Here is a 522640-nt window from a genome sequence, read left to right as displayed (position 1 = left end):
TAGTGAATGAAAATCGCATACAATTTGCGTGCAGATTTTCCTCACTACCGTCACTTCGTGAAAACAGGAACGATGTATCTACACAATTGGTTACAAATCCCAAATCTGATAAATTAACAATGGTCTTAATCACAAGGAAATTATATTTCTAATCATCTTTCATTGATAGATATCGTATTAATTGTACCCTTCTACTTTTCCTGTCGTCATCAATGATTCATTTATATTACCACTTTCACCTCGTTAAGCACTAGACAGTCAAACTGTTTTTAATGAAACACAATTGTTTCCTTAGAATACACAATCGTTAATTTTACTTAATTGTATTTTTTAATTAAAAAATAATAATAACTAAACAACGCAGTAATATTGCGTCAGCTATCTAATAAAATACAAGTAAGAAAACATGTAACAGACTATAGAAAATAGAAATATGCGCGCAATTGCATTAATGTACTGTATGCTTTAAGAATGGATTTCCTTCTCACATATGCCCTAATTTCTCAAATATCACTGACTCATCCATTCTTAGTATTCAACATAAAAAATTGTCGTCCCAATTGCACCCTATTGTCACGAATCTGATGTTAATAACTCAAGTAAGGTCATGTTAACATCCATAGTAATTTCGTGTCTCGTCTTAGTCATTTTAATCTTTTGGTCCAGAATGCTCTGAAATATTAGTGCAAAAATACCTGGGAAATTTGAGTCCCTTCCTGTTGCCATATATTGTGACGTTCAGATATTTAATCGATAGTAATCATTATGATCACTGAAGTCTCTAAATTGGCAACGCAGGTTGAAATTTGCCATTTTCTTTCCGTCCAAAATGTCAATCTCCCGTTTATTTATTTCATTAAACATGTTCATTTACAAAGTTAACTTAACAAGTTTTTTTTTCAACTTCAAAAGTGTACAAATTATACAAATAATTGTTACTCCATTAAGGAGGAAAGGCTGATTCATTTAGACCGTTTGAAAACTTAGGGCTTATGAAATATGCGTACGATGAATACTTTTACATTTAGTGCATTGAAGCTGATATATTTACTACAGTACTAAATAAAATACAGTAATCATAGAAGAAAAATAATGATATATTTCAAATGAATCCGATTAGACATATTGAAGATTTTTTTTTTTTTTTTTTTTTTTACTTACACCTGCACAACAAGAAAAAAAAGTTGAATTATGGAATAACAGGATATGTGAAAGTCTCCACATATACACACACAATCAGTGCGTTTATCATCACCTTGAAGCAGCACTTATACTGGAAGAAGAAGAAGAATTGTAAGAAGTAGAATTTAGTCAACTTTTATCATAGAGGGGATAGCACGTATGCAACTATCGGAATATGCATGTATATATATATATATATATATATATATATATATATATAAATATATTTTTATGTGGACGTCTTCCAATCCTAATAACTATCATATACACTTTCCACATACCAGAATCTTGCAACACGATTGGTCAAATTGACGCCACATGATACATGTAGATTTTGTATCCTAGTGAGGGAAAGGTACAATGTATTCAGCATTGGGGGGGGGGGGGTTAAGGAAAGCTAAGGGAGTAAGGGGGTATGGGGCATGTGACTAATAATGCCATCCCTTTGGAAAACTTGATAAATACACAAATACATCTGTTTCTATGTTCTTACTGATATCATGTAAACATGTATTAATTAAGGTACTAAATAATATGCACATCAAACTTTTATATGATTGAACATCAATTCATAACACCATCTTTATGCACAGTTAGCATATTTGTTGCAAAATATGCTAATACATATCTCCCCTATTAAGGTTGCTAGGCAACCAATTCTTAACTTTTTCTTGGTTTTCCGCCGTTATTAGTTACTGCTCAAGTTTCAAACGTGGGAACATGTCATCTTTGTTTCAAATACACATTTCCAAGACATCTAGCTCATATTTTGTAGGTACTTCCCAGATGGAGACCACGGAATTCAAAAACTAAACAAGAAAACAGGCCTCGGCCCATGTGTCAATGACTAAATTTCGTGCATTGGCCCTGCCCTAACACACTCGTAACAGTGCATTCTTTGTATAATGTTAATTATCTTATATACAGGTGTAGTTATTTTAATCATTGGCAGGACCAGGGCCCAGTTTCATAAAAATTGTTATTGATAACAAGTTGTTTTTTTACTGTCAAAACCGCGGTGGTAGTTTGTTTTATGACGTAGAGTGCAGTACGCGTCACATTTCTGTATCTCACAAGATAGAGCTCAATGACAATGACAATGACATTGACAAATTATTCTCATCTTACCCACATTGGGATATTGTCAAGTTATCACTGTAAAGTATACAATTCAATTAATCAATACAAATTAACACTATCGACAATAGTGAGAAAAATTATGATGATAATGATAATAATAATAATAATAATAACAATATTGAAAATAATTATTATAATAATTAAACAACAAAACGATAATAACAATTACAACGATACTTAATGACGAAATTAATGGAAGCAATTGAAAAAGAAAGTTACTGGCACCACTAAATTGATATTTGAATTAATGAATTACTGAAAATGTTCTTGATATCAATTTAATAATTTGATATAAGACAAAAAAGAGGAATATAAAGTTAATATTGAACTCATAACGGGTTTTTTGCACAGGCTTAAATTAATGAAAACGAAGCATTATTTTTCGATAGAGTTTTACTAAGTAAATGCGTACATGACCTTTATTGCGGTGTTTTACCGCGTCACATTTGAACGAATCAATTTAATCATTAAACATACGAGGAAAACCCAACAATTCATTTTGTCTCGTAAGCCTATGTCTCAGATCACATCTAAGATTTAGTATACGTGATCATTGTATTGAATGTATAGCCCTAATGGAGCTTTTATTTAACTAAATATGAAGTAGATTGACCTGTTTGATGTCAATTTATGTTTACTACTTCACAATACCCTACAATGATGACGTACGTTACACTTTAATTAATCTATTAAACAAATTAATCTATTAACCTTAATGTGATTAAGTACATTTTTCTTCAACCTAGTAATATTAACACAACTACGAAAAAAAAAATCAGTTTTTTGTTGTTGCTAGCTATGAGGAAGACAAAAGATAAGTCTAGAACGTTACATTATACTTTCAGGATTTTCTTGCCCGAACAACAAATATTCTTCGACACAAATCTGATTCAGTAATAGGCTACAATTATTATACAGTTATTGACTGGAAGGGGGTGTAATATAACATTATTTGGACTGCTGAAGGGAGTTATATTTCCCAAGTGGTCATATTTTCCCAAAGCGCGCAGCGCTGAGGGAAAATATGGTCACGAGGGAAAATATAACTCCCTTCAGGTCCAAAGAATGTTATATACCCCCTGCCAGTCAATAACTGTTATATTAGATAGCCTTGGTTTGATTTTTTTTTTTTTTTTGGGGGGGGGGGTCCTTATTTTTTTGTGCCCGAAATTTTTTTTCGGGGGCAATCCAAATTTTAGAAAAAGAAGTGCACAAAAAAAATTGACTGAAAAATAATATTTTGAGATAATTTATGAAGAAAAATAAAAATAAATATTCTTGTAAAAAAAAAAATTGGGGAACTTTTTTTTTGGGGGGGGGGGGAATCAAAAATTTAAAAAAAAAAAAAAATTCTTACCCCAAAAAGCATTTTTTGAGAAGAAAAAAAAATTTGGAAAAAATAATTTCAAGGGGAAAAAAAAATTCATTGAAAAAAAATTACCCTTGGTAATGTGTGTAATTGGTGACATACAGTCCTCAAGAGGGCGACATGCATTGATTAAACGGAGGAGGACATACTGTGTATGATCGAATCTCTTTGGATTAAAAATATATTCATTTCACCGGCCGGTAAAATATAACCAACCAGGAAAATATAACAATTTGGATCCTCGCAATTGATATCACGTGACGAGCTCTGGACCAATCACATCTCGGTATCTGTCTAAGCTATCTTATATATTCAATTACTTCATGTATTACGTCTAATTACGCTTTTACTTCTTCTTCAGTAATTTTCATAACAATTATGGCAACATTTTACAAGGCACACGTTACAACGCCTTCCTATGCAAGAAGCGCATAAAAGACGTTTATGTTAAATGAAAGTACAAAAAACTTAAGACACCGTATATAATAGTATTATTACTCATTACAATGCACTGACAAACTAGTTGTATTCATTCAGAATTCAACTCATCAAATTAATTTAAATTTTGTTCTATTATGAAGTAATTATAACTAATAAAATACAATTCAGCAAAGGAGAGATATTTCCTTTGATTTCTGCAAAATATGGGTTCCTCCTAAAACCTTTTAACAACCATGACACCTTAAAAGGAGCAAGCGCCCCGGAAATACATTAATTCAGAATGACTTCACATTTTTAGAAGAATCTATGTTCTACTTCCTTGTTTTCATTTTGCTGTTTTAGACAGGGACATTCTCGTTTACATTATATTTCTGTTAATTTTGTGTTAAAGCAGTGAGTGCTTTTCAATAATTAAAAATCAAATATTATAATGTTATTGTCTATGCGTAAGACATAAACCTGCTTTCCATTGTAAACGAAACACTGTATCGTGCGTTTATAGACAGTTTTTGACTGTATTGTCTGACGGTGTTAACTTACAAAAGCGCCATTTTAGTTATAGCAAAATACGAAGTGCTTCCGCCATCGCTTGCATGGCTTGTATGGAAAGTGCCCAACAGGTATATAGTTGCTCAAATAAATTCTTTGAAATGGGGTGCCAGTGCAGTGGGTAACTATACAATGGGTAACTATGCACGGCCATGCTGAAGAACAGCCATTGGCGTAAGTATGCCACCGTGCTAAAATATAATAAACAAACAAACAAACAAAGCAATGGCTAGTACATACATGAAGGGAGATGAAAGAAAGGAGTGGAAACTCTTGTAATTTATTCTAAAGCGTTACAATGGGATGTGTAACATTCCGCTTTGAAGTTCCATGCTCCGAGCCGCGCTTCCACTGCGGGGGAATTTCGGAGGTCAGGCACCAGTTTCACATTACAAAGTATTACATTACCGGCAAAATGTCAGTGTAAATTATACATTTTATGTGGGGATTGCATTAGGAATAGTGCATCAAACAATTTTTCAAGTTTAGTACTCCGCCCTTCCTATAATTTGGTAAAAGAAAAATAAGATCCTGACAAAAATTCAATATTTTAGGATAATGCGCTAATTTGTACATGTTTTAATGTCCCGTTTAATCCATGATTTACAATCTTTGATAACTTTAAGTTTGCTAATGCGTGTTTTTTGTATTTCTACAATTGGAAAAAAAGGATGAAATTACACAAGTTTGTGTTCGCTTGTTTTACTAATTACACATTCAACAATTGATGAGAAATCATTAAAAGGGACAGCGAACAGTTGCTCGGATACCATTTTTTGATGTAGGAATTCTAAATCCTGAAATTTCATGCGCTCTTTAATCTCACCACCTGGTCAACAGTTGCAGATTAGCGCAAAACTTTTTGGCGGCTTAGAGCATGGGGTCAAAGGAAAGCGGCTTGATTCCACTCCTTTCTTTCACTTCCCTGGTACATGCAAGGAGATTTTATTGGTACATTAAGCCTCAGCCCTGACCTCCGCTCCCACTAGGCAACAGGCGCCGGAGGTGCCGCCCCAGGACATCCTTCTGGTGCTGTTGTCACAGATGTTAGATCCACACATGGAAGAATTCGAATTCGCAGCGAGAGAACGAATGAAGGATGGCAAGAAGAAAACAAAAAGAAGAGAATTAATAAGGTTTATCTTTATGATGAACGATTAATGATAATAATAATAAGAGTACCTAAGTGTGACGTCATACTGTCCAAATTGTCAAGGTTGCTGATTTCAAACAATTTTGTGCTGAACAAAAGTGTGGTGATATCGCAGCACCACCAAACACAGAATTTGCCTTGCTGTTCCAACCCGTTGCTTGAATGACTTGACGGTGAACCTCATGTGTAGGCTCTGTTGTTTACAACCAGTGACCTGAAAGACGAGCGAGTATGACGTTAGCGCTTCGGTACTCTATTCAACACGATTACCAAGACTTCCAAAAATGCGCGAACGTGATTACATAATCCTACCAAGATCTACTGTCTCTCGGGATTACAGTCAGATAATGAAAAGATATATTCGTTTATTTATTCATAGCAACCAAAGGGTTGGATTGATATTCCATACATTTTCAACATGATTATGAACATTATTAAATTGAGTACAATGAAATTGATAAATTATGAATATAAATACTTGTAGATCGTTAATACAAAGAACATTACAATTCATTCAGGTATGTCATATTACAAATAAATAATTACAAGAAAAAAGGGAAACAACATAAACTTGAATAGAGAAGTAAAGGGAGCAAGAGAGGGGAAAAGAAAAGAAAGTAAAGAAGTGAAAAGGCTGCAATGATCAATCAAGTAAACTCTACATCCAAATATCAAAATAGATAATATAATTTTGAAGAAAGTCAACGTATTGGTATAACTGAATAACTGCATGCACTGAATAATTATTCCAAATTGATACTCTGAAGCAAAGAATATTGCACTAATTACCTGCTTATTGTAAATTATACGCACACCAAGGGATAAAACTATTGTTAAATCGGTTTGTTTTACACCTGGGCAGACTCACTTGTTTACTTTTCCTAAGGTTATATCTTGTCTCTCGTTTTGGTGGGAGAAGGCCATTGCTTTTTTGGAAGTCTTTGCGACGTACTTGAATTATTTCATTGATCACATTTCGAAAGGAGATTATCTGATAACTCCATGATCGGACTAAGAATTGTTCATAAAAGGCTACGTTCATGTCCCTGTTTTGATAATTGTGGAAACCTTGGGTGGCTGTCGAATAATCTTTAAATTAATCATGTAATTTATTATATAATTGATTGTTGTAAAGCGCATAGAGAATTTATTATTATGCGCTATATAAAAATGACTTTATTATTATTATTATTATCATTATTAATCGTAGAAGTTCTCAACAAGATCGACGACTGGACTGGAAAGCATCAATACAACACTTTGACTATTGGGGACGCCTATGGCAAGTATTTAGTGCCACACAGATTGATGTCAAAGAAATTGAGTCAATTTTTTTGACCGATCAGAGGGCGATAGTCAGCCACTCTGCGATCGAACCCTGTGACCCAAACATCTATAGCAAACGTATGTAAAAGAAAATCCAACTTTAATAGCAATAGAAGAAGAAAAGAAGAAGCACACGAGTGACATTTTTGAACAAAACCGGCCATAAACTAGCAGATTCATATGATATTTTGAAAATTGTAATCACTATACGTATGGGCAATTCAAATTGGCTGTATCAGTAATTACTGTTGCACAGGCGCGTACACAGGAGTTTTTCAAGAGGGGGGGGGGGGGGGGGAGGGGGGGGCGGGTTAAATTTGAAAATTACGCCGAAAATTTCGCAACGGCTCAGCTGGCCGCTGAATAAGCGGGGGGGGGGGGGGGGGGAGGGGGTAAGAGGGCTTTTTTTTTGGGGGGGGGGGGTCCCTGGAGTTTACAGGGAGTTTACAGATAGCACATTGTACAAATGACCCCAAGTATCCACAAATCTTTTACACATGGAGAAGTTCCACTTTGAGCATATTAAAATAATAACTGCCAAAGTCCTAAATGTGCTTCATGAATACCTTTTGTTTGCCCTCTTGAAAAGAATACTTCCACCTGCGTATGATAGAATGGACCGTTGGTGCATAAATGAATAATGTTACATAACTTTCATGAGCGCATATCGGGTATTCATCTCTGTGGGTTTTACCTTTTTGGTATAAATGACCTTTATCTGCCCATGCGCAGATTGTATCTGTAAACTCCCTTATTTGAACTTTGATCGACATTCCGTTCCGTTGGTGGGGGGAGGGTAAGGTCAGCTCTTTTAAGTGATCCATTAGGTTTTTTTAATATTTAAAAAAAAAATCTAAACTCAGAAGGGGGGCTTGCAATAAAAAAAACATACACATAACAAAACTGAAGGTGATACCCCCCCCCCCCCCCCCTGCGTACGCGCCTGCTGTTGCGTATAGTGCCGGACAACTGTCCCATATTTTGTTCCAACACACAGTAACTAAAATGTCAAACTTTCAATATTTTGTGACTCTGGAGGGCTTTTACTGATTTGATGAAAAATTTCGCAACGACTCAGCCAGCCGCTGGATATTATTTTTTTTTATTTAAAAAAAAAATTGAGGGTGGGGGGGGGGGGGGGTTCGACGACATACAAATCCCCCCCCCCCCCCCCCCCCCCCCCTCCTTGCGTACGCGCCTGACAGCAAGCAAACTGGCTTATAACGTTTTTAAACTCACACCCCCCTCCCTCCCCCCCCCCCGAAAATGTATTCTCCGAGTGCCTTACCACATGCATACGTGACTTCCAAATAGTTCTGAGGGTTCGATTCACATGTAGTGCCTAACCAAGATTTCCGCGCGTCAACATAGCAACTTGTCCTGTTGAAGCACCTTTGGTTTTGCAGGCGAACCGTCATATCATCGAAACACGTGCTCGCCGTGTTAGCGTCGTTGCTTGTACATATGCTGTTGTCATTCCGCCCGTAGAAAGCGCTGCATATGACGACATTGTTCAGGCCACAATCGATCAAACGATATGTACCTTCACTTAGACATATAGTCACTGTGCAGATGATATGACCAAAAAAACAGAGGGTGGTGAAAATAATGAATTTGGACTTTATCATAGACATGACATATAAATAGCAGGATTAAGAAATGAAAGCTGAGAGGTGGTATACAGGGGCTTTGAGTTTGAGGGAGGGAGATGGGGGTGGGGGGGGGGGGGGTTAAAACATTCTAAAATAGGTAAGAGAATTGGAATTCAATTTATAATGATACTTTGTTTACCCAGGGAAGCCTAATCAGCATCAATGCAAGGGCCTTGCAAGTACCCATTTACACCTGGGTGGAGAATGCCAAATGAGCATTAATGTCTTCCTGAGCTAGGTACGTTAGTACAAGGGTGTGATTCGAACCCCAAGCCCTTGGACATGATGGATTGAGGGTCAAGTGAATCGACCACTATACCACGACACTTAAATTAATTGATAGGAACACAAACACTCACAGGGTCGTGAGTTAATGTATGATTAACAAATTTACAATTTCCCTTAAGATTTTCAGTAGTGGGAGGAAAAGCAAGATATAACCAGATTGCACCTTCAAAAATCATAACTTTCTCATTAATTTTGTAATCGGTTTTTCTTCAAACTTTCCCGGCTTTAGCAAAACCTCTGATTTAGGGGGGACGTTTGGTCCTATCATGGGCGTACACGCCCATGGTCCTATCGACTTCTTTTCTCATCGATTTTCCATGAATTGTCTCTTTCAGTCTTTCGTTATCTCTCTATTTATTTTCTGTCTATTTATCATTTCTCTTTTAACATGAAAGAAAGACTTTGAAGGAAATCGAAAGGGAGATTTCAGAAACATATTTCACAACCTATGTAAATCACGTTCAGATTACGATATACGTTATTGTCATGTTCGCATGTTTTATTAGAGGATTGACAGGGCTATTGACATTGCCCCAGGTCGACTTTGCGGCAGTGTTTGCAATTATTGCAGATTCACTCCCTTTTTGTGTAATTCGATATGTAAAGGGGGCTGGTGCTCTCCTCCCCCTAATCGGTATGCCTCCTTTATCTACAACACTGACAGCTACAACCCCAGTAATATCGTCAATTTCTGTAGGTAAACATAGGTCTACATACTTGCTGGTGGTACCGTCGGCTGCATTGCTGTTGTCGTCGGCTGCATTGTTGTTGGCTGCATTGTCGTTGTTGCTTCTTCTATTTAAATCGAAATGGTGCAAAATCATAATAATACAAGAAAATAAGTAAAATCAATTTCGTTTCAGGATGTGCATCATAATCAAAATAACCGCCCATAAGGATTATTCAATCAATTTATTAGTTCTTAGCACTTCTATCCACTTTTTTTTCTTCAATAGTTTTTTTTTATTGATTCCAAACAATACAAATCAGTCTTAGAAATAAAATACAGCTGTTTTTCATATTGACATGAATTCTAAACATATTCATTACACAAATTTTACGATTGATAATTAAAACAAAAATTAAATCACCATGCGACACACACACACACGCACACGCACACACACACCACCCGACCACACTTCCACACATATACCACACACTGTTCCTAGCCTCCTCAGAATACCCCAAATTGGAGCGACACAAAAAAAAAAAAAAAAATCTTATTTAAAAAATAAAAACAATATGTAAGGCTAATTTACCTGCCTTCCCTGTAATATTCTTTTCTTCTTTCCTAAATCCCAACAGTTCTTTTTGAAAATATTACGGACTTTCCCCTGCATCTATATATCCAATATTTCCACAACGCCCTAACACACACAAGCACGCACACATACAAACACTCATTTACTTGGAATCTGCTGGAAATCCTTTAATATTCACCTTATCCCGGAAAAAAGAAATCGTATATAACTCAATTAGAATTTATTTCTATAAATGGAGTTTATATTACAATATTTATTCGCGCGCGCGCTCTCTCTCTCTCTCTCTCTCTCTCTCTCTTTCTTTTAATTAATGCCCATCTTGATGGAGAATCTAAAATTTTACTCATGAACGTTTTTGTGCTTCCTAAATGACACAATCGAATCTATTTAAGTAGATAAATGGAGGGAGGCCTATTACCTTCGCAGGTGTACGTGCAATTCAAGTACTTTCTGACACCTTTACACGGTTGCTTATTGTCGAAGAGAGACCCCTTGGGTTTAAAATCACACGATGGCTCATTTTCACACAGAGGCGCCAAGTACTCGATCACATCCAATTCACAATTTCTTTCTTCACTAGTTTTGCCACAAGCTGGTTCGGTGTCAGTGCGCCCCCAGACGGCAGAAACGATGTGGATAAGTCCCTCATCGCATTTGATATTGCCGTTCTCGCCTTTACACACAAGTTCATTTTCTAAAGAGAAAGATACACTGTCATTGCGAAGATCAACATTCAATGTTGATCTTGTTGAAAGGACGTTATGATAAAATTATTATATTTTTTTTTTCTTCTCAAGGATAAAAAACATGAAAAACATACTGCTAAAATAATATATTTGACTATTTCTGATTTAAAAAAAAAAAAACTTCTGGCGGCCATCTTGAAAAATAGCCTGACTGTCAGGGAAAATGTACCGAGCGGCCATTTTGAGCAGCCATTTTGGAAAAAAATGGTCAGAGCGGATTCCAAATGGCAATAGCTACAAACCCCAGTAATATCGTCAATTTCTGTAGGTAAACATAGGTCTACATACTTGCTGGTGGTACCGTCGGCTGCATTGCTGTTGTCGTCGGCTGCATTGTCGTTGTCGTCGGCTGCATTGCTGTTGTCGTCGGCTGCATTGTTGTTGGCTGCATTGTCGTTGTTGCTTCTTCTATTTAAATCGAAATGGTGCAAAATCATAATAATACAAGAAAATAAGTAAAATCAATTTCATTTCAGGATGTGCATCATAATCAAATAAACCGCCCAAAAGGATTATTCAATCAATCTATTAGTTCTTCTATCCACTTTTTTTCTTCAATAGTTTTTTTTTATTGATTCCAAACAATACAAATCAGTCTTAGAAATAAAATAAAGTTGTTTTTCATCTTCACATGAATTCTAAACATATCCATTACACAAATTGTACGATTGATAATTTTTTTTTTAAATAAATCACCATGCGACACACACACACACACACACACACACACACACACACACCACCCGCCACACTTCCACACATATACCACACACTGTTTCTAGCCTCCTCAGAATCCCCCAAATTGGAGCGACACAAAAATAGAGAAAAATTCTTTGGACTTTTCCCTGCATCTATATATATTATATTTCCACAACGCCCTAACACACACGCACACGCACACACACAAACACTCATTTACTTGGAATCTGCTGGAAATCATTTAATATTCACCTTATCCCGGAAAAAGAAATCGTAACTCAATTAGAATTTATTTATATTAATGGAGTTTCTATTCAATATTTTTTACTGTTTTACATACCCGGCGTGCATTTAGGTGGACCAGGGGACCAACTTGCAGTAATTGCCGTGTTGTTCTGTTCACAGACGACCATCAGGTCCAAAGGATTGGCTGTATAGCCCGTCATGCAGGTGTAATTATACACTACTCCAGGAGACCCTTCATATATCAAGACACTCTCCGTATCGACACCGTCTGGCGGTGCATCGCACTTTACCCCTGTTTAACGTGAAGTATGAGAAGTGGAAGGTAAGGGAATGATTATTACTTAGGCGATGGGACAGCAGTGGAGATCTCCTCTTCTCGAGCTGAAGGAGAGGTAGCCTTTGGACAAGGCCTCGCGCGCTGCTTGTCTGCCGAGCAGGGTCTGAATATAGACTAACGCACTGTGGCTTTACAGCAGTGATCGCTGGACCGAGACAGATCACAGTCGTCGCGCGATTAGTCTATGTATTCAGGCGCGTTTATGGAAATACAGCACGAGTGCCTTGACTAAAGGCTAAAGGAGAGGTAGATGGTAGGTACTGCCAGCACTAATTTTTGTTTTCTTTTTTGCCCCCGGAAACTTGAAAAAAAAACGCGCCGACCGACAATATCGCTCAGTGGGAGGGAGGGGGGGGGGGGGGGGGGGTAGTTATCACCAATTTGTTTTCCTTTTTTTTGCCTTCGGGAATTTGAAAATCGCGCCGACCGATATTTCACACAGTGCAGGGGGGGGGGGGAGGAGCATTATTTTGTTTGCTGCTTAACACCAGCCCCCCCCCCCCCCCACCCCTTGAGCCAAACATTTTTAAAATAAAAAAAAAATTGTAAGGGGGTGGTGTTTTTTGTTTTTTTTTTTTTTAAGGTTAAATCAACGTTACCAGTTTTAGGGGGCAAGTGGGGACTTGCCACCCGGGTCCCCCATGGATCCGCAACTGACAGAAACATTGATGGGGGGTAACCCTTAAAACACCCCGCTTGTGTATCCACCTGTATGTAGAGGTGTTGTGGTCGAGTGGATACGTCACCGGACTAACGATCACAAGGTCCGCGGTTCGAGTCCCACCACGGCACTAATGTCCTTTGACAAGACATTGATCTACATTTGCCACTCTCCACCCAGGTGTTAAATGGGTACCCGGTAGGATGCGAAAGCCAATGTCGAATTGCTTAGCAGTTCGAACCTAGTAGCTCTTGTTGGAATGCTCCCCTGGGAGTGGAGAAAGTGCATACATTGTGTGCGGGCAAGCCAGAATCCAATGACCGGGGGTAATAATGTAAAGCGCTTAGAAACTCGGACATTCCCAACGTATTAAGCGCTATATAAGCAATAATATTATATATACACCCTACATGGTATGTAATGTGACCTCATTTAGACCAATTGTAATCATTTGCATTACTCTACCTCAACAAATCCCAAATAAAATTTCTAGAAATCAACAAAAAGTGTACAGTCAATATCATGTGTATAACCCATAACGAGTATATTCGGATACCATATTTGTGACACGTCCACAGCCACGGTCCCAAGCGGTCTCTGTCATGATGCAACACCCTATACATTGTATGCAGGTCAATAGACTTGTACTTCTCTGACATCACTATTTTTATAAAAATGACAGAAAATGACAGCGTCGGTCTCGTTGGTGTGACTGATGTATTAGGGACTTTTAGATTTGCACAACGACAACGTGGATTGCTACGATCGACGTCCTTTTAATGCACTGCCTTGAATGGACGTCATACGTATCAGTCCACGCAAATCTAAAAGTCCCTATTGTGGTAGCTACACGACTCGAACAGGGTTGTTTGCTGCGTCGTATTTTCTTTCAAAAATGACATTTTACGTTGACGTTTACGGTTGGGACTTCAGTTAAAGTTTCACTGTAGTTTAGGAAGGGGTTTTTCGAACATTGAACTCACCATAGAGAGCACGGATTCCGGCTATGTCATCATCAAGATCAGGAGGATCAGTGTAAGGATCGAAGAATGGATACATCAGGGAACCGATATTATGAGAATGGCTCAAACCTAGACTGTGGCCCAATTCATGCGCGATGATCAAATTATGCTCTAATCCTGTTAAAAAAGAAGATGAAAAAGAATTTGTGAACTTTCTCATTCTTTGTAGGTCACATCGTAAACATAATAGCAGAACATAATGCCCTCAAGTGCGAAATATGACTAGAAATAACTTTAATATTTGCACCAAACTTCATGCCACAATCACCGCTTTTTACACCGACTATAACATTCCCATACTAAATTAATATTATATATATAGGAATAGTAAGATTTATATACCTCACTTAAGTAATCCAGCAATCTGATTGGTCGAAATTGCATTCATAAACTTTAACTGTTCCTGTAAAAACAGACCTATTTTCCCAATAACCATGGTTATTGGGAAAATAGGTCAGTCTCCATGGTTACCCCATAGGTTTACATGTTAAAAAATGGTTTGAGCGATCAAGGATACCGTATGTGTGCGAAGAATTGGTCGGTAATTTCAATACAATTGAATCTCGATCGATCTTACCGACAATTTTATCTTGCATTGTTGACATGAAGACGAAAATAAACTTCCAAAAACAAAAAAACAACATCTGCCGATAGATCTTGATCTAAGTTCGTGCCAATATGCATTGCAAAAGTAAAAGAAGGGTCCGTTTAATGGAGCTTTTGCGAAGCATTCATCACGCGAAGCCGGTTTCAATCCATTTTAATGTATATATTGTACAAAACTGCCAAGCATGGTAACAGTGCGCGATGGCCGAGTGGTATAAGGCGTTGGTTTTAGATACATCACGTATTGTACGCAAGAGTTTGAATCCCATCTTCGACAAAAACAAATATATTTTTTATTTTTTATTTTTTAGTCTATTTTTTTTCGGCATATAAAAGTATTAATGACTGCTTTGAGAGAAATAGTTGTTTTTATACGCTCTCGGGAAGGTTACAATTGGGCTATTCCCCTCGGCACGCCTCGGGTAATAGCACAATTCTAACCTTCCCTTGAGCGTATAAAAACAACTATTTCTCTCAAAGCAGTCATTAATACTATAATAGTGATTCAAGACGGAACTTTCGAACTTCATTATCTAAATATTTTATTACAAATATCATTTAATACACACAGTGAGTTTCATCCAATTTCGTGGGATATACAACTTATTTTTAATGTCTAGGTCACATTTGCTCTACGGCTAGGATACGGCGACCGTACGCTTCCAAAATCGACAGATACTTGCGGCGGCCGGTGGCCTCAGGGTCACCCTAGGGCGTATCCCTATCTTTACAGGCCGTGCGGGTCGCCGTGGGATTATAACGCGGAGTTATAACTGTTTTAATTTCTAGGTTCGCTGTAGCGATTAGACACGCCGTAGAGCGGTTCGACGGCGACCGTACGGTAGCCTTGCGTTTTATATACTAGGGGTGAAGCGATAGTATCGGTCTGGCCGCACGGTCGCCGTATGGTTCCCCTTCGGCCGCATTGCGGGCACCTTGCGGCTACCTTACGTCTTCCTTTTATTTTTTGTCAAAAAGCTACGGCCGCCGCAGGGACGGCCTAAGGCGACCGTGCGTCATCACTTCAAAGGCCGCACGGCAGTCGCAGATTTGCTGTCTCCACAAATTCAAAATTCACCGTGCGGCTACCCTAACATATGTGACCGCTTCCGTATGTGACCGTGGGAATACTGCTGCTGTCCTATAATTGTTATTGGTAGTAGATATTTTAGACCGCACGGCCGCCGCGGCAAATGTGACACAAGCACTTCATTTTCCATCATTGAGTAGTATAGTGTTACATGTCTACACGACAAACCAACCCCAAGTTATTGCGTCGTTTAGGTGAACATCGCCTGCGATGGGATTTGAAAGGTCGAAAGGCAAGAATGCATGCGCTAAATCATTCCCATCGAAAGGGTAGCCATCTCCATGGTCACCAGAGACGAAGCTAATGACAATGTCTGCACTAGTCGGGTCTGCCGCCATTTCAAAGGTAAGGGCCGAGGAAAAGCTCCAAAACTGTATTAAAAAATTAAAACAAAATTAAAAGGAAAAAAATAGTTTATAAACCATGTTATAATGAGAAATGAAATTGAAATATGTGATTTACACCCCTCCCCAGCAATGATTCATTCCCGAATGAAATAACCTGGATCAAGCCATCCATAATACCCCAGATACGTACACCGCCAAACCAACTTCAAACTGAATCCACACCAATCGATTCTTGGTAATTCGGGCTAATTCTGGGCCCCGTCTTTAAGGAGTTGCGTTTGTTTCGGATCAATCGCAAGTCCTCTTATCAATAGCAAGTTTGCAGTCTCCTATCTCTTATGTGCGTACGTGGTCGAGACAAGTTGTGCTAGTCGTGTGGTCCCGTCTGTACTGTATTGCGTAGAAGGGAATATGCCATTTTCGAAATGTAATCAAATTTGATACTCAATACAAATTATTTCAGCATTCACTCAGGGGCGGAACTAGCTTTTTGCTAAGGGGGGGGGGTGACCAAAATAATGACGATGCGGAGCATCGTCCACGAGCCGCGAAGCGGCGAGCCGATTTCTTTGGGGGGTGTTTATTTGAACCCCGTAAGTGATGTTTTCCTGGCATCTATTAACACAATGGAGACCATAAAAAGCAGTGCATGATAACGTCTTTTTCAATCAAGTAACAGTTAAATACACAATTATATCCAGAGTTATCATGTGTTTGGTTAAGTTACCAGATGAGTTGAATATCTTCTCACAATATTTGCACTTGAAAGGGTTTCTCTCCAGCGTGCGTTCTTTTTTCTTTCTTTTTTTTTCTTCTTTTTTCCCCCTTTTTTTGTTGTTTGTTTTTTGGGGCCGCCCAAGGGGGGGTTTAAACCCCCTAACCCCCCCCCCCCCCCCCCTCGTAGATCCGCGCCTGTTTAATCTTGTGGTTATCTTGTGGTTTCCAAACCACAAGATAACCACAAAATACTTGTAAGATTTTCTTTTTTTTACCGTCTGAATTGGCTTTCACAGTGTGAATGCGGCTAATAACAATAAACACAATAATGATGAGGATTATTATTATCATCATCATAATTATTATTATTATTAATATTATAATTGTTATCATTATTATTATTACTATTATTATCATCATTATGACTTAATGACTGAATGGTTTGTAAGCAAATATCATTCCCCAAAACCTGGGGGGATGATTGTACATGCCATCCCCCCCCCACCTTGTGAGGTGGGGGGATGCATCCCCCTCATCCCCCCCCCCCCCCCCGTTGTCTACGCCCCTGCCCGTATCAGACATCTGAGCTGGTCATTTACAAAACCGTATTGCCCTAGTTTTCACTAGCAGTGGGAACGAAGGGGTATATTCTTTGTATTTTCCTTGGTCTCCTTGCTCGTATAGACTTTGCGTGAAGAGACGAGTGAAAATATACCTTGGTATTTTCCACGGTCTGGCATCCGGGCATCTTGTATTGACCGCGCCGTATTTTGTCATTTTCATTGCGCATCTATTATGCGTACGAGAACCTGCGCACTTTGCGCGCACTCTATTGTGACGTAATAATCACACCAAATGCACACTGTTTGCAGTGTATCAAACATTTTCGTCAAGCACTGGATGCACAGTACTGATTTGACAAAGTTTGTTCAGTTCTTTGAGATTGTCATGGTGGAGTTTTGTATTTGCTCTAGATGTCTGATTTGGATAACAATACAAATATTGACTGGCTTTACTTTCGGGGGATATAAGAAATATTGACCGCGCTAAGACCATATTGCCCTCGTCTTTCGACTCGGGGCAATATGATCTGAGTTTGGTCAGTATTTCTGATATACCCCTCAAGGCCAGTCAATATTATATAAGTATTTCAATAGTCAGAATGCAAACTGCATAATACAGTGGCAACAACTTATGTATGTAATTTGGATTCTGTCTATTGAAATACTATTATTCTTATCAGGTGAATGAAATAGTTTGTATCGAGGCACTTCACAAAGGTGTATGCATTAGTTTACATTTGGTTACATTACGAAAATAGCCTATTGCAAAGGCATTGCAATGCAATGCCTCCGTACTATAAGTACGCGTTCACGGAAAAGCGAAACCGCTAATTGTAACGAGGGCGGTCTGTGTGCGACGGCCGTAACCCTGAGTGTTCCTGCGTCGTAGAAGGTTTGTCCGTCGCAGAGAGAAAACTCGCTAGTATCAGTAAGACTGTGGTAAAAGCTAGCTACAAGTAGCTTGCACACATCTAGTGTCACTACCGGTATGGTCCGTCCCGCAGTTTACCTGTCCCGGATGCGTTATTTTTTTCGGCGGCACAGATTAGGTGCGTGTTGAGCAGGGGCGTCGCCAAAGGGGGGGTGTGGGGGGTGCGACACCCCCCCCCCCCACCTGTCAGGATTTTGTCGGTAAAATTGCGCTGCCGTCGGGAAAAAGAGAAAAGGGGGGGGAAGAGGGAAAAAGGAGAGGGAAAAAAAGGGAGGGAAAAAAAGAGAGGGAAAAAAAAGAGAGGGAAAAAGAGAGGGAAAGAAAAGAAAAAAGAAAAGGAAAAAGAAAGAAAAAAAGAAAAGGAAAAGAAAGAAAGAAAGGAAAAGAAAGGAAAAGATAGAAAAGAAAGGAAAAAAAAGGAAAGAAAAAAGAAGAAAGAAAGAGAAAAAGAGAAAGAAGGAAAAAAGAAAGAGAAAGGAAAAGAAAGAAAAGAAAGAAAAGGAAAAAGAAGAAAAAAGAGTGAAAGGGAAACAAAAAATACGGGGGATGAAAGAGAGGAGAGAGAGGGGAGATAAGAGTCTGAGAGAGGAGGAGTGGGAGTAAAAGAGAGAAGGGGTTGTTGGGTGGAGTCGTCTCGTCGAGGGAGCAAGCAAGACACGGGTAAATATGTTGCTGTGTCGTGTCAGCTGTGTCGGTATTCTTGCTCGATCCTCGTGTACTATATCAATGCAGAAGTTTAAAGTCGGTGAGATGTATATTGTTGGTCGGCCGACAAGTTTTTTTCCCTACGAACTGTGATTTCTTATCCGTTGTGACCATTTCGAGAGTGACTACAACTACAATACTTGTATTTTCTCGAAGTTTCACTTTCCTATAAGTTCAGCTAAAGAAATCAGAGGTTTAACATTTTCGGGGAAACTCAATTCAAACAAGGTTTAAGAATCAAAAACGGTACGACGAATCCTCTTCCTTTCTTTATACTGTGATGGAAGGCCAAAAATTCCGCGCTTCGCGCGGAAGGTGAAACTTCATTTAGACGAGTCGAGAACGGTACAACGAAATCGTCTTCTATCTCTAATAATTTAAGGAAACATCAAAGCTTCCGCGCTTCGCGCGAAAGTGGGAAACTGAATTCAGACAAATAGGGCTTATTAAAAGTCGAAAACGGTACAACGAATCGTGTTCTTTCTCTAATAATTTGAGGAAACGTCAAGGCTTTCGAGCTTCGCGCGAGAGGGGGAAACTGAATTCAGATGAAAAGGGCTTAATAAGATTCGAAAACGGTACGAGGAATCGTCTTCCTTTCTATATGTTGTGATGAAACGCCAAAAATTCCGCGCTTCGCGCGGAAGGGGAAAAACTTCATTTAGACGACTCGAGAACGGAACGACGAATCGTGTTCTTTCTCTTGTAAATTGAGGAAACGTCAAAGCTTTCGCGCTTCGCGCGAAAGGGGGAAACTGAATTCAGATGAATAGGGCTTAATAAGATTAGAAAACGGTACGAGGAATCGTCTTTCTATCTCTATATTGTGATGAAACGCCAAAAATCCGCGCTTCGCGCGGAAGGGGAAAACTTCATTTAGACGAGTCGAGAACGGTACAACGAATCGCCTTCTTTCTCTAATAATTTAAGGAAACGTCAAAGCGAGAGGGAGAAACTGAATTCAGACAAAATTAATAGGGCTTATTTAGAGTCGAAAACGGTACAACGTATCGTGTTTTTTCTCTAATAATTTGAGGAAACGTCAAAGTTTTCGCGCTTTGCGCGAGAGGGGGAAACTGAATTGAGATGAATAGGGCTTAATAAGATTCGAAAACAGTACGATGAATCGTCTTCCTTTCTCTATATTGTGATGAAACGCAAAAAATTCCGCGCTTAGCGCGGAAGGGGAAAACTTCATTTAGACAAGTCGAGAACGGTACAACGAATCGTCTTCTTTCTCTAATAATTTAAGGAAACGTCAAAGCTTCCGCGCTTCGCGCGAGAGGGGTAAACTGAATTCAGACAAAATTAATAGGGCTTATTCAGAGTCGAAAACGGTACAACGAATCGTGTTCTTTCTCTAATAATTTAAGGAAACGTCAAAGCTTCCGCACTTCGCGCGAGAGGGGGAAACTGAATTCAGATGAATAGGCCTTATTAAGAGTCGAAAACGGTATGACGAATCGTCTTCTTTCTCTAATAATTTAATGAAACGTTTAAACTTCCGCGCTTCGCGCGGGACGGGGAAGCTTCATTCAGATAAGGATTAAGAGTCGAGAACAGTACACCGAATCGTCTGCTTTTTCTCATAATTTAATGAAAGGTCAAAGCTTCCGCACTTTGCACGGGAGGGGGGGGGGACTGAATTCAGAAAAGGATAAACAGTCGAGAACGGTAGAGCAAATCGTCTTCTTTTTTATAATAATTCAATGAAACGCCAAAGCTTTCGCGCGGGAGGGGGGGGGAACTTCATTGAGCCAAGGATTATCAGTCGAAAACGGTATTATATTAATCGTCTTCTTTTCCTAATAATTTAAGGAAACGTCTTAGCTTCCGCGCTTCGCGCGGGAGGCCCATCACCCACACCCCCTTAATGAGCGCGCTTTTAAGTGATTCTCTTGCTCACTACCGCCCCTCCCTAAAATAAGATCCAGCTCCGCGCCTGCATTAAAATGTCTAGCTATGATGCTGACTAAATTGAAGAAATAATTCGTATATTTATGTCGTCGAGGAAAATGACCATTTTGCGCATATGCAAGTACAAGAGATAGTCCATAGGAAAAACAATTTAGCCTTCGGCCCCAGGTTTATAAGGTTGAATTTTTCGATATTGGACATTTAATTTTGTCGGTAATTGGTGGCTAGTTTTGTCGGTAATCGTAAGCCTTTACACCCCCCCCCCCCCCCCCCACTGAAAAAGGTTTAGGTTTAAATCAAGACCCCTTTAAAAAAAAAAAAAACCCATATCTGTGCCGCAGAAGAAAATAACGCGTCCCGGATGATAACGGCAGTTATCACCGGCGTCGGGCACCGTCACAGTTTGCGTTCGTCAAAACGTACCATTTTAGCGGTGCCCGACGCCGGTGATAAGGCAATTACAATACTTAAGATTCAGATCTAATTTTGAAGGTAATTGATGAAATCAAGATTGATTAAGTTCGAATATAAAAAAGTATTTTCCCCTCTTTACATCCCGAGTATATGGGGGGGGGGGGCTCCAAATATTGGTTTGGTGGCATTTGTTTTAGTCTTACAACCCTACCGATGCTAGAAGTATTATACTAGGCCAGCTATACTCTTGTTAAATTTGTCTCCAACATGTTTTATGAGCAGTAACGGGCAATGGCCCAGCTAGGGTAGAATATTACAATGAGGAGAGGAAAACAAACACTCAAACTTTGATTTACAACCCTGTAACCCAAGTTTGTAGCAAAGTTATAGTTTCCCTGGATCAGGTCATGAAGCACATGTGATAAAGATTTCGCAACAAGTGATCTTGGTCGTCAATTTATACTAATGCAGCAGTGAATTCACGACACGGTCTTTCATACATGACATTGGTTAATTAACTTAGGCATAGGAGTGAAATAATAATAGAACCTGTAATGCTGCCAGGAATAAATCTCGCTGTACACCTTCTGGAAAGTCGGATGTGTAGCGTGAGATTCCCCATGTCAAATGAAACTTGTCCCACTTGTATGGCGTAGTCACAAAACGCTTCGTCCTTCTTCCGTTCTTATCGGCTTGCACGTCCGGCAGACCGCAGCGAGGCATGTGTAGCAAGGCCATGGTCTCCTTATCAAGTTCACCTAATAGATCAGCAAATTATAGTAGAGGCATGTACTGTAGGGTCGTTCCTTTCATTTGACAAGTTTCAAGTTTCATGTTTATTTGTTTCACATTTCACAAAAAAGAATTCACATAATTGACAAAATTAGAACATAATTTGAAATATACTAAAAGTGTCACATTATGAAAAGACGTCTAAATTAATTGTATTGAATAGAAGGTTATACGGGGTGAAATGTGAGGAACCTATTAAAAAGCTTAGCTTGTAAATTATAGGTTCCCATAAATAATACAACAACCCTTAGGCCTAGGCAGGCAGTTCAGCGATTTCAAAGTAGCGCACGTACTGCGCGTAAAACCTAGTTTGAGGCGCATACTCATGATTTAGATAATAATGCGCACAGGAAAATGAAATAATTTGTTTCTGAAAATGGTTGTATTATCTTTGTTTTTATCTTATCATCCATTATACTTAAAACTAAATTTACAACTGCTAGAGGCTTTGGTATATTTCGGGATGATGGCAACTTTTCTAGCTCAGCATCAGACGGTATGTTCGACCAGCAAGAACGAAAACATCTTTGACTAAAGAAGAGACATTTAAAAGCAAGTAAACGGGCTAGTCTCAGCTATTTCCTGACCGAGCTACGCTATTTTCATACCAATAGAAAAATCGATATCTATTTCTACATCAACAAAATCGAATCTCTCCAAAATCATGCAAAATGAGCGATTCTAAGAATCAAAAAATCAAAGATCGGAACAACCTCATGCATCGCCGTATCAGGACGATTACCTTAGACAATCACCCCAGGAAAATTCCCCCGGAAAACTACCCCCTAAGGACAATACCCTCCCCCCGGAAAATTACCCTCCAAGGGCAACCCTCCCCGAGGAATATTACCCCCCCCCCTCCCCCTGTTCATTAACGGAGAAGTCTACCCTGATAATAAGTTGGTTTTAATAAAAGCAAAAACAAAAATCGGGGGTTAATTGTCCTCGAGGGGTACAGATAATTGTCCAAGGTGGTGGTTGTCCTGGGGGTGGGCATTTTCCAGGGGAGAAATTGTTTCGCTGGTTATTGGCCGGGAGGGGGAGGGGGGGTGGGGTGAGTGTCCAGGGGGTAATTTTTCTAGAACCATGCATCGCTCATTACGCGCCACTTTTTAATGATTTTGGTATATCTCGTTTTTTGCAAATGTTCTTTTATTTAGTTAGTTAATTATACGAAAAGATTTTCCATCTATAAATTTTTTAAACTTAATTTGCATTACAGAGCGTAGTGTGCAATATAGCCTGTCTTGTTATGAACTATTGGTTTCATATCAAAATCGTTTGGAGCTAAATGTTTGAAGAAAATGCGTCAGTCATGCTCTGTGCACACAAGAGATCAGTGAAAAAATACACGGGGTCTCGGGGCGAATTAGCCCCCGAAATGCTAAAAAGAGCCCCCAAAAGTCATAAAAAAAGCCCCAAAAATTGGCATAGAGTTCAATGCAAAACAAATTAAAGAGTGTTACTTTCATGCAAGCAAGCTTGAAAAGTAGCCCCCGAAACAAGGGGGGGGGGGTCAAAGGGGAGATAATCAACGTCTTGTCGATTCGCATTTCATCCGCCGAGTATAAGACCTCTGCCCCCCCCCCCCGAAAGAGAGAGAGAGAGAGAGAGAGGGGAGAAGAGATAGGGAGAGGGAATCTCTATATACTGGACGTTGTTAACTTTTATCGATATAGTCAGGAATTTAGGAAACGTAGCATAAACAATCAAAGAATAACCAGATTATCTCATGGTATTGTTTATTATAGAGTTGGGAGAAGAGAGAAGGAGAGAAAGAGAGATATATATGTATAGAGAGAGAGAGAGAGAGAGAGAGATTTTTTGCTCAAAATATTCGCCCCTTTGGTAAATATATTTTTAACCTTTAACGTAAATGATGAATATAGGTTTGAACTGATAACTTTGAATATTTGAATTACTGATTAATCTGATTCTCAATAATATTTGCTTAGCTTGATATTTCAATTTTTCCCACTACTACCCATGCGGAATGCGTGCACTCATTGTCAATAGCTCGAGGCCGTGGAAATCATTTGTGGTGTGCTGTCCATTGTATCACTAGTCTAGTTCTGGACCCTTTTTTTTCTTTTCATCGACTATAAGCGTTAGGCCGAGTGATGGCGCGATCCCCGAGAACCGGTTTTCGGGATCGCGCCATCACGCTTATAATCGGCGAATATTTTTTTTTTAAAGGGGTCCAGAACTAGACTATTGTATCACAAGCGGAAGGGGGATGAAACGTAACCATAAAAGGGGCCTTCACATTTTGCCAAAGAAGGACAAAAACGTTTTGTCAATGATTCACAGCAAACAATAGTGTTTGGATAAACAATTTCGTTCGACATAGGCCTATTTTGGCAAGGAAAATAAGTGAGGTAAAGTCAAAAGGGGAATTCTAACCTGATATCAAGTTTTTTTCTTTTAATAAAAGCAGAAAAATGAGAGAAACAAATTAGTAAAAATTTGACTAGCATCCGATTAAAAAATAGGAAAGTTATGAATTTTTTGAGTTGTCATCAGACATCTGACAATCTTTGATATTGACGTACATCAGAGTTTGATCCTTATTTTTAAATTCATGAATAACCTGTTCCTGAATCATAAAGATTTTTTTGTATCAAATAACACTATCTATTCTTACCCTACTCTGAATTCATTAAACTTTCATTTGATAAATCCTAAATTATTGATCCTGCTTAAATCAATAAGACATCATGGTCCGGATTTATGTAATGCATTCCCAGACTCAATAAAATCAAGTAAAACCCTAAATTCATCTAAATTCAATACGAAGAAAGCATTTCGGTCATCAGAGTACATTGTTTAATCTTTTTCAAGTGCTGAATTAATATTCAATATTATTTCCAGATTTCTATAAACATTCATAACTATAATGTATAACTCCCGTATAATTGAATAAGTTTTCTGTGTCAGCCATATTTACATCAACATATTTTCATTTTCATTTGCAACATCATTCTGATCATCAACATCATCACCATCTCCATTTGTTTTCTTAATCATCCACTCTTCAATGTTACTCTTATTTTCTGATTCTATTAAAACCAAATCAATATCAAGGTGGACTTCCCCTTTTTGTACGGGTTGTAACTTCGAATACCTACATTAATAAAATAGATTACTATAAGCTTGTAACAGGGAGTCCGTTTCTTTTTCTTCCGCCTCTCCCTTCTTTCTTTCTTTCCTTTTCTTTCTCATTTGCTTTTTTTTCTTATTTCTTCGTGTTCTTCTTCTTCTTCTTCTTCTTCTTCTTTTCTTCTTCTTCTTCTTCTTCTTCTTCTTCTTCTTCTCTTCTTCTTCTTCTTCTTCTTCTTCTTCTTTCTTCTACTCATTTATCTAGCCAAGAGCCTTTCTGTCCTCGGTTAAGTATTTGATTTTAAATGGTTTCTTTCTGTCTTTCTACTTTTTGAAATCGTCGTCTCTTTCTTTCGTAGTTTTTCTTTTTCATCTTCTTCTTCTTCATTACCTAGCCAGAAGCCTTAATCTTCTAGCCTCCGAAAAGTTCAACAAATTCGTACCCGCTCTCTTTTCTTTCTTTCTTCCTTCCTTCTTATTCTTCTTTTTCATCATTATCTGGCCAGGTGCGTTAGTTGTTCTCGGCTTTAAGGTATAAAGAATTCGTATGCACTCTTCATCTTGTTATTCTCCTGGTCCATGTCATCTTCCTCCTCCTCCTCCTTCTTCTTACACTTCTTTTACTTTCTTTCTTTCATTCTTTCTTTTCCCCACATCTCTCTCTCTCTCTCTCTTTCTTTCTTTCTTCTTCTTTTTCTTTCTGTTCTCGGCACAATAAAAGTACAGAGTCGTTTGCGCCCTTTTTTAACCATCACCCGTCACTATGAATCTTTCTCTTTCTCTTTCTCTTATTCATCCCAACCCATTACGGTGCCCTTACATTTTTACACCGAACCTAACTCTATACCCCCACGGCCCCACCCCCTCCCATATTAACCCATCCACTGAGAGGGATCCTCTTCTCTTCTTCGGCTGTCTCTATCTTCATTTTCAGTTACAGTTTCAGCTCCCTCATATTCTGTTATTGTTCTAACTTTATAATATTCTTTCTTCTCTTTCATAAGGCGATAAAGTGTGAGAAAGAGAGAGAGAGAGAGAGTAGCAAAGATAGTGGTAATGGGGAAGATAGGGAGAGAGTGGGGGATGGGGGGGGGGGGGGGGGGTAAATAGATGGGGAAATTTCTTAGTGCAAGAGAATCACCTAGATTCAATACAAGTTTGGCCAAATCCGCAATAACATTCACAAATCATGAAGGGAATGCAGGGATTTTGGGTGTGATAATTCCTAATTGTATTATGATTTAATGAAAACGTTCTCAATAAATTTTGGATATCTAACCCACCCCCATCCCCTAAAAAAATATTAAAAAAATAAAATAAATAAACTTACCTGTCTGTTCAAGGCTATAGAAATCTTGGAAGTCCTCTACAGCTCGTTTAATGTCGCTATCAGTGCTTGGTTCCCCGTCCGAGAAACCATAACGGTTAAGCAGGGTCTGTGGCAATAATAGATGACATAGATATGACAATAAGAGTTAAAGAGGTCGCGCTTCCAACCCTATTAGTCAGGTGGCTTAGCGTCAAATTTATCGATTAGGCCTTTAACAAAAAAGATGTTGTATTGCCCTTTAGGTGACGAAACATGGGTCGGTCGGTCTGAAATCTTTTACTTTTTTCCCCCTTTTTTTTAAACTCCCTCTTTGAGCTGATATTTTTCAGTTTTTAATGCTTTAATACATTTTTTTTCAAAAAAACTTTCCGTGGATTTTAGAGACCGTACCGGACCCTTTCGATTTTCATTTCTACGGCATGTGTGGTCACATGTCCTGCACCTGGGAGGTGCCCGGTGAAAATTGGTCGAGTAAAAATGAATGGCGCCCGTAAGCGTGCCGGCCGGATGCCGGCTGGTAAGCTTACGGGCTTCGTCCGATGAACAGGGGCACCCCATGGCTCCCGGGGCCGACAGGGATCCTCAAGGCGCCCGGCTGGGTGCCTTGCGGTGCACTGAACAATTTGTCCTCAGACATCCGCGTTTCAATTGAGAATTGACAGAAAAACCCATGAGGGACCCTACGGGCACCGTCCGGAGCTCGCACGGGACTCGTAGGGTGCCCGTAGGACCCTTTACGGGCTTTCTACGGCTTGACCGTCAGATGAAAACGCCTGGAGAATTGGGAGCAGTCAACTCAGCACCGCGCCACCCGTACGGCTCGTGAAAAATGTACCGGCGGCTTTAGGAACTGTACAGGGACCGACCGGGAACCGGCCGGGCACTGGAGTGTATATGTGAAAGCCCGTATCCGGACACCTACCCCATGGACATCCACCCCGGGTAACCACCCCAGTCAACTATTCCCTAGGACAACTACCCCCTTGGGCAACCACCCCTAGGACAACTACCCCCGGACAACAACCCCCAGACAACTACCCCTTATGACATTTTTTCAGCGCGTAGTTGCCCTAGAGGATGGTTTGTTCGGGGGGTAGTTGACAGGGGGGTAGTTGTCCGGGGGAATTTGTCCGGGGGTAGTTGTTCTAGGTGATGGTTGTCGTAGGGGGTAGTCGTCGTAGGGGGTAGTCGTCCGGGGTAGTCGTCCGGGGTAGTTGTCCTACGAGGTAGTTGTCCGGGGATAATTGTCCGGGGTAGTTGACCGGGGGTAGTTGTTCTCAGGGGTAGTCGTTCTAGAGGTTGGCTGCCCTAGGGGGTAGTTGTCCTAGGGGGTATTTGACTGGGGTGGTTATCCGGGGGATGGATGTCCAGGGGGTAGGTGTCCTAGAAAGGTGAAAGCCACATAACGGCCGGGCCCCGGGAACTATGGGGAGCACCCGTTCATCGGACGGAGCCCGTTAGCTTCCCGGTCGGCACCAGGCCGGGCGCCTTGCATTTTCCCTCTACCAATTTTCACCGGGCACCTATACCGGGCGCCGCAGAATATGTGACCAAACATGCCGAAAAAATGAAAATCGGAAGGCTCCCTATAACGGCCCCTAAATTCCACGGGTCGCCGCCGGGTAGGGAAATCGTACGGGGCCCGGCGTATATGTGACCTAGGCATTGTGATGCCACAAACGTTACCTAAACAAATGCTTAAAGATAAACTTTAGTACTGGTAATGCGATTGCATTGTGAAAGAAAAGGTGTGGAAAAGATCAGAAACAGTTGATCATGTAGCATGTAAGTATTGGTGTGCACTGCAAGGTTCTGGATTCATCAAAATCATAATAAATTTGACCGAGTCTTGGTAAAGTACATTACAAAAAGGTAGCAGGAAATAGGAATGGCGTGGAAAGGAATCTAAATTTTCTTTCCCCCCCCCCCCTTATTACTTTCTCTCTCCCCCCCCCCCCCCTTCTTCTTCCTTTTTATTTCCTTTTTTCCTCTTTTATTCTTTTGTTCTCTATTTCCCTTTAATTCTTCCCCATTTCCTTCCCTCATGTTTTGGAGGTGAAAATGCAAGGGAATAGCAGCCCTCAAGCCCCCACCCCCCCCCCCCACGTCCCCCACCAGTACGCCAGTAAATAGACCATCTCCCTATACCATGAAATGAGATTGAGATTGCCTAAATATTGGCAATTCCAACATTTTGTAGGATGCCGCATGCCTCTATAATAATCTGCCTACTATATGAATACAAAATGTGGATATTATGTTACATATATCATTATAACAAATATATAACATTATTGTACATCAACATCATTATTAATTAATACCTGAACAATATTATAAAACTTATACATACCATTGCGCGTTTGTTGGTAAGCTCTGCCAGGCCAGAACCCACAATACAAGCCAACATGAGGGCCACAAGACTCTCTTTCATTTTTGTCCTCTAGAGAGCTCTGCTTATCGAAACAAAAATCTAATTTGAAGATCGTCCCGAATATACTTCACCTCCGGTATCGTCTCTGGAAACTGTGATGAACCAAGTGTAATGAGATCCCCTATTTATAGCCTTGCAACTGGGTATGAAATATAATTATTGAGATATGTGAGATAGTTCCTCTTTCTTTGTTGACATGGTTTGCTTTATTGAAAATAATACAAAAACCGCATTCGTGAAATATAGTTGAAAAGGGAAGCAAGGTGAGAGCGTCATCAAATCGTCCAGACAATTAGCAAATGTTTATCCCAAACAAAACGATATAACAACATGTGTACTTTGAAGCCGCAGGTAGGTCACGGGCTACACACCGGACCTTGTTTCAGTTCCAGAGAATAGATTTGTAAAATTGTGAAGCCTTGAAACTTTGTTTGGACAATTTCAAACATGTAAAAAATAAGACTTGCAGTGATATTGTATATCGACCTATCATACCAAATGATTTGTTCCTTATATATCGAACGGATTATTCTCCTTCCCAAACCCCACACTAACTTTTTGAAGAAATCTCTGCTTGTCGAAACAAAAATCTTACTTGAAGATCGTCCCGAATATACTTCACCTCCTGTAATGTCTCTGGAAACTGTGATGAACCCTTTGTAATGAGATCCCTTTTTATACTATAGCCTTGTAACTGGGTATGAAATATAATTATTGAGATATGTGAGATAGTTCCTCTTTCTTTGTTGACACGGTTTGCTTTATTAAAAATAATTACTAAAACCGCATTCGTCAAATATAGTTGAAAAGGAAAGCAAGGTGAGATCGTCATCAAATCGTCCCAGCAATTAGCAAATGTTTATGTCAAACAAAACGATATAACAACATGGGTGCTTATAGATTTGTAAATTTGTGTAGCCTTGAAACTTTGTTTGAAAAATGTCCAAAAAAAACATGTAAATAATAAGAATGGCGGGGATATTGTTTATCGACCTATCATACCAAATTATTTGTTTCTTATATATCGAACAGACTATTCTCCTTCCCGAACCCCACACTAACTTTTTTGAAGAAGAAAACCCCCACAATATACACCAGACGCGGATCCAGGGCCGAGCGGGTCTTACCCCCCCCCCCCCCCCCCCCCCCCCCCCCCCCCCACACACACACACACACGCACACTGAGCGAAATATCGGCCGGCACGCTTTTCAAATTTCAGCACACTACATTTCAAATTGATTTCAAATTTGGGCTTCCCCCTAAGAAATCCTTGATACGCGCCTCATATACCTATCATGATGGGCACTCTGATCAGCAGGTAAACGTTGTCTTATGTACCCCCTCAAACTCTTGATTCTTTTCGGCATTTTATATGAGAAAAGAACACAAGTTTTATATTTCGTCAATCCTACACAAGTCAAAACCAATTTGAGTCGGCTTATTTTGCCGCGCGAGGGTGAGTCATCTCAACGGAGCGGACGTACGTAGATCACCCGCACCTGTGGCGCTGGTAATTTTCACCTGCCCGTTCATTGGGGACCAACGCCAAAGAACAGTTCACGGGAGGGGTACGGGTGGGCTAATTCGAGGAGGATGGGGGAAGTAAAGCGGGAAGAGCGACACATTTTGGCATACGGGTAGAACTACTTTTAAACAAACTCAAAAACGGCAACTGTAAAGCAACACTCAAACGAACGTAGGCTATTCACAGACTTTATTGCAATTGTTTAACCAAGAATTGCCAACGAAACGAGCGTAATCATCAATTACTTTGTTCATTCAACATGTTCAACCTTTCATGGAACACATAGACATGCCACCCATAGCAGTGTGTGTGTGTGTGAGTGTAATCGGGTTTTTACAGACCTGAATCAATCAGATATGACTATTTACGTCTGGGGACCGACCGACCTGGTGACCTCACCATCCGAAAGACGTGACTGATCAGTTTTGAACCGGGGTCCCCCTTAGACTCAGAGCTGACCAAGTGAACGGACGGTTACGGACCACTAGACCAACTCACATCTCCCATAGCACCGACTGTCGGAAGGCATTTTTAAAGGTCCCTCTTCTATTGTGACATAATATATTAAACAGAACAAAATATGTATTAAGCGTAGTTTATTATCAAATATTCATATTTGATTAGTAATCAAAAATATTAATATAAACGATCGAGGCGGGCGTAGCGTAGAAATAAACAAACAAACCACTGGAATTGAAATCAGATCACGACATTCATGTTTTGAATGACACAAACTTAGAGGTTAAAAAGCTTATCTCCTAATAAAACTATGATACGTATTGTATAATATCCTTATTTTCCTATTTTATAATCACAGGACATTTTCAATATTTGTATGATTAAGTCGTTTAGTCTGCATAATGCTCATAAAGTCAATCCAAACTTTAGTGTAAATATTTTGATACGATATAATTAATTCTTCCTTTCCATTTGTGGTTTTCGAAAACCGCAGATCAGTCAAAATTTGGAAAGTAGAAAATGAGCGTTTCAGCCTCCCATATCTATCTCATTACGTGTCAAATTTGTCTTTAATTTTTAGCATCTAAAAGCTTTATTGTGTCTGTCAACAATCAAAAACATGTGTGACTGAAACTTGAACATTGTAAAGTATGGAGCATACACCTCTTGATATTTTTACAAGGCTTGTTCTTAAGTGCTTTTGATAACCGAGAATAACTCATGGAAATGATTAAATGATTATCTTATCTGTTATCCACAAATAACGACATGTTATTATTTCCTGGTGTTGATATATGAACCTCTCCTGGATTAAAGTTGATTACAATAATTGTATTGAGAAATCTTAGCCTGCATGTAAGCTTTCATAATTTAAAATGTAATTCTATACCGTACATTGTTTGTTTAATTGCTTTGAGTATTACTTTCGTGATATTGCATAGTTTGTTAAACAAAAGTTGTGATTGTCTTTGTTACAAATAATAAAATATCCACGTCTCCTTTTACTTACATGTGAGTAAGACTATATTCCCGTTTGTTGTTAGCACATGCACGGTACAAATATCCACAGATCTTTTTAAATATGGATAAGTCCCACTTTCAGCATTTTTAGAATAATCACTGCCAATGTGATGGAGGTGCTTCTTGAATATCATTTGAAAAGAACACTTCCACCTGTGTATCATAGAATGTACCGTCGTTGCATAAAATGTACATGTATAATGATAACATAACTTTCATCAACACGTATCAGTCTCGATGGCCTTTTACAGTTATTTACAAATTACCTTTATCTGCCCATGCGCAGATAGTATCTACAAACTGGCTTTTAGTCAGATGAATTAAGTTGGAGAAATTGTTAATTTTGTTATTAAATATATGTCAAGATATTTAGACGTCACAAATACAAGTATGATTATATCTGATGAAATAAAAATGGACACATTTTAGTCTCCTTTCAATGATATTTCCAGATTTGTTACACTCGCTTAGAAAATGTCAGCATTAAATGTAACGTAGGCCTACATGTAATATTTTCTTTATGACAGCTACTTCAAACGTTATGTGTATTCCTTATAGTTAAGTAGAGTGTTGTATATTTTTTAAGGGTCAATGTACTTAAGTAGGGGCGTTCGGATGAGGGTCTGATCCTAAAGTTTCCGCCGCCTCATATCAGCCCCCCTCACGTCCATTTCACAACTTCCCCGTCTTAATCTAGACAAGATACAGCCGGGAATTGAGGGATTAACCCCAAGACGTTGGTAATGCGCGGACTTGAATATCTACAGTATGGCTAGAGATCTGTATGCTGACACGAAAAGAAGTATGTGGGACATAGCTTCACAAAGATATCCCTTTTTTCATTTACGTTGAGTTGTTGTACCTTTTACCTCCCTCTGTATATACTTAACTCTCATTTTAAGAGGATAAAGAGGAAAAGGAGCAACAGAAGAAGAAGGAAGAAAGAGAGAGAGAGAAAAAAAAAGAGAGACACATTTTCTTTTGCTTTGACAGTACAAAACCGGATTCGATGAAGATCATGTCATGGTATTCATCAGGAAAAAACTCAAATGGATGCACATATAATGAGTTCTATAGCTCATCATTAAGGTTTTAGAGAGGAGTTCTCCCTCTTTGGTCATCTTTCTCTATAATTACCATAATAAACATCATTTACGAAACAGCAAGCATCGTGTATGGAATGCTGCAAGATAGAAATGTTTCCCATCCTCTTTTAATATTTACATATCCGCTCTGTATATTTAATAACTTCGCCCATTTTTGCAGCTGAACAAAACTAGGGGCACTTTCATGTTCTATCGAAAATGAATCGTATTATATCCGATAAACATGCTGGGAGCAACCTGACCTAGCAATAGATCACTCCAAGTCTCACGTTTGAATAAAATGATTATTGATTCTAATCCTACTTTCTGTATATACTTCTATCGATTTTTTCTTTATGACATTCATCTTTGTGTGTTTGTATATAAATTATACAAAGGCTACAGGGGTTCATGTTTTATCGAACATGCTGGGAGCAACCTGACCTAGCAATAGATCACTCCAAGTCTCACGTTTGAATAAAAATGAGTATTGATTATAATCCTACTTTCTGTATATACTTCTATCGATTTTTTCTTTATGACATTCATCTTTGTGTGTTAGTATTTAAATTATACAAAGGCTACTTTTCTCTTTCTCTACCCCCCCCCCCTCCAAGCTCTCTCTCTCTCTCTCTCTCTCTCTCTCTCTCTCTTTCTCTTTTCCCTGCCTTTCACTTTGTATTTATATGTCCCCCCTCTCTTCTTGTATCTCCTACATTAACCACAACCAATTTCAATTCAGTGACAGAAAACCTTCTCTTTTAGCATGTTACGATTTAGTTTGTACGGTGTTTCTTTCAATTTTTCTCACTATTTATTTTCTGTATATCAGTCATTTCCTCTATATATTGTATTTCTTGGTACCACCAACCCACTTCTACTCACCCTACACATAGATTTGCAGGTAATATCTATATTTGTTTTTGTATGTGTTATTGTTTAATTTAAAAAAAAAACTATTGTATTTTGATATTGTAATTTTAAGCAGGGGATGATCCCCGATAAACCTCTGGGGTTTTTGATCACCCCCTCTGCAGGTTCATCTTTTGTTGTAATGCTTTTATACTTGATTGTAATTTATACTGTCTTTTATGAATCTGTGGAAATAAATGAAATGAAATTGAAATTGAAATTGAAATTGAAATGTTTAACTTCAGTCGTCTCTCTGTGTCCCCGATTGCTCAATCTTGAGTGACTGTTTCGCGCGGTAAACGCAGATATTCCCGCGTCTTCTGAGACCGAGTGTAATGGCCATATATAGAAACACGCGGAAATCATTCTATTGTCACCAAGTTATCGGATACCACAAGTCCGATGTTAGACGGCCTGCTTCTGAAAAATACTTCACTTTTATGATTTGGCCTTCTTTCGTCTAAAATTATCTATCAGAAGAAAGGTCACCTTCAGAAATAGTACTTTATGATTGATAATCAGCGTTATAATGTAAATGTAATTGGGTTTGAGGTAGAAAATAGAACGGCATATAGAGGTATTGCCATCGATATTGATATTGAAGATATTAGTTTCTATCAGCCACTGTTCTTAGTACCACTTCAATCGTACGAAAGGAAAGTAAGTTGTTGTTCGAATGTTTTTTCCTGTTTAACACTTACTAATCAATCATGCTAATTTGGCTATTGGACGGAGAAAATATTGACTTTAAAATCATAATCACCAACAACATCAACGTCAAATTTATCATCATCAACAACATCATTTTCATCATCATCATCATCATCATCATCATCATCATCATCAATATCACCATCACCACCGCCATCATCCTCATAACCATCATCATCATCATCACCATCATTATCATTATCATTATCCTCATCAATGGCATCGTTATGACCATCAACATTATCATCATCAACAACATCATTTTCATCATCATCATCATTATCATCATCACCACCACCATAATCATTATCATCATCATTATCATCATCATCACCATTAACATGATCATCGTCAACAACATCATTATCATCGTCATCATTAACAACAAGAACAAACAATCGTACTCCTCCCCATCAACTCGATCATCGTCACCACCATCATTTTCATGACGATAATAATCATCATCATCATAATCATTATCCCGTCATCATCATTTCAGTCGTCGCCGTCGGTGGTTGCACCAATCATTTTGTCCAATCAGACACAAATTCACTTCTGTACCAGACGACATGAAACAGTATTGCTATCGATATTTCATTTATTGCCACGATTTGATTCTGCGCGTTACCATGACAACAGTGACGCCAGAGTGTGACTGTACCAGAGTATTGGCTGTGTGGTCAAAGAAAAGCAGAAACTTGAGACTGGGCGGAGCCTCAGTGTTGATTGACATGTGGCTGACACGCATTTCAAATTTTCATGTGACAAAGTTTCTGGTGATAGTCTAGCTTACAAATTAGTACATTATTATTTCAGAGTCATCTGAACATAATCTACAAGTGATTTCATTTTCCTTAAAACATTAGCGCGTTTGGGGGGGGGGGGCTGAAGCCCCCCCCCCCCCCCCCAACCTCCAATAAAAATAAATAAAGAAGAAAAAGACATTCGAACCCCGTATCTATGATAAGTTACAGGGTACTACGCCTAACATGTAATATTTAAGGACTTGATCAAGGGTCACTCAATGAGCGCGATAGCTCAGTTGGTAGAGCAGTGGTCTCATAATCCGGTGACCTGGGTTCGAAACCACGGCGATGCGCTAGTGCCTTTTGGTAAGGCATTAATCCTCACTACCAGGTCCCTCGGAGAGGACCTAAAGCCGTCGGCCGTCTGGTTGCTTACTTACAAGTATTTATGCTTTCTTAGCAGTCAGGTAAAATAACCATCACATAGATTAATTGATTGATTGATTGAATGGCTTCCTATGAAACGAAGACACAGATTTGTACGGCAGAAAATTAGAATTCAAAGATACACGTCCAACGATTTGCACCAAAATAGACAACTTTCGGATGATACATCAATACATAAGATGAGTCACACGTTGTTTGTTCATTGTGTCCAATCGAATCAAAGCGCTCACTTCTCTCAATCCTCCAACCACCTGCCAACGTGTACATGCATCGAAAAGGGGATACCAGATTTTTCTCATCAATTTTGCTTTCTAGTGCAGATCACCGCAAACAAACGTTTCTGCCAAGTCTTCCCATAAAATTTTGCAAGCCAAAACTTGAGCTGAGAGTGAGGGATTAAGTATAAGGAAGGGGAAAACCCCTGGTCCCCCTTCTCGATCAAGTGCACCCACTCACAGGTGTTATCCTCTTTCTCTCCAGTTTTCTTGTTCTAATGTACCCTATTTGGCGATGTCTATAATTCTTACTGATATTACAACAGTCTTTACAAATAATTGCAGGATTTGCATTTGACAGTAGAAACAAAAGTGACTGGATTAAAAATGTGTGCCACCCCTAGCCTGTACAAGCGTTTTAAAGTCTACGCTGTTACGCCATTTGAAGAATAATGCTAGGTCAGAATTCATTATGATTCTTCTTCCTTATATTTTCGCGGAAAAATAATAGAAAATTATCGTGTGAATTCGTTGCCATTTCGTCGTCAAAAATTTATTTGCGCAATGTGTTGTTGCTCTGTCGGGAGAAATTCTACAGCAAAGGTCATAGGCCAAAGCAACCTCTTTAATGGTGATCATTTCCATCAATAAGCAATACTTGGTATGTTATAGCATCTCATAAAGCGCCACCATATTTTAAAGGGAGTGTATCATGGGAAATACTGGTTAACGCCATCTACGTCTTCTTTCGGACAACTGCACGTAAACGAATGGACTTGATTAACTGGGTCAGCGCGCGCTAGCGTTCGCGAAACAGACCGTTCTCTTCACGCTTCGGTTTCGCGTATTGCTGCACGCACGTGAATGCTGTGATCGCGTCGTCCGTAGTCGTATTATAACCGATTGGCCCCGAGTAGGCCCACGGGAAAGACACATAGTCTCGTCATGACACACTCCCTTTAAAAGCTCTTATATTATTTTGATCTCTGTACAGTCTACATGATGCCAAATTTTCAAAGAAGGGGTTGTTTTTGCCAAGTTGTTAGAGTGGACAAGAAGTTAATCTTTTAAGGAAGCGATTTATTTGAGATCGACTACTACTGGATGTATTACAGCGCATCATAACAAGGGAAGGTTGGCATCAGATACCCGTTTCACAAAGCCTTTTTACACTGACAAATGATTTTAAAAAATCAGTGACAAATCGGTTATTAACCAATCAGAAGCAAGGATTTCAGTAGCTTATAACAAAAACTGTCATTTGTCACTGATGACAAGTTTTGTGAAACGCCCCCCAGAGGATGTAGATTAGGCTCCCGAATTCACTAAAAATGTGACAAATTTCAAGAAGGAAACACGATATTGAATAACATTGTGATTAAATTTGATATTTCTGAAATAACGCATTAATGCGATTATCAAATTTGCCGTTGTTTCCATTTCCAGTACTATAGTCCTTAATGAAATGACTGTCATTGGAAAGAATATATAATCGAAATTTGAAAGAGACTCTTGGATAAGGAAAAATGCTACTTGGGGTATTCCGACATTTTGCTCCGGGCTTTCATTCGTCAAAGAGAGAGAGTCTGGAGGATTAGAGTTAGGGTTGTAATTGGGTTTTAGCTAAGGTTTAGGGTTTGGCTTAGGGGCAGAAATTTTGAAAACTTGCGAACATGACTCCGACAGGACTTTTCCGTTTGGTTCTGCATGTAGATAATTGAAACTGCTACTTTAAAAAAATATTTATCAGGTGTTTTATTTTCTCAATACCAGAGGTAGTACATAATCAAAATCATGCAATTTACATCATACTGACTTGACATCACATTCAGAATAATCAAAATACAATTCAAAAGTATAATTCTTAATTAACATCAAATTATTGTTTAACAAAACAACTCTTTCATACATTTCCTTATTCATTTAAAACAATAATAATAATAATAATAATAATAATGATAAAATACTTAGTCATTTAATGTTCTTTTTTTTTCTATCAAAAACGCTTTACATGTTGAAGTAAACTTAATGTCAAATGAAACACGAGTACTTGAGGGAGTGATAGATCGGCAGCAGTTCGGCCAATGAGAGCTAAAATTGCCTTTCTGCTCCAATAAATCTTCTAAGTTTCACAATGGATGGCTATAATTCTACCGAGATACCAAATCCAAAATATAAAATGGTACCATGAGTGAAGGAAGAGTTCAATAAAGGTAAAAGTAGGATTTATGAAACTTGGAAAGAGGAAACTCAATAAAATGGGCGGATGTAAAAGATGGAGGTAGCAGTGACTCATAAATAATTTCTAGAAAATATTTCGACATTGTTCTCACAATTAATGCAATGCATTCGACAGGAGTTTCGTTTCGGAAGTCGCGACATTGATTGACAATTCTTTTCCCCGAATGTTTTGAGATTCCCGAACGACCTTCATATACACACATTAGACTTATACGAGGAAGAGACTGAAACACTAATTGTTTGACTATTTTTCTCGAACATTACCCCTCTCCAACGTTTTGCAAGTTCCTACAGGCTTCTTCTGGCGGTTCGATTCCCGTTTTGAGGGACCGCGTCATTTAAAGCGGGACTACACTACTTGTAGCTACTTGCGCCTTTGTACAGTCAACAATGCCTAAGCGGTACCCGTTGATCCCCCATGGTCCTCTTTTTCTTATGTTAATTGGGAGCTGATTTGATGAGATAACCATCTGCCTGTGACCACGCAGGGAGGTATAATCTCTCCTGGCCAAACTAGTGCACGTAGTTCTCGGAATGCCTATGTTGTCGTATACTTTGATGATATTTCTTTGAAATTTCATTTTGATGATATGCAAGAAAGAAGGTCACGCTTATGACCTTATTACGATCCATTTATATTTTGAATAATCCATGCCCAGGAGAGGATAGTCATTCAAGAGAGTCCCATCCCCCCCCCCTCCCTTACCCCTCCACGCCCCCCCCCCCCCCTCGTGGAACCTCTTAGCCCCCATGGGGATTAGCAAGGGGGCAAGGTTTCAGGATGTGATATACTTTTAATACTCTTAGTTCAAATAGAACAGAAAGCTCCTCATAACGGGATTAATAGAACGGAAAAGTCTGTCTGATATCTTCGTCGATACTGCTCCTTACATTTTCCCGTCACAGATAATGATAAATTAGGCTTAAAACATTTATTTACCTGAAATGTGAAAATGAGATCAATATTAACAGCAATTGCTATACAACTCATATGTTGAATATCATTAAAAATCAATTCCAATATAAGAACGGAAAGGAATGCATGTTCAAGTAAAAAATTATAACGATTTCTACTTTGAGATTTAGTCCCATAAAATTCTCAAGATTATATATGTATATATATTATAAACTACCTTTTTTAATCGATATAGACAACAACATTGGCGAGAGGGGAAATACATAAACTCACACAAATTGACCAAACAACTGCAATGTCCCTTGGAAGTGACCGTCTCTCACATTGTTCAAGAACTACAAATCTTAGATGAACTTCATATTTAACTGATACCCTTGGCCGGTGAGTCGGAAGTCATACTAATTGATTCCTAAACCAAAAGGCTATATTTAGAGAGCGAGAGAGATAACCGGTGACGAATTATCATCAAACGACTGTAATAATAAGAATAATAGCTAGTTCTTATATAGCGCTTTTCAGGACCGAAGGCCCTCTCAAAGCGCTTTACAGATATATACATATATTATAACCCCGGTCATCGGATTCAGGCTTACCTGCACACAATGTATGCACATTCTCCAATCCCTGGGGAGCATTCCAGCCAGGCGTCATTTTTATATGCGCGCACTTGCTAATCTAAGCACATTAGCTTTCGCATCCTACCGGGTACCCATTTCACACCTGGGGGGGGAGTGAGTGGCAAATGTAGATCACTGTCTTGCCAAAGGACATTAGTGCCGTGGTGAGACTTGAACCGCGGATTAATTTGTCTTTTTATTCTCTCATTCCTCTGATTGAAATGAATATAGGCCTAAATAATTCCAAACAATTAAACTTGTTTGAGGAGGCACGATGGTTCAGTGGGAGATTAGTGGTCTCGTTACTGGAAGGTCCGTGGTTCGACACCAAGACGATGCGGTAGCGTAGTTTGGTATTGACCCCCAGTCCTTCGGATAGGAATAAAAGCTATCAATCTTAGCATTCATGTAAACAATCATTTATCCAATCAACTTTATCCTATTTCATGAGGTTATTCCGAGGAAACTTATGAACGAAATTCAATGTGACGCAACCTCGTATATAGATAACCACTTTAATTTCCAGATTGTGTTCATAACGATCAAAAATCCTAAACAAAATTTTAAAAAATACCTATATCAAATTATGAAAGTAATAAAAACATGTTAAAAAAAATAACCACAATTTTCATTTGATAGAACTTCTACTCATTTTTTTTTTTTAATTAAGCAAATTTTACTGTTTCCGTGATCCTATTTCGCAAATGTTGATTCTCCGCACATACTTCCTGGAGCATGCAGTGGATGACTCAGGTAGGATAGGCAGTCCCTGGCCCATCAATGGTTTAACGACTGCCGCTTACTCACTGGTACATACCACATTGCGTGGCCTCTACAACAAAAGGCTGAAAATGTGTTTCAGGTAAAAAGAGGTTCTTCAAACCTTTGTGCACAAAAGCTATACGATCTACAAATGTATGCGTCAAGAATCAATAGATTCCACAAATACGATCGCAAATACTTTCGAGAAATCATTTCCAAAAACCTATTGTATATTGAAATCATGTTCGGTTGCGTCATACGCCATTATTATATCCGCAATATTCATAAAGTGATGCACAGGTGAAGGCTATTAAAATTGACTTGGGTTGGTTTTTCGAAAATCCTTGCGATCAGGTTTTTTTTAATTTGATGCGTAATGCTATTACAGACTCCGAATAGTATTTTTTCGACGATGATGATAACTTAAAGATCTAACATCTTAACTGTTACTCAAACGTTTCTATTCGAATTCTTCTCCTTCGCCCTGTGAATGAAACCTTTTTGACAATAGGCCCATTTGGGTCTAAAAATCGCGATTTTACCAAAGTTGCGATGTTACGGTGGTCACGGCGATGGTTGGTTGATAAAATGGCGACATTTTGACCGAAATTGGACCCTTTTATGTCTCCCTCCTCGGTGAAAGAGGAATTAAAAGAAGGAAGAAAAGAGAAATCTACCACTAATTGTTGAAATAGAAAATTCTAAAGTGACACTCTTGCACTTATAACTGCGCCTGTTTCCGTAAAAATGTAATTATAATCAGTGCAACACGATTATGTAGATGTAATTGGTGATATAATCATTACACAATCATAGTTATAAACGGTTAGGTAATTAATGGTCACTGCGTAATTACAACTTTAACAGTCCTGTTTCGTCATCATCGCAAAACAAGACGTTATTTTGTATACAAACTCTGCATGCATAATAAAAGCATGATAAATTATACAATAAATCTTAATTTGAACTGTACTTGACTTTTTTAATTTTTTTCCGCAATTACGATGTAACATAAATGTAGCAGGTTACAAGTGTTAAGAACTCGGGTAAAAGAAAAGTGTTGATAAACTTGACTTTCTTTTTTTCAATGGAAACAATATGATAACGTATGAAATCAGCTGATAACCTGTCAATTTTGTGACAGTAATTCAGTTGTATTATCTATATCCTGGGCTTACGATCACGATTTTCTGAAGTTTCAATATTGCTATGTTCCAAAGTTTAAAGATACAGAGTAGTGATGTGAAACATAGTGTTCTTGCGTGAAAAACTACGTATCACTCGATAGCTGTATATTACCCTAGAGATAGATTGAATACGAACGAATAGAAAAAATACCGATAGACTATCAGGGTTGTATTCAAGAAATACAAGAATAATATATAATTATATTCCTATCAAAGAAGTTAATGGACAATGATGGTATAATGGTATAATGAGAGAGAGAGAGAGAGGGGTATGAGAGATGGGCATCGCCTATGGATGAGGGGGAGAGAGAGAGGAAGATAAAGATTGATAATCCAAGAGAAATAGAGAGAGAGAGTAAAAACAGACAGAAGGGGAAATGAGATGAGAGAAAGAGGGAGGAGAGAATGTGAGAAAAAAGAGAGAGTAAGAAGAAGAAAAGGAAAAAGAAAAAGAAGAAGAACGAAGAAGAAAAAGAAGAAGAAGAAATAGAATAGGAAGAAGAAAAGAGAAGAAGGAGAAGGAGATAGAAAGAGAGAGGAGTAGAGAAAAAGAGATTGTCTGCTTGTTCTGGGGCTTACCCCTCAATCGACGGTAGATAGGAAGTGATCTCATCTCAACTCTCGGTGACTAGACCCAACAGACCCCCCCCCCCCCCCTCTCTCTCTCTCTCTCTCTCTCTCTCTTTCTCTCTCTCTCTCTCTCTCTCTCTCACCTTCTCTCACCCTCTCTCACCCTCATTCTTTCTCTCTCCCTCTCTCTCACTTTCCCTCTCACTTCTAGCCCCTGCTTTTTTCATTCTTTGTTATTTCTGTATGTTTTTCATTCTCTTTTCATTTAATACTCTCTTTCTTCCAAATCTGTGTTTTCTCCCGTTTCTTTCGTCTATTTATGTTCCTTTTCCTCTCGTTTCAACTTCCTCTCTCTCTCTCTCTCTCTCTCTCTCTCTCTCTCTTTCTCTGTCTCTCTCTTTCTCTGTCTCTCTCCCTATTTATTCAGTTGCCTCATTCTTTTCACGTTCTGTCTTTTCTTCCTCTTTTCATTTATCTGTTTCACTTTCTTCTATTTTTTTCGTTTCCATGTAAGCAAACTCCATGCTCATTCTCATATGCATATCTTTCTCTCAATACGTATCTTTTTTGTCGCTCATACGGCACGCTACATAAAGATGTCAATATTACTTTCGCCCCCCCCCCCCCCCCCTTCTCCCCCTCCCCCCCCTCCCCCCTCTCTCTCTCTCTATCTCTCTCTTCTATTTCTGTTCCCCCTCTCCCTCTCCCTCACTCCCTTCCTATTTCGTCACCGGTGATATAGACAGCGGAACGAGCGCATACCCGCAGCAGCTGTGCAGTCAGTTCTATACGAGACATGAGCGTGCGAACGTGTCTTACGCATCGTCGTCAGCCGACTGGCTCAAAGTTTTTCTCAACAAATTTCTTTTCGCGCTCTTTTGTGTCGGCAGGTCCTACACCAGCTGGAAATTCGTATTCGCAGCATCTAACGGGTTCACGGGTATTATCTCTTTAGCCTCTCGTTACGTGTCAGCCAATTCAATTGTTTCGCAGTTATTCCACGAAAGTATATAGCGAGGAGTTACTTTTCATTTCGCAAAAGTTTCGAGGTGTACCGAATCGACCTTTTCCCCGCCAGCAGCAAACCATGTAAATGGGTTTCATTCGAATCGTCTGCGCGAGATATTTTCTCAAAGGTCGATCTTCGGATATCGGTCGCAGTTTTTGTTTTCCACGGCTTCTAACACTACTTGCTCCGGAATAAAATTTGCAAAATTCATTTGGATGCCGAAAAGCTTGGATCTTGGAATTTACCTTTAAACATTATGTATTTTGTTTTATTCGTCACATATCTTGATTTTAACCAGAAAAAGGCTTTTCAATTTGGATACGGCTGTCTCTGAATCGGTTGCTTCAACCATGGGACCGCCTTGGAATTGCACTGCTAGTGGATATTAACACTGGGAATAACTCGCTCTCTCTCTCTCTCTGTCTCTGATGATTTCTAAGTTGTACCCTGGATATTTATACTTTAAGGATATTTGAGGATTTTATTGACACACTCGACGTTATTTTGTCAAAGTTGTATAAAGAGGTAGGTAAAGTTGCATTTATTTTAGATACTTTATGTGACGCTAAAGGTACATGTATATACGAAGTGGTGATTATTTACCTTGCAGTGTGTGTGATATATTGGTGATACGTTGATTTTCCTTCAAGTAAAATTGTCAAATCAATGCCCGATAAATTAAGATAGCGAACGTAATTTTGAAAGCATTAATATGATTAAGATATGGATAATTTATAAAAAATCTCTCTAAGAATTGTGCGTCAAACTAACGTCATGACTCAGATTATGCCTTATAAAATAATGCAAGTTATTTATGCATGGAACAAAACAACTCCTTTAGAATCAGAGCTATAAGCCCAATTGTTTTCAAACTTAATGCCGACAAAGTCCCAAGAATGCTCCAGAGCCTTTATTTTGGTGTGTAAGAGTGTTTAAATCAAATGTTGTAATACATGCAGTTTTACATTTAAAAATCACTTGGAATTTATTTCTTGGACATCATGGAATATTGAGTAAAGTTGCATGCAAGGATGCTTGGTATTATAGAGTATTTCTCTACCACTCTGAAACTTTAGGCAATTTTTTGGGGGGAAGCGTCATAATCTCCTCAATTACCTCTCAGTATCTCTTCTGCCGGCTGTGGTTGCTAATTTTGACACCCTGTTTGGATATAATTTTTATATCGTGTAAAATAAGCCGCGAAACTGAACAAAATATGCATAGGAGAGTGTGGTTAAGAGGGGACGCGATAAAGTGAAGCCAACTTGTAATGATTCTCATTTATCCATCTTTCCGCTGCAGAAACGGAGCTCAGAGGGGGGAGGAGGGGTGGGGTAGGGTGGGGTGGGGTGCAAAAGAGGGGAGACAGGATAGATGAACAGGTGAAAGAGGTTAAAATGGGATACAGGTAGCTTACTGAATACAAATCTGCATCACTTTACATTACCATACGAATCATTCATATCCCAATGGTCGGATGGATGCGAGAAATATTATCTAATCACTGTGGATTATTTTGAGGGAAGGGGCAAAAAGGATAGGGAGGGGGGGCGGAAATAAGCCTGGTGCTGTTTTAAAAATTGCACTGTAATCTTTATTCTGCATTACCTTAATTCATGTGTGTCACTTTCTCAAGACGCTAATGCGTTTAACCTGTAAAACGACTTCACCAAGTAAGTTTAATGCTAATAACAAATAGAATATATGATCGTTTAATTGGCAGTTAGTTTTGTCTAAATCAGTACTTAATGTACCAGACAAGATTGGAATCATAGAGTAGATAGGGGAAGGTGGAAATGAATTTGACTCATACAAACTGGCGAATTTATGGACCCTAAAGTATCACCCACCCCCTCATCTGAGAAACCAAAACCTACCACACTTTAAATCCAGCTGAATAAAAACGTAAATAAAAATGTGCCCTTGTGACCGTAGGCCGAATATGAATATTTTTTGCAAGCTTTAAACCTATGCCCTCCCCCCCCCCCCCCCCCTCCCAACGCGGTAAAATATCATGGATCCGCTGCAGACCCATTTTGAATTTTACGGGTCAAGATTTTAAAGGGATATCAGAAGGACAAGGGGTATAAAAAACTGATCTTTACTGGTGTATATAGTAATATGCAGATCTTGTTTCATACAAAATGAGAGAGGAGGGATGGTAACAAAAACGAACTTTCCCATATATCAGCGTGCTGTGCAGTTAAATTAGGAGAGGTGATTTGGACAAATTGGTAATTTTAGGGTGATTTTTTTTTTGGAGGGGCATTGAGTCTCGAAATCGTTCCATCTATCTATCTCAATCACACTCATTTCTCATTTATCATAATATGACGTCACAGTGGCCTTTATCAAGCTATCTAAAAGAAGTATGCATGGTATAGCCGTTCCCTCTAGTCGCTTGGCATGATGTCATGGTTTAGAAGGGCAGTTCGCACTGGAACCATTTGCCCATTCATTGTTCAGGGTTTCTACAGACCTAGTATTTGGCACACCACCATGTTCATAGTGATGGGGGGGGGGGGGGGTATCACGGCCCTTAAGTTGTGAGTGAACAACACGCCAAGTCAATGTTTTTTTGTTGGGGGGGGGGGGGGACATCATGAACACTGGAGATAGTAATTTCTTTTTGTTCGTAATAGTTTCTTTTTGTATCATGTTTTAAATGAAGGAAGAAAGAGGGGGGGGGGGGGTAAACAGGGCTGCACATTATACGATATGAGTATTGGAGGCATTGGAATTTATATCATTCCCACTATGTACATGTATGTACAACTATATCAAGTTGACATTGTTCAGCTTTCTAATATTTGACAAAGAGAGATGTCAGAAATATGGAGGCAGTGTGAATGAACTTCAGAATTATTACGCTCCCTCAGTGGATGCAATTTATACTTATTGGAATATTTTAATTTCCTGTTTACACGATGCTACTGAGGATAGGCATAGAGAGACCTGATCGTGACTGGGAAGCGGTGACTGGGAGAGAGAGAGAGAGAGGGAGAGACAGAGAGAGAGAGAGACAGAGAGAGAGGGAGAGACAGAGAGAGAGAGAGGAATAGAGAGAGAGGAAGTGAGAGAGAGTGAGAGAGAGAGAGAGAGAGAGGAATAGTAGAGAGAGAGAGAGGGAGAGTGAGAGAGAGAGAGAGAGAGAGGATAGTAGAGAGAGAGAGAGGGAGAGTGAGAGAGAGAGAGAGAGAGAGAGGAGGAGAGGAGGGGGTGAAAAGAGGGGGTGAAAAAGAGGGGAAGAGGATGGAGATGAAATAGAAAAGAGGAGAGACAGAGAATGGGGGGGGGGGGCAATGAGAGAGAAACAATGGATAGACAAAGTGGGGAGAATTGACGAATGGGTAGTGAGAGGAGAAGGAGAGAGAGAGAGAGAGAGAGAGAGAGACGGAGCTTTTTATATAAAGAGAGAGAGAGAGAGAGGCGGGGGGAGAAAAAAGGATGGGCGAGAGAAAGGCGAGGGATAGATCGAGGAAAATAGAATAAAAACCAGACCTATACAAACAAAAACAAAAACAAAAAAAACGACATCAGTATTATCCAGTAATTGGAGAAGCATGATCTGATATCTTCAACTTTATCATTCGGCGAATATATTATCACACTGATCTTCCATAGACATTACCTTCGTTGTCTTAAAAAGAGAAGTAGTTCGTCCTACAGATACATTTATTAGGTAGGTAATGACTTAACGAGCTCGAATGTCCGACTTCGTGACCTAAAAAGTGTCCGATACGTTTTACTATGTACATGATATATCAAGGTGATCTAGATCTAGTATGAAACATCTGGGGTTTTTTTTTTAATTGAAATTAATTTTAAAAATAGCTGAAAAATAATGAAAGAAGACAAATTATTACGAGAATATTGTGCGATATAAAGAATGCTAGATAATATTTTCATATAGTCATGGCGTGAATCATTTGATATATTGTTCGTGTCTTTCCTTTCATTTAGCCTTCTTTCGTTTTTCGAAAGTAATACATGGCTGTATATTAACTCGTAAAATTCCCCCTCTCTCTCTCTCTCTTTCTCTCTCCCTCTCTCTCTCTCTCACTCTCACTCTCACTCTCTCTCTCTCTATCATGCAAATTATGACGACACTAGAACACGTCAGATATATTACCCAATATATTACTCGTTCAGACATTTCGAATGCTTCTGGTAATATTAGCCTCTGCAATCATCATGCAATAATCCAAACGATAATCTTAATCGATGGATTAATTTAATCTCCATCCAGGCAACCGTTTTAATCCAGTGATAGATTTAATCATCACTTTTCCAGATAATGTATTTAATTTGTCATCCCGAATTACGTTCTGTGTAATCAGTATTAGGTTAGTCTGGTGTTGCCGTCATGTTAACCGCAGATAAGGCATGAAAATGATCAAATATCAATGCCTTCTGAAAAGTATGATCCATCAACTCTCATTAATAATACCAAATTGAAGTTAAGTAACTAAAGACGAGAGCATTTTGAGATCGCTAGGCAAAGCATACCGACTTCTGTGAGATTATACGATAATCTCCTGGGCAAGTTGTATTAGCATGCGATCCAGGGACTTCCCCATATTATGAGCCGAATCCCTTAACTTTGAAAAATGGATTAAAGGGATTGCATTATACTTTTCGAGAAGAAAAATGTTTTAAATGTCTCATTATTTCGAGCATTGGGTTGTTGAATACCACACGTTTCAACCCGGAACCGAGTCTAGCTCAAAGATTAGCGAAAGAAAAAGAGAAACAATAAAAGAAACAAAACGACGAGCATGATTATGATGATACATATTGCTTCTTTGTTAGCAGGGTTGCACAATTACGCATGACCCATGTGCTGAACGAGTACAAAAGTAAAAGGCATTGAATCGCATAGATGAGAGTGTACTAGGAGTTATTTTCACTTCATAATAATTTTGTTGGTGTGTGTACAGCTCCCATCTCTATACGGTTTCATTGAATTCAAAATTTATAATCGAATTTCATAAGTACACTGAGCGAATTGTCTAAGCAAAGGTGATATATAAAGATGATGAACATTATGATGGTGATGATCTTACATTTAAATGCTAACTTTATTGGAGGAGCTCGCGCCTTTGAATATTTTTTAAACAGATAAATGGCGCCATACAAATGTTGTGAATCATCATCATCTTCATCTTGTAATACAGCCCTATTGTCAAATCATTCTCTCAACTTTTTCATTCTCTCAGCGCTTCACCACTACGCATTAGTAGGTTTAAAACATTAATGCTTGACCATATATTATGGAGGAGCTTGGGGAGGGGAGGGGGGAGGAGGAGGAGGAGGAAGGGGAATGGAAGGGAGAGGGAAGAAGAGGAGAAGCATAAGCAGGAGCAGGAGCAGGAGAAGGGGAGGAACATTATGTAGATTTCATGGTGATTTTCATTGGGGAGTAACGTAATCTATAATACAAAGTATAAGTCAATAACAATTGACATTAATTACACTCTTAACATTACGTCTATCATCTTACAATACTACCATATCTTACAACTTGTCTTAACTATTTTTCTCCACCATCCGATCCCAACATCCAGGTACCACGCCCACCACCACCATGCCGCATCACATCGACAATCCACCGTTCAACCGCAAGGATGCCATCTTGTCTGGTTGGCTCATCAGCCGCATCCCCAGTCTCATCCCGTTCCGCCCCTGGAGACAGTACTGGTTTGTACTCACCAATGATCGCATTCATTACTTCAAACACGCCGGCTCCGTGCCGCTGCATGGATGCCGTATGATATCCAGAACCAGCAAAGATCCAGAGGAACCCCTCGGATTCGTCCTCGAGATCAAACCACGTAAGTTTAATTTCAATTTATTCATGTTTCCAACAAAACATTACAAATCAATTATAAGCATTTAAAACAAATGTAAGAAATACATGTTGGAAACAGAGGGGTCCGCTAAAAAGCAATGCTTGTACAAGTGTATAGTTACAGTGATAGTTACAGTCATAATCATTGTAATTTAGCTTCTTATTTGAAATAAGTGTATCAAATATTGCGACGAGTTTTAAATGAACACTGATTTTTAAAAAGAAGATTTTACTAGACGTTATAAACTTGTTATTTATATATACGACTACACCCTCTGAAAGATGTTACAACATCGGTTTTTCGAAAAGGTATTGATTAGATCAGTGAAGAGCTGCTAACGTGTTGTGCCATGTGCATAATTTATCTGTAGCGACCAATTATTTACTCTCGTAATTCTAACTCTGTATTTCTGCTTTCCTAGAATGGTTCATTTTATATAATACATGAATAGATGGAACGAATCAGGTATTTACCATCCTTTCAATTATTTTGATTATTTTAAGTAGCGGACGTCATATCGTATATGAAGATGTTAACTTAGTTCAATTATCATGTAAAATATCTGCATAATTGGCAAAAAATCCTTGCTTCCTAAAATCTGGACCCTGTTTTATAAAACTTGTAATCAATAACAAGTTTCATCAACTGTTATAAGTTACTAAAATCGTGGTATTTGATTGGCTGAGAGCAATGAAATGAAATAGGGCCCATGTATAATTTCAGACTGGTCAATACGGAATTATGAGAGAAGAATAATGCCTTCAGTGAAATAAACAGGAAATGTATAATATTCATGTTTAAAAAGAACGAGAGCAAAATGATATATACCACAATCATAGAAAGATCGTAGTTTTTATCGATCCAAGTCCGCCCATATTTCAGCGAAAATCAACACAGATGACATCGAATAGATTAGTTATGCACGAATTCGACAGGTCATGGCTGCATCTTATTTCAGTAACAGTCCCATCCGTGGGAAACTATGTTGGGTTAAACGAGGTAACCTGTGGGTCGTCTTGTTTAAGTATTTGGCAGCAGTCTATATCCAGTAGGAGACAATACCACTTACCATTGTAATCTCATAATCATCCTTAAACATAATTCCTGTTCCGGATTCAAGTTCGAGGTGTTCTAATCCTGCCATTTTGGACCCCGTGCTGGGAGTTCCAGGTCTATATTTAGACCCGGTGTCAGAAACGTGACAGGATATGGTTTTATTGGACAACACGAGGAAGAGAAACTCCTTCCGATAACTTAATTTAGGCTGATCAAGAATGGAGCCTGCCATATACGACTCAATATGGCGACGAAGCATCTCTGATGCGGTATCGTGAAAATGGAAATATCCCATCCCGCCTTGCACGTGAACATGAATATTTTGATGAATGGGAAACATTAATCGAAGAATGTCAAAGAATCTAAAACTGTACCGGCGTGCCTGCCTACAATCATTAAATAAGCTTTGTATTGTTCTTTATAGTTTCAACAAATGTTTGAATGATTGGTGACTATCATTATGAACATGACGACAAAGAAAGAGGACAGAATATACAGTTTCTCACTATCCCCTCAACAATTGCTGTGGTAGACAAAGGAACATCCCTTCACTACTATTATGTAAAAATGTGTAGAACAGGTGTCACATGCATATTCACCTGTTCTACATATTTTTACATAATAACAGTGAAGGGATGTTCCTTTGTCTACCACAGCGATTTTTAAGGGTAGAATGAGGAACTTTATGGCCCGAATCCACAAAGGAGGTTTGTCGACAAACCATGGTTTTCGTGCGTCATATAACGCGTTTCGACGCGTTTTTACAAACCAGCTTTGTAAAAAAAAAACGCGTCAAAACGCGTCATATGACGTACATAAACCTCGGTTTGACGACAAACCTCCTTTGTGAATTCGGGCCTATATGTTGTCCTCTTTCTTTGTCCGTCATATTCATAGTGTATACAGGCGCGTACGCAGGATTTTTTTCAAGGGGGGGGGGGGGTTAACATGTTTAAATCGGGCCGAAAATTTCGCATCGACTCAGCCAGCCGCTGAATAAGCGGGGGGGGGGGGGGGGGGGGGGGGGGGGGAGGACATTTTTTAATTTTTTTTTTGGTCCCAAAAAAATCGCAACGACTCAGCCGGCCGCTGAATAAGCGGGGGGAGGAGGGGGTAAGAGGACACTTTTTTGGGGGGGGTCTCGAAATTTTTTAGGTCAGCCATGGGAATAATTTTTTTAGGGGGGTTTATACACATACAAATACCAAGGGGGGGGGTTAACCCCCCAAACACCCCCCTGCGTACGCGCCTGAGTGTATACATATGTTAAAGTGTCATGGTGCATACCTCAGTCACACTAACGAGACCGATACCAGACCGATAACAGACTGAACATAACATTACATTGCTTCCAATGGACAAAGAATCGATCGATCTGGAATCACTATGGAGTCGCTTTGGTGGTGCGACTGATGTATTATGCTTTTAAATTAACCAACACATATAGGCCGAAGTTGATTGCATATAGTGCTACTCATAATCTCTATAATTAGAATTGACAAACATCCATATTCATTGATAGGTACTTGTTGCACTTCAAGAATAACATTCACAAAGAACATTAGATTATCATAATGCTACGACGGCCCTTTCCTATGGAATAATTTGCCGATTGAAGTAAGAACAAAAGATACCCTTAATTTCTTTAAATTTCACTTAAAGAAGCATTTCTCAATTCATAGCTCTGACCAGTAATTTTAATGATTATTTTAAATTCATTCCCAACGTTACTTTGGTCAATGTTCATATGTTCATAATTATGTCTAATATTTTCTTGCGTCCGCCATACGGCCACATGCAATATTTCCCAATGTTTTCATATTAGTCTAGTTTTTACATAATGTTTGTATTTCTCTTATTTTAGGGAATTTCCATCTGTTGTTCGTTTGTTTACTTGTCATTTTCTTTTAATTTATGATTCTTTATTATGTTTAAGTTTATATTGATGTTGATCGTTCAATTATGCTTTTATTTGTATATTATCACAGGGCTCCATGGGAGACCAACTTAATGCTGAATGGGCTACCCTGGTATTTTTTAAATAAAAAAATGAAGAAAGAATCACTCCGAAAGAAACATCTAGTAATCATCTGCGCGAACTATTTCTTGACATACCCAATATATAGTAGGCCTACCATGGGACTCGCCTACGCAGCACCACATTATAAACGAAGCCAAGAAGTTGTTTTGTCAAATAAAGCCTGTCATATTTATAGAACAGGGTTGCTAATTGCACGCGCTATGTCAAATTGAAATACTCCGCATCCAATTTGCAGGTAATTACGGGTTTACATTATTCCTAAATAAATTAAGTTAATTATGGTTACTCCCTTTGACTCCTAGTCCCTTTAATCATACTGTTTGAGGTGAGGCTCCGTTACGTGTCATCGCTACTGGTTATGACTCGGTATTATTCATTGGAACAAGGCAGAAAAGAGAAGTAAGTCTGTTGATTCGAACCGATGTGTGTTCAAACAAATAAGGAGATCTAAAGGTAACACGTCTCTGCAAAGTTTAAAAAGTGTTGAATATGATAACACATAATTCACAAATCTTGGGATTTTAGTGGATTCGTCGATAATGAAGAATATACATTCACAACTACTTCAGAACAAAGAGGATATATGACAGCAACATTTTCCAAATTCATATAAACTCCACCTACCCTAAACAAGAACAATTATCTTTTTCCCCTTCTTTATAAGGATTACGTTGGATGGAAGGGTAACTACATGTCCCCATGTTAGGAGTATGTTTAAGAGAAGGGTGATCGTTACCCTATCCTAAGTTAAGAGTGAAGGCAAGGGTAACTACATGCCCCATGTTAGGAGTATGTTTAAGAGAAGGGTGATTGTTTACCCTATCCTAAGTTAAGAGTGAAGGCAAGTGTAACTACATGTTCCCATGTTAGGAGTTTGTTTAAGAGAAGGGTAATCGTTACCCTATCCTAAGTTAAGAGTGAAGGCAAGGGTAACTACATACCCCCATGTGAGGAGTATGTTTAAGAGAAGGGTGACTGTTTGTCCTATTCTAAGTTAAGAGTGAAGGCAAGTGTAACTACATGTCCCCATGTTAGGAGTATGTTTAAGAGAAGGGTGACTGTTTGCCCTATCCTAAGTTAAGGGTGGAGGCAAGGGTAACTACATGTCCCCATGTTAGGAGTATGTTTAAGAGAAGGGTGACTGTTTGCCCTATCCTAAGTTAAGGGTGGAGGCAAGGGTAACTACATGTCCCCATGTTAGGAGTATGTTTAAGAGAAGGGTGATTGTTTACCCTATCCTAAGTTAAGAGTGAAGGCAAGGGTAACTACATGTCCCCATGTTAGGAGTATGTTTAAGAGAACGGTGACTGTTTGCCCCCCTTATGTTCAGGAGCAAAGGGAAGGGTGTGTATGCAAGGAGTGTTTATAGACCCGATGCGTCATCAGATTCAAGCATCAACGAATTATCCCAGTCTTCTTCAACGTGTTGTCAGAAAGTACTCCTCTATTACTTTAATTATCATATAAAGAGAAACAGGTTCACGTTTTCCATGCAAGAAATTAAATCATTGATTAAATATTATCTTTGTGGATACAATTGTTGAGTTGGTTATCATGTAGGGTTTTGATACAGGTCTTTGAATTGACATTGCTTGTATCAAAGTAAAAAACACAAAATAACAACATTTCATATTAAAAGATTGATTCTTGGGTAAAAATAAGAAATCGGTTTTATTAGTGAATACGATTTTTTTTCTTCATTTAAATATACGGATGAGTGCATCAACAAATATCGAGATACAAGTAGATATAACAACTAAAAATAAAATCAGCATCGAACAATTGAGATCTTAAACGCTTTTTACAAATAAATGAGGAGATCAGATACCCCCAAAACTCAACATTATAATATACTTAACCGTTGAAGGAGGCTCTCATTGGTAATAATGGGGGCGGGAGTTGCCTGATTGATTTCTCGATATTAGTGGCAATGTTCTGTTTAGTCCTGTATAGGACTTCATATGATTTGCGACTTAAAATGCGGTTGTATAATATTGTTGTTCCTACATGTCAAACATTTTGTATTAGTTTCAAGTTCAGAAAATCAGCTACATTGAGCTCTCATTATATAATGCAACTTTATAATGATCCGAAGCTCGTGTTACTTTGATTGGTAATAAAAGAAATCGAAACCCGATTTCGCTTGTGTCTGGAATTCAAAGAATTAAGAATTAAGGAAATATGAACCACAACGAAAGTGCAATATTCAAAGAGAAATTGTTGAACAATCTTGAACTAACTATGACTCACTTTCGAGAGTTGGTAAGTTAATATAACTTTTGTTGTGATGTTTTGGTCATTAATTAAGGACCTCACATTCTCTCCCCCCCCCCCTCTCTCTCTCTCTCTCTCTCTCTTTCTTTGTTTCTCTTCATTTTTCTCTCTCAATACTTTCTCCCTTTAGACGGCATAATATAGTTCCTTAATGATTTAGTGCATTGAGCCCTATCCATTGACATGTTTTTCTCATATTTACCAATTTCTTCATAATCTGTCATTAATCGTTGGAATATAACTTAACAATGAAGACTAGTAGAGATGATTTGAAAACTATGTAGAAGGATCTTTCGGTGCTTTTTCTTTCTTTCTTTGAAAGCAAATTTCAACTCAAAACTTTAAAGATATTTAAAAAGAATTCAATCATGTTTAGCCAGGATGCAAGTTTGGAGGGAAGGACAACTATATCTGAATTAACGTGTAACAAAAGATTTGTTTACTTTCAAATGGTGCAGTTGTGTTTACATCTAGTCTGTACGGGTGTATACTGCATTTACTCGTATCTCAATTTAAAGAGGGTACCTCTTTGCTATTTTATCACCGTAGTCACCCGATTGCTATATCACGCTCATATGCAATGTCTGCCGCAGCTGTTTAACTCCGAAGATTCATTTTAGAACAGTTGGACCAGGATCTCAATTTCAACTTCCTCAGTCCATTTATCATCGCCATAAATTTCCCCCTCCCTTAGAGTGACATCGGGCTCAATTACCCCCTCCGAAAAGTGAGGCGCCGCCTTTTTAGCCCCCCTCTTCATATCCGCTCGCCCGGATCGTTTTACACTGTGCGCGCCACTTCCGAATCCTATAGCAATGTACAGTCTTTTAATATTTCTCCATTTTTGTTTTGTCTTCTTGATCATGACGTCATCACAACCTCGTTCATGATGATTGAGATGCGAGTCAAAACAAATAATACGAATATCCTTTGGGTCTGTAGATCATATTTTTGTTCTTTTGGGAGAAGATGGTTGACATTGATAAACTTAATTTACTGTGGATATGATTGGGGTCGTTCTACAATATTAAAATAACAAAGTCTGATCTAGGACCTGTTTAGTTTGATATCAAAATAAGATTGGATTTTACTACAAATCATAACTCTTTAGAAAGCGGGGCGTAATTGAATTATGTTTGGAAGTAAAATGATGATAAGTGTAAAGAAACATTAAAGGGATCGATGCACGGCCCTGCGTGTTATCAGTGTCTGTGATATGGTGTTATATTGAAGCCCTACAAAAAATGCGCTTCAAAATGAACAAGAAGTGCCTCAAAAAAGTAAAAACCTTTGAGTGACCGGTTTTACCACACTCGTTTTCCCCAATAGACTGTAGTGTTATCGAAAACCGTTTGGCAAACGCAAAATTAGATTTCGATTTTCAATCATAAATATCTTGTTAATCAGACAGGCGATCTGCTTGTAAAACTTATAGGATTCCTGACTGACCTAAAGGTTTATAATTATCATTGCAGCATGAGCTAAATCAAAGATTTTTTATAAAGGATCTAAAAAGTTACCGGATCCCGTTAATTCATACTGGGGAAGAAACGCATGATTATGTACACGTAGTGCATTGTATTAACCCTTTTGTTTACGTTTGATGAGAGCAAATCGGGCTGAGAAAGTTAGTAGGGACCGTTAGAAGTATTGACAATAAAGGCATAGAGGTTTCATTCTTTATCGTTTCTTTCATCTGTTTTGACTCGTGTCTGCATCAATCATTCACATTTTAGCCAATTCATTCCATTTTATTTCCACTGATTGGGGTTATCTGTTTAATCAACGGAAGGCAGCACTGTAGTGTTTATGACTTCATCTTAATTTTGCACACGGCACCCATTCACGTGATTATTATCCATCTAAAAATAGCATCTTTACATAATGACTTGGCAAAAATAAAACGTTGTGAAGGTCACTTTCACCCAATATTTAAACTCGTCATCGAGATAAGGAGCATTCATGAATTATTCCGAAACCGGTCATTACCTTTTCTTAAACTATGTAACTCACATGAATGTACTTTCTTTTCTTACTGACACATACGATATCCTGTTTATGTTACTTTGATAACGTTTTGTCACATAATTCTAAGGCATCAGTATTTCAGTAAAAATGTCCAAGATGTTACATTGAAAATTGTCCACGTTCTTGTCCAGAAGAAAAGAAATTTTTACCCCCGCAACAGAAAAGAGGTAGTGTCACACAAGCAATAAGAAATAATTTTAAAATGTATTAACGAGAACATACAAATAGCATGTAACAATTGAAGAAGATAACATATATTAGTTTACACATAGAATGCTGTTTCTACCCGTTACTATTGTTTAAGACTAAAAGGAAAAACATACCACAGTGATGTTTTGATTCAATACCTGCACAAAGAGTTTTAACGTGGCGACTAACAAAAACACTCGCAAATATGTTTTCCATGAAAACCTCCAAAAGCAATTGACTTAGTTGCGATTTACAATAAGATATCATTGATGAGATCTGTTTATGTATTAATAGGGGTGCAAGTCCACAATTTGAAGAAGAGATGGTAATTTGTTATACTCTGATCGTGCATGATAGTAATTTTTAATATGTTCTTTGTTTTTTGTTCTGTTCCTTTGTTCTCGTTTTCCTGTATGTGTGTTTTTAAGGGTAGGCTTTTATATAAGGAACTTCCCTCCTTTCTGCCTATCCCAAATGCTCTTATACATTGCCATTGTATTTGTTATCACTTTCTTGTGTTTTTTATTTGTAACTCCATTCTGTATTTGTATGTTTTAAATGTTTTTATGAAGAGTGTTGAATAAACTTTGAATCGAATTGAATTGAATAACCCTTATATTATTTAACCAAACATGTATTTAATTATATGCACGAGTTTCATAATGAAATATTTATTCTCTCGTTAATCTTTTAAAAGTTGCTTTATATTGATATATCAAGAATCAAAATTATTAAATGATACAAATTTGTGGTTTTCTTATGATGACGATGATGTTGATAGAGATGATAATGATGATAATCATGAAGATGATGATGATAAAGATGATGATTCGAATCATTGAAATAGTGCCACATTTCTGTTAAAAAATTCAAAAGTGTGCTAAAAACTTCACAAAACAAATGTTTTTCATGAATTATTTATTCTTAGATCTTGGCAGGGCATCATCTTAACCTTGGCAAGGGTTAAAAGAAAACCCCGTCACTCCTTCATCCATTATTACTCTGAATTCACTCAATCACAATCACATGCGTTTAAGGGCACCCTCTTAATAAAGAACAAATGTTCCCTGATCAACTCTGCGGTTATATCTCTAATTCCAGCATCTAAATTTAGAAGCCTTCACACACTAGTCATTAGAGCAATTATATGAAGAGGCTCCTTTCCGTAAAGTATTCCCCGGTGGTAGAGATAGAACTGCTTAGAAATGTGTATATTGGTTCTTTGTTGCTGTGTTTTTTTTGCTCGTTTTTTTTTTGTGTGTGTAAAGAAGGGAAACAAAAATCAAAATTTGCTGAATATGTCCATTGCCTTTACTCTATGGGCGGCGAGTAACAATTTTTTGTTGTTGCGTGTATCTGCAAGTCTTTTTGTAAGTGTAAAGAAAGAAAAAAATTTGCTGAATATGTCCGTTGCCTTTCACCCTATGGGCGAGGAGTAACAATTTGGTGTTGTTCCGTTTATCTGTTTGTTTTCAACGAATATCCTTCGTATTGTTATTCGTGTTGTTTTGAGACATTCGGAGAAGTTCTGATTTTATAGGGGCTTCAAGAGAAGATAAGAGACTTATAGACATTTAGAACTTACAAAGCGATGTCTAGAAATGCGAATAATGTTAAAATTCGCATGGCGCTAATTATTCTTCCCATAGACAACGTTAGGCCTTCCACATGTTACTCGTTAAGAATAATATGGAACGCTATCGTTTCATCTTCTGTTGAAAGGAGTTGAATCTTTGTACAACTAGTTATGAAGAATATTATATTGTGCATCCCTTATTTGATTGTTCTTACATATCATAGCCCACGTACATTGTAGGACTATATGAGGCTTATCTAATAGGCCTCTTGGTTGGGGAAGGTTACCCCACCCCTCCCCATTTTAGGACCCAGAGGAAGAATCAAAACTTGCGTTCGGTATTCATTTAAATCATTTATATTCTATGATTGCTTGTTATATATATATTTGTTTGCTCATATGTTTCTGTTTATTTTTCGGCTTGGACCTCTTTTAAAAAACACAGATATTAGCTGGCAAGGGCGATCCATCACACGAGTGGATAATAAATAAAGCAAATCAAATCAAAACCTTCATATGGGAGAGAAGGGGGGTCCGCCCTTAGATTATGAATTGTTGGATACGCCGTGTACATGTTTAACACTGCATGTTAGCGAAAGATTTGTTTCATTAATGTATGAAAAATGAGTGAATCAATGTACAATGCAATGTAACAAATCAATATTCTGTTTGTAAACATATATATCATATAAATCAATTTACAATGTAATGTAACAAATCAATATTTCGTTTGTAAACATATATATCATATAAATAAATTTACAATGAAGTGTATATAGCAAAACAGAATGAAAATTATATACAGCAGAAACACTCTTTTTTCTTCTTTTAATAACATTACATATAATGCATAAAGTAAATAATATAATGTACCATAATACATCCGAAGATTTAGATATATAAAACCTAATATAGCAATTTTCTAAATAAATCATAACTCATGTTATACAAAATAGGTAAATGAGGTACATGGAATGCCTAAAATAAATGACGTAATAGTAACATAAGATTGTAAATGGTGACGATGATGATGATGGTGATTAAGATGATAATGATGATACTCGTGTTTTGAAATGAGAATGCAGTTAACAAAGAAGGTTATCACGCATGGCTGTGATATTTCACCACGACGGTCAACAGTTCATAACGTTATCGGTCTCCTCATCACATTCGCTTCCATCCTGTCATAGTTGATTCCCAAATGATGTTTTACTGCCGTGTCACGCGTGTACGGGCCCTGTTTTTAGGCGGACTCACAGTTTTCACTTCCTCTCTTTAACAGCCCGTCTTCCTATTGTCCTCCAGGCAAAACATCGAGCAGACGACAGCCCAGAAAGAAATAAATTTCCCGCCAAATTCTGCCTCGTCACTCAATCAAAATGCCCCCCTCCCAAACAGCAACTGACAAAACTTGCCCGTTTCTGAGTTGCCCTTGCATGACAGTTTCTCTTTAACAAGAAAATTTTCCGGAAGTGAGGTTTAATTGATATTTTCCTGAGTTCAACTTGATTTTTCAATTTGGCTGAGGGGAGCATGCCGCGCAGAATTCACCACTGCTTTGTCATATATGTCATGCAAAGCACTTGGTCACCGAAACTGAGCGCTTTCTGTTTAAGGCATTTTTCCTGCTGCTGCTACCATGCTTACTTCAGCAGGAGTTAAGTTTGAATTTGATGATTATGGTGATACACCTGTGGTGATATAAGCAATGAAGAGGTGGGGCGTCGATAAGTTTTGCTACAATATTTCCAAATATAATTATTTAACACCATGATATAGGCCATGAGATGATCGTGGATGAAATTATAATTCTATTATTTTTTAAGGGGGTCGTATAAGGTTAAATTTCTATAAAACATATTGATCGTGCTTGCAACTTCACCGAACTATTGCAGTTGTGTTTGCTACAAGAATTGTGATTTTCATGCACTTCAAGAATACTGCAGGCACCCGTGAACAGCTATTGTGTCTGGGTCGCAAATACAGTCCCTACACAACATGCACAACAAATGTTTTCGTGCGAGTGTTTAGGAGGGGGTTGACTAAACGTAAATAGTTGTAATATCCACTCTCCACCCAGGTGAAGTAAATGGATACCCGTTTGGTAGAATTCCTTGAATGCTTTAGTAGCGCTTCATGATGGTGGCTCAGCTACAGCTGGGTTAATAATATGACACTCTTATTAAAGGGATCGTTTAATAATGTTAAATCTGAGATACACGGCCCTATGTGTTATCAGCGTCTGTGATATGGTGTTATATTGAAGCCCTAAACAAATTGCGCTTCAAAATGATCAAGAAGTGCCTCAAAAAAGTAAAAAATCTTAGAATGGCCGGTTTTTACCATACTCGTTTTCCCCAATAGACTGTAGTGTTATGAAAATCGTTTAGCAAACGGTTTTCAAAATTTGTGAATTCCAATCATAAATATCTTGATAATAAGACAGGCGATCGGCTTGTAAAAGTCATGGGGCTCCTGACTGACCTAAAGCATTGCAGCATGAGCTAAATCCAGAATTTTGTTTCAGAATCTGAGACAAAGTTACCGGATCCCTTTAAGCGCAGGAGAGTATATTCATATAGTAGCTGTTATATACGCTATATATGGGCATATCATTATATTATCATTATCATCCAAATCATATCTTCAAATTTCCTTTTCTCCTTTGAACGAAGGCAAACAAAAATTGAGAATCGTGTGTTTGATTACACACTGTCAAACATTATGACATATCGTTTTCAAAAACAGATAAGAACCATCACTTATCGCTTTTTTATTCTTGCTTTAAAAATTCGGGTTTTTGAAGAGAAAAACAAGCCTTTAGAAGAATCTTGTAACAGGTTCAACAAACCTGTGAGTAATGCTTTACATCATCCCCTGGGATTGGTGGCTGAGAGTGTGTCATCTAGCTTGAATCATTCTCAGGTTTTTTTCTTCTAAAGAGAACCATAAACTGCGATTTATTTCCAAAGTTCTCGAATTTAGAGGATGAAGCCAATAGTTGGTCTATCATACCGCATCCTAGCCTACTATTCAGGCTTCTGCTTTCATGTTTGTGGCAAATGACAAGATACAGCACATTTCATTTCTTGTAAATCGCCTTTTCAAGAAATACAAAGCACATTAACAGCAGATATACTGTAAAATACTGTACAGTACAAATAACATTGAGAAAATAAAAGTAATATACATTGACAAATTTGACAATTATTTGTCATGTCAGAATTTCTTGAAATGTGGTGAAGTTTTGGCAAGTCTTCAATTTACGGTGAAGAACGAACCACGTGATGAAATACCACAAGAACTTCGTCTTGATATTCGATATTCAGAATGCCTATGATATCATGCAGAATTCATGAATAAGATATGTATGGTGTGCACAATTGTCCTTCCAATACTCAATTTGAATTGTCATAATACCATGAAAAGGTCATTATTGGAAAGAAGAAATAAAACTTAGTCAGACTGGAAGGTAGGTTACGCTGGTTTGAGGGCGAAGCCACGGTGTGTTAATGACCTTAAAACAAGAGAGTATTGGATCAACTTCAAGATCGTGGTCAAATCAACCAAACCTAAAGAAATGAATGTGCACGCTGTATTTTCAAGGAGATTGAATACAAACTAAAAAGAAAATAATCGAGAACAAGAGAACCTTTAGAGAAGTTGAAAGGACGGGAGGAAGAATTTCATAGAAGTAAGGGAAAGTTTTGAAAGTAAAAGAGGAGAGGACTAAGCAGAGGTAGTTAAAATGAAGATGAAGAGAAAGGAAAGAGAAGAAGAAGACCTTAATATGATAGTGTATGACATAATATGAAATGAATGAAAATAATATTTTGATATCATCAGGCATAAGCCTGCCCCTGCCGGTTATTTTGGGTAACCGTTCATAAACCAAACTGCATATATGGTTTCGATCATTTCATCAAAGAAAATATAATCAACTGGAAAAATGGAAATGTTTTACTATCGATATACACAGGCAAGAATCCGGAGCAGCCGGATGTCTCATAGGCAAACCGTTCATGATTTAGTTTCCCAAACAAGACAAATGGAATATGGTTTCATTCCTCATGCAGCCAAAACAAATTAATTGTTGATCTTGATTGTCGTGTAACAATCTTCGTTTCTTTATATCTGCAGGTAAAAATCCGGAACAGCCGGATATCTTGGGCAAACCGTTTATGATGTGCTCTCCGAAACAAGCCGAACTGGACATATGGGAAAGAGAAATCAGGAAACTCCGTGGAGGTATGTGAAATCAAAAGAAATAGCAAAATGTGATAATTTATAATGAAACAGAGCATTTGCCTAAGCTTGAAATGACAGTTTTCTTTAGCAGATGTATTAGCAAAATGAAATAATTAACTTTATATATATATATATATATTTAAAACGAATTATAGCTTGCCTTCTAAATGTTTCATCCTGTGGCGAGTAACTTGGACAACTGTACAATATCAGTAATCAGCTGTCGAATTGTTGTCGAATTGTCGAATTGAACTATAAATACTGTTTATAAAGCTGTTTCGTTTAAACATATACACCATTGACCAATTGGGATAACCTTTTAAACCTGACATTTGGTACCTCAACCCTGATTGGACAGTTGATTAACCTGCACAAGTCTTTGCTCAAGATGTCTATGATCATAATTTCCCAATGTTAATTAATACTGTCACTTTGACATGAGTTGCGGGTGGCTATACAGCATCATACAGTGTTGACGAAAAATACTCAAATCGGTTGACCGGCAAGAGGTTGAGGTCCCTAAAGGGGCCTACATGCAGGTCAGTCTATAAAAAGAAACTGACCAATACACTGACCAATACACTGACCAATGCACTGGCCAAAAGTTAATCAACAGGACAGGTGCCCTCATGAGGGTGATATAGGGACACTGAGTTTGAAAACAATGGTGTTTGTTTGGTGTTGTTTACATCTCTAAGTCATATTCATCTACTGATTCCGAAAGATCACTTGCCCGAAACCAGTCTGATATTGGATTAAAAGTGTAATGATGTAATTTGCCTCAGGCTCGTCCCTGTTTGCACTTCTCATGCATGACAACGCTGTAGTCAATTATGTCAGTTTCTGTTTACTACTCTTAGTAATCTATGTTACAGAGGTATGCAAGTAATATTCATCTTAGACTTGACTTTGTATGACAGCATGTTTAGAAGAGTTGTCATTTCTTCACACAAGAAACCACATTGAAACGTTTAAGGACCTGACAACTCCCTCGCCTGCCGCCTCACATTGCGGAAGAATACGGGCGCATGTTTCCCCCAGTTGACCCGAACTAGATTTATATTTAGCAATCAAAGCGTGATCTCTAGCATAAGTTAACTTTTTTTCTGAGGAGAATTTTAAATTTTGTGTTTAAAAACTGATTTTCTCTTTTTGTCATTAATACCTATATTTCCATCTCTCACATCTCCCTTGTTTTATTTTTTCCTCTTTTCCCCTATCAATCTCTCTTTCTCTCCCTCCGTATCTCTATATTTCTCTCTCTCTCTCTCTCTCTCTCTCTCTCTTTCTCTCTCTCTCTCTCTCTCTCTCTCTCGCTTTCTCCCTCTCTCCCTCCGTATCCCTTTCTCTCAATTTCTTCTCTCTCTTCTCTTCCCTCCATATCCCTCCCCTGTCTTTGTCTATTCACCCTGTCCCTTCTACATTTCTCTCTCTCTCTCCTTCTCTTTCTCTCTCTCTTTCAATTCGCCCTTTTCAGGAGTCTTTGGTCAGAGTCTTGAAGACACCATACTGAATGAGAGCGAGGAATTTACAAGGGAAATCCCCCTTGTGGTAGAGCGGTGTGTACAACAGCTAAGAGCGACTGGCCTACACGAGGAAGGTATCTTCAGGTAAGAGATGGGAACAAGAATGGAATATATTGTCCTTACTTTGATAAAAAGGAAGCAAGTAAAAATTGTAATAATATGTTTCTGTAAAAATAATTTGTAGGCCTATTTATTCAAATTCAGGAGAATTGTAATAATTGATAAGAATAGGTCCAGAAGTATCCGATTTATATTTTGCTGCAAAAAACGAATGGAAGGATACTTCTGAGTCTATTCTAAACAAGAAAAATATAATCAATTGTGTTCAGTTTTTGGTCACTTGCCTCCTTTAAAATGGAAGGGCAGATTATCTTTGTAGATAATTATGACTTTGTGACGAAGTAAAGAAGCACAAAACCATATTTTGAAGCGGGTGTACTAATATTAACGACAAGAAAGGGAATTACAATTCTTATTTAAAGGGAAAGGGTATTGGTGAATATTACAAATAGAAACAGATTTTCTTTAATCGTTATTTGTCAGCTGCACTTCTAACAAAATACGACAATCATAAGGAGAAAGATATTTGGTAAAAGAAGGCAAAACCTTGAAAGGGGGAGTTACACTGGGTTTTTATTGATATTCAGTAGAGAGAATTCAAGTTTACGTAAAAAGCATGACGAAAATGACTTACTCTCCAATACCAAATAACGTCTCAAATATTTAGTGTCAACTTCAAGTACTGATTACAAGGCAGAGAAATTGATTCCGTCGATAACTCCAATTAATGCTGTATCATCATGGTACTTCTCACAAGGTCTACAAAGATTACACAATATTCATCTCATCGTATGATTCATTTCATCCAAATTGACATATATTTCCGGATACGTGAAGGAAAAAGGCAAAAGCAAATCTCAAAACGATGTCAAAGATGCAAACATCTGAATGAAAGCGACCTAGTAATTTTAACCTCTCTATATAGTCATTTATTTTCTTTTTCTTCAATTATTTGGGATATGGGTTAAATCAATATCGAAAGTAGCCAGACAACTGCCAGTGGCGTCGGTCCGGCTATTGAGGGGCTCTGATGCTGTGGGGGGGGGGGGGGGGGGGGGCGCACCGGTTTTTCTTGGTAGATGACATCGGAGAGAAAGAGCCCATCGTGTTGGGAAAAGTTTTTGTTTAGGGGTTCGTTTTATGTTCCTTATTCGTTACTAGCCCTCTCTTTGTTATTTATTATTTTCTATGTTTCCCTTTCCTTTGTTCTGCTTTCCCTCTGTATATGTCACTCCATTGGGGAGGGCATCCTCCCCTTGTGCACCAGATTCTACGCCATTGACAACTCTAATCCATTATTCGTCGAAAAAAAACGGACAATATGACATCGAAATGTCCTCGTTATGAGTAATCTTTCAAGCCAGACGATAAGATGATTACAATGTCCGTTCCGATTCGACAGACATCTTTGAAATGTCTGCGAGCGCGGGAAACAATTCGCTGAATTCCTCGAACGGTCTGTAGGGCAGTCTTTATTGCATACTGGCCGCTAGGTCATAACATGCCTCGCGTTTATTCATTTTTGTGTTTCTCCTCCCCCCCCCCCTGTTTTTTCTTCAGTTGAAACAAAATGCACATGTCCATTTATCAATTTTGCTCTAAGACTTTAATTCCCATGTTAATCAAAGCTAATTAAGTTTAAAACAATATTATTTCAAATGAAAAGGATGGTTTTGCGTACATTAATGACTCAGATTTTGAAGATAGGAACTTCCAGACATGAGCTGTCCTTGCAATCAAGGTATCTGAAATACTTACATGCTTGAAGTGCGTCAAATCAATTCCTAATTCCAGGGGGTGTTTCACAAAGATCCTAATTCAAACTTAATTCGAAGTTGGCCTTAAACATTGTGGAGAGCCATTTGTAGCCTTAAAATAAAATATATTCAAAAGCAAAAATTCGAGTATTTAGACTTTTCATAAATTCCACCTCAAGAACATAAAGTCTCCTTGACAATAGGCAATATGAATGCTATGAATCAACATTTGATGCCTTTCAAAATAATTTTTACAAAATATTTTCAAAAGTGCTAACGGCTCTCCATAACTGTTAAGTCCAACTTAGAGATAAGTTCGACTTAGGATCTTTGTGAATCACCCCCAGATTTAATGGGTCTTGTCCCTGCTTAGGTCAGAGAATCGCTATCTGCTTTACACACCTATATTTATATATTAGAGATCTCGAGACACCAACCGTATTAAAATAGTTGTCAGAATAATGATTTGGTTGTTGTTATCGACTGCTATTTTTGTTTCACAATCATGTAAACGTTTGAATATTCAAATATAGTTGTGTTTTGCAGTTTTTGTTTTCTTTGTATTTTTTTTAAAATCTCGTCCACGGCGAGTGTTGAGGAATAGTCACTAACTGAAATAAATTAATTGTGTTTAAAACTATACAAATTATGAAATGTTAGAGCTTGTGCAATTTCAACTCTACATTTTGTCCATTCTTGGTGAGAACTCGTTTCAACGTTTACTTTTTAAGACATCAGACATGTTAAAATCTATAAAGGAAGACAAGGCATGAATCATGGCACTCCAGTGTTCCAAATTTAACTTTTGGCACCGACAAAAAAAATCACATGATATTGAAGTATCCAAACTACCCTGAATCTACAAAATACGATCCATGACCACAAATAAAACCGCAAGTAAATTGTTCCTATTGGGCCTTTCCTTCATTTTTTCAAATATAGAATGATAAAAAGACTTGTATGTAATTGAATATCATATCATAATTGACTTTGTTCATTTGTACTCTTATCATGGATTTGAAGATTGAATATACATGCATTTGAGTAGTTAATGGGGGTAGAGGGTCCAATAATCTCCGGACGAGGGGAGGGGGTCCAAAAAGTCCTAAAATTTCTGATAAGTTAGCAACAACAAAAAAAAATCACCGACGGAATGATAATATCCTTTTTAGTGGGGAACTCTCTCTCTCTCTCTCTCTCTTTCTCTGTCTGTCTCTCTGTCTGTCTGTATGTCTCTCCCCCCTCTATCTCTCTCTCTCTGTCTCTCTCTCTCTCCATCTCTTCTCTCTCTCTCTCTCTCTCTCTTTATACTCTGTTATTAACGTAGGTATGTCATCTTCGATCTTTTCTCATGAACTTACTTTTACCCATTCATCTACCCCCCCCCCCCCCCGTATTTAAGGATATTAAACGATAAACTTTGAAATAGTGTTAGATTATCCGTCTTGTGACCGTCTTTTTTTTCTCTATAACGGGAGTCAGATAAAAATGTTAAGACAATTCTATCAATTCCACTCTTCTCAACAGGACTTAATCATTCCGGTCTTTTCTGACTCGTAGACATAGTCTTATCAATAACATAAACATCAATAACAATCAATAATATATGTCATCTTGATAATTGAAAATGCAGATACTATTCACTGTCAATTACATGTAAACATTGTGATTGCATTTTTATCATGTACATAATTTAACAAATTAAATTCAAAGAAAGAAGAAAATATTCAGCAAAATCGACTATTTTAGACTGCTTCCTATATACTCTATACATTCCATATCACATCAACTTAAGAAGAGATCGGCCCCAAAATTGTATCATCCCCTCTCCCGCCAAAAAGTATTTCCTATCTTGAACACTGTCTGTGTCGTCTGCCTGAGGCACCTCCACGAGGAGCTTGACTCATACGTTACCAAGGCAACAGGTGGTTGTAATAATCTCATTTGCTCTTGGAGGTAATGTGATTCTTACTTTTTTCCATGAAGAAAAGAGGGGAGAAACCCTCAGCTGGCTGAAGGCGGCTGTTCGTTCTTGTGTCATCAGGGGAGAACAAATATTGAAAATTGGGTGTAACTCAAATGAGCTTTCCACGAATGTTAAAGATTCAGTGCAGTGGAGAGGTGACTTGGAATTGGTTCCACCTGAATGTTTGTAACAAGTTAGCGGCATGTGTAAAGGATAATAATCTGGATTTTTATAGCGCTTAACACGAACAAAGAAGTTTCTTAGCGTTTTATAGATATCATTACCCCGGTCATCAGATTCATTCACGCACAATGTGCACCATCTCCACTGGGGATTATTCCTACCGTAAGGTCACTGTGAAGGCATATGGCAAGAAATAACACAAAGGTTTTCGTCATCCTACCATACCCCATTTCTCTCCTGGGTATGGAGTGGCAAATGTAGATTAATACCTTGTCATAGGACATAAGAGACGGCAATCAAAGCAATTTCAACATACACAATTTGAAAGAAAAAACATTACATATAATTCTCACCATTATGAAGAAATAATCAGAACAAAACCCCATAAAATAGTATATATTCTCAAATCCAACTTATTGCTGTTAACAGGCGGCAATCAAAGCAATTTCGTGCGGCAACTGCCACATTTGGGTCTGTTTTTCATTAAAAGCATGTTTTGTTAAAAGCATGTCGACATGTCAAATGATTATAGACTACACAGTGAATTCATGGACATTGACTGTTAGAATATACTCTATATTGGGATTGGTATTGATTAATAATAATTATTTTAAACATGTGTAATGTGACGTTAATTGTACACTTCTTTTTCTAAATTCCCTTCAAAATTATATTTAGATGTAGAATTTTTTGTCCCTAGAATATTTGCTTCTTACGAATATGTATTTGTAAACCTGGTAGACTGATCAATCAACGTGAATTTACAATCAACACTAAGGGATTTTTGAAAAAGAGTATTTTGTATAAAACTAACAAGACTCTTCCATTCGTCTCATTCCATGATACAGATTGAACGGTCGCACCAGCATGATCCAGGAGCTCCAGGACATCTTCGATGGCGGCAACGTACCCGACTTCGAGGCCTACGGCGCGAGCTCGCACACGGTGGCATCCCTGATGAAGAGATACTTCCAATATCTACCTGAGCCCCTCATTCCCTGGAGGCACTGCAGGTACTTCATCCCCGCCATGTCACGTCTTCAAGAGTGCGAAGAGGATGGTCGAAGACAACTCGTCGTCCAGCTCGCTCTCCTTCCCAAGGTTAACTACAACCTTCTGAAGTACCTTTGCCGATTCCTTCACGAGGTCCACAAGTTTGAAGCGCACAACAAGATGGGACTTGGTAACCTGGCAAACATCTTTGCTCCTCATATATTGCGTCCGCAACACGCCGAAGGCAACTTCTTGCTTGGTAGCACTGCCTTGAGTCTTCAGTTGGTCCATTATTTAATCAGGAATCAGGACAAGGTGTTTCCTCCCATCAGTACCATCCAGATGCACTGCGCCATGACGACAAAAGACTATTTAAAGCACGAGAGATTGGCCAAAGAGTGCGCGAAGAGGGCGTCTCTCCAGGAGAGCAAATACCTGAACCAAGCGTTGCCCTTGCCAGATGAAGAACCTGTTCTTCGGACAAAAAGAGCTCTCAGACCAAGGGAAATCACGCAACAAGAAGAGGAGGAAGACATGACGAACTATGTAAACACTGACCTTACAGACAATGACATTGAAACTAGTCTTCTGGACTGTTCTGTTCATAGTATCTACGAAAATTTAGAGCTTCCAACAAACTCAACGCAACATTCCGTGTCTTTGATTGAATCTCTCAAGTCAAGGATATCCGAAGTGCCTCCTAAACCAAGAGCATATACAGAACACAAAGCTAAGCGGTATGGAGTTTCGTATCGCGACCCGTCGTCGATAATGCCCGCACCGTACAACGGACAAAAGTCATCTTCGTATACAAACGGAACGTCGCAATTAGCAAAACCTTCGACGAGCCCGCCGAAGGAAGAATTCTTTGGACGTGGTAAGAAACCCAAGGTGATCAAGGGTGATGTGCACAGCCAGCTACAGCAGGGCACGACTTACCAGAACATTGAGCTGGGTTCCTCAGTACCTAACGGGAAAGAAGCCCGGCACACCAACGGGGATATCCTCATCAAACCGCTACCTGAGCTGCCTCCCAAGTATGGTGAACACATCCACAACAGCGTTCCCAAGATGGTCGGTGATTACAGCAATGAGAGTTTCAACGTACCTTACGCCAACAACCTCAAGATACCGCACCTGATCAACGGGGAGGTCACAGGTCACATGCAAGGGTTACGTAATAAGTTGAGACAGAAAGATGATGAGCTGAGTAAGATCAGGAAGTCTATGGACAGGATGAAGAAGGAGATAGAATCGATGAAGCTCAAGGTCAACGTTGAGGTCAGTACATGTTGATTGCTTTACTTTACCCATAATACAATGCTTGTTTCGTGAATACTAATATTTCCAGATTTCCATAAACATCGTTCAGTATATGTTATAACTCTCGTATACTTAAAGGTAAAAGTTAGTTCTGGTAATGCGATTGCATTGTGCAATAAAAGGTGTGGAATGGATCAGAAAAAGTTGATCGTGTAGCATGTAAGTATTGGTGTGTACTGCAAGGTTCTGGATTCATCAAAATCACAATAAATTTGGCCCAGTCTTGGTAAAGTAACAAGCACTGTACACAGAAAGATGTATATGGGACTACACAAATGGTGTCGGGGCTACTAACCTTGATTTCCTAATCTTCCCATGCTCATTACTCAGCCAGTATACATTTTCTACCGAAAATGTTTGGCAAATGACATTTATTTGTAATCTAGAACATTCAGTGTAAGTTTCGTTTGATTCTGTGAGAATTCATTTTCTTCTTTTTTACCAGAACTCACCTTTATCTTTAATATATAAGTTTTCTGTGTCAGAAATATTTACATCAAAATATTTTCATTTTCATCATCATCATCGTCACCATCAAATATTTTGGTTATTCTTTCATCATCAGACTATTTGATGTCGTGTCGTGTCAGTTCTTGTCCTAGAGATTTGCATCTAACCAACCAATAAAAACAAAAGCCCTGTATAATAATTTAAAGGCCTTATTGAAGCTTTGCTTTACAGCTTTACAAATCGAAAGAGCTTTTGGCGCGTGATCAGCGTTAGATGTTAACCTCTTTTTCAATTCTTATTGGGTATAATTATTAATTAACTAGTGCGGCATCACAGTGAACAAAATCCTTTTTGCACGAAAGTAAACTGAGCCTATTAAAATAGTTTCCCAACTTCATTTGGTTGATGATAAGGCTTAATCAGATGTTGAGGTTACATTTAACGTGTCTAAAATTGCTGGAAAGCGGATTATGTTGTAAATCAATAATTGTTAATAACGTTAATCTGGACCTAAACACAATGGCGTCATACCACTTATTTTGCGAAGAGAAAAGAACTCGCGGGAATATGTCTGTGAACGGAATTACGCTTTAAAACGCCTCAAATATTTCACATCCAGTCGACTGTTCGACGGGAAAAATTCGGATCTTTCCACGCTCACTCTACTTCGTTATAAAGCGCTATGAGAATCCTCATTCTAATTCGGCACAGAATATGTGATTGAGTTGTGCTAAACACAATCTTCAAAACTTTTCAACCTTGCTCTCACTTGAGACTGTACTATTTATAAACCGTTCTATTTCCTCTGCTTGAAATTGGTGCTTCGGATTTTGATTGTTATTAATTGCTACATCTCCACCTCCAATTATAATCGCGAACTGGAGGCGGAAGTGCCGTCATCTTATCCTACTTATCCCAAGCCGCCCCGCGCGGGCTCAATTTTTGAGATCGTCAGTCACGTATTAACTGCCAAACTCTAAAATAGATATTTCACGCCTGTCTTATGCCCATCACGTATTAGGGATTAGGGTCGTCTGAAATGGTCGTCTAAAATGAAAATATGGACAGATTTTCTTCTTTTTCTAGAAGTTGTTGAGGGTTTGAGGGATATGACGGACGGGCTGGTGGATTGCCTGTCTACGTGATGTCTCTGCAGAGCGGTCGGATTTAGACGTCTGAAATATTTATTAATAATAACATTATATTTAGCTCTTCACGGAGAGAGGCTGAGAAGGAGAGTGGTAAACGGGGGGAAGGAGTAGCGGAAGTATTATGTATGGAAGACTAAAAGGGGGAGAAAACAAGTTTTAAAAATAGTGTTCTTGAAAGCAGCAAATCCTGGAATTGAAACTACATCATAATCTGACAGTTCTTTTTCAAATCTTAGCCACTGTGGTCCAAGTATACATAGGCCCTCGAATAAGGATTATTTAAAGGTCTTCTTCTTCTTCTTATGGATAATCTGCATCCTTCAATACTGAAGATTCTTGTAGATGTATATACTGGGGTGTGCAGGTGGACCACTACACAGGGGTTTCCCCCTACTCTTATACGAATAGTGCAGTGGATTCTTAACATGCAAGGGTGGTGACTCTCCTATACATGGGGCCTCCATTTAATGTCCTATCTGAGGGACGGAGTGTTTTCCACTTAACATAGCCTGCGTCTATGAAACGCGGGGGAGGGGCCGTTAACACACAACGCAGGCTTCAGTCATTCGCCTGGGTGGGATTCGTACCCGAGATCTTTGGTTCGACAGGCAGATGCTTAACCGACTGAGCCAACTCGCCTCCTAGTGGTTGTTTGGTTGATCTTGGTCTTAAATGAACATTTGAAATCCATTTAGTAGATCTATATACCAATTCATTACAGTGTCAGTTTAGGCTTATTTCATATCTGTTTGCCACCCCCACCCCCCCCCCCACCCTCCATCCCCACACCACCCCACCCCAACACATACCAACAGTATCTCATCACAATGCAGTACAGCTACTGCTTGTCACTTATAGGTGAAGATGACACGTCTTGGGGAGGTGCGACCAGAGCGGATGTGTAGGGACAGTTACGTAAGCGGAAGTTACTTTGTCACCGTAGTGCAGGGAGTTCCTGCGTATAGTGGGAACCCCCATTACAAAGTGTGTATTCATCATTTAATAAACACTTTAAAAAGTCATCGTAATTCAATCAAAACAATCGCATGATGCAACTCTCTCTCTTGATTTCCCCTGTTTCACCGAGTCCATATCGAGTCATTCCTTTCTCCTGCTTTTGTTTTCTTCGGGCACCTTTCTTTGTTCCTCTGCGCCTGGCTCTGCGTGTTTGAGGTTCAATTCCCCACTCATCAATATCTGCGACCCGACGTGTTGATCCCGAAGCGCCAAAGTATGACATCTGCGAACCATTATAATACATCCACTGCTCTTAGTGGTTCATCATTTTGATCACACCCTTCCAGGAAACTTTTTTATTTATTGCGATTATATGCCTGTCGCGTATTACGTAACATACGATCGCATAGACTCTCGAGAAATATAGTGTACAAATCACCTAAAATAATTATTTATTTACAGCTAAAATGGGTGAAATAATCCTTAAAAAATCGTAGTGTATTGTATTGGCTAACGGATTAGGAGTATAAAGAAATATAGAATAAAATGTACAGGTACGCCATTACGCTCACAAGGGACAAGTCGCTTTTATGTATCGAGAGTGTATTTTAACTGGCAAAATTGCTTTTCAGAAATAATATTTGAAAATCTTATTTTGAATATAGTATTACCACATGTAATGGAACTACTGACATACAGAACAAAATATATTATGGTGATTGGTATATTAAGGGCAATTTCCACATCACATTGCATTGCATATAGTCCGTCCTTGTTTTCACGAAGTGACGGTAGTGAGGAAAATCGTAACGTTACAGAGCATATGCGGAATATGTAATTTCACGTTCTTACGTTTGGATAATTAGTGATACACAAGGCTATTGAAACTGCCTAACGTGGATATTTTGGAAGTCTGACGATCGTGTTCTAAAGAAAATTTGCAAATCAGAATGCACTTGATTCCAAAATAATAATTCCCATATGTGCAGTTATGGATGTATGTTTTCCTCTGATATAACCACTAAACAACATGTTAATATGGGTTTATCATTTGAAAACATGCACATTAATGACGAACCCCTTGGTTTTTTCACCGGACATATACAGTGGAGCATACGCCCCACCTCCGCAGAACGTTATGATGTTTAGTTACGCCCCAGGAATGTGTCATGTTCCCTGGTACAGTGGTCCATCTGACCAACAAACCAAGAACCAATGCCCTATGTATATTAACGAACTCAGAATCATAGTAATAGGGACTTTTAGATTCTGCACGACGAGAACGTGGACTGCCCTTTTAAGGCAATGTGACGTCCTTTTAAGACACTGGCAGTGACGTCACATTGCCTTAAAAGGGCAGTCCACGTCCTCGTCGTGCAGAATCTAAAAGTCCCTAATACGCCAAGTCTACGTACGTCGTGTCACGTGATGACCCACATAGTCAGAAAGGCCTTAACAAAGGATGAATGCCCCTTTAACTCTCAACAGAATGAAATGATGATATCGAGTTCAGCCCCAACCCTGGAAGGAGGTAGGGGGACCCCACTCTGAGTCACCAGACATCAGTATATTATACGCCCCAATAAAAGGGGCCATTTGAAGAAAAAAAATGACATATATAGAGGAGGTCGCCCCCATATTGCATTGTTCCATCAAATCGAATTAACGAGACCATGATTTCTGTTCGCCGCCAAACTCAATCATCGAGTCACTTTTAAAATAGAGTTTCTTAAAAGTCATTTGAAATGAAAACAGACCTTTTTCAAGTTCAGTGAATATAATTACGTTTTGTAATCATTCATGTGAACCAGAAAACTACTCATCCTGGAGGGGGGGGGGGGGGAATTCGTTGACAGCCGCGAGGCTAATTTCAGCAAATGGGTCTACTTTGTTGTACGTTCTTAGACTTTGATCATGATATTCATCTTTATAAAATGTTGCCTCTTTGAATGTACAAAAGTAATATATTTCCATTATCCAGCATGGTTATGGGGCATGGACATTTATTATCAATATATTATGCAAATATTATTCATCCCGTAAATAAATGAGTATCCCCGTCATTGTTATAATCATTATCATAATACTATAGAATGGATATGTGTTACGATGTTATAATTCGTTAAGCTGGATAAAATAGTACCATCATGGATCATCATTCTGCGATTGCTATTATATCATATTTGATATGATTTATTGACTTCTCCCTTTTCATACAATAATGATCAGTAAAAGTATGACAATTTTGTACATAGTGGTAATATTTGTTCAAGTCAAAATGAATCACAATTAATGCAACAAAATGTTGGGAACGACATAGCAAAATGCAGAAGGGCTGCAGCGTAAGCGTGCGCTTGAAGTGCTCATACTTTTGTGTCGTCAATTTCGTCATAATATACATATTCCAATATCTTAATTGTTTTGTTTTTTCCTTCTTTTTTTCTTCTTCATTTTCTGTAGGAGTCTGCACGTCTGAACGCAGAAGGAGAAAACCAGCAACTTCACATTGAGCTTGAGTATCTACGACGATGTCTCTCAAATAGATAGTCTTACCTTGGACTTCCGGTCAAGAAACTTCTGGTAAAGTGATGGCCAAATCATCCCCAAGACCCTTAAGTTAAATCGGAGAACCCACTGCTGCAATATACGTGTCTGATCAAGTGACATAATGGTGGTCCAATCCTATAGCAAGCAGGAAAAATATCATACCAAACTTAGAGCAAGCAACTTTATATTGAACTGAAGTACCTCAACCGATGTGCCCCAAATTAATGTACTTATTGGTGACCCTGTTCTGAAGCAAATACGGACAATATCAGGACTTGATCTCAACTTGGACCCCGAGCAAAGATTCAGTAGACATCTAGTAGTAGTAGTAGTAGTAGTAGTAGTAGTAGTAGAAGTAGTAGTAGTAGTAGTAGTAGTCGTAGTAGTAGTAGTAGTAGTAGTATAAGTAGTAGTAGTAGTAGTAGTAGTAGTAGTAGTAGTAGTAGTAGTAGTAGTAGTAGTAGTAGTAGTAGCAGAATTAATGGTGATATTATGAGTAGTAGAAGTAATAGTAGTAGTTGCAGCCTAATAATAACGCATACCGGTAATCATGATCAGAAGTTTGATTTATATGTGGCCTTTCTGCAAAAATACAGTATTATTTAAAGTCATCGCTTCAAAATAATTTGGATATTCACTTGAAGACATTGGGGAACCCTCTTCTACAAAACTGCATGAATTTACAACTATTTCCCATTATTTGAAGTTCCATGAGGGATATTTATATCAGCTCGTTTTTCACCGTCTGCCAGTTTACGGTGTCTCCAAATCGAAGAACCGGGGGAAATTCTTTTGGAAGGGAGGTTCGAGAGGGGGATTCTTTGTTGGAGCCGTGGAAGGAAGGGAGATGAGAAAGCGAGATGAGAAGAGATAAAGATTTAAGCGGTGAAGTTTGGCAAGTGTTACACTTTGAGGCCTGCATTTTATAACTCTAACCACTTAAAAGAAATTCGGTGGGGTTTTTAAAGTGAGTCACTGATCTGTATAGGCTACACCACGTGTTTCTCTTTGTACTTTATAAAGAAATCGGTGGGCAGAAATGACAAACCAAAATTGCCAAACCTTGCTCGGGGTGTGCTTGGTAAGAACTATCTTGACATTGCGGGTTGATGGTCACCTGTTCTGACATGGTATTCCCTTGTCATACAACGTCAACTTGAAGCCAAATGACAGAGTGATAGACTTCAGGCATCGGGACAGGGGCGTCGCTAGAATAAAAGGGGAGTCAAACTCTCCGTCGATAAATCCGTAAATGCTATCGGCATATCTGGATATGTTTCCCCCTTATTGGAAAAAGCATGTACAGAAACAACATTACGACTTCTTTCCTTTTCATCTTTGATAATTGTAGGCGTACATGTCATTAAAATTAGTCCGTCATCCCCCTTAACATCCAAAATGTTTTGAGCGACATTCCTCAGTTTGGGGCTTTTCACATACCCCCTTAATATCTCGTCTTTAAATACATAATTTTATTATCATAAGATTAAGTAACTTTTAAGACGATGACATGCACTTTCTACTTGTTATTTCGGGAGTGTCGTTAGCGCCTTTCTGTCAGGAACGGATTAAGCATCTACTAAGAAATGTGAAGGAAGGGGGATTAGTGCTAATATTAGGGTGCATGGGGGTTTCTAGGAGGGGGAAGGAAGGGATAAGATGGGGTAGGATAAAGGGGATAAGACCGTAAGGACGTGATGTTTAACATAACTGTCATTTTCGTTCTAGATGTTTGATCGTGCATGTCTCTTTTTAGATGATCTCCTGTCAAGTGATTCATACCGTGGTTTCGTGAAGGTCGGATCAAGTTGTACGCACCACGGGCGGATTCAGGGAAGGGGAGGGGAAGGGGGAGGGGGGGTAGGGCACAAGGACAGGTGGCGAAGGGGGGGGGGTCATATTAGACTTGTTGTTCAACGCGGCACCCCCTCCCCATCACTCCCCATTATAATTATAAGTTTTAAGGTCGAATCATGCTTGTACGTACCATGGGGCTGATTTAGGGGGGGGGGGGGGGTGGGGCACACAAAAGGGAGGGTGCATATCTTATCATGCTTAATTGTCGGATGATGTACCCCCCCCCCTCCCCCTCCCTCCGTCACTTTCCACTACATTAGCTTGATATTAGAATATAAGATTTTTGGTCACATGACTAGTTAGATTTATGTAATACTGCAAAGGATGTAATGACATTTGATGTAAACCAACGTCGATTGTATCATTATTGTTTCAATTGATATTTATTGAGATTTATACAAAGAAACTATACATTTGAGATAGCTGCAAGGTCTATTATGAATAAACCAAAATTCGAAAAGGAAATGTGTGCATACCACGAAACACCAACTTTACGAATGTTTTTCTTGTTTGTTTGTTAATCATGTAATGTATGTTGTATATTGATTTGGACTCCTTGATGTTGTAAATTATAAAGTAAAACAAACAAAAAAACTTTCAAAATGATACTTGCAAAATGTGAAAATATACATTGTAAATTATATATTTTATAAGTATGGTTATTGTTGATAGAACGATAACACAATTTTGATAATTTGTATAAAATGTAAATATGAGGAACACAGTATCATTGCCTTAAATGAGAATAAAATGGATATCATTTATAATATTTCAAAATTCTATACATGTATATACAAATTTAAGAAAAATTGTAAAATATATAGACCCTTGTAAACTTCTATTTTATTTCCTGTACAATAAAATGAGTTACTTAGAATGAAGAACATTTTGATGTTTGTTTTATGAATAAATTGATCAATGAGCGTACAATGCGTGTTAAATATGTGAAAGTAAAATGAAATTAGAAGAATAAAGAGAGAGAGAGAGAGAGAGAGACTAACTAAGTGTACAGCCATTGCGATAGCGAGAATGAGAGAGAGAGATAGAGAGAGGGGAGAGAGAGAAGGAGAGAGAAGGAAATAGAGAGAGGGAGAGGGAGGGAGAGAGAGACAGAGAGACAGACAGAGAGAGAGAAGGAGATAGAGGGAGAAGGAAAGAGAGAGAGGGAGAGGGAGAGAGAGAAAGAGAGAGGGAGGGAGGGAGGGAGGGAGGGAGGGAGGGAGGGAGGGAGGGAGAATCTTGACCACGTTAACGCATTGAGCATGATGACTGTGGTGGCAACGATGACGACGACAATGATGAAGTCTGTAAAAATGACAAGAATGACGGTGTTGTTGATGATGATGATGATGATAATGATTGATGACGATGGCAATGATTGTTAAACATACGTGTACTATATCTAAAGAATATAACAAGTTGAAATAATTTGATCATGGTAATAATCATGATTAAAATGAGAAGCTGGTCTTCGTGGTTTCAGTTTTCAACTGCAATTGCAGCCTCAGAGTAAGGTGTACATGCTAATAGTTACTTTTCATTGGATTTGAAAACTAATTACTGTCTATGCAATAATATTAAATTAAAATACTATAACTATGCAACAACGTTTTCTTGAACGAAAAGCAAAGTAAAACAAAACAAACAAACCATTCTTTTATTATGAGGATACCAAATACTTTGTATATATGTTTAAACATGTTCTTACTTATTGTTTATTTCTTATTGTTAATGTTATTATCAAATATATATTTGTTAAACTATAATGTACCTCATTATGTTTAACAGGGCCTCATGGAAGACCACCATTATTGGTGATAATGAGTCCCCCTGTCTAAATATCAGAATTAAATAAATAAATAAATAAATAAATACATCACAAACACAAATGCGAATATTACACATTTCCTTGTATCATTTTTGCTTAATCAGCGTTAGTTTACTCAGAGGTTGGTGTGGTATATATAACTTCAGTCTTTCTCCATAAGCAGAAATACAAAAACCGCAAAGTTAATTACGATTATTTAAGCGCTTTCCTAATTAATTAAGTAAACTGCAAATCAGTGTTAAAGAGCTACTCAAGCATTGAGTCACAGAGTTGACGCGCAGGGCTGGTTGCGTGTGTATGAGTGATCCAAGACATATACGTATAATAGATTACACAAATATACATATACAAAATTGAAGTGTTAGGCGAGCAATACTTTATATAATGTATATTTACAAACAAACCTTTTAGCATTGTCTCAGAAAATTCGTTGAGATAGAGGCGGGGCAGCTGGAGAAGCGAAAGATAGAGAAAAGAGAATCGATGGAGGGGTGATGAAAGGGGGACAATGAAAGGTTGTGGAGGCACTGGTAATTTGTTTGGGTGTGTGCCCCAAGCTACCCCCCCCCCCCCCCTCTTCGTGGCTACGCCAGTGTACATGGATGGCGCGTCGACTGTAAGGTATGTCTGTGTTCTACAATGACCAATGATGTGACTCAATTCTTCTTTTCCTTGTTATTTCCTGTCCATTCACTCGACGTAGTCTATTACGTAAAAGGGCAGCATTGTTAACTCAAGTCGGTAGGCTTTTCCGATATTCATGCCTCTGACTCACGGAATTGGAAATAAATAGACTATTCCAGACGGGCTTGGATTTGTCGGTTTCGTCGTGAGGATTGTGCCGATTGAGGGAGAGTTTTCTGCGGTCTGCGCGTCCGAGTTCTTTAAACTGCGTAGGAGTTCATCCAGGGGTGTCCGTAAAGCTAGGCTGCAGTCTGGGCTATAAAGAAAGAAAGAAAGAAAGAGGGGATCAAGAGAGGGAGGAGGAGGTGGACGATGATGAAGACGACGAGAAGTAGAGGAAGAAATAACAGGAGAGAGAGAGAGAGAGAGGGGGGGAGGGGTGAAAGATAGAGAAGGAGATTTGATGGAGGGATGAAAGGGTGACATTAAAAAGTTTAGCGAGAAAGAGATATAAAGACTGGAAAGCGATAGAGAGACACACAGAGAGAGAGAGAGAGAGAGAGAGAGAGAGAAAGAGAAAGAAAAATAAGAAGAGGGAGGGGATAAAGAGTGCAATACTAGAGATCACTTAATAGATTGAAAAGACAGTGACAAGACAATCCGAGAGACAGAGAGAAAGAGAGAAAGGACAGAACAAAACAATGAGAGACAAGGTAAAACAATGAAGACAAACAGACATGTACATGTATCAATATGGACAGGTGGAGACAGGAGGTGAGACTGGGCAAGCGGTATAAACATAAAGATGATACATGAAGGATATGATGCAGTTTGTCGTTTTCCATTTCCCCAAAGATGAAATCATTGTTTCTACCTTCCAATCTCCAGCTGGTCCTATTCAGACAGAGGGATTTGAGTCACTCATAACGTCATTGCCCAAAATAAGTTTATTTGACCAAAAAGAAAGATTAGTTACGAAATATAGGAACAACCCTTCACGTACTGGTCGGCTCTTTATTTCTCTCTGCCTCTCTCTGTCTGTATTTTCATCTATGTCTCTCCCTCTCTTCATCGCTCTTCAGGTGAACACGATTCTCTCTCTCTCTCTCTCTCTCTCTCTCTCTCTCTCTCTCTCTCTCTCTCTCTATGTATAGTTCAGTTTTCTGAAGCAGATTTAGTTGATAGATAGTAGAGAGAAGGAGAGAGAGAGAGAGAGAGAGAGAGAGAGAGAGAGAGAGAGAGAGAGAAAGTGGAGTGAGATAGACAGAGAGACAGACAAAAAGACAGAAAATCAGAAAAAGAGGGGGAGAGAGAGAGAGAGAGAGAGAGAGAGCAAGAAAGAGGGAGGGATTTTATTTTGTGTGTGTGTGTGGGGGGGGGGGGGAGAGAGAAAGAGGAAGGGGGATTCGCCCAATCATTCCCAGGGGGACACCCATGACGAATATCTCCAAAAAAGAAAAAGCAGTTGTTCTTCTACCCTAGTGCACAGCCCTCTGTTCAGGGAATCATCTAGTCCGTGGTAATATCAAGGTAGATGGGGGCACTACGGGTGTTTCCATGCCATCATTGGCGTAGCCAAGTGCGGGGGGGGGGGGGAGTCAAGCACTTTCAACCTTTCCTTTTTGTAGAATGTCATTATATGGAAAATAAAATATAATTTTGATTCATTTTACTCTATATTAAAAAGGGCGTTTCTTAATCTATTTGTGGAGCAAGGATGAAACGGAGGGTGGGGGGGGGGGTTGAGGAGATTAAGCTACCACAATATAGCTCTTATTTGGGGCACAATTGTAATCAGATACGAAGGTAACCTAAACAACAAATCCGATAACAATTATTATTTTTTAGTGATATCGATTGTCATGAAACAAACATTACAATCATCATTTTGTGCGGTAAACGACTGGCGGCCTTCCCCGTCGAATATGACACCATTTTGGTTAACTACTTCGTCATAAACTAATTCTCGTCTTTGATGTGGTGTCGCTTTTGCTCACCACAATTTACCTGCTTCTTTATTTCCAGCAAGTGCTGCCTGATTCATCAACAAAAATAGAACGTTGTTGGAAAAACATAGGTTTATATAATAATCATTCATGGTATGATACAGGTCTCAAAAGACGTGGTATTATTTCAGAGGAATCTTGAAGTTGAAGCTCAATTAAACTTACAGGCCGGGTAATCCTATGTGTCGCGGCAAATCATAAGAAGAAACGCCAGTTTACTGAGCTCGCTATTTTAATCAATCAATCCATCAGGAAATAAATAGTTCAAATCAAATCTAATCAGAGCAATTTATCAGTCAATAAATCAATCAAATGAAAAAAAAATCAAAACAATCAATTAATCAATCATTCATTTGCTCAATTAGTCAATCGATCAATCAATAGTTCTATCACATCAAATCAATCAATAAGTCAATCAATCAATCAATTAGTCAGTCTATAAATCCATCAAACAATCAACCAGCCAACTAATCATTCAATAAACCAATCTATAAATCCATCAATCCACCAATCAATCTATCAATCAGCCAATCGATTATTCAATCAACTGATTGATCAACCAATCACGAATCATCACATGGCAAATAATTAATAATCATTATGCCATATTATTACTCGGTACATCTTTATCCTAGTGATGAATCAACAAAAGTCTTGCAAGTGTCGCAAACAAACAAAATAAATATATTAAAAAACAGCCAGAATGAGAACATTTTTTCTTGTAACTGAATTTTATTTGAACATTATGAGGGACACCACGTAAACAGTATTTCACATATGACCAATAAATTATGGAGAAAAAAATCTTGTTTCTTTTTACATGATTAAAGACTTACTTTTACAAGGAAAATAAAACCTTGGAAAATAAAGACAAAATTTAGAGGAAACGTATATTGAGCAATAAAGAATGTTATAAAGTCAAAGAAGATGGTAGAAAGAGAAAATTAAAGAATGAGAAAGTTAGATATAGAGAGAGTAAGAAAGATATCAAATTAAGTACATTTGATACAAATGTTCAGAGATGAAGCAAGAATGAGACTGAATTACATGTGTCTGTGACGGGTGAAAAATAAACCAGCATGCACCCATATATCATGGATTACTTAAATTTCCCTGGAATTTTCTTTATAAACCTGGATAAAGTTGATTTATTATGACTGTATTTTGATACCAAAAAGGCCTTCTATTCTTGCTTCACCTCCAAACGCAAACAAGAAAAAGGCATCTATTTTCAAATTTCAAAACAAGAAATAAAAATAAATTTAGGTTTTCATTAAAATAATGCATAACCTCTCTGCATTTCAATTTTTCACATTCACAAAACATTCGATTTTTTTTGTAGGTTCAAATATTCACAATTTTACCACTATCATAATAATAATAATTATAATCATACTTTCATTTTTCTTTTCTGTATTTCTTATGTACTGGGATTCCTACAATCTTAACACTCTATAGAAATGATAAAGAATACGTTGATATGAAGCAACACACCTCTTTATTTTTGTAATTTTTCATCCTTTTCAAACCTCAACGCAAAAATCTTGCCCATACAAGAGGCAAAAAATCTGTTTATACATACACAAAACCTATTCACAATGGAGATAATTTTGTACAGAATATTCATAGATATTTTTTTCTTTCCAGTTTCCACAAGAAAACATTGTATGATATGAATTTCAATAGCTAAACTCAAGGGTATAATCATAGAGTTTTTTCCCATTTTTCTTTGACGCTGAGCTGCCAAGCAAGATTTCATGTACAAGGTTACTCTCAGAATCCAAGCACTGACTGGCATAAAGAAGAGCATTGGTGAAGTCTGAGGGAAAAAAAGACAACCTTAAATCATGAACAATTAAGAGTGAGGGATTACTAGCAGAGTGATGTTGATTTTCATTTGTTGGAAAAATCTCAATTTAAACCCTTTAGTAGAAATAAGCTTTAAAAGGAGCACTGTGGATATCATCAAACATGACTCCAACTGGAGGGAAAATGTGTCCCCTGTACAAAGTTCCTAATGGCTTGGAATATGAACTTGACCTAAAAGCCATGTGTACTATCAGAACCATCATTTTACTTCACTTTTCAATTTTAAAAAACAAACAAACCTTGGAGTGATGTTATTGGCTGGTACTAAAACATTCTTTCTCGGAAATATTGATATAGATAACCACAACAACAATCCTACCTTGAGGAATGGATGGTCATTCACACATGGCTAAACTAACGTGACATTGGCGGTTTTATAAATGGCTGTGTCGCTGTGGTGACTTTATGGAATGCTATTGGCATGGGGCTGTTTACATTCATGCTTGGCAGCACAGCGTCAAGGAGAAGTGGGAACAGGCCTCATGACTTCACACAGGACAAAGAGTAGACATTCACATAAAACAGATATATATACAACCTAGACAAAAAATCGTAGTACAAACATATTCCCCCCCTGCTTGTTAATTACACGGTGTGAATGCATTCGCTCACACAGTGTGAATGCATACCCTTGTCACAAGCGATAATGGAGAGTTCAAAATGCTTGGCGCTACTTTAATACTACAAGCCTGCTGTAGCAGAACCATTCTCATGATTATTGTCTGAACGATAATCATGATGATGATGATGATGGGAGAGTTTTCAATAGTTGTTGAATGATTCAAGTTCCTTTTGTGCATCTTAAAAGTGTTTTTTTTCCTCCAATTTTAATGGATGAAAAAAACCCTGGGGAACATAGTCTCCAAAAAATTGAACAATGTATCAAACTATGATTATCCCAATTTGTATTGACTTATAAAAATTGAAATTCAAATTCCATATATTTTTTCGATTCACGCCAGAGTAACTTACCTATGATCAAAGATAAACACCATATAACGGGTGCAACCCGACGCATTTTAAACAAGTACATCATGATTTCTATAATTTCTTTTTTTCGCTCTCCATGACAACATCAATGCATAACTTAAAAATAAAAATAAAAAACAGACAAAACTTGTCACATTTACACACTTTGCAACATCAAGCCCCTTGGCAATTTTCCACCCGGCAGTTTAGCATTTTTTTATTCACTATCGAAGACTTTACGCACACTTAGCTTTCCCCTTTCTTTTCTCTATCAACAATATTTACAAAGCTTTCTAGTTTTTACTCTTATAGCATAATAATAGTTATTACTTCTCTTGTATACATACAACTTTAGAACAGCAATTCTTATATCAATTGAGAGATATATATATCTCCTATTTCTTCTTCCTTTTTCATTAGTACATGATATTGTAAACATAGATGCTACTTTTGCAAAAGTAGCAAGGATTCCAAACGACTCTGTAGCAATGAAAATAAGAAAAACAGAAAGGTGTTACGGATTTAACGGAGACCATGCTGTTGGACCTTACAATGACAGTCTTTGCCTACGACCTTCTTCCACGAACCCCTCATGTTAATGTAAAAAAGGCACCTCAGAAAGTTTGCTTTCAGTGCTAAGAAAAGAATTTCAGTCAACTTATTCATTCATTAAATACAGTCAAATACATGTTGCAATGCGAGATATTAGCCAGCGCTATTACAAAAAAAGAACAGCTCACGTTTACTAAATTAATCACTGTGCTTACCGATTCATTTAACCTGACTGCTCAGAAAGCAAGTTTATGCTTGTAGGTAAGCGACGAAAGGAGCTTATGGCTTTACAAACCTTTACAAAGGATTTGGTGATGAGGATTAGTGCCTTACCAAAGGGCACTACCACATCGAACCTGGGACCTTCTGATGACAAGACACATTGCTCTACCACTGAGCCATTGCTGCTAGCAGGTCATACTAAAAAGGGGACGTTACAGGGGGAGGCGAAATAAAGGATGGTTTTTAACCATCTCGACACATGGAGACATTAATGTGAACCTGTGAAAAAGCTTTCACTCCTAATCCTAAATCTTATTAAAAAAAGTTCATTTCATAAGAAAAATACTTGATGAAGTTATAAGCTCTTCAGAAGATTTTAGGAATGGATACACCTTGGTCGAAAAGTAATTTTTAAGTTTCCCAAGGAGTTTTGTCTTCTTTGTAATGTCTTTTTGTCCGCTGAAAACCAAAGGGCAATAAGTATAACCCAATGCTAAGGAATATGAATCAACACTCTTCTGCTTCTCAGCATATCTTTTTCCCATTCAGTTTATTTCAGTAGGTTTTGATGATAAATTGGCGTTTCAGAGAGGTGTATATATCATGTGCATCAATGTCTGAGGAACCGTTTTACATCTCTAGCCATCTAACAAATACAATGAAGTCTAGGTTTTGAACATGTGACTTTGTGTGATTAAAATTTATCCAAACTTACAGAGGCCAAAACTTAAGAGTTGACGAGTCTCCCACTCCCGTGGTAAGAAACTCAAGCATCTTTCTACCCATGCAAAGTGAGCTTAATAAGCATTTTATTTCATTATTATTTATAATATGGCTTGAGCTACATAGTTAAGCCAGCTTTGAACCAGAAGATACTCAGGTGTATAGCACTGTTATGCACTAAGCATAGAGCACATTTTATAATTCCATCGCTGGCTAGCATCAGAATAGTGCAATATTCATCCACGCATTACACTACCTGTGAGGAAAAGGCAGGAATATTAAGAGAATCAAAATAAAATGAACGACAATCCATGTTTAAACATCTGGTGCTCTCGCGGAGTGACAGATAGCGTAACAACGGAGCGTAACAACAGAGAGTTTTTGAGAGTTACATGGAGGGGTTGTGGCAATGGCTTCGGTCCTAGGTCAAAGGTGAAAGGTCATTCCTGGCTACCTCTTCGAGACGGCTCCTGCTGTTGCTGCTGCGGCTGCCATGGGGGCGGGGCCTGCCCCTGAGGTGGCTCCTTGAAGCTCCTCCCCCTGGTCGCAGTGGGTGTGACCTTTGAGGTAGCTTCTACTACTTGAATTCCTGCCTTGTCCTTGTTGTTGTTGTTGTTGTCCTTGTCTATGGTCTATGATATGGATGGGGGGGGGGGGTAGAGATATAAAGGAGATTTGGAAGGAGAGAAAGAGGGAGAGAGAGGATATAAAAAGCATGCCTTTTACAAATGTTACTGATAAAGATCGAGATTGTTTAAACTGTCAAGTAACTGTCAAAGTTGAATCCCATTAACTGTCATAAAAACCGTATTTTCAAAGACACAATTCAATAATGTGTTTTATATGGGAAACCATTAAGTAACTGTCAAAGTTGAATCGCATTAACTGTCATAAAAACCATATTTCCAAAGACACAATTTAATAATGTGTTTTATATGGGATACCATAAGATATATATATTGGCAAGCAAGTAGGTCTACCTACATTTATTGGAAATATGTTTCTATACAACCCCTGTATGGAAAAAAATCTATTCTATCATCAATAACCAAGAAAATAAAAGTTCATGTAATTGATGAAAGTGATGGTAATGTATGATGATGCTATTGATGATGGTGATAATAATGATGATAGTGATAATGATCATGTCATTTAATATGAAGATGATGATGACAATTATTATGAAGACAATGATGATAGTGATAATGATAATGTTGTTTATCATGATGACAATGATGATGATGATGATGATGATGATGATGATGATGATGATGATGATGATGATGGTAATGTTGTTTATTATGATGACAATGATGATGATGATGATGATGATGATGATGATGATGATGATGATGATGATGATGATGATGGTAATGTTGTTTATTATGATGACAATAATATATATTGATGATGATGATAATGATGATGATGATGATGATAATGATGAAGATGAAGATGATGATGATGATGATGATGATAATGATATTGATGATGACAATGATGCTGATGATGTTAACGTAGGTGATGATGATGATGATGATGATGGTGAAATACATACCTAGATGGTGCTGCTCCTCATGCCCATTCTCTTTTGACATCAGATCATTCACAGGATCCAGGATTATAGAGTTGGACTGGTACATCGCATTCATCACCTCTTTGAACATCAGCTCTGTGAAATGGAACGAAAGAGAAAGTCGTCACAGATAACTATCTAAACTGTGGGGTGTTTCACAAAGATCTGAAGTTGAACTTATCTTTAATTTGGACGAAACAATTATGGAAAGCCGTTAGCATCTTTGAAAATATTTTGTTAAATTTATTTTACAAGGCATAACATGTTGAATTAAATCATTCATATTTTCTATTATCAAGGATATTTCATGTTCTTGATGAGGAATTTATGAAAAGTCTAAAATACTTGTATTTTTGCTTTTTGAATATATTGTATTTTAAGGCTACAAATGGCTCTCCATAAGTTTGAAGTCCAACTTGAGAGTTAAGTTTGACTTAGGATCTTTGTGAAACACCCCCCTGGTACCCCTAGATGACACCCTTCTGGCTCTCAGCAGACTATGTTGGACTGTGTACGTTACTCTTCTATATGATCTACCAAAATGCATCATCTACACATGCCTTGTATTCTCTTTGCTGAAGGATTGTGGGGATATGTCTGGAAGAACTGTATTGAGAAGGGTTAATTCCCATTTGGTCTACCGGTAATGTGTTTTGATTGGTAGGGAACATTCATCATCTTTTTTGAACAATAGAATGAAAACAGAAAGACATCACAGATACACCTCTCCACTTCTAAAGAGATATGTAGATTACACCCTCCTGGCTCTCTCACAAAACTAAGTACATATTGTAGGTTATTCTTTAAGGTGCCTTAAACCTTTCCTACAGGTTTAATAATAATAATAATATTCATTTGTAAAGCGCAATAACTAGGTTTCAATGAAAAACACTATCGAAATGACCCCCCCCCCCAAAAAAAAAAACAACAACAACAACAACAACAACAACAAAAACCAACAAACAAACAGCTGGTCTTTTTATATAGCAAGAAAGAAAAAAGTGTGTATGCACTGCACAATTCTCGTTTATACCCCCAAATGCCATGATGTCAATTTCATGCCCCTGTTTCAAATGTACTTTGGGAAAGCTTGTTGACTAAGGGCGTGTTTATGCTTAACCTTTTCTGGCCAGAATCAGGCATCTGTTACGCGTTTAGTTTAAAACACGGTTGCGTCAATGCTCACTTTTGTAGAATCACCGAAAAACGGCGATCACGATCGCTGATCGTAAACTCACAAAAAGATGCGTTTACAATTTGTAAACGCCTTTAAATGGGGTCAACGCACTGACCTCTAGTGGGTCTACGTAGCATGCACAGTGCAGGTTGCGAATCCAGCTGCAAGGCCAATTAAGGCCACACAGGGAGAATTGCCTGGAGGAGCCAGAGAAGTGAGCATAAACAGTACACCGTGGAACTGCGATTACGATGAGCGTTTACGATGTGCGTTTCAGATCGCTCATTCTACCTTCACAATCAAGCATAAACGCAGCCTTAGTCGCTTCCGGTCTACTTCATGCGGCTGTATCGTGCTCATCTGGTCTCGGCCAGTGTGGCACAGTGCGGCGCTACAGCGGGGCCAGCTTATAGTCACCGCCTATCTGTCTATATGCATTGCAATAGTTGGTTAGTGGTACCTTTCACCTCGTCTTTGGTTTTTTAATAGGATATGGTAAGTATTTTGTATAAACTGAATAGTCGGTTGTAATATATAGTGCGATACTATGAATCTGTTGTGTGCTGGTCGCAAGAAAATAAATGAAAAAACGTTCAGAGATATCCCTAGAAGAGAGAAAATCCAAAGATACTTTGCACAGCCTGCATCTTGGAAAAATTTTGCTCCGAAGGCAAGACAATTTCAAAATAACTGCACGATTGCGACTCTGTTAGCGGCAACAATTACGAAATGATGGACATGCATTCTGGAACTATCATGGACTTGTATACAAATCCAAGGAAGTCAGTAGCAGCAGTCAAGAGAGGAGTCTAGAAATAGCTTTCAGATACGTATATTGCACATGCATAATACATGAAACGCCTGCGCGCCGCACCCATGCACCGTACAGTGTCAGTCCCGTAAGTGGCTCAAAATTACATTGAAGAGTCGAACTACACCTGAGCATTTTGGGGTATTGGTAATAGTGAGAATTGTTATCCAATACTTGATATTGTGCTCAAAAGCCTGAAAACCAAGCATGAGCATATCACGCTTTTTTCTTGATTCCGAATATGAATAATGAAGCTTACCTTTCCACTGTTCCAATGTGTGCTCCCTCTCGTCTATTGAATGAAAGAAAAAAGAGTATATGCATCGCACAATTGTTATTCAATAGTTGATATTGTGTCAGGGTTGCCCAGCAAAATGTGACAAAAACAGGAAATACTGGGGAATACCGTGGAAATACTCAAAAAACAATATTTTAAATAATTAAAAACTCTTAGGACGTTTAGATTATTGGGCAAGAATCATTATCAAACACAAAAAACAATGAAATCAGTGATTCAATGATAGGTAGGGGGTCATACAAATGTTTGAATGATGAATGGGTATGTTGAAGCTATTGAAATGGGCAGTGGGAAATATAGTTTTGACTTTTCGAAGTCATTCAAATTCAATTCAATTAACTTTCAACAAATCTTCTTTATGAGAAATATATGACTGCATTGGAATTCATTGGAATTCTTGAAATAAACATGTTAAGTGTACACGTCCTGGTAATATTCAAGTATTCAGGACATGAATTGTCCATTATGAATGGTGAGGACAGACAGACAGGCCGAGAAGATAATAGAACAAGAATTACAATTTAGAGATCATGTCAAAATAGGATAATAGAAAAGGCAAAATCCATCCTAAAGAATAATCAGCATCCCTTGATAATAATAATAATAAAACTAATGATAATAAAAATAATAATAAAATAATAATAATTGTAATATAATGATGATTATAATAGTAATAACATTAATAATAATAATAAACACAACTACAACAACAATAACAACAACAACAATAAGAAGAATAATAATAAAATCGCATCATTTCAGTTTTCCATTCTAGGCAATCACTCAAAGAGGCACTTCTGGATTTGTGTGTATACATAGCAATTGTCCTAAATGTATATGTCCGTCCTATTGAGCAAAGGGACATGATAATGCCAAGCCCTACTTTGTATACATGGGAAAGGGTTGGTCTTCAGTAAATGACTTCTATAATAATTACAACAACAACAACAACAACAACAACAACAACAACAACAAGACCGATAATTAAAAGCACATTATTTAGGTACCTTTTATGGGTTCTAAAATATTTTTTAAAAGGCAGGGGGGGGGGGGTACATGTTGTGGTTTGTGCACTTTTGTATGGGCCATTGCTCCTCCTTCCCCCTAATCTACCAATGCTATAGAAGTCCCTGCCTCCCTTATAGTAATGTGTGTGTCTTCATCAAAGATGGGTGTTTGATTTTTTGATAAAATTTAGTTAGATTGCAGTTTGCTATTTCACATACAATTTCATTTCATTTCATGTACCTTTGTATGTCATTTAAATTTCGGGGGGGGGGGGGGCACAGGCCATTGTGCCTCCTTGCCCCTAATCTACCAATGCTATAGAGGTCCATCCCTTACACTACTGTGTATTATGTCAAAGATGGGCATTTGATTTTAACAGCTTGTAAACATTCATGCAGCATACAACAATTTGGATGGGGCCATTGTAAAAGGAGCCTGACCATTCACATTTATGTACTTTTCCATAATTCATATTTCATTGCATGTTGATTTATAACATTTCAAATTAGCAAATTTTCTTTCTATATGATATGGTATTCACTCATGTACATGTATATAGCGACAGGAAATTGACAGTTTATGGGAAACCAACAAGAGAAGGTGATGCAACATAACTTGAATTTGTGTTTAAAATATGAATAGTGTATCCAAACTAGCAATCTAATAAACCCATACAGTTATTGAAAATAACAACCAAGAAACATTTTAAAAGTGTTTAATGGTCAGATTGCTATGTTTGCTATTTTATATTACACAATTTCAATGGCATGCATACAAGTATTTCCCGTTTTTCCCTGGTATTTCCCAGTAGTTCCCACCCAGGGAGGAAATTGCCAACCCCGATTGTGCTCAAAAGTCTAAAAAAACAAGCATGAGCATATCATTCAGCATTCAGGAACCTATGTTATACAAGTATTGCTTTTAATAGGTTCCTCACATTCTACTTAATCTATTATATGAATTGAGAATCATTGAGATGTGCTCATTTATACTACAATTGTATTGTATGATTTTTTATTTTATATGTATGTTTATATTTTCTGTAAAATGTGGAACAAATAAAACAGTTTGAAACTTGAAACACGTTCTTCTTGGTTCCAAATATGAATTATGAAGCTTACCTTTCTCCTCTTCTATAGGGTGTGAAGTCCCGTCTATTGAATTAAAGAAAAAAGTGTATATGCACCGCACAATAATTATCCAATAGTTTGATATTGTGCACAAAAGCCTGAAACACAAGCATGAGCATATCACACTTTTTTCTTGATTCTAAATATGAATGATAAAGCTTACCTTTCCACTGTTCTAATGTATGACCCCTCTTGTCCATTGAATTAAAGTCAAAAGTGTATATCGAGGGTTCAGTGACTCAAAGACGTAACTCCATATTTTGCTAAAATGAGTATTCGATAAAAAAATGTTCAGAAAAATGTGGGCTTTCGAGGAAACACAAAGACTTAACTCCACCCAACACCCCATTGAAGTCAATGGATAGTGAAACAGACTTAACTCCTTAAGACCCAGTGCTCAGTGACACATAAACCACTTGTTCTAAAAATGGCCAAAATGGAGTTACGTCTTTGTGTCACTGACCCCTCGATATGCACCGCACAATAATGATCTAATAGTTGATATTGTGCTCAAAAGCCTGAAACACAAGCATGAGCATATCACGCTTTTTTTTTCTTGATTCTAAATATGAATGATAAAGCTTACCTTTCCATTCTTCTAATATATGATCACCGCCGTCGTCTATTGAATGGTCATAAGGAATTGGAGGAGGCTGTAAATAAAAGAGAAAAACAACATGACTTATGAGAAGTGTGCGCTTGTAAAATGGCAACTGGCTGGAATGCTCCCCAGGGAGTGGAAAATGTGCACACATTGTTTGCAAGTAAGCCTGAATCCGATGACCGGGGTAATAATATATCTGTAAAGCGCTTAGGCACATTGAAGGATCGGTGTATTGAGCGCTATATAAAAAAAAAAAACGGAAAAAAACGGAATGGAAGAGGCAATCGTAAATCGTAAGAAAAGAATACCAAAGCAACCCACGACTTTCATGTCCTAAAAAAAAGACAGTTGAGGCCTTTCCTTTACAAAATTACACCACTTGTGAAAACAAGTTTTGTTTTACTGGAATATGAAAATAAACATCAGCATGACAACAGGTAGCTTGTAACATAAACAGTCAAACCAGCTTTAGTGATCACCTGTTTACAAAGACCACATTTTTTGTTTCCCTTGAAAATGGTTTCTCATTAAAACATGTACTAAAGAAACCTGTCTATAAAGACCATGTTTTGTATTTCCCTTGGGTGGTCGCTATAGACAGGTTTGACTATATTTCATTTTTTCAAGATTTGATCAAACTTCAATTTTTCTTGGCTTCCAGAACAGAGAAGTTGCACAATCAAAGGCTTTATAAAAATCACTTTTTAAAACCATAACAGTACAGTTAAATATGCTAAACAATGACCTGAAAAATCAATTTGATCTCCCCTCAAAATAATGGTATAGTCCCTTCATACTTACTCCATACACTTCTCCTGGGTCAAACCATACGTTGATGTAGGGGTGCTGAAGAGCTTCATCAACTGATATCCTCTGTTCGGGGTCCACGATGAGCATTTTTGAGAGCAGATTTCTGGCTTGTGCAACTGTAATGGAAAAGATATATACATACTGTTACATAAATCTGGACAATTCTCAAAGTTTTTTTCAGTTAATGTTTAAGCTGACATTAAAATTTGTTGGGAAAGTCACTGGCAACAATACAATAAAATCCTTTCAACATGACTACCAACCATGAGGACATTAATCCCTCATTTCATTGTCAATATATCTTATTCCAACATTGTGGGAACAGTTTCATATAAACCCATGTCGTAGAAATGATTAGTTTGTATTTAAAGGCAATAAACAACACTTGCAACATGGCTAACTATGCTAACACTAAAACGCTGTGCGAAGAGTCTTTTTCTCATGTCACTCTCTCTTACCACAGGTTGGTGACAGTGGTTGGATATCTATTAGAGGTGTCGTGGTCCAGTGGATACGTCTCCGGGCTGTGAACCACAAGGTACAGCATTTGAATCCCTGATGCAACACTTAAGTTCTTTGGCAAGACATTAATCTACAATTTGCCACACTCCACCCAGGTGAGGTAAATGGGTAGACGTCAGGAATTAATTCCTTAAAATGCTTGAGCGCTGTTATGGCAGCCATGCTAAAGCCTGGGTAATAATAATGGAGCACCAGAACCTAGCCATCCTACCATTGCATATGATTGGCTCAAAAGGAACTTATACGTCATGCGCTTGTCATAAATATTCATGATACGCACGCACGCAGAATCTGGTGTGATAATTTATAAAATAATGAGATTTCATACAAAAATTACAAGTGCAAAGCTATGTTTACTTAAAACAAATGGCATCTCGAGAAAATTGAAAGGCTTACCGTAAACGAATGACTACCCAGGTCGTAACTTGTCCATAATCATTGCGACATACTGGTTAGTCCAGAATCTGATCGATTAATTTTGTAATCTCCACCAGCGTAAATATTCAAATATTAATATGCAGCGCTAGGATGGCTAGGTTAGGAAAAAAAGATGAGTACTGTCAAGAGTTCATACTCATTCATTATGGTGGCAGCGGTGGGATAAGAACCCTTGCCATTAACATTAAATCAATGGCTATCTGTGTCTAAAACCAACCACACACTACACCAATATGACTACGATCTAATTTTGGAATAATTTGCAAGAGCATTTGTTAGGAACATGTAAAGTCTTAATGACCAAGAATCTGACTAGTCATATGATAAGAAAATTTAATTTCAAGGGATTTCATGCTTCCTTGGAAGATGAAAAGCCGAATCGGCCCAGTATTTAGTGAAGCTAGTCCAGTAGTGCAATTTCATATAAAGCTTTTATTCTGATTAGAAGAGTTCAATGCACTAAAATCCTGGTTGTTGGTATTCTTATCATTACTAAGGAGCTAAATCGGAAAGATGACGTTTGTTTAGATTTCCTATCTAATACAATTGCCATTTTCTTCAGGAACGGATCGCAGGACGATCGTATAGTGTGTGCAGAGGAGTGTTTCACAAAGATTAAGATTGACTTTAAGTTGGACTTAACTATGGCAGGCCGTTCATGCCACTATTTTCTCTCATCATTTACTGGCAGTGGTTTCTCAAGGGACGTACCAATCGTTGTTACAGAATTTACACTTTTTAATACTTTATTATTGTAGGAAAAAATATTATCTAAAGATCATAATTGAGAGACCAATGATGCGAGCAACTAGTAGCATGAATGGCCTGCCATAGTTAGGTCCAACTTAAGTTGATCTTAGTCTTTGTGAAACACTCCCCAGTTGTGAGGTTACCTACCACACAGTTTGGTCTTCTCCGTACTGCTCTCAGCTTGGTAGAAGAGTTCATCAGGGAACAACATCTCAAAGGAATAGCCCGGACACTTTGTCCTGTTCTCAACGTACTGCTTGACCATGGGTTGGAGTCTGCTCAGGAAAATGTCCGTTGGGGTCCCTAGGAGGTCAGCGATCTTGTTCCATTGGTCAATGTCTGAAGGTCAGTCTCAGGGTCAAGGAAATAAAAGTGTTGTTCATTTCATTAGACTTCTCATCCTTTTCTGGTAGATGATTGCTTCAGAATATTATTCCTATTAGTTGATAATATATAATTTCATTCAAACTTTCACCAGTCTACTTCTCTGATTTTCTGCTTTCCTCTCTAGAGCAGTTTGCTATCAAGGTTGAATTTCCGTTTAAAGCCCCGCTGCACTAGTTTGGTCAGGAGGGATTAGACCTCCCTGCAAGGTCACTGACAGGTGGTTATCTCATCAAATCAGCTCTCAATTAACATAAGAAAAAGTGCATCATGGGGGATCAACGGGTACCACTTGGGCATTGTTTGCTATATAGAGGGCGCAAGTAGCTATAAGTAGTGCAGTGGTGCTTTAAAGCTTCTCTACGCAAGATCTTTCCATATTGAATTACCAAAAGCAATAACTCCCAATTCATCCCCTATGACAAGGTACACTAAGAGAGATTTGATCAAATGAAATTGTATTTGAATTGCATGAGCTCCTTGTTTCATAATCATTGATCTATTAACAATTTAAAATTTTGGAATTCTCTCCCCAGAGATATTCATGATTCTACACACTTTTAACTCTTTTAAATACAAAATTTAAAAATCCTTCCGTCTATTTTGTTATTGTTATATTTTTTATAGGCAACTGTTTAAACTTGTATGTATCTTTTAATAACAGGTACTGCCTCGTCAGAACCTTACGGTTTTATTTGCAGTTTCCCCAATTCATTTCTATTGATTAACTTTGTATAATTCAGGTATATTTGTAGACATGATTCCATTTTGTATGTGTTCTCTGTTTTCTATATTGTATATAATCAGTATTTTCTGTTTTTTATGGATTTGAATTGAAATAAAGCTTGAGACTTGATAAAAACACATGCTGCTTTTCAAGTTGATGTGATTTTGATTTTGATTTTGGTGAAAGGATACGATCTGAGCCGGGGAACATCACTTGTCCTCTGATCATCTCACCAAATATACAGCCTATGGACCAGATATCAACTATACAGCAGAGAGAAAGAAAAAACTTTGTTACCATCAAATTGAAACAAGTGAAAAAGAAAGAAAATCAATCCATACAAACATCAAAAGTATCTCAAGAGCTGGTAGTCTGCCAGTATGGAGGTTGGTCTTGTGCCACCCAATCCTAACTGATTCTATTAACTCTATTTCACATTGCGAATCCCTTCTTCACTTTATTCAATCACTTTCTTGAAGTCTATTCTCACTGGAACTTGGAATCGTATTAACTGAATCAAATCTACCACAGTTTAGAACAAATCTTTTGGTAATGTACTCATTTCTGCAGTTTTGCAACTTTTGAGACCACAAGTTTACAAAATGTTTATAATCTGTCAAAAGGCCACATTATATTTTTGTAATCACATCTCAGTCCAAAAACAAAGATAATGCTTTTGGTGGTATAGGGTAAAACCTCAAACAATGATCATCAACTATTTTATTTGAGAAGAAGGCACGTCACTTCCTCATGTATTCCAGGGACCTACAGCTCTGAAGGGATTATATTTGAGGAGTAATGCAGCGCCAACAGTACAAGTTTTTACTGAGAACATTCTTTACGTAAGACCTCTTAATTCCAAGTATCACTAGAGCTCCCTCATCGTTCTAGACTCACCGTTCTCCTTGTAGCCCATGCCTAGGATGACCTCTGGTGCTCTGTAGTACCTGGTAACGACGTAAGGGGTCATCATGAAGCTAGTACTAGCTGTCCTGGCGAGACCAAAGTCCAGGATCTTCAGCGAACAGTCTGTCTTTACTACGATATTGCTGGGTTTCAAGTCCTGTAGGAAGATAGCAACAAAAGACACACTCAAGATGCAATACATGAAAAGCCTTCAAACTCTCTGATTACAGAGCCACAACAATAACCTAGATCAGTCACTTTAACCCCTGCCTGCAGGAACCTGGTGATCCCTGTATTAAAGCCCATGGGTACTGGCAAATTTAGAAGTCATAGAGTGAAGTTTCACATTTCTGGCTGTATCTACAAATTACTGATGGAAACTATGGATTCTCTGATTACGATGAAAGACTTCTCAAAGCACATATTAAAATTGTTGTGACCATCACATATGGTTTATAACATTGGTCAGATATATTCCTCCCACATATTTTTATTTCACTATCAAAGAGTAACGTGACAGGTTTGTCCTTAATTAAGTGACTAACCCACCACCTAGATAGTCCATTAAATTAGCCCATCTTGAGGGTGCAGTTAAGAGGGTGCCTTTCATTACCAACAGCATTAAGCACATATGGGACTGGCATACTTACTCTGTGGATAATCCCTGCACTGTGTAAGTGTTTGATGCCACATAGCATCTGATAGAGAAGGTAGGAGATCCTCTCATGGTCCAGGTCCATCTGAACGACTTGGACCAGACTAGCGTCCATTAGTTCCATCACTAGGTAAATATCTGCAAAGTCATCAAACGTCCGCTGCGGCGTGAACACATTCAGGAGACCAATAATCTGGAAGAATGAAGGAGAGAAAATAATTTTCAAAGGTTTTTTCGCAAGAATAAATATACATGTAATATAATGCCACTTAAAGATAAAGTTGATTTCTTGTCCTGCAATTGCATTGTGAAAGAAACGGTGTGGAATGAATCAGAAAACGTTGATCATGCATCTGGCATATAAGTATTGGTGCATAATAACAATGATAACCCTCACAATTTTTTTCTTCACCTCTTCCCAGAACTCAACCCTCTCTTTATAAAATACAGACCTGGGTATGTTCTATTATATATTGAAGTCCGTTTAGAAAGTACATACATATTTTTGAAGCAAGGCCATGAAAATTAGTGTAATTTACATGGTATATAACATGTGTTAACAACAAAATCAAATCAAATATCATAGTTCATTATACAGTATATATTGTAATAATGTATGGTTTTATATGTCATTTTAATTTGTGGATATTTGAGTGGAAAAATAAATCAAATTAAATCAAATCAAAATCAAACACTTCATTATGAGTAATAAATTACCCTTAAATACATGAAAATATTTGACATGAAAGCACTGTTCAAGATTTAAGTCTGTGAATCCATAATATTAATCAGAAATCTTCATGAAATGTTAGAATATCATTACTGAAAGACAAATCAAGGCAGATCTTTGTCTAGTACATAGAAATATTCCTACAAAACAGGTGTTCTGCAAGGTACCCAAATCTCTTATTTATGACGATGGGGCTTCCCCTTTCTTTATTAGTTACTTACATTTTTATGATTGCACAATTTCATGAGGATATACTCTCTGTACGCTCGCTTGGCATGCGTCACATTCTGGAACGGTCGACTTAGCTTCTTGATAGCAACACTCTGGTTTGTGAGGACATCATATGCAGCTCTGAAAAACAAGAAAATGCAGAATGGAAGAGTAAAGGATTTGTGATTCATTATAAAAAAAGACAAATGATACAGACCTGTCTTGATGATACTTAAAGCCTGTCTGCACTAGTTTGGCCAAGGGAGATTAGACCTCCCTGCAAGGTCACTGACAGGTTATCTCATCAAATCAGCTTTCAATTAACATGAGAAAAAGGGGATCAGGCATCGATTAGGCATTGTTTGCTATATAGAGGGCGCAAGTAGCTATAAGTAGTGCAGTGGGGCTTTAAGATTAGAAAAAAGGATTCACATGCTTTTGGAATATATCAACATGACCTACAATACCATTTAGACTATAGACACAAATAGTTCATTCAAGTAACTACAGTACAAGCTCTACCCAATTTAAAATGAACAAGTCTAATTGAAGTACTACTGTACGTGATGACAATTTCAGGAATGGCATGAATATTTGATAAATGTTACCCTGCTGTAGTCATGGTAATAGTAATTACAGAAGGGTCAATTACTTTGGTATTTAAAGTAGCAGTAGCAGTGGTGGTGGTAATGGTGGTGTGATGAGTAGGGTATATGTACATGTAGGTGCTGTGGTAGGGTTGGGGCTATAGCAGCAGTAGTGGTAACAAAACAAATTACAGAAAGAAGTAGTAGAAGTAGTCAGTAGGAGTACAAACCGCTGAAACAGCAGTAATACAAGATTGAGTTTATTTGATAACAATCATGACAAGTGCGTACAGGTAGTTGCAGTTGTTTGCAATGAAATCAAGAAGGTTAGAAAAGGAAGCTGTTGCTACCTGATGAAGAGCAGACACATGAAGCAAAGATATTACCATCAATTTTGAAGGGGAAACAAGCACTTACAGGATTACGACTTTGCCCTTCATCATGAGTTTATTAATTCATATCTAACTTAAGCACATCTGTAAGCTGCAGTGGAGGTAGTGGTTTCCAAAGCAACATGAAAAACATCAACTATCAAAATCAAAAGAGGAGTAGAAGTGGCAGTAAAAAAGATAGCCAATTGTCGTAGTCGTAATCGTTGTCGTGGTGGTAGTCAAAGTCGTGGTAGAAGTACATGTAAAAGCAGTAGCAGTAGTCAAAGTATAGAAAACTATCAGCATCAGATAATGTAGAACGGGTAGATAGAGTATTTAGCAGTACTTTGTATGTAGCAGTCACTAGATTAGAAGAAGATCCACATTCCCGATGGTAATGATCATTAAGGTAATTAGGCCTGTCTTCATCAGCTCGAGATTGCCAAGTAGCCTGCTATTTCTGATTTGGGAAATAATCCCAAAGTTACAAATATCGTCTTCATCAGCTCAAGACTTGACCTCGAAACTTGAAACTCGAACTCGAGAATTTAGCTTGAGATATTTTGCTCAACGCATAGTGTGAGTCTTCGGGCTATTTTGCCAAATAGCGGAATATTTTGAAAACTAGCCCAAGATATCTTGAGATGATTATCTCAACCAAATATTCCGCTAATGGCAACTTTGGGCTGATGAAGATTAACTGGATAATTTGCGATTGGGATAGTAACTTCAAATAGCAGGATATTTGGCAATTTCGAGCTGATAAAGACAGGCCTATTGTCGTACAAATAAAATCTACTTACACGACTAGACCTTGGGCGCCGCTGCCAACACTCTTGAGGTTCTTGTATCTCTTGAGGATCTGGAAATGTGTATCTCCAACAGTGACATGGTAGAACTGTGAGTTGAGTTGATGATAGTTGAACTGATGATGGTTAGGCTGATGGTGGTTGAGCTTGGTGCCTGCCATCTGCCTGGAGCGTATTGGCTGCACCTGAAAAATAAAAGAAAAACAAATAGGTCAAAGTTTGTTTTATTTCCAGAGAATCTGTTATGAAGATTCCTCTTCTTCTTTACTCGCTACAACCCTATGTCCCATGTTCTATGAAGTAAATCATTCTCCCCAAGATCAATTCCACTTTCAGAAATCCCACTCCTGAAGCTACTTATTCACAGAATCCTCCTTCTGCCCCTAATCCTCCTCCCCTAGATTTTTCCAGTCAGTGTAAGAATTTCCAAACCATTCTTCCTAATAACATTCCTAATAACATGACCCAAGAAGTTCAGCTGCCAAGCTCTTATATATTATTCAGAAGATTACTTCTGCTATAAGAAAGAATCTGTACATTGTAATATAGAAAATCTTTCTAATGTCCATGTGTAAAGAATGCACCTGATATAAAATTTATTTTTATTTTTATTTAAGCTATAGCGTACAGAAACTCTTTACAATTTATGAAGAGTAAACTTGTTTTTATGTGTTTTTCTCAAGAATCTGTAATGGCACTGTTATAATTGTTGATCAAGCAGTGTTGTTCATGTCAGAAAATGTAAACAACATCATTAAAAAAGTTGAAGGCTGCACCCAAAGTAGAGCTGCAAGAGGGCCATGCATGTACATGTATATTATACAGGGTGAGGTAATGTTGTATATTTGTTCAGAATGGCCCCATTGTCCCCTTTCTCTGCATTACCCGACTGTTCAGTCAATTCCTCTCGCTGATGTATGTTATTACTATCTTACACATGTGATGTAAATTTTGTTTGATCCATTAAAAAAGTTGTCCTATTTTCAGTTTCCATATATTGTGTACACACTGTAAGCTGACACTTGAACACGTACATACTACACAGGTGCATGAATGATCAACATGATCAAGTAATTCAAATACTCATTTAACAAACTATAAGTTTTTTTTTAAATTGTACTAGTGGAATTGGAGTAACATGACAATCTACATGTAGCTTATATTGCAGAAAACAAAGACCTATATTCTATTAAAAGAAGGTTTCATAATTTTTTTCAAGCAGCTTACATGTAGATCGAATTCACACATATTAATCTTGTCAGAATGCTGATCTACTATCTGCTCCTAGCTCAGAGGTTGATTGCAACAGAGATTGACACATTTCTGTTTTCTACCACCCTAGTACACTCTTGCAGTGTCATGCCACTTCATGTCTTAATGTTCCCCTCCCAGTTAGTTCTTGGTTACCCTCTTGGTCTGGTACCTTCTACTGTTTCCTTTAAACAAATATTTCAGCAGTATAAGACATTTAAACTTTGAATGCCAGTGAAATTAGCCAATTTAGAATCAATTATCAAACCACCTGTAAACAGAGTAATGAAACAGTTTTAATGATCCTATTATGAAACCACAGAATGAATGGTAGCATAAATTGAGAAATCTAAAAAATATAGTCATAAAACAGTAACCAATTTGCAGAAATCAACTTTTTATCAGCTGTTTTACAACCAGAACGCAAATAAATGGAATCCAATGAACCCTGTGCAAAGGGTGTGTAAATAGAGCCAGCATCCTACAAACAGGCACGCTCAGACTAGGCTCATCTTCATCATATCGAGATTGCCAAATAGCCCATTTCTGATTTGGGAAATAATCCTGAAGTTACAAATTGCGTCTTCATCAGCTCGAGATTTGACCTCAAAACTTGAAACTCGACCATGAGAAATCAGCTCGAGATATTTTGCTCAGCATTCACGTATAGTGCGGGTGTTCGGTCTGGTGAAGACGCACCGGACAAATAGCTGGATATTTTGCAAACTATCCCAAGATATCTTGGGATGCCAATCCCGACCAAATATCCCGCTGATTGCTACTTTGGTCTGATGAAGTGGCAAATTAGCTGGATAGTTTGCGATCGGGATAGTTCAAATAGCAGGATATTTGGCAATCTCGAGCTAGTGAAGACAGGCCTACTGAGATTCAAAACGGTGACCAAGATTACCACGGCGCCAAGAGGTTGACATGTGGGAGACGGAACTTCTATTAATGATTTCCCTTTTCTGCTGATCCTTGGGGTACGTCTCTAACATGCAGGGTACATATATTTAGCATGCGGGTGATTGCTAGTCTTCATAATCCAGACCTTCGGGTAATACATACTGATTACCCATATACCGGTACCCGGGCCAGTACATGTATGGCATGTGTGCGCTTTATTTATTTATTTGTACATTAATTCAAACAATTCAGTAGCTCATGATTTTTTTTTTAATGTGAACCTTTTTTATACTCATTTTGATTCAAAGAGCTAAAACCTGTAAATACACATGTCATACACTAAATTCAATGTAAATACACATGTACATATGTATGATATGATTTGCTGTGGGCCTAAAACAGAAATATGTTACTCTTTCTTACATTTTTGCTTTTAACAGTACTTTCCAGAGCTTTATACACACACATATAAAACATACTAGCTCCTATATGGTCTCTTTCTCCTGATTACTTCAAATTTTGAATGATATTCTTCAGAAAATTCAATTTCACTTTAACAAGCAATGCATTAATTTATGTAAGACAACCTACACACAAGCTTTAATTTAAACAAAAACATGGACTCCTATTTGCCATTACCAGGCTTAGGCATACCCATAGTCTGTCTAGTACATGTATGTTTTGGGGAGTAGGTAAAAACAAAGTGTCTGAATTTTCAAACTATTACAGTGTACCTCACAGACACTCTACATGTTCATGTAGACAGTGCCCTTAACACTAATGTTTTCATTTGCTTTTCTACGGAGGTCCATGAACATTTAAAAACAAATGCTGATTTACAACCAGGAAGAATATTACAGTCAAACCTGCTTAATATTAACAGACAACCTTTACAGAAAGACCATCCACCTACACTGTAAATGTTCATAGACCCCTCTTTCAAAGTCCCTTTATTAATTTATCTTTATATAATAATATATTTCAAAGGAACCTGTATACAAAGACCACCTGCCTATGGAGAGTTGGAGACCACTTGTCTCCCTTGAATAGTCTTTATAAACAGGTTTCACTGTACAGTGAAACTGGCAGACAATCCCCCTGTCCACACACAACATTTTCCGCGATTAGGCGTGATTAGCTACACCGTTTTGCGATAGTGATACCGTTTCGCGATAGTTTTACGATGAAATTGTGTGTGTGGACGCTCACTAATGATACGTCATATAACGAAATGCAGGTTTGGGCATCGTTTCGAACTGAAACTCAATAAAGATTCACGCCTTATCACGCCTAATCACGGAAAATGTTGTGTGTGGACAGGGGGAGTGTAACTAGTGTAACTAACTGGGCGGGGCTTAACGTGATCTCGAGCGAAAGGAGACCAGACCTCTCATTTCCGCTTCCATTTCATGACCGCAGTAGCAAACTGCGCACCTATACAACATTTCGCTGTAGAGTTTCAGGATTACTTTCTTCTGTGTGTGGACATCCTGGAATTTATACGATGATTATTTATACGATGTTTCTTGTGTGTGGACACTCTGAAATTTATACGATGTTTCTTTATACGACGTTTCGTTATAGAGTTTCGGAATAAATTGTTTTGTGTGTGGACACGCTGTTAGTCTGAGTGCCTTATCTATCTGATTAGAGTCTATCTAAAAAAACATGCTACTATTGATTAGTTAATCAGCGAATGTCTTCTGATTGTATATGTCTCAGTCATTCACAATAGGTTCGTAATTTTCAGAACATACTATACATCAGAGTATCATCAGGGCTCGACTAAACTAGGCACCCAGGACCCATGGGCACCCCAAATGTAATTCCAGGCACTCAAACTGTAAAGTGTAAACACACATATTCAAAACACAGAGTGTATGGAGTCAGACTCTGAAAATTTAATATGGACCCCCCCCCCCCCTTTCCAAAAAGTAAACATGGATTCCTGGTATTTTTTAAACCTTATGTAATGTATGCTACATGCACTAATTATTTGTAATTTTGTATTGATACTTTCTAGTATTTCATGTTAAGCATTGTTTTTTGTTTTAAGTTGTTTTTTAAAGATTTTTTTTTTGTTCATGTATTTTGTATCTTGCAGCAGGGCTTCATCGTAAAGCAGTTTTTCAAATGAATGAACTACCCTGCTTTTTAAAGAAGACATGAATAAATAAATAAATAAATGTCTGATATTTATACATCTACATGTAGTACAGTTTAATCAAAATATGTATACAAATCTAATGGTTACTTTATTCACTGCTTTGAATATGTTTATTATCATAATCCTTTAATTTTTCCTGTAAGTGTATGTTTCCAACATAAAAAATAACTGGAGAGGAATGTTATCTATGCATATAGGCAAACGACCATTCAGTTTAATACACATTGTACAATTTGTTTAGACTTCCGGCATCATCTACTTTCCCCTTATGTTGCAAGAACATATATTTGCGCTCACAGTAACACAAATGAATGTATCTTGGTACTGGACGGGAGGGGAATTTTTTATTTCCCTTCAACAGGAAGTGAATAAATTCATAAATTGCATGTCCCGTTTATTTCAACATTCAGAGAACATGTACACACAAACTAAAATGACACATGTGCATACATTTGTTGTGAATGTGAATGTCTTTTAAGAATTTTTATTTTTTAATTTTTGTCTGCAAAGCTGTACTTATTTCAAAGAAATGTATTTGTTTCTTGTTTCTTATCTTTTTTATTGATTATTCTCCCCAAGACATTCAAAGAGCAAAGTGTTAGCAGTCAAAACAAACATGTTTGCCTATTTCTTCTATTTCCTTCCGCAAAGAATGCTAAGAAAGAAAAATCCCCTAACCATAATCTGTTTCACTTTGTTTTCTCTCTCTCTCTGTCTGTGTCTCTGTCTCTCTCTCTCTCTCTCTCTCTCTCTCTGTCTCTCTCTCTCTCTCTGATGTTCCATCTTGCCATGATCATTATCAACATCATTAGTGCCATTATAAGAATAACGAATAAATCAATAAGCAATTTCATTTGCTATTTCTTTTTTTTGCTTGAACGTTACATACACTGTACATCTTGTTTATCATTCCTGCTTTCTCTCTCAGTCTCATCCTTTCCTTGTTTTGTCCTTTTTATTCTATCTGACCAATTTGAATTTTCGAAAGCCCGTTTTTCAAATAACATCACTTTAAAAACATTGCTTTTAAAAGGACGCTACTCAAGCTGTCAAAAGAAAAATCAATAAGTCCGGACTCGAGGCTACCAACCCTGACCCAAGCTACCTGGTTTGATAATGATGTTTACTTCTCTCCTACTTCCTGAATTGATTTGATATCGAAACGAAAGTTTGACTAGTGAGCACTGCGGCTTGTTTTAGAAGTGCTTTTTATTTTCAGCGACTGCCTTGCCCTGCTGATCACTCCCTCATTATTGTGGTTAACCACACTTGTCAATACAGAGTGGAGTATTTGCCAGTCTGGGTCGACTGTACACCGATGCAGGTGTGTGGGACTAACCCGGATAAACAGTCAACATGTTTTTATTCTTTCGAGATGTATTCTTTTCTTTTCAAATTCAATGGACGACTTACAAGACTTACATTGTTCCCCTCTTTCGTGAGAATATATTTATTTGGTCCCACTGCACAATAGGAGAGCAAAATAATTTAAAGGCTGTGTGCATGTAAAATTGTAAATCTTATAATTATATTTGGTCCTAACTGATCCAGAAATGAATAAATACAATCGTGTTATTTACATGTGAGGCAATTGTAGAATCAAAGACATATCTGTTCCATCAGATACAAAAATAAAATAAAATATAAAGAATAATAAGAGTATATACATGTATGTCCAAGACTAACCATAACAAAATAAGCCCTGTAAAGAAATCTAAATGTAAATCACGGACCATTTAGACCTCCATATAAATTCAAGTTTCCCCTTTCTTAATTAATTTTATGTTTCTTTTACAGGGGATTAATCTATTATCATCATTAATCATTAATTCATACTTTTGAATTTCATACGCAACAACAGCATGTACATGTATGTAAATGTAAAATTGTGTACACTACATGTAGACGTAGACATACTTGGACATCTACATGTATATGTAACCAAAGGATGTGCAGATTACGCCCTATGCAGGAACTTGATAATCAAAGATTGGTTTTCCGCTTAACCACGATTATTATAGACCAGTCTACTAAATCTGCTTTTCCCTGAATGAGAATCCCCTGGTATTAATTAACCTATTACCATTAAATACAAGTTGCAAGTTAGAGTAATTTTACTGCCTAAAAAGAAATGTTTCACTTGCACATTTGTATGGGTATGATCGTGAAATAACAAACAGCCCACATACTCCTTACGCAAGCACTTGTTTGGCACACCATACCAGTGTCTTCTTCCCTCTCCATAGATGTTTGTACAAACATACTGAATGGTTCCCTTTACCTCGATATACATGTAGGTCATAGTAGTGATCATACGAAGCAAGGTAGGGGCAAAATGCTTTGAAGCTCCTCGGTTTGAAATAGCTTCAGGAGTGAAAAAGTAGTTAATGTCAATACTTACACAATGAGAATGAGTTTAAGTCGTGAAGAGCAGCTCAAATGGCTGCAAATTTGCGTAGGTCTACAGATCAGCTGGAAATTGGCTCGTCCTCTCTCAAACACAAGCTATCTGAAAGACACAATGACAAAAACATTTGCTGATTGTTAGAAACACACCAACAACGCTCATCGATTATGGGCAAAGGAAAGATAGAATACAGAATATACTGGGTGGTTGTAGATTCACTCATATGGCATAGTTAAGCTATTCACTTTTATTGGGGGTCTCTTGGAAAAGTTTCAATAAAGTCAACATAGTTTGAACTTGATCATGGTTTAAAACACTTCCTGTATTATCAAATGTAATAACAGACTCAAAATCCTTTGTCGTTCATGTTATCTGTTTTGGCTATTATCTGCAAGTACTTACGTGTCTCCCCTGCTGATAGTACATGTACATAATATGTTGACATTAGTGTATTTTTACATTCCTGACATAGTACAGGTTTTCTGATAGGCATGCGGTATGTAAATAATAATCATTAAATATTCACCTCACATCACATGGGCAATTATTGATCAGGTGAGGTTAATCCACACCTACACAATGAATAACATCTAAATAGCACTCATTACAAATACATGTGCATACAATATCCCTGCAATCAAGGAGCATCAAAGATATGAAACATGTATGTCTAAGTATGGTGTCTTACAATTAAAAACACATTGATATTGTAAATGGCACCTTTGTTCTTTTCCTTAGATATATATATATATGCGTAGGCCATGCAATGTAGATCTACTGTCATATATAGAAGCAAGATACACTATATACTGTAGTCTGTACATATGTACAAGGCTACAAAGCTGCTTTGTTCTCTTTTGTGCAAATACAAAGCTAAAGAGAGTGACAGTCTCTTATAACTCAACTAAAATATACAAAATTGACTATATTCCATATTTCCCAACTGATTGTTTTGGCTATTAATCCACTTTCTACTTAAATTTCAAAATTCATCCACCTATTTATAACATTACTTAAATTTCAAGCATTCAAGCAATTCTTTTTACCCGTATGCATGTACCAAAGACCTAAACATGTACCAGTAAAATATTTATACTTGTCAAATAGATGTAATTTTCAACATTAACACTGTGGTTCATGTATAAAATACATGAATTGATGCCTTACTATTGTACATAAAAGCAGGTCACAAGCTCATCAATAAACTCCACCATCAAGCAGCATTAACCTTTCCCCCAGGCTGCACTACTTAATAATTAAACATCCCCTGACAAGGGCGACAGAGCAGCGCATCGTCACCAGCTACCACTAGCTGCAACAGCATCCACAGTGTAGCTTGTGGGGGACGCAGTGGCACACACACTGTTTGCAGAGCCTGAGCTAACAGAGCAAATATAGACTGAGCTTTTTGGATGCATGGGCACGCATGTACACACGCTTTGCCACATTTAAATAATTTGCTCCATGGTCATCAACAAAATGAGGCCTCCGCACTGTACGAGGAGGAGGAGGATGTTCCACATCGCATCCTTCTCTTTCATTCCATCTATTACAAAGGATAGTGGGATGGATGTATGTTGTATCTCTCCATTATCATGTTTTAGTCTCATGCATATATTCCTCTGTTGCTGTATGTTGCATTAAATGTAAACGGTCTCATGTATTTTAATGTGGACTTTCTATGAACCTTAATATGATCATGACAAGCGTTCTCCGTGATTGCGTAAACCACACACATGCACACAGATACACACACAGACGTACTGTACGTGTACATATCCGTATTTCCCAATGCTTTCGATCCCCATCTATCTCCCTCTATGTGAATCCTCCTCCGTTTTTGGCTATTACGTCATTCTGTGTTTTATTGTTCAACCTGCACTTGGGCCATTTCAAATGTACATGAACATCACAAATGAATTAATTATTTTGTTATTTCTATAACCCATTTTCCCAAGTTTACTACACATATTAGTTCATGTAGGTGTCTGTGCAATCTTAACATATTTCATTTCTGAATCTATCCCTATTTGTTCTATCATTCTCATCATGACACAACATGAGAATCCTTCCCCTTCCCTTCAACAATATATGCATGTTCTATAATTTAACTGTGAATCCCCTACATGTACATGTATATATATAACAATCCCTTAAAATATTCTCCCCTCATCTAAATCTCATTTACATTATCTTATATTGTCTATCATTCTTATCATGACAATGTACAGCAGTCCTCCTACATGTGAATTACTATGCAAAATATGGTCCTCTCACTTCTCTCTCACATTAGAGCAAGTTGTGTTCTAAATATTGCAAATGTACATCTAGGACACATCGTCCTCCATGTACCTTTCTCAACCCCCCCCCCCCCCTCCCTGTCCCCTCACCCCTTATCGCATATTAACAAGCTAGAAAGCTTTAAAGCAGGCCTCAAAACCCATCTTTTTAAGGCAAAGGTATAGTCCATGACTATTGAAGGAGCAGGGCCCTTTAATGTTTGAAACAGATAAAAGGCGCCATGCAAGTGCTATGGATCACCATCATCATGTTTCCTCTCCCTAGTTCAATCCCATTTTCATAAATCATCCTCAACACGACAAAACACTTCCTTAAAACCCACCAATATAATAGTCCTTCTCCCTTCCCTCGCACAAGTAGAGAAAGTTACAAGTAGCCTAAATCCACAGTAGGATACAACTGTAATAACTCACGCCCCTCCTTATTCCCCCTCCTCATACCCCCTCATCTCCCTGACCCCATGCCTTCTTCTCTATACACTCTCCCTATCTCAGTCTCATTTACTTCTTATCCTCCCAACACTGCAGGGGAAAAAAACTCAACCACTAATAAAATTTCCTTCCTTCCTTCCACAAGTAGGGGAAGAAACATGTATGCAACCTAAATTCACCTACTGCACATGTATATGTAGGACACACTTTTACCCATGCCCCACTTCCATTGCTCCCCCCCCTCCTCTAATGTCTCCTACCCCCCGAACCCCGTAGCCTCTCCCTATCTCAAACCCACTAACAGTTCTTTCCTTCCACAGGTAGTGAAAGATACCTGCACATGTAGCCAACCAGTAATGTACATGTAGGACACATAATTTTATCCACACGCTACCCCTCCTCAAAGCCCCCATCCCCACTGTCCCCAATACCTCCTAATCCCTTAACCCTATACCCTCTCCCTATCTCAATCTCATTTACCCTGTCCGTCCTTCCTTCCTTCCTTTCCATTTAGGAAACGTACACACGTGCAGGACATAATTTCATCCATGCCCCTCCTCAAAGCCCCCTCCCCCTTCCTCAAAGGCCCCCCCCCCCCCACCCCTCTGCCAAACCCCGGTATCTCCTCATCCCTTAACCCCATACCCTTTCCCTATCTCAATCTCATTTACCCTGTCCGTCCTTCCTTTCCATTTAGGAAACGTACACACGTGCAGGATATAATTTCATCCATGCCCCTTCCCCCCCCCCCCTCGCTCCTCCAAACCCCTGTATCTCCTCATCCCTTAACCCCATACCCTCTCCCTATCTCAATCTCATTTGCTCTGTCCTTCCTTCCTTCCCCTCTAGGAAACGCACACAACTGCAGCTGAACGGTACGTGATAAGCCACTGGCAACGCCAACCAACCCGTCATCAAATTGAATGATAATTAAAATCGTAATGCAGCACCAAGTAGTAAGCCCTTCGTATTCTCTACATACGCTTTACATCGGGGGCCATACAAAGAGGGAAAACCAGTCAAATATGCTCCTGTAATCCACATGTCAATTTGTTGACGACAATTTCTACTACTAGTATACCATGTAAGCCTTTGTAAAAGGTGGTCTGAGCTTCAATTTATGGCCACTCTCAATGGAATTATGGAGTGCATTGACTCCATATAAATGGCCTTATAAATCCATAGCAAGCTTCATTATATGCAATCATACATGGATATCCAAGAACTAAAATCTGTAATTGGATCACGTTTCAAAATGTAGGACTACAATTTGCATTCACAGCAAAACACAAGTAATTGCACATTTGCACATGTGCATGATGGTAATGTACATGTATACCAACGATAAGCACATTAACATCATTCATAAGTTTCATATTAAACCCATTATAACTTTGTCCATTATTACTGTATGCATTTCTTTACAATGTGATGTTACATATAAATGTACATGTATTCAATTTTTCAAGTTTCCACAGTTTTTTAATCAGTTTACTTGTTTGTGCTGTTAGTTTTGAAGATAAATATCATCAAGGTAAAATTCTTAATTTGTTATGAGAGATGGTCTAAGATTTGTATTTCCACAATTACCAGCTGCAGATTTCCAGGTCCCTCATCAGACGGGAAGTTCTTCCCTGCTGATGTTCATTTCCCAAGGCTTCCCAAGGTACTTCATCATGAGGGGCCTTAAAGCCTTTTTCAAAGTTTTGTAGACAGTTGCATAGTGTACAGCATACATGTACACGGATGGATTTACACAAACATTCTACGTCCATGTACTTCGGTATATCTATTGAATATAAAATGTACATGGGTGTATAATTAAGCTGTCTTTAACATGGATGCACAGTTTTTAGATGTGTGTGGACCCCTTTGACAACCAACTTAAGTTGAAAGGGTAAACCATCCCACATGTGGAAATAAATTAATAACAAATAAATTAAAAATTAAAAAGTAAGCTGTTCTTTGGGGACAGAGTAAAACCGTTTTGTGTATAAACGGAATACAATGTACATATACATGAACGCTAATTCATAGAGCAATCTTGTGAAGAAAAAAAAAAAAAAAAACTTGTATCGATTTGCCTTTTAGAAAAAGTCAACAAATTTACTGATAGGAAAACTTGTAGGATGGGAAGGGGGTGTCACAGCTCCACATTCTCCCTCCAGCGACGCTCCTGTCTCCAGATGTAATTCCTAGAATGATCATTAATGAATGTTTAATCAGTATACTGTGTACTGTCAGTCACTCCACCCACTTATTAAATATGGGCAATAACTGTCATCAAAGATATCAAACATGTTTGTGGTTTTAATTTTACCATATGGGACCGCCACTCAAGATAGCAATGAAATAATTTAAATAGAAGGAAGAAAGAAAGAAGAAATGACAGCAAGTGCCAGTGTAAAAATCTATGTTACATGTTACATGAAATCTAAACTTATGTTTAGATCAATGCATGACAAACAAAAAAGATGTGGAATCTATAATTCCACATTTGAACAGTGCAGTATTTCTCTTCAATTTCTGTTTGTCTGGGTTTGAACAAAATATATGTTACATGTATGTTTGTCTGTGTTTGAGAGGGGGGAGGAAGGGGGTATTCAAGAAAAATAACCAGATTCATGTAAACAACTTGCATCTCTTTTAGTCTGAAATCCTTCCAATGTTGACTTGAGAGTTGAGCTCCTTGTCACATGTTAAGTACTCACACAGAATTCTTTTTTGATCTACAGGTGTATGCCTATTTGTATCAAATACATTTTTGAGTCAACATAACTGCCTAAAACAGCAATGTTAGGATTCCTCTTTAAATCTCTCTTTCTCCTTTTCTTCAAGATGTACCGGTAATACAGACAATTTACAATTCTATCAACTTTCTGTACAAACTTTAATAACGGTAGATTAAACTTGCATTGTTTTTATTAGTTTTTTTATGCCAAGATTTATTTCAAATATTAAAAATTAAAAAATCAAATATATCCATCAAAAGAATAGAGGCTATATAAACTATCTACTTGATGTGAAAACTAGAAAATAGAATAAAACTGATGCAACTTTTAACTAAAGAAAAGTCCCAACACCTTTGGCAGAGTCTAGCCGAGGGATTCCCTCACACTAGCTACTATGGCTGGTGTAAAAAAAAAGTATGAATGAAATGACATTCCATCAGGTATGAGTCATCGTTGGTTAGAAAGGGTATTCCCTGGTCTACCAAGTCAATGTGTATTCTCTGCTTGTTCAGATGAGTCATACAGGAGTACGTTGAATTTTAAACAGCAGCAGTAGTTCAGTAGTCTGCCCACACAGACCTTGTCTCTGTTTTGGGAATGACACCGATGATTAATGAGCTAAGAATTCTGTCAAGTGGCGATTGAGTGGGTTAGTTTAAAGTCCATAGATTACCAAGAAAACAGGAAAACAAGAAATATAAAGGGAAAATTTGGTTGTTTGCATGTATTGTTTACGTAGCAATCATATAGAAGAGAAACCAAAATACAGAGTCATTAACGATGCTTACAAACAATCAAAGAGGATATTGATTATTAGATTACCAAGAAAAAAAGAAATGGAAAGGAAAGATTTTTTCTCCCTAAATATATTTGTATGTGTTGGTTAAATAGCAATTATAGAAGAGAAACCAAAAGAACGAGTCATAAACATTGCTTACAAACAAAGTAAGAGGATATTGATCATTTGGTGATCCACATTATTTTGCAAACAGAATATCACTCCTCCTAAGTGTGCATGCAATCTGCAATTTCATATCTTTCATACTTTAGTCCATGTCCTCACATTGTCCTCACATTGTTCTCAAGGGGTCTTCAAACTCAGACTAGCAAAGGTGTAAAAATGGTACCCAGTTGCTACATTATGATTAGATTCTCAAATGAACTTGCATTCTGAAGAGCCGCATTGATAGAGCCATGGGAGTTCTCATTTCATATTCAACGCCCCAATGTCCCCAGGGAATTTACTGCACCTAAAACCACTTGTCTGTTCATTCTTTGTTTCTCATCTAACTACAGTGTAGTCTGCGAGTACCATACACCGCAACACGCATTTATCAGCAGCACTCCAACTACGAGCATCATTTCTGCCTCGATATGCATATCAGGGGTTTGGTTTGGTAAATAAAAGCTATTGACCTGAATTGGCTATTGATAGAGGCAGGAAAGAAATATGTGGCTTCATATTTGTGCATTGATCAATTAACACAAGCAATTTACAAGGACACATATTTTGACATAATGCCAAATATTCAAGTGCTAAATTGGGCGTGTCTCGCAATACAGGTGTCTGCATCAGCGTATATTACATGTACATGTATGTATAGTTAACCGCTGAATCATTAATACTCCTCGTATTTATTTGTTGTTTTAGGGGGTGTCTTTTGTAACTCAAGAATGAAAGGTGGACTGGCTGACTAATTTTGCATCCTCAAGAATATATCGGGCCAAAATAACTTAAAAGATTACTAAACTTGGTAAGGATATGAATGATTTAGTTATTAATTTTACATTCATATTTATAGAAGCTCATTCTTCAGACTTGCAGGGTTCAAGTACTTGATTTATTATTTGTTATCATATTAATTCCTGCCTTTCTTCCATTTGAAGTAAAAATGAATGTAATGTTTTATTCAAAGTATCAACTATCAATGTAGGTTTCAATGTGGGAATTAAATAAAATTATAAAATAGAATTGTGCCAACATGTACACCCTTATATATGTACTGATAGCTTTATTCAATCACTATTTTTTTTAATTCAATTGAGATCTCCTGACTTTGTCTCAAGACTCTTTCTCTTCAAAGATCTCTGTTTACTGAAATGTAAATGTACTATGATCAGGAAATATGTGTAACAATCCTTGAACTTCAATCACATTTAAGTTTTCAGCAAACAAGGGTAAGACAATCCCTTTCTTTGACCTAAAAACTTGATTAACATAAAACAAAAATTGCCATTGATATTGGAAAAAGACACCTGTACACCTGTTGATCAGCCATGGAGAATAAATAGATTAAATACATGTACACCTGTACAAGTCAAACGGTATGAGAAACACCCTCTAACATACAGAACAATACATGTATTTCAATATCATTTGCTAGCTGAGAGCCAGAAGGGCATTAAGTCTGGGTGAAAGCATGTAGGTTAATGCCCTTTTGACTTTAACCACAAGCTGACAATCATGTCCATGTATGTACATGTATGTATGTCCTCATATGAGTCATAGGGGTATTCTATTGAACCTTGCACCCATGAATATATATCGACAATGCTAGCTAGCTACTACAGGTGTATGAACCTCTGTGTGTTTACACAGGATGACTAATCATATAGTTATTAATAACTCAAAAAGTTATCTTCCCCACATTCCACAATAATACTGCCATAACAGTGAGAGATAATATCTTTTTAAGTTCATGAATATACAAAGAACAGGTGCATTTTCAAAATCAAATTTACTACATGTATCAACTGGCTGTTCTTGTCTGTTACTTTAAGATAATTATAATGACCCAAATCTTTAATTTAATAGTCTTCTACCAAGTCTGTATTTAGCATTGATATACAGCATGATTATACCTAATGATCTTTTGCCAAACTACATGTATGTGTACAGGAGTACAATCAATAAAAACAGCGGGGAAAAGTCAAGAGGAAAGGTTGCCCTTCAGAGAATATATCTTCAAAACCGCTCTAAAAAGGTCACACACTGCTGTTGTACTGTAAACAAGTGCCAGTGCATTAAATAAAGTACATGCAGGATTCGCTTGTGACATAACATGTAATTTACATTGTCTGCGTTTGTTTTTTCTACAGTGTCAGCCTTGCTGTTGTCATGGACAATATGCATCGATGCTTCATATTTCAGACAATGAAGCCTGAAAAGAAGTGATCATTTCTAAAAAAAAAACTCTTTAGGCCTAACCCGTTGAGCACATTTCAGTATGATGCAAGAGACAATACTGCCTGTTATTCCAAAATGAAATCAATTTCGCATAATATTTACCACAATAATCATGATTCCCTATTTTTTCATAAATATTCAACCAACAGACTGGTTTACCAACATATTCAAAATTTATGATGTTTAAAACTTTTTAAAGAAAGGCTGTTTTTGACAACTTGAAAGCTTACCTTTGGCCTGTCCGACATAGCAACAAGTACTGTATGGAGACTGGATTCCAAGTAGTTCATTCATTAATAACAGGTTAATGGAATGCCTTGTCACTAAGTCCCCAGGAAAGATACATCCATATATTTGAGTATGTTAGTTAACTAGTCTATTCTGTCCTCATAACTTGGCAAACTAGCTTCAGTACATAAATGTACAGCTTTCTGCTCAATCACACCTACATGTACACGTAAATCCATTTCACATGCATGTAGTAGATCTCTGTTATTTTCTACACCTTTAACACCCGTGTTTACGGGTTTGCCTCGGTCTGCCCAGGTGAGAAAAAATAATATTCTATATCATAAACAAATGAAACAGTCCCACGTCATAAATAACAAATGAAAAAGTCCCATGTCATCATAAACAAATGAAAAAGTCCCATGTCATCATAAACAAATGAAGAAGTCCCACGTCATCACAACACACCCAGGAAATGATGTCTTGATATTCTCTGAATAGTAATCAAGGCCACTCTGCATCTTCAAAGTCATAACACGCAAAAAATAACATTGTGTGTTTGGATCCAGAAGGGCATTAACGCATGTACCTTACTACAGATTTACCCTCCTTCTGCCTCTGAGCGGACAATATTTTCTGCAGTGCGTAAGAGGAAATGCTTGTACGAGAGTGTGGAGGAAATGACGCTTCCACAACTCAATTAATAAAAATAATATCATGAATGATTCCAAAAGGATGATGCTAGGTCTTATTCCTGTAGAATGATGCAACTTGCTAATATGCATACAATTGTTTATGGGGGTGTACAGTAATTGTCTAGCGGATACGTCACTGGATTGTCAATGACATGGTTCGCTGTTCGAGTCTGGCTACAGCACCAATAGCTCTGGCAAGACATTAGTTTACCGGTATATTTACCATGCTTGACCCAGGTGAGGTAATAGGGTACTTTGCAGGAATTTAATAGCCTAATTCCTTGAAATACTAGAGCGCCATAATGGCAGCAGGAGGGGCATCTAGTCTGACAGACATGAGCACTATACAAGAACCAACTATCATTATTATTATTATTATTATTATTATTCTTAAATAAATATACATGGCAAAATCTCTAGGTGTTTCAAACTTTATAAATACAACAAAACACACAAAGAAACAGATCTCAAATAGAGCAAAGAGAGTGGTCAAAACATTTACATTTTTGCTTGTTTTTTTCCTTGTTTTTTGTTTGTATTTTTTATTCTTTGTTTGTTTGGTATCATTGTAATGTCTTCGAATTTTGTATGCTTAGTATGTGTACATGTAGTTTGCGGTTAAAAACATTTGCACACCATGCATGTCGTGTACATGTACATGTACTTTTTAGAAGACTGACAAGAATATGTGTACATACGCAACACCCCAATCCTCAACCATACTGCACTGTATGCAGTACATGAACCAGCTCCTGTATATATGTAATTGGCCTTGCAAAGATTGCCATAAATTATTTTCATATCACAATGTAATAGGAGAACGGCAGCAGGCACGGTCACAATATTTGTTATGGTGGCCATGCACAGGGCATGAGGATATGGATTTTTTCCTGAAAGCTGGAGAGTAGAACGATTCACATCGCATCGCTATTTTGTGTGGAAGCTATACAAATTCATCAACATGTATGCATACATGTATGTACAGTAGGCACTGGGTATAAAGAGGTGAACAGAAGGATGATTATACATGCAACAAGTGCTTTAATACATGTATCTGGATCGTTTGATTTTTAGAAAAGTTCTAAACCTAACACTAGGTGGCATTTCGAGATTCCCAACATATAAAAATACGAAATCCTTAGTGGGCATACATGTATATGGAAGTACAATGTGTATAGCTATACACAGATGGTGAACCTTGCCGCAAGATTTTCACCGAAATCCTGCAAATAGTTTGCCCGTGATTTTTCTCTATCTAGACTTACATGTAACTGTTTGATTTAGAAAAAAATTGCTGATCTCAAAGAACATATTTTTGTAATCATTGTAAAACATCAAAATATAAAGACTTTCTTTCAGCTAATCTGTCTGTTTTCTTGAAGCTACTGCGCGCGATGTAATAAGCAATCATGCGCAAAATACGTTGCATAACCTCCCCTCACTGACCCATACAAAGTACTTCAGTCTCTGCATCAAGGTGGTCAGTGGAGCCAGACGTACAGACGTAGTCTCAGCCAAACAACCGTTGACATCAGAGACTGAAGCTGTTGGGCTAGGAATGGAACTACATGTACATGTACATGATCAGAACGGTGTGTTGTCTAACACAACAATGCATGATTGCCAGGTTAGTTAGTGTTGAGTACTGACTGCTAATTAATTAGGCAGGGAATAATTTTCCTCAAATTTTTTGATTAGCAATTTCAGCCGATGGATAAATATTTCAAATGAAATTCTGTACATTTCTATGGAAGAAAACTGCTACACAAAAGATATTTTGTATAGCAGTCATGCAAAAATGCATAGCAAATTGCGATGCGATACCAGGAAAATTATTCCCTGTTAGGGCCCAATAGATCTCACCAGACAGAAGCCAAGCCAAAGCCCGTTCACACTGACAACCCCTTGTATGAATAAAGAATGATAATTGACATGAGTTAAAATCAAATTACTGTCTAGACATGTAATATTGAACATAACAAATATGCAATTGCAACATAGTATTTTGTGGAAAAGGTCCACATTCATTGCAAGGATGCCAAAGAATTACTTATTCTCATGTGTGTGTGTTTTCTTTCACTGTTATGAGTTTACAGTCATGATTGTTCACAAAACATGGCCTCTTGAAGACAATTTGGTGTTAAGACAGCTACAATGTATACAAAAATCAGATATGGTAGCTATACTAGACTGAACATCAGAATCTGTGTTTTGTTCAAGTCTTAAGTTATATCTTAGGAAAATTGTATAACTGGGCGGGGCTTATAATGAATGCGCACTGATGATCTGCCAGCTGTAATGTCAACCGACGTCTTAAAAACTAATTTCTTTATACAACATTCTTCAGACAATGATAATCTAGTCTGCATGCCCTTTTCGCTATATGATGATTCTTTTTATGATGTTTCTTCATATGATTTTCTTATAAATTTCCTTTTTTCTGAACAGGCTTACAGACACCTGTAATCTGTATCACACTGATAAACTTACGCTCAAAATATAAGCAATATCCTTTGACTATGTCTCCCCAAATAGAATTCACCATGCAACTCGATCCTTAGGAAAGGTTACAAATCAAAACTACTTGAAATATTGGATCAAATTTGTCAAGTGGTGGCCTACATGAACGTCCAAACAAAGCTACTATTTCCTCTCATCAAACAGATACAGTAGAGAGAAGAAAAAAATTGAGACTTGTCCTCGGTGTGCTAATGTAAACACACTCCTCTATTCCTGTGATTGTCAAAGCTAACATTAGGGTTGTTCACACATGGAGCAAGGCAAGATTAGTCAGATCTAAAAATTACAATTTTGAATCACAATCAGAAAGTTTTTTTTCTTGTGAAAAGTCTTACTACTTAGAGATTCTAATTGCAATTCAAATTCCATGAATATTTTACTTTAAAAATGAATTTAAAGCTAAAGACCAGTTATGGTCATGCGATTGCATTGTGAAAGAAACATTGTGAAATCGATCAGAAAAGGTTGATCATCTAGCATAGATGTACTGCAAGGTTCTGGAATCATCAAAATGATAAGAAATTTGGCTAAGTCTTTATAAAGTTAGAATCACTGTACACAGAAAGATGTATATGGGACTACACACACGTGCGCGACACATGCATTTGTATCTCTCAACAGGCGAGAGATACACTAATTTACCAAGTATATCAATTAGTAGGCGGTTTCCTGTCAACATTTTTATCATCATGTATTATTCAAAACATATTCTTTCACATGATTGGTAATAAGAGCTTGCATTTCATTTTTTGAAATTGGGGCGTTTCCAATACTGGTCTTTACCTTTAACTGAATTATTTGTCTTGCGCAATGTTTACACATGAAAGTCAGCAGAAACAAGATAAGAAATTCATTCATTCCATGTGTCTTGGGTGCAAAACAGAAGAGATGTCAACTATGAAACAAATCTCACTTTTCTTGAGTGTGAATGCATACATCAAGAACAACATGCAACACATTATTCTCACAGCAAAACCAAACAGATATATGTAGGTCTAAATGTAAATACACAAATTATACACATCATATTGCAAAGAAACAAAAACTAATTTACAAAGATACCTGTTACTGACTGCAAGGGAGTACCAACGAACCAAAGGAGTACCAATGAACCACGTTTCAACTCGCTCCGTGCAAACAGGGCTCTAACCCTGGCTCAAATCGGGAGAAACAAGAGCTTGTCTAGCTACTGCCAAATTCTGCATGCGATTTTGAGCTCAGTTCAGCAAGGCAGGAGTAATTTGAGGACACTGCGATAAGTGGACTTCCAGCCCTAGTCAAATCCTGCGGCGTCTCCTGATTAAGTATGGTACCCATGCAGGCAGAAGGAAAAATAAAGGGACCCTACTATTTCTCAACAAGATCTTTCCAGAAACCTTTTTTCTCTGATTCTTCTTGATCAGAGTAACTGTTTGTGTAGTTAATCACGCTGGATAATGACAAGATTAGCTAAATCTTTTTCTTATTGCTCACATGTACACTTTCTATCTATTCTGACACTGATGAGGAGTACTGTATAAGATTAGACATGAAGATAAGAATATAACTTTTTTTAAAGAATAAACAAAGAATTTCAAGGGGGAAGCAAGGGCTAAAAGATATGAAACATTTTAATTATTTCATTTTCAAGTGTCAATATATCTATGTACAAATCATACAATCTAATGAAAATATAGCTTCTTTTTCAAGAAAATGGTATGCCCTTTCAAATCCACTAATGTGGCTCGAATAAGCACATTTTAGCTCTAGAAAGTTATAGGTCGCCCCTGAAAGTTGATACAGTTTTGGGGAATGAGGGGGGGGGGGTGGGGGAGCAAGGGGGAAGCAAGGGCTAAAAGATATGCAACGTTTTAATTATTTAATTTTCAAGTGTCAATATATTTATGTACAAATCATACAATCTAATGAAAATATAGCTTCTTTTTCAAGAAAATGGTATGCCCTTTCAAATCCACTAATGTGGCTCGAATAAAATACCTTTGTTATGACCTCGATCTCTTTATTGTTTTGATGAACGAAATGTATTATATGATCAACAGGTAGACTCCCTTTCTTCAAGTAAGTAACTTCTACTTAGATGTTATCAGCATGCAGACAAGGTGTTAAAAGTTAAGACAGAGCATATCGTCTGGACTATAGAAATTGCGAAAGTTTGTGATAAAGTTTCGGCATAGATCTTATCACAATGTCAGACAAGGTGTCAAAACTGAAGAAATAAAAATGTTGCCTACAGATATTCCACAAGGTTGTGATGAAGTTCAGCCAAGATTGTATCACAGATCCAGACAAGGGTGAGAACACAAAATCAATTGTGAGGAGATTCAGCAAGTCTATCACCTTCCCTGTGACACTAAAACCTGCAAACACAATATTAAACCGTCCTTCACTCCTCAAGAAAGTCACGAATCGTGAACTTCCCAATCCCGGTCATAAACCAAGGGCCCATTTACACATCCCTAAAGACCGTTTCGAAAAACATTGATTTTTAGACTCTACCATTTATACTATGGGGAAAAACCCATGAAAAACGGCTGAAGTTTGCTCATACCGGTTTGGGGCTAGAAGGGCGCATGCGCGACTCTTCGGTTCCCTGCATACCCTGCATACATAAGCACGGGAGTGAGGAGAGTCACGTGACCAGTAAACGGTACCTCACCGAAATTTGCTTTTACACTGCCAAAAAAACAGTGAAACTTCTGCGGGTGTAAACAAAAATACACCAGAGGTGGCTTTTTCGATTTTTCGTCGTGTTTGGTGGTAGTTGCTCTGGATCTATGCGAAACCAATGATTTGTGGCTGCAGTGTAAATGCAGCTCAAATCTTTAGACTACAGCAGGGCAATTGGCGGCTGTGTCTGCTACGGATTTGGCAGTTTTACAGGACCTTGCTACACTCTAATTGCTTCTATTGACATAGGAAGCTTTGGGCTGCGCAGAATAGGAAGGTGGATATTTTCTCTCTTCTCCTGCGGAAGTTTTAAAAGAAAAAAAAGGAAGAAGAGAAATTGCTCTCTTTGCATGATTAGAAACAAACAAGGTCATCCACAGTTTGCACTGTTTAGGTAACCGTTTTTTACCTTTACAAAAAAAAATCATCAGGATTCGTAATTGAATTACGTTGGGGAAAATCATGTGAGGAGCTTGTGGGCGATTATGTAAAATAATCAGAGGTACTAGCCAATTATGTTTTAAATATGGTTTTCCACAACTCTGATTAGAACCCGACAGCAGATTCCACTATTACAATATTTAAAACTAGAGACATGCCACAAGATATCTCTGATATAACTAAATTCTTTCTTGCACAACTCATATACATAGCCAGTGTAAAAAATACTTTTTCTGTTAGCGGGACCTCTTTTGGGAGTTGGTGTTGTATACCCTAAGTGCAATTTTCTCACAACGATGTTAAAGTATTTAATTATTTTTTTACCAGAGCCCTTTAGGAGCCTTTGAAAGCTTAATTTCTCATCGCTCCTTTTTTCTTCTATTTTTTGCTCCACAGCATTTTGGGTCGATGGAGGATTGGAGACAAGCCAAGTTCAATAACATGTTAAAAATGTATGTATTTGTGTAAGATAATAATAACCTGATATAATACTTTCACAACTGGTATGACAGGAAGTTGGTATGCATCTCTGAAAAGGTTAACTGCTATTAATGTGTTTGATCCACAAGCCAAGGGTATCTGTCAATTCTAAAATATTGCCTGCACGGGTCTACAGAATATCAAGCTAAGTGAATCTGTATGCAGTAGAAGAACATACCCATAAATAGAATTATATGCACTGCTGTTAGTCTGCGGGTACAGACTCTGATTTGACACTTAACCACAATTCCATAGAGCCTGGAGCTGAGCCTAGCTCTGTCAGTCTCAAGCGTAAATAATCATATCTGATTGACACACGTCTGTAAGAACACAATACACACACACACAAGCTGAGTGCAGGAGCAGCTATAGTACAGAGCCTATGGTGTCCAGTAGACCATGCAGTCACCATAGTCTCACAGTGCAGACAGATTATAATTTAATCCTTTAGTACAATTCCTAAAGCCTATGAGCTGAGCCTACCTCTGTCAGTCTCTGGTTGTGTCAAGAGTAGCTAAAGAGTGCGGTAAATGTAGTCTCACAGTGGAGACACTCTGTAATGCTCAAGGATTGACGTCTGACAAGGGTCTGCGCGAGCAAACTACACTGCTGTTATAATGTACATATGCTGGATGTAAGTCAGGAGCTATTAGCCTCGTGCAGGGGCTGTAGCAGTAGTGAGGAAATCAGCATTTCCCAAATCTGTGAGATACACAGATTTAAAGACCTAGATAGATCAAACGGGGATACACATACTCTCTTCAGCGTGGGCCGATGGTGTGGCTTAGCTCTCTCATTTCCACAAAAAATCATTTAAAATCTCAAATGAAAAACAAAGATCCTGAACTCAGGCAACTACATGTAGAAAACCAATGTTTACATTAAAAATAATACATTTTTTCTATTTGATAAATCAATCCGAGAAAAGTGTTACAATACTGCTCATTGCTGTTTTCATTGAACAGTAAATCTCATGCATAAATAAAAATGTCTTGCAGAAAAACAGACTAGTCTCACTTTTATGATTGTCCCTTCCCCTTTCTTCATCCTCTCCTCATCATCCTCTATCTTGATGTCTTTCTGTTCCCCCTTCCTTTCTCCTCTCCATCTTGATGTCTTTCTGTTCCCCCTTCCTTCCCCCTCTCCATCTTGATGTCTTTTTGTTCCCCCTTCCTTCCTCCTCTCCATCTTGATGTCTTTCTGTACCCCCTTCCTTTCTCCTCTCCATCTTGATATCTTTCTGTACCCTCTTCCTTCCCCCTCTCCATCTTGATGTCTTTCTGTTCCCCCTTCCTTTCTCCTCTCCATCTTGATGTCTTTCTGTTCCCCCTTCCTTCCTCCTCTCCACCTTGATGTCTTTCTGTTCCCCCTTCCTTCCTCCTCTCCATCTTGATGTCTTTCTGTTCCCCCTTCCTTCCTCCTCTCCATCTTGGTGTCTTTCTGTTCCCCCTTCCTTCCTCCTCTCCATCTTGATGTCTTTCTGTTCCCCCTTCCTTCCTCCTCTCCACCTTGATGTCTTTCTGTTCCCCCTTCCTTCCTCCTCTCCATCTTGATGTCTTTCTGTTCCCCCTTCCTTCCTCCTCTCCACCTTGATGTCTTTCTGTTCCCCCTTCCTTCTTCCTCTCCATCTTGATGTCTTTCTGTTCCCCCTTCCTTCCTCCTCTCCATCTTGATGTCTTTCTGTTCCCCCTTCCTTCCTCCTCTCCACCTTGATGTCTTTCTGTTCCCCCTTCCTTTCTCCTCTCCATCTTGATGTCTTTCTGTTCCCCCTTCCTTCCTCCTCTCCACCTTGATGTCTTTCTGTTCCCCTTCCTTCCTCCTCTCCACCTTGATGTCATTCTGTTCCCCCTTCCTTCCTCCTCTCCACCTTGATGTCTTTCTGTTCCCCCTTCCTTCTTCCTCTCCATCTTGATGTCTTTCTGTTCCCCCTTCCTTCCTCCTCTCCATCTTGATGTCTTTCTGTTCCCCCTTCCTTCCCCCTCTCCATCTTGATGTCTTTCTGTTTCCCCTTCCTTCCTCCTCTCCATCTTGATGTCTTTCTGTTCCCCCTTCCTTCCTCCTCTCCATCTTGATGTCTTTCTGTTCCCCCTTCCTTCCTCCTCTCCACCTTGATGTCTTTCTGTTCCCCCTTCCTTCTTCCTCTCCATCTTGATGTCTTTCTGTTCCCCCTTCCTTCCTCCTCTCCACCTTGATGTCATTCTGTTCCCCCTTCCTTCCTCCTCTCCACCTTGATGTCTTTCTGTTCCCCCTTCCTTCTTCCTCTCCATCTTGATGTCTTTCTGTTCCCCCTTCCTTCCCCCTCTCCATCTTGATGTCTTTCTGTTCCCCCTTCCTTTCTCCTCTCCATCTTGATGTCTTTCTGTTTCCCCTTCCTTCCTCCTCTCCATCTTGATGTCTTTCTGTTCCCCCTTCCTTCCTCCTCTCCACCTTGATGTCTTTCTGTTCCCCCTTCCTTCCCCCTCTCCATCTTGATGTCTTTCTGTTCCCCCTTCCTTTCTCCTCTCCATCTTGATGTCTTTCTGTTTCCCCTTCCTTCCTCCTCTCCATCTTGATGTCTTTCTGTTCCCCCTTCCTTCCTCCTCTCCATCTTGATGTCTTTCTGTTCCCCCTTCCTTCATCCTCTCCCTCTTAATCCCTCATGCCATATCCCTAACACTATTTTCTTCATCTTTGACGTCTTGCTTTCAGTGAAAGAGCCTGGCGCAGCTTGGCAAAGAGTGTTCTTCATTCAACACATACATGGACGCACATACCCATCTCCTTCACAGACAGTCGGACACTTCTTTTTGTTCTCCTCAACTGCTACATATTATATGACTTCCAGCCTCTCACACAAAAAACCTTTATACATTGAAGGAAGAAACAAAATATGAGCTAGTAGCCATAGGATGCTGCATATGCATCATACATACTTTGTACATAAAAACATCATTGTTTACAATTTCAAAACAAAAGAGTACTTCCACCAAATGGAAGCTATTCAGTTTGGTGGAAGTATACAGCCTCAAAATATCCTGATGGAAGCAAATAAAAGGACTTAATGGAACAAAGGATACTGACAGGGGAAATATCAAAGGGAAATACACTGTAGGAAATAACCTACCTTTTAACGTTTATATTTTGCAAATATATTATTTTCGGTAGTGTACATGTACTTTAAACAACTACAATACATGTACAAATTACATGTAAATGACATTTACATGTATATTCCAATCGCTTTTCACAAAATGACAGACATCAAGGCAAAACAAAAGAAAAGGAAATTGGAACGGTGCTTTATCTGCGAAACAGCCTTCCCAATTGAGCGAAGGGGAAAAAACACGGCTTGAAATTCACCTCACCCTAATCCTTTCAGCCTTTATGACTAAAGTATGAATTTCTTACTGTCCATCTCTCTATTGTGTTACAGCCCAGTAGCAATCAATCCCTAATAAATTCAGAGGCCAATAGTCAAACCTGAGCAATGAAGCCCACGCCGTCCACAGCTTCACAATCTGTCCTCGCTAGTTGCATAAATCAGGATTTATTGATAGATGCGTACAGCGCAGATTGTTCTTGCACTACGTTATTTGACTAGCAAAACAAAACCCGGCCATCTTCAGAAGTGATCTCTAGATTTGCAGAAAGCAGTTTTCATCTTTGCAATTACAACTGAAATCACACAATTTTAATTGATATGTGCTATTGACACGTTTATGAGAAATAAGAAATAGCAGATCTGCACATGAGTCACACTTCTTACAGGTTGTACAGAAAAGAATAGAATTATAAAGTAGATTTTAAGAAAGCCCAATTAAAGCCTACATGTACATGTAAATGTATCCATGTAAACACACATTTTGTAGTGTAGGTTTTCTTATTAACAAACATGTAAATTTACTGCATGTGCACTGACAGATATTTTACATGTAGGAGAGCAAGAGAGAGATTTTTCAGGGAGAGGGGGTGGGAGAGAAGAAGAGTCAATGCAATCTAACAAGTGTCAAATGTGACACAGCCTCAGTTTTGCAGCAAATGAGTATCACAAGTGAAATGTTCAACATTTAATTGCTCCTCAGCAATTATGAACCAATCTCCAAGGAGAAGACCAATATACAACACAAACACATCACGGCAAATAAACAAACAACTTAGATTTCACAGTTGAAAAAAGGAGATGGAAAGAAAGAAATGTAGCAACATGCAGCGAGAGAGAGAGAGAGAGAGAGAGAGAGAGAGAGAGAGAGAGAGAGAGAGAGTTGAGACTGATGTAGGCCTATGCGTACATTCATGGCTAGACTACAGTACAGTGTACATGTCAATGTACATACAGTTTTACAAAGGATTTGGTATTACCGGTACATGTAAAAAAAAAAAAAAAATAGAAAATGCACACACACATGAAGTGAATCTGAATAATTACAGCTTCATGTAGGTGACATGGAGAAAAGGAGGAAGCATGAAGAAAATGTGATGAGGAAACAAAAAGAGAGATGGAGAGATGTATCGGAGAGCAGGAGAGAGTGAGATGGAGAGAGGCAGAGGAAGATCATGACCGTTGAATCATTCTCTGGTCCAACTGATGCGTAAGCCTGAGTCATTATTTCACCGATACCAGAGAAATAAGAAAAAAGGTGATTCACTGACAGTGTCGTTTGTTTTGTGCATTGTTCGGTTCTCCTCCGAAAAATATTCTTGATTAATTAGAGAACAAGTAATCGATTCTATTCTTAGAATACATGTAATGACAGAGTTCCATCTTTGTTATGTAAACAAACTATGTACATTTACGCCAACTCACTGTCTTAACTACCATAAGTTCCACATCAGCTGAAGGTAAAGATTTAGTTGAAAACTGCAACATCATTACAGAGTTTCAAGTCACAGTAGAAATCATACAATTTCTTAGCAATGATTGAAAAGAGAATACACCATTTATGTATTTTTCCTTGCATGACCAACAATAGAAGTTCAAGATCGGCCGTGCAATACAAATGCCTATTATTATTATTATTCATAACATGACCCTGAACAAGATGAAGGCGTACGGTAAATCATGATGGAATTGACATTTCGTTTGTCAAAGAGAATGAATGATGACATTACTACATGAACGTAATACAAATACAATCCATTTGTTGTACATGTACACCCTGTACTTCATAAATGTATCTCTCTAGTATTTACTGCAGCTTAGATACATATTAATAACAGAAATCATCATTTGCCATACAAAAATATTGCAGTAAATATAAAAATTTCAGGTAAATATGCATTTTCATTTAAATGTATATGTGTACAGTATACAAGTATACATGTACACTGTACAGGTGAACATGTGTAGCCTACATGCATGTACTATAAGGACATGCAGTAGGAAAGATGTATGTACACGTATAGTATGTTCATGTAGGCCTGCTACATGTAAAGTTGTAGATGTACATGAACAGCATGTAAAGCATCAACAAGTTCACATACATGTACATGTATATTTATGTACAAATGCAAAATCATTCGTTATTTATCCGTCAAAATATGTCAAAAATAAAATTTCTGCCTTATTAATAATAATCAATTTTTATATTTCCCTTTAAATCTCTCATCAATAAGATCAAACCATCAATACTATAGATAACACACACATAAAACATGGAGGTGTGTGTTAGCCATACACTCGCAAACAGGATGGAGGAGGCAGTCAGGGTAGCGGCAACATAGATGTAATACACACACAAGACACACAATCATGTACTACACAGCTCAGAATGTGTCCATGGCTGGAAGGATTCTGAAATCCCCCCTTTCACCACTGACAACTGCATATCTCTACTGGCGCAAACTGCATAATTTATGCCAAGTGCTTGCCAGCAGGACCGGGGCAATTATGATAATCGCAGAGCGGTGGCCCTAGCAGGGTATTTGTAGGTGTGCGAAAGAAGATAGCAAGACCTACTTTCAATTTGGGGGTAATTTAGATTGGCCAAGATCGCCAAAATATCTGCTCGCGGTATTGTCAAGTCTCATGAATAAAATCAGGCAAATTAAATATGGATTTTAAACAATTTGCCAATGTGCATGAAGCTTAGAGTTAGACATACATTGTATGTGTACATGTACATGTATTATTATTATAATTATCTATAGGCCTACAAATGTGTACATACATGCTATGAAGTATGAACACAAAAACTCACGTAGTATACTACATTGTATTAATTTTCAACCAGTACATGTAGGCCTATGTTTTACATTCAATTTCTTTGACATGGTTTGCTGAAAGACTGAAAATTATCCTATATGTAAAAGTTAAATGTACCAAAGTAGTTTTCCAGTCTAAACAAATGTGTCACATTACATGTACTGATGTACATACTCTTCATGATAATAGTACTTGTATACATGTACGGTAGGCCTTTTTGTAGAGCTACATAATACAGGCATACATGTACATAATGTTTCAAAGCATGTCTTTAAAATAGAGTGCTCTTTCTCTCTCAAACATACATGTAAATAACATGCTTTCCGAAATTCCAATGCCCATACATGTATCCTGTTTAAATATGAAGGCATGAACTATGCAGGCCAAGAATACGCTGTACACTGATAATATTCAGTGACTTGGAACAAACAAATTTCAACTATAAAATCAGTTTTATACAATTTCTGTATTGCCAAATTACTGTACAAGAAACTCTGAAATCCTGATTTAGATAATAGCCATCCCTTTTCCACGAACCAAGAATCATAAATGAGGCAAACTAAGGGAAACAGCGGAAGATAAAATAGAAATCAAACTCAAATCACCCTTTCCAGTTTAACCAAGGAGATAATCTCCTTGGTTTAACTATGAAAAGGACAGTTTATAGTTTTATATGCACACGTTGTGACAAACATCATGAATGACAAATCTAGGATCAAAACAGATATGCATGTACATGATGTTAGTTTTCCTGTTTGTGCTTCAAGTCCTGACTCCATGGAAAAACAACACAACAAATGACCTGGATTCTTCTCTAAGTTCAAGGTGATTTTCCTACAGCTAACTACATGTAGGGTCGCCATTGTACATGTACATAAGAATGTATTTTAATTTCAATGTATGTATTGTTCCTGTTATGTAATACACACAGGGTATAATATTGTAAGGTTATAATTTGACTGATCCAAATAGTTACTTGTTTATTTCACTTTAGCTTTCCACTTAGTTATGCTTCAGTACACTCCTGACCTACATTCATTGTCTGATGTGTGAACATGTAGCTCTTGGCTTCTATTGTTCTGTCCCTATTCATTCATCCTCATTCACATTACCTGCCATAGCATCACAATATGAATAACAAATCTTGTGTCTTGATAAAGATGGACAGTACTATAATCCCATCCTGTTCCCCTCCCCCCAGAACATAATCATAGGGTAGTCAAAAGATTACAAAAGACATGTACATGTACATGTGACTGACATACAGGGTACATGTATGAAAAATAATAAAATCCAATCGTTGCTTTCAATTTTAAAATAAATGCCACTTGAGTTTAAAAAAAGAATTTCATAAAATGTCAGTGTACATGTACATGTAACTATCGTTACTTCATTGTAAATGTAGTACCGGTATCACTAAACAATACATGTACATCACAGTAGTGAAGTGTTTTCAGATGATTTGGTGTCAAACACACCTGAGTAACCCAGAACACTGGAAGAGGGGGCAAGGAGGGGGAGCGAGATAGGGCAGTTCTTAAATTGCAAACTGGCACTGAACAGAACACTTTGACTGAGTGACTGACATAAGCAAGTTTTTAATACCAAGAATGAGACTAACATCTTTATTTCTAGCAGAATAGAATGTTCTCAGTTTAAAAAAAAAATATTTACTGCAATACTATCCATTTTGTCTTTGTGAGAGACATTCCAAATAGATTATTGTCTTCAGGTATCAATACTACTTTTGGCATTCATGGTTTGCAAATATATATCTAGCTGACACATCTTCAACACAAAATGAACCTGTAACATCCTCTTATATTTGTTATTTTAGATTTTAGTATTTGAATCAAGTTGAGATATTGATGCCATCTGTAAATACTTGTACATGTGATGTGTAACTTGTCCTTTCTGTCATTTAGGGGTGTATTATCTGGGGACCATCACATCAGGAAAACACATTGGTGAGAGTGTATGTTTTGTTGTAGTTTTTCATCTGGGCAACTTAAGTCTCATGAACCAGGTCTAACTACAAGTTATTAAATTTACATTGAAAAGAACTGTTAATCTAACTACACACATTTCACTAGGATGTTGGGTAAATTAGACCTAGGATGGTTCCATGAGGTGCTGCAGTGCTGCACTGGACTTTTAATTTTGCAAATAACATTCAAAAGTACAAAGAAATTGGAAATACATGCATGACATGTACTACATAAATGATGGATGCGACTGAGTTCATTATTAAGGCTGTATGCATCTTTTGTACAGAGCTGTCATGCATCGTACAGTAGGTGCATAAACAGCCTCAACTAGAGCGGATACATCCTGTAATGAACGAATGAAAACATGCATTGTATTATACAATGAAACTCTTATCAATGTAAAAAATAATATATTTGAACATTGTTTTTTGTTATTATCGCTGACAGATGAACATGTACTTTAGTATGCTTACTTAAGCTCTCACACACAAATAATCGCACGCGCACTTACCTCAACACATACACATGTGTTGAAGCGCATTGCTATGCACACACACAAACACATATTACATGTAACCTCTACACACACCGCTATGTATCACATACTTGTACTTGAAAATCGTTGGATAGTACTTGAAACTATTGCACGCTTTTTCATGAAATGACATGCGATAGCCTCAGTAAATGAATCACACATGGCCGCATTTGACTAATCATTTGGTAAGGACCTAGAAGTGAGTCGTATAAATCACTGTCATCTTCACTATCAGAAGTACTGAGAGAACACTTGAGATCATTTGGATGTGAAGCAGACCCGCAATGAACAAGAACAACAACAACATCTTCACTCTCAAGACAAGTTTGCAAGTTCTTATTCTATAATTAATTTACATTCGTAATCAGCTTAGGAACTTAGAAGACTTGGAAATTATTGAGCAAAACAATAACAAAAATAACTATTTGCCATGGTAAAATAGACTATACCAGGATCATGAACAAAACTGACAAGTACAGGAACACAAACAAGTTTGGTTGGGAGAGTTCACAGATCGGGACTAGATCTGTATGCATGCACAACAACTTCAACAAGTTGAGATCCTTTCTTTTGAAAACACATCGATTCAAGCAACAGTCACAAATAAATTGCTCCATTAGGGCCTAGATCTCTACATGTAAATGAGTGTGAAAATAAAAACAAAAATGTTAAAGACAGTGTGAATCAATAATCAGCTGAGCTGGAGCGACGGAGTCGGAGCTGAGCTGAGCTGGATGTCGGGAACCGAGCGCGCTACGCTAATGTATTTGTGGGATGGCCATTCTGGACAGTCTGTGTGTGATTTTGCGGATTGCAGCTGTCTCCTTTTTCGGGCACAAATGATCAAATCGTGAAAAGTTGTTATTCCAAGAAAATACGGATATTATATATCGTTTCGTAAAATATATATAACTCACATATATCCTGCTCACCACTGTAGCATCGTTGGTTATGGCTTGGACACTCTTCTCCGGGGAAATCTCAGTATTTTGGCTGGCCTTTTTGTGATTATCGAAAGATCGTATCCATAAAATTATGTTGTTCTAAATGGGCAATTGACGTCATTGCAATTTCGCACAGTCCGCTATATTGGGACGCTTTCTGTCATTGATCTGTACACATGGGGCGTCGGAGAGAGGAGACATCAGCGAATTTTAATCGGACTCGTCAAAAGAGAACGCTATACCAAACACACAATTTTACATCGTCAATCCTTCTGTAAACTGAGGGTAGCATATCTTTTGATTATTTTTCTTCTCTCTGTCAATTTTCTCTATCGGAAACCATAATTCTTTCCTGTACTTCTCTGTATTTCACTGTATTTCTTCCCCGATTTCTTCCTTCTGTTACTCTCTCTCTCTCTCTTCTCGTTATCTCTTCTTTCTCTCCCTGGTGCAGTTGGATTTGACATATTGTCATTAGTACTAAGGATTCAGGATTTTCTGAAGGGGTCGGAGTAGCTATCTCAAAGGGAAGGGGAGATTATTTAATAGAGAACCCCCCCCCCCCCCCCCAGGTCTAGAAAGGGAGGAGATGTGATGATCCTACAGTGAATACGGACCTCTTTATTTACTTCTTTTCAAATAGGGGCGGGTGGCTTCTTCACCCCATCCCCTGGATCCGGCCTGGATCCGCCTTTGCGGAAGTACAACCGTTTTACAGCTGCTGCTATAAACTGATTTCATTTTTTACAATGCCAATGACAATTAATGTTATTTAATGCTAACTTGGGCAATTAATTTAGAAAAGTTACACCTATTTCCTATTTATTTTAGAATATACTTAGAGAACTGTAACTAAAAGAGGATCTATTTGTCGGCAAATACCCTTACGGACAATAAATGCGAACTGACGTACGATCTTTACGTCGGTCCCATTAAAAAAAAAATTGATTTGACGTCACAATACCTGTCTAGACAGGTGCGCGCACTTGTCTAAAAATAGACCAGACAATGGTACGCATACGCTTAGCTCTACCGTGCGCGTGTCAACGAACTTTGGTTAATGTTTACATTTAGTGATGTGACGTAGCAATTTATAGACAGGTATTGTGACCAAGGCTCAAATTAATTTTTTGTCCACGGAGGCTCTTCCAAAAAAAAAGAGCCCCCGTGAGCCTTCTCACGGGGGCTCTTTTAGTGCTGACGGGGGCTCTTATTTTAATACAAATTTCTATTGAATCTGTACCCATGAAACTCTTAAATTCCTTGGTATTTTATCATTATCATTTATTTAAGTCGGCATTTTCCCTCTTAGAAGTATTTTTATCCCGTGATGACATTCTCTCCATTTCTTCCCGTTCTGCACATAATGTTCTCCTCCTCATTATTCGGAGCAACCTTATTTACATTCTTTCTTTACTGTTAGTCTTAACCATATCCTTCCAAAACACAGGGGCGGATCTAGCTTTTTGCTAAGGGTGGGGGGGGGGGGTAACTCAAATACGATGTGGAGCATCGTCCACGAGCCGCGTAGCGGCGAGGCGATTTTCCGTTCTTTGTATCGGTAATACTCATAGAAATGGGAGAGAAAGCGCCATCTAAGTTCCATTTCATTGGTTAAAGGTTTGAAAATTGATACTCAATATTATGTTAAAGTTATATCAGAAAAGATAATCTTTATTTTATAATTCCACGGGGGCGATTTTTAATTTTGCAATCGCCCCCGTGAACCATCTGACGGGGGCGATTGTGGAGCTCACGGGGGCGAATCGCCCACCGCCCCCGTGTATTTTGAGCGTTGATTGTGACGTATAGACTACGCAGTATTTTTTGATACTGCACGTGGCTAACAGAAAGGAAAGAGAAAGGGAGAGGCAATAACTGTTTTTGCGAATGAACAACATTTAGATTTTGTACTTAGCATTGATTTTGAAATAAATCCTTAATTTATGACGATAGTTCATATCAGAATACTAAAAATTTTAGAAATAAAAAGCAACTTAGAATATTTTTTTTTAATTCGTTCAATTTTTTATATAAGTATTTATTTTCTTCATAACTTCGCCTATATCATTAGTAGTTTGTATAATGTGTAATGTTTGAATATTGATATCGATACATTATGATAGTGTTATTATTCGCACTACCCTCTGTCTATCATCTTACTATCCCTACTTGAATCTTCTTCTTCTTCTTCCTCCTTCTCTTCTACTTTTTCTCTTCTCCTTCCTCTTCATCCTCTTCTTAATCTTACCATCCTCTTTTCTTTGCTTTCTTTGCTTTCTTTGCTCTACACCGCCATCATGTTCTTCTTCACTTCTCTTTATCTCCTTTATATATAAAATGAGTAAGGGAGATCAAATAATAAGAAATAAGCATTTTAAAGTTATTTTTATTTTTTTAACAATCTACTCATTCAAGTTTAGTTTATTAATTTGAGGTTATTTGATATGAATGTTTTTATATACTGTATTTTACATGTGTAAAACATTGCCCAATCCGGCCTTGTAGGCCGCGATGCATTGTTGTTCTTTTATTCTCAATAAAACCATTATCTATCTATCTATCTCTATCTATCTAACTTTAATTCTTCCCATTACTAAGCAATTTTTAGCACTTGAGGGAGAGATCGAGAGAAATTAAAGAGAGAGAGAGAGAAAGAGAGACGGAGTGAGATATAGGAAGAAAGAAATATATATATATATAGAGAGAGAGAGAGAGGAGAGAGAGAGAGAGAGAGAGAGAGAGGGGCAGAGAGAGAGAGAGAGAGAGAGAAAAGAGGGGGAGGGGTAAAAAAAGGAAATGAGGGAGATAGGATGGCATTACTTTGACTATCGATATTATCTCCGTCGTTTGGTTTTGCCTATTTTATGTCTGTGAGAATAAAAAATAAGACACCACCAAATATCGAAATTCAGAAGTTCATCCTTCGTTTCTATTTCTGCAATTCTTATGCTAGCATATACTTATGATTTTTAATAGAATACATTTCAACAAACGTGGCTTCCCAAAGTCGACAGTCAGAAAAGGGAGAAAGGCAAGAGGGATATTAGTCAAGAGACATCACGCCCTCTTATGATGAGCCTAGTAAAGTGTTTTCTACATAATTTTCAATCACTGTTCATGCAGCATATAGCATGAAAATATTGTTTTTAAAATTTCCGTTAACTTATCGGTCGTGTAAAGAAAAAAAAACTAGTACAGTGTATTAGCATCATGTCAGTTCATTATCTATTCGGCAAAGACGAAAACATGAAACAAAAGCAGCGTGTACATATTACAGGAGTAGAGATTAAAGAAAGTCACATCACACGCACGGGGAAAGCAAAATACTAAACAATACTTATTTTCCAGTTCATGCGACTTTAATGATCTGGCAAAATTAATTAAATGTAACAAAATGTTACCAAAAACAAGAACTTATTTTTTAATAACTGTCCTTTTCCTCTATTTACATCTCTCTGATGAGCCCTTTTTTACATTGACTCGCGCCCCATTTCCTTCGTAATAACAACCCACTTCCCTTTTTCTTAAATGCCTCTTTTCACCTCTGATAAGTGCCCCTTTTTATTTTGACACATGCCCCTTTTCCTTTCTAATAAGTACCATATTTCCTTCGGATAAGTGCCCCTTTTCCTTTTTCTTTTTATATGAGCCCCTTCCCTTTTTCAAAATGCCCCTTTTCGCATCTGATAAATGCCCCTATTAAAATCTGATAGGTGCCCTTTTCCTTCAACAAATTCCACATTTCCAGGCTCACAAGTACCTTTTTCATCTCTGTTGAGTGTCCCTTTTTAGATGCAAGAAGTGCCCCATTTTCACCTCTGACAATAACCTTTTTATTTTGACAAGTGCGCCTTTACTTTTCTAATAACTGTCATTTTCCTTCTGATAAGTGCCTACTTTTCCTTTCCCCATAACATGCAACCCTAATCCAAGGCGACTTAGAACGAGCCCCTTTTTCTTTATTTTTCCCTATTATAGAGCTCGCTCGCTACGCACGCATTTATCATAGTTGTCATATTGTTACTTTATAAAAGAATTTTTCAATCTTTCTTCATTAGTGCTTAAAGGTTTTCTTTTTCTTTGTCCTCTTTCTAAGATGTTTTTTTCGCTCTGTGACCTCACCAATGATAAATTTTCTCTAGCTCGCCCCTTTTTGTTCTCCAGAAAGTGCCCTGTTTTTGTTGGTGCCCCCCCCCCCTCACACACACACACACACCCACACACTTCCCCTGTGTCCTTGGTCCGAGTTTGTGTTCATTTCATTGTTTTGCATGAATGTACGCATCTAGGGTACTTGTGCGTGCGCGTGTACGGTGTCCGCGCGCCCACTACGTGATTAAAGCACTACATCGCTAGAAGAGAAGACACGTCTACTGTTATCAATAAATAGATGAGAAAACATATATTTTACAACCGAAGGACACCAGAAAATGGTAAGTTTGAACATCTTTTGTTTTCCTTTATATATGATGTGTCATACCAAACAAGTTATTACGATTCTCTATTTGCGGAACATGAATTTATGAGGCGATTCATATGCCCCTGATTTGTGGGTGAGCGGTATTGCTCTGATCAATGTACGGGAAAGTTACGGGCTATCTGTCCGTGTATTGTGTGGTCGGGAACAACATGTACTGTAATTTACAGTCGGCTCAGCTTAGCTCAGCTGTCTAATTTTATTATGTCAATTGAATCTATTCTAAGATCAACCTGTCCTTTTTTTTAAACGTGTACTGGTACCTTGGCAAAGAAGCGAACAAGCGAGGGCCTAGGCTATTGCATTGATCTTTATTACACTCTCGGTCATCAAACCATTTAACTCTAAATTTGCAGAGAAGAAAAAAAAATCAAAACTTAAAAGTGTAGTTGGATTTTTTATTATGCAAACCTTTTTGGGGTATGCATTCTTTTAATTGTGGTTCATGTGACAACAATTTCCATATGTAGCAAGTATATGAATTATGAAGTTGTGTTTGACATGCCTCAAACTTGGTTTCCAAATAAGTTAATGAGAATTTGGTGTGTCTGTTTCAAAATCAACAGTCCGTTTTAATTTTTCCCAACCTCCGTTCAAATTCATTTGCACTTATAATATGTTCATATTGCCATGTATTTGCCAGTCTCTCTTTGGTTTGGGTATATCGTACTGCACCATGCACAGAGTGACCTGTTGCTATTAAACTTCATGTCTTGGCCTCTGAGAACATTTTTGAGCAGCCATTGCAAGATTCAACTACCGGTAATAATGATATTGCTGAAAATCCATGCAAATTTTGGACTTAAGATAATATTGGAAAATTGTTTTGCAATTCACTCTGTTTGTTCATAGTAATTTAGAAACAAGGTAAGAATAGGTACAGTACATACAACAATTTTTTTGTTCACATTTAGACAATCCATAAAATAATGATCTAAATCCTAATTAAAATTACTTTGTGGCTTAGTTAGTGGCTATCAGTTTTCATGTTCTTCTACATGTAAGTTTGGTATGAATCATGAAACCTTTTCTTCAATTTTTTTAATCCAGCAAAATTACAGACTTTTAAAATAATATTTCTTTGTGTGAGTGAAAGTTCCTTAGTCAAAACTCTCCAAAGAGTAAGAGTTTTTGCTGATGATGATGCGCAGAAGAAGAGAATTGTATCACTACTCTACTGTTGGTTTCGCTGTTTCTTTTAAGTACCTCTAGTACACTTTTATAATCTCAATACAGCAAATTTGCAATGACTTCTAAATCCTTTACTTCTTCTCGATTTCTTTTTTCATTATTTATTTTAGGTCATAATCTGGACTCTTGAAGAAGTGTTTTGATTGAAAAACATGTGAGCTGAGCAGAAGAACATGGATATCTGATGAGTATGGAGACCTTTAAGATTGCAAGAGTACTAGTGAGATGAAAATGAATGCAACACATGGAGTATTGTAAGCTGTAGTTTGTTGACATGATAGATGTTAATACTTTTGATGGTTAGGGTTTTACATGTACATAACCCTTCAAATTGTGTTAGCTGACTACCAGGTACAATGGAGTTATTTTAGTCTTGGCCACAGCATCAATCTCTTATGATGACCAACAACTGCTCTTAGAAAGGGCAGTTTACTTTTTAGCAGAAGTAATTGAGCAAGTACGGCAGCCATGATCTGTAGCAGTGTCAAGTTGGCAACGCGCCGCTGTTTCATCCCAGGGCGGGCGCGCCGTTGCTTCATGGTCATCGTCGTGGTCAGTTTGACCTCTCTGTGGATGCTTACCATGCAAATCATCCAGGTACGGCCTCAGACCCATCTACCGGATGTCCAGTCCAAAGGCTTCTCTGACCATTCCATATCAAGGACAAAGTCACCCAAAGTAAGGGGCGTTGGTTTAGCTGATGAAGCACATGGTGGCTCACCGATGGACAGTCCTCCAGAGTTTGAGGAGGAAGGAACTAAGTTACACCAGCGCCTTTTGAAAGGAGAACCAGTTTACCAAATGGCTGAAAGACATATCAAGGATACAGAAGGATTGGTGCTGGTTTTCTTAGAGATGTCAGACTCTGGACGAAACCTGCTCAATATTTTGCAATCGCACCGTTTCAATGTGAAAGTTGCCCTGGTGCATGATAGTGTATGGCCATCGTTAACCCGGGATGATGACAAGGGCTTGTTCAGTGTTATTATTTTTGAGAGCCTGAGATCCTACGGGCATCTGAGCAGTGTCAAAACAAAGGTTCTCCAAGAGTACTGCAGAGCATTCAATGTTGGCATTATTATATTTACACAACCAGAGGTAACAAGTGATTTCAACCAAATCAGAAACTTTCCATTGTATATCGATCAGCATGCAAGGTTAAAAGACCCCATCGTCAACCAAAGCAGCAGTGTTCCTCGGATAACAAGATCCAACGTAAGATTCTTTGGTAACCTGCCTGGGGATCGTTGGACCACCTTCAGGACAAATCATTCTACCTACGTTCCTGTCATGGAAGCAAACTTAGCAGTACCACTCCAAGTAGTAACCCACCCTGATGAGAAAGCCAAACTGAACAGTAAGATCTGTGTGGTGTATGACAGAGGATGGATGGACGGTATCAAGAGGATATTCTTTGGGTACTCTTCAAATCATTTCTTGCACATGGTACTCGTGTTGGACAGTATAGCACACTTGACTGCTGGGAAACTTCAAACTGATCTGGATCGATACGTTCTCATCGACATTGATGATATCTTTGTTGGGAAGATTGGCATACGGCTCAAGGCTTCAGATATTGAGGTAAGAAATGGTTTTGTAATTCTCAATAAGTCAGGGAAGAGAGAGTTGATGCTACACTTTCATCTGGTGGGGTAATGATACTGTAAGAGCTTTGGTCAGGTGCGTTGTAACTGGTAAAGTTCTTTATAAGAAACAGTTATTATTATTGTTATTATCATTATTATTATCATTAATTCATTATAATTAATATTATTAGTAGTAGTAGTAGTATTAGTAATATTATCAATATGACACTAAGACTTACTTCTTGGACATATTCAAGATATTCCAATACAAAAAATGCAAATCTGGGACATATCACAAATATATGCATTGATTCCTTCAAACCCTTTTTAAAATAAAAACTGATTAGCCGACTGCAATGTTGTTCAAGCTTATACCCTATTTGCTATTCTGGTGCATTCACATTCAGTCTGAAAACTTGGCTATAATCTCCATTTACTAGTACTTTCACTGAATATAATCCATTTTACACCTATTTGACTCAGTAGTCATCTCGAAATCACTTGTACACTTGCCAAAAGTTAGCAATGTCAAATCTGACGGATAAGGAAGGTGATGTGAATCATGGGTGGTGAGTGAAAAGAGGATTAGACGTAGTGAAAGGAAATCTTCCTATTGTGCGAGACAGAGGAAAGGAAGGGAAGGGGACAGATGAAATTATCTCTCCTGTAGGATCTCGGAGGAAGACAACTTGTAGCATGAAGGTCTAGAAGAGCAGTGGGGGGGGGGGGGGGGGGTTCAGGCGGGGGTTAAAAGATGGGCTTTAATACAGCGCTTGATCCTATTAACAAGAGGCTCTTTTTTTTAATGACGTGTACATGTATCTTGTATGACGTCCTATAATCGGGCAAATCATTAAAAAGAGGATCACAATTTTTGTCAGGTGTAAAATACTTTCAGAGGGACACAAGATTAAGAGCGAGAAAAGTTGCTTACAACGCTTGATCCGATTATCAAGAGGCTCCCATTTTTTAATGACGTGTACATATGATGTCCTATAATCGGGCAAATTAAAAAGAAGATCAAAATTTATCTCTGGGTAAAATACTTTTAGAGGGACATAAGAATGGGGAAAGTATAAAGAGCTGAAAAGTAGCTTATGACACTTGATCCTATTAACACAAAGTCTCTTTTTTAATGACGAGTGACATATGTCTATCTTGCATGACGTCCTACATGTAATGTATAAACAGGCAAATCATTAAAAAGAGAATCAAAATTTGTGTTTATTCATCATTCCAAAAAAAAAAGTTGCATCTCAAGATTCGGAAGAGGGTTTGTAGGAACACATTTAGGCTTATGCAGAATGGTGATCAAGGTTTAATCATCAATAGAATTGGAATGGAAAAAAAGAGAACAAAGGACAAATGGAATAGAGGATCATTGAAATATATACATGTAGGAAATCATGCATTGTTATGAAAAATAAGTTGCAAAACAATGCAAAACAATGCAGGTATTTTCATTTTTTCTACTGGAAGAATAGAGAGTGTCATATCGGTGAGAACAAGTATTTTCCCAAGCCATTAACATCTTTAGCATTGTCAGCGCCGAGTTTATGAAATGAGATAGTTCTTGTGGGGTGGGAGAAAGCGGAACGAAGACTGTATTGTGCAGGATATTGGGGTGAGGAAATGAGAATTTGCATCATGCATCCTGGGCTTCAGTCAGTTGTAAGACCTAGTTTTCACTTTTCAGTCAACACTGATTGAGCATCGTAGCGAAAAGGGGAAAGAATTAAAAAAAAACTGGCATATATATATATATATATATATATATATATGAAGAAAGAGAAGGCAATTATTTATAACAAGAAAACTAGAAGAAGAAGAAAAAAAAAGAAGAAAAAAAAACGCTTTGTGAAAAGGGCTGAAGGAGTGAGGGGGGGGGGGCATAATGATCAAATAAAGTTGGCAAGGGTATACAGTACAACGTCAGTGTTTCCAAAATGTGATTTGTTTCCCTGCTGTGTATGAGTAATATATACAAGGCATGTGAAGGCCTTTAATCATTACTGTCAAATTGTCCTTGTTTGTAAATGTCCGTGTTTGGAACCTGACCAGTTTACAGGGTCTTTGACTGACTTAAAACAATATTTTTTGCAGGGCAGGTTGTCATCAAGTTAAATACCCTGCATGTGTAGAAAGCCTCCATTCCTTGGACAAAACTTGTTTAAGTAGCCTGTGAATGTAGTGGGTTTGATGTAGCTTTACTGGCTTACAGTGGTTACTTGTAGTTTCAATGAGTAAACAATCATTAGTCAGAATAAGCCAATTTTATCATTTGTTTTGTTGAGTGTTTAATTATAGGCCCCACACTTACTTTTTGACAGGGGGGTCTTAATTGTAATTTTGTGTTCTTCATGTATTGAAACAGTATTTATTTTTTATTGCTTCAAATTTGTTTATTATGTCTCCCCCCAAAAAATGAAGGTAGTCCCTTTCTGTGTGTCTGAAAGGGACTACCCTGCATTTTTAAGAAAAAGATAAGAGAGCCTGTTTCACAAGGGAGCCCTGCTATGAACAAAATAATAAAACAAAACCTAAAAGAAATACATTTGTCCATAGTAATGAAAGTGACAACTTTAAAGTGAAAACTTTGAAATTAAACTCAAATAAATATATGTATAAATTGGGACTATAAATAAATTTGTTTTATACAAAGCAAAATATAAAAATGGAAAGGGTAAATAATTAAATAAAAATTAGTAAAAGTCCTTGAAATGTCAGGTCATGTGTTGACAATTTTGGCAAATTTTCACTGGATCCCTGTCAGTTTTAAGCCCTTACATTGTAGATATTGAACTCATCATCTATGAATCTAGTAGTATTAGGGCCTACAGAATTTTTACCACAGTTATGTTTCATCTCGTTTCATTTTCTCTGCATGCTGTTGAATCCAAACAGAACATGATCAAGGTTCAAGGAGAAATCCAGGAACTTGTCAAAGGTTTCCGCTTCAACTTGGGATACTCTGGCAAGTTCTTCCAGCATGGAGATGAGGAGGAGAATGCAGGAGACCGCAAGCTCCTGCAGGAGGCTAAGCACTTCTGGTGGTTCCCTCACATGTGGGATCACATGCAGCCTCACCTACTCAAGACCAAAGCCAAGCTGAAGGAACTCATGTTGCTCAACAAGCAGTTTGCTGTGGTAAGTTGTCAAAACTCTTTTTTTTTGGTTAAGTTTACAATGTGACACTATTTGATGTAACTTTGACTTCTTTGGGTGATCTTAAAGCTCGTCTGTACTAATTTGGCAAGGGGGATTAGACCTCCCTGCAAGGTCACTGACAGGTAGTTATCTCATTAAATCAGCTCTCAATTAACATAAGAAAAAGGGGATCATGGGGACCAACAGACGCCAATTAGACATTGTTTGCTTTATAGAGGGCGCAAGTAGCTATAAGTAGTGCAGTGGGGCTTTAAGACCGAAGTACATTTCAACACCTTTTTACATTAATTTTTGCGCTTTATTCGAAGAAGTGACATTTTCATTTCATTTACATGTACTTTAGAAAAAGTATAGTTTTATGATCTAAAACTTCAGGTTAAATAACGTTTATGCCCCTTCATACTGTACATGAAATTCAGAAACAGTGAAAGAAGTTTTGTGACATTAATACATGTACATGTACCTTTAATGCTTCTACGAAATTGTTTACATGTGGTGAATGTTCCAAGTTATCCCCCGTGCTCAAAAATTTGATCTGTACTAGGGACCTGTCTGTGGTTAACGGTCTGACTAAGACAAGATAAAAGGCATTATTCATTTCCTATCATCAAAGTCAGAATCCAGACCGTAATTTATGACTCATTTCTCCTTTGCTATTATATATCGAAAGACACCATACCCCCACATCCATACCCTCGGCGCACACAGTCGTCATTTCCCAGTAGTAGGGAAAGTAGATTCAATATAAATCTTTTTGCTTGCGAATGCGGTGTATTATTGAGTTATTATGCATACTGGCAAGAGGCAGGCAGGAACGATTTAGTTTCCCCTGAGGCCTGAATGGTTTATCACGAATATCCTAATATTCATTCCATCAGTTTTTCTCCCTGGATGTCATCGTCGTCCGGCCTGTTCCCAAGCTTGCTGCAAGATCGATGGTTAGCTTCATACTTAAAAAAAACTTGGGAGATAGAGAAGAGAGAGAGAGAGAGAGAGAGAGAGAGAGAGAGAGGGGGAGAGAGAGAGAGGGGAGAGGGGAGAGGGAGAGGGGGAGGGGAGGGGAGGGGAGGGGAGGGGAGGGGAGGGGAGGGGAGGGGAGGGGAGGGGAGGGGAGGAAGGGAGGGAGAGAGAGAGAGAGAGAGAGAGAGAGAGAGAAAGACGGGGGTAGAGGAGGAGAGAGAGAGAGAGAGAGAGAGAAGGGGCCTCAATTATCCACTTGTCAGTCTGTGATGAGTTATTCAAAAATGACTCTTACCAGTTGCATTGAATATGGAACTATTTTTAAAACACATACACGGTAATATGATGAAGTGTTGTAATGTAATAAATATGAAATATCTTTTAGCATACTGCATACATATGTCATAGATGTACTATGAAACATATAAATCCAGAATCTCTTTTTTCACATTCATGCTACCGGTACCTCTTGCAAAATTATTTTAGCTTTGCAAATCCTTTAAAGAGAAGGTTGAGTTCTGGGAAGAGGTGAAAAATAATTTGTGAGCATTACTCATTCTTATTATGCAAGTATGGAAGAACATCAGTTAAGACATGTTCCCTGAAAAGCATGGCTCTTCAAATGCCTTCATATTCTAAATATGCATGTAACATCGTAAAAATCGGGGGGGGGGGGGCACCTTTTTATGCCACGTGTTCGTGTAGTCCCATATACATCTTTCTGTGCAAGTGTTTGTAACTTTACCAAGACTTGGCCAAATTTCTATCATTTTGATGATTCAAGAACCTTGCAATACCCACAAATTCTTATATGCTAGATGATCAACCTTTTTTGGTCGGTTCCACACCGTTTCTTTCACAATGCAATCGCATGACCAGAACTCAACTTCATCTTTAATTTTTATATGAGAATATTATATATGACAATCTGGTGTTTGTAAAATCCAAAAACAATTTAGAAATCTCCCATTGCAATGAAAAACCATTGTTTTCTTTATTGTTACAACTGTAGATAGAATAGCAAATATTTAACATGTTTTGAGTGAGAATAAAGCAATTTGGACAATATTAGCATTTACTTATATACAGTAATGTACTGTACATGTATGTACCCTTCTGCACAATTGTTATTTACATTTTCTGTAGACACGCAGTGATTTCAAATACAATTGATGTCAAATCCACCAGTATTTATTTTTCGGGGGCTACTTTTCAAGCTTGCCTGCATAAAAATAACACTCTAAAATTTGTTTTGCATTGAACTCTTTGCAAATTTACGGGGGCTCCTTTCTGATATTTGGGGGCTCCTTTCTGATTTTTGGGGGCTCCTTTCTGATTTTCGGGGGCTCTTTTGGGCATTTCGGGGGCAAATTCACCCTGAGCCCCCGTGTATTTTTTCACTGAAATCCACATTTATGTAAAATCCACAAACTACACAATGAATATTTTTGTACCTGTCAGTTTTGATTTTGAATTCCTGTCAGTTAAAATTTGAGGCTGTGCTGTTTCCCTATAAAGTGAAGAAAATATTGATAACAATAGCCCTCCACAGGCATGCCTGTTGATGGTGCTGCATTTAAAATGTAGGGAAGGTTTTCCTTTTTTAGTAACCCATTGAATTGAGAATTTATTTATTCACCACCATTGAAACAAAAGTTATCAATGTACAATGACAATGTTAATATAACATAAATATAAACATGACATGATGTTCTACAGCTATTCAGTGTGTCCCAGAAAAAAAACTAAACCAAGAATATTTGATGTTTTATCATAACTTTTAAAAATCACAATTATAATTTATAAATGACACACATTTGTAAAGTTATGTAAAGCTTAGATTCTCCTCTTTCATTTGATGCAACTCAGATGCATATATGAAGCATGACTGATGAGTGATTAAAAATAATTTGAAGAAAGGGTACCAAAAAGTCATTTGGCAAACAGTATCTGAATTTCAAAGAGAATATCATGTTTTTAGAATGTTCATTTTCTGCCCTTTTGGCACCTCAATCAGGAAAAAAGAGCCAGGAATATCAAAGGTTCTGTTTAATTTTATTAAACTTATCTGTTCCACTGGCTGCCTGCCCTACCAACAATCACAGAAGACAAAAGACTTCATGCATGGCTGATCATCAACGAAACTGAGTTAAGTCTTTTGTCAATTCTGTTTGTGGAATTAACGTTTATTAATCTTGATTTATCGTTGGGAAAAAGAAAACTGAAAAAATTCATGTAGGCCAACATGTACATGTTCCTCCCCATACATACATGTACATGTAGCTGCTGTTTTTCTAAAATATGCTGGCTGCCTTCAACACATTGGCAGTCTACAACATGATACGATTACAAACAAGATTTAAGACTTTGAGACAGAAAATAATACTCTGCCACCTCTTGGTGCCTTGCAGAACGGAAGTATTCTCTCTTTTAATTCCACAATGTTCTGCGATAAATCTTTGAAACCGATCCATGAGAGGTACTGAAATCTTACACCACTTCCTATTGTAGTGCTGGTGACTGTGGGTGAAAATGTTAGTGGCAGCAGGCCGGATGTACAATACAATGTATATAAAGAGAATGGGACAGATTATAATCTAGTGTAAGTTAAGCTTGATCGTTGATATTTTATATTGTAGTTTATTAGATATCTACATGTACATGTACAGTACATTAGAAAATATTATTGTATGGAATATATAATACAGTTTTAATTTCTGTTCACGGGAGAGTTTTAGTATTATAATTGTGTTATTGTGTGTTACCAGAGCTCTTATAGAGCTTACCAGAGCTAAATTGCTTACAGCTGTCATATATTCTTTTTGCTGCATGTATAAAATAATCTCATGAAATATATCACTGAACACAAAGCCAAATCGTAGGACACACGTGTACATAACAACAATACAAAAACCTGACAGTATACAGTACCTTCTTTCTTTAACCCACAGCTTGTATGCATACATGTATCAAGGTGCTACCATGCTTTCAAATCACTTTTAGCATCTTTTTTTTAATTTAAAAAAAAAAATCTAGTACATGTAGGCGCTGCATGTTCGTGTATCAGCCATGACTACGGTAGATGTATACTGCAATCATTATCAATGTGGAACAAATCCAACCCTTTCAGTGCTATGCTGTCAAAGTAGGATTTTGTCCAAATTTGTTGACAGCTGGAATTTTGAAATGGGTGACTTGCAGTTTCCCCCTGAGATGCATGGAGAAGACTGAAAAGTGTATGGGGATTACGTTATATTGAATGGGAATGAATGAGATTAAGGAAAGACATGCGAAACAGCCATATAAGCAAGGATCGAGGTACCTGGTCAGGTACATTTGTAAAACTGCTGGATAAATTGATATGCTTGGGTGGTTTATTGCAGTTTGGTCAACAACCAGTTTGTTTAATGCCCATTTTGTAGACTGTACATATGATAATACATGAGATTTATATAGTGCCATTATCCATCTTAATTAAATGCTCAAGGTGCTTCAAAAATTTGAGGGAGCACATTACATCATGACAAAGAATTGTGTACATTTACATAAGAAAGAACATGCAAAAATTTTAAAAATGACAAAATAGGCATTGTTGTAGACCAAAGGGCAATAAACCACCCAAGCATATCAATTTATGGGAATTAGACTAACTGTTATTATATTAGACTAAATCAAGAATATATCAACTGGGTAGTGGACTACATGTAATTGCAGATTAGACCATATGGAAATTAGACCAAATGAATATTAGCCTAAATAGTCATTAGACCAAATGATAAGTTTGTCAGGTACATGTAATCATCATGTATTGTAGCATTCTCATTATTGTCTATTGTACTTTCATTAGTTTGAAGAATACAGCACTTGTTTACATTACAAATTATAACACATGAGCTGTTTCCATTTTGCAAGTTCATTACAAAATACAAGAATGGACAGAAAGCCAATACCATACAAACATATAAGAAATGAAAGGAAATATTAAAGCATTTAAGAAATACAAACAGATGACCCTTGATTTAGCAGTACTACCACCTATTTGTGTAATTTTTAATCTAGAATTTTCCCTATAGTAAACTGTGGATCATATGCAAAACACAATAGATGATAACATGAGCTGTTTCCATTTTGCAAGTTCATTACAAAATACAAGAATGGACAGAAAGCCAATACCATACAAACAAAAAAGAAATAAAAGGAAATATTAAAGCATTTATACAAAAAGATGACCCTTGATTTAGCAGTACTACCACCTATTTGTGTAATTTTGAATCTAGAATTTTCACTATAGTAAACTGTGGATCGTATGCAAAACACAATGGATGATTTGAGCTAGTCTGGCATTGAACTTCATACAAGTCCATTGATCTGTACCATATTACAACTGTAATGAGACATTGACCTGAACTTGGAAGAGAGAACAAAATCAATACTGACTGTATTTGAAGTGACATGTGGAATGCATATGGGCTGAATTATAGTTATCAAAGAAACTTCCTTCAATTGTATACATTGTACATAGCTGTACACGTTAAGGCCTACATACAGTTTTCAGAGGCAATTGTTAATTTATATTCAGATACAAACTGTAAAACTATAAAATTGAGGAGTAAATTGTCTGAGTCTGAAACAAAATTGAGTAATGTTTGAGTCGTGCCCAGCTTCCCAGCAATCAATTGTACATTGTTCTACTTAATTTGAAGTATACAATGACCGTAAGAATTTTCAGGCAAATGGCATCCCATTTTTAAAACTTGCATAGAAATCACATCTGGACTGTCAAACAAAAAGTTTGGGAGCCCCTGCTGTAGGAGATTAAGGAAACCCTGGCACGTGGATCATGTTGACAAACATGACATTACTAATTTCCTGGTGTACTTTTAATATGTTATTGCCAATTCATCTTTCTTAGACTAATTTAGAGTATCACATTCCGAAATATATCTGAGACAAGAGATAGCATATATACAACATGGATGTTACAACAATGAGAGCTCAGTTTGTTGTGTCATTTAAATCTAGACTTCCTTTTTGTGGTAAGGAGTTACCACGCACCATATTTACAGCTGGTGGATATCCTTTTTTACCGGTAGCTTCCTTTACTTTCCAGGTTTATCTAAACATACTCAGGAAATACTAAGTGGGACTAAGTAAATTCATGCCCTTATCAGGCTTATAGGGTAATATTTACAATACAATACATGTGCGTGTGTAAAAAATGTAGGTCTGAGAAGGCCTTTCTTTATCAGCTCGAGTTTGCCAAATAACCTGCTATTTAAACTAGCCCGATCGGAAATTAGCCAGCTAATTTGCGTCTTCATTAGCCGGCAGTTGCAATTAGTGGGATATTTGGCTGAGAAAACATTCCAAGAAATATAGGTCTTGTTTCCCAAAATATCCCGCTATTTGGGAATTAGCGGGCTAATTTGCGCCCGTCCGAGCTAGTTTGTGATGAACTCAGGAAACCCTGAGAGAGGGAGCCCCATTAAACAAACAAAACAATGAAAAGTTTAAAAAATCACTATGAAAAATCTCTACTACAAGTACAACAGCAAGCCAAATAAGAGCTCCCATACTTTCTTTTTAGTTCTCCATTTTGTTCGTACCCTAACAACGAATACAAATACCTGTATGATTCTGGACACCTGTGGTAGGTGAATGAGTAATCTTGTGTCTAGACTCATTACCAGTTGTAATCACACATGGATCAAACATCCTGCCACTTATCTCTACAACTAATCTCCATTGCCATGCAAGTAAAGGCTGGTGTAAAGAGATTAAGTCTTCTCTCTTGAAGCCGATGAGCGGTTGTAGGACTTAAACGCTGGCAGCAAATGCTCTGCGGTAGATATCCTAGTCCTACGCCAACCAAACTCCTACACGACATCAACCTTGGACCACAGGTTATCCCTAACCCTAACCCTATACCTATACCTAGCTTTATAAATCAAGTTGCAACCCTAGCACTAACCCTGTATCTTTGATGATATAAAACCTTGAACAATTGTCGCAGGAGCAAATGTAGGAGCGCCGATAAAGTGCCATGTGATTTTGCTTCCTAGATGTCCATGGCTGTGGGCCATTAATGCTGAGACCATTTATTACTAAGAACATTGACCCTACCATGCTCCCCAGGGAGTGGAGATTGTGCTCACATTGTGTGTGGGCAAGCACTGAATCCAATGACCGGGGTAATAGTATATTTGTAAAGCACTTTAGAGACATTTGTATTAAGTGCTATGTAAAAATTAAATGTTATTATTATTATTATTATAAAATGTCACAGCACAAAAGCACATATACATAACAGTAGAAAATAAATAATGTAAAATGTTCATAGGTGTAAACCGTCTGTATTCATTGTGTTCGCACCTGTCAGTTTTCTTTGCCAAATGTCAAAGTTATGGTACTGTTTTTGGCATAGAATTCCATGTGACTTTGATAGCATTAATTACTATGCAGAGTCCATCTTGAAAATCAATCGTACAATCAATTGCTAAGCTTTGTGATGCGGGGGCCCAGGATAAAATAACATTTTACGTGCACACACAAGACAGACATTACAAGCCCTGCACAAGGAAAGAGTTGATAGTACTCTGATGTAAACACTTTCATCAATTATTCAAATTAAAAAAGTATACCGGTAATACAAAAAAGCAGTTATTTTTAGTTTTTATCATAAAACTGTGCTGACATTTCTCTCTGTATCTCTCTCTCTCTTTCTCTCTTTCTCCTCCCTCCCCCTCTCTCTCTCTCTCTCTTTCTCCTCCCTCCCCCTTTTCTCTCTCTCCCTCTGTCTTTTGATCTCAGGACAATAACATCCCAATCATGAAGGGGTACTCGGTTGCCCCCCATCATTCCGGTGTGTACCCAGTCCATGAGGACCTCTACTCTCTATGGAAGGAGATTTGGGGCATCGACGCCACCAGTACCGAAGAGTACCCTCACCTCCGACCAGCTCACCGAAGAAGAGGTTTCATCTACAAAGACATCATGGTAAGCTCATTATGAAACTACAAAGAAAAAATCAAGGACTAAGCCAAGCAAAAGATCTCTAAATCTTTAATCTCTTTTGGTTGATAGTATGCTTTATGAGAAGACATTGTAATGTACCAAAGTGCTTACGTTATTTATTCGCTCATCGTCGAGGTTACTGGTTCTAAACAACAGAGCCTGCGTACATGAGGTTCTCTGTGAAATCATTCAAGCAACGGGCTGAAGCAGGGAAAATTCAGTGGTTAGGGCTGGTGTGATCACCACACCATTGTTTAGCACAAAATTGTTTGGAACCAGCAACCTTGACAACTTGGCCAGTATGTCCATTGACCTACTACGTCACAATTCGGTTCTATAGCATGATAGTACTCGTTGAACACAATACAAAGGCTTTTTATGGAATTATTTGAGGCACTGGTCAGGAAACAATATTACCCATTACGGAAATTTACCCAGAGTGATGTATAGCCATATTTTTTTTTCAGTTTTATTGCCTGGTATGGAACAGGTAGCTAAATCACCCTATAGGGAAATTTAGCCATAGTGATGTATACCCATATTTGCTGGCGATAAAGCCGCAGCGCCGCATAGGCTGCACTCCCGATTTTAACATCTTGCGTACAAATGTAGATTGGGACCCGAAACCACCACCTTAGACCGCTCGGCTATTTAAAAAATATAACACATAATTGTCGGTAAGACATGTGTTATTCTAGACAGTTATTCTAGAAATGTCCATCACCTTTCATTGTTGTCCCATATGTACAAATTCGTGTTTTTGACTTGTAACCCTTTTTTTTTTTTTACTCTTTCTCCACAAAGGCCGCACCCCTACTTTTTGATATTTTCTCTTCCAAAAATACTGCAGCCTTTACGCCGGCAAATACGGTAGCCATAATCTTTTAATTCATTTTTCTTGTTCAATACTCCCTTATCACCACAAAAGCAAAGCAATGGACGTCTTTCAGTCATTGTATAACACCTGTATAACACTCAACCTGTCTCCATGGTCTAGTGGTTAAGGCAGTTGGCGTACTCACCCAAAGACCCTGGTTCTATACCAGATAAAGACAGTTTGTGCAACCTTGCAGCTACTTCCACAATATGGAAAGCACTCAGGAGGAACACTGAATTCATAGCTACATGAATGCTACTTTTTTTTCTCTCTAAATCATTTTTTTTTTAAATACATATAAATTTGTAAATTGGTTAATTGGTACCAACAAGCACTTAACAGAGACATTTAGAGACATCATGCTATAAATGCCTTCATCCTGCAGTGGATCGACAATGGCTGAAAAAGGAAAAAGCAGGAAATGCATAGAAATTGATGAAGATCACTTTTATTTTGTGTTTGTTCGTTCTTTTTACCACAAGAATTTTGTGTAAAGGGAAATCCATGCAATGTTCATGGATATAATCATTGACAAGCTGTCAAAAGTGGACAAATCTCAAATCTAGGACCCTTTCCCAAAATGTTTTGTAAATTTAGGAAACGGTTTTTGAAGATGTACAAATGTTAAGCCTGCATGAGGTTTCCCTAACATAGAGACTTCTGTGCAATTGCTTCAATCTATCATGCGTAACTTTCATCTTATTTCTATTTGATTTTACCAATACACTTTGAGACTGTTACTTTAAGGCATACAACTTACAAGCCTGCTTGAGGTTTCCCTTACATAGAAACTCCTTCCAAATACTTCCTTCTTTGTGTTTAATATCAGGTGTTGCCAAGACAGACGTGCACACTCTTCACCAAGACGAACTTCTTCAGTGAATACAATGGAGGCAAGCCAGCTTTGGATGGCACCATCCAGGGTGGGGAGCTCTTTGCAACGCTGGTCAGCAACCCTGTAAGTAGTGCATAGTATAGACATATCGACTGCTTTGAGAGCCAGACCTCGAATATTAAAGCAATCGATATGTCTTTCACATACCGAATGGACACAAAAATCTACCAAGAATTTTTACCTTATCCTGTTCTTGAGTAAAGATTGGCTAGAACATCACAGAAAATCTGAGACACTGTCTGTTAATCTTTGCTGGAAAAATGACTGAAAGTTTCAATCATTTGGGAGTCGCAGACAAAAAGCACTTTATGGTGCCTGCAATTTTAACATGTAAACCAATAAGGATCGCAGCATGAGGGCATTTTTTAAAAGACAATTGACCGGTCGGCGGGTAAGAGGGCACTTTTCAAAAGATTATTGACTGGTAGGCGGGCATGGCTAAAATCACGACTCCAATTTTGACCAATCACATAGCTAGATTTCTAAAGTGAGGTATATAATTTGGGATATTTATTGGCATGATACAAAGTGTCATGGGCAGCAAGGTAATGAGGGAGATAAATGTTGAATGAAGTACAGATGTTAATGAACAACCTTTAACAATTTAGGGAGGACTTCATTTTCTATGAAAGTGAGGCTGAATTTTATAGAAAGGTACAGAGTAAACCACAACTTTTTTGTTGGTCAACTGCATGTATGAAGCAGTCGGATATCCGTAGACGAAGTTGGCCTACACCTACTCCCTCTCCCCCTTCTCCCCCTCTCCCCTTTCTCTCCCTTCTCCCCCATCTCCCCCTTCTCCTCCTCTGTCCCACCTCCTTCCCCAGAGGATCCAGCCCCATATTATACTGAAGTTTGATAGTGTACATGATCTTAATTATTTGACACTCAATGCAAAACTTGACCTGTCATTGATAGGACTAAGGTCAACTCTGAAAAGAAATTACTGCATTGTTTGAAGATACCGTCCTGCTGTGTCTTCAAATATGTTTTCTCATCATAGTTACTTTGAAATGAAGGATCCCATGTCTTTTCAGGTGGGTGGTGGGGAGGGGGGGGGGGGGGATGGCACAGTGATAATGGATCTCTTGCATACATTTTGACATAGACTTACTACTTTCCTAAAACTGTTATGGTGGGACTACCTCAAATCAACTCTATGGTGAGCACCCATGCACTGGACGTTGTGAAATTTATGACTTTCTATGAACAAATTATGTATGCTTTCATTAGAAATATTTTAGAAAAACATCACATCACGTTTTCTGTTTTGCATCAATTAAAAGCCCCAGTAAACCAATGTTCCCCAGATAAGTAATTCATGAAGGCAAGTACCTAGATGTAATCCAGGGCACGGTTTCATGAAACTTGATCATCAATAACAAGCTACAATAACTGTTATAAGCTACAATAACTGTTATAAGCTACTGAAATTGTGACATTTGATTGGCTTGGGAGTGAATATATCATAGATATGAAGCATTTGTTATTGATAACAAGTTTTATGAAACAGGGCCAGGATCTTACTTGTCAAGTCCCGCTCATCCAATGTTTTTGAGCCTACCAATCTTGAAAGAGAAAGAGAGACACAACATCGTTATCATCCATCCTGTTTGGGGATAGAGATAGCGGAATAATAAACCTTAGAAGACAAGCATTGATTGAGAGAGCTGTATAATGATAACAATCTTGTTATTGGGATAATGTGAAAGGATATATGGGGACAGGATTCATTTCCCTTCAGCATGTTTCATAATCATTATATCTGCACAAGACATAGCTTGACATTGCGGTGAACTTGTAAGCACAGACCTTACAAATTTCTAAACAATACCTGCATTTACACTTACACTGCTATGAGTACAACATTCTTTGCCTTAAAAATGGCTGTCATAGATTTGTAGAAGTATCCAGTAAAAATAGCAATGTTATCATAGTGCTTAATGTAAATGTAGGTAGAGATCTTCAAATGTATTACAATAGAGTTATGTAGGTGTACTCCAGTGAATTTTTAATGTGTGTTACAGTGAAAATATACTTCAATATTACAGAGAGACTAGTAGCTGTCATGATATGGTAATTTTTTTAGAGAACCCCCTCCCCCTCTCCCCCCTCCCCTCTCCCCCTCCTCCTCTCCACCTCCCCCTCTCCCCCTCCCCCTCTCCTCCTCCTCTCCCCCTCTCCCCCTCCCCCTCTCCCCCTCCCCTCTCCCCTCTCCCCTCTCTCCCCCCTCTCCCCCTCTCCCCCATCAAATTTCCTTTCCCAGCCAGCATATTGTATCTGAGTTGATTGTAATTTAATCTAGAGCTCGTAAGAGCCATTGATACGCTACTCTGTCACCGCTAAACACGTTAGTCTACAAAACCAGAGCAACTGTTGATCCAAGTATTCTTGGTTCATGGTCAAGATTGCTTTCTAAATAATATAAGGCTTGGTGTACACATACATGTACATGTAGCAAGTATTAACACAGACAAATAACCGTGGTTTCACACCAACTGTTATAGTAAAAACTTTAAAAGGAGAGGAGGGGGGGGGGGATATTGAAATACAAACCTGAATGTCCATGTAACATTCTAAAGTTTTGAGGGTCATGACAATTATTTTTGGAGGCCGAGAAGAGTGGTCGGCCCCTGTGAGTGTCAGCCCGTGGAACAACAAAATATGTTTCACTAGATCAAACATAGTCCTGTATCATCTGAGCAACAGCCCGAAAGCTACAGTAAGTAGAGAGTCTCTGTTTGAAGACAAATCTAATGCATTTAAAATGGAATATTACCACTGATTATGCCATTGTTTATTCATTTAAAATGCAGGAGAACTTGGCAATATTCACTGTTTCATTGTCTTTTTGTTTTAATATTTATTTAGTTTTTAAAGTATTGACACTGTGCGTACATGTACATGTGTATAATTTTTTTTCATGTGCTTTTTGTGTTAGAAAGAGAGCTTTAACAGGGTTTGAATGACAAGACCAAGGGCAACTATGAGTCAAAGTAATGTCTGTCTAAGTTAAAGGGGAATTGAAAGTCCTAGTTTAACTACAAAACAAGTGAATCTGTACAATGTACTTTAGCATAAACTTAATAAAAACAATGTTAAGGGTAATTGGTTCCTGTTGTTGTATAGAGACACTCATAGCAGTAAGTTTCATTGTTTTTATTTTTCAGTATTATTCATACAATGGGCCTAAAAGTTAAACAAGTTTCCATTAGAGTGCATGTGTACATGTGCATACTGGTACATGTATGTGGTAGGAGTATTATTGTTGGTAAGAAATCTGTTGTTGGCAGTTTATACCATTGTGAAGTTGAACCAGATGACGACCTCCAAACTTGTTTTAAATATTACATTTCCAATTTGGTCTTACAATGTACTATTTGACAGTAAACAATCATTTGTATAAGTAGGCTCTTTACTGGTCAATACGTTTAATAACATCTCATAAACATTTTACCTTGTACTTACCGTAATCGGGTTGTGTAGTAATCATCAATTTCTCTATGGTGTTGTAAGAGGAAGGGGGCTAGGGGCTGGGGGAGAGGGGGCAAAGTGATGGGAATCATTCACCCTACTTGATATGCCTGATGGCAAGATTAGGGGAGCTCGATTAGGACATCAACCTCGAGAAAGTCGATTGAGAGGGAAATTGGAGGGTGAGTATTCTATCAGATTACTCTCAGACTTTCCTTTGAGATGTCTATCAAAACCAGACAGGAAAATACATACATGGGACTGAGACTGAGATCGTACTGATGAAATTTCTGTATTGATCGAGATGTTTTTCATTCACTCAATGAAGCCTTTGCATAATTTAAGGTTGTTTTCATTAGAGGCAGAGTATTTGCATTTATATTGTCCAATTTTTGCACTGATATTTAGCCAAGAAATCACACAAATATGTATGTCATTGAATTCCCAAACTAACATTTAATTGATATAGAGGGGAGGGGGAGAGATGGAGAGAGCAATGTAGTTCGTACTTTAATATCTATAATACACGTGTATGAAAGTTCATGTCATCCACTATTAAACTTAAATGTCTTTGATTTATCTATAGGCTATATGTAATAATGTATTTTTGTGTTAGTTTAGTATTGGTTCAGGTAAAGAATGCCTACAAGTGATAGTTATTTGTTTTACCACAAAGCCAGTCCATTAAATTCTATGAATTCATCGTCAATCATATTCCCCATTATTTTATAATAATATTAAAGTCATAAAGGATTATATTCATACTTAGGGAGGACTGTTGAATGTTTTTCCTGGGATCTCTATTCCCAATCTGCTTTAATTCTTTGTTTTCCAGAAGCCTATAATATCGTCCGTTTGGAGCCAGAAGGACATTAACTCATATACCTTAATACAGCGTTAACTCTCTTCTGACTTTGAACAGATATTTGATATTGAAGCGTATGAGCTGGCTAAGCAGCCCTGTTTCCACTATTCTGTATTGCCTACTACTTTTTGTTGTTGATTTGATTTAATTTCTGCATTTTTCCAAATATAATATAACTGAATAACAAAGAATATATAAATGTAAGGTATAATACAACATATACAAACAATAATTTCTTCATGTCAAAATGTTTTTACATAATATATGTACATATAATAACGAAACTTAATATTTCCATAACATATTATTATAAATTTAAAGTATTATCTGAACTATTCTGTTGATAAAGTGCAGGAGACCGCAATCATAAGCGAAGCTTGACAAGGATGGCGGCCTACTGCAGAGGCTGTCGGCCTACACACTGTTGAGCCTGAGTGTGATAATCTCTGTATTAATTTCCTGCCATGATTAATGGATAAAGATGTAACTACTAAGTACTTTTTCCCCTGTCAGATTGTGATGATATTCTAAGCTGATAAACGTGAACCAGAAATCCTTTGATCCTGTAATACAAGCTGATGTTTGATGATTTGCAAATACAATCTGATCTTTCGTTGATTAGTTTACAGTACTCTTGCAGTCATTTTTAATTATAGCTGTATTTGTTCTGTTGAATGATTTATGACATGCGAGGTCAGCGAGGATGAAATGCAAGAATGTTTGTAGATGTGTCACAATTGAAGAACCTTTTGTGGTCTTTGATTGATTGATTGAATTGGTTTATAAAAATAAAACATGAAATGCACCAAAAGGCTGATATTGTCTGATTTCCAACGTAATCAGATACTTTCATTATAATATAAACATGAAAATACAAATCAATATAACAATGGAAACATCTCATAGCTATATTATATAAGATTTAGGAATGTATCAAAGATGTGGATAAGAAGTTATCAAATTAATTTGGCAATAGTCTAGGAGTCATTGCATCAAATTCGCAATTTTGATATCATGCAAAGTTTTTCCAGTTCATGGTTTTAATTTTTTACTTGTAATTTACACCACAGTGGTCAATGGTCAGCTTTATGCTTGCAGGTTCGACAAATCAGAAGCTTAGAATGTCACAGTCTGATAAATGACGGTATGTCTGTATATACTCTTGCCCTAACTTCATTTGATGGGTCATTAGGAGACAACATGGAAAGATGGAGAATGTTATGTGGTGTTCTCCCTCTCTTGAATATATTCCCCTTCACCTCTTCCTACAATTCCCCCCCCCCCCCTCTCCGCCCGTCCCCCCTATGGAGTGCATGAAACCTGACTTTCCTGTCAGTGTGACTTCCTTGTCTTGTTCTGTTGCCGCACTGTCATGTTCCGTTCCCCAGGTGAATGTCTTCATGACTCACAACTCACAACTACGGCAGTGACCGACTGACAACCTACACGTTCAAACATTTGTTTCAGTTCGTCCACACAAACACTAACATTTTCATCTTGTTCCGTTTCCTTGGTGAACATCTTCATGACTCACATGTCCAACTATGGCAGCGACCGACTGGCTATGTTCACGTCCAAAGTTCAAACATACGTTTTAGTTTGTTCACCTTAACCCTAACACTAACGTTTTTTTTTTTATCTTGTTCCGTTTCCCAGGTGAACATATTCATGACTCACATGTCCAACTATGGCAGCGACCGACTGGCTACCTACACGTTCAAACACGCTTTTCAGTTCGTTAACACCTACACCAACCTGAAACTGCAGACACTTCCTCCAGTCCCCACTGCCAAGAAATACTTTGAGCTGTATCCGCAGGAAAAGCAACCTCTCTGGGGCGTAAGTAGTAATCAGATGTAGCAAGTCTGTCAAAGTATTGGGAATCATTGCAAAAAAAATGGATGATGAACAGGTTTATTAGTTTGTGACTACTTATCTTTGGCCAGATGTTTTTTTGCTCAGAAAAAGTCAGTTTGCCAGAAATCTGGCTGGAATCAATCATTTTGATTTTCTCTAAAATAATGAAATAAAACGAGAAAATTTGGAGAGAAAGACTTGAAAGGTCATTTTAATTTTTGTATTACAGTTGCTCGGTTCAAACATGAAAGAGTTTGTCATCTATCTTTCTTCCTTTTTCTTTTCATAATCTAGAGAAATTTGCCATTGGAAAATCTGGAGATTATCCAACAAAGTGAAAGTTAAATTTTCTCTTAAATGTCTTTCCTACCTGGTAGTGAATCATAATATTAGAAAAGCTCATTTTAGAGGTCACAGAAAACAGCAACTGGACCCGACTTCCATAGTTCATTGTTGTCAGATATTAATCCATTATCTTCATCCATTTCATTGTACATGTACTGTACATGGATTGTAATAGAATATATAAAGCCATAAATATTCACAACATGAATTGTAGCTACCCGCCATTTTCACAGCAAGGAACCTTTCATGAATTGCAAAAATGCAGTGTTGTGTTATTTGTCATTCAATAACTTTTGGACATGGCAATTTTGTACATGGTTCAGACTTGCAAATTCGCGATCATCAAATGCACACAAACGTGTTTTGTTGTACAAAATTTATTTCTCTTGTTCTTGACATGTTATTCAGTTGTCACATCCTTGACGTATTACAATCTTGTATCTGTACCTTCATATACTCAGAATCCTTGTGAAGATCATAGACTGATGGAGGTATGGGCTGAGGACAAAGACTGTACCAGACTACCCAACTCTCTCATCCTTGGTCCACAAAAAACAGGTAAGCTTCTGACAAAGCCTAATCTGACAAAAAGAGAAAGATCACATTGCATAAATTCATATTTTTCTTGTATATAATACACAGACTGTTTGTCAAAGTCTGAGCTCTTCTTACATCGTAAAACTTGGATAGGTGATTCCTGAGTCAATGCTCAACATACTTTCATTGTTTTTAAATGATTTCCATGACCCATCCAAATTTGATTACCTGCATGGCAGTTTCAGTATGGCAGTTTCGGTCTAAGTCTAGACACCTCTCTCAGACATATACTGGCAGACTAAAGCTAGCTGCTGGTTTTCTGATCGCCAAAGGACATCTATGACACGGCGATTACCAAAATGGCATCCTTTAGCAAACGGGAAATGGGCAGCTAGCTTCAGTCTGCCAGTACACATCTGAGGAAGGTATCTGGGCCCTGTTTCATAAAAACATGTTATCAATACCAACTTACAATAGTTGTTATAAGCTACTGAAATCCTTGCATTTGATTGGCTGTAAGCAGAATTGCCATAGATCTGGAGCAGCTGTTATTGATAATAAGTTTTATGAAACAGGGCCCGGGACTTGGACAACGAACCTGATGTGTCGTAGAACTCACTTCTATATTATTTAAACCATCCTGATGGAATTGTTCAGCATACATCTATTATCCAAACTTTTTTCCTGCTTGTCTCTGTTTTCACATTAATGCTTGACAAAATCCTTCTGTAAAGTAGGATAGCTTACATTTCTTGGTAATGACCTGAATCTTGAGCACAATGGACAGCAGTGCCAAAGTGTAAGGAAGAAGTTTACAGACATCTATAATAAGAGATGTTCAACGAATCTATCCATAGGCATAATCCTTGTGATATACTACATTTACCCTCTCATATTTAGTGATCTTTAAACAAATTCTCTGGTCTTCATGTATCTGTTACTCTGTGTACTTGAGTCTCCTTGTACCCACTAAAGAATCTTATATTTGTGAGAGAGTAGATCCCACATCTTCCATTTGTATTCAATTAGAAAATAGAAAGGAAATAGCACAACATTTTTGATGCCATACTAGATGTCTGAAGGAGTAGCAAAATTTTTTGAGAAAGATGTTTGTGAACATGTAGGTTTGTCTGGGCCATTTCCGTTTCATCGAGTTGCACGATAAGGTTTCATGGCACGCCAGATCTTAATGACATACTAGCACCATTCATCTACCCTTTGGGCATGTGCACACTGCTGCCCACAAGACGATGCTATCAGCTATATGGTGCGTTCACATTGAAGTCACATAAAAAGTAAAGAAATTACAACAACAAAAAACAGAAACAAGTGGAGCATATTGAACAACTTAGCTCTAGAAAGGTAGGAAAAAATGATGATTGCCTTTTTCAATGAAACAAATCGTCTTCAGTATTGGAAATCAGGGTGTATTCTCATGAACAAATTTTTTTTTCAGTCATTTAAAAAGAGCACAATATGTGGGGCATTTAGTGTGTCCATATATTGTATTAATCATATCACATGTAAAGTTTGTACTTGTGCCAAATTGCCAAACTTGCTGAATCAACATCTCAAAAATCAAGATTAAAACATTCTTAACCCCCCAGTATGAACTCACCAGCCATTGACAGCTCCTGAAGTTGAATCTAGGTCAGTCACATTTCAAGGGACGGACTAATATTTGGCTATCCTATCACTGAGAAAATGGGCGTTTGAGGTTTGGGTTTGGGTTATCATGGACGTATCGGGTAGCAAGATACTTTTAGCATGAAGTCTCATTAGGCCTGTTTTCATCAGCTCAAGTTATGCCAAATATCCCGCTATTTAAACTATCCTGATCCCAAATTATCTAGTTAATTTGCGTCTTCATCAGCCCGAAGTTGCAATTAACCGGATATTTGGTCGAGATAATCATCCCAAGATATCCCGCTATTTGTCCGGTGCGTCTTCACCAGCCCGAAGACTCTCACTATGCGCGAACGCTGAGCAAAATATCTTGAGCTCGAGTTTCAAGTTTTGAGCTGATGAAAACGTGATTTGTATCTTTGGGCTTATTTCCCAAATCAGAAATAGCGGGCTATTTGGCAATCTAGAGCTGATGAGGACAGCCCCATTTATAGTTGTAGCAGGATTGAGGGACAGGGGAGTTAATTGGATAACTTGCCCTAGGCCGATATTCAACGATATTCCACACATAGTGAAGTGCATAACATCAGCACTTCTCTCTGATGCATAGTCATGAATATTTGCAATGATTTTAGAGTTTGAGCATGAAGTCCCACACATTTTTCCATGAACAGGTGAGAACTCTGATTTAAAGGCAGAAAATAAAATTTTCAACCAACTTCCAAGGGTTTGAAGAATGGTGTTTACAGAAATGCTTTTGTAATACATGTGTAATGCAAGATTTCATTGACATATTTGTGAAATTAAAGTGCCAAATCTCTTTTCTATACATGATAGCCATGTCATTCACTAAAAAGAATATTTTATGTTGAATTGACCAAAAAATGTTTACATGTAGGCTGATGGGATTAATGTTATTCAATGAGAAATCATAGTGACTGCAAAACATCAACAGTTTGATATTGTCAAACATATCTTTAGGTATAGATTGTATTTAGAATAGTAAATGTTAAAACATCTACATTTTATTTGAGCTTCAAAAATAATAAGTCCTTTATTACAATATTTGAGCCGCTCCCTACATGTTGTAATGTATTGAAACTTTAATAGTGTACCCGTATGTGCATTGTGGGAGGTCCCTATTGGTAATTCAATGTATTGGCTTGTGAATTTATTGTTTTGACATTTAGAACATGCTGTAAATTCCCCCAAGACAATTAAGAACAGATTTAAAGCTGTATGCCCCTTTGTGTGTTCTGCAAGCATACTAGTTCACCTCTCTGCTGTACATACTATACATTTAACATGTATACAAATGCCTAGTTACTTCATACCATGGAAATTGTACCTAGGAAGTGCAGTGGGCTTAAAATAATAATAATTTCCCCTCTGCAACCATGAAGATGAATTATGTTGTATATGAAAGGCTCTGTGCAGTGTTAAAGAACATGGGTTGTTGAATAATTTAGTGAGGTCAAATTCATCTCTCCTGGATGGCCAAAACTTCTTGAGATATGTCTATAAACTTTTCACTGATGGCCACGCTAACACATTACGATATGTGTAAAGATTTCTGTTGTGAAAGTAATAAATAGCATGCTTAAAGGTATTAAGCAATTACCGAGCTCCCTGAAGCCATACTAGCTATTAAAACATGTGGGGGAGATGGCTCTGAACACTGTTAAGGATGCATCCATGCAGTGATGGGTAGCAAAGGGTGCTCTGCAGAGCTGCCAACCAGTAGGATTGAATCGTATTTAGTACAATTTTTAGAAGTAAATACAACAGTATGATTTTCTTTAATAAAATACGATTTTCCACAACAACAAAAAGCATTTTGTGTGTGCCATTTTTAATGGCAAAATGCCCATTCTGTCCTGTAAAGTATCCTACAAACATCTCACGTTGGCAATTTGGGAATGTTCATTGGTTTATCAAACACAGCAGTCATGATGAAATCATGCATATTCAACCAATGATCCATCAAAATATTTCTTCCTGTATGTAGGAACTGTAAGAGGCATTGATCCGTGTTTTTTCTTTTTTTGAAACAATTTTTTATCAGTAAAATACAAGTTTTGGCGAAAATTGCTCCAGGCTTCTTTCATTATAAGTAAAGGATTAGGGTAGCAACTGGGGTTTAGGTTAGGTTTAGGGTTAGGTTAAGGGATAGTTATAGTGCTGGGGCCAAGTTAGGAATCGGAACTGGGTTAGTCACATAAGTGTAAAAAATTACCAGGGAGCTACACATAGTGTCACAGGAGCAAGTGTCATACATCCCTAACAAGTAGGAAGTCATTTTTGAGCCAGAAATGCACAAATCTTATCATTTTACACAGAATTTAGGTTCTTCTGCCTCCAGACAGACAAGTAAAACAACCTTGATCCACTGTCTCACAGAAATAGAAAGAGAATGTAAAGCTAAAGCGTAATTAAGCATAGACTTCCTCTCAAACAGCGACCGTCTGTCTAGCTTACAAAACACCTGTTGTGATTTAGGACACATCGTATAAACCATATCATTTATGCAAGATCCATGGTATAACAACCCCCTCCCCCCCCCCCCCCCCTCCACCCCCCTGTAATGTCTGGTTACCGGCTATGCCATACCATTTCCTGCTATTGAAGTTAGAAACCTCCAGAGTGGAAAAGAATATCCTTTGTTAGCAAATCATCCAAAAGAGAGAATTGATCACATTTTATTTATTTTGTCTGTGTTTGTGTCTAGGTACTACTGCTCTCTACACTTTCCTGCAGATGCATAAAGGAATAGTCAGCAACCGTCCAAGCGAGAAGACCTTCGAAGAGGTGCAATTCTTTAATGGAGATAACTACTACAATGGATTAGATTGGTATGTTTGCATACTCGCTCTTTTGAGAATCAGTCAATCGTTTCAGATTAAATGTTATTATCTGGAGTTATACAACTTACATAATTCTCAGAATTAATACAAACCCTGGATTTTTACGAAAAATTTCTGTTTCATGAAGAAGAATTTAAATTTATGAAATCTGTTGTAAAACCAGATGAAGAGTAGTTTGCAAAGGAAACCATAGAGTAGCCAATTTTTCAAAGTGAAAAATCATTTATTTCATGTTATTCAGGGTATCGTTTCAAAATTTTACAAACCTGTTTCTCTAGACTCGACCTTTACTTAAAATAGCTGTCAATGGTGCAAGATATACTTTATCACGGGTTGAGATCTATGAAAATTATGTATATTATACTAAAATGTAACCATATTCTATGCATAAAGGAGCATACTTGAGTGTCCAATGCAGTCTTTTGCCAGGTTGTGCTCCTTGCCAGGATCTATTAACAAGCATGATAGAGTGCCACCATGTAGTATGTGTAGACAGCTGCCTGCTTATACCAGCACCACCCTATTCAATTACAATAAAGACAAATTTTGTGAAAAACAATCTGGTGACCTGTTCCATATATCTTGCAATCGAAAACCATTGCCTGAGTTCTGTAATGAATTTCTCACATCCAATCAAAATAGTGATTAAGTTGCTGATATTAAATACAGTATCGAACAAAAATGAGTACACCCTTTATAAAAGAGTTAAATATTATAAACTCCTTTGTGAACTACACTGATTTCATGGAAGAAATATGTGATACCTATTAACGTTTAAAAAATGTCAAATTTATCATTGCTTTAAGGCTCAAATTTTTAGTACAACTCTGAGAAAAAAAATGGTTATATTAAAATATTCAAATTTGTTAGAGGTGTACTAACTCTTGTTGGATACTGTATGTATTCTCACATGTTATTGATAACAAATTTTTAGGAAGCAGTGTCCTAATTACAAAAGAACCTTCTCTCGTCCTCTTTCAGGTATCTTGACTTCTTTCCGTCCAACAAGAACCAAAGCAACGTCCATATCTTTGAGAAGAGTGCCAACTACTTTGACAGTGCTCAGGCTCCTAAGAGGGTCAAAGCCCTGCTCCCTAAGGCTAAACTGATCGTCATTCTCCTGGACCCAGCAAAGAGGGCTCACTCCTGGTATCAGGTAGGTCTATTCGGTACACGGACAGTTGGGCAGTGTATCACAAAATCGTCATAAGTACAAGTTCACCGACATCCAAACATGGTTTCATGAAACAATGCCCTGAAAACCAGGATGTTTGGCACATTTCCTGCACTAAACATTGTCTTAACTAATGTCCTGGACCAAATACTAAACCCAACTCTGACCCTAATACTATCCCTAACCCTAAACCTATCTTAGAACCCAATTACAACCCCTACACTAACCCTATGGCCCGAATTCACAAAGGAGGTTCGTCGACAAACCTAGGTTTATGTGTGTCATATGACGCGTTTTGACCCATTTTTTACATTTGTAAAAATGTGTTGAAACGCGTCGTATGACGCACATATACCTAGGTGTGTCCACAAACCTCCTTTGTGAATTTGGGCCAATAAGTTTGATGAAATAATGTCCAGAGTTACTGTTGCCAGAGAAAATGTTGGATCACCACTCCGTACATAACTTTTTGCACCATGATTTGTGAAAAGAGAGAAACAACCATTTTTTGCAGCAAGAATTTTCCTTGTCGCACAAACATTTTTTATATTGTGATTCAGTAACTGTTTGTTGCATAAAAATTTCACAAATCTGGGCCAATCGCAGCATTTGCAAATGTTTCTTGGGAACAAAAGTTTCAGGTTATCATGATGTTTATAGACATTTAAAAAATCATACTGTGTCTCCTGTCTAGTAAAGCTAATTTTGTGAGGGATGTATCATGTATGTCCCATAATTCACAATTTTTCTTAATGGCAGATGCATATTTTGTGAAAAAATTGACATGGTGATGGTTAGAATAAACCTAGAGTACCTACTTATACAAGACACTGGAAATATTATGTGATGTCTGTGAGTAATCGACTGTTATGGCTTTATTGTTCTGTCCAAAGCAAAATCTTGTTCATAAATGGTGTTTTTGTGTGTGAAGGATTTAGTGAAGGAAAATGTGAATCATTTATTCAAGTCTAGTCGGGGGAGTTAGGAAATTAAAAAAAGGGGAAGCATTATTTTGTACCCTTTACCACTTGTTTCCATCTCATTACCATATTTATAACTTTTCCAATTGGCAGCACATGCGGGCACACGATGATGAAGCCAGCCTACAGTACTCATTCCGTGATGTCATCACTGCCAAACCTGATTCTCCAAAACTACTCAGAGAACTTCAGAAACACTGCCTGGAACCAGGGAAATACGCAACTCATTTACAAAGATGGCTGACACACTTTTCATCTCGCCAAGTAAGAGAAAGATGGGGGGAGAGATTGGTATATAGAGGGGGAAAGGGAAGGGGAGGGGGTGAGAGAGAAAAAAAGGAAAATAAAGAGAGACGAGACTTAGAAAGAGAGGGGTAACTTGATTCATTTACAAAGATGGCTACAGCACTTTTCATCTCGCCAAGTTAGAGAAAGATGGGGGAGAGATTGGTATATAGAGAGGGAAAGGGGGAGGGGAGGGGATGAGAGAGAAAAAAAAAAAAGGATGATAAAGAGAGACAAGACTAAGAAAGAGAGGGGTAACTTGACTCATTTACAAAGATGGCTACAACACTTTTCATCTCGCCAAGTTAGAGAAAGATGGGGGAGAGATTAATAGATAGATGGAGGGAGAAGTGGGGGGGGGGGGTAGAGATATTGAGAAAAAAGGGAAGATAAAGAGAGAGGAGACGATGTCATGAAAGAGAGGGATACATTTATATTGCCTTTAATACATCAGCCAAATGTACCTTATGTAAAGGTTGACATTGCTAAAGCAGATGAGTGGTATGAGTTGATGTAGATGGACTGGCATCCACATGTCTGATGCAGTTGTCATTGGCCCAGGCTTACTTGTATCTGTTACCTCATAAGAATAGGTCCCTTACAGCTATCCCTGAAATAGGCTGCTGGTAGGTCATTTGATTTGTAGATTCTTGAACAGACAGAAGAGATACCAAATGAAAAAGTATTCAGAAAATTAATATCCATCTCTCATCAACCCAGTATTAGAAAGATGAAAATGTAGTTTGTTGGTCACATGTACAGAAAGAATACTCTAGAGAATAAAGCCCATAGGAATATTGCTGCGAAGAGAAGCAGGGGAAGGCAACGCCTCACATATTTGCAATTCTTGAACGATTGGGCAACCAAAAATGAAATCTGCAACACCAGCTTTTTAAGAATATCAGATGATTGACAGAAATGGAGGGCCATGACTGCCAATGTCTGTAACACAGACCTGGCACTTGATGATGATGATGATGATGATGACAATGATGATGATGATGATGGTGACAATGATTTAAGAGCTTGCATAGTATTATATATGAACCATGTTTTTGATATTTTCCTTCCTGGTCTAGATGTTTTTGTTGGATGGTGAAATGTTGAAAACCAACCCTGCTCTTGCCATGCTGAGAGTTCAGAAGTTTCTCAAGATTAAACCAACCCTCAATTATTCCAGATTACTCAAGTAAGTACAGTGAAACCTGTCTATAAAGACCACCCAAGGGAAACAAGTGGTCTTTATGTACAGGTTCCTTTGGTACATGTTTCAATGAGAAATCATATTCAAGGGAAACAAAAAATGTGTTCTTAATAGACAAGAGGTCTTTCTATACAGGTGGTCACTAAAGCAGGTTTGACTGTAGTCCCATCTGTCTGTCAGACATCTGTTTAGAACTAGTATTGCATGTACTCATTATTCTTCACAGAGTTAACAATCTTCTGGCACTCAACTCTGGTGTATGAAATGGAAACCTGTCTGGAAGACATTCCTTGAATACTCTTTTATTTTGGTAGGACCACTTGGCTCAAGCACTATTAACACTGATACTTTTCAGGTGCCTCAATAATAATAATAATAATAATAATAATTACATTTATAAGGTGCTTTATACATATGTGCACACTACTTACAGGGTGTACATCTTTTTCAGCTACTTTGTTATTATCATTATTATTACGTTGTAATTTTCATCATTAATTTGTTATTATTCATGTTTAAAAACTTCATATTTTCCAAATCTTTTTCAGGTATGATCGCCAGAAGGGTTTCTACTGCCCTGTTGGGCCCAAGAACAGAACACGCTGCTTAGGAAAGGGCAAAGGTCGCAAGTACGCCGAGATGGACTACGAGTCGGCAGAGTTCCTCCAGGCGTTCTACAGGCAGGATAATCTCATCCTCTCTTCAGTCTTAGAGAAACTCAACCAACCGATTCCTGACTGGCTTAATGATCACCTCAAAGACTTCTAGATCATCTCCACTCGAGAGATCATTTGATTGATTTATTGATGGGATGATGATGCATGAACTGCTTCTGATGTAAGCGTGTGTCAGGGATCTTCATCCTCCAATATGTCGAGCATGTCGGAACATACGTATCGGGAGCATGGTATCATTGAAAGAATCATGCCTCGGGTAACCTTGAGATGAACTCATTCTCCTGAAGATCATCAGGGCCCTGTTCCACAAAACCGGTCATCAGTGATAAATGACAGTCCTTGTTATAAGCTAGTGAAATCCTTGCTTCTGATTGGTTATCAGCAGATTTGTCATTGGTTTTTGTCATTTGTCATTGAAAAAAGGCTTTGTTAAACGGGTCCCAGATCAGAGCATACTGATCCAAACATCAAGAACCAAAGAGCACTCGGGGGAGCTCACCAGCCCCTTTTGAGGGCTCCTTTCCTTTGAAAGAATTACATGGTGTAAGCCTGAAAACTGTACCTACAATACAGTTTCTCCACCATGAAAAGTATCGCTGATTACTTTAGTTATAAATTGAAACCTTTACTAATAACAGCATCACCAGTTTTCACTCAGCATCATCCTACAACTCTCTTTTAAGGTACTGCTGAAATGTATAAAAGGTTGTGAGGGGTTGTTGTGTGAAAGCAATGTGATGCATAAATCTTCTTTAATAGAACAATATTCAAGTCAGAGACTGAAGGTTTGTTCAGATATGCAGGGGAAAACACCAGAGTTTTTTTTTTAATGATGATGTAAACTGTATTTAAGCATTTCTGTATCTTATAACATGAAGCTCAGTTAATACACAAATGACCTTCGTTGCGCACAGCTGCCATTAATTTACAGATAACACCGTACCGGCAACCTCAGTGTTTGTTGGTTATTTTGCGGCGGTTAACCGCGTCATATCTGAACGAGCCTGAAGCTTGGCATGCTTAGCAGGATGCCAGGTGTAGGACCAATGCACGTCATGATGGAAAACTTACCATGATGGTCTCAACTTTCTGTTGCTTTTGACCGTCTATTGAAGCAAATGGTGGATTGCCACAGTCATCCTTTGTCACACACACACACACACACACACACACACACACATGTACAATCTACAGAGTGTGTGTATCGTGTACTCCTAACAAATTGGCAGTCTAGGTTTTAATCCATTGCGAATAGAGAATTAAAGTACCAAGGGTTCAACAGTGTGATTGTCCAATATCTGGGAAAACTAGCTTTCAGCTGGGCAAGGAATTGGGACATCATTTGCACTATTTTGCTATTTAAAGCAAACAACTCCGTGAGGGGCATGTTGATAATTAATGCTGATTTAATATCCGACTTACTTTTTTTGGCTTAAAAGCACCCTACTTTTTGGTACATTTATTTACAGTAGGTACATTTATGAATTACTACAAAATGAATTTTTGCTGCAAGACATGTGTAAGACCATATTTTGAAATACATTTATCAGATATATTTTTGAAAGATACATGTAGTTTGTAAAGTGATGATAATGTTTAAGTCCTTCTACTCATGCATTTCTCTCCCCCCCCCCCCAGGACAATGAATGTCTACAGATTAGTATAGAAACACTTGGATTGTACTGCTTTAATTTGTCTAAACCCTGGTAGTAACTTACCACATGAACAAAAGACGAAAGCTTTAATTGAAATTTCGCTTTACTTCTTAATCAACAAAGCAGTTTTTGTAGCAGTACTATTTTATGTGTGCATCTCAGTATTGTACAATAGTCAGTACATGTACAGCATCTTTTTTATACTTGATATTTAATGAATTATGCTGGCCGAGGAGTCACCCCTGTATCGTGTAAATTTATTGTGCGCAGATTGGTAAAACATATTTTGTTTTTATGTGTTTTTTAATAATTTGGGATGTACGTTTAGAGAATGTTTAACAATGGGATCTGTGAACAGTTTCCTCCGGTCCAATGGGATTATTAATCTTGTGAACCTCAATATTGTTCAATTATTATCAATGAAATTCATCCCTATTGTACATGTACTATTAAATACAGTGGTTAATGTGGCTAATATCCACAAAATATTAACAATTATAACTTTTCACAATTATTCATGAAAGGGTATTTATATACCCACATAAATTTTGGTTAAAATTAGAGAGAAGGATTTTGATGAATTATTGTTTTGAAAAATATCTATTGATTCTACAACAAAATACAAATTGTAAAATTTGTATAAATTTTAGATATGTATTTGTTAGAACAGTGGGATCACGTTGCCAAGAATCTGTTTCGATCATTTTTTTTTGTTAAAGACAAGTTACTGTGGCTGATACAAAGAGGTAAAAGTAAGGTTATGAACAAGTACTGTTAGTGACATTAGCAACTGTGAAACGGGTTTTGATTTTGTACAATGCGCTAAGCAATTTAGAGTTTGAGGAATGTTGTTGTTGTTTTTGTTTGATGAAAAGAAAGGACACCATTGTTTTGTATTGTTAATGATGTAATACCAGTGGAAGAACAAGTATACCAGTAGGATTGAAAGCATTGAATGAGAGAACAAAATGAGACTATGTACTACATGAAAATTATGAGTGAGAGAGAGAGGGAGTGTGTGTGAGAGAGAGTGAGAGTGTGAAAGAGAGAGAGAGAGAGAGAGAGTAGAGAGAAGAGAGAGAGAGAGAGAGAGAGAGAGAAAGCACTGATGTACCTTTGTTGCAACTCATGGTCATAGAATTATGAGCATCTATATAACATGTATATTTTATGTATTGGGGAGGGTCTTCTTTTCTTTCTTTTTTTAATAGTTTTTCTTACAGATCATGAAGTGTTAAAATTATGGACATGTTACTTTATTCTTCGTTCTTTTTGTTAAAGGATCAACGATCGGACTGTAGCAAATATGGGATAACTTAAAAGTTTGATATGATACATGTAGTATTGATGTAACCCAACCTTATAGTGTGGTTTCACTTCATCCTAATAACATTTATTTACATCAACTTCTTTTACCCTTTTGCGATAATCATTCCACATTTTGTGTTTTGGTTTAATAACTTTTTAAAATGTCACCAGAGCAAATGAATTGGAGGTGAGGTTTAGGTCAAGCATTAAAGAACAGGGGGGTGTTTCACAAAGATCCTAAGTAGAACTTAACACTAAGTTTGACTTAAAAATATGGACAGCCATTGGAGCCTTAAAATGAAATATACTCAAAAGCAGAAATTCAATTATTTTAGACATTTTATAAATTCCACAACAAGAATATGAAATCTCCTTAATGATAGAAAATATGAATGATTTGAATAAACATTTTATGCCTTTCAAAAATATTTTACCAAATATTTTCAAAGATGCTAATGGCTTTCCATAATTTTTAAGTCCAACTTAGAGTTAAGTTCTACTTAGGATCTTTGTGAAACACCCCCCAGGTCTTTTGTTTGGTTAAGGCTGAATAAATTAGGGAATTCTGTTAGTGCTAGAATTGACAACGGAGCAATTGACACCAAATCATGTGTCATAGAATCTCTTTATCATGTACAAAATACTATATGATTGTTGCATCATTGATCAATATTTGTTGTGAGAAATTTGTCATTTTTCTAGTCTATTTCTCATCGTGACCATGTAATTTGTAATAGATTATACAATTTCTTTTTTTTTTTCTTCTTTTTAAATGAATGAATCTTTATTTTGTCTTTTGAAGGCCAGAAGGGCATTAAATTAATGTAAAAGAATATGCGTGATTGCTCTTTTGGCCTGTTGCATACAATCTTACAATGTAAAATGGAAATTGAAGACAAATATTTGAAGTATCAGTACCAAGTATGGCAAGTATTAGATTGTATATGCTTTATAAATCTTACTGAATGTCACAAGATCTATGTACATAAACTGCACTTTTCTAATGAAAATGGATCGTGGATGTTGTCCTTTTTATGGTTCAAACTGGAAAGAATGCGGGCCTGAAAATGATATCGAGCAACTGATTGATGAGAGATGAGCAGTGAACATGAGAGATGATGGAAACAGAGAATATACATAGATGTATGATTCCAATTTTCTGTTATGTAGGGCACATCATGTTATGATCATGTCTCTTATGCACTTCAAGTAATTAGAGATAGGTGGAAGAAAATGTGATTGCGAGAGGAAAATACTGGTAGGTAAAAATATATTATGATGGAAGGCGATGGAGTGAATGACAAATCAAGAAATAAAGTAGAGAAGGAAAAGGATGAGCAGGGAGGAGAAAGACTTGAGACTCGATACGAGATAAGAGAAAGAAAGAGGGGGGGGGGGGGAGGGGTAGAGAAAGGGAGATAGAGAGAGAAGAGGGATAGACACATAAGATAACAGAGGAGTAGATGGAGAGAAAAAGAGGGGAGAGAGAAAGAGAGAGGAAAGGGGAAGGATAGCTACAATAAAGAGGAAGGACACAAAAGATAACAGGAGCAGAGGGAAAGAAGAAGGAGAGAGAAGAGGACGAGTAAAGTTTGAAACACACAAAATACACAAACATGAACTTAAACCAACCTGGGGCCCGTTGTACAAAACTTACCATTGAAGTTAACTTTGCCATCAATCGTAACTACCATGGCAACCTTGATTTTTGATTGGCTGTTGAGCCCTGTTACCATTGTAGTTGCCATTGATGGCAAAGTTATCATCAATAGTAAGTTTTATGCTACGGGGCCCAGGTAATCAAGAAACAGACTAGTGATGAAAACGTCAGTCACCCAATCAAGACAAATGATAGTGAGAAGGAATTAAAAGGAGGAACTAAAAAGCCGTTGATTTAGGTAAGAGGGAGTGACTAAATGAGATGAGTAAGTTTATTTGAAAATAAAAGGGTAAGCTGAAACAAAGAAGGGGGAACAGTCTGCTAGAGAAAACTAAAAGGATATAGGGCTGTAGTAATAAATCACCTTGAACGTAACTTGAGATGAAAACGTTAGTCACCCCTTAGCCTCGATCGAGAAGATTGATCTTGAGATAGATGGATCTTTAGCAAGGTGGCATGTCAACTACTTCCTTCTTGGTTTAACAAGGTGTACTTCCCAAGGCCTACCCACACTGATGACAGCCAATGGGCAAGAAGAGGGGTTATAGGTTTTATAGCTTGATTTTTTTTTTTTTAATTTAAATTGTCCGTTTCACAAATTTAAAGGCATATTTCTAGAAGCAAACGAATAAGGAATTGGTTTGGCGTCAGAAAAAAAAGAGTTTTTTTACTTCCCAAGTCCTGACCACCCTAATGACAGCCAAATAATGGGCAACAAGGATTTTAGGTTTTATATCTTGCTTTTTAAGAAATCGTCTTCATTTCACAAATCTATGGTATATTTCCTAGAGAAAAGGTACGAGGAATTGGTTTGATGTCAGAAAATAAAGAACACTAAAAAATAAAATTTGCTGATGACGGTTTTGCTTACATTTCAAATTCTATGAATGATAAATGGTCAAAATTTGGGAGACAGATTGGATTAATATTTATAAAGAAAGGTAATGGAATACTTCTGATATTCTTTAATTTTCCCCTATAAGGGCAGCCAATTCAGGGTAAAGTGATAGTGTTCATAATATTTTATTTGTCAAATTCAAATACTGATTAAACAATTCAAGTTGCTTTAACTATCCCCCAAAAAGAATAATGCACATTCAATAAAATAAAAAAAATATTGAAACTCAATTTTTGTATACAGGCCAGTTACATGTTTCATGGCAAGGGCTTTGGCATGTTGAAGAATAATTCTGAACCAATGTTGACAAATGTAAGGCAGGGGTAAAATACAAGCCCTCATTAAATCAAAATAACAGAAACTTGGCTTCAAATACGCAAACTTCATCCCTACTGACGTAATAAGAAGCCACACCACTGAGTAGTTATTTATTTTGGTGATATCTGTAAACTTGGTTAGCGACAGATCAATCAGCATTTCTTCACACCTTTGCTTATCTGTGAGTACAGGTAAGAAAATATGAGTTGACCCTCTTTTTACCAAAAGCTCAAAATTATTTTCTTTACAAAAAAAGGTCAGGGTATCAATATACTACATAGAAGTTTAATGCAATTTTCTGTCACATCATTCCTTGAAAATTCAGCATGCAAATTTAACTTTCATGAAAGGGGTGTGGGGGGGGGGGGGGGGAGAGAGTATGAAATTGACATTCTTATCTTGTAAAGGGGGTTTACCATTGAAGAAAGTTATTACATTGGAATATACATGTATTTCTATTTTGATATTAATTGGATCATCAATTATGATTTTTAAGGTTTATTTCATACCATGCACACATCACAAAATAATATATCTCATACTTAGTTTGCAGGCAAAAACCCTTGTCCTTTGTTGTTTACATAGCAGTGTCTGCACTTTCAGACTAGGCTGACGGGATACTGCATAGGCTCTGTACTTAAGCTGCTCCAGACAGCCAGAAACAGAAAAAGCTAGGCTCTGCTCAAGGCTTTAGGAAGCATGGTAATGTGTCAAAAAAGAGTATGTGCCTGCGGACTATCGTATACTAACAAACACTTTCACAGTTTCACTACATTCACTTCATTAACAAACTCAAACTGGAAGAAGAGAAAGAAAACAAATAATTTCAATAGTATATGTACGTTATCATATTCAGTTTTATAATCTTCAACTCCATAATGATGTTACAATGACAACAAGAATTTACACACAAGAATGTTGTACTGATTATTTTTTTAAAGAGAAACAGCAATACATGATAACATTAAAATTAGTGTTAAATAAACTGGCACTGACACTAAAATTTAGAAAAATAAACATTATTTCAGTTGATATGTGCAACTTCAACAGTAAAATAGATTTTAGTATTAAGTAATATAGTACACAATATAACATACCCAAGAGGTAGGCACTTTGATACTCTATAAAACGTGAGCAACCCTGCATTTGCCTTTACTATAATGGAATCCATCTTGTCAGGTAATTGTCATAGATTTCTAAAGAGATTACGATGGTCATACATTTTTATAAATCTGCCAATACAACTTTAAAAATTAATCTGAAGGTTAGCTAATGACACAAACATATCACATTGATTTCTCACTGAACAGCAACAAAAAATTGGTCAATTCAACCAGGCATTTTCAATAGTAAGGCCACCCCCCATTCCCCCCTCCTCCAACAGATATCATTTTACACGCTTTGATTGTGAGTACTGCTTCAAATGAAAATGTTTCATATTTCTCAGTTTGATTGCCCCATTGCAGATCTTAAATGGTCTGCATGTATATAACTCCATTCATTCCCAATCCGATGCTGTCTTCATCAATCATATTTTGGAATCAAACTCAATACCGGAGTCTTCACATTCAATCTTGAGAGCTACAAATTGGAGCTTTCTGCCTATCTGCTGCCCTCATGGGCGTGGCTAGCTACACTAAAAGAAAGCTCTTCTAAAAGTCATAGTAAAGAGAGAGAGAGAGATGTGACATGTTTATGTGTGCTTATTATACTCCAAATTTCATGGAGCACTGAATTAGTTCCCTCTAATAGATTTTGTGTGGGGGGAGAGAGCCTAATGTAGAGAGACTACATGAATGGAACTTTAGGTCTATACACATGAGCGTGTCCCAACTATCTCTCCTCTACTAGCTATGGCTCTACTCATGAATAGTGGATAAACAGATAGTCGTGACAGCAGAAGTTGCCTTTGACTCGTCAGTCATCCAGCAAAGATTACATGAGGGAACTATTTAGAGCTCCATAAGTTGACCTGTGGATGCATGTGCGTGTCCCAACTACCTCTCTCTGCTTGCTATGGTTCTACCAGTCTGCTGCCCTCTTTAGATGTTTATCTTGCCTTGGATGACAAGTGCTGCTTTACCAGCAACCTCAACTCTGTTATTCCCTAGAAGTCGGATTCTCACATCACCCCTCGCTTGGAACACTGGCGAGCTGAAAAGTACAAAGACAATATAAATATAAATATAATTGCAATAGTTATTTAAAAATAAAAACCACCAATAAAAAAAAAAAATCCTTCCTAGTTATTTATGTGAAAAGAGACAGGTGAAATGATGGCACATTCTGCCTCTTGTGATCCCCTCTCTGGAACAGCTTTGTAGACATGAAATCTTCAAAGTATGGCATCTAATATCCTGCTGACATGCAGACAGGGACCCGTTTCACAAAGCCTGTTTTCAATGACAAATGACAAAAGCTTTTGTGTAGGTAATTGCCATATGCCCTCACAGTGACCATATGGTAGGAGTACTCCCCAGGGAGTGGGGATAGTGCATAATGCATGTTAATGAATCCGATGACCGGGTAATAAACTGCACTATATCAATCCAGATTAATATTACTTTTATTGTTATGTTAAGGCATACGACTAAACATCCTTCTGGCGGTTGGCAGACTGTTTGTTTGATGCACTCTCAATGATAAGGATCATACAAGTAGCTATGGTTATTACTGGACTCACCAAATAGTTCTTGTTTGCCAAGGATCCTCGACCAGTAGTCTGATAGAACAGTGTGTGCTGCACCTGTGTAAAGAATAATAATACATAAAATAATTGGATGTGACATTGTAAAAAGAATAGTAGCTTCCTTAGAATTCATATATTATTAAAGATGATCATCAAAAACATGACTATTATAAAAATCATCACCATCATCACAATCATCATAATTGTTATCATACTTATCCTTCTCCTCCTCCCCCGCATCATCATAATCACCATCATCATCATCATCATTGTGAATCTCATCCCCATTATCGACATAACCATCATCATCATCAACATCATCACCACCACTACCATCATCAACACCATCATCATAACTACTCATCATTAACCTACCAGTAACAGGATCTTCTGGGATTCCATTCCATGGGGCAAAGTAGCGTGAGAAGAAGTCATATGGTGTCCCATCCTCGTTGACCTCTCCATTCGCCTTCACCGTGACGATGACCCCTTTGACCTCCCCGTTGTTGTGATGACTCATGAACTTGCCAATGTTAGGGTTAAACCTTCAAGTGAGGCTCTAAAACAATGTAAAACAAAAAGAAAGAAAATAAGATTAGCCTACAGTATCTCATTAATGTATAATTCATCTCATGTAGCTACCGTACCTGCCAACATTTGAAAATAAGAATTAAATAAGAATTTTTAGCACAGAATGCCTTTGAAAATAAGAAATCGAACTTGCAGCAGCAGTGTCACTGGCAATTATACGTGGTAAATCTGTATCAAAAAGCAAATACAAATTTGCTGCTCGATCATGCAGCCATTCAATGCACGCAATACGTGAACTCTCAAATCACGGCACATGATAAAACAAGCTCAATTTGGCTTTAGCACCCCCCCCCCCCCCCAAAAAAAAAAAAAAATTAAGGTTACATGCATCAATCGCCGCAATTTTGAACAAAAAGCTTTTTACTCCCACTGGAATGAGACTTGAACATTTCTGAATCAAAGATTCAGTAAATAAATAAAAGACATGGAAAGCTTGGCAGATACAGATCTTGGATATCAATATGTGCAGTCTCTCTACCCAATCAAAACCGTTATCAGTGGCAACAGAAAGAGACAGAAGTAGCACCACAAACACAATGTAGATCAGTAAATAAATTTTGAATTAATATGCATCTGTCTCCTCTGGTTAATAATAAAAAAGGTTATAGGAGCTGGAAAAGAAAAGAGATACCTGCCACATTCATCTGGAATTCTTAAAAGAATATCAGGGTCACCACCAGGGGCATGCTGAGTATCGCATGACCTCAAGTTACCAAGAACCTCCTACAAAATTAAAGGTAACCCCTTTTATTGCTAAATGTTCTAGTCCATTAAAATTTCAAAATCATACATCCAATTATGGGCTTTGGATCACATGCAGTGGCTTTATTGTATTCACGCATGAAATGTGGAACAAACCATTCTATAACAGGGGTGGATGTGGTATAGGATAATTATTTCATGCAGTAATGAGCCCCTCACATCCCTACTGTGTAGTGGTTGAGTCCACATTGTAAGTATTATTGAACAAATGGATTAATACATTATCCATGAGGGGGTGATTCAATAGGAAAGATAATATACCTTCCACCCTCATCTGGTAGCCTCATTATAAGTTCTACATTAGCGCCAGGAGCATGCTGAAGATCGACTGGTTTGATGCCGCCAAGAGCCTCCTAATACAATTAACAATAATACAAGCTCTTCATAGACGATGATTGCACGAAACACCCCTATATTGAAAGATGGTATAGTCATCCTTCATCCTTCCAAAATATATGCTTAGTACAGGTGTATTAGCAAACGTAGAGAGGGTGTCAGGTTCACAGCACAAAGAAAGGTATTTAATGTTACAGAAATATTAGATGTGAAAATGTATGTATTCTCCTCTTCAAAAAGAGATATTTACTTCCTTTCCCCCAATATGTGTACGTAACGCCAGTTCATTATAATAAAGTTATATTAAGTTAATAAAGATAGTGCTTAATATATTACAACATAAAATGTTGATGATTGTGACTATCTCAGAGAGAGAGAGAGAGCGATAGAGAAAGGGGGTGGGAATGGGGACTGCAACAGAGGGGAAAACCCAGAAATAGACAACAGCCACATTATACAGACCAACAAAACTAAAGCCTGGGTGCCTTATAATCACATCTTTTAAAATCTATTTGAAATCTGATCAGGCAAACCTTGCTCAAGCCGTAATTAGTAAAAGAGAGAAAAGCAGAAAAGACACTTTGCTGTTAAGAAAGAGAAGAAAAAGAGAAAAATATTATCAGAGGCAACTCAGTTTTCACTTCAAATGTAGGAATATTTCATAATGGAAAGTATTAACCAATAATTATCTGTTAGCAGGTAAATACCCAACCATTATTATTTTATAGGATAGGCAAGCTCAAAAGAAAAGAAAGTGATACAAAGAAGAGCCCCCAAGATCAACAATTTTGTTTTATTCACCTTCTTATGTCATCTTTTAGTCTGAGCAGTAATTTACAAGATCCCGGTGAATACTTGATTTCTTGGACGGTCAAACTACCGATAACCTCCTGGAAAGTTTCAGGGGTAAGAAAGATAGACGGATAGGCAAGGTAACAAGTTTATTTCTCTCTCTTTCTCTCTCTTCTTTCTGGACTACTGCTACTTTGCATTGCACTGTATTACGCCCTAATCATTTTTAATACATTGGTCACGCTGGTATTATTGGTATGAATTATGATTTTTCCAAGTGCTGTCATGTTATTTTACAATTAACGACAAATTCAATAAAAAATATATATGGATTATAAGTTTTGTTGCATTACAAAAAATAACAGAGTCACAAAACTCACAATACAAAGCAGATATACTTGAATTTTCACAATTATGGATTGGTTTGAAATGGATCTAAAGGATAGGGCACAAATGAATGAGATTCCTGCATCAAAATTGCAAACAAAATATTTAATTCAACATACAGGATATGAAGATAGGGAAGCATGGACTTTGAGAGCAAATACTGAACTTAATCAACTCTGATAGCAAACAAAATTAAATATATACATTGAAGATAAAAGGTGACAACGGTGCTTGCTGAAATTACAGAGTTTCGTGCTCCAAGTGTCATATGTTTTCTGTTTGATCTGCATCATAAAAGTTCCATCTGTCTGCTAATGTGATACGTAAATCCTAAGTTGACAGGGTATTTTTTTCACCAGTGGGTGCATATTTTGCAAATTCTAATGACCTATAGTATCATTATTACAAAATATGAAATAAAGTTACCTGTATTAATCCATCAAGACCTTGTGGAACCTGGATTGATACAATCAAAGAGAGAACCCAAATATTATATTGCATAATGCAAAAGTGAAGATTTTTTTTCAAGACATATTAGTACCTACAGACAGTTCACAGAGCCCCACAGTAATGACCATCAGGATAGAGATGCAAGAAACATGCCTGTGCCATAAGGTAGAGGTGTCATAGTTGAGTGGTTCAAGCACTCGACTTGAAATGCAAAGGTTGTGGGTTCTATCCTCAACCAGCACTAATAGCCTTTGGCAAGCCATTTATCTACATTTGCCACTCCATACCCAGGAGAGAAATGGGGACATGGTAGGATGACACCAGCCTTTGTGTTAGTAATTGCCATGCTCTCAGGGTGACCTTATGGTAGGAACAGTCCCCAGAGAGTGGAGATGGTGCACATTGTGAGTGAATGAATCAGATGACCGGGGTAATAACATTTGTAAAGAGCTTCGAGATGGTATTTCGTATTAAGCCCTATTAATCCAAATTATTATGAACATGCACTCTAGTAGTAGTACTCAAAATCTACATCAACTATAATAGAAAGAACATAGATTTACCTGAGGACCGCATGGGTTAAGTGGGAGGTCAAGTGTTATAAGCTGTCCGTCTCTCTTGGCTACCAACTGCCCGCTCAGAGTATTGAACTTCAGCTCACTTCCCTGGTTTCCTAAACAAAACAAATCAAATTCAGAAAAACCGAGGATAAACTTGAAGGGCCAAACACACAGAGGCACTTAATTATGTCACAAAATGTCCCCTTTTGAGATGACCAGAGTTTATGCCAACGGAATTGTGTGTTCACGTAGAGTGAAGGTTTTTCATATTACCATGATATTACCATGGAAGGCACTTTTAGGTGTTTCACTGCTTAATATGGGGACGATCCATAGTGAAGGCCAAAGATTCTTTAAGGGAGGCGAGGTCTCAGAGTTCGAAACCAAGTCAATCCGCTAGTACCCTTTGGTAATTCATTAATCTTCATTACCAAGTCTCTCTGAGAGGTCTTACAGCTGACGGTCACCTAGTTATTCACTTACAAACAGATACTAACAAACAAATACTAAAATAAACAAAATATGACCGAGGGAAGCAAAGTAGCTCAGTAGTTTGGGCAATAAGAAACCTTTCAAACTCTTCAAAGCATCAAAATGGTCAACTTTCTTTCACCAGGCATATGACTAACAAATTACTTAACAATCATACTGTGCTTCTGTATCAATTCCAAGAAATTGCTGTTCCTGAAAGAAAGAAAAAATATTGGTATGCCTGTGATTGCTTTCAATCAAACAATATTGATCTTACCTAATGCTCTAAAGATGACAGTAGCTGTTGCCATGGTAGCATGTCCGCATAAGTTGACCTCGTTGGTAGGGTGAACCAGCGCAGGTTGAACTCAGAAGCTGATGAAAAGATTACAAAAATAAAGAAAAATTTCATCATTCAGATAAGAAAGTGGGTATATTTGTCCCGTATCAGAGGCTCGACCTGAAGGGTGGGGTACCCATGAACCCACAAATTTACTCTGAAAGCCCCCCCCCCCCCTCCCCCCCTGCAAAAAAAAATATATGTTTGAATGCAAATAGGGGCATGGTACACAAGGACCTCTGATATTTTCCTTTGGACAAATTTTTAAAATGTTCAAAATGAAAGCTCTAGGAAACACTTAAAAAGAATTATGAAATCAGTTAAAAAAGACAAATATTCAGTCAATTAGCACCAATTATACTGTTTAAAAACTAAAACTTGAAGGTACAAATATTTTCATTAATTACTTCAATTCTTATTCAATCTCTCTTTGTCTGTCAATTCTTATTTTTAATCTTGGCTCAATCTTTTTTCTCAATATACTGCTAAATAACCCATATATTTTACAAAGGAAGGTCACTAACAGTTTGTTTTGATACTCCTGTAAGTGCCTAAAAAAGGGAAACAAAGGAAACTCTTCGCCTACATAAACAGAAGCCGATTCGGAATTAGGGTCAAAGGCCAGGCCAGGAAAAAATCCTGTCAAATTGATATACAATACATCCAGTTCCACCTCTCTTTTACAATGCATTTATAACTTGCTATACTTCTAAATGTCAACCAAAAAAGTATTTTTTCCTTTAAAGTTAATTTTTAAAGGAAATTCCACTCATTTTTTTGTTTTCATTACTGTCATTTTTTCTGTCATTGGCATCTTTTTTCAAATTCTTTGTTAAAAAAATGAAGTCAACAGACACTATAGAATGGCGATTTGTTATTCAAGCAATATGTAAAGTCACATTGCAAATACACCCAAATGCTACTTTCTTCTGTTATTACATAAAAGAATCTACGATCCCTTTTTCTTTTTCGAGGAGGGGGGGGGGGGGATTACATTGAAATACCAATCTTTCAGCACATTATAGAGGCTAATCTTTTCAAAACAAGTTCTGGTATTTCAGATAAATTTATCAGAGATGCCTTTAAACTTCAAAGCCCAAGCATCCATAGAAAACAATAAGAATCATTACAAAAGGGTTGATACTGAAAAAGGAAGTCAACAGGATTTCAATAGATATAACTTCACCTCTGAAATATTTTAAGGACTTTAAAACATAGAATTTATGTAACTAGGGGTGACACACTAGGGGGATTCAGAATTTTGTAAAAGGGGAAGGTGCAAAATTTGAATGTTCCGACAAGCAAATCAGGGAAAATACAGCAGAATTTTTGTAAATTCTTACTCAAAAATTAATGTCAAGGCCCCCCCCCCCCTAAAAAGGAGGGGCAACTGGGCAAGACCCATGTGAGCCCCCCCCCCCCCCCTGGAATCTCCCCTTGATCTGAAACTGTCTTTGCATTACCATCCTGGAATGTCTCTCCTGTCTTTGCCGGATGAACATATGCAGTCTCAGAGAGATTCATTTCCATGGCGATTCTGAACTTCATGTCATCTGGGATGTCCTGTGGTCATAAAAAAAAGACACAATTGTTGAGAGCTAAAGGCAATATGAGTCAAGTCCCTCCAGACCTGGACCAGAGCAAAACATGAAATGGAATGTCCAAAAGGAGAGATGCCAAGGTGAAAGATTATTTATACATGTAGGTTTAATTAACATCCAACAAGCAAAGGATGAAAGAACAAGCACAAAGAAAAAGAAGAGGAAAACACAAAAGAACACAACGTTCAATAAGAAGAAAAGATGAAGAAGATGAAGAAGAAAAAAAGACAAAAGAAGAAAAAGAAGAAGAAAAAGAAGAAAAAGAAGAAGAAAAAGAAGCAGAAAAAAGGAACAAAAACAAAACAAAATAAAGGAAAGAAGAAATTGAAACTGCAGTTAGTGCAATGTTTAAGGACAGATTTAATCACATTCATTGTTGCAGCTATGGTTAATAGAGTTTTTAGATTTATTTTTGGATCTAAAATTTTAAAGGGAGATGCCAACTGCACTAGATCTAGAGCACAGATAATGGGTATAGGGCCTTTTTGTGCCCCACTGTATAATATGCCATAAGTAAAGGGTGGTCCCAAGCCTGCACCTTAGAAAATAAAAAAGTGGGGGAAAACACAAAAAAACAGAGAAGCATATAGGATTAAGAATGGCACATTAAGTGCATTAAGCCAATAGCAATGTCCCCTAAAATAAGAAAATTAAAGGCTTTTCTTAAAGAATAAAGAGTAGTGCATTATTATATTAGCAAGGTGCACAGACTTGAAAACAGATAAGTTTGAAATATTAATAAACACTGCATTTAGATAAATTTCATCAGGTTTTTTTTCTTTCTACTTTATCATGAATTCTCTCCTTCCCCGCCCCCCCCCCCCCCCCCCCCCCGCGCCCACCTTTTCCACAAGAAAAGACCCAGTCAATTATTAAAAGAAAAACAAAAATGACACGACGTGAGTCGATCATGATCACCACGATCCATGAATGATCGATAGTCATGAGAAGACCTAGGTCTACCACCATGATTTACTGTTAATATTGGTATAATCGTTCAGCCCTTTCATGATTTTTGAACAAATTTTTAAGTACCAAAACACTAGTACCAATAAGTTCTTAAGACTTTCTAATCTCGGCTCGGGACCCATCGTCCAATGGGCGTGGCCCGGTGGCCGTGGTCATGATTAAATGCGTTGGCCAAATAAAAATCCTGAACTGCCGACTAGCGGTAGCTCAGGATGCACCGTGCCGCCTGCACCCGGCTGCCAATCCCGCTGGGTGCTCCGGACTCGCGGTTACCTCTTTGGCGCTTGAAATGGGACACACAGCAGCAGAATTTCCCGTGAAAGGAGCGCTTGCAAAAGCATCAACAGTGAAAATTTGCAGTGATTTCTGCTCACTTCCTTCTGCCATTTTGAAATGTGCAGTTGACCTCAGCTGCTCAGGAGACAAGTCCAAATGATACCGAAATCCTATTTGAAGTCTTCTGCTACCGGTACCTCGTTCCAGCATACGTATAGTTCCCAAAAATAATTAGCCACGCACTGCAACAGAATGTTTTCCTTCCCCAAGTCGTTCATTTTTATCATGAGGCTACATGGATAGGCAACCAGTACAGAGCGAAGCTGCCGAACCCCGGGGGGGGGGGGGGGGGGTACTCAGATTTGGTTTGAACGGGTTGTGCCGCTCAAGCCTCGAAACCCCTACCCATTCTAGGGTCATTTGGGAGGATTTTTCTCGAAATAAAGGCCCATTTTTCACAATTTTCGAGTGTGCAAACAACCAAAAATCATTTCAGTTGAAAAAAGGACCAATGTTTTGTGAAATATTTGTTAAAAATGGGACCCATGTTTAGGGATTTCTTGTGGAAAAGTGACCCATTAGCGTGGCACACATCCGTATGTCTAGCCGCATGGCTAGGCAACCAGTAAGCCAACAGGGCGATCGAAGCTTCCAAACCCCGAGGAGGGCGGGGATAAAAGATTGGGTTCGGACGGGTGTCATTATGCTCAAGCCTCAAAACCCCTGCCCATTTTTAAGGGTCATTTGGGGGGGGGGTCCCTAATAAATGCCTATATTTCACAAGGAGTGTGCAAACAACCAAACATTCTGGAAATTCTGAAAAAACGGACCATGTTAAATGAGTTCAGTGAAATTTATGTTGAAATGGGACCCGAGGGGGGGGGGGGGGGTGAGATTTTTTAATTTTCGGGCGCGAAACAAAAATTAGTGCTCACTACCCCCCCCCCCCCCCCCCCCCCCCCCCCCCCCAGCCCGATATTGGCAGCGCGATATTGCTCCGATTGTCTCATTTTCGCTCGCGTGAACATTGCCAGCACACTGATCGACCTCTACCTCCTGAACGGATCATCGCCCATTCCCATTCACTATACGTTATACGTCCTAAAAGGCTGTATTGTCTGACCGTTCATGAATATTCATATTTTTGCTAAACTCGGCAAAATGTTTGCTTTTACTAAATGGAAAAATTACGGTGGGGGGTTGGATGAAATGGACATAATGAAATAGGCAGAAGTGATCTATGATAATTCATGCGTTTTATGTTTCGTGTGCTCGACCTATAATCTTCAAATCGCTTGGTAAACTGAGTCCAAAGTTAGACTTGTTTCACATGTGTATTATATAGGCAATATGACGAGCTTGCAACCTATTTTGAAAAATTACGGTGGGTGAACTTTCAAAAGTCAATGAGACATGAGGGCTCAAATGAAAGAGCTAGTGATAACGTACGTCGGGGTGGATGTGCTTTTCGTTTAAACAAAAATGAATTTTTAACGATTTTTAAAAAAAACGTCCATAGGCTAACATGTTAGGCTGCTGACGCTGACCATGCTCTGACGATAGGGGGCGTCGTGAAATGAGACTAAACGGAGCCATATGATTTTCGGGGGCAAAATCATTTTTTGTTAAATAGCTCCTTACCCCCACCCCCCCCCCCCCTGCTTATTCACCGGCTGGCTGTTTCGCCGCTAATTCGCCGAATTGGGGCCCCCTCCCCTGCCCCCCTCCCCTGCCCCCCTCCCCTGCCCCCCCGGCCGTTCACCAGAATATAACTTCCAATGGTTATATTGTATACAAAGCAACTTAATACATTAACACCCCGGGCACTGATGATGAATTCTGCCCCCCCCCCCTCCTTTGTTTTACCGATTTATAGATACGCCACTGATTATTTCACCTTATTTCGTTCGATTCGTAAGGCATCAATATGATATTACCGTCTGTTGAGAGCCCCAAATTAGGCATTAACACATATACTGTTACATATAGACATTGGCGTAGCGGGGGGGGGGGGGGTGGTGTTATAGGGGTTCAAACATCCCCCTTGGCAAAAAGGGGTGTTTTAGAATTTAAAGACACCCTTATCTGTATATTATCTATGCCCCCCCCCCTGGCAAAACATTCTGCTCAAAGGGGGGGGGGGGTAGTTGTTGAGTAAAAAAAAAATGTTCACTCCCCCCCCCCCCCCCCCCCCCCCTCTATGATTTATATGATTCGCCGCTAAATATTTTCTATCGAATTGGGCAAAAAACACCTCCCCTTAAAAAATCTACGCCTTTGTAGATGTAATGCCCCTTTTTTATTTTTCATGAAATATTTCATTTCTCCGAACAGGAATAGTATAAACTAGAAATGCAATCGTGTCGGAACGATGTGCGTGCAATGACGCCGTGTTTCTACGAAAGAGCTTCTCTCGGACTATCCAGAGCAATTTGCACGAAGTCTGTAGCTTCTGTGATATTGGAGATAGGTAGGGCGAAAGAAAGGCATCAACAGTGACCTTCATGGGATGGTAGTGACTATGCCTACGAAGTTTGAAAGAAATTGGGATAGGGGAAAGAACCTAGAAAGGGCTCGCAAGCACTGCGTGCACAAACCAATGGGATTTGGTGCATGTTTGACATTGCAATCAAGTTCGTTCTGGGGGCCAAAAGCGTGAACCCGATATGCCCCATAGACAATGCGTGTAATGAATGGGCGGAAAACGTGCAGGATCTGTATTATGGCCGGAGTTAAATTGTTTTTTCTCTCTCTCTTTACGTCTCTTTATGGGCCGTATTTGGTATCATTAGAAAGAGAATTTCATGGTTGTTATTGTAAACCACTCTCTTTTTTTTCTATGATAATCCTATCGAAACACGTGATGTAAAATAGATGTATAGGACAAAATGGCGTCTTAAATGGCCCCCTTGACCAATTTCAAAAATCCGGCCAAGAGGTGCCCTGTGTATTGGAACTCGGCATGTCACTGCAAATTTTCAAGGAAAAAAAAGGACGTTTAAGGGGCGAAAAGCAGTCTGAAAAAATGACGTCATAGCCGAAACGTGTTAGGTTCGGGCGGAAACTCGGCGGAATTCGTGTAGTGATCTTTCTTCAAACGCGATTTACTCACAATTTTCTGTGTGAACATATATAATACTTGGTATCATCCGAAAGGGCACTTCATTGCGGTCAGTTTGACACCATTGTTAACTGCGCGCAATGTATTGCGCGCATTGAACGCGCTATTACGTAATCCATAGTAAATTCATCATTTTTGGCGATAGTTTTGCGCTGACATATTCGAATTTTACCAAACTTGGTAAACAGTTATCACGTATATGGATACATATGTCTGCAAAGTTTCATTGATGTAGGTATAACGATCGCCATTTTAGAGCAAGTTGAAGTTATTTCTCAATTTTCTTGAAAATGGCGAATTTGGAGGGCAATTTTCTCAAATTTGGTCAGTGATAGGGTATATAATTTTGTATATGGCTGGAAAGGGCATATCTTCAAGTATCTAAATCAAAAAAAGGGTACGGGTTTGCCAAGCCATTATGGAGATACGGCCACAGACAGAAAGCCAATTCCCAGAACTTTAGAGGGCGCTATTTATGTTGTGCATAGTCATTGGAGCACGAAATTTGGCATGGCTATGTGCAATTATGAGATAAAGATACTGTGAGATTTAAATACAAAACAGAATTTATATGAGAAAGTTATGGCAGTTTTAGATTATTTAGGGGTCCATTTTTCAAGAACTTGAGAGATTTTTGACGGAGTCGGTTTTAGATTTGAATTTTGAGTATGAAGATGGCATTTTGAAGGGCAGGTTATACGTCGCAGATGAAAGAACATCTCTCAGACTATCTAGAGGAATTTGTTAGAAGTTTGTAGGATCTAGGATAGTGGAGATAGGAAGGAAGATAGAAAGGCCTTAAAATGCACCAGAAACGGACAAAATGGCGCCTGGACGGTTATGCATGAGTGATTTCGAAAATCGAAAAAGTAGGTGACCTTGATGAGATGCTAGAGACTATGCCTATGAAATTTGAAATGAAAAGGACATGAGGAAAGCACCTAACTAGGAATCACAAACACTACGTGCAAAACGAATGCGATTTCCTGACGATACTAAGGAGGAGAATATTAATGGGGCAGAATGTGAACGAAAACAAGGCAATGACGAAGGTTCGTCATTGCAATAAAAACAAAGTAAATATAAATTACATAATTCAGAAGTTAAATCAGCTATAAAACTCAAAACTAAATTGGTACAATTTCTTTTTCATCCAAAGTAGTATACAGAAGAACAATATTAAAAATACAATATACCGGTACATACTTTTTTACAAAAAAATAAAATCAAACAATGCTTTGTACATGAAATGTAATAACCTATAAATGAAGCATAGTATATGACTACACCTTAAGAGAATTATTATTAAAACCAACAAACAAAAAACACAAAACAAAAGACTTTCTGTCTTTCCACCACTCATGCTATAGTCAACACACACATACCTCATTCCCGTTCCCTCTGTCCTTGGTGTATGCCAATAACATTTTTTCCTATATACTTTTCTCGTCCTCTTCTCTTTCCTTTTTTCCGGCACGCCTCAATTCGTTTTGAAATGAAATTAATAAGAATCTAAGGATAACAAAATATCAATTTATTACAGTTTCACCTTGTTTTGAACCTATGTAAACAGATAACAAAAGATATGTAAAAATGGTACAAATAAATTGGATTTTATTAACAGAGACAAAAACAGAAAGTGAGAACCTCATATCAATTGTTTTTTATTTTAAATTAAATAACTAAAAAAGAAGAGTGAAATGTGGAGATGAAAGCTATTCTTGTGACCATGCAGGGAGGCGAAGACATAGTCTCACCTCCCTGTTGTGACTAATTATATAGGCCCCGCGTCGTAACTATATAGGTAATTAATTTTATTTAATAATCTTAACAGAAATTGAGGGAACGAGTAATTGTTAATCACATTCCTAAAAAGGACGAGAGTTATTTTTATAATAATCACGTTGCAAATTGACATTATTTATTTATTACATTGAAAATTATCGAAATAAGAAACCTTTATCCGAATTTAGTCTGACTGAAATCCACTGAAAAACTGCAGAGGAAAAGAACTTTAGAGATAATTAGAGGAATAATTCACACATTTGGTTGCATAGGTCTTCGGATATATTGTCACCAAGGAGTTGACACCTCTTTCCTGGATTTGAATTTTCCATTTTTTAGATAAAAAGAAAAAACTGGCTTTGAGTTTAATTTTTTTGTATTTCCTCATGAAAAAAACCCAGATGAAAATCACATGTTGGCAGCTCATTCGACGCCGAATTATGAGGTGTTGGTCCTCAAGTTTTTTGTTTTTTTTTGGGGGGGGGGTCAAGCAAGTAAAATACGATAATCTGATGTTTAGCAGTGCTGTAATTACTGGTTATACTGCTGCTCCCATGTACGAAAGAATTTTCGTGTTGACAAAGTCTTTGAAAGTTTATTATTTTCTTATGCTTTGGTCCTACTGATTTATTGTAAAATTTCACAAATCCGCCATTCTGTTTTTCTTCCTTTTCTGCTTCTGTTGCCTGACGTTTATGTTATACTGGATGGTCATTTACCAATTCTATTTTCCACCTGATTGTACCGATTGTACCACGTGACATTACGACAGACGGCCAAAATTGGAACATAAGGAAAATGGCTTCCGTTGGTGTAGCAAAGCTTCCCCTTCACGAGGTAATAGTCTTATTATTTCTGTACCCTTGGATTCAGTTGATAAATACTTAACACTATTTGATATGTATTTTACGTATCTATTGTTTAATCTTTTCTTAAGAACGTAGAAGTTGAAGAGCACGGTGATAATTCTCGCCGGTAGTCTGCTGAAAAAAACATGTGCAATATAAAAAAGGCATTGTATAGCCACGTTCATTGAAGTGCCTTACTGTGTGTGAATGTACATGTGCATGTCATGTGTGTGATTTGGTGTGTGAAATTGAAACTGAGGCATTGCAAATTAATACCGGTAGGTAGGTCTAGATCTACATCATTTACATGGGTAAATGTGAGCAAAAGAGTTTAAGAGTTTGAGAGTTTACATAGCTAAAAATAATGTCTGGACATCAATCTAGCATTTTGATCATTTCCAGGCTTCAGCGGACCTAATTTCATCATCGGTAGGGGCGCTGGTCCGAGAATAAGATTTGTCTGCATAAACGAGTAAAATCTTTGTAAACGCGGACAGACCCATCCTAAAAAATAAGGATCATCCACATTTTCGCAGACGATTCTTATTTCCAATCCGCATGTTGGCGATGCGAAAAACGGATTACGCGATTACGCTTCTTGATGCATTTCACACTTACTTTGCACAGAGACTTCCACGTTTTATGAACAATAGATCCTCGGGAAGACAGACAACCCGTAAAAATAGACAGTGAACTGGGGCTATTTTTATTACACGGACTTCGTTTTTCGCATTGACAGCGCGCGGATCGGGAACCCTACACTCGCGGAGCGCCAAAGAAAACAATTCCGCGAAAATGTATGATATCAATTATCAATCCACCCTTGTCAAAATCAATGCAATGCAGCCAGCTCACAGCAAAGATTGAGCTCACCTTACGTACCTAAACCAAGTACATGCGCAATCCTCCCATCTAGTGCCGAATGATGAACGCTAATCATTCACCTATGCTTCATTGACTCTAGTAGGGTGTCTGATCGCGCACCCGATGTTGTGTGCTAAAATCCTTCTTATAGAGATTGCACCCATCCCTATGCAGTCTACGTGCATTGCGCGATCATGCAAAATTAGTCAATGATTTTATGAACAAATTTAAAAATTCGAACCTTTAGGGTTCATCATCAAGGTGTCATATGAAAGAGCAGGTTTTTCTCCATATTCCTCAAAGGGGCGCACCCCGAAATTCTAAAAATATCTTTGTCAAAACAGTGATTGAAATGTTGTTTGCATCCTAGCTCCAAAACTTGCCACTTTCCTGAACCGCGCCCTCGAGCTTATGTCCGACTAGCCATAAGAAAAATATCTATGCGCTTATTTTTTCGCTAGCCCCAAAAGATCACTCGCCCCAACAGTTTAAAAATACCCTTCCCCCTATTAGTGTGTCTGATCGCGCACCCGATGTTGTGTGCTAAAACCCTTCTCATAGAGATTGTACGCATCCCTATGTGGTCTACGTGCATTGCGCGACCATGCAAAATTGGTCAATGATTTTATGAACAAATCTGAAATTCAAACCTTTATAACAAATGATCCTGAAGGTGAAACTCAATAAATGAGGTGTCATATGAAAGAGCAGGTTTTTCTCCATATTCCCCATAGGGGGCCACCCCCAGAATTCTAAAAATATCTTGGTCAAAACAGCGATTGAAATGCGCCCCCGCGGCTTAAGTAGGGCTAGACGTAAGGATAATATCCAGGTGCTTTTTTTTTCGCTAGCCCCAAGGGATCATTTGGCCTAACAGTTTGAAAATAACCTTCCCACATTTTTGGAATCAGCTAATTAGGGAGGCGTGAGCTCCACTCAGTCCAAACCATGGTTAGATCTCGTAACATCTGCCCGTATAGTGAATGAAAGTATGGATAGCCGTTCGCACCATAAACCCCGGAAGTGAATACACGTTATAGTCAATGGCAACGTGCACGTTGTCTCCGCGATATTGCCATTGACTATAACGTGGATTCACTTCCGGGTTCTATGGCGCGAACGGCTAGCCATACTAGTCAATGGCACATATCGCGGAGACAGCGTGGCTCAAGCTGCAAGTTGCGCATGATATGCGTACGCTATGCATACACTTGCATATCGCGCGATACAGCTGTTTTGGCTAAATTTAGCAAAACAACATAACTCTGCGTACGTATGTCTTTTTCGTTGATTCTGAGCAAAATCCTATGAATATTGCAGCGTTTCGGAGGGGCTGTATCTTTTGATAGAAACATCGGTGAGACTTGAAATTTGAAATGTATTATTCTGATTACATTTTTAATTCAAATATCAAACAAAATGGTGAAAAACGATCCCAAATTGAAAATTGAAAAATCGTTCAAACCCCCTACCCCTATTTGTTGGATCATCTAATTAGTGAGGCGTGCGCTCCGCTCAGTCCAAACCATGGTTAGATCGCGTAACAACTGCACATAAATATGCATTAGGACCGCGTACGAATGAAACCCGGAAGTGAATGCAAGTTATATTGAATGAAGGTTTGGCTAGCAGATCGCGCTCCCAACCCGGAAGTGAGTACACGTTATAGTCAATGTCGATATCGCGGATACAACCTGCTCAGGTTTTGCGCATTCAGCTTAGCAACATGCGTACGCTATGCATATGCACAAGCCTTTTATTAAGTCAAAGCAGACCGGGAGCCAAATATCTGAAAAAGCGGCTCCCGGTCCTTAATTTTTTTAGAGAACCGGGAGCCGTTTTCCAGGACCAGGAGCCGTTTCCAAAATGGATGAAAATATGTATTCTTTTAAATTATTTGTTAAACGTTACCTTTTATTTATACATACGGTAGTTTAATTTCTAGTTTACATTTTGAGCACTCTAATATTAAATCACTCATACCTTGGATAAATCTGTCATATGTAGTTGTTGTAGTTCATGTTTAATACTATTTTCATGCCGTTAAATGTCAAAAATTGAAAAATGTTAGGAAAGGGGGAATTAAATTATTTTTGTAAAAAAAAATACTTAAGAAAAACCATCTATAATGACATTGCAGAGCTGCCAACCTGTCACTTTCAAAAAACATATTATTCAGCTTGAAAAAGCTTATTTTAGTTTAAAAAAAACAGATTTTGCCTGTTTAACGCGTTTGTTATTTAGACCTGTCACTTTAAAAAAAATAAAAAAATAATAATAATAAAAAAAAAATAATAATAAAAACAAAAAAAAAGAAAAAAGATTTGTTAAATATATTTACCTATTTTATCAGAAAAATCCATTATTTAAAACATCACAGAATTTTAGTCAATGAGTATGAGGGCCGCTGAATCAAGGCAAGTCTGGAGTTGCAATCAACTTTGTACATAAAGTCAATGCATCAGCAGGTCCGGTGTTCTGATTTTCATTTGGCTTTTTGAAGATACCATTACATCTGAAGGGCATGCGATAGGCAAAAAAACTGGCAACAAAATCGCTGATTTCTTGATTTTTAGCGCTTTTTTGATGAAACTGTTTCTTAAAACTGGGCTAAACCCCCGTGAGCTTTGGAAATATGGCTCCGATTCCGCATTTTTGACAGCAAAATTTGGCTTTTGGGATGGATTTTTGGAAGTTACATCGAGACTTTCTTGTACCGACACTGTGTGTGTAGTGCAGTACAGCACTGATGTCATTTGTGTGTGTATGCATGGCCTGGGGAAATGCGCTCGTCTTTGAGTGGTGTACATCCCCTGTATTGTGTGCTCCGTACTCCGCTAGGAGTAGGAGATAGCGGCCGCTCGTATTTAGTGCTGCAATTTTTCTGGGCGATTTTAATTAGGATTCTCATTATATAATGGTTTGTTAGGGTTCATTCAGTCCACGTTTAACTCGTATCAAGTAAGTTTTTGTCACATTTGTGAACATTTAGTGCTAGACATGTGGAAGTTTATGAAATAGAAAATGTTAATTCTCCCAGACCGGGCGCCAGAAATAAAAATGGACCGGCGCCCGGTACTCATTTTCCCCGTCTTACCGGGCGCCAAAAGTCAGGGACCGTGGGGTAAAAATTGCCCGGCGCCCGGTTAATAAAAGGCTTGCATATGCATTCATATTGCGTGATGGAGCTGTTTGGCTAAATTTAGCATAACTCTGCGTTTACATCTTTTTCGTCGAGTCTGACCCAAAAGCTATAAATACTGCAGAGTTTTGAAGGGGGTGTATCTTTTGATAGAAACATCGGTGAGTCTTGAAATTTGAAATGTATTATTCTGATTACATTTTTTATTCACAAAAAAAAATGGTGAAAAACGATCCCAAATTGAAGATTGAAAAATTGTCCAGACACTAAGGATGTGCATAACCGTGTAATGAGGTACTCAAGTACACTCCCAGGTTTACAAGTGAATGCTCAAATATTCAGACGCCATGTTTTTAGGTTGCCCGGTGGTGCTTTAGTTGGTCATTGGCACCCGGGCAACTGCTAATTTCGAGCCCTAACTTGGTATGAAAAGCTGGCTAATAATGCCCCCCTCCTTTTTTTTTCTTCCCCTTCTTCATTAGGATATTGTTAAAGATGGGAAAGGCATAAAGGATTTGCAAACACAGGATGAAGATGGCGCCAACCAGGTTGTCGATCCAGAGAGTCTGATCAAGCATCCGCTGCAGAGTAGATGGTCAATGTGGTTCTTCAAGAACGACAAAGCCAAATCATGGACAGAGAACCTTAGAACCGTCACAGCCTTCGATACAGTCGAAGATTTCTGGGCGTAAGTACAGCACCCTCTCCTTCATGACATTCCAGCCTTACTGCTTGACCCCGTAAAAGGGTTTTACTCAAGTCATGCCAGTGAGACTGACTTAAAACACACAGCAGCCCGAACAAAAAAATGATATTACCCCAAATGACCAACAATCATTAATTTGGAGTCAGTGTAGAATTGGTTGGTGGTGTGACTGATGTATTTAAGTTCGTTTGTATTTTAAAAACAGGAATATTCATTTAGACAGAAGTTAATGATAGTTGATTGGGGAAGGGTAGTGTTCAGGAGTAGAAAGGGATTTAGCTGTAGAAGTGATTAATATATCTCTCTGTAAACCTACTAAACTTTAAATCAATGCGGACAAAATCTCTGGGAAAATCTTACAGGAAGATAACAGTTCCCATGAACAAGTTAGTACATAACATTTTACTTTGAGTTGTTTTCACCAAATATTTTGAATGTAAATATGAATTGCAAAACAAAAAGCCAACTGATAGGGTTTACCACAGACATTTATTGATATGGTACACTATTGTATGGTGTGGACTGTGGAATATGAGTGGATTTAGGCAGGAAATGTTATGATGGGATCATTGTAATTGCCATTGCAATTGTAAGTGTCACTTACTCACATCTCTGAACGTTGTGTTAATATTCTTATTCACAAATTGTTATCCCCTTTAAAAAAAGAACAAAATTGTCAAAGAATGATAATCTGTTCATTCTCTTGAATAGCAAATTAATATCTTTTGTTTGTTTCTTTTTCTTTTTCTCATTTCTCCAGACTATATAATCACATACAAGTTGCCAGCAGAATAACATCAGGATGTGACTACTCATTATTCAAGGTATGGACATAAGTATGGATACATAGTTCTAATTTCTTGTCAAGAACTCTAACCCTTTATCTGCTTTCATTTATTTAATGGAACAGACATTGGACTACCACATGAGATTTTTGTCACACATGAAAATAATAATAAGCACCTTCCCAGTTTCAACTTATCAACAAAAAACTGAAAACAGTGTTTTAGTCTAGGGTTCAGTAAGTAATAATAAAGAGTCAGGGATAATTCATATTTCATGTTAGTAGCAAGCTTTGATGAAAGGAGGAAAATCAGTGAACCAGATTGTTGATGGTTCAAACTGAAATAGGATGGAACAAAAAGAAAATTAGAAATCAGAATTACTAGAGGTTTTATTGGTTTATTGAGGAAAATGATTTATCTTATATATGAAGACTATCTACAAAAGGCGTTTTATACTACCAGCATAAAGTGGTGATGACTAACTACCGACTTCCTTGGACAATGGCGGCAGTATGTGTTATTGAAACTGATTGATAGTGCGTTCACCATAGTCCATACCTCCAAAAAATCTAATGAAGATAAGAGTTGCTGTGGTATGAGTTAACTTTGGATATCGTATTTCACATCATCTTTTTGAAGCCAGAAGGATGTAAAATGATATGAGCTATTGCCTTTCTGGCTCTGAACAGATGAAATCACTCAGATGTGAATCAGATTCCAAAGTATTGTCAGGGTAGCTAAAATCTTATTTTGGTTGCCGGCCAGGAATTTGGTATTTAACATATCTTAAGTAATTCCAACATGCACTGAACACAACATTGGACATTGGTTGAAGTCATGCTCAGTGCAAGTCATGCGATTATTTATTTTGAAATGAGAAATGAGTCAGTAAGTTTGAGAAATAGAGATGACCTCTTGGTTTTAATGCAGTTTGGTTGCTGTTATTGTAATTATTAAATTCTTTCAATTTCACCTATCCTTTTCTTTCTTTTCAGGAGGGTGTAAAACCCATGTGGGAAGACGACAAGAACAAAGATGGTGGCAGATGGCTCATAGGGTTTGACCGCAAATCAAAACCACAAGACATAGACAGATGTTGGTTAGAAACGGTGAGCTTACCATTAATACTGGGTTTGTCAGACTAGGGACACTATATTTAGTGAGGCGCGATTGCTCAGTGGTTGGAGCAGTAGTATCGTTACCGGGAGATCCTGAGTTAGAAAAGAATATGATGCATTAGTGCCCTTTGGTAAGGCATTAATTCTCATTACCAAGTCCCTCAGAGAGGACTTAAAGCTGTTGTTCCCCTAGTTGCTTACTTACAAGCATAAATATACTTTTGTAGCTGTTGGGTAAAACAAACAAACCAACCAACCTATATCCAGTTGCGATTTATTAATTTGTAACTTCTTGTTGATATAACATGTAATAAATGAGCAAATTTAATTAAATGCTTGGATGGTGTCCTTGCATAGTTATGGACAAACCCAAGCTCTTTTGTCCCTGATTGTACCGATAACATCTCAGAATATCAGATTTATTGGTTTAAAATGAAAGCCCTACTCGAGCTTGAAACAAAACATCCAAGAAAAATGATATTTCTTGTTGATGGTTGCACAAATATTTCAGAGCTTCAGATGATGATCAGTGCATGTATCTGTAAATACTAAAGTCATGCAAGTTTCAATATTTTAATGATTATTGATTATTGATACCAATGATTCCAAAGGATTTATTTTTATTTTGGGAGGTTGCAAATATTGCGATAGCACGTCCACTTTCAATTAATGGACAAAAAATGATCAATTATCTTGAACGTGCCCTATTGTGCATGCTGCTCAGCAAATTTGTCGTGCTACAGAATGGTCCATTCAACTGACGAAGACGTTAAAATGCTACTTATGCATTTTTTTTTCTCTAGATGTTGCTAATGGTTGGAGAGAGCTTTGACGACGATTCAGATCTAGTCAACGGTGCAGTGGTCAACATTAGGAGTAAAGGAAACAAGATTGCAATGTGGACGGGAGATTGGAGGAAAGAAGACTCGATAACCAATATAGGGTAAGTTCACACTCGTCATTTAAAGCCCCTCTAAAGTGTGTGGAGCCCAAAATTCCCTAAAGATTTGAAGGCCAAATTTAATTTAATTTGTATCATAATGTGAAAGAGGATGTCATTTAAGACACACTTCTGACAAGATTCCCTTGAGAAAAAAATGTGTTTAAAGACAAATACTGATAAAAGAATACATAATTTGGGTTTTCTGTTGGAATTTAAATCAGAATGCTTGCTGAAATGGGCATTTATCTGACCAAGCAAGAACGGTGACTTTCGTGTTAGATGTACTGTGTGCTCTCGTGAGTGTGGCATATCCCCATGGTGGTTCTATTAGTCTGTACTTTAGTAGATGGAAGCACAAAAATGCGTTGGGAGACCTCAAGAAATGTGATTCTACATTTTTTGTGACAACAAATTAAAAATTAGGCCAAGTTAATGTTTTACATATTAGGAAGTTATGCAGATTGGTAATGCATGCTGATGGTTATTCCCTAGATGCAGAAAGTACAAATCAATGAAAAATAAGGATATTTGTTTGGAAGATAGCTTTTGATAGTGGGGCAACCCTGTAAAACAGTGTTTGCAACTATTTCTAATAGCTCCACAAAAGACGTATAAAAACAACCCATGCCTTTATTTATACAGCCCAAAGCATCACATGCCTTTGCCTAACGTCTATTTCTTGTATTTTTTGTTTCTTTACAGACGAAAATTCAAAGAAAGGTTAGGTCTACCAGCGAAATACTCAATAGGTTATGAGGTAAGTTTTTTTATAATTTTTTTAATTTACACTTACACTACTACAGCAGCTTTGCTAATAAGAGATTTAGATAAGTTGAATGCAACGCAAGCTTAATCTTCTGCTTTTAGTCTTTTCAAAAAACAAAAACAAATATGTTCCTCTCTCTCTCTCTCCTCTCTTCTTTCTCTCTCCTCTCTTCTTTCTCTCTCCTCTCTTCTCTCTCTCTCCTCTCTTCTCTCTGTGTCATCTCTCTGACTCTTCCATTTTCGTTCTTGCTTTCTCCTTTCACTTTCTCCAAACAATCTTCTTCCTTGTCCTTCTCTCTCCCTCGCTTCATCTCTTTATTAATTTATGTATATACTTATTTACTTATTTATCTCAGTTTGATTCATTGCTCTCTCTCATGTATCTTGTTATGGTTTCTAGGCACATAAAGACACAATGACGAAGACGGGGTCCATGGCAAAGAGTCTCTACACCGTATGATACATGCCCTTTCCATCCACCTTCTCCATTTGCCAACTGTCTGTCTCTCCTTCCCTCTCATCCGTGATCAACGTTCCCGTCGCTGCTTCGTGTATCACACCCACAGATACAAAGATCCTTCCCAACAGTCGTGGGATTCTGGCCTACTAGTATATTGTCTCTGCATGTGGCATGACAGATGCTAAAATGCAGGTATCGAGATTAATGACCTTACAGCTATTGAGATATATGACCTTATTGCTTGGAAGGGGTTGTATCTCATATTATCTTTCACCATAGCGACATGTGACTGCAAGAAGTCACAGCCGATTTCTCTGTGGCGATCCTGTCTCAATTACTAATAAAGGGTAATTTTGTTTACAGATTTACAAAATGAAGCTCTAACTACAGTAGTCCATTTGATACGTGTTGATGATGCAGTATTGTTAGACGATACATTATTCTGAATGTTGTTTTCTATTTGCTTAAAGATTTCAGCATTGTTCACGTTTTGCATGTTCTGACATTTGATCAAGTTTTCCACGTGTGTGTGGAGTGTTTTCAGCCACTAAACATGCTTTTGCTTCAGTTACAATGAGTTTTTGTGAGTCTTGTTATTGGTGTAAATGACATGCTGCTTATTATTATTTCCATATTTTCAATTCCAAGTTGAGATTGAACATACTGCATACTAAAATCAATCCATAGTTATCCATAAATTTCTCAATATATAACACATGTACAGCTACAAGATAATGAATTGTTGTATATACCGCCATTGAATGAAAATTTTGCTTTGCTTTTCATTTTCACTGGAATTTCAACTCGTAATATTGTAGTGCATGCTAGTTTAGACTTCACCCAGTATTTAATTCTTAATGATTGGTATTTGGGCTTCTGTTACCCCTTATCAGTATTAAAAGTTCCTTAATATATTCATGGAAGACCTGAGTAGTAGACCTTAGCACCATAATACAAAGCTTAGTATGATCGTTTGACCAATCGATTATGCATAGCGACCAGTTGCAAAGTAGTGATCCATCATTAAAGTGGATTTCTCTTTGTGTTACAGGGCCCAGATATTATCCTAACACTTTTTGCTGTACTTTTTATCCTATCCAATTTCCAAAAGTAGCACAAACAAGACTTCAAAATAACACTGTTTTCTGGAGAAAGCTCTGTTGTTATTCCCTTATCAAAAATCTTGTAAACAAGCTTGGCCACTTTGTGCAAGTCAAGGGAAAAAGGGAGACATAAGCTCTCATAATACATTTATCAAATTTCACTAATATTTATCTGTGCCAGTGTTGCACTCTTATTGCTTATACGAGGCCTGTAATGAAAACAATTTCAGGATTTTTTTTTTGCAGATCTCAAAATTTATTAACTATTTATGAAAAATGAAATCCCAATGTGTAAGTGGTGTATGGGGTCCTCTTTGAGGGAATGGTTATCTAATTCAAAAGTTTTTACAATATTTTGTTATTAACCCAGTCTAGAAGCTCAGGCAAGAAGATAAAGTTTGCTACCATCAATGGTTACCGTACATAAAGATATATTAGCCCTAAGATATATGCGGTTAGATGTTTTGGCCATTTACTTTGTAGAAATTTCCAGGTGAACATTTTGATATGCATGAGAAAGAAATGCAAGAACATGAGGTGCATTCGGGAGAAATATCCATCTACATGCGGTAGACTAACATTTGCTATCTGCCTTTTGGCAACCCTTGACGCGATGCATATGATTTCCTGTACATAGCATGAGGAGATTCTGTTTTTTCGCTCCGTGTCGAAATGGTTGAGTTTTACATGTATACTTGTTTTAAACTTTGTCAATTGGACAATATCTGATACTTGTTTGTTTTAGTTTTTGTCATAAGCATAGCTCATAGTTGGTTGTTTCGACATGGAATTATTTGTCCTTATCATTGAGAAGGCTTTGAAACGAAGTGAGAGGAGTTGAAGGAGATTGGATTATTAAATGCAGACGGTATAAGGTTGAGGATTGCATTGTATTAAGAATGAAAACATGAATGTTGATATCTTTATCAGCTCTGCATAGATATATGAATTGATCATATGGAAAGTTAATTGATCTCTTATATTGAAAACCATTGTTTAAGGATAGGAAGACTCAACAAACATATTGATCATTTGTCTGTGAAAGAAGTCTCGTTTGTGAACAATGAGAGTTGAGACGTCTTGAAAGGCCACAGTTCTTTTTATTTCAGAATTTGTGATGTTCTGTGATGTAACATTCTTTCATAGATGATTTAACCTCTGAACAAGCTTCAAAGCATGCTCAAACTCTGCTGACATAGCAACAAGTACAATATTCATACCCTGAATCTGATGAAGTTACATCAAATCAGAGGAAATTTTCTCATTAATTTGAATACATGTTGAAAACGGTCTGTCAAAATGTGTTACGGGATTAAAGAAGGGAGATTAGAGGTCAAGAATTTTGCAGAGAGATTGGAAGTTTGATAAGGGATTGGCAATTTTTCTACCAACCCTGATGGATTGTTTGTACATAAGAGTGTGTTTATTATCGAGAAGGGAGCGATGAAAGCTCAAGCGATAGAAACGACGTCGAAGAAAAATCTATGTAGGCTTTGAATCTCAACTGTGTGGAAACATTTTAATGAAAGCTTATTAAACTGGCATGTACATGTAAATATAGACCCAAGTTATATTGCTGTAACGAGGAGAGACTTTTGGAAGAATTTCAGTTTGCATTTTACCCACTTTTGAGTCGTCTTGTTATATGAATCCATGCAAAAAAGACTGCTTCCAAATTTTCACAAATTAGATGTGATGAACAATTAATTCTCCATGTTTATTTCTTTTCAACTGATTAAGACATGTGAAGATATGTTTTAAGCCAAGTTAGCCAACTTTTCAAGTAACACTATTACTGCAGATTAAAGATTCATTTAAAAAAATGCATACGTGAAAATCAGCAGTATTCATAAATTGTGGTTAAGTGTTGGGTCCTCAAGCTCTGCAAAAATGGAAGAAGCTTGAGAGATTCTTCTATGATCATTTTTGTTGAAAGCCAGAAGGGCATTACATCCAGCTTTATCACAGAGCTATCACCCTTCTGGTCCTCAACATTTTGTAAAATATTTCTTTTAAATGTTTTTTGTCCTCCTTCATATGATCTGCTCATTTTGATTCTCATTATATAAATCTGTGTAATTTCCATGTTCATAAGTATTTCAAAGCATTTTCAAACTAAGAGAAAATAAGTAACTATCCACTTTCTGATTGTTAAAGATTCCTCTTTCTCTAATCAAAATATGTATTATTATTTTATTTGTAAATTAAGGTATTTGTGAGCTAAGAGTGAGGGCAAAATACTTGTATGTTATGCTTCACTTATGTATCGATATGATAGATGCATGATCATTGTGTAGTTTTTCCTTTTCCTACCACTTATCTATCTGGTACCTGTAAGAGGATATAGGGAATCATTTTATTTATTGCAGAAAACAAAATTCTCTTGCATATTTTATTTCCTTTCTTTTTAGTTGTGCATTCTTTTAGAAACTCACCGTTAGATTTGTGAGTTATATTTACTCATTATTTTAGAGAAGAAACCTGTAAGGTGCCCATAAAAGGAAAATAAGAAGAAAAAATGTACATAATGTACAGATAATTAGGAAGGAATGTGTATGTCATCTTGGCTATGAATTTGGAGCCAATGTTGTATGTTGTATTTTATATCTTAAAGAAAAAAGAAAAAGACAACAAAAGTTTATTAAATGTAATTTGTTTCCACTGATGGAAGAAAGTAACAAGGAAATGCGAGTCGTTAATTCTGTGTCACTTCTTAAATTCATCTTCTTTTAGATCTAGACCTTTGGAAGGGCATTAAAGGTACTGCTTTTGAGAATACATGTTGAAACCTGTCTAAAAGTTTATATGAATCAAAGTTTTCTGAATGGTAATAACATTTCATTAGCAATTTAATAGTCATCTACACTGAATATTCATACAGTTAGTATAGAAAGAATTCCTGTCATTGGAAATGAACAGAAGCTTCACATTATTGACCATCATTTCTCTATAAAAAAAAATGGGCATCACAAATAATTTTGAAACACATATATTTAAATATTAATTGTAACCCCTTTCCCCCTCAATCATTTTGTCAAAATTTACTTAATTTTTATTTGATAAAGGGAACCAATGTTTACAATTCCAATCAACTAGGACATTTTTCTGGGCAAGTGACATTAAACAGGAATGGATTCAGGTTAATTGCAAACACAGTGTCCCTCAACCAAGCTGATTGATATTTATCGGAATAATGAAAGAGAAACTAATGGATCAAGTTCACATATATTTATTTCACAACTTTCCAGATTTACACATAATATAAATATAAAGATTACAACAATGATATTTTCTATCTTACGCCATACTATCCTGCAACACCTAGTGTAACACAAACATTTCTTGACATTTCATGCTCTAAACGATGTAAATATAATATTACAAGGTGTGAATTTTTAATGCAATGACTGCTACTTGCCAGCAAATATGAATACAAAATATACACTATGTTCACACAACTTTGGCATTGATTAGAACCCTATGAGAATACAGAAATAGAATATTATGCATACCTGTACTAAGCACCTGTTTTGAACATGGTACCTGTCTCTTGATTTTGTCAACAACTGTAACTTGACCTGGGCACCGTTTCACGGAACTGTCACAAGTACATGTTCACCGACGTCCCATTGTAACATGTGTGCAATTTAATGCACACATGTCAATGGTTTGTCGGTGAACTTGTACTTAAAACAATTTCGTGAAACTCTGCTCTGGTGTATAGTATACAATTTTTACCCTTACACTACCTTAGATTGACGGTAAACATTATGTTGTAGACGTTTTAATAAAGATTTATAATTGGTTGATTGGTTGGTTTATTTTTTACCTGGCTGCTAAGAAAGCATGTATATGGTTGTAAGTAAGTAACCAGGGGATCAATGGCTTTAAGTCTTCTCAGAGGTACTTGTTAATGAGGATTAATGCCTAACCAAAGGGCACTAGTGCATCAACTTAGTTTTTAACCTATGGGACCCCCCAGTTACCAGACCACTGCTCTACCACCGAGCCAACACACCTCCCAAAAGTGCAAAAAACATTATAATATGAAATGTTTCATATCTGCTGAGAGCCAGAAGGGCATAACCTTTAAAACAGATTTTAAGTCTTTCTGGTTCTGAACAGACATTTTCTAACAGACTCAAAACAATTATTACATACATTTAAAGATAAAAATATAGGAAAGAATCTTCAGTATTCTACCATATTTTCAACAGAGATAGCTCACTATGCTACAATCTACAATATACAAAATATTAACTCACTTTAATGTAAGGTTTTTAATTTGTTTAATGTTAATATTCACTTATTGTTGTACCTCTGACTGACATCAATTTGTTCTCACATAATAATTATATAAAAGCTTTATAAAAAGGGTACTATTTGATTTGAAAGATTGCACCTTACGCACTGGAAAGTCACCTATCAATAAGCACAACTCGTACATGGCATGAATTTTCTCTCATGGAACATTGTACAATATTACACACATAACTTCTCCCTCAAACTTTTATCTTGTAAAGAAATACTTGCAATATATCATGGACAGGCTGTCAGTGTCATATACTAGTTTACATATGAACAACTATCTTGATTCTGTATCCTTGTATGATAAACCTGTCTTATGCACATGTAAGACTTTATTCATAATGCCTTCTGACTATGCATCTTCTACAATAAATTGAAAACTAAAAGGATGTTAGATATGTAATGCATGCATTTCTGGGCAAGAAAAAGAAGGCAGAATTATATGGCAATGGCATATATGTTAACTTACTTGGCGATTACATTTTGTTGTTTATTGAAAACTCACAAGATATGAGAAAGCAATAAAACTTTAATGATATCACCCCCCCCCCCCCCCCCCCGTCCCCTCCCACAGAAAAAAATTCAGGGAATGGAACAGAAGCATAGTAAAGAGCAAAGGGGGGAGGGAGGGGCGGGGGGGGGGGGGGCAATCAAGCTAATACCATTTCACCATTTCGTCAGGTCCTGGATTGGAGTTGTTCCCAAATCAGTATACTTACAGATTCAACGGCCCATAATTGCCACAGTATAGTCACATATGATGCAAGCTCCAATGGATAAAACAATTATAGGTACAAAGCTATGGGAGACAACCCTAGCTGTTTTGTGATAGCCTATCTAGCTTTATGAAACCATGTCTGTGACCCATTTGGCAATACAGTTACACCAAACCTCTGACATATAGTTGTGCATGAAAACAGTTAATCCACCACTACTGGGTTGGTCAAGCATTAATCAGAGCTTTCACATCCAGAACAATCCACCCCTTGTTAGAAAAGATTATTTGATTAATTATCCAATCATGTGTCAAAGGCAACTGTGCAGTGTGGACATATATGTTGGGTGGTTTTAGTTCTCACATGTCTGACTGTTTAATAAAATATCATTGAAACAAACCTGGCAGATTTAGGAAGGGGGTAAACTGGCCTGTGCCCCCCCCCCCCCATATAACCCAATAAACATACCTCAAGTATGCACATGAGTTTTTCCTTCTCCCAATTTTATTTTGAATGATATCAAGTCACAATATATCCCCATCCCCCACAAAGTGTTCACAAAACAGTTTTAATTATGTTTTTCCCTGCCAGCAAGGTTTGGAAGAAAAAAAGTTCAAAATTGTTGATACAAACTAAACTAATAAATAACATATGTAGAGAGTTGTGTCATCTTCAATTCATATTGCAAGTATTCTAGCTACATACATTTCAATATATACAGTATATGACCTTCGATGGATATTATAAGTATGGGATGTGAAAACTGAACAATGAGGGTAATAATCCTATTCATACCAATCAAATTTGTATCATCTTTGTCATATGAATTTAGAGTAAAGATACAGATTTGATCATGGTCTCCAAAGGTTTGTGAGCATATGGAAAGACTGCTAAAGACATCATATCCCCGCCTTGTTTCATTTTACACAGGAGACTGCCTGGACAATGAATTCCTTCTATCACAACACTTTTACTGGGTACTTGGTTGGTTGGTCCTTCAAAATATTTGTCTGAGTTTTACGATTCTCACTTCAATGAGAGATATGCTAACACTTGATTAGAATTTATCATTTGTTGTCTGACATATTTGCAATGACTGGACTAGAGTTTTCAACCATCTTCTCCTTGTTGAGGTCAATCCCGTAATCTCCATGTCTATTATCTCCCTCCTGTTTGGTTTGAATGATCGTTGACTGAGCGTCGGCATCGTTCAGGTTGATCTCCGTCATGACACCATTCTTCTTGCAGTCCTCATCTTTGGCTGCAGGATTGGCGAAGACAAGATCCTGTGCAGGATCCTGGAACATGGTCGGTGTGCCTTTGGGTGATGATGATGAGTTGGAGGCATCATCCCTTCCGCTTTTACTTGAGTTGCGACTCCACGGGAAACCCGAACTGCTGAATCGCTTGGGTGACTTCTTGCTGTTGGCCAATTTCCGATTGAGGGTGCAGTAATGGGGCACACCCCCCTCCTGGTACATGTAAGGGCTAGAACCGGTATTGGCTATCACCTTCTCAGGGGGAAGGGTCCCTGCTTTCAGAGAAAGCGGTACATCCTTGGCCGTATCTGGTATCTTCGCGTGACTACTACTGCAAGAGCTTACAGGGGATGAGTTTGCAGGAAGCGTGTTGCGCCTCTGGGTGGGCTGGTGATAGGGGTTTAGATGATTGCTGTGGGGCTCTACGCTTGTCTTGTTGGGACCTGGTGTCTGGTCTAGACTGGAGGTCCCATTGGTGTGAGGCCCTGGTGCACATACAGGGAGGGTGTGAAGGGGTCGAGAGGCCGGGTGAGGGGGTAGTTGGGTGATAGCCAGCTCAGCAGCTATCTGAGTGTTCGTCTGGCTTGAAATCACTACAGCACCTCCCTATGGACAGATAAAATAAAACAAGACAAGGGTTTATCCTTCCTGTTACTGATGGTCAAATCATACTGGCTATTGGTCACTGCAATTTATTTAGAACACCGGTTTCCAGTGAGTTTCAAAATCCATCAAACCTGAAAGTTTTTTTGAATGAAAATGAAAATAAAGCAAGCTCACAAAGACTTTCCAAAATCAAGCTGCATCTTAAACACTTCAATACAGAGGAATAGATACAAATTCTGACTGTAGAGATGAAATTAGAACATATAACTGCCTGAAGGAAATTCTGTCAAAAACAAGAAAAAAGGGAATTTAGATCATATCTTAAATCTTCTGCAATAAACAAAAACAAACAACCACATAATTGATTTAAATATGTCACATTCTATAATGAACTAATTTCTATGCTAGTAAAGTTAGTGACAAAGATGAAAGCAGAGAAAGAGTCAATTAAAGTATAGAAGAGAGTTTAAAGCCCCTCTACAGTGTTGGGAGCCCTGCAAATTTGATGGCATAATTTCACTTAAAGTGTATCATAATGTGAAATAAGATGTCATTTAAGACACATTTCTTCAAGGACTTTAAAAACAAATATATTTGAAGTCAAATATTGATGAAAGAATACACAGCTCAGGTTTGCTGCGTACAATTAACAAAAAACCCAAATTATGTATTCTTTTATCATATATTTGTCTTCAAACACATTGTTGTTGTGTGTTTTTTTTTTTTTTTTGGGGGGGGGGGGTGGGGGGAATCTTTGCAACAGTGTGCCTTACTGAAATGACATCCTCTTTCACATTTAATATGATACAATTCAAGTTAAGTGAAATCTTGCCATCAATGTTTTGGCAAATTTGGGGCTCCCAACACTTTAGAGGGGCTTTAAAGTGACAGTTGTAATATACACAGATCTATTCGTATAGAATTCCAAAATTTGTCACTATCGCAATAATGACAATAGATCTTTTCAAATTTCTAAATAAAAACAGGGGAAATGAGTCACTTGAATTGCAGAATGGGATACAGTAGAGAAATAAGTTCACTTGATTCAAACAATCAAACCTGTCTATAGCAACCGCCAAAGGGAAACACAAAAGTGGCCTTTGTAAAAAGGGGTCTTTGTAGACAGGTTCCTTTAGTACATGATTCAATGAGAAACCGTTTTCAAGGGAAACAACAAATGTGGCCTTTGTAGACAGGTGGTCACTAAAGCAGGTTTGACTGTATATCTGCACTTGCTTTACATGTACTGTATAAGAATGAAATTATAGAAAGATCCACTCAAAAAAATGGTCACTATAAAAGTAAAGATATGCAAAACAAGAAATTTGATATCATGGTCGTTTTATCCATAACTTACCTCATCCATCTTGCCTATTTCTTGATTGACATTGTTAATCCTGATGCCAAAATCAATATATAAATAATTGTGAAAGTGATATCTTAATGATCACTTAATTATTTCTTTTCTCCCTGTAACTTTGTTTTACTCATTTGAATGATGAAACTGAAAAAACAAGATTATTGTAATTTTGAATTCCTTGTCTGATAGCAGTTAGCTGTAGTAAAATGGTATCACTCTATGGAATAGATCTAAGAGTTAATATCATTCTGGATATCAATAGATGATGTATTCATCTGATTTTCAAATGCTATATTTATATCAAGTGGTTCCTAGTTAATAAAACTACCAGAAAAAAACATTTTAATTAACCATTATACCAAGGTGCCTCCAAATACACCAATACAATCTTCACTTTAAAAAGAAAATTTAAAAATTTAAAGAATCCAAAATGTGCCAAGTCTACCAAATATGTATCTCGATGCTGTGTCTGACGATGTGTCGTAACATCCCAACAACCAATACAAGCTATTCCTAATCTCTTGACAGAATAAAGTGAAAATCTGTTTCTAATTCATCTGAGTTTCGACTCACATCCTTTGTTTTTATCACTTTTGTAATATATAACAAATTTTTATAATAATAACCATAATGATAATTATAGTACTAACATTAATAATAATAATGATAATAATAATAATAGAATGTAGTTAATGCAAATTACAATACAGAGTACATCAAACAACATTAAATATATCATCTTTAACACAGAATTCATGCCCTTCTAGCTCTGAACATATGATATATGAAAAACATTTCACGGTACATAAGAACCACTATATTGAGGCCAGTTTCACTGAACAGTGTCCTGTACAACCTGTCTAGAAAGGCCACCTGTGCTTCAGTGTTTACTTTTACCATTTCCTTCAGGTACAACATATTGTCTGCTAAGACTCAGAAAGCTTCTTGCCATCAGCAGAAAATGTCTTTCAGAACTTGTCTAGAAGGACCACCTGTCTATAATGGTCATTTCGACCATCTCACTGTGGATAACATTTACACATAAACACATTTGACTGTCATAAATAATGAAGTTATTCAAATGGTTGATAATGCATGTTTCAAGAAAATCATGCCATCTTCAGATATATGCCTTATTCACATGCTAATTGTTCATGCTTTGCACAATGACCTCGACTGTAACATTATTCTTTCTTTCCTTTATTTATTTATTCCTTACCACCTCTTTATTGATACCCAATCTCACTTGTATAACCTGAAAATCATTCATTAAAGACATGGCCCGATTCTTAAGAGATTGCAATCATGAGACAGCCCCCACCATCAGACAATCACCCACAAAAGGAAAATGGATAGAAAATAGTAAAAATTGCATCTGAAAGAAAATAAATTTCCAGAAAGCATGCAAGACGTGATTCTTAGAAATTCTAGTTCTAGATGTCATTGAAAGAGTGTGAGTTTTTTTCTTTATTTTTCAAATTGAATTTTTCATTTGTTCACTTTCAACAACAAAACCACAAAATTAATAATTTACATCTTTAAATTACACAATAGTACACTTTCCATAACGAGAGGAGACAAGGGATTAAAGACACCAATATCTGAGATAATAATACTCTATTACTGTTTTCACACTGGCAATATTTTGCTTAGCCCCGTACTATAGGTGGGGTTAAGGGGGGGTCTTAGCCCCACCTATAGTACGGGGTTAAGCCTATTCCACTTTCTGTTCAGACTGGTTTTTACCAAAGTGGGCTAAAGTTGGCTAACCCCACCTATAGTACGGGGTTAACTAACCCTGCAAAATAGCAGGGCTAACTCCGCAATTGTGGTGCTAACTCCTGCTAACCCCGCAATTGCGGTGCTAAGCAAATGAATGAGAACAGAAACGAAAAATAGTCCGGTACTACGCAATGGAGCGTATCGCAGCTGGCCACATGCGAAGTATGTCCTATCATAACATACACGATATCCGGGGTTAACGAAATGCAGTGAGAACAGCGGGAATTTTCTTATTCCGGAATAGGCGCTAGTACGGGACTAAAAACAGCGAGTGTGAAAAGCCAAAAAAATAGTCCGGGGTTAAGGATAGTACGGGGCTAAGCAAAGTACGGGGTTAAGCAAAACCAGTGTGAAAAGAGTATTAGTGTCCTTCTGTCTTTTGATTAAGCATAAATCAATATAACACTTAATATTTGCCATTTCAAGGCATACTGTTTTATATTATAAGGAAAAGAGAAAAAAGTTTACATGAAAAGTATTTGCATTTTTCATAACATCATCATGTTTGTCTGTCAATGAATGCAGATAGACAAGAAAAGTTACAACTGAAGTGTGAAAAATTACAGGCAAGGAGGAAAAACAGGCAAGGAAAATCTGCAGGAGAGGGGAAGGAACCTTCGAGGCCTGCATGAAACGATGTCTTCACACACGTACCCCTGTCCAATGAGGATGCAGTCACTAGGTATGTCTTCATCAGCTCGAGATTGCCAAATAACCCACTATTTGAACTATCTTGATCGCAAATTATCCAGCTAATTTGCGTCTTCATCAGCCCGCAGTTGAAATTAGCGGGATATTTGGTTGAGATAATTATCCCAAGATATCTTGGGCAAAATATCCTGCTATTTGTCCGGCGCGTCTTCACCAGCCCGAAGACTCTCAATTAATAGCGCGAACGCTGAACAAAATATCTCGAGCTCATTAAGTTCCCAAGCTCAAGTTTCAAGTTTCGAGGTCGAGTCTCGAGCTGATGAAGACGCGATTTATAACTTCGGGATTATTTCCCAATCAGAAATAGTGGTCTATTTGGCAATCTCGAGCTGATGAGGACATACCTAGTGAGGATGCAGTCATTTCTCCTAACTATCTCTCTCCATCACCTCCTAGAAACTAGCATTGCAGACCAAGATAACCCTTATAAAGTGAAGGGTATGTTTGCCTCATAAAGCTATCCAGAACATGCAACCTTTACACACTTCCGTTTGAAAATCCTTCAAGACTCCCTTATTTGCAGATATCATGTCTGCGGGCAGAACCCAAGATTTGTGTTTTTAGTTTTCTTCTTAAAAGATGATTTTGTGATGTTTGACTTGTTTCCTTACAATTTCAATGGTGTGAAGTTTTAGGATGCTACATGTATGTTACCTTCAGTGAAATGCATATATATATATATATATATATATAATTTGATTAATTCATGAAAAAAATCTTCTAAGAGATTCTTACAGGCATAGATGGAAAAAAAATGAGCTAATATAAAAAGTCAAAATATTGAGGTTTTATTAAAGGGATTTCTATTTAATGACCTACATGCTAAATTATTAATATATATACACCACTGAAAAGAATGTAGTCACCGCTCTGAAATATCATATTCATGTAAGATATAATTATTTAAAACACAGAGATCAAGTTACTACCGTCATATCCATTATGTCTACTCATCCATATTCTTTGAAATAAATCCAAAATGGGATCCATAAACAGGTGTTTGATGGTTTATCAAAAACACTCACATATTGTGATCTAGTTCATAGTGATTAATACTAAACCAAAATGAGAAACTATGTGTTATAGAACTGACACCCAACTAATTCAAGTATGCCTCGATCATGACAAAGAGTGGCATAATTTTATACTTGCCAATCCTATCAAATATACTTCATTATTTGGGGATGACGTTCCACAATTACTGCTTTCAGTCATTAATGTGACAATTAACATACCATGAAAATATTGAAAATGAAATGCCAATTCAAAATCCATTTTTTCACTTTATAGAAAGATATTGTTCAGAGGCTTAATGTTGATTTGTCAACTGTAATTATATGGGATGTTCAACCTTGCTTTTCTAGCTATCTAACATAATGATTATAAAACTACCTTGATTGACACAAAACTAAAAATATGGGAATCTCTGGGCCCATATCTCACACTTCAATTGTAAGCATATATTTTCAATGTTGATTGCCTTTCACTGCCTTTCTACTAACAACACAATCGCAAAGAATCTTGGGACATCATCTCAAGGGTAGATTTAATACCCTGATGTATATCCAATACAACATAGAACTCATGTTCATATTACATAATCCATTTATTGGAATGTTCGCACATTTCAATACAATCATGTAGGTGCTAGACAATTAAGGCTTATGGAGACTCTGCAATTGATGTGTTATGATCGACCGAGAAGTAACTTCTTGGATCGACTGACCAAAAACACTGGATGACCAGTGGGTAGAGTTTCACTGAATATGGGTGTTGGTTCATGGCAGTCCTATTTTTAGCCCTGATTAATGCTCTTCCCTGTGTAAATTCTAGACTGCTATAATCCTTGAACGCTGGGTGTAGCCCATCATAAATATCAATTATCAAAACAATGTTTATTACTAAAATATAAGAAGGAAATATGAAACAATGCAAGGATGAGAACATGACCGATAGATATATTCTAGATTAAGATGTCAACAAACTTTGGCAAAACTTCTTAGTACAAACAAAATGAAGGTTGATCGAGGGGGACGTATATCTGAAGAAGCTTTAAAAATTCACGTAGATGTCTAAATGGAATGGGAATCGACAAGGGGATGCAACAAATTGATTGAGACATAGGGAATTTTGCCCCCTTGTCTCTTTCCCTCCCTCATTCCTTCATTTAAAAAAGAGCTAGATTACAAAAAATTGACTTCATAGCTTCATGAAATTAAGTTTTCTATGCCTTAAAGGGATCGTTTAACAATGTTAAATCTGAGATACACGGCCCTATGTGTTATCAGTGTCTGTGGTATGGTGTAATATCAAAGCCAAAAAAAAATTGCGCTTCAAAATGATCAAGAAGTGCCTCAAAAAAGTAAAAATCTTTGAGTGACCGGTTTTACCATACTCGTTTCTCCCAATAGACTGTAGTGTTATGAAAACCGTTCGGCGAATGGTTTTCAAAATTTGTAATTCCAATCATAAATATCTTGATAATCAGACAGGCGATCGGCTTGTAAAAGTCATGGATTTCCTGACTGACCTAAAGGTTTATAATTATCATTGCAGCATGAGCTAAATCCAGGATTTTGTTTCAGAATCCGAGACAAGTTACCGGATCCCTTTAAATAAATGAACTCACAATGCCCGGCATCAAAAGAACAAAAGCAGGGGAGGGGGAGGGGGATGGGTTGAGGGTAAGGGTTAAGGAGTATGTATGAGGGAGAGAATGTGGGAGGAAAGGGGAGGGAGGGGGAGGGTAAGGGTCGAGGGGTGAGGGAGAGAGAATGGAGAGGGGAAGGAGTGGAGATGGAAGGAGTGAAGGAGATGGGTGTGGAGAATTAGGGAGGAGAGTGGAGGGAGAGATATCTTATTTAGTCATCCTGTGAGTACATCAGCATGGATTGAATGGATCAGCGAGGATTTAATGAGATCATCCAGGATTTTCTGACATAAAGTATTGCAAACACTTATCTCTACCAAGCATATATACCTGATTGACACTCTGTACATGCAGACATGAAAATAAATCCTTTACTCGGCACATGCAGGCTTAGAAGATTCATGTGTTGACATTCCTTTAAATAAGATGCATCAATGTTCTTTGCATCTAAGTATATGACAAACACCTAGCAATGAATACAAACTTGAGGGTCATTACAGATGGATTATGCAACATGAATATTACCAGTATTATTATTTGTATTTCTTATATAATATACTTTCACCGTAAGAAATACTATTAAAGATGAAATGTGAGAAAATATATATACATGTATTCTTTTCCCAAAATTAATCTGAAGAACTTTTGTCTTTTCCATATAAAGCACATGTAATTGAATTTGCAAACATTAAAAACAGACATTGCATTTTCTCATAAGTCTAGATAAATTACGGTATCACGTTGTGTAATAGGATATCCGTCATGCATGGAGAAAATCTGTAATTACTAAAAAAGAAAACAAAATAGACTTATTTACATATCAAACTAATCCATTTAATCAAGTTTCCTGGATCAACGAGATCATGACATTTTGCAGACAATTTGAACTGTGGTATTCATATCTAGTCAGAATTCATTCTTGGTCTTCCCAGCTAAGAAAGAAAAGAAAAGAGGAAAATAATGAGCCCTGAAAAAGCCTGACAATGTGACAAAATATTTTTTGTTCTTATTTCAAGATATGCAACTCACAATGTGCCCCTCCCCCTGCCAGAATAAAAACAATTCATACACAAATACTCATATGAGACATTTACAACTGGCAAGGAGTTCTTTTCAAAGTCACCCTTATAAACATAAATACAAATTGAATCAACCATTATACCAAAGTTCCCCAAATACACCACAGATGTGATCTCCACTTTTAAAAGTTCCCAAATTTGCCAAGTCTATCCAATACATATCTTGATGTATTTCATTCTGACTACAAATAGAAAGTGAAAATCTGTTTCTACTTCATCTGAATTTTGACTCACATCCTTTGTTTCATCACTTCTTTTCAGACAACAATTGAATTTGACAAGTAAGTCTACAATAAGTCAGACTGACTTACAAATTCCTAGGAAACTTCTCTAACCAATCACTGAATAATAATGATAATAATAATAATAACAACGATAACAATAAACATGACAATAATATTAACAATGATGATAATAATAATAATAAATAAAATAACAATATTAATAACAATAATAATGTATCACAATTAAATGTCATCAAATGGTTTAAATGAGTAACATTTAACAAGCATAAAGGAAAATATGATATCACATGATTGACTGGAGAAGTAAAGAGCTAGTCAAGTTCTGTGCATGCCACCCTCCTCCCCTCCCCCCCCCCCCCCCCACCCCTCCGTTGAAAATGAGAGTGACAAAATGTCACATTCATTCTTCTCTTAGCATGCAATATGGATTTTTTAACTTAGCAAAATTTCTATGATAACACAGGCTGACATGATGAAATTTGAAAATACCAGTAAAGAAACCTAAATGTTGAGAGTAAAACATTTTTTAGCAAGCAGTCCCTTTTAATCGAGCCAAGGAATCAGTAGCTATACTCGTAATAACATGCATCCAGGACCCTCAGTGAGAACAATATCAACAACGAGACTACCCTGGATACAAAAAGAGACCATGATATTCACTTATCATTTATTCATTATCAAGTTTATCCAGGCTGCCTTCTCAAGCCATCTATTTTCTACCATCATGTTATTAAGATCTGAAACAATCATCGCCCTGGAAAGAATTATAGTGCATCTCTCAGGAAGCTGTCAACACATTCTCTCTAGAGCATACGATAAAACACATGCACATGATGCAAATCCATCCTGAACATGTGAACATGAATGCTGCTGATAAACATGAGTAACTTAAAGGTGACTGTTCTATCAAAATTGAGCATGAACCCTTTAATTTGGAAAAAATGGCAAGTTAAAACACGGCACAGAGATTATGGTTTAGTGTCTACAAAATGCTAAAGAATACCAGTATACAAATGTCAAATAATACCTAAGGTACATTTGTCCATTTTCAGAGAAATAAACCTCAAAGTATTTGTTTTATTGGTTTTCTTACTATCATCAATAATATGGACTCATTCATTTCACCCTAAAGTATTCAGCTTTACCGTTAGATAAATCATTATTTTAAGATGTAGATGCCTTTGGTGGGGTACGTAGAACTGACAACAATTTCTCTCAGCTGATCATGCCTTGAAAGGATGGCAATTTCTAAAATTGTGCTTTAAAGATCATGCACTCCTTGTTCTCCTCATCTCCCTCTTTTTTCTCTCCCTGTTCTCCCCCTCTCTTTCTCAAACTTGCATACACACGCACACAAAAATCTGCTATATAAACAAATCAATCTCCCTCCTCCACATAAATTCACAATTCTATTCCCACAACTATTCCCATTTATGTTCTTCCTTGATTTTTTGATTTTTTATAATATTCAATATTAAAACAATACAAATAGTTCTTAAAAATACAATCCTTAAACAAATTTTAAAAACATCCCCATACACCAACCCACACCCACCCCAATATAAGCCGTACAATCCTCCCACATCCCAACAATACATACATTTTCTTATTATATCTCTTTCTTTTTCTTTCTCACCTTTCATGCTAAATGCCTTATGTTTCCTAATCGTAAAGCTTCCTCCAAGCTAATGAAAGCATTTCCTTTTTTTAATCAATTATCAGTTCTTCTATTTCAACATCTTCATCAGTCTAATATCTCCTCTTTTCATACAATAGCTGATGCAAAAAAAAATTGATAGGCAGCACAGGATGTGGCTGATTTGTATTCATTATAGGGAGAAATAAAAGATACACTGACAGGTCATGAAGACAAATTGATATTTTCAAGATTTCCCTGGTGACTTTTAAAACGAGGCACATGCAATAATCTGTCTCTTAAAATTAAATCTGGAATATATGACTACAATGCGTTATCTTGTATGACTTCATATCACATTCTTTCAAACAGCATGGGTGGTATGCTATCAAATGTTGCATATTTCATGTATTTCTTAGGAGTTTGATCAATTTCTTAGTGAATCTGAAAGATAAAGATTTCTGGAGCGTGAATTCAAAGGTACTGACTCTCTGTTTTTTAGTTATGTCCTGTAGTCTGGTAAACTTCATAAATCTGCTTTAAAACACTAGCAAAAACATCAATTTTTTAATCTCAAAGTCATAATGATTTAGTTTGTTAAAAGATGCATTTGTCCTCTTACCAGTCACATTTTCATACCAGTTTGAATTACTGCAATATGATAAACTTAATGTTCTCAAACTTACATATGACATCATTCCAAATTATCTATAGTGTGCCATTACAGGATTAAAACATCAACAAAATATGAACATTCATCTGCAAAAATAAGTCACATTGTGACAGCCCAAAGCGCAAAATAATAATTCAAATTCCAAATAATCAAATGAAATAGAAACAAAGAAAATGATTGATACTCTGTAAGTCAGAATCATTTAGAAATTGTCTTTTTGGAGCCAGAAGGGCGTTATCTCATATACTTTAAAAGAGAGTTAACACCTTTCTGGCTCTGAACAGACAAAATTAGATAGATGATCGTGTATAGTTAGTGATATATCTTTCAATAATGACATGCCTGAGATGGTGAAAATAAGCTTCATTTTGTCATAGCTGCAGCAAAAGCGCATTCATTCGGCGAAGTCACATACCTGTCACAAAGTTCCTTCAAAGAGGGTTCTGCAGCCCTTTAAAACCAATCTATGTAATAAATAGTCAACAGATTTGTCATATAAAATATTCCTATTTCTAAACTATAATGTTAAGAAAAGTATAACTAGTGCTAAAAAATCACACAAAAAATAGGTCTTTTCAATACCTATCTAGTCCACCAAGAGTTTGAATTGCAAAATTCGAGTAGAAATGTGCAAATTAAAAAAAGTAACATATGGTAGTCAAGAAATTAAATAAAGGTTATAGAATTCACTTTTCATCTCATGCTCTTTCAGTCTCTCTCTCTCTCTCTCTCTCTCTCTCTCTCTCTCTCTCTCTCTCTCTCTCTGTCAATGCCACCATCAACATCATCATCTAGAGAAAACAGATTATTGAATCTGTCCCCTGACTATATAAGAATTAACATTTCCACCCTATGGAAATGGAGCAGACAATTATACAGAATTCATGGAAGTGATGACAAGAAAAAAGGCTTGCTTCTGCCTGCTAGCGGCAAAAAGGATACACAAGAGGATGAAATCAAAAGGTAGTTGAAGAAAATAAGAAATGCAATGAGATTTAAAATAAAATCCGAAAAAGATGTGAAGAAGTTAAGCCTGAAGGTGCTTATACATAAATAGAGAACATTCATGCTGAAAGCACAGCTACCACGATGATCACACATAACAGATGATAAGAAATGTATTCTCCAAATTGATGAATAATGATGAAAGTGACTTGACATGAAGAAGGCAAATGGAAAGGGAAAAGGAAAAGGGGAAAGGAAAAAGGGAAAGGAAACGGGAAAGGAATTTGAGAGGAGGGGGGGGGAGGCACTATGCAAAATAAGATTTTGCCGCCCCCCCCCCCCCAAAAAAAAAAAAAAAAAAAGGTAAAAGAAAGAGAATAAACAGGCAGAAAACAGGAGATAAATAAAATGATGCTGATGATGAATTGAATGTCAAACAGAAGTCTTACTTAAAATGTGCAATTGATACAGACAAGATGTTAGTGAACAAAACAGAAAAAAGGAAAAGTAAATACATATGAAGAAGATAAGAGAAAGGATGGAACACAGAAAGCAGAGAAAAATCTGAAGAAAGGAAGACCTAATTATTTTATTACTCACCTGATTTTGACCATTAGCAGCTGGTTGTGTGAAGAAGTCATTGGTATTGGTATTTTCAAATGCAGGGTTTGCATAGAAGCCACCATAGGTTTCTGGAGCCGGCCCACCCCTAGCATGGGGGGACTTGCGCTGAGTGTAGAATCTGAAGATGGGAGAGATAATAATGAAAGAAATCAAAATTAAAGTTTGTATCAAATGAAAAAGCTACCGGTAAAACCTAATTGCATTGAGCAGAACAGCCTAAATTTACAAAGATGATTCAACACATGGTCTTATTTATAGGTCTAATTTTAACCTGGACTGTGGTCTAAACCATCTATTTAGTATGAGAAGCAAAGCATTGGAGTAAGCACCAAAACTAACAATAAGTTTTTGTCAAACTTTAATTTAAAAAAAAAGTATTTTGGTTGCATTTTAACAATAATTTGTTATGTTAAAATTAACTGAACCTAGAATAAAATCAGAGGTTTACACAATGGTTTTGGATTAAACAATTAATCCTTATGAATTTTGACCAAATATGTCTTTATATAAGGTACCTAGGCAAGAATAATCTAGAATTTGTCATTTTTAGTTGGTCATTCAAAACATGCAGTTAAATATTCATGATGTAGCAAAGTAGAGATATCTCCCTTTAAACCATTTGATCCTCTCTCTCTCTCTCTCTCTCTCTCTCTCTCTCTCTCCTATTTCATCATCTTTCTTCCTAGTACTTGAGGTCAGCAAACTACAGTGAGATGATACCTGGTCATTTTCCACGGGTCCAAATATTTCAAGAATACAATGTTTGTAGAGAATGGGAATGCCCCTTATTTTATTGGAGTTTAGGTCAATTCACATGAATGAAAAGTTAGGATTAAATCTGTTCACATAGAAAAGTTACATGTGTACAGAGTTGGGTAATGACCTTCAGTTACGACCTTCAGCTATACCGGTGCATGATGATAGTAGACAAAGCCCCTATTCAACCAGTGTTGGTGGTGACAGGACTTACAGCATGTCCACACACACAAAAAATTATCCCGAAACTCTATAACGAAACGTCGTATAAAGAATCATCGTATAAATTTCAAAGTGTCCACACACAAGAAACGTCATATAAATAATCATCCTATAAATTCCAGGATGTCCACACACAGAAGAAAGTAATCCTGAAACTCTACAGCGAAATGTCATATACATGTAGGTGCGCAGTTTGCTACTGCGGTCATGAAATGGAAGCGGAAATGAGAGGTCAGATCTCCTTTTGCACGAGGTCACGTTAAGCCCCGCCCAGTTAGTTACACCAGTTACACTAGTTACGTCCACACACAACACCTTCCGTGATTAGGCGTGATTCTTTATTGAGTTTTAGTTTGAATGCCCAAACCTGCGTTTCGTTAGACTACGTTTCGTTATATATGACGTATCGTTAGTGAGCGTCCACACACACAATTTCATCGTAAAACTATCGCGAAATGGTATCACTATCGCGAAACGGTATAACTAATCAAGGACAATGTTGTGTGTGGACAGGGGGTTAGATTTATTGACCCAATGATTGGAAACAAAGAGAAAGAGAGTTAATGTTGACAATCTTTGAGTACAAACAGGCAAGCAATTGATCCCTCTACAAATACCAGCTCGAGCTGGTAAAGCATTTGATTTCTTGGTAAAAGGGTTGAGTCATCAGTAGAAGTAGTAGCAGCCCAAGTGTCCAATGAGCATTTGTATTTTTCACTCCTTCCCCTTATTTTTACTTTCGCCCAATCAGAATGTTAGGATTAATTGTTCAGAACCTCTGTTTGGGTGTCCATCAAGTGTTATGCCTGCCCAGTCACCTACTATAATTATAATGAAACTAGCAGGACCCGCGGAAATCCGCAGGATCCTAGAGGGGGGCGGGGGGTGTAAATAGATATATAGAGACTGTCTAAATTAAAACCACCAAGAACTTTATCTGCCATTCAGGCCATTAACCCTAATAAGGCCGGGGGGGGGGGGGGCCATTATGGCCCCCCCCCCCCCTCCACAATTTTTTCGATTGCTCGGGAACGCATATGGATGGCGCCCCGCCGCTCGCTGACTTTTTTCTTTCGAGTCTTGCGCAACTTTTAAAATAATTTTTTTGAAAATCGGACCTACGGTTACAAGGTCACGTGACCTTTTGTCTTCGCATGTCAGCCTGAAAATCGCTCATTTTCGTGATTTGTGTACAAAACGTATGGCAAAGTCATTTTTCCTAAAAGCAGATCAAACATGGGTTATTGGGTCTTGTTTAAAGCTTAGGTGGTTGTTTTGGGAGTCAAAATAGTTGAATTGTAGTAAAAGATAAAATGAAACAACAAAAACAATGAAATACATAAGTTAAAAAAACAATGAAATACATAAGAAATTATCAAAACAAGGGATAACATAAGAAATAAGCTGGCTCTTCCATTTTTTTTGTCTTATTATTATTCAGAATGGTCTAATGAATATATCTAGTGAAAAAGAATGCTTAAATATGAATAATATATGATTTATTGGTAAAAATGTGATTTTTATGACTTTATTTGCATAAATTACCATAAATATGCAAATGAGTGAATTTTTCAAAAAATTGAAATGATCATATTATTCTTTACACTTCACTTGACATGCGTGCAAATTTTCGCGGCGATCGGCCGCTTCGCGGCCGAGATCTTGAGGCCATTATGGCCCCCCCCCCGGCCCTACTAAGACTTCAAATAGCCTGGCCTTATTAGGGTTAAGAAATATACATGTTAAGCGTCCCCGCCCGCTTCCTTTTTGGGGGCCGCCTCCTATTTTTTTGGTTGAAATTTTTTGAAAAGTTTTTTTTTTTTTTTTTTTTTTTTTTTTTTTTTTGAAAGAAAAAAAACATGAAAAGCACTGCTAAAATGTATTTCTGATTTTAAAAAAGAAAAAAAAAGGGCCTCCTCCTTCCCATTTTTCGAAAAAACAGGAAGCTAAACATGTTTTTTTTTTAATTTGGCCTTATATAAAAATTAAAAAAACGATCCAACTGTACCGGTAGTTATTCTTTAAGCCACTGGAACTGCGTAGAGTTCCGTAGTGTGGCGTACCGACTACGCAGAAATTAGGCTGCGTATTAATGGGGAAATAGTCCCTGCGTAGGTTATGCATAGGCTGGCGAAAAAAATTAAACAGGTTGAATTGTTTTCGTTCATCTTGCGTACCCCTTTCCGTCCCTCAGCATATAGTAACGTAGGCCAGCGTAGTTGTTACGCAACACTACGCAACTCTACGTATTGACCCCACGCCAATTAGTGACCCGCAAGTGTCACAAATAAAGTATTAAAAATATGCTCATCTGACCCTATACGCCTAAAACCCCCGAGCTTTCGGGGGTTTATGGCCCCTTGAAACCCGTGGACCCCACGCCTATATTATATATACACTCAACTCGCTGCGATCTGATCTCTCCCCCCCCCCCCCAACTTTGAAAAACGTAACCCCCGAGCTTTTGGGGGTTTATGGCCCCTTGAAACCCGTGGACCCCACGCCTATATTATATATACACTCAACTCAGAACCCGCGGGATTCTAGAGGGGGTGCGCAGGCAAAAAATTAAGTTTTTCATTTCGGGGGCTCCATTTCAAATTTTAGGGAAATTTTCGGGGGCTCTTTTTTCTGGGGCTACTTTTTCATTAATTCATATAAGGATAGGCCCTACACTTTGTTGAGATTTGTTTAGTAGGCTATTAGGTTTCAGGCTTCCTACTACATAATTGCCTATTTAAAAAAAAAAAACATTTTTCTAGTTCAATAACTAAGTTTTCATGCATTGATTTGATGCAAGAACTGTAACATAATAGACCCTAGATTGTGATTATTTCTGACCATGAATTTCGATAATCATTTTTCAAAGTAAAATTTTCACAGGAAAATCAAACAGTCTTTTAAAAACGTAGACATTGGAGTCTAGTAATACTTTTACTAATTCTAAGCTCAGGTTTCGTAAATCTATTCACGAAACTATATTGAAATCGCGGCAATAATGATGCAAACCAACAGATAACAATTTCAAAGTGTCAAATCTCTTCGACTCGAATTCAACTCACACACTTTCAACTGCAACTCAGCTCATCTCACACACACTACACAGTGGCAATGCACTGTATTGTATGGGTGTCAGTTACGGTGATTTTGTCTGATTTTCTTTACTTTGAAGAAATGATTATCAAAATTATGTAAACATGGCGAGAACATCACAAAATAGGCTTTAATTTCATACCTCTATTTATGGAAACTTTATAATATTGCAGCAATCGTGAATTCGTGATGGAAATTGATTGCAGTTTCGCGATGTTTAGTGGTTCATGGTCTAAATTCAGCTTCTACCAAAACAAAATCGACCGCCAAAAACTCGAGCCCTACGCTCCGTCTCGATCTCGCAACTGCGAAAATGTACGTGTTTTGGCGTACTTGCGTGCGACATGGTAAGCCAGGTAAGGTATGGAATATGGTTCGAGTTTTTTTTACGACCGATTTTTGTGTATACAATTTTATACGGATAGTCATCGGTCGTGTGTCTACGGATGTAATGTTGAATATCCATGAGGTATCTCTGTCGTCACGCATATCCTGCATTATGCATGTCGCGTCTGTTTTCGCCCTGGACGTCGACACGGAGGAGGACCTCGGGCGGAGTATAGCCAATTCCACAGAGTAGACTCTCCCGCGGACGATGGCACCGGGCACGGGTACCCCGAGGGGAGGGTTCAGGAGGAGATAGCCGCACCAACTTGGGTCGGCGATCTCATTAAAAAACAAAAGAATACAAAGGCTCGCCGAGACGTCGCGCCCCCCGCGGAGCCTTAGCGTATTATTATTATAGACTAGCAGGACCCGCGGAAATCCGCGGGATTCTAGAGGGGGGCGGGGGGTGTAAATAGATATATAGAGACTGTCTAAATTAAAACCACCAAGAACTTTATTTGCCATTCAGGCCATTAAAAAAATATACATGTTTAGCGTCCCCGCCCGCTTTTTTTTAAAATATTTTATTTTTTTATTTTTTTTATTTTTGAAAGAAAAAAAACAGCGTTCCCGCCTGCTTCCTTTTTGGGGGCCGCCTCCTATTTTTTTTTTTTTTTTTTTTTTTTTTTTTTTTTAATTTTTTTTTTTTTTTGAAAGAAAAAAAACATGAAAAGCACTGCTAAAATGTATTTCTGATTTAAAAAAAAAAAAAAAAAATTGTCGGCCGCCATCTTGAAAAATAGGCTGAATGTCAGGGAAAATGTACGGAGCGGCCATTTTGAAAGAAAAAAAAAAAAAAAAAGGGCCTCCTTCCCATTTTTCGAAAAAACAGGACGCTAAACATGTTTTTTTTTTAATTTGGCCTTATATAAAAAAACAAAAACGATCCAACTATACCGGTAGTTATTCTTTAAGCCACTGGAACTGCGTAGAGTTCCGTAGTGTGGCGTACCGACTACGCAGAAATTAGGCTGCGTATTAATGGGAAAATAGTCCCTGCGTAGGTTATGCGTAGGCTGGCGTACAGGTTTGCTTATGGTTGCTTACTGTGTGGAAAGCTTTTACTGCTTTATCAATCTGGCGTAGGGTAGCGTACTGTTGCGTAGTCATGTAGCGTAGTGTTGCGTAAAAAGGCGTACTTTCTGCGTCAAGTTTCTACGCCGAAAGTATGCGAAAAAAATTAAACATGTTGAATTGTTTTCGTTCATCTTGCGTACCCCTTTCCGTCCCCCAGCATATAGTAACGTAGGCCAGCGTAGTTGGTACGCAACACTGCGCAACTCTACGTATTGACCCCACCCCAAATAAAGTATTAAAAATATGCTCATCTGACCCTAATTAAACGCCTAAACCCCCCGAGCTTTCGGGGGTTTATGGCCCCTTGAAACCCGTGGACCCCACGCCTACACTCAACTCGCTTCGATCTACCTGATCCCCCTCGCCCCCCCCACAACCCGTGGACCCCACGCCTACACTCAACTCGCTTCGATCTACCTGACCCCCCCCCCCCCCCACACTTTGAAAAATGTTTTGTGGGGTCTGCATGTAACATGTAAGATGCAGATTTTTTTTGTAACATGTAAGATGCAAAAAAAAATATTTTGCCCCCCCCCCCCCCCCCAACGATCTTATGGCACTTTGGCCTGCCCGCTGTTGTGTTCACGTGTAGGCCTACTTATTGTCGCCGGAGCAAATGTCATGGAATCACATAAATAGTCGCATGGATGGAAGCGACTATTTATGTCTATCCATTCATTGAGATTCCATGACATTTGCTCCGGCGACAATTGCTCCGCTGTAAATTTCATACACTAATCGAATGGCTAACTTCAACCCTGGATTCAACACTATACCCTACCCTAAACCTAACCCTAAACCTAACATAAAACCCTATTGAAACCCTAACCCTAACCCTACATCTTAGACGAAATAAAGCCCGGAGCAATTGTCGCAGGAGCAAATGTCGTGTCACCGCATGTTTGGCCCTTCATAGTCTCTTCGACTCTGAATAGCTAGCTCACTCACTCACTCAGCTCAGTCGATCGAGCAGCCAGCGCAGCTGCACTGCACTACACACTGTATGCGTACGGCAGAGCTCTTGAAACTGAACGATGTTTTTCTCTGATTTTCTTGTGAAAACTTTCCTTTAATAAATGATAATCAAAACTGAGTAAACATGGCCAGAATAATCACAAAATAAGCTTTGATTTCATACCTCCACTCACGAAAACTATATAAAAATCCCGGCAATAATGATGGAAATAGGTCTCTAAGTTTGGACGTGGATATGGGAAGACATCTGTTGCGCTGATTTTAGGCCTAGATATCATGAAATAAGCTAATAAATATCAAATAAAGACTCAACTCGTTTAAATTTTAAATATCAGGTCTACATTTTAATTAAAATTAAAAAAATGGTAAAGATTACAACATCTAAAATATACAAAACAAACACGGGGAAGAAAAAAAAACACTTGAGACGGAGGCGGGATCGAACCCGTGCGTGCAAAAAGTGCAGAGCTGCCGGCGAATCGAACGCAACCGGCGCCTCAGACCGCTCGTCCACTTCCGTTTCATGCTAAAGCATGAAATTCGTGACGGATAAGTGGGACGTGCGGACGCGTCGACGACGTCGACGACGACCGGGACGTCGCACCGGGCCGGGACGTGGCCAATTCCGTAGATTGAAACCCCGTCCGTCCGCGGGACCGCCCGGCGGCGCCCGGGGGCGGGCGGGAGGGGAGATTTGGGCGCCGTAAAATGGAGCCCGGATACCCCCCTCGACGCCTTAGCGTATTATTATATGGACTAGCAGGACCCGCGGAAATCCGCGGGATTCTAGAGGGGGGCGGGGGGTGTAAATAGATATATAGAGACTGTCTAAATTAAAACCACCAAGAACTTTATTTGCCATTCAGGCCATTAAAAAATATACATGTTTAGCGTCCCCGCCCGCTTTTTTTTAAAATATTTTATTTTTTTTATTTTTTTTATTTTTGAAAGAAAAAAAACAGCGTTCCCGCCTGCTTCCTTTTTGGGGGCCGCCTCCTATTTTTTTTAAATTTATTTATTTATTTATTTTTTATTTATTTTTGTTGTTGAAAAAAACAAAACATGAAAAGCACTGCTAAAATGTATTTCTGATTTTAAAAAAGAAAAAAAAATTGTCGGCCGCCATCTTGAAAAATAGCCTGAATGTCAGGGAAAATGTACGGAGCGGCCATTTTGAAAGAAAAAAAGAAGAAAAAAAGGGCCTCCTTCCCATTTTTCTAAAAAACAGGACGCTAAACATGTTTTTTTTTTAATTTGGCCTTATATAAAAAAACAAAAACGATCCAACTATACCGGTAGTTATTCTTTAAGCCACTGGAACTGCGTAGAGTTCCGTAGTGTGGCGTACCGACTACGCAGAAATTAGGCTGCGTATTAATGGGAAAATAGTCCCTGCGTAGGTTATGCGTAGGCTGGCGTACAGGTTTGCTTATGGTTGCTTACTGTGTGGAAAGCTTTTACTGCTTTGTCAATCTGGCGTAGGGTAGCGTACTGTTGGGTAGTCATGTAGCGTAGTGTTGCGTAAAAAGGCGTACTTTCTGGTTCAAGTTTCTACGCCGAAAGTACGCGAAAAAAATTAAACATGTTGAATTGTTTTCGTTCATCTTGCGTACCCCTTTCCGTCCCCCAGCATATAGTAACGTAGGCCAGCGTAGTTGGTACGCAACACTACGCAACTCTACGTATTGACCCCACGCCAAATAATGTATTAAAAATATGCTCATCTGACCCTAATTAAACGCCTAAACCCCCCCGAGCTTTCGGGGGTTTATGGCCCCTTGAAACCCGTGGACCCCACGCCTACACTCAACTCGCTTCGATCTACCTGATCCCCCTCGCCCCCCCCCCCCCCCACAACCCGTGGACCCCACGCCTACACTCAACTCGCTTCGATCTACCTGACCCCCCCCCCCACACTTTGAAAAATGTTTTGTGGGGTCTGCATGTAAGATGCAGATTTTTTTTGTAACATGTAAGATGCAAAAAAAATATTTTGCCCCCCCCCCCCCAACGATCTTATGGCACTTCGGCCTGCCCGCTGTTGTGTTCACGTGTAGGCCTACTTCAATGAATGGATAGACATAAATAGTCGCATGGATGGATACATAATATAGCGTATAGTTGTCGAATATTGGCATGTTTGGCCCTTCATAGTCTCTTCGACTCTGAATAGCTAGCTCACTCACTCACTCAGCTCAGTCGAGCAGCCAGCGCAGCTGCACTGCATACACACTGTATGCGTACGGCAGAGCTCTTGAAACTGAACGATGTTTTTCTCTGATTTTCTTGTGAAAACTTTCCTTTAATAAATGATAATCAAAACTGAGTAAACATGGCCAGAATAATCACAAAATAAGCTTTGATTTCATACCTCCACTCACGAAAACTATATAAAAATCCCGGCAATAATGATGGAAATAGGTCTCTAAGTTTGGACGTGGATATGGGAAGACATCTGTTGCGCCGATTTTAGGCCTAGATATCATGAAATAAGCTAATAAATATCAAATAAAAACTCGACTCGTTTAAATTTTAAATATGAGGTCTACATTTTAATTAAAATAAAAAAAATGGTAAAGATTACAACATCTAAAATATACAAAACAAACACGGGGAAGAAAAAAAAAACACTTGAGACGGAGGCGGGATCGAACCCGTGCGTGCAAAAAGTGCAAGAGCTGCCGGCGAATCGAACGCAACCGGCGCCTCAGACCGCTCGTCCACTTCCGTTTCATGCTAAAGCATGAAATTCGCGACGCATAAGTGGGACGTGCGGACGCATCGACGACGTCGACGACGACCGGGACGTCGCACCGGGCCGGGACGTGGCCAATTCCGTAGATTGAAACGCCGTCCGTCCGCGGGACCGCCCGGCGGCGCCCGGTGGCGGGCGGGAGGGGAGATTTGGGCGCCGTAAAATGGACCCCGGATACCCCCCTCGACGCCTTAGCGTATTATTATATGGACTAGCAGGACCCGCGGAAATCCGCGGGATTCTAGAGGGGGGCGGGGGGTGTAAATAGATATATAGAGACTGTCTAAATTAAAACCACCAAGAACTTTATTTGCCATTCAGGCCATTAAAAAAATATACATGTTTAGCGTCCCCGCCCGCTTTTTTTAAAAATATTTTATTTTTTTATTTTTTTTATTTTTGAAAGAAAAAAACAGCGTTCCCGCCTGCTTCCTTTGTGGGGGCCGCCTCCTATTTTTTTTTAATTTATTTATTTTATTTATTTATTTATTTTTTTTTTTTTGAAAGAAAAAAAACATGAAAAGCACTGCTAAAATGTATTTCTGATTTTAAAAAAGAAAAAAAAAAATTGTCGGCCGCCATCTTGAAAAATAGCCTGAATGTCAGGGAAAATGTACGGAGCGGCCATTTTGAAAGAAAAAAAAAAGAAAAAAAGGGCCTCCTTCCCTTTTTTTGAAAAAACAGGACGCTAAACATGTTTTTTTTTAATTTGGCCTTATATAAAAAAACAAAAACGATCCAACTATACCGGTAGTTATTCTTTAAGCCACTGGAACTGCGTAGAGTTCCGTAGTGTGGCGTACCGACTATGCAGAAATTAGGCTGCGTATTAATGGGAAAATAGTCCCTGCGTAGGTTATGCGTAAGCCGGCGTACAGCTTTGCTTATGGTTGCTTACTGTGTGGAAAGCTTTTACTGCTTTGTCAATCTGGCGTAGGGTAGCGTACTGTTGCGTAGTCATGTAGCGTAGTGTTGCGTAAAAAGGCGTACTTTCTGCGTCAAGTTTCTACGCCGAAAGTACGCGAAAAAAATTAAACATGTTGAATTGTTTTCGTTCATCTTGCGTACCCCTTTCCGTCCCCCAGCATATAGTAACGTAGGCCAGCGTAGTTGGTACGCAACACTACGCAACTCTACGTATTGACCCCACGCCAAATAAAGTATTGAAAATATGCTCATCTGACCCTAATTAAACGCCTAAACCCCCGAGCTTTCGGGGGTTTATGGCCCCTTGAAACCCGTGGACCCCACGCCTACACTCAACTCGCTTCGATCTACCTGATCCCCCTCGCCCCCCCCCCCCACAACCCGTGGACCCCACGCCTACACTCAACTCGCTTCGATCTACCTGACCCCCCCCCCCCCCCACACTTTGAAAAATGTTTTGTGGGGTCTGCATGTAAGATGCAGATTTTTTTTGTAACATGTAAGATGCAAAAAAAAATATTTTGCCCCCCCCCCCCCCCCCAACGATCTTATGGCACTTCGGCCTGCCCGCTGTTGTGTTCACGTGTAGGCCTACTTCAATGAATGGATAGACATAAATAGTCGCATGGATGGATACATAATATAGCGTATAGTTGTCGAATATTGGCATGTTTGGCTCTTCATAGTTTCTTCGACTCTGAATATTAGCTAGCTCACTCACTCAGCTCAGTCGAGCAGCCAGCGCAGCTGCACTGCACTACACACTGTATGCGTACGGCAGAGCTCTTGAAACTGAACGATGTTTTTCTCTGATTTTCTTGTGAAAACTTTCCTTTAATAAATGATAATCAAAACTGAGTAAACATGGCCAGAATAATCACAAAATAAGCTTTGGTTTCATACCTCCACTCACGAAAACTATATAAAAATCGCGGCAATAATGATGGAAATAGGTCTCTAAGTTTGGACGTGGATGGGAAGACATCTGTTGCGCTGATCATGAAATAAGCTAATAAATATCAAATAAAGACTCGACTCGTTTAAATTTTAAACATGAGGTCTACATTTTAATTAAAATTAAAAAAATGGTAAAGATTACAAAATCTAAAATATACAAAACAAACACGGGGAAGAAAAAAAAAACATTTGAGACGGAGGCGGGATCGAACCCGTGCGTGCAAAAAGTGCAAGAGCTGCCGGCGAATCGAACGCAACCGGCGCCTCAGACCGCTCGTCCACTTCCGTTTCATGCTAAAGCATGAAATTCGTGACGGATAAGTGGGACGTGCGGACGCATCGACGACGTCGACGACGACCGGGACGTCGCACCGGGAAGGGACGTGGCCAATTCTGTAGATTGAAACCCCGTCCGTCCGCGGGACCGCCCGGCGGCGCCCGGGGGCGGGCGGGAGGGGAGATCTGGGCGCCGTAAAATGGAGCCCGGATACCCCCCTCGACGCCTTAGCGTATTATTATATGGATAGTTAGATTTGTAGGAGGAGATCTCGGAACAGAGGTTGTGAATATGTAATTAGGTATAAAACCCCCATCCCTTTCATGAAATCCTCACTTGGAAGCCCCCACCTGGAACCTCCACACCAAAAACCCTTCTCCTCCTAATCCAGCATCTTTAATTCATCAGCGCTTCAAGATCCAGTATATAATATATTTTAAGATTTGGACTTCAGAGAAGTCAAGCAATAGCAACAGTTTAGACACTTCGAGAGGTTGAGCAAATTCTGACTTTCAACAATTCACCTTTACGAAATACACCTTCAGTATGTAAGGTATCCAGTTTAGTCAAAGTCATGTCCAGCTCCGTTCCCGTACCCGTCAAGTTCTAGTTCCGCTAAGTCACGTCATGCAGCTCCATTCCCGCCAAGTTCCAGTCCCTCCAAGTCACGTCCAGCTTCGTTCTTGTCAAGCCCCGGTTTCTCTAAGTCACGTCCAGCTTCGTTCCTGTCAAGCCCTGGTTCCTCCAAGTCGCATCCCGTCCCAAGCTCAAGTCCACGATCAAAATATCAGCGAAGCTAAGTGGCCATAATTACTAAACCTTATTACCCTCAACCTATCCCTTCCCTTTCCCATTAGACTGTAATTAATTAAGTAAGCAATAAGTCGCCCTTTAATTCTTAAGAATACTCTGCAACTATGTTTATTGCAACATTTATATATAAGTTGTATTATTTCTATTATTCTGATTTGATGAATGAGATTTGTCATTCATATTAATTAAATAGTTGCCTAGTGACATCGTTATTTAAATCGTGTCCAAGCACTTTATTTCTGGATCTGTTTGTTTGTATTTTATATTTTAATAATATAATTCCATACACAGATGCAGTGGTTTATTGGAACTAACCCCTCCCCCGAGTGGAAGTCATAGCTAATAACGGACCAATACAAAAAAACCTGATTTCATTAGGAGCTAGATTCTATTACTTCATTATAATAGAAGATGGCGTGGTGTAGGCTAGCGTGTTGTGGGCGTTAGAATAAAAAAACATTTTTTTTTGCAATATGTTGACATAAACCACCTTCATATGCAATGAAAAGATCACATGAACATTAGCAACTTTCACGACTACATTGAATGATTGAGAATATGTCGCACGTGCATACATGTATGATGATAATTTATTTTCCAATACAGTCACTGATACATCGAATATAAACACTGTAAAACCAGGAGACTAGCGGGTCATGTCCGTTGCCAAGGAAACGGATCATAAATTTTAATTCTCCACTTTTAGTACTTGGCTAAAGATCATGCTCAAGCCTAACAAACTTGTCTTCTATAAAAAGGATTTTAATAATTCATATGACACCTACAAATGTACATGCTACTAGTAATACAATTCAATTAGTCATACACTGTTGTATCCTACAAAAGTCGTACATTAGGATTACGTTTGATTGGTAGCATCTCAATGGCTCAATAAAGTTCATTTTTTATCTCACCCTTTTATCTCACAAAAACATATTTCACACGGCATTTCATTGCCTTGTTTATCTTGATATTCATCATAGTGTCTGTTTAGAGCCAAACGGGCATGAAGTCATATAAGTTTACAAGGAGTCAACATAACAGACAATAATATTGATTGATTTTGGATTAAACATCCCCTTGTAATGTGGTGTTGTTTGGCTGTATTACTTACTATAATGAAAAAATAACAAAGATTTAAGTCTATAGCACAGCATATAGTTGTATCTGATCAGGTATATGTGTAAGGTCATGTATCGCATGCATAAGATCAATTATATACCTCACTTAAGAAATCCAGCCATCTGATTGGTCGAAATTGCATTCATAAACTTTAACTATTCCTGTAAAATTCTAAACCCATGTAATAATTTTAAAAAATAGTTCTAAAATCCCAGTAACCATGGTTACCCGTAGGTTTAAATGTTAAAAATGGTTTGAGCGATCAAGGATACCATATGTGTGCGAAGAATTGGTCGGTATTTTCATACAAGACAAGACAAAAATGGCTAAAAAAACTCTCCCAAGATTTCAACTTATCAAATGCAAGACTCGCTGACAGCAAGAACAACAAAAAGGATACGTGAAATTATCCATAAACATGTTCGTTTAGTTGCTGAAAAAGCATAGACGTAGACGAAAATAGATCTAGTAGTCAGGGTGTCTGATCGCGCACCCGATGTTGTGTGTTAAAATTCTTCCCATAGATATTGCACGCAATGCAGTCTCTATGCAGTCTACGTGCATTGCGCAACCATGCAAAAAAAGTCAATTTTTTTTTTTCAATTCGAGATTCAAACCTTTATCTGTTGTGATCCTGAAGGTGATACTCAATAAGTGAGGTGTCATATGAAAGCGAAGGTTCTTCTCCATATTACCCACAGGGCTGGCCCACCCCCAAAATTGTAAAAATATCTTGCTTAGACTAGTAGAATCTAGATCTAGTCTACTCTCAAAGATACACTCATAAAAAACAACCGTGCAGATAAACTAGAGAAAGGCCAAGGTGGTGTCATTAGTTGACTCTTTTGTTTTCGGCATATAAAAGTATTAATGACTGCTTTAATATTCAAGAAATAATTGTTTTTATACGCTCAAGGGAAGGTTACAATTGGGCTATTGCCCAATTGTAACCTTCCCTTGAGGCGTATAAAAACAATTATTTCTCGAATATTAAAGCAGTCATTAATACTATACTATCACTCCCCTCAGAAAGAAACTATCAATTCTTAACATAACACTCTTAAAGAGGTCGAAGTATGTATTTTCTGTTGATCGAGTGTCAGAAGGGATTCATGCCTTTAGTTACTGCCCTTTTGGCTCTCAGTATACACTATATTGGTAAGGCATTAATCCTCATTACCAGGTCCCTCTGAGAGGACCTAAATCCATCGGCTGTCTGGTTGATTACTAACAAGCATTTATGATTTCTTAGCAGTCAGGTAAAATAACCACCACCACCCTTAATATATTGAGTCATATGCACTGAGCTCCTACAAATTAGCTACTATATAGAGTAAGATCACTTTCATAGGCAGTATCTTCCACAGTTCACACCAGATCCTCTAAAATGATGTTCATGCCGTTTATGCATGTCTCAAAGATATTATCATCCTGTTCACACCATCACAGAATCTGGTATTCTGGTGTTTAAAACATCCTTTACAGTATCGTAAACTTAAGTTTGAAGTCTATATGCCTGGTATCACCACAGCTATAAAATAAATGGATCACTCATTGAAAATTTGAAATGTAATGATAGAAAATTGTGATTTGATTGTTTTAATCATGCTGTGCATATGATTAAGACATTCAACTTGTATGATCAAAGAATTAATGATAAACATACGTTTATAGAAAAATGAAGAATAATGGTTAAATGGAGTGAGATTTGTTTTGAAATATAAACAGTCCACTCAGATTATTCAAATATCACAATATATATATCTTAAAATGAAGAGAAAGAAATTACACACTTCTCTACATGAAAGATTCAGTTTTAGCTGCTACTCAAACTGTTCTCTGCAGATGAAAGGTAAAGTGTTGTACTAAATTGCATTAATCCTTATACATTCAAATAGCAGATAACATGAATTTCACATGAAATTAGGCCCAATTAAATCTGGATATTAAACCAGTGTGATCAGCACACTAAATCTTTGATACTCGGGTTGCAACACTAGTTATCTTCATGAAACACATGATATGCTAAGAGCCAGAAAAGACATTAACTCAAATTCTTTCACATAGAATTAATAACCTTCTGGCTTTCAGCAGAGAATATCTTGTACCTGTCAAGACCAGAAAAGAGGGCATTCTTGAACAGGAACTGAGTTGGAATTCTGTTATTTCAGAACATACAATGTTGGAGAGAGAGAAACTGACCCTATACATGTAAAAGTGTGAGGTCCACATCCTTCTGGCTTTCAGCACATGATGCACAAAAAGACCCCCCCCCCCCCCATACTGCACTGCATGAAATCAATGGACATGGTAGCCTTTTGCCTTAATTAATGCCCTCTAATATTTAAAATACATATTTCATCCTGAAGAAAAAAAAATATGAAAAACTGATAAAAAGCAGAATACCGTAATTAACGGTGTATTAACCACACCTTTTTGCTGCCAAAAAAAAATCAAAGTCAGGGGTGCGGCTTATACACGGTACACCAACAAAAAAACAAAAACAAAAAACTTTTTTTTTTTTTTTTTTTTTTAGAACAACACTCAAATTTGTCTGTCATCTTGGTTTGAAAGTAATCTTTCTGATAGATCTCAATATGTAGCTTATAATAATAATTCCTCCAATTTTTCTTCTATTACATGGTGTACCACAAGGTTCTATCCTAGGTCCCCTACTGTTTATTAATTTACATCAATGATCTTACACACAAAAAAAAAAATCTCGGCAAAAAAACAACTTTTTTTTTTTTTTTTTTTAAGGGCGAAAAAGAGGGGTGCGGTTAATACACGGGGGCGGTTTATACAATGTTAATTACGGTATACCAAGCTCAAGACACATGCCCCATTTTCCTGCAACCACAAATTCACAATCTTTGTCACATAGATCCCTGCTCATAATATAAAGAATGACATGAAACATTCGTCTACCATGTTACACATATTCCAGCATATGTTCGGCGAATAACGCATGTACGAGTAACTAGATACTTGCACCTGTTCATGTGCAAATAGGGATGATTCGATGTGAATGCTGCGTTAAGTTTTCAGGTCGTGACATAAATGCCAGAAATATATAGATCATTTAGAAATGATTTATTCCATGCTCCAGACCGGTCTGGTATGATTATGCATGATGGAAGGACAGACGAAGAAAGGCATTGCGAAAAGCAATTGTTAATGACAACAATTTATATTGCTTGATGGAAAACACATGAGATATACAAAGGAAGATAGAGTCAATGATCATAAGACAGGAAAGGGAGGTAGGGACCAAAGAGAGAGAAAGAGAAAAGGGAGAGAGAAAGAGAAAAAGGGAGAGAGAAAGAAAGAGAAAAAGGGAGAGAGAAAGAGAAAAAGGGAGAGAAAGAGAAAAGGGAGAGAGAGAGAGAGAGAGAGAGAGAGAGAGAGAGACGGAGAAGGATAGTTTGAAAAAGACAGAATAAAGAGATTGAAATTGAGTAACACAAATAGCAAGATAATTGGAGAGAGACAGAGATAAAATTTGAAAGAGTCCACGAAGAAAGAGACGGAGATAAGGGAAAGAGACTGGCAGCAATAAATAGAATTTAGCATAAAGGGGATGAGGCAGGCAGGAGAAGCAAGAGAGAGAGAGAGAGAGAGAGAAAAAAAAAAGAGAGAGAGAGAGAGAGGGAGAGAGAGGATAGAAAGAGAGTGAAAGTGAGGGACAGGGGGAGGGGTAGTCATATTACATAAAAGCACAGAAAAATATCCCAAAGATCCAAAAGAGCACAAAGATCCCAAGTCATGAACATGAAATGCCTTTCCTAATAGAAAATATGAATGATTCGAATCAACATTTTATGCCTTTTGAAATAACTTTTACAAAATACTAACAGCTTTACATAATTGTTAAGTCCAACTTAGAGATAAGTTCAAATTAGGATCTTTGTGAAACACCCCCCAGAACAATATGAGCATGAATCTGTAACAAATCATCTAATCATTACAACCAAGTTCATATTCTTAAAAAGGGAAGGAGGACATGAAGGATTCACAATCTATTTTAAGAACAGCACCCTTCAAAAAGGGAAATATACTGTCCTGCTATCAAATGACAGCAAGTGACTATTCACTGACAGTAATGTTCCATTTTCATTTCCCATCATATATCCTCTAGGTGACAGACCTAGAAATGGACCCTTTTACAGACAAACCTTGACATATCAAATATAAATCCATAACCTTATAAATAGCTGCTGGTGAGTGACACAGTGAAAGCCACATTCATGAAGGATATTTATTGCAAGTACTACAAAAATATATTTTTCCCTCTGCAGTAGTTGATTTAACATGAACTTATCATCAAAACTCAATTTTAAAAAATACACATGCTATAGAAATCTAGTAAATATGAATATTTAATAAATGTTTAAAAACTACTTATGTTCCATAAATGACTGAAAGTTATTTGATATGTTATTGTATTTAAATATGTAAAGCTCATCTTGAGCTCTGGTATGGAAATCGCATGTCGAGAGAACATGGCTATAATTAATTTTGAATTGTTTATCCTACAGTAGATCGATTGTTTGAACAAAGTAAAATAAAATCAAACTTCACAAAATCTCGCTGGAAATTATCTTCAATAAAAAACAAAACTCTCATTTGCATGTAGTGACCTGTGTTAAGCAAATGGTGTCAGGCCTATTTTCCTTATCTTGCTATGCTCATTACTTAGCCCCTATGCATTTTCTACCGAAATCATTCTGCACTTGTCATTTACTTGTAAATTTTGTTGGATTCTGTGAGAATTTATTTTTCTATCATTACCAGAACTCAAGCTTATCTTTAATGGACTGTATTGTTTATGTTCCCTTTGTTTTGCTTTGTTTTTATTGGGAAGGGAAAATCCATTATGGTGAAGTTAAGAACATAACATATTCTTTCCTTGATTGAACAATATGCTCTGGTGACAACAACTCACTGAGCAATTTTTGTAAACTCTCTACCTGGTACTCCAACTAACCCAATGCATACCGTAAACCAGGGGCCGTTTCAAAAAGCCTTTTTTCAATGACAAGTGACAAAAATCAGTGACAAATCTGCTGATAACCAACAAAAGCAAGGATTTCAGTAGCTTATAACAAAAACTGTCATTTGTCACTGATGACAAGTTTTGTGAAACGCCCCCCCCCCCTGTTCTCAAAACTTGAACTATACAAGTTTATCTATAACCCTACCCCTAAAGCTAATCCAAAAAAATGGCAACATAAAACCTATGTCAGATCACCCTCTCCTTATGCCCCCTTTTCTATATTAAATTTGTCTTCAACTTCTTCTTTCCAATCAACACAAGCTACATTAATCTACATTAATCTCATCTTTGGCATCTATCATAGACATCACCCATTCAACTCCTGATTGTGTATCCCAGGGACTATTGACATCTCCTTATCGAGGCCCGGCATCCCATCTCTATGCCATCCTCCCACTTCCAGCGCTCTCCTGAGCATCCATCTTATCATGTTACTTGTATCAACATTAATCTACATTTATCTCACCTTTCACATCATAGACATCGCCCATTCAACTCCTGATTGTGTATACCAGACCCGGAATCTTGGCATCTCCTTATCGAGGCCCGGCCATCCCATCTCTATGCCCTCCTCCCCCTTCCAGCGCTCTCCTGAGCATCTATCAGATCATGTTACTTGTAACAGAAGAAGGGCCACACTCAAAACAGCAGAAGGGTCACACTTAAAACACGATCATCATGCATTTAAGCATCCACTTTGCATCTGCCTCCATCCTCCTCTGAACCCTTCTCATTCAAACCTGTTATCTTCTGTGGATGAGATTTCATCAATAATTCGAAAACTTGCCATGCCCTGGTTATCAAGTTTGATTAATGCATCTGACTCGCTCTGACTTCTGGTTTGGAGTATGTGTTTTTGAGACTATTTTGCTTTGAACACAACACTTATGTTTTTAGAAGATAGTGTACCACTATCCCTTATTGATAGCAGTTGTAATCATCATAATGTATGCATTTGTCATTATCACCACTATTATTAACATCATCATTATCGTCATTATTATCAGCAACACAATTATCATCATCATAATTGTCTTCATCACAATAACCATCATCATTATTACTCCTACCCTCTCTACATTTCTTTTTTTTTTAATTGTTCAATAAACTATCACCATCATTAAAGGACCAATGATGAGATCATTATCCTAATCATCACTATAATCATCATATTCATCACTCTCTTACTCCTCCCTCCTTTCTTTCTATGAATCCTCGCCAAAATCTTCAACATCATTCTCATCATTAATCCTGTTTACATCTTACTTTCATTAATATCATCATCATCATCATCATCATCATCATCATCATCATCCGCATCATTAATCCTGTTTTCCATCTTACTCTCATTAATATCATTATCATCATCATCATCATCATCACTAACAGCAAAACAATAATAATTCCACTGCTACTACTCAAGTCTGTCCTAAAATTCTGAATTACAGGTTGTTTCTCTTCCAATCTCTTTCTTTATACTTCTACTACCTTCCCTTCCATCTCTTTACCCTTCAATGTCCCCCCTCGCTTCCCTCATTCTTTCAATCTTCAATCCATCTTGGGGGAACCTTCAAGTTTCCTTGAAGAGCATGCATGGCCCTCGGAAAATGACATTCACCATCATACAAGCTCATTCACTACTTGACCTGAAGCTACCATGAGAGGCTTTGCATAGGACTGTCTGAATACAACATACATGAAGGCTGGCCATTTTCCTGTAAATTATTCTTTACATTATATACATACTAGCGTTGAGCCAAGGAAAGGTTAAGAAAATTAAATTAAGATAAATTGAATAAAATATACCCAGTGGTGGATCCAAGGGGGGGCCGAAACAGCCGCGGTCCCCCTATTGGCGGCACCAGAAAAAAAGATAAGGACAAAAAAAAGGAAGAAAAGAAAGAGAGAAAAAAAAAGGAAGAAAACAAGAGAAAAAAAGTAAGGAGAAGAGAAAAGAAAAGAGAAGAGAAAAGAAAGAAGAGAAAAGGAAGAAGAGAGAGAGAGAGAGAGAGAGAGAAAGAGAAAAGAGAAAGAAAAGCCGGGTGAGAAAGGAAGAAAGACAAGGAAATGGCACTAAGTGACAGTGACGACGAAAACGGGACAAACTTGGGGGGTGTATGTGCGTGTGAAATGGGCGCGCATAGAGGGGGGGATGACGTACTGACCATATTCTAATTTTTAGGTTGTGCAAAACTTAGTCGGAATTCAGCTTATTTTCAAAAAATTATAAGCATGCTTGTTTATTTTAAGCCGTATTGCCTAAAAAGGTTAGTGTAAAAATAATTCTGAAAAGGCCCCACCCGGCCCCTCCAAAGAGCGGCAGTATGGTAATCAGATTTTTTTTTGGTCATTTCCGATGCCTTGTGAGCCTTAATATTGAAGAGGGGCCGGCCATATACGTAAATGGCAGTGACGGTAACAATGCAGGGAATAAGGAGGAAGGGGTGCACATAATTGTGAAGTGCAAGCGTATCGGGAATGATCATCATTTTAGGTTGTGCAATCTGGATCGGAATCCAGCATTATATATGGCTTGGGTTCAAACTTAATTGTTTATAACAGCCCCTGCCACGACTTTCTCAATACACATCAGCCACTGGTGCAGTAAGGGAGTGAGAGGGTTGCCTCTCACACAAACAGAATTTATTGCTTACAACAATATTTGTATAAAAGAGAACGCTCCATCTGTTGGTTATTTAATTTTTACTTTGTAATACTAAACAACAGAATTGCCACATTACTGTCTGTTTACGATAGCACTGTCCTTCATAATGATAAGGCCTCAAATCGAAAGAGACACATGTATGCAAACGTCAATAATTTGATAGGAAATCCATTGATCAGGATTTGTTTTTCCCCTGAACAATAGGGTACAAATAAGATGGTTTTGAATTTTGCAGGTTTTGAATTTTGCAGGATTTTAAGGTTGAAAGACCATTTTGAAAGTAAGAAAGCATATCGAAGACGAAACAGAAATCCAACGTCAGGGAAATACATTAATTTCCTAGATACTTCTAGTACAACTCCCAGCAGACAATATGAATCAAAGTATATGAAAAGGAGAGCCAGACAAACATGGGAGGTCAAATTTCACACCATGGTGATTTAAAAAAAAAGTAATCACAAGAGTATTGAGATGTGTACACTGTCATTTTACCAAGGTTTGGTATGATTACATCATAGTCTTGAAGAATGATTCACACTTGCTCAAATAAGTCTCCATAGTTACCTATCTAGTGCATACAGAATTCATTGTCCTGAAAGCCTGAATAACCAATATCATGATTACTAGTACTACCAAGTACCCACTTAATGACTTGATAAGGCCCATAAACTTAACTAGCCCACTGAACCCAAGCAAGTTTAAAGATAAAGACCAGTTATGGTCATGCGATTGCATTGTGAAAGACACGGTGTGGAATTGACCAGAAAAGGTTGATCATCTGGCATATAAGAATTTGTGTGTATTGCAAGGTCCTGGAATCATCAAAATGATAAGAAATTTGGCCAAGTCTTAATTGGTAAAGTTACAAACACTGTACACAGAAAGATGTAGATGGTGTAAAAATCCTACCCTGGATTTTTACGATGTTACATGACATATTTAGAATATGAAGGCGTTTGAAGAGCCATGCTTTTCAGGGAACATGTCTTATCTGATGTTCTTCCACACATAATAAGAATGATAACGCTCACAAATTATTTTCACCTCTTCCCAGAACTCAACCTTCTCTTTAACATCTGGTGGGTTATATCACAACAACATCCACTAAAAAGTAAAGAGCTTTATATACAGTAAGATAACCAAGAATACTCAAAAGCGAATGAAAAATAGTTCTTTAAAATACTGATACATAAATCCTAATTCATCTGTGTATTTTTGATTAAGTATCAAAAACAAAGAAAAACTAAACAGGCCAAATTATGTTTCAACTTTCAATGTACTAACTACTCAAACTAGAAAAATTGAATATGGTTTCAGGTACTAGGCTAGAACCCAAAGGGAATGAACTAATGCTTTATCACACACAAACCCAACTGAACTCACTCTCAACAGATGATATGCTGAATTCAAGATAAAAAGAGTATAGAAACTCTCTCTAGAGCATTTACTCACCTGCAGCAGACACACATGGATACTAGCGTCACCATGGTAATCAAAGTTCCAACGCTAACTCCCAGGATGATGCCAGCCGATGACTCGTAAGATTTCTCTTTAGCTGCAACAAGAGAGTAACAAGAGATTTACAGGTTGGAGTAATGATTCAAAAAGATTTTGCAATTTGTGTTGATTGTCTCCTCCTTCCTGGAGCAATATAACTTTCATGAATAAACTTTAAATTGTGTACTGTAATTCTGAGACAACTGTCCTGATATAAAATTTAAACAGCTCACAAATATATGTATTAAACGGTACAATTCTTTCTTCTTCTAAAATGCTAAATTTGTGTGTCTCTAGCCATAAGCTTTTATGCTACTATGCATTATGTACAAGTCTTGAGACTTGTGGACAGATCGAGGCTTTAAGATTTAAGAACAATAACTTTGTGATGCAAAGTAACAAAATTGAGTGTTAGTCATTAAAAAAATATTTCATCACAAATATATATTTATAATTTTTTCATCATTAAGAAGGTAAAAAAACCTTTTGAAATTGTGCACTTAGTGTGAAAGTAAATTGTTTGTCTTGTACACTTTGAAAAGGAAATCATCAAATATATTAGAAGTGATAATGGACTCTTTCTATTGTCTCACGGATTGTTTCTTCATTAATGTTCGGTTCCACGCCTTCAGTCCTATAAGTCACAGTGTTTTCTGAAGTCTCTGATGACGGTGATATCATTTTAGGATGATTTGTCACGGTTGTCGCACTAGACTTTGAGACCTCTGTTGGACCAGGAGTTGTTTGGTCCTGGACTGGTCCTGATGTAGTCTTCTTAGTCCATGGTGCTGTGACGGTGGTAGTGACAATGGGGATGGTAGTGACAATGGGAGTAGGAGTCATTGGTAGCTCCGCCATCTTGGCACTGATGCAATTTGGGTTTTCTGTCGCTAAGGGAAACTGGGAGCATTCCACATCGGGCTGGCCCATACAAGGTCCACGGACTGAGTAACATAGTTCTCGACATGGCGGTATCTTCATCCCAGAGGTTGCATTACATTTGGGCGCCACAAATGTGCATACAAAGAAAACCAACAGTTTGTGACATCCCATGACATGGTAAATGCCAAAAGCGCCGGTGTGGAGCAAGACAGAATCAGCTGCAGATGTGTGTCCCTTGTAGTTTGGGTAAGTAGTCGTATTGTAGGGAAGAATTTTCCGGCAATCTTCAAAGGGTATTCTCTCACAGGCATATACTGAAAAGAGAAAGAAAATAATATGTTTTTAAAAGATTAAAACTGTTTCATACATTCAGAATGTTGGACAATTTGTAAGGTGCTAAATCCACATGAAATCAAATGCTCAAGGTGCAAGTTATAGAAAAAGTAACATTATGAATGTTGTGTTTAGCCAGTATAAACAGAACATTTATTAAAACTGGATGTCCTTCCGGCTTCATTATTATCTTCTTCTTTTCTTTTTTACATTGTATATTATGTTTGTTCTAAATGACTATTTATATGTTATAAATGTTCTGTATATATATATATATATATTATTTTTTTTATTGTAAATTCAGAATATAAATAAATCAAATCATATCAAATGTAAAGTGAGAAGAAATTTTTGAAGCAAAAGCTGGAAGTAACTTTTTTCTTCTGCAGACTACCAAGATCATATCCCTTCTACATTTTTATGGATCTGTGCATGCAAGTTCAATTAGTAATACATTCACAACCCCATTCACACACACACACACACACGGAAATAAATAAATAACATATTCCACAATATCTGTAAAGCTACACAAGGAATAATTATTTCTAGTATGAACATGGTAGTTTGAAATATCAAATTACATAATGGAAAATGAAACATCATAACTAAACATTAAGCATAACTGAGGTTAAAGCATACTTTTCATTTTCAATAAAAACTTTTAAAATGTATATGTATCCCTCTAAAATAGTTTCTTCAAAGATATATGAACAACTGCAGAGTGTTGTACCACAAAAGTAACCCTAACCCTAACTTAAACCTGAACCTAACAATAACTCTGCCCCTGATCTTGACCTATCAAATCCTGACTGTGACCCTTAACACTGACGCTGACCCTGAACCTAACCCTCATCAACTGTGGTGGGGTATTCTGATGGCTGAAAATGCTAGTATCCTGTGGTACACCCCTTTCACAATACACTTACCATATTCTCTAATTGAAGAGGAGTAGAAATCCACTCTTTTAGAAGTCATATTAGGAATATTACTTCCTTTAGAGTTGAATTCACTCCAAAACATAGTGGAATCCATTAATTACAACAAAATGGTGAATAACTTTTTGGGGTGTGGATTCCACTAGATTTTAGCATGGATTTTCTTCCCCAAATATAGTGATCCCTAAATATGACTCCCCCAAAAGTGGATTTCCAAGCTTGCAATGTACAGTATATATGCATTTCTTACACAATTTTTCTCTATACCATATGTTTCCTCTTTTCAGAAATCTCCTTGTGGTTTGTTCATTGTCCAGGGTGCATGAATATTGCAGTTTCATTTATGTTACTATTGTATTTTCAATATCATGTTATTGTTAATACACTGTTAGTTAGAGCGTTTGTTTCGTCTTTAAGCACAATGTTCATTTCATGTTTCTTGTTGATGCTTAATTACTACATACCAGATTAAACATAATTTTCATTTCATTTGTTTTGTACAGTGCTTAAAAACTGTATATGTATACCAGCGCTATATAAATCTTAGATATTATTATTAAAGGGTCATGATATCAGATGGGCCAGGAAGCGCACAAATCTGTAACAGAGACTACCGGTATTGTCCTTGGGCTTCCGGGGAGGGAAGTTCAAGGTCCCACCTTCAGGCTCCCTGCAAGGTCTGTTATGATAGGGGGATATTCCTCAGCTCAGCTCAGCTCAGAGCTCGGAGTGAGATGATAGGACTAATATTGATTCAAAGACGGCCACTGTAAAAATGCAATTACATCCTGATGCAGAGGGTTTGAGAGATGATCATTGAGGAGTGACGTGGGGTGCAATGCAGGTTAAAGGGCAATATTAATGATAGTTTACAAAGCTCTAAATGGTCAAACTCCTACGGTAGTTATGTAATACTGAATTGTTGAATATCAAGTCTCAAATTCATGGCCGTAACCCTTGTAGTACTTACACAAGACATGTTGCAAGTAACCCCATATAAAACCAAAGTAAACCTCAGAGACCGGTCATTTCTTTGTGCTGCCCCTAGATGGAATGGAATAGATTACCACTAGAAATAAGGAAAGCCCCATCACGAGAAATTTTGTAATCATGCAAGACTGAAAACTCACATGTTCATGTAAAGCACAGCATTTATGAGCTCTTGCAGTGCAGTAGAATATATCCACATAATTATCACACTTTTCAAATGAATATATTATTATTGTTATTATTATTGTCTTGAGTGCTTACCATTTTAAACAAAAACTATATAAATCAGAATCAAGTTATTTTACACAATGAATGGAGAGGCACACCAAATTCTATTTTGATATTCCTTGGTCTACAACTCTACACTCAAAGACACGTAGGCCTATAAAACATCTCTGCTTAACTCTGTGTTCATAAAGCATGAACAAAATATACAATTTCAATTTTTTCGATCATGCCATGGGGAGTGCAAGTCTAGTATAGTTGCAAGGTGAAATAGTTTGTAGAATCTGTAGACAAGCTACTCAACTACTGTGCCATGTGGGCCATATGGCGCATCAATCTGAATTAAGTGCACTAGACAGTCAAATACCCTGACAAATTATCTGACAAATTTTCTATAAAAAAGAGACATCTGTCAACAGTCAAAAACATTTGGTATTGCCTTTATCTACACTGACACCAATAAAAACTAAGAGAAAAAAAATTTAGACCCGCCCCCCTCTCCAGTACATACCAAATGAGAATCATTCAGCTTGAATACTTGTTTACAAGCACTTTAACATTGATGTACAGTACCGTATAAGCATAATTCAATCAACTTCAAATTTATTAGAATGACTATAATCACTACATGCACATATTTTAAACCAATGATTACACAAATTTATCAACCCCATTGGAAATATATCTTTAATATATCTCTAAAGTGTTATAGGGGTGTTGATACATAAAAGCAATAGCACAGACTTCCATTCATTTTTGCGTGCAGCTTCTTGCCTTATTGATTACTCATAACATATTTTATCAGAAGCTTACAAAGCTTTCAATGCATTTAATCCTGTGCTAAAATTAGATTGGGTTTATCACAGGATTAAATAATTTTCACTGAGTGATAACTGACTCTTTTATTCAAGGAAGTTCCTTAAATCTTTTAGTTAAAAACTCAGCATAGGATTTTATAAAGACTGAAACATATTTTTACTGAAACTCTAACATGCTGTAATATCCCTTCTTTAATTCATACAATGTCCCAATGGGCCAACCATTCACTACAACTTGCTACAATTACAAATTACTCATTGTGCAAATAGTACAGAAATAACAGACTTGAACAAGCCATCCTCGATCGTTCAATCATGACGCTTCATCAAAACCGCAGTCGATCAAACCTCAAAAGAAGTCAAGTTGTTCTAAAGTCACACTGGATTCTTTTGAGCAAGTACCCACCTACTCAATCATTCAGCTATTGATAGAATGTTTGACAATATCCCAAGCGGCAACAACAGCGATGTAATTTGTAGGTCACACACAGTTAACATGACATCATATTCAATTTTCAATTTCAGTGATTTCTTTTCAGTGATGTTTGGGGGAAATGGTATTATTTGCAGGATTCCGGTACCTGATCGTGTTATTTGCAGAATACCTGATTTAGAACTGTGTAAACATTTTATTGAGCATTTCAGTCAGTACTGCAGATGTAAATTTACATTACAATGTTATGAAATATCTTGTCAATGATTCATTCCAGAATGAAGTCAATTAAAGTTTAGCATTACTGTTCCTTAATGCAGTTTTTGAGTGAAAATTCTAAATGCAGAACAGAAATTGTTTAAAATCATTTATAAGCTAAGTACTGCATTAATTGATACCTACACTGTAAGTGTGACATATGATTCAAAATAAAAATATAAAAATAAATAAAAAAGCTCTCTATTCACTTTCTAAATAATTTGAGTGAGATCCCTTGGTTGCATGATGTGCATTTACTACAGAATTTAAGCATATTGTGAGCTGTTAATATCTAGCTGCCTTAATTCAATTGCACAACATTTCATAAAGCTGCTCTCTAAAATTGTAATTTATCTATTACATTCACTAACCATACATTTTCTTAAGCAAGTGAAAAGGAAGTAGGGCCACAAATTTGTACAATCAATTTGAGAGTATTTCTAGAAATATAAACGAAAGATTAGTTTCATAAACAAAAAAAATTTAAAAAAATAATTGAAACAAAAATATATTTCAAAAGTACTATAAAAAGAAATTGGGCCTACTTATTAAAATCAACAGTATTTTACAAAAGTGAATAAAAAGGTCAGTTTTATATTTGTGTCTAGTTTTACCTAATTGTGTTAAAATACCATATTGTATAAAATATAAAAAAATTGTAGTTAAAAAATACAGGCCCTTTTCAAGGGTTGTATGAATATAACAAATGCTGGCCTATGCTGTGATTTGTGGCAATGTCAAACTTGAAATTCAATCCGAGCCCACTAATATGCCTCATTATATTAGCCATATTCAATAACCTACTTTGGGAGGTCGACTACCTTTTGTAATAGCCCTTTGGCTATATTTTTATTATTACTTTGCACTGCCACCCTTCGCTGCTCTCTGTCACTGGCTGTCTCTCACATTAATTCTGTTCACTCTTCTGTCTCTCTCTCTCTCTCTCTCTAGCTCTCTCTTCCTATTTTACTCAAATCCATTCTATCTCTGTCTTTCTGACTTACTCTTAGATATGTAGATGTAGATTGTAAAGTGTACTGCGCACAGATAATTAAGTGTAGATTATTATGCGATAAATAAATAGAAAGTTATCATTATTTAGTTATTAATCTTTTTCTGCTCTCTCTCTCTCTCTCTTTCTCTCTCTCTCTCTCTCTCTCTGATACATATTTCTTGAGTCACAGTCTCTTTCTCATTTTGCCATTTTTCACTGTTTTTCTTCTCTATGCTCTTTAATTCCGTTCCCCCTTTTCCGTTTCCCCACTTTCTCTCTCAGTTTCTCAGTTCTTACTTTCCAATTCTGTTTTACCAATTCACCCCTCGCCTATAAACACAAGACTTGAGATGTGCGTGTGATTGGAAGTAAGTGAAAAATAATATTTGAAAAGGACTTATAGTTCAGTTCACACTTGCACAATTTCATGGTTGATAATTTAATATAATATACATGGAAACAAAGTACAGGTCATCTGCTGAGATTTTGAAGGGTGTCAAATCTCTGTCAGGTGCTATTATATATTAAATAGCCTTGTGGCTTTCAGCAGATGAATATGACAGAAAAGAAAGTCTATGAATGGACAACAGAAAACATAACAAAAGTGGCAATAATTCACATATTTACATGTATAGTGTACTTCTATCCAGTGAATTTCTGTTAACTTTATTCACAGCAATTCTTTTCACATCTCCCCCAGGTAACTTATATTTCAAGTGCTCTTCATCTTTAAGATGCGTTTTCATATTTTTTCACTTCCCACTCCAAGATAATTTTCTTACAATGAAGTAGAATATTAGAAAAAATTATAAAGAAAGAAAAATAATAGATGAGGATTAGTCAACAGGAATACGTAGCATACAAGTAGGTGAGTATGAATGCAAAATTTGTACGTTAGCCAAAAGGAGGAGAAAATGACACAAATGTCTAGGTTGTACATGACAATGATGGATGAGGGGAAGTTGAAAATATCGAGGAAACCAGGGAGACTGAGGGAACGGAGCAGAAGGTAGAGTATGGTGAATGATTGTTTGAGAGGGTATGCAGTTCAACACATGAACAGGCATGAGTGACTTGACTCTAATTAGTTTTTAATGCTGGAAGGGAAAGTGATCTCACCTCGCTAAAAATAAAAACCACCATCACAGAGCCTCCGTCTAGACTTACACAGGTTCAATTTCTCAATACATGACCTGTAAAACCTACTTCTGTACCAAGTACATGCAATATATACTCCCAGGGATTCAATTTACACAGGAATTCCATTCCATTCAATTCAGTCCGTTCGTTCGCATGTCCCTCACTCAATCATAACAACAAGGGAAAGGGTATGTACATGCCTACATGGCCAAAACACAAAGCCATGTTTGCATTTCTCATGGATGTCTTGTGGAGCGGGAATAATTCTACAATTACAAACTCTGGGCACTCCTCCAAACACAAGGTCAATGTAAGGTGAGGACCTCAATGGAGCCCATGATGGATCTCTGAAATATACTTCTTGGACTTTCTTGTATTTTTGATCAGTTAGTCCACCAATTTTTGCCTACTTAGTATACATGTAGATCCGTGGATAGTAGGAAGCATGGACTTTAAAACTAAGAAGTCCAAGGTGGAAGTGTAGCTTGATGGTTTAATAATCTGACCCGGCCTAGCCAGGTCAGGAAAGATCAACTTGTGTACACCACAACATCTATTTACATGTCTAAAAATAGGTCCTCTATTTTCTTCTTGGTACAGCTAGCTTCTAAGGCAGAGGGGAATATAAACTTGGAATTCCAGGGGGTTGATTACTTGATTGCCTGCACAACTTTGACCACAAGAAATGGCATAGAGGCCATTGGAAATGGAGTCTGGACTGTAGTCTACCCCTTTGTTGCCATGCTGAATATTCCCTCCAGTATTGAAAATATGAATGAAATTATATTCAATTCAATTCATTAATTTATTCAACCATCAAAATATATACAATCAAAATAAGTTACATCAAAATTTAACAGAACACAATAATGGTTTGGTGACCCCGGAGAAAGCAGAGTTTATTGATGGAGGAAAAAAAAGAATAAGGCTCAATAATCTATTCTGCTTTCACAGGTATTTGTTCAACTTCACCATCTTACTTAGGAACCGCCATGAGCTATGATAGGAAACATGTGGAAATTAAATTTGATGGAATACTTTTCCAGATATAGGGCCTAATATATAATGCACTTCTCAAATGCCTTTTTGAAGCAAGTATTAAAGTATCCAGTTACAATTTCAAATGTACTGCGATTTTACTTACAGTACAAAACAGTTCAACAACTCCAAAGCCCCCCCCCCCCCCACTCCTGTCAACGGCAAAATTATAAATCATATCTCAATATATACAAACTAGCAAGGGAAATGGGAACTGCACTCTCCTTCCGATTTATACCTCTCAAATCTTATTTTAAAGAAATGACGAGTTAAAGATAATTGAATAACTATGCAGGATCAATTTTGCATGCTCTCTCTCTCACTTAAAATCACAACCTCTCGTCAGGTAAAAACAACACTTCATTCCATATTGATCAGATTCTGAGTAAGTGCAATTTTAAAAGCAATGCTTGTTGACCTATGATTGGAGAGCAGAGGCAGCCCATGTGATCTCTGAAATTGTTTGCAATCAATAAATTCAGTCGGATTGCAATATTCATAAGGAAAGTTTGTGGGCGCAGGTAGATCAGCATTTCACCTTAGACAACCAAAAATTCGAAATAAACCTATGCTCCTAATAAGAAATTTCAAATCACTACATACAGTATAGGCCTACATCTTGATTTTTCAAGTGACTGATATTTGTCAAAGTTTCAAATTAATCAATTGTTTCATTAAGCTGCAATATCTTGTCCAATCAATTCACTCATTATTTTGCTTTCATTTATTTTGGTACAATCTGAAAATATTCACACATGCATACTGAAAATGAGAGTGATCCATTTTAGTCTTTCCATTTTTCACAATTTTTCTGTTTTTAAGTGAACTTTTTCCTCACAAATCTTCTCTTTCCAAATGGGCTAAATCTAAACAAATTTCTGACCTTTTCCTGTAAATAGGTCAAGATCAGACTCTTCCAAACAGCTGATTTAGGAAGATGATGAGGATCAATTTGTCTTCAAAATAAAGTCATTTCGCCTCATCTGACATAATCTTTAGGGGAGGCAAACCTAGTCACAACATCCTGTCAAAAATCTGCAATGTTTTCCTAAAATTCACTTGACACTAAAACTTTAATATCAAACTTTCCTCTTTAATTTACGGCAAGGACATATTTTACCCAAATCTAAAGAGATGAATCATAAAAATATCATATGGTCACCGATATGGACACTGAGCTCTACTATTTGGAAGCTACAATTTAGAAAAAGATCTTTTCTTGCATTTATGATTTTCAATTATCCCCTACATTAATGTTTTAATCATCAAGAGCCTTTCATGCTGAAACAATGATTATCATATACATGTAGGCCTAGACTATTTGGAGTTCTAGGAATCTAGGTTGTAAGAAATAATCTCCATCATTTAACCATCATCACAACTGCAACTATCAAATGCCAACATCATAATTTCATCATCACTATCTCGATCCTCCCTCCTCCTCCTCCTCATCATCCTCCTCCTCCTCCTCCTCATCATCATCATCATCATCATCATCATCATCATCATCATCATCATCATCATCATCATCATCATCATCATCATCAGCCCTACCCTCATTACCCTCCACATCTAAGCTGAATAGTTATCTATCCATATGATTACGCTCACAATACTATGGCTTCCCACAGCTCGCAGGCAGTGCCTTCGATATGTTCACGAATTTCCAATCAGTTCCGCAAGTTTCTATGAAGAAAAAAGTGTGCGGTGATCTGATTTCTGCTTTCCCCCAAGTCCCGGGGAAGCGGCGCACGCAATATAGGGTGCAAGACACGAAGCACACAGTTCCACATTAACAATGGGATTCAACTGAAAATAACTTGAAACATACAATTTCACTCACCTGAAGTGACACCTATGATATATCCAATGAATATTTGACACAAGATACGTATTGGCTTCATCTTCAATGAGTTCTTTTAGCAATCCACCGACAATATACCAATCACCGTGAAGCAACAGGCATGCACTTTTTTCTACAGCATGTAGCAGACAATTCTTTTGAACGATAGCCGCGGTGCTATCGACGGTATTTCATGGGCTCCCTCCAAAGAAGACGAGGCGGGCGTTTTAACATTTGAGAGCTGTAGCTCCTATACACATGTGTCCATAAAGTTGTAAAATCGGAAGCATACTTTATCAATAAATTTTCTTTGGTGTTGAATATTTACCCTGAATAATGATGAAATCATTTTAATGAAAAGTTTTGTTTTTTTTAGGAAAAAAGAAACAAAATTGAGGAAGGCTGGCCGGGTTGAGTGAGAGAAAAATTGAGGGGAGAAAATGACGGAGACAGTGACGTATCCACAAATAATTTATCCGGAGAAGGGGCGGGTGTATGAGAGTACTAGGGTGTACATTGACAGGGGGCGGGTGGGGGACCGAATAGAACTATTGCTACATACAAAATAAAAGATGATTCAACATTATAGAGCTGAGCCTTTCAGTTCACGGTTGCAAAACAAAATCAGGGATCCCAACTTGACACCCCTTGATTCCTCTCTGCCATTTGCAATATTCCTGGTTACCACAAATCTGACGGTATTTCTCTGTGCCCACACAGATTAGGGGGGGGGGGGGGTTATCGATATCCGTCATGGCTAAAAGGCGTATTTCGCAGGTGTGTTTCATATTCATAATTGGGTTAATGGGCTTTATTGAAAATGGCAAACAATGTAATTCATGAATTGTATTGTTTTCTTCGTTTGTTTGGCCTATATACAGGTGTAAAAGGAAGCTCTGAATAAATTGAAAATAATGATTTTATCCTCAGCCTATAAACATGAGTAACAGGCTTTCCGGTCGAGTATACTAATACAGTAATACTACTACTTCAGTCAGCGGAAGTTGGGGGCTAAACTTTTATTTTTCTTTGATTATCAATTTTTCGCAGGGGAATGGGTGTTCACTAAAACAATATGTAAACAAATGTTGTTCTGTGTTCTCTCGTTCTCTACCCCCTCTTTCTCTCCCGCTCCCTCTTCTCTCTTTCTTCTCTCTTTCTTCTCTCTTTCTTCTCTCTCTCTCTGTCTCTCTGTCTCTCTGCCTCCCTCGCTCTCTCTCCCTTTCTCTACCTCCTTCCTCTCTCCCTCCTTCCTCTCTCCCTCCCCCTCCCTCTCTCTCTCTTTATCTCTCCAACCCACTCTAGCTTTCTCGCTGTCTCTCTCTCATCTCTCTCTCTCTCTCTCTCTCTCTTTCTCTCCCTCCCCCTTTCTCTCTCTCTCGCTCTCTCTCTTTCTCTCTCTGTCTTCCTAATTCCTACCGTCTGTCTCACGCTTTCTCTTCTTTGGTGTCATTCGTTCTATATTCACTTTCTTAAAGTTTACAGTATCACTTTGAAATAAGTAAAATACTAAAAACGTAATGAGAAAAATGAAGTTTAGCTGAATGACTCACAACATGTTGAAATTACAAATTAGAAAATTAACGGCCACGCATGTTGACATATTTTGTTTCAAACTTGGCTTTAGTTGATAATTCGAAAGATGTATTATATTCCTGTTCGTCCGTACGTGTCATAATGTTTGGTTTTGCTTTACCTTGAATTGTTTAGATCTGTCACGTAAATTATAGCAATGTGATCCACTCAATTAGCTATTAGATGAATACAATCATAATACAAATCTTGTTAAATTGAGTTAAAACTTTTGTCAGTATTTCTTCCTTTTATCCACGTATCGACGCCCCTTCCGCTCTTAAATCGTAATCATGTATGATCAGTGGCGTTATATTATGAGCATTTTTTTTTTTTTGTGGGGGGGGGGGGGCGGGAGAGAGAAAGACAAAAGAAGTACAATTTACGATAAAGATTTTAAAAAAGGTTGTAAATCACTGGTATCGAAGTAGAAATGGACCACGTGGGGGGGGGGGGGGGTAAATTGCCCCCTCCCCCTCCCCAATTAGTACACCAGTGTGTATTTTATGTATGATGGAAATTTGAAATGAAAATAGTCAGAAGTGGCAGTCGGGCGTATTAATTACTACACGTTCTTTCAGGATGGCGCTCTCCTGATGCGTTTACAGTGAGCAATTCATTCCTACATCGTTCAACTTCACACAATATAGTAAATGGAAATATTAAATTTTACCGTAGATCAAAAGCATACATCGTTAAACAAGGCAAGCTTCCATTGATCCAATTCTCATCTTTAAAAAAAAAACAGAACCAAAACCCAATGAAATAAAGATAGGGGAGGAAGAGGGTCATTTGGGCAGAGATAACTTGATACTGATAAATGTTGTCATTATTTTCACTTTTCACCCTAGAAAGCGATCTCCCCATCCGAAACACCCAAATGATATAATGCGCACGCGCATAAACCATATTTGGATAAAATTATTGTGACGTCACTACATGCGCGTATTGCGCAGAGGCCGAAATAAGACATTCTTGCGCTGGTCATAGCAACAGGTGTATGCGTGCCTCGAAAAAAGATTCACAAACATTTCAGGCCTATCCTAAAAGATCAAGAAAGCAGATTCGGGCAAAAAAAATATTTTTCCGAATGCGGTTGTAGCATTTGTCAACGTTCTTCAGGCATGGGAATATTGAATATAAAGTAAATTTACCCAGTGAATAACATAACTGTAGAATCATGTCCCATGATAGCGAAGTAAAGGGTAAGACACAAATCATTTTTCTGTAATCTATTTAGAATTTTACAGCTGTTATACTTTCATTTCTAAAAATATTTTCCGAGATTGAAAAATGAATTAGAATTTTATAAAATATGAAAGTCTTAAAAGTTCATTTCTATATTCTCTATCTTATTGATGTTATATGTTAATTGTAAATATTGAAAAAAGGATTGATATTTTTAACTCATTCCGTGAAATATTGTGAAGTTTTTCAATACCATCTTGCACATAATAATCATTCAGAAAATTTGATTTATTTTGTAGTAAACAAAAAATAACCAGCGTTCCACTTTTCTTTTCCTCTGAGAAGAAGGCCCTAGGTATTCACTTTCATGATAAAATTGATCTAATGACAGAAATTAAATTTGTATTCAAGAGATTTGGACTTTCAATAATAGATACAATAAATATTGGGAAAAAAATATATAATTATCTCGTGAAACGTAATTCAAATTTCCCCTAAAAAGAAGAAGCCCAAGGTTTTGAAATAAGAAGTTCAGTTTCTTTAACTTCTAATGGCGAGCGTTATATTCTAATTGTTCATTATTTCCCCCAGAATGTTCAGAAAGTACTCTGACGTCGGAGGAGCCGATAGCTAATATATTCCTGAGAGCAAGGAGCGGAGAGCCGTTTGGAACTAAAGAGGACGTCAACGTGCTTATTGACAAGCTATGTGATTATATCTATAGGTAAAAATACAAGTTTGCAAACGTTTTCCAAGTAGTAGAGACAGGAGCATGGCTACACTGACGTACTTGTTCTCAAATAGCCTATATAATGGGGGGAGGGTGGGAGAGAGATAAAATGAGGTAAAATAGAAAACTAACGAGAGACGCCTGGTTAATTGCAGGAGAAAAAGAAAATGATAAGACCCTTCTCCAATACTCATCTTGTTTCGGCTGGTTTGTTCCCTCTAATTTAAAGAAAACAATAATCGAATTTAGCATGCATTGTGTATTGCTATACATAAAATGCTTTTTGTTTCTGACTTGTTCAGAAAGCAGACATGAAAAGTTTAACGCATTAATGAAATGTCGATTTTAGGAATGATTGTTTTATCTGACTGCTAACTGAGAAAGCACGTATATGCTTGCCCTTGTAAGTAAGCAACCATGAGACCAACGGCTTTAATTCCTCTCCGCGAGACTTGTAAGGAATATTAGTGCATTACCGAAGGGCACTAGCGCATTGACTTGGTTTCGAACCCAAGACCTCCCGGTTACGAGACCACTGCTCTACCACATGAGCCATCGCACCTCTTTTAATTAAGAGAGTTTTTAAGAATTAAGATAGACCTTGATTTATTAAGGTCAGAAAATTGTTCTGATACATGAGAGGATGAGTATGGCAAGGGTATGAAGTGTCTGGACATACATGTATGCCTTAAAATACTTAATACATCTTTACAGGAAACTGATCGACGAGAACTGGTGTCCATGTGACAGACACTCAAACAAGCTAGAAGGAGAGAATCGAGAAGATTGCAAAACAAATGAAAGCGTCCCAGAAGGTTACATTCAACGTATTCGAAGAAAAGTATTGGAGATACTTTCAAACTACCTCGGAACATTTAAGAACCAACTGTTAGCAAAGTACGGGTCAGAACCAACCGACCCTCTGGCTTTACAGGAAGAAGAAACTGTTTGTGGGTCTATTTCTGGAGATCCAATCTCATGCACGATGGCAAATACTGAAAGTTTAACAAATCATATCGACAAAAGTCAAACTTCCGGAATGCAGTCGGTCACGGACACAAATAATGTCTGCGAGAATAGTTTATCCGATATCTCATTTGATGATTGGGTGAGCGTTGGACGTTGCTTATCACGTGAAAACTATTTTGACCAATCGCCGCGCGTCTCTGTCTCGGCTTCTCCAGCCACTTTGAGATGGAGTTCGGATCCCGAAGCAGAAAACAGCTTCGGCTCGTATCGTCAGCCGGACCGCAAGACACAGGCATGCACAGCAGGGACACCGCGCGAAGTCCGAAGTGAGCTCGACAACACCCGAAGACATCCTCCTAGTGATAAAGCTGTAACGTCGGGTGAGACCTTCAAGAAAACCATAAACAAAAAGCTCATCAAGAACAGTCAAGGATCAAAGGAGAAACCTCGCCAGCAGATTACGACCCCGGCGATACTCACAGAAACAGACGACTACCACGCCGATCATTTCCGTCACAACAACGAAGCGGTCATTGACAAGGACATCGATGGCAGTGCAGAGGCAGGAGCAGCCAACGGTGGCAGTCATAATGGCACGAGTTCGCTAGGAGATGCTTCTAGGACGGTGGATTACAATATGGCTAGGAGAAGAAGGGCAAGCAAAACGGTGCAGCTTAGGATGAGGAGGAAAGCAAGGAACGTCGTCCATTTTTTGATGCAGCTGCGAAAACCTGTATAATTAAAACAATACAAAACTGTATAGTTTGGAAAGACAACAAGAGCATTGTATTTTGTGGCCCAGTTAGTAAACCTCAATCTGTTTTGCTTATTCAGGCGGCCCAAGGAAACGTTTTAACATTGCCATTGATTTTGAACTAGGTTTGTTTATATTTATAAACGGTGATGTCTACCAAGATTTACTTTAAAAGGTATAACATTATCTTTCAAGGATAAGATTACCCGACTTTTGGAAAGTACTTTACGAACTTAAAGATTTTCAGGAAATGTATAACAGCGTTGTTAACCAAGACTTTTAAAAATATATAACGCATATATCTATGGGTTAGATTGTCCATCTCGTTAACTACACAGCCGGCATATTAGTGATAATATCATTTTAATGTACAACTCTAAGCTCAACTATAATATAGTTCCTGTCATATAATTTATGCTACTATACTATGAACACAGTATTTAGGTATAAAATTGAACCGACGGTGATGTAGTACCATGTTCCAATATGAATTAAATTCATTGCTGTTCATCAACGCTTAACCTATTTTCATGAGGATGAGGTTGCATAAACCGTGGTACTAAATATGAAAAGGATACACAAAAATCATGATGTTTAAGTTACAGGCCTATACCACTACCAGTGGTAGTTTTCAAATATCAAAAAATGGTTAGATATAGATCAAAGTGAATGATCCGCTATTTTTCAGTTGCTGTTCAAACCTCATGATATGAATTTTATGGGTGTATAATTGTACATTACTTAAAATTGATATCACTGCTACCCAAGAGAGACCGATAAGGTGGCCACTGTACACAGGTAGTCTCTGTAGTCAGGTTCTACAATACAATGTAGAGTTTTATATTTCATTTGTTTAACATGGTAATAGTCTTTAGTGAAATAAGTATTGATTCAGGAGTTTCAATTTGATGTCAACCATTGTTTTGTTCCAATAAAACGATCACTCAGAAAACAACTAAACACCAAATAGACGTCTATCTTTTTTCTTTTCTTGACCAGAGCAAGATTTTATTAGAAATCCATTTGTTTCTTCAACAATACCCATTTTTGTTATAAAGATACCTAATAGTTATAATCATGACTGCAAAAATATATATTCAAACATGATTCTCTTTTTTACAAAAAGTTATTCAATATATAAATTTTTGTTGTACCAATTTATTCATATTTACCACATAATCAACATATTCATACCAACTAACTACACTAATTTGACATTCGCTCTACAAGAGAGCTCTGAACTTTAGATGTAACACAAAGAATGAAATACATCTAGAATAACAAAATGTAAACGACATACAAATGTTATTCTCTGAATATAAAACAAAAGTAAATAAATGCTTCAACTGAGAAGTTCAATTTTATTGATCGATAGTTAAAATGGAAATTTTGAAAATAGAATCTATGATTCTTTTCGTCAGCTGCCCAAGAGTAGGCTTTGAAAATGTAATATTAGTATATCATTTCATACGTTTATGAAGGCAATACACAATTATCTACAGCTCGATTATCGCACTGTTGCATGTGTATCTTTAATGAAAATAGATGGTACATTTTAATTTGTCTGGATTATATTCATAACTCGTCGATTAAAATTAAAGTGTTAGCGACGAAAATATTTAATTTGACAGGCTAGTTTATCATTGCTCCTTATCTTATTGCCAATGTGGTCATAAAACATTGAAACATTGAAATAATCAGATATATTTAATTCGATCAAAATGATATAATTGGAAGAAAAGAACATTCTTTATACTTGTTTAATTCGATCAAAATGATATAATTGGAAGAAAAGAACATTCTTTATACTTGTTTAATTCGATCAAAATGATATAATTGGAAGAAAAGAACATTCTTTAAACTTGTGTTTTGAAAAAAACAAAGTATTCATGTACCCTGTGAACGAGGTTTCCAAGTAAATACAAATACGTTACTCAACATTTAATCACTATTCGAAGAAAGAAAAAAAGATATCACCTCCTCTGTATGCAACTCGTTATAGAAGAAACATCAGAAACTAAATCATGAATAAAATTATTACATTGGAATAGCTTGGAAGACATAGGCATCATAAAGTTCATTTCAAGAATTATTGCTTTAATCCAGTGCATAAATGAATAAAGAATATGTAAATTAAACACAGTTTATAATGCGAAAGTGCTATACATATCACACATATCAATATCACACGTTCGTTGGAAGGTTCATAAAGCACCGATATGATGCTCTTGAGTACTGTTACGTTCGATGCAACATCCATCAAAATCTTGTACGAAAGTACAGCAGAACAAGACATTTTTTTGGAAACTCAATAGATAATGCAAACCAAAAATAAAGTAATGTAACATTACCCCGCACCAGAATGCTATAAAGATAAAATACTGTCATGATACTCACAAAACCGAGAACAAGAAATGGGTGGGATTACGCAATAAATTGAGCTGCTTGTGAATACCTTTTGTTACTATGTCTAGTGATTTCTGGTACTTTAAGTACACCTAAATGCCATCACACAAGACATCTAAAAGATGAAAACTTCCGAGATTTTGGTAAAATATCGCAGGTAATGAAGTAACAGTCGCAAGAAAGGTATCACAGGCAGTGTAGAATTCCAAGTAAATGAACTAATATCATATAGAGGATGACAAAACTAATGTAAACGATCTCTTTACAAGATATAAAGACGAATGAAGATCTCCTCCAATTCGTAGGGCTGACAGAAATGTCATAGGAGATGAGGAGGTTAAGATGGTATGGACATGAGGTTGGGAGAGAGGAAACCATTTACTACAGAAGGCAATGAATTAACAGTTTGCTGGTTCAAAACCCCGTAGTAGTCCCCTCAAAACTTGAAGGACGACATTATAGAGGATGAGTTTATAGTATCTGGCCTCGTCTAGATTGATGCTGAAGACCTTAAGGCTTAGAGAAGTGCCATTAAGGAAAGGAAACGTCCGACCCTACAGCGTGGAAAAGGGACGTTAATCGGTAATAATGATGGTGATGATGATGATGATGACAAATGCTTAAAGCCCAATATACGATGACCGATTTCTACCTGTCAAGATCATACAATGTACTATCACAATAGTTCTTTATTGAAGTCTCGTAAAAAGGTATTAATTTTCCATCCCTACCGCCATAGTAAAAGAATATAATGCATTTAAGATTAATATATAGATTAGTATTAAAGGGGAATGTACAATGACAGCACATCTAAGGTCTCTCTCTCTTATCAACTACAAGCACACTGATAGTCAACAAGTAGAAAAATACCCTGCCACGCCAAATGTTAACAATAACATTTCATATTCAAGAAACCACTTAAGAATAGCAAACAGCTATGAGCTTCTCTGACAGACTGCGTCATTAGGACAGGTAGTTCCTAGCACCTTTCCCTTCTTTTTACAGTCAAGGTGTGAAAACATATACATCATAAATCGTTTAGAATACACCGCTATTAAGTTGTGTTAAATTACACCATGTTAGCACCCTGTGACGTCATTATGACGTCATAATCGGTGAGGCAGTTTACTGTAATCTGGAATACATGTCGTCGATTTCGGGCTGGAATCTTTCTTTGATGGTGACCCGTTTGTTTTTCATGGTGGGTGTCAGGAGGCCGTTTTCAATACTGAACTGTTCTGGCTGCAGGGAAAAATCCCATACCTGAAACAAAATCGAGATAAAGACATTTCACAAATCAGACTCATTTCCAAACGTTACGCTGAAATCAAAGATATACTTAGATGTTAAAGTCTAATTTAAAGGAAAGCATGTATTACCGAAATAGTGCTTGAACCAATTAAACAACTGGAATAATTTGAATTGAACTTTGCAAGTTACATCGTATAGTCTCAAGTTCTCAATTTGCATAATTCAAGAAGTATTACAAAATCATTCTTTTTGCTGAAAAGTCTAGAAATGTCTTCATTAACAAAATATATAGATGAATAATAATAAATTAATAAATGTATAAATAAATAAAAAAATAAATAGATAAATAAATAAAGAATCATAAGTAGACTGTCATCTGGACCTTATCCACAAGTCTTACCTTCTCAAATCCACAGAGGTTTCCTGCTTTGTGGACATTGGCGAGTTCGGTTTTGATCGCTTCTCGTATCGCCTGTATTTAAGGACGGGCATAAAAAGAAAATCTTTTAGAGAGCTGCAGTTATCTCTAAATGTATCTACATAAATATGTTATTCGTTGGCAGCAATCATGTTATATTCATATTTTGTACATCATTACAAAATAGTGAACAGAGTAAATATAACCAAGATAAATATAATATATTGATGAACAAAAGTGTGGACAAAGAGGAAAATGTTTGAGAAAGCAAGATAGGATCAAGAAAGAAAAGAAGAGAAAAGATGAAAAGAAAAGGAAAGAAAGAAAAAGGAAAGAAAGAAAAGAAGAGACAAGAAGAGAAAAGAAGAGCATATTAACTAAGATGAGAGAAAACCTCTATGCGTAACAGGGTTAAAGTAATTGTTGTTTTAAAGATGACTCTTCAGTATGTATGTACTATGTTTGAATGTAATTAATCGTTCAGTCAAACTGTTTCTAGTATTACATCACCATGAAGTCAAAACATTACCTCGTTCTTGCATAGATCTTGCATCGATTCATTGATATTCTTGCCTTTGGCAATCCTCTGTAATTCCTCCTCATCTGGGACGATGATAGCCACGTTGGAAGCCTGTAAAAAAGAAAAAGGTTACAACTTATGATAAGCATTATAACTGTCAAAACTCTGTCAAAACCGTTCAATTTTCTTCTCATTATCTCACTATCCATTATCCCAACGCTGACATGACACGATCGCCCGAATCAAATAGATTCTTTCTCAAGAAGTAAATTGGGGGGGGGGGGGGTCGTAAAAGAGAATCACAAAGTTAATTATCTTCCAACAGAGTTACATTTAAATTCTATTCAACTTGTAAATAAATCATCATGACTGATCACACAAACTGTACCACAAAAGCACAAGAAACCTTCGCGAATTTCGCCAATGGTACCTTAATTGTTGTTATTACAACAAGGAATTTTGCAATGCAAGACCATTTCATGCCCCCAAATCGCTGTTGATTACATTTCATGACAGTTTCATCACTCGAGAAATTCTAGTTTTGCAGTATATGGTTGAGGTGAATTTTGAAAAGTTTGAAAGACATTATAAATGTATCTCCTTCCTTTTGGACAGGGTAGTTCTAATATCTTTTACCTTTAGACTTTCTCCATAGACGAATGCCTGAGCAATAAGGTTGCTTCGACTAAGGACAGTCTCGATCTTCTCTGGGGCCACATATTCTCCCTGCGCAAGCTTGTAGATGTGCTTCATTCGGTCAATAATCTTCAGCGTTCCGTTCTGCAATGAAAATAGTACATAAACCATTCTCTTTTTATTATTGAATCTTGTTCAAACGTATCTATTGCTTATAACTCGAACCATACGCCCGGCTTAAATCCAAATACTCAAAGAATGCATTAATAAAGATCAACACCCGTTCGAAACAAAGACTTTTTCCTGTCTTCAAATCCCTCCTTAGTTGCTATTACTGTAGTCATTATGGCCCGAATTCACAGAGGAGGTTTGTCGACAAACCTAGGTTTATCACAAACCTCCTTTGTGAATTCGGGCCTTTAAGTTTACAAACTTACTGGTAACCACTGTCCAACATCCCCAGAATGGAGCCAGCCATCAGCATCGATAGTCTCATCTGTTTTCTCCTGGTTCTTGTAGTACCCTTTGAAGATGTTTTCTCCTTTGCTGCAAACCTACGCTCGATGATTGAGAAAATAATAGACAAAATGAACACAATGTTAGTAATTTCACCTAGTATACCCTGACAGGCACAACTTGAACTGAAATGAGGCAAAATCAGTCCCAAGTATATCAGGTATCAAAGGAAACAAAGAGTGGGGTAATTATGTCTATCTATTAAAGCCCGTCTGCACAAGTTTGGCCAGAGAGGATTAGACCTCCCTGCAAGGTTACTAAGAGGTGATTATCTCATCAAATCAGCTCTCAATTAACATAAGAAAAATGGTATCGTGGCCATGGGGGACCAACAGGCACCGATTAGGCATTGTTTGCTATATAGAGGGCGCAAGTAGCTATAAGTAGTACAGTGGGGCTTTAAAAGCTTTCTTCTCAATCTTTTTACTTACCTCTCCCTTGCCTTCAGCGGCAAAGTAGCCCATCTCAGGAATGTCCACCACCTTCATCATGTTACACGGGAGAGGAGGACCTACGTGACCAGCCTGCGTCTCGCCAGGGACGGTACATGTAGTCGCTGCGGCAGTTTCCGTCTGTCCGTACGCCTCACTTATCTGTGGAATTTTTATAATTCAAATCTGGACTCTTGAAAAAAATGTGCTAACTTGCATAAAAGTGATCAAAATCGATTAGTTAGTGATTGAAACTGCGGACGAACTGATCAATCCAGACGCCCTAAGCCCACCGCACCGTATACGATATGACAATGATCCGATATGGAAATAATGTGCTATAGCATTTGATGTGAACAACAAAATTTGTACAAGATTTATGATGAATGATCTGATTAGTCAAAGAATTAATGGAATTTCAATGAATGTTAAGTTTCCATGGGGAGGATTAGCCAATTCGGCTAAAAAGGTGAGTGACGTCAAACCCAGTTATGTACCAGTAGTGCTAATTGTCTACGATTTGAAGCCGATTTGCGGCTTTTATACTGACTAGAGAGCTTAAATGCACTATCTAATAAAATTGAAATTCCTTCGAAAATCGGGTTGCAGTTGGATCGTTTAGAGTGCGGTGGGCTTTATTGTCGTTTAAATCATTGGAAAAATTCTGAACGAGTGCACTTGATAATAATCGTAAAGTTCAACCAATAACTTTGTCATTTTAGATTTAGAATAAAGATCAGACAATCGCATAAGATGATATATTTCATGTGAATGCAGATGGGGGAGGGGGCAAATTTGCAAGTTTGCAAATTAGTCCCGCATTTTCGAACAAGAAAAAAAAAAGAAAAGCTGTAGATAATATGAATGCAATGTATTCTACATCATTAAAATTAAAAGTGATGAAGGCTAATGGAGTGATCGATTGTCTGCTTACCTGAACACCTAACACAATCCGGAAGAACTCTAGCACTTCCGGTGCAATGGGTGCACTTCCGGTGATCATCCATTTGACTTTGCCTCCTAGCAATGCCTGAAAGAACCCCAAACACAGGTCAAAGTTGAATGAATTTATCCATTATAATTTATTCAATCGAGCTAGTAACTGATGATTATAAAAAAATCGCTAAATAAGTAGCTTATGCCCTTCCCCCTCCAGGTGCTCGGCACCAGTTGGGAAATGATCATGATTTTAAACTTTGACCTTTTGAAGAAACACAAGGGACAGATATTTTCATATCTCTCGGACACGAGTTATATATTCTGAAACAGAGTGAACCAATTCAATTAATCTCTGTAAGAACACAGTGACTCTTAGCGTTTCAATTCCCGGTTTTGCAAACATTATTTTTGATTTAGTCTGTAAAATCCTTAAAAAGCGATAATTACCTGAACCTTATTGAAGACAAGATAGTCACTCCATGTATCTGTCCTCAAGATACCTCTGGGTAGAGACAAGAAAGAGAGAGAGAGAGAGAGAGAGAGAGAGGGTGGGAGGGAAGGAGAGTGAAAAGAGAGTAAAAGAGAGTGAAAGAGAGAGAGAGAGAGAGAGAGAGAGAGAGAGAAAGAGAAAATATATTATGTCATTGAAAGCACTTAACAGATTCTCTGTGGTTAGTATCTGAAAAAAATACTCATTTAACTTGAACGCAAGATATAATGCACTTAATTAACAGGAAAGTCAATTAACTCCTCGTGTAAAACAAACAAAAAATCAAAACAAAAACAACAACAACGAAAATGTCTCACTTATGGTTTGAGAAACATCAGTATCTTGCAATATTTAAATGAACTTAAATATGATAATGTGAATTTAATCAGTCTTTAGCGATATGACCACATGCAGTCACAGAATCAAAACGTTTGCTTGCAGTGTGTGCACTCATTTATGTCTTCTCATTTCTTGACTCCTTGGTAATTGGGTAAATCGTAACTAGTCATGATCTATGTACAATGAATCAAAATTATATCAACAAGTGACACGCATATCAATATCACATATATTTATGTTTTCTTCCTTTTAAAAATGAATTGATTTGTAAATTTATACCAGTGAAAATTAGATTTCAGAATGACCATTACGTGATTAATTTCAATGTTCGTATATAGTGTCACTGCAAGCCATACCGAAGTTGCAACAACAAAACATGACGAAAATTGCTATCTTATCAAAAGTGAGTATTATCTGTCACTTGTGATTAAGAACATTTGTGTAAAGTAGGAGTTAGTCGTCCATTATGATGTCATACTTACTTCTGAGAATCTCCACTCTTGAGCCAGTAAGCCAAGTTGAAAAGATTTCGTTTGATGAAAGACGCTGAATTCACTCCTCCCATGATCTAAAACAAAAAGTAAATAAAATGATATTCTATTAGTCCAATCAACTTAAAACTGTAAATTAGATATTTGAGCAACAGAATTAAGCCCCCTTGGCAGAAATGTGCCCGTACGCCGATTACGTGCATACCACTGTATTTTAAACATGCGTTTTGGCTTTGAAGAAGTATCCATCCAAATTGTTTAGTAAATGAAAAATATATGATGACGCATTTCTCACAAAAGAATGGTATTTTGGGAGTAATTTTTTCGTTTCCCCGAACTGTGAGGACGAGACACATCAATGAAATTTAAATTAAAAAATAAAAATAAAATGAAGACCATTTTTTAAAGCTCTTTTAACATAGTGAGAAAAAAAGTCTATCTCATTTTCAGGTGCAGATTTATTGAAAAGGAGTTCCACAATACAATTTTTTAGAGGGGGCATATTCGATGTACGTATGCGACATTGGACTTTAGAAGCAGGGTGGGGTGGAGGAGCACGGGCTGGTTGTGTCCTCCCTGGGGGTGTTTCACAAAGATCCTAAGTTGAACTTATCTCTAAGTTGGACTTATTATGGAAAGCCGTTAGCATCTTTGAAAGTATTTTGTATAAACTATTTTAAAAGGCATAACATGTTGATTCAACTCATTCCTTTTTCTATTTTCAAGGAGATTTCATGTTCTTGATGTGGAATCTAAAATACTTGAATTTTCGCTTTTGAACATATTTTATATTAAGGCTACTAATGGCTCTTTATAATGTTTAAGTCCAACTTAAAGTTAAGTTCGACTTAGGATCTTTGTGAAAGACCCACCAGAAATCGGCTAGTGATTCAACCTACCTTATCATACAACCTGTTTGCCAGACGAGGAACACTAGGGAAGACATCTGGCTTCAAGACTTGCATATCATTGACCAGGGTTTTCACATCACCACGAAAGAACCCGACTGAACAACCGCGAAGAAACAACATAGCCTACATCAAAGACAAATATAAAAGAAATATAATGTAAAATAATTACCAACAACAAAATCAAGATAAATATTATTATTATTATTTGTATTTGTATTATTACTTATACCGCGCTTTTCCCATAAGGCCCAAAGCGCTTACAGTAAATGAAAATTAAAATGTCATAAATATACATGTTATAAGAAAAACTACTACAAACTGCAAAAAAGATTTGTTTTTGAGGCATTTCTGAAGATAATAAATGATAGAAACTGCCTAATTCTAAGTGGTATAAGGTAATATACTGTGAAGTACAAGGTTAATGTGCTTCAAAGTGAAATAACCTCACCGTGTGTACAATTTCAAAGAAAGGAGGGGGTTATGAAAGAAGACGACTGAAAAACATGAAGAACATCGTCTAGAATAGACACAAAAACGTCTGTAAGAGCTTGGTTGTGAACTCTTTGTTAACTGATATAGAGTTATCAACGTGGCTTCCACATATGCTGATGTTTCCACAATGATTTTATAAAAACAGAGATATGAGTTATACTGACCTCGAGCGTATGTTCATATGTGTGAGCTAGGGGAAGGTATGATATCGATACGGATCCAGGTTCACACGCGTGGACACGCTGTAGAAAAATAAGGCAGTAAAATAAAGATAAATACATGTATATACAAAATAACGACTTACATGGATCCCCAAAACATGTAAGCTGAATTGAATTATCATTACAAATGCTGATTGTGCCAGACTGCCAAACCATTCAAAGTCAGACATCAACGAGGCAATATTTAATAATGATGTAGATTGCATCGTTATGCTAAACCTTGATCGTAAAACTAATATTACTTTAGTAATTAGGCTTTCTTTTTGATTTTCGTGTAACGCTCATTATACATTTGATTTCTTCATTTTACTTTCAACTTTTACTCAATCTCAACAAAAATGCTGAGTAATGATAATCAACTTTTTCAAGTTTGTACGAAGTACGGGAAAATCACACAAGAAACATACCATGCTTGCGCAAGTACTCGTGTCCATAATATCTAAGTTTCCAAACGCTAAATCGAAATCATATTGTGTTTCAAACATAATCATCATAGCGGATATGAGAATATGATAAGGGCTGGAATCAAGACCCAATATGGTCTGCTTTAGGTAACACAAAAACGTGCAACATCGGGTGTACTGGCCTCTACAATACAAATAATTATTCAATGCAATACAGCTACTCAGAAATACTTACATTAATCAAGGAGTAAATAGCAGCGACATTAGCAACCAAATTCCTGTGCGTTGTCATGGCACCCTTTGGAACCCCTAAGGAATTAAAGAAAGAAAAATCAATAAAAGTATTATATGTGACGAAATAAATGACTTTTCATAAAGAAAAACGTTGCTCGTAATATCAGGATGGGTTATCACTTCCTTTTTATTGTGGACCCTGAAAGACCTTCAAATACCTTGCACGTCTGAGGGAAAAGTTTAATAAATTGCATTTACTATATCAAATAATATCACATTACTACCAAGGTAAGACCTTCCACTCCCTCTCCAAAAAACTACACTTACGGCATAAAAAACCTCATTATTATAGCATACAGGGAGCTGCTACGAACAGTGTAGTGGCCTTTGCCAAGGCCTTTGCCCCTCCAAATATTTGTATTAGCATAATAAATTGTTGTTGTGTCTAGACTGTAATAACTTAAAACAAATGGGATTTCTGTTGATGAGCTTGAATTATCTGGGCACAACAGTCTTCCTGTTTCAAAGATTATTAAGTTACCTGTGGTACCGCTCGTGAAGCGAATGACGGCCATGTCTTCAGGTTTACACGGCTAGAAACAAATAAAATAAAAAGGGAGATAATTTTTGTTGTTACAGCATTAGACAAAATAGAAAATAAATATTATTGTTATTACATCTGCAAAACACCCTCCAAGCCGCTAGCATAATGGTGGTATCATTCTCTAGATTTACATTATATCATTACACCATCAACCAATGCTACTTCTACAACTGCTGCTATATACATGTACTACTACTACTACTACTACTACTACTACTACTACTAATACTACAACAACTACTGCTACTACTCCCACTGCCACTGTAATTGTTCTTCTTCTTTTCCTTCTTCTTCTTCTTTGTTATCATCATCATCATCATTATCGTCGTCGTCGTCGTCGTCGTCATCATCATCATCACCATCATCATCATCATCGTCGTCATCATCATCATCATCATCATCATCGTCATCATCATCATCATCATCATCGTAATCATCATCTTCTTCTTCTTCTTTTCTTCTGTTTAATAATAATATTGAATATTTAGGAGCGCTAAAAAAAATAAGTACCATAGCGCTTACAAATACAAATATATTAAAAGAGGACAAAAATTTACAGTACAGGAAGTATATCACATAGATCATTCTTCTTCTTTTGTTTTTTTTTCTCCTTCTTCTTCCTTTTCCTGCTGCTATTACTGCCATCGAAATATTTCGGAGAAAAGTCAAATACCTTGGGATCTTGAAGATTGCTTTCACCCAGGGTTAGCATCTCCTCAAAAGAAATCACTTCAATGTTTGCTTCCTTCGCCTGACCTTTGACCTGATCGCTGATTGGTGAATCCATGATGACGATGTGAGTCAGTGTAGGCATTTTGTCGATTTGACTAAGCAAATTAGAAGCTTTCTCTAAATCATCCACCACAATCAGTTTCATGCTTGCTGAAGGAATAATAGAATAATAATGATAATAATGATAATAATGATAATGATGATGATGATGATACTGATAGTAATGATAATAATAATAATAGTAACAATAATAATAATAATGATGATGAAAATAACAACATTAACAGCAATAATAATAATAGTAGTAATAATAACAATAATAATAAAAATACTATTGATAATAAGCATAAGAAGAAGTATGATGATGATGATGATGATAATGGTGGTGATGATTGATAATGATAATAAATTAAATAATAAGAAAGAAAGAAAAAGAATAAATTTAATAACCATCAGCCCAGAACAGAAAACCGGAGTGTTAATGGCTAGACGTAGATTAATCATTTTCAGTAAAGTGAAGCTCTCCCCCCCCCCTCGTATTTCACAATGAAAAGGTGACGAAAAGGGGAAAGAGAGAGAGAGAGAGAGGGGAGAGAGAAAGAGAGAGAGAGAGAGATGACAGAAACAAATATGGAAATACCCTTTTCTACACCCTTCCCTTAATTCAATGGCCTTGTTAGTTCGCATTATAATTAAGACCCATGCCCCCACCCCATGAAGTCAGTCCCCCCCCCCCCCCACCTTAATGGCTGGACCAACTATGCCACTCCTTATTTTTTATTGATGTTTTTCATTCAGATTTATCATTTTCAGTACCAGTAAATCTACCCGTGGCATTAATCTTCGAATTATTTTCGGCTCTCTTGTGGTTTTTTTCTCCTACCCCCCTTTATTGTATTATTTTGAACATAATTTCATGCTCAATAGACTGCTGTTATTCATGAAAAGGAATCTACAATGGAAAAGCTTAGCTTTGGACTAGATTTCCTCATATTTCACAACAAATTATATTTGTCTAATTTTAGTTAAAATACCATGCAATTGTATATATTTATATCTCCATATGTTAATTCAACTGTATTTTAAAATTTCATTACCTGATATTATTGTAAGTATTTTTTTAATCACCTATTGAGGGAACAATTATTTTCGTTCTTATTGTTTATTCCAATTGATTTATGTGATGAATGTGAATGCAAAATGTGAGATAAAAATAAACCAAAACTATAACAGCAACACACGGAAGTCATGTAGTGCATTTCAATAGTTCGTTGACGTGTAGTATTTCAGTCTGAAGCAGACTAGTATTACGAATACGATATCATTGTGTAAAATTCACCACAGCAGGAATAGAGGATGTTGGTAATAGTTTCCAAAAACTTCCTCTGTAAATTGAAACCAAGGTAAAAATCGCAGGGTGGTCATTACGTTTTCTCAATGAAATGGAAGTGAATCAAAAGCATACACAAATTGTATCCTTGTTCAAATGGTGAACACAGATAGACGATGTGAAAGCCACGTTTAAAGGAGCAGTCCACCCTTACCAATTACTAGAGGGCCACGAAAGTATAGGAAAATGCGAGATTGAAATGTATTTGAGGAAAGTTTGGGGATGTTCAATAAGTTTATAAGTAAAAGAAAATGCGATGATGGATAAAGAGAGTTATGGTTTTTAAATACAGGGGCAAATGTGGTAAATATCTTCCCTGCAAAAAGAGTGAAATATAAAACGTTTTTTACCGGGAGCTTTTAAGGGTAAAACTTTGAATAATGTGTTCAATTCTTCTTATACTTTCAACGCTGCTGCTGCATTTTAACGTGTAAATGAGTTTGAGTTCGAGTTGAGTTCGAGTTGAGTATTTTCTGGTCCCATTTATCCTTTCAATGTTAAACATTCACATTTGATTGTTATATTGATGTACTTTTTGTTTTGGATAATAAACTTCAAACTCAAACTCAAACTCAAACTCAAATTCAAACTCAACTCAATCAAAGTAATTTGAAAAGAGGACGACCTTTCCCTTTAAAGATCGTCACCACTACTGGGCCAGAAGGGATTAGACCACATAGAGAGCCATCGAGGTCACTGTGACAGGTGGCTATCTCATTAACTCAGCTCTCATTTAACATAAGAAAAAGAGGATCATGGGGGACCAACAGGCACCGATTAGGGAAGTTTTCTATATAGAGGGAGCAAGTAGCTACAAGTATGGCAGTGTGCCTTTAAGATGTATAAGATGACCTAACTTACTGAGGTTGATGATGTACTCGTAGCCTTTGGGTCCTAGTGTGCTGTACAGAGGCGCTGTTACCATAGAGAAGGTCATACATCCGAGGTCAGATATAACCCACTGATATCCACACATAGAGATAAAATACAAAAACGAAACCAAAAATATCATATTACATTGTCATGTAAAAGCTATCCGTCCCATTCCAAGCCCAATCCGAAAGATGGTTCATGCAACGCAATTCCTTGCCATGGTTAAAATGCTTCGCTATAAAAATCGTTCCATTTACACTTTACGACAAAAAGAAAGTGTACACTATTCATAGTTAGGATTTACATATAAATATTTAGTATAAGCTCATTTATATCATATATAAAAATAAACGTAAGTTAATCCTTTTACAATAGGAATCATACAATACACATGAGTGAGCATAGTCATTTCACAATAAATGAGTCTCTGAAACAATGGGGGAACGCTGAGTTTGTATAGCTTCCCTGCAAAAATGAAATCAATCAATGAATTTGCATTTTAAAAAAATTGATTCAAGTCAAATCAAATTCTAAACAAATCAAAATATTGGAATCAGAAAACGGAATTGAAAACAAACCTCTGGTCGATTCTGACTGAATATTCCAATCGTTGTATCATTGGAAGGCGCAAACCCCTTTTGAACTAAAGCGGAACCGAAGAAATGGGCCTTCGTTCGGACCTATAGGATAGGAAAGATGAGAAGAAAGATGATAAGAATGCTATCCTGGTTGACGAATATACTCCTTCACATATCTGGGTGTAATATCATGCTATGAAATGAGAAATAAAATAACGCAGCAGTCTCAAAGAATGTTTTTGTTGCTGCCGGCATTGCCGACAAATTAACTGATAAACAGATAATAACGTTTTCACTACAATGACACGGCTCAGTCGCAGGAATAAACTCTTATGTATTTGATATTTGATGTTTTGCTTTAAATAATGGTTAAAGCCTTTGAAATATATTGCTGAGCAAGATAGAAAGACAGGAATAAAAAATGAACATTGCAATGATGAGGATTTAGATAATACTAGCGATATATTATTAATTATGCAATATTATGACATGAAATATTACTTGCATGATATAAATGCGAATGAACAAGTTAACAGAGTAAGGGGATACTGTGGAAGGGGACAAAAATCTTCTGTTTGCGTCGCACCAGTTTCCTTTTTTGTGTGTTTATTTCGTTTATGCCATTTAATTGGGGGAAGGATATGTACCCGAAGTCCCGAACAATTTTCCATCCGTACCACCCGCTCACACACTTAATAGTTGTAAGGCTTAAACAACAAAAAAAAGTTGTTGTATTGCCATTAAAATTTACGGTCGGCTTCGAATTCAAGTTTTTTTTATACAGACCCCCTTTTTTCTTCGGTTAGGTGAATTCTTGGGGAATGGTGCATTCATGTGTGAGCGCACGCACGCACGCACACACACACTCACAGGTAAAATATCTAAAACATCCAGATAATCTGGACTAACCCCATCCCCCCCCCCCCCCTGTATCTACGACCTGCACTGGTCTTCAAAGATGAAGTCAAGAGACTTACCTGACTGTATGACATCCATTGGTATGGTGAATTACCATCTGGTCTCCATCCCAGGCACGACCCATCATCTAAGAAACAGGTAACAAATAAACGTAGTCAGAAATGATATATTACAGAAATATTAAAAAAGTTGTGAATATAAACAAATTTTGATTGAAGAAACAGCACTAAGCCCGAAAGAATTTGATAAAATGTATATCAAAAACCACTAACTTTTCACTCATAGCAAGCTACTATCAGAAAAAATTAATATCTTGGTGATTTGAAGCATCTCAAATCTCTTTCCCCTCCCCCCCCCCCCTCTCTCTCTCTCTCTCTCTCTCTTTCCTTTTCTGTATATTTATATTCTAAGAGTCTTGTTCAGATATAGCTAAGTAAGTCGCAATTTTTTCATTTTTTTTAATGTTAAAAATGAATGCCAACTGCGCACAACAAATATTCACTGAGCTCTGTGTTAAAAGATAAAGAAATATGACGCGTATTACATTTTACGTTATCGGAGAATCGAGTTGAAAAGAGCCATACTAAAGCTTTGCACTCATCTGAGTAAAACACAAGAATGAAACAGAAAGCCCTTATAGAACAATATAAACGAAACTAAAAGGAACAAAGCGCGAATATCACGAGCTCTTTAACTTTAACGTTATCATTTTAAAAAACCGCCGTGGTTTTTCGCGTCATATCTAAACGAGCCTTTACGACGAAAGTGCAAATCATACTTGAAACTAGCTATGATTTTATGTTTGTTTAGTCATTTTCATACAATACTTCGTTTTATTTAAAAAAATAAAAGTCATTCAAGAAATCTCTTACTTGATACCCTTTCTCCTCTTAGGAATCCTTCATAAAGTGTGGAGACGTCATCATAGAGTTTGCTGATGGTATATTCTTTGTTGCCATAGTCACAGAGGGTTGAGACGTGGATACGTTCTTCTCCCTACAGTGAGGAAAAAAAAAGGAGCATAGATCTAAATTCTACATTCTTCTTACTAGGTTTGCCTTCATCAGCTCGAGATTGCCTGATAGCCCGCTATTTCTTATTTGGGAAATAAACCAGAAGTTACAAATCGCGTTTTCATCAGCTCGAGATTCACCTCGAAACTCGAGCTCTAGAAATTAGCTCGAGATATTTGGCTCAGATCAGCGTTCGCGCATAGTGCGAGTCTTCGGGCTGGTGAGGACGCACCTGACAAAATATAGCGGGATATTTTGCAAACCAGCTTAAGATATCTTAGGATGATTATCTCGACCAAGATAATTGCAACTGCGGGCTGATGAAGACGCACAAATAAGCTGGTTTATTTGCGATTGGGATAGTTAAAATAGCTGGTTATTTGGCAATCTCGAGCTGATGAAAACAGGCCTATATACTGAAACCAAATGCTGCATATCCGCAACATGGTATGGTATCAAATGAAACACAGTTCATTGACTTCCATTTAGGCTATTGGTCATAAAATTTAGTGTCCATATAGGTGCTTGAGAATAACCCGGAAATATCCAGAGATTAACAAAGGAATGAATGAAACAGTGATTTATCGTGGTATAGACCATTATACCAAAGTATCTCTTTGATTATACGGTATACCAAGCTAGTACTGAAATGAAAATAGACGGGGCTGAATGTTGGATTCACCTTAAACTTTGCAGGGCCCTCAGGATGATCAATGTTTATACTTAAGAGGCTACCCTGGGTGAATGTGATACGACCGTATTATTATCATATATACCTTTTTGTCGATGGATTGAAAAGAAAAAAGAAATATTTCTGAACGAAAAAAAACCCTCGCGCGAATGAACCTTTTTCACCGTGTCCCACAGCGAGAATATGTCAATGTTTCCAGATGCTTTTAATTCATCCATGTGAATAGTTGTGGTTACTAGCGTTTATATCTAATATATACTGTTTTGCCGTATGGCTCAGTCGCGCCCTATACGTCATGGCTGCGTCGATTATGTAAGGGAATCCACACACGCCTTTTCATCCCCTTCTCTAGATGTTTCTTCTGGAGCCAAAATTACACCAAAATGGTATTTGTCTAGATTTGGAGACGTGCATGCATTGTGCTCTCTGCGCATTATACGCAAGAACATTAAAGCATATAACGAGAAAAGAACTACAAAAGATTCTATCGGAAACTATTTTCGCAACAAAGAGGGCCAAATCGCAGTGATAAAGCTTCTGCCCCCCCCCCCCTCCCAAAAAAAAGAAAGTTGTGACAAAACTATTGCATCATTGGCGGATTAAGGGTGGCGGCACTGGTCAGCCCGTATCCCGTTTTTATCTCCAAGTTGCATACCTTAAGTATTCAATCCCTAAATCCCCCCGATCTTTTACCAACTTCTAACCAAAAAGCATTAACAATAATTAACGGATAACTTATTTCTTTGCTTAATAGTAAATTAGCGCTGAAAAAAATGTGACACCCTCTTTCATTCTTCTCTGAGATAAAAGTTCGGACCGTTGTACTACCCCCATTTTTACCAAAATTATGGATCCGCCCCCGTTTCTGATCGATGTGGTAATTTCAACTCCACTCTGAATGGGACTCTAGACAATACAAATAAATACTTGCAAAAAATGTTGCTCTTAACAAATGACTCCCAGACGGCCTGTTCGCCCATTATGGACATAATCGAAAGATTACAGTTGGGTAGCTAGCTTCATTGTGTATTTCCCGGCAGTATGGAAATTGTTAGGGCTCTGTCATATTTTTTGGAGTGATTTCATACCTGAGCAATGTTGTAAATTACATTGCAAGTTGTTGTTCAGGGCGGGACAATAAAGGTCATGCATTAACACGAGGCGGGAACAAAATAATGCCACGTGAGAACCGGACAGGAAGAAAATATAGCATTGTTACGACCATGAACTTGGATGAAATAATGCCAATTATTCCCTCATTCCTGCCTCACCACTCATTTCCATTTTTTCCATAGTCCAAAAAACAACGAAATAACAAAACAAGAGAGATTTTTTCCTGTTCTAGCATTTTTAGGGCTAAAATAGCCTTTGTAAGGTCATAGGAAATTGTTTGAGTTTTGACTATTATGTGGAGTAAAGAGCATGATTTTAGGTAATACTACAAGAAAGTAAAAATATATTATTATACAGTTCGTCACATTCTACGTCGAAATTTCGAAGTTAGACTAAATAGCGCAGCCCAGTTTGCAAGGTGATCGAATATCAGTATCGACGGAATAGGTAGGCTACTGAATGGTAAGCGCTGTGAAAGCTAACTCAACAATAACAACAATAGCAACGGGGGTGAAACAATCGGGGTGTAGTGAAGAAAAGATTCATTATCATTAACAATCAAGATATAACGACGAATATATCCACTCAGCTATACTCATCCCAAACGCACACCCTTTTTTACCGAAGGATATAACTCTATAAACGTTGACCGACAACCCAATCAAGGTCACAATTATCAATGTCACAGTTATCTTAATCCTTCTTAGAATATGATAGGAGGATAATCATATCACTCTAACAAGTGTGTTACGTAATCAATTACTGCACTGTACTCAACCTGTTATCATTCCTGTTATCAACCGTTAACTGCATGACCTCCATTATACATGGATTACAAGATATTAGATACCAGTTTTCTCTCTCTTTTTTTTCTTTTAACTTGCTAAAACTATTTGAAACTTGAAAGGTATTATTAATTTATGAGCTTAAAAAGAAAAAGAGTAAACTGGACTACAAAACATTTATTTTATACAGTGACTTTTAAATTCATCTGGATATCTCCTTTATAAAAAATATACGATACATGACCCGAGGACGAGGGCTCTGCGGTAAATCTCCTTCATGAACCACATTCTTAATTTCGGGGAATAGTGGTTTATTTATTTGACTCTGAATCCAGGGGTTGAGGGTTCGAATCCGAGCCCGAAACTAACGTCTTTTGGCAAGGTATTAATCAACATTTGCCATTCTCCACCCAGGTGTAAATAGGCACCTGACAATTTCTGGGGGACTAATAATTTCAAGGGCCTCATGAAGAACGCAAGTGATGCTGATGAGGCTTTATTGGGTAAACAATTATTACCCATCATACCTCAACATGACCCTAACCCTAAAACCTAACCTAACATCCCTAGCTCAGTAGTACCTTTGACAGAAAAAAAAGGCTGGAGGAAGAGCGTAGAGCGATCGTCGAGTCATCCTAATAACATTTCTTAAGTCTTATCCCTATCGCAGCACTATTAATGTTCTTTGGCAACCCCTTTGGCAACACGTTAATCTCGATTTTCAAAGGAAGAATCTCATTGTTCCTGTGCATGTGACTTTGTAAGTAAACAAAGAATGTAAGTCCTTGCACTGTACACTGATAATCATTACGAATATTAAAAATTAAACACTTGAGATCAGAGAGAGAGGGAACATCGTCCCTTTGGCCGGTTGTTGATGCAAATGGATACCGAATCAATCCGAGTTAGATATCAATTGCTATTCCGAACATAATTTGTTTCCGTTTTCCAGTTTTTCTTGTCAGAGAAAGTGTTAGCCCAAAGTGCACACCTAAGTTTTTCCCCCCATTTTGCTCGTCGCAGAAGATTTGGACTTGTGCCCCCCCCCCCGTCCCCCTCCCCCCCCCCCCCCCCCCTCCCAGCTACAGAACCCTGGAGCCGCCAATGGCCCACTTTCTCGTATGGATGGACAGGGGTCCTGTGAGACGGGTTAGAATTAGTCCTGTAAGACCAGGTATGATGGATGTTCGCTTGTTTCGAACAACCTACATATCGATAAGGATGGATCTAGAGAACATTTTCAATGTCAAAACATAATCGATAAAATGTTAAAAAGTAACCTGAGCAGCGTTTTAGGAAAACGTCATAAGTACAAGTTCGCCAATAACCTATGGAAACTGGTGTATTAAATTTAACACGCGTTTCGAAGGGATGTCGGTGAACTTGTACTTAAGACAGTTTCATGAACCGAAGCCCAGACATCGAAAGAAACTTGCGAAGTCAGATGATAAGTAATCCATCAGTTTCTTAATGGCCTATAAGTTCAACTAAACTATCAAAGATTTGTTTCATTACTGTAACGATCTGCTCAACAAACAGTACAATGTCAATGAAGTGAAACAAGACCGACAATGGGACAGATATAATTCGGTTGCTAAGATCTGTAAGCTTGAACGCGAGTCAATGCGAGGACATTGAAACCACTCAGGAGTCAGTGGCCATGCGTATTGCATCATAATTCGCTGACACCAAATTTGACACCAAATGACCAGTCAATACAATGTGTCTGTGTGTGTGTGTAAAGGTCTCGGAAGCAGCGAACCCATGGTCCCACCAGAGAAATACTCCAAATTGCTTTTATCTCGAGGGTGAGGGAAATTTGATGTAGAATTAAATTCCATACGGTGGTAGGCTAGGGCACAGTACATTACACAAGGGCTGTCTGTCGTAAAAGTGAAGTCCACTCTTGGTGACTAACAACCTCTGTTATTGGGTAATCACCAGAATGGTGTCAAATTCCCCCTGAAAATAAACTACAGTCCGTCGTTGAGGCACTAATACAGAGGAGAGTGACAGCCCCATTTAAAATATCCAACGGCAGATCTGTTTTTGTTGGCGGAAATAAACTGGTGTTCGCAAAGAAATGGCATTCCTCGTACACAATGACTTAAGTTTGTGATGCAACAAAACGTTTAGAATACTGGGAAATTTGTCGGTCAACTTTTTTTAAAAGAAAAAAGCGGTACGGCAGTGATCCAAAATTTCATCCGGGTTTTATTTCTATACAGACATAGGCCCGAATTTTGTAGACAAACCTAGGTTTATGTGCGTCATATGACGCGTTTTGACGCGTTTCAGACCAAGGTTTGTATGAACCAGTGATCCAAAATTTCATCCGGGTTTTATTTCTATACAGACATAGGCCCGAATTCACAAACGAGGTTTGTAGACAAACCTAGGTTTATGTGCGTCATATGACGCGTTTTGACGCGTTTCAGACCAAGGTTTGTCTGAACCTTGGTCTGAAACACATCGAAACGCATCATATGACGCACATAAACCTAGGTTTGTACTTTGTCGACAAACCACCTTTGTGAATTCGGGCCATAAGAGTTCGATTAGGTTTTAGGTTAGGTTTATGTTTTAGGGTTGAGTTGTATAGTATTAGGTCCATGGTTGAGGTTATACGTTCGGTTAATGTAGAAAATAAATTAAATCGCGGAACATTTTGTCACAGGAGAACATGTCGTAGAAGCTGTATCCCCATTCCTTCCAAATATGCCTGTGAAGTCTGGGACGCCATCGATGATCGATCGATGATATAGGTCAAAAACCACACCATTAATTTGGTCTGTGGATCCTGGACAGGAGTAGTAGTATTTATTACGCTAGTGACTGCTCTAAGGGATTGCTGTCTCGGAATGCTTCCGTTGGATAAGATAGATAATTTATTCCTAATTACCAATGGTCACTTTTGATTAATACTTGTTCTCTTGATACAGAAACCTGGCAGGGGAGATAGATACTTCGTATGTTTGCTGATGTTGTGAATGGCATTCAACTCGACCTGCTTTTGATGTTAAACTTACAAACTCTCTCACCTAGTTAACGACTGAACAACTTGGGCCCCGTCTTACAAATAGTTGATATCAATCGCAACTATGTATATACATAATTAAGAGATAGGAAACTGCAAACTTGCGATTGATGGGAGGACTTGCGATTGATTTGGATCAATTGCAACTCTTTGTAAGACGGGACCCGGGTCTAAAATATATGGCATTAAGGAGAAAAGGGTCATTTATGTTATAGGGGAGGGGCACATGGCCCCTGTAGGTCTAGAGAAAAATTCAACAAGCAAGCAAGCAAAATAATGATACTACTACTACTACTTCTATACTACTACTACTATACTACTACTACTATTTCTACTTCTACTACTGATTATGATGATAACAGAGAAAATGATTAATCAATAAGCTTATTATTAATAGCGTCTAATTCATCAGAGCAACTTCGTACCACCCCTTTAATAATTGGCGATCTGATTTAAACACCACACAATACTGGGCGTTTATAATTATAAATAATACAGGTACCGTTATCGTAGGCCGGATGGGCGAGATCGTTTCGTGTTTTAAAGTCACTGAGTAGTCGGCTCTCATGGGGAATTCGACACCGTTCGGGTGTTTACCCAATAACAGGTGTTGTCAATCACCAGGGTTAGCCTTGAGTTTTATGACCATTGGACCTTATGTAATGCTTTGATTTGCCCGAAGACTCTCGAGCTCTCCGAGAGATTAGGGGGTAATTCTTGACTGGACTATGGGTTTGCTGTGTGCAAATTTGTACCCCATTAATGGTATTTCCACCAAGTCTGGTGTCAGCGAATTATGGCCTTCTGCACATGGAAACTGGCGATCCAATCCCTTTAAGTACTCCAGGAACAGCCAAATAGGCAAATGAATATTATACACCTGTGCTATTACCTAACCAAGTACTATTACCTAACCAAGTGAGATATGATCATGGTAAAATCACGGGTGTTATCACGCTATCATACAGACTTCCAGTTTAACACAATATAGATGCGATTATGAATACAAAGGAGTCTTTTAACAATCGATTTCCCTCTAGGAGATAGGCACTGCAATCAAAATCATAGATTTTCAAGTCCTATTTAAGGCAGTTTCGGTTAATTGATAAATTGAACGGGAGAAAGGCAGAGATATTACGTGTAATGAAATGTTCACAAGTATTGTTCACAAGTTTTTTGGAATGTATATATACACGTAGTTTGTTCGTATGTTAAAGGGCCCAAACAAAAACCGGTATATATGCTGATTGGGCTACCCTTTTTTAAATATGTAAAATAAATAAATAAAAATAAACCTACTAGTAGATTTTAAAACTGTAAAGAGACAGACGCACCTAGAGAAAACGAAATACATCCTTATGGTGTAAAATAGACCCATCATGAACAATGAACAGATAGAGATAGAAACGGAGAGATAGAGATAGAGAGGGGCAACAAGAAAGAGAGATAGAGAGAGAGAGAAGGAGAGAGGGAGGGAGGGAGGGGAGGGGAGAGAGAGAGAGAGAGAGAGAGAGAGAGAGAGAGCATGGGGGGGGGGGCTAGGGAGAGAAACAGACAAACAGTGAGAGTGTGAGAGATATAATACAGACAGACAGAAAGAGAGGGGAAAGAGTGAGAGGGGGAAGAGAAAGAAATATAAAGAAAGATATAAAGAGATAGATATAGACACTCTGACAAATATATAGATATACATGTATAGAGATATAGGGAGAAAGGGAGAGGGGTAGAGAGAGAGAGAGAGTGAGATATATATATATATATATATATATATGTATATAGATTGACATACGAATACATAGATATAAATGTGTAGAGATAAAAAGAGAGTCAACTGAGAGAGAGAGAGAGAGAGAGAGAGAGAGAGAGAGAGAGAGAGAGAGAGAGAAGAGAGAGAGAGAGAGAGAGAGAGAGAGAGAGAGAGAGAGAGAGAGAGAGAGAGAGAGAGAGAGAGAGAGAGAGAGAGAGAGAGAGAGATGGGGTGGGATGGGGAGGGTGAATCTTTGACCCAATCTAACAGCCGTTTGCGGGTTACTAATCAGCGGTCAAGGATATGTATTGATGACTAGACAAAATATCCTATTTGATAAACACAATAGATAAATCCTCGTCACAAACCATTATCTTTGAAATTTTACACTGTTTCACAATGATCTCTTAAAATATGGTCCACAGTCCACACCCGAAACTGTTACACCAAGTTCTCATATCAGTTCTAATAACATCAAACACTGGATATGTTTTGATAACATTAGGCCTACACTAAGAAATGTGATATTCAACATATTCAACAATATTCGACGCTGGTGTAGTTAATCTGGCATATAGGGAATAGTGCTATAACCCCATCCCTTTTTTTTTTCTTTATATACGCCCACTGAGAACGAGAACATCAAAAGTCAACAGTATAGCAAGGCAATGAGAGTAAAAATATACGGGTATATTTCACTTGGGTAAATTATGCATTTTTAATGAACATGTTCTTAAAAATGCATTAAAAAAATCAATCGATTAAAAATCTGAAGCAATGACGTATTATTGAAATTTGAGTACATTATATGGACAATTATACATATCCTTAGCTTGATGATGATGAGGCTCAACGTAGATACTATAATTTAGATGTATACAAGGACGTATATGTGGAGCTTGTGAATGAATGATAGCGCGTGGGAAGTTAACGAGTGTCCCATTTACACTATATTCACGTGCAAAACAAATTTGCATCTTTCGAAGTATGAATAACTGCGTGAACCAGGCCATATTATTACATTCTACACGCTGTAAATTCACACCACTGTCATTAAAAAAAAGCAAATCAGAATTATACTCACATCCAACACGATAGACTGTCGATCAAGATCAACAATCTTCCGTGCACTTGGGTTGATCTGTTCAGTCATGGTTGAAATATACCACTGTTTCCAAACCTGTAAAAGCTCCTGCGGATTCAAATTTACCACGGCACTGTGTCTGTCACGACGCCAGAAAACACGAATACTCTCTTTGCAAGCTCTATTTTGTGTCAATGGTTTAGATGAACAGGATCAACACGACGATACAAGCAGCGATCCTCTCTCTCTCTCTCCGACTGATATACAAATGTATTTATCTTCAATTGGTAGTGAACGCTGTTTGAGTGTGCCGCAGATACTGGCATGTAACTATACCAAGCCAGACAGAATCCGATTAGTACAACTTGCAGCCCGCACGCAGCGTGGGGCTTTGGTCTCTACTTGAATGGGAGGGACGTCATACAAAACTCACTGAAGCATTATTTGGGGACTTCAGTAAAAAAGAATTCCTGTGTGAGTGCAATAAAAGGAGAGATAAATAGACGTCGTTCTATTTAATCGAACGTCCTTCGTCCCTTTCAGAATGTGCATTTCCAAGGAATGCGTATAAAGACGCAATCGTTGGTAGTAATGGTTAGGTAGAGTTTATTGGAGCACAGGGTTAATCTTCCACAAGGTCCATCTGGGTATACTGATATACTGGGGTTTGCTGGTGGACCACTTCACCGGGGTTTCCCCTAATTTTAAACGAATAGTGCATGGCCTCCATGTCAAAACGTCCTATCCGAGGAAATCGTTATCATTTAGCCTTTTCACAACTGTAGAGCCTAACATATTTTCAGCTAGTTGTTACAGTAACTGGTAATTACCTCCTCGGTAGGGCGTGTTTACAGGTTATAGCACAGAGTTGTATTATCTCTTTGGTTATAGCAAGGAAATGTATAATAGGTACAGAGAAAGGGAGACAGACAAAAGAAAGAAACAATTTTGTCATTTCGCTCTGTAATTTAAGTCACATATTTGTTTTTGTTGTGAGTATTTCGTTATATTTCAAAGTTATTATCATTTTATGATCCAAGTCATGTTGTTCATTTCTTTGTTATACGTTTGTTTCAACTGATTATCAGCCATGCCCTGTTTATGTTAAAATGTTTTATTGTTTTATTTCATATTTGAAATAGAAAAATAAATGAAATTATCTTTACCATGTATTTTTTTTAAATTATGTTTTATAAGTTATGTTGTATCATTTTGCTCATAGCAGACCTTCCTTGTTTATAAGAAGGCCATTCACGTGGCACTAAATGAGACTACCCTGTTTTTGTTTTTTACAGAATACATGATAACTAACGAAAGAAAGAAAGGAAAGGAAAGGAAAGAAAGAATTGGAACAAAACGAAGGGAGACAACGTAAAGAGAGAGAGAGAGAGAGAGAGAGAGAGAGATAGAATTAGAGGAAGTTCGAAAGAAACAAAAGATAGGAAAGAAAGAAAGACTTTCCCACGAAACGAGTCGCTAAAAAGTAAATTGCTATTCTATGTTTAGTAGTATTAAAGGTAATACAAAGTTTTGGGAAATTTTGAAAAATGGGTGGATAGTGATTCTTTACAATTTTGATATATTTGGATGCCCCTATGGATGTATTATAAGCACTAGAAAATTTAGCCCCTAAAACACTTCTGCTTTCGAGAAAAATTGAATATAAAGATTTACCGGTGCTCCCGGTAAATTTTGATAAATTTCAATTAGCTCCTACGGCCATACAATGGTAGCTGCGACCATGAAAATCTCAGAGTATGTAGTTGTGGTATATCATTTCCGAACGGGAATAGCTAATCGGTCGAATTTTAGTCAAGAAACATTATTTTTTTTGATTGATTAATTTTTTGATCTTGAGAGGGAGCTAGACAACATAAAGTGTTTATTATTTACAATTTCATAACTTAAGACTCAATTTCAACCGCGACAATGATCACTGAATATTGTAGGATCGCAGTTGCTTCCAATATGTTCATTTGCACCAAATTCATGACCCCTTACCAAAACTTTGTATTACCTTTTAAAGAACAAACGCTTGTCGCTAAAATTCAGCTTGTCCCTTACGACTCCCATAAAACATGAAGCTAGATAGAACTATGATCAACAAAAATTATATTGTCTTCAAAACTGTCAAATTTGTTCGTTTGTTAAATAAGTACAATGTTAGGAAGGAAGGATATAGAAGGAGGGAAGAAAGAACCTCCTTACACATTTTATATTGATAACAAATAGTAATCAGAACATTCCTAGACTGTTGAGAGGATAATGTATATAAATATTAATATAGATAATTAGTATACCTAATGGAAGATGTTTTTGTAGCTCAAGGATCACAATCCTAAATCCTTACCATCTCTCTCTAATTTTGGCTATGTAATACTAGCATGACTAGTGCGAGTGGTACATTCAATAAGATTACATTGTTGTAATAAAAGCCTTCAAATGATCAATTTTTCCTATTTATTGTAAATATAGGCCTACTTATTTTTTAAGCGCTTACCAGCCAACACCTTTCCTTTAATGTAAAATGATAGCGTTGTGTGTCGACTATTGATTTATGCGAACATTACAACATTAATCTCTCTCCAATTTTGGCTATGTAATACAAGCATGACAGTACAGGTGGTACATTCAATCAGATTGTACATTGTTGTAATTAAAGCCTTCAAATGATTATAATTTGTCCTATTCATGGTAAATATACCTAATTTTTAAGCGCTGACAATCAAACACCTTTCCTTTAATGTACAATGATAGCTTTGTGTGTCGACCATCGATTTATGCGAACATCAATATCCGCGGGCATGCTTTCTATATGGGCAATTCAATAGGATATTGAGGGTCTGTGCCGGCGATGGTGTTTATTGTGTTCTGCTGACGTCTTAATTATCGCTTTTATCATTTTGTTTCATTTCATGATATTCTCTCTTTCTTTCTACAACCCTCCCTAGGCCTACTTCTCCTTTCTTTACTTCGCATCAGCTCTCTTTCCCTTCCTCTCAATAAATGCTTCTCCTTCTTCTCATTTATACCCCTTCTCCCCCTCGATCTTCTGTCTCCGTTTACTCTTTCTTAGTGCTCATTCTATGTATAATTTTACTTTAATATCCATGTCTATGTCAACGTTTACGTATGTTTTTCACTTATGTATTTCGATTATTACTGTGTTTGTTGCTGTTTATATATGTACTTTCATTGCTTGTAAAAATCCCATTGTAACATTTCCATTTATTTCATTTGGACAAATAAATAAATTTTTTAATTGAATTGAATTTTGGAGATACCTCCACCGTCCACTGCACTCGTGAATGAAGGAGAACTCCTTTCCAACATACTTAACAGCTACACAGGATAAAGACGTGTTCATATTTGAATTACGTAACTTGACCATTATATCTGTGTTTGTCTGGTAGAAAGGAATCTGCGAAGGGTCTATGAAAACTTGAGCCATTCTTTCGTTGCTTCCTGCTATTCACACACTGGTATAAATTCCGGGGATGGGGAGATCCCACAGACACACAGTTTTAGGAAAGGTAAGTGGCCCGTACAAAATGTACCCGCACTTTTCAAGGGAAATCATTTTAAAATCAACCAATAATTTGAAATGTGACATAATCTATGTTATTGACTCTATAATCGTAGTGAAAATTTATTATATTTAAAATACTATATTAAAATACTAAAAGACGGTTTAGAATTTCCCTAAATCGGTCCGATTACTCACTCACCCCCCCCCCCCCCTCACCACTTTCCTCGATGGAATTGTGCTACTTGAGAGAAATCAACGTTCGGAAAGGGGACGTGGTGGTGTGTGTGTGTGGGGGTGTGTGTGTGTGTAGGGGGGGGGGGGTAAGAGGGCGACATTACAAAACACGTCAATAAGCTAAAATAGAGTACCGAAGCTGTGACATCATAACAATCTATTTTTAGAATTTCTCAATTTTTTCTTTATTTTCCAAAAGAGCATCAAAAATAATGTCCGAATGTCGAAAATTGGCTGAGATAATGCCATCTGAATAAATATATGGCCTATGGGAACTCAGTGTAATATAGTGGTCTGGTTCATAACATTAGGAACCAGAGCACTATAATATATAATTATTTATTCAGATGGTCATATCTCAGCCAATACTTAATATATTCAATTGGTTTTCGAGATTCGGACATTATTTTTGATGCTCTTTGGAAAATGAAGAAAAAATCGAGAAATTCTAAAAATAGATTTTTGATGACGACACACTTCACGACCACTGGCGTACCTATGGGGGGGGGGGGGCAGGGGGGGCAGAGTGCCCCCCCTGACGGGCCCCAAGGGAAAAAAAGAAAAAGGGGAAAGAAAAGAAAAGAAAGGAAAGGAAAGAAAAAGAAAAAAGGAAAAGGGAAGAAAAAAAGGAAAGAAAGAGAAAAAAGGAAAAAAGGGAAAAGGAAAGAAAAAAGGAAGAAGAAAAGGAAAGGAAATTAAAAAAAGACCATGGCCTTACGCACCAGGGGGGGGGGGCAGTTGACCCCAGATATTTTGAAAACGTACAGTTTTTTTCCTAAAAATGTAGTGTAGGCCTATACCAAATCCTTCAATTCTACTTTTGAAAATGCAAAAGTACCCTCATGACTAGTTCGGTCGCTCGAACTCCCTTCACTCCTTTTGTTTTTGAGATTCTTCGAAAACTTTAAAACGCATCTTTCCCCCTCCCCCACCAGAAAAATATTCCGCATACGGCCCTGAAAAATTAAGACAAATGAAAATAGGAAAATATAAGTGATATAACAAATTCGAAACTCTTCGCTGGCGCGAACTGCTTGCTAGCCTATTTTGTATTAAATGTTTTCACTTGCTCGTCCCCCTGAAAAAAGAAAAGGATTAGCATTGCCTAGAATACAATTGTGCCTGGCCCGACGGGCCCCGACCTGCAACCATGGCAACAATAACACACAATGTATGTACCAAATGTTACTAAAAGAGACTAATTCATTTTTCTCGCTCGCTACACTCGCTCGTGAATAAAATGAATAGACATTGCTTTGGAAACATTATTGTGCCCACCCTTGACCTGCAACAATATAATCAAAAATGAAAGAGTTTTTTCGCCCTCTCGCCAAAAAGGAATTGAATCGCGTTGAACGCGATTGCGTTCATCCTGACCTGCACCAATAAAAACAAGTTTATTTATTAATTTCTATTAAAAGAGAATTTTGTTTGCTTGCTCGCTATGCTCGCTCGCCAAAATGGAATTGACACCGCTAACTTGCCCGCCCCAACCTGCAACAACCAGTTAATAATTATGTACCAAACGTTATTCAAAGAAGTTTTGGTGTGCTCGTGCTCGCCAAAACGGAATTAACATCACCTTAGACATGATTGTGTAAGCCCTGCCCTGCAACAAAAAAATCTGAAATCTATGAACCAACTATCATTACAAAAATTTTGCTCGCTCGCTACGCTCGCTCGCCAAAATAGAAATAACACCGCTTTTAATAATCACGTTCCTGACATGGAACAATTAACCCAAGTTTATGTACCATATTTTCCCTATAAAAGAGAAGTGATTTTTTTTCGCTCGCTCGCCAAAATAGAAATAACACCGCTTTTAATAATCACGTCCCTGACATGGAACAATGAACCCAAGTTTATGTACCATATTTTCCCTATAAAAGAGAAGTGATTTTTTTCGCTCGCTCGCTACGCTCGCTAGCTCGTGGAATTATGTGCCCACCACTAACCTGCTACAATATCATTAAAAAGAGAAATGTAGGGGGTTGCCTGCCCGCCAAAATGGGATTGACATTGCCTTAAACACGATTGTGCCCGACCTGCAACAATGAAACAAATTTTATATAGCAATTCATTGAGAGAAAGATGCATTTTCGCTCGCTAGCTAAAATGGGTATAAAATTAGCCTAAACACAATATTGTTCCCATGCCCTGCATGGGACAATTGAACCAAGTTTATAAGTGGCAATTATTAAAAAAGAAGTGTTTTTTTTCTTGCTCGCTACGCTCGTTTGCAAAAAAATGAAATTAACGTCGCTAACAAGTGAATGTTCCCACCCCCAACTTGCAACAATACCAGTTTATATACCAAACGTTACTTAAAGATTTTTTCTTGCTCGCTCGCTCGCCAGAAGTGAAAATTAGCATCGCCTTTTTGTTTGTTTCTGTCGCTTGCCCCCCCTGACGGAGTACCCCAGGTACGCCACTGTTCACGACTCTATAGTTCCTCAACAAATTTCCTACACATCAGGACAAGACATCCCCAATAATAATACCGATTCCAAATTTCCTGTCAAGTGATGGCGTAGTTTGACATTCAAGGATCATGGCAGCGTCTCACGAAACTGTCATAAGTATAAATCCAACGACATCTCATTGAAATGTGTGTATTAAGTTTAACACACGTTTCAATTGGAGTTCGGTGAACTTGTACTTATGACGGTTTCGTGAGCGTGAGACGCTGCCCATATGGATTTAATAGTTGGCAAGGTCAAATTTAAATGATTAACCAGAGAGGATAGAATTTGAAGTACCAAATTATGTGAGCACGTGAAAACAAAATATATTGTATATGTATTGTTTTTCTTATAGTGACATCTATCACAAGGTCGATGTGCACTTCTTAGCGCATTTGTGTAAATTCTAAATTTGAGGAGACTCGAGTCATGGTGGTTTTCCGTATTAACGAAGATATATATTTCTGTGTCTCATATTACTGTACATGCATACGCATATTAATTTACACCACTGTTTAGCCATTTTCGCGAAAAAATTCCAAGAAGTGCTCTGGTGAAAGAGTCTAAGTCGTCAGCGCTATATGTGCAAGCACTACACCCAGGGAAGGGAAGATGATAGAAGGGGAAAACAAGGATAGTGGAGAGGATATGGAGAAGGAAAAACAAGGAAATACATAAAGAAGGAGAAATTCTATGAGATTAAAACAAAAAAATAGATGCCGAGGGAGAAAAAGAATAGATTGAAAAACACAGAAATACATGACGAAAGAGAAGAGAGGATAGATTTAACCCGAAACAAATAACGAGTGTACACAATGCAGCTCCAGCAATCCAACGAAACTGCTAAGGGTAATGCTAGACTCTGTCTCTAGTCGTTTGCACAGTATATTTGACTGAAGTGGCTAAACAGTTGTGTAAAAAAAATATGCGCGGCCTGGGTAAATACCTCTCACCAGTCATTACAGAGCTATAGAAATGCAAAGTTATTCAATGATTTAAAGGCAGACAAGGAAATAAAATTTCCTTAGCTTACATTTTATTTTTCTAGCAATTCACATATATATGTTCGAGGTGTAAACTAAAATAATACAAACAAATTGTAAAATCAAGGTTTTTCAAACCTATTCCATCGCACATGATTACTATATTCCAACTAAATAAACAGAAAGAAGTTCTTCCGATGCATATGATAAAATTATATAAATATTAACTATGTCTATATAAATCATTTCAATATTACTATGGTATCTGCACTATATAAAAGTGAAATTACTACTTTATCAAATTGTGAATTGACAATAAAAGAATGCATATAATCTAAAGAGTAATATAAAATTAATAATAATGATGAAAAAACAAAAGAAACAATATTTGATATATTCTTCTAGCTTACATACAACATATAAACAACATTTTAAAGGAAATTTTCAAAACATCTGCTTTTCACTTTAAATTAAAATATTGAAAATAATATTGAAATTGGCAATTAAACCTCTCGCAAGATTTACAACTTGTTTCACAAAATAGATAACAAATATACTTCTCTACACTTCAAAAACATGTCTTTAAAAATGTCCGACAAGCATGGGCTAACTCATGCCTGCATGTGCATGTGTGATGCACAAAATATGAAAGGTTTGTTGTATTAGCATTCTTTTCAATAAGAGCTGTATAAAAGAGAGAGGAATATTTAAAGCGATACTGAACTTAAGAATTTTTTTGCCCTAGCATACCGTTTATTGCACAGCGCCATCTCATGATCAAATTGCCATTAGTGCGTAACCCAATGCCTAATTCTCACATCGCAGACAGAGGACTATATGGGGCGATAAGGCTACAGCTGACCTTAGATGGCGCTAGAGTGGATTTTGTGGTAGTGCTTCCTGTACAGTATGGCTTTAAAATTTGAGATGATCCATTTCACATGAACAATGTGAACCTACACTATAATGTTACATCAAGTTCTTCCTGAAAACATGATTCTGAAGACTGATTTTTCCCTCAAAATGGAACGCATGATTTACCCAAACACCTATTACATGTAAATGATAAAGATGAAACGTTAACTTTTTCATGATGCACTCACTTAAATATTCCCCACCAAAGGAAAACATTGGTGATACCTATTTCAGTTTTGAATTTGTTTTTAAAAACAAAATATAGGAAATGTTACATGGATCAATTTAACATGATTTTGTTTAGAAAAGTGAAATTCATCAAATCCCCATAAATATTTCACAAGTATATACTGTAAGTTATTTCTTAACCTTTATCAGACTCATGAAAAGCAAAGCAAATATAATAGATCTAATCATACATGTATCGATATGTATCGATATGTATCGACATATATCACGGTGAAAGCACTAACATTATATATCTAAGTTTCCTTTTTCCTTAATTTCTCTTCACAAGGATTTTAATTCCATCTAGATTTGTCATCTATACAACAAACTGATGTAAACTTATTTCAACAATGAACAATTATTGTAATAAAACTACATCAAAAAGGGAAAGATATTTTCTACAGATACAAATCACAATTTTGTACATCAAAAAGCTTACTTTCATGATTATTTTAAAAAGAGGTAATACATGTATAATATATATTTCAAATTGACAACCCTCTTGCTATGTATACAATGTAAATGAAGATAACTCAGCAATATTTAGCCTAAAGTAACAAAATATTACACCATTGCTACTACATCATACAAAAAATATTTCATACACTACAATCATTTACAAAATATAGCTCATGTTAATGGCTTGGATAATGAAATAAATACAGATTAAACTGTATGAAGCAAGTCCCCTTTTTAAGAGCAAGAAGTTCTCTATCCCAATAATTTTGGGGGATTTAACTTGATTATAGTAAATTCCAAGAACTTACCACAAATCAGCTAAATATTCACAATCTGTTGTGTATCATGGTTGAAAATACTCCTAACATTAGAAAGTAAATTTGGGCAATACCATTTCCTAGCAACAGAGAAGATTGTTCCAATATTTCAAGAAACTGACAATTTTTTTAATCTTTAAGATGCAGCATTAAAATTAGCTTCAATAAACAGGTTTTCACTGTACAGGAAGATGCCACATCCAAGCTGAAAACCTTTCCCTATTCACATATCACACAAGTTCTTCACATCTACCCACGTTTCCTCCATAGGAGTTTCACTTCATATTCAAAGGGGTAACGCAAGATCGTTAGCAGAGTCGAAAATGACACGCTACTTGTGGAAAATTTCCCACAAATTTGGATGCTTTTCGCCCCCAAACGAGTACAAAATAGTCTTTTAACCCTAGTTTGGTAGCTCAACGAGTACAAATTCACAAGGAACCCTATTTTGGGGGGAATTTGAGTTGCGGATTCCTCTTTGAAATATAACAACCCTTTTTCATGAAATTTCTTGCTCTTAAACAGAACCATACCCTTCTTCAAATCCACAACATTTCAGAAAAGTACCCCCTTTTTGGGGGACATTTTCTAACTATCATGCATACACCCCATCAACCAGGATTTCATCATAAGCTTGAGAAGGACATGAGGTAATTAGAATGGCTAAGATATGAAATTGAGGAGATTGAGGTAATTAATAGCCCAATGTACATATGCAACCAAACAATGGTTACTTTTCTTGAAGGAAATTTCAAACTGCCAAATCCAAACTCGCAAATTGACACCATATCCTTATCCTCTGAATAAATTTCTGAAGCCTTTATACCGACATTCTTCCTTTTGATGCAAAATATAGACTTTCTCTCTTGAATTAGAACAACCCTAACAGGCTTCGGGATATGGACGCCAACACCAAGGGAACAGCAGTGATTCTCAAGGAATTTTTATACAAATCACTGACTCGCATGTTACTGCCATTCCGACATACTCCATCAACATTACACTAAAAAGAGATATACAAACATGTATAACTAGGCTAAGACGCTATCATCACCTATGTTTGGTCCAAACGAACGAACCCCTCATTGATCAGGCTCCAGTCTGTTGAGTTCGGTGACGTAGACCTCGACGCTCTCTTGGTCGAAGAGAACGAAGTAGATCTGTTTGAGAGAGGATGCCATGACGGATACAAAGTAATGGCTGATCGTGCGGAGGATAGTCTCAGCTGCAATCTGCTTTGGAAAACCAGCCCTGGAAAGAAAGAACAATTTAATAATAAATGTAACTTTGGTTTGGTTTGGTTTTATTTTCTGTATACAAATTCAAATACATACAAGAATACAATTTATAAATATAATAAAAAACAAGAATTAAAAACGGCTGGAATGCTCTATCAGAGCCATTATTAAAATGGCTCTGTTCTTCCTAGAGGTCTAGAAATTGTATACCACCAAATCCACATGGTGGAGTGCTCAAGGTGCACATAGAAATAATTAAGATAAGAATCAAACAGAAGCGTTTTTACTTGATTTTTGAAGGAATAAGAGGTTATACACTTTTTGATGTCCTCAGGAGGGCTATTCCATATTAGGTAGGACACGCGTGAGCAAAGGATCTTTCCCCCCAAGAATTTGCAACTTTATGAATCACATATACACACCCGCATACTAAAGAAGATATCAAATTACAGGTAATCACACTAGTTCCATCTTGTATAAAGACCCTATCCGATGATCATACAAGTTTACATCAATGGAAAGCTGAATGAACGTAGAATACAATCATAAAGGAATAACAAATACTTTCCATTTCAGTATTGCACAGAAGTAAATTGAAACCTCATTTTCTGCATCACTTCAAATGACAGTTCAACAGGAGTAAAATTTGCCACAGTTAGGGTGATTAATTCCTAGCATTTGTCCTTGTGTGCAGACTTGTACACCCATTAAATTATATTCCCTCAAGTCTGGTGACAGCAAATTATGACCAACTGCACATGGAAACTGACTTCCATGCCAATAGAAATTTAAAGTGCCAAAACTGTAATACTGTATTCATTGTTTTGTACAAAAACTGTATCTTTCTGCTCAAATTTAAACTGGGGTCACAAACTGCAAAGTCAGGTATCATTGAAGAATATTTGTGTCAATAACTCAATATTACTTACTTACTTACTTACTTAAGCCGTCCACACCATCACTGGGATGTATGATGGCTTCTGTTTCACTATGGCTTGCCACACCTTCCTGTCTTCTGTTAACCTTGTAGCTTTAGTCAGGGAGTCAACTTGTCTGTTTTTGCAGTCCGCCTTGATGCAGTCTGTCCATCTCTTAGCTGGTCTTCCCCTTGGGCGTTTGCCATGTATATTTCCATTGAGAAGGATGTGGGGGTATCTTTTTGAATTCATTCGGTTGATATGTCCAAAGTATCTCAGTCTTTTTGTGGCAACCCTGTCGATGATAGTTTCTTCCATATTCAGTTGTGTTCGTATGTGTGTGTTCCTTAGCCTGTCAAATCTGGTCACACCCATGATTCTCCTGAGGCATGCCATCTCAAGAGTGTGAAGTCTATTTTCATCTACCTTCTTTAATGTCCATGTTTCTGCACCATATAACAGAATAGACAACACCAGGACTTTGTACAGATCTACCTTTGTTGAGCAGCGTATATCTTGTGATGCCCAGATTTTCTTGAGTGCTTGGAATGCTCCTATTGCCTTCCCAATGCGGTGCTTTACCTCTTCCGAGCAGGATCCTGTCTGGCTTATTGTTCCTCCCAGGTACGTGAACTTATCTACTTGTTTTAGCTGTTCTCCTCCAACGTTTATATTCAATAGTTGAGGCTGTTTGCTTATGGCTTGTACTTCTGTTTTGGTAATGTTTATTTTCAGTCCAAAGTTTGAGCTGCTCTGATGTACTAGGTCAACTATTGTTTGGAGGTCTCTGTCATTGTCAGCTATAAGGACTATGTCATCCGCAAATCTTAGGTTGTTGATTAGCTGTCCCTGTACTCTTACGCCGATCTTGGTGTCATGTATAGCGTAAAGCATCACAGCTTCGAGTAAGATGTTAAAAAGTTGTGGGGACAGGGCACATCCTTGGCGTACCCCAACTGTGGTTTTAAACCAGTCGGTCAATTCACCATTCACTCTGACTGCACTGCTTGATTGTTGGTAGAGTGCTTGAAGTAGGTGTATGTATTTTGATGAATATCCAAAGAAGTTCATTGCTTTCCACAGCCCTTCCTGCCAGACTGAGTCAAATGCCTTTTCGTAATCGATGAAGCAGCATAGGAGACTTTGATTTCTTTCAAGGCGCTTTTCCATTATCTGTCTGAGGGTGAACAGTTGATCCATAGTGGAACGTCCTGGTCGGAATCCAGCTTGTGCTTCGGACAGCACTTCTTCTGTTTTCTTCATGATCCTTCGCTGGAGGATGATACTGAATACTTTCCCTGCATGGCTTAGCAGGCTAATACCCCTGTAGTTTCCACAGTTGAGTTTGTCTTTTTTCTTGTAGATTGGTGTTATTATGGCTTTTCCCCAGTCAGCCGGAAAACTTTCTTCCCGCCATATTATGTTGCACAATTTGTGAAGTATGGTGATTCCTGTTGGCCCAGTAGCTTTGAGTTCCTCTCCTGTGATGCTGTCAAATCCAGGTGCTTTCTCTTCTGCGAGTTTTCGTACAGCAAATTCTACTTCATCTCGCAGAATGTCTGGAACCGGTTCGAGGCTGGCCATCTGAGGTATGTTAGTAGCTTCTCCATTTGTTTGGTTCTGGTGATTGTACAGTTCCTCAAAGCTTTCTTTCCATCTCTCTTTAACATCTTTCATCTCGGTAAGGATTTCTCCATCTTTGCTTTTCACTGCCTGCATTCTGATGCTAGATTTCTTAGTGATTTGTTTGATTGTTGTGTAGACTGCCTTGGATTTGGTAGCCTGACGTGAGGTTTCCACTTTTTTGCATAGATCTTGTATCCATTTGTCTTTGCAGCCTTTTGTTTTCCTTCGTATTTCTCTGTTAAGGAAGTTGTATCTCGGTCTTTTGTTTGGGTCTCTTTGTTTGTCTTGTTTCGCTTCCTTTCTCTCATCACTCAGTCGGAGGACTTCCTCACTTATCCAGGGTTCTTGTTGTTTGGATTTTTTAAGTCCCAATACTTTCTGTGAGGTTTCATTAATGGCTGTTTTTACTTCTTTCCATAGGTTTTCCACATCTGTGTCATCTTCCCCCAGCAGAGGGCCAAACTTTCCTCCTATTTCAATTTCATAATCTGTCCTGGTTTTGGGGTCTTTGAGTCTAAAGACATCATACCGCTTCAGGTACTGCGGTCTAGGTTTTGCTTTGAGCTTGAGGCGTAGGTTGGTTATAATTAACTGATGGTCTGATCCTACATCAGCACTTGGAAAGCTTCTTGCATTACTAATTGAGTTTTTCCAATTTTTGTTGATCATAATAAAATCAATTTTATTATGGGTGTTTTGGTCTGGTGATTCCCACGTCCACTGGCGGCTTCCTTTGCTTTGTTTGTATAGCGTGTTAGTGATGATCAGGTCGTTTGCTGCACAGAAATTAAGAAGTTTTTCTCCCCTGGGATTGGCCTCCCCAAGTCCATATTGACCTATAACCTGGTTCCATTGCTTGGAGTCTGATCCTACCTTCGCATTTAGGTCGCCCATTACTATAAGAATGTCTTTTCTTGGAGCTTTCTCTATCGTTGCTTGTAGTAGGTTGTAGAATTCCTCAATTTCCTCTTCACTGTTGGCTGTGTTTGGAGCGTAGACCTGTATTATGGTCAATGATCCTGTTTGTATTTCAAATCTTGCTGATATAATTCTTGGTGAGATGGGGTTGTAACCAAGAAGTGCATTTTGGGCGGTTTTGTTAAGAATCAATGCAACTCCTTCTCTATGAATTTTATCTTTCCCCGAGCATAGGATTCTGTGTCCATCATGGGTGAAGTCTCCCATGTCTGTCCAGTGGGTTTCTGCAATGCCGATGATTTCCCAGCGAAATCCTTTTAGTTGATGTAGTAGTATGTCTAAGCTTCCAGCTTGGAGCAGTGTCCGCACATTCCATGTGCCAATTCCAATCTGTTTTTTTGTTGTTAGTAGTGGTGCTTTCTTTGTCGGTGGTTCTTCAGTAGCAACTCCCCCGTTAGGCTTTCGAGCTGTTGCGTCATAATTCACTGCTTCTTGCAGGACCACGGGCTGAGTTGGCAGGTTAGTAAAGGCAGGGGCTTTAACCCTGGTGCTGTTTGTGTGTACTTCCATTGTGAAACAGTTTCGCTCATGTTGTAAGCTAGGTGGACGAGACACTCCTCTCCTAGCCACCCTGGTCTGTTTGTCCCTGTTGTACGAGTCAACAGGTTAACAGTCCCCACCACGAGAAGGTTGACCAGGACGATTACCCGTACTCTCACAAGTCGGTCATACCCCTCACGTTTTGCTTGTTACTGCAGTTGTTACCGGGGATGTCTCCTCCTTGTATGGTCTACCAAATTTGTTACAAAATGGTAAGAGAGTATAGGCTTTTTTAGGGGGAACTCAATATGCACAATGATAAATCACTATGATTGTTAACTGGGTGGCAAAGGAAGGGTAAACAATTTCAATGAAAATTTGATTAGCTTTTCAGATCTCTTACCTGCCACTACTAACGGATGGAATGGCTATGGATGTGATGTTCTTCTCATCTGCGAGGGCCAGGCAATTCTTAATGCACTTCTCCAGGTTACTGACGGCATTGGCCCCTCCCCAGCTGGGACTGTTGACGTGAATGACGTACTTGGCTGGGAGGTTGTGGGCAGGACAGATGGCAGCTAGAAAATAAGAAGTAAATAGTGTTTTTTAACACATTATAAACCGCATTTTATAATGGTTCAAGCTGTCAACATAAAACATCTATTTGGCAGGTAGGTTGTGCACAGTACGTAAGGCAGATCAAAATTGATTTATGATGTCGGACCACAATTTATAAATTTAATGAATGTCTATAAAAATATTAATAAATCTGGATTTATATAGTGCTAATATATATCTGTAAAGCGCTTTGGTCCTGACAAGTCCTATAGAAGAATGAACTATTATTAGTAGTACAGAATACCATCTCTAAGCAATTTACAGATATCATTATGAGTGACCCCGGTCATTTTAGTAATCCATGCATAATGTGTACAATTTCCACTCTTTGGGGAGTATTCCAATCATATGGTCACCATGAGGGCGTATGGAAATTTCTATCACAAAGGCTTTCAACATCCTACCAGGTTCCCATTTCTGTCCTGGGTATGGAGTGGCAAATAGAGATGAATGTCTTGCCAAAGGAGATTAGTGTTATGTCAGGGATTGAACACTCAACCTTTGCATTTACAGTCAAGTGCTGAAACCACTCGACTACGACACCTCTACAGGCTGGTAGGGTATGTACAGGACATTTATGGTAGCTATAAAAGGAAAATAGAAAAAGGGTGAGACATATCGACCAAGATATATTTAAGAAAGGTAGAGATGTTTTTGTTTGATAGCATGAGGACCATAATTAGTCATGAGTATCATGAATTCTAAAAGAGAACATATGACTTACGGCAAAATCCTTTTATTTATAAATTACTTTATCACAGATATCACAGAAGGTTGCTACTTTCGGAACAAAACATTTAAGATTCAGTGACCTTTGCACTTAACAAACTTTCAAGGCAGTTTGAACCTATGTGCATTTAAATAAAATTGTAGAGAAGAGAAGAAGGGGTTGAGATTACGTACTAAGATGGCCTAATCCTTACCTCCAGATATATCTAGTGACTGAGCTGCACGAAGCTTTGCCACTTCCTCCACGAACGCTCTACCTCCTACCTTCTCTAGTGCACTCCCTGAGAAAAAAAGATCACATTGCTTTAGGATTTAAAAATGCATGGAAACTTGATAGGTGGCATACATTTGTATGTCTTTTTTAGAGAAGGTCCCTTTTTCAAACCCCTCTTTTCATACCTCAGGTATGAACAAAATGTAATCTGTGTATTAAACAGCATTTGGCTGACAAGTACATGGGCAAATTTAAAAACTGCCACTGTAATTTGAATATCTATTTATTTATAGTGGCAGGGATTTGGAAGGATGAATCATTACATCATTAAACAAACTGAAAATCACATTTTTTATATTGGTGGTAATACTCCTTTTAGGAAAATTATTGTTGCAAGCCTGATCATTAAATGGTTTGTTTATGAGAGATAACACACTTTATGGCAATAACCCAAAAAATTTACTCAAGAAAAACTATAATTTGGGTTTTCTGTCGTATGCAGAAATCCTAAATTTGTATTCTTTCATCAATATTCAACTATAAACACATTTGTTTATAAAATCCTTGCAGAAATGTGTATATACTCCTTTTAGGAAAATTATTGTTGCAAGCCTGATCATTAAATGACTTGTGTTTGAGAGATAACACATTTCATTGCAATAACCCCAAAAAAGGTTACCGGTACTCAAGAAAAAATATAAATTGGGTTTTCTGTCGTAGGTATGCAGAAATCCTAAATTTGTATTATTTCATCAATATTCAACTTTAAACACATTTGTTTATAAAATCCTTGCAGAAATGTGTATAAACGAGATTCTCTTTCACATTATGATACAATTTAAGTGAAGTTTTTAGGGGTTCTCAACACTTTAGAGTGAGTTTAAGGGAAAATAAAGATTTATGAAGTATTTCATTACAGGAAAAATGGGAGGGGAGCTCGAAAGATACGTCACAAGGTGCCAATCCGTGTTTAATTGATTGCACCTTAAACAATTCTTAACTTTCTCATTTTTAATCAATTTTGCTCAAACTTTCAATGACCTGGATCTCTAATTTTTTGCTTCTATTAAAACCAACTTTTATATCAGGGTGGACTTCCCCTTTAAAGGTATAGACCAGTTTTGGAAATGCCCCCCTCTCAAAAAATAAAATGGAAGCTCTTATTACCAATCATGTAAAAGAATATGTTTTGACTAATACGTGATGATACAAATTTTGCTGGGAAACTGCCTACTAATTGATATATTTGGTAACTTATCATATCGATCCGGCCTGGATAGATATTTCGTAGTTCCATATACATCTTTCTGTGTACAGTGCTTGTAACTTTACCAAGACTGGGCCAAATTTCTTATCATTTTGATGATGCCAGCACCTTGCAGTACACACAAATACTTATATGCTAGATGATCAACCTTTTCTGATCGATTCCACAACGTTTCTCTCACAATACAATCGCATGACCATAACTGGTCTATACCTTTAACTAGTTATTGATACTGACCTACTTCTCCAGCCATTGCATAGGTTGAGTTGGTAGGATGGACCAAAGCGTCAGCTGTGATTTCAGTCAGATCTGCTTTGACAACTGTTAGCTGGGGTCAAAACATGAGTAACACATTATAACAGCTGAGTGTATCTGTATAGAGGGTTCACAATGATGTCAAGAAACTTATAGTATTTGTGCACTGGTGTTCTTTAAAGGGATCGTTTAACGATGTTAAATCTGAGATGCAGGGCTTTACGTGTTATCAGTGTCTGTGATATGGTGCTATATTGAAGCCCTAAAAAAATTGCGCTTCAAAATAATCAAGAAGTGCCTCAAAACAGTAAAAACATTTGAGTGACTGGTTTTACCATACTCGTTTTCCCCAATAGACTGTACTGTTTGGCAAACGCAAAATTTGATTTCGATTTTCAATCATAAATATCTTGATTTAATCAGACAGGCGATCGGCTTGTAAAAGTCATGGGTTTCTTGACTGACATAAAGGTTTATAACTATAATTGTAGCATGAGCTAAATCAAGGATTTTTTTAAAGGATCTAGGACAAAGTTATCGGATCCCTTTAAAATGATGATAATGACAAATACAACTTCTAAAATGCAAAGTCTATCTAGCACAGTCTTTCGGAGGCGCAGTCTACAACATGGTTTTATTTTTAGGACTTGGTTCAATCCCGCATTTCAAACTGTGGAACAATGTAAATTTCTGTGATTCATACTAAAGTAAGAAAGATATGAATGTTTGAAGTTGCAATCAATCAAACACAAATGGGCAACTCTGTGACATAATTTCAATCAGAATTTGCTCAAACTTTCACTGACATGTTCCTCTCATTTTTCTTCTTCTGTTAAAAACAACTTGATATTGAGGTGGACTTCCCCTCTAAGGGCGCGTTCATGCTTGATTTTGACGGCCAGAATCAGGCATCTGTTACGCGTTTAGTTCAAAACACGATTGCGTTCATGCTCATTTTTGTAGAATCACCGAAAAACGGCGATCACGATCGCCGATCGTAAACTCACAAAAAGATAATTGTAAACGCGTTTAAATGGGGTCAACGCACTGACCTCTAGTGGGTCTACGTAGCATGCGCACACAGGTTTGCGAATCCAGCTGAAGGCCACCCAAGGAGAATTGCCTGTAGAAGTGAGCATGAACAGTGCACCGTGGAACTGCGATTACGATGAGCGTTACGATGAGCGTTACAAATCGCTCATTCTGCCTTCAAAATCAAGCATGAACGCGCCCTTTGTGAAGTACATGTCTGAGGAAGATCACTAAACCATAGAAACTGTCACAGGCGATAATTTTTGGATGACTCAAACATCTTTAAGATTTTAATATCCTGAATTCCTAACAAACTGTTCAAAATTATATTAGTTTCTTTCATCTGATTATTTAACCCACTGCTTACTGGAACCCAGTGGTTTATGTATTAAGTCTTTGAAAATTTAATAATCCAGTGTTCAAAGGGTTAGATAGTCAGGGGCTGTTTTTGCTTACCTTCTGTCCAAGGAATAACTTTTTCTCACCCAGAATCGACTTTCCAGAAATAGTCTGCAGAAGTAAAAGGATAGAAAGACAATATAAACACACAAAATATTAATTATTCATTCTCCTTGAGAATGAGATGAAGAAATGAGTAAAGTACTTATAAAGATTGAAGAACCTACATCTGCTGTGGAAACAGTACCTCATGAAACAACTTCTATTTCTTTACTGTTTAAATGTATTGAAAACTAAGCACATGATTATAGTTTGAATCCTGCATGGCTCTTATTCTAAATAGACACTAAATCACTTCAAATTCCATTTTCAATGGTTGAGACTATCATCAAAGAGTTCTTCATGACACACTTTTAACCTTCACATGCATTAGTCAGTCTTACATAATAATAAATAATAGCTCACATTTATAATGTGCCTAATACTTTGTTTCTAGGCACAGCACATATTATTACCCCGGTCATTGGATTCAGGCTTACTCTCATCACAATGTATGCACATTTTCCACTCCCTGGGGAGCATTTCATTATGAAATAATGCTGTACCATACCTTTCCCTTGCTCACAGCTGCATTGGGTTTAGGAGTTAGTGCAGCTTTCTTCACCACCGGTTTCTTGACAGCAGGCAGCTGCTTCTTCTCCGCTGGCGTCTTGGGTTTCTTCGGCACCGGCACCGCAGCAGGAGTCTTCTGACCGAAGTCAAAGACCGACTTGGCCTTGGACCCCCGCTTCTTCATCAGAAGCTCAGGATGGATCTGAGGCAGGACACCCCCGCTTGCGATCGTCACGTTCTTCAGGAGATGGTGAAGCTCTTCATCATTAGCGACGGCCAGGAGGATGTGCCGCGGGGTAACGCGAGCCTTTTTATTGTCCCGGGCCGCATTCCCGGCCAGCTCGAGAATTTCAGCTAAAATTGGATGAAAATTATAGAAAGTGTGTATTGTGTTTTTACAGACGTGTGCCAATCAGATTATTTACGTCTGGGGAACGACCTTTAAACGTCACCATGACTCAGTTTCAAACAGTTTCAAAACTCGGCTGAATCAGTTTGTAACTTCCACTGTTACCTGGATTACAGGCGCACGCCACAACGCCTAGTTTTGTGACTTAAATGGCCTTTCATGAAGACTTCAACCAATATTACAATATAAGGTGATGTAGAGAATGTTTATTTCAAATATCATAATTTGCACTGGCATCTCTGGAATGCCTCCTTCCAAGTAATATGGATACCACCATGCTGAAGTAACACGAGTAGTGATGGGAAATGTTTTTTTCTTAAAAATCATTTACATGCTCATTCAAGACATTAATTTCGAAATGCTCATGTCTGTAAAGAAGATCAAGACATGTTTTACATATAGGAACAAAAAGAAGATTTAGGGGATTCCCTTTCTATTGAAGAGGATGTGTTAGAATGAGTGCTTGATGAAGAAATACTTCTGACTTCAATGTAAACATGGATCTAGAATTAGATGAGTATATAAGTGGAAGCAATTAATTAAGGGCTCATGTTACACTGTAGTTGGTTGTACGAGTACTAAACACTTTGAATCAAGTGGAAATGATCAATAACTTACATGTACCGTAAGTTTAAGGAAGTACATTTTACAGTAGAGTATGTGGGAACAATATATGCAGCCCACGTGTATTAATAAAAAGTATGGAAAATATGCAGTGTGCAAAACATTTTGCGCGCAAATTTAACAGGCAACCATGCATTTGTCACAGAAAGATCAATTTTAAATTTTGGTTTTCTTCACATGTAGTGCATAGCATTTAAACACCATCACATCACGTCTTACAACTTAAACATGTATGGTGTAGATCTATACATGCATTCAAGTTTAGTATGATTCTATGTAGTATGTACTTATACAAGGACATGTAATTAATTGTATAATTGATTGTATAATAAAAGGTTATTTGATCATTCTTAATGTCCTGATGAAGATCAAGTACAAGTGTGGACACTTTCAGTTTCAATGATCATCTCAATCCTGATTGAGTTCCAATTCCAATTTCATTTTTTTTTCTTCAATTTTTAAAAACTTATAGAAATAAAGTCGACAGAATGTAAACTTAACAATTTGTCACCATCTAGACATATTCATATTCAAATACTTCTGAGAAAATATACTGCACAATTATTGCTACGATATTGAAAAATCATGTTTACCAGTGAGGTATTCTATCACCGCAGCGAGGTACACTGGAGCGCCCGAACCTATGCGGTAGTGGTGGGTGCTCATCCGCAGGTATCTGTCCATACGGCCGACGGGGAAGAGAACTCCAGCCTTCGCTGACCGAGAGGTGGATTTTCCTCTCGTTTTCCCGCCTCTCCCCGAATGCACTCCTCTGGCACCTCCCTTAGCAGACATAGTTGCAATCTGATCGAGAAAACACCTACAAAAAGACAGGGAAGATTGTAAAATAGGTGCTTTCTGAGCTCCTTTCGTGTGCTTCTGCCTCGAGCCGCCTTACGCTGCGATTACACACTAGTATTTATCTTTGCGAACTCGACTCGTCTAGCTCTTACTCCCCATGTCAAAGGTCATACATGTGTACTTCTTCCGTTTCATTACTACTATTACCTCCCTGTGGAAAATGAATTATTTGCTTTTGGATAGAAAGTTATAATCTATTCATTTCATGAAATCTGATCTAATATTTTGCTAAAATACATCAAAAGTCTTCTTAAAATTTCATTTTATATTCATAGAGTCATAATTATTATCTTTTATTCGTAAATTAAATTTTGATTTGGCACAAAAGCAAAGGGAGGAATGGGGATGATCTAAAAAGCCAAAGGTTAAATACCCTAGTGTGCATATCATTGACTCTCTCTGCTATAGCCCAATCAAGACTGGACATGCAGCGAGTACGTCATAGATCATCGTGGAGATAAATGGAGTATATTTTGATAAATTATAGTGTACAATCAGGGATATGTAACTCACATATCCCTGGTACAATCATAGAATCGATTGGGGCCTAGGCCTGTTTTCTTGCTATAGTTCATGGAGTTACTTAGTTTTTTGAGTTCCGTTGTCTCCATCTGGGAAGTACCTACATTAATGTGCTAGATATCTTGGAAGTGTGTATCTGAAACAAAACATGACATGTTCACATGCACGTTTGAAACTTGAGCAGTAACTAATAACGGCAGAAAACAAAGAAATCTTTATAAGAATTGGTTGCAAGGGACTTTTTCCTCCCTAGCAATATATATGTATTGGAATATTTTGCAGCAAACATGCTTGTTGTGCATAAAAATGGTGTTTTGAGAAGTGGGATGTTATGAATTGATGTTCATCATGTAAAAGTTGATATGTATACCAATTATAAGTACCTTAATTAAAACATGTTAACATATTGTTTAAAAGTCTAATATAACCTGATATCAGTATAAATAGAGGCGGCCCTCCCCGCCCCCAATTTTTCAAGCACCCGAAAAATGCCCTTTAAACTTTGTAAGAAGTGCCCCTTTTCACATAGGAATAGTGCCCCTTTTACTTTCACAAGTACGTGCGCCTATTAATTTGTAAAAATGCCTCTTCATCTTTTCAACCCTGATAAGTGCCCCTTTTATTTGGACACGTGCTCCTTTTCCTTCGACAAGTTCCCTTTTTTCCTTTGCAATAAGTGTCCATTTTCCATTTCATAAGTGCCCTTTTTAATCTCTAGTAAGCGCCCCTTTTCAGGTAGGCCTACGAGAAGTACCTATTTTCATTTTGATTAGTGCCCCCTTAACCTCTGATAATATGCCATATTCAAATCTGAGAGGTGCCTCTTTTACTTTGACAAGTGCCAATTTTCCTTTGTATTAAGTGCCCCTTCCCCTTTTAATAACTACCCTCATTTTAACTCGGATAAGCGCACCTTATATTTTCACATGTGCCCCTTTCCCTTTCTAATAAGTGCCCCTTTTCCTAATGATAAGTGCCCCATTAAAAAAGAGCCCCTTTCACTTCTCATAAGTGTACCTTCTCTGGTAAATGACCCTTTTCAGGTACGAGAAGTTACTCCTTTTCACTTCAGACAAGTGTCCCTTTAACCTCCGATTAATGCCACTTTAAAATCTGATCGGTGTCCATTTTCTTTCAACTAATGCACATTTTCCATTATTATAAGTGCCCCTTTCTTCATTCACATTAGTGCCCCTTCAGGTGCGATAGGTGCCTCTTTTCACCTGCGATAATTTCCCTTTTAACAATGATACTTGCCCCTTTTCCTTTCTAATAAGGGAATTATCCCCTTTTTATAAATGCCCCTTTTCACCTCCTATAAATGCCCCTATCAAAATCTGATGGGGGCCCATTTCCTATTCTCATGACTGACCTTTTTTATATCCCTGGTGACCGTGAGTGCCTCTTTTTTAGGGTGTAAGAAGTGCTCCATTTTCACCTCTGATAATTACTCTTTGTACACATGCTCCATTTCTTTTCTGATAAGTGACCCCTTTTCCTCTCATCATTAAACCTGTCACAAATTTCGAGCGACTAAGAGCAATTTCCCCCAAAACATACACATAACCACCCCCCCCCCCCCCTGCGCACGCGCCTGGTCCCAATTATCATTTTTATGCTTAAGTAAGAGGCCCGAATACCGCTATCAATAGCTTAGTATGTTAGCTTATACATTCTCAGACTAAAAGCTTACAGGTTCCTGAGCAGATCATGGTGAGGAGGACCGATCGATCGATGGGGAGGGGGCACCGGGTTTCCCCAATCCCAACCCGTTCAAATGGAACGCCAAGGGCCTTCAGAGCTATTCAGGATGAAAGTCACATGATGGATAGGTGTGGAAGAACGAGCCTCCTCCCCGGCCAGGAGATAGATTGAAAATGTTGAAACAAAACCCCTTTGACGAGATAGTCAGGGCATGATGGCTCAGTGGTTAGAGCGCCCGCCTCATGAACGGGAGGTCGTGGGTTCGAACCCCGGCCGAATCATACCAAAGACTTATAACAATAGGACCTTCCGCCTTCTAGCTAGGCGCTCAGCATATTAGATTAGAGAAGGGTAGTAATAACATATTATGTTGTGCAGGGCCCACCAGAAGAGCAGTTTTATAACTAAAGTGGCTACCCTGGGTAAATAAAACGTTATTATTATAATTTCAATTATATGCTGTATACACTATACCTAAATAATTAGGACATCTTTTAGTAAAGGGTTGTGATTGATCTTATAAATCAATCTAAAGTCCTCCAATCAATCGCAAGTTTACAATCCCCCCATCGGGCGCGGATCCAGAATTTCTTAGGGTAGGGGGGCCAAATTTGAAATTATGCGAGCAAAATATTGGTACGTAATGGTGACACCGGCAGTAGCGAAATGAGCAAAACTTTTTTTAAAATTTATTAATTTATTTATTTTTATTTATTTATTTATTTTTATTTATTTATTTATTTATTTATTTATTTTTTTTTTGGGGGGGGGGTTAAAAAAAAAAATCCGCATCACCCCATTCTTACATGCAGGGCCCGCTGAAAGTTTCTCTAAGTATGTGGGGTGAGTGGGGGGTGGGGGTATTTACGATCAGGTAGAGCGTAGCGTAAATTGGCGTAGGGTCTATAGGGGCGAAGCCTCGCCGGGGATCAAGGGGTGGAGCCCCCAGAAGTTCAAGGGGTATAGGCATTTACTAACGGTCAAGTGAGCATATGTTGATACCTTATATGTGACACTGGCAGGTCACGAATTCCAGGGGGCGGAGCCCCCTGAAGCTCAGGGGTTTTGGGCAATGAATTACGGTCAGATGAGCATATTTTTTTTTACCTCATTTGTGACACTGGCAGGACACAAATTGGTGTGGGGTCCAAGGGGCGGAGCCCACAGAAGCTCAGGGGTTTTATAAATTAAATTACCGTTAGATGAGCGTATTTTGATACCTTAATTTTGACGCTGGCAGGTCACGAATTGGCGAGGGCAGTTCCAGGGGCGGAGCCCCCGGAAGCTCAGGGGTTTTTGGCATTTAATTACGGTCAGATAAACATATATTGATACTTTATTTGTGACACTGGCAGGACACTAATTGGCGTGAGGTCCAGGGGGCGGAGACCCCAGAAGCTCAGGGGTTTTAAGCATTGAATTACCATCAGATGAGCATCCAGGTGCCCGCCTTAGGACCCTTGGCGAGTTCGAGGGGGCGGAGCCCCGGAAGCTCAGGGGTTTTAGGCATATAATTACGGTCAAATGAACATATTTTGATACCTTATTTGTCACACTGGAAGGACACTGATTGACGTGAGGTCCAGGGGGTGGAGACCCCGGAAGCTCAGGCGTTTTATGCATTTATTCACGGTCAGATGAGCAAATTTTGCCAACTCATTATTTTGTAAGAAAGTCAGTTTACTATTCTTTCTTTCTTTCTTTAGGAATGTGCCATTTTCTAACAAACGCATAAAAAAGTATAATTTACTAAAGATTGAGGAAAAAATTCCGAAAATTATGTCATTTCAGCAACATTTGTAAATCACCGGTATCGAATTAGAATTAAACCACGTTTGGATTACATTTGGGGGCATCTGTCTCCTCCAAGCCCCCTCCCCAATCAGTACGCCCGAGGCCCCCACCCCCCGATCTACACCTTGTTGGCGGGGGAAATCGCAACTGATCCCCCCTACCTTTCTTCTTTCTCTTTTTTTCTTTCCCTTTCTCTCCTCTTTTCCTTTCCCTTCCCTTCCTTCTCTCTGTTTTAAGTTTGATGGGGCGGGGGGGGGGGGTAGGTAACAGCTGGGAGGCAAGGCCCTTTCGGTCCCCCGATCTCCTTCTTTTTCTTTTTTCTTCCTCTTCTTTCTTTCCCTTTCTTTCCTCTTTCCCTTTCCCTTCTCTCTATCTCTCTCTCTCTCTTTTTTTGCGGGGTAGGGGGGGGGGGCAGAGCCCGCTTGCCCCCCCCCCCCCTGGATCCGCACCTGCCCCATCTCTAATGTACATAGTTGCGATTGATACCAGTCGCAAATAAGTTGCCATCTATATACACTCTATACAAGGTGGGGCCCTGGTCGAATAATATGACTTCCAACCACTGATTGAGATTGGGACTGTAGTACCCTAGTACCGGAATTCACATTTCCGGAATAAAGGCTGTGTCGAAATTTAAATAGTTCTTCTGCCAAATACGAAGACGATTTCATAATTTGAATCCTAACACTACCTATTTATTTGTGTAGTGTCGCAATTTCCACAAGTATTCCCGTGTGTTCTTCTTCACAATCACAATTTTAGATTTGCCTGAATAGACAACATGATTTTACGCAAACGACGAATATAGAAACACTGTAGTTGAGAGATTTCATAGCTATATAGAGCATCATCAAAAATAATTCAAGCAAGTTTGTCCGGGCTCTTGAATTCAGACTCCACAGGCCTGACGTAAGTATTCCGATTATAGTTTTCTCAAGGCTAATATATCACCTTTTCGTCAGAATTAATTCGCAAAAGTGTAGTCGATGAATATCAATAATACGCGCAACGGTGTCGATTTGTATCCGTGGTTGGGGGGGGGGGGGGGATGATAGGTGCCAAAATATTTTCGGCACTGAATCAAAGCAACCAAAAGGTAGAAGCGTGTGGCAGGTTGCACCACCTCCCTTCCAAGTTATTAACTTTTACAAGTCACCCGTCAATAAAGATAACATTTAAGAGAATATGGGACCCATGTGGGTCCCACATCGGCTTGCTAGCTGGGTTATTATCCTCTCAAGCGCGTAGCAAGGAATTTATTTTAGGGGGCGGTAGTGAGCACGCAAAGCGTACGAAGCGCGCTCCCTAGGGAGTGGGTGCAGGGATGGGGTGGGGTTTCCCCGTCCCGCGCGAAGCGCGGAAGCTTTGATGTTTCATTAAATTATTAAAGAAAGAAGACGATTCTTGTACCGTTCTCGACTCTTATCATTGTCTAAATTCAGTTTCTTTTGACGTTTCATTAAATTATTAGAGAAAGAAGACGATTCGTTGTACCATTCTCGACTCTTAATCCTTGTTTGAATCAAGTTCCCCTTCCTCCGCACGTAGCGCGGAAGCTCTGACGTTTCATTAAATTGTTTAAGAAAGAAGACGATTCGTTGTACCATTCTCGACTATTTATCCTTGTCTGAATTCAGTTCCCCCCCCCCCTTCCCACGCAAAGCGCGGAAGCTTTCACGTTTCATTAAATTATTAGATAAAGAAGACGATTCGTACCGTTCTCGACTCTTAATCCTTGTCTAAATTCGGTTTCTTTTGACGTTTCATTAAATTGTTAAAGAAAGAAGACGATTCGTTGCACCATTCTCGACTCTTAATCCTTGTCTGAATTCAGTTTCCCCCCCCCTTCCCGCGCGAAGCGTGAAAGCTATGACTTTTCATTACATTATTAGAGAAAGGAGACGATTCGTTTTACCGTTCTCGACTCTTAATCCTTGTCTAAATTCAGTGTCTTTTGACGTTTCAATAAATTATTAGAAAAAGAAGACGATTCGTTGTACCATTCTCGACTCTTAATCATTGTCTGAATTCAGTTCCCCCCCTTCCCACGCGAAGCGCCGAAGCTTTCACGTTTCAATAAATTATTAAAGAAAGAAGACGATTCGTTGTACCATTCTCGACTCTTAATCCTTGTCTGAATTCAGTCCCCTCCCCCCTCTTCCCGCGCGAAGCGCGAAAGCTTTGACGTTTCATTACATTATTTGAGAAAGAAGACGATTCGTTGTACCGTTCTCGACTCTTCATCCTAATTCTTCCTACGTCTCTTCCTTTCTTCTTTTTCTCTTTTTTTTTTGGGGGGGGGGCGACTGCCCCCACCGCCCCCTGGCTAGGCGCCTGTATCCTCTCTGTCTCTCATTATTTCTCTCTCTCTCTCTCTCTCTCTCTTCCACTCTCTACTTATTTTTTGCACTTTTGCGCTTCGCGCTTAACATTTAGCTCGTTGCTTTTTAACGCTTCGGCTTTGCATTTGGCGCACTGTATTTCTATGATGCTGTTTATTGAATAAATTACATAAATTCATCAATAATCCTGATGAAGCCGTATTAGCGAGAATTCAATTTATTCTTGTCTCGTTTACGTATGTATTATGAAAATGAGATAGCAAAATGTTTATATTGATGGTCATCTTGCGAGTAATAACCATTAACTACTCTCATCGGGCTCTCATCATTAATTTTTCTCTTCATTTTTTGGGGGGATGATTGTACAGGCCACCTCCCCCCACCTGAAATATTGGGGGGATATATCCCCCCCCCCCATCCCCCCGGGATCGACACCCATGAATACGCGTATTTATCATTATTCATCGTCATATTTGGGCAATATTAAGAAGACGTGAATTAGTGAATATGGTACTACGCGCAGATTAAGTCACAGTAGGATAATGAACGGGACTTGTCAAGTTCATTGTCCGTCTCATTGTGACAGTGCATACCACTTATCACAAATGCACGTGTTTATGTGAGGCATTACATCTTGGAATCAGCTACCTATGAACGAAAAAATGTCTTTCTCTGTATGCAAATCAAAGGTAATATAAATGTTAATTTTTATAAAATGCAATTTTAATGTTTGATTTTTATGATATTTAAAATAACAGATAGTGTAAATATTTATTTATATAACTAAAAAATTGGTTTAAACGCTGTTTGGAAGGAATAATTGCCGACGGTGGGGGAGGGGGGGGGGGGGGTGTGAGGGTGGTAGTATCTTGGTTTGTAGATTTTCATTTCCCTTTTTCATACTTAGGCCTATGTGTTTTTACCCCTTTTTTCATAAATATTTGTATGTTATGATATGTGTTATCTTATTGTACATGTATTTTTTTTTTCTTTCGCACGGACCTGCAAAAGAACAGCCATTGGCTGAAGTTGGTGCCGTGCAAAAATAAAATAAACTGAACTGAACTGTGCTAAAACATGTATTATTTGTTTTATAAGGTCTACAGTATGAGTATAAAGTCGAGAAATTGTTATCACCAAAATGCACTCAACCTGCATAATTATGGTAAATAATAATGCACGCACACGTGATCCATTTCGACGCTTCTCATTGGCTACATTCTTGAACCCATTTTATAAAAAGAGATAAAAGATTAATGTGCTCCATACACAATATATGTTAAAGTAATTTGGGCAAAGAAACTTATTCTGTGCATGCATTTGTTTATTTTCTTTCTACCATGTCATACTACATATTGCTCATTGTTTGCCTCTTCAAGTTTGACACACGAGAAGCGAAATGGGAAATCCGGTCTTGGTCTTCGTTCAGGATCGACAGACACAGACAGGTGATGACCATGCTGACCAAGAAAAGAAACCACCATTATCCAAACGAAAGAAAGCTCTCAGGGTGGCCGCCATATCTGGTGTTGCGGTCGGTGTCACATCAGTTATAGTCCTTAGTGTAGTCATACCCGGTCTAGGTTTTGCTGCTGGTGGTATTGTCGCTGGCTCATATGCTGCAGGAATGATGTCATCAGCAGCCATTGCTAGTGGAGGAGGGGTTGCTGCAGGAAGTACTGTAGCTGTCCTGCAAGCCATTGGAGCGGGCGGAGCCGCAACAGCTGCTGCTTCAGGAGCCATCGGCGCAGGATCAGGAGCCATAGGTGCAGTGGCCGCTGCGCTTTCGGCTGTTGCACCTGGGAGTTCCGACAAGATCAGGTACAGAAAAGGACAGGGATCCGACTTGGAAACTAACGATGTGGGGATTCAGACCGACTAGGAAAAAGCAGTTTCACTCGCCTAGTGGGAAGGTACCTTCAAATAATTATTAACAATTAATGGATTCGAATTCACAATATGGACAAAAACAGCTTGGTCTATAAATCCTTCGAGGCAACAAAAAGTTAGGCATGTGGTCAGAGCTATTGGATAATGTAAATGTATCAAAATGTCGATTTCCAATCTTATAGAAATCATTTCTATTATAGAAACAGGGGATAAAGTGAATGTTTTTGTTATGAAAGTGAAGATTACTATCGTTTGTTAATACCCCCCCCCCCCCACTCAGTTGTTTAGGGTACGCATATGCGTGTTCCCTCCTTTTGAAAACACCCCCTAAGTCCGGTGTGTAAAGTCCATTTTGTGTATGTACGAGCCGGACTTTGGTGCGTGAAAAGTACCCCTTTACCGGACATTTTGGTAACACGCATGCGGTCATTCCGACCCGGAGTGGGGGGGGGGGGGGGTTAATACGTAAAGAGTCAAGTGAACCAAATGTCATTTACTTTGGGAATTCTTTTTTTAGATTTGGATAATGACTTTGTGTGGAAGGATTTAATTTTATCTAAATTAAAGCAAATTCGTAATAATAAAGTTAAACAATTTAATTTCAAGATGAATTATAGGTTTATTGCCGCAAAAGAAAACTGATAAATGGCAAATTGTGAATAATAATTTATGCAATTCTTGTGGACAAGTTGACTCAACTTTTCACTTTATGTTATAATCGCAAAGATATGACTTTTTTTGGAAAATAATATGTAATTCGATATTTAACCTATTCCAAAAAGAAATACATGTTAATGGTTCTGTTTACTATCCACATACTTTGTTTTTTTAATTCAAGTCATTGCTCAGATTATTTTTAAGATATGAATGTGTTGGCAAAGAAATAATACTAAGCTGGAACAATTGTTGAATATACTTTAATTTTTAGCCTATGTTATACTTCACTCAATCAATGAGTTATAAATATGTATTGAAATTATGGAAATAAAAACCTCGCTTCTTTAAGATTTCTCGATATATTCAAATGAAATTGAAACCGTATTGGAATATATACCAATGTCATAAAATGAAGTTAAACGAAATATTTAAAAGTAGAGAAGATTTAATGCTAATCTAAAGCTGGCTTTTAATTAGAAGATTGACATTTATTTTAGGAAAAATAAAATCGAGAACAAAAACGAACGCAATAAAAACAATATACAGTACATAAAATATCATAAGCTTGTTTGTATTTACATTTGTCTTTATATTTAATCTGATTTTACTTATTCCTCTCAAATATCCAAAATTAAAATAACATATATTAACCATACAGTATTACAATATATAATAGAATTTACACTCATTTCATTTTCAATATTTATCTTATAATTATTTTGTAACACCTAAACATGATTGCAAAGACTTCAAGAAATTAACCATTCAAAGTCAAATGCACTCTTGTACTGCCTGAATAAATCAAGTTGGGATTACGTAATATGCCATTGTAATGCTAAAATGTTTCTGGTTTTTATACAATCGTGACAGATATACTAGGATATGTTATTATATGATAGGGGAAAACAGCATTTCTACTGCGTGTAGACAACAATTTACTGGCGTTTTTGGTGGTTACATTTGTTTAAATATGGTATACTATACTTCTGTTATATCTGCATTTATAACATCGTTGTACATTGTATATCACGTATTCCATCATAAATAGTGTGACATAGTAGCCCTGCATTGTTAGTAATAAAACATGACCTAGACTTTTTCCTCTTTTCTATCTTTCTAAAAAAACACTCTGCTGTTTTATCTACACAATTGTATATTATAAGATATCACGTCCTTTGGTAATAATAAGTATCGTTAATACAGTGATATTGGAACTTAAATGAATTAATTACAATGAGATTAAAACGAAGTGACTTTAATACGATGTTTTTTGTTGTTGAATATGCATTCTTTGTATTTGTTAACGTATTACTTACCATACGTATAGTATCTTTAGATAGGGCCTATAGCGAAAATGTGTTTAGATAACAATTTTTGTTTAAAAAGGTGACATGTTATGATTCTATTACTTCACGTTAAGATTAACCAAAGTAAAGCTTACGGAGACGGAAAAAAAATGTATGTAACAAAAGTATGTTGAGTATATTGATGTACGTGATAAACTATATATATGTATACACAAAACAGCAATAGAACCGCTCATGACAAAATGAAACACAGAGAGAGAGAGAGAAAGAAAGAGAGAGAGAGAGAATGAGAGAGAGAGAGAGAGTGAGAGAGAGAGAGAGAGCTTTGTTAATGGAAGATAATAACTATGATTATGATAAACATTTATTTATTTATCATAAGAATATTTTATGTAGTTTGTACTATTAGAATATGTAGTGCAAATGTCATTTCTACGATATCGACCATGTACATGTAATACACCTTTTACATTGTCGGTCGGTTTTACTCATTACTTTATTTACACTTAATGTTATATGATAGAATATTATAATTAAAACAAACTAATGAAAGATATGCGAAAAGCAATTATATCTGGCTCATAAAATATCCATCAAAACCATTTACCAATTTTTGATATTTGACGCGGCCATCCATTTGCAAAGAAAATAATCAAGCCTGTATTCAATGACTCTGACAATTCGAGCCATGTCGTTTTGAGTAGCTCAATAAAAGACAACTTCACAGTCAGGTATATGGCATTCAACAACGATATTAATCAAACAAACTGCCAAGCGTTGATAACAGACATTCGATATGTAATAAGAGTGCGATATACAGGTGTAATTTGTCGGTACTGAATGATCAAACGTGATATTTTGTTCTTCTCCCTTCTCTTCTTGTTCAAGTTTGGTTACCTGACAACCGTCGTTTTTTAATGATTTGACAGAATTTTATTGACGTCGTCTCATTGTCCCATAAATTTTGTATTTTATGCAAAGACGCTTTACACATTAATAAACCGAAAGAGCCAGAATGTTCAACCGTAGTTTCAAGGGCCCATGACATCGAAATACGAGTGTTTTCCTGTTGGTGTGCAGTCCTGCATACATATCATATTTTGATATGTAAACCTCTGAATTTTTTTCATAGATTTTTAAAGATTTTTTTAAAGATTTGTTTTTCAAGCTTGCTAAGCTCCACCCCAAAACCTCCAGATCTCATTCCCCTTGTGACATCATCTGTCAGTCATTAATGAGCTAACTTGAAAAAGTAGTATGTATCTTTGCCGAAGTCGTATGGAAGCATGCAATTCTATTATGAACGTGTGCTAAGCTGGGGAAAATTACATACTATTACATAATATTATTTTAGTCTCACATGTCTGACGTAGCAACTTATATGTTGCTATTGTTTGTGGTATTGTAACAGGTGGTCAACTTTGGCAAAGTTACATGCCACTTTCTCAAGTTAGCTCATTGATGACTGACAGATGATGTCACAAGGGGAATGAGATCTGGAGGTTTTTGGGGTGGAGCTTGGCAAGTTTGAAAAACAAATATTTCAAAAAAATATTAAAAAATCTACGAAACAAATTCAGAAGTTTACATATCAAAATATGAGATGTATGCAGGACTGCACACCAACAGGAATACACTTGTATTTCGATGTCATGGGTCCTTAAAAGCTCGGTCTTTGAAGAAGAAAGAGACAAATACTCAAGCAAATCGCAATTTACATTAGTCTCAATTACAACACCTCATGTCTGCATTAGACTTTTCTTGGAGATTCTAGATTTTAATGTGTTTAGAGAAGGAAAAAATTGGTACTCGAAAGCGTTTAGTGTTTTTCTGTTCGGATCCAACATCATGATTATTTTCAGACACGCAAGGCACGTGCTGCTTTTGAAGATGAAGTGTCCAAGCAACGAAATTAGAACCCATGTTCCTGTGCTAATGAATATAAGACGTAATCCAAACGAGCGTAAATGTTTTTAAAGAGGAAGGTAAACGAGGGAAAAGTCTTGGAGAATTCATAAGTATATTTGACGCAAACGAAACGAGCAAATAGTATTGATCTTCTTTTGAAGAAAGGCGAAGGACGGGACAATCTTGGACAAAACGAGAGTAAATGTTATTGCTATTGTTCTTTAAAAAAAAATGGAGGAATGAAAATTCATAAATATCAGACGCGAACAAAACGAACTTATTAATGATCTTCTCTAACAGGAAGGGGAAGAACAGGATAGAGGATGCAGACGAAAACCAAACGAACGTACATGTGATGTGATTGTTATCGATTTTTAATAAAGGAAGCAGAAAGGGACATATTTGAAAATTCATGAATATCAGATGCACACAAAAGGAATTTGATGTGTAATTAGAGAAGGAAGAGAATGTCTAAGTATAGAGGAAATCGAATAGGAATCCAGCAGCCAAGAGGAATTGACAACTAATTACGAGGCGATGTGGAATTTGTATAGGGCAACTGCTTTGTATCTTTGGTTATCATCTTGTGATTTTATAATGTACTACTTTGCAATCAATAGTTCTTTGAGAGCGATTTTCTTTGAGCCTTGATAAAACGGAGAGATTTCTACAAGCTACATTATGTAGCGCTTTTGTAATAGAGAGAAAAAACGACAAATTTGTCCTTGCATTTTGCCACAGATTAGTCCACGCTGCGCTACAACACGATAAATAGGACATTCTGCATCGATTTCCTCGCTCAGCAAACAACACAGTCAACATCGACAATGGCGTATAAAACATAGGATGGGGGCAGGTGTAAATGTATGCTCCCCCTTCTGAAGGGCCAGCAAGATAAGAATATCAATACCACTGCACGCTAGATTTAGGGTGGTCTCATGTGGCTGCCCTGTGACTTTTTGCAAACCCCTGCCCCACCGGAAGTGATACCGCCCCTAATAACCAATATCTGGATACGCTACATAATAATGTTTAATACCCTACACATTGAGAACGTTAACAGAGGATATGAACTGGCAATCATGGTTGAATCTACTGTTTTTGTTGAATCGAAAGCGAGCAAACGGTCGAGTCGGATAACGGCTATCTTCCTGGACAATTTCGAGACACGAGCCACGGGCTACTGTAATAACAACATGCAATATTATTGTGGGGGAGATGAGTTGACATTTTAGACATGAATATGGCCGAGTCTCTTAGAAATTCCACTGATATCGATGCAAATGTGAATACATCTAGTCCATTTTACTTTCACTGACGCAAACATATAGCGTGCGAATGATTTCTATACCCATTGACAGGTGGGGATTGTTGTGCGACATTATTGCGACAGAGATGCTTTCATCGTGATGGTGATCCTAACCAGACTCAAAAGCAACCGAAAGGCACTACTACGGCTTCGCCAATTTTAGCGCCGCTTCACATATCGCCCGACTTTGACAGTGGCTGTACAACTTGATCATGTGCTCTGTAAAAGCGAGGATTCCTTGACTATAATGGCCACTACTGTTTCTATAGAAACCAACGCGACGATACACTTTGAATTTAGCCAATATGGCTATCGCATTCTGGCAGCAGGTATCATGTGCCTCGTGACAATTATCGGTGTGATTGGAAACAGTCTCGTGGTCGTAGCTTTGTTTCTGTCAAATAAACTCCAAACAACAACGAATGTCTTTGTAGCGTGCCTAGCTGTAACAGATCTCCTGAACTGCATCTTCTTTCCGGTGCAAGTGATCTCTCTTCTTGACAGCAATGGCCCTCCACCGATTGGGTCTCTATGTGGAATAGCAGGGGGAGTTATCATTACCACGAACATAGCAAGTGTCGTCCTTTTAACTCTAATTGCCATAAACAGATGGATCAAAATCACACGATCACATGAAACCTACGCTCGAGTATACAGTCAAAGGAATCTTGTGTTGATGGTTAGCATCAGCTGGATCTACCCAATCCTTGTTATGATCCTTCCCCAGATGGCTGGCCTGGGCAAACTTGGCTATTCCCAACGCTACAAAATATGCGGCTGGAGCGATGAACAAAGGGGCGAGTTTTTCATGTCGATGATGTTGGCTTTGTCAATCATTTCTGCTTTCGTCGTGATAACATCGTGTTACGTCGTCATCGCCTTGCACGTTCATAAGCAAGCTCGTCAGATAGCTGCAGCGCGTAGCAACCAGACTTCAGCCTCCCAACAACCAGCGCAAGATGAAGGTCCAGCCATTGCTCCCACACATGTATCCGTCCGTCTCCGCATAGTCGAGCCAGAGATACGCGCAAACCCATGGAATGCGCGGGAAATGAAAGTGACCAAAAATCTTGCCACTGTCGTCTGTGTATTCTATGTCTTCGTCTTGCCTTATGGCGTTTGCTCTGTAATTCCAGGCAGTTATATTCCTTTTATCTGTTTCACCATTCTGATTCTCAGTAACTCGATGATCAATCCGGTTATTTATGGCTTCAAGCATCCTGTTTTCAGTCAGGTTTTTCTTTGCATCTTTCAATGTCGTTTGGACAACGTGGTAGAGCCCTCTCGTGGATTGAGATACCTCCTGCGACACCGGTAAACATCGTGATTCTGTTACCATGCTCAGGCGACAATTACTCCATGGTCAATCTTCGTTCTACACTAACCGAATTTCCAACTCCAACCAAATGGTTACATGTCGTTTTTCCAAAGATTCATTGCTCCGATTTTTCGGAATCCGAAGATTCATCAGTCTTAGGATGAAGAAAAAACCTGAATCGTTTTCGTAATTACGAACCCATCAATGGAATAATGATCCCTCCTTTTACAGAATGTCAAACCGTATTTCATTTCCGAAATCACGAACTCGATTCAGCATTTTCGGAATTACGAACGTACGGAATAAAGAACCTGCGAACTCATGCATCAAAATGTTCGAAATTATGAATTATGAATTCCATGACTTTCTTATTTTTCGTCCGATTTTGATGAAACTTTCCAATGTTTGTTCATTTATTTGTGTCTATTAATTCAATGCAACTTGTAAATCGGCCGAACTTGCATGCCCTTTGAGAACCTTACCATCGGAAAACGATGAACGCCCGGGGTTGTCCCCAAAATAGACGTAACCCTAACCCTAGCTAAACCTAACATCAAACCAATTTGCAACCCTAACCCTACCATGATATTTCTGACGAAAAAAACAGAGCGTGATGGCGGAGCAACACAAGCAGCAAATGATGGAATCAAATCAAATGTAGATTAATGTCTTGCCAACGGGCATTAGTGCCGCGGCGGGACTCGAACCGCGGACCTTATGATCCACAGTCGACCACGACACCTCTACTAATACTTATACATGTATCAATTATTATTTATGTTGCTGTAGGCATTATTTGCAATTATGTGCAATAGGGTTATAAAAGTGGATGATGTTGATGTATTAATTATATATGTGTGATTTCTCCACCAGTGCCCTTTTCTGACCAAAAAATCGTATCAAAAATCAAATAAAATTCACTTTGTGAATTTCTCATGGTGCGTGCAAAGCTGTATTGGAAGAGAAAATGGAGGTTATTTGATTTGTAAAAACCGTGAGGTTTCCTTCGATACATTTGGTTTAATATTGAAGTCGCTAAGGCACGCATTATACACATGATACGTCACAATCGTTTAATAAATATTTTGATCGTGCTATATTGAAAATAAGTCGAAAATAGATACCGACGAATGTCATATCAACTACCGTGTAGTCGGGTACTGGCTGTTTTACTATAATTATTCAATTGGACTAATTTACAGGTTTTACCTTATGAAATTTAATGTCTAAACCCACAATGCATATTCCCTGCACTATAGTATAAATCTACAAAGGTCATAGTTTGTATAAATCGAATTCAATCACATTATGTATAACTTGCAAATTAAAGTCCACTTTATCTGTCTTTCATTTGGTGTTTATTGTATTCTTCACTGAATGTATCAGAACTAAAACTTGATGAAAGAATTGCTTGCAATGATAAGCTTACTCTAAAAAAGATGAGAATCACACTGTAACATCAAAATTGATTCACGTTATTATACAGGATAAAATGTGGGTATGCGCGTGTGCGCGTGTGTGGCGCGGGTGTGCGTGTGTGTAAAGGTTTTTACATCAACTACATCAAGGTTTGGGTTCAGTCCCTCATTTTGTTCGTGGGTAAAAACTATTTACAGTAATATAAGTAGCTGTGTTATGAATTGGTGTTTTGCTACTGGTTATTTTGATATTAAGCAAGGGGTAGGACAAGGAGATCCACTCTCGCCCTATTTATTTATTCTCGCTATTGAAATATTGGCAACAGTAGTGAGGAATGATGAGGCTATTAAAGGCGTTAATATTGGAGGAATTGAAGTCAAACAAGTTTTATATGCAGATGACATGAATTTTGTTAGAAATAAAGAATCCGTAGAAAGAGTAGAGGAGATTTATACGTTATTTAAGAAAATAAGTGGTTTACGGGTTAATGCGGGTTAATGCGGGTTAATGCGGACAAAACTAATATTATGAAATTGGGGATAAACAAAGACAAATCAGAAAAACTTCCCTTCGGGAATGTGGTTAAAGAAATTAAGATTTTGGGAGTGTATTTTGCGTTAAACGTCAGAATAAGAGAGGAATTGAATTATAAGGAGATTTTAAGCAAGATAAAAAGACTTCTCGGATGGTGGAAACAGATGGACCTTATGGTGTTTGGAAAAATTCATTTATTAAAATCATATGCATTATGTAAATTAAATTACGTTTTTGCTTCACTAGTGGTTCCAAAGTGGGTCATATCGGAAATACAGAAAATATATTTGAATTTATATGGAATGGGAAAGATCGAATTAAGAGATTAATATTGTATCAAGGTTATGATGAAGGAGGGTTACGAATGACTAATTTTGACTCGTTTGTAAAAACCCAACGGGTAATGTGGGTGAAAAGACTATTGTACCGAGAAAAATCTATGAGATGGAAGCTATACTTTGATTTCTGCTTCAAGATGGTAGGGTGTAGATTTTTTTTTTTGTGTAACTATGATTCCAAGTTATTCAGTTTCAAAGTACCTAAGTTCTATTTAGAAATGATCAAAGCATGGGAAGAGTTAGAAGGTTGTAGGAATTTTGAGGAAAAGAATAATCCAATTATTTTTAACAATAAAGATTTCTTATTGAAAAAGAAAATGATTTTCGATGAGGAGTTGTTTACACGCAAAATAATTTTAATTCAAGATATTTTTGCTGAAAATGGCATGCGGGCAATATCTCATTTTCAAAATTTGGGGTTAAAAGGAAACAAAATTGTTGATGTATGGAATATTGGGGAAGCTATTTTGAGAAGCGGAAAAAAGGATAACTGGAGTTTAGTGGATGTAAAAGAGTATGATATTTTAATGCAGTTTAACAATACTGTGAAGCTCCTCAGAGATGTATTATCGAGGAAGGTTTATGAATATTTTATAGAGAAGTTACAAAATGTATTTGTCTTGAAGATTCATGATGGACGGGAATTTTCAGATCTTTCAAATAAGGTATGTATGGAGATATTTAGTAGGCCTAGGAAAGTTACTCTTGTTAACAGACTAAGAGAAATTCAGTATAAACTGCTTCATGGAGCAATATATACTAGAGAACATTTATTCAGATTCGGCTTTGTTGTAGATAACTTGTGCTCATTTTGTAAGCGAAAGATAAAAACATATTTACACTTGTTCTGGGAGTGTGTACATGTTCAAATATTATGGCAAAATGTAATAGCTAAGTTTGAGCTAAGGGAATTAAGGTCTATCGACTGAATAAATATTCATTTAGTGTTGTCTGGTAACTCCCCACGAATAAAAATGTTTAATACAATTATTTTTGCATTGAAATATTGGATATATAGATGCAGGGGAAAGTCCGTATTATTGTCTTTGGGGGATTTTCAAAAAGAACTGTTAGCATTTAAGGAAGAAGAAAAGAATATTGCAGGGAGGGCAGGTAAATTGGCCTTACATTTACAAAAGTGGGAACAAGTAAAGTTTTCATGAACTTTTTTACACTGGACTATTGTAGCCTGATATATCAGCTTAATGTTAAAATGTTTTATCAGGCAACATTATCCTTTTAAAACGGACATTATAAACATTATTCATAACCGCCTTGTGTACCTATACACTTTTACCTTCACAATAACCGCTTTCGTAAACTGACGCCAGTGAAAGTATATTGAACATTTGCCAAAGCCAAACTCAATCTAACGTACTTAGTACACATAAGAACGAAATGCAAATATGTGTTCGTCTGCCCCGGAAATATTTTCGACTAAATACATACCTGATTTATTCTAATTTGAGGTAGAAAACACTTTTTTTTTTAAACTGTCTTCATGATTGGGAGTATGCCTAATCAGAGAAGAGAATATTAACAAACATATCTTTCCCAATATTGAAAATCATAAAAGAGTAAGAGGATGAATGAGAGTGAGGGAAAATATACATGGAAGAACAGGCGTATTTTGCTTCTTGGGGTGACTCCTTTAACCCTTACTGTACTGGGGGGGGGGGGGGAGGCCCCCCCCCCTCGACATTTTTGGAGATTGCGCCGCAACCACTTGGAATTTCAAAATGTCGTTTCTTAATTTTTTCCCTCAAGTCTTACGCATATTTTGATACCATTTTCGTCGGAATCAGATATACCTGTAAGGTGTTACATAACAATTAGTATGCGCATGTCATCAAAAATATGCTATAATTGCATATTTTCATGTACAAGCAGAAATGGGAATACTATGAATGGATATCAAATTGCTTTTATATGTTTCTCAAAGTAACTTGATGTATTCCAGAACAAAAGAATACATTAGAAATAAAACAATAGATATAATAAGAAATAAAAAACTGTAAAATACAAAAGAAAATAAATATTTGAAAATCGCATCAAATTTGCATAAATTATCATTATTAATTACATCAAAATAACTATTTTGTGTTAGAAAAAGAAGTTTCATATGAATAATGGGTTTTAATTAACATTCAAAAAGTGGAGTCTGACAATTTTTGTAATAATTCTAGTTCCCTGTATATTTCTAAATTTGATAGTCATGAATGCGTCTCCATAATTTATGCAAATTAACTTATTTATTTTCAACATTTATTCAATACATTTTCAACATTATTCACAAGTCTACAGACAAATATGAAGAGTTTTTTGTAAAATGCATAAAATTAGCATTTTGCATAATTAATTAGGCTATAACGACAAAAATTTGCATATTAGAAAAATACTAATTATACCATCTTGTTCCTTACGTAAATATCTACAAACATGCAAATTTTCGCGTTCATCGGACTTTCGACGGCCGAGATCATAGGGGGGGGGGGGGGGGGGCTCCCAGGCACCCCCCCCCCCCCAGTCACGAGGTGCTCAAAATAGCCCAGTACAGTAAGGGTTAATACACCTGAAATGGGCTATCCGCCGTATATCTCATTTATGTATGTATTTGTATGTTGTGATGATTTTATACGGAAATAAAAACAAACAAACAAACAAAGAGAGAGAAAGGGAGAGAAAAGAAGAGAGAGAGAGAGGGTTTTTCTTTTGGGGGATCAAAAAAAAGGTGAAAGATGGAGTAGTATCAAAAGACGAAGGAAGAGACGTAAAGGCGAGAGATAGTAAACCAATGTAATATGATATGGATTGACAGAAAGGGAAATCAAAAAGAGGAAAGGAAGAGGAGACTAATTGAGAGAAAAAGAAAGAGAGAGAGAGGTGGGGCGGGGGAGAGACCCTCTTGCCATAAATGTTGAAATATACTTTTATTGTGTGCAACGTCGATATTTTCCTCTACTTCTTCTCTTCATCCTCCATCTTCCAGGGGTGTATGTTCCTCACCGTCGTAAATGATATAGCGCCATCAGGGTTCACTGTCTTGTTCACTTGTCTCAGACCAAACATCTGGATAACAGGTTCATGCATACAAGTTTAGAAACGAGATCGGTAAAGATCCTTTCGGCAAACAAGTGGTTAAGAAGATAGAATGCTTATTTAGTCCACTTACTCGCAACTCTGCTTTATATTTGGCCCTTTTCTATCCTCTTTTATCCCCCCTTTTCCATTCATCATAGCATCTCTATCCATCTGTCCTCGTGGTTTTAAAATGAAATGTTTAAATTGTTATAATTTCTTTTGAATGTTTAAAATGTTATCAATCATTTTAAATGTTTAAATTGTTATAAATTCTTTTGAATTTTTAAATTGTTATAGATTCTTTTAAATCTTTGAACTCTTGTAAATTCTTTAAAAAATTTAAATTGTTATAACTTCTTTTGAATGTTTTAATTGTTATAAATTCTTTTGAATGTTTAAATTGTTATAAATTCTTTTAAATTTTAACATTGTTCTAAATTCTTTTGAATTTTAAAATTGTTATAGATTCTTTTAAATGTTTAAATTGTTATAAAAACTTTTGAATGTTTAAATTGTTATAAATTTATGAAATATTTAAATCGTCTTGAAATTACATAACAATTAAAAACATAAATGACACCAGAATAAATGCGTATTTACGTACCATATAAATTGCACTAGCATGAAAAGTTATGATAGAGAGAGATATTTATACATAACTTGTATTGTAATGTATAATATGAAAGATTATACTTTGAAACAAAACGATCGAATGATCGAATGAGTCATTAAAGCTGTATTTCACTCATAATAAATAACATAATATATAACGAGAGACAAGGTTTCAGTACCATATATACATTATAGATACGGGAAATATTTGTACGAAAGTCTGTCATCAGGCATGTCAGTATTAAATCGTATTCTGTCTTCATTTTGACAGCCTTAGCGCCCTCAGTAGTTGATCATGGAAAGTGAACCCTACAAACGGCTTGCCGTGTGAGGAGATTTAATCGCCTGGTCAAAAAGTGTTGTTTGATTATACATGTATTGTTCATTACTGTTGTCAGCAAATCGAAAACATTCATATTTTTTTAATATCAAGCTTTTTGGAGCCACATTGTGTAAATGCTTTACGAGCAGATGAAACTGATGTGAATAGTAACTTATGATAGATATACATAATTTTCTTTCTTTAAAGTGGGACTGCACTACTTGCAGAGCCATCTATACACAGATTTTGGCTAACTTGGTTTCACTGGGTTACAACATGGCGTATATTTTCTTTCGTTTTGTGCTTGCCCAACAAAGCAGTAGTCGCCATATTGTGTCTAACTCGAACCGGGTTGGCCAAACTCTGTGTATATAATGGCTCTGGCTACCTGAAGATACTTCCGCCCTCTATACGTGACAGCCAACAATGTCTAAGCGGTACCCGTTGATCCCCATGGTCCCCCTTTTCTAATGTTTTAATGGAGAGCTGATTTGATGAGATAATCACCAGCCAGTGACCATGCAGGGAGGTATAATCCCTCCTGGCCTAACTAGTGCCGATAGACTCTAAGCAGCTAAATATTTAAATGTTTTATTGTAATCATGGTCAGCGAAATAAAGTTTGCCAATCAACATTCTTATATAAACGTCAAGCACGTACAAAATAACATATATGAAATCTGAAATTTGATAAGATCTTAGATCTTTATGTTTGCAATTCTGAGATTGAAAAAAATGTTTCTAGTATCCTATAGATTAGTATTACAAAAGCATGTACGAAGTTCCTTTATAGCAGCAAAGCGTATACAGGCTGGATATAGTTATGATGTGTATAGATTCCTTTGTAGTCATACGGCGTGTATTTTTTGTTGTGAATTTTAATCATTTAGGTTTCTGGTCATTGCAAGCCGGCTTTGATATTCCACTTATCAAATCGCTATAGATACAGAAATTTAAATATGAGTAATATGGTGAGAAGAAGCTATGTTCTTATAATTTAAAAAATTAATTCGACGAAAGGGTTAACATTTATGGAAGTACATTATTTCTTACTTACTGACGTCCTTTACGCATTAAACTCTCGTTCATGGTCGAATGACAAAATAACGCATTAAAGTTATATAGTTGTACGAATGTAGATTTTAATTCGAAAATGAATTAATACAGTTATTAATATTATCATTATGATCATTAGGAGTAGAAGTATCGTTTATCGTTATTATTATTATTATTATTGTTATTTTTGTCATTGTCATTATTATTATTATTATTATTATTATTATTATTATTATTATTATTATTATTATCATTATTAATATTATTATAATTTATTTCATTATCATTAATATCATTTTTATTATTGTTGGTATTATTATTATTATTGTTTTTGCTGTAATTTTGTTGTTGCTATTACTTTTTTACTTTTAAAAACAAAGTATTACAGTGATTTGTCAGGTTTGTTGGAGGTTTTAGCCAAAGCGATGCCTACATTGGTTCTTCTTCTTATCATGCTTATCAAAACGTTATTGAATTCAGTATTGGTTCAGGAAAAACTATGTCACGTAATCTGATCAAACCAGATCTACTCAAGAAATTATTTTCCTATCTTTCCAAATTTCATTTCCACGCACCAAATTTGTTCTTCTCTATAATACAACTGAGTTAGAGGGTAAAGTAAGAAGGTATTATTCTCCGAAGGGCCAATTTAAATCTCCGAGGTAATAACGACTTTATGTCATTTGAAAAAGAGGAAAACGCGATGATGAGACTAGGCTTATTGCCTTCCGTTCTGACAGCTCGATCGAATTACAATACAGTCACATTATGAATAAGAAATGGTGCTTTTCATAAAGATTATTGTAGTCGCCGAATTTGAACAGCGGTTTGTAACCAAACATTGCTGGTATTCGCACGGGAGAGATGCCGCGGACAAGCCGCATCGGCAAACCGTTATTGAACAGAGGGTTCGCCCGCGCGCCTCTATATCCGCGAATTAAATGGTATACTTAGAATTGGACAATTGCTGAATTCTTCTGCCAAACTTGACAACCGGGTTGTCACGGACCTGGAAGTAAAATTGTTCTGAGATGACATGTCCGATGCGGATCGATATTTTAATTTCAATCAATTTGACTTGGGATAAGTTGAGGGGGCTGGTACAAATCTCGCAAAGGGGTGATACCTTATGGACCTATTTCTAAACCTAAAGAATTATGATCTTGCAAAATTGTGCACGTTTTTGTAATCCTTCATCGTATAAATGTATATCACTTGCAATCACTACAATAGAAACCAATAATTACAGAGCATTTATTCTCGAATGGAAGCAGGAGTTAATTTAAGTATATATTGTGTAATTTTGTTGTTCGTTACAACAAATATTTGTCAATGATATTTATATAATGTAGCTTTACAGTAGAAAATAAGTCATTTTATTTGATTTCACTCTTCAATCAAAGCTTGCATGCAGCCAACATGGTGCTTCATCAATTTCGTGCAACTCCTTCTGAAAATATAAACAGAAATCAAACAAATAGATGAAATATTAACGTGTACGGTTTTACGCTTTTCCCAACCTTAAGATTTAGTAGGCAGGCTGCTATCCACTCCTGCCAAGTTTCTTAAGCTGTTATTCTGTTATTCTTCCCGTTGAGAAGAATGGAAATATTCACATCTATAGGGGGATAAAACATAAACAATTAACCAAAATATGATAACTACTACCACCACCACCACCACCGCCGCCGCCGACACCACCACCACCACCACCACCACCACCACCACCCCCACCTTTATCGACACCCCTTCACCCTAAATACCACACCTTAACAAATACACCCATTCCATCACCCATTGCGCTTGTATCGTCGGATAATACTGATCATCATTCGTAGATATATTACATCCCTTGATAAAACATGTACTTTTCTTTGACCCCCCCCCCCCCCTCAAGAGTGTGTGTACCTTTTTTCACCTCCACGTTCTTGCACTTTTACCCTCTTTCGATTGAAACATCACCTTGTAACCAAACTGTCTATCAAGTCAAAGCGAACCCTGGAGGACAGGAATGGGAGGGAGGGGGTGCACAATTGGCCCGAGTCCTACGTTTTCTGTAATTTTCCTTTTTTTTCATTGAAATTATATTTGTGTTTGTATGCATCTCATTTAATGTACTTAACAATTTATAATTATGTAAAATGAAGAAATATTTGTTACTTTATGTATATGATTTTGTTCAATTTTGAAAATGCAGAAATAAGAACAAAACAAACAAATACTCAATCGTGAACACATGTATCCCAAAATTATGTTTTTCTACCCCTTTCAAATTTTAGACCCTAAATTAAACAAAATGTGATTACTTTGGGGGCTTTTTTTTGGCGGGGGAAGGGTATATTTTCTTTATGATTTTGCTTGTTGCTTATCAACGAATCCTTGATTGAATTGGTTCCAAAAAGATGTGATTAATTTTTTGTTTGGCTTGTCAGAGATCGTGCCCCCGCCCTCTCTTCTTAATTTTGTTTTTCAGATCGCCTCTGAACGGAAAGACGACGATTCGTGTCGTACTAAACAGTTAAACCTTAAAAAGTGTTCCAACCCGGTATGAGTGTAAAACAAAACGACAACTTGGCGATATAAATGGTATTAACTAACTTTGTATTTATTATTACTTGTTCCCTTTTTACCACAACTATCGAGCCCATCTATCAATCCATGCATGGTTAAGTTTTTTAAAAATAATATTACAAATCAATCAACATATTAATTTTGAATACAAGTGCTTGCAGAAACCATGTTCGGGTTATTTGATATATCATAGTAATGTTCGCATATTACGAAAGGTGATTTTATAACTTTGAATTTTATTGACTCTTTGACCCCCTCTCGGGTATGAGAGTACAAACAAACATAAAGTATAAATAGCAATACATGACTTGTGAATACAATTCTTATACATTATACATAGATAGTGACAAAGATACACACGATAATAGGTATATAGTGTATGAAAGTACAAACATGAACAATGAACCAACTAGTAAACACAAAGTATATACATGTACAGGGTAGATAGTGACAATTAGAAAATGTATAAGTATAATGCAGTCTATTTACAAGCTAACTAGTAAACAAAGTAGGCTGTTTCACTATCCTACCGCTACGAGTAGGTGTAGGTTCAGCTCTAATTGTACTTCCTAAAAAGCTTGAACCATCTTCTTTCTCTGTTTTTTGATAAAATTTCAACATAAGTAAATCTTGCTAAATTCTTGATAGACAAGGCTATTGAAATTGCTTCAAGGGGATTTCTCGAAAGTATTTGCGATCATGTTTTTTGTGTAATATGTCGGTCATCTAATTCTGTTCTCTCGTTCATCCACAACATTTGTACTCTTATCAATTAAAATAACGAATTGATTGAAAGGAATATTCCTTGACATTCATAAGCCTCTAAGTCATGTCATATTTTTTATATTCAGAAGGACAATCTTTAAACAAGGTCCAATAAAAGAGCCTCTCGAGTGCTCCAAAGAAAAGAACAAATTTACCCATAAACTGTCTCTCAATTTCCTTTTTTGGGGGGCATGTTATTCAGCTGCTACATCTCTTCATGCGTGTTTTGTCGCGTAGAGGCATTTATTAGCATTACTGCTCCCTCCTTATCCCGATTATGTTTGTACTCGCTATGCTCATCCGTGCCTGACACCCGTTTTATTGAATAGTTACGGTTGAAGTTAGCGCTGATTTTGATTACTTCACTGCGCCACGGCTTCTTGCTTAATGATCATCCAATTTCCTTATAACCTTCCTAACTTGTTCACACTGCCAATAAATACAAATATGTCTGTACAATATATTTCCCAAGTATGATGGTTGCATTCTGTTAAAATGTAAGCTCATTAGGTCCTTCAGTAAACCAGATCATAAAAAACGCCTCGCGCTTGATTAAAATTAAAATGACCCTGTCTATGTCAAGTCTCCTGAGTGGTAGTGTGAACGGGCCGATTGGCAGAGAAGTGCTTCAATAGGCTATATTACATGCAAATAGTTGTTCATCTGTCCGTGCTTACACGGACCTGTATTGACTTGGCAAGGCAGTGAGAAGATGAGAGACGATGAGGACTCACTGAGACCTTCCTCACACCCCCATCTCAAAACCAAAAGAGGGATATTAAACTGGTAGTGAGTGGTCCTCCCGATCAACTCCTATCAGTTTCGTGAATACTTTCTGTTCTCTCTCTCTCTCTCTCTCTCTCTCTCTCTCTCTCTCTCTCTCTCTCTTTCTCTCTCTCTCTCTCTCTCTCCTTCTCTCTCTCACTCTCTCTCTTTCTCTCTCTCTCTCTCTCTCTCTCTTCTCTCTCTATCTCTCTATCTCTCTAATACCATTCTATACCTTCTTGGCGTAACTTGGTCATACTCATTACCGTTCTTCAAGATTCAAGATAATTAATTGTTTTTGGACATTATTTTGAAGGTACATACATGTAAAAAGATATTTAAATACATACACAATAATTACATTATAACATCACATTTAACATTCATCGATTATTACAATGTTGAGTATGTTGCATTAAAAGATTAGGATTATACTGAGGGAGGCAGTTATCGTCATCACCATCATTGCCTCTCGGCCTATTGGTTTAAAACATCATGATTTTGTATAAATATCATGTATCATCATTTTTGGTATCTTTATCATCATCGTCGTCGTCGTCGTCATCGTCACCACCATCACCATCATCTCTATCATTATTGTCTAAACCATCACCATTATCACGGTATCATCATAATCACCATCACCACCATCATCCTTATCATCATAGTCATCATCATCATCATCATCACCATCATCATCATCATCATCATCACCATCATCATCATCATCATCATCATCATCACCCTCATCATCTTTATCATTATCAGTACCCTGTGCTAAAAGAACAACTAACAATACCAGGAAAACTACGTCCCCGGACAATATCTACAGTGTTTTTAAACATTTCCTATTTCAGATATTCAGCAAAGACAATCGTTACGCTTTAAACAGTAAAGAAATTGTATATCAGTATGGACAACAGTTTCTTTTTTCTTTCTCCAAACGTTATGCCTTAAAGGAATTAAACATCAGATGATGTAAAAAAAAAAAATCTCCTTCTTCATCTTCACAATAACTTTTTTTGCAACTTTGACAAAGAATCAAGCTTTATTTAAAAATATCTGAAAATACTGCTTGAAAAAAAGAAGAAGATTGTTTTGTTATCTAATATATGAAACTTACTTCTTACATCTACCCGTCGAATTCAATCGCAACTATCTCTGTTATTCTTATATGCATCTGAGACGCAGTTTAGAAAACAGCGACCGATATCAGTTTCTAATTGTTCTCAATTATCGCAATTGATATGACTGCTAAACCTGCATCTATGCAAATTAGCATTCATGAATTCGCATCATCCCCTTTACGGGTTAAGAAACAACAGTGTAACTGTAACCGATTTCCTGTCGCTGCGGTGTAATCGAAACTCACGTATCGGGTTTTCCCCTCCTTTCGCCAAAGGTTTGCAACCATGGAAAAACATAGGAATAATTTCAGCCCCTGTTTTAAAAGAATAAGACAAATATCTGGTTTCAGAAAAATAGAAATGACAACTGAGACAATATCAAACAATAAAGACAATTCATGAATTTGGTGATAAACAGCACGATTAATTTATGACAAACTGCCCGTTTATTGTTTTAGCAATAACCACTAATTATTTTGTTAACCTAAGCAGGCGATGCAAAATTTTATAATTGACAAAATTAGATTTTCCTCCATTTTGCCTCTCTACACTAGTCATTCTTCTAATTTTTTTTAAATGTCAAATTATTTATAACTTATAGTGGAAATTGCTAAAAAGAAAGAGACCGTTTGTATTTCCAAATTCAATAATTAACAATTCTAATTATTTTATAACTTTCTCTTTACAAGGCATTTTATCATTTTTGTGTGAAATATAATAGTTACATAATTTCTTGTGTTTTTGTCGATATTTCAATACTTATAACATCTTCTTTGTTCTTCGTTTTGACTGTAATATAATAGTCTGCTCCCCTTTTGTCTATGTAATTTAGTTGAAGATGGCTTTGTGGTGCACACAAAACTGAACCGCTCCAAAAAGATTTGATTCCAAATTCGTCGAAATAGAAATTAAGTAGTATATCTAGGCAAACGCGCGAGAAAATGTTAGACGCGTTCGAAAAGAACGGAATAAAAACCAAGGATTTTTCCTTGCGAAAAGCTTGCGTTTTCGAAATCAATAATCTCACTCTAATTTCTTAAACCGTTCCCGTCAATACGTAACAAAAGATATAGGTTGACTCCGGCTTGAAATCAATATCCACACCCTATATCATTTTTGTAGGTTTCCGAACAATCAGAATACATCCTAAGACCTTTAATCATAGGCGCCTAAGTGGGAGCAATCGGTATGATTAGCGGTATAAATTGTCAGAAAGGGACCCAGTTATTTTTTTCGTTGTTTGAAAATCATTTTTTTGAATGATGCCTTTGGCATATGATAAGTTGGTGATGTATTTTACAAAGTTAATATGAGTCTATCCATTGCCGACGTTTTGTGACACGCTCATTTGAAACCTCTATATTTACGTCATATTTCTAGAGATCTGGGGCGATCTATCGGATCAATCTTGAGTAATCTGATATGTTTATCTTTTTCTTATACGCACCCACTTTTTCTAATCTATTTTCACCTTTTGATCTTTTTTTAGATTTCATTCACCAATCTCACATTTTAATGAAATTTTCATTGCTTTTGTTATTTTAGAATGTCCATCTTCAAATTTATGCGAATATGGTTTTCGATGATCTATCTATTCCATTTTTTGTATATCACAAATGTGATGAAACTCAACGTCATTCTATTTCATTATTGATTCTCTAACTATCCATCTCCATCTCTCCGTCTCTCTGTTGCCACTAACTCTATGTATCCTTCATTGCTCTCTCCCTCTCTCTCTCTCTCTCGCTCTCTCTCTCTCTCGCTCTCTCTCCATCTCTCTCTCTCGCTCTCTCTCCATCTCTGTCGTCACTTTGTATATCTCTTCAGATATGCATGCACTCTTGTATTGTGTGTGTTGTTTTGGTTTGGTGCCCCATGCCCATTATATAAATGTTATACCGCCCCTTCATGCTTTTCCGTGAATTTTGGGGGGATATGGTAACCCCACATTATACAGTATCCTAGATCCGCCCTTGCATATTGGGTTTAATGAATTTATTCTGAATAGAGCACCAAACTGTGTGATTGATTATACGATCAAAACTAACTAAATTATCAAAAGCTCATCTTGCAATACCTAAAGCTATAGAAACGGTATATTTGTTATATAAAACGTCGCGATCCTCACAAAATGTCTTATTTATCCCGTGACCTCTGGGTTTAGACTTCTTACGCTCGATTCAATCTTCGTTCTGTATTGTATGCAGGCCTCCATCTCAGTTTCCGAGGTGGACGATCGCCAAAGCCAAAAATAATTACTAAAACCAGAAAATTCAAGGCCCTTTACCAGACGTTTTCCCGTCTCGGTGTTTCTAAACGTTTTTCTTCTCGAATTATAGCCATAAGCAGCACAAATCGAACAAAAATGTATAATTCAAATGGACAAAAAAAAGAACCTTTGAAAAAACGATTTCCTTAATGTAATTCCACTCTTCCTCGATCAATTTATTCCCCGTGGTTCTCCTTGGGTAAAAGTCGGTACTGAGAAGTCAATTATGACTCCATGTTCATCAAATCAACCCCGTCAAGTCGCAATAATTCTAGGATTCCAATTTTCACCCTGACAATGGTTCTCTTGAAGATCCCCTTCGCTCTCTGCCACAATTCATTAGGCGCGACTTTCGAATAAAGTCCAGCGAGTGAAAGGGACGGATGAAGGGATGGAAAACCTTGGAAACGTTTTTACAGAAATACAAAATCTGGAATTTAGCAAATCAAATCAACAACGCATTTTCTCTTTTCAATTGAACGGTCCAATTTCGTAGATAAGAGTGATTACACACGCAAACCAACCGACTTGAATTATACTTAGGGCTGAGAAGGGGGTTGAGGTTGGGAGTATACGATTAAATCATTCTGTTGGCAAACCAGGCGTTTTTGAGATGTAAAAGAGAAAATGGACCAGAAGAAAGAAAGTTATAATGATGATAAATGATTATATAGACGTCATCCGTTGGCCACGGTATATATTTTGAATATGTATTTTCTATTTTCTGATTCGGTGGAATCATGATAGGCGGCAGATGTGAAGAATACGACCTTCTTTAGTTCATAACCAAACGGTTCTTCATCAAACAGGCTAGTTTGCATTGGTGCGACTGACTAATTGATTGATTGAGTGATAGATAGATAGATAGATTGATTGATTGATTGATTCTATTATTGTTTTCTTTATTGAATATCTAATTTATTGATGGACAGATAGATTATTTGAGTGATTGATTAATAAATCATATAATTCTGAATGCAAAACCATTTTAGAGAGAAAAATCAAGTGACTGCATACTTTTAAAAAAATTGCACTTCATAATATCTACGACCAAAACTTTCGGGTGATGTTTAGTCAAGGCATAAGAATACAATTATAGGAGGGACTAGGCCATTACACTTTTTTGCTTAGGGTCGCAGAGTCGCAGGTGCGCTCCTGCACCAGCATCCTACCAAAGGGTGTCTATTGCCCTCCCCACACCTGGTAGACGGCACCCCTCTAAGCGGAGTAATCATCGGTGGGAGCAGATTGCTGGGACTAATTTCAAAGCCAAGCGTATAAAGATTTACTTCAGTAATGCCAGTTGATCTCATTTGCTAGGAGGATATAATTGAAATCACGATGGATTAATTGACTTATGTTTTATAATAGCTCTTGGAAAGGACGAACGTAGAAGTAGAGATTAGGTCGTACTTAAATGAAAGCTATTATTATATTGATCAGTGGAATGATGTTAGCATAACAAAATGGTCTCACACACACACACACACACACACACACACACACACATGTAAAGTGGCGGGTCCAGGATTCAGTAACACAAAAAAGGGGGGGGGGGAGAGGTCAATACCGGAAAATCTCCAACAAGCAAAACGATTTTTTTTCTTCACTTAGTGTTAATGATCATTTTTTGTTTAACGAAGGAAGCCCCATCAGTATTATTGCTGTTCTCCCTGCGGGCCCTACATTAATTGCCAGGCACCAAATTCCACCTGGGTGAAAAGTGTTAAATATGTTTGAATGCTTTTTCAAAGGACGTTAGTACCTGTACGGAATTCGAACCCTCAACTCTTGGACCGAGAGTCAAGTGAATGCACCACTAAACCACGACACTTCCACTGTCATTTTGTTGTGGTTAAAACATTCGTTAAAGGGGTGGGGGGGGGGGTCAAAAAAGAGATGCTCGCGGCACCGGCAAAGTACTATTGTGAACATGGCTTTAGCTAAGTTGCCTCAAAGAGCTTAATATAATCGAGAAATTCTTCCTACTTTCTTTTCCGGACAATATTTTTATTGTCCAGCATATTTTCCAGTACCAAAATTTCGTGTTTAGCCACATTAAACAGTGCATTATAAACCATCTATCTTTTTTGATCTTCTCTAGTCTCTGTCTGTTTGTCTCGCATGTGATGCTCGCCACCTTACTCTCTTTTAGAAGGCGTATATTGTGATGTAATAATGTGTAATCATAATCTCTTAACTTGACATCTTAATGTGTCTTTATTAATCGTATTTGTCTCCTCCATATTTTCCTTTCTTTCTGACCTTTCTTTCCCTTTTCTCTCCCTCTTTTTTTTGTCAGGAACTTCCAAAGAAAATACAAAAAAATGTATATTACATAAATAATATTTGTTCGACCAAGAAAAAGCGCAAGTTGTACTGGGGCCCACTAATAAATCGATCCTAAATGTAGAACGGCCTTACTTTCTGAAAGAGTATCATGAATTTTCATTCCAGATTTTCTTTTACTTTAAGGAGAGCAATCAGGCGAACTAATACTAGTCAGAGATGTAAATAAACCATGCCTATTACCTGCAGTCATGGATAATGAGAAAAGAAATCTCATTGGAAGGGATCTCGAGTGGGTTTTTCCCCCTCCTAAAAGTCCGGAAACGGTGGGAAATTTCTGCAATTATGGACGATTACCATGCGATCACTCTGCAAAGAACTCTACGCACGGGACTAAGGCTGGTAGTCCGATTTAACCCCGTACTGCGGAAATTAAAAGTCATTGGCGGGAAGACTCTACCTCCATAAAGCAAATATGTTTATTATCACGAATTCTGAGTGAATGAAGATTGGATGCTAGTCTTCCATGTTTTCAATGGATTACGACAGGATATTAAAATTTGTATCTTTTGTCGCAAAATAAGCATCAGAGAATAGCCCGCCTGTAGGAATTTCTATGATTTTAAGATGATATTCTATGGATTGAAGGAATTATTATTGATGTAAACGTTCTTACTATAATTATACAGTTATACATTGACATTAGGGCTCTTTATGGTTATAAGTGAGGCAGCCATTGGCCTACTTTTACTGGTACACTTGACGTTAATATGTTTCTTTGTATTAATTTCTCAGTTTATTTTGTAAAATATGAAAATAAATTCTGGAAGAAAATAAAGGTTACTTTGGCGTTAATTGAAGTTATCAGCACCCGTTCAAAACTAACAACGCTCACGCTGTGTGATTGTTGCCTGAAAATGACAGGCTTGAAGGACTCACGTCTATATTCACAAGAAGAAAGAGAAGAAGAGGAAGAAAGAGAAGAAGAAAGTGGAAGAAGAAGGAGAAATAGAAAAGGACAAGAAGAAGAAAAATCTCTTCAGATCTCGGTTTTTATTTTTTCTATATCTCTCTTCCTTTCTTTCTCCCTCCCCACCTCCTCCTCCTATTCCTCCCCCTCCTTCTCCTCCGTCTTCTTCCTCTCCTCCTTTTCCTTCTTCTCCTTCACATCCTCCCCTCCTCTTTCTTTTCCTCCTTCTGCTCCACCTCTTCCCTCTCTCCCTCCTCCTCCTCCTCCTCCTCCTCATATTCCCATCATCTGATTAAGTGAGCCCTATCTCGACATGTTCACGTCTCAACATTTCTTTATTTTCTTTTAGGACATCTTCTTACTCATATTCAACCATTGAAAACTCATATTGTATTCTATTTCTCACTCTTAAGTTTAGACATTTTGACTCTTTCTTAATTTTGTAAGTGTCTTTTCATCCCTAGAGGAATCACTAGGTCTTTGACTATGTTTTATTATGACACAATTTTGTGGCAATCTCCTCGGTTAATGATTTAACTACCAAAACGACAACAGCAAAAAAAAGTATATATATATATACAAGAAAGTGAACCTCAATGACATCGAACAGCAACCACATCTTTGTTAAAATGTCACAATGTGCTTTAAAAGACTGAGGAAATGAAACGAGCAGAGATCGAGATGCCCTCAGAATAAAAACAAGCACTGCTGCTAGACCAAATAATAATACAGTCAGGTAATGGATCGTCTTCTTATTATACTGGGCTAGAGGATAAGAAGAGAAGACGGAGGGAATGGGTCAAAATCAGATTATTTTTCTAAGGAATCGCAGATATGACCAGAAGCTTCTCTCACGATGAGATTCTTGGGATATCTTTTGATTGCATGAACATCGATTGAGACTCGACTTTCTTGGCATTGCCTCTGGCCTTTTCGATTTAACCACAAGTTTTCGAACTTTTAGAGACGAATTGGGTGTTTAGGGGGGAAAAGAAAGACCAGGTAAGAACAAAAGTGAAGTGAATTTGGAGAGAATTGTACCTAATGTTCGCCAGAAGTTTATTTATTCTTCCTTACAGAAGCAAGATTAAAGACAATGAGTGTCACGGTAAGGTTTGAAAAAAGGATTTTTTTTTTCAAGGCGCCAATGCCCTTCCTTCAAAAAAATTCTTCTTTTACATTTTATTCATAATAGTAAAATAAAGTTTCAGGCAATACCCTAGAAAGAGAATTTCGTTTGAAGGTTAAATTGCATTATGCATATTGACATTATCTCTCACAATAAAACCTATAGATTATATAATGTTCGTGTTCACTAGGAATTTAATGAAAAAAGGCAAGCTTTTACATTTTGATATCAACAATAGCAACAAGGTAAAAAATGAAGCATAAAGTAAAAGGGAGAGCTTAAATGGAACAAGAAATTGATAGGTTATAAAAAAGGGGAGATAATTATACAAGAAATGCGAGCGATGAACAATAGCAGAAATATCAAAAGAAAGGAATCTCGTCTTACCGCTCGGCTTGTAGAACAAAAACATTTCCGCTTTCTTTCAATGGTGTTTATTGAACAGCATGACCTAATATTTTGATTTAAAACAGACAAATAGATTTGGCATTGACCAACTGTAAATCATCAATTGGAATTGGTACAAAGTAATATTGACGACACAAGGGGGTTGGGACAAAATATCAGAGGTTCATTAATTGGGTTCTTGATTGAGATTTTTTTTTTGAGATTTAAAAAGATCACTAATTAAATGAGAGATAATGGGATATGTGTGATCACAATAGTTTGATATTTGTATCTACCGTGTATTGTTAAGTCTTGATGAGTCAAGTGGTAGTTAATAACGCAGGGGGGAAATATGGAGAGAGAGAGAGAGAGAGAGAGAGAGAGAGAGAGAGAGAGAGAGAGGGGGGGGGGGTGGGTGAGGAGAGGAGAGAACGAGAAAGAGCAAGAACATGGGAGATACATGAAGAGGAATATGGGAGAAAGATAATGAGAGAGTGTGATGAAGGGAGAGAAAAGACAGAGAAAAAGAAAGTGCGAGGGTTGGGGATAAGGCGGGTTTAGGGTCTAAAAACTGAGGAGAGAGAGTGTGTGTGGGTTGTACTTGTGCGTATGTGTGGGGTGCGTGCATTGTCGTATATGTGTGTATGTTTTATTGAAAACAGAAAGATGAGAGAAAGGTGGACCCAGATAAGAAGAGGCAGATAGATACAGATGGTGAGAGAAAGAGGGATAGGTGGAAAGAGAGAGAGAGAGAGAGAAAGAGAGGAATAGGATGGTAAAGATGGTGCACACATTGTTAAGGAAGGAACCAAGAAAAAAACACGATACAAAAGGTCGTTTGTGACAATATCAGTCTGGGTGTAGGCAAGCAATCAATTGTCTTTCAGTGAGAGCCTTCTCGCGGGTATGGAATGTTTATTCGATCCTGAGACAATCTCGCTTTATATCGATGTACCGTCTAAGGAATGAGCTTTATACAATCAGCATCAATAATGAAACACAACGGAGAGATGGAAAGGCAGAGAGAGAGAGAGAGAGAGAAAGAGAGAGAAAGAGAGACAGAGAGACAGAGAGACAGAGAGAGGCAAAGACTTTCTCTAAACTGTCAAGGATGTGAAGTCTTTGGCTCTGATATCAGTCGAGAAAACGCTAGCGGATATTATGAGATCGCCGTGGCGTCTGTCGCATTCATCCACGCTTGTATCCCCGTATCCGCTTTGCTGTATCAAGGGCGACTCCCGTAGCCCGCCAAAAACAAATCACCCATTCAAGCCCGCTTTGCTCGTCTCTAATCACCGCTTGTTCAACCAGCACATTCCGCGTTCTACCCGACCCTTCTTCTTCTCTCTCTCTCTCTCTCTCTCTCTCTCTCTCTCTCTCTATCTCTCTCTCCCCCTCTCCTGCAGCGCTATGAAAAGAACCATCAGAACTAAGCAAAAAATACCGCTCAATAAAGATGAATTCGATAAGAGTAGCTCGATCTGGAACTATCTGATTTCATTATTTAGTGAAAATCTTAATATACCCTATTGTGGGTGCTTGAATCGCAATATCCGCCATGCAGGTCTCGGATAAATGAGAAGAAAAGCTTGGATTCCAGGGACAATACAACACTGGTTGCGTCGGTATTGACTGGCCACAAAGATACATTAAAAGTATAACTTCCATTGAATAGGGATATTGTTTTCCTTCAATGGCGTTTGTGAATCTGTGTCCCCTATGAAGAAAGCAAAAGCTCGGAGATCTATCTTGAAGTCATGATACAATCGAATGAATAGGAGGCGATTCAATCGATTGGTATTGGGCGCTTCACTCAAGACTAATATAACTAATGCCTTCTCCCCCAGGCCAGGTCTCTGAAATGAAATTATAAGAGCGAACGCCTCCGAGAAGCCAAGCCGCTGCGCTCCCGCTCCAGGATGAGAGCGACTCGGTAGGGGCTGCGATGAAGTCGAGCTGAAAGATAAGAGAATTTCATCAATCACTTGTCACTAAATCAAATTTCTTAGACGTGAAGCCGTTTTCCAATCATGCTTTCCCATCGTTTTTATCTCAGTGAAATCCATTTGGTCACCTTAGTACGATCATTACTAAACGAATTTCATTCAAATCATTCAATTTCTTACCTTCATCTAATTGTTCTTTGCTTGCTTGTTTGCTTACTTACATTAGCTTTTTTGTTGTACATACCCGATCAAAATTGAAGGAAAAAACGGAGTATATTTGAACAAATAATGCATAAATTTGTATTAACATTTATACCTATTTATTTACTTTTGTTATACTTTAATTTATTTACGGATTCATTGATTTGTCACCAGGGTAACGTTTTCAACAAAACTTGGTCTTCCCTAAAAACATCATACATTTTTTATGCGATAATTATTATGTCAATGAGTATCTATTCAAAATTATTTAAAAAAAAACTACTGCCGGGGATCAACGAATCATTTATTTGATAAATTAATGGAATTGCAATAAGCTGGAAATTGTAGTAATTTAAACAAGAAAAATATACGATATTGGAAAGCGTTGTAAGCATGTTAAATGAAGATTCGAAGTCAAAATCGAAATCAGAACTGGAAGCATTAGTAACTGAAAATACATCCAAATATATGGAAAACGACCCCCATCTCGCCTTTTTCTCTCTCGCTCTCTCTTTCTCTCTCTTCTTCTTCTTATTTTAAAACTTCCAAGTTCTTCTTCTTCTTTAAAATTAAAAAAACTTCTTCTTATTCTTCTTTAATCTTCTTCTATTCCTCTCTCTCTCTCTTTAACATTCTCTCCCCTATTTATCTCTCCTCATTCCAACTCTCTCTTCTTCAATCTCTCTCTCTCTCTCTCTCTCTCTCTCTCTCTCTCTCGTTTGCTTTCTTCCTCTCCCTCTATGTCTTTTCTAGGGGCTTTTTCCATTTCAATTCTTTGTATCACGTTTCTTTCTAAATCACCAGCACTTTCAATACTTTTAATTTGTTTGTTTTAGATCATCAAACGTTGGAAATATTTAATGCTTTTCATTTTTTATACATCTAGCAAATTATTTGATGCCAAATGCAGAAATTATAGAAATATAAAGAAAAAAAATTGTCAAAAGAATGCCTGGCTCAATTTTCTTTGAGAGGTGTATGACATTGAAAATAAAAGGATGTAACCAAAGTGTGAGGAAACATTTTTAGCTGCTGAAAGTTAGGATGATGTCAAGAAATTAAAAAGCGTCGAATGTCATGATTTGAGGCCATTAAGCACTTAATGATGGACAAAGGATCTCGCTTCATATATGTAAGGAAGTACATTAATAGCCGTAAATAATTGATTGCAAGTAGGAAGAATATGTGATCCATTTTGCAAGTTGAAATCTAAAATAAAAACGTGGAAGTAAAAAATGGCCAGCTCCTAATGATCGTCAAAGATGAAAGAGAACCCGTAAAAAGCATCGGGTAGAGATCGGTGAGGGATATCTAGAATGTTAAGATGAATCCCAATCTGTGCATGGCTTCATAATAGTCTTGTTGGTGCCCTACATAAATAAATGAAGAGGTGAGACCTCGGTTATGCTGTGATGAAATTACCATTGATTTCCCCATCGAATGGGCAAAAAAGACGGGACAAAAAAAACGACATAATAACCGTCTTTTCCCATTTTCGCACATCTCACAATTCCATTAGTACTCGTCCACCGTACAACTCTCAACAAAAGACGGGGTTATAGCGAGGTGATACTTTAAACGGTGGCTAATAAATCTATCAGGTAGAATACAGCCAGATACAATAGCCTGACCATTTTTTCTTCCTTCCTCCTCTCCTCGCATCCTCTCCTTCTTTTCCGACTCTTACAAATATAAAAAAAAAAATCACTTCCCGATGAACCAACGTAATGCATATTCGTAAGAGCGTAATTGTATTATTTGGACGTATCACTTCATTTTTTATTTAACTCGAGTGAGAAAAGAAGAAATACAATGAGACTTTGACGACATGGTAGTATGACTCGCTAGAATTCTCTTTCTCAAGTTCCACAGATTTAAAAGAAAAGCAATTCATTAGGATAGGAACAAGATCAAGCTGTTGTTGTCTAGTCGATTATACGATTCTCTTTTCCTCTTTTTAAGTAGGAGAAAGGCCAATGAATCGGTCTCTAGGGAGAAAGAACTGGTTCCTTAAAGAATATCATTTACTTCGCCTAATATAGCAAATAGATATTACATTTCTTTTTTTGTCTTTAATTTTTTTTCTTCATATTTAGTTTTTCTGGTTAAGTTTGAATGATATCTGATTCAAAAGACAATTTTGCCATATTTTTTTGTTAATCTACAAATTAAATATTCAGAATATAATTTGATGAATCAAAATTTAGAAAAATTATCTACCGCAAAGATAATTGAAACAATCTGATCAAAATTAATGTTTTGTTTTCTTTCATTACAATTATTTAATCTCTTTAATGTAAACATCAGTACGGATAATGCCTAGAATTATCAATTCATCAATACTTGCATTTTCACTAAAGAAGCGAAACAATTACTAAAAGATTTGTAGAACACATATAAAATAAAGAACGTTATACCTCGTTCCGAGCATAAGAGAAAATCCTCCTATTATAAACCAGGTGTTCTCAAAGACACATTGCATAAAAAAACGTACGTGAACATGTCGAGAAATATGTTGAGAGTCTCCAAGTTTGGATACACAATGTCTATTTTAATATATTAATACTGTTTATATAAAATCAACCTGTCCTTTGTATAAACGTTTTCGCTAAAGGTTTTAACAAGCTAAACATGACCAAAATGTGGCAATATGAAAGTATATGCTCTCCTTTTGAAAAGAAAATTTCAGTTTCAACATATAGAATTAATCAATAACACACCGCAATTCGGCAGCAAAGGAGATTAAAGAGACAGATACATTAACATCAAATCAGAAAAGAGAGAAAGGCAAAACGATAGAGAGAGAGAGAGAGAGAGGAAGAAAGAAAAGAGAGAGAGAGAAAGAGAGAGAGAAAGAGAGAAAGAGAGAAAGAGAGAAAGAGAGAAAGAGAGAGAGAGAGAGAAAGAGAGAAAGAGAGAAAGAGAGAAAGAGAGAAAGAGATGAGGAGAGAGAACGGCATTAAGATATAAAATATGGACATCAATTGAGAAATAGAAAACTAGAGAGAGAGTCAGAGCACAGTAAGAGAAAATGAAATATAAAAAGATAGAGAAAGAGAACAAGAGAGAAAGAGGGTGTAAGAGCGATAGAGAAAGAAAGAGATAAAAAGATTTTTAAAAATGAAGAAATGTCATGAGTAGGGATATGCAATCGAGGGTAAGTGTTGTTTGTAGAACTCATCAACTGCGAGCCATTATCGCTATCTAAGCCCAATGTGAAGACAGCGACGTGGCACCAGCTTGTGTACACAATTATCCCTCTCTCTGGACCCGTACCCCTGAAAGGTGTGCCCAAGAATTAAGACGACATGGAGGATAAGAAAAAGAGAGAAAAAAGGAAGACAAATCGTCTTTAGGCTGAGCATATTGCCATTGTGAGCGGGCATGAGTGAGCGATTAAGAGCGCTGGGGTCTCGAATCGAGAGTGTATACCCTAACAATTTACCCCCCTCGTCTGCCGGCCCGCACGTCCCACTGAAATTCGACGCCCTAACTCGGCTTCGCGATCCACTAGCTCCACCGACTAATTTCATTAGCTTAACGTGTGGCGAGTAAGAATTGATTGAATTACCGGCCTTTCAAATATCTAATCGATTGAATTTTTCTCTCTCGGTCACGCTTCGCCATTATGTTTTTTCTTTTCTTCTTCGGTTTTTCTCATGCCTTGAAGTAAATCGGGGTAAATCTTAAGACAGTAGTTGGTCGATGCTCTTTTTTCCATTGCTAATAAGAACGAATGAAGTAAAATGATGTTGAAAATCACAATCATCTTCCCAACCCCTTCCCTTCTCTCTCTCTCTCTCTCTCTCTCTCCCGCTCTCTCTCTCTCTCCTTTCTTTTTTCTTCTTCTCTGTACCTCTCTCTTTATCTCGTATCCGTTTCATTTCCGACTTTCATATACCAGAGTAAAGAAATAAAAATTATGAAATTAATTGGGATTCAGTGACAGGAGAACAGGAAATGGAAATATAAGGAAAATAATTATGAGAACAGGTATAGACACAGAAAGAGTGGATAAGCTAGTTTAGGGACATTAAAAGGGCAGAGACAGAAGGTAGGAGAGAAATGAGATGAAACGAATGGAGATGGACAGAAATAGAATGTCGAGATAGTAGAATGGAGGAGGGTTTGAAAGGAAGAGAAGGAGGGAGAGAGAGAGAAAAAAAAAATAGAGAGAGAGAGAGAGAGTGGAAAAAGAAGGTGAAGTGGAGAGAGAGACAGAGACAAGGATAGGGGCGGGGAGGGAGGGATGAGGAGGAGGAGGACGAGGTGCAGGTAAAGATAAAGAAATTGGGAGAGAGAGAGAGAGAGAGAGAGAAAGAGATAGAGAAAGAGAGCACTGAGGGGCCTACCGTATCTTGACAAGCGAAGCGCCGAGTGACTTTTGGCGGAAAGGATGGGGTGTGATTCGATTAGGACAGTGCGAAGCGGTAAAGCGCCTTTTTTGTGGTGACTTGACTTCGCGTATTAGCGGAGGTAATAGGAAATTTCGTCCTGTCCTCTTCCATCTTGGCCCACCGACCATGATGAAAAGGGGCGAATAATCGCTCGCTTATACAACAATCACAGTGCTTTCAGCAAGATTGAATCCAAATGACTTGATTTCCCACTTTGAAGAAAAGCAGGAAGAATTCGTCCACCAATTGAAGAAATTAACATAACCATCTTCCGCGAAGTCTCCGGTTCAAAGATACTCGGGTGTTTAACGCGCACACAAATGTGGGAGTGGGAGTGCGTGCACCTGTGTTTGTATGATAATACATTGTACATGATTTTGGGGAGAGAAAAGGAGAACGACTCTGACAACAATGAGAAATAAACATTTTTTTCCAACCAGAATCAATCACCAGGATTGAAAAATACATAAAGTAGTTATTAAACCCATATTATTTAAACTTTCCCTCAAATTATTATCATCTTCAATTGCCCTTCTACTAATAAACTGTTTTTTAAATTTTAAATCTAACTTCCCTTTTGCCCGTCTTTAGACGAGCTATCCGGTAATCATTGTTATGTAAACAAGACAAATAATTGGATGAAATTAATACCAATTATGATCGCTGCCGTAAGGTAGTTTCTCCTGAATTACACCGCGTGCATCATTACCACCGACACCGCACCGTTTGCGAGTGCCATTTCAATTCCGCCCGTTTTCATCTAATTCATTTATTAGCCCCCGAGTCGTAATATGCTTGTTTCTCTCCCGTTTAATTTGATCAAGATGATTAATAATGCAAACCGATTCTGTTCCACTGTTTCCAGTTGATACCATGCAGGAAATCACCGCAATGGATCAAGTTAACGATGACATTCATATTTTGACAAGAGTTGAAGGTGGACTGCGGTTTCATTTTGAAGAAAAATCGTGTCCCGTTGTTGTTTTTGCAACATGGATGTACGGAGCACACGGTGGAATGATTGAATTAACATAGCCTGATGAACCAAACAAACACGTCAAACAAATTAATGTAACGCTGCGAAAACAACCGTCTAAGGAGTGTTTAACCAATGTCTGGAAAAAGTAATCATCAGTAAATCAACTAATCACCAATCATGATGTTGTTTCTTGAGAGGAACGTTAAAAATAGAATGACTTTCACAAATAACATTGACCTTAATTTTCATAATTCACCGATGTAACTCAAAAAACGTAGACAAAATATTTATGTCTATCATGAAAAGTGAATAAACCCATAAATGTTTAATTATCATAAATTCACGGTTTGGAAGTATGAAGCAAAAATGTGGTTAGATACGTTCTACCTTGATTTAAAGTAGAAAGATGATTGCCAATTTAATTGTTGATATAATTAGCAGGGTTACCAATAGTTAGTTTAAGATACAGTTTCTTTAATTGTATCATCATTCACTGATGGCACTAGAAGCCATAACAAAATAAAAATAGAAAGTAATAACCGCAGAATGAGTAGCATTAATAATGCTAATTGTTAAACATATGGATAGGTTTGTTGACGAATGAGAGTAGCAGTGTAATAGTCTAGAATAGCTTTCAAATGTGAATGTATGGATTAATTACTGATAACAATTTCGAATACACAGTAATTGGAGATCCAGTCAAGGAAATGTCAAGTCGAGGTAGATTTTAAAAGAATAACATTGAATATAATGTCATTAAGTATTTGATATGGAAGTTTGGGGCAGATATGAATGATGTGTGAGTAGACAAAAAAAAAATCGTGGTATTATATGTTCAAAAAAGTGGTAGTAGATGTAGAAATAGTGGAAGTTTAGATGTAAAAATAGTGGCAATAGATGTGGAAATAGTGGAAGAAGATGTAGAAATAGTGTAATAGATGTAGAAATAGTGTTATAAGATGTAGAAATAGTGGTAGTAGATGTAGAAATAGTGGAAGTAGATGTAGAAGTAGTGGTAGTAGATGTAGAAAAGGTGAAAGTAGATGGAATGATAGTGGTAGTAGATGTAGAAATAGTGGTAGAAGATGTAGAAATGGTGGTAGAAGATATAGAAATAGTGGTAGATATAGTGGTAGTAGATGTAGAAAAGGTGAAAGTAGATGTAATGATAGTGGTAGTAGATATAGAAATAGTGGTAGTAGATGTAGAAGAAGTAAAAGTAGATGTAGAAATAGTGGTAGATATAGTGGTAGTAGATGTAGAAATAGTGGTAGAAGAAATAGATATAGTGGTAGAAATAGTGGAAGAAGATGTAAAAATAGTGGTAGAAGATGTAGAAATAGTGGTAGTAGATGTAGAGGAAGCAAAAGTAGATGTAGAAATAGTGGCAATAGTTGTGGAAAAAGTAGAAGTAGATGTAGAAATAGTGGTAAAAGATGTAGAAATAGTGTTAGAAGATATAGAAATAATGGTAGATATAGTGGTATTAGATGTAGAAATAGATGTAGAAGATGTAGAAATAGTGGTAGAAGATGTAGACATAGTGATAGTATATATAGAAATAGTGGTAGAAATAGTGGTAGTAGATGTAGAAATAGTGGAAGTAGATGTAGAAATAGTGGTAGAAGATATAGAAATATTGGTAGAAATAGTGGAAGTAGATGTAGAAAAAGTGGAAGTAGATATAGAAATAGTGGTAGAAGATGTAGACATAGTGATAGTATATACAGAAATAGTGGTAGAAATAGTGGTAGTAGATGTAGAAATAGTGGAAGTAGATGTAGAAATAGTGGTAGTTTATATAGAAATAGTGGAAGTAGATATAGAAATAGTGGTAATAGATGTAGAAATAGTGGTAGTAGATGTAAAGATAGTGGAAGTAGGTGTACAAATAGTGGTAGTAGATGTTAAGATAGTGGAAGTAGGTGTACAAATAGTGGAAGTAGATATAGAAATAGTAGTAATAGATGTAGAAATAGTGGTACTAGATGTAAAGATAGTGGTAGTAAATGTTTAAAAAAAGGATTAGTAGATTGAGAAATAGTGGAAGTAGATGTAGAAATAGTGGAAGTAGATGTAGAAATAGAGGTAGAAGATGTAGAAATAGTTGCAGTAGATATTGAAATAGTAGAAGTAGATGTAGAAATATTGGTAGTAGATGTAGAAAAAGTAGAAGTTTAGATATAGAAATAGTGGTAGTAGATGTAGAATTAGTGGAAGTATAGATGTAGAAATAGCGGTAGTAGATGTAGAAATAGTGGTAGATATAGTGGTAGTAGATGTAGAAATGGTGGTAGAAGAAATAGAATTAGTGGTATATATAGTGGTAGAAGATGTAGAAATAGTGGAGTAGAATTATATATGGTGGTAGTAGATGTAGAAATAGTGGTAGTAGATGTAGAAGAAGTAAAAGTAGATGTAGAAATAGTGGTAGAAGATGTAGAAATAGTGGAAGTATAGATGTAGAAATAGTGGTAGTAGATGTACAGATAGTGGTAGTAGATGTAGAAAAAGTGAAAGAAGATGTAATGATAGTGGTAGTAGATGTAGAAATAGTGTTAGTAGATGTAGAAATAGTGGAAGTAGATGTAGAAATAGTGGTATAAGATGTAGAAATAGTGGTAGAAGATATAGAAATAGTGGTAGATATAGTGGTAGTAGATGTAGAAATAGTGGTAGAAGATTTAGAAATGGTGGAGTAGAATTATATATATAGTGGTAGTAGATGTAGAAATAGTGGTAGTAGAATTATATATAGTGGTAGTAGATGTAGAAATGGTGGTAGAAGAAATAGAATTAGTGGTATATATAGTGGTAGAAGATGTAGAAATAGTGGAGTAGAATTATATATGGTGGTAGTAGATGTAGAAATAGTGGTAGTAGATGTAGAAGAAGTAAAAGTAGATGTAGAAATAGTGGTAGAAGATGTAGAAATAGTGGAAGTATAGATGTAGAAATAGTGGTAGTAGATGTACAGATAGTGGTAGTAGATGTAGAAAAAGTGAAAGAAGATGTAATGATAGTGGTAGTAGATGTAGAAATAGTGTTAGTAGATGTAGAAATAGTGGAAGTAGATGTAGAAATAGTGGTATAAGATGTAGAAATAGTGGTAGAAGATATAGAAATAGTGGTAGATATAGTGGTAGTAGATGTAGAAATAGTGGTAGAAGATTTAGAAATGGTGGAGTAGAATTATATATATAGTGGTAGTAGATGTAGAAATAGTGGTAGTAGAATTATATATAGTGGTAGTAGATGTAGAAATAGTGGTAGAAGATTTAGAAATGGTGGAGTAGAATTATATATATAGTGGTAGTAGATGTAGAAATAGTGGTAGTAGATGTAAAGATAGTGGTAGTAGATGTAAAAATAGTGGTAGTAGATATTGAAATAGTGGAAATAGATCTAGAAATAGTGGAAGTAGGTGTGGAAATACATTTAAAGATAGCGGTAGTAGATGTTTAAAAAAGGATTAATAGGTTGAGAAATAGGCCTAGTGGTAGTAGAAATATGAATAATGGAAGTACATGTTAAAGAAGTATTGGTAGATGCATAAATAGGGGTAGTAGATGTAGAGATAGTGGAAGCAGATGAATAAAATAGTGGAAGTAGAAGTAGATATAGTGGTAGTACATGTAGGAATACTGGTAGTACATGTAGTAATAGTGGAAGTAGATGTAGAAATACTAGCAGTAGATGTAGAAATAGTTGTATTAGATGTAGAAATACTCCCACTCCCTTCATACAGATCAAACTCACTTAACACTTGTTTTAAACATGTAATATCTACTTTTCAAATATAATTTCTATTCATGTTCCTGTTAAAATTCTGCATTTGGGACATTGGCTTTATCACCATATGGTGTTAGATCATACACACACACGAAAATATATATATGCAAAAAATGCTCGTCTTTGGGTTAAAAAATATCGAGCTTCTGATTTGTTCTCCTTTTTTCTTCTTTTTTTCTTCTTTTCGCTGACCAATACTCTTTACATGTATTCTATGAGTAACGAAACGGTAACAGGTTAAGGAAACAAGGACGTCGGTGCTAGAGACGCAGCGTAAATCACATCGCCCGATAGCTTCAGGTGATAATCCCGAAAATAGTGTTTTCTTTTCTCGCCTGCACGAGCAAGAAGTCAGAGCAACGGGGTCCTACTCTGCTTTTTAAATAATTGACAGCAGAGAAGATGGTGGCCGGGATGGAAGATTGGCCGTAACTTTTTTTTGGTTTTTTGTGAAGAGATTTTTTTTCGTATTTAAGTATGTAAAGGTTAGAAAATGTTAGTGGCGATAGTATATTCCTCTGCTCTAACTTGTTATCTTTTGTTTCACTTTTTCTTTCTTGTCTTTGCTTTTATCTATTTTTGTATCTATTCGTCAGTTACATATCTTTTGAATTTACATTCGATAAATATTTCTAACTCCAGTTATATTTTCACTTTCATTTGAACAGTCACTATAAATGTTTATAACAAAAAAATCAATCAGAAAAAGTCGATGGTCATTTAATATGGTGCATTTTGAAAATCATTAATCAAATTTAATACATTTGCTGTAAATTATGGAAGATTTTTTAATGAAAGAACTGCAGAAATGGAGGGATCTACTTAAGAAGCAGGGCTTTCAGAATGTGGATCCCTCTAATATTATATAGATAGTCAAAACAAAATTGGTAATAGATAAGAAATAAAGAAAATGGACAAATAAATTAATTAATTGCAACTGGAGAGTGATAATGATAATACAAACACAAATCCATAATTTGGACATTTATGACAACCGTTGGGGGATTTTTTAAGGTAACTAGAACTGCAACCTCTAACGGGAATTGAACTGGCATAGTAACAATACGCATGCGCTCTCAGTATTCGGTGCCTAACTGAACAACTGTGATTGGTGTGAAGAAATTGAAAATGACATCATTGATATACTTAGGGAATGTAATGCGTTGTTGAATATTTGTACGCGTGAAAAATCCGCTACGAATTGACAATAAGACCAAGAGCTCCTCCCCTCTCTCTCTCTCTGTCTCTCCCTCTCTCTCTCTCTCTCTCTCTCTCTCTCTCTCTCTCTCCCTCTCTCTCTCTCTCTCCCTCACTCTCTCTCTCTCTCTCTGACTTCTTATATTTCTGTGCCCCTTTCTCAATTTATCATAATCTTTCTGTCTTCTCTGTCTACCTATCACTTTAATCACTTCTTTTTTTTAATCTCTGGCTCTACATGTGTTTTCTTCTTTTCTTCTTGTTTGTTTATTTTAATTTTTTTTTCTCCTCACCCTCTCTATTTCTGTCTTCTCTTCACTTGCTTTATATCGTCTACGTCTCTCTCTCTCTCTCTCTCTCTCCGTCTGTCTGTCTCCCTTTTTCTCTTTCATATTTTTTTGAATCCCTCCTACGATCAATCTTTATGCCTTTAAAGCAATTATATATATTTTGTTATTGTGTGTGTGTGTGTGGGGGGGGGGGGCTGTCTTTTTTCTTTTCTTTTTTTTCCCCTTTTCCCTCTTTCCCCTTGCGCCCCTAATTCACATGATTTTTGACAGGTTTCTGATAGGTAAATAACCTTAAGGTAATCAAGCGAAACTGACTTCATCTTTTTAGAGTGACTTTTAATCTTTCACACAGCATGTAACACATTTCCACAGTAGCCATTGGGCTATTTTGCTTTCTTCGGAGAGGGTTGAAGCGAGGAAAGTACTCTAACATTTAAGGTTATGAATTTTATCGTCATTGTTATGATAAGCAGATTAACCTGCTGTGTCAGATTGTGAAAAGTGTTATGATAATACAGTTTTTAACAAAATTGCAATCAGTAGATTAGTTTGGATTTTTTTTTTAAAGAACTGGACTGCACACTGAAACAAAATCTTAAATAATTTCAAGCGCAATTATCTGTAATTTGTCCTTTACAATCTGAATTCGTACAGGTTCCTGGGAGGTACTTATTAAAAAAGCTTTGTTGAGAAAGCTCTTAAATCAGTCACTGATTAATCTTATTCAATTTAAATAAAAAAGGATTATTAGTACCAGCTGATTGCTCCGGTAATTGATCTAGGGTATATTTCCGACATCAAACTAACTCCTAACCTAAAGCTTGGATGAAACATTATACCTAACCCTAACTCTAACCCTAAACCGAACCTAACATCCAATTTTTACTTTTACCTAACCCTATACCTGGGACAAAAATTAAGGGTAGAAATATCGCACCGCCATTGGTAAATGGAATTGCCAATGACCCCACCCTACATCTGAGAGCACATGCTTGTTGTTTGTTTTATTTTACTTCACATCTGAAGTACACGTAAAAGGAACATTTTTAAATAAACAAGTGGATATAAGGCTTTAAATTCTGTCTGAGGGGCCTATTAATTTAGGAACGCCTAACAAGCGGGCACAAAGGATCGACTTGATTTTGAACCCGGGACCTTCCAATTCTAAAACAGCTTAGTCAACACGCCTCCTCAATAAAATAGTATAAGATAGATCTATGATAAATTCATTACGAGGCGTGTTGTAAGTTGTAACCATAACATTTACTTGATTTCTTTCATAGATATAGTCTTTTGCTTGATATCAATTTTATATAAAATAGGTTTAATTCCTCTGAAAGTAATGAATTTACAGATTCGTCATTATAAATTATTTTTCATGCACAGCCGATGTTTATTTTGGATATAGTTAATTAGTTTTACATCCATTATAGTATATTGAGGTTGCTATTCCTAAGTATTATTATTGTTATTATTTCAATAATATCATAAAGTATAGCCATTGACCAGATATAAATTTTGACAACTCCACCATTATATTTTTCAACTAGTTTCCCTTTTCACTTTACTTGTTGACCATTGTAAATACCTTATGAAATAAACATTTCAAAGTATGATATCCATATTTCATGTGGTTCACAATTTGATACGATTGAAAGAGTTTTCAATATTTCTTGTTATAGTGGGTATGGAAATGAATGATACAAATCTCTAGGGTACTTTTCGTGTGTATTGTCCATTCGCGTCATTACGTCTGTGAAAAACTTCAATGAAGAGCAAATCGTTGCTATTAATTCAAGCACAAATGCTGTATTGTCCTCGCATTTTCTCCATTTAATTAGGTAATGTGTAATTTTCGACCTTTTCTGATCCTTCAGAAGTCCTAATCAGCTATTTGCTAAATTGCGCCGTGAGTTTTATTATTTAACGTAAAGTGTAATTTTTAAGATTCCCAATGATAGACGGGAAGACATTTCTATCTAATTGAATTACCCTTGGAGTAAGGTCTATAGTTCGTATAGCCCGCTGTGACCGATTAAGAAAAACAGGAATCAGCGAATTAAAAAGATGGAAGTACTTGGATGTGATAGTGTGGGACTATTGAATCTTTTCTTCTTTTTAATTTTCTATCCTTCGTGGTCGCACGTCTCTTGTTAGTATAAGTAAGTATGACCAGAAGGTCCAGCTTCTGTGTCGGACGGATTGGAAGAATAGGAGGGGTGATCCGGCTCAATGCAATCGAGAAATTTTAAGAAATTAGGAGATTTGTGGAGAAGAGGGGGAACTATGGATGTGGCCTCTCCGCAGGGGAAGGAGATTGGTCGGAGAGGAGATGACTTCTCGACGGGTGGTGGGCTCTGTTTGGAACCCCAGACCATTCTCCCATCTCCCTCATGAATGGATGCTACTCAGCAGGACGTACAGCCGCTTTCATCTTCTAACCAATTCTCTCTCTCTCTCTCTCTCTCTCTCTCTCTCTCTCTCTCTCTCTCTCTCTCATACCACTCTCTATCTCTCTCTCTCTCCCCCTCTCTCCCTCTCTCCCCTCTCTCTCTGTCTCTCTGTATCTCTCTCTAACTCTCTCTTATTGCTTCCCTCCTCTCATTTTACATAATTGTTATGTTCTTGCTTTCAATTTTTACAAGCTGCTTTTAGTTCTGTGTCATTTAAATTATGGTGTATGTTTTCTATAACAAAAATCCTCCTGTATTCTGATTAGAAATTACAAAATGGGTTAATAGTTTGTCTCCTGTATTTGAAAATGTTTCCCCTCCCTGTTTCGATCTATCTACGTATGTAAGTTTGATAAAATTGAGTAAAACCACCCTCCCTCAATTTCTCTTTCTCTTTCTCCCTCTCTCCCTCCATTTCGTCCTCTCTCTCCATCTCACACTCTCCGTCTCTCTCCCTCCCTTTCTCTTCCCATCTCTCTCTTTCCTTCTCTCTCTCTCTCTCTCTCTCTCTCTCTCCCTCTCTCTCTCTCTCTCCATATTGTATCGTTGGCGGGAAGGAAGAGTCGCAATTCTATCGTATGCTTACTTGCTCTGTACAAAGACCGAGGCGGGTGTATTGGACGCCCTATTCAAATACAGCTCTATACGATATATTATTGACTCTTTCTACCTCTCACAAAGTCGCACCAGCGTAGCCCAATGGAGCAGAAAGACTTTATTGGATTATGAACAAGGCCATTTTACGCTATATCACTCTTCTTTTGTTAAAAGAAAGCTCCATTTCATAATGTCTCTCATCTCTTTTCTTTAATACATCCAGAGCGGAGTTTGGAGGATTGCCGACTGTTTAATTGTGCAGCGCAATGTGGCGTTAACACGCCGCTGCATGGTCCCACCCGCCTGCCCGACAGATTTCGCTGGAATTATCCGGGAGGGGCCATTCTGACAAACTAATTGATGAATCGTCGACAAATTAATAGTGATTGTGGTAATAAAAACAACAACCGATTTCTCATCGAAAGCGGCCATTACTGGCAATTAGACGAGAACTGAAGCACGAAATAAATATTTCTTACTGGTGGCGAGACGTCGGTCATTTTTAGTGAAAACAAATGAAAAGTTTGGATAGTGATGTATCAAAAAATCATCTTAACAAATCAAAACAAAACCCGCATGTCATTCATGACAATGTCTATAATGCAATATACAAAAAATTGTTGACTTTGTTTATTATTATAGGCATAATGAATATAGCACTAACAATCAGTGACGTATTCGTTTAAAGTAAAGTGTGTTGTAAATTGTGTAATAGTTGACTACAAATTATGCCGATATTGATATCTAAATTATGTAATATCATAGCAAATCATACATCAAAAGACACATGTTCATATCAGGTTAATATTTTGTCTTGCTTTGGGGGGATTTGTGCATACTTTTTACCTCTAACGTTTATTGGCCTAAGTGTATGAAATAAGAATATACATTTCTAATTTCAACTTAGTAACAAAAAGAATACAGAGGTTTTAGCACATGCACTAATCAACAATATTTACGACGTCCGATATTATGCGTTAGGCCCGTTAGTAGTTTGGATGTTGTAAAATTAAATGGAATAAAATCACTCGATAAAATATGGATCGTATCATGGTGTAGTGAATCAAATAAATGTTGCCCAATATTCTTTACGAAGTGTAATGGTTGTGCGATGATTGTTATTTTCAAGTTGTACATTTAATTTGATTATAACCTAAAGATTATGTGTACATGAATTAAATATCGCTTCTCTTTTCGCCTTAATTTTCCCATTCATTTAAGGAAACGTAGTAATTATATGCTTCGCCACAAAATGACAAATTTGTCAGCGCATGATTCATTTCACAACAATGGAGGCAGCGGCGTGTGAATGAACCAAAATCACATTAAATGGAATCAATTTCCGCACCTTATAAAATGATTAATGCAGGATTATTTTTCTCACATTAATCTTACTAAGTACAGGTCCTTACACACTACATATCCTTGTTTATGTTGATCGATTGAGAGGGGGGGGGGGATGGGTGTTTACTATGAGTAACGACCCCCTAATTCATATTTTGTTTCATTCGTCACTAAGCTTAATATCTGTGAAAGCATGGCTGTAAGTTTATCCCGCTGTACATTTCTCACTCAACAGTTCATGCGAAATAAATAACATGTCAACAAAACCATTCATATCAAACTATTGATACTAGTGATGACTGTTTCTTATAAGTTGTATATATTCTTGGCCAAAACTATAAGCACGAGGGATAGATACCAAATTTAAATACTTTATTTCAAGTTTGAAATATATAGATTTAGAAGGAAAAAAATAAGGATATAAAATATCACGTTATTTCAGTAAATCATGTTGAAGTGATTTTTTTCTTTAGAATTTAGAAAGTATATAGTAAGTACTATAGGAAAGAAGATCTAAACACGTTCATATGTGCCTTAGTATTTACTTCTAATAGCATTGCTCTTTCCAGAATTGATTTTCGCTTTTAATTGTCAGGTTTTTCTCAGCAAAAAAAAAGGAAATACACTAACGTTTTTTGTCTCCAACAAGCTACTTCGTATAAAAACAGATTTCTGAAATCAATCAATTGAGCATCTTGTATTCAATCGATCAATATTATTTTTGACCGGTGTGTCTTTTATTCTTACATCAATAACAACACAAAAACACTCCCACTTCGATTTTCATACAGATTTGGAAACAACCGCATCCAAGTATCTTATTAAGTATTCTAACAGGTATTCAGTCCAATTCGATATTTGGCTTTTAAACCATTTGGGCACTGTAAATTATGAATCATGCCTAGTTTATACTTAACAATAGGCAACGGTACTTGAGTACTCTAAAACCCATAGTTCGTTTACTTCGTGCTCTCACAAAGCGAAACGAGGGGCACTGAAGATTCTCTCTCTTACTCTTCTCCAACATCCTCCAAGTCAAAATATCCTTTCTCTTTAATGGATGGATGATGGGTATGAAAGAGAAGAAAAGTCAGAAACGATTCTTGACGAATTATTGATGAAAGCGTAATGAATCGTGGAGGGTTGGTGGCGGCTAACTCACCCGCCATCATCCCATAAACACTCGAGTAACAAAATGTGACCCTCGCTATCGCATCTCTTAGCCACTCGGGATCGCCTGCGAAAGCGAATTCAAATTCAATAGCCCGACTTCAAGGGAGAGAGAAGAAATCGGAGAGGAAACGGAAGGAGAAAAAAGGTCTTTTTGGTGAGTTAGGAATCGACTTTTCCTCGTGGCTTCCCGCGCTGTAGTAGATTGGAGAGAGGCTTTCTACCACTTACCCCAATCAATACAGCACTAAAACACCTCATTAATAATTACCACACACTATAAGGCAAGCGGTAGTCCGTGACTTCTCTCTGGTTCTATAGTCGAGTATCGCTTCGCCAGCAGCCTCGGTATAACCTGCCTGCGTGAGATCCTACCAAGTAGCGTTGTATCAAAGACGCATAAAAGAAGGCTCACTTCTCTATTTAAGAGAGCAGAAAATGAGGCAGAGAAGAGAGAGAGAGAGAGAGAGAGGGGGGAAGAGAGAGAGAGAGAAAGAGAGAGAGAGAGAGAGAGAGAGAGGAGAGAGAGAGAGAGAGAGAGCCTGAGTTCTGTTAAAAGAGTCACCCGTGGGAACAAAATTTAAGCATTTGTTTCACTATTGTGTCAAATTGATGACAGAAAAGAAAAGAATAGGTAACAAAAACATCCTGATTTAGATGGATTGTGACTTTCAACGCGCACAATCAGGCCCAATCAATTGGGAAACAACAACATAATAACTCATAAACATGTACGCAAACATGGACAGGAAGAAAGAAAGAGGTCGTTATTATACTTTCCCCGTTATTGAAAATGATGCAGATCGATTACTTGAACCCGCATTAATACTGTTGACGAAACTGTTGTACAAGTAAAAGGCATTATCATAGGGTTGAGATGTGAAAAGTTGGAGGGAGAGAGAGAGAGAGGGGGGGGGGGGGTGGGGGTGGGGGGAGAAGAGTGAGAGAGAGGATGAAATCTGAGTATAAGACACTAAAAGACAGAGGAAAAGATGCTTCAAAATAAAAGACAAGAACAATTTCTCAAAGTTGCGGTGAAGACAGTCGACGGAGTCCAGCGGAGCACAAATCAGATTACGACTGTGTGCTGAGTACTTCTTTTACCAAATTACTTTTCCCCTTCTTTTTAGAGCGCAGAAAGGGCGAAGAAAAATAATGGTATCAAATTTAATTTTCCCCGATGACAATAAAAGATCAAGCCGCGACAAACTCCATTATAGTCCCTGCCTTTGACACTGCCTGTATACTGTTTCAGATTTGATCATGTCAATGCTATTATGTGCCGATATTTAACACCGCTTATTGCATTTGGTTAAACTGCGCTAAAATGGCATGATCGAGCTGACGAGTGCTAAAAACCGATCGCCCAATCGGCGACCGCTAATTGGTTTATGAAGAAATGGAAGAGGACGGGAGATGGGAAGGGAGGGTGTGAAGAAGCTTTGAAGAGTGTATCCGAGATAAAAGGAAAGTCAATGGTTTTAGCCAGAATCATAGAGGAGAGAAGGAAAGGAGGGATCGAAAGAGAGCGAGAAAGAGAAAGACAGTGCGGGGGAGAAATAAAGGAGGGAAACGAAGAAACAGATATAAGAAAGAAAGAAAGAGAGAGAGAGAGAGAGAGAGAGAGAGTAAGAGGAAGAGGGGTGGGAAGAAAGAGCATCAAAGATATAAAGACCGAGAGCAAGGAGAAAGAGGGAAAGAGGGGTGGATAATAGCTCAGCTTAATCGAAGGTTTACTCAACAGAGAAAAGGATAAGTGCGTGGGGCGTGTGTGCTTGCAGAGTTTAGAGTGTGCATTATGTGTGCGTGCGGTCGTGTGGGTGTGTGCGTGCGTGTGTGTGTGTGCGTGTGCGCGTAAGAGATATATAAAGTAGTACCAAGAGGGAGAGAAATAAATGTGCACCTATGATACTAGTTGCATGACTTACCTCTCATTTCCTAGAGTGTCAAACATTTGCTGCATTGTTTTGAAAGTTTTACAACAACAAGTTGAAAAGCATTATCCCCCATCTTTATTTTTGGTACCATTTTATGCTTGTTAATATGATTCTGCCTTAATGTCTCATTCTTTCTCATAGTACAACATATTACATGACTCCCTACATAAGAAAGAATGAGAAATTGAGGTATAATGATAGCCATAGAGAATGATAAAGATAAATAGAGTTGAAGAGGGAAGAAAAAATCCACACAAAGTGAGACAGAAAGGAGAAAAGTTTAAAAGTTCGAGAACCGAAAAAATACGGACGCCCGATTGTTTTTTCGTTGATAATATATAACAAGGACGAGTTATCATATGATAGAAAGCACTAAAAAACGGCAGAGGAAAAAATGTTGAAAACAATATTTCCAGGCAAAATTGATTTAATTCCATCTGTGTTTGTTCTATTGAGATTTTAATCGACAGAAATTGCTTCAAGTGGACAATTCACGAAGTAATATCTTTAAGTGAATTTGCTGGTGGTACAATTCTTATTCTCTTCTTTTTCATAAAATAAATCAGGCAATACTTTTTTTACTTGAAAGAGTGGGAGAGGAAAATGCCTGGAAGGGTTGAAAGAAATTTCTGCTGGCATACCCTGTAGTCGTTAGAGTAAGCTCGCTCGTTCAACCCGAGTTTTGAGGGGGACCGACTTGGAAGTTGTGCTTAATTCAATCGCAACGATTGATCCGATCTCTAGGCATGTATAATTTGCCTCGCTCAGATCGCTTTCCTTCAACAGTGTGCTGTGAAAAAAGAGTCCATTCCTTGTCCAGAATTATTCTATAATCTAATCAAACCCACCTCACCGATTGAAAGCGAATTTTGCCTCTACTTTTCCACCGCTTAAACTTCCTTTCCTTCGTCTTTCTTCTTCCTCTTCTTTTAATTTTCCCTCCTCCCTTTTCAAGCACCGTTCGCTAGGAGCCAATCCGCCGGTCTTGAGTGAAAAAAGACCTATCGGCGGGCAAAACGTGTGAGAAATAATGTAATAAACGTTTAGTAAGTAGGTTTATAATGCGAGCGGTGATGCGCTCAGGCGGTCCATCTCACTTCTCCATCGTGCAATTGGAGAGTTGCCCATTTTCCCGCCCTTTCCTGTTGCTAGCCATTTGGACCGTCTGATTCAATCAGGTACCGATAATAACGCAATGTAGTTATGACATTATCTCTCCGGGATGGCAAGGCTGTATTGTAGAGGATTTCTCTTATTTCTTCTCATTTTCTTACAAAGGACTTTGGCGGACCCAAGGCATTCTCTTTCCAATTACGGATATAATTTTGATGAAGCATCCGTGGTTCTCTCGGGTTTTTGATGGTTTGCATCGGAACAATCCGATTCGTCCACCCAATCATGTGACGATCGATGTTTTTCGGTCATGAAGATGTTTGTCCTCTCTATTTCTTTCTTTCTTCCTCTCTCACTCTCTCTCTTTTTCTTTTCCCACTCTCTCTGTTCCCTTTACCCCGTTTCTAAAAGCAAGCGAGTTCTTAACATTTTTCTTTATATTTCAACAATTCTTAGAATTTAACTGTTTTAGCCAAACAAATAATCTATAACATTTACTAAGTTTTCTATTACGACTCCAATAACCCAATAATTTTTATTTACAGACACACACAAAATATGAAATATGCTCCTACTCAACGAAATGGAGGTAAAATTTTAAAAAACGTATTTATGGATTCAGCATCTTATCTTTTTACCCAAACGAAAGGACTCATCAAAATAATGTAAGAAAAAAACACAGAATCGGGAAAAGTACTTGCAAAAGGAAAGAAATTATATCTGAAGGATACTTTAAAAAAACATCCGCAGGTAGTACAATTTTCTGTTGGTAGTTTGAGGGTTAAATATTGGTTTGTATGAAAGGCTGTCCGGGTTAATGTGTTTACCTTCTTGTGGCTATCTGCTTGCACAGCAATATTATCGGGAATCAAACACCATTTAAGATCAAGAATGACAAATTTGAAAAGCGCTCACTAAGACCATGAGAGAGGTAATGGAGCTGCGTCTATAAACCACCGCCACTGCGGCCGAAAATCGATGAAACAGTAGGAGGAAAATGTAGAGAGCATATCTGGCAATTTTTTTGTGATACAGTTAAGTGGCGTAAGAGTGTAGAGGATGGAAAGGGGTTTGAGGCTAAGCGTGATATGAAGGTCGTAGAATTTATTGTTGGGAGTAATCACCGAGACGCATTGAGATTTGAAATGGGGAATGGGGAAGGGGTTCTGATGATAATGCTTTCCTTTCATTCATAGTGACATCTTCAACAATGATTGTACCTAACGGTAGAAAATCCTTGTCTTTGATAACCTAGATTCTCTCAAAAGATATTCATGATTGTACAATTGCATGTTGCTTTTACCAGACTTTGAAGGTGTATACTTTAAGAAAACACCCATCAAACGCATCTTAAGTCACAAACGATCCGCCCATACCGCCGATTCGTCACTCAATATCCATATCTCCATAGTATACTTCAGTATCCTTGTATTGTGACAGATTGATCTTAAATCAACATTTTCCTAAGGAGATAGTTCATCATGATGAGAATACATTGGTCGATGCTAAAATATTTCAAACTTTCTCATGTTTTTATTCCTGACAAGCGCTATCATCTACGTAATTTAAGATGTCGAATATCGTTCTTGAGATGTTCGTATTCAAGAAATAAACCAGAAGTTTAAAATCATTTGGGCCAAATAATGCTGCCACATATTTGTTAAGTTCTGTACACAGGCATTATTCTATACACCAATCACAATCTTTTACTTGGGGGCGTACTATTCTCATCCTTTGCCCTTCTCGTCCGTCGCTACGCCATCTAAAAACCTGAGTGACTGGTATAACTCTCCAAAGGAAAGGCCATTATCTTGTTTACATACATGTATTGATAGCATTGATTCTATGCTTTCATAATTGAGATCCGCTCTTCCTTCAAGTGACATGTTTACTCTTTCATTCCAACCAACATCAGTCCTGCGGAATTATGAGAATTCATTAAACATTCATAATCAATATTTAATGGGGGTGAAAAACGTTAAAATATCGAATACCCGAGCGCCTGTATAAAGTATCGCATTTCATGCAGAAAACAAGAAGTGGAGAAATTTATGGTTGATGGTTTTCTCAGACAGTGGCGTAGCGTATTTGAGTAAGAGGGGCACTGATATCAAGGGATGGACTTGTTTAACTAGGTGGTTGAAGAGAAAGAAAACAAGGGGAGGGTGGGTCCCGTGTGGAAGATAGGAGGTCATAATTATTGTCGTCATAACGAACAAGAAAAAGAGGTACGATCGATGAGGGCGGGCTCGGAGGTTGCTCAGAGCCAGATATGGGAGCAATATTCAATATTTTTTACACAGTTCTGTCCAATAGTATTTTTGATTAACTTTAATACGAATCCACACTGCTATTTTCATATGTACACACGTTTGTACGTACACTTTTGTAATTTGAATCGTCAAGTTATCAATCATTCATGCAGTCATGTAAACAGCCGGGTAACCTGTAAACAAAGTTAGAAACTTAGGGGTCTTACAATGGAACCTTGTGGCTATCTGATTTCAAAGTTTAATAGTCGACATCGTAATAAATAGTTTAAAAAAAGAGATATGTTACTTCAAATCACGGTATTACTAGTTTTGTAACATGCGTCTTTTGAAGAAGAAAAAGTTTCGGGGCCTGCATGGTACTGTCATTTGACGCCACTTCCAGGATATTTGTGGTCAACAGATAGTACTCGGGAAAGATTTGTTGTTTTGTTTGGGGAGAGACGGGGGTTACACAGGGGATCCAGGACTGCTAAAGGTTAATGGAGGAACTGTTTGAAAACATCAGAAGTCCACGATTCACGTGCATAGAGCGTAACATACAGCGACTAAGTGTTGGGAATGATATCCGTCCTATCTCGATTGGTTTAAGGGATTTCTGCCTTTCACCCAGTAAAATTGTCTACATTTATCTACTCCTCCTTATAAGTTAAAAAATGAAAAAATTGTAATAATAATTTGGGTTTATATAGCGCTTATTACGAAAAACCCGTTTCTAAGCGCTTTGCAGATATTATGAACTCGGTCATCGCATTCATTCACGCATAATGTGCACCATCTCCACTTCCTGTGGAGTATTCTTTCCATATGGTCACTATGAGGGCATTTGGCAAATACTCACACTGCGTTGCTTCCAGGTACTCAGTTATCTCTCGGGTATGCAGTGGTAAATGTAGATTAATGCCTTACCAAAGGACATTAGTGCCGTGTCGGGGATCGAACCCACGACCATTGCACTTCAAGTCAAGTGTTTAAACAATTCGACGACGATACCTCTAGAGAGAGTCATTCCTTTGCAGCCCATCTGCTTTAAAACTACTGCTTCTCCACCTCGATCTAAACTACCATCACACTGAAAAAGAAGAAGATATTTTATACTTAAATTATATCATCTAACTAAAAGGAGAAGCAAATTATCTTCAAATTACTGAAATTTTACAACGTCATACCAGCTTTCCACAGGAGATGAAATTAAACGATGGGTCTGTTTTACAAGCGAACATTTCACGGTGTTTTATATCTCTCTTTCTTTCCCCAACTTTGCCCACTTAAGAGCACAGGAGCGGATCCGAAGTTTGATCACTAGTTTGGTTTTAAAGACTTCATAGTTTGAAACTCTTTCCCAACCTGATTCTATAATTTCCTCGAAACATCGATCAGAATGTAGAGCAAGACTTGAAAACATAGCTGGAATAAGGGACTGGGAAAACAATTCTAATATGCAGTAAATAAAAGGTTCGGCTTTCAGTGTGCGAGGCGAATTGGCAAATTTGCATTGACATGAATATTCAATTGGTCATTATGGTGAAATCAGAGAGGCTAAGCGGACTATGCGGGGATAACAAAATACGTTAGGCTAGTTAGATGGGAGTTCGATGGAAATTTGGTGGGGAAAAACGGAGCTATCTCCCTTGCGGACATACAGTTGGAGAAGAAGAAGATGGAGAAGGAAAAGGGTTTTACTTCTCTGGATTCGGTTTGAGGAAAGAGAACAAAAACGGGAAGTCAGGAAGAAATTAGAGGCCAATTTCGGATTCTTTCGATTTATCACCCACGGTGAACTGCATCTTCATCTGCTTAAAGTTGACTGCGGATTAGGTAATTGGTTGAAACGTAATCAATGCGTGCTATGCTAATTTGGCCGTCTGCTTGATTGTTTTCCCCCACATCTTTTTTTCTCCCCATCTCTTCCTTTCTGTCTTCTTTAATTCCATTTTCTCACTTTTTTCGCGACGGATTTCTCCCTCAAGTCTTTCTGTATGAATTAAGAGTGCATCTCGTCAGGAGTCTACCTTTCAGAGTAATTTGAACCCGCATTTCCAATTCAGCGCGTATCGAGTTTGGCCGTTAATCAAATAAAGCGCAACGCGAATGAGGCGGATGATCGATCAAGAGAATTGCATGGGGCGATTTGCAATCGTTCTAGCACAATTAATCTATCGATTGAATGATTTGCTCTGCGCGGGAGTTTATAGGTTGACATCCGACGGCGTACACAAGTGTAAAAAACACCGCATGTCTTTAATGTCTTTACAGCAAACGACTGTGACGAGTGGTAAAACGCAATAAATTCAAAATCCGCATTGAAAATGACAAGTCTGGTATAGTCAAGTTTGTTTATTTATTTATTATTATTATTATTTTATTATTTTTTTATTTTTTATTTTTTTTGGAGGGGGGGGGGGGGTGGGTTGGACTCTGTTTTGATCTGTCCACGTATAACTTATCTCTTTTTGGCACTGGAAACATTTCATTTGGTTAAACCAAATATCTGCCATGGCAAATGGAGGGCCAGTTATTTAATTTTCCAAAAAAGATGTTTTTAAAAATCAGTCCAAAATTTGACGACAATCAATCATATATAAGTTAAGACAATGGTGTGGATGACACTGGAATCAAATGTGTACTTTTCTAGGATTTAATGATTTCTCCTAAGGAGATATGAATATAACTTTCTAGTTACTGGACAGTACCACCCCCTGTAATGTTAAAGTATTTTAAATTGTCGACAGCTAATTTGTTTCTAATATTCTAAAGCGAATTACTATTTAAATTATGACCAAGTGTTAAACGGTATCTTTTAAAATCGAATAGCTTCTAAACTATTAGTAAAGGCATAATTCGGTGATATTTTGGAGATGTCTTTTTTAACAAAGAGGTACAGGTAAAGCAATATTATTGGCCCGGTCAAAGGTTGGATACTTCTAATCATTTCTCTCTCTTTAAGTCCGCGATAAGCACCCCCCCCCCCCCCCCCCATTTAGGCTAACCTTTTAACAGCACACAATGGAAGACGGAGCAAATCTTGCCCATGGTTTAAAGAACACATGCAACAAAATTTGACGCTAGTTTTTGTCTTCATGGGGAAAACATTCGACTTATACAAACGAAAAGCAACAACAACAAAACAAATTATTTTTCTTTGTTCCAATTCTTCTCAACAGTAGCAAGTAGCGCTTAATATGCGTGATAATAGTCATTAACCCTCAGTATAATTATGTCTTTTGTTCAGATTTTCTCTCCTCGCTATGTTTCAACTTTGAACATTTTTCAAGGGCACCTTCACAATCCATTAGTTTTCATTAATTTACATATATTAACCCATTGACCACTGAATTCTCTAATCCCCATAGGCTTAATGCAGGGAACACCAGGTTCCAGTAGGAAATGGGTTAATTGTAGCTGAAAGAGAATTATCAGCAGTGATTAATGGCAAGTAACAAATGAAAAGAAAAATGAGTAATAATATTACGGACAATTTAATCTCTGGTTGTATATAGCTTCCTGCTATATGCATTAAGCATGCTTCATTATGCTAAAAGGCAACTAATCACCTATTTCAGGTGTGAATTCGTTTACATTCTCTACATCATTTTATCAATGGCTGAGAGAGGTATGTTTTTATGTATTTTTGTTGTGGTTAGTTTTGTCTTTGTATGTTCATTTCGCGATTTCGTTTTTTTTTTAAAATAAATTGAATATCGTCTCCTTTAGATTAAACATTATTTATGATGTCCTGAAGTAAAAGAAATTTAAAAATGACCAGATGTCTTGATTCAAATTCTCAGAATGTTATAGGCCGGTTTTCCTTTTGTTTTGTTTTCTAGGTTTGTTTTCTAGATGAAAAACAAAACACAAATGTACATGAACCAAGAAGTGAACAAAATGTACCAAGAAGAAATTAAAAATTATGTCATGTCTTATCGAAGTGAATATCACCATCTAATTTTGTACAGACTTGTTACAAACAAATACTCAATAGAAGATTACCACTTTACTGAAAAGGGCCTTCTGCATACTTACTTATCAAACTAAATGAAACGTGAGTCATTAAAGTCTCTCAGATCTTTTAAAAGGCGGTTGTGATTTGATTTTGGTTGTAAAGAAATCCTTTTTCACACACACACACACACACAACAACAAAAAGCGCACACACCATATGCACGCACTCACGCACTCACACACTCACGCACGCACGCACCACATCACCCCACACCATACTACGCACGCCCAGGGACTAGATAGGATATTTTAAACTTCAATTTCGTTTCAGCATTGAGCCTCTGTTATATGAACGAGTCAATCCCCCCTAAACAAAAGAGTTTTTTCGAAATGTGATCATCAGGATCATAAGGATTAAAGTGGTTCAGACAATCGCACATTGTTATGCTTTGCACATCATTAGGACGGTTTCACAATTAAGTACATTTTTCTATAAAGGATTTCTTAACAAACATTCCTTTGTAATATTTATGATTATAGTGGATGCTATATAATGCCTTACATATTCTGTAATTCTCTAGATGGTATAATTCTATATTCCTTTCTTCACGGTGTTGTTTACGAACTGGTGATAATTGTTCTGAGGTACTAGGGAACCAATAAGCCATCGAAACGATTGCTTAAGACCCTGAAGTTTAATTATATTAACCTACCGTTTTTAAATCAAACTGAGGAAACGAAGACAAATAATTAAAATAAATAATCAAATAAGATAGGACATCGGTGAGTGAGGTTTCATTTTGAATGAAAAAAGGGGAAGGGATTTGTTATCGTTTTAAAGACGTTTTGATATGAAACGTACAGCTGGGTTTAGTGTACAGTTAATAATGACTTAAATGCAACATGACCTTTAAAGAAAAAAAAAGTATTCGCGTGTGACATTGAATGTAAAGTGGAAAAGCTTTCGTGCTTTAGTATATATTATTGATTGGCTAATCAGTTTTATTTCACTTTAAATGCTTTATTAGGAAAAATCGCTATTAGAGAAGCGTGTAATGAAGTTTGAAGTACCAAATTGTATGGTAATGCCTAAAATTATGCTTTCTGTAATGTCCCTCTGACTTAACAGGTAGTCATCGTTTTTTTTCCAGTTATTTTTTTCTTCGTCATCCTTGCCCAATGATTTCGAAACAAATCGACTTATCAAAACATGAAAACATCTATCCAGTCCATGACCACGTGTTGCTTTCCAAGCCGTACAAGGAAACGCATTTGTGGTTTATTTTCTTAATATCCTCCATTGTCATGCCCGGTCGCCATGCTATTGTTACAATGTGCGGCTGCCCCAAAATGACAGCGAAGCACCATGAAAATGGAGGCTGCAATCGTGAGAAAATCCTCCCCAAATCGGGATTACACAGCTTGTGTTTTCGTAGATCATTTCCATTTTTCTCGTTCTTATTTTCCTGCTGATCTGTTATTTGATGGGGTTTTGTGGGCAACAAAGGAAGTTGTATCCAAAGTGAGTCTTGGTCTTTCTCTAATGATCTGCATCAGCTTATGGATCGGTGATTTAGCAAACTGAAAAGCTCACCGCAGGCTCCATCAAGCTGCTATTGAGCTATAACCGAGATACAGGGTCAAATGGGGCATATCGTGTATGATTGAGAAAATAAAAGAGGATAAAAGAACGCAAGGTTGAACACCTTCCTCAATGCACGAAGTGCGAAGAACATGGTTTGACAGTGAGTGTCTGTCGCTCACGTTGCCCGCGACTCGTCGTCTCCGATGCTTCGAACCTTCCTCGTTCTTTACGCGTCAGGCTGCTTTGATGGAGACCTTGGTCCCTCGCGTTAGACCAGTCTGGGTTGGACCCACTGGCGTGGGAACCGTCCGTCATGTCTGTCTCATCCTGTATCCTCACAAACAAACCATGGTAACAGTCGATGAAGAATAGAGCGAAAAATCCAGAGGATAGGATCGCGACCGGCTAAACTGCCTATTATTTATCAGTATTTTTGGAGTTTAAGGCCGTGGGTTTGTACGGTGACGCCTGGACTCGTAAGCTGACGGGTTTCACACTCTAGCAAGGACGGACTCGTCACTATGACGGCCAATCTCCACGCCCCTGCCCTGTTTTCTTTACAATCAACACAGACAACCCAGATCGAAAAGTCTCATTGGCAACCAGTGGCGTAGCTCCATGGGGGTAGGAGTTTCTTTCCCCCATGGATTGGCGAACAAAGATTTTGTAAAAGAGCAAGAGAGAAAGAGAGAGAGAGAGAGAGAGAGAGAGAGAGAGAGGGGTGGTGGGGGGGGGGGGGGGTGGACGGAGTCTTACGGAGAAGGCAACGATATAGAAATGAGGTACGAACCTTCTTTCCCACACCCTCCTTGTTAGTTCGCATGTCATCATAAGATCGGCGCCCCCATCCGAGTCTGGACCCATGCTACGCCTCTGTTCGCAACTTGGTACATAACTACATTATTCCACCAAACGATAATAATCTCCCAAATGTTTCTGTCAAGAGAGCCGTGGATTCCTGTGGATTTGAGAACATTCGGTTAACTGTTTATATTACAGGAAGCAAACAATGATGATTTCTGTCGGAATCACGAATCTGTTTCATTTCCTTTATCCTCCTATTAAACTCTAACCAATGGTGTATTATGACATGCAACTCTAAAAACAAATCGGGTGTAAGACCATTGGAGCCCTTTCATTGATCATATTGTATATAGGTAGAAAATGTAACTCTTAAAATAAAGTAGGTGTAATGCTACGAAGATTTCTCTTTGATCTCGTTGTATCTAAAGAGAAAAGGAATAAATCCAAACAAAAGAGGTAAGAAGGGAGTAGAATCAGAAAAATATAATACTTTAAACAATACGAAATGTGAACAAGACACCGAAACGCCTTTATAAGTAATGAACGCCGTTGGACTGAAAGGAACGATATGATCACGCCTTCTGTCAACTTATTTGAAACTCTAAAAAATAAATATCAAAATCATTGGGTTCATAAAGTTAAGTAAATCAATTAATTGAATAAGACATGCAATTTAATATTTGATACTTATATTCAAGCGGAACGGTTGCGGGGAAAAAAGTTATTAAAAAAAACCTAAGGTTTTATTTTCGTCCCATGATACTGACCTCAAAATAAAAACATATAGTCACATATTCATCGTATATCACTACAGGTAACAGACCCAGGTACGAATAGTATTCATACATGTATATATAATTGTGTCACCATACAGCCCAAAGATACCCATTTCTTATGATCTAAACGGCTTCTCCAAGTGAATATGATATTCTGTAAAGTTAGATTAAAAGTATCCAAGTTGGTTCTTTCTCAACGATTTAGACAATTCCTTTGAAGTCCTTTTTTTTCTTGAACCCAGTCCCCGCACCTGAGTAAATCGTTTAAGGTAAGGAGTTAAAAACCTGAAGAGGGGTTAAGGCGGGTCAGTGCTCTATAAATGGTAGGGAAAGCAGTGTGTTAGGGGGATCCCGTTACCCTCCCTACCAAAAGATAACACGGGATGGGGGCATAAAAACCAGCGTCTTAGAAGAAGTACTTTATCAAATTACGTCTTCCAAAATATTGAAAAGAATCATTTAAAGCTTGCCCCGCTCTTGTGAAGCCATTACTGGTATATCGATGGAGATTGACAGGTACGGTAGTAGCTAACCCCTATTTACCCGCTTAATTGCAATTTAAAGCCCGGTGTTGTCGATGTAGTAAGGGGTAAACACTGGGCCTGAATAGGGGTACTCTCTACCCTCCTCAATGCAAAGCCGAATCCTTTCAGACGAATCAGGCGTAAGGTAAGACGTGAAAACAAGCTACTGTAAATATTAGTACGGCTCGCCGACTGAATGGAAAGACAGTAAGCAGCATAAGGTGCCCCTGGTATGGGGTAGGGGATTAACAAGCGTATTACCTTTGAGGGACTTGATGGTTGACTAATGCGAGCAGAGAGCCCAACACCATATCCCGAGTACTGTTTAGTTTAAGCCAACACGGATTAGACACTCGCAGATTGGTGAGGGACCTACGGGCCAAGCAACCAACGTACAAAAACACCACCATCAATAGAATAACCCGAACCTTGCAAGCCCACGATGGTAAGGAAACCCGCCCTTTTGATGGAAATGTGGGGTATTTTGTAATTTGGTGGAGTTAAATTCGGTAATCAGAGTAGACTTGGTTATTGTCCGGCGGATTAGAACCCTCGGATTAGGGACAAGTCCCCGAGGAGTAGGGGGACTGGTGCGACGATACAGCAATAAAAACCTGGCCGGATTTACACCGAATAATAGCCAACTGGGGCAGGAGGTGAGCTGGGAGAGTTCATGAGAAAAAGAAGACCGAGGTTCCTACCAGTAAAGGCGGGTCACTCCAGGATAAAGGGGGGTAAACCCTCTTAGAAGGCAAGAAAGAAGATGGAGATGAGGGATTACTGCATGGCAAGAGGGGTGGAAAGGTGTGTAAGAGGAAACATAAACTATTTAAAATGGTGTATAATGGAACATAAGAGATTTAATGTAAAAATTAAAAAAATAGAAATTAGATTTCTAAAAAATGCTGAAAGTGTCTGAAATGACATTGCCAAAGAACAAATGTAATATACATATATATCTAGGGAGAGATATTTGCTGAAAAGACTGAGAAACTACTTAACCATCGTTATGTTACTTATCTAAAACCGAAATCAGATGATCTTACAAATTGTAATTCTAGTTATGTTGTAGATCTATAAAGCGTTAAGACGACAACATCCTAAAAAGGAATAGGCGGGAATAAAGTTGTGACATGAACATGAAATAAAATTCTTGCTTAGTATTGATTTAGAGGAGTATGCTGTAAATGAACTTTTTGCTAAAAGCATTGTCATGGGCAACGAAGATGCAATCCCGTAAGACACACATAGAGAATGAGATTGGATGACAGATAAAGAAAGAGAGTGATACAACAATACAATTATAGATACTTATAGACAAAAAATAAAAATGAGGATGAAAGGAGTAGAGATAGGAATCGGAAGCAAGATGAGAAGAGAAAAAAAGAAAGAGACACGAATTCGAGACAGAAAGGCATAAAGACACAAACGAAACAAATTAGAGTGAATAAGAGTAAAAATATATAATAACAATATGTAGAATAACAACATTTTAAAAATGAGGATGAATAGATGGAAAGAAGGCGAAGGTTAAAGATTGACAAACCCATCGAATCTAGAACACCTTCAACAGGTCTTGATTCTTTAACGACTCAAATCGGTGTTAGTCATGATGAACCAGAACAAGGGGTGAGAAAGGGGGTCAATGGTAATGGTGGAGGGGGGTAGAGGAGGATAAAGCGAAGGGTGTAATGTGACATTTAATCGGGTCATACCGTGAGGTAGGGCTAGGGGATGGGATAGACCAAAAGACTATATGACCCACTTTCCACCTTTGGAATCACAATAGATCCGGGTCCCTCCGAGATCCATGAGAAGAAAGAAGAATATTTTGGAGAGAAACCATTTGGAAGCTGAAGGTGGTATAATTCGCAATGTTCGTGAAGTTAATAAATCTATGGAATCATAGTTGTGGTAATTTCTCACCGATTGATATAATTATGGAGAAACGATCTAATGAAAAGTGAATACGCTAATGAATTTCATGAAAATATGAAACAGGACAGAAAAAAAGTTCTACCAATAATTATTCCTGTCCTAATTGGTTCACATCTTACCTTGATTACACCTTGTTTGGTTTTCCCTTGTAAATAGAGTTCAATAATAAAACAATTGAAATACTTAAATATGTGGCTTCTCATTAAACAAATCCATACTAACTCAGCCTTAATTACATACTCACGCTTGTATGTATCGACGTGATTGAAAATTCATGAGTTCTTGTATCAATAGATAGCGTTATCTGGAATGTCTAGAAGTCGGTCACTCAAGTATTCATCCACGATCTAAACCGATCTCTTCTTTTCGTCCGCAGACGATCTGATGTGTTTTTTAAAAGAAAGGCGTTTCGCGCCGTCAAAATGAGTCATGATCTGCGCCCTCTTTTTCACGACAAATTGCCCGTGACTGTTGAAGCCTTTAGACACCCCTTCCAGCATTCATTAACCCTGATCATGTCACCCCCTGTCACCGTGATTACCCCTCCGGTCTGATGTCTTCATCCCGTTATGATCTATTTACGAACTGGGTGAGATGTTATGAAGGGGTCGGAGAGGGGGCGACGAAGAACCCCTCAATCGAATCGTATAGATCTTCGAGATATTTCAGAGGGAGAAAGAAGAACGTTGGAGTTTTATCGCCTGATTCGTGTATGAGCATTGTTTCATTGTTGTAATTCAACGCCGTCATTCCGTTATGTTCTATTAAATATCTAGGCGAGAAGAGGAGGAAGGGAAGATGGGTCGAAGAGGAGTTACCTGTCCATCAAGCGTCGATCTGTCAACCGTCGGCAGAGTTCTGTGTCGTGTTGAGACATTATTGTTTGAGGAAGTCTTTCGTTTTCAATTGATTCATTGAAAAAGATTCATTTTCAGCATATCAGCATATTATTATCGGAAACGACAATAATCATTTAAGCAGTAACCTCAATTCTTATTCCATATGACTTTCATATTTTATAGTGTTTTAGTTAGTATTATTTATAAATTTGAAATAGAACGGGAAAAAATGATTATGTTTTGAATACAATTGGTATAAAATGTTTCGTGTAAATCGTGACATATGTTTAAGATCAAACTCAACACCGATTCCTTAGTTAAGGTTAATGTAATCACAAATGCTTTTTTTAAACAAAAATATATCCATACGAATGCTTTTGTCGTTAATTTTGTATTTATCAAGTACTATGCAAATCACCAAGTATTGTATTATAATTCAAAAATGTATAATAAATGTAGCATATACAGAATAGATTAAACATAATCTTGTAGTGATTAAAGGATGAAATTAACGAGAATTCGATTTGTTATACACTGACAGTTTTGTTTTGTATAGATAAATAGGTGCTTTCACACGTCGTATGCCTAAATCACATCACAATCCTTATAGGTCATCTTCATATAAATTCAAAGGGCGTGCTGGGCGTTTCCGGAACGCTCGCTACACTCACGCAGGCCGTTACGCATCCCCAATAAACATGAAGAATGGAGAGAATTTTAAGATGAATATGAGGACCTCTTCCTGCACCTATGATGATGTATGCGAGGGGGCGTACTAGGGGTGCGGTGTAGAGGCTCCAGCATGGCATCATCACCGGGACATCTTCATCTGGGGAGTGTTTCACAAAGACTAAGATCGACTTTAAGTTGAACTTAACTATGACAGGCCCTTTATGCCACTGGTTGCTCTCACTATTGGTCTCTCCTCAATTATGATCTTTAAGATAATAAGTTTTCCTGCAATAATGAACTATCAAAAAATGTAAAATCTGTAGATTTGTGACCACGATTTATACGTTCTTTGAGAGACCAATGCCAGTAAAGGTGAGAGCAAACAGTCGCATGAACAGCCTGCCCTAGTTAAGTTCAACTTAAAGTCGATTGTGAAACAACCCCCGTGACATCATCATCAGGAGAAGAAATACAAGAACGATCCCTGCATAGGTCTTGTAAACAGCTGCGATTAATCGCAACTATGAACATAAGAGATAGAGATTGCAAACTTGCGATTGATTTAGAGAACGATAGGGTAGTATATCAGGTGATAACCATGTGAATCAGAGAGTCGCTATCAACATTATCCGCCATCATTGTTAGTATCTTCTTTGCAGATGTCATTTCAACCGTTGTTACTATTGAAATTACTTTTTGGGACTGTGACCAAACAATTCTTACTTTACGCTTTTATCAAAATTCCCAATACTTTTAATCCCCAATCGAGACATTTCGTAACACATAAAACCACACGTTTTGCATGTTTTAAGTATAGTTTCTGGTAATACCTTTAGATGAAGTTTGAAGATACTTCTTCCACAATAATATCTAAATCATTCGAATATAAATGTAGACGATAATTTATAAAGCTGTCCCATATACTATTTACTTGTAGGTTTATGTCGCATAAGCAAACATTTAATTTACACCAGTGGAAATAAAAAAAAAAAAATCAGAGATATGTTTCTGAAGTTTAAACTTTAGAGAATAAAATGATGAAACCAGTACTATCATGACAATGGCAAAGTACGCTGTGATATCCTAAGCTTCCAAACATGCAAACAACCTTTATCGACCTGGGAATCTCCAATAGAGCAATGAATCGAATACAAGACTTCTTGATACGTATGTATGAAAGAATGTGCAAGGTACCGCATTGACAAGGACGAGAAGATGCGACGCCTTATAGGAGGGTAAGAATTTGACTAATATCCTCTCAGTAATCTATTATCCCTATAAAATGTTCTTCCCAGGCATCTAATGTCGTTCCATTACGCCCTCCTTATCTCACGAATAGCTATTTTTACAATGATTTTCATAAAGACAAGGGGGTTGTTTCAAAAAGATCCTAAGTTGAACTTAACTCTAAATTGGACTTAAAAATTATGGAGAGCCATTTGTAGCCTTAAAATAAAATATATTCAAGAGTGAAAATTCAAATATTTTAGCTTTTTTATAAATTCCACATTTAGAACTTGAAATCTCCCATGATAAAAGAAAATATGAATGATTTGAATCAACATATTATGCCTCTCAGAATAACTTTTACAAAATATTTTCATATATGCTAATGGCTTTCCATAATTGTTAAGTCCAACTTAGAGATAAGTTTAACTTAGTATCTTTGTGAAACACCCCCCAGATTGTGTACATTTTCTTCTTCAAATTGGCAACAGCCAACGTTTGTGTTTTTCATTTGCAAGGAGACCCAGGAGGTCACTGGTTCTAAACCAAGTCGATGCGCTACTTCGCTTTTGTATTAATCCTTATTACCTTGTCTCTCGGATAGGACTTCAAACCGTCGGCCCCCTGGTTGCTTCCTTACAAGTATACACATTCTTTCTTAGCAGTCAGGTAAAAACAAACCATCCATGGGTTAAACAGAACATATTGTATCTGGAGGAAAGTACATGAAAAAACAATAAATGTTTCACAGTTTAAAGGAAATACACATTTTTTTATCCCAGATAGTGATCTGAACTTTTCAATCTATTTCTAATTTTGATAATTTTGACGTTTATAAATATTTCTTTAAAAAAAATCACTGGCTCCAAACGCAACAAAAATGAATACAGTTGCAGAAACCTTTGCTATATTTGATCATCCGTTTTTTTTAAATTTAATCAATATTTGTTCAAAGCTCTGAATATAAAGATACTTAACTATTACACATTCTGTGCTTAATTACCCCCAAATGGCTAAGAAACAATAAAAGGAAACTTCCCATAACCATGATATTTTTTCGGAATCATTTTAAAAGAACGCAACATTACATTTAACTGTCATATAGACTAAATTATACGGAAAGTTTTCTAATAGCAAAGGATTTCACAATTCTAAACATATCCATAGGGAACATTGTAATTATGATTTAATATGAGCTACTTATAAGGTCAAGACATATCTAAAGCTAAATAAGTATGGAAAATGTATGAAATGTAATTAACATTTTATTTAACACGCTATGTCATTCCTTCAGCGTGTGTAGGATATTTTTGTCGTTAGTAACTTGGACGTTGGTATTCATTTCACACACTAGTCTTGTTGATAGCAATTTAATTTTTTGTTTTGTTACACAGAGCGTATTAAAATGACTCAATATCAGCCTCCAAATTCATTTTCCCCTTCCAAATGTCAATTGGGGACAAATACCCCTCCTCTAAAAATATATTTGTTATAATTAATAAATGACTAAAAAAATATTTTTTAAAAAAGAAGTAAATTACTATATTTTGAAAATAATAGCAAGACATTGAAATAATTCCTGAACTGTAATGACAGATCTAAATATACTAAATTGACTAGTCGACTAGTCTTTTCACATGTCGCTTCCAATTTTAAACTCAGGTATTTTACCTAGCAATATATGTTTACCGAAGTAATATTCTCGATATTATATACTAACTGGAAGCAAAGCGAACAAGGAAAATTATATTTTGGTATTCGTTATTGTCCTTCTTTGAAAATATTTGAAGGTATGAAAGGTAAATGCTTAAGTTCATATCAGTAAAGCTTATCTTATAGTTGTTGTAGACCCTAATCACTCAATTCCGGAAAACATACGATTTAAACCAAGATTAAAGTGATGATGGCCTCAACCACGAGCTCATAATGGTAAGTTTCCAGTGTAACAACCCATCCCACCTCCTCAACTGCCACGCCCCATATCTTAACCCGACTGATTTTATCATCGCACAATCGTTAACCCACTCACTCACCCACTCACCCATTCGTTACATACTCACGCGCACTAACCCTTTCTATCCGCCTTTTCGTTCGGTCCTCGACTTTTCGCTGCTGTTGTTTTTGTTTTCGAGAAAAGAAAGGGGGGAATCAGGAGAAAGTTGAGGCCGCTTTAGAGTCTAACAGGGTGACCAGATCGAGAATGATTGGACGTTTATTACCCTCTAAGTACCTTCCAGTATCCCGGGATTGATGAACAGACTTAGAGCGTGGTGATCGGTGTAGGAGCGCCGGATCGGAAGTGGTACCATTAGGCTAGAGACGCGGAGAGTGGTGTTGAAGAGAAGGAGTGAGAAGGGAGGGAGGGGTAAGAGAAAGAGAAAGAGAGAGAGAGAGAGAGAGAGAGAAAGAGAGAGGGAAAAATAAAGAAAGGGAGAGATAGAGAAGGAAAGAGAGAGAGATAGAGAGAGAGACAAAAAAGAAAAGGAAAGGGAGAGATAGAGAAGAGAGAGATAGAGAGAAAAAAGGAAGGAGGGAGATATATATATATATAGAGAGAGAGAGAGAGAGAGAGGTGGGAAAGGGGATTGTCGAAAGTCGGAAAGAGAGGGAAAGGGGAGATAAAGAGGAAAATAGTGAGGGAGAGACATGTAATGTAAAAAGAGTAATAGAGAGAGGACATAGGAAAGATAGATTAAAAGGACGATAGACATGAAGAGAGTTGGTGACACAGACAGAAATGGAGAAAGGAAGAGAAATGAGAGAAGAGATAGAAATAGTGAGGGAGTGATAAAGAGGAAAATAGTGAGAGAGAAATAGAAAAAGTAAAGAGAGTTATAGAGACAGGACAAAGGAAACATAGATTAAAAGTACGATAGACATGGAGAGAGTTGGTGACACAGACAGGAAAGGAGAATGGAAGATAAATAAGAGAAGAGATAGAAACAGACTAACAATCGAGGATTAGAGAAAACAGAAAGTACAACAATAGGAGACAAAGATATTAACAAAAGAAATGTAATTAAACATATTTAGACAAAATATGATATGATGATAAGACTGATAAAGGAAATGAAAAGGCGCGAGAGACATAAACTACGAAGAAAGAAATATGCCTCCTCCGATATATTACATGAGAAGAAGGAAGACAGTGAGATATGTAACATAAATAAAAATCGAATATGTAAGATTACTACAATATTGCTAAATATTGAAACCTGCAGCAGACAGAATGGCATGCGGAAGAAAGAGGGAGGGAATTTAAAGCAAGAGAGAGAGAGAGAGAGAGAGAGATGGAACGGAGAGCGAGAGAGAGACTTGAGAGGGAGGAGAGAGATTGATAAGTTTGAGATGGCGATGACTTTAGTTGACTCGTAAAATTCTGTTGTGTATTCATCCATCGATAGTGATAGAGGGGTTGGCACATGTTTACTGTTACTTAATTCCAGCTTATATGTTATTATCCTAATGGATAGTTACTGCGATCAAGCGAGCCAAGATGCGAGTCACTTTCTCCCCGCCTCCAAGCCGAGAGTCGGAAACAGGCTGAAGTGTCTTCAACATTAAAATCTTAACTTACAGATTAAACACACTTTGGTTGCTACGGGCTGGCAACCAGCGCGCACCCCGGCGCAGCCCCTACGATGGGGCTCCAGTATGCCGTAATTCCATTAAGGCCGCATGAAACTTCACCGGTGTGTTTACCTCCGATTCTTTCTTTCCCTTATACGACTTCCTCGGTCTATCAAATTAAGTCATTTTCGTATCAATCTTGTATTGTGCGCCCAACTGGTGGCGGTTGGTACATAATACATTGAGCTGTCGTCTATGATGATGACGGTAAACACAAATCGAGATTAAAGACCCCTAACAGACCAAAGACTTTTACATGGCCATTGCACGAGGGTAAACAGACGAATTGTTCTTAGCAATAAGCGGTAATTGGCGTTGATAGCTGGCGGGAAGTGTCATGACATTTCTCCCCACCTACACAGTTTTCTTCTTCAAAATGTAAAGGTTTGCCAGTGTGACAGCCTTCGAGGAAATCGCGCGTTAACAAAATATAGCCGCTGAGCGCACGCGACCGATCACAAAAGCAAGGCGGGGAAACTGAACCGAACCAATACCAGGATTCCGATCAGTTCGCTTGAAACTCGACTCGGCCCACCAAATCATTTCAATTAATTTGATTGTTAATTCCGATAAAACGCTGTGTTAAATAAACAACATCGCAATAATGCCCGATTAGGTTGAACACGTTTCTTTAGTTAAACGCGCACATAGTGCTTTCCATGCTGTCACCCCTGATTTGAAAATAGGATTAATTTGAGGAGAAGGAAAGATATACGACAGATAAAGAAAAGAGCGTTTTGTCACGAACGGGTAGCGAAATGAAATCTTGGGCCAGTTTTGATTTGGGTAATGGCATGACTGCGAAAATATCTTCTCAAATTCGTGGAAGGGAAATGTGATCGTCTGCTTAAGAATGGCCAGCGAGTTTTTGCTTCAATTGCAAAAGAGCTGCTGGAGTGCGGACAAGATCGGGATGAATTACATTACACGTTAATCTACAGAAAACATCGTCGCTTGTCAGAGAATGAGACTTGAGATGCAGTCGATTGGAAGACGTAAAATGAACCCCTTTTGGATGGATTTAATGCAGCGCGTCTTGATTTCAATCAAATATATAGAATTGGCGGGAAAACTATACCGAATTATACTTTGTTACTAAGTGGCATTTACCGCGCGTCAGCCGATCCTCCGCCTATGTGCCCTTTTTTAGAGTATATTGTCGAACAGGTTTCATGAATCCTGGAACCGTTACAACTCTCAATGTTTTTTTTGTTTACTCTTTCCTTTTTTATTCTTTGGTTTACGTGATATTTCATCTTACTATGAACATTTTTTTTTTTACTTTGACTTTTGAGCATTTTCGAATGTAATTTTGCTTTTGTGTGTGTGTGTGTGTGTGTGTGTGTGTGTGTGTGTGCAGTGAATGGATGCATAGGCGTTTTAATGCATTGCACAGTGGTTTTAATTGTTCTTGGTTTAATATCTCAAGCCTTTTTAATGTCGTCTGTACCGATGAAGTCATTTTCTGTTAAAGCAATCAAAATGTTACCGCCAACACTCAGAATTGACATTGTCCCTTAGATTGGAAGACATTTTTGTTCACAATGCATTATTTTATTTTGAAGGAAGATTATGATAGTTTGATACATGTACTCAAAATATTCTTGATATTATATTCTATCCAGTTGATTTATATAACAGGAGAAAAATATATGAGATCAGACAAGAGGAAAAGTATACGTTTTAGTGAAATACAAAAAGCAATTACAACGCATCATAAGTTATATGACATTTCAAAAGGTTAAAAAATGAAGAAAAAAAATATGCAAAGGGCGGTAAAAGCAGGTTAAGATGTCATAATTGTAAAGTGATGCGAGATGGAAGGAGAGAGAGAAAGAGAGGGAGAAAAAAGAGAGAAGGAGAAAGAGAGAGTATGTGTGTGTGTGGTGAGAGTATGTGTGAGGGGAGAAGTAGAGAAAGAAATCACAAGATACGTAGATGGTGGGCAACGGAAGGAAAGAATCGCAATTCTCTAATGTGAGGAAAAATTCAATTATTGATTTTGAAAATTGTGATAAAGTATGCAACCAGAGGGAAAGACCAATAGAGTAAATTTATTGCCTTAATCTCATCGGAGGAGACCAAATACACAGAGATGGACGTGTCAACTGAGGTGCTGGAGCCAGGCTTGGGGTAATTATTGAGCAAATATTGATGATAATCTCGAGTTGAGCGGTAAAGTAGCCCGTTGAGGCTATAATGTCATTAAAACGTCTGCTTTCTAAATCACAGTGACGTTGACACTTCAAATTGCGATCTCACGTGGGTATGCCTATAGTTAGCTATCGCAGCTTGCACAGGGACGGATCTCGTTCTTATTAACAGTCAGAAAAGGGCTTTGATTTATGCTGGTTAAAGTGGTTATCACTTAGCCATTAGAAACTGCGTTTGTATGAGAAAAAAACATGTAAAACTCAACTTTTTAGCCCTTACATGATGACTTTTGTAAGATGCAAAAGTATAAACAGAAGAGTAAATTTGCCTTTGATAAACCGAAATGAAACGAATCGGCAAGATTAACCTTGCAACAGAAAGCTGAATTTCCTGACCTATCAAATTCGAGGAGGAATTTGCATGAATGCTTTATTGTCTGTGAGCAATATTTGTCGATGTGTCTGTTTGGGAATGCAGTTAAGCTTACAAAATGTGAAGTACAAGGAAGATAGCCTCTCTTACCGTACCCTTTTACCGTTCCCATGGAGGCGCACCCCCGCCACACCCATTGCTCCCTCGGGAAGGGAATACGTGGGAAAATGGTCCCCCTCTCAGGACCCTTCCACCATTCCACTGTCACACCATTTGCTCCCTCGGGAGTGGGGTAAGTAGGAAGATGTCCCCCTCCATACCCTGCTACCTATCCCCGCAACACCCATGTTACACCAATCACTCCCTTGGGAGAAGGGGAGGAGTAGGTAGAGAAGATGGTACAATTTTTAGCACCCTTCCACCAATCTCCGTCGTACCCCTGTCACATCTATTGCTCCTTCAGGGGGGGGGGGGGGGGGAGGGTGTAAAGAAAATTATGGTCCCCCTTCTTAATACCCTTCTACCATGTCAACCATTCCCCTGTCGCATCCCTGTCACACCCATCGCTCCCTCGGGAGGGGGGTAAGTAGGAAGATGGTCCTGTCGTTCGTTCGGCTACGTTTAAATTGTCAATATTGAAGGATAAGCCTCCCCATCCTCAGAAATGGTTTCAATGTTTGGCAAGCAATGTCGCCTCAAATAGAGACCCCTTTAACGAATATACCGTCCTAACCGCAACGCAGGTGCGAGAGCAAAATACAGGTGCTTTAATCTATTTGTCTCATTCTCTTTGTTGGTGGAGTCAGTCCAGTTGGCAATGTTTTCGTCATTATTTCAGTGTGCAATTGCTAATCGCATTTCATCAACACTTTATAGAAAGAAAGATACATTTAAGGTGTAAGGCGACGAAATAAAATGTAAGGATTTTATTATGTTCAGAATGTTCTAATGATATAACGTATCATCTGATTTGTATGTGTTTATTGATCATAACAATATAATAAATGCTTGCATATGACCGGCATCTGCCTCTGTTTAGTGTTCATGACGCCTTCACACATATACATGTACATTCTACAAAATATTAGGAGGAGCGTATATACAGTGCTTATTTGTTAATTGTTTTTTTTGAATCTCTACGGTAATGATTAGTCCAACAATAGTGATTATTCTTCAAAAGCTGCTGTTCAAGATCAATCGTTGTGTAGGTATACAGCATGTGGCCTAGACGTGATAAGGTATGAAAAGAATGAAATGACAAACCTAATCAATATCACATTAGTGGAGAAATTCGCCTACGTCACAATATCACAACTGCAATGACGTGGGGACGATATTCTTCCAGTCCCATCTTTGCGCCCCGCGGTAGGAAACCTTCTTTAAATATGGACTTAAGAAAATCGAAAACTACTAAACGACCAATCTATCAGATTTCTCGACTCTATCTTCATGATTATATAAGATTTAGAAAGATGGACACGTCATATCGATCCATGGTTATTTGATTTGATTGTGGCAATGTATTAACTGAGGAAGTTCAGGAGGAGAAATAGAAAAAGAAGAAGACCAGAGAAGTTTTGGTCTCACGTTTTTTTTTCGTGCTTGGATATGGGTATGAAAGGCAATTGCACTGTCGTCTTTTTTATTGCCACATCCTCGTTTTCTATCTACTGATGAAGTTACCTGTCGTAACTATAAAACATTGAAATTATCACTTTACGTGAGTCTTAATTATGCTTCGTATTTCTTCTTCTTCTACTTCTTCTTCTTTTAATCAATACACCCATATGTCATTGTCCCTCATAATTTATGGTTTCTTCTGATTCAGACAATTTCTCGTATTTTCAGAATTATTTGTGCCTGGGTGTATTACATTATCATTTTATCAGTTTATGTGTCATTTTAAGATCTTGGGATATAATATGGTAAAATTGTAGGTGTGTGTTCGATACATAGTTTAGATATTATAATAGAATGTGATATTGAAGTAGGGAAAAACTGAATGTAGATTTATTGCCTACATCTGTATGAGATGGATGGTATATAATTTTAATTTATATAAGATGAAATTAACAGAGTTGTTTTTTCCTTTTTTACAGTCAATAAAAAGAAAATATTATAAACGTTGTGATATTTTTTGCCACTAAATATATTTTAGCCCTCACCTGCGTCTCTGCGAGAGTCTTAAGGTGTGACGCAATTCAAGAGGAATTTAAAATACGATAAGATGATCTGATTGTGACAGGCCAAACTCTTGTAATAGAGCTATATTTCTATCTAGGATTTACTTGCTAATTTCTCTTTTAATTCAGAACCTCTGTCAATGTTTGAAGTCGAAGCTTCATCTTTTGTGAGATATTTGTATGCTGAAAAGATAAGGAGGGTCTACCTTTGGTCAGGCCTGAATGACAAAAAGGGTTAAAGAATGGCAAGATGCATGTCAAATTAGAATCTACCCGTTAGTAATGCAACTGGCAAATACTAGCTCCAAAAGATTAACACAAACGTGGGCCGTGAATGACCCCTAAATGGGGATTTCACTTCTGAGTCAATTAAGAAGAGAAAAGATTGAAAGAGAAAAAATCGGATGGACCCATCAAGGAGTCGTTGTCTTTTCTACTTTCGATGAATGCGAGAGATTCTTATCACCAAACTGTTAAAAAGGAGGTATTGGTTGGTTTTAAGGCTATTAGTAAGGCATTGTCCTCTTGTATAGAGAGTGTGTACATTAGGGAGCTGGGGAGAGTGGTAGAGGGGTAAATGTTTACCCGTGTAAGGATCGGAAGAGGAGCTTAACGCTGTTAATCACTAGACCAGTAGGAAGGGGCGTGACTGGTAGGCTGGTAGCCTTTGTCGTGGTGAAAGAGAGAGAAAGGAATCTCTGAGAGGCTTTAACTCTTTTCAATTGTTAGATTTGACTGCTTTTTGCAAAGTTTGGTTTTCTTTACTGAAAAGCTTAATGTTTAGGGACCCCACGTGTCTGTTTATAGAGCGAGAGAGAAGACTGAAAGTAAGAAGATAAAAGGGATATCAGTCAGTCAATTTCATCAATCAATCAATCATTCAATCAAAGATGAGTGAATTTATTTCAGGAAATACAAGAAATATTTAGAATTCATGCATCATTAAAGCTAAGATTATAGCGAAACATTAACTATATATGGGTATCAACATTTTTATTTAACATAGTGCCTCTTTTTAGGGGGTACGTGTTTACAGTATTTGGTTGGCAAATAAAAATTATATCCATTTGATTTAATAGAATATGTCAATTTTACAACACTGGTATACAGATAACGTGAAGAGTTAATTTGAACTAGTATTTTTTTAACGAATACCATTGGTCATTCGTCGGCTATATGATTTCGTACTCTAATTTTTTATTTTTCCAATTGTTTTATAAAGAAAACTTCATTTAACTTCTACATGTAATTCAAATTATATGTTTTTAAATTTGAATGATAAGTTAGAAGCCGGAAAGCATAAAAAAATCAACTGAAATCCTAGTTTCATACAGGTCTCTCATTTAAAGATTTTCACTCTCTTTCTCTCGCGTCTCTCCCTTTCTTTCATATCTCCTCTCCCACCCCCTCTCTCTCTCTCTCTGCCTCTCTATCTCTCTTTCTATCTACACCTATTCATTTTGAAATATCCGAGTCTCTCTCTTCTGTTTCTCTATCCCCCTTTCTCTTCCCACAGTCCCTTTTTAGCTGCCTCACCGATCTCCTTGCTTCATTATGCGACCCCTATATGGGTAACCTTCCCCTCCCAAATTCAGTTGATTTTCTTTCACTATATACACTTTCAAAAGTTTTCATCCTGTTTTAAATTCTTTTTCATCTCATCTGTATCGGTTTCCCTCAACTTTGTATATGTTGGCTTCTGTCATTCTCTCTTTCCCCTCTGTTTACTTGCTCGTCTGTATACTTCTCTGTTCTTGTTCTCTCTCTCTCTCTCTCTCTCTCTTTATGTCACCTTTTTTCACTGCATCATTTGATCACATGTCTGCAATCACCTCCTTCGAACTTTGAATTACTTCTTTTTATATCCATGAGGTTCCATTTTTTAAAATGTCTATCCTCTGAAACTTATCTCTTCTGACACACCCATGATGGGGAAAATAATAAACATCGAAACTGTCTTATACTATCATTATTTTTATTCTACATATCTTTAAATTATCAGCAAACTGCATTTTACCAAATATATACAACTCGTAGCACTCTATATCTCCATTATATACACAACATAGTTTGAATATTCAAAAGTACCTGCATATAGTATAACTTGTGCCATATTGATACCCATCACACCAACGAGACAGACAACAGGCCATCATCAGACAGAACAAAAAATTACATTTTTGGAGTCGGGCTGGAGTCTGTTTGCCGATGAGACTGAGGAATAAATATATCAATTCTCCCATAAGAACGCTGAAATATAACATTTATTAAAACAAATTGATTGTCGCTTAAATGACAGCCCCCCCCCCCCCCCCCCCTCGAAAAAAGAAATAGCCAGATGAAAGTAAAATAAACCACGAAATTCATAATATTGTTTTAACAAAATCATAGAAAACAGAGGTTCAAAGGATTTTGAAATAAAATGATCATTTTTGAAGGCATTGCCATCCTCTTATGCGAAATATTTTGATTCAGTGAAATTGATCACTTGAAGAAAAGAAAAAAGGTATTACAGTTTGCAATATATTTTTTTGTAAATCAAGCTGTAACATACAAATAATAAAATTGAAAAACTCAACAAATTTCAAAACTAAACCATTGTACTTATCTAATCCCGATGTAAAAGCTTCTAATTTAAGAAGAAGTATACAAATTAAGTCAATATCTTATAATACCTATTGCGAAGCATAAGGTATATATCTGGATTTAAAGTTTACTATAGCTGGCTACCATAAACATGCAAGTTTATATCTTTGGCATTTTGACAAAAACATCTAACTATTTCTCACCAAAGCTCAAAGAGGCCCTAGAGTTTACTTGCTAATCCAAATAAGATCTTTGTATTCAGTATTTGACTTTGAACATGTGTCAATCATCGCGAAATAATGATGCCTTTTAAAAATCTAAAAGTAACTTCAAGGGCTTTTTTGCACTTCGGTGAGAAATGACAAGTCTATAATTTATGGACGAAGAATGAGCTACAAGAAATGGCTTTGAAACTTCGAAACATTTTGTCCAATGTCAGGGCGAAATATCACAGCATATATTATACAGTGACTGCATAGAAAGATATTTCCAACGTTACAGACAAAAATCAACAAACAACAATATCATGTGGCGTGAAACAATTAAAAGATATAAAGAAATCTATAAATAGTTGTATATTCTAATTGAGATCACTAGAAAGTTTATGTAACGACGGAGTCCGGAACAGTTTGTAAATTGGCAAAGTTTTTAAAGTCTGCGTAGACGTGACAAAATTAGTCACTCATGTTCACTCCTAAAGCAGCTGCGTGCTGCTTAGCACGCATGCGTAGACTTTCGATGCTACTTGCGTGGACATTAGGACCAACGACAGGTGAGGAGACAGCGGAATGCAACATAGATGGTCCCGAAGGCCAGTTTAACGCCGAAGGGAGATGATGCGCACTAAAGAAGGCAGGGAGCATCGAAGGATGTCTCTCAAATCCCGGCAGGTAACCGAGTGGGGCGCCGAAAGTGGTCCGCGGGAAAAATCCTGCTGTGCTGACGTCGAATAAAGGAGGTCGGAACGCGGGGAGGTTCAACGACGTCTTCGTATTAATGGTTTCGATACCCGATGCCGCGCTTGGATCGTACTTGTCCGTTAGTTCTGTAAGATCAACGAGGACAGAAAATGATTAGTTGAATGGGAAATTTTAATAAATTCACCACAGTGAAGAATTCGAAAAAAGGCTTGGAATTCATTATCAAAACTAAAATAATGGTCTGGCGGACAGTCTCGTCAATTATATATAAGATATCGATCAATCTCTTTATTTAAAATCAGATCTGATGTTTTGTTTATGCAAGATGAATAAAATACTTGACAAAAAATTGTATTATTAGAATCAAATATCAATATGGTCGGGGAATTCTACAGTAAATTGAAAGCAAAATATAAAATACAATGACAAAGAGACGGAGGAAGAGATGATGACAGAAAAACTCAGAATGAAAGAATCTTAAAAGAAATTTTCGAAATATCTTCTACTCACTTTCTTGAGAATGTGGCCTCGGGGATGATACAGAGAACGAGTCGGCATCTTTCTCTTGAGATCCGCGGCTACACACCGACGACCGATCGACTTCGTCTTCTTCCGGCTTCGATAGCCTCGCCATCCGATCCTCCTCTTCCCGGAACTTTCCAACGTCCCTTGGAAGGACTCCACCACGCACATCCACTGCTTCATCATCCTCGTCATCATCGTCTTCTTTATCGCTGCCGTCGACATCGACATCGCACTCGCGTGACATAACGCCGTCGGAACGCGGAGAGATCATCGCTGCGTGAAAATGTTCGCGACTAAAGTCCGTCGTCGGGTGCCTTCGACAACCGTCGTCCAAATCATCTTCTACCAAATTCGAAGTTTCGGGCGTAATCGACTTCTCCTCGGTCTTGTCAGCGTTGCTATGGTTGTCTTCGTCGCCTTCGTTGATGGACTTGTTGCGCTGTTGCTTCCTGAATTTTGCCCTGCGGTTCTTGAACCATACCTTAACAAATAAAGACAAAGAAAATCGACAGATTTAGTTTTAAAATGAGTTTTAAAGTTGAGTATGAAACCAAAACAATAAGTACTTCTTTACAGTGATTTCCAGTTCGTATATGTATGTTCCTCTCCAAGATTTTGCATTGGTGTTCATAAATGTTTTACACTTTTTTAAAAGTTGGATGATGTTGTTTTGTTGCTCAATTTATTAAAAGAACTAAACTGAAACTAAAACTGTTAATGTGTGTTTTAGGGGACAATGATGTATCTGAGCCACTGTGTGTTAGAGAAATCGATGCAAATCGTGTCAATGTGATTTAAAAAAGAGAGAAATATTTACCTGTATTCTAGCTTCTGGAAGATTTGTACACATGGCAAGTCTTTCTCTCATCACAACATCCGGGTAATGAGTCTTGGCGAACGTCTTCTCGAGAGCAGCGAGTTGCTGATTGGTGAATGCAGTGCGGCTGCGTCGTTGCTTGCGGTGTGCCCGTAACGAGCTTCCAGAATGATGTCTGCTTTTAAGGGGAAAAGAATGAAAGATAAGAGAGAGAAAAAGGAGAGGATTTAGATTTAATTGCGATGTGATATGAACCAACATGAATGAGTAAAGTGAAGTTTTAACTCAATGTCTGTAAACAAAATACGATGGAGTATTATTTTTTGGTTTTTATTACTGTTGTTGTTTAATCATTAAATTATCATATATTAAAACATTTTTTCAGAAAATGTCATCATGTCTTTAATAAGACATGTTTTTGTGCAATGTGCAATCAAAGTGAAGAAATTAATTCGTTTAACAATGATGGTTAGATTATGCTTCTAACTTTTGCTCTTATCATGTCATCTTATCATAATTTATGTCGTGGAGAAATTCTGTAAAGGTTTTAGAGAAAATTCGTAATTTATTTCACTTAATGAGCAACTAACCTATACTTCGTGACAAAATCTGATGTTTATAAGCAGTCTATAGTCAAAAGCTGATCAAACATACTGTAGTTTAATGCTAAAATGTTCCTTTTAAAACATGATAGCGATGAGGAAAAGGTAAGCTTTAACAAATCTTTCTTTGAAATCAAACATCCAAACAACACGTATGTGGGAGATATTTGGAAATCAAGTGGGTATTCTTTTCCCTTTCGTTGGACACCAAGTCCGTATATCATCAAAGCGATCCCTTCTTGAAAGCGGATAAGCACGTTTCAGGTTCTCCTGTCGAAATGACTCACACGAGACTCTAACAATTTATGTCAGACAACCATCTCAATATCCCCATAACTATCATTCCTCATCAAAACCACATACATCATTGCTTGCGATTAAACATACATCAACCCCACCAAACAACCCGATTTTCCCGCTTTAAATAAAGCCAACAAATCATTCCCTATTGAGCGCTGTCTGAAATCAAACTCGCCACTATTTACTCCGGAAAAGAGGGAATATGCCAAAACCCTTATTCCAGCCGATGAAAAGAGGTAATATCTCGTCCCACAAATGTATCGAGCGAACGCCCGCAATATCATAGCGGCTCTCCCATGGGGTAGATCGATGCTCGCAGCGCCTCCCAAAAAGCGGCCGGTATTTTCCGGCAGCCGGAGAAAGCCGAACGTGCCAGGCATACGGGACGGCGAATTAAAACAAGATTCGCTAGGCGTGAAACAAGATGGATCAGAAATCCCTCATGAACTTCACTTAATATTCCCAAAGATTTTTTTCTTCTTATTAATACGTTTAGGGCTTAAATCGGGAGGGATTAGGTAGACTTTAGATTATTTAAGCCTCTCAGAGAGGATCGTATTTCACGGCCGAACACCTGCCGACCCCAACGTCATTTTGGTATAATACAATTTCCTCTTTGTACTAAGTAATGAGTGAAATAAAAGTGCGACTTATTACTGTCAAAGAAGTACAACTAATCATCAATAATGCATGAAAATGTTCACATATTTATGATAATGGCGGAACAATGAAAACATGTATTTCCATTTATCTAATCAATGCATAACCTAAGTTGAATTGCTAACAACATTATTATTTATATGAGACAATCATTATTTTCCGACACTGAACATGGTTTTGCTGACATGTTCCAAAGGCAGAATAAATTCACGGGACACGGCCATGAATTTGTAATCACCACAATGAGCATGTACTTAATGATGCGTATTACCAGTACTAACTCAAACAATGAACGAATAAGTTTTCTGAAAAGTCGTAATGGTTGTTCGAATGCCAGGGAGTCGGTTTATATCGATTTAAAATAAATTCACAAACTTTTCTGAAATAAATATGCGATGAGGGATAAGTAAAGATTATTTTTTAATATTTTGAATTTCATTTATAGATATGGATGAAATAATTCATTTGAGGGAGATGAGAAGAGCTTAAACAAACATGCGAATTTGATATCTGCTTTAACCCCGTGTTAAATTCTAGATGTATGATGACAATTGTGTAGAAATATTGTTGTTAAATAATTTATCATTGTGACATTTTACTAGTCCAAAATGTAAAGTAGGCAGGTTATCCAAACTCGAGGAGATTTCTAATGTCCAGACAGTCATGAGACTAATAAATAAAAATTAAATTAGAAGATATCAAAACAGGGGCTACAACTACAAATAATCATTCTAAATGTAAACAAAAATCTACGTTGAAACCTTATACGTCATGACACATATAGATATGAAACTTATACGAAATAAACTTAATTTAGTTCCTAGACCTAAAGATTCTTTTTTGCTAAACAACATGTTTAATGCTGTTAACAATTATGCGGTAAAGTTAAGATTTAAAGTATATGTCTTACGATTTTAATGGTATTGGTTGGACTGAAGTTCAGAACCGAATATATTTGTTGACTGAAAATTAATAACCAATTATCATAATAAACAACAATTTTTTTTAACCAATACAGTATTTGACGTTTAAGCAATGCCGTTTAAGCAATGAAATTGTGTTTTGGAAAATAATGAACGAAAAGGACAAGATATTTGAAGTATTCTTTCAAACAAAATAGACCAACATATATAAGTTTGCGATGATTATATTTCAAAAGTGCTAGAAAAAACTGATGAGTATTATTACTTAGCAAAGGTTTTAAACAAGTCTTTTCAAAGTTTTTAAAGTGTTCCACGATAATTTTAACGATACAAATATTATCTCTTACTCACCAATTAGATGATATATATATAATTGTCACACTTTGGTTAAGACCATTACAAAATATATAATACAAATTATTTTGATAAATAAGGATTACAGAAAGAGCAATTATCTGGAAGAAGAACAAAGTCGGGAAAAGATATTTTTGATAATTTTTATCTATTTTTCAACCTTACCTGATTCGTATGTTCGTTCCTTTTGTAAACTAGTTACATTTAAATAAAATACTATAAACATAAACATTGTCATTAGGCCTATATGAATATTTTAAATAAAACGCGATCCCATCAAAAGTAAACAACAAAATCCCGATAATTTACCCTTGAAAAAGTTGTTTACGATCTTAGGCCTACTGCAGTCCTTGAAACACATTGGATTTATGGTAAAATAAAGCACCGCGATGTCAAACATAATGTATTACATATATATCAAACTTTTATGCCGTTTCGATCAAAACTTTATCTGCAAGTTGCTTGGTTAGAACTTGGTTTCATATAGACGTGGCGATAATGAGTACCGGGTAGGCCTACATAATATGTGGTAACAAATTATAGTAAGATAATGATGCTCTCAAATGAAGCTGATTAATGTGAAGAGGAATCGCCTAAGTACATCAGCGTCTGTAATGGGCATTTATAGATTGTAAAATAATAAAATAATTTACAAGAGTTTCGACTAACTCACCTGCTAGCCTCTCAGCGAGGGAGAGTGCGTGAGTGGACGGGCGATAGCCCGCCTGCATCTGTAACGCCTGCTGGTGCATGGTGTACATGGCGCCAAGAGCGGCCGGGTTGTAACCTCCAAAATGCTGCATCGTTGCTCCACCACGGGTAAAATAAGAATCCGGTGTTCGGAAACAAAAACTGCGAGAAGAAACACAAAAATAGAACTCGTTGGTTCCACAGCGTTCCAAACAAGTGACTTATCGATGAAATCTTGTGAAATGTATAGCTTTGTAAGTTATAGTTGAGGTAGGAATGGAGGAGGAGGAATGGGTTGTGTCCACTGCAAGCTTTTGGAATCAAATGACCGCTGATGGTTTGAGCAATGGTGTTATAACAGTATCCAATCAACAAGTTACCTACACGTGTTACTCCAATCGCCCTGAATGCAAGGGGATACCGTAGGTATACCACGACAAAGCGCCCAAACCGCAATGCTCATACTAATTACCTGCCATCAAAATGGGTAGATTAACCACTTGGCTCTTGTTTGGAGAAGAGAGTACCCTTCTTGGGCAGGTTCATACAACGGAGAAAATAACCACGTCCTTTCTCCCATTTCCCCCGTCAAAAGGGGGTATTTCTTGGGCAAACATAGCCGACGCAGCAGGCGGGTTGGTAAACGTGTCTCCCCGCCTGATACGGGGGCAATCTCAGGTTGTAGCTATAGGCGTACAAGCATATCCTATGTTTGGCGTCCAATAAACTGTGCACACTCAGGGGAGCTATCTAAGTGTGTGAAGAGCTTTGTATATTATATCAATTCAGAGGTTTTGAATTTACATAGCTTGCTTGCCCAGCAACTATATGCATACATTACTGTCTTTCTCATACCTCCCAACACTTCAAATAATCTGGAAATGATTATTAAGAACCTTCTCATAAAAAAAATCTCTTCATCATGTTTCATATTTTACTCGTTTTCTTGTGTTGAAAAATACCAATATAAATGTTTATATTTTGAACTGCCAACACAGATATGAAATATAACTATTTAATCAAAAACTACTCTCAGTTAATGAATAAGTTCTTGAATATTTCCAATCAAGAATCTTAAAAAGAGACAGCTGATAAACTTTTAGTTCCCATTAAACATTTAAATATTTTTAAAAAGGGGTTGTAAACGCATGAAAAGAAGCCAACATTAGCCATGAGTAAATCTATATAGTATTCGCTTACAAGTAAGGTAACAATTCTAAAATGTTTGTTAACATTAAATCAAGTAATTTTACAAATTATGTGGGAATTGTGGCAATATATGAACGAATTTAAACGAACTTCTAAGCACTGGCAGAAAGCCAACATTCATCATCATGATCATTCTTCATTTTTGTTATTTTGGAATTTGATATACAAGAAAGATTCAGGTCGCCATTTGCAAAAATTATCTTTTACCCTTTGAAAAAAGAAATCACGAAAGTACGAAAAGGTTGGTAGGACTTTGCACTTTTCCATCAGCAGTTTTTCTTTCTTATTTTACACGGCAAATGTAAAAATGAATAACATATTCATCAAACGAAACTTTCATATATTTTCACACGGGTATTTTACTATTATTATACAGCTGGGTTTGTTACTACTTTTTTGTAATGTTAATTAATTGGTTTAAGGAGTTGTAATCGATATATAAGGTTTAACAAACTGTGAGAAAGGGCGAATTTTTTGACAGGGTGTGGTGGTCTGACAGACTTTGCATGTGAAGAGATGAATATTTGTTATCATATCTGAAATCGATGGAAGTGGAATCTTTTATACTAATGCTTGAAAGAAAGAAAGGTGAAACGAAATCGAAGGGGAGAAAGAGAAAAAAGCGAGAAGAAAGAAAGAGGAGAATAATGAAAGAGAGAAGAGGAAGAGAGAGAGGGAGATAGAAAGAGATGATGGAAAAGAGAGGGGGAGGGTAGGTAAGAGACTACTACATTATATGCTGTTACGTAGTCTTAAACATGTTGCAATAATTATTATCATAGTAGAAAACACCAATGAAAGGGAATTTATGTATGTTTACAAAGAAGATTGATTACAGAGGTAGGTATATGGCTTCTATGATAAATGTTAATTTATTGAAATGTTTCATTCCTACAATATCATTCGGTTGCAGATGTTTTTGGAGAAATATTTGGGTGATAATTTTCACAAAGAAAGATATCACTACTCAATTATATAATTGCATGCACCACACCTATATCTTCAGTGCAAAACTTTTTTTTTATCAGTCAAATATCAAGAAAGATACAACTTTCAAAATACTGTACGAGCCATAATCTAACGAACATGCAGCTCCAAAAAACATATGATGAAACCAAAGAGTGCAATTTTAACTAAATTTTAACTTCAAATAATGTTATGTGTCAGATGATCATGTTATATCTCATATTCCAGCTTTCTTGATTATGTTAATATATACCATGCATATATATACATTTAGTTAAAGATATATACAAAGTGTCACTCATACATTTCTCATTTCTTTCCTCTCGAACGGAGATCTGATGATAATCGAAATTGTGGCACTTTGTCAGTCTAATGATTCAAATTGTGAAATAAAACATCATTTTTTGTTATAAGAAGGAAACGATGAGCATACACTTGTGATAATTCTTTTACTTTGATGAGAATATGAATTACGCGAGCTGGAGATGTTCAAGGTAAAAATAAGACTGCCACAAAAAGTGAAATGTTTATATAATTTCATTTACGTCGAACAATCGTCAAAGAAAAATGAAAAGGATCGTCATTATTGAATTGGTGAGAATACGTCTCACTCTTAGCTATAGGCATGCTTGTCTTTATAAAACCATAAAGAATAAAAAGAAGATGACATGATAATTTTGTACATTTGCCCATGCTTGGTCGGCTTCAAAGCATCACACGACAGACCGGGAAGTAAAATTGCTAATTGTTTTAGGACTTTCTCTCGCTGTATCTGAACCTTTCCCTCGTACTGATCACGCTTCATTTAAACTTCATAACAGATATGACATTAAAGCAATCCTAGAGACGCTCGGGTATCAGCCGACTATGCTTCAATCCACACACAGAAGGAAATAATTCTTATTAAGATAATTTGATACCAACCAACAAATGGTTGGAAAAGGAAAGAATAAGACCCGAGTATCTCCGCACTTTGATTAATATGATCACACTCTGTACATCTAAGCATAAGGTTAAAATGGAAAAGTAAAATTGATTTGAAAAAAAGTTTCTGCGCCCTAGTTCAGGGAGGAAATTTTCAGGTATAATTAGATCGTTACTTACTTACCGAATCTACAGGCGAGTGAGATTCTGTAATAAGTCCAGGAATGGTGTATTGAGAGAAACAATCCAAGAAGACAGCAAACCAAAAGTCAAGTATATGTTTTGAATCGAGTTCTTGAAGTATTTAGCGTTTTTTCTCCAGTGGTGATAAGCTGTTAGTGAACTGAAAAGAAACAACGGACCGTCCTTTATTTTCCGCCCAAACCGACGGCGACGTGAATTGGTTGTGATTATGGCTTGCCTGCAGAATTGCAGAGTTTCATCGCGCTGCGTTTTGCATCGTACGTCAATCAAATTGCTGCTTAAAGTAAAAGGGGAGGAGCCGCGTCCATTGCGGCTCATTAAACTCTGACACTTTTGAATCAATTGACTATTCCATTCTCATATAGGTAAGACGTTTTGGCTATCAAACTTAAAAGTAATTATAATCGCAACTTGCTTTCATCCTAGCAAGATATGATGTGCAATGCTATTCGAAATAAATATTTGAATATGCACATAGGAGTGATTACATTGGCATCGTAAAAAGATTTGGTGCATTTATTTGGATGAAACACCCCTTATTTCGGGAATTTGGAATGGTCTTGATGCAAAGTGGATCTTTTGTGACCATTGGCGGCTAAGCAAGACATGCATCCGGCATTAATTCCACCAATGAATGGAGGAGCAGACGGCATCACTTCGACGCCACTTCTTCCTCTCATTCTCTTCTAGTCCAGAGATCTGTGACAAGCAAAAGACAATCCAAGGTCTTGACTGATATTTTACCCATTTATCTTTTTTTTTTGTCTTTGAAAAAAAAGGAAAGCTATGAAGAATTATATAGATTTGTAGACTATAATACTATAGAGTATAATAATTGACTGTTAAAAAGGAATGAGAGAGGAAACGGTATTTTAAATCATTTTCGTTTTTTTTTTTTTTCTTCACATTTCTCATTTTGTCTATGATATAAAGCAAACTGAAAACAATTTAAACCTTTTATTTTGTAGGTTAAGAATAATTAACAGTTGAAAAAAATTGGGAAGGGGGTAGTAGTTAATACATAAACCATATAGTACATACATATTAAGTATGACTCTCAGGAAATGGCTGATGCATTCTTCTTGTTTATAGATTTCTATACATGGAATTAAATAGTGTAAATCAAGAAAAAGAAGATACATTGGTTTGTTTGTTTGTCTGTTTGTTGTTTTTTCGGTTTGAATATTCCTCTTTGGTAGTTTATTTTGTAAAATCTAGCCAAGCTTTGAATACAAAAAAGAAAGTATGATATTTTGGAGAAACCAATGATAATCTTTTTTTTAAATTCATAGTTTGGATTTTGAATAAACTACTGGAGATGGCTGTTCGGACCAAAAATTTGTTTATATTTGTTTTTAAATAACTTTATTGATAATTCAGCGTTAAAGCAACAAAGTCATGATTCCAAAAGCATTAAAAGAAAAGGAGAACATAATAAGAAAAGCACAGGGCTTGACCTAATTAGTGGTCCATATGCAGGGCAAAAAATACAAATGATTAAAAATAGCTTTTAAGCATCAACAATCAATATTTTATATGTTTTTCGAATACTAATTTGATCTTGAAATCACACTTACATGTACATCAAAAACAGCCGTCAGGCTGTATTGATTTTGTTGGTTCCCTCCTTTAAAATCCTAAAAAAACAAGGACAGACAAAATTGAATGACATTACAGGCCGTTTAAGTCGATGTTTTATATATAATTTTTAAGTTTTTATGAAATTATGTGATGACGAAAATATACCATACATTAATGATTAGTTATGATACATGTTTAACAATTTTTCATCTACAAATCTAGATGATTTGAAAGGGGAAGTTTTTCTAAACTTATTTCTGGACAAACGTCGATGATAATATATTTTGTTTTACTTCATGGCGAAATTTCGTTCGGTCTTTCCTTTCTAAGTTAGTATCGCATCCTAGTTCCAAATTGTCAGAGATTTGGTCATCTTTCTCTGGTCTTTCCCACTGTGGTTGACGAAAAAAGAAAACACGATGCGGTGTAACGTTTTTCCTCCCTTATTGTTCCGGCAACGAAAACATAGAGACGATAATGGGGGGAAAACAGTGATCCGATACAAAAAGTATCTGTCCTTGCAAGTTGTGGGCCATGGTCACACCACTATCACACGGTAGTGGTATGAAAAGAAAACGCTAAATACAAGCATCTTTTCCGCCCCTTCTATTAGTGTTCTGGTAAATTCGAAAAGAGCACAATGGAAAATGTGTGATGTTCTTGTAATCCTGTCTCCTCCCATCTCCGATGACTGGTTTGTTGTGGGATACGAGGTCTGTAGAGTTATCAAAAGTCATCGAAGAAAAAAAGAGAAACACAAACTCGGCGACAACAGGGTCTTGTCTACGCGGGGGTGATTTTTTCCCATGATGCGGGCGTCTAAAAACAGCATCCTTACAATACTTTTCCTCTATTTCCTTATTCTTCTTATTATTCTTTGAAGAATAGAAATCGTGTTTTCTTATTTTTTTGTTTAGGTTGTATCTATTTTTTGTTGCTAAGACGTGACTTAACGAAGGTCGATTGGACTGAATACGGATGGCGGTCATGAAGGTCGTTATGTCATTGCCATGATTGGCATTGCGATTCATACCAGCTGAGAGACAAAAATGTTCAATAAATTGTGATGATACCTGGCGAAAAGAGAAAAATAGAAACTGAAGATACGAAACATAATCGTTTCATTTCATGACACCAATCATAAGAATGAGGATACAGAATTATTTTTTTTGAGTGGATGATCTGGTATTTCCCTTTTTTTTTTAGCTCATGATAATAATTTGCACATTGATTGCCATTGTTGACAGTTTGGATCTTCATGAACTCTGACCTAAAATGATCAGTGCGAGATTTGTTAAAACTTCGCGGTCTATGGTTTGAAAATAGTAAGCGGTGTGTTAAAAATTACGTATTTCTCAATAAATGTTTTTATTAGCATTCATGTGATTCAATGTCATTTTCTAAAAATATTAATCTGCCGTAGAACGAATGGAAATGAAAGAAAATGAATAAGCTTCAAGATACATTAACATTTGATTTGATTTGATTTGATTTGATTTCTTTCTATATTTCCAAATATAATAACAGAATAACAAAGAACATATAAACGTAAGGTATAATACAAAATATACAAACAATGATAACTTCATGTCAATTTTGTTTAATGTTTATTTTTTTTTATATATTTTGTTTTACATGTACATATGATAACGAAACTTAATATTTCTAACAAAAAACAAAATTAAAGTATTATCCAAACTATCAGTTGAAAAAGTGCAGGAGACCGCAATCATAAGCGAAAGACCCATCGATTACTATGATAATTATCTAGATGAAGAAACAAAATATTCGTATTTTTCTAATCAACATAATCTATTTTAATTCCGCAATTTTCGAATTGTAGTAATGATAGTACACTGTAGTTTCATTTAAGGCTGCAAAAAGAAAATAGTGCATATTTCCGTTTTAAAATGAATTTAATCACGGGATATTGTAAATTCACTTTTTGTTGACAAAGTATACGTAAGAACATCAAGAAATTTGAAATATTGATAGGCCTATCAATAATAAATAACCGTCGACAAAGTTCATTTAATTGTCATGCATAGCCGATCGAAAGTTCTTGCTGCTAAATAATGTGTCGTATTAGCCCCCAATTGTTAATAATAAAAACATGACCTTGTTTATTTCCTCTCTTTTTTTTTTATATATATATATATATATGTTTTAATGTAGCATCTATAATATTGTATATACTATTACTTACACTCGTTAATAATCATGATTGCAAATAAAGTGATATTGAAACAAACAAAAAGCATTTCAATAGTGACGAAGGGTTCCTCTTTAGGTCTAAGGCAATAAAAACATCTATTTCTCACCATTTTGGCAACTCCTCTGACCAAACAGATTTCCGTACTTTTCCAAATACGGCAATTTTTTAGTTTAGAGAAGTCAACAGTCACAAGGCGTCGTGCTGTCAAAGTCATTCTCTTTGTCTATTTCTAACACCTAATATGACACATGGTTACAATAATTCACCACAGCGAGAAATATCTGTGGGAACCTCTCACACACATACACACACACACACACACACACACACACACACACACACCCTCACACCCTCGCACTCACCCATACACACACACACATACAAAAAGAAACAGTCAAACCTACTTTTTCTGTCTTATAGCAATTTGACCAAAAACAGCCAGACCTACTTTTTCTGTCTTACAACAATTTGACCGAAAACAGTTAGCAGACCTACTTTTTCTGTCTTATCAAAATTTGACTGAGACAAGGGTATCCATGCATTTCTTGATTACTGTTTCTCAGTCTTTTCTTTTTAGAATCATCCCCAAAAGATCAAATTGAAAGACTCTTTCAAAACGTGTGATTACCCCGCAGTGCCACTGCCTGGTAACGTAGATTATGGTATCAAAAGATTTTTAAAAGGTGACAATAATAGAAACCTATTTTACGTAAGGTTTTTATTAAATGGTAGAAATTTTACAGGCTTGTAGGATTAATCTTCCCAGGTGTACTATCTAATATGTTACGTGTTGATCTAATGTGGCATATATTTGAGCACAGTGACTGTATCTCATCTATATCAAATTTGTTTTGTCCTTTAGTGTCTACGTCAAGTGATTAATATAACATTCTGAATATTCAAAATACCTCCTCTCATTAATTTCTCAACTTATTTCAATTTGGTGAAAACAGCCGGGAATTCTTGATTAATATGTCAAGGGAGATTTGTTTCTGAAGAAAAAGAAGCTTACCAGTTATAACTCTCAATTTACTCATCATGACGGATTCGGAATGCTTCTTTATTCCTCACTCCAAACGAGTGCTTAAGTAATACCCTCTTTAGATACTCCAATATCAATGAATTCATACATAAATGTTTAGTCACTGTCAACACAGAACCGTGAATAGGCCGATGCTTTGCTCGCTGACCTTCAAACTTATGGGATAAAGGGATATAAGGAGAAAAGAATCGCTTTTGTACGGACTATAGATACTAATAGCAGAGTTTGCTTTTCACGCGTTTGCAAGAGGCGATAATAGTTATTGTCGCGACACATTGAGCCAATATTTGTGATATTATGCGGACAATAATTTACCTTTTATCGGTCTATATTTTTCCTCATACACCAGGTTCCCCTTTGTTCACGGTATGTGGGGTAAGACGGAACATATGAAGTTCTCCTCTTTTTTTTCTCTCTCTCTCTCTATCTCTCTCTCTTACTCTCTCTCTCTCTCTCTCTCTATGACTCGCTTTCTATCTATCCAAGTCTTTCTCTCTTTCTCTCTCTCTTTTTGACTATTTTTTAATCCCTTTTCTTGCTTTTTCTTTCTCTCTCTCTATGACTCGATTTCTAACTGTCCAAGTCTTTTTCTCTTTCTCTCTCTCTCTCTGACTATTTTTAATCCCTTTTCTTGCTTTTTCTTTCCCTGTCTCTATTTCCTGATATGTTTCTTCAATCTTTCTTTACTCCTCTCTCATTTCTTTTCCTTACCCCTCTCACTACCCATTAGTCCTCCCCATCTCTCTCTCTCTCTCTCTCTCCTTTCCTTTATCTCATTTTCAACCATCTCGTCTCTTTGATACCCCCTCCCCAATCTCTTTCCTTCGCCCTCTCTTTACCCTTTACTCCCCACCCTCCTCCACTAATCAGCCCTTCTCCCTCCATTTTCACATTCTCTCTCTTGGCTTTTGTGAGTAAGTGAGAGGTGCAATCGAGGGCTTTATGGAGCGCGTAATGATCGCTATTGTAGTGACAAATTGTTTGACATTGTGTTTGAGTTATATATATTACAAAGGGTGTTAGACCGTGCAAGGACCACGCTCGGGCTCAAATATTGATACATCTTATGCGCCTCGTTAGTAATCACAAAATCCAGATTTGTATTTCTCTACAGCATTTATATATTCGTAAAATAGCCGGGTGCAATTCTTGTTGACTACAAGAAGTTTAATTTGTATAAATCAGGTAAGCTTTGGTGGATCTTATGAGAAACAACGCGGATTGCCACGTTAGTGATCAGAGAATCTAGATTTGTATTTATTTTACTTTTCATTTTTCATTGAGCAGCCGGGTTTATCGAATCTCTTGTTTACCATGTTAACTCAAATAAGTGTAGAATGGTATCACATCAGCTAAAATAAGACTTTCATGACCCTTGAAGAAACGCTGCGGAATGCCTCGTTACAGTAATTAGAAGATCCAGATATATTTTTCTTCTCTTTTTTCTCACTATTCCACCGAGCAGGCGGTCGTATTGCATCTCTTGTTATCTACACAGATTGTGCATTGTTATGATATAAAGTAGGGTGCCATTCAGCTGTGAAGTGAACACAAACCCATTACAAAGACTAATGAAGAATTTAAAATTATACAATTGTGATATTAAAACTATTAAAGCAAGGTAAATCGCAGGGTAATTTGAAGTGAATTACCTAAACAAAGAAACTGTCATATTGTTATTTCATGATAAAAATGTTGTTTATTTTCATCAAAATCATTAAGTCACTGATACGAGACAACAAGCTATATCATTGTACTCTTAGGCATGATAACAATTTTTTTTGTATAGGCCTAATTTTCAGGCCTTTATCTCCTTCTGAACTTATTCGAAGAGAACTTGTCACATTAATACTTGTTCACACTACATTGAAGAGGGTGAGCAAAGGGTCATGTCCACGAATGCTCATTGCGAAACTGGTCTACTACCTCTCAGATAGACAGTAAACAATTTATGTACATGTGTCGTGTACTACTCGTCCCCCTTCCTTTTCCTTTTCTTTCCCCTCCCTCTATTTATATCATCTTCTCTCCTTACCTCCTCCACCGTGTCCACCTTTCGTTCCTATCTTTCTCTCTCTCTCTCTCTCTCTCTCTCTCTCTCTATCTATCTCTCCCCTCCCTCTCTGTCTCCCCCCCCCTCTCTCTATTATTACTATTTTTGCTCCTCAATCTAGTCTCCTTACGACCTTTTTCTCACTTCTCAATCTTTAAATGTCGACTTCTTTCTTAAGTTTTCCCTATTACTATGTTATTTATACTTGTGCTTTTTGTTAATGTCATGATCTCGTTTGGATTTATGTACATTATGTGACTTATCAATTATTTTGTAACTACTTCATATTTTGCTTTATGTGCTGCCAGTGGAGGCCAATTTTCTATGTTTTGAATATGGACCAATAAATTATCTATCTATCTAATCAATATATATTCGTGTGTGAGGGATATGTGCTTTCGAATTACTTATATTTAAAATCTTGTATGCGAATGCTCATTAAATCGGTGTGTGTGTGTGTGTGTGTGTGTGCGTGCTGGTGCCCGTGTGTGTGGGTTTGGAGAGGGTTTCCAAGATAGGGTTCGTATGGGGGAAGTGGGATTCTCTGTAAATGCTATTAGAGACATCTATATTCTGCCTTGATTTTGAAATCGATTGTATGACAACATTGGCACCACATAGAGAACTTATTATTAGGAAAATCGACTTAAGAAATGTCATATCGTCAACACATTAATGGACACATTCGGCACACGACGATGTGGAATGTTTATCCAAATGAAACACTTTGAAGATAAATTAGCCACATATCCTTTTCCTGTTTCATATCTGTCAATCATAGTTTAGCTTCACGACGCATACGTCCGGTATACCAACCCGTCCATATACATAAACCCTCTTGTCTATACATTTCGGTTGTCCATTTGTGTTATTGTTTCTAGCTACACCCTAGCCTGACTGACTGGCGCGGGGTCGTCCTTGGTAGCCGCCCAGGACGTCCCTAGCATCGAAACCTGACCGTACCGTTAACCCTACTCATCCACGTAATGAAGATGACGTGTAAGAGAAGAGGAATTAAATCACAATTACAATCAATAGAAACAAGCTGTAATTACACAGCTCTCTGCTTCTATTCAGCCTACAATCGCCTCACAATGGATTCCTACATAATAGATCTGGTTTCTGTCATTCAATAGAAACCATATCTAACACTCATATCCGCCGGCAAGTTTCGAGCCTCTGAGTAGACATTTGTATTTTGGTATGTCCCATATTTTTGTTCTCTCTCTCTCCCTTTCTCTGTTGACAACGCAGCCAAGAGGATGGCGAGGGCGGCCGCTACCACAGCAGGTGCGGCATAGATACACCGGCTGCTGAGGTGCTAAAACCTCCACCACCAATCGATGCGTGTGGGACTGGGACGCGCCAAGCGCTATTGTCCGCGGCGCACAAATCCGTCGGAATCTTGGCATTACGATTCCACGATGTCTGCCCAATCCTCTTGTCTATGCTAAGATTGATTTTATTACTCGCTCCCCGGAAATGCCTTTTCCCTGACGATGTCGTGATTACACGGCTTCATTACACAGCATGAAAGAGATATGTACATGTATGCCCAGCTAATTCTTTTGTATACATTAATAATTACTCCAATTCACAATAACACGGAGGAAATGGTGGTCTAAGACTGCTGAGGGCGTGTCTTGTCCAAAGGCGTCACATCTAGTTCAACTTGAGAAGAACTCGGATGACTAGCTTTCTAGATCGAGTCTACACCACAATTGAGAAGAATAAGAATGCGCTAAAGCAGGCTTGAAAGAAACAACAATCCCTACGAAACCACGGTCCCATACAAAATTATTCTGCTTTCTTTTTTAATGACCGGGATCAAGAAACAGAGCGTGTCAGAATTTTTGTAAGTAAACCTTTATTGTGGTAATTTATGTGACCGCAATATTATTCAAGTAATTATCAATCATTGAGACTGATTTTGTAATGGATAGGGTATTCAAATCCATATGCTCCTCCCTCTCCCTCTCTCCTGCCCTCTTTCTCTCTCTCTCTGTCTCTCACTCTTTCCCCACTCTTTATCTCTTTCTTTTTCTCTATTTTCGATGGTATTTTCAGAAGCGGATGTTCTTTAAACCTCAAGCCAGATCGAAAAGGGAAATAATCCATCAAAAAACAAATTGACGTTCGCGATGTCTATGGAAAGTCATAAAGATAAAATCAGAAACAAGATGAAATTACGAGGCCTTAAATAGTCACGATTTTCAGTTAGCGGTTGCCAGGCCTTGAATAAAGTAGGCCTGGTGGACCTGGTGGCAGATTAGCCTAGTATTAAACAAGATATCCAACGAAGTCTACAACTACTCCTACTGACACGACTATTAATAGTACTTTAATACCGCCAAATGAAATGTCAATTCAATTACTTAGTTTTGTTAAAGTCATTAGGAAAAGTAACGTTATCGTTAAGACATCAGGAAACAACGAGGAAATCAGATTGACCTTTTCCCTTCATTCTCGACCCTGTTTTCATTCGTACTAGTTTTAGTATGAGAGGGGTTGCTATTCATGGCAATGGAAATATACAGCGCTTCAAATTCAGAAGCTTATCATTTATCTCTAAAATCCTTTCGATCTGATATTTTCCTTCTTGTCCCGTGAAGTGAGATCACATGGTCGTTAACCCGATGACTTCTTGATTCTCTTCTTCCCCTAGGCTTTAACACAGGGGCCACCCGGTTCCAGTAGTCCATGGGTTAAGTGATATAGTACTTATTTGATGCATGAGGTGATCAAGTCGCTTGGGTAATTTTTCAACAGCGATAATATAACATTCAAATCCTCTACTCCTAGACCTAACCCTAGCCTCATCACAGCCGGCTTATAACCCAATTCGAATCCGAATTTATCATTAGACTTACCACGCATCCGTATCCTTGTGTTATGTGTGGAAAAGAAAAGACCTACTGCAAACTAGTGTATGGTTTCAATTTGAGAGTTACCTGTTATATACTTTGTTTTAAATCAGGTTGAAGTCGGATTAACATATCATATTTTATTCAGGTAATCAGTCATGTTGGTAGTAAAATCGATTAAAAAAATATATCCCTATTAATATGAAAAACCGATCTATGTGTGTGTGCGTGCGGGTTAGGGAATATGTGCGTGTGTTAGGTAGAGTGGATGGATTCATGTGGGTGTCAGTGTGTGGGTGTGTGTAATATGTGTAATACCACCAGCAGGCGACCACGCCCCCACCTACCCTATCCTCCGCTATATACGTAACAGGGCGTAGCCCATCTCACGATCTTCAGTAGATGTAAAAATAGCGCATCCACTTCTCCTGATTAAGTGATCTTAAAGACAATGGTCACAAGAACCAGATCGCTCTATATATTAGCCTTAATAAATGCCATTATTGTCATATTGGGGAGGTCTCATGCAGGTATCAGATGTGAAAATCATATTCAAAAATATCTTTTGAGTACCAAAATGTACTGTGTTGCAAAGAATAGGAATGACAAAATGTCCCATTTGGAGTCTTTATTATTCTAAATCGTGTCACAAACTTTGTCAGCAAAGTCTAATCTCCGCCTTGTTCGTAAGGCACACTGCCATACTTCGGCGTTTGAGTAATAAAACCGTGGAGCGATCAAATTATACGAGTGATTGTGTCGCTGTGTTGATACAAAGAAGGTGGTGGTTTTCAATAGTCCCAGGTATAGAAAAATGATGTGGCTATATGAGGTTTTAGGTTGACAGTCGCCTTAGGGAAGGGCTCGGATTATAGCTCAAACGTGTTGTTCCAAGGCTTTGATCGGATTAAACTATTCAGGGGCTTTCAGGGAATCAAAATCGCATTTTGCTGGTTCTTTGAGGTCTTTTCTTCTCGCTAGCAATTTAATGCCGGTTTTATTGTTGGTGGTTCGATTCTTAACAGCGACATTTCATCGTGCATGCTGGTTAAAGGACGGCTGGGCTAGGGCATACATTTTAGGATGCTAAAAGGACATACGGATATTTGGTTGTAAAGGAATTTTGACAATTAAGGAAGTGAAGGTGTTAACAAGAAAGAGGCTGATACAATTATTGAGTTAGATGATGGGTGATGTAATTGAGGGGAATTTCAATTCTAGAAATAAAAATAAATAATAGTGATTGGAAATGTTCTTAATTTTAAGTTCTTACAAACTCTAAAAAGAAAAACAATTATTGGAAATATCTGACAATAATTCGTAGCAGTAGAATATAGAGAAAGAGCACTTTGAAACGGCAAGTTCTCAACTTGCGTTTTTTTCCGAAAGTGTTAACATTCTTCTAAGATCGAGAATGCCAACCCATGAAGTCTCCCGTCTCCACTCTAAAGCTCTTACCTTTAACCATGTCATACTACGCCAGTTCATCAAAGCAGTTTCGCTCTCAAAGGAACACCTTTTCCCTTCTCTTTCTCCTCACCTACAAGGAAAGAGAAAGAAAGAAAGCATCGCGCTGTTTTCCTAGTTCGTAATCTTTCTTTAAAAGGAGAGGATTTGGGAGGTTCTTTTCCTGGCGGGCACATTCCGGCGTTTTTGCCCCCGAGAACACTTGGAATCAATAGCATAGTATATTGCGGCTAATGGTTGGTTATTGTTGATCAATTGAAGCCGAACAGCACTCCAACTTGGTGCTAGCTGTCAATCGGTTTCTCGTTTAGAGCTTGCTCGAGTCAACGACCGTGTTTGTATCCTACATCGAGTTTCAACGGGATAGAAAGAATGGCTAAGAGGAAAATAGGGATTAAACAAAAGGTTAATTGTTGTGGGCGAAAGTTTGACCGATTTTAAGTGAGACCAATTCGGTAATCTGCCCATAAAAAAAAGGAATTGTCCCATCTAAATATTAAAGTTTATACATTATATAATTATATATGTCTATATAAATTTATGATACGTGATTGGAAACATTTATTGACCAACATATCTTAACATATCCTAACAAATGTTTATCCAAGCATCAGAATCATCATAATTCCGCCCCTGTAATGATTTTCCAGATTTGATTACTTTAAGGTACTTATTAGAAGCAAATCAAAACTATAAAGAATAATTGATATCCACGCAATTGTTTATCCTTTATTGCTTTCTATTACTTTTGTATATCTTTTCATGGCAAATTTCAAACAAATAGTTCTTTAAGAAACTTATTTTGATTATATACTTAAATGCTTTGTAAGTATACATTGCTAATTCAGTTTAGGTTATCATCGTTCCCGAGAAGTAAGCGTTATGGTGAGGGCGCGCTCTTTAACGTAGAGTAGATTGAGTCATGGTTGTAGGGTTACATAGAGGGGAAACTTCGCACCTGTCTACTGGTGCCCTGTATGAGACAAGATGGCGGGAACAAGCTTTGTCGTATTCCGCTCCTTATCTGAAAAGAGAGACGGAGTTGAAAAAGAAGAAGAAGAAAAAAAACTCTCGAACTAGGACACCAGCCCACCAACGGTGGTTCTACAAATTTACATTTGGTTTTAAATTCTCTGATTGACAACGCGAGGTTGACTTATCCTAGTTTGCAGTTCGGATTGTGCAAGCGGGGACGGCTAATGCTATGGTAGACAGAGCGTTAGACTGGTAACGGATACTCAGACCAGATTCACCAATAACCTCATTTTTAGATGGGGCTTTAATATGATTTCAATGTGCTTTTGAATGATGCTGATAATTAGCTGGAGGGTCCGTTCCAAGCTTTCCAACAAAAGTTGTCCTCGATCTTTAGGGGGGCCTCGTGAATCCATTCCGTATGCGAAGCAGCGCATGGCGGTGTGCCACTCGAGATCGAGAAAAGAGAGAGATAGGGAGAAAGAAAGAGGGACTAGAGATACGCGGTCAACGGCCAAGCGAGAGAAGTCGCCGTTTGATTCCGGAAAGAAAGCAGCCATTTCATGGAGCACCACGAAAGAAGCCCTTGAGAAACTGATCTCCGTACCGGCGGGCCGGGAGCGGGCCAGGCGGAAGCGGTAATGGCTCTTTAAGTGACAAACGGGCGCGTGATGTGCGCAGTAATGGCGATCAAGGAGCGTAATGCGTTTTAACACCTGAAAGTGAGACGGGTGAAGAGGGTAGGTGACGGTGTCTCTACGCTCTCATCCCTCCTCTCTACACCGGGGCCCCTCTCTTGGCTTGCAGCCATGCGCGGACCGCCACTCTCACCGCAACCCTCTCAAAGACTAGACGCCATCTTGAATCTATCTTCTTTATTATCGAGCCTTCTCCGATTTACATCTAACCCGTTCCGCCTATTGAAGAATACGATGCTTCGATAACGTGGATGAAATGCCAAAGTACCGAAGCCGTTCTCATATTTTATTTATTTTCACACTCTTTAAGCGCGAGTCGAGATTTAATTGAAATGCACCTAAGACTACTTAGTGTCCTATATCCCTTTCTCTTTTCTCTGGTAATAGTATATGTATATAACTGTAATGTGTGCTGAACGGAGGGGAGTATTTAATACTGGTGATATTAGAAAGGCGGCTGTTTGCTTTATGTTACCACTGAAAGGAGACGCGATCTGCCAAAGAAAACTACCTTACGGTCGGGATTTTATCTTGATCAATAGAAATCTGGGAGCAGAAATCGGATGAGTGGCACACTCCGATTACCCGCTCACACCTGCAGAAAAGACATGGTAATGATTGTAGAGGTTTAACACCTTCAGAACATAAGCAGAAGGTGACCTGGGGTCGAGCTCAGCAGCCGAAATAAATGGATTTGCCTGGGTAAACATTTACAGCCAAGTCGGTGTGCCATTGTCATGGCGTCTTTCACACACATGAGAAAGGAGGGCATTGTAGAAATGCGATCATTCGCCCCAAATGTGGAGGCAAGCCAGCAACCACCCTTCACTATTCTTCTTTCTCTTCGTCTTCCTTTCATTTTCAAAACCTTGTGATGTTTTTTCTTCTCCCTCCTCCAGCTCTTGCTCCTAATCTGCCCGTTTTCATCACCCTACTACCATGACCACCACCATCCTTTCCTGCACCCCTTACTAAGCTCATTTGCCTCTCTAACTACCCCGCGTAATACCCTTTCAATAATGATTAAGGTTCTCACCCCTATTTTCTTCCCTACTCACTGTCTATATCTTGATAATATTTTTTGTACCCACCCCACCCCTCAGTTTACCCACTCCCGAATGATTAAAGAAGTTCCGATTCTTCAGCCATCTGATTCCTTCTCACTTTGTCTCTAAACTTTATTTTTCCTACCTTTCTCTTGTTCAGCCTCCTCCATCCTAAAAAGTGCATCGACTTTAGATTTAGCGGATTTCGAGACACCGTGTTTCCCCCAACCTGCCAACCGTCTCTTCCCAAGAGTGCAAAACCTACCCCCTTCTTTCAATTGGCACGACCCCTCTATTGAAACCCCGCTCCTCAACAAATCATTTTTCGGCTAATAACAAATTACAAAAATAAACGATGTCAATCTGTTGAGAGGGGAGGTTAGAGCCGAGTGAAAGAATGAAAAGAGGTAAAGTACTTCTGATGCTCTGCGCATACATTTGCTCAAGAAATATTTGCCCATGACCTATTTTATGAGTCACGATTTAAAGGGGGAATGTGAAAGGTATGAAGTGAAGGAAAAATTACGATTCAAGGTAAATTGAAGTAAAAAGAAAATAATAATCTTTGCCATAAACTGGAGAACGTTGCAAAATAGAGAGCATGAGTAGGTAAATACTTGTATGAATGCAAAATTATGTTCAAAATCTACAGCTACCTCAGATACTTTTATCGTTTTTATCCTTGTCAAGGAAGGAAACATTTGTTTATATTCCGATGAAGGCAAGTCTAGGAACTACATGTATTAATGTGACGGCATTAATGATGTACTTCGTATTTAACATCGATAATGTGGATCATTTTAGGGTTCAATGAGGATCTTTCTTCTTGAAATTGGCAACTTTAATAATTACTGTCAATAATTATAATGCCGTACTTTTTCAGTGAGAGGAGATTGGGTAAATACATGCACAAGGCATTTTTTGTCGATAGTCTTTTATATGCCATTTTGCATGGAAACAATAATATTCATCTCAAACGAAAACATCGTTTTTGATTTTTCAGTTTAATGCCGTTTTTTCTTGTTTCCATACCATTTTCCTTTAGATTCCTGGAGTGAAATTGGTGGTGACACAATATCGATGTGCCTACATATCAATTTACAATTATTTGTTTCTGCTTTCCCTATACTTATCTTGTTTATCCTTTCTATTTCTGTCTCGCTTATTATGAACACAGTCAATTGTTGTGTTATGCAGGTTATAAATCACCATTATTATTATTTCACTTCCTTTATCATTTTCATTTACTGATCTTTTATCGGATGATTTTTTAATTTATCTTTAATCGGAAAAAATATTGGTAGTCTTTTTTGTTTTAGATCCAAGAGGATATCTTTAGATAGGATATCTATATACAAATTAAGTCAGTATGCATATTACCCTAACGTAGAAACATTATTTGAAAATAATTTGAATATGCATGAAATTTTATGAAGCAGCTTAGAATGTGTTAGTATATACAAAGCAAATGGAGAATATAGAAACAAACGGACGCGCAAGAAAAGATGAAGAAAAAGCTTAATGTATTTCACTAACCTTTATACCAGTGTATGTAATAAATGGAATTCTTAAATAATTTGCAAAGGAAGTTTGTTGACGATAACGGATGCTATGTAAGAGAATGATCATAGGTTTTTGTTCATTGGTTGTAGAATAGATAGAGAATTTAGCGTTGAATCCCTCCGGCTTGTTTATCTATTTCTTTATATATGTTTATATATTTGTGTTTGCTGGAGACTCCGTATAATTATTTCCCCCGAAGAAGATTTTATAGAAACGATGCCAGCGGGTATCTATGTAGGACACGACTCCAATGTTTTAGGTCAACGTAATCGTCTTCTCTCTCCCTTCAAAACCACTTCCCATGCGGTTAGCTGGTTGTTTTTCAGCTCCTGTTTTCACATTCTCGCTTTTCTGTTGTTGAGTTTCGCAGGCGAGCCGTAATCTCGGTCTCAAGTACCCAACGAGGCGCTCGTCGAGCAGGACAGTGAGTGGTCATCGATGTCGGATCAGTCAACTCCCGGCGGGTATCCCGGGCGACCCTTCCAGTCCCCGTCGGTCCCCGCTCACATACGACCGCAGCCCAAGTCGTCTGCATAATTATTGCTCGTCAAGGGCTCTAAAAATAAATTTCCCGCGCTGTGATCGGCTCTCGTGGTCTCATCTAATACACATTAGGCGAAATCGAAGAGACGTGAAGAGATGTGAAGTTGCGCCAAAACTTGTTTTGCCTGAATGTAGAATATTGGGGATGGTAAAGGGATAATCGTCATATTTCATACTGAATTATCAATGCCGTTGACACTTAGGGACCTTGCTAGAATAATACTAACTTTGTTTACCCAGGGAAGCCTCATCAGCATCAATACCGTTCTTCTCGAGGGCCCTGCAACTGTTATTACTCTAGTAATTGCCAGGTACTCATTTATACACGGGTGGAGAGTGACAAAATGTAGATTAATGTCTTGCCGAAGGACGTTAGTGTCTGGCCGGGTTTCGAGCCCGCAATCCTTGGATTTGGAGTCAATTGAGTGGACCACTATACCACGACACCTCCACTGAAGGTCATCTCAAACCTTACAAAGTGACTAAAGAATTTAATTATTACAGTAAGCAAAGATATCCACAGACGGCAGAAGCATTTAGATGTATTCCTGTTGTATTTTTTTCCTATATCTAATTGTAGCATTTATCCTGGATTTCTTCTGTTTCCATCATATTCTATTGCATAGTTTTCCAAGATTGATAGTGACCAAGTCATGAATATTGAAATACACAATTACAGCTTGTCACAACTTGTAGGTTGATTTATAATTATTTCAGAAGGGCCCAGTTCTCGAAACAATGAAACGAAAATGAGTCTCCAATACCTCCTACTACATCTACTTACTATCTGAATACGCCATCTGAATGGACTTTAATGTAAATGCTAATCACGTTGATGCCTTTTAGATAAATCGATGGCAAAGTATCATACATTTAGTCCCATATACCGCTACCCGTCACGCCCGTGACAGTGCCAGTGTACATTTATTTATAGACATATACGCAACCTTTCCCTGTAACTTTTCCCCGGTTTATTTCACACTGATACGAACGCATGACCTGGGCCCCATTTTACAAAACTTGTCATCAGTGACAAATGACAATTGTTGTTATAAGCTAGTAAGATCCTTGATTTTTTTTTGGGGGGGGGGGGGGACGTGCCCCCCCCCCCCCCCGTGGCTACGTTCCTGCCAATACCAATCCTGCCAAAAATGTGCTACATGATCAAATTTTTCCCGTCGCATCCACACAGTTTCTTTCACAATGCAATCACTTAACCAGGGGGCGTTTCATAAAACTTGTCATTAGTGACAAATGACAGTTTTTTATATAATCTATTGACATCCTTGCTTCTGATCGGTTATCAACAGATATGTCACTGATATTTGTCATTGAAAAAAAGCTTTGTGAAACGGGCCCCAGAACTTTATTTAATGGACTGAATGATCTGCTCCTCTTCACCATGCACAATTCATCAGCCTAACCTCTGCTTCTGTCGTGCTCAAAGGCTATCGCCTTAGGTCTGTCCTCCTCCCCTCTAGGTAAGGTAAGGTGTAACCTGCGCTCATGTAGGTTTAGCTCTGACCCCTTCCCTTTCAACTGAATGTTCCACTCTTGCCACTCCTTGAACGAGATACTCACCCCCCCCCCCCCCCATTTCAAAGGAGTTTAACAACACGCTTCACTTGCTTCTGTCATGCCTAAAGGTTGTCGTCTTAGCTTCGACCTCCTCTCCTTTAGTTAACGTGTAGCCTGCGCTCTTATAGCCTTAGCTCCGACTCGTACCCTTTTAAGGATTGAACGAACTGTTCTCACTTCAAAGGAGTTAAACATCATGTCTTACTTAGGCCTCTGGCATGCATTATGCCCTCTATAGCTCCAACCCCCATCCCTTCATCAGGTTCATAAGCACAAACTCATTCTAGAGGATGCAGCTCGGGGGTTGGGGCTTTCATAAGGGTTCTGTTACCAATTCACCTGTGCCTCGCGCTTAAATTCTTTTATAATTAAGATTCTCATTAATCAACTTTTTGTGTGGCCCGAGGGGGGGGGGGGGTGGGGGACTTGAATAAATTCAAGAACCGCTACTGCTTAGGAGTAGCCTGCGCTCCTGGATACTTAGCTCTGCATGACCCCTCCCCTTTAAAGGATTGAACCCCGCGCTGTTCGAGCTCCTCCCCGCCGTCGTCTTGAATCAATATTCAGGAGACGATGTCACGACTCGTGTATCACAAGCCAGATCGATGGGTGAAGAGGGCATTCAATGGGGCTCAACCCGGGAGGTCGAGTGCTCGAAATATGGGCACGAACAAAACCTCAGCGTCGAGTGCAACGAGTGTATGCCCCCACGAGGCCTTAGTCTCTACGTTGCCTGAGACAAGACGAAGAAGACCCGTCGCTAGATGAGGAGGAGATGAGATGAGGGGTGAGGGGTGAGGGTGTGGTGTTGAGGGGTGCAGTGAGAACGAGGTCTTAGTAGCGATATACCCTCACGTCGCTAACACCTTGTTTGGGGCCTTATACGTCGCCTTTTTAAATTTGCGATCATTACAAAGACGTATTACGTAATTTGAACGTGATTGATATGTGATATACAATATGATTTTTTTATTAATCCCCTGGGTTGATTTTTCGCCAGTAGTTGAAATTTATTTCCATCATCATGACAATATATACAAAGATAAAATATGGAATTTCATAACATGTAATAATATCAAAATTACATATAAATAGACATAACAGCATTCAAAATCTAAAGAAAATATGAAGGTTTAAACCATAGCACAAATGGAAAATGGTGCATCCGTAAAAGCCAGTAAGGCTTGAAAATTGAATGCACCAGGCGCAGAAGTAAAAATAACATATACTTGAAGAAAAGAAAGAAAAAAAGAAGAAAAAAAAGGGGGGAGTATTAGTATTAGAGGTGTGGTCTTAAAATAATATATGTGTTATAAAGAGAGAGAAGATGTTTCTTGTAAAGTCTTTTGAATGGATTATTAAATCCGACAGACTGTAAAAATGGAGGTAGGGAAATCCTCATTTTTTTACCAACATAACGGTGAGATCGGTCAGTATAATGGACGAAGCATTCCAATGATGGAATATATCAGCAGTTCTTGTGTAGTGGGTATAGACCGCATTGTTGAGACTAAATAGGTGCATAAGGTTTGGAGGTAGTGAGTTTTAGCTATCGTGTTCACTGTGCGTGTTGCTTGAGACAAGATGAAGGGGGTCCGTTACTAGAGGGGGAAGGGGTGAGAGGCAGGCGCGGATACAGGATTTCTTAGGGGAGGGGGCCCAACTTTTTTTTTTTTTTTGCTTCCGAAAATTTGAAAATCGTGCCGGCCGCTCAGTGGGGGGGGGGGGGGGGGGGGGGGGGGGTAGTGAGGGTCCTCGGAGCGTCAGGGGGGGGGGGTAGTGAGCACTATTTTTTTTTTGGTCCTCGAAAATTTAAAAATTTACACCCCCCTCCCCCTTGAGCGTCAGGGGGGGGGGCCCAACCCCCCAAAAAAGGTAAAAATCATGTATTTTTACATGATTTTTCCCCTGGATCCGCCACTGGGGTGAGGCCGTCTGGAGGTAAGGGGTGCAGGGATGAATGGCGTGGTGTCACACCCCTGTGACAACTACTGTACCCCAAGAGGTTTTAACAGCTGCAGACGTCCTCACGTCTCTACAAGTTTAGACACGATAAAGACGGTCCGTTGCTAGATGGGGAGAGAGTGTGGGGTGTGGTATCCCCGTATTGTAACTGTTTGGAGACAGAAAAGCCGTTTACTCATAAAGTTGTACACAGAATTATCGCTCTCCTGCCTGAAAACAGAATATTACATCTAAGGGGCTTTAGTAGCGATAGTAATATCCTCGCGTTTCTACGTTGCTTGACACAGGATAAAGATGGGTCGTCGTCACTGGCGTACTGATGGCTAGTCCGGAAAATGGCCTATTTAATTTTGATTTCCACCAAACCAACACTAGCTACCTCGCCGAAGATGGCGTGATCATTGAATTATAGGACACCGGTTCTCCGGCGGCCTGAATCAAGTGTGTAGGAAATATAAAGAACTGCAGATTCTGGACTAACTGATGGGGGGGGGGGGGGGGGGAGCTCCTCCCAAAAAATCCAAACGTGGTTTACTTCTAATTAGATACCAATGATTTACAAATGTTGCTGAAATGCAGGGGCGTAAATCCGTGCCGAGGAGTGGGGGGATGATCGGCGATAGCCATCACATACTAGCAGGAGCACACGCCCACACTAATTTACGCAAGCGCGCGCGATCGCGCACGCACAAACACACACACGCACACACACACACACGCACACGCACACGCTCGCTCATTAGGGGTGTGTGGGTGATAGGCTTACCGCGCGAAGCGCGGAAGCTTAGACGTTTCCTTTAATTATTAGTAAAAGAAGACGATTTATTGTACCGTTCTCTACTGTTAACCCTTGTCTGAATGAATCCCCCCTCCCCTCCCGCGCGAAGCGCGAAAGCTTTGGCGTTTCATTAAATTATTATAAAAAGGAGCCGATTTGCTGTACCGTTCTCGACTGTAAATTCTTGTCTGATATCAGTTTCCCCCTCCCCCCTCCCCTTTAGCGTTTTTTGGCGTTTCATTAAATTATAAGATAAAGTAGACGATTTGTTAAACCGTGCTCGACCCTTAATCTTTGTCTGAATTCGGTTTACCCCTCCCGCGCAAAGCGCAGAAGTTTTGACGTTTCATTAAATTATTAGAGAGAGCAGACGATTCGTTGTACTGTTTTCGACTCTTAATAAGCCCTATTTATCTTAATTCATTTTCCCCCTCTCGTGCGAAGCGCGGAAGCCTTGACGTTTCCTTAAAATATTAGGGAAAGCAGACGATTGGGCGTACTGTTCTCGACTCTTAATTCTCGTCTGAATTCAGTTTCCCATCCCGCGCGAAGCGCGAAAAGCTTAGACGTTTGATTTAATTATTATAGGAAGAAGACGATTCGTTGCACCGTTTTCGACTCTTAATAAGCCCTATTGATCTGCATTCAGTTTCCCCCACTCGCGCGAAGCGCGGAAGCCTTGACGTTTCCTTAAACTATTAGAGAAAGCAGACGATTGAGTATACTGTTTTCGACTCTTAATTCTCGTCTGAATTCAGTTTCCCCTTTCCGCGCGAAACGCGAAAAGCTTAGACGTTTGATTTAATTATTATAGAAAGAAGACGATTCGTTGCACCGTTTTCGACTCTTAATAAGCCCTATTTATCTGAACTCATTTTCCCCCTCTCGCGCGAAGCGCGGAAGCCTTGACGTTTCCTTATCGTGACATACTGTATACGTGTAGGCTATACATAAACAAAATAACTTATTTCTCATGTATTATGCTGCAATTGAAACAATCACATTTTTTCTACTTCTTCTTCTTCCTTTTTTTTCCTCTCTTTTTTTGTTTGTTGGTAATATCAGGGGGAGATGATTGTACAGGCCATCCCCCCTACTTCAAACCAGGGGGATGCAGCCCCCCATCCCCCGGGATTTACGCCCCTGCTGAAATGACATGATTTTTCGGGGATTTTTTTTCTTAATTTGTTGTAAATTATACTCGTTTCTTTCTCTCTGCCCCCCATAAACAATTTGTGCTCATTACACCACTAGCCGTCGTGAGAAGGAAAAGGGGCGAGGGTTGCTGGGCGCGAGGGGTATTGTGTCGAGGGATGCAGTGTCACACCCCTGTTACAACGAGCGTATACCCCCCCCCCCCCCCCCCCCAACGAGTCCTAAGCTTATCGGTGATACGTCCTCATGTTTCTACGTTGCTTGACTCAAGATTAAGATGGGCCGTCGTGAAGAGGGGGAAGATGTAAAGGATGCGTGGTGAGGGGTGTATACCAGTAGCGTACGCGGGATTTTTTCAAGGGGGGGGGGTAACATTTTTAAATCGGGCCGAAAATTTCGCGACGAATCAGCTGAATAAGCGGGGGGGGGGGGGGGAGGTAAGAGGACACTTTTTTTTCTCGAAATTTTAAAATTTGACATTTTGCTCCGTTGGGGGGGGGGGGGGGTAAGGTCACCTTTTTTGGTCAGCCATTGGCATAATGGGGGGGGGGGTGCTCCAAAATACACATATTAAAAAACTGAAGTACGCGCCTGGTGTATACATTCATAAATGATCCTCACGTCGCTGTGTACAATGTCGCTTAAGACGACGAAGAGGGCCTGTAGCACACCTGTATTTGAAAATGAAATTCGGAAATGTATCGTTTGATAATTTATTTATTAAGTTTCTGCTTCTTGGAAAAAAATGGCAAATTTTTTCTAACACCTCCCATTCCAGATTTTGAGCGTATGTATTGTAATATTATGCTTTTAAAAAAAGTATTAAATTGCCTGCATTTTAAAAAAAGAGTAATTGTTTGGTATGTAAAAAAAAAATATAGTAGAATGTAACTCAAAGAAGAAGAAGAACAACAACAACAACAACAATCATCCATTGTCATCATCTTGACGGAGAAACGTCGCTTGTATAGATGGCGCTCTTTTACAGATTTGTTTACAGTGACAGTCTATATTTCCTCGGAGCGGGGTAAAAAGGTTTGCCGACTTTCGAAGCCATACAGCTTTCTGGCATGTTGATATCTTTTTCTCTCCTCTCTCTCTCTCTCTCTCTCTCTCTCTCTCTCTCTCTCTCGCGCGCGCTCTCTCTCTCTCTTTCTCTCTTGCTCTTGAGTGAATTTAGAGGTGTCCGGCAAGAAAATGGACAAACAATATGTGCGTAGTCCTCTCCTGGAACCTAAAGAATTCTGAACTATGAAGGAGTTTGCGGGACAAAGTTTATCTATATATCCGGTCCTCCTCTTTCTCCTCTTTTGTCCTCTTCTTATTTTTCCCTTTTTTCTTCCTCTTCTTCTTTTCCCTCTTCTACTTTCCTTCTGTTTCTTCTTCTTCTTCTTCTTCTTTTTCTGCTTTATCTTCTTCTTCTTCTCATGTTCTTCATCTACTACTACTACTACTACTACTACTACTACTACTACTACTACTACTCCTACTACTACTACTCCTACTAATACTACTAATACTACTACTTCTACTACTACTACTACTACTACTACTACTATACTACTGCTACTTCTGTAGATATGAATCATGTTAATGAAAATGTCGTTGATTTCCTTTACCAGAAGTTAACTCACAAACTGCTTTATAGTTCATTAAATGTTTTATACTGAAACAAAAAGGCCATCGCAAGATTAATCCCCATTGGTGCTGGTGAAAATTGCGCGCTCAGTTTCTATCATCATGCTCTTAATTCCTACATACTTCCTACATTTGTTATATACACTTCATCCCTTTTCTTTTGTATAATCTTGTCCATATTGTTCATAATCCTACCCTTGTGCTTCTATACTGCGTCTTATATGCTGATACCTGTTCTCTTTAGAAGTCTCCGTAGACACAACACTTGTTTTTTTTTTAATCGTGTGTTAATTTGTTATAACACTATTTGTTAAAAGTCCACACTCTACAAGTCATGCTTTTTAGTGGATCCCTCCATTTTCACTTTAAATATAAATATACAGCAAAATTTACATTTTTCTTCTTGATTTAGATCGAATGATATTATTATTTTATAATTCCTTGTAACTTGATTAAGAATAATATGAATAATGTTTTTTGTTATGAAGAGAACAATAACATGTACACTTGTATAACTACTTTTGTATACTTTGTAAAGGGTTGTTTGTAATTGATTTATTGTATACAATTTGTATCTTTCTGGTTGAAAAATGAAATACAAATTTGAACGTGAACTTTGAACTTGAACTAGCCACCAGTCTTCTGTGATTCCTACGTTCCTTGTATCCATCAACAACAAAAAAGATCATGATCTTGTCTGGAGATGGCGCTAGACCTTTTCGGGGCACTAAAGAGGCCAAAATACACCCCCCCCCTCCTCTTCTCATGCACCGAATATAAATATATAATGACCAGCAACATCAATATATTTGGAAGGAGGGAACCTGCACAATATTGTGTATTAAACTTGTTCTAATAACATGCCTTGGTTTATACTTTGACTGGATAAAAGAAAGAAGGGATTGTAAACTGGGTTCCTCTTTTCTGACTTTGTAAGATTGCATGTGATTGTAAGATTGTAAGATTTGTTTGACTCTATCGACCCCCTCTCAGGGTATGAGAGTACAAACACATTTACAATATAGTATCAATATAGCAATAGTATAACAATGATAAACATGTGATAATATGAACAATGATAATCCTAATATGAAAGCTGACAAACATGTGATAATATGAACAAAAATAAACATGTGATATATGAATAATAATTATTATGTGATAATAATTATGAACAATTAAACATATTTACAAATTCAAATTCAAGTTCAAATTTATTTGTCTTTCTTCAAACATGAATGTAATACAATTTAACAAATGTATAACATGCAAAGTATATAAGAGGAACACTTATAAGAATCAAGTTCATATAATGCATTTACATGAGAAAACAAAAGAAGAAAAGACGAGGAGATTAAAGCTTAGCTTGTAGAGGTCAGGTCCCTCAAAAACAATAACATATAGACAACAACAACAAGAACAGCCTGGTTATATATAGATTAATACAAGAAATGTTCATCAAAGGCGCTAAAGTACTAAAGCAAATAACTATAAACTATGACCAGATTATAAACATGGTTTAACTGAGTAATAAAAAACGGGTGGGGAGAAGAAACTATATACAAAAGGGGGCGATAAGAGCGATAATAACGTGGGATATAGAAATGGAGAGAGGGGGCGGCAGTGGGAAAGAGAGAGAGAAAGGGGGGGGAAGAAAGAAAATGGATATACTTTCACTGTAAACTGAAAGCTAGCTACAGGCGAGAAAAAGAAAGGAAAAGGAAAAGGTAAGTCGGCAGTTGCTATACAGTACGTAGTAAATTGAAGAATGGATTACGTTCAAATATAAATCACGACAGTATAGATTAAGAAACAACCAAGTAATTATTCAATAAGTACAACTGCAGTTTACGTTTGAAGACAGATATTTACTGACAGAATGGCTAATGCTTGAGTCAATCTGCGTGCTGTTGTCCGTGGTAGAATGGTGGACTGGGCCGTGAAGTCAGATGTATATCCTACAGTGGCCAGCCTGTTACGTAATCGTAGAATCAGGAATTTCCCGACCTTGTTCGTTTTGCAAGTCATATTATGCAGCTCCATACAAACACAGTGGAAATAGGCTAAGTGGAATATGAAATGTGTGATCAGAATAACTAATATGCTCCTTTCAATTATTTTTTTACAAATACAGAGACAGCTAACCTATTTTATTAAAATGAAAAAATGAAATTAGATTCTCAACACTTCGACTCAGGTAAATATTGACAACCAAAAAGTGATGTAGGAAAGGGAAGCTTGGATGCTAGAGAAGATTGCTACTAGCTCAACTGCAAAACCATAATATTCTAGCCAGGCGCGGATCCAGGATTTCTTAGGGGAGGGGGCCCAAGTTTTTTTGTTTTTTTTGCTCCCGAAAATTTGAAAATCGCGCCGGCCGAAAAGTCGCTCAGTTGGGGGGGGGGGAGGGGGTACAGAGCACAATTTTTTTTTTTTTTTTTTTTTTTTTTTTTTTTTTTTTTTTGCTCCCGAAAATTTGAAAAACGCGCCGGCCAAAAATTCGCACCAAAAATTCAATTTGCACCCCCCCCTTGAGCGCCAGGGGGGGGGGGGGCCCAACCCCTCAAAAAGGTAAAAATCACGTGATTTTACATGATTTTTTTCTCAAGGGGGGGGGCCGGGCCCCCCGGGCCCCCCCCCCCCCCCCTGGATCCGCCACTGATTCTAGCATTGCAGGGTCATCGGCTATCTTAAATAAATCTCTTCTGAAGTTCTAGAAATAGTAGAATGTGAGACGTGGAAGTAATGATGTGGAGCTGTTTGATTTGTTATGTAATGATGGCTTATAAGTTTACATTGCATTCTAATCAGTGCAGTATTGAGAATCCTGTACTAGTATAAAGGTCACTCAGACTTGCTACACCTACTATAGTACTACAGTACATGTACATGAATTCATTTAGTCACTCGATGTCTATGAAGTGAACACCTAATTGTCTGAGGCTGCAGTACCTAATTGTAAGTAAGTATGTATTGTGTTAAGTGCATTACAATTAGAAAGAAATAATTACCTTATTGAGAATTCTTGAGAATACTGCTTGCATATACTGATTATACTTAATGTTGTACTTTATTCAGTCAACCTTAAAAACTTCACAAATTCTTGGCATCAAGAGAAATTTTCATTGGACCAGCATTTGCAGGATTGACCGACACATAACTCTTGTGGCATTGCTCTGCATCAATATCCTGAACCAAATTCTTATCTTCAACCTTGGACCCAACACTCTCGGGACTCCCCCTCAAGCGCGTAGCCAGGATTTTATTTTAGGGGGGTGGTAGTGAGCACGCAAAACATGCGAAGCGCGCTCCCAGGAGGGGGGGGGGGGTGTGGGTGCAGGGAGGGGGAGTTTCATTGACATTGACGATTCATAAATTATTAGAGAAAGAAGAAGATTCTCTTCTTTTTTTTTTTTCTTTTTTTTTTTGGGGGGGGGGCGGCGAGCGCCCCCTGGCTACGCACCTGCTCCATCTAACCATAACCCTCACTATAAACCTAAACCTACCCCAAACACAATTGCAACCATAACTCTAACCTTATATCTTTGGCAAAATAAATGCCCGGAGCAATTGATGTCCGAGCATATAGGTCGCAGCATCCTTTGAATATCGATCTGCCCAAGTAGGACTATTTTCATCCAATATCTGTTTTTCTTGTTTTGGTAGGGACCTTTGAGAGACTGATTTCATCATCATGATTGACCTGCTAGGAGATTCGAGCCTGGTACAGGTCAACGGTTTGACCATCACAGTCACACTAGGTGTAGTGGCTATCTCCCTGGCCCTTTGGACAATGGTCAGACCTAGGAACTTCCCTCCTGGACCGAGAGGACTTCCTATTGTTGGGAGCCTCTTCTGTAAGTGTATTCAACCCTTCAAGTAAATTATGTATAATATAAGGCTTAGTGGTAGAGAAATGGTGGCGTTACCAGGAGGTCCTGGGTTCAAAACTAAGTCAGAGTACCCTAGCTGGACAATTAAAAAGAGCACTTGCAAGAAAAAAAAAGAAATACAATGAAATCTCACTTTTAAAGAGTACATTTTTAAAAAGATGCTTCTATCTACCACAAACATTTAACTTTAGATGTAGAATAATTTTGGTTTAAAGGTGACCTCTTTGTAGGGGCATTTTATATAAATGATTATTGATCACTTTACACGTATGGTTCCTATGGATGACACTTTGAGTCAGTTTGAATGTATAATTTTTAAAAATGAATTCATTTGAAATTAATAAATTTGAATATTTCAGCATTGAACGACAACCTGGAGAAGATTTTTACTGGCTGGATCAAACAGTACGGTGATATTTTTGGTTTTAAGCTTGGTGAACACTGGATGGTCGTCTTAAATCATCAAGAGATCATCAAAGAAGCTCTTCTCAAGCAAAGTGTCCAATTTGCAGGTCGTCCAAGATCCCCCTCAGGTGTGTACATGTAGCTCTGCAGTTGTCTACCATATTAATGGAGGGGAACAGTCAAATCATAATGATATTGATTTCACATTTATATAGCACTTAAGTTACATATTGTTTCTATTAAATCACTTTACAGTTACACACTCAACTTACATATTAAATGAAGAAAACTGTATGCAGTCAAAATGGCACTGGGAGTATATGGAAATAAAATACAAAAATATATGGTGGAATTTTACATAGTAAAAATTACAAATTACAAAATTAATAATTGCATGAGAAATATTTTGAAAAATTCTATTGGAAAAAATTGTAGAAAAAAATAAAATAAACATGTACAGGCAATATGTAGAAAAAGAAATCATCCACATTTCAGCCAGCATTCTGTGGGTCAAAATTAAAGGAGTATGAAGAAAATAAAGGAGAACTTAAAACTCCCATATACAGAACACAAGTCGGACTTGGATTCTGTTACACACGCCCTTTTCTGTGCGAGTGCTTGCATGCATGTACGGATGCATTTGCTAGTCTGTTCACAAGTCATTTTCACATTTTATATTGAGATTGTATTTCAACATGCAATCTTTTCAGAAGTCAAATTTGAAGCGGGTTACTTTGAATGTACATAGCAAACATACAAGTTCTTCTTTTTTGCTAACATATGTATGTCATAAGGGTCGAATTTGCCAAGAGTATTGCACCTGTACAAGGAGGTTGTAATGTTTTCATAAAGGAATGTTCTTCTCTTTAAATAAATCCAGCTGAGTGGATGACTGACGGGTACAAAGACATTGCTTTTGGAATGTACGGCGAAACCTGGAAACTCCACCGTAAACTAGGTCACACATCCTTGAGGTCAGTATGTCACAAGCATTCTGTACATTTCAAATATTTTTCAAAGGCATATAAAGTTTTGATAATCCACAAGTAATTATTTACCATTAATAATTTCTTTTATGAAGATTATACTTGATGAATGGCATGATACATGTATTTTCAATTGAAAGAAGATGCATTATTTTTCTTTGAGTCGAACAATGTAATAATGAATGAGATATGGGGGGGGGGGGGGTAGAATTCTTTATTTTGTGTAATCCTTCTCTTTTTGTAAAAAAATTAAGTACAATCATATCTTTTATTTGTCTGTAAGCTCTTATCCAAAATATTGTTTCCTCCTTTTTTGTGATTCTTCTACAATTGTATTTATGGGTTGCCTTGCTTATTTAATAGTTGAATGAGGTACATGTATGTTATTTGTGCAAATTTCTCCAAAAATATGTCTATGGTAGCATATAATACCAAAGGACACAACTGTGATGACTTTTTAATTTTTTTTATAACCTTGGACGTACCTCTGTAGATTGATATCTTGTCAACATGGGTGAGTTAAGTTGCAGGGACTTGAACCCTGTACCTTGTGACTCATGGTCCAGTGACTTATCCACTAGACCACAACATTTCTACCTTGTTGTTTCAGGCACTTTGCTACAGGGGAAGCTCTTCAGAAGCTACTCTCAACCACCTTTCCCAAGCTTGAAGTTGAGGTTGCCAAGACAGCAGGCAAGCCAGTGGACCCTAAGAACATAATCTCGCTGCTCTTGAACAACGTCCTTTCTGAGATGTGCTTCGGAAAAAGGTTTGCTATCAATAGATATTGTCTAAAAATAAGGAAAATGAATTGAGAGTATCAGTACTTTAGGGGAGGGCACAAACCAGTTTTAAAAACACTGTAGGTTTGTTGCAGTAATTTTAAGCAAAATATTCAATTTGATAGTACTGTCAGACATTAGATTACGACTGTCAGAGATTACAACACTTGTCTTTCTTTTATATATTTTTTCCTCAGTGCATAGTGATGTATTAATGTGCTAATTTAGTGATGTGGTACTGCAGCTTTATTGTCATTATTCAGCACCGGAGAAGGTGTGTGTATGTGTGTGTTTGTGTTGAGGGGGGGGGGGGGTTCCACACAGACACGCTATTATTTTTTTTTTCCCCTCTGCCCATTGTCCAGTCTCTCTCTCACATTGTTTTTTCTTTTCTCTTCATTGTCCAATAGGTTTGAGATGCATGACCCTAAAGTCCTGGAGTTTATAAAGCTGAATGACGAGATGAACGCAGAGATAGGCATGGGGTTCCCTGAGGATGTATTCTCCATTCTGCAATATGTCCCTTACAAAAAGCGTGATATCATCCGTGGATTTATGAACAAAATTAAGGAGTTAGTCATCGAGCAGATAGGAGATCATAAAGAGACACATACACAAGGTAAACCTCATCTCAATTCTCCCTACCACAGAGAGCAATATACATTCCCATAATGCATTGCCCCTCAGCTACCTTAGTGATTTTGTCAGACATTTTAAAGAATTTCCGGTTATATACAGCAGGGTCACATATTTGAAGATACCGAAGGTCTACATCTTTATTAAATTTACATCATAAGAGATTTAGGCAGAAATATTTTCCCATGTTTAGTCCTGTTGACAGCGAAGTGTGAGTCTAATACTTTGTGGCCTGTTTTGACTGGAAGTTCATGTGACTAAAAAATCCTGGCTAATTCGCTATAAAAAGTAGAGCGTCGCTTACGTTGGCTTGTTTTCAGCTATATGCGATAGGGAGAATTTAAGATCAGTAGGTTGATATTGTCTGTTGAGAGCCAGATGGGCCTTAACGATGTGTTAATGTGTAAGAGTTAATGCCCTTCTGGCTTTAAACAGACATTATTCCAGACCTCAGACACATTCTTTGCTAGGTGATAGATCATTTGCTGCTTTCAATTTGTTCTAGGTTGTAGGTTGTGGAACAGTCTCCCTAAATCACCATAATTCTGTGACTGAATGAACACTTTCTCTTTGGCTTTCCCTAAAACAGTAGACTATCAGCGTGTTTCCACAGAAAACATCGACACAGTATTATCCGTGTCATACCATGTCATACCGTGTCAGTTTTCCTGTGGAAACACAAGCGTGTCGGGTCGAGTCGACCGAGATGCGGATTATCAGATCCAACTCTGGGAGGTGGATCTTGACGTGTCGACCCCAACGAACTCCCTGTAAAACCTCTGTGGAAACACACAGCGACAAACCGTGTCTGGCGGAGCATCAGAGTGCGCGAAGCCCCAATCACCACTGCACAGACCTGCCAACCAGTACAATTTAGTCATATTTAGTACCATTTTTAGAAGCAAATACGACAGTACGATTTTCCTCAATAAAATACGATTTTCAAAAAACTAATTTTGTTTGTTGTTGGTATTTTGTGTGTGTGTGTGTGTGTGCCATTTTCAATGCATGCCCATTCTGTCCTATAAAGCATCTCAACAATTTCGGTGTTAAGACACCTTCTTTTTCTTGCAATGATTTTTTTCTATAGGAAATTGTATTTTTTGTCTTTGTTTATTATTTACGATCGGATGTTCACTTTCTGTCTTTCTATCTTTACTTCACTGCTCTACCCACCTCTGCCTACCCACGTTGGTCCTCTTCAACTCTCTTGCTCTGTCGCCATCTTCATCGTACAAAAACGTATTTCAAGTACCTAATTATCCAACTTAAGCTGTAATGAATTTAGTTTATCATTACTGTAAATGTCTATGATTATGATTATTTCTTTTTTGTAAATTGATCTCTGTAAATTTTTACCAGTGAAAAACAAATTTCTGAATTGCTCCCCTTGCTACGAGAAATCCTGGGGGACGTTTCACACAACTTGTCATTAGTGACAAATGACAGTTTTTGTTATAAGCTACTGAAATCCTTGCTTCTGATTGGTTATCAGCAGATTTGTCACTGATTTTTGTAATTTGTCATTGAAAAAAGGCTTTGTGAAACGGGCCCCTGCTCCATTGGAAAATAAAGACTAAATTTCAATTTATTTGATATTGCAGGTGAAGTGACCGATATCTATCATCTGTTACTAGATGCACAAGAGAAAGCTATGGCAGAGGATAGCAACATGGAGAAACTAAGTGATGAACATCTCCTCTGGACTATTATGGATATTTTCAGTGGTAAATGTGATCAATGTGTGCTCAGTGATTGCCATGCATGATAATCTTTATGTATTACGTGACTCTGCTATCGCCTCCCCCTTGTTTTCTTTTGATGCTTGCTTTCCTCTCACTTCAGAACCTTTGGTGATTCTTTTTCTCCTTTTTTTTTAACCACCCAAGTGAGTGGATATCCCATTGAATTATACGTCATTAAATCGCTGAGTTTTGTAAAGGATGTTGTTTGTTGTTTAAGTTGATGTACTCTTTAATTCTTCTACCACTTGGTCCTTTCCTTACTCTCTCATGGATCACAGATTCTCTACTCTTCTTTTTTAAAACATTGACAAGAATTACAGGGCCATCAGGAAGAATAGTTTAAATTCTGGTGAGCCTACCGTGTATATTTAAAATCATATTGCTATTATTACTAGAAGTAAAAGTAGTAGCAGCAGTAGTAGTATCTTATCTTAAAGAGCTGGTTTCTGATTTTGTCTTTTCTCTTTAGCTGGTATCCAAACCTCAACAGATACTCTCTACTGGGCATTGGCATTAATGACCGAACACCCTGAGATCGCAGACCGGGTCAGGAAGGAAATTGACGATGTGATCGGAGGCGACCGCATCCCCGTCATCGAAGATCGCGGGAGCCTGCCATACGCCGAAGCCACGCTATATGAGGTGTTGCGTTATTCTTCCATAGCACCTATCCTTCTTCCTCATGCCACTACGTGTGATACTACCTTGAGTGAGTACTGTATTTTATTTGTATGCCTTCGCTACAAAGTAGCCGGAGGCATTATGTTTTTGGGTTGTCCATCTGTACGTCCCATTCTCGTGATCGCGTTATCTCAAGAACGCGATTGATGGATTACCACCAAACTTAAGTCATGTATGTATCTTGCAGAGCCAATGAACTGATTAGATTTTGGGGTCACAAAGTCAAAGGTCACAGGGCCAAAACTAGTCAATTATAATTTTGAACAGCTAGTAACCATCCCTTATTTTGTAAGAGGGAAATATACATGACCGTGTGGGTTTGAGTCATCGGGGAGTGGACATGGATGGTCTGCTTGTCCGCCTGCCTGTCCGTCTGGGCTGGAGTCTCCGGGTTGCGTACTTGGGGGAGTTTCGAATCCATGACACACACAGCGTCTCGCCGACAGCACACCCCACTCATGGATTCGAAACTCCCCCAAGTCCAAACCCGGAGACTCCAGCCCAGACTGATAGGCAGACGGACGAGCAGACTATCCATGTCCACTCCCGGATGACTCAAGCCCACACGGTCATGTATATTTCCCCGACGTCCGTACCCCGGTGACTTAAGCTCACGCACGCCAGCTATTCTCCACTCCTGACGACGGATAGTCAACCTGTTCGAAACGTCGAGCCACTTCCGCCACTCATCCTCTCCAAGCGCTATAGTTCTCCTTAAAACTATAAGCTAAGAAAGCCTACTGTATAACCCTCTTCTTCTTTTGTGAATCGATTTGAGAGGACTGGTGTTTAATATATTGAATAAGCTGTACAAATATCTAATTTTCTCATGTTTATGTCATGGTGTAAAACGAAAAACAAAAATAAATATCCTTGATATATTATGTATGCATTTAAACTTTGTTCAATTTCCTCTATATTTGTAATCTTTAAATTCTACAAGGCCTTCCACAAAGACAGTCTTAAAACTGAAATACCCTGTTTAAATATAAAGAATAAGCAAATGAATAGATCAAATAAAATCATTCAAACAGTCATTCATCCAACCTAACAATCAATCACTTGATCAATGATTTTTTGTAAATGTTTCTCTTGATCCCAGGGGGTCATGCCATCCCTAAAGGTACTACGGTCATGATGAATGTTTACTCCATGCACTTTGATCCTCGAGAGTGGAAAGATCCAGAGAACTTCTGCCCAGGTAGGTCCTAAAACACTCCCCTTCTCTCCCTTCCCTACCACCACACTGTTCACTTTGACATTTCAGAATGGACCACTGCAATGCATGTACATGTGTATCAGTTCCCTTCCATACCGTGACCGTTGAACTTTACCAGCTGCTACTCAGCCCCCTCCCCTTCCCTCTTAATCGGGTTTCTTCCCCCAAGACTTTAAAGTCATTACAGAGCACCTTAAAGATAAAGACCAGTTGTGGTCATGCGATTGCATTGTGAAAGAAACGTTGTGGAATCGATCAGAAAAGGTTGATCATCTAGCATATAAGTATTGGTGTGTACTGCAAGGTTCTGGAATCATCAAAACGATGAGAAATTTGGCCCAGTCTTCGTAGAGTTACAAGAACTGTACACAGAAAGATGTATATGGGACTGTAGGCACACCTGCGTGACACATGCATTTATCTCTCACACACCAATAGATAAACTAATTTACCAAATATATCAATTAGTAGGCGGTTTCCCTGCAAAATTGTTATCATCATGTATTAGTCAAAACATATTCTTTCACATGATTGGTAATAAGAGCTTCCATTTCATTTTTTTAAATTGGGGCGTTTCCAATACTGGTCTTTACCTTTAAGCAGTAAGTTTGTGATTTAAAAAGGTAGAAATGCAATTCTCGAAATCATTCATTCTTTTTTATCCTTTTTCTCCAGAGCATTTCCTTGCTGAAAATGGCAAAGTGCGTGATCATCCTCCCAGCTTCCTTCCATTTGGAGCTGGCCGTAGAGTCTGTCTGGGTGAAGCCGTGGCCAAGGCTGATCTCTTCCTTATCTTCACCTGGTTCATGCAGAACTACACCTTCAGCAAGGTGACCTTATGACCTCAGACTCTTGACCACTTTTACGTTTGCTTTTGAAAATTAGATTTGCAATTTTCGCAATTTTGGTCAGCATGCATTGTGTATTTTCCCAAAAAGACATAGACAACAGAAAAATGGCACATTTCTTTTCTAATGCAAAAAGATCATTACTTTGTGTGAAACATTTGAGAATTTGCCTTTTGATCACTCATTCCATTAACTTTTAAAAAGGTTTAGGTAATGTACGAGATGTTATTACAAGAGGTTATGTAACGTACAAGGGGTTAGGTAATGTACAAGAGTTTAGGTAATGTACATGTATGTTTTTGAGTGGACTAGAATGGCATGAACGTCCACTGATCATGCGTGTCTATGGCAAGCCGTTTTAACATGTATTCCTATTTCTTGATATCAAGAATTACCATTGCTTTACACAGAAAATCATTTCTTGATATCAAGAATCCAATTCTTTATATCAATAAATAGGAATAAATGTTAAAACTGCTTGCCATGGACTGGCATGATCAGTGGACATTCTCGTCCACTCAATCTAAAAAGTCCCTATTATCAATGTGTACAACAAAGACCTACTGCATGCATTTCTTCATACATGTACATCAAAATCAGTCCAACCATTCTGCTTTTTAGCAGCCAGAAAATATCATACAAGAGTAAGTTTGTTAGCTGGACAGAATAAGGAACCTCAAACTATAATACATTCATTCTTTTTGCTCCAAATTCTGTTTTCCAATATCTCCTTGTAGTAGGTAATACATGTAGTATATATATTTGATAACTTTTTGAGCTCAAGGCTTATCTACCACAATGTCATCAACCATCCTCAACCAAAGATAACCTGGGGGTGTTTCATAAAGATTCTAAGTCGTACTTAACTCTGAGTTGGACTTAAATATTATGGAGAGTCATTTGTAGCCTTATAATGAAATATATTAAAAAGCATTAATTCAAATCTTTTAGACTTTTCATAAATTCCACATTTAGAACATGAAACCTCCTTCATGATACAAAATATGAAAGATTTGAATCAACATTTTATACCTTTTAAAATAATTTTTACATAATATTTTCAAAGATGCTAATGGCTTTCCATAATTGTTAAGTCCAACTTAGAGATAAGTTCAACTTAAGATATTTGTGAAACACCCCCATATTAACTGACTATATAGCTGTCATTCTGTGTCGTTCATTGCTTATTCTCCATCTTCTGTTCCGATTCCATGCTGCCTCTGCAGGTTCCTGGCAAGGAAAGTGAGAGTCTGACCAACATGATCCCCATGTCTGCTGCAGGGAGGCTTCTGGTACCCTACGAGATCATGATCAACAAGCGAGAGTAGACACCAGGGGTGTTGCACAAAGCTTGTCATCAGTGACAAATGACAGTTTTTGTTATAAGCTACTGAAATCCTTGCTTCTGATTGGTTATCAGCAGGTTTGTCACTGATTTTTGTCACTTGTCATTGAAAAAGAGCTTTGTGAAACAGGTCCCAGGACGCATAATTGGTTGGACGTTGCATGCTCTGCAGATAATTAACCATATGAAAATTTACCCTAAACTAAATATAGCACTGCTTTTTGATGCATAATCATTAATTCCAGCTTCTATGGTAGTCTTTTATTCATCATCTAGAGCACCTGAAAAATTAAGAATCGAAGAGTAAATGGTTTTCATGAGATTTTGTCTTTGTGTGTGTGTGTGCATGGGCTTTGTTGTTGTTGTTGTTTGTTTGTGCTGCCAAGTGATTGATGGAAATTAGATGAGCCTTTCTGTTGATACTTTTGGAAATGTCCCAGTTTACCATTAAACAAGCTAAGGCAATTGAAAAGTGAAGAATTAATAAGTATTGTTTCCAGAATTTACTTCATCTATATGTCGTCAAGTGATGGTAAAACACAACTACTTGTTAAAATTCTTTTGAAACACTGGAAAAATACATAAGTCATGCATAAACCAAGTAGGCAATTTCTTTTGAACCGTGCTAAATTTTATTTGAGATGTAAAGGTAAAATACTTTGTACTGTTGGCAGTATACCATTGTATAAGCAGTGTCTCCTATTTTTTAAGAATACCCTCCCTATTCTAACCCAGCTGTTTACACAATGGATCAGAATTCACTGCACTGTTTATACTTTAGACTATAAGCTAGCCCTGAACAAACTACACTCCCCGATTTAGAGCTGACACATGGTAATCCATGCTAAATTCATCTTCTAATTATTACCTGTAAAGCAACCTACATGTATAAAATGTATTGCTTAATGCTAATGCATTCATATCAAGAAAATGAGAGAATACTTACAGTGTAGTTCATATAGATTTATTTAAAAAAAAGAATTGTATCCTTTCTCACATCTTTATGTAGATTATATGTCTACAGTGTATTTGTAATTGATTATTGCTCAATACATGCAGTGAAAATTTATTTAAAATACAACATGTATATACATTTATCTACAATATGCTATTGTTTGTATCTGCACAAGTATCCTTTTCTGTAAAGTGTGCTGGGATAAACTATTGTACAATCGCATTCAACAAATAGTTATCTTTAAGTGATGTGTGCTCTTTTTATATGTTTCTGTTTCTCTATACTCTATAGTATATATATACTCTAAGGTAGTCTACATCCATGTATTACAGTATACTATATTCATGTTGTGCCTTTCATGTTGATAAGAAGTCTAAGAGATATGGAATATCTTCTATGCTTTTAAAGCCCCACTGCACTACTTATAGCTACTTGCGCCCTCTATATAGCAAACAATGCCTAATTGGTGACCATTAGTCGCCAATGGTCCCCTTTTTTCTTATGGTAATTGAGAGCTGATTTGATGAGATAACCACCTGTCAGTGACCATGCAGGGAGGTTTAATACCACCTGGCCAAACTAGTGCAGAGGGGCTTTAAGTGTCTGTCTTACAAGTTAACTTTACCCCCATATTTGGTGTCATATATAATTTCATGGTGAGAGGACTGTTTTTGTTTTTTTGTAGTGTATCTTCATCATGATATTGGTGAATATGTTGTTAATTTGGGTCAGATGTCAAGTTTTAATGAATAAAATGCAATGTGTAAGATGAATAATTGTAAAGTTATGAATTGAAGTTCTTTAGTTATAGAGTAGAATAGCATTTTTCACTCTTATCTTTGTACAAGTACTTAATACATATTGATAATTTCAACCAAGAACTAGCAATATTTTTCATGCACTTTTGCTCAAAACCTCTGATAACAATACATTCTTCAATTTTATATATGAACGGTACATATAGTTTTATCATCATTCTATCATGTAAACAATTTTTAGTCTTAATGTTCCTGAGAAATAATGCATTTTAATGATTTTAAAATGATTTTGGTCGTACTGACCAGTATAATCAAGCATTAGAACTGTGAACCGATTGCCATTGAAATGATATGTACGAATGGTGTAAATTTTATATTTCTATATTTTATATGTGTGTTTATTCCTTTGAAAAACCAAAATATGTGCCTAGAAATAATGTTAACAGGGTAAAGTGAGCGGTTGGCTTTCTCGTGTATATGCAACATGTTCTTATATGTACATGTATGAATCATTATTGATTAAAAAGTTCTTTTCTGAAGTAAAATGTATACGAGTGCAGTAATATGTCTTTATTCCTTTATTGTACCACGGTAATCATTCCTTTGTGTTTTATGCATGTATTATGGTAAATTTAACCCTATGTTAACCGATCCACCCCCTTGTAGTAATTTAGCGACTGCTCCGGAACCGCGACAGATATACCTTAAGGTTTTCCTTTCATGACTTTTTTTTTGGGGGGGGGGGGGTTAAAATAGTTGAGTTGTAGTTAGAAATGAAATAAAACAACAAAAACAATAAAATACATAAGTTAAAAAAACAATGAAATACATTGAATTGAACTTTATTTGTTTCCAATGTTAAAAAAACAATGAAATACATAAGGAATTATCAAACAAGAGATAATATAAGGAATAACCTGGCTCTTACAACTTTTTTGTCATATTATTATTCCAAATGGTCAAACGAATATATATGTAGTGAAAAAGAATGCTTAAATATGAATAATATATGATTCATGGGTGAAAATGTGAATTGTATGACCTTATTTGCATAGATTACCATAAATATGCAAATGAACGAATTTTTCAAAAAATTGATATTACCATAGTATTCTATACACTTCACTTAACATGCATGCACATTTTCGCCGCGATCGTCTGTGAAACGGCCGAGATCTTAGGGGGGGGGGTCAAATTAAAATAGGGTTAAATGTGACTGAATTATTCACTTGTAAATGGTATATTTTCTGTTGATATTACATTTTTATGTGAATTATGATGATTTTTTTTGTGGGGGAGGAGGTATTATTGGTTTAAGTTTTTTCAATTCAAGTAAATTGCTCAATACATACATAATCATCGCCATAACTTGGGAGAACTGAATTCAGATAAGGATTAAGATGAATTCAGATAAGGATTAAGAGTCGAGAACAGTAGGCCGACACCGAATCGTCTGCTTTTTTTTCATAATTTAATGATACGTCAAAGCCTCCGCGCTTCACGCGGGAGGGGGAGAAACTGAATTCAGATACGGATTAAGCGTCGAGAACAGTAGGCCGACACCGAATCGTCTGCTTTTTCTCATAATTTAATGATACGTCAAAGCTTCCGCGCTTCGCGCGGGAGGGGGAGAAACTGAATTCAGACAAGGATTAAGAGTCGAGCACGGTTCAACGAATCGTCTACTTTCTAATACTTTAATTAAACGCCAAAGCTTCCGCGCTTTGCGCGGGAGGGGGAGAACTGAATTCAAATAAGGATGATAAGAGTCGCGAACAGTACACCGAATTGCTTGCTTTTCTCATAATTTAATGAAACGTCAAAGCTTCCGCGCTGTGCGGGAGGGGGAGAAACTGAATTCAGACAAGGATTAACAGTCGAGAACGGTACAGCAAATCGTCTACATTTTATAATAATTTAATTCAACGTCAAAGCTTTCGCGCGGGAGGGGGGGGGGGACTTCATTCGGACAAGGATTTACAGTCGAGGTCGGTACAATAAATCGTCTTCTTTTCCTAATAATTTAAGGAAACGTCTAAGCTTCCACGCTTCGTGCGGGAGGCCTAACACCGACACCCCCCTAATGAGCGCGCTTCGCGCCGCCCCTCCCTAAAATAAGATCCTAGCTTCGCACCTGCATTAAAATATATAGCTTTGATCAGTGGCGTAGACAGGTTCGTACACCTGGGGGGGGGGGGAAGACTCAGGGGCGGATCTAGCTTTTTGCTAAGGGGGGGGGGGGTTGACCAAAATAATGACGATGCAGAGCATCGTCCACGAGCCGCAAAGCGGCGAGCCGATTTTTGGGGGGGTGTTTATTTGAACCCCGTAAGTGATGTTTTCCTGGCATCTATTAACACAATGGAGACCATAAAAAGCAGTGCATGATAACGTATTTTTAAATCAAGTAGCAGTTAAATACACAGTTATATCCAGAGTTATCATGTGTTTGGTTAAGTTACCAGATGAGTCGAATATCTTCTCACAATATTTGCACTTGAAAGGGTTTCTCTCCAGCGTGCGTTCTTTTTTCTTTTTTTTTTTTCTTTTTTTTTCTTTTGTTTTGTTTTGTTGTTTTTGGGGCCGCCCAGGGGGGGGGGGGGGTTTAAACCCCCTAACCCCCCCCCCCCGTAGATCCGCGCCTGTTTAATCTTGTGGTTATCTTGTGGTTTCCAAACCACAAGATAACCACAAAATTTCCTTTTTTTACCGTCTGAATTGGCTTTCACAGTGTGAATGCGGCTAATAACAATAAACACAATAATGATGAGGATTATTATTATCATCATCATAATTATTATTATTATTAATATTATAATTGTTATCATTATTATTATTACTATTATTATCATCATTATGACTTATTAAGTAAGCAAATATCATTCCCCAAAACCTGGGGGGATGATTGTACATGCCATCCCCCCCCCCCCACCCTGTGAGGTGGGGGATGCATCCCCCTCATCCCCCCCCCCCGTTGTCTACGCCCCTGGCTTTGATGTTGACTAAGTTGACGAAATAATTCGTATATTTATGTCGTCGAGGAAAATGATCATTTGCGCATACGCAATTACTATAGATAGTCCATAGGAAAAACAATTTAGCTTTCGGCCCCGGGTTTAAAGGGTAAAATTTGTAGATATTGGGACATTTAATTTTGTCGGTAATTGGTTGCTAGTTTTGTCGGTAATCGTTGTCCTCTTGTTCCAGAGCCATCTGGTACAAAATGTCACCTCCGGCCAGGGCATCTTACCTGGAGCCATCTGGGTGAGGACCCCCGGATAGGGCAGCCTGCGGTTCCTCACACTGTGAAAAGATTGGGCAATATTTTCCCAACAATTTGCCCAACGTTGTGCCAATAGTCAACCCAACCATCTATTGGGCAATTTTTTGCCCAATGGTATTGGTAAACGTAAGTACCCTACTTCACACGTGCATAATTTTTCGTATTTTGACCAACAATTAGGCAAAGATATGACCCTTCAACTGCCTGACTACGGTAGCCCACTTGTTGAGAAAATCTTGACCAGCTGTTGAGCAAAATACGAAACGATTTGCCCAATAGATGGTTGGGTTGACTTTTGCACAACGTTTGGCAATGTGTTGGAAAATATTGCCCAACTTTTTCAGTGCACCACCTCCTCTACCAGCTGTTCTATAGCCCCCTGAAACGTTAAGTCCGTTCCCGGGGGCAGGCGCGTAGCCAGGGGGGGGGGGGCGGTGGGGGCGGTCGCCCCCCCCCCAAAACGCCGGCCAAAAAAAAAAGAGAGAGAAAGAGAAGAAAAAAAAGAAAGAGGACGTAGGAAGAAAGAGGGAAAAAGAGTCGAGAACGGAACAACGAATCGTCAAAGCTACCGCGCTTCGCGCGGGAAGGGGGGGGGGGGACTGAGTTCAAATTAAGGATTAAGAGTCGGGAAAGGTACAACGAATCGCTTTCTTTCTCTAATAATTTAATGAAACGTCAAAGCTTCGGCCGAGAGGGGGGGGGGGACAGAATCCAGACAGGGATTAAGAGTCGGGTAAGGTACAACGAATCGTCTTCTTTCTCTAATTATTTAATGAAACGTCAAAGCTTCGCGTGAGAGGGGGGAGGGACTGAATTCAGACGAGGATTATGAGTCGAGAAGGTAGAACGAATCGTCTTCTTTCAAAGCTTCCGCGCTTCGCGCGGGAGGGGGACTGAATACAGATAAGGATTAAGAGTCGGGAAAGGTACAACGAATCGTCTCTTTTCTCTAATTATTTAATGAAACGTCAAAGCTTCGCGTGAGAGGAGGGAAGGACTGAATTCAGACGAGGATTATGAGTCGAGAAGGTAGAACGAATCGTCTTCTTTCAAAGCTTCCGCGCTTCGCGCGGGAGGGGGGAAACTCCCCCCTCCCTGCACCCACCCCCCTAGGGAGCGCGCTTCGCGCGCCCTTAAAGTGATTCGCACGCTTCGCGTGCTCACTACCGCCCCCTCTGAAATGAAATCCTGGCTACGCGCTTGCCCGGGGGTAGCGGCTCCCTGCCGCCGGTGGAATCCATCTGTGGGGAAGGGAAACCATTAATCTACCACCAAGTTAGTTAATCCCTAACTTTCCCCAGGATGAATATCCAAAGTTATAAATATCTTACTCCTCCTTATTTCAGTGATCTGAAAAGATACAGGTACTTTCAATAAACACATGTGATATATTCTGGTCAAGGTTGTTTTAAAATATTCAAGCATTTTGTGCTCTGTGCTCCATCAATGTTTGCTGTATATGCAAATACTTATATATATATTTTTTATATATATAATAAGTCCTCCGTATGTATCGTATACAAATCACCAAAAGCAATTACGTGGTATAGTAATTTAAATGTTTTATAAGTGATTGGTTTGTCGTGAACCATTTAAAGGCAAATATATAAAAATAATGGCTGGTATACAATAGTTGAATGGCGCTTGGAGTTTTCTTTGTTCAAAGGGCATATCGAAACCTTGTGTTATATTTATTGATGATTGTTGATCTATAATAAATTATAGGCAAACTCATAATTTAAGAGATGTCACTTTGTTAATGTAAGTACCCAATTAAATACACTATTGATTTAAGCAAGTCTTTCTTTTTATATCCATATAAGCATCCATATTTTGTACTTGTAAGTGGTGGCGTATGAAGGGTCCAGTTGTTGAGGAGTGACGGGGGGGGGGGGGGTCAGCCTTAATAGGTAAAAGTAGAAGAAATGTGAAAGAAGGAAAGCTTCATGTGATGGGATGGAGTGTTACATGTTACATACATTTACATTCTCCAACAAATAATTTAACATGCTTTCTATAATCATCATTTTTACGACACATGCATTTGATCTGAAACCAATGTCCCTGTTAACTCATCTGTTATATGTATGATATTGTATTTATTTATACAGGTTTTCAAGTAAAGCGTTAATATTATGCAGATCTACTGATGCACTAAAACTGAACAACTCAACAATAACCATTGTTATAAAAGGGAATTCATTAAATAAATACATTAAACAGAGTTTGATACACCACTAAAAACCATCTGCATGTTGTATGTACAAGGTGAAAACAGCAGCTGGTAAATGAACTAATGAATATCCAAAGTTATAAATATCTTACTCCTCCTTATTTCAGTGATCTGAAAAGATACAGGTACTTTCAATAAACACATGTGATATATCCTGATCACGGTTGTTTTAAAATATTCAAGCATTTTGCACTCTGTGCTCCATCAATGTTTGCTGTATATGCAAATACTTTTGTATTTTTTTTATATATATATATTTTTTAATTTGACTTTATAATTCTGTATAAGTCCTCCGTATGTATCGTATACAAATCACCAATAGCAATTACGTGGTATAGTAATTTAAATGTTTTATAAGTGAATGGTTTGTCGTGAACTAGTCAAAGGCAAATATATATTTGTTCAAAGGGCATATTTAAACCTTGTGTTATATTTATTGATGATTAGTGACTGACCCCGAGTGGAGGCCAGACTTTGTACTCAGTTTGAGGACAGACTCTGCCCTTTAGCTCGAGGTCGGGTCGTATCCTTGCTGGATGGTTGTCCGGCTAGAAAACAGTATAAATATAGCTCCCTATATAAAGCCAGGGATATCTAAAATCGAGAGACAGACTTCTTCTTGAGACTTCTCCTCGGGACTCCTTTCTGCCGCTTTTCAAATCTGCAGGCGTTATGATAATTCACTGTACATGACTATATTTAGCGCCAGTTTAGAGAGCACGATTTCTACCGAGTTGTCATTATTGAAAGTAATAAACGACGAATAGACTGAAAGTCAGTCACGTTCGACCTACTCCATTTCTTCTGTCGCATTTGTTTTGCATACACGCATGAGTGAGAGAGATACTGAGCGAGAACTAAGAAGAGACAATTAAAGGTAATACAACGTTTTGGGAAATTTGAAAATTAGCTGGATAGTGATTCTTTACAATTTTGATATACTTGATTGCTCCTGTGGATGCATTATAAGCACTAAACAAATTAGCCTCTAAAACACTTCTGCTTTCGAGTTAAATTGAATATAAAAATTGTACCGGTGCTCCCGGTAAATTTTGATACATTTCAAATGGCGCCTACGGCCGTAAAATGGTACTACTGAGCTGCGACCATGAAAATCTCAGAATATGTAGTTGTGATATATAATTTCCAAACGGGAATAACTATTCGGTCAATTTTAGTCAAGAAACATTGTTTTATAGGTTAATTAATATCTTGACCTTGAGAGGGAGCTATACAACATAAAGAGTTTATTATTTACAATTTCATAACTTTATACTCGATATTAACCGCGACAACGATCACTAAAAATTGTAGGATCGCATATGGCACTGTTTTTTGTTTAACTTATACCAAATGTGCCACAAATGGGTCCAAAATGAAATTATGTTTACTCACTTCAAACTTGTATTTTTAGGATCAGGACTAATCATATTTTTGAGAAATGCAAATTCTGGACCTTAATCTATCTCCTTATTTATTCACCAGATATGAATACTTTGAGTTTTTACAATTTTATTGTGAACTATAGCATATCTAATAACTGTGTTATAAAACTCATTTGCTATTAACTACACCTTTAAATATGTTGGGTCTTTAAGAATATGTTTCAGAGATTATTTATGCAAATTGTTGAGTTTCTATCTTGAAAAATACAGATTTTGTATCCCTTGAAAGTGAAAAATAGCTCTAAATTAGGGTTTTGACAATAACAAGTTTTTATTTCAATAGGTAAAATGCTTTTTTTCTTAGGTCAAACCTTTTTTATTATAACAACTGATGATATAAGGTAAATACATGCAAAAAAATTGGGAACCAGTGCATTGCCTAATAATTTTCATATGACACACCACTGATGTTTCGGACGTTACACACTGTTAACATTATAACTTTATTCAAGTTATTTGCTTTTCTTTAGGTATTATTGACCTCAGTTACATTAATTGTTTGCAGAAAAATACTTACATGTATACCAAGTTTGTCTTCATCGACCACTCAATTTATGTAAGGTATATTATTCATTTTAAGAACGTGTACCGGTAGTTAAAAATGCTTATGTGATCTAACAGAGTGAAATATGAAGCTAATAGCAATTGTAGTCATCAAAACTCCTTAGAAAATTCACTTAGAAACATACTCTTTATTGCATGTTATGAACAACAGTGTGAAATGTATACTATGGTTTGTTTCGGATGTTACACGATGTTAACATTTCAATGAGATCATCAATTTCTACAAACTCTACAATATAGATGTTTAATCAGCTTGCTAATGTTCTTTGCCTATATAGTGTGTGACTGTGTCAGTCAATAATATCACTAACACATACATGTATGTAAGCAAAACATTGACAAATCTTTAAAAAAAATAAAGCTATAAAAAAAGTACCCCCAGTCATGGAAGTACGGTAATAAGAAATAAGTGAATCCTAATTTATGTACATCTCGAGAATGAGACATTTTAGATGTATTTTAAAATTGTGTATGTTTTAGGTTATAATACTACTGTAGTAACAATCATCCTTTACCACTATTTGTATTAGGGGGCTGTTTCAAACGATAACATTTTGTAAAGCTCTTAAATAAGTATTTATTAATTTATTTAATTGATGACCGATTGATAAATGGATGGATTGATTGGTTGGTCGGTTGGTTGGTTGATAGATCTTAACTCTTGCTGTGCCTATATCACAGGTGACAAACAATATACAGTGTAGGTTAAACCATGTACCGTATTTGCCGGCGATAAGGCCGCAGCGCCGCACCCCCAACTTTGACATTTCGTTAGAGGAAAAAAACGAAAAAAAACGGACAGCCCATTTATATTTCACACTAGTGTAGGGTTGCGGTTCTAACAGATAATTCCTAGCACTCTTAACACAGAGGCAGCCCAGCAGACATGTTGTAGGATTGATAACTACTGGCTAACTGACCAGGTTTTAATGTGTAAAAGCATTACAGCATTCTATGTAGCATTCCACATACATTCCATGCAAAGTAGAATAAATCAATACATATTCATATAGTTTTTTCTTTTAATTTAATGACTTGGAGTAACTAATAAGCTTATTCAAAACTATAAACAATCTCATTAAATGATTGTTCTAGTGGGTTAAATGAGGGCATACATTAATTGTTTACGGAAAATGTAACGTCCGAAACACCATTTTCAATTGCACTGTTCCATCAAAATACAGGAGTTAATTCAGATTACTGTTAACTTTCTTTAAGATCCACCCATGCTCATTAATCATCAATAGAAAAAAAACATATTGCTTGTGGGTATATATTTTTTTTGGCTCCAACCAAAAAGGTATGTCAATTTTGTTACAAAATTCCGTAAACAATTGGCTGTTCAGGGATACCTCATGCACATAAAGCAACGCTGACATTTTTTGTTAAGCTATGGGAGGTTAGCCTAGGTCCATGCTACAAGAAAAAGTTGTAACTGATTTCTAATTCTTTATCTTTGTAAAGTTTCAGGCTGTCAAAGGGTCATTAAGCTATTTGGTCATAGTTTTAAAAAAACAGTGCCATATGCTTCCAATATGTTCATTTGAACCAAATTAATGACCCTATAAATACCAAAACTTTGTATTACCTTTAAGAGTTCGAGAACGAGAGCAGTCTGTATTAAACAGTTGAAATAAATTTCATTACAATATATTTAGGCCAACCTAAGAACTTCACAAATCCTTGGCACCAAGAGAAATTTTCATTTTCAGGGAGATTGTCCGACACATTCTATGGTGGCATTGTTCTGCATCGATATCCTGAACCAAATTGTTATCTTCAACCTTTCCTCCAAAATACACACATAACAAATACCAAAGGGGGGGGGGTTAACCCCAACCCCCCCCCCCCCTGCGTACGCGTCTGCCCCTTACTGTAACCCTAACTCTAAGCCTAAATCTACCACAAACACAATTTCAACCATAACTCTAACCTTATTTCTTTAGCAAAAAAAAGCCTGGAGCAATTGGTGTCTGAGCATATGTCGCAGCATCCTTTGAAATATCGATCTGCCCATTAAGCAGGACTATTTTCATCCGATATCTGTTTTTCTTGTTTTGGTAGGGACCTTTGAGGGACTGATTTCATCATCATGATTGACCTGCTAGGAGATTCGAGCCTGGCACAGGTCAACGGTTTGACCATCACAGTCACACTAGGTGTAGTGGCTATCTCCCTGGCCCTTTGGACAATGGTCAGACCTAGGAACTTCCCTCCTGGACCGAAAGGACTTCCTATTGTTGGAAGCCTCTTCTGTAAGTTTATTCAACCCTTCAAGTAAATTATGTATAATATAAGGCTCAGTGGTAGAGAAATGGTGGCGTTACCAGGAGGTCCTGGGCTCAAAACTAAGTCAGAGTACCCTGGAACATTAAAAAGAGCACTTGCAAGAAAAAAAAGAAATACAATGAAATCTCACTTTTAAAGAAGTACCACAAATATTTAACTTTAGATGTTGAATAAATTTGTTTTGAAGGTGAACTCTTTGTAGGGACATTCTATGTAAATGGTTATTGATCACTTCACACATATGGTTCCTATGGATGACACTTTGAGTCAGGTTTGAATGCATAGTTTTTAACAATGAATTCATTTGAAATGAATAAATTTGAATATTTCAGCATTGGACGAAAGCCTGGAGAAGATTTTTACTGGCTGGATCAAACAGTACGGTGATATCTTTGGTTTTAAGCTTGGTGAACACTGGATGGTCGTCTTAAATCATCAAGAGATCATCAAGAAAGCTCTTCTCAAGCAAAGTGTCCAATTTGCAGGTCGTCCAAGATCCCCGTCAGGTGTGTACATGTAGACTCTGCAGTTGTCTACCATATTAATGGAGAGGAACAGTCAAATCATAATGATAATGAATTCACATTTATTTATATAGTACTTTATTAACATATTGTTTCTATTAAAGCACTTTACACACTCAACTTACTATTGAATGAAGAAAACTTTATGCAGTCAAAATGGCAATGGGAAAATATGGAAATAAAATACAAAAATATATGTTGGAATTTTACATAGTAAAAATGACAAATTACAAACTTTATAATTACAGGAGAAATATTTTGAAAACTTCTATTGGAAAAATATGGAAAAAAATGAAGAAAAAGAAACATGTACAGGCAGTATGTAGAAAAAGAAATCATCCACATTTTAGCCAGCATTCTGTGGGTTAAAATTAAAGGAGTATGAAGAAAATAAAGGAGAACTTAAAACTCCCATAAACGGAACACAAGTCGGACTTGGATTCTGTTACACACACCCTTTCCTGTGCGGGTGCTTACACGCTTGTATGAATGCATTGACTAATCTGTTCACCCGTCATTTTCATATTTATTGAGAGTGTATTTCAACGTTTAGAATATATATTTTCAGAAGTCAAATTTGAAGCGGGTGACTTAGAATTAGAATGTTCATATTTATTGAGAGTGTATTTCAACATTTAGAATATATATTTTCAGAAGTCAAATTTGAAGCGGGTGACTTAGAATTAGAATTTTCATATTTATTGAGAGTGTATTTCAACATTTAGAATATATATTTTCAGAAGTCAAATTTGAAGCGGGTTACTTAGAATGTAGTACAGCAAACCTACAAAACACAATTAAGTTCTTCTTTTTTCTAACATGTATGTCATAAGGGTCGAATTTGCCAAAGAGTATTTCATCTGTACGAGAAATTTGTAATGTTATCATAAAAATGTTCTTCTCTTTAAAAAAAATCCAGCTGCATTGTTGACTGACGGGTACAAAGACATTGGTTTTGGAATGTACGACGAAACTTTGAAACTCCTCCGTAAACTAGCTCACTCGGCCTTGAGGTCAGTATGTCATAAGCATTCCGTACATTTATACAAACATTTTCAAAGGCATAATTTTATATAGTTTAAGTTGATCATTTGTACGGTTATTAGCTTGACTTTGTATACATCTAAAAAATTGAACAGCATTAATTATGTTCCCGATAGTATGCCTGGAACGGGTAAACAACCCCTGGGCTTGAATTCGTGCATTAGATTTACAGGTGTTCATTTCCGATAAATACATTAGACAAAAGTCTATTGTGCTTTGTCATTGGTTATATTTAATTAAATGTATAACTCCTCTCTTAATTGGTAGAGTGAACATGTCTACAGGTCGGATGACCTAAGGGTCATTTTATTTATCCTATCTTGTAATTGGTTGTCTTCGTTAAGGTCCTCCTGATTGGATTTGGTGCGGGATTTTGAAGCTTAGTTTATTTCGTTCCGTTACTATTTTATGGATGTGCTGCTAAATTCGCTCAATCTATAGGGCCGCTCAGCGTCTGAGAGAATAAGTTATTTTAAAATGTCCTTAAATAAATAATCTTTGTTTGAACTACTGGAGCTTTGGCTGAGTTTATAAATAATAAAGTGGACCTCAACTGTATTTCCGAGCTTCTTCCGTTTTCATTTTGTTTCTGAACTCGTCGTCACCAACCCATTATGGGTCCATTACAATTGAAAGAAGATGCATTATTTTTCTTTGAGTCGACCAATGTTATAATGATTGAGGTAGGGGTGGGGAATTTTTTACTTCGTGTACTCCCTCTCACTTTTTTGTGTGTTGGATTTTAAGTAAAATCTATATTATTCTTTATTTGTACGTAAGCTCTTAACCAAAATGTGTTTTTTTTCCCCTTTTTTTGTGATTCTTCTACAATTGTATTTATGGGTTGCCTTGCTTATTTGATAGTTGAATGGACATGGTACATGCATGTATACAATCTGTGCAAATTTCTCCAAAATATGTCTATTGTACCATATAATACCAAAGGACACCAGTGCATTGACTTGGATTCAAACCTTTGACGTACCTCTGTAGATTGATATCTTGTCAAAAACGTGACTTATGTGCGGGGACTTGAACCCTGTACCCTGTGACTCATCCACTATATAGACCAACACAACTCTATCTTGTTGTTTCAGGCACTTTGCTACAGGGGAAGCTCTTCAGAAGCTCTTCTCAACCACCGTTCCCAAGCTGGAAGTTGAGGTTGCCAAGACAGCAGGCAAGCCAGTGGACCCTAAGGACCTAATCTCGCTGCTCTTGTACAACACCTTCTCTGAGATGTGCTTCGGAAAGAGGTTTGCTATCAATATATATTGTCTTTAAATAATTGAAATGAATTGAGAGTATCCATATTTTAGGGGAGAGCAGCACAAACCAGTTTTCTTTTAATGTAGGTTTGTTGCAGTAATTGAATTACTGTAACTAATTCATTGATTTGTATTGTAGCTATTATGCTGATAATTACGGAAGCCCATAAGGGCCACAATTAACTGGCGGCTACCAGCTTATTATCTGGCAACCGCCATTAATTATCTGGCGGCTGCCACTTAATTATATGTCGGCCACCATATAGTTTGTGAACACATTTCATTTAGCACTTGATGCAAATTCTTTATGTGATGCTCATTTAATGATGTGACACTGCAGTTTTTTCCTCATAATTCAGCACCGGAGAAGATGTGTGTGTGTGTGTGTGTGCGTGTGCACGTGTGTGTGTGTGTGTGTGTGTGTGTTGGAGGGGGGGGGGGTCTACGCAGATACGTTATTATCCCCTCGCCGACGAAGCCGGAGATGAGTAACGCTGCCGTCCGTCCTTCTGTAACAAATCATGTTTCCTATCGATAACTTTAGTAATGTTTGACGAATTTTAATGAAATTTCATATGAAAGTACATGGTATCAAAATACAGCCTAAGTTCGATTTCAGAGAATGTAGGTCAAAGGTAATAGCTCATTAAATATGCGAAAAAATACAAATCTGGTTTCCGTTCGATAACTAATTAATTAATGTTTGACGGATTGTAATGAAATTTGATATGAAGGTACATGGTATCAAAACACAGCGTAAGTTCTATTTTGGATTTTGTAGGTCAAAGGTCAAAGGTCATTAAATATTGCGAATCTGGTTTCCGGCCGCCATTCGATAACTTTAGTAATGTTTGACGGATTTTAATGAAATTTGATATGAAGGTACATGGTATCAAAACACATTTTGTTAGTCAAAGGTCAAAGCTCATTAAATATTGCGAATCTGGTTTCCTATCGATAACTTTATGAATATTTGACGAATTTTAATGAAATTTCATATGAAAGTACATGGTATCAAAATACAGCCTAAGTTCGATTTCAGAGAATGTAGGTCAAAGGTAATAGCTCATTAAATATGCGAAAAAATACAAATCTGGTTTCCGTTCGATAACTAATTAATTAATGTTTGACGGATTGTAATGAAATTTGATATGAAGGTACATGGTATCAAAACACAGCGTAAGTTCTATTTTGGATTTTGTAGGTCAAAGGTCAAAGGCCATTAAATATTGCGAATCTGGTTTCCGGCCGCCATTCGATAACTTTAGTAATGTTTGACGGATTTTAATGAAATTTGATATGAAGGTACATGGTATCAAAACACATTTTGTTAGTCAAAGGTCAAAGCTCATTAAATATTGCAAATCTGGTTTCCTATCGATAACTTTATGAATATTTGACGAATTTTAATGAAATTTCATATGAAAGTACATGGTATCAAAATACAGCCTAAGTTCGATTTCAGAGAATGTAGGTCAAAGGTAATAGCTCATTAAATATGCGAAAAAATACAAATCTGGTTTCCGTTCGATAACTAATTAATTAATAATGTTTGACGGATTTTAATGAAATTTGATATGAAGGTACATGGTATCAAAACACAGCGTAAGTTCTATTTTGGATTATGAAATAACATCTCTATGCGCTTCCAAAGAGCTTTGGACTTTATTACTCTAGCTTTAGCTCCGGCAGCCTTATCAGCGCACAGTCCATTTCAAGGAATAATCCTACCAGCTACCCATTTACTAGTTCACCTGGGTTGAGTGTGGAAAATGTAGATCAATGTCTTGCCAAAGGAGTATGTAGGTGAAAGGTCAAAGGTGAAAGGTCATAGCTCATTAAATATGCTTTAAAAATACCTAATTATACTATGCGAAAATGTGGTTAACTTCCTTGCCTATATGTAATAGTATAGTCTAATGGAGGTAACTTGTTCTGACGTATATAAGCCATTTGTGGGATGCTACGCTTTGCGTTGACTTGTTATTCTTATGCCTCCGCTTCAAAGTAGCTGGAGGCGTTATGTTTTTGGGTTGTCCGTCTGATTGTCCGTAAGTCGTCCCGTTCTTGTGATCGCATTATCTCAAGAACCGATAAATGGATTCCCACCAAACTTGTGTCATGTATGTATATTGCAGAGCCAGAGACATTTGTATTAAGCGCTATATACAAATTAAATATTATTATTATTATTATTAATGAAATTATTAGATTTTGGCGTCACAAGGTCAAAGGTCACAGGGCTCATTATGTATGCAAAAATAGCTTGTGATCGCGTTATCTCAAGAACCGATAAATGGAATTCCGCCAAACCTGGGCCATGTATGTATTTTGCAGAAGAAATGAGCTGATTAGATTTCGGGTCACGAGGTTAAAGATCAAAGGGTCATAGGGCTCATTATGTATGCAAAAATAGCTCGTGATCACATTATCATTAGAACCGATGGATGGATTAATTGCCATCAAAATCAAGACATGTGTGTATCTTACAGAGTCAATGAACTGATTAGATTTGGGGTCATGAGGTTGAAAGTCAAAGGTCATGGGGCTCATTATGTATGCGAAAATAGCATGTGATCACATTATCATTAGAACCGACAGATGGACTATTATCAAACTCAGGACATGTATGTATCTTGCAGAGCCAGTGGACTGATTAGATTTTAGGGTCATGAGGTCAAAGATCAAAGGGTCGTACATGTATATGAAAAAAAGCTTGTAATCACGATATTCTGAGAACCTGTTAATTGATTACAATCAAACTTGAATTTTTAAAAATTGCTCGTTTTGGTTTGTAAAATCGCTCTATGGTGGAGGAATCATTTTCGACAGTTCGAAGTTCCATCTAGTTTATCTTCCCTCTGCCCATTGTCCAGTCGCTCTCCCCCCAATGAGGGCAACCAAGCGGAAACCTAGTCCTGTCTTCATTTTTTGAGCGTACCACTTACATTTGGTTTCTTTTCTCTTCTTAAATTGTCTATTAGGTTTGACATGCATGACCCTAAAGTCCTGCAGTCTATGAAGCTGATTGACGAGTTGGGCCAAAACATAGGCCTAGGACTCCCTGAGGATGTATTCTCCATTCTGCGGTATGTACCTTACAAAAAGCGTGATATCATCCGTGAAACTATTAAAAATAAGGAGTTCTTCATGGAGCAGATAGGAGATCATAAAGATACGCATATACAAGGTAATCCTCATCTCAATTCTCGCTACCACATATAGCAATATACATTCCCATAATGCATTGCCCCTCCGATACCTCAGTGATTTCATCAGTCATTTTAAAGAATTTCTTTCCATAATAAACATCAGGTCACATATTTGAAGATACCGAAGGGCTACATTTTTATTAAATTTATACATCATAAGAGATTTAGGCAGAAATATTTTCTCATGTTTAGTCTAGCTGTTGACAGCGAAGTGTGAGTCCAATACTTTGTGGCCCGTTTTGGTCCTCTTCAACTCTCTTGCTCTGTCGGCATCTTCATCGTACAAAAACGTATTTCAAGTACCTAATTATCCAACTTAATTAAGCTGTAATGAATTAGTTTATCATTACTGTAAATGTCTATGATTATGATTATTTCTTTTTTTGTAAATTGATCTCTGTAAATTTCTTCCAATGAAAAACAAATTTCTGAATGGACAAACACTTACTTGACTTAGATGCAAAGAATGGTGTGTCCCCTTGCTCCCATACGAGAAATCCTGCTCCATTGGACAATAAATAATAACTTCCAATTTATTTTATATTGCAGGTGAAATGACCGATATCTTTCATATGTTTCTGAATGCACAAGAGAAAGCCATGGCAGAGGATAACAACATGGAGAAACTAAGTGATGAACATCTCCTCTGGACTATTATCGATATGTTCGGTGGTAAGTGTGATCAAAGTGTGCTCAATGATTGCCATGCATGATAGTCTTTATGTATTACGCTTTCCTCTCAATTCAGAACCTTCGGTGATTCTTTTTCTCCTTTTTTTTTAACCATTAACCAAGTGAGTGGATATCCCATTGAATTGTGGGTCATTAAATCGCTAAGTTTTGTAATGGATGTTGTTGTCGTTTTAGTTGATGTACTCTTTAACTCTTGTACCACTTGGTACACGGAACAACAATTTCCGATTACAAGCCAGAACTGCACATCTATTTTCCATGATTTAGGCGAGTAATTATCTTCTGCGCATGTAGATTAACATGTGTAAAATCACTATCTTGATTCTCTACCGGCTTTTTGCCGGCGACCATGATGAGACCAAAGGGAAGAAACATGTACGGAATGTTATTGAGACGACATTGACGGCAGTGGCGGATCCAGGGGGGGGGGGCCCGGGGGGCCCGGGCCCCCCCCCCTTGAGAAAAAAATCATGTAAAATCACGTGATTTTTTACCTTTTTTGGGGGTTGGGCCCCCCCCTGGCGCTCAAGGGGGGGGGTGCAAATTGAAATTTTTTTGAGGATCAAAAAAAAAAAAAATGTGCTCACTAACCCCCCCCCCCCCCCCCCCCCCCCCCCCCCCCCCCCCCCCCCCCCCCCCCCCCCCACTGAGCGAATTTTAGGCCGGCGCGTTTTTCAAATTTTCGGGAGCAAAAAAAAAAAAAAAAAAAAAAAAAAAAAAAAAAAATTGTGCTCTGTACCCTCCCCCCCCCCCCCCCCCCCCCCACTGAGCGACTTTTCGGTCGGCGCGATTTTCAAATTTTCGGGAGCAAAAAAAAAAAAGTTGGGCCCCCTCCCCTAAGAAATCCTGGATCCGCGCCTGATTGACGGAGACAATCACAATGAATTCGTTAAGAAAACGATGAATGTCCATCCGTAATAGGTCCATGCTGTAGGCAATGGGTTACTCTCTCAATGGATCACAGATTATCTACTCTTGTTTTTTAAAACATTGACAAGAATTACAGGGACCTCAGGAAGAAAAGTTTAAATTCTGGTGAGGCTACCGTGTGTATTTAAAATCATATTGCTATTATTACTAGTAGTAGAAGTAGTAGCAGCAGCAGTCGTAGTATCTTTTCTTAAAGGGCTGGTTTCCGATTTGGACTTTTCCCTTCAGCTAGTATCCAAACCTCAACAGAAACTATCTACTGGGCGTTGGCGTTAATGACCGAACACCCTGAGATCGCAGATCGGGTCAGGAAGGAAATTGACGATGTGATCGGACGTGACCGCATCCCCGTCATCGAAGATCGCAGGAGCGTGCCGTACGCCGAAGCCACGCTATATGAGGTGTTGCGTTATGCTTCCATAGCACCTGTCCTTCTCCCACATGCTACTACGTGTGATACTACCTTGAGTGAGTACTGTACCGGTATTTCATTTTTTCTTAAAGGACTGTTCGTTTTTTCAAATACAAGTGAAGTCAAACAACTAACTGAACAGACTAGACAATCAGTGGGAATGGGAGTGGGAATGGGAGTCGGAGTCGGAGTAGGAGTAGGAGTGGGAGTGGGAGGGGGAGTGGGAGTGTGAGTGTGAGTGGGAGTGGGAGTGTGAGTGGGAGTGGGAGTCGGAGTGGGAGTGGGAGTCAGAGTCGGAGTCGGAGTGGGAGTGTGAGTGGGAGTAGGAGTAGGGGTAGTAGTAGTAGTAGTAGTAGTAGTAGTAGTAGTCAATTTACCAATCAATCACTTGATTCATGAATTTTTCTTAATCTTTCTCTTGATCACAGGGGGTCATGTCATCCCTAAAGGTACAACGGTCATAATGAATGTTTACTCCATGCACTTTGATCCTCGAGAGTGGAAAGATCCAGAGAACTTCTGCCCAGGTAGGTCCTAAAAACTCCCCTTCTCTCCCTTCCTAGCTACCACCACACACCACACTTTGACACTAATTGATCCTCGAGAGTGGAAAATCCAGAGAACTTCTGCCCAGGTAGGTCCTAAAAACTCCCCTTCTCTCCCTTCCCTACCACCACACACCACACTTTGACACTCCAGAATGGAAAGGCTTCTTGAACTGCCAAGACATTTTGCCTTAGCATCGGCCAGGGACATTCCCCATTCTCTTCTACAACCACGATATGTACACGTGTATCAATTCACTTCCATACCATGACCTTTAATGTACTTTAACAGCAGCTATACTCTGCCCCCCCCCTTCCCTCTCAATCAGGTTTCTTTTTCATTATTCATTAGAGAGTGCTGTAAGCAGTTAGTTTGTTATTTTAAAATGGTAGAAATGCAATTCCAGAAATCATTCATTCTTTTTTATCTTTTTTCTCCAGAGCATTTCCTTGCTGAAAATGGCACAGTGCGTGATCATCCTCCCAGCTTCCTTCCATTTGGAGCTGGCCGTCGTGGCTGTCTGGGTGAAGCCGTTGGCAAGGCTATTCTCTTCCTTATCTTCACCTGGTTCATGCAGAACTACACCTTCAGCAAGGTGACCTTATAACCTCCGACTCTTGACCACTTTTATGTTTGCTTTTGAAACTTAGATTAATTAGCAATATTCCCAATTTTGGTCAGCATGCATTGTGAATTTTCCCAAAAAGACATAGACAGCAGAAAAAGGGCACATTTCTCTTTAAATGCAAAAAGATCATTACTTTGTTTGAAACTTTTCAGTATTTGTATTTCGATCACTCATTCCATATCCAAAAAAATATCATGCAAGCGTAAGTTTGTTAGCTGGACGGCATAAGGAACCTCAAACTATAATACATTCATTCTTTTTGCTCCAAATTCTGTTTTCCAATATCTCCTTGTAGTAGGTAATAAATAGTAGAAGTAGTAGACGTATTTGCTAACTTGTTGAGCTTAAGGCTAATAACACGAGGTCATCATTGCAACCACCGTTATGAAGAAAGATAACCTGTAGTAACTGACTACAAAGCTGTCGTTCTAGCTGTGTCGTTCATTGATTATTCTCCATCTTCTGTTCCAATTCCATGTTGCCTCTGCAGGTTCCTGGCAAGGAAAGTGAGAGTCTGACCAACATGATCACCAAGGTTAATGCAGGAAGGCTTCTGGTACCCTACGAGATCATGATCAACAAGCGAGAGTAGACATCGGGATGCATCATTGTTTGGACATCCCATGCTCTTCTGATAATTTTTCATATGGCAATTTACACACAACTATAGCACTGTTATGCTATACTTAATAATTAATTCCAGCTTCTAGTCTGTTCTTCATCACCTAAAGCACCTGAAATTATAAGCATCAAAGAGTAAATGTTTTTCAAGAGTGCGGGTTTGTGTATTTGAATGTGTGTGTGCGTGTGTGTGTTGTTGCTTTTTTGTCTGTCCGGCAGCCTTTGTTCAAAACACTATTTTATTCCTCACCTAGCAACTTGGCGCAAGTGAGATCTGGCAGTCTTGTAAAGAATGTCTGATGTTCAGTCATGCATGCAGAGATTTGTAGCGACAAATGTTACAGTGCATTCATTTATAATTCACTGGTATACATATTGTGTTTTTAATCCAAAATGGCCGCTTTAGAAGTCATTGAGAGTTCGAGGATTTGGTATTACGCCATGTCCTCAGAACTGGTTTTAACTCGATTTATTACTGCACGATGTTTATTCATTAGTATGTTGATCACATGACCAATTAACATAGATGTACGCGTATTTATTCATAAGTATTTAGATCACGTGCCTTATTAACATACATGTGCGCTTGTTTTGAACCAATCGCGCTGTAGTTGATTGGCGCTCTTCTGATTTTCCTGTGCGGGAATCAGTGAGCTGTTTGAATATTGGTATACACACATGCTGTTATTGTGTTGATATTTGTACCTAGAAAATTGTATCCAACGAGGATTGAACTGCTACGTCCCCGGACCATTCCCGGTGGACGTGCTCACCTATTTACATTTTGTACGTTTTGCAAGATATATTTTGACTCTCTCGATGTTCAGCATTGACGACACTTTAATTCACCAGCAGTGAGAATAGAACATTTAATATGATCTAACGTTTTTCTCACCTGCATTATTGTTTGACAACCTTTTATCATCGACTTCATATATATTGTCTCGACATTTGATTCTTCGACCTGCATCGCAAGTCACTGAAGTTGATCTATTGACATTGACTGCATCATCATTGTATTCATCTGTTAACTGATTCATCATCGTTGTCTTCATCACCGTTGTCTTCATCATCGCTGTCTTCACCAGCGTCGTCTTCATCATTGTTGTCATCATCGTTGTCTTCAACATCGTCTTCATCATCGTGGTATTCACCTAGCGTCGATCATCGTCTGCATATCCTACGCGATCGACAACCAGCTCGTCGACCACTGTTTTTGACTAGCTAGTTTCTACATCTACCTAGAACTTGAAGAAGATCTACTTTGAATTCAACTCCAATGACTCACGTAACGTTAATTATATTGTGATTTATGCTTTGCATTGTTTATCATTGTGAGGCCTTATTTTGACTGACTGAGTGCCTGTTGTTGAGTGCGTACGCTTACTAACACATATTTTACATGTTTATAATTGCACTAGTTCTAGGCCTATGCCTGGTCTACTGATCTAGATCTGCTATAGTCTAGATCCACCGATATATTGTTGTATTCTCGTGTTGTGCATTCCGTACACATACACAAGTAGAGATTTGTTTAGCGGTTTCTTGAACCACAATATTTCGTGCCTATGTAAGTAAATCTAAACGCTGTCTAGCTTAGATTTGAGTAGTATTTTCTTGACTGTTATTATTCATGCAGTGGGAATGATATTTAACTGACTTGTTTTAGTACTGTTTTAAGTTGTACTGAACAGCTAGACTCCTGATATTTCGAGACTTGTATTCAGCGGTAATCATTAATACCATAGTGACTAAGTTGAGTCTCCTTTACATTAATGTGCTGTTGGAAGTTATCTATGTTTGATTATTAATAGTAACTACCAAGGGCCTAGTGATAGTTTAATTGTCTGTCACTGTTGAGATAGACAGAAGAGGTTTCTGATAATTCTGTAATCATTGTATCTTATGTGAAATTATAGAATATAGAACCAGTTTTTAACCATAATCAATTTGTCTGGATGTGATCATTTATTAAGTGTTTTCTTGTCTGGAGGGATACTGCTTTTTAGTAGTTTAATTAAAAAAGGGAATTATGTGGGATTACTAGTTAACACGCAACATAGTCCATACCCCATGTAGTTTTCTAAAGATTCAAATGAAAATGGTACCTAAATGTACTGGGAGGATAACTCTATCAAGACATATCACGAAACCCCACGATTAAATATTCATACTTCAAACAATACAACTTTAAAAAAGTGGTAGATTTTTTCTGACTCACTCTGTATATTAGTGCATCTACACAAAAACATATTACTGTCAATCTAACCTGGATGCTGGTGTGAAGAAATAAGATTCATAGGGGGAAAATAGAAAATTTATATTATCAATGTATAGTTTTATCATCATTCTATCCTGTATAAAATTTGTTAGTTTTTATGTTCCTGGGAAAAAATGCATTTTGATGATTGTAAAATGATTTTGGTCGTACTGACCAGTATAATCAAGCATTAGAAGAAAATCGGTTCACTTTGAAAGGATTTTCATTGAAATGATATGTACGAATGGTGTAAATTTTATATTTCTATATTTTATATGTGTGCAGATGTTATATTCCTTTGAAAAAAACAAGGTATGTGCCTAGATATAATATTACACAGGGTAAAGTGAGCGGTTGGCTTTCTTGTTAATTGTTCCTATATGTACATGTATGAATCGGTTTTAATTAAAAAGTTCTTTTCTGAAGTAAAATGTATACAAGTGCAGTAATGTGTCTTTCTTCCTTTATTGCAATCATTCCTTTGTTTTTTATGCATGTATTATGGTAATTTAAATGTGACAGAATTATTCACTTGTAATTGGTATATTTTCTATTGATATTACAGATTTATGTGAACATGACGATTTTTTTTTGGGGGGGGGGGGGCAGGGAGGCATAATTGGTTTGAATTTTTTAATTTAAGTACTTTAAATTGCTCAACACAAACATGCATAATCATCATCAGCATCATATAAACAACAAGAATAACGACAACACATTTTAAAAAAATGAATGGATATAATGAAGGAATTGTTTTGGGAAAGGTAGATAAGTACTGGATGAACCAGACCGTTTTCTTTTCATCAAGCTTTTATTTCTCTGTATGCTTAAACACTAGCATTATGAAGCATGGATTATTTCACTAAACAAATATTTGTAACGATTGATGAGCCTTATCCCTTCGTTGATTGTTTAATATATTTTTACTCATTTACTCTTTGATGGCATATCTAACTGTAAACGGCACATTTCCCCCACACTCTAGCAATAAAGTGTATCAGTTTACAGATGTAATACAATTCATATGCTTCTCCACAATGCTCCTTGCCAGGAATTTCCAATCAACAGTAATATGTCATATTAAAGCATTTTCATGGATAGAATTATACCCGAGTCACACCAACAGACCAACACCAGACTGACCAAATAAATTACATTATCCCTTCGGCAAAAAAATTATATATTACATCAGTCTATGGAGACTCAACTAATTACACGTTATGAAACGATGGATTGTTTAACTGGGTTGGATGCAGTCTGAGGTTGGTTTGGCGATGTGAATGGGGTAGTACATTATATACAGTGTGTGTCGCTACGTCAGTAAGCCCCTCGCAAGCTTACAGATGTAGTTTACAAGAGATTTTCTTTGTGGTAAATATCACATTTGAATATAGTTACTGTTTATTCATATTTCAGTACTATTTACAACTGCTGTCATTATTGACATTTTGGCGAAAAAACAAAATATAAATTCTATAAATTCTAAGATCACTTTCATAAAGACTCTGAGGCACACAATTTCATGTGAAACATTTTGAATGTAAATACACGTTACTCATAATTACCACATAAAAGACAAATGCTGATGGTTAAAAGGATTCTCGACAATGATTTCATTAATGCATGTACAGTTTAGAACTATGCAATACATAACAAGAACAATGAAATCTCACTCGGAATACATTGACGAAACCATAACTTCAGTATATTACTTGACAGAGACGAATCAGAGGAAAGGGGAGGGGGGGATCATACATGTAGATTTAATGTATTGGACTTGAATTCCCATCCCCTTTAAAAAAAAACACCTATATTTCCTTGTTTTTTAAAGATTTAAGGTACATGTAATTGGATCCTCTCTTTACAAGTATTAACAGTTTTCTGTGATCTGAGTTATCTTATTTCAAGGCTTAAATTAGGGTTCGTTCAGATATTACTCGATAAAACACAGGGTTTTTTTAACACTTTAAAATGAATGGCAATTGCGAGCAACAAAAGTCCTACGCAACTATTTACTAAGCTATGTGTTATAAGATAAAGAATTTTAAAGCATATTCCATGTAACGTCATAAAAACAACCTCTGCGGTATTGCGGTTCCATATCTGAACAAGGATTCCAAGCACTGCAAGCAGACAATTCATACTCTTAAAGTTTTCGTGTACATATATTTGTTGCGAAACAAAGTTATTCAAACGAGACGCTTTTCTAAACTAGCAACAACTAATAATGTGGTACTGACTGTACTTTAGTAACAAGGGCAAATATTACATGTAGGTTCTGATTGTGATGAGGCACTTGGTGAAGAAATACCTAATCTGTTCACAGCCAGGGTGTTGATGCCCTCCTGTCTCAAGACAGAAAGCATTTAAAGAATGACTGGTTTTAATCATGACCTTCAATAACCAAATAGTACAGAGCTAGCAGCAAAAATGAATCCATTTTCATGACATTTGTAACAAGAACATCATAACCATCATATAACATAGAATCATAGCACATTATATGACCAAAGACTGTAGCAGGTATATGTATGACAATTGCAATCTGAGTACTGTTGGCTAAATATAGTAAACACTTGTTAAATTTTTATTTTACTAAAATCGTCCTGAATATAACAAAAAGAGCTAGCAAAGTGCAGTCACATGTCAATAATAACAATATCAATAAAATGGGTCTGACTGTAAAATATCTGCTCCCAACCGTGACCTAATTCATTTTCCTCTGCAGTATGCATATTTCTTCTGCTTTTTTTCAAGATTAATAGCTGGCAAAAAAACAAAAAAACATTAAAAACAATGCATACCAAGCACATCACTTCAAATTTAAAGCGATACTGAACTGATGAACATTTAGTGCACCGTTAATTGCCAACCCAATACCTAATTTCTGCTTCGCAGTTTGAGGACTCAAGCAGCGAGTTACGAGACCATACTGCTACAGCTAGCTCACCTAAGATGGCGCTAAAGGGTACTTTGCAGCAGAGCCATCTATATACACAGAGTTTGGCCAACTTGGTTTCACTGGGTCACAACATGGCGTATATTCTTTTGTTTTTGTCCTATAACAAAGCAGTAGTCGCCATATTGTGCCGTACTCCGACCGGGTTGGTCAAAATCTTTGTATAAATGGCTCTGCTTTGCAGTAGTTCTTCCAGTACAGTATAGCTGTAAGTGTATCAAATATACTAGCTATATGGATAATCTTTCATTATGATTAACAAATTTATGGAAGGTTATTTTTAGAGAAATAATCAAGATTTATTGTACAACACTTGTATTTAAAAGTACATGTAGACTGTTACTGCAAAAATCATACAGTCAAAGTATTTTTTTATAAACAAAATAGCAGAATTTGTCTGAAAAAAAATTACAAATGGTTTTTTTACAATACAATTTGAAGAAGGTTGCATATATGCTAAAACAAATGACATACCTTTAATAGTCTATCATTATCCTAAGTGAAGCTACTTGAAAATGAGTTGAAAATGCAAGCTATTTCAGGACACAATTACTTCACAATAAAGCGACAATTTAAAAAAGCTACAAATATATGGAAATACATGTATCTACATGTGATCTAATCACACATATATTGGATTTTTATCATCAGTTCTTCTATCTTTCATCATCAGCCATATCATTTATGTGTTAACAATACAAGTAGACATTCTGGGGCCATATTCATAAAACGGTATTATTTGTTATCATAGGTAAAATGATGGTTATTATCATTACAAAATTAAAATGCTATAAATGCTTGAAAATAATAGCATTTGGTGCTTGCACATGTTAAAGTCTCTTTCAATGTTATGTGAATGCAGCCAGCTTTACAAGGACATTAACCATGATTTGTCCTAATTTTGATTTGTTATGACAATTATGACATTGTATTACTAATGTAGAAGATAACTTTGTTTTTCTGAATAGCACCCCATATCTTAAATCATGTAAAAACAAATTCAACCTTTTGCTATAACTTATCCAAATATGGGAAGGCTATAAGAATGAGAAAATTCAGCAATCAACAGGTTAAGGCAAATTAGATTAAAATTAGAGCACTAATGACTTCTTACGAGAAGATTTGATTTGCCGTCAAGAAGTTGTACATTTACATTTACATCATATTGACTGGCTTTGAATGGCAATCTATGAGAGTACACTAGTATAGCCCAAGAATATTCATAGGGCAATGTGGATATATCGAGAGCAATAACTTATAACCCAAACAGTTTTGTATTACCCCCAAAATGAGCCAGTCATTATTATTATCAATATGTTTTTTTTTTTATAAATCACAGGCGATTTCCAGAATGGTATACTAAGGTAATTAACCCATTGCCTACAGGGATCAGGTGTTCCCTGTATTAAGGCTATGGGGATAAGAGAACTCAGTAGTCAACGTGTTAATGTGATTTCATACAGTCCACTCCTGTATGACAGGTGCACAATGGAAAAGATACATGTACGTTCACATGATAACCCATAAGAGTTGATTCATTAGCTGATTTCTAATGGGGTCCAAAGAAAATTATTAAAAGTTGTTATACATCAGACATGTAGATATTCTGGTTCGATTCTCCAGGATCAAAGCCAAGGTTCACACCGGTATTTTTCTCGTATGTATCTAGGACAGCGGCAAGAAGTTTGTCATTGCCTTCTCCGTTGGTTTCATTGTTGAGTTCCGCATCAAAGTCGAGTTCCACCTCTTGGAATTCTTCTTCTTTGGGTCCGGGACTTTCCACAGCTTCATTGCCTGCTTCATCCCTGCACATTCAATATCAGCAAATGATGGAAGAAAAAAAAGGAGAAGAAGAAGAAGAATAAGGAGAAGAAAAAAATGAAGAAAATGAAGGAGAAGAAGAAGGAGAAGAAGAAGAAGAAGAAGAAGAAGAAGAAGAAGAAGAAGAAGAGGAAGAAGAAGAAGAAGGAGAAGCAGAAGATGAAAAACAAGAGGGAGAAGAAGATAAAGAAGAAGAAGAAGAAGAAGAAGATGAAGAACAAGAAGGAGAAGAAGATGAAGAACAAGAAGGAAGACATGAAGAAAGAGAAGAAAAATAAAATAAAAATAATAAAGGAGTTCTTTAACCCCCCCCCCCCCTCCTCAAAAGGAACATGTAAAATGGGTCTTTCTTTTATAGATAAATACATCAGCATGTTACAGTTGAGTATTGTTTAAATTTTGCTACATCCCTGCACATTTACTTTAAATCATTTAATCAAATAATAATAAAAGATTTCTTAAAAACATCATCCCTCCCCCTTATGGATGAATATATACATTTAAAATGGATATTTTTACTGATACATCTAGAGGGGAAAAACCCAGTATAAACAGTGGTGTATTTTGTTGTCTATTTCTGCACATTCAATGAAAGCATTGGATGAAATAATATTTTTTTTAAGATTTCTAAACAAAAATAATTCCCCTGGAAAGAGTGAATATGTAAAATGGACATCATGTATATCATTCATACATAAATAATTAAATAATGATAATAAATTGGTAAAAAAAGGAGAGTCGACATAAAAAGTTGTGTATTTTGTTTCTAGTTTTCTTCTCCTCTCATCGGTTCAACAACAACAGAATTCATACATGACTAAACTGCAATTTCAAATGTACTGTTTTGTATTCAATGATTTTCTTTGTTTTTGCCAAATAAATAATAATAATAATAATAAAACTGCATTACCAAAGTACAATATCCTCATGAAAATAAAATTATCCTAATACAGGATCCTTCTCACTGTTGTTCGCCATCTAGTGGACGTACAATGTACATCTTCCAGTCTTGCAGGGAACTAATATACATTCAGCTACATTATAATAAGGAGGTATATCATAAAACAAAAATGGACTTACACATCAATGTAAAGTGGCTCCTTCACATCAGCAGCGTTGAGATTGTATATAGGGTTTCTGGCAGAGTAAACAAAACCTTATTAATTCTATATTTCATTTGGTTGCAAAAATTAGTCTACAATATGTGCTAAAGAATATTTTTCTTCTACAACATCAATTCAGTAGCATACTTGCAGAATATGAAAGAATGTTATAGTAGACATGATGAATTAGCTCATGCTGAATACATTAGTTATAATGATGACAATTTTCTTTTAAATGTCATTATTTCCATTTCATTTCGCTTATTGATACATTTTCACAAATGAATGAGGAAAAGAAAGAACAAGTATGATCATGACATAAACATTATGAAAGAACACTGATTGAAAAACAAAGCCCTACCAATATCAACATTGCGGAATAATCGAAAGCAAACTTATCGGAATACCAATGCCCTGGCATAGTTAGGAAATGTGTATCACAAGGTATTTTAAACAATGCAATTCAAAGAGTTAAACTGACCATGGACATGTAAAATTGGTTTGCATTATGCTATTAAACCAGCTCTTGTCATCGCATGTATAGCCTGTATTTTGATTTTACCGTGAAACATTGTTTCTCATTGTTAAAGGAAGCATAAGTTTAAAGGCCACCTGCCTGTAAAGGCCACTTTCTCCATTCAGTGAACTTTCTGTACAGGTTTCAAGGTTTATAAGATGGCAACTTTAGGCTTCTCTGTCCCATACGCCACAGATCCCATTTCAGATTTTACTATCTGATCATTCTATTAACCCTTACTGTACTGGGGGGGGGGGCCTGGGAGGCCCCCCCTCGACATTTTCAGAGATTGCGCCGCAACCGCTTGGAATTTTGAATTGTCGTTTCATGACTTTTTTCCCTCAAGTCTTACGCACATTTTGATACCATTTTCGTCGAAATCGGATATACCTGTAAGGCGTTACATAACAATTAGTATGCCCATGTCATCAAAAAAATAAAAAATAAAATAAAAATTACATCAAAATTTGCATAAATTATCATTATTAATTACATTAAAATAACTTTTTTGTGTTAGAAAAGAAGTTTCATATGAATAATGAGTTTCAACATTCAAAAAGTGGAGTTTGACACGTTTTCTGTAAAATGCATAAGATTAGCGCATTTTGCATAATTAATTAGGCTAACGACAAAAATGTGCATATTCTGAAAAAACGAATTATACCATCTTGTTCCTTACGTAAATATCTACAAACATGCAAATTTTCGTGTTCATCGGACAATCGACGGCCGAGATCATAGGGGGGGGGGCCTCCCAGGCCCCCCCCCCCCCAGTCAGTGGGTGCTCAAAATAGCCCAGTACAGAAAGGGTTAAGGTGATACCCCTACTAGAGCTTTAATCAGACCAGGGCCCTATTTCATAATACACAAAACATAATAAATGCTAAAATTCTATGAAAAATTAGCTATCAACCAATCAGAAGCCACAATTTCAGTAGCTTATAACAGTCATTGTAACTTGTTATTGATAACAAGTTTTATGAAACAGGGCCCAGATATATATGAAGTAAAAAGGCACATTTGATTTCAATTAATGTTCACGGCCTGTCTTACAACGATTTACAATTGATTCAAATCAATCGCAAGTCCTCAAATCAATCACAAGTTTGCAGTCTCCTATCTTATACGTATATATCAACTCTTTGTAAAACTTTAAAATCTTATGACGTACAGGACACCAAATCGCATACCATGGACTTGCCAAAAGATTGATATAAGGATCTTCTTACTTGTTCTCTGCAAACTTGTTAGTACCGGGTGCAGGGGCTTCCTTCTTTTCAACTTTTTCAAATGCTTCTAATGCTCTTATCCGCCTTCTATACCTGGTGATGCAGAAAGATAAAAGACGATAATTTTTCATCCAAGTGTTTCAAGTTCAGGGGGGTAAGAGCACTATATATATTTTTTTTTTGCCTAATTCATGATTTTTTTATGATATAAAAAAATCATGAATTCTTTCTTTTTTTGCCCCGGGGGGGGGGGGGGGGGGGGAGGGGGCAGTCCCCCCCCCCCTGTGGTGGATCCACACTTGGCACCAGTCATATAGGTAAATTTGGCAAAGGCACTTTTGATTCCCAAACTAATACAATGGGTCAAGGTCTAGAACTGGAGAGTCCGACAGAAAGTGCAGTTTCGGAACCAATAAACTTTAGGTAACAGATTATGATGGTGTCTATATAGAGTTCATCAAATCATTGGGGGAGTCCATGAAACCTGAACAATAGTATAGTAAAATAAGGAATTACATTCTCTATAGAAGTGGAAATGTTGCCATCTACTGTTGGACATTGTATCTGCTGTAGGGTCAATTGTTATTATCTCTTATGATTCCACAATGTTACAATCCGCAATGTTGTCCGCTGATTAGACTGTCCTTTCATGACATGCTTATCACACGACCAGTAGTCATCTTAAAGCGCAATACTTACCCGGCGACAATCCAGTAAAAAGCCACTAGGATGAAGACGAGGAGGAGGAACATCAAAAACGCGAGAGAGAAACTGGCGGTCTGTAAGGCTGACAGAACATCAGCCTCTACTTGCTTGGTTTTAAACTGCAGACATGACAAAAAAAAAAAAGAACAGTCAACTCATTTGGAGTGAAGATTGGGTACATCTAAATCATACTCACCATTTGGAACCTAATAAACATATAGTGCTAGAAGACAGTTCAACAATTACACTACAGTCAAACATGGATCACTAATAATATTTTGTGAGATAAGTGGTAATTTTGATATGGTTTATCCTGATACAAAAAGAGTTTTTTATCTAACTTTGGAATTTCTTTATTTAACTTTGAAATTTATCAAATCATAGTCGAATTCAATCAAGAAAAGACACACCTTTCTTGGTCCCAATATACAAATAAATTGGCTTTAAAAAGTACATTTACCTTCAAAAATGAAAGTGTTAACGCCTCATTGTTTTGGGATACACCATCCATCCATCAGTAGCTCTTACTTACTTACTTAGTTATGTCACAAAATACTTTTTGGATTTCAATGTTTTTTTTCTCTTCACAAACCGTAGTTTTTATCAATTGAGTAAAATGTCATTTTTCAACAATTATCTCAGGCTTTTCTTCTCCAATGGGTAAAGATTATTTCACAAACTATAAGCCTCTCAAATTTTTTTGGAAATTCAAGTTTGATTGAATATAACTCTTTTTATATGGCATATCAATTGCTATGTTTAGTATCAACTAGTTCGGCTGTGCATTTAATTCTTGTTTCCTTCAAGAGCATATAGGGCTTCTGTGTAAAGCACTGCATAGCAATGCTAATGCTTACCAGCAAATTTTGCAACTTTGATTTCAAAGAGAAATAAACATATTCTTATGATACTAAACAAAGCAATAATTATCCCATGACAAAAAAATTACAATCAATCAAACTTGAGTTTGAAGAAAATAAACATATTTTCTAATGATACTCCACAAAGCAATAACTATCCCATGATAAAAGAGATATAATCAGTCAAACTTGAGTTTCCACACTTTGTTTAGGGGTTCATATTCATTAGACTCTCTCACATTCACTTTTTAAAACATATGATAATATAAGATAAACTTATATATTCTCATTTTAGGAACAGTTTTTAAGAATAGCCCAAATGCCAGGACTGTTAAAACAAGACCTGGGGGATGTTTCACAAAGACAAAGATCGACTTTAAGTTGGACTTTAGTATGGCAGGCCGTTCATGCCACTGTTTGCTCTTACCGTTTACTGGTATTGGTCTCTGAAGGGAGTATAAATTGACGTCACAAATCTACAGAATTTACATTTTCTGATAGTTCATTATTGAAGGAAAATATATTATCTAAAGATCATAATGGAGAGACCAATGGTGAAAGCAACCAGTGGCAAAAATGGCCTGCCCTAGTGAAGTCCAACTTAAAGTCGATTTTAGTCTTTGTTAAACATCCCCCCCCCCCCCCGCCCAGGACTATATGCCCAAAACAATAAATCACATCTACCTCTACTTCATACAGATGGTAAGAAAGCAGCTCCTCTGTGTATCCGTATGCATGATCAATAATGCTGTAACAAATGTAGAAACATATCATATAAGAATAATTTTCCAACATATAATTAGAAATTGAATACAATCCATCAAAGAGATGACAGTACCATGGGTTCTCATCATCAGAAATATTTCTAAATCTTTTTTGAGGTGTTGACAAAGCACGTGGAGGCCTGACAGTCGATGCGTACTTAAATATACAATTTCATGTTTGAATAGTGGGCTCTGATAAGAAAGAACTCATTCTTTTTCAGGACTACACACACTCAAGATAGAAAGATTACCAAAAGTCCTTTTCAGGACCCTCCAACCCTCCCCCTCTCTCACATAATGCAACCGCAAGCCTACTCTACAACTCATTACTAGTTTTCATTATAGGAAAAGAATGTTCAGTTTCCCAGCATTCCTTAAATGCAAATGTACTTCCTAAATGTACTTCATTATGAGGAATGACTAAATTTATTTTCGCTCTTTTTCAAAACAACATCTCAACACATTGACTGAATGCATATTAAAAAAGTCATTGACAAAGATTTTTTTGGGTAAATTCTTTCAAATTGTCAACCATTTATAAACAAATGTAATGGACCTGTACTTACTCTTGTACTATTGATGGAGAAATGACTGTGTTTGTGTCATCATCCACTACATGGAGCAACATCTCTGTCCTGAAAAACAGAAGATATAGGAAGAAATTCAATGACTTTCTGTTAGATGGGTTAGAAATAGATTAGAGTTGTGTGATGAAAATTTATTCAGAGTTGACAATAGTAAACAAATTGTCTGTGCTTCTTTTTCTAGCAACTAGGTTATGTGGGATATTTAAAAGCCCAAAACCTAGTGACAGGTACATATATATATAAGAGAGAACAGGATAGGGATAAGAGAAAGAGAAAAGGAGAAGAGAGAAAGAGGGAGAAAGAGAGAGTTGAAGAGAGAAAGAGAGAGAAAGAGAGAGAGAGAGAGAGAGAGAGAGAGAAAGAGAGAGAGAAATAAATTGGAAGAGAGAAACAAACACATGTGAAACAATGTGAGATATTTATTTTTGAGGGATGTTTACAAATATACAGATGTACAAAAGAGTCATACATATAAGTATATGAATGGCCTGAAAAAAAGAGAATTGCAAAGCACAGTTTGTCAAGCACAGTTTATGCTATCCCAAAAGCATGGAAAAATGTCTTGCTTTTGGGAAGCAGATAGAAAGGAATGCTAGAAGGTAAGATAATTTTCAAAAAGATGAAGAGAAGAAAGAATCCACACATCAAAGAAAGTACAATTTGTTGACTAAAATTACTGTATGTCTCTACTATGCTTGTACATTTTTTCACATAGACTTTGAGAAACATTTATGAATAGTGGTTTTTCCTAGGCAATAAACTTTTTTTAACTGCAAAGATAATTATGACGTCATGTGATTCTATCATTTGGGAGCCACGTTTTGCAATAGTTGTGAATGTTTTTTGGTGTTGTGGTTTGTGGATTAACTACATATACATTGCAGTATCTTTAACAATTTTTTAAATCATATTTATAACACAAGTCTGTACGTCGAGTGCCTCCATAAAGTTTTAGAAGTAAAAGGTGAAATATTAGCCTGACCTGTTTGGAATACCAAGATCATCTGCATCCAACTGGTAATCTATGGAATCAATGTTGACAGAGACGGCATCATATCCTCCTACATTTTCCATGATTTCCTCTAGCAGTCTACAAAGAAATAAACAAGAACAGAAAACAGTAGTTCTTCAATTCTATTGCTTTAAATATTATTGGACATAATTTACCACTTTCCTCTTAAGAATCAAAGAAAAAAAATCATCAGAACAGTCATGTAAAGAATCTTACTATTTTTGCATATATAGCTTAAGTTCTCTTAAAATTACCATTATTTTCATCACCTTCATTAGCATCATCCTCACCACCATTATCCTCATCATTATCCTCACCATCATCACCAAGATGATCATCATCACCATCATCATCACCATTACCACCACCATCATCATTATCATCAACATCATCATCATCCTCCTCCTCATCATCATCAACACCATCATCATCATTATCATCACCACTATCATCATCATTATTATCATCAACATCATCATCATCATAATCATCATCATCATCATCATCATCCTCCTCATCATCATCATCAACACCATCATCATCATTATCATCACCACCATCATCATCATTATCATCAACATCATCATCATCATCATCATCATCATCATTATCCCCACCATCATCATCATAGCCCCACCATCATCATCCCAACCATCATCATAATCATCATCAAAGATTGTTTTACCTGACTGCTTTGAGCAGGATTTCCAGGATTTCTTAGGGGGGAGGGCCAAATTTGGGGCCAAATTTGAAATATATAAGAAATTATGTAATGCTTCTAAGTAAACAACCAGGGGATCAATGCCTTTAAGTCCTTTTTTGAGGGACTTGGTAATGAGGATTAATGCCGTACTAAAGGGCACGAGCGCATTCACCTGATACCTCTACCACTGAGCTATCGCACCTCCCTCTCCTTCTTATCATCATCATCTCCAAAGTTGTCAGCATTGTGCAGTCCCTACTCATGATTGATTTACACATCACAGGGATAGTAAGATACCCATAAGATGTTTCACAAAACCTTGCTTTTAGCATGATATATCTATACAGTATGTATGTTGCATGTATCTGCAAAAAAAAAAAATTTCTTTGAAGCCTAGCTTGACAAAAAGTGGATTCCTAAATTATGCTTTCACAAAACATTGATTCCCGATCATTTGATTTCTGACCTTTGCTGCCTGCGTAGGCATTCTACATGATGTAGCCTCTATTATGTGTCCTCATGAGCTGCGATGGCTTGAGTAGGCAGTCTGGTAACAGAGAGGTCCCAGGTTTTAAAAACCAAGTCAATGTGCTTGTGCTCTTTGGTAATTAAGGCATTAATCCTCATTACTAAGTTCCTTGGAGAAGACTTAAAAACGTTGATCCCCTATAGCTGCTTATTTTAATACTGCTTTCAAACTGGCTTCTATCGGAGTCACACCGATGAAAATACTGATTGAATTTTCCTTATGTAAACAAAGGTGAAACTGCCGTTTTCCCTGCTGTTGCTTTCATACTGCCGGTGAAATTCACTCGCTGTGTTGAGCCCTTGCCGGAAGTGAAGAATTATTACGTAATTATTAAGCCCGTGCCCCATCTAGCTGGCATGCAGCATGTTCAACAAAAAGTCAACAAACACAGCTGGTTACGATAAAGGGCGCGTACACTGCAACATTATACCATTTTAATCAGTGTTTTAATCACTGTTTTCTCCCGAACGCATTCACAGTGGCTGTTTCATCTATGTCACACCAATAATGAGATTTTATCGGCTATTTCTCTTCTTTTCATCGGTTATTTAATCAGCTTTTTCTCCTCTGTAGCATTCATAGTGGCTGTTTCATTGGATGCGTCCGGATGCGTCCGGATGCATCCGTGAAAATCAGGCCAGTTTGAAAGGGGTATTACAAGCACATACATACTTTCGTAAAACAATCAATGTTAACATCGATCATTATTATCAACCATTATTTTGGCCGATCATGTTGTAATATGATTGTTATATGCGATATAATATCACAATTCTGAAGCCTACCTTATAAAGTCATCCTGTGTTTCTCTCACATTGACTGGTTCATCTGCAAATAGCGCACTCACTTGCTCAATTTCAGTCATCAAGTACACCTGTTATCGAGAAATTAAAATTGGCTGAATATAAAAAGCAAATATTTTGTCCCTTGGCTGGCAGAAGGGCCTAAAAGTGTGTAGCGCCGTTCTGCTGAACGGAGATGACCACTATCGTATTATGCAGGACGAATGTAGGCATTAACAACCATGTAGATTTAAATATAAATGCCTGTATTTGATATGAAACTACTGAAAATTAGGTAGCTACAACCCAATTTCTCTTTTTATAGTTGGTAAAGAGAGAAATCCCTGTCATTTTTAACAAAGTGTGTACCGGTAGCTGTGTGTCAGATGTACATGTGCCAATGACCTTCTGTCAGCGGTATGACAATTTACTTAATAGTTGTAATCTTAGCAGCTTTTGCCCTTTAATGCCCTTATTTTTGCAGTATAGCGCCTAATATTGCAATTTTATTGCAAACTAAAACCTCGCCCGGCAAAGCAACTTTCACAAAATTTCCGTGTTTGCATTGATTAATTTGTGGTATAAAACCTTTGCAATTTAAACTTTTGGGAATCTAGAGCACACACAAGACTGAGGAAAGTTGCATGCATGCAAACGTTTCTGTTTTTTACAATTGTCAAAAGGTGCAGAAATAGTATCTTGTATAAACTTAAACATTTCTCACTAGTAATATAGCAGGTGTGTAAGAAACCAGGAGACCTACAGATTTGACTTAAAAGTCCTCTCAAAGGGACTTCAAATAAGATTATTACCCAAACACCGAAGGAAATTTAACTGCATCAATTTGGTTTCGAACCCTAGTCCTCCTAGATAGAGACCATGCACTGCTCTATCATTAAGCCATCATTCCTCCATATTTATATTAGAATTAAAATGTTCACCTACTGGGATAGTCTGGGATTATAAACTGTAAGAATAATGATAGAAATTATCAAATATAGAGGGAGAGGAGAGAGAGGGAAAAATAGAGAAAGAAAAGTCAAAGCTAATAAGTGTCCTCAGTTAATCGTAGGCCAAGTCTGGTTGTTAAGTATTTTTGAAACGTGGATAAAATCATAAAGCTTACCGATAAAGTTGCATTGTCTGTAAAGTTGGGGTTTAGACTATCAGTAGCTTGCAATTCCACAATGTAGTAGCTATCATCACTAGCTTGGAATGTAACACTGTTAATAACTTTCCCATCATTGATTGCAAAGACATCCACTTCGACCCCCCCATTGCCATCTGAAAGTTAAAAAAACATGCATCAAAACCCTGGCTTGAAAATGCCATGCAGCAACAATGACGATGGTGGCGGTGATGATGATGACTATGATGATTATGATGATGATTATGATGATGATGATTGATGATGATGATGATGGCTAAAACATCATGATTTTCCCACAAGACCATTTCTTAGCAAGAAAAAGGTAATGAAGCCATCTCTTTACTTTTTATTTCTTTCATATTTATTACAACTACATTTGCCTTCAGGTAATAATGAAATCTAACGGCTTGCTGTCACTCAATACAACCATTCATCATGTGCCTGGAAGAAGGGGGGCAAACAGAGGCATGGCAAGTGGATGTAAATGTCGACTTTTCTCTGTCCTTTCATGATTTCATTTCTCATATTTCCATTGCAAAACATAAATTAAATCAATGTAACACATTGACATATGCAGGAAAGACACTAACAGTAAATAAATGTACAATATGGGTTGGATTATAGAGAAGTAACAATTCAGTAATTTTCTTTACATAATCTAAAGAACTTAATCATTTGGAAATCAAATTTTGTGTTTATGCACTTCTGCAAGACCCCTAAAACCCCTACAAACAAGGCTCAAAATACACGGGGTGATGGGTGATTCGCCCCTGTGAGCTACACAATCGCTTCTGTCAGAGTGCTCACGGGGGCGATTGCAAAATTAAAAATCGCTCCCGTGGAATTATAAAGTAAAGATTATCTTTTTGTTATAGCTTTCACAGAATATTGAGTTTCAACTTTCAATGAAATGGAACTATGGAAGTTATATTTTAATAGCGTGCAGAATTTCTCGCTCAAATTTTTCGGTGTCTAGAGGCTGCCATATTGTAAAGAAATAAACGCTTTTTTGCTGCAAGATTGCCCTATATCTCCCATCTCCACATCTATATATGGGTATTACGGATACAAACAACGGAAGCTCGATCGCAGTGCACTGCGGCCGTCAGCAGTGGCTATACTAGCTGCGCCGGTAGTAAACTGGTGTGTATGCTGCCGCCCCCATATCTGCTGGAGCTAGAGGCGATCGCGCAAGGACTGAAACGTGGAGAAGTTTTTCGTTGTGAAAATCATGAATCCTCTGAAATCTGGTGATTCCAAAAGACCAGCAAATAATGAACCTCGACCAGTAAATCAAAAGAAAGCTACAATTAGTATCAAAAGGAAACCTGTTGGCAAGGAGGCGAATGTATACGGTCTTGGACCAGAAATTTCGTACAGAGGGAGGAGATCTGACCATTAGCTGCACGTTATATCTTGTAAAGTTGTAAGAGGAAAATAATGCCAACTATTAATGATAATGATGAAATAGCAAAGAATTTACGAGTATCATGGGTACCAATTCAATGGAAATTAGTATTAAAAAAAGAGCCCCTGTCAGTATTAAAAGAACCCCCTTGAGAAGGCTCACAGGGGCTCTTATTTTTGGAAGAGCCCCCGTGGATAAAAAATCAATTTGCGCCCTGCCTACAACCCCCACTATATACTCTCAAGGCAGTGTATATATGTAAATGTATATTTTTATACTATTCCCTCAATGACATTGACAGTTTACCTGCATCATATGATTTTTGTGATAGAATAGTATAGACTGTAACAGCATTTTCGCCTAGATCAGGGTCTACAGCGTTGACAGTGATGACCTCTACGCCAAACGATGTTGAATACAACACGCCTGAAAGAAAATAAATATTTCAATGGTTATTTTGATAAACCTAACTTTTTAAAGTTTTTAAAGCGGAGCATCAGAAATGAAAACCAAAAGGTACTCCTGTCAAGAGATTAAAAGTGAGCAATTGTTTAAACAAAATTTATGCATATTGTTAGGAGAAATACAGTTAGAAGATGTAAAATTGCCAAATAATATGAATGGTTAATTAAGACCATGAGGTGATTTTTTTTTTTGCATCGTTATTAATTTTTAGTTCACTTACAATATGAGTTCACACTATCATAAATATTTTCATTATCATTATCATCATTATTACTTACAATTTTCTTATATTATTATTCTTATTAAAATTGTTATCATAATGATCATTATCATAATTACCACCATTATCATTATCATTATTATTAACATTATTATCATTATTATTATAACTATTTTTATGATTATCATTATCAATATCATTATTGAAATCATTTTTTTTCTATTATTATTATTATCATTATAAATACTACCCTCATTATCGTTATCAGTATTATTAACAATTATTATCAATATCATTATTATTATTATCATTTCACTATCATTATCAACAACATTATTAATATTGTTATTTTTCATAATGATTGTTATCATTACCACCATCATCATCATCACCATCATTTTCATCATCATCGTCATCATCTTCATTAGCATTATTACCTGCTGTATACCTGTCCTCCTCAAACCTTGGAGGGCTATCGTTGACATCAGACACCGTTACAGTCACTCTAGCTAAGTTGTCTTCTTTCAGGGGGTCGTAAATAACATTCATATCAGGTTCATAATCAGGATAACTGTCTGCCCGTATGACCAGGGAAAACTCCGGTCTCTTCTCCCGATCAATTGGGTTCGCAAGTGTTAGATTACCAGAATACTTGTCTAAAATGAAGTAGTCTTCGCTTGTTGCACCTACACAGAGCAAGAGATGAAGATTTGAGAATGTTATGTCCTGCTGATCTCAAACTGGAATTTATGTACAGTTAACATCTAAATTATTCTTATACCCTTGCCAGGGGGGTACTTCACAAAGATCCTAAGTCGAACTTAACTGTAAGTTGGACTTAAATATTATGGAGAGCCGCTTGTAGCCTTGAAATAAAATATATTCAAAAGCGAAAATTCAAGTTGAAACTTTGATTCGACAAGGTTATTAAAATTCAATGCTTGGAACCATTCGAAGTAATGATTATTATAAATTACAAAACGCTTAAATACAACCCCGGCATAGCGCACCTGAAGAGCTCTCCGAACGCTGTTGAGATGTGTGAGATCACAGGATAGACATGATTTGAACAAACAGACGATGTACGTCCCATGACATCTCACACATTTTCAGTGCCTGTTTTTTCATCTTCTCTTGAGTTGTTTCTCTTACTTCACTACCGTCGGGCTAAATGTATAATTTATTGCTTCACTCTAAACCCGTGCATGGTTTTATTTTGATGACAAATGCAGCGATACAAAAATAAAAGAATCTGTCGCTTGTAAACAAAATAAGACGCCATTGTATATTCAGCTGCACACACCACGGTATGTTCGGCGTTTCAAGAGTGAACAACTGCCGTTCTTAATATCATTCCAGGGTTTTTTCAATTAGAAAGTCTGGTTTCTTTGATTGTTAATTAACCCCTATCCTGTGTATTTACAAACAAAATATTTCAGTTATCAGAATCGGTTTCATATCCACTTTTGAATGGTTTGAAATGCCATCACATTTATATACACTAAACTCATTATAATTTGAGAAATGATAGCTTTGCAATTATGTTCATTCTTTATGGGATGTCGGCTGCTTGGGCAGTATTGGTCCATTATGTGACATCATTAAAACATTGTTATTTTTCTGGCGAATCTCTCGTATATCCCAGATGCTATGGAGGTGGTTGTATTTGTATTTTAAAAAAATCACCCGATATGTAGTTGACCTAAAAAGTTGTACGATGGCCATCTGTTAGCTTACCAGTTTCTAGTGATACATTAGTTGACATATTTGTGATTTTCTTTGCATTTCCACTTTAAGTCCAACTTAGAGATAAGTTCAACTTAAGATCTTTGTGAAACACCCCCCAAGTTTTGTAATTGTCATGTATGTGAAAACCTGACTTTTCCCAATTTAGGTTCTTGAGAATGTGACCCAATACAAATTACAATGAAAAGTTATTTATAAAGGCCCTAATTTAACCAGTACATCCACATCTTTGAGTACCGGGTAATGAAAAATAAAATAAAACATCAGATTTTGAAGAATTATGAATAAACGAGTTGTTAACTGTATATAAATATAGAGTTCCATTAATTGCTCACATTCCTCGTCCCTCTTATTAATCTATTCATATCATTAGCTGATTCATGCACTTTGTATTGTATGTATTATTGTTAGTATCATTATTATTAAGTATTTGGTTTCACCGTGTAAAGTGAAATGAATTACTGTAACCATTGGGTCTTCTCCCGGTTTAACTGATTGGGGGCGTGCAGGTGGACCAATACACCTGGATTGGTTTCCTACTCTAATACAAATAGTGCAGTTCCTTGGATAGAACGTTACCTGTATAGGCCTAATATCTTATATGTAGGCTAAAAAGTCACACCCTATGAACGTTAATACGCTTTGCTTTTTTTTGCAAAGAGTACGGTGTAAGCCCTGTAAGACCTAATTTGCCTGCATTACTTTCACAGCTGCTAATCTCCACACATAGGTAGCTTTGTGATAACCTGCATAGCACTTGGCAGATTACAAGTAAAAGAAGAAGGAAAAGTACAGACCATGTACAGTATATACAGTTTGTACAGTATAATAGGCTTGCCACATAAAAAAGAAAGAAACCAAACAATATACCAACAAGACTTACTGACTATGAAATAGTAGATTTGATTGTAGAGGTCACTATCAAGATCTACAGCTTCAGGAACTGTTCCAACAAACGTCCCTTCTCCTAGGTTCTCCTGCACGTATAGCAGCGCTGCTTCAGGGGGATCCTGGGGCCCCTCAGGACCTGTACGCTGTAAACCGGCATACAAATGATACATGTAAATGAGTTCATTATATAATCTATTCACATTCAATTTGATGCTGTGTGTATATATCTACCTTAATAAACTCAGCCATTAGTTCAGGATCAGTATGCTGTAAACCAGCAAATGAGTTCATTATATGTTCATTATACAATCTATTCACGTTTTTAATATAATCTATGCACATTCAAGTATATGCTGTTTGTATATATCTGCCTCAAGAAAAAAACAAATATCAGGTTTACATATCAGATATATAGATGCACACTGCCTCAATGAGAGCAGAAAGATCATGCATTCAGACATGCATCATTTGTTTTTGTACAACAAAACTCCTACATTTTAATAGACCATTGTGAAATGTGTTTGATTTTAAACAGATTCATTTTAAGATTGGTCCATGTCATTAGCGATGACAGATGAACACCTTACTTTTAGATTCAGTGTGAATTATGTGTACATGTATTTGAATTTAACCCATTGATTACTGAATTCTATCATTCTCAAAAGGTTAGTACACAAACCAGTGGGTTCCTGTTTGAAATGAATAAGATAAGTACGCAGTGAGCCTTACCTCTCCCCAGTATGCCGGCTCATTATCGTCTGTATCATTGACCTGAACATAAAAGGTCACCTGCGAAGAACGGATTGGGTCAGATTTGGCATTCATTCCGATGATTCCAAGCTGCAATAAAAAGATGCATCACATCAACTCATTAAAGCAGAAATAAACCCTAAATTGTTTGTGTGGTATATATATCTGTAAAGCGCTTTGAGAGGGCCTGCGGTCCTGAAAAGCGCTTATAAACAAACTATTATAATTGTTATTATATCGTGTAATTGCCAACAATAACCGGTGTGTTGGCTCAGTCAGTAGAGCGTCCGCCTCACAACCAGGAGGTCGTGGGTTCGAACCCCGGCCGCGTCATATCAAAAGACGTTGTTTGGCGTTCAACAATAGGGGATAGAGCAACGTCGATCTGGCGCTGCTCAGTGGCTGCCGGGCTCACGATCAATTGGGCAAAAAGAATTTCCATTTTCGGTTTAACTTAATAAAGTTTGGAGTGGACTTTAAAAAATAAAAAAAATTAAAAAATATAGCCAGCTAGTTCATCAGGCACCAACAGATAACTGTTGACAGCTGGTCACACCTGATAGGTGTTTCACAAAGACTGAGATTGACTTTAAGTTGGACCTAACTATGGCAGGCTTTTCATGCCACTAGTTGCTCTCACCATTGGTCTCTCAATTATGATCTTTAGATAATATTTTTCTTTCAATAATGAACTATCAAAAAAGGTAAGTTCTGTAGATTTGTGACCACGATTTGTACGTCCCTTGAGAAACCAATGCCAGGAATGGTTAGAGGAACTAGTGGCATGAAAGGCCTGCCATAGTTCAACTTAAAGTCGGTCTTAGTCTTTGTGAAACACTCACTAGCAGTCTCTGCAAGGAGAGTCCCAAAAAGGACAATCAAACTGTTTATATAGCTTCGGCTATTAAGATAATAATCTTTAAAAAGAATAAATAACTAGACATTTCTAACACATGTAATGTAAAGAATTGAATACAAGCAGATGAATGAGAGAAACAGATCAAACAAGTTTGAGCAAAATCGGAAGAAAAAAATCAGAAATAAATTTGTGAATTTTTGGAGTTATATTAAATAAAAACACAAATTGGCAACGCTGTGACATATTTTGCACAGTCCTCTCTAATTTCCAATTTCTTATTCGCTGATGGAGGAAGTTACCATTTTCATACAGGCCTGGGTTGTGTAAAGATGTACAATAATAATAATAATAGGCATTTCTATAGCGCCATCTATCTAGACAATTCTATTCCGAGGCACATTTTATTATTACCCCTGCTTTAGCCTAGCAGCCGTTTATACAGCGCTCCAGCATTTCAAGGAATTAATTCCTGCCAGATACCCATTTACATCACCTGGGTTGAGTGTGGCAAATGTAGATCAATGTCTTGCCAAAGGACATAAGTGCCGCGGCGGGACTCGGACCGCGGACCTTGCGATCGACAGTCCGTCGACGTATCCACGACAAACGTACATGAATGATTAAACACTTTGTTTAGAGAAAATGGAGCTTTAATTAACTTCAGATCAGGGTAGACTTCTCTTTAAGACTCATGCATTTTACTCGCCGATATTTTGACATTAACTTGAATGTGGCTTGTCATAGTTGAATCTACAAAAGAGTGTAAACACTTACAATATAGATTTCTTTGGTCTCTCTATCTGTTTCGGAAGTGATTTCTATTGCACCAGTCGTCTCGTCAATGGTGAAATATTTATAGTCATCTGTTGCACCAAGACCTGTGTCGAACGCAAACGTTACAACACCATTATCACCCAAATCACCGTCAGTCGCCTCTGCTGTTGTAATATGTCCCGAGTAGTTCTGCAACAACAAGTTTGCAAAACGAAATTAAACAACTTTTTATACTTGAAAGCCAAAAAATGCTTTGCAGAACCATCTTTATGTTAAAATTATCTCTGGCAATTTTTTTTTTTATACTATCCAGTATTAAGGATATAACATGTTGAATATGCATGTTGAACGTTTGACTCTGTTACTGACACATGTTATGTATTCGTTCGGATATATATATATCTTGCTAAAGTGATATATATGAAAACCATCATTCCCTCACTTCAATATCAAATATCTTTCTCTCTCTTTCTCTCTCTAGGTGCAAAATCTATTGATTTCAAATAGCGTTGACTTCCAGGCTATTTTCCAGGATTTTCCCAGATTACAATTACGCAAATGTTAATTGAATAGTGTATCCATCTTCAGAGGTGAATTTTTTAGTGATGCTGTCCTTCTTAGTTCTGTAGAAACAAATCTGTACTTAAGAGCGTTTAATAGGCCATGCAACACCATGTATTACGGTGCGCATTCACCGCTTAAGTCTGCTAGAGTCCGCTAGAATCTGTTTCTGTGCTTCTTTATAAATTATATTAGCGGATACAGTATCATGTTCTCATGTAGGTACATGCTGCTAACATGTATATTGAGCTGTTCTACAACTTTCTGTCTTTAGTCTTCGCCGTCAGTTTCTCCAATCCCCTGATTGGAAATCGACTCTTCTCTTTTCAAATTATTCTTTATCACATATTATTTAGTCAATATGTTACAGGAATAACAGCGCGGTTGCTTTTTTCACCTCTATAAACAGTCTCTTGTGTGCCACACATGCAATTTTTGCACAAAACAATAGGCATCAATTGACAGAAGGATTGCTATGTGCAACGCAACGTTATAGATTACTCTTGCACTGGAAACAGTTAAATACTACGCTGTTGGTATATATCTAGCCCATGACAAATACAATTGTGGCACAGGGAGATTATTTCTGTGGCATACGAGGAGATAATCATTTATTACCTCATCCACATAGACTGTAGCTCCCTGTTTAGGCTGTACGAATACAGGTGCTTCATCGTTGTAGTCTGTGACAATCACCGAGAAGTTCCTGGGATCAGTCATCAGAGGGGGATCCCCAAGATCAGAGGCCACAACAACTAGGACATAGACACCAGGTATGAGGGCATCTGTGGAGGTGGTGTTGAGAATCACCACACCTGTCACGTAATCCATCTTGAAGAATCCTGATTGGAGTAAAACAAATGGTCACAAAATTGAAGGTATGTCAAGTATAATATCCTGCTTAAAAAAATTATTTGTTTTTGATTGGTTGAGAGCTCTTTAGGTAATCAGAAATATTTCATCCATTTTAAGGTTGCTCTGAAAAAGTAACATTTGCGATTACTGTTTGGGAGTTGAAAATTCAGGGAGCGTACAGGATTTCAATTGCCTCCAGCGGGTAATTCCCCCAGTGGCACGCTATGCTGAGCCGCAGTCTAATTATTAAACAGTGCTGCACTACTGCAGTACCTGTATAGCGCCAAAGTAGACCAGATGAAACATTGAAGGACATATTATGTTTGAAACATTGTTTGTTAAATGATTGAGACACTGTTGAATATGTTAATTGTTGACATTACAACTTGTTTGATTTAGAGTTAGATGCAGATTAACCAGGAATTTGGATTAATTGGAAACTGTTGGAAACCTTAAAACAGGAGCAAATATAAAGGTGATTTATTCTGCTTAATTATAATTTGTTGATGAAGGGTATAAAACAAATATACCCTGTCTTCTTTTAGAGGTACTGGTTAAAGATACTATGTCCCTTTTGCAGCCAACATCAAAGTCTGTAGAACTTTGCAGGAATCATGAATATGTCATGTATGTCCTGTGAAATTTAAACGTTAGCAGTGTCCTAATATTCAAATTATGCAAGGAAACCTGTTTACTTGCTAGACTTCACTGTCAGACACTATTGAGTGACCGAGTGGCTTTTTTTTTCCTTCTTTGGTAATAATCATAAAATGAGCTGTAAATGGAACATGAGCATTTGTCTACCCCAAAAACCCACTTCTTGTAATGGCCAGAATTAAACTGATTGAATCTTTGCACATCATAAAACATACAACCATTCGGTACAATGGTCTGAAAATCAGACTATTACTTACTGGCTCTATAGCTCTTAAGTCAATTTGACAACTAATACTCGTCATTTTCCCACTTAAAGACATTTTAAGACCCCCCTTTTTTTAAGGGAAGTTCTAAATCAGTGTTATTTTTCAAAAGCTGTTGGAATTTAACTTTTTCATTTGTTGGCCTGCAAATGGGACTTAGTACCTTTAAAGCTATGGGCCTCAGTGACTCCAAAAGTACTATTGGAGTCACCTCTTGCCCATAGTTTTAACCAAAACTTCTCAAGACAGTGTATATTTATATACTATTGAAGAATGATAGACTGTAAAACAGAAACTTTCACATTAATTTAATGTTGACGTATTTCTGGAGTGGTTCAGACTTGTGAAAGTTATGATGATAATATCAATACAAGGATTTTATTTAACAAGAATTTATAAAAAGAGTATATAGTAAGCAACATCAGACAAAACATAAGAAATTGACAATAAATATATAAATAAATATATACGAATAAATAAAAAACAAAGATACAAACAAACAAAGAGATTACCAGTATGGAAAAATCAAACAAAATAAACAAAGATCTGGTAACAAACCTGTTTTGGAAAGATAATATAGAAATCAATAAAATAAACAGACAAAGAGCAGGTAACAAACCCGACTGATTCTCATCTGTCATGATATATCTGACAGCTGAGTTGTTTGTTCCTGGCTCATCATCATCAACAGCAACGATGGCTGCTACACTCGATCCAGGCTCCGCAGTCTCCGAAATAGTGGTACTTTCCGGGAAGCTCTCCGTGAATTCTGGATGATTATCATTCACATCAAGAATGGTGATTGTCACCTGATTGAATTCCATAAAAAGAGAGGTATTACATATCATACATGTACCTCATACAGACTGTTAAAGGGGAAGTCCCCCCTGATACCAAGTTTATGTTTAAAGCAATGATGTATCTTGCAAACTCCCCTCCCATTACGTCACAGGGTTGCCATTACATGTTTGACTGATTGCGCCTATAAAAATTCATAACTTTCTTATTTGTAATAAGTTTTTTCTAAAACATTCACTAGACCTGTTTTTCTCATTTGTCTGCTTTTAATAAAACCAACTTATTATCAGGGTGGACCTCCCCTTTAAAGACACATAGGAGTGGGCTCTCATAGGGAATTAGACATAATTCAGTGTTATACCCAATAACAGGGTTGTCAATCACCAGGAATAGCCTACAGTTTTATGACCTACAGGCCTTACCGGTATGTAATGCTTTGCATTTTCCATCACCATTTGGAAAAGTCATTACCTTACTTTTCCCTCACCCGAAGACTTTCAGAGAGACTAGCGGGTATATATTCTGATAGGCATACAGGTTTGCTGTGTGCAGACTTGTACGCCCATTAATAGTATTTCCACCAAGACTGGTGTCAGTGAATTATGGCCTTCTGCACATGGAACCCGACGACCTTCTCCCTTAATACAGGCTCATTCAGACTTGACGTAAATAGACAACGTTTATTTTTATGTGTAAGTGAATTGCAACTGCGCGTATTCACTGAGTTCCACGTTATAAGATACAGCAGTGTGATGTGTATTACACTTTACGCTATAAAATATAATGTAGCAGTTTTGCCTTATCATCTGAAGATGGTCTTATCCTAGACTTCTAGAAAGAACAAAGTCATTTTATCAATGGCTCTGAAGACATGCAGCTATCCAATCATGTCTAAAAGTTCCTAATTTGTTTTATCTGTATATTTAACTTACAAGAAAACAGGTAATGATTTGAAAAAAGGTATTCCATACCGATGTTTATTGTTATATATTGATTTTTGCATGTAGTAAACATTTCTCTTGATACTCTCCATTCATTTTGTATATGTATTTCAAAATCGGGAGGACTATTTTGTTACTTTCTCTTTGTTCTACAATCCACGTCGAAGGCTATAATGTTGAAAAGCGAAATTATGATCACAAGTGAAAATATATCTTGTGTGCAGTCTTGACTTGAGCCATCCAGTGTTCCGCATTTGCATGTGCGCGGTTAAGACTATGCAAACAGGGGTATGCGCAATTGCATGCGGGTTAGTTGCTTAGATACAGTATGGCGCAAAAAGAAAGTCATTCGACTGGATGGTCATCATAAAATTAAAACATGACCAGGAGTGAAATAAGCTAATTACAATCCTAGCAACCAATATCATGTGATGTGCTGTGGACCAATCACAAATTTGTATCAGTAAGACCTAACTAATGTATATGTGTCTATAAGGACTACCTAAGGGAGCAAGAAAAGTGGTCTTTACTCTTTATGTTCAGGTTCCTTAAATACATGTTTCAATGAAAAACCATTTTCAAGGAAAACAAAAATGTGTTTTTTGTAGACATATGGCCTTTCTATACAGGTGCGCCGTCACCAAAGCAGATTTGACTGTACATACATGTATATCTCACCAATCATACTTCAGTCTCACCTCTAGATTATCTTGTCTGATACCGTCACTTGCAACTACAGTCAGGGTATAGAGAGCTTGCTCTTCACGATCTAACTCATTCTGGACTGTGATATCCCCCTAAAATAAACAACAAATTAATATCAAATTCATAAGTTTTCAATTTCACCATGTGGTTAGTCATGAAAAGGACTCATAATTGGGTTTGAAAGGGGATTAAAAAAGAAAGTGGGAGAGAGAGAGAGGTATTCTTTCAGTTTTGTGCTATTCAAGCTACTTGGTGTTGTATGGATAGCAGTAGAGATGTTAAGAGAGTTTAATCCTTCATGAGCTGACTCCTGAAAAGTACTGGTGAACCACGTTATGAATGCAGAGAGATCGAGCCATGACGTTCCAAAGAGATCGACTTTTCATCATATCTAACCTTCAAAGAATTTTTTTTTATTACATATGATTTGCTTCAATTTAATTGTCATGAAAAGAATAATAAAACACAAAGCATAGCATCCCCTAGCTGGGTACAAATGGCCTATAAATGGCCTACATTCTCACCAACATTACTTACATCATTGAATGAAAACATACACTGAAATCGAACTTAGGCTGTGTGTTGATACTATTACCTCCATATCGAATTGCATTAAAATCCGTCAAATATTACTAAAGTTATCAAACGGAAACCAGATTTGTTACAGACCGACGGCAGCTAGCGTTAGTACATCCCCTTCAACTTTGTCGCAAGGGGATAATAATTCATTTTTCGCTAGTATACTAGGTGCTTTTCTTAATGCTGAATGGGAGAAATTTTGCTATTATTTTTGCTTATTAGTCCACTGCAGTACGAAATCTGATAAGATACTCACGTTTTCAGGATTAATTACAAAATCCTCCAAACCGACCCCAGCACTAATGGTATATGTTAAATCCCCAAAGTCGGGGTCTGCATCAGTTGCATACACCGTCAAGACCAACGTCCCATTGGTGGTATCCTCAAGAATGCTGGCCTCATTTGGAAGTGACACATTGAACACTGGTGTGTTGTCGTTAACATCGGTGATAAAGATCTGACGTGTGACCGTAGTGTTCAGAGGCGGATCTCCCCCGTCCTTGGCACAGAAAGTGATGGTCAGAGAATCATTTAATTCCTTGTCAATGGGTTGCTTCACTGTAAGAATGCCTTTAAGTAAAAGACAATTCAAAGAATAAAATGGTTGGAATTTTCAATAGAAATTATATCAATGCAGGGTAAAACTGTTGTGCTTTAATTCAAATACTATAGGATAGTGAATCGTAATGAATTTTACATCAATCTGAAATGATTGCATAGTGAATATTCCTGTTAATGTACCACTTCACTTTGATCATTGCAAACAAATCCTCTTCATTGTCTATTTACACATTTAAATTGCCTCTCCTTCTCCAAGTGGGTCTAAAGCAGTACATACAAGCCATCCTTCTATGCGTTGAGCACTATGAAAGCTTTGCCTAAATGAGGATCTATCAATGCATTACCCATCATGTATGTGTGGATTTATTGATACTTGGTCTTGTGCAATTTTGCAAAAAGCAAAATAATAGGCACCAATTGGTGAGAGTATTGCTTTGTTCAACACATTGGCTTTGCACATGTACATGCAGATACCCGTTTCCAGTCTTGATAACTTCCAACACCTGTATACATCAATCTTGCACTGGAACTTGTAAAATAATCTATCATAAATACAATGTAGCACAGGGAGATTGTTAATGTGGCATACAAAGGGTTGAAATACAAAATTTAATTTCCGTAGGTAAATGCCAACTACTCAAAAGTGTGATAGAATAAGAGAGATAAATGAAAAGAAGTTATGTAAACAACATGCATGGTTACCAACCTGTGGTTTCACTAATAGCCACAAGGCCCCCAGCATCGTCCAGTAGCTCATAGATGACGATACCGTTATCTTCCGCATCTTCATCATCTGCTAGGATGTTGACAGAGATGACCATGCCAACCTGGTCTGTCTCTGGAGTGGTGAAGTTATCTGGGAGGTCTATAAACTCTGGAGCGTTGTCATTGACATCAAGCACAGTGATCACAAGCTCAGCTGAAAGTTAGAAACGATTTGAGTTGGAAGTCAGAAACGATTTGATGCAGTGCATATATTGGCGGTGACAGACGCTTCTAAATTTAATTTGCTTCAGGCCTATTTCTAATACTGTGTAAACAGCCCCCAAAAGCCTTTAGTTTTCCCCTCAAAAGGCAGCCAAAGTCCTGGTAAAGGGTTACCACAAATTTTGTGGTAAAATGCGTTTAAACAAAAAATTGTACTAAGCATACTGCCCTTCAATTTTCTAACCTTTACCACAAAAAAGATGAGTGTGCGTAGGACCATTGTTTTACATTTTTAAAGGCCCATAGATATTGTACATTTTATCTGTTATACAGGTAAATGTACATATATATATATATATATATATATATCCGGTATATATGTATATAATGTCAGGCATGGAACCAGAGGGGTATTAACTTGCATACTTTAACACACAGTTAACAAGTTCACACCTGGATATCCTCAACAGATGATATCTTTGATTGTGAGGTAGATGGGTAGATCTACAGATCCTGAATAACGTTTCCTGATGCATTTCTTTCTGTAACGAAACGAGCGCAGCATTTCGCAAAACTGTCAAAAGTACAAGTTCATCCCATTGAAATGCTTGGATCAAAATTAGCATGTGCTGCAATGGGATGTCAACTAATTTATACTCATGACGGTTTCATGAAACGATGCCCAGAACTTTTTCTACATGGTTTAATGATATCATACCTGAGTCAGTCTGGGTATCATTGTTTTCCTCTGCTTTCATATCATCCACAACCACTGTGACGTCAAAGCGCTGAACTGTTTCTCGATCAAGCTCCGTCCGAACAAACACATCACCTGTTTCACTATCCACTCCAAACTGATCGGAGAAGTTACCTTCTACCAGTCTGCTGTTCTCGTCATAACCTTTGACCTCTAAGATGGAGTATGTTAGGTCTGTATTGGTGTCTGGGTCTGTGGCATGAAGCGTGATGAGAACGTGGCAGTCATCAGATCCAGGTAAACTGTCACAATATGCAGCACCTGCAAAGAGAAATAACAGGTGGATAATTGGTCTTCGCACTGTTGGGAGCTGGAGGATGGGAGAGGTCTCACATGCATTCCTTAGAATTTGATTAATAATAGTTGATAGAAGGTGGATTATCCTACTATTGCCTAGATAGTAATGATACTTCCAACTGCTGTCAATATTCTACAATTGATTTAAACATGCAAGATATATGTCCTACCTTTGACTTTCTCAAATGCATCAAAGTACACAAAAATGAGTACATTAGAACGATCATTGCGATTGCATTAGGCTAATACAATCCTTATGCATTCCTATTATATGTACATGTATCATATAAGTGAAAAAGAAAGGACTAGTAGCACCATCAAGAAAGGCAACTTTATGAAATCATTACAGGTCAACCATATGCTCTTACCAGATAACAACAAGACTTTGCAATAAAGTGCCTGAGGATATGAAATTCTTTCTCAATAATCCTGCATTGTTAAAAGAGCAGTAATCTCAGAATTGCAATTGTAGTCCACCTTCTCATCAGAGAACAGTACCTCAAGTAATTTTGGTGGCATGAATATCAAATTTTACATGTAGCTGCAGATGGTATTCCTTTTCCATTGAGAGGGAAGCTTCAAATACGATGAACAAGTAAGTTTGCCTTGAATACGCAATTTGGGACCAAATTGGATTGATATAAGTTATGCTTTTGAAATCCCAAATGTAATTCTTGTACACCTTTCTTTTAAATTTTGTATTTATAGTGAAGTCGATAGGTGCACAGAGACAAAAAGCGAGGTTCATGGAAGGTTTTGACACTGGCAATGAATTTTATTTTGATGAAAATCATAAGCTGCTAGGGATCAGACTAGTTTTAAATAGATGGGAAAGTGCCGTTTCCAACCTTTAGATTAGATTCTTAGTGAATTTATGAGTTAAGTGCTTCATACGTACTCTCATTGACTGATAAAGAAGAAGGCGAGGGTGTATCAAACTCTGGAGGCTCATCGTTAACATCCATGATATTTATCATAACTGTGCAGGATCCCTGTCGTGAGGTGTCCTCCCTATCTGTAGCAGTCACAGTAAGATTGTAGGTCATCTGAATCTCGTAATCCACAGTCCCACTCAATGTAATGAGCCCCTCTTGATTCACTAAGAATGGACTGGCCTCTTCTATTGTGTACAGCACATCAAGACTGTCAACATCCATATCGACTGCTGTAATGTTGGCAACTAGGGCTGCAAATAAAGGAAATTTCAATTTCATTCCTTATTATTTCAAGTTATGCTTGTATAGAAATAAAATTCATAAATGACTCATGTTTTCGCTGTCTATCGAACCAGCAATGAAATCGATATCCGATTACCTTGCGTAAATCAACCCAAATTGAGTTTTCAAATTGGGTTAAACACATAAAAAACGATCGACATTTTATGACCAAACCCTAGCTAAATGGGTTTTGTTGATAAAATGTAGAGACATTCACAATCGTATTGTACACATGCATATTTCTTACTTCTTCAGTCAACCACGTACCAATCTTATGAACACAATAAAAAGAGAGAAACAGTTTCGCAATCACACCATATATACAATGATAATAATGTTGTTCATGGATGAATTTAAGTAAAGGAGAAATACTTGGTATCATCTGAAATGGTATTAGATTTAGTAGACGTTATTTTCATATGTAAGTTATGGTCAAAGAAGGGCAGGCGTATGAAAAGAAAGAATTACATATAAAAAGAATTAAATAAAAAATCATATTAATGAATTAAATAATTATATTGTAAATAATTTCAGAAGACTCACTTCCGAAAGCAGCATTCTCTGGAACCTCTGCATTGTACAGGGCTGCTAAGAAGATTGGATTATTGTCGTTTACATCCTACATGAGCAACAGAAAAAGACAAGGATTAAAAACAAATTCTCCCTTCTTAAACAATCCCCAGTAGCATCAACCCAATATAGTGGTTGCTAGATTCTAACATATTATGGACATTTGGTAACTGTTGTAAAAATGCCACCACAAGGATCTTGCATAGTCTACAGATAAAAATAAATATTATAATTAACTCTTGCTATGCCGATGTCCCATGTACCATATGCAAACAGACCAGGGCCCTGCTTTATAAAACTTAATTATTCACAATAACAAATGCTAAATTTCTATGACAAAATTGTTTTAAGCCAATTAGATGCAGCTATTTCAGAAGCTTATAACAGTTATTGTAACTTGTTATTGATATCAAGTTTTATGAAACGGCCCCAGTATTTTCAATCACACCTTGCTCCTCCAGAAGATAGATTTGTCATGATCAATATTTACCGTTTCAATGTTTACAGCATGAATCAAGCCTTCAAAATGGCTAATCCATACAAATTTGGGGAGAACAATGAAGAGCATGAAACATTGGGAAACATTAAATGAAGGGAAAAAACGTAAAGAACCAATAGAAAACTCCTCTTTTTATAATAATGATCATGAATGAATTTGAGTAAAGTAAGAATATTTGGTATCATCTGAAATGGTATTAAATTTCCTACAAGTTTAGTAGACATTACTTTCATAAGTTTTGGTTAAAGAAGGGCAGGCATTTGAAAAGAAAACATCATTCATGTTTGGTTAAATCTAAAAACAGACAAAATCCCTTGTTACAATAAGAATTACATTTAATGAATCAAATAATTATCAATATAACAAAAAAACAATGGTAATGCTTACCTCAATGCTTATAGTCACAAGCGTGGTGCCATTCATTGATGGTGTACCACCATCAATTGCCATAACAACCATTTCAAAGGTTGCCTCCTCTGTTTCACGATCAATGCTAGCCTTCCTGAAGATCATGCCAGTGGTTGAGTTGATGTCAAACTTTCCCTCCTCATTCCCACTTTCAATGGAGTAAGTCAACATCCTATTGATGACATTGATATCAGCATCTGTTGCCTGCAAGCGTAACACACCACATCAAAAAGTACAGTTAAACTAGAAACTTGAGCCACCTGAAGGTTTCCTAATACCGACCATTTTTGTGGCATAAAATTTGTTCACATGAAAAGTTCAGGGCAGTGATTCTAAGCACGTTTGACAAGTAAGTTTGTAGAAATAATTTGACAGCATGCACCTATTAATTGATCTGTACTGCTTGTTAAAGTTCTTGAGTAGAGCTAAAGTACTTGACAACTGCCTCACGATGATGATCCTGGAATAATTGTTTTCTAATGACAGCACTTCTGTCTAATTCTCTATCATTTTTATGGTATTTCCTAGTAAAGTTGACTACTTTTCCCTATTTCTTAATGGAAAAAATGGAAAATACATGTACACAAAAAACATATTTTCAAGCTAAGGATTTGGATTAAAAGATAGATGAAATTATAGTCAGAGTTGATAATAGTAAAATGACATAATTTTTTTGCTATTTTTTCAGTATATTTTAACCGTTTTTTTTACTATTTTACTAATGGGGACCATATGGTAGGGAATACTCCCCAGGGAGTGAAGATTGTGCATCCATTTTGTTTGCATAAATCCAATGACTGGGTTAATGAAAACATCTGTAAAGCACTTTTAGAGATGTTGCTTCATAAATTACACTATATAAATCATAAGTTATCATTTATTATTATCTAAGATGTGAGCAGTCTTGCATGACATGATCTATGAAATGTCCTTTTCCGTAATGATTGACTTACCAAAACCTGAAGAATGTTTAGACCTTCGTCCTCCTCCTCCAACATATCTACATTATACTCTGGAATGGAGACAGAGTACAGATCTAACTGGAACAGTGGAGGGTTGTCGTTCACATCGGTCACTGTAACATTCAGAAGAGCTGTAGATACTCTTTCTCCATCACTAACCACACAGGTCAGGAAGTAGACACTCAATAGCTCAGCATTGAAGTCAGCAGTGTCTGATACACTTATGTATCCAGTTGATGAATTAATATTAAACCAGCTGCAAGGGGAATAGAAATTTCATGATTATATTTGGATATTTGGATAAACATAAATAAGAAAAATTGAAAGGTAAATCTAGGAACAAGAGAGAAATTTGAAGGTTAATGAAAGAGGTGCGATGGCTCAGTGGTAGAGCGTAGTCTCGGAACCAGGAGGTCCCGAGTTAAAAACCAAGTCAATGTGCTTGTGCCCTTTGGTTAGGAATTAATCCTTGTTACCAAGTCCCTTGGAGAGGGCTTATAAAGCCGTCGACCCCCTGGTTGCTTACTTACAAGCAAACACAATAGTCATGTACAACAATCATCAAACATTGTTAATGCATTTTAAAGTAGGGGCAGAAAACTGGACAACATAAAAATCAGAACAACATTGATAAGGAAACAGAAGTCTAAAGGAAAACAAAAGAATCATTGACTGTCTCTAATTCAATGAATACCAGAAAAATTATAACTCACTCATTGTTGTAGCCTAGAAGTTCAAAGGTCAATTCTGCACCAACGTCCGCATCTGTAGCCTGAAAAACATATAAAAAAATGGACAAGAGATAATTGACTATTTGAGAAGAAGAAAAAAAAATGCTCACATCATATTCACAAATTGCCCTATAATACTTTGAATGTAATTGAGTGTTCCCTAGAGGCATTAATCCAACATTACCATCTTGAGAGAAGTGCCCAGCTTGCAGAGGACAAACTATGAAATGACATCCATGCTGTGTATCTTGGATCTAATTAAGTTTGTATCCGTATTCAAATATCAGCTTGAAACATTAAAGGTAATGTAAAGTTTTGATATGGGGTCATGACTTGGTTCAAATGAACATATTGGAATCATATGCGATCCTACAATATTCAGTGATCGTTGTCGCGGTTGGAATCGAGTCTAAAGTTATGAAATTGTAAATAATAAACTCTTTAGGTTGTATAGCTCCCTCTCAAGGTCAATATATTAATTAAGCTATAAAACAATGTTTCTTGACTAAAATTGACCAATTTCGCTATTCCCGTTTGGAAATTATTTATCACAACTACATATTCTGAGATTTTCATAGTCACAGCTACCATTGGACGGCCGTAGGCGCTACTTGAAATTTATCAAAATTTACCAGGAGCACCGGTAAATTTTTATATTCAATTTTTCTCGAAAGCAAAAGTGTTTTATGGGCTAAATTTTCTAGTGCTTTTAATATATCCACAGGGGCATCCAAATATATCAAAATTGTAAAGAATCACTATCCACCCAATTTTAAAATTTCCCAATACTTTGTAATACCTTTAATCTGTAAAAATGTATTTCAATTTACCAAAGGTGCCCTCGAAATAGAGTTAAAAGAAATTTAGTGTGCAGAGTAGTTGATGCACTCTTCTTGCCTTGAAGATACTGCACAAAGCGCCTCAGAGTGGCTATGTTCAGACCATCATGCAGTCATTGCCTGCATTGCTTGAGTTCAGGTGTTCTTTAGAGCTGGCTTGGAGGAAGTACGTTCCACTTTAATAATAGTGCGCTTTTGCAAACAGGACGGTGGCGCGAGCAAAAAAACAATCTGCGCATGTGCAGACCAGATTTTTCTCCAGCCTGTTGATTTTCATGACCATATACGCGGCCATTATAGCATTTGTTCCCTAAACACGACGGAAGAGCTGTTTCCCTGTAACTCTCCTGTAGTCTTTACTTCTGTCAACTTTGCGAAAGCGCTCTACTCGTTCGAGGGTACATGAAGCATTTGACATTCTCACCTCCAGCTGTTGAACAGGGGTGTTCTCGACGGAGTTCTCTGGCAACGACACATCATACTGACTCTGGCTGAACACTGGAGTGTTATCATTGATGTTTGTCAGGTACACTGTGGCAGTGACTACGCTGAAGTTACCCCCTTGAGCATCTGAAGCTTTTATCTGCAAGCAAATGTACATTGATAACAGAAAACAGAGTGTAACCGTATAGCCCTGTTCCCTTATGAGAGGGTAAACTGCTTTTTAAAAGGCCACTGATGAGATAAGCACGGCGAGAGGTCACATACTTAGATGAATAGTATTAGTAGTAGAGAGAGAGAGGCCTTTGCTGTCAGCAGCTATTCACCGGGTAAATTAAATGGGTACCCAATATTAGAAATCTGGGACCTATTTCACAAAGCATTTTTTCAATGACAAATGACAAAAATCAGTGACAATTCTGTTGATAACCAATCAGGATCAAGTATTTCAGTAGCTTATAACAACAACTGTCATTTGTCACTGATGACAAGTTTTGTGAAACGCCCCCCTGTATAATGCTTGAGAGCCTTATCATGGTGGCTAAGCTGACATGCTGGGGGAATAATAATAAACGTTTCATCAATCATAGTAGAGCATATTTATTAACACTAAAGTTGCTTTTTTCACACAGTTGCTTGTTTACCACCCATGCGATTTCGCACATAATTTTCTCCTATTTGACAGAAGGAATGCTTTGTGCAATGCAAGAGTCTTACAAAATTACCCCATTGAGGTCTAAATAAGCATCATGACAAGCCTTTTAACACTGGTGTAGATAATATTGCACTGGAAACAGTTACCGGTAGATGATCTTGAAGCCTTTGGTATTTTCCCCCCATGATTTCCAATATGGCACATGCAGGGAGATTGTCTGTGTGGCATATAAAGAGTTAATAAATCACAGACTGCAAAAATTAACCCACCTGGAAAGTAACTTCAGAAATCCTTTCAAAGTCCAAGGCAGATGAGTTATCGACCCTAACATCCACTACCCCGCTGTTGAAAATGGTCTCTGATACAAGATAGAAGATACCTTCATCATCTTCAAGAGAGAGGATGATTCGCCCTGCTTCACCCTGTAAATGAAGTATTGAAACACTTACAATCAAATATTTTACATGTAAATTATAATAATAATAATGATAATATTAATAATAATAATATCAATGATACTAATATTAATAACAACAATAATAATAATAATAAAAATTATAATACTGATAATAATAATAATTTTAATAATAATTTTAATGATAATAATAATGATAATAAACCACATTTATGTCTCTATGAGCTATAATGGAGAGAAGGAAAGAAGAGAATAGAGAAAAGTGAGAATTGCTCAGCATTCTTCTGTAAGTCATCAGTTAACAAAGGAAATTGATTTTAAAAAGAATTTTTTTTTAAGACGAGTTTTTAAGCTTTCAACAGTATCACAATTTTCAATGTATTCTGGCAATTTATTCCAAAGCTCTGCTGTTGCAACCTTGAAAAAAACTTGACCACTAGATGTCTATATACTGGTATTTAAAGGGACAGTTACTAAGGAGGGACGTTTGGGAGGACGTCAGGTTTCTATTTTGTATGTTTTGGGTAAGTAGTTCAGTCAAATATTTAGGATCCAATCATTTCAACCATTTGAAAAAAGTATCCAAAGCTTTACTATAAATGTTAGGCCATTTAACTAAAATCCTGCTGGCTTAGTGGATAATATGTTACAGATCTAATCAAACCCTTTGTTTTAATAAGAAGTAAAGTGTGGTCCACTTTATCTATTACATGATAATGATGAAAATAATAATAATAATAACATTAACTGTCAATAAAAATTATAATAATATTTATGATTAATAACAATAATTTATAAAAATATAAAGTATTGTAATAATAATAATAAAAATAACAGCGAAAATAACAATAATAATACAATACATTATTGACACCCGTCCTGTACAACTCATGGTCCTAACACATGTATATTATTTCATAAGGGGACTAGGTCTTGAAAAAACCACCTTGGTCTTTTACGGTACCCTTGATCCAATGTTCAATGATTTGAATCTGTTCTGTATTTCTGATTTAAATGTGTATATGCTTTTATTGGAATTTAATCAAATCAAATCAAATAATACTAATAATAATCTTTTAAAGTCCACTCCAAATTTTATTAAGTTAAACCGAAAATTGAAATTCTTTTTGCCCAATCGATTGTGAGCCCGGCAGCCACTGAGCAGCGCCAGATCGACGTTGCTCTATCCCTTATTGTTGAACGCCAAACAAGGTAGTAGCAACTCCCGTCTTTTAACGTCTTTTGGTATGACGCGGCCAGCGTTTGAACCAACGACCTCATGGCTGTGAGGCGGACGCTCTACTGACTGAGCCAACACACCGGTTCGAATTATAACCAGGATAAACAGAAAGACTTACGGAATCAAGATCAAAAGCCTCCAGACTGAAATCCAGTTGGGTTCCGCGAGGGGAGTGTTCAGGAATGGTAGCGTTGACCACTCCTTTTGGTGTAAATGTGGGAGGGTTATCATCCACATCTGACAGACGGATGTAGATTGAGGTATTTGTATTAATCTGCTCCATAGGCTGATCGTCATCATCTTCTTCAATAGCCTGCATTATAGAAATGTAGTTTGGAGGTATGAGAATTCATGCAAGGGATTTCAAATTGAAGATAATATTCAACGAATATTCCAACCTTAGAAGCGAATTGATCAGAACGAAAGCAGAAAAATTACAGAAGCAGATTGTTGAAAGTCTTAACAACAAATCCAACAAACAAAAAGAAAAAAGTCATGACGTTTTGAAGTTTAGATTAGGGAACTTCAAATAGGCTGAACTAATAATGTGACTGCGAGGTTAAGGCGGACAGCTATCTCCTTTGTTCCAACAACAAATATTACTGAAATTTCATTGTTTTTCTTCAAAATATCTATTTAAGAATGTATTTATGCTTTCATACAATTGAACTCATTAAACTAAACAACAAAGAAATACAAAAAGAAGAAGTCATTTTAAGACGACATTATACAAACAACATGTAAAACTACAGTTAACATGTAATAGCAATTTAATAGCAATATTAAAGGTAATTAAAGTTTTGGTATGGGGTCATGAATTTGGTTCAAATTAACATAATCGAAGCATATGCAATTTTGCAATATTCAATGATCTTTGACGCAGTTGAAATCGAGTCTAAAGTGATGAAATTGTAAATAATAAACTCTTTATGTTGCATAGCTCCCTCTCAAGATTGATATTACCTTAGCTTTGAAAACAATGTTTCTTGACTACAATCGACCGATTTGCTATTCCCGATTGGAAATTATATGTCAGAACTGCATATTCTGAGATTTTCATGGTCGCAGCTACCATTGAACAGCCTTAGGCGCTACTTGAAATATTTGAAATTTACAGAGACCACCAGTAATTTTTTTTTTAATTTTAGGGGGGTGGCTTGGGGGCTCAAGCTCCCAGACCCTCTAATCATTTTTTATCTTAATATATTTAAGCAAGACACATGAAGCAAAGTATTGCAAGAACCCTAGCTACCCCCTCCCAATTCAATAGAAAATTATTCTTCTAGATCCGTGCCTATCATCCAAAGAAGTTGGAAGAGAAGTTCAAATGTTTGCTTTCCAAGAGAAGCCCTGGTAGATGCATGTAAAATTCTTTTGAATGCTTTGACTATACTGCACACCAAACAAAAAATAGGGTTATGATGTAGAATTAATGTCATTCTACAACTTTAATAGTTATATTCATCTCCTATATTTTTATTACCTGCACGATCAGGGTATAAAGCTGAGTGATCGGATCCGTATCACGATCTAGGGCCTTCTCAACCTTAATATCTCCATTTGTAATATGCACAGAGAAAGTGCCATCAGCTGAAAATGGATTAGTACTTACAGCGGTTAGGGAATACATTATTATAGAAAGTGACAAGCATCAAGACTCGTTAGGTGTGCAATCACAAATTCACATAATAAAAGCAAAGCTGTCACAAGAATCTGGTGGTATAGTCACTTCATATTCAAAGTGGTATTGCATGATCGTTCTATCTATCTATCTAAGTATCTTCTCCCGGTTCGGAGGTTGATTGCAACATCTCTCCATTTCACTCTATCTTCTGCCATTCTGGTGCACTCTTGCAGTTTTAGTCCACGCCAGTTCTTGACATTCTCTTCCCAGTTGATTCTGGGTCTCCCTCTAGGTCTACTGTATTTCACTCTCCCTTCCAATACATCCTTTAAGAGGCTTTGGTGCCTTTTAACATGACCAAAGTATTTGATCCTTAGTGGAGTCGAAAATGACCCCCTATTTGCAAAATTTCAAGAATATATTTTTCTAAAATTTTTGCCTCATTACACTAGCAGGTTCAAAATGTGATTAAGTATAACCCTATTTTTGCTTATCAAGTGATAATTCACTAAAAGTACCAATTTTCATGAAATTTGTCTGAATGACATGACCTTTATTGTGAAATTTCTTGCTCTTTGAAATAAAATAAAACTTGTGCATATTCCTGAAAATTACCCCTATTATCGTGTAATACACAAAGTGAATAAAATTATAAAATGACAACACCACAGGCAACGAAATAACTGACTTATAGCTATATTAGTGTTGGATGTCTCCATACATGTTTTCTTTTCTTTTAATCTGAAAAAAATTGCATAAGTTATCCATCAGAAATAAGATATGTTAAAGAACCAAACGAGCCACACAACAATAGAACACTCATATTCATAGCAAATTCATGATTATATATTAAGCAAAAGGAACGACAGGCAAAACACAAAATGGGTACTCTTGCATCAAAAAATTTGGGGTTAGGGTTGCAATTGTGATTAGGTAAGGTGTAGGGTTAGGGTCAGGAATTTGAATTTGAATTTGATTCGGTTTATTGAAATAAAAGAACATGCAGCTGGTAAGCTCAAATGTAGGCCTATAGTGTTGGGTCCAGGGTTAAAGTTAAGAATTTGGTCAGTACTGCAAAGAAATTGTTGCAGGAGTGCGAGTTATTTGTACAACCATTTTCAATTAACCTCACCGCTCAAAACAATCATGGATGTGTCCCGTTCACATGGCTTTTCATGCACAATGTCCACCATCTCCACTCCCTGGGGAGTTTTCCTACCATATGGTCATTGTGAGAGCATCCTACCAGGTCTGCATTTCTCCCCTGGGTATAGAGTGGCAAATATAGATTAATGCCTTGACAGAGGGTATTAATATTGTGTCAGGAATCGAACCCTCAACTTTTCCATTTCAAATTAAGTGCTTAAACCACACTATTACGACACCTCTACTGAGGACTCAAGTGTCTTACCATCATCAATCAACATGTATTTGATTACATTCCTGAGATTCACACCAAGATCCCCATCGTTTGCCACAACTGTCAGAACAACCTCACCCTGTAAAACCAAGCATGACCATCAAGGCAGATTAACAATTGTTACAATTTTCCAATATTTCGTAGGATAAGAGAGTTATGAGAGATATAGATACTGGGAAAGTGACAGAGGTACATGTACCATCTAATACCGTCTTACTCAACTGCAACGTCTCTTCAAAATATAGAACTAGAAATGTAATTCAAATGCGGTACTACTCATAATAATAATATATAAATATACTACTACTACAAATAATAATAATTAAAATAAATTATTACAAAAACACCAATTAATAATAAATAATAATAATAATTACAATAATACAGAATCTAAAAGATCACGACGTTTTGTGCGCTATCTGCAACACTTCGTCGGGTGATAACAACTAATGTAAGCAAGGGCCTTTTATACTTTACGGGGGGACTGGGGGAGCGGTCTATAATTCGATCGATAATTGGAACAATATACACACAATGCCTATTGGTCGACGCACACAGTGATCGACCAATCACCAGGCCGCTGGTTCGGCTAATGCAACAGGCCTATTGGCCGACGCATACTGTGCTCAACCAATCAACGGGCCGCTGGCTCGGCCCGTCTGCTGAATGGAATCGACCGTTGTTGACCGGCAGGATGGTGAGTGTCATGGCGGCATATCGTCCGCATCCAAAATTCGGGGATATCGATCCGTTGTCTCTGTTGAAATTATTAGGATTGAGACGGATATTGATAGCTTCTTTTACCCTCTGTGTATACCAATGCCATTCCTGGGAAAGGCACTGAACCCCGTCCCAGTCTGGTTGATGCTGGTTATCCCAAGCATATGTTCGGCTACGGCTGAGTTGTCAGTTCGGCGGAGCCTGACGTCCCTCTTATGCTCAGTGATTCTTTTATCGAACGGGCAGTTTCACCGATGTAGGATATCACATCCTTTACAAGGGATGTTGTACACAATGCCGTCCCGTCTATGTGGAGGAATTGGATCCTTGGGGCGTGTAAGTTGTTGACGTAGGGTGGTATCTGATCTGAAAACCATTCGAATGCCATGGCTCTCTAGGCGGCGCTTGAGTTGTTGGGAGACCCCATCAATGTACGGCAAGACTGTAAATGTCTTGTATACCTTCTGATCCCTGGGTTCCGACGATCTATTCTTGGTATTGTGTATAAAACGGCGTGGGTAACCATTGAGACTCAGGGCACTGTGAACACGGGTCCGTTCTTTGCATGGCTGTTGTGGACTTGTCACAATGCGTGAAGCTCTGTCAAAAAGACATTTCACTAGACCTCTCTTCACCGATATGGGATGGTGAGAGTCAAACGCTATGTACTGGTCTGTGTGGGTAGGCTTCCTATAGACTGAGGTGGAGAGCCTATGGTTGTCGTGTCTATGAATGCTATCTTTCCTTCACACTCTATCTCTGATGTGAACTGGATGGTTGGTTCAAGGCTATTCATGTGTTTGAGCAGCTTATCTGTTTCAGAGATGGGAACTATGATGAAGGTGTCATCAACGTATCTCTTCCAAACACGAGGCATGCAAGAGAGGGGTGTGTCCAACGCTTCTTCTTCGAAACTCTCCATGTAGGTTGGCCACGACAGCTGAGACTGGACTGCCCATGGCTGCCCCTTCTGTCTGTTCATAGTATGAACCTTTATACAGAAAATATGTGGATCGTAGAACAAACTCAAGGAGTTGAGTGAGTTGTTCAGGTGAGAGTGCGGTACGGGTAGACAAATTGCTGTCTGATTGTAAGCGTTGCAATGTAGCATTGCATGCGCCCTCAATCGGTACATTGGTGAAGAGTGAAACTACGTCAAACGAAACCATGCGTTCTTGAGTACCGATGGTTTGCTCTGCTATGAACTCTGCAAAACCACTCTAATTGGGAATCGTATATTCAGTCAAACCGGTGAGCGGAGAATGAATTTCAGCTAGGCCCGTTTTCAGCCAGCGGCCCGTTGATTGGTTGAGCACCGTATGCGTCGGCCAATAGGCCTGGTGCATTAGCCGAACCAGCGGCCGAACCAGCGGCCTGGTGATTGGTTGATCACCGTGTGCGTCGACCAATAGGCATTGTGCGTTATTGTTCCAATTATCGATCGAATCATAGACCGCTCCGCCGGTCCTCCCGTAAAGTATAAAAGACCCTTGCTTACTTTAGTTGTTATCACCTGGCGAAGTGTTGCAGATAGCGCACGAAACGTCGTGATCTTTTAGATTCCTTATTGACCACATTGCGAGACAAAAGAATATCACTAGTGATATTTTTTTTGATACTACATCGCAATGAGTAATATATTTAGCAACAATAATAATGATGATAATAATGATAGTAATAATATTATTATCACAAGATACGTTATAGCCACCATGTCCACTTCAAATCAAATGCTGAAGGCATATGATGTGAAACTAGAATAAATGTGAAACTATAACTGTAACATTATATCTTTGCCATATCCATTCTTATTACCATGTAGCAACATATTTAACAGGTGATTGGTACATTTGAAATTTTACTCACCACTGCAGTATCTTCTGGGATGCTTTTATCATAAGGCTGACCAATGAAGACCGGCGGTTGGTTCTGAGCATCTCTGATAGAGATCACTACTTTAGTTGTATCATTTCGACCTTCATCATCCTGTCGGTAATATGCAAATTTGAGAAAACACACATTTAAAATATGATTAACAATTCTCCTTACCACATATAGCTGAAAACATGCAAACGTAGTGTTTCAGTGATCGATGTGAATTCATTTTATTAAGTCGATCAAGTAGATTGATTATATTTATGTTTAGCGCCATCTGGAGGCTACTAAATTCGTGTAAAGAAATGGCACCCTTTTTGATTTCCAGTGGATGAAATCCGTTGATATTGGAGGCATCCTTGTGTAGTATGGAAGTTTGATGCACTTTAAGAAGGCAGAATGAAGGTATGTAATGATGCAATGTGATGAATGTTGTATATAAATGCTGTAATGATGCGATATTCTATGATTAAGTACCTTTCATTCGCACCTAACTCGTTGTGTACATTACATGGATGTAACTTACATTGCACAGTAGCCGAGACGGTCGGCTCACATACCGAATGTTATTGTTATGTAATGTACACTACGGCATGCGAATGAAAGGTACACGTATGCAAGAATGTAAACAAAGATTTGCCTAGTTTGAGTCAATGTACTAAGATGAGTACTTAGGGTGCATAATATGAGAAAGTAGTTATATGATTTATACAAGTTTATATTGATAATTAATAGATGGTTTAGTTATAAAGATACATGCAGTACAAGTTAATGTGTGAGATAAGGAAAAGAGCTAAAACAAAGGTTAAAACAAGGGGTTAATTAGCTGTAAGGTGGATATTATTGATACGAGTCACCAGGTTTTCTCTAAGCATAATATGTATTCATGAACAGTTGATTTATGATCCGTTCGATCTATTTTCATTTGTGCAGTTTTTACGGAGCATTTGGAGCAACGAGAGTATTGGAAAATAAAGAAACGACCAATTAAAAAATCAAAGATGCTTCCGCTACAGTAAAAACTTCATTTACGTCTAGACGTCTCCACAACAACTGAAAGAGAGCTATCACATCATGGCTGACACTGAAGGTGAAAGTAGACCCCATCGTGAACCCAAGCCCACAGAGAAAGGACTACAATGGCAAGTGGAAATTAAATCCAAAGAGTATGACAGCTGCATTAAGTCCTGGAATAGAACCGCAAACAAGTTGCGAGTTTTACTTGGTGATGAAAGCGAAGCGTCGACAGTACAGGAGACCAGAGATGCTCTACAAAGTACTGTAGACAAACTGATAAACACCCAAGAAGAGTTGGCTACACTTAGAGCAACTGCGAAAATTGAAGACAACAGTGATGACAAGCTAGATGAGGTCGAAACAGCACACAACAACATCATGAAACAGACTCTTGATGTATTGATAGCCCTTAGACCCTCATCTCGAACTTCATCTAAGAAGTCGAAGAAGTCTCATCCTGTTGAACCGCAGGAGCTACAGGATTGCCAGGACTGGGTGAACGACATCCAGATAAACGACATCCATGAAGAAGTTGAAGCAGTAAGTCAAGTTAGTCAACCCAAGTTAGACAGTGTGCAGAACGTTCAAGCTGAGACGATGAGATTTCTGGTTGAACAGATGAGGATGACGAGGCTTCCTTTACCAGAACCAGCAATCTTTGCAGGAGATCCATTGACTTACCCAGCATGGAAGCATGCATTTGATGTTCTCATTGAACAAAGCGGTATACAGCCTATGGATCGTTTCTTCTACTTGCAGAAGTATCTCAAAGACCAGCCCTTGGAACTTGTGAGAGGATATGCACTCATTGGAGATGAGAGAGCTTATCTAGAAGCACTGGCAGCTCTTAAGCAGAGGTATGGAGACTCTTTCATTATAGCAAATGCTTTCAGAGACAAGCTAGACAGATGGCCTAAGATTTCTTCGAAAGATGCACTTGGTCTAAGAAAGCTAGCTGATTTTCTCCACCAATGTGTCACTGCAATGGATAGGATTGGAAATCTACACCACCTAAACGATGAGAGGGAGAATCAGAAGCTCTTAGCCAAATTGCCAGACTGGCTTGTGATGAGATGGTCACGTAAGGTCATCGGATGGACAGAGATGAAAGGTCAGTTTCCTCCCTTTCAAGTATTTGTGAGGTTCATAGATGAAGAGGCTAAGATAGCATGTTATCCAATCACATCTCTACACCACCTGAAGCCTGTACCAGATGTTAGAACTCTCAATACCAATGTTACATCTTCCAATTCAGACAACAAGAGACAGAGGGAGAGGAGAAATATTCAACGCTCCTGCTACCTGTGTAAGAAGGATCACCTCCTAGAAGAATGCAGTGAATTTGCAGCAAAGGACATGACAGATCGTAAAAGGTACATAAGAGAGAAGGGTCTATGCTATGGATGCTTGAAGGCAGGCCACATGTCCATGCATTGTAGATGGAGAAGTACCTGTATCATTTGTCAAGGGAGACATCCATCTTGTCTCCATGAAGATAGGAAGAAACCAGAACCAAAGACGGAGACAAATGTAGAAGACAGACCCATGGAAACTCAGACGTCATGGTCTCATGCTTCATTTAGTCAGCAACCTACCGGTACTAGTAGATTGACCACCATGAAGAGCACGATGATAGTTCCTGTTTGGTTATCTCATCCTACCATATCAGATGAACGAATGGTGTATGCATTAATAGACACCCAATCTGACACCACTTTCATGTTAGAGAAAACCAAGGATGAGATGAATCTGCAGGGAGTTCCTGTCAGTCTCCTTCTTTCAACGATGTCTGCTATGGATGAAAGAGTACCAAGTGAACGCATAGAGGGTCTGACCATCCGATCATTTGATGGAGAACAACGGTTCGCTCTCCCGACAACCTACACCAGACGGTTTATACCAGCAAACCATGATCATATACCCACTCCAGAGATGGCAATGAGAATCCCTCACTTATCCAAGATTTCACATCATCTCATGCCCCTGCAAAGTTGTGAAGTTGGTTTATTGATTGGATATGACTGTGCAAGGGCACTCATACAAAGAGATGTCATCCCTCCTGCTGATGATAATGGTCCGTATGGTCTAAGGACGGACCTTGGATGGAGCATCCTGGGTAATGTGAAGGAAGATGAACACAAGTATGCTTATGAGGATGATCCCGTCGGTGTAAGTCATCAATTGACAGCCTGTGAGATTGCTGCTGAGCTAAGGACAGAAAACAAGGATGTGTTGTTCGCTCATAACACATCAGTAGAGGAGGAGATCACCCCTGCAAGAGTGACGAGATTGATGGAAGCTGATTTCCTTGATAGAAAGGATGAAGGAGCAGCACAAGCTGTCAATTCAAGAGAGGTACTGAAGACTGTTCCAGAGGAAGACAGGGTAAAGAATGTCAGAGAGATTAACCTGCATCATGATGATTTACCTCTAGAGCGAGCTCTTGGTGTACAAGGGTGTGTCAAATCCGATGCATTCAACTTCAGAATCACACTTCAGGACAAGCCCCTAACCAGGCGAGGGATACTTTCCACAGTCATGTCTATTTATGACCCCTTAGGACTGTTGGCACCAGTTATGCTTATAGGGAAGCAGATTCTCCAGACATTGTGTAAGCTGACAGCAGACTGGGATGATCTGCTTCCAGATGTTCTGCGAGAAAGATGGAAGAAATGGAGAATAGACATACTGGAACTTCAATCACTCTCTATCCCTAGATGTTACAAGCCTGCTGAATTCGAGGCCGTGAAGTCGGTACAGTATCATCACTTCGCAGATGCAAGTACAACAGGGTATGGTCAATGTACTTACATGAGATTAACTGACGCCGCTAATAGAGTACATTGTAAAGACAGGCGTGATAAGAAAGCAAGTGACTACCCAACAACCAAAGGGGGTGTTACTGTGCAGGATCTTCATCTAGCACAGATTGAAATTCTAAAGCACGATCAGAAGAAAGCCTCTGAAGATGAAATTCAGATCCTGAAATCTATCCAGAAGAACCAGAGTCTGCTTGAAAGAAAGAAAAGGCGTCAAATCAAGAAAGATAGTCATCTAGAGCTTGACTACGATTCATTCATTCAAGCACTTCGTCGTTTCACAGCTCTTCAAGCCAAGAGTGCAGCATCTCATAAAGTTCTGGGGTTCAGGAATCGGTGGAAGAAGGAATGTCTTCAAAACCTGCAAGTCCGACGGAAGTGGACTCACCCACAACCTGAAGCTGAAGTCGGCGACATTGTCATTGTGAAGGACGTGAAAGCACCCAGAAACCAGTGGCCACTAGCACGTGTCATCAGAGTCTTTTCATCTGAAGATGGACATATTCGCAAAGTGGAACTTGCTGTGAGGGACTCCAGAGTAGGTAATAGTGGTAAGCGTAAGAACCCTCTTCAAGAATCGGAGCGTCCTATCCACAAACTGGTGCTTCTGTTACCGCGTGAAGACCAAGAGGAATTCCCGGCCAAGGAACCCGACATTTGATAATTTCGCGGGGAATCCATTTAGTTAGGGTTAAACTTGTTATTTAAGTAAGACCTTAAGATTTCTAGTCAAGACTGGAATTATTGAAACAACAGGTCTGTGGATAAGACTAATTAATTTACATTATCCCCAGAAACGTTTATTTGAAACGGTCTAGAACGAAGGCTGTTTGCTTCTTCAGGGTCTGCACGTGAGACTATACAAATTCATTTATTACAGACTCTGCTGCCTGAATTGAGACTAATTGAACTGTGAAAATTGCAATTGGACAAATTTTCCATAAAGACATAAAACTTTCATTGTAAACTGCAATGCATTTAAATGTATGCATGTGTTGTTATGCATTTGTCTAATAACCATTTATTTCTTCACAGGTCAGTTCTAGTAATCTCTGAATCGATTTATCATGCTAATCCACTGAAATGTCCATGTTTATGTGATTAAGTGGCTATCACATTCCAAAAAGGGGAATTTATTTTTTTTGGCTAAAAATGGCTAAATTCCAGATATTTGTTGGTAGTATAGTGGTTATATTGCATTTATAGCATTTTTCACCATGAAGTGATATTTATTTAAATGTGAACATTTCTACTTTGAAAACATAAGCCATGTTTTTTGTGTTTTCTCATAGCTACTAAGATTACCGGTAAATGTGAAACTAGTAAAATAACATTTCTAGATAAAGCATGAAAACAGTGTTTATCAGTAATTGCATTTGGACTCATATTGAGACGAAAATCTGTTTAAAGAATTTAAAAGTATTTTGTTAAATCCAGTAAGGTAAACAGCACAGTATAGGTTTGGTTCAAGCCAGATACATTTGTTATATAGCTGTTGAAGAAACCTTGTGTATGGACTTATTTAATACAAGCCGAGTCAGTAATGCTGATAGAACTGGTATTTCCACGTAAATGTGTTTTAAAGCTAATACTATTCAGGGAATTTTTATTTGATGGTTTGATATAGTGTGTCATGTGCCCTATGTGATTTTTGAAAATTAATCTCAAGACAGAGATATAAATATATAATATATATTTTTGTCATCGATATTGCAAAGGTTAGAAATTTTCATAAAGAGTGCTGAACTACATTCAGTAAATAGGTTAGAAGGGATCGATAGGTAATTCCTTAATAATGTCAATCGATTGTTTAGTAAATTTTAGAATAATTTAAAGGAGCCATGTTTCAGTGATCGATGTGAATTCATTTTATTAAGTCGATCAAGTAGATTGATTATATTTATGTTTAGCGCCATCTGGAGGCTACTAAATTCGTGTAAAGAAATGGCACCCTTTTTGATTTCCAGTGGATGAAATCCGTTGATATTGGAGGCATCCTTGTGTAGTATGGAAGTTTGATGCACTTTAAGAAGGCAGAATGAAGGTATGTAATGATGCAATGTGATGAATGTTGTATATAAATGCTGTAATGATGCGATATTCTATGATTAAGTACCTTTCATTCGCACCTAACTCGTTGTGTACATTACATGGATGTAACTTACATTGCACAGTAGCCGAGACGGTCGGCTCACATACCGAATGTTATTGTTATGTAATGTACACTACGGCATGCGAATGAAAGGTACACGTATGCAAGAATGTAAACAAAGATTTGCCTAGTTTGAGTCAATGTACTAAGATGAGTACTTAGGGTGCATAATATGAGAAAGTAGTTATATGATTTATACAAGTTTATATTGATAATTAATAGATGGTTTAGTTATAAAGATACATGCAGTACAAGTTAATGTGTGAGATAAGGAAAAGAGCTAAAACAAAGGTTAAAACAAGGGGTTAATTAGCTGTAAGGTGGATATTATTGATACGAGTCACCAGGTTTTCTCTAAGCATAATATGTATTCATGAACAGTTGATTTATGATCCGTTCGATCTATTTTCATTTGTGCAGTTTTTACGGAGCATTTGGAGCAACGAGAGTATTGGAAAATAAAGAAACGACCAATTAAAAAATCAAAGATGCTTCCGCTACACGTAGGCTAAGTCAGTGACGCTCTAGTTTTACTAGCGAAATCACCAGGATTTTGTGGTCACATCAACTTCCGGTCAAAACGGGCCACACAGTATTGGACTCACACTTCACTGTCAATGGGACTAAGAATGAGAAAATGTAGTTATGCCTAAATCTCTAATGATGTAAATTTACTAAAAATATAAACTTTTGGTATCTTCAAATACATGACCCTGCCGTATATTACGGGAAATTCTTAAAAATTACTGACAATATATAGCGCACAATGATAATTCCTGAGAAAAGTAGCCTCTTGTGTTGCATTGCGCAAAGTTTTTTAGAATTTCTCCTAGCGCTGGCATTTTCCAATGCTGGTATATTACTTTTAATTAATAAATATGCTCACTTTTTGCTATTGTGTTTTTCAAAATTTGTAACTATTGAGTGAGATTAAGAATTACAGATAATGAATTATTAGCATATCGTTGTATAGCAGAATACGTTTTTTTAGAATCACAGGAACTTAGTGTGTCTACAAAATCTCTGAGGTATCAGGGGTGCAATGCATTATGGGAATTTATTTTGCTATATGATGTAGCAAGAATCGAAATGAACTGTTTCTCTCCAATGGTTTGTGGAATGCCAAATGGGTACAGCTTAAGGAATGAAAATTGTTTTTGCAGTATGCCCATACAGATGTTTAATTAAGACAAACAGTTCATTGTTGTGAATATCATATGTGATTGGTGAAACAAAAAAGAGGAGACATACTGATTAAGGAAAAGATCACGTACAAGGAGGCGCGATAGCTCAGTCAGTAGAGCATTGGTCTCGTAATTCAGTGACCCAGGATTGAAACCAAGGCGATGCGCTAGTGCTCTTTGGTGAGGCATTAAAGGTAAAGACCAGTTTTGGAAATGCCCCCCCCCCCTCTCAAAAAAATGAAATGGAAGCTCTTATTACCAATCATGTAAAAAAATATATTTTTAAATTAATACGTGATGATACAGATTTTACGCCTACTAATTGATATACAGTGTGTGTTTGGTAAATTATTATATCTATTTGGACCTGATAGATATCGCGCGCGTGTCATGCTCATGTCGCGTAGTCCCATATACATCTTTCTGTGTACAGTGCTTGTAACTTTACCAAGACTGGGCCAAGTTTCTTATCATTTTGATGATTCCAGAACCTTGCAGTAACACCAATACTTAAATGCTAGATGACCGCAACCTTTTCTGATCGATTCCACAACGTTTCTTTCACAATTGCAATCGCATGACCATATAACTGGTCTTATATCTTTAATCCTCATTACCAGGTCCCTCAAAGAGGACCTAACGCCGTCAGTCTTCTGGTTGCTTACTAACAAGCATTTAATGCTTTCTTTAGCTGTCAGGTAAATTAACCATCACTATCATACTATCAAGTTCAAGTTTCAAGTTTCAGATTTGTATTTATATTGTCCATATATAATACAGAAACTGTTATTCCATTGGTGTTACATGCAATATAAACATTAGAAAAACATGGTACTGAGAGCCAGAAGGGTGTTAAAACTGTGTGAGGGTACATGATTGAATAACCTAGCTTCCTGGCTCTCAACAGACAAATACACTCTTATAATTAAAAAACAAATGACTTGATGGTAGACTATATTCAACGCACCAGTATACACACTCGCATTTGGTATACTTTAAGTTCACATGGTTATGCCCAAATTAAACAAAGGTCTTTTAAAGAGATATTTGCAAATTAATTATTCACTTTTTGGCTGCATAGCGCTTTATAAGTTGTAACAGATCTGTCCTTTAATTTGTGAAATAATTGGCAAATATACTCACCATTGCTATTACGCAGACTACAAACTGCACAACTGAAGCATAATCTAATATACCATTGACAAAGATTTCACCTGATGTTTGGCCCACCCTAAAATGGTCCACTTCACAATCCTTTGGAAATAAATTTTGGAAAGAAGTTTCATATCAAATGCAAGGTATGAGCAAATGCAGAGAATTGTGAGAATGAATTGTTATTGTAATGGATTAATTCTTTAAAACTTATATATTTTGCAATCCTTTGAAAATAAATGTTGGAAAAAAATTCACATTAAATGCTTGGTATGAGAAAATTTAGAGGACTGTGAGAATGAAAAATTATTGTAATAAGTTAACTTTTAAGTGATATAGGGTAGTAATCCCTTATGTAGCTAATAATTTCAGTGGTTCTAAAAAGTTAATTTGATCACCTATATAATTACTCGGTATAACGTCCATGGGGCGATATCATATTTTCTTACTGGTTGGGTGATATAAAAAAAATTATCCACTCCTTTGTTTTCTTCCCTTCTCTACACGGTTGCTCATTTACCAAACATGCAATTTTGCACAAAACAATAGGCACCAACTGACACAAGGATTGCTCTGTGCAACACAATGGATCTGCGAAATTACATATTTACATTCTTTATTATCTCCATGACAACTCTTTTGACATTGGTATAGATCAACCTTGCACTGGAAATAGATGAATATTCATAAAATCTTTGGTATATATGTCCCATGATAAATACAATGTGCCACAGGGAGATCATTTTTGTGGCATATAAAGAGTTAAACCAAGAGATTTCTACAACATTTCTCATTGCATGCCATCCTTTAATCACTATATGGTGAAGATAGATGATGTTATGTACCTAAAAATCCCTTTCTGGAGGAATTACTCCTTTTTATTTAAATGGACTAAAACAACATCCACCACGAAAATGAGTGACAAAAATCATTAAATTTGTCCCTATTTTCACGAAGTGACGGTAGTGAGGAAAATCATAACGCATTAGAAAAGTCCAGAAAAATCAAAAATGTTGGTCATAAATACAAAGATAAGTAGAATGTCTACACCTATGAATTGTATTTCAAGGGGTAGAGGGGAGTGGCTTTTCTCAGTCTACAGATATTTGATACATGTATAAGAACAAATATCAAAGTGAACACTATATAGATCAGACTTCTTATGAAAGAAGAGGGTCATTTTTACAGGAAGACATGTGGAAATATGAAAGACATAAATGCATCACTGACAAACATTCGAAAATGATATTTGAATGTTTTTTGTGTACGATATCAATGTGAGAGTTCTCTTCGTAAGGCAGTGCAAATACATGAAACGATTACCACTTTATATATCCCCCTTATTAGTTATCTCAATTTTATTTACAAAATATCATATTTTGCCTCTTTTTCTGCTATACAAAATGAGACCTCAAGTTTTGCTATTGATCTGTTCTTTTATTGGCACACATATAGGCCATCATCCTCAAGAGCTATAGATCCATTCCATTTTTGTAGATAAGGGAAATCTTTGAGAAGCAGATCAAGCTTAACATATTAAAAATAGAAATAGACTTTATCAAAGACGAAAGTGCTTCATAACTCACCGGACCAGAAAAAAGTTCATATGATACTGTATCACCTGTATCACCATCTATGGCAGTCACATTTGTAACACTATCGCCTATCTCAGCAGCCTGAGAAAGAAATTTAGAGAATTCAAAAACATAACACAATATGAAAATACTACAACCACAACATTGAACAGACTCCATCTGGGTGAACAAGCTTTTTGCCACTTAGCAATATTCTCCATGTTTTTTTTTTAAAGATTCTTTCATCCTAAACTTAAGTATTCCTTGAATTAATTTAGACATTTAGAAATGATCTCACTTTGGCTTCTTAGGCTGGGTCCATGCACTGAAAAAGAGGCAACATCCTCTTACGATGCATGTAAATCGTACTGACAATGGTGTGAGATGCCTGTATAATTCTTTGTTATAATAGCCCCCCCCCCCCCACCCTAAGCTTCCTCCTGCAATGACACTTAGTGTTCTTCAAAAGGGCTAGCTTCGATCCAGTTTCTCCCGGCTTTTTGCAAGCATCCAGGACTTACATAATCAAACATAATAAACTAAATCATTCATTTTATTACTTAAATTAATTTTCCTATCAAATCTAAGATTCCTTTATCATTCAATTCAAAATCAATCAAAGCCAATATAAACATGTTCAATAGGCATTAAAACTGTCATTAGTGTGATTTACTAAGAAAGCAATTGTCAAAGACAAGTTCATTTTCACTTTTGATTGTACAAGTAATAATGAAACATGTACCTTCATTATAAACTACAAAGAACATATAAGTTTCCATTAATTTCCTTGCTCTTTCTCAATCTACCCCTAGTTGTATTATATAATTTCTTGACATGTCCTTTTACAACTATTTTTATTCTCCAGAGTAAGACTTCGATCTTTACTCATCTTTACCTATTCCATCTTTGATATTGTTCTTTCCACTTTTTCAACCATCTCCTCTTTATCTCCCCCCTCCCCCCCCCCCCCCCCTTCTGCTATTTTCACTTCTGTCTTCTTCTCAACTGTAACTTCTTCCCATCTTTTATTTATTCATCCTCAATCTCCAATTTTATATCATATAGGCAAGCCACAGCAGTTCACAGTGTTCTTAAATAGATCACTTCTTTCTCCTTAAATTGGCACCAATTATTCATCATTTTTCGACTAAAACATACTTGAAATAAATTTTTTAAAATGTATATGAAATGACCCAATGAATTTATTCAAATGGGAATAAAAAGTTATTATATTTAACAAAAATTATTGAATCAAACAAGAAAAATATATGATGTCAAATTTCCCACTGCTTTACTCATTGCCATTTAGAAATCGTAATAATAACATGTATTGACAATTAAATCATTTTCATTCATTCATGATAAAATGAACTGTTCATGTACAATGTGTAATTCCTAAAATTCTGGATGGAAAGATATTTTTTTAAGGACATTGAAGTGATATGTGTAACTTACCTCTGAAACCTCTGCAGAATAAGGTTCATCTTGGAATTCCGGAGAATTATCATTCTCATTTCTGATGAATAAGTCTACTGTAGTCTGAAAAGATCAAGAAACCAAGATATCTCGAAGAAACAAAGGAATCTATACAAATATCAAAATTATACAAAAATTAAATGCAATAAACTGTAATAGACCACAATTTTCTTTTTAAAGGTAGGCTTTACTACTTCAGCAAGAAGGGATTAGATGGCCCAGCGAGCCAGCGAGGTCACTGTGACAGGTGGCTATCTCATTGACTCAGCTCTCATTTAACATAAGAAAAAGAGGATCATGGGGGACCAACAGGCACCGATTGGGGAAGTTTTCTATATAGAGGGAGCAAGTAGCTACAAGTAGGACAGTGTGCCTTTAAAATGACTCATTCTATATACAATAAAGTTTTTAAAATACAAAAAATTTACATGTTTGGTGTATATTTCCAATTTCTTCTAAAAAGGGAAGTAAAATAAAACAGTGAATCTATTTAATGTGTACAAAAAAGATGTGCGTTTTCCAAAAGGTGTGCCCACCACCGTTTAAATACTGGAAGATTCTAATTTGGCACTCAGGAAAACAAAGGAGATTTCATTAATAAAAAATCTCAAATAAAGCAGAAATCCTTTTGTATGTTCATCAGACATAATAATAGCTGGCCATGAATGCGATACAGGCATACATCACGTGACCTGAAGAACATATTTCACAAGTCGACACAACAATTGGAGTTCTCTTGCGAACTATGAGAAAAATTAAAATTGAAATGGTAGCGACATACTTTTGCTAAAAACATCATAACAAAATTCTGAGTCGACTTAAAACCCTTCATACAACATGAGTACATTTACATTCACATTTATATATATATATATATATATAATCATCAATATTATGAAGCCGTACGAATCTACACCTGAAGAATATGCAAATTGATAAATATGACAGTGACCGCCTAAACTTAATTCAAAACGAAATCAATCCTCTAAAAAAATTCACTGTTGAAAATAATTAACAATGCAGTTTGCAACATTTCACTTTCGACTTAGTTGGCCCTGGCCGTATTCAGGTGTACTGCATATTCCATGATTGCATAATGATAAGAAATGGGGCCTCATTGTCAAGGGGAATAAATATGCTTTTCAATGATATCAATGCAAGTATGATAATACAGTAACAAAAGAGATATTAGATTAGAGGTTCATTGATTTTAAATATTGATTTGATTTGTATCATTGCATGAGAGAAGGTTAGATCGAACAAGTTTATCAAAATCACCTACTTGGAAACATTCAAAGATATGATTATTATCAATTTTTAAATGGTAAAATACCTCCCCAGTTTCGCACTCAAGCTCTTTGAATACTAGTTTGTGACGTGTTTTAAGAGATTGAATTTGCATAAGCAGACAATGTCCCATAACAAGCACACATTTTTAGTGCCTGTGTCATTGTAACTGTTTGATCTGTTACCTCACTAAAAATTTCAGACATGGTTCATTTTAATAAAAAAGAATAAGAAAAAAGGGGAAAAAAAAATCTGTTGTAGCTCGTACGGAAGGCACCATTGTTGATTCAGCAACGTACACCAACGTGTGCGGTATTTCGATCGGGAATGTACACATCCATTCTATTAGTCAGTAGGATTTTCAATTTAAAATTAGGCTGATTTCTGTGTGTTTCAATTGATCATTTGTCCTTGCCCTAAATTATCAGCATCAGCATCACTCTCCCTCGTAAAATGGTATGAAATAAGTTCATTTTTTAAATTAATCATACTCATAACTAAGAAATAATTACACCGAGAATATGTTCATTTAAAGGTAATACAAAGTTTTGGGAAATTTTGAATACTGGGTGGATGGTGATTCTTTACAATTTTGATATATTCGGATGACCCTGTGGATGTATTATGAGCTCTAGAAATTTTAGCCCCTAAAACACTTCTGCTTTTGAGAAAAATTGAATATAAAAATTTACCGGTGCTCCGGTAAATGTTGATGAAATTCAAAAAGCGCCTACGGCCGTACAATGGTAGCTGTGACCATGAAAATCTCAGAATATGTAGTTGTGATACATAATTTTCAAACGGGAATAGCTAATTGGTCGATTTTAGTCTAGAAACACCGTTTTATAGCTAAATTAATATCTTGACCTTGAGAGGGAGCTATACAACATTGGGAGTTTGTTATTTACAATTTTATCACTTTAAACTTGATTTCAACCGCGACAACGATCACTCAATATTGTTGGATTGCATATGCTTCCAATATGTTCATTTGAACCAAATTCATGACCCCATACCAAAACTTTGTATTACCTTTAATAGTAATATGTCATCTGCTTACACAGTTTTGGTTCCTGATGTGACATCATCAAAACATTGTTCAATTTTCTAGCAATAGGCTCGTATATCCCAGATCCTGAGAGGTGCTTTTATTTAAGTAAATTTGTATTGTCCGATACCCAGTTGACCTAAAACTTATACAATTTTCACCTGCAAGCCTTCTGCTTTCTAGTGATCAATTATTGCCCATACTTGTAATTTTCAATGAATGTCTACTTTAATGCTCAAACCTGAATTGCAGAACTTTTTGGAGTAACTTATGTACATGGTTTTTCTCACTTACCCTTACAGTATCTGCTCCCCATTCAGCTTTCATTTGATCAAATTTCTGGTACAAAAAAGAGAGTCAGCAATATCAGAAATGGAAGACTATCATCCTTCATATACACAGATCATTCTGGCAGTAAGCAATCTACCAGTACATGTATCACAGGCATCTTTATATTAAGGCGGTGATGTTCTTCCAACTTTGATCACATTTATTTTTTTTGGCAGGAAGTGTTTATTACATTGCGTCATTCTGTACATATTTGCTTTCAAATGTTATCATCTTTCGTTCATTACCTTTAATTAAACGTTATATGGTATGGTATCAAATCCCACTGCTGCCATCAGATTTAGGTAAAACAAAATTAATGCTCTGACCAAGCAAAGTGTTGATACCTAAATCATTATTTTCTGTTGTTCATAATGGATAAACAAAGGGTCAGCATTATTCCTTTCGATCTAAGTCAATTTTATCAATCATCCTTATCAAATATGTATTGAATAAAAATTGATAAAACGAGAGATGAAAGGATTACACCTGCAAAAAAGCAAAAGGCATGTACAATAGAAGGCAACTGAAGAATTTTAATCAATCGATTTCAGAGCAATTTAGAAACCATTTGGAAGAGGATACAGTTCAAATGCACATTCATACATTTTCCAGATAAGACCCTCCCTCCCATTAGAGCTTCTGTGAAGAAAAGTCTAGAAAATCCTAGTGAAATTTTGACCCTTTCCTGATCATTCCCATTTCAGCACCATTGTTCCAACATTTTTTCAATTTTCCCTTATTAACAATCATGATTATTAACGAAGGAAGTAATAATATATAATAAACAATCGTAAAGATACAACAATGAAAAACTAATATAAAGTAGAAAAGAGAAGAAGATTTGGTCATGTTTTACTATTGATAATGCAGGGCTAATATGTCACATCATTTATTTATGATAGAACATGTGATAAACAATGCATTTATTGTTGTTACCTCAAAATCCATAAGAGCTTTTACGGTGACGTTGCCAGAATTCGGATCGACCTCTAGGTAGTCAAAGGCATCAACATAACCTGATGGGATATTAGCAATTATGCGATAGATGCCGTATTGGAAAGTTTTTGATGCATCAGTAGTTTCAGTGGCCAAGAGAGTTCCAATATAATCATCTGATGGAAAAATACATAGAGGCCGTAGTATATTATTTGAGGAATCCAACTCACTCCATAACATCAATTTAGTGCATACCGTTGTTTAAAAATCAATTTCCTTTTAGAATAGTGGAAACCATTTTGTCAGAACATCTATCATTACCTGTGCAGCTTTGCCTTGCAAGTACAGTAAAAACTAGTTATTAATCAAATTCACAGTTCACTATTGTGATTTCTTGATTTTTCTCTAAGATTGTTTCAGACCATTTCTATTTTCGCCCATATATTGTCATGGAAATGGCACTTTTATTTTCCATTCTAAAAATATTTTACAGATGTATTGTTATCGTAACACTTCCAATCCTCCTGAATCATTTGTGAGAGACACCTGTTCGTTCAAAAGAAACAACTAATGGGAGCAAAAAATCAATATCATAAGAACCTCACAATAATATATGTAGCAGAACAGGATTACTCAAAATATTGAAGGTATTTTTAGAGAAATTTCAGGCAAATTATGCAAGCTTTGATATGTAACCTCAAGAAACATAAGAGCGAGGCATATTATTTTTTTCACATATTTATTAAAAATTACAAAGCTTAGTAAGGGCACCTGAATAATTTAGCTGTTAACTTTAAATATAATTTATTAGTAATTAATCACTGTGAACTTAAATATGCATACAAGTAGGAGCTACTTTATGGTAACATGTACTAAAGAATGAAAAATGGTTAAAAAAAATTGTGCTTAGAAATTAAATTTATTGATGACTCATGCTAGAGAGTATATAATTTACCACCATCACAAAGAATAAACATAAAACCCAAGGCAACTCCAATTGAGCATTAATTGTGCGTTACCTATTGAAATGTGTGAACATTACAATGACATATTACATAATCCAAAGATGATTTGTATCTAGACAATAGAATAGGTTAGCACAAATTGTCTTAAATTGATCTCTTTAAAAAATTCTGATCACGTCCTTTCAACATATGAAACCAATGTATTGATAATGCAAAAATGTGACAAAAGGAAGATTGCAACATAAATTTGTAATACGGTACCTGGTATTAAATATTCAGAAATCTCTGTATATTCCAAGTCTTCCTCCCAATTTACTGCTCCTTGACCTGTTCAAAAGAAAGACAAAAATATTATATTTACATCTGTACAAAAAAAATATTACTCCTCCTCATTGGAATAATGCTCAAACAGCAGAAGTTGTCTAATTATTTCAGGGCATTGGAATATAAAAAGATACAGTTGATTGCATCTCCTTTACTCAATGTCCTTCATACTTGATAGTAACAATAATTTTCATATTACAGAAAGCTTGTATTGTTTGCTAGATTTAACAAATTGTAGCATTTTTACAAATGATTGTAGGTCTGTTTTTTATGTCACATGAATCATCTCAATCGAATAAATGCTTATAAATATTTAGACCATACATTCCTTTCCACAATGCATTAGCAGGAACAAGGGCTACATTCAAAGGTTTAGTTCTGGGAAAGGTGAAACATACTTTGTAGGCTTTTTCATTCTTTTTGTGTTAGTGTGGAAGAATAGGAAGGAAAATGTACCCTAAAACGATTGCTTGTCAAATGCCCTGCTCATATTTGATATACAATGTAACATCTGAAGTGTTTGGACCAAACTTTCATGTCGAATGTTTGTGTAGTATCATCATTATACATGTCCATGTACAGTGAATGTGTCTTCCATCAAGTCTGAGTCTATTTAATATCAATTTGAAGATTTCAAAAACGCACAATATAAACCACTTCTGATGTGGTTCATTATTAACCTTTCCCAATAGTTTCCAAACACTTTTTGCATGCCCAGGGACCCATTTCACAAAGCCTTTTTTCAATGACAAATGACAAAAATCAGTAACAAATCTGCTGATAACCAATCAGAAGCAAGGATTTCACTAGCTTACGACAAAAACTGTCATTTGTCACTGATGACAAGTTTTGTAAAATGGGGCCCAGAACTCAACTTCTTCTTTAAAATAGCAGCCATTTTCCAAAAAAAAAATCAAATTGGGTCTTGATGTGGCATTTTCACAAATAGGCAGCTAGATGACAATTTCAGATTATAATTATTCATAAAAACACCTTAAAAAAAAGATTTTTGGTGGCTTACATAGTAGATCTCAATGAGATTTGAAGCTTTTATTAAAATTTACCTTTAAAAAAATAGATAACAATGTGATTAGCAGTCACACATGAATTTTAAGTTGATGGATTTCTACTTCTTTGTGGTATTAATTAATGTTTCATGACATGTTTATTCAGCAGAACAAGGTACTGTAATTGTACAAGAGGGTAACAAGCCTTGGACCAGCTTTGAAGTTAAGAGGACACGTTATCACTCTATTCAACAGTGCAAAAAATATCATCAGGAATATTTAGCCTACCAAATAACAACATATAACATTCATGACAGTTAAAAACGACCAGTAAGCCGAAACATGGACAGCATTTTTTTTATCTGATAAGGATATTTTTCATAAGATGTGTAATGATTGAAGTTCACCCATATTACATTTAAAATTCATATGATATGCACCTAGGCCATTAACATACCGATATAAAAGAGTTTAATTTCCTTTGTAACTCCATTGAAAAAATATATAATATGATATATAGTTAATGATTATGATGGTACATGTATATATAGTTCATACTTTGAGCTTTTACCTCCGCAACATCATATCAATAAATCTTCAAATGTTTATGCACATTCAATAAAATGCGCATCTGTTTGGCCCCTTTCTAACATGACACAGTAAATTTTTTTAAAAACCACTTTATCTTTTATCCATAAATAAATGGTACGATATGGTATTTATTGAATCACGATCACAGTTACATATATACTGCATTCCACATGGATATACATTACATTTTAAAAAGAGTGTACAATTTAAAACAGTATATTTACGTAACTCACAATGTTGAGTGCCATTGTAATTGCCGCAGGATTTTGAAGGCGGCATATATAGTGTAGATTGTGAACGAGGCATTAGAATCTTGAACTTTAGATCGAAGGTAATCAAAACCATACAAAACTCAACCAAACCCAAAAGGTAAACATTGTAAAAACATTTAAGGCAGGTGCTAAACATATAAATATATATCTTATTTGTTAATGTTTCAAATGCAGGCATCGCAAAGCAACATTTATTTGTACAGTTTGGGGGCATGCTGACTCGGAATGGAACATGGACAGTTTATTCCTGTTCATGTCATTTATTGCTATTTTGATACTCTGGACTCGAAAATGTATCCATAATATTCCCCATTTTGATCTTCATTCTATATTTCATAGCCTGTTACTATTAAAGTTACCATCATCCTCATTCTCCTTTTTTCATCATAATTATTATTATGATGCTACTTAGTGTTAGTTTTATTATTATTATTATCATTATCATTATCATTATTATTATTATAATCATTATTTCCATTACAATTATTATTATGTTTACTAAAGACATCTACTGATACATGCACATTGCACATGATTTACAGTCAACTCCATTTTCAGTCAATAATTAATCGAAAGTAAACATAAAAGAAATGGAAAGATTGACTATATGTGTGGGGTGTGTGTGTGTCTGTGTGTGCGGGTGCGTGTGTGTGTGCGTGTGTGGGTATGTGTATGTGTATGTGTATGCGTGAGTGTGTGCGATGCCAAGCTTTACATACTGATTAATGCATAGCATAAAATATGTAATGGAAAAATGATCAACCTAGCACGCTAGAGCATATAGTAAAATGTAATTACACAAACATCACAATTATCACTTCAGATTATAAATGGAGGCATGTACATTAATTCCCCAAACATTCCTCACTTTAGACCTTTGGGCTGAAAATATATCAACTTTCTAGTAGTTTGTCAATATGTTCTTTTCCCCAGATATTTCTTTCTGATAAGACCAAGAACCAAGCGATTTTTCTTACCAAGAGATACAGTAGCCGCTACAACTAAGATGGTTAAAAGGCAGGACATTTTGCCTTGATAGGATCTGTCAAGAAAGACAGAAAGAAAGAAAGGCAAACAATGATTGAAACCAGTAAGAGATAACCGATCAAAATAATCATGAATCATTCTGTTAAATGTACAAGGCATCTTTGTTCTTTGGGTATATTGGTCACTTGTTCATTTGATCTTTTCCTCAATTTGCCCCAAATTAGCATTTTTTCTGTGAGTCATAAATATTTTAGTCCTAGGGACAACATGAAAATATAGAGGATTATCACTAAATCATTTTTTTAGTGCTTTTTTATACCATGAAGCATATTTTATTTCCATTTTAACAACATTGCAAGTCATTCTAAGTCTAGAATTAAAATGAAACCAGTTTGAATAATATATTCAAAGTTATGCTACCAAATGGGTATAATATAATTTGTCTGATTTTTTTGAATGAGTCCAAATGTTCTACCCGTATTCCTTACTGTCTGGGAATTATTCATAGAATGAAATATAAACCTGTTCAGACCGTTACTCGCATTAGCAGAATAGAGAATCATGGATAGATTACTGATAGACTTTGGAACGGTCAGTCTCCACTTAGGAAAAAGTAGTTTTATATGTCAAAATTGTTGGAATGTTTTTCATTCTGGCTCTCATTGATTTCTTTAAAATATATTCTTGAATGCAGAGTTTAAAAAAAGGGATATGGCCAGACGATATTAATTCCTAGTTTTTCATCCCCTTCTCCGAGTCCTTTTATTCAGCCCATCTCAGTTTGGCTGTTACTTGATATTTTTGTTTTGAAACCATGAATATATTGCAGGTTTAAATTGTTCTGAGCCTCTCTAGTGCATCTGCAAATGAAATTGAATTAATAAAAATTTGTGTTGAAATTTACCCAATGTCATTGAACTTTGTATAGAAAAGTACCCAATTTAAAAAAAGGGAAAAGAAACTTCATGCAGTAGTTAATTTTACTTGACCTAAATTAAATGAAAATAATAAAAAAATTGTACTGTTCTAATACAATATATCTAACTTTGGGGCAAAAATGTTCTAATGATAGAACAAATGCAAAGGATACTCCTAGGAACATATCTTTTGGCAATACAGAATATTGTACAACTTCTTGAAAAGGCCAGTTATCATTGTCATATCATGATATACATGAATGATATTAACATTATATATTGTCTGTTGAGAGCCAGAAGTGCTTTAAGCCTGTGAGTTAATTCCCTTCTGGCTCCAAACAGACAACATGATGTACAACTGCTTGGAAAGACCAGTATTAATCATTGGTCTGTTTTGTCATATCATGACAGACATGATATCAACACTTAAAAGATCATTTTCATCTTCTTCCTGTAACTCACCTGATATGAAATCTTGCACAGAAATTGCTTGAAGTTTGCATTACAAAGAGGTAGACAGTGCAAGGCAAGCCAACATGTAGATGATCATTCGGCCTTGCTCTCAATATTCCTTTTCCAGTCAGTTATAAACACCAAACTGAAGATTCTAGAAGCACACAGGATTTGGTGTAGGTCAATTCACAGTCAGAACACAAGATTATGGGAAAAAGAAGAAAAAGTAAGCAGTGTTAACTATTCAAATAAATCAAGGGAGTATTATAATATCCCGTTTTTGAATAGCGTATCACATTATGATATAACGTCTCTATGCACTTTCAAAGGAATTCAGAAATTATTACCCCGGCTTTAGCTCCAGCAACTGTATCGCTTACTGCATTCAAGGAATGAATCCAACCAGGTACCTAATTACGAGCTGGGTCGAGTGTGGCAAATTTAAACTAAAATGTCCTGCCAAAGAACATTAGTGCCGCAGCGGGATTCAAATCTCGTAAATTGCAATTAACACTCCAGAGATTTATCCACTAAACCAGAGCACCTCTATAAAACGAAAGAACCTCGATTTTAATAATAATAATAATAGTACAAATGGTGCTTATAAAGCGCTTACCACCGAAGTCTCTAAGCGCTATAACAGACAAAATACAATAACAAACAATTACATATTAAACAAAACAAAAAGAAAATGCAAATAAACCTACAAATTACAATACATTTATGAAACATACATCAATGTGAACAGAGTAAGTTAATCTTCAATACAAAATAAAATTTCATTACATTATTTCCTAAAGAAAGCACCATACCAGACCTGCACATTTTTTAGCCTTTACAAACAGAGAGAAACAGGGAATGTATTAAATGTGAATTCACCTGCAACATCTTTACACAACCAAAGCAGTATAGAGGCCCAGGAACACACCTGTGCAACCATAGAAAATCTCATAAACATGCACAGGAATATATGGCACTCTCTACTTCCACCAATGCATTTCTCAATCACTCTTAAATGTTGTATACTCTCATACTTACTCTACTCACACCAGCCACACATTGCAGCCACACCCTTTCACAGCAATATAAATGTAGTTATATAAACTACTGGTATACATTTCAAGAAATACATGCATCATCTGTGATATACTGTTGCACAAATGGAAGAAACTCACAAAAGTACAGTGCTGTTTATATATCTGAAACAGAGTCCGGTTTACCTTGAAGAGTGGATAATAATCTGTCTGACCGGTGCATATAAATTAACTTCTGTCAACTTAAAAGAGATGGCGAAGTGTCAATGGCAGGTAGAGAAACAATAGCTGTCTGCCATCCTGCTAAGAATAATGTGGATTAGTCTCCTATCACATTTGCTGAGCCGGAGCGCAAACACGCACGTATAATTCATTATTGGCTCAATTACCTCAGAAAGGCGTTGCAACAAAGCGCTAAAGTTCAAAATGTAAGCATACACAACATCTGCCCTTTGGAATATGGATCTCTCCTCGAATTCCCCATACAATTCTGTATTTGCACAATAGGAGAAAACAAACAAGGCATGAGGAAGGGATTGACGGTAGGTTATCTTTCATCCCATTTTTAGGGGAATTTTTCCTTCTCCCTCTCATCTTCTTTTTTAACTAAAAGATACAATTTTATCATAAACTTTGGAATCTGTTTACTTGCACGGAACCCTAGACACACGTACAACAGAGCAAAGTAATTGTTGGTAATTGATTGCCTTAGGCCAGCCAAATTAACTTAGACTATCCACAAACAAAATTTGTCAGATCTTTTATTTTTTTGACTGACAGAATACACTCTTTTTCTTCTTCAGAAGTTACATAATTAGAAAATAATTCCTTACCATTCAGTTTTTCCTATTCTCTTCAAGGTTGTTTCCTCTTTTATTTTAAGTCATACTAACCAAATTCAACTACTTTTACAACCATGTTAAAAATACCCTCAAAAAATCTTTTTTACACACTATAATCAATCATACCACAAACAAAATCATAACCTAATCATAACTACCTCTATTAAACTTAATTAAAGTTATGTTTGATGAATTTTATCCTCTCATGTTCAGCTCATATTGATCATACTTCTAATCAAAGACATGAGACTGCCAGGCACAGCCATGATAAAACACTGTTTGCACAATTTCTTTCAGTAAACGAAGCGATTGTTTAACGGCAAACAAGCAACCTTTGTACTGCACTTGTTTCCATTAAACAAAATGTCTGTTTGTAGACAGAAGGACATCAAGTCATATACTCTAACATCAAGTTAAAGCCCTTCTGGCTCTGAAAAGATTATATTCCTGCAGGGGAAAACCATGTTGACATACAATTCATCTTCTACGGTAAACACACTAGATACTATGCCTGTGCAATAATGTTGTAATGGCTTTATTGTACTTGAACAAAGTTCTTTATTGATAACATTTATACATGTACACCCTATTAAAAAGTTAAGAGAAATGCTATTTAGCTACGGGTCACGTAGTTTCTTTCTTTTTCAATTTTCTCAAACAACACATGGATCATAAAACTGTGAAACATTAGTTTCATTTGGTTTAGGCCTAAATCGTCTGTTAAGAGCAAGAAAGGTGTTAACTGGATCTGTGTTAAAGTACGGTATATGCGTTAACACCCTAGCTTTTGGCTGCTAACAATATCACATCAACTTTATTTGGAAAATGTCCTGTATTCAATAAGAATTATGTAATAGCTCACGGTGTTGGGCCTATATTGAGTACAATGGGACCTGTGTTCAGTTTGTTAAAGTATGTATTTTTAGTCATATTTCCAGTACTTAATAGTACTATGTACAGCAAAATTCCTTGTTAGTTACATCTAGATAACCATGAAAGGACATATACGGGAAATAGTAATTGCATGCTCAGTTTCTTCAAAGGGCAATATAACCCTTGTAATTAATAGTTTATTTGTATGTAGCAGAAAAACATGATAAACAGAATGGTAAAGGTTTGAAATAAATTGTACTAATAAGAGAATTATTAATGTTTGAATCGCTGGATTGCTATGAATACATGGACAACTTTCTTGTTGTCATGTACAAAAATATCATCAATTTCTGTTTTAGGGCTAAGTGCCTTCTCCCCTGGGATTTAAGCTACTCAAAATACATTATGGATAGCAGTCACATCATATTATCATAGGTCCTCTAAAGAGAAAAAAACCCTCCTGAGTCATACTTTTTAAAAAATTAAAAAATTGACATTTGTCTGTTTATGAACAAATGGGAAAGTTGTCTGCCACTACACCGAGACATTATATCGATTCAGCAAATATAAATTCAGCCAATTTGAAGAGCCCATATCTATAGTGATTATAACTTTTAAAAATCATAACTTTCCCATTTTTTGTCTGCTCTTTCTACTTTCTTCTAGAATAGTCTGCTATCTAGGTTCGATTTCCCTTCACCACTTAAAGTGATCATCATATCAATTCAGAGTTTTTAGACTCATTTATTTCCTTTTTCAAAGAAAAACATACATGAAAATATTACTACTATATATGATGATAAACATGATGATCATTATAATAATAATAATAGTAATGATAATAGTTGTAATGATAATACAAATACATGTACTTCTACTACTACTACTACTACTTAGTTTTAGTAATAATAATGATATCAATAGTAATAATTAGTAATAATAATTATTTAAAAAAAATTAAAAAAACCTCTACTACTACTACTACTACTACTACTACTACTACTATACTACTACTACATAGTAGTAGTAGTATACTAGTAGTTCTAGTTTTATTACCACCAATAGTAGTAGTGTAGTAGGCCTAGTAGTAGTAGTAGTTGGTTGTAATAATAATAATGATAATAATAATATTATGAAAACTAATAACAATATGATTTGATTAAGCCGAACAGGGGCATTTTTAATATTGAGCACAAGTTATATATTACTTATCACTCACTTTCCCCACATCAAGTAATGAATATTCAAATCAACTAAAAGGTTTGATTGGTATCACAAAATCAAAGAGTAAATGATTTTCATCTTGCACTCATCAATTTTGTCAACATATGCCTCACAACCATGCAGCTCTTCTGAATCCATGTTTCAAACAACTTGTGAATTTACTGCTCTATCTTTTGCTTTCTACTTTTATAGAAGCCCGATGCATATTCCGTGATACACACAGCATAACCCGCTCTGTACTATGTAGGCTACTAAAAAACATAAACTTTGCACCGCGCAGCTGAAGAGTGCTAATGTTCTCCGTGCACGGCTCTTCCCTACCGCGACTCCCCATCATCAAATGCCTGCATCCCAGGGCGGGGGGCGAGTGTGGTGCCCCAATCGCAGCGGCGGCAGAGGAGCCTGCACCACCACCACGCGATGGCACACCGCAACGCCAAAAATCATCAAAACTGTCACCATACTGCTGTGTGTGTAATAATATCAATACCATAAGGTGTAAATTGATAATATGAACTATCTAGTTATCACTAATTTCACAATAAAGCTTACCTCAATTACAAGAGTAGAGGACTGCTTACTGTTGATTGGTTAGAAGTTTTGGTCACGCTGTCATTGTACAATGCCTTGCGTGCGTGTTCATGCGGTTCGTGCCGGTGTTGGTTGTCGGTGAACCCTCTTGCCTTTATGATGAGGGCGTGGGCAAACGGTGAATATAGTTGGTGTGGTGTTGTAAGAATTCACGGGGGTGCGGTGGTAGTGGATCAAGAAGGGGACCCAACAAATCCCGAAATCATGCATCTGAGCTGCCTAATTACGTTTAGGGGTCGTTTGTTGAGGTCTTAAAGTGTAACATGGTCTTAAAGTGTAACACGGTGCCTAAGTTCCTGAAAAATTAGTCGATGCGCACAGCGCCATGGCATAATACATCTAGCTAAGTGTTTGCTGTTCACTCGAACTAACCAGCTGGCCGCAGCAATGTCTCGCCGAATTAACTAACTAATCAATATATTCAGGGGGAGGGGGGACAAAAAAAGACACTTTCTGGGGGGGGGGAGGGCACATACAAAGGGAAATCTCAAAGCAAAAATATAAAATTGTTTACATTGTGGTCACAATAATGAGGGATGATTTCAATATTTGTTTCTCAGACTCTTTTAACTGAACATGCATGGTCCAATTAGCTACTGTTTAAGCATCATGTTACTTTGCACAATCTGAATATTCACTTACATGACATGGAAGCAAAAGTTTCAAGATAAGTGAGGTCGCTGTGCGAAAAATTACAGCTTGGGATTTTAATCACGATAATGAAAGACTGAAAACTATATAACACACTTATATCAACTATAAATGCGATCTAGCGTAGACACAAGCTTGGGGGGGGGGGGGTTAAAGAAAAAGAGTTGCTCTTAGTCGCTTAAAAAATAGGGGCACATGTTATGGATAAATGAAAATGGAGCACTCAGATGGAAAAAGGACATTTATTTGAAAAGAAAAGGAACATGTGTCTAAGTAAAAGGGGCAGTAATCAGTGG

General features: G+C 37.3%; 18 protein-coding genes and 1 pseudogene across 21 annotated transcripts; 9 read left to right on the top strand and 10 right to left on the bottom strand.

The window, feature by feature from the left end:
* Positions 1-8890: 8890 nt before the first annotated feature.
* On the bottom strand, positions 8891-16241 carry LOC115921597 (interstitial collagenase-like). Its single transcript, XM_030979195.1, has 7 exons — positions 15934-16241; positions 14933-14951; positions 14038-14193; positions 12288-12348; positions 11400-11519; positions 9818-9895; positions 8891-8900 (listed from the first exon to the last, which is right to left on the bottom strand). The coding sequence occupies exons 1-7, from the start codon at positions 16108-16110 to the stop codon at positions 8891-8893; spliced, it is 621 nt and encodes a 206-aa protein (XP_030835055.1). The 5' UTR covers positions 16111-16241.
* A 32771-nt stretch (positions 16242-49012) lies between these two features.
* LOC582939 (rho GTPase-activating protein 25) lies at positions 49013-76010 on the top strand. The gene is made up of 5 exons (XM_030979899.1): positions 49013-49278; positions 62601-62708; positions 64186-64318; positions 69049-70474; positions 75535-76010. The coding sequence occupies exons 1-5, from the start codon at positions 49032-49034 to the stop codon at positions 75619-75621; spliced, it is 2001 nt and encodes a 666-aa protein (XP_030835759.1). The 5' UTR covers positions 49013-49031; the 3' UTR covers positions 75622-76010.
* Positions 76011-82648: 6638 nt separating this feature from the next.
* Positions 82649-132958, bottom strand: LOC580919 (stress-activated protein kinase JNK). Of its 2 annotated transcripts, XM_030979896.1 has the most exons (14): positions 132809-132958; positions 107500-107607; positions 100769-100959; positions 99019-99148; positions 98063-98260; positions 97404-97569; positions 96698-96769; positions 95543-95734; positions 93677-93801; positions 92858-92924; positions 92263-92295; positions 90095-90127; positions 87830-87943; positions 82649-86903 (listed from the first exon to the last, which is right to left on the bottom strand). In XM_030979896.1, exons 3-14 carry the CDS (start codon positions 100933-100935, stop codon positions 86722-86724), a joined length of 1479 nt encoding a protein of 492 aa, XP_030835756.1. In that variant the 5' UTR covers positions 100936-100959; positions 107500-107607; positions 132809-132958; the 3' UTR covers positions 82649-86721. The 2 variants fall into 2 exon arrangements, with proteins under 2 accessions (XP_030835756.1, XP_030835758.1); XM_030979898.1 differs by lacking the exon at positions 92263-92295.
* Positions 124252-125454, bottom strand: LOC115921596 (spore wall protein 2-like). Its single transcript, XM_030979194.1, has one exon. The coding sequence runs from the start codon at positions 125452-125454 to the stop codon at positions 124252-124254; it is 1203 nt and encodes a 400-aa protein (XP_030835054.1).
* Positions 132959-138669: 5711 nt separating the features above from the next.
* LOC580650 (bifunctional heparan sulfate N-deacetylase/N-sulfotransferase 1) lies at positions 138670-172014 on the top strand. The gene is made up of 11 exons (XM_030979895.1): positions 138670-140087; positions 142997-143239; positions 151031-151216; positions 152941-153069; positions 159002-159184; positions 160009-160105; positions 164439-164562; positions 165556-165730; positions 166822-166992; positions 168093-168202; positions 168766-172014. Exons 1-11 carry the CDS (start codon positions 138975-138977, stop codon positions 168983-168985), a joined length of 2751 nt encoding a protein of 916 aa, XP_030835755.1. The 5' UTR covers positions 138670-138974; the 3' UTR covers positions 168986-172014.
* Positions 172015-175575: 3561 nt separating this feature from the next.
* LOC763784 (phenazine biosynthesis-like domain-containing protein) lies at positions 175576-185159 on the bottom strand. Its single transcript, XM_030979193.1, is given in 11 exon segments — positions 175576-176867; positions 176870-176887; positions 177417-177479; positions 177798-177967; positions 179037-179125; positions 180717-180746; positions 181304-181413; positions 182049-182117; positions 182120-182146; positions 183575-183674; positions 184955-185159. Coding segments are annotated over 11 exon segments (882 nt in total). The 5' UTR covers positions 185069-185159; the 3' UTR covers positions 175576-176775.
* A 5502-nt stretch (positions 185160-190661) lies between these two features.
* Positions 190662-199494, top strand: eif4e1 (eukaryotic translation initiation factor 4E). Its single transcript, NM_001098458.1, is given in 7 exon segments — positions 190662-190700; positions 195200-195405; positions 196184-196247; positions 197204-197317; positions 198130-198269; positions 198972-199026; positions 199435-199494. Coding segments are annotated over 7 exon segments (678 nt in total).
* Positions 199495-206050: 6556 nt separating this feature from the next.
* LOC100890953 lies at positions 206051-251821 on the bottom strand. The gene is made up of 5 exons (XM_030979894.1): positions 251663-251821; positions 242364-242966; positions 241726-241828; positions 219168-219309; positions 206051-207486 (listed from the first exon to the last, which is right to left on the bottom strand). Exons 1-5 carry the CDS (start codon positions 251721-251723, stop codon positions 206689-206691), a joined length of 1707 nt encoding a protein of 568 aa, XP_030835754.1. The 5' UTR covers positions 251724-251821; the 3' UTR covers positions 206051-206688.
* A 2352-nt stretch (positions 251822-254173) lies between these two features.
* LOC105442328 lies at positions 254174-257823 on the top strand. Its single transcript, XM_011674318.2, has 3 exons — positions 254174-254439; positions 255014-255146; positions 255867-257823. The coding sequence occupies exons 1-3, from the start codon at positions 254415-254417 to the stop codon at positions 256858-256860; spliced, it is 1152 nt and encodes a 383-aa protein (XP_011672620.2). The 5' UTR covers positions 254174-254414; the 3' UTR covers positions 256861-257823.
* Positions 257824-257852: 29 nt separating this feature from the next.
* Positions 257853-282520, bottom strand: LOC581020 (long-chain-fatty-acid--CoA ligase 1). The gene is made up of 19 exons (XM_030979893.1): positions 282140-282520; positions 273542-273665; positions 272729-272796; positions 271752-271853; positions 271162-271261; positions 268852-269060; positions 268116-268167; positions 267576-267649; positions 266880-266957; positions 266212-266346; positions 265304-265389; positions 264440-264494; positions 263988-264083; positions 263054-263215; positions 262544-262660; positions 262107-262250; positions 261480-261581; positions 260933-261004; positions 257853-260544 (listed from the first exon to the last, which is right to left on the bottom strand). The coding sequence occupies exons 1-19, from the start codon at positions 282206-282208 to the stop codon at positions 260407-260409; spliced, it is 1983 nt and encodes a 660-aa protein (XP_030835753.1). The 5' UTR covers positions 282209-282520; the 3' UTR covers positions 257853-260406.
* Positions 282521-289350: 6830 nt separating this feature from the next.
* On the bottom strand, positions 289351-303597 carry LOC576250 (core histone macro-H2A.1). The gene is made up of 7 exons (XM_776575.5): positions 303258-303597; positions 301630-301985; positions 301077-301130; positions 299571-299661; positions 298047-298133; positions 296909-297083; positions 289351-292517 (listed from the first exon to the last, which is right to left on the bottom strand). The coding sequence occupies exons 1-7, from the start codon at positions 303457-303459 to the stop codon at positions 292349-292351; spliced, it is 1134 nt and encodes a 377-aa protein (XP_781668.1). The 5' UTR covers positions 303460-303597; the 3' UTR covers positions 289351-292348.
* A 4722-nt stretch (positions 303598-308319) lies between these two features.
* LOC576317 lies at positions 308320-312041 on the top strand (annotated as a pseudogene).
* Positions 312042-316808: 4767 nt separating this feature from the next.
* Positions 316809-318350, top strand: LOC115921866 (G-protein coupled receptor moody-like). The gene has a single exon (XM_030980138.1). It carries the CDS (start codon positions 317206-317208, stop codon positions 318274-318276), a length of 1071 nt encoding a protein of 356 aa, XP_030835998.1. The 5' UTR covers positions 316809-317205; the 3' UTR covers positions 318277-318350.
* Positions 318351-346623: 28273 nt separating this feature from the next.
* Positions 346624-347202, bottom strand: LOC115921595 (A-agglutinin anchorage subunit-like; the record flags this gene model as incomplete). The annotated part of the gene is made up of 1 exon (XM_030979192.1): positions 346624-347202. A coding segment is annotated over one exon (579 nt), but the record flags the coding sequence as incomplete, so codon positions are not given.
* Positions 347203-384199: 36997 nt separating this feature from the next.
* On the bottom strand, positions 384200-394131 carry LOC575591 (diencephalon/mesencephalon homeobox protein 1-B). Its single transcript, XM_011672292.2, is given in 6 exon segments — positions 384200-385872; positions 386258-386753; positions 387090-387238; positions 387241-387264; positions 390602-390780; positions 393898-394131. Coding segments are annotated over 5 exon segments (1170 nt in total). The 5' UTR covers positions 390732-390780; positions 393898-394131; the 3' UTR covers positions 384200-385501.
* Positions 394132-419958: 25827 nt separating this feature from the next.
* Positions 419959-430611, top strand: LOC579395 (steroid 17-alpha-hydroxylase/17,20 lyase). Of its 2 annotated transcripts, none has more exons than XM_030979892.1 (11): positions 419959-420040; positions 420749-420939; positions 421335-421508; positions 422261-422354; positions 422977-423135; positions 423559-423767; positions 425389-425511; positions 425999-426238; positions 427313-427411; positions 428105-428259; positions 429504-430611. In XM_030979892.1, the coding sequence occupies exons 2-11, from the start codon at positions 420777-420779 to the stop codon at positions 429603-429605; spliced, it is 1518 nt and encodes a 505-aa protein (XP_030835752.1). In that variant the 5' UTR covers positions 419959-420040; positions 420749-420776; the 3' UTR covers positions 429606-430611. The 2 variants fall into 2 exon arrangements, with proteins under 2 accessions (XP_030835752.1, XP_030835751.1); XM_030979891.1 differs by having other exon boundaries at positions 419967-420044.
* A 10294-nt stretch (positions 430612-440905) lies between these two features.
* Positions 440906-441690, top strand: LOC100892510 (cytochrome P450 83A1-like). Its single transcript, XM_030980136.1, has 2 exons — positions 440906-441115; positions 441482-441690. Exons 1-2 carry the CDS (start codon positions 440953-440955, stop codon positions 441667-441669), a joined length of 351 nt encoding a protein of 116 aa, XP_030835996.1. The 5' UTR covers positions 440906-440952; the 3' UTR covers positions 441670-441690.
* Positions 441691-442633: 943 nt separating this feature from the next.
* LOC100891089 (steroid 17-alpha-hydroxylase/17,20 lyase) lies at positions 442634-451331 on the top strand. Its single transcript, XM_003725712.3, has 8 exons — positions 442634-442686; positions 443815-443973; positions 446970-447175; positions 447747-447869; positions 449049-449288; positions 449661-449759; positions 450219-450373; positions 450897-451331. Exons 1-8 carry the CDS (start codon positions 442634-442636, stop codon positions 450996-450998), a joined length of 1137 nt encoding a protein of 378 aa, XP_003725760.3. The 3' UTR covers positions 450999-451331.
* A 2706-nt stretch (positions 451332-454037) lies between these two features.
* Positions 454038-521769, bottom strand: LOC594286 (cadherin-23). Of its 2 annotated transcripts, none has more exons than XM_030979889.1 (40): positions 521655-521769; positions 517139-517283; positions 515750-515814; positions 512840-512905; positions 511614-511789; positions 510642-510686; positions 507992-508075; positions 506549-506638; positions 504954-505064; positions 496630-496749; positions 494035-494122; positions 492483-492589; positions 491118-491312; positions 489614-489766; positions 488673-488831; positions 487392-487450; positions 486670-486934; positions 485696-485920; positions 484783-484858; positions 483921-484208; positions 482687-482986; positions 481748-481960; positions 480737-481050; positions 479895-479993; positions 478077-478266; positions 476301-476524; positions 475122-475310; positions 473468-473578; positions 472731-472881; positions 470539-470787; positions 469723-469842; positions 467985-468142; positions 466862-466950; positions 464815-464922; positions 463812-463880; positions 463166-463229; positions 461616-461740; positions 460917-461009; positions 459148-459204; positions 454038-458051 (listed from the first exon to the last, which is right to left on the bottom strand). In XM_030979889.1, the coding sequence occupies exons 2-40, from the start codon at positions 517177-517179 to the stop codon at positions 457829-457831; spliced, it is 5559 nt and encodes a 1852-aa protein (XP_030835749.1). In that variant the 5' UTR covers positions 517180-517283; positions 521655-521769; the 3' UTR covers positions 454038-457828. The 2 variants fall into 2 exon arrangements, with proteins under 2 accessions (XP_030835749.1, XP_030835750.1); XM_030979890.1 differs by lacking the exon at positions 521655-521769 and adding an exon at positions 518350-518711.
* Positions 521770-522640: the final 871 nt, after the last annotated feature.

Source organism: Strongylocentrotus purpuratus, unplaced genomic scaffold (genome assembly GCF_000002235.5).
Source record: "Strongylocentrotus purpuratus isolate Spur 01 unplaced genomic scaffold, Spur_5.0 spur5_scaffold_10, whole genome shotgun sequence".
In the NCBI taxonomy this organism is placed as follows: domain Eukaryota; kingdom Metazoa; phylum Echinodermata; class Echinoidea; order Camarodonta; family Strongylocentrotidae; genus Strongylocentrotus; species Strongylocentrotus purpuratus.
Note: the sequence above shows the minus strand (reverse complement) of the source record. Positions and strands in the feature narration are given on the sequence as shown.

What these genes read in the sequence shown, in the direction of transcription:
- LOC115921597 (XM_030979195.1), bottom strand. Translation starts at nt 16,110, where the DNA reads ATGGCGGCAGACCCGACTAGTGCAGACATTGTCATTAGCTTCGTCTCT. An exon ending in CGGAATCCGTGCTCTCTATG is followed by an intron (nt 12,349 to 14,037) that starts GTGAGTTCAATG and finishes CACGTTAAACAG; the next exon opens with GGGTAAAGTGCGATGCACCG. An exon ending in AGTGTCTTGATATATGAAGG is followed by an intron (nt 11,520 to 12,287) that starts GTCTCCTGGAGT and finishes CGATTTAAATAG; the next exon opens with AAGAAGCAACAACGACAATG.
- LOC582939 (XM_030979899.1), top strand. Translation starts at nt 49,032, where the DNA reads ATGCCGCATCACATCGACAATCCACCGTTCAACCGCAAGGATGCCATC. An exon ending in AATCAGGAAACTCCGTGGAG is followed by an intron (nt 62,709 to 64,185) that starts GTATGTGAAATC and finishes CGCCCTTTTCAG; the next exon opens with GAGTCTTTGGTCAGAGTCTT. An exon ending in AGCTCAAGGTCAACGTTGAG is followed by an intron (nt 70,475 to 75,534) that starts GTCAGTACATGT and finishes CATTTTCTGTAG; the next exon opens with GAGTCTGCACGTCTGAACGC.
- LOC580919 (XM_030979896.1), bottom strand. Translation starts at nt 100,935, where the DNA reads ATGGCAGGCACCAAGCTCAACCACCATCAGCCTAACCATCATCAGTTC. An exon ending in GATGTTCCCCGGCTCAGATC is followed by an intron (nt 95,735 to 96,697) that starts GTATCCTTTCAC and finishes ACTGACCTTCAG; the next exon opens with ACATTGACCAATGGAACAAG. An exon ending in GGAGAAGACCAAACTGTGTG is followed by an intron (nt 93,802 to 95,542) that starts GTAGGTAACCTC and finishes TTTCCATTACAG; the next exon opens with TTGCACAAGCCAGAAATCTG.
- LOC115921596 (XM_030979194.1), bottom strand. Translation starts at nt 125,454, where the DNA reads ATGGAGAGGAAGAAGGAAGGGGGAACAGAAAGACATCAAGGTGGAGAG.
- LOC580650 (XM_030979895.1), top strand. Translation starts at nt 138,975, where the DNA reads ATGATCTGTAGCAGTGTCAAGTTGGCAACGCGCCGCTGTTTCATCCCA. An exon ending in AAAAGCAACCTCTCTGGGGC is followed by an intron (nt 159,185 to 160,008) that starts GTAAGTAGTAAT and finishes TCATATACTCAG; the next exon opens with AATCCTTGTGAAGATCATAG. An exon ending in TACTACAATGGATTAGATTG is followed by an intron (nt 164,563 to 165,555) that starts GTATGTTTGCAT and finishes GTCCTCTTTCAG; the next exon opens with GTATCTTGACTTCTTTCCGT.
- LOC100890953 (XM_030979894.1), bottom strand. Translation starts at nt 251,723, where the DNA reads ATGAAGCCAATACGTATCTTGTGTCAAATATTCATTGGATATATCATA. An exon ending in TCCATGTGTGTCTGCTGCAG is followed by an intron (nt 219,310 to 241,725) that starts GTGAGTAAATGC and finishes TCCCATCTTCAG; the next exon opens with ATTCTACACTCAGCGCAAGT. An exon ending in CTGCTAATGGTCAAAATCAG is followed by an intron (nt 207,487 to 219,167) that starts GTGAGTAATAAA and finishes ATCTGTCCATAG; the next exon opens with GGAGGTGCTGTAGTGATTTC.
- LOC105442328 (XM_011674318.2), top strand. Translation starts at nt 254,415, where the DNA reads ATGTCCCATGATAGCGAAGTAAAGG. An exon ending in CCATGATAGCGAAGTAAAGG is followed by an intron (nt 254,440 to 255,013) that starts GTAAGACACAAA and finishes TATTTCCCCCAG; the next exon opens with AATGTTCAGAAAGTACTCTG. An exon ending in CTATGTGATTATATCTATAG is followed by an intron (nt 255,147 to 255,866) that starts GTAAAAATACAA and finishes ACATCTTTACAG; the next exon opens with GAAACTGATCGACGAGAACT.
- LOC581020 (XM_030979893.1), bottom strand. Translation starts at nt 282,208, where the DNA reads ATGACTGAACAGATCAACCCAAGTGCACGGAAGATTGTTGATCTTGAT. An exon ending in CTATTTACTCCTTGATTAAT is followed by an intron (nt 266,958 to 267,575) that starts GTAAGTATTTCT and finishes ATTTTTCTACAG; the next exon opens with CGTGTCCACGCGTGTGAACC. An exon ending in GGATTGTGTTAGGTGTTCAG is followed by an intron (nt 263,216 to 263,987) that starts GTAAGCAGACAA and finishes AAAATTCCACAG; the next exon opens with ATAAGTGAGGCGTACGGACA.
- LOC576250 (XM_776575.5), bottom strand. Translation starts at nt 303,459, where the DNA reads ATGTCTGCTAAGGGAGGTGCCAGAGGAGTGCATTCGGGGAGAGGCGGG. An exon ending in AGTTATTCCTTGGACAGAAG is followed by an intron (nt 299,662 to 301,076) that starts GTAAGCAAAAAC and finishes TTTTGACCCCAG; the next exon opens with CTAACAGTTGTCAAAGCAGA. An exon ending in CCATCCGTTAGTAGTGGCAG is followed by an intron (nt 292,518 to 296,908) that starts GTAAGAGATCTG and finishes CTTTCTTTCCAG; the next exon opens with GGCTGGTTTTCCAAAGCAGA.
- LOC115921866 (XM_030980138.1), top strand. Translation starts at nt 317,206, where the DNA reads ATGGCCACTACTGTTTCTATAGAAACCAACGCGACGATACACTTTGAA.
- LOC579395 (XM_030979892.1), top strand. Translation starts at nt 420,777, where the DNA reads ATGATTGACCTGCTAGGAGATTCGAGCCTGGTACAGGTCAACGGTTTG. An exon ending in GAGATGTGCTTCGGAAAAAG is followed by an intron (nt 423,136 to 423,558) that starts GTTTGCTATCAA and finishes ATTGTCCAATAG; the next exon opens with GTTTGAGATGCATGACCCTA. An exon ending in TACGTGTGATACTACCTTGA is followed by an intron (nt 426,239 to 427,312) that starts GTGAGTACTGTA and finishes TCTTGATCCCAG; the next exon opens with GGGGTCATGCCATCCCTAAA.
- LOC100892510 (XM_030980136.1), top strand. Translation starts at nt 440,953, where the DNA reads ATGATTGACCTGCTAGGAGATTCGAGCCTGGCACAGGTCAACGGTTTG. An exon ending in TATTGTTGGAAGCCTCTTCT is followed by an intron (nt 441,116 to 441,481) that starts GTAAGTTTATTC and finishes TGAATATTTCAG; the next exon opens with CATTGGACGAAAGCCTGGAG.
- LOC100891089 (XM_003725712.3), top strand. Translation starts at nt 442,634, where the DNA reads ATGTACGACGAAACTTTGAAACTCCTCCGTAAACTAGCTCACTCGGCC. An exon ending in CTAGCTCACTCGGCCTTGAG is followed by an intron (nt 442,687 to 443,814) that starts GTCAGTATGTCA and finishes TTGTTGTTTCAG; the next exon opens with GCACTTTGCTACAGGGGAAG. An exon ending in TCCAGAGAACTTCTGCCCAG is followed by an intron (nt 449,760 to 450,218) that starts GTAGGTCCTAAA and finishes TTTTTTCTCCAG; the next exon opens with AGCATTTCCTTGCTGAAAAT.
- LOC594286 (XM_030979889.1), bottom strand. Translation starts at nt 517,179, where the DNA reads ATGCAAACTTCAAGCAATTTCTGTGCAAGATTTCATATCAG. An exon ending in TTTCTGAAGTTACTTTCCAG is followed by an intron (nt 488,832 to 489,613) that starts GTGGGTTAATTT and finishes ATTTGCTTGCAG; the next exon opens with ATAAAAGCTTCAGATGCTCA. An exon ending in TGATACCCAGACTGACTCAG is followed by an intron (nt 481,961 to 482,686) that starts GTATGATATCAT and finishes TCTAACTTTCAG; the next exon opens with CTGAGCTTGTGATCACTGTG.